The sequence below is a fragment of the Bubalus bubalis genome, chromosome 12 (genome assembly GCF_019923935.1).
Source record: "Bubalus bubalis isolate 160015118507 breed Murrah chromosome 12, NDDB_SH_1, whole genome shotgun sequence".
Taxonomy (NCBI): Eukaryota; Metazoa; Chordata; class Mammalia; order Artiodactyla; family Bovidae; genus Bubalus; species Bubalus bubalis.
This window is the reverse complement of record NC_059168.1, coordinates 99,446,507-99,974,872: the sequence shown is the minus strand read 5'-3', so window position 1 is coordinate 99,974,872 and position 528,366 is coordinate 99,446,507. Positions and strand designations below refer to the sequence as shown.

Genomic DNA, 528,366 nt, shown 5'->3' with positions numbered 1-528,366 from the left:
AGCGGGACAGGAGCCAGGAGCCAGGCACGGCTCACAGGCGCTGACGTTCCAGGCCACGTGCAGGGGGACCTTTGAGGACACATATGTCCCTTGGCCATTCACTCCATGTACACCAGCTGAGCCCAGGCTGGGCTTCCGGCACTCTGCTAGGCACTTCGAGGGGAGGAAGACATACAGATGTGGAAGGCATGCCTCCTACCCTGGGGAGAAGAGCCATGTAAACAAATCATTCTGAGTCAATGAGATAAGTGCTAATAGAGGAATGATCGAGAGCTCTGGGAGCTCAGAGGAAGGAGTGGCTGAGCCTAGGGGGTCAGAGGAGGCCACGGGGAGAGCCTGAGAAACCTTCAAGAGCAAGAGGGAAGGGCATTTGAGGAGCAGGAACAGCATGTGCAAAGGCAGGAGAACACGAGAGACCCACTGCCAGCCCATGCGACTGGAGAGCAACGGCAGAGGAGAGGACAGAGGCCAGCTCTTGAAGGGCCTCACGTGTCTTACAAAGGGCACACGTGGGGGTCTCTGCAGAGGCCCTGGAGCTGTTGAAGACAGCCCTTTGGGAAGCAACCTGCTCCAGTCTGCCTTTCAGAAAGGTCACGGCAGCCCAAGTTCAGAGTGTCTAGCTTGCAGATGCCAAGAAGCCATAAGCCTTCTCCCCAGAGGAGCTGAGAGCAGACAGGACCCACAGAAAGCAAGATGCTTCTCAGGCAGATTGCCAGAACCGTGGGACCATGGATCTGAGTCCCCAGATAGCCCCGTGACCCCGAGCGAGGAGGCCCTTGCCCTCTCTGGCTCTCGTTTCCCCCTGTAAGATTCTTGAGGTGGAAGGGGACCGACAAGATGACCTCCAGTGGTTCTTGCAGCCCCCCAACATCTAGAACCACTTCCAAGGTCCCTTGGAGACATAGGAAGGAAGCAAGGGAACTTGTCTGCAATCATCATGGCAAAGCCTCTCTCTCCCTTCCCCTTACCATGGAAAGGAGCCTTTGGCAGGCACCCAGCATCCAGGATGGCCCCACTGAGCCCCTCTGGGTGCTCAGTGCTCCCCAAGAATGTAACCGTGGTCACCCAAGTGGAAAGGCCTTACAGCACCGAGTGTGAGCACGGAAAGGCCAGAGAAAACATAACCAAACTCATCAATCAGCTTCTATCCCACTACCTTGACTTTATTGGCCACGTGGGAGCCCACATTTTTTAACTCAAGATAATCCACATTTTTCCCCTGTTTCCAGAAGGAGCGGTCTCAGTGGGGTTATTTGTTTCCTAGCATACCACATGTTTGCTATGGAGAGCATCATGGGTCTGGCCCATCCACTCAAAGAAGGCATGCACTCTTATGGCTCCTCCCACCACTCTCAGCCTTGGCTTGGGAATCCAGGCCTGTCTACTGTGTCTACATTGGGATCCAAGACCAGCTGAGGGGCTGGATCAAAACCTGGGCTCTAGACACTTGGCTGGTCCAAGAAAAGTGGCCCCTTCCCCATCCATGGGCCTTCCTTTCCCTTCCTCACACCCCACTGCCTAAATGCATCCTAGTCTCAGCCATATTAGAGCCTCCCTCATTCTTTTTTTTTCTTTTTTAATGTGGACCACTCTAAAAGTCTTTATTAAATTTGTTACAATATTGCTTCTGTTTAATGTTTTTGCTTTTTTTTTGGGCAGGAGGCATGTGGGATCTTATCTCCCCAACCAGGGATCGAACCCACATGTTGGAAGGTGAAGTCTTCACCGCTGGACTGTTAAGGAAGTCCCTAGCCTCTGTAATTCTAACACCCACCTCTCACCTTATCCCACTCCAGTCTTCTCCCTGAAGGAAACTGCTCTTTTCCTCTGAAAGAGTAAAAATACTAATGATGGAGAGTATTTGCTGCAATCTTATTGAGTGCCAGGCAGTCTGCATCGCACCTCCTTAGATCTCCTCTAGAAACCATGGAGGTCAATACTCACCCTTCACGTGACGGATGGGGAAACTGAGGCTCCAAGAGGCAAAGTCACCTGTCCAGGCTGGACTTGGCATCCATGCCCACCTTTCTCTAAGACCTGTGATCAGCTGCTCCACTCCATGCTACGTCAGAAACGTAGCATGTCAGTCCCAACAAGCAGAACTTCTAGAGCTACAGTGGACCCTGGTGGGCAGCCCTTGGGCTGGACTCGGACTTATCTTTCAGACTCTCAGCACTTTGAAATGCCATAAACTCATAGCCTTCCATGTTTCACCAAACTGCCTGGGGAAAATGAGAGGAGAGAGAGGAGCAATCTCATAGATGAGTCTTCCCATCCTTGTGTGATCACACACCCAGGACCAGAGAGGTAGGAACCATCTCAAAGCCTTGCTTCCCTCTTCTAGAAGGAATTGAAGAGTTGAGTGAGGGCCCTGGAGGACAGAACTATAGAGGAGTTGAAGGAACTGACAGACAAGTCAGAAAGATGAAGCTACTGAGGATAAGAAGGAGCAGCTGGGGAGCCAGAATCACCACAGTGGTGTGTGGGCTCCAGGCAGCCAGGCACTTGAGTGATTTACTGCCGAACCCATCCCTCTGTGGGACCAGCCTCCAAGTCACATGTGCCCTAAGGAATGGTTTGGGATGGTCCCAAGAAATACTGGAGCAGCTTAAGAGTTACAGGAACTGTTACTCATCCCCATGCCTCCAAGACTGAACAATGAAAAGAGCTAAACCACAGCCAACAGCTCCAAGACTTGCTCCCCACCACCCAGACCCGACTATCACCCCCCAGATGGAGCTCAAGTGTCACCAAGCCCCTGGTGCTGTCATCAGGGGGGAAGGAGCCCGCCTCATTGGCAAGGGGTCATTGCTCACTGTGCTGTATGCTAAGCCTTGTTGTCACTCATGGCCATGATGTCCCCTTTGTCATTGTCATCAGTGGCTGGGAAGAATATCCAGGATGAGTTGAGGTTTCCTATCTGTCCCTTTTATTCTTTTGTTTTCTCTCTCTCTCCCCTAATTAAAAATTCCACTGACCTGCTTTGTGCATTTGGGCAGAAACTGTCGGCTTCTCACCCTACAGTTTCCCCCACTTCTTCCTGGAAAGCTTGGCTTTCACCTTTGACTTTTGGGTTCAGGTGTATACTCTTCATTCCCCTCTCCAAGTGAAGTTCTGACGGGCTAGCTCACTCATGTGGCCCCAGTCCCCTGGCCAGTGGTTGAGCTGGGAATGGGAGTTGATGCAGCTCTGGCCAGTGGGATATGAAGGGTATCTCCCGCTAGGGTGTTTTCAGAAGAGACACACAAAAGAACAAGGTCACTGTCTGATTTGAAGGCTTATTCGAAAGCAACAGTAGTTAAGACAGAGTGGTATGGGCAAAAAGAAAGAAGATATCCTTCTGGCTGATTCACACTGCTCTATGACAGAAACCAACACTGTAAAGCAATTATCCTCCAAGTTATAAAAAAGAAACGGGAATCGGCCAATAGAACAGAAAATAGAGCCCTGCGATAGATTTGCTCGTCCATGGGCAACTGATTTTTTTTTCAAACTTTAAACTTGTTGTTTTGTATTGGGGTGTGGCTGATTAACAATGCTGTGGTAGTTTCCAGTGAACAGCGAAGGGACTCAGCCAGACATACACATGTATCTATTTTCCCCCAGTGGAGAAGGCAGTGGCACCCCACTCCAGTACTCTTGCCTGGAAAATCCCATGGACAGAGGAGCCTGGTAGGCTGCAGTCCATGGGGTTGCTAAGAGTCGGACACGACTGAGCGACTTCACTTTCACTTTTCACTTTCATGCACTGGAGAAGGAAATGGCAACCCACTCCAGCGTTCTTGCCTGGAGAATCCCAAGGACAGCCGAGCCTGGTGGGCTGCCATCTATGGGGTTGCACAGAGTTGGACACAACTGAAGCAACTTAGCAGCAGCAGCAGCATTCTCCCCCAAGCCCAGCAATTGATTTTTGACAGAGGTGCTAATGGGAAAGGGAAGTCTTTCTGAGCTAACAGTGTTGAAACAACTAGATATCTGATATCTGTATGGAAAAAAATTTTGAACCTGGATCCCAACCTCACACCATACTCAAAAATGAAGTTGAGATAATTAGTAGGCCAAAGTGTAAAAGTTAAACTATAAAACTTCTAGAAAAAGAGGCACAAGGAAGAAAGAGCCCCTCTTCTTCCACTCACTGATGTCGTGTCTGCTTAGGCCCCCTGTGACTTTGCATCCTGAAGCCATGAGGAAAGCCAGCCTGCGGGGAAGAAAAGATCAAAGAGAAGGGCTCTTTGGAGCTGCCCTAGATGTGCCTCTCCATCATAGTTAAGGATGTGTTTTCCTTCAGAGTTAAGCCAGTCGCATTGCATCCTCTGTTACTGGCAGCCAAAAGCTTCTCACTGAGATATGCCTGTCCTGCAGCAAGGACACGCATAGCAGCATCATTCACACTAAAAGGAGAGAACAACCCAAATGTCCATCACAGACAAATGGATAAGCAAAATATGGCATGTCCCGTGCTTAGTCATGTCTGACTCTTTGCGACCCCATGGACTGTAGCCCGCCAGGCTCCTCTGTCCATGGGGATTCTCCAGGCAAGAATACCAGTGTGGGTTGTCATGCCCTCCTCCAAGAGATCTTCCCAGCCCAGGAATAAAACCCAGGTCTCCCTCATTGCAGGTAGATTCTTTACTGTCTGAGCCACCAGGGAAGCCCAAGAATACTGAAGTGGGTAGCCTATCCCTGCTCCAGGGGGAACTTCCCAACACAGAAATCAAACCCGTGTTTCCTGCACGGCAGGCAGATTCTTTAGCCGTTGAGCTACCAGGGGAGCCCCAAATATGGCATATTGTTCAACAATGAGAAGGAAAGGAGTTCTGACACATGCTACAATGTGGGTGAGCCTCAAAAACATTGTGAAAGTTGCCAGACACAAAAGGCCATATAATGGTATGATTCCATTTATATGGAACACATCTGTGGAATCTGGAAACATCCAGAATGTAAACTAGGCAAATCCATGGTGACGGAAAGCAGACTGGTAGCCCGGGGCTGCAGGTGGGGGCCTGGGGCAGCCACTGCTTAGTGGCTAAGGGGGGTCCTCCTGGGGTGATGAAAATGTTCTGCAACTGGATAGCGGTGATGGTTGTACAACACTATGAACATATGAACTGTCACTGAACTGTGTGCTTTCCAATGACCAACATGGTGAATTTTATGGTATGTCTATTTCACCACAATAAAAAGATTTTTTTTTTTAAGGCAGCACACGGCTGTCTGAGGAGGGTGAGTGGAAAAATAGAGTAAGGCATTCTCCAGTGGCTCAACTGATAAAGAATACACCTGCCAATGCAGGAGACACAAGAGATGTAGGTTCAATCCCTGGGTCAGGAAGATCTCCTGGAGAAGGAAATAGCAAGCCGTTCCAATATTCTTGCCTGGAAAATTCCATGGACAGAGGAGCCTGGCGGGCTACAGTCCATGAGGTTGTGAAGAGTCGGACACAGAGTGAGCACGCGTGCATGCACGCACGCACACACAGGATTAGGGGATCTAGGGCGGGCAGCCGGGGCCTTCCTCTGCCTCTGCATAAAGCTGAGCGCAACCTCTGGGGGAGGATGATGGATTCACCCACCACTCAGGACCCCTGCCCCCAAGACTCCTTTCACTTCCTGCCAATTCAGTTCGCCCTCAAGAGATCTCCAGCAAAAGATCCACGGTGTCAGGAAGACGCTGTCCATCAAGGAAACAGATTCATCCTAACAACAGAGCCGGGACAGCTGACCTTTGATTAAAGCAGGGAATTGCAAAATGAATCAGATTAAATATGTTTAAATTAATGGCGCCTGGAACTGCCTCCTAAGAAACCCCACTTGGAAAATCTGAAAGAGAGAAATGATGCTTGCCAGCCCAGACATCAAGTCATGACCTTCTCAGCATGAAGAGGAGCCGCGTGCCAAGCACCAAGATTTATGGGGTGGACTCCACTACAAAAGGCGATCTGTTGACCTCTCATTTGACATTCAGTAGATACAGGCTTACGTTGCAGGAGCAGAAGCTTTGGAAACAAAGCGGTTAGTGGCTGTTGCACAAATGCTCAATATGTACCCTGCGGCGGACATTTGTTTGGAGTTTTGGCCAGCCACAATATTAAAATACAGTTACCTGAGCTCCTGCCCTCCCCTGCAGCTGAAGCACAGGTGCTACAGGCTGTACCCATCAGATACTCTCTGCTGGTCTTCGGGTTCAGAGCCAGACACAAAAAAGCTGCTGGCTCCTTGGTGGCAGTGGCAGCAAGATCAAGGTCCTGGTGTGGCAGGCGCAGTGGTACTAGCCACAGCCTTTAGTCATCCGACTGGGACCGGAAGGGCTTGTTTCCACCTGGTTAGCACCAAGTATGATTCCCTGGCTCATGTGTGAGCACCCAACTACACTGCTAAGATCAGCAAAAGTTTGTCTCTGTTGCCTACAATCGACAACAGGGCTCCACTGCTTCAGGAAATGGATTTCAACAGAGACGCCCAACAAAGAAGGTCACGTGACCCAGGCTGAACTAATCATATTGTCCCATCTCTCCAGCTAGAGCCATTGGTCTAGAGATGGTCATGTGAGCCAAGCGAAGCCAATCAAAATACTTTGATGGGGTTGGTCTAGAGATGGGCATGTGACCCAAGTGGAGCCAATCAACATCCTTCCCTGGGCTATTTCTAGTGGGGAAGAATCTTGCTTCTGGGCTGACAGGGCTCAAGGCTGTGAGTAGGAGGGACACCAAGCAGTCATGTTCTGCACTTCCAAGTGGGGAGAGACCACCTGTAGTAGGAGAGAGAAGCCAGGAGAGACAAGAAGCCGAAAGAGGAAGAGAAGGAAGCGTATCACCCTTTGAGTCCTTGCTCCCCACCGTCTACTTTCTGTGGTGTGATCATAGGAATTGATAAGTTCTCTTTTCTTGTTTAGGCTTGGTTGGGCTGGGCTTCCGCCATTTATAACAAAAGTCTGAAATACTGAAGGTGGAGAAATGTTGCTTTATTCAGGAGATGGCTTCATGGGCTTATCTTTCTCTTGAGATGGCAGCTGACTTATCGTTAAAAGGAGCGAAGTACCTGAGCACTGAAGCATCTTTGGCAGACCTGGCTAGTGTTAGTCAGTCAGCAAACAGGTTTTGAGTATCTTCCTAATGTCAGGTCCTGGCCTAGGTGCTTTCACTGTATGTGAAATGATCTGGCATTCAGCAAGCACTCAATAATTGTTGGGTACAGCAAACTATTATTATCATTGGTTCTAATTCTCCCCCTCCCATTTACAATTCAGAGAGCTGGCAGAGAGGGATGGGAGGAGGTGGGTTCAGGATTTGGGATGGGTAGTTTCCCCTCTTTTTCCCTCAAACATTTCTAATTAAAGCCCCCCCCCCACCAAGTGATTCCTCCTAGTTCTGTGAACTTGACAAAGGGGAAAATATATTTTTTGATGTAACCAGACAACTGTGCGCTGAGGGAGTTGATGACCTGCTTTTGGAGGAAGTGATCCACTTTAAATACAGTACTTTCAAAATTAAGGAGTTCTCTAAATTCCAACGTGTAACCTTCTTGCCAAGTCTCCCCTGCTGGCGTAGAGAGCATAGTTCTGTGCCTTCTGGGCCTGGAAAGAAAGAAACCCTACTCTCCCAAACTCCTGTAGCATGTCCCCTAAATTAACACCTTGAATGACAGCTTGGCCTCTGACTGACCTTCAGGTCCTGCTCGGCAAGGTGTCATAGCCCAAAGAAATACAAGTGTGACTCAAAGTCAGCATAGAGTCAAGTCAGCCTTTACTGAAGGCTCTTGGAGTATTGGCAGAAGGGGAATTACACCTCCTGACATCTTGCCTAACTCTGTTAAAGTCCACTTTCAACACATCTCCCCTGAAGTCATTTCATCCTCACAGCTGCACCTCTAAATTTCTCCTCTCCACACCCTTCCACATCAAGTGTTTTCTCCTTCATAGCAATGAACTCTTTTTAAAACACAACTTAATTAGCCCCTTTGACTTATCTCAACTTCTCTACCCATTACCTTTTATCAGCCCAGAGTCTCAGAGAAAACAGCAAAATGTTCCTTAGGCGGTCAGGGGAAAAAGGAAGGGAAGACCCAGACTCTTTCAAGTTCCCCTCCTCAAAAATGTCATGAGAGGAGTTCCTTGGTGGTCCGGTGGTTAAGAATGCACCTGCCAATGCAGGGGACAGAGGTTCGATCCCTGGTCTGGGGAGATTCCACATGCCAGGGGGCAGTTAAGCCTTTGTGCCACAACCACTGAGCCACACACCCTAGAGCCTGTGCTCGGCACCAAAGAAGCCTGTGCACCGCAACTAGGGAGTAATCCCTGCTCCCTGCACCTAGACCCAGTGCAGCTACGAATAAATAAATGGATTTTTTAAATGTCATGAGAGATGAAAAATAAGGTTTTAGGCATACATGTGTTTGGATGTCCATAGGTGACATCGGAAACTCAGCTGTTAGCCATGAGCTCCCCTTTAGGAAGCAGGGGGACTGAGGTGATTCAAACAAATACATGTCTGCCTCCCAAGACAGTGCAATGAACAACACCAATGCAGCCGTGAGGACTCAGTCTCTTGATGACCAAGAGACTTTGGTCATCTCAACTTTGTTCCCTCTTTGAACAAATCCTCTATGTGGTCACTCAGCGTATCTCAGTAATTCATAGAACCAGCAAGGATACAGAAAAACTGAACACCACCAACAACCACCTGGATCTAATTAACATTTACACAACACTCCACCCAACAACATCAGAACACACTGTCTTTTTTATGGCAACTGGGACAGTCAACAAGAGAGATCAGATCCTGGGTCATAACAAACCTGAAAATATATAAAGTATGTTCTCTGACCATAGTGGAATTAAACTAGAAATCAATAAGAAAAATGAAAAGACAATGTACCAGAATATCTGGGATGCAGGTAAAGAAGTGTTTAGGAGAAAGTTTATAGCATTAAATGTTCATATTGGGGGGAAAAAAAGATCTCAGATCAATAATCTGGGCTTCCATTTTAAGAAACTAGAAAAAAGCTTAAGATAAATCTAAAGCATAAGGAAAGAAACAAAGATAAGAGCTGACATCAGTAAAGCTGAAATCAGAAAAATGATGGAGATAATCAGTGAAACCGAAGGCTGTTTCTTAGAAAAGATCAATAAAACTGGTAAACTGCAAGCAAAGCTGACAAAGAGAAAAAATGATCAATATCAGGAATGAGAGGTAAGAGATCACTACAGGCACACAAATGTTAAAAGAATAACAAACAATAGGACAATTCTGTGCACACAAGCCAAATACTTTAGATGAAATGGACAAATTCCTCAAAAAAAAAAAAAGTTTTTACAAAATCTCACTCCCAAGTTGAAACAGATAACCTGACTCATCCTATATCTAATAAAGAAATTGAATTTATAATTTAAAACCCTTCCAAAAGGGAAGCCTCTTTGTCTAGATAATTTACTGGTAAATCATACCAAATATTCAAAGGGATTCTACCCAATAAAAGAAAAAGGAACACTTTGTAACTCTTTTTATGACACCACCTGATACCAAAACTGGATAAAGACATACAATCAAAGACCAGTATTTCTCATGGGCAGAGATGCAAAACTCCTCAACAAAATATCAGCAAACAAATTCAGAAATACATAAAAGGAATAATATTCCAAGATCAAGCTGGGTTTATCCCAGGAATGTAAGACTAGTTCAGTGTTCCAAAGCAATCAGAGTAACCCACCATATGGTCAGCCGGAAAAAGAAAAGCCACGTGATTGGATCAATTGATTCAGAGAAAGAATTTGAGAAAATGTGGTATCCATTCTTGAAAAAGCTCTCAGCAATAGAAATAGAAATAAATTGACCCACCCTGATAAGTGGAATCTACAAAAAAAAAAAAAAAAACCCTACAGTTAGCATCAGAGTTACTGCTGAGAGATTGAACACCCTCCTCCTCCGATTGGGAGCAAGGAAATGGTGCCACTCTCACCACTCTTTATCAGCATCATGTTAGAAGTCCTAGTCAGCATAATAAGGCAAGAAAAGTGGGAGGGGGGCTGGCTATAGACTGGAAAGCAAGAAATAAAACTGTTCTTTCTTTGAGATGACATGATTGTCAGAATAGAAAATTCCGATGAATTTTTAAACCCCCACGCCCAACCCTGAAAATCCCAGAACTAAGAAGTGAGTTTTCCTAGGTGGCAGGGTCAAAACCAACACAGAAAAATTCATCTTATTTATATATACTAGTAATGAACAATTGGAAATTAAAAATTTTAAATGCTATTTTACAATAGTGCCTCAAAATGAGATAATTAGATATAAATCTGACAAAACAGCTATAGGATCCATGCACTGAAAACTACGAAGTGTGGATGAAAGGAAGCAAAGAAAATCTAAAGACATGAAAAGACGGGGGCTTCCCTGGTGGTTGAGTTAGTTAGGATCTGCCTTGCAATGCAAGAGACGCTGGTTTGATCCCTGGTCCAGGAAGATCCCACGTGCTGCAGTGCAACTAAGCCCATGGCCACAACTACTGAAGCCCGTGTGCCGAGAGCCGGTGCTCCACAACAGGGGAAGCCCCGGCAGTGAGAAGCCCACACACCACAAACCGGTAACCCCTGCTCTCTGCAACCAGAGAAAGCCCGTGCAGCAGTGAAGACCCAGCACAGTCAAAAATGAATAAATGTTTAAAAAAATAAAAGAAAAGACAGATTGTGTTTCTGGATTAGAAGACTCAGTATAGCCATGATGTCAATTCTGCACAAATTGATCTGTAAACCTAATGCCATTCCAACACAGATCCTAGCAGTCTCTAAGATAGAAACAAACCAATTCTAAAATTTATACTGAAAGACAGGGAAATAAGAGCCAAAATTATTTTGAAAAAGAAGGCTACCATGGAAAGACTCACGATAGTCAATTTTAAGACTTACTACACAGAAGTTTGGAGAAGGCAATGGCACCCCACTCCAGTACTCTTGCCTGGCAAATCCCATGGATGGAGGAGCCTGGTGGGCTGCAGTCCATGGGGTCACTAGGAGTCGGACACGACTGAGCGACTTCACTTTCACTTTTCACTTTCATGCAGTGGAGAAGGAAATGGCAACCCACTCCAGGGTTCTTGCCTGGAGAATCCCAGGGATGGGGGAGCCTGGTGGGCTGCCATCTATGGGGTCGCACAGAGTCGGACACGACTGAAGCGACTTAGCAGCAACACACAGAAGTTATCAGTCAAGTCAGCATGGCACTGGTAAAGGCATAGCTACACACAGCAGTGGGGCGGGATAGAAGGTCCACATACAGACACACATAATCGTGGCCAGTTGAATTTTGACAAGGGTGAAAAGGCAATTCAATGGACAGTCTTGGAACAATTGGATATCCATATGCAAAAACTCGACAAATCCTTGACTTAAACTTCACACTTTATACAGAAGTTAACTCAAATGAGTTGTAGATCTAAACATTAAAAAAAAAAAACTATAAAACTTAAAAAAATATACAAAAGATAATATAGTCATGATCTGGGGCTTCTTCTGTGTCGAAGAAGACACAAACAGATGGAAAGATACTCCATGTTCCTGGATTGGAAGAATCAATATTGTCAAAATGACTACACTACCCAAGACAATCAACTGATGATTCAATGCAATCCCTATCAAATTACCAATGGCATTTTTTACAGAACTAGAACAAAAAAATCTTAAAATCTGACAAAGCTATAGTCATCAAGACAGTATGGTTGATCCTGGCACAAAAACAGAAATATAGATTAATGTAACGGATAGAAGGCCCAGAAATGAACCCAAGCACCTCTGGTCAATTAATCTGCAACAAAGGAAGCAAAATTATACAATGGTGGAAAGACAGTCTCTTCAACAGATGGTGCTGGGAATACTAAACAGCTACATATAAAAAAATTAAATCAGGTCATTTTTCAACACCACACACAAAAAATAAGCTCAAAATGAATTAGAGACCTAAATACAAGACCAGACACGATAAAACTTCTAGAGTAAAACATAGGCAGAATACACTTTGACATAAATTACAGCAGTATCTTTTTCGATCCGTCTCCCAGAGTAATGGAAATAAAAACAAAAATAAACAAATGGGAACTTAATTAAACTCAAAAGCTTTTGCACAGCAAAGGAGATCATAAACAAAATGAAAAGACAACCCACAGACAGAAAGAAAATATTTATAGATGATGTGACTGACAAGGGATTAGTTTCCAACATCTACAAACAGCTCATGAAGCTTAATATCATCAAAATAAACAATCCAATAAAAAAAAATGGGCAGAAGACCTAAATAGACATTTCTCCAAAGAAAACATACAGATGGCCAAGAGGCACACAAAAAGACGCGCACCATCCCTGACTATGAGAGAAATGCGAATCAAAACTACAATGAGACATCCCCTCACACCAGTCAGGATGGCTTTGAACAGAATGGAGCTTCCTTAAAAAACTAAAAATAGAATTACTTAGGATCCTATAAAGCATTCAGTTGTGGTGCTGGAGAAGATTCTTGAGAGTCCCTTGGACAACAAGAAAATCAAACCAGTCATTCCTAAAGGAAATCAACCTTGAATATTCATTGGAAGGACTAATGTTGAAGCTGAAGAAAAGACCCTGATACTGGGAAGAGACATTGATGCTGGGAAAGATTGAAGGCAGGAAAAGGGGATGACAGGGGATGAGATGGTTGGATGGCATCACTGATGTAATGGACATGAGTCTGAGCAAACTCTGGGAGATAGTGAAGGGCAGGGAAGCCTGGCATGCTGCAGTCCATGGGGTCACAAGGAGTTAGACATGACTTAGCAACCGAACAACAAATGCCCCTATAATCCCACTTCTGGACATATATCCAGAGGGGGAAAAATGACTGAAATGATACATACACCCCCATGTTCATTGCAGCACGCTTACAATAGCCAAGACATGGAAGCAACCTAAATGTCCATAGTCAGAAGAATGGATAAAGAAGATATGTTACAAACATATAAAGAAATAATGCTCAGCCATTAAAAAGAATGGTATAATGTCATTTGCAGCAGCATGGATGGACCTAGAGATTGTCATCCTGAGCGTAGAAAGTCAGACAAAGAGAAATATCGTATGATGTTGCTTACATGCAGAATCTAAAAAAGAAACTATACAAATGAACTTATTTACAGAATAGAAACACACTTCCATACTTAGAGAATGAACTCGCTGTTACTAGTGAGGAAATGTGGAGGGAAGGGATAGTTAGGCAGTCTGGGATGGACATGTACACACTGCTATGTTTAAAACAGATAACCAACAAGGACCTACTGCATAGCACAGGGAACTCTGCTCAGTGTTATGTGGATGGGAGTCCACATAATGTTAGTCTGGATGGGAGGGGAGTTTGGGGAGAATGGATACATGTGTATGTATGGCTGAATCCCTTCGCGGTCCACCTGAAACCATCACAGCATTGCTAATCGGATATACTCCAATACAAAATAAGTGTTAGCAGCTCAGTCGTGTCTGACTCTGCAATCCCATGGACTGTAGCCCACCAGGCTCTTTTGTCCATGGAATTTTCCAGGCAAGAATACTGGAGTGGGTTGCCATTCCCTTCTCCAGGGGATCCTCCCAACCCAGGGATCGAACCTGGGTCTCCTACTATGCAGGCAGATTCTTTACTGTCTGAGCTTCCAGGGAAGCCCCCTTTTTATATAAAATTAAAAGTTTCTAAGAAATCAAAAATGTTCAGTCTGTGAAAGACAGTTAAGAGAATGAAAAGACAGGAACTTCCCTGATGGTCTGGTGGTTAAGGATCTGCCTTGCGATGCAGAGTATGTGGGTTCAATCCCCAGTCTGGGAGCTAAGATCCCACCTGTCACAGAGCAACTAAGCCCATATCAAGCTAGAGAGTCCATGTGCCTAATGAAAGTTCCCACATGACGCAATGAAGATCCCACATGCTGCAACTAAGATCCAAGGCAGCCAAATAAATAAATTTGTTTTTGAATGAGAGAGGATGAAAAGACAAGCTACAGACTTGGAGAAAGCATTGGCAAATTGCACACCCATCAAAGGACTGATATCCAGAATGTATAGAGAGCAATCGGGGGGTATAGCTCGGGGGTAGAGCATTTGACTGCAGAATGCATAAACTCAGAATGCAAAACAAACAATCCCAAGAGGGCATATGAAAGGCATATGTTCAATATAGACATCAGGGAAAGGCACATTAAAGCCATTGCCAGATGAACTACACAGCTTCTGGAATAGTGCGTGCATGCTCAGTCCTGTCCGACTCTGCAGCCCCACGGACTGTATCCACCAGGCTCCTCTGTCCATGGGATTTCCCAGGCAAGAATATTGGAGTGGGTTGCTATTTCCTTCTCCAGAGGATCGTCCCAACCCAGGGATCGAACCTGTGTCTCTTGTGTATCCTGCATTGCAGGTGGATTCTTTACCAACAGTGCCATCTGGGAAGTCCAGTAGAACAGCAAGACTTAAAAAAACAAACCAACAGCACTAAATGCTGGTGAGAGTGTGGAGGAACTGGAACTCTCATTCATTGCAGGGGGAAAAGCAAAATGGCACAGGCACTCCAGAAAATAGTTTTAACAGTTTTCATAAAATTAAACATCCACTTGCTGTGTGACTCAACTGTCCCACTCTGAGGTATTGACTCTAGAGAATGAAAGTTTATCTTCATACAAAAACATACATGAATGCTTATAGCAGCTCTATTCATAAACACCAAATCTCAGAGATGACCCAAATATTCTTCAGTGGGTGAATGGATAAATAAGCCCCACACTCTTGAGAAACCTATGTGCAGGTCAGGAAGCAACAGTTAGAACTGGACATGGAACAACAGACTGGTTCCAAATAGGAAAAGGAGTACGTCAAGGCTGTATACTGTCACCCTGCTTATTTAACTTCTATGCAGAGTACATCATGAGAAACGCTGGGCTGGAAGAAGCACAAGCTGGAATCAAGATTGCCGGGAGAAATATCAATCACCTCAGATATGCAGATGACACCACCCTTACGGCAGAAAGTGAAGAGGAACTAAAAAGCCTCTTGATGAAAGTGAAAGAGGAGAGTGAAAAAGTTGGCTTAAAGCTCAACATTCAGAAAACGAAAATCATGGCATCCGGTCCCATCACTTCATGGGAAATAGATGGGGAAACAGTGGAAACAGTGTCAGACTTTATTTTGGGGGGTTCCAAGTTCACAGCAGATGGTGATTGCAGCCATGAAATTAAAAGACGCTTACTCCTTGGAAGGAAAGTTATGACCAACCTAGATAGCATATTGAAAAGCAGAGACATTACTTTGCCAACAAAGGTCCGTCTAGTTAAGGCTATGGTTTTTCCTGTGGTCATGTATGGATGTGAGAGTTGGACTGTGAAGAAAGCTGAGCACCAAAGAATTGATGCTTTTGAACTGTGGTGTTGGAGAAGACTCTTGAGAGTCCCTTGGACTGCAAGGAGATCCAACCAGTCCATCCTAAAGGAGATCAGTCCTAGGTGTTCATTGGAAGGACTGATGCTAAAGCTGAAACTCCAATACTTTGGCCACCTCAGACGAAGAGTTGACTCATTGGAAAGGACTGATGCTGGGAGGGATTGGGGGCAGGAGGAGAAGGGAGGAGAAGGGAACGACAGAGGATGAGATGGCTGGATGGCATCACCAACTCGATGGAAGTGAGTTTGAGTGAACTCTGGGAGTTGGTGATGGACAGGGAGGCCTGGCATGCTGCGATTCATGGGGTCACAAAGAGTCGGACACGACTGAGCGACTTAACTGATTCATCCATACCATTCTGCAGCAAAAAGGGATGAACTTTAATACAAATAAGCAGCAACTTGCCTGGATCTTGAAGCCATTAGGCTGAGAGAATGGAGGCAGCAAGGTTACATGCAGCATCTTGGTTCACACCCTCCAGAGCTTCCAGGTGAAGTTGGAAACTGACCTCTACATGGAGGGCAGGAGAGACCTAAGAGGCAGGTCATTCTAAATTGGTAGGTGGCAGGGTTAATAAGGGGCTTTTCTGGTGGTTCAGATGGTAAAGAATCCACCTGCAATGCAGGAAACCTGGCTTCGATCCCTGGGTTGGGAAGATCCCCTGGAAAAGGGAACAGTTACCCACTCCATTATTCTGGCCTGGAGAATTCCATGCACAGAGGAGCTTGGCAGGCTACAGTCTGTGGTGTTGGAGAAGATTCTTGAGAGTCCCTGGGGCTGCAAGAAGATCAAACCAGTCCATCCTAAAGGAAATCAGTCCTGAATATTCATTGGAAGGACTGATGCTGAAGCTAAAGCTCCAATACTTTGGCCACCTGATGTGAAGAACTGATTCATTGGACAAAACCCTGATGCTGGGAAAGACTGAAGGTAGGAGGAGACGGGGACAACAGAGGATGAGATGGTTGGATGGCATCACCTACTCAATGGACATGTGTTTGAGTAAGCTCCGGGAGTTGGTGATAGACAGGGAAGCCTGGAGTTCTGCAGTCCTTGGGGTCGTAAAGAGTCAGACACAGCTGAGCAACTAAACTGAACTGAACTGAGGGTTAATAAGCAAGGGGTGGGACTTCCCTGGTGGTCCAGCAAGACTCCGAGTTCCCAATGCAGGGGGCCTGAGATCAATCTTTGGTCAGGGAACTAGATCCCACATGCCAAAACTAAGCCTCAGCACAGGCAAATAAATACATAAATATTTCTTTTAAAAAATAAGGAAGGGGATGGGCTTCCCAGGTGGCTCAGTGGTAAAGAATCCACCTGCCAATACAGGAGATGCGGGTTCAATCCCTGGGCCTGGAAGATTCCCTGGAGAAGGAAATGGCAACCCACTCTAGCATCCTTGCCTGGAAAATCCCATGGACAGAGGAGCCTGGTGGGCTATAGTCCTAGGGGTGGCAAAGAGTCAGACACTACTTAGCGACTAACCCACAGCAACAAAACAAATAAGACTGACTCACTGGGCTAGTCTTGGGCTGCAGGACAAGTAGATCTCCCCACCCACCTGCCAGAAGCTTAAAGTTTATATAGAGAGCATCCCTGGGTTCAGTCACTTCTGTTGTCCAGGTGGTCACAATTACACCTTACTCCAGGTCATGTCCTGGAGAACGGCTTCCGCTGTGGGAAAAGTGGACAGAACTACACTCCAAGAACTGGGAGGGGGCAAGGCACCTCTGATGGCCTGGATCCAGCTCTTGGGTGGACCAGCCATCACGTCCTCTCGATGATTCTCTCCAACCCTGTTTGTTTCCATTTATGTGACATTCACAAAAAGACAAAACTATTACAGTGATATAGTGATGTGAACAGATCTATGGTTGCTGTGGGTTAGGAGAGGTGAGGGTGTGATTCCAAGGGGAGAACAGAAAGGTATGTGTTTGGTTTTTGTTTGTTTGTTTGTTTTGGTCACACCACACAGCTTGCGGGAGTCTTAGTTCCCTGACCAGGCATTGAACCTGCGCCTCCAGCAGTGGAAGTGTGGAGTCCTAACCACTGGACTGTCAGGAAATTTGCATAAAGGAGTTTTTTCAGTGATAGAACTGTTTTGGATCCTGGTGGTGGCCGTGGTTGCATAAATTTAGACATGTGCTCTGGGAAAGATTGAATGCAGGAGAAGAAGGGGATAACAGAACGAGATGGTTGGATGGCATCACCGATTCAGTAGACAGGAGTTTGAGCAAGCTCCGGGAGTTGGTGAAGGACAAGGAAGCCTGGCAAGCTGCAGTCCATGGGGTCACAGAGAGTCGGACGTGAATGAGCGACTGAACAACAGCAAAACAATGCACAGAAATGTACACCAAAAAAATAAAGCCAATTTTACTGCATTTCAATCCAAAAAATTACATTTAAAAATACAGAAGCCTCAAAAAGCTAATGTAGATTAGTAAGGGCTATCAATATATAGTTACAAATAGAACTTTAAATGGTGTTTTAAATAAAAATATCTTATGATTTAAAAAAGACATGCTCATTACAGAAAATTAAAAAAATGGAAGACACAGTGAAGTTTTAGACACTCCCTAAACCAGTTTCCCAGGAATAAGCACTGTTATTATCTTGATGAACACAACCGCAGACCTGTCTATGTCTGTGTCTCAGTCCGTTTGGGCTGCTGTAACAAAAACACCATAAACTTACAGTCCTGGACTCTGGGAAGTCTAAGATCATGGCATCAGTGGATTTCGGTGTCTGGTGAGGGCCGCTGTCTGGTTCAAGGACAGCCTTCTTCTCTCTGTGTCTTCACGTGGCTGAAGGGGCAAGGGAGCCCTCTGGGGCCTCTTACACAGGCACAGACCCCATTCATGAGGGCCCCACCCTCATGGCCTAATCCCCTCCCAGAGGCCCCACCTCCTAATGGGACCTAACCCTTGAGGGTTAGCATTTCAACATACGAATTGTGGGGGACACAGACTTTCATTCTATAGCACATTGGGTTTTTTTGGGGAGGTGTTAAATATTTACTGTATTTCTTATTTATTTGGCTGCTCTGGGTCTTAAGTGGAACATGAGGGATCTAGTTCCCTGGCCAGAAATCAAATCTGGGCCCCCCGCACTGGGAGCTCACTGTCTTAGCCACTGGACCACCAGGGAAGTCCCCACATTGTTTTTAACAACAATTACATCATTCTGTATCTATAGTTTTTTTTTTTTTTTAACTGACAATATGTCATTAAAGGGTCTTCTACCATCTGATTTTTAGTGGCTGCTTAGTAATTCACTAGACCATGAGTATACCATAACCTATTTAGCCAGTGCCCTATAATTAGACATGTATGTTGTGTCCTGTCTTTAATACTCCATATGTGAAGGCCAATTTTTCAAAATGATGAAAATTCTCGTTTCATGGGCAACTTCATTAGCAAGGGAATCGGCAGGATGAAAAAGATTGGAGTTGTATATAGCTGCTGAAAGAAAGAATGTGGATATAGATTGCTAAATTAGATACAGCCATATCCCAAAGACACAAGGATCATCTTTGAGGTTATTTTCTAAATGACAGAAAAGAAAACCTATGTACTTTATCAGCTGTCTACAAATTAGCCTCTAACTTCACAGAGCTGTAAAATGTCTGATCCTTGATTGATGGCAACTAGAAAGTCAGAGGAAATTACAACTCCTGAGAGCATTAGTTGACCCTCAGGTGGGCTTGTTAGAAAACGCCCTTCCATGACATTAAAAGGATGCCCCACCCTCTTTTTGCCTTATTTCCATTTTTTAAATTGTTTTTCTCGACACAAGGCAACCGTAATAATTTCTATTATTTTTATTCACATTCAGTGAGCACACTGTAGCTGAATTTTTACAAAATTTTCAATGGACAATTTTCCACAAGCAGGTGTCTGAGTTGAAAGAGAGTATGTATTTATGGCTTCTGATACATATTGTAAATTGTCTGATATATCCTTCCATCTGCAGTGGGAGGAAGTCTTTACTCTCCTCCGCCCTCCCCAATATTGAAAGTTATCCTTAAAATCTGTACGAATATGGTAGATGAAAATGTATCAGACTTATTTTTATCTATACTTCTTGACTTACTAATAAAGTTGAACATTTTCAATATGCACACTGGCCAGGAAAATAGTGTTTTTAAGAAAATATAATTTTAGACTTCCCTGGTGGTTCAGGGGTTAAGACCCTGTGCTCCCAGTGCAGAAGGCCAGGGTTCAACCCCTGGTCAGGGAACTAGATCCTCCATGCTGCAACGAAGACTCGGTGCAGTTAAATACATATTTTTTTGTAAGAAAATACAACTTAAAAATCCAATTATAATATTAATACCCTCAGCCTCTCTGAGCCTCTCTTTTCTCATCTGTAACAGGGTGATAGTAATGCTGTCCTCTAGCCAGTTGCCTAGAGTCATCTCCCCAAAAATCCTTGCCCTCGAATTCTTAACTCACAGCTTTTTTCTGGGGCGTTTGAAATTAAGACAGAGACTAAAGCACAAGTGAGCCGTGACACCCAGCACAGTGCAGAGAGAAAATTTCACCTTTAGATCTTTAGAATTCCTAGGCCCTGAAGGTAAAGTCCCTTGGACAGGACTTTAGCCTCTGGCTCTAAGAGTTTATCTTAACAAAAGCCCTTCTGACCACAGTGAAGCTTCCTATGGAGGTCTGCCTGGAGGAAGAATGGCAATGAGGATCATTTGTTGAGTGTTTTCTTTCTTTTTTTTTTTTCTTCCAGTTTTATTGAGGTGTAATTGACATACAGCACTGTGTAAGTTTAAGGTGACAGCTTCATGATTTGACTTACACGCATCCTGGAATGATGACCACAATAAGTTCAGCGAACATCCATCATCTCATATAGACACAAAAGTAGAGTGTTGGGAGAATTTCCTGGTGGCCCAGTGGTTAAGGCTCTGCCTCTCACTGTAAGGGACGCAGGTTCGATCCCTGGTCGAGGAACTAAGATCCCACATGCCACAGGGCCACTAAACCCTTGCACCACAACTAGAGAAAGCCCACGTATCCCAACTACTGAGCCCACATGCTCTAGAGCCCATATGCCACGAGAGAAGCCCATGTGCACCCCAATTAGAGAAAGCCCACAGGCTGCAAGGAAGACTCAGGGAAGCCAAAATAAAATATAATAATAAGAAAGAAAGAATATTGGGTGTTTTCCACGTGCAAAGTTTCTGCACATCATCCATGTAGGTCTCACACTGATGGATCCCAGGAGCCACTTGGAGGCTCTGTCCTTCATCAAATCCACGCTGGAGTGGAGTTTCCCGCCCTCGCAGAGATCTCTGTGGGCTGGAGTGGAGTCACTCAGTCATATCCCACTCTTTGCGACCCTCATGGGCTGTAGCCCACCAGGATCCTCCATGCATGGAATTTTCCAGGTAAGGGTACTGGAGTGGGTTGCCATTTCCTTCTCCAGGGGATCTCCCCAACCCAGGGATCGAATCCAGGTCTCCCACATTGTAGGCAGACACTTTACCATCTGAGCCACCAGGGAAACCCTCTGTGGGCTTGGCGAACCCCATCTCGAGGCTTAGGGAGCACTTAAAAAGGAAGGACATCCTGATACCTGCTACAGCGTGGATGAACCTCAGGAACATCATGCTGAGCAAAAGGAGCCAGACACAAAGGAACCACTGTTGCATGATTCCGTTTACGTGAGACATCCAGAAGAGGCAAATCCATGGAGCCTTGGTGGCTGCCAAGGACTGGGGACAGGGGACAAGGAGAGTGACTGCGTAACAGGAACAGGGCTTCTTAGGGTGATGAAAACATCTTGGAACGAGACAAGAGGTGATGGCTACGCGACATCGTGACGGTACTAAATGCCACCTAATCGTACGCATTAAAGTGGCTCACGATCAACTGTATGTGATAGGAAATTTACCTCCATAAAAGAAGGTGACTCAGAGGACTTCCCTGGTGGTCCAGTGGTTAAGACTCCACGCTCCCGTGCAGGGGGCCCGGGTTCCGTCCCCGGTCAGGGAACTAAACTCCACCTACCGCAACTAAGACCCTGCACAGCCAGATAAATAAATAGTATTTTAATGGCTCGGGAGAGGAACAACTTTGCTGCCTAATGTCTCTCGGAGTTTATACTCTCAGTTAACGGCTGCGGATGGGCAGTCAGTAATACAAGGTATCAGCAGGTAACGCTCAGACTTCACAGGAATAAAATGATCTTTTGTCCTGAGTTTTCGGTATGGATCTGTAAGATCTCTGAAGCCCATCCGTTCCATGCTATCACTTAGTTTGGTCTTCCACCTTTGTAGCGCCCTCACTACACCACAGAGTTAAGTATATGATTTTTTTCGAATGTAAAACACACACAACACACACACGAAGATGAGGGACCGAAGCTGCTCAGAGTCACCAGCTGGTGCTCCCACTCCATCTGAACCTCGTCTGGTTGACGCGAGGCCAGGGTGTGGTTACGAGGACACCCCGCTTGCGGTGGACCGCAGGAACCAGGGCTCTGGAAGTAAGAGGCTGTGTGTCCTCCTGGCTGGCGTTCCCTGGAGGAGAACTTGTAAAGAAATAGAGACAGTTCCTTCCACTTGTAAAGAAATAGAGACATGCTACAAATCATTTCATTTCACTTTATGGGAAGCATTTTATCACCCTTCTTCCATCCCCTGCAGTCTTTCGAAGCTCTCAAGTTTCCCTCTGGTCCTAGTGATGCTCAGCCCTCTTTGCAGCATGTATTGATCTGGGGAGTTTCCAAGAATTGATTCTCCTAACAGAGGCTGCCAGACATCAGGGCTGAATCTGAGGCAAACTCAACACAGGCCCCAGGGCCAGCTTCCCCTCTGAATCCTTCCGGCTCAAGAAAAGTGGGGGTGGGGGTGCAGGAAGCCTCAAGGGCAAGGTCAGGTCTAAATCCCTCCTTAGATGCACAGGGCAGCTTTGCCTGCGAGGCAGAGACTGTGGGCACCTGGGCCCCACCGGGGCGGGAGGAAGGGGCTTCCTCCCTGCTGTTTGCACAAAGCGCCCCTTTTGCACATCAAGGATTTTCGGGTTCTGGATGCTCCCTGGGCAGGTGTGGGGACACCTGGAAGCAAGGCAGATGTTAGCATAGCGGAAGCCTGCCTCTGCTACTGCTTGGCTCAGCTGGCACCCCTGACTCAAGGCATTTTCCTCTCGGACTCAGACCTAGTTAGAGATCTGGACTGCAGTTTCTCCAGGGGTTGGGGCAGCCAGAAACACAAGCTAGGAGCCATATTTCTGGACCAAAACTGGACTAAACGAAAGGGCAGCAACTTTGGGGCAGGGAGAACTGGATAATAACAACAATAATTTAAACTGCTTCCATTTACAAAGGAGTTCAGACACATCATTTTTATTGATTCTCACCCATGGCCCTGTGAGAAATGGACTTCTAGCTTCTTTCAACCCCACTCGACAGATGAGGAAACTAAGCCTCGGCTAGGTTCATGATTCCATGTTAGCCCAGATCCCACAGCTGGTAGGGGTGTAGCCAGGACTGGAACCCGGGGAAAGAAACATAGCTATATTATGAGACTGGAAACTTTGGGAGAAGAGAGTAATCGTCCCTCACCCTTCGCCTCCCCACAGTGTTTAATTTACAGCCAGATGGTACAGCAAGTGGGGTGGCTGGAAAATGTCTTGAGACTAGCCAAAAAATGCTGAAGACAGCGGGCTTTCCCAGGCCCCACCCTCCCCCTGGAATCCCAGGCCTCCCTGAGCCACGCGATGGTCCCTCTGACCCCTCCTTGTGGAAGAAATCCTTCGCCTGCCTTGTCCCAAGACCAGCCAGGAGGCTGAGGGTGAGGGTCATGGGAGTGGCTGGCTTGTGGCCTCTTTTTCTTCCTAGAGCATCCAGGGCAAGGAGTGGCCAGCCAAGGACGCCCAGTTGGGCGCCGGCAGCTCCAGGGAGCCCAGGGTCAGATTTGCCTTTGTGTTAAGAAAGTGAGATCTCTCCACGTTCAGACTTAGCCCATTGCCTGGTGGAAAATTCCAGACTCTGGGAAGTGCTGGTTCCAGGCACCCTGAGAGAGAGGACACCCGGCCAAAACTGGTGGATCACAGTGGTAGCTCTGGCTTTGTGTTAGGAAGGTCTGGCCTCAAATCTCTGCTCTTCCACGTATTTGCTGTGTGACTCTAGGGAAGTCACTGACCCTCTCTGAGACTCGGTTTCCTCCTCTAAAAATGGGGATAAGAACAGGAGCTGCGGAGCGGCCGGAGTAGGGGAGGGGCAGCAGCTGTGTGTGGGCACTTCCTGATTGCCCAGCCCCGCCTAAGCTCGCCCTGCTCTGGTCACATGACGCTTACAACCGCAGCCTGCAAGCTGAGCCCCGTGATCAACCCCATTTGACAGCTCCAGGCCTGTCCAGGTGGCACCTGGGGACCCTCCCTGGCTGACCCCATCATTCCCGCAGCCCGTCCCAACCCCTCCCACCTGCTCCTGCAGTTCATGCCCAACTGGCTTCCCTGAGCAGGAATGGGCTCTCAGGCTCGGATATTCTCAGGGTCCTCTGTCCCCAGCACCCAGCAGGTTGTGAGTGGGACCTTCCTCCCTGGGTCCAGTCCCTGCCTCCCTCCCCTTGTCACCCCCAGTCTGCTTCTGAGCTGCTTCTCCGTCCAGGAGAGAGGTCTCACCTCACCTCCGTGGATCCCGGCTGGGCAAGCCCCCTTCCCTCGCACACCTCACCTCCCCAAGCAGCAGCATCTGGGAGAGACCAGAGATGGCCATCCACTGCCCAGATCTGGACCTAACAGAAGGTACCTCCCCCAACACCCGGTGTCTGGCCAAAGGCAGTTTTATTGGAGCCTGGAAGCCCTTTACAGACTGTAAGATGGGGACCTGCCGCTTCTCTGTGGGCCTCTATTTGTTGTCGTTCAGTTGCTAAGTTGTGTCCGACTCTACAGTCTCATGGACTGCAGCACGCCAGGCTTCCCTGTCTTTCACCATCTCCCAGAGGCTGTGCAAACTTATTGTCCATTGAGTTGGTAATGCAATCCAACCATCTCATCCTCTGTCACCCCCTTCTCCTCCTGCCCTTAATCTTTCCCAGCATCAGGGTCTTTTCCAATGAGTTGGCGCTTCAAGTCAGGTGGCCAAAGTACTGGAGCTTCAGCTTCAGCATCAGTCCTTCCAGTGAATATTCAGGGTTGATTTCCTTTAATATTGACTGGTTTGACCTCCTTGCCAGTATTCTTGCCTGGAGAATCAGATGGACAGAGGAGCCTGGCAGGCTACAGTTCATGGGATCGCAAGAGTCGGACACTACTTAGCGGTATCTTTCTTTTCTTTCTTTCCTTTGATATTGACTGGTTTGATCTCCTTGCAGTCCAAGGGACTCTTAAGAGTCTTCAACACCCGAGTTGGAAAGCATCAATTGGGATGTAATGCTACAACTGGCCTCAAGGGGGCACTGCTGTAAGGAGTAAACAAGATGATGGCTGAGAACCTAGCATACAGTTCAGTGTGGGATTAGCTTTACCAACAACTATTGTGTTAGGATCACTTTGTTGATGGAATGGGTGAGCTACAGAGAAGAGCCATGAGGCCAGGCTTCCCAAGAAGCACAGAAAGAGGGCTATAAGCTCAGACGGCCCAGGTCTGGGCTGGTACCGACTCCTGGAAGGTGGCCTGTGTCCCTTCTTTCTGTAGAGATTCATATTCTGGAAAAATCTGACACTTCACTGACACGAAAGCAGTGGCCACTAGGTCCACGTGCCTTCTTCCCTCCCCCCATGTGGCTGTCTCCTATAATCCTACCTCTGCAAATTCACACCTGCTGTTTCCTGCCTGGGGCACCCCCCCTCACCTCCTCCCCACTTCAGTTCAGCCGCTCAATCATGTCTGACTCTTTGCGACCCCATGGGCAGCAGCATGCCAGGCCTCCCTGTCCATCACCAACTCCCAGAGCTTGCTCAAACTCATGTCCATCAAGTCGGTGATGCCACCCAACCATCTCATCCTCTGTTGCCCCCTTCTCCTCCTGCCTTCAATCTTTCCCAGCATCGGGGTCTTTTCCAATGAGTCAGTTCTCCGCGTCAGATGGCAAAAGTATCGGAGCTTCAGCTTCAGCATCAGTCCTTCCAATGAATATTCAGAACTGATTTCCTTTAGGATGGAAAGGATCTTCTTGCAGTTTCCCCATCTAGATCCTGCCATTCCTGAAGCCCAGCCCTGCCTCCTCCTGCAGGAGGCCCCCAGGTGACTGCAAGTGGGGAGAAAGGCTCGACCCCACCCCATGGTGAGGTCCTTGGTTGACATCACCCATCTGCAGCTGAAGTCTATGACCCTCTGAGGTGTGTCCTACTTTTGAGGCCTGACTTTGTGGCTGGACAGTATACACATATGAGTCTCGGTTCATCCCTGCAGAAGCCGGACAAGGACTTCAGTCAGCCTGAGGCTGCTGCCTGGAAATCTCTCAGAAAACAGCCAGCGCTGGGTGAGTTGGTTTGAGGTATGCGCTTTGGTGTAGAATTCAGATCTGAGTGGACTGGAGGTTTTCCCTGACAAGGAAGATGGTTCCTGCCTGGTGATGGAGAGCCTCTCCCTTCTCCTCCCAGGCCAGGCCATTGCCCCTTCACCCCAGGTCCTGGCTCTGGCTCTGACATTGCACAAATCTCCTCCTAAAGCAAGAAGGTTTTTGGATGCTTAACATATTAATTGAGTCCTCAGGATCCTCAAAAATCAAAGCATTCCTTCCACAATATGGCAGAGACCTCCCCTCACCTCTGGGGCAACCAACATTCCAAAGATTAAAAGGAGACACCCTCGGCCAGATGGCAATTCTCCACTATTCTTTCCTGGTCTCTAAACAAAGCTGTTTTAGTTTTTTTTTTTTTGGCTGCGCCTCACTGGCTTTTGGGATCTTAGTTCCCTGACAGGGTATTAAACCCAGACCCCAGCTTCGAAAGGGCAGAATCCTAGCCACTGGACTGCCAGGGAATTCCCTAAAGCTGTTTTCATCACATCTGTTACCTCAAAGATCTGCTTATGTGATGGCTTTATTTCAGGTCTCTAGGGAAAGGGAGGTGGGGGTTTAAATGGACTGTGAGGAGCTCTGGTGCCCCCCCCCCAGTCTTGAAGCCCCTGGCAAGGTCCTTCCAGTGCCCAGTTTGAGGCCAGCCTGCATAGTACCCACCCTCACTGAGGTTTTCCAGGGAAATCCCAACTAATGAAGTCTTACAGGGCCTCCTGGCCCAGGCAGGGCTCTGCCCCACCCCCCTAACTCCCTAGTCCTTCAGCAAAAGAAGGCACTTCTCCCAAGAGTCCTTCCCACTGGGACCCTCAGCCTCCTGAATTTGTGGAGGAGGGCACAGCAGGAAAGGAAGAAGGAAAAGGAAGAGGGGGCTGGGAAGCCATGAGTCAGAAGAGGCTGCATGGGGAACGTGTTGCACTGTTGGTTTTTTACTAAATCTCTTTGGCAAACATTGAGAGTTTAGATGCAAACATTTGTAGGTGGGATCAGCTCATTTAAAATGACCCAGAGAATCACTCGGTGTATGAAGGTTGAATTAAAATGTTAAAATGTGGTTGTTGACACAAAGACCCTGGATGGCTTAATCAGGTTGGAAGTGTGTTTATTTCGCTTCTAACAATCCCAGTGTAAATGACCCAGGGCTGGTGCAGCCCCTCCATGGGATCAGGGGCCCAGGCACCAGGAAACCTGTTTTGGAATTCAAAGTCCAGCCAGATGTAAGAGGGGGAAAGGAAAGGAGGTTGTATTCATTGGTTTCTTTCCATTGGTCAGAACTGAGTCACATGGTCACATTCAGCTCGAAGGGAGGCTGGGAAATGTAGTTCTTTTGTCCATGCAGCCCAGGGCACAGCTAAACGTAGGTGGCGGTGGGGGTTGGAGGGGAAGGGGCCGCTAAAGGCTACAGGAATAAGCAGAAGTCTCTACCGTACCTATGCGAGCTCACTTTTCCTAAACTTAGGAGGCCTTCAAAGCCTTTTTCCATGCCACTTCCCTGACCAGGCTTCCCTAGATCAGGGGACTAGAGGATATACAATTTCTATTCCTGGATGTGAGACACTCACAGGCAAGTCTGGCTCAGTCTCTTGTGGCATCACTGCTCCTTTCTCCTGAGTCCTGGTGTGCACAAGGTTTTGTTTGTGCCCTCCAAGAGTCTGTTTCCCCAGTCCTGGGGAAGTGCCTATCTGGGCCACCTGGTTTGCCAGGATGGCTCATACGCCAGGCCAGAATCCTGGAGTGGGCTGCCACGCCCTTCTCCAGGGGATCTTCCCGACCCAGGGATCGAACCCAGGTCTCCCACATTGCAGATGAAGTCTTTACCAACTGAGCCACCAGGGAAGCCCAAGAATACTGGACTGGGTTGCCATGCCCTCCTTCAGGGAATCTTCCCGACCCAGGGATCAAACCCAGGTCTCCCACACTGCAGGAGGATTCTGTACTGGCTGAGCCACCAGGGAAGCCCGGATGTGAAGCAGGCACTGTCATAGTGGGATGGGTACCAGTGACAGGCAGACTGCAGGGGGCACCCCCCCCAGGAGGGTGGCAGGGAGGGGGCGGCCACATCAGGGCAGGGGTCTGCATTGCATTCCCCACCCTCCATCCCACCACCCACTCTTTTTCTCTCCTCTTCATGCCTAGTGATACCTGGAGCTCGGCTCTGGGAAGTAAGATTTAGGGAGATGACTCTGACCCATTTCTGTCATGCAGACATGAGTTTGGGGTTTACAGAGGGCATGGGGGATGGGGTGGGAAAAATCAGCCCATCTTGGGGGGTTCACCTATGCTAGTCTGAGCCAGCAGCTAGTCTGAGCCATCCTGGTAAACCAGGTGGCCCAGATAGGAAGGAGTTGGCCAGATCTGGACCTCTTTTGGGCCTCAACCCACAGGAAGTTGCCCAAGGTAGGCTGGGCCAGGGGGAGGTCAGTGCAGACTTCAACCTGACCCAGAACAAGAGATTATGACCCACCATGTGTCTTCAGAAGCAGAGGCTCTGAACCTTGTCCCTGTAGACACTTCCTAAGGTTACCTGGAAAAGACCAGAGCCAGCAACAGCTTACACTCACTGAGAGCTCACTATACTCTGGCATCATTGCCCCAGCTGCTTTCACACCAGGCCTTTGAACTGGATCCTGGGCTTCCCTGCGAGAGGGTGCTCTTGTGCACACCCTTACTTTCAGTGCTTCAGTGGAATTGTGGAATCGGAGCATGTGTGCAGGTGTCAATTACCTCCAGTCCCCACCCCAAAGACAGTCCCTTAGGATTTGAAACACCCCGCTTAGGAATCTGCTCTCCAGAAGGGGTCATATTAGCATTTTAAATATGTATTACTATTAAAACCTATACCCCAGAGTTGATTCATTAACAAAAGGATGCTAGAAATCATTTTTCGTAGAAGTGTGAGGTGATAGAAATTAATGATTGATGGAAAGATCCCCAGAACTCTGCATCTCTGTACCAACTGGGAAGAGAACCCAAAGCCAGAGACTGTACTCTGGGGTCACTGGGGTCCTGAGTCCCCCAACTCCCTGGACAGACAAATGTTTTTAACCTTTCGCACCTGCTTGCTAGTACATATTTGGACACTTGGCAGAATTTGACCTAAAACTTGTTTTTGTTGTAACATTTCATCTGGTGGGAAGACTGCTGGGAAAGGGCTGTGGGGTCATCACCTACCTCTAATTAGAACCCACATTTTTACCAGAAGACCCTGTCAGTTACAACTCGTGCCCAATGTCAAGCAGTGGCTGAGAACCGGGTCTAATTTTAGAACCTGCACCCCTAACCATCATCCAACACTGCCTTCACATGTTGCCTTTGATTCACTCCCCTAGGTCTGGAGGAGGGCTTCCCAGGTGGCGCTAGTGGTAAAGAACCCACCTGCCAATGCAGGAGACATAAGCGATGGGGGTTCAATCCCTGGGTTGGGAAAGATGCCCTGGAGGAGGGCACGGCAACCCACTGCAGTACTCTTACCTGGAGAATCCCATGGACAGAGGAGCCTGGCAGGCTACAGGCCATGGGTTTGCAAAGAGTCGGACACGCCTGAAGCGACTGAGCATGTGTCTGAAGGAGTTCTAGTGTCTTGAGTGAGGCTGGATGCTGGGTGCATGGTGCGGCCATGGAGAGTGCCATCTTTGTACCCTCTTCTCTGTGGCTGCTTCAGCCTCCAAGTGGGAGTTACGTTGGGCCGTCCTCCAGCTTTGTCTCCCAGGTGGTGTTGGTCTGACGATTCCTTTCACAAAACCAACTCGGAACCACAACCTGTTTTTGCAGGTGGCGGCTTGTTCTAATGCTGGCAGCTTGATCTCGTCAGCCTACACGTGGGCATGTCTCTCAGGAGCCTAGGGCCCAGAGCGATAACGTGTTTCTAACCAGCAGTTATGCTCTTAATGTGACATTGCCTTTTATCGTCCTCCTAACTAATGCTTCCGCAGCAAACTCCAGAAGGCAAAGACTGTCCCCTCCTCTGATCCCTCCTCCCCCAAACACCCGGCACATGAAGGGACCACGCCGTGCATGTCCAGCAAACATGTGGTCACTTAACTAGAGGGGAAAGACGGGGTCCCTCCAAGATCCCAGGTTCCGGGCAGAGGGTAGCCATGCCGACTGCCAAGCCCTGGGGTGCCTTTCTGAGGGCCCCCATCAGGGCTACTTAGCTACCCACCTCCCTTCCCAGAACACTTCTCCACTCAATAAGTGACAAGTCTTTGGGCCCTTGTGCCTGACAAATGACAGGTGCAAAAGTTACATGCAGGTGAACATTTAGCCTGAATCCCCGGAAAACGGAGGCTGGACTCCTCTTTAGAACCCAGCTGGGGAACTCCCAGGTGGTCCCGTGGTTAGGACTCAGCATTTTCACTATCAAGAGCCTGGGTTCAATCCCTGGTCAGAGAACTAGGATCCCACGAGCCACATGATGTGGCCAAAAAAATAAAACAGAACTCAGCTGGTTGTCCCCCAGTGTCAACAGCTCCCCAGGGGTTCCAGCGTGTGATCCCAGACCAGCAGCATCAGCAGGGTCTGGGAACTTGTTAGAAATGTACATTCCTAAGCCCCAGCTCAAACTCAGTTAATCAGAAACTCTGGCGGTGAGGCTGGCATCCTGGGTTTCCACAAGCTCCCGGGTGATTCTGACAACACTCAGTCCTGAGCACCATTTGTCCGGGCCCATGTTTTCAAACATTGTTAAACCCTGTTGAGACCCGCAAGAGATGAAACAGGTGGGAACGGAAACACTGGGAGTGACTTGTGGGGTGGGCTCGAGGTTCACGCTGCTGAACCCACGGCGTCCACAGAAACTCTCCTGGGAACGCTCTGGTTTGCTCACTATACCCAAGGTTCTCATTCTGCACATTCTTTCTCTCGGGGCAACCGGGTGGACAACACCCAAAGCAAGAGAAACGGTGTCACAGGAGGAAGAAGAAACCTACAATGAAACAAAAAAGAAACAGACAAAGCAACAGGTCCACACAAGGGAAGCAAAGACAAGTCAGGAAGCGTGTTTAATTGGCGTGACACGGACAACATACAACAGGAGCAGGAAAGGAGGCCTGGGCATGCTACGTGGCTTCTGTCCACCCTGGGTCTCACCCCACCCCCCAGGCGCACCACCAGGGCAAGGGGCTGCCCCTCCCCCAGAGACACCCACCAGCAGATTCAGACAGGACAGCACCCTGAAAGAAGTCCAGAGGGACTGGGGAAGCAAACAAAGGAAATCACCACCCAGGAAACATTGCTTTTCTTTTTTTCTTTTTTGGTAAGCGTTGTCCCAATTCCTTTCCAAAGTCACAGGCTCTGGGTGGGGGGCACCATGACCATTCACATCTCCACTGGCCTTTCACCTTGACCAAAGGCTCTGATGGTTCCACTCATGGCTGCTCCCCACAACGGCCCTGTCATAGGGCTTGAACAGAGACTCACTCCCATCTGACAGATGGAGAAACCGAGTCCCAGTGAGCAGCACAGACTTGCCCAGAGTCCTGGAGAAAGCCAGTCACTGAGTCAGACTGGGAGCTTGTGGCCCTCCCTGGGGCAGCCGGCTGTGGCAAAGGCACAGGGAACACAGAATGTACAGCTTGGGCGGAGGGTGGGGGTCGGGGGTGGGTGGGTGGGTGGAAAGGATTCTGAGTTTGTCCCAATCCAGGGGAGCAGACAAAGCCTGAGATGCCTAGATGCCAAGACAGAAGCTGGGACCAGCTGTTTATTCAACAAAAGCCTTTTTATTCATTCAAAAATCAACCATTGGGTTTATTCCGCAGATATTAAAAAAGAAGGGGGTGGGGGGCAAGGCTTCCCATCACAGTGCCCTTATGCTAATTCACTTGCTACCCCTGGGGTGGACCTAGAAGAGGGGCGTGTGGGACACATGCTGCCAATGAGGTGGGGCTGGAAGCCCAGGCCTGGGTGAGATCTTGGCCCCCCTCCTCAAATCCCCTTCTGCAGCCTCCTTCTCAAACCATCCATTTGGCTGAGCAAGTCCCCCAAATGTTTTTACTGCTCATCACCACCAGGGGGCGCTCCCTGCATTCCCCTCAATCAATACTTAGAAGCGGAAACCACTGGGAACCTGTAGCTGTCACCTTGAACAGTGAAGCCGCCACTTCCCAGGAGACCCAGGACTCCCACCCACTACCACCCCCCAAACCCCGAGCGAAGAGACAATGTCCTCGAAAACCCAGGTGCATCCGTCATCTAGGAAGTGTCTGTCAATATGAAAAAACATTTCAGGGGATGGAGAGGACACACGTTTGCCTTGACGTTACTCTAAACATTGCTTGGTTGAATACTGGAAACGCATGGCGTTCTAAGTACCATCAACGCGGAGCGGGGAGCGGACACTGTGAGGAAGGAGCCAGGGCTGCTGCAGACGCGCTGCCCGAGGCTGATTCCTGCTCCTGGGCCGGGGAGCAGGGCGTGGGAGGGAGCGGGGGGAGGCGAAGAGCCTGGCTTCCAGCTGTCTGGAAGCCCCGGAGAGCAGCAGCTGATGGGGTTGGGCCTTGGGTGGGAAACGGTGGCAAGGAGAGAGGCCCATGGACTGCTCGGGGTTCCAGGGTGCCAAGGCTGGAGGCCTGGTGAGAGGAAGCGACAGGCTTGTTGCTGTCCACAACCTCGGGCAAAAACGGCCAGTGTCCAGCACTCTCTGAACGGTCTCCAGGCAAGGACCCAAGGTGTCCTTGGGGCATGGGTCCACAGTACCTCCTGCTAAGCCACACCTGTGGCTCCACACTAAAGGCCAAAGGTGAGAAGGTGGGAGGAAAGTCTGGCACTCAGATCTCCCCAGACACCTGGGTATCAATGCCTCAGCTGGTGGGACCCACATGCTGAACCCTGGAGAATTCTCAGCCACAAGCCCTTTCCGTGATGCCCCCGGGACAGCTGCACAACCACTCCTGACCCCTGGACGAGAGACACAGATCGAGTCTCAGAAGTCATCTGACCTCCAGTCCCAAGTCACCAAGCTCACCTCCCACCCTAGGCCCCCAGGTCAGAGCCAGGACGAAGAACTGCAGGACTTGGTGATGAATCCCGGGGCCTCCTGAGTCAGTGGCCTGAGCAGGAAGGGGACTGCAGGGGCCCAAAGAGCCCAGGTTTCAAAGTCCCCCTTGAAAACGGAACTCCCGATCCCACTCATGCAGGGTCTGTCTGGGGGGCTTCCAGGGGAGGCAGAGGGTCCGCGAACGTCAGGAGGGAGAGGTGGGAGCTGACTGAGTGGTCCAGCCTAGGGAGTGGACACACAAGGCCCACGCTGGCAGAGCTGGTCTCTGGCAGAGCGTCTGGTGGCTGAGGACTAAGGAGCAAGGGAATCTCTGGCCTCCTGGGAAAGTGAAAAGTAAAGGGCAAGGGCAATTCCCAGTGGGGGCTGAGTGCCAGCTCCTCATCTCCTGGGGCCGGGATAAGCAAGGAAGGGGTCAGCTGATGACTGTACAAAAAAGAAGCCGGGATTCTCGACTCCAGCCTGGCCCTACCACAGGCTGGGAGGCTGCTTCTGGCCCCCGAAGCCTTCCCTGGGGGAGGACAAATTCTGAGCCTGGAAGCTGGCTCAAGAGCCCAGGAGGACCAGGAAACTCTGCGGGGAGGGACAAGGCGTGTCATCGGACCCCACGCAACGCCACCAGGGGCTGCCGTGTCCCTGAAGAAATGTGCCAAGAGATGAGATGGTGGCTCAGACGGTCCCCGTGTCTGCTGGGGTCTGGAAACTTAGCCGTGACCACAGAGTCACAACAGCCGGAGACCTGGGCTTAGAATTAGACAGTGTCGGCAGGGATGGAGAAAAGCCTTCAGATCCTCCAGCCCAGCCCCCCCCTCCCCCCGGGTCTGCAGCGGTGGTGGAAGCTGGGGCCCAGAGAGGGCAAGGGGGTGCCCTCGATCACAGAGCAAGGGCCAGCCTTGGGCTCCCAGCCTCTGCTCCAAGGTCATCTGACTCTGGGGTTGCTCTGTCTCAGTGGCAGGCAGAGCTAGAAACTTCCGTGAGCACAGGCAGGTCACAGCCAGAGATGCCACCTGAATAGGATTGCCTGCAGCTCATCTCTCCCTGCCCCCTCCACTCTTCCTGGCTTTTCAGCTAAAGGAGGGAAGGGTATCGTGGTCCTCTGGACAAGGCAGACAGGGAGGCAGGAAAGCAGAGTGATCGGCAATTCTCAAAGCCCACCGAGGAGACAGAGTATCAGCCCTTAAACGTTGGCTCACTCCCTCATCACCTCTCCTAGCTTCGTGGTCTACCCCCCTCCCCCACCGGCCCACCTTCCTGGCTCCCAGTCTCAGCACAAACCTCGCGGCAGCAAACACCAGAGCGAGAACCAAGAAGCTCAAAGCTGTCCCCTGTCTGTCCTCAGAAAAGATGGGATGGACCCCAAGGAGGATACAGGACAGAGAGAGGTGTGAACTGGGAGCAGAGAATAGAGATCCAGAGAGGAGGCATTCGGGCAGAGGAAACAGTGCATTAGCCATTGAAGAAGCCCACCTTTACCCTCTCCAAACATCAAGCAAGCACAGTATCTAAATTTTAAAATTAAAAAAAAAAAAAAGATTTTTGGCTTCTCGGCCGCTGCAGGCCACCATCCTCCCAAGCGTGTGGGCAGGTGGGCAAGGGGTGCACACATGTAAACGGTGGGCCCCGCATCCCTGGGACTGTTGGACACACAGAGGCAGCAGCAACAGTTAACAACCAATAAATAAAAGATATCAATTATATATGTATATATATATATATAAAAAAAAACCTGACTTTCCCCACCAAAAGCACAATACTGTTATCACAGAAAATCAGCATCATCGTAATTAACCATCCTAGCCAAGCAGGCAGTCTTGCTGCCCGAGGAAGGGGGGCGGCAACATCACATTACCCCCCACGCCCCGAGCCCCCGTGGCCGAGGCCGGGACTCCTGGGGCCTCTCTGGCTGCGAAGGTCAAGGTGGTAGGCAGGGTTCTCCGAGGCCTTCTCCCCATCTGTCAGTCGGAATCTTCTAGAACAGAAGGTAGTTTTGTTTTGTTGTTTTCTTTTTCAATGTCTGTTTGAAATAAAAAAAAAAAAAAAGCACACACGCAAGGAGAGCAGGAGAGACCGAGAAGCCCCTCCTGCAAAGCAGACGAGTCCTGGGTTCTGCAGAGGGCCGGAGCCTTTCCCATCCGTGTGGTCGATTTCTGGACAAGCAGAGATTGTTGGCGATCGGAGCCGGTGGCTTCAGGCGGCGGGTGGGTGCGGGGCGGGGGGGAGCCGGCCTCACGATTCCAGGGCAGCTCGGCTGGGCGTGGATGTGGAGGAAGGCTCGGTGGACACGGGAGTCAGGGGCGGGGGAGTCAGGGTGGAGGTGGCCTCATGGCACGGGAGGAGGTGAGTGGTTCCCAGGCATCTAGAAGACACAGGAGGCGGGGCGGGCTCAGCGCTGGCTGCCAGGGGCACAGAGCGGGCGGGAGTCAACTGGAGGGGCCATCCCCAACCCTGTTGGCACCAGGAACCAGTTTCGTGGAAAACAGCTGCTCAGTACATGCTGTGCAGCCTGGTTCCTAACAGGCCACCGACCAGTACCAGTCCATGGCCCAGGAACTGGGGACCCTGGAACTAGAGAACGAGGTGATGAGTCCTAAAAACATGCACGCTCTCTGATTCACACGTTTGGTGCTTAAGTATGTGTGCTTAAGAAATAAACACGATGCTTATGACAGTATCATCTGTAACAACAAAATTAAACAGGAGAGAACAAACAGTGTCCACCAGAGAGGGATGGGTTGGATCAATAAAGACAGAACCATGCGATAAAAGAATGTGCAACCGTTAAGAACAAAGTGAGCAGGGGCCAATAAGCACAGGAAAAGATGCTCGACAGAATCAGTCATCAGGGAAAAGCAAACCAAAACCACAAGGAGGAATTGCCCTGGTGGTCCAGTGGTTAAGACTTTGTATTTCCAATGCAGGGGACCACAGGTTTGATCTCTGATCAGGGAACAAAGATCCCCACGCCTTGAGGCGAGGCAAAAAAAAAGAGAGAGAGAGAGAGAGAGAAAGAAACACCACTTCACAAATACTAGGATAAAACCTAAAACTAACAAGCGTTGGTGAAGGTGTGGAAAAATTGGAACCCTTGATCATCGCTGGCAGGAACATAAAATGATGCAGATACTGTGGAAAAGTTTGGCAGTTCCCCCCCACCCCAAAATAAACTCATCAAATGCATTTAAATCCCTAAACTCATAATTATACATATTGTTTTTATAGAACATCACTGGTCACTTCTAAAGGATGTGGGAAATCCAACTTGTTTTGAAAACTGATCAAGAATCGAGTATCCATCCTGCCCTCCCTGTGAACACTATACCCTGGGGATAACCCACGAGTGGATGAGGGGACATCTCCCTTTATAGAAGTGACGCAGCCAGCCATGAAGGAAAGACACCTGCAGGACATCAGCATTTTGCACGACCTGATGAATGGATGCGGGTGGCAGTCAGCAAGCTCTGCTGATGTCACCGACATCACGGGTGCCTGCCGGACATACACAGCTCCAGCCACGAGGCGGTCTCACCAAAAGTGCCCAAATCCAGTGGCAAGATCAACCGCCGTTTCCAGGAAGAACAGGAAACAGGAGTCTGTAAGCAGCACGCCGGGGCACCGTTAGCAAACCCCAGACTGTGGGGACCCTACAGAATGCGCTTCTCAACAAACAGTGAGACGGAAAGGGATGGGGGAAAACTTAGAGATGAAAGTAAACTTAAGAGGGGGCTTCCCTGGTGGTCCAGTGGTTAAGACTTTGCCTTCCAGTGCAGGGGGTGCAGGTTCGATCCCTGGTCAGGAAGCTAAGATCCCACATGCCTCTCAGCGAAAAAAAAAACAACAAAACCCATGAAACAGAAGCGATATTGTAACAAATTCAATAAAGAATTTTAAAATGTTCCACATAAAAAAATCTTTAATAAAAAAGATAAATAAAAGAGACCTACCAACCAATTGCCATCTGTGGCTTTTATTCCAATTCTGACTCCAATAATCAAAGTAAGAAAAAAACTGTGAAATAATGGGAAACTGGAATTTAGATGCTGATGGGAGCGTATTAGGGAATTACTTTTTTCTTGGTATTATGGACTTTTTTAAAGAATCATTATGTTTTAGAAATACATTTTGAAATATTTATGTATGAAATGATATGATGTCTTGAATTTTCTTCAAAACAACCCAGCTTGAGTGGTGTGTGGGGAGGGAATAGATGGTCAAGATTGCTATGAATCGGTGATTCTGAAGCTGGATCAGTCCTGGGTATTCATTGGAGGGACTGATGCTGAAGCTGAAACTCCAATACTTTGGCCACCTGATGAGAAGAGCTGACTCATTTGAAAAGACCCTGATGCTGGGAAAGAGGAGAAGGGGACGACAGAGGATGAGATGGTTGGATGGCATCACTGACTCGATGGACATGCTTTTGGGTGGACTCTGGGAGTTGGTGATGAACAGGGGGGCCTGGCATGCTGTGGTTCATGGGGTCACAAAGAGTCACACACGACTGAGCAACTGAACTGACTGATAGGTACATGGAGTTACATATTCTCCACTGTTGCCTGAGAATGTTTCCATAATTAAAATGGTTTTAATCCATCCTCAAATTTCCAACAACCTAAGTGTCCCATACCACAACACTGGTTAAAGTATGGTCCAGCCATAAATGGAATACTATGCAGCTATAAGGATGATCTCGAGCAAGATTTAGTGATGCAGAAAATATGCATGATCTCAGTTCCTGAATAATTCAATGAATTATATAACAGTAATTTATCTAAGAATTATGATACATCAGGAATCTCAGAAGGCAAATAAATCACAAAAACGACAGAACACAAGTTGGATGTAATTACAATCAGACAGGATCTGGGAAAGCCTGAGAAGAAATAGGAAGGGCAATTTTCGGGAAGAGCTTTAGAAAAGTGAAACTTGTCACCCTGAAAAGCTTGTCACGGAAATAAAATTACATCATCTTGGCCAAAGCGGGAGGGTGAGGGTAAGATATATGGCTACATAAATTGTGTTAAGGAAAGCCAGTGCAGACAAGCTGGATAAAACACGTTACAAACCTCTTGGTGTTGAGTCTCCAAAAGAAAAAATAAGTGTTTCCTACAAGTTGTTCTTTGAAAACACAAAACAAAAAACAGAGAAAAATAGCCAACAGCATATGGCTATGGACTCATTGTTGTTGAGGAAATATGTATACATATATATTCATAGAAAACTGTGAGGCAAAAACAAATAAGGTAATTCAAAAATAATCACACGCTTTAAAGAAATGAATTACACTGTACAACTTTTCCTCGGCGGGGAATACATTAAAACCCATGTTTGCACCACTTTTCCATGGCCTGGAGGAAGTGAAGCAGTTGTTAGGTGACAGTTGCTAAGGAGGCTGCTGGTGGTAATTCACAAAAAGGGACCGTGGAAATTAGACAACAGATCAGGATGTGCTCCAGGACCCAGAGCTGCATACTGAGCATCTCTAAGATTACAGAAATATCTGTCACAGTTCCTTTACAAATTGGTTTGATTATTATGTTCCTATGTGACCTAGTTACTGAGCATTAAGTTTCTGTAAGTGTTCAATTCTTTCTGAATCATTCTAGACACAAAATGTTCACAGTGGTTATTTCTGGGCTATATGTGTGTGTGTTCAGTCACTCAGTCATGTCCAACTCTTTGCGACCCTTTGGACTGTAGCCCACCAGGCTCCATTGTCCATGGGATTTTTCAGGCAAGAATACTGGAGTGGGCTGCCATTTCCTCCTCCAGGGGAATCTTCCCGACCTAGGGATCAAACCTGCATGTCCTATGTCTTCTGCATTGCAGGTGGAGCCCCAACCCACTGAGCCATCGGGGTTATATATGAAGGGTTGTGTTCTTTTTTAATAATAATTTTTAATGGAGGTTTTCTTTTTAAACATATTTTCTAATGTCCCTTCAATGAAAAAGAATTTAGTATGCAAAATAACATTAGAAGCTTCAAAACAGGACTCCTAAACAAAATATCAGCAAATCAAATCTGATGATACATAAAAGCTTATCATGAGTGGCTTAGCATTCAAAAATCGATTGGTGTAAGTCAGAAGGGCCATCGTGACAAAATCCATAAGCAATAAATGCTGGAGAGGGCATGAAGAGAAGGGAACCCTCCTATACTGTTGGTGGGAAAGTAAATTGGTACAGCTGCTCTGGAGGACAGTATGGAGGTTCCTTAAAAAACTAAAAATAGAGCTACCGTATGATCCTACAATCCCACTCCTGGGCATATATCCAGAGAAAAACATGGTTCCAAGGGATACATGCACCCCAGAGTTCACTGCAGCACTGTTTAAAACATCCATCGACAAATGAATGGATAAAGAAGATGTGGTGCATACACACAATGGAACATTACTCAGCCGTTAAAAAGAACGAAATAACGCCATTTGCCGCAACATGGATGAACCCAGAGATTGACTGAGTGAAGAAAGTCAGAGAAAGACAAATATCATGTGGCATCACTTATATGTAAAACTGAAAAAAAATTATACAACTGAATTTATTTATAAAATAGAAACAGACTCAGAGACTTAGAGAATGAACTTTTGGTTACCTGGGGGTAAGGATGGAAAGGAGAGACAGTTAGGGAGTTTGGGGTTGACATGCACATGTTGCTATATTTAAAACAGGTAACCAAAAAGACCTACTGTATAGCACAGGGAACTCTGCTCAATATTATATAGCAACCTAAATGGGAAAAGAATTTGAAAAAGAACAGAAAAAAAAAATAGACCATCTAAAAAACGTAGAATATTTAAATAGGCAGGACTCCATGGATGAGCCACACAATATATTCACACACACACACATACACACACACACACACATCACCTGGTGCAATTCGTCTTAACAACAAAGAAAGAGAGAAAAGTCATATACGAATATTGATAAATGCAGAAAATTTTGATAAAATTCAACTCCACTAATGATTAAAAAAAAAACCAACTCCTAGAAGAAGAAAACTTCCTAAATCTGATAAAATCTATTTAACAACCTAACTAATAACAAATAACCTAACTAATGGGAAACTATTGAAAGCTTTCCCCCGACAGTTAGACCTTCATCACTCCTGTGTGACTGGAGGGCCCAACCAGCAAGGAAGCAGGAGAAAGGAACAAAGGCAGAGAGATGGGAAAGGAAGAAAGAGAATGGAAACAATCCAGAAGAATCTAAGGCAGAACCTAAAATTTAATAAATGAAGTTAGCAGGACCATGGTTATAGGATCAGTTTTAAAAAAAATCACCTGAATTTCTATAAACCAGAAACAAATGGAAAATACAATTAAAATTACTACTTAAAACACCGTCAAAAACATCAAATACCTAGGGATAAATCTATTAGAGATGTGAAAGACCTTTTAGCTAAAAATAGAAAAATGCTACCAAGACAAAAATTCAAAGGATGGCATCACCAACTCAATGGATGTGAGTTTGAGTAAACTCCGGAAGTTGGTGATGGACAGGGAGGCCTAGCGTGCTGCAGTCCATGGAGTTGCAAAGAGTCGGACACAACTGAGCGACTGAACTGAACTGCACAGAAACAGACAGATATACCATCTTCATGGACTGGAACACCCATCATTATAAAGCTGCCAATTTTCCCCCAAGTTAAACAGTAGATTCAACTCTTGTATGCATGCTAAGTCACTTCAGTCATGTCCAACTCTTTGCAAGCTTATGGATGTAGCCTGCCAGGCTGCTCTGTCCATGGGATTCTCCAGGCAAGAATATTGGAGTGGGTTGCCATGGCCTCCACCAGAGGATCTTCCCAACCCAGGGATTGAACCCAAGTCTCTTACATCCCCTGCATTGGCAGGCAGGTTCTTTACCACTAGCACCACCTGGGAAGCCGAGATTCAACTCAGTCCCAATCAAAATCCAAGTATGTGTGTGTGTGTGTGCACATAGGCATTTATAAGTTGATTCTAAAATGTATATAGAAATACAAATAGCTTAAAGTAGTGAAGGCATTCTTGAGGAAGATGCAATGGGATCTTGCTTCTCAAGATCAGGTTATAAAAAGACTGTGCTTTCACCTTGGGTTCTCTCCCTCCCAGAAATCTCACCCTCAGGGAAGCCAGTCACCATGCTGTTAGGCAGCCCTGTGCAGAGGGGCACATGGTGAGGCTGCCAAGCCAAATGAGTGAGCTTAGAAGTGGGTCAGCCCCAGCCACACCTTCAGATGAGACCACAGCCCTGGCCAACAGTGAGTGATCACTCTGGTTTACCTAACACAGAGGGGTTTCCCAGGGCATAGGGCTTTCAGTGCTAAATTCAGGATTCTCTTGGGCCAACTGCGATGGGTTATCACCCTCCTGACAGCTCGGCTGTATCCTCATGACACACTTTGATCCGAAGGCGCCAAAAAAAGCTGTATCCAAATTCCTGACATTTATTCTTTCCGGCTGCTGTTTTGCAAGATCTCAGTATGCAGCAACAGACGACTAAGACAGCCCTGCACATAAGGTGATGGTAAAATGGAGGATGCACACATAAGCTTTCCAGGTAGCTCAGCTGGTAAAGAATCCGCCTGCAATGCAAGAGACGCTGGTTCGATTTCTGGGTCGGGAAGATCCCCTGGAGAAGGGATAAGCTACCCATTCCAGTATTCTTGGGCCTCCCTGCTCAGATGGTAAAGAAGCTGCCTGCAATGCGGGAGACCTGGGTTCGATCCCTGGGTTGGGAAGATCCCCTGGAGAAGGGAACGGCAACCCATTCCAGTACTCTTGCCTGGAGAATTCCACGGACAGGGGAGCCTGGCAGGCCCAGTGCATGGGATCACAAGGAGTCTGACACGACAGCGATTTTCACTTTCACTTTCACATATGCCAATGTGCGCAACTTAAGCGCTCGTCAGAGACATGCAGATAAAGATTACAACAAGCTATCACCACAGGCTCACCAAAATGACTGAAATTTAAGAAGACAGAGAAGATCCAATGCTGGCCAGGAAGTGGAGCACCAGGAGCACCCATACAGCACGAGTGGGAGTAGGGGATGGTACAACCACGTTGAAAAACTGTGTGGTAGTACCAACTAACGCTAAATATATACACACATTCTATGTTCCAGCAATTCTACTCTTTGGTCTGTACCGACAGAATGCATCATCCAGGAGACACGTACAAGAGTGCTAACAGCTGGTCAAGACGTGGGGGTCAGTTCTCTGCCAGCAACAGAAGCCTCTGTAGGCTATTATCCTGCACTAAGAGAAACAAACCAAAAGCTTATGGGTTAAAAATAATAAGAAACCATGTTTGAGCTACTGATCAAGAGAGTCAGAAGCTGAGGTCTTCAGCCACCCTGACAGAGAAGGGATGAGAAACTTCTATTCTCCTAGGCCCCTGGCCTTGACTGGGAACTGGGATGTTATTTCAAAGTGTTTTCAACCCAGGGAAATTTCTATTCAAGTCAAGTCTCTGGCTGAATCTAGGTATATAAAAACAATAAAAACAGGGGAGCCTTGGCTGATCTGAAGGCCCTGCCTCCTGGGCCTCCCCCTACTAGCTCTGTTTCACCTGGGACCCCAAGGGCCCCTGAGAAACCCAGGCACTTATCTGCCAAACCCAGGTGTCCTCTGGCTGGGTGTGCCCCCTTGCCCCCACCCCACCCCCAGGCCCCCTCCACTCACCCCAGCTCTGGGCCTTGGACTATACCAGCCCATCATAGAGGGACAGCGCCTGCACGATGGACGGGTCCGCCTTGGATCCTTCCTGGAATTCCTGCAGCGTCAGCTTCCCATCGGCGTTCTGCAAGCAGAGAGGCGGGTAGAGGGGAGGGGATGGCCAGCCTCCTAGGACAGGGGCCTCTGGCCCCGACCCTAAACACGCCCTCCCCAAGCCCAGCCCAGGGCTGGTCCCCAGAGTGCTTCCAAAGTTAGGTCAGGAGGGAGGCAACGCCGCTCATTAGGTGGGAGGAGCTGGGCACGACAGACCCGGGCACTTCCTGGCTGCCTCACCTTGAGTGGGCGACCCACCTCTCGGGGCTCCTGTTTTCACATCTGGAGAGTGGAGAGAACTGCCCTGCTTCTTCAGGGCACTGGGTGAGCCATCCTTGGGCTCAAGCTGTTGTAAAGGGCTTGGCCGACTGGCAGCGCCCCTTAGGGCCATGGTTATCATCCTTGCTGCGGTTTGTCCCCACAAAGGGTGTTAATCCCACAAGGCTGAGGGCCTGATGCGTGTCTCTGGGGTCACCCTTGGAAGGGTGTTTAAGCCGTTCCCTGGGACCCAGAGATCGGCGAGGAGGCTGGGCGGGACCCACGTAAGAGGGCTTTGGTGGATCTCTTGTGGGAGGAAATGATTGGGGCCAGAACTCCTTCCCCTGAAGCATCTTTCAGGGAAACATGTGAGGGCAAAGGAGAAAGGCCTTGGAGGCACCCCCCCACCCTGCCACGTCCCACACCCGGAGAGGGGAGGCGTGATGAGGGTTCCACAGACTCAGCAGGCAGACCTCGAGGGGTGCCCACTGTGGGTCCCACTCACACTACACGGGTGCTTGGTCTAAGAAGAGGGGCTGGTCTTATCACCATCTTACCGGTGAGGATGCTAAAGCTCGGTCACTGCCCAGGGCCCCCTGGCTGCTAACCGGGGAAGCTGGGTTTGCACCCAATCTGACCCCAGCGTGTGCTTTGCTTCCCAAAATAAGGGAGGCCTGACTGGGCACGGGGGAGGGGGATTAACACCTTGCTGTTGAATAGCGCTGAACCTCTCCGCAAGAAACTAGGATTCTCAGCCCACGCTCTGTGGACACGTCTTTTGATTGTCACCAGGAGCCCAGCGTAGACTGAGCCTCCGTGTCTGAGCCTCTCTGACATGAGCTGATCTCACTTTTTTAATTAAGGAAGTCAGGCCTCAGGCTCAAAGCTTTCAGGACAAGCACCTGCACCCAACCAGGATGTAATAATAAGCCCAAGGTCACTCTCATTCGTATTCTTTTTTGAAGGCAAGCAGTTCTGGGTTTCCGGACCATCCTGCTATCCAATTACTATTTAAAAACAATGCTATTTCCGCTTTTAAAACTTTGGTATAAGGAAGGGTTTCTTATATGATATTGTTTATATGCAGAAGCTTAAAAAACTGATACAGATGAACTTATTTACAAAATAGAAACAGACTCACAGACTTAGAGAAGGAATTTATGGTTACCAGCAGGGGAAGGGTCGGGGAGCGATAGATTGGGAGTTTGGAATTGACACATATACACTGCTACACTTAAAATGGATAACCAACAAGGACCTACTGTATAGCTCAGGGGACTCTGCTCAGGGTCATGTGGCAGCCTGGGTGGGAGGGGAGTTTGGGGGAGAATGGTTACGTGCTAAGTCCCTTTGCTGTCCACCTGAAACCATCACGATATTGTCAATCGGCTATACCCCAATACAAAATAAAAAGTTAAAAAAAAAAAGATAAGAATGAACTTATTTACAAAACAGACTCACAGACTGAGAAATGAATTTATTCCCCCGGTGACCAGCGAGGGTGGGGGTAGAGGGAGGGCTAGACTGGGAGTTTGGGATTGCCAAGGACACATTGCTATATTTAAAATAGATAATCAACAAGGGCCTACTGTAAAAAAAAATAATAAAAATAACAAACTCATTTTAAAAAGAAGGATTTCTTAAACTGGGGTCTGTGGACAGAATTCAGCAGGTCTGTGAACTAAAATGGGAAAAAATGAGGCCGTCCTTTTTGCTAACTTCTAACTGAAATTGAGCCCTTCCTTCCATAATGAATCTAGGCGATGATCCCCCACGGGACCGGAAGTACCTGTGACTTTGCCAACCATGGGGATCTCGGCATTTTCATGACACATCACAGCTGCTATAGGACCACCCGTACATATCGCCCTGCTTCGGTATTACCGGATGCTTAAACCCACCTCTATATCTTATTATCCAACGTATTCATAAAGAAGCTCACATCACAAATTCTTTTTTAAAAAAGGTCTTGCCAGCTGTATTCCAAATAGCTCCCTTCTTAACCCTGTGGGCTTTATCTAATGCACTTAAAAATCATTATTCTGAGGAATCTACAGCCAACTTGTCCAGAATGCCAACATCTCTGGTCCATGGCAAAAAATTTACAAGGTTGAGAATCTTAGTGGATCAAAGAGAAAGAGCTGGACAAATTTATTTAAAACACTTGATGTTCAAAGGGGATGGCTGCCAGCCAGACCAGTGGACATCACACCAGTCATGGTGCCTACCTGGAGCTGGACCCCTAGGTGGTCAGTGGAGCCTACGCGAGGGGTCTCACCTTGTCCATCATGGCGAAGATCCGGTCCACCCTCTTCTCCGGGGTGTTCTCCTCCTCAGGGAGCTCCACGGTGTTCCCCTGCCAGGGACAGATGAGGTAGGGACTGGCCCCTGCCACACCTGACTTGGGGCCCTTTGTTCAAAAATATGCCCTCTCCCCCACCCTAGGACTTCCCACATGGTCCAGTGGTTAAGACTCCACACTTCCAGTGCAGAGGGTGAGGGTTCAATCCCTAGTCAGGGAACTAAGATCCCACATGCCCTGGGGCACAGCCAAAAAAAAAAATATGCCCCCAGACCGAGGCAGTTTCAGACGAGGCCTGCCTCTCCCGCCCTCCGACTCCCTACAATGCCCCCACCATCTGTAATTCTGCTCCAGAACATCCCCTCCACCCCAGCCCCCATCTGCACAGAGCAACCCTGGGCAGTGACCCTCATCTGGCCATCTCTTACCCCTGACAGGAGAGCTGCCCCAGGGGGTGCTTCCTCTGGGCCAGGGCCAGTCACTAAATGTCATGTCCCTACGGCCTCCCCCCACCCCATACGACCCAAGCTTCTCACCACCATCTGGTAAATGGCGTCCACAATGTCCAGCATCTCATTCCTGGTGATGTAGCCGTCGTTGTCCAAGTCGTAGAGTTTGAAGGCCCCTGCAATCAGCCAGCCAGGATGGAATCACCCCTGGCCTGGGGCAGGGGAGCCGTCCCACCCTGCCTCTCAGCATGCAGTCCAGCCAAGAGCCCCATCACTCATCCAGTCAATGAATATCTGTTGTTGTCTATTCGCTCAGACGTCTCTGACTCGGCGACCCCACGGACTGTAGCCTACCAGTCTCCTCCGCCCATGCAATTCCCCAGACAAGAATACTGGAGTGGGTTGCCATTTCCTACTGCAGGGGTTCTTCCCCACCCAGGGATCAATCTCACATCTCCTGCATTAGCAGGCAGATGCTTTACCGCTGAGCCACCTGGGAAGCCCAATGAATATTTACATCAACACAAATGGGAGGAGACAGAGAGACACACACACAAAAGGGACACAGGCACCATTTCAACCAGAGTTATTGAAGATATATATATGCAAAGGAGACACCAGGTCTGCAAGAATCAAGGCCCCAGGAGGATCTCCCAAGCCACCGCTCTCCCTTCCCACCCACCAGCCTCTGCCTGCTCTCAGTCACTCCCTCTCCACACTGATGCTGTATCCGGCTAGGGTCACCTTAGAAAATAAAATCATATGCCTGGGAGAGGGGGAGGAGCTTCTGCATAAATAAAATCCTCTTTTATTCCTAAAAGAAACCGCTGCATTTTCTTGGTGCCAATGCAAAGCGGTGAAGATGTCTCAGGGAGAAGTGGTGTTCTGTCGCTCAGTTGTGTCTGATTCTTTGTGACCTCATGGACTGCAGCATGCCAGGCTTCTCTGTCCTTCACCATCTCCCAGACCTTGCTCAAACTCATGTCCATTGAGTCGGTGATGCCATCCAACCATCTCATCTTCTGTCATCCGCTTCCCCTCCTGCCCTCAATCTTTCCCAGCATCAGGGTCTTTTCTAATGAGTCGACTCTTCGCATTAGGTGGCTAAAGTATTGGAGCTTCAGCTTCAGCATCAGTCTTTCCAAAGAATATTCAGGACTGATTTCCTTTAGGATGGACTGGGTGGATCTCCTTGCAGTCCCAGGGACTTTCAAGAGTCTTCTCCAACACCACAGTTCAAAAGCATCAATTCTTCAGTGCTCAGCCTTCTTTATGATCTAACTCTCACATCCATACATGACCACTGGAAAAACCATAGCTTTGACTAGACAGACCTTTGTTGGTCAAGTAATGCCTCTACTTTTTAAATACGCTAAGTTTATCATAGTTTTTCTTCCAAAGAGCAAGCATCTTTTAGTTTCATGGCTGCAGTCACCGTCTGCGGTGATTCTGGAGCCCGAGAAAATAAAGCCTGTCACTGTTTCATTGTTTCCCCATCTATTTGCCATGAAGTGATGGGAGCCGATGCCATGATCTTAGTTTTCTGAATGTTGAGTTTTAAGCCAGCTTTTTCATTTTCCTCTTTCACTTTCATCAAGAGATTCTTTAGTTCCTCTTCATAAGGGTGGTACCATAAGGGTGGTGTCATCTGCATATCTGAGGTTACTGATATTTCTCCCAGCAATCATGATTCCAGCATGTGCTTCATCCAGCCCAGCATTTCACATGATGTACTCTGCATAAAAGTTAAATAAGCAGGGTGACAATAGACAGACTTAACATACTCCTTTCCCAATTTGGAACCAGTCTGTTGTTCCATGTCCAGTTCTAACTGTTGCTTCTTGACCTGCATACAGGTTTCTCAGGAGGCAGGCAAGGTGGTCTGGTATTTCCATCTCTTTAAGAATTTTCCACAGTTTGTTGTGATCCACAGAGTCAAAGGCTTTTGTGTAGTCAATGAAGCAGAAGCAGATGTTTTCCTGGAATTCTCTTGCTTTTTTCTATGATCCAACGGATATTGGCAATTTGAGCTCTGGTTCTTCTGCCTTTTCTAAATCCTGCTTGAACATCTGGAAGTTCTTGGTTCACATACTGTTGAAGCCTAGCTTGGAGAAAGCGTGTGAGATGAGTGCAATTGTGCGGTAGTTTGAGCATTCTTTGGCATTGCCTTTCTTTGGGATTGGAATGAACACTGACCTTTTCCAGTCCTGTGGCCACTGCTGAGTTTTCCAAATGTGCTGGTATATTGAGTGCAGCACTTTCACAACATCATCTTTCAGGTTTTGAAATAACTCAGCTGGAATTCCATCACCTCCACTAGCTTTGTTCATAGTGATGCTTCCTAAGGCCCACTTGACTTCACATTCCAGGATGTCTGGTTCTAGGTAAGTGATCACACCATCGTGGTTATCTGGGTCAAGAAGACCTTTTTTGTACAGTTCTTCTGTGTATTCTTGCCACCTCTTCTTAATATCTTCTGCTTCTGTTAGGTCCAAACCATTTCTGTCCTTTATTGTGCCTATCTTTGCATGAAATGTTCCCTTGGTATCTCTAATTTTCTTGAAGAGCTCTCTAGTCTTCTCTCTAGTCTTTCCTGTTCTATTGTTTTCCTCTTTCTTTGCATTGATCACTGAGGAAGGCTTTCTTATCTCTCCTTGCTATTCTTGGGAACTCTGCATTCAGGGAGGAGTGAGTTCTAGCCCATGGCCTTCATCTTCTCTCCAGAGTCCCTCACTCTCGGCTCTGAATCCTTCTCTTGACCCTCTTCAGGGCCTCGCACATGCTGTTGCCCTGCCACGAGCGCTCTTCCCTCCTCCCTCTCCCAGCTCAGCTCCCAGCACACAGCAGGGTCAGTTCCTGTCCAGTCAGCTCACATCTCGCGCTTCCTGTCTCGGCTGCAGTTTTCTGGGACCTTATGGATAATGCCCCCGTGCTAGACTGACAGCCACGAAGGCAGGTGCCTATCTGATGCTCCAGTGGGTCCTGGTCTCTGTCCAGTACTGACACGTGGCCATGTTTGGTCAGTATCTGTTGGCTGAACCAGTACATAAGTGAATGAATTAGATCTGTTATCAAAACAGCCTCTGAAGCAGTGGGTCCAGCCCTGGAAGCGGAGCTCTTAGCTCCTCGCTGTCTTGCCTGAGGTCCCATGTCTGTGTGTGTTAGCCGCTCAGTCTTGTCCGTCTCTTTGTGACCCCATGGACTATAGCCTGCCAGGCTCCTCTGTCCATGGAATTCTCCAGGCAAGAACACTGGAGTGGGTTGCCATTTCCTCCTCCAGGGGGCCTTCCCAACCCAGGGATCAAACCCAGGTCAGATTGCAGGCAGATTCCTTTACCACTGAACCTCCCATGTCTGCACCTGCTCAAATGTCCCTCTGCTCCTGCCCCATCTGTCCACCCGCCTAAAGAAGCCACGTTCCTCCTGCCTGGGCACCCCTGGGAAACCACCTCTGACCTGGAAGGACAGGACATCTGTGCCACTGTCAGCCCCGGGCAGATGGCCTGGGCCTGGGTGTTTGGCCTCCCTCCAGCCTGGGACTGCCAGGGAGTGGGACTTACACCGCAGCTTCTCATCCAGGGTTCCCCTTGAGGTCACCGACAGCGCCTGGATGAACTCGGAGAACTCGATCCGCCCGTCCTGCAGGAGAGAGAGGGGCGGGCATGGCCTCAGTTAGTGCTGGTCAGGCCCCTCCTCCGACGGGTGGTGATGGACGGACGGCAGCAGGTACCAGACGCCCAAGTGCAGAGCATGGGAGGGAAGGGATGAGGTTCGGAGAAGATGGGGAGGGGGAGGGGAGGACTAGAAATGGGACAGGCCAGTAGGAGGGACAGCGCCACGGCGAGCCAGGGGGAGAGCCTGACTCCACAGCTGGTGGAAGGAACAGCCAGCGGCTCCATCAGCACAGCACAGGGGCCGCCAGGACCCCCTTCTCCTTGACCTAGAACCACAGGCTCAGAGGCTTGAGAAGAAGGTGGGGCTCTGGACTGTTCGATCCTATTTGGTTTGCAGCTGAGGACACTGAGACCGCGGAGAGGCCACCGGAGCTCTTCCCAGGGCCAGGAAGCCTGTGGAGAAAGCCAGGGCAGGAAAGAGCAGAAACAAGCCTGAGTGCCCGACAGCGTGGAGCATGGAAATAAGTGACGGGACATCCACCACGAACACGGGGGAAGCCAGGACACATGCCGGCGTGGGACGGAGTCCGGAGGCCTGCAGATGCCCCGGCGGTGGGTATATGCCGACTGCCAGGCGGCCATTGCCTGGGGTGCAGGGGTGGACACCTACAACGCGGATAAGCCTTGAAAACGTCACGCTCAGTGAAAGAAGCCAGGCACAAAGGATCTCATAGTATATGACTGTCGGTTTCCTCATCTGCTAAATGGGGGTAATTAAAAGGCATCCTTTACTGGTAGTCGATTGTAAGGTCTCAGTAAAAACAATGCACGTAAAGGGCTTAGTACATAGTAAAGGTTCAGTAAATGTCTGTTATGATTACAAATCCTATTATTATCCCTGGAGGCATTTGCATTCCGTCCTTGTACGAAAAGGGTCAAAGCAGATGTATATGCGTGCATGTGTGTATACACACGTCTGTGTGGACGGTATGTGTGTGTGTACATGGATCTCTGCGGGTGCCTTGTGCACACTGGAGCTCATGCAACGTATACACGTGCATCATCTTTGTGCAATACGAGTGCATGTGTTCGTGTGTATATGCATGCATGTGTGTGCATTTGTGTATATGCATGTGTGGGTTGCATGCATGTGAGTGCATTTGTGTTTATGTGTATGTGTTTCTTCTCCAAAGGGAACATCAGCGGGTGAGCGTGGATATGGAGACGCCTCAGGAAGGAGGGGACTCTGGGCTGGTTGTGGAGGGTGGAGGGGACTCCGGGCTGGTGCAGAACCCGTCAATCCCCAGCTCACCTTGTTCTCATCAAAGACATTGAAAACAAACGTGGCGAACTTGGTGGGGTCCCCAAATGGGAAGAACTGCTTGTAGATCTTCTGGAAGCCTGCCGCGTCCAGCTGCCCGCTAGGGCAGTCCTTGATGAAGCCCTTGTACCTGGAGGTAGAGACCAGGCGAGAGACGGTGAAGGAGACTCCAGCACCACCACCTGCTGGGAGCTCCTGCCCAGCGCCCTGGAAGCCGGAGGCCCTGTCCTGGGAAACTGTGTCACATGGGGTCGTGAGCACAGACCTGGACATCACAGGCCTGGGCTCATCCCACCCCTGCCTCTCGTTAGCTGTGTGACTGGCAAAAGGTGGCCACACCTCTCTGAGCCTCATCTCTCCCAGTGGGTGAGAGTCACGTGGCCACTCAGCCCCCTGCTCCACACAGGCGCCTAACACAAAACTCACACAAACAACCTCCTCGAAGCCTCACTCTTGCACAAGGCACTCCTGCCTCCCCCACTTTCTCCACTGAGCCCCTCCTAGAGCTGGGCAGGCTGGCAGCGCTGGTGGGCAGAGCCACCATCTGGGGCCTAGCAGCTGGCTCCTCCCACATGCCTGCATCCCCTCCAGTGTGCACACACCCGTTCCCCTGCCCTGTTCCCAGGGAACTGGGTAAACAACGCAGAGGAGCCCAGCAATCTCCCAGGGCACCTCGGGGGGTTCCAACTGGATCTGTCCACCCTGCATTCCCAGGGCCCAGCACGGGACCCTCCAGACAGCCGGCCAGCTGATGGCAACGTGGCTTCGCAGCCCGCATCCTGGGTCTGCCATTTGTGGGCTGTGCATCCTCGGGCAAGCAGCTTCACTTCTCTGAGCCTAACTTGCTCCTCTACGAACAGGGACAGGTGTCACATCTGCCATGCAGGGACTGTGCGAGATGCTGACATAGCATCCTTGGCACAGGGGTGGACATAAAAAATAATCGATGGCAGGATCTTTAGTATCATGACCTCAGTGCTCTTTTAAATCAGTTCACCAGCTGGCTCCTGCATGGAGCTTGGCAACTCCAGCCAGGACATACTTTCCTCTGAGAAGGATTCCCAGCACAAATGGGGGTAGAGAGACGGATCAGCTTTTATCGGCTACCAGCTGTTACCTCCGCTCAGCCACTGTCTGCTGGGAGCTTTGCAAACCTGATTCTCTTGGGATGCCCAAACAGGCCCACAAGCAAGGTGTCATGAGGATGGCCCTCCCACCATTTCTTTTTTATGGTGTGGCATGTGGGATTTCAGTTCCCTGACCAGGGATTGAATCCCAGCCCTTGGCGGTGAAAGTGCAGAGTCCTAACCCCTGGGCTGCCAAGGAATTTGCAAGGCCATTTTAAAGATGAGGAAACTGAGGCTCCGTCATGGAGAGATTTGCATGCAGCCTAGACTGGAGCTGAGGCAGGGTATGAAGTATCCACTGAGAGGGTCAGCTGCTCAGAGACACCAGCCCTGAAGATGTCCCCAGCTGCTCCACCCTTCTCCAGTCTTCCGGGGCCACTCTCCGATCAGGCCCTGGGAAAGTTACTGGAGACGTGTGACTGGGGGCCAACCGGGAGCCTGTGGGGAAGCCACAGTGCCCCAGCCCTTGGAGAACAATCTGAGGGGCTTGGGCTGGGGGAAGGGACGTGCAAGGCACAGGAAGGAGGGGGCCTTGGCAATCGTGAAAGTGTTAGTCGTTCAGGTGTGTCTGACTCTTTGCGACCCCATGGAGTGTAGCCCGCCAGGCTCCTCTGTCCATGGGGTTCTCCAGGCAAGAGTACTGGAGTGGGTTGCCATTCCCTTCTTCAGGGGATCTTCCCCACCCAGTGACCGAACCTAGGTCTCCTGCACTGCAGGCAGATTCCTTACCATCTGAGCCACCAGGGAAGCCTGGGACCTAAGTGATTGAGATCAGACATCAGAAAGAAAGCAAGACTCTTGCTAACATGTCAGTGTTCCTTCAGGGGTGAAGGAGAGGCCGGGAGGAAGCCAGGAGATGGAGCAGGGCTCGGGGTCCCGCTGGTGTGAGTTCTCATCATCGGCAGTGCCCATCACAAGCAAGGGGTCATAAAGGAGGCTGGGCCTCCATGTGCCCTCCCGCCCACCCCCTGGGGCACCTCGAGGGGCCAGAGGCCCAGGGAGACGGTCCAGGTTCAGTTGTCCTGTCTCAGTACCTTTGACAACAGCCCCATGCTGGGCGCTGGGCTAAGCCTTCGTGGACATTTCCTCCGGCAATCGCCACTCAGCCCTGCTCAGTGGGTTCAGTGACCCCACTTCACAGATAAAGGCACTGAGGCCAGGGCCCCTCCCACAGCAGGGACCAGGAAAGGGCTGGTCCCCCCCACAAAGCATCCTTCCCAGGTGCGTGTCCCAGGCACAAATCTCCACGCCTGGGCCAGGATGAAGAGCCAGGGAGGAGCATTTCGGAGCTGAGACCTGGTCTGTGACCCTCAGCTCTGGGTCAGGATGGGTCCCTGGGCACAAGGAGGGGGCAGGCCTAGCGCCAGGACGTGATGACCCACGTGGGGGCACAGTAGGCCCTGGAGACCCAGATGGGGGCCACACTTCCCCTGGTGTCCCCCAGCGCTTCCCATTTACCCCCAGAGGGCTGTGTGTTACTTGAGTGATTCTAAATGATTATTAAAAATAATAGAGGGAGACCTGAAGGTGCCCAAAGCCTTCTCCTGGCCGGGTCCCTGTGGCTGCCTGGCCCCTGGGAGAGGAAGGCGGGGCGGTGGGCAGGGAGCTGGCAGTGCTGTGTGCCTGAAGGGGGCGCTGGCAGTGGGGGCCCTGCAGCTTTCCTGGGGGGTGCAGAGAGGCTGGCCTCAGTAGGGAACCTTGGGCTTGGGGGCGGGTGTCTAGTTTCCCTGGCAGAGACTGTCCCTGTCCCTGTGGGGCCCAGCCTCCTTGGTGCCATCAGCAGCAGCCCCACCCCAGCCTGATGGCCCAGCCTCTCCTGCCCACTGTCCTCCCCAGGCCCATGTTCCACATCCTGCGGCACTTTCCAGAGTTGGCCATGCCAGCCACCCCCCGGGTCTTCAGACCAGCAGGTTCCTGGGCCTGCAAAACACCTCCTTCTCCTCCTCTTCACCTGGCTAACGCACTCATCCACCAGGTCCCAGCTTCCCTCCAGGAAGTCTGCCCAGGCACCCCCAGGGGCTGCATTGCTCATCTGCTCCCCCAGCCCTGGAAAGACCCCAGAGCAGCAGGACCCACACCGTACCACGCATACCTTCAGGCTGTGTCCCCCATCCGACGGCGAACCTGACGCCACAGTGCCCCCGTGCCTGGCCCAGGGCCTGCACGTAACGGGGGCTCAGTAAATGTCCACTGAGCTCAATGAATGAACGAATGAATAAACACAAATAAAATAAATAAAAAAGCCGAGGTGTCGCGGGCATTCTTCCTGAGTCCCGGAGACCCTCGTCGGAATCTGAGAACTCCAGGCAGATGGTTAGAGAACTACGGGTACACTCCCACAACGCCATGGATCAATGGGAAACTGGGGGCTCAGAGAGGGAGAGAGACTGGCCCAAGGTCACACAGCAGACACTGGGCTCCGTCCCAGGACTCCTGCTTCCCAGGCTCGCTCTTCATCCGCCTCTCCTGCGAGCCAAGCTGCATGTAAAGGCAAGTGCTTGCTCTCCAAACACTGTAACCCCATCATCAGAAGATGGGGACACCCCATCTCACTGAAGCAAAGAGGAGTCTGGGCCCAGATGCTCCAGTGGCCCCCAGGGCCTTGAATTTGCTCTTCAAGCCCTCACGGCTCTGAGACCAGGACTTCCTGCCAAGGTCCGGTTCCAAGGTGCAGCTCAGCACCCCTGGCTGGCAGAGCCGGGACACACACCCCAGGCACACACCCCCTCCCCACCACGGGCACGCAAAGGAGCCACTGCTTAATAACTGAGTTCCTGCCCAGGAATTCCATCCCAGGATAACAAGAGACGTATGTGACCGCACCCCCATCCTCGGCCCTGGCTCAGGTTCCAACAGGCGCAGGGCCTCCTCCCTCTCCCCCCACCACCCCTCTCTCTGCTCAGACACACAGCTGCCTAGAAACCTACTCTGGAGCCCGCCCTGTGCTCCAGTCCTGGCTCATCGTGTCTCACTGTAAGAGGGGCCCGAGGAAAGCCCTTTCCCGCAATCTCCCACAGTTTCTCTGCTGGTAAAATAAATGGCTTAGACTAGATCAGGGTTTTCCACCAACACTATTGACATCTGGAGTCAGATGATTCTCGGTCGTGGGGGCCTGTCCAATGAGATAGAATATTTGACAGCCTCCCTGGCCTCCCCCTGCTAAATGCCAGAAGCATCTGCACCCCAAGTTATAACAACAAGGTGTCTCCAGACAATGCCAACATCCCCCCTGGGGCAGAGCCACTCCAGGGGAGGACCAGAGGACTAGAAGGTCTCTGGGGAGCCCCACAGAGCAGAGAGAGGGTCTTCCCCAGTGTCTGCTTTCCAGTGGTCCAGGATTCCTAACAACAGGGACCTGGGCTTCCCTGGCGGCTCAGTAGTAAAAGAATCTGCCTGCAATGCAGGAACCACAGGAGATGCAGGTTTGATTCCTGGGTCGGGAAGATTTCCCGGAGGAGGGCATCACAACCCACTCCAGTATTCTTGTGTGGGGAGTCCCATGGACAGAGGAGCCTGGCAGGTTACAGTCCATAGGGCGGCAAAGAGTTGGACATGACTGGAGTGACTTAGCATGCATGCACAGACATGGGGCTATGTGATTTCCAGGCACCATTTCACCAAATCGTCCCAACAAACCCAGGAAGTGGGGACTATTACACCCATTGTACAGATGGGGAAACTGAGGCTGGGAGCTGTTACATTTCCTCTTGGCTCAGGGCCGCCACATGGCATTTCTTCAGCCCAGCACACTCCTTCCCTCCTCCTTCCCCCTTTTGTTCTTAGCTTCAGTGCATCTCCCCTAGAGAAGCCTTCTCTGCCCACCCCAGACAGAGCCAGGCTCCAGCACACACACTCACAGCACCCTGTCCCTGGCCTGGGCCTCGCAGTGGTGCCCGGAGCCTCTGTGATGACAGGCCAGTGAGTGCATCACAGAGTCTATTGAGGCAGGAACCCCACATCTTCTAGTTCACCCTGAATCTGCAGGGTGTTCTGACACACAGCAAAAAAATAAATATAGCGCTAAGTCACGTCCGACTCTTGCGATCCCACAAACTGCAGGCCGTTAGGGTCCATGGGATTCTCCAGGCAAGAATACTGGAGTGGGTTGCCGTTTCCTTCCCCAGGGGATCTTTCCAACCCAGGAACTGAACCCAGGTCTTCCGTATTGCAGGCAGATGCTTTACTGACTCAGCTACACAGGAAGCCCAAGACACACAGCAGGGGCTCAGTAAACGCCTAGCAAGTCACACAGTGGGCAAACGGGGGGCCCGAGGTGGAGCCCCACCACCACCTCTGTGTGCGGCCAGTCACCAGACGTGGCCCCAAACCTCCACGGCCTATTTTCCTGGGCGCCTTCTGCCTGGTTCCAGCCCAGTGGCGGAAGCGACAGAAGCCCTGGCGTTGATGCTGGTGAAGGTCAGGCCGGAGGAGGGGAGAGGCACGAAGCGTCCTCACACAACCTTGTCTCAGAGCAGGGGTCTTAGCTCTCTTTAGGAATCGGAGGAGAAGCCATGGAGCCGAATCCAGGACACAGCCCTGCCCCGGGGCTCCGCACACGCGGCTTCCAGCCACCAGAGCACAGGCGTCTGATGAGGCTGACTGTGCCTGAGAGTCAGCTCTCCACGACAGGGTGGAGACGAGTGAAGAAAAGCCTAGATTCGACAACTGCCTTCTGACGCCTCTTTAAGAGGGAAAGGGAAGGAAGAGAAATCTGTCATTTCATAAAAACACTGCAGGCTGAATACCACTTACAAAACACTCCTTCCTGTGCGCCTCCCACCATGGCACCAGCCTGTGTCTGCCCCCCACTGCGCCAGCCTGGGCCCCCGGGAGACTCCAGCGCCTCGTCTCCCCCAGCCCCTACTGCCCCTGGTGCTGGGAAGGTGCCTGGCACAGAGTAGGTGCTCAGTAAAGATTTATTGAATGAATGGACCAACAAATGAATGAATGAATGAGGGAGTGAAGGAAAGGGGGAGTGGGTGAATGAATGAAGGAACAAGGAAGTAAGTGAATGAAAGTGAGCCAATGAATGAGAGTAGGGCATGGATGAGTGAATGAGGGAGTGGGCAAATGAACGAAGGTATAAGGGAGTGAATGAGAGTGAATTAATGAATGAACGAGTGGGTGAAGGAATAAGGGAGAGAGGGAGTGAATGAATGAGGGACGGTGAATGAATGAGTGAATGAGGGTGTGAATTAATGAATGAATGAGCGATGAGGGAATGAATGAACACTGGCCATGACCCGCGGGTCCGATTCCAGCTCAGCTTCCCATTCTCTGCAGGCCCCGCAGCCCCAAGGCCACCAGGGCTTCATTCCCCAAGGCCCGGCCTTCCAGGCCTTCCTGGGATCCGCTGCTCTCAGATCCCACAGAGCCTTGTTCTCTAGGACCCAGCTTGAAGCGAGTCCTGCCATACCCACCCACCTCCCTGCCAAGGGTTAAGTGTGGCGGACGCTGCCTTCTGCAGTGTGAAAAGCGGGAAATAAATAGGTGGAGGAAGAAGAAAGCATAACCCCCAGCTGCAATCAGCCAAACACAGCTGGGGCTGCCTGCCACAGCATCCCTGGCAAACGGTTCCCCATTATCTTTTCAAACACCTCCTTTCCCATGGCATTCCCCTCCCAGCTCCCTGGAGACCAGCCTTCAGACGATCCGGAGGAGGGGCTCAAAGACATCCCTGCGGCTGGGGCCTCTTCCCTGCACCTCTCCCCTCCCCCTTCTAAGTCCTCCCACCCTCCCACCCTCCGCAGCCCTCAGCTTTGTAGGATTTCCCAAAGCCAGAGCTGGCAGGGCTGAGCCCCTGTACCCCTGGCCAAGTAGGCCAGCAATCTGGACCCAGACTCCACACACACACACACACACACACACACACGTACACAGAGCTGGGTGACCCAGGCAAGTGTCTCAGAGCCTCAGTTTCTTCATCTGTAAAATGGGCTGCTCCTAGCCTGACCTCACGGGATTGTTCTAAGTACCTGGCCCACAGGAGGCGCCCACAGATGTTAAGGAGAGGCAGCCTCCTGACCCAGGGCTGCGACTGCGGACAAGGATCCAGGATTGACAGCTGGCCCTGTCAAGGCGGCTGCAGAATTCTTCCTGCCTCGCCCACTGTCTCTGTTACAATGCCATCGGGCTATTTGGTTATCATAAACATAATAAAAAGCATTACGGAAAACTTATAAAATAGAAAATGTGAGAGAAAGAAAATACCCATAATCCGTGAGGCCACCACCCCCAACACACCCACTACCAGCCTCTGGCCAGCTTCCTCCCCATCTGCTGTTCCCTCCGCACATTCTTCATCACAAAACTGTGTTGGGGGCACTATTTACGCCCTGTTGCTCCCATTCGGGATCATGTTCCCTTCACTCTCCAGGTGACCACGATGTCACAATAGGTTGTAAGGCCTGGGGCCTGCTATGGCAGGGGTCCCCAACCTCTGGGCTGCAGACTGGTACCTCTGGTCTGGTCAGTGGCAGCATCAGATTAGAAATAAAGCGCATGATAAATGGAACGTGCTTGAATCATCCCCATACCATCCCCCTGCTTCCTGGTCCATGGGAAAACTGTCTCCCGTGAAATGGATCCCTGGGGCCAAAAAGGTTGGGGGCCGCTGTCTGCGGTTTCCTACTCAGCCCCCATCGAGGTCTTCAATCTTCCATTGTGGTGAATGGAGCTCAGGGCAGGAAATGAGATGGTCACGATGGTCAAGGGGATGGCAGTGGACCCAGACCTCACACCAGCCCCACCTCCCTGAGCCCCCAGCCTCCCTTTCTGCGAATACAGAGCCGGGGGCAGCCGAGGGGGCAACCAGCATGAAGCCAGGTGGGCGGCGAGAGCCCACGTGGCCCAGCCCAGCCTCGCATCACTGTGGCCTGGTTTGTGCTCCTGACCACCTGGGACCCGGGCCTGTCCGGGGGGACCTGGCACCTGCCCAGCTCTGCTTCTGCTCACTGCGTGGCCCAGGACCAGTCACAGAGTCACAGAAGACCCTGGGCCTGGCTCCTCTTCTGTGGAGCAGCTAGTGAAAGTCAGCCCCAGACAAGACCATCCTGGGACGGGCTAGAGAGACAGGGAGGGTGGTCAGTGTGACCTCTCCCACGAGGTGACGCTGCAGCAAAGATGCCAAGATCTGGGGCCAAGGGAACAGCAGGAATGGAGGCCCTGAGGCAGAAAGGAGCCTGGTATGGCTGGTGCCTGGTGAACCAGCAGATGAGGCCGGAGACTTCGGGGAGCCTTGAGGGCCAGGCAAGGGGTTGGGCCTTTATGCTAAGTGCAGTAAGAAGCCATAAGGGGCTTTTTAATATATATATATATATATATATATATATATATATATATATATATATATATTCATTTGTTTGTTTGGCTGCGCCGGGTCTTAGCCGAGGCATGCAGGATCTTTGCTCTTCGTTGTCGCATGTGGGATCTAGTTCTTTGAGCAAGGATGGAACCCCCTGCCTTGGGAGCTCGGAGTCTCAGCCACTGGACCACTGGGGAAGTCCCCACAAAGGGGCTTTAAGCAAAAGAAAAACATAGCAGGAAGGCGGAGTGAGGTGATCCAGGAGGGTAAGCCTGGAGGATAAAGACCTAGAAGCAGGAGTATTTCTGGAACGCCCACTTGGGGGAGTGGCGAAGTGGAAAATGAGGTCGGAGGTGGGTCAGGCCCACCTTTCAGGGCTGAGGACGTGGGGAAGGAAGGAAGAGGCGGCATTGCTCCCGCCCACCCTCCATCTCTGCAGTCAGCTCACCACCCAGGGGCTGCCCACCTTGCCGGGGTCTCTGGCAAGGGGTCAGCCGAGCTGGGCAGGGCAGCCACAGCTCTCCCCCTCTGCCGCCCGGACTCAGGGTCAGGGAGGTGTAGGCAGGGCTCCCCCAGGAGTCTCGGGGCCTGCGACCTTCCCAGGTGCGGCCTCCGCGACCTGCTGTGATGGAGTGCACGTCTGAACAGTGGACGGAAGACCACCGTCAACGGCTGTCAGCCCTTGGGCCCTGTGCTGTGACCTTTACAGGGGCTACCACTGCAATTCCTACACAGGGATACAGAGGCTCAGAGGCCAGCGATGGGAAGAGGCAAGGTTGGGGCTCTAGAGTCCATTTCTAAGCCACCAAACTTTCTAGAAGGTCTCCAAGCTCCCCTCCTTGCTCACCTATCCACCCCCAACTCAGGTTCACCTAACAGTGAGCCTCCCCTGGGGGCTCCAGATTCCATAACACCAGACAGTACACCATTCTCCCCTCCCGGCCCCGGGGCAGGCATCGCTAATCCATCACAGACCTCATTGATGCCTCACTGCTATACTTTCCATTTGCTCCATGATGTACAGCCTCAGAATCCTCCTTAACACACCACTCCAGGCAGCTACTGTGGACTGATCAGAGCTGGAAACTGATAGTTTCCAAGAAGAAAACTATCTACCATCCTTGATCCAATCTATTCAATCGCTTTACTAGAGAGAGTGGTTGAACCCCAGAGAGGGGAAGAGATTTCTCAAGACCATGTGATAATCTAGTGACAAAGCTGGTCCTGGGATCCAGTCTCCTGACTTGTTTCTGGTTCAAACCCCTCCCTCGGGTGAGCAGTGTCTGAAATTAACACTGGTGGTCCTCAGAGATGCCATGGGGTCACCACCAACCCACCACCATCCCCAACCACAGTTCAACTGGATCTAAGCCAGTTCCTGGTGAACAAAGGAATCTGAACCCAAGGCTGCCTGGACCTGTTTGTGGATAAGCCCCTCTCAGAGGGCCCTCCACGTGCCCCTGTCCTGGACAGCTGGGCTGCCGGCCCATCAGCACGAAGCCAACACTCCCAACCCACCCAACAGTTTTGGGAAAATGCGGCTACTCACCACTGCTGGACTTCCTTCTCGGTAACTGCAAGAGAAAAGAGAAAAGTGGACTTTTAGCTTACGGAGGTGTCCTAGGGGACAGACAGACACAGGGGAGCCTCCTTCCTGCCCTCCCCGCCCCCACCCACGGCCATGCTGCCCATGTCTGGACATTTCTGGACACCAGCCAGCTCTGAACAAGAAGATGCCTGCAGTCCCCTACCCCCAGCTGGTGAGCAGTCTCAGTCTGACCATCCTGACCCCAGGAGGTGACCATGGCCCATCCCCTCCAGATGTCCACTGAGCTGCTGGGAGGACTGTCAAGATCAGCCTCTTGCAGGCAGGGGCTGGCCTCTCCCTTCTGTCCTGGGCAGGGCAGGCAGGACTGTGTGCCTGGGCCAACACGGAGGATCAGTCGTCCCCATCTGGCATCCCTGGGGACAGGATGGTCAGAGAAGTCACTGGTGTCCCCAGGCACTCAGCCGCCCTGCCAGCACATGGAGGGCCGGGGCAGAAAAGCTGAACCCCCTCCTCCGCCCTGGAAGCACCCAGCACCCTCCCCTCCCCCACCCAGCCCTCCAGCCCCTCAAAGCATTCAGCCCCAGGTTCTTTTTACAGGCAAGGGAAGAACGGAGCCGTGAACGAAAAGCTAGAACGAGCCATATAAAGTAGCAGAACCTCCAGCCGAGCCCAAATAGTCATTCTTTACTGAACCGTGAAATAAACAACAAAAAAGAAAGTTTTTTTCTGAAAAGTACTGAATCAGTTCGGGTTGGAACAAAACTAGTAATTTCTCTAAAATCACTGAACAAGAACATCTAACCACCTCTAAGGCCTCACTCATTCCCAGGGTGGGGGTTGACCTTGGGAGAGCACCTCCAGCACTCTGCGCCTGGGTTTTCCTGTTTGTAAAATGGGAATAACAGTTACAGTGCCTGCCACACTAGCTGTCCTGGGAATTCAATCAGAACAGGTGTGAATACTCCTGAGTCCCCAGCACAGGGCCTGGCACTCGGATGTGCTCAATACAGACTTGGAGAATGAATGGATGAGTGAACAGACAGGAAGGTGGGTGTTGGGTGCAGGTCAGGTGAGTAAAAGAACTGAAATTCCTTCCCAGCGATGTGGGAAGGGAGGACCAAGGGGGTCCGCCTCACCATATGTGCCTGATCAGACTCGATCGAGGTCTTTTCAAGAAACCGTTCAGAGCAAGCTTGTAACAGCTGCCAAGTCCCGAGCGTCCACCATGAGCCTCGATCTGGACCAGGGCGGGCCTCTGTGCTTCCGTTCAGCCGCCCTGACGATGCTCCCAGGGAAGCTGCCACTCTACCCTGGTTGCAGATGGGGAAACTGAGGCACAAAGGGCGGCAGGATGTGCAGCGGGAGGGTGAGGGTCTGCATTCGAGTCTGTCACTCAGCCACCCACCCACAGCCTGACCCTGGTGGTTAGACTCCTGGGGCAGGTGGCAAGACTCCGCCAAGTCCCCCTGGTCAGCACTCTCCTCCCACAAGAGGCTGGAGGAGATGCCCTGTCCACGGGCACAACGCTGAGTCTGTCATACAGAGTCAGGAAAACAAATGTCATATATTAACACACACATGTGGAATCCAGAGAAATGGCACTGGTGAACCTATTTACAGGGCAGGAATAGAGACACAGACAGTAGAGAACGGACTTGACACGGGAAAGGAAAGGGAGGGACGAACCGAGAGAGCAGCGTTAACATATATCCACAAACATGTGTCAAACAGACAGCTAGCGGGAAGCTGCCGTATACATAACACAGGGAGCTCAGCTCAAGGCTCAGTGACGACCTAGAGGGATGGGATGGGGTGGGGGATGGAGGTTCAAGGAGGAGGGGATACATGGACACAAATAGCTAATTCTCGATGTTGTGCAGCAGAAACCAACATAGCACTGTAAAGCAATTACACACCAATTTAAAAAGAGACAGACAGGAGGGCAACAGTGAGAGTGTAGGTTACCAGGAACAGCCAGACCTGGTGTAAGAGAATGCAATTTTCCAAGAGAGTTTTGGCAGAGGGTAGAGAGTCCCTTGGACAGCAAGGAGATCAAACCAGTCCATCCTAAAGGAAATCAACCCTGAATATTCACTGGAAGGACTGATGCTGAAGCTCCAATACTTTGGCCACCTGATGCGAAGAGCCAACTCATTAGAAAAGACCCTGATGCTGGGAAAGATTGAGGGCAGGAGGAGAAGGGGATGACAGAGGATGAAATGGTTGGATGACATCATCGACTCAGTGGACATGAGGCTGAGCAAACTCCAGGAGATAGTGAAGGACAGGGGTGCCTTGAGTGCTGCAGTTCATGGGGTCGCAAAGAGTCTAACATGACTGAGTGACTGAACAACAAGAGAGTGGGAAGGGAATCAGGCAGGAGGGTGGCGAGGGAAATTGTCCCTGGTCTAACAGAGACTGGGCAGCCCTACACTCACCACCCATACTTGGTAGAGAAAGGCAGCGGGAGCCAAGGGACTGATCCTTAAATATTCAACCTGGAGACACAGGCGATCCATCATAGCGTAGCCAGGAGCTTAGGGGCTCATACTCTGGAGCCAGAATGGACAGCCCGAGTTTAAACCTAGCTCCGCAGCTTACTAGCTGTGTGTCCCCCGGATGAAGTACTTCCCCCTACTTGAGCCTCAGTTTCCTCCTCTGTCAAATGGGCTAACTGTGAAGATTAAAGTGCTTGGTGCTCTTCATAGGCATAAAATCCCATAGATAGGTGTGATCCTGTTTTCCCAGTGAGGAGATTGAGGCTCAGGCAGACCTGCTTACTTGGCTGAGTTACCTGAGGTGGCTGGGTGGGGCCAGGGGCAAGGACTATGCCTTCAGCGCCCAGGACGGATGCCCAAGTGGATGCCCCCCACTACTTCGAGTCATCCAATGAGCTGTGTGACCTTGTGTGACCTTGGCATCATATGATATAAACAGGAGGAGCAGGGTAGCAAGCACTGGGGTGCTGGTCCACTGCTGACCTTAGGCGAGGCCCCCCTCAAGGTCAAAGGAGGAGACTTCCCTGGAATCTCCCAGCTCAGAAGTCCTGACCCTCTCCTGACCATGCCCCCTGCCCCATTCCCCAGCAGCAGCCCCACCCCAGGGCCTCTCAGCCTCCACCTCCTCCCCCGTGCCCTTCACCAACCCCTGTACCCAATAAGCCCTCAAGACACAGACACAGTTGGCTGCCCTTTCCCCATTAAAAGGGCCCCCAAAACAGAGCACAGAGTGGTTAGCAGGTGGCCAAGCTCTGTGGGCTGTGAGCTGGGAAGGGGGAGACAGGCCCTGCCCCTGCTTTATGCAGCTAATTTACCAGGAAACAGGTATCCCCTGGCCCCATGCCAAGCCCGGCAGCTGCCACTGCTTCACTGCCTATAGCTCTGGGGTCTGTTGGAGTGGGGGTGAGCAGCAGGCAGATCTCAGAGGGGCTTGGCCACCTGCTCCTGCTCCACAAAGGTCAGGCAGGCCTGGCTCCAAATTCCATCTCCCAGTCTAATCATGAAGATACAACAGGACAAACGCAGAATGTGGGACATTCGACAAGACAACTGTCCAGGATACTTAAATGTTGGTGCGAAAACGTAGAAAACAAGGCAGGGGATTGTTCCAGATTAAAAAAAAAAAAAAAAGACTAAAGAGACAGGCCATCAAATGCAACTCAAAATGCCTGGCTTGTGTCCTGAATCTGGAGTCAAAGACCAGCTACTCTGGGTGCAGATGACACCACCCTCACGGCAGAAAGCAAAGAGGAACCAAAGAGCCTCTTGACGAAGGTGAAAGAGGAGAGTGAAAAAGCTGGCTTAAAATGCAACATTCAAAAAATGAAGATCATGGCATCCGGTCCTATCACTTCATGGCAAATAGAAGGGGAAAAAGTGGAAACTGGCAGATTTTCTTTTCTTGGGCTCCAAAATCACTGCATACGGTGACTGCAGCCATGAAATTAAAAGACGCTTGTTCCTTGGAAGAAAAGCTATGACTAACCTAGACAGTATATTAAAAAGCGGAGACATCACTTTGCCGACAGAGGTCCATCTAGTCAGTTTTTCCAGTAGTCATGTATGGATGTGAGAGTTGGAACATAAAGGACGCTGAGCACTGAAGAACTGATGCTTTCCAACTGTGGTGTTGGAGAAGACTCTTGAGAGTCCCTTGGACTGCAAGGAGATCAACCAGTCCATCCTAAAGGAAATCAGTCCTGAATATTCATTGGAAGGACTGATGCTGAAGCTGAAATTCCAATACTTTGGCCACCTGATGCAAAGAGCCGACTCATTAGAAAAGACCCTGATGCTGGCAAAGACTGAGGGCAGAAGGAGGAGGGGATGACAGAGGATGAGATGGTTGGATGGCATCACCGACTCAACGAACCTGAGTTTGAGCAAACTCCAGGAGATAGTGAAGGACAAGGAACCTTGGCGTGCTGAAGTCCACGGGGTCACAAAGAGTCGGACACGACTGAGCGACTGAACTACAACAACTATGGGTGTGAGAGATATGGTGGGGATGGTGGGGGAAGCTGCCCACAGGCAGGCACTCAGATGCCCGGACGGACTGACTGCTCATTTCATTAGGAGCAGCTACGGTATGGAGGTGACGTGGGACCATGTCCTCTTTCCCTGGGATGTGCCCTGAAGTATTTAGGGGTGACAGTCAGGATGCCTGCAGCCTCCATCGAGAGGTTCAGAAATACACACGCACATATTTAGAAAGAGACAGGAAGCAAACGTGGCAAATGCTGACAGCTGGCGCATCGAGACGATGGACACACAGGTGCTCACGGCCCCAGAGCTGCGCTTGAGCTTTCAAGACAAAAAGCTGGAGGGAAGCTGTGGCCTCATCAGCCCACCGCCTGTGTGCACCCCCTCACGGCACTAGAAGAGCTGAGGGTCCTGCTGGGGGGACACGCCCCCAGCAGCTCCAAGGACCACAGGCACTAGGAGGGAGGAGGGGGCGAGGGGACAGTCATGGGGTCCCTCCGTCTACACCCTCTGCCCAGATACTAGAGTGACATTCCCAGGCTCAGGCTCCCTGCTTGGTCCCATCCCCCCATCCCTCCGAGTCTCCATTCAAGTGTGAAATTAACATGCGTCCACCGCAGACTCCGCAGGTCCGTGCTCAGGGCTCAGGGCTCAGGGCCCAGGATGCATGAAGGTTATTTTCAGGGCAACCAACCCCCGGCCCCTGCCCGCCCCAGTCCTGTGACGCCCTCAAGCTTCTCTCATCTCTCACCTCCAGGCCTTTGCACCGGCTGCTTCTTCTGCCCAGAACCCTGGCCCTCACCTCTGTCACCTGGGTAACCCCTACAACACTTTTCAAGTCCCAGCTAGGAAGCCCCCTCTTTGGGAACCCCCTTCGTGTGTGGGAAGCGCGGTTTACATGGAGTCTTGTCTTCCCATCAACTGTACAACAGAGGCCCAGACAGGGCGCTGCCGACAGGGCCACGCCAGGGAGAAGGGTTTACAGGACATTGGAAAAATAGGGCAGACCGCACAGAAGGCTCTGGCCCTGTGCCCTTGGGCGAATGAACTCACATCTCTGAGCCTTGGTTTGCTCATCTGCAAACGTTAAAGTATTAGTCGCTTACTTGTGTCTGACTCTTTGCAACCCCATAGACTGTAGCCTGCCAGGCTCCTCTGTCCTTGAAATTTTCCAAGCAAGAATATGGGAGTGGGTAGCCATTCCCTTCTCTGGGGATCTTCCTGACCCAGAGATCAAACCCGGGTCTCCTGCATTGCAGGTGGCAGTCTGAGCCACCGATGGGACAAATAACAGCCTCTCTCTGAGAGAAGGGGGATGAAGTTAGAGTGTTTGGTGTGACGTCTGGCACCCAGCAAGGGCTCATTAGAAGCCCTTTTCCCCCCTCATTTTCCCAGATGGATGCTAAGCCCCCAGTGGTCAAACGCTTCTCCTAGCATCACCCTCAAAGCCCAGCCCCAGTGTCCCAACATGGGAGGCAGAGAATAGACCCTGTTGATTCCCACATCGTCACCAGACCACTTGGCTGGGTTGGGAACGTGTCCTAAAACATATTTCTCACAACGTGTTTACCTTCACCATTACGACTGGCTCCGGCCAGTTTTAAAAACAAGCTGCCTTTCTCCAGCTTGCTCCCACCTCCAGGCACCCAGGCTCGTTAGGGAAACCGGTATTTTAAGACCACACGGCCCAAACTTGGAGAAGCTCTGGGTCAGCAGCCTGTCTCGACCGCTGGTAGACTGGCTGGCTCCAAAACAAGTGACTTATCCTCTCTGAGCCTCAGGGTCCTCATCTGAAGGATGGGTACAGACGCCTAGCAGGCAGAGCCATCGGGAGGATTCTGGATAGAAAATTCCCAGCTTAGAAGATAGCTGGGTGTCCACTGGACTCCTTCCCGCTGACCTGCCCTGAGCACCGGGAGCAGCGGAGCTAGAATGGGCTGCTGGGGGCTCAGCGAGGAAGGCAGGGCCTAGCCCCTGCTCCCCAACCCAGTCTTCATCCCTGGCTGTGGTGGGGGTCCACCCAGGCCCCCTGCTCCCCTCCCACGCCCAGAGCCACGTTCCCAGGCACTCCTTTTCCCTTCTGTCTGCTGGGAAATAACATGAGAGCCGGTCCCTGGAGTCCAGGATAAATATTGAGTCTGATTTTGATTTCCCTAAAGCAAAATACCTCTCTCCTGATGGAAGCTCAGCTCAAACACGGTGGGAACAGACAGCAGGAGCTGCAGCCCCCACAGAGGCGCTTGGAGGACCCCCTGCGGGTGGCCTCCCCAGGCCGTTCTGCGGGGGTCCCTTTCCATCTGCAGGGACAAAGGCTGCAAGAATGTCGGTCATGCCTCCCCCGCTCCCATGGTGGCTGAAGGAAAACCCATCAGCAAAGGGGCCTCCGTTTTGATTCACACAAAAAGAAAACCTCCAGTTTGATTCACACAAAAAGAGAACATGGGGGCCGTTTGGACCTGGCCACCTGCAACCCCTCATCACAGAATCCCACCCTCTGACATCACAGATCCTGCTCCTTCCAGAAGTGCACCCCACCCCAAAGCTCCCCCCCAGGCCCCAGGCCTCCTTCTTTGCTCGGCCTCCAAATATTGGGGTTCTCTGAGTTCCCACCTAGAGCCTTCCTCTGTGCTCTCTGGGGGGGGGTGGCAGCACATGCACCCCACACCCCTCCCTCCAGACTTCTAGCTCCTCTTGACAGCCCAGGGACCCCTCATGGACCACATGGCCCAAATGCACCCCCATCCCAGACCAGACCTCCCCTCCTGGGTCCCCAACCTGTAAGCACTCCTTCTCGCCTTACCAGGCAGTCCCACCCATCCTGGCTCCCTGAAGAACACAAGAACACCCCCACCATCCAGGGCCAACCCGGAGCCCCCCAACCCCAGCCCAGGGCTGTGCCAACCTCTTCCCATCCTCCCATCTGGGCCCCACCCGGCAGTGGCCAGAGGCCCTAATTTGGTCACGTCCCTCCCCTCCCAGCAAAGCTTCTTCAGAGAAGGGAGGGAACGTGCTAGTGGGCCAGGTCGCAGCCCCCTGCACCGCCACAGCCTGGCCCCCCCAGCCCAGGGGCACGGACCCCCGCCCTCCCCCAAGGGGCAGGTGCCCGTAGGGAGGATGGTGGCCTTGGGACATCGTGGATGTCCGGGCTCTGCGGCTCCCTTCCTGCATGACCTGTCACTTCCCAGGTCTGGGCCTCAGTTTTCCTGCCCCTCCTGCTGCTCACGGCAGCGTCACCTGCTGTGCCAAGTGTGAAGGGTGGCACCAGGGGGATGGGAAGACAAGAGAGAGCGTTCGATAAGGCCTCCGAGATTTCCCACCGGAAGGGGCTGGCCGCCCAAGGGCTGTGTGTGCAGGGCTCTCTCTGATCCCCCAGGAACCACAAGCTCCCCGAGCCCCGATCACTCCCCACCTGAGCTGTCCCAGACCCATGGGTCACATACAGGCCCTGGGGTGAGCCCACATAGACCTCATGGGCACACCCCGGTGCTCCAGAGAGGAGCAGACGAATCGTGGCTGCCCCCGACCTGGGGCCACCTGTGGCTTCCCCTCTGTGGGGGCAGGGGCGAGGGGCTCCTGAGACCTCCACGCCTCCACGAGTCAATGACCATGGAGGCTCACAGGCCCCCAGGCAGGAGGCCCCAAGGGGGAACACCAGGAGGGGGCTGAGAGGAGACTGCAGGGTGAGCACCCGCCCTGGAGCAGATGACCTGGTGACCTTGGTCAGGGGCGGCAGGCGGGCTCACCCTCCAGCAGAGCTGCTGCTAGAGGAGAGGTAAGGCGTGCCTCCCACTGCCACTGCTCTGCAAGGAGATCGGTCCGTGCCTCTACCGGGCTGGGCACAGAGCGGACCCGGCGCCCTCCAGCCCGCCCCGCACCTATTTTCCATAAATGCCCAGATGCGGGGGAGCTGGGCTCCAGGGCCGGCCTGAGTTTCATCAGGAAGGAGGCCTGGCCTCCCGCCCAGCACTACCGGGCGCTCCGGGAGCCCCTCGCCCTCACCCAGAAAGAGCCAGTCTCCCAGAGCCCAGCCCGCTCAGACCGCCCCCAGGGTGGGGGGCAGCGGCCCGGCCCCCATGGCTATTTCCACCCTCGTTGGCTGAGCTCCGGCTGGTGGGGGCCCACGGCTCCCTGCAGGGCCCCCCCTCCCCCGCCTGCCTCGCCACCCTGCGCCCTCTGTGCAGGCTCGCCGAGGGGGAGGACCCAGGGCCTCAGACTGCCAGCCCTGGGGAGATAAAGACCACCGCCGGCCCTGCACCCGGCCCTCCACGCGGGACTCCGGAGACCCTCACAGAACCCCAGGCTCCTGGGGTGTGCAGGGGGCCATGTATAGTCACCCATCAGCTGACCCAGCTCTGACCGCTCCTGACCCCTGCTCCTTACCCGCTCACGGTGCCCCCATCCTCCACACTAAGAGGGATCAGGGTGCCGGGTGGCGGGATGACTGAGCAGTCCTAGGGCTGCTTCATCTGCCAAAGGGCCCACTGGGGGTCTGGGGAGAGCGCCGGGGCCCCCTGACTTCAGGAACCCGGAGTAAATGTCAGTTCCCTGACCACAGAGGGTAGGTTCGGGCGGGGAGGGGCCCAGCCAGGCCCCAGGCTCCCAGACCTGCTCTTCGCTACCCTGAACTCAGGCCTGGAGGACCCTGACCGTGGCCCCAAAGAAGCTGGGCTCTCTCCCACTGTGGGGATGGGTCCACCCACTATGTGTGACCCCGGTCAGTGCAGTCCCCTCTCTGAGCTGTGGTTTCTTCCTCCATCACAGGGCTGCTGCTGCAGCCAACAAAAAGAGGGTGAAGGCGCTGAGCCCAGCAAGTGATGAGTGCTCCACATGGAGCCATGGACTCGCATGCCAACAGTCACGGTATCGGCAGAAAACGTCAGGGGTCCCACTGCGGTTATGGCAGGATGGCACAAGTGGCTAGTAGAGCCAGGCGGTGGGGCCCGGGCTAAGACTGGACGCAGAGAGAAGCCCTCAAGGGAACCCAGGCCTGAGAGGCTGCTCAGGCCACTCAGATCCCAGTTCAGAGGCCCCTGATCCCACGTGGCCCCTCAGGTTCCTCCCTGAGCTCCAGACCACCCCACTGGCTGAGTTCTGGGGCTGCACCAGCCCTTATGCTGAGAGGTGAAGGGTCCCCAACAGCCCAGGCTTCACAAGAGGCAAAGGCCCTCGTTCCAGGTCACATTCATGGTCAGTAGTGGAGGAGTGGAGGTGGGAGGTCAGGTCGACGTGACTCCAGAGCCCAAAGTTAAGAAGGCTTTAGCCTGGAGATGGTCATCCCCAAGAAGAGGGCCACCCACCCTGTGCCCCCAGGCCACAGCAAGCCCCCTCCAAGTACCTATTGAGGGCCAGGCACTGGGATGCATGAGGCTTGGAGAGCAGCAGCTCCTGTCCATCAAAGTGCCCCTTACCTCTCCTGGAGACTAAGGCCCCCAAACCCCATCTTTCTCCTGGATGCTGTGACCTTTCTGGCTTTCAGATTTCCCAAAGAGCTTGAATCTTTGTGATTCATTTCCCACTCCAAGCCTCAGTTTTCTCCTCTGACAAATGGAATAGGAATGTTCCCTCGGACCCACTCACAGGTAGGTTTCCAAGGTCTCCCCAAAGGTGCCCTCCCCAGATCCCCTGAGGGAACAGGGCCAGGGCCCCCCACCCCAGGAGAGAGGGGCAGAGTCCAGGAAATCACTGAAAAAAGGTGTATCTCAAGTCATGTGTTTTAGTTCAAATTTTTCTTAGTTCAAACAGATTTTGCAGTCTATTTCATCATTTACAGATGTTTGTTTTGCTTTAAAATTAAAGTTTCAAAATGCACTGATTTTAATTTCTATGTAAGTTGAATAACTGTTCCCAAAATGTTCTCAAGTCAAACTGCAGGAAGATGTCATTTGTCTCGTGGCTTCCAGGAATAGCAAGACGAAAGAGCTGCCATATATCAGGCATGACTGTGTGTGTGTCCTAGACAAGGAACGTCTCATGCCTGAAGCTCGTCCAGTGCCCAAATGATGCTGTGAGGCAAGGATTCTGAATATCCCCATTATACTGATCAGGAAACTGAGACCCCAGGGGAAAAGCCATTTGCCCAAGGACCAAAGTTAGCCTGCAGTGGAGCTGGAGCCAGAACCAGGGTCTGAGTGACAGCAGAGCTTGTCTGGAAGCGCGGTGTTTGAAACATCACACAGATGTATTCTGAGAATAACCTTGCTTAACATGCTGCCTGATTGCTGCACTTCACCATCTGTCCCCCTGAATCTTTGGCTTCTCTGAATCCCCAGAAAAGGGCCACCAGGGCTGGGAAGCAGAAGTCCATAGTATCTGCTGATCTGTTAATGACTTGCTTTGATGAGGGAACCAGACCAGGGCACACTGACAGAGGTTCAAATCCCGGCTCTCCCATGTCCCAGCTGTGCATCCTTGAATGAGTTGGTTAACCTCTCTGAACCTCATCTGAAAACTGAGCATGCTAAAACCTAAAACCTATATACATAGCGAAGAGGCTAGAAGGAACTGGCAAAAATGTTCACAACAGTGACATCAGAGAAACGGTACAAGGAATGCCTGTATCTTCCAAGTTTGTCCTTCCCCAGTGGCTGAATCTGTGGGCAGGATCTGGGTCCGCCTACATCACAGCCATAGAACAGTATCCGACACACGGTAGACGCTCTGCGCGCGTTCGTCCTTGTAGAAGGCATGCATTATGCTTGATTTAGGTGGGTAAGTTGGAAAGTAGACATGCCTACCTCTAGTGTCTGAAACTCAGTTATTTCTGGCTAATAATGGACTGACCTTGGTGACTACACATGTGTTCACTCACTCTCTCACACACGCACACACACGCCAAGGTAAGACTCCCTGGTTCAAGTCCTCTCTACTGACAGACTATGAATCTTCCAGAAGAGTGGCCGATCCTGAAGGATGCGAACCACACCTTCTGCTTCCTTTGAGACCTTGAGGAAAGGCTGACATGCGAGATTTTCTCAGGACTCCTGGGGGAGAACCTCTCAAACATTTCAGAGCAGAGTGGAGTGCTCAGGGATTTGTGCAGCCCAATTTCACGAATATTTTCCAAGAATATTTGCCAAGGTCAGGGGCTTCCCTTGTGGCTCAGCTGGTAAGGAATTTGCCTGCAATGCAAGAGACCTGGGTTTGAGGTCAGAGGCTGCGGGAGGGACTGAAGCACCTGGCCAACAGGAAGGGTCTATTTCTGAGTCGAGTAATTCATTCTTTAGCTCCTATGTGACCTTGAGAAACTGAGTTCACCTCTCTGAGCCTCAGTCTCCTCACCTGTAAAATGGGGATAGTGGTGGTGGAGCCAAAACCTTCCTTCCAGGATGGTTAGAAGGAACAAACAGGATTTTTCACCCCTTCGTTCATCCAGCAATTAATTTCTGAGGACTCATATGGGAACGCAACAGTGACATAGACATCAGTCCTAGTCCTTCAAGGCCCTGATGGAACTGTAGATTCCGACCTACAGCAGCGGACTACAGGGCTGTCTAATCATCTGTCATGTAAAGCAGGAAACTGACCCAAGTAGGGGTCAGGGTGTGCTCCCCAAGGACGGGTCACTTACACTGACCTATAAAGACAATCAGACCTCAGCAGGCAGAGAGAAAGGGCTTGCCAGCACTGGGGCTGCTGATGTCCAAAGTTCAGAGCATGGTGAGATCTGGGGACCACTAGAAGGGGCCAGGGAACATTCAAGAGGAACAAAGCATTAAGCCAGAAGAAGCGCACGGGACACACCTGGTGGTCCAGTGGCAAACACTCTGCACTCCCAATGCAGAGGGCCCAGGTTCGATCCCTGGTCAGGGAACTAGATCCCACTTGCCGCAACAAAGATTGAAGCTCCCACGTGCCACAACTAAGACTCAGTGCAGCCAACTAAATATTTAAAAGAAGAAGCAGCCTATGATCCAGGCAGATGGAGCACAGCAAAGACTCCAAAATGTTATCAATTGCTACTATCATTAATAAAGATGTCACAGCATGCAAAGGCAAGGCAGAACCAGGGCTGATAACATGAGTGCCTGGGAGGGGAGGGGGCAACAAGAGCCACGGATAGTCACCCTCCACCTATCCACCCCGTCCTGGGGCACATGGCCTCTGCCTCCTCTGACCCATAGCCCCCACTTGCTTGCTTTGTCCCTAGTCCTGGGAAGGGGAGGGACACGCGGGCTGGCCTTCATCACAGGGGCCCCCAAGGGTTCCAGGGCACACATCCCAGGGCCTGCGAGGGTGGAGCCCCAGGAGCCCAGGGTTCGCAGCCCTGAGGGTTCCGACTCCAGCTCTGGCCCTTTAAGAGCTATGAGTGGGTCATTCATTGTCCTGGACTCCGGCACTGGGACTCCGAGAAAGTCACACCCGCACACCCGCCAGCCTGACCAGAACCCACCAGAGGCAGGACCGTGCCCCTGAGCACCCGCTGCTGCCTCCTCAGCCAAGGCGGGCCCCCTTTCTCCCGCCCTGCACCCCGTGTCCTCACCGGTTCCCAAGGCTGGCCCCACCAGTGTGGCCTCTGGGTGGAGCCCTGCCTGCTGGTCAGCTGCTTCCCGGAAGGGCTCCCCCATTGGCCTCTGGCTCCGGGGGCACCCCCTCTACACTCCCACCCCTGCTCCTTCGGTTTTCCAGGGCCTCCAAGTTGCCACAGCTTGATGCCTCCGGACCCAGAACGCACTGTTCCTTCTCTGTGAAACACTCTCAGCATCTCCCATAAACCACCCCTCCCCCCAAATCTCCCCGTGGCTTCTCAGCTCCTATGTCTCCCTCGGGTCGCACTGCCAAAGTGAGCAAATAAAAATTTAGATTTCACATAAACAATGAATAACCGTTTAGCATATCTGGCAACCCTCCCCTTGCTGTTCTTCAGTTGCTAAGTCCTGTCCGACTCTTTGCGACCCCCCGGACTGCAGCACGCCAGGCTTCTCTGACCTTCACCATCTCCCGGAGCTTGCTTAGATTCATGTCCATTGTGTCGGTGATGCCATCCAACCGTTTCATCCTCTGTCGCCCCTTCTCCTTGGCCCTCAATCTTTCCCAGAATCAGGGTCTTTTCCAACGAACCAGCTCTTCGCATCAGGTGGCCAAAGTATTGGAGCTTCAGCATCTGTCCTTCCAATGAATATGCAGGGTTGATTTCCTATAGGATTGACTGGTTTGATCTTGCTGTCCAAGGGACTCTCAAGTGTCTTCTCCAGCACCACAGTTCGAAAGCATCAATTCTTTGGTGCTCAGCCTTCTTTATGGTTCAACTCTCGCATCCATACGTGATAACCGTCTCTCCTAAAACATTGCCTCCTCCAGGAAGCCCTCCCAGGTGCACCCCAGACCCATTGGACTCGCGTTGCATCGCACAATACTCTATCTTGTTTCCCTGCCAAACTGAATACCAGGAGGGCCAGAAATCCATCCATCCAATCTACCCTGTGTCTTGGCACTCCCATGACTTTCTGGATTGGGGAGTGAGGGGTAGCATAGTGGCCCAGGGATGCCCTTGGCCAGACTCACCCACAGGGGCACCCAGGGCCTCCACCCGTTCTCGCATGGGGGGCTGGCCCTCCTTCTCAGAGATGTGCCCAGAATGCTTCTCATGACCACCCAGCCCCCTCCACGGAGCCAGGGCAGAGGAAAACACGCATCAAGGTGGGAGCAGCTGGCAGGCTCCTCTCCTTTATTTTGACGACTACTGTTGGTTTTAATTAAGATCCCATTCCGCTCAGGCCTAGCAAGGAAACAATAGCTGCCCAACGTGGCCGTGTGGGCTAGCGAGCCATGGAGAATGGCAGGGCCACAGGGCCCTGGGGCAGGACCCCCTCCCTGCCAGCAGAGGCTTTGAGCTCCACCAAGCTCTCCGCCTGCCCAGCACACACACCATATATTTTTGAACAGAAGGGAAGCATTCGTTTTTTTTTTCCCCCACAGTGCCAAAAATAGCCCCATCTCCTGCCTTTGAACAGGAATCTTGTGGTTCCTACAAAGAGGGGCAGGAGGGGCCTCAAAGGAGGGGCTGAGCTGATTGGCTGGACCCCCTCCTTGTCTCCCCAGCCCCAGCAGGAGAGAGGGGCTGGGGTCCTCACTAGACCTGACCTGCTGAGGCCCAGCCTCCCAGCACCTGCCTTCCGAGGCCCACCTTTCCCCAAGATGTGGCAAGCTCCCCATCACCCAGGCCAGGAGGTGGGAGGAGGCCAGGCAAAGGAACAGCAAAGACAAAGACGGATGAGAAGAAATGTCCCTCATCCATTAGCGTGTGAGCTGATGGGTTTGTTTCCTTCCTTCCGACAAATGTGTTCCAGGCTCTGTCTGAGGACCAGGGATAGAGCAGTGAACTGTGAGACCAGACGCGGTCGCATCCACAAGGTGCCCACAGCCCGATGGAAGCAGGGTGGGTTACACGTGTTCTCATTGCCAAATCTGGGGCAGGCACTGGCTGGGCCCCGGGCACCTCTGTGGAGGGGACTCGGGCGCTGGTTTAAGCCGAGTGTGGGTGGGGGTGGGGGGTCCTGGGGTCAGAGGAACGAGACAAATGGAAGGGTCAGATGAAAAGCTGTCCTAGTGGGCACTCATCCCTGGTGAGGACCCTCATGTCACCCGGCTGCAGGCCCGCAGCTGGGGGCGTTTTCCCATTTTACGTGTGAGGCCCCCAGGACTCAGAGAAGGGTTTTCGAGTCTAGGATGTCCAGGTCCTCTGGCCAATGTTTTCCACCTTCATTCCATCCACCACCCCAGGAGGCGGGGCTATCGTCACGGGTCCATTTTACAGATGAAGTGAGGAGGCTCCATAAGAAAGGACTTGGCCAAGATCGCAAAGCTGATGAGAAGAGCTGGGCGTTGTACCCAGGCCCGGCTGGTCCCTGAGGGGGAGCTCCTGACACTACTGACAGGCCATCTCAAATCCTGTCCCCTCCCCCACCTCCACCAGGTCACTGGATCTCAGATCCTATTTCCTCCCCCACCCCTAGAAGAGAAAGCAGGTGTCAGGGTGCGAAGATCACAGGCCTGGGAAATGGAGTTATCGTTGTCCAGTCGCTAAGTTGTGTCTAACTCTTTGTGACCCCATGGACTGCAGCACATCAGGCTTCCCTGTCCTTCACTACCGCCCAGAGTTGGCTCAAACTCATGTCCATTGAGTCGGTGATGCCATCCAGCCATCTCATCCTCTGTCATCCCCTTCTCCTCCTGCCCTCAATCTTTCCCAGCATCAGGGTCTTTTTCAATGGAAGTAGAGAACCGGGGATGTAAACCCAACCAACTCTGCCTTCCTCCAAATCCAGGGTCCTTTCTGGTTCCCACAGCAGCTTCCTAGTTTTTTTTTAAAAAAAAAAAAAGAGGCCACTTCCTGCCCCCAGAAGGTTAGAGCAGTCGGGGAGCCAGAGGCTGAAGAAAGAGAGAATGGCACTCTAAGCCCACTTCCTAGCTGAAAACCCAAGCTTGGAATGAAAAAAAAAAGAGCAGAGTGCTATTTCTGCCTTGGGTTAAACATTCCTCAAAGCCACATTCCTCTGCCCTCCTCCTCCTCCCCTGCCAGGGAATCCAGAGCTCAGTGTGGCCTGGACGCCCCGCCAGCTTCCGGGGCCACCTCGTGAGAGCGGGAGTGCCGGAGACAGCAGCTGGCCCGCACCCATCCCGAGCACCCCGCCGGGCTCCCGAGGTGGGGAGCATGGCCTCCTTGGGGGCACGGTCAGTCAGGCTTCCCTGCAGCTGAGAAAAGGCGACGTCCCATCTTACTGAGAGTACGACAGATGGGGAACGGAGACCCTGAGCGGCGCCACCAAAGGCCACGGCAAGTCATGGGCTGGAACGGGGATCCCAGACTCTGACTCCCTGGCAACTCCCCGCCCCCATCAGGTGGCAGGGCCGGGGCACAGATGGGTCCCACCCGGGTTATCAGAGGAGCAAAACAAAGCAACACGTGGACAAGCACGTTGGGAAAACCAAGCTTTCCCCAGAGGCACACACAGGCCTGCACTGTGCTCTAGGCTGGGCACTGAACAAACCCCTAAATCCACCAGACGTGTCCCAGCCCTCAAGTTGCGGACGGTGACCCAGGGCCCTGCGACCTGGCCTCCAGACCCCGCGGTCCTCTGTTTCACTGTGCCTCTGAGCCCCCGTGAGGACTTCGCGTCTTCCTTTGTCCAAGAGACACTTCCCAACGCACCCCACCCATGCCAGGCAGGGGCAGGGCAGGGCAGGGTGACCGGGGTACTCTGGGCGTCCACGGCCTCACCCTTGGGCTGCCCCTCCTCAGGCTGCCCCTGATCAGCTTCCCAGCCCCCAGTCTGCGGGATCCCCAAAAGCAGGGGACACTGCACAGTGGGGTGCTCTGCTCCAGAGCTCACAGGCTGGGAGGCTTCTCTGAGGTCAGCACAGGGTCCACACAAGGTTAGAATCCAAGGCCCCCCCATGGATGGGGCAGAGCTAAGAAAGCCTCAGAGACGGGGGTGCGGCCCTGCCCACTGCACGCACGCTCCTGGTGGGGCTCCCTGGACTCGTCCCAGCCCTTCTCCTGCCACCTGCCTGCAGGTCTCAGCTCTGCCCCAGAGGAAGCCAAGCGTGGCTGCCTCCAGTCCCCTGCAGAAATCAGAACAGCAAGACCAGTGGGGCTGGGAATTCCCTGGCGGCCCGGTACTTTGGACTCCACACTTTCACTGCCAAGGGCATGAGTTCAATCCCTGGTGGAAAAACTAAGATCCTGCAAGCCACACGGCACCGCCAAAAATAAATAAGATCAGTAGGGCTGTGTGTGTGTGTGTGTTTCCAGCTGGAAGGATCCTACCACCACCCCACCATCCAACCTCCCATCCAGCCCAGGCATCCAGGAACACCTGGCAATGTCTGATACTCCGCAGCTGCTTGAATGCCTCCACTGATGGGACACTCACTACCTTCAGCAGCAGCTCCAAGGTTATAAGGCTAACAGAGATAGGATGCTGGCACGGGGTGGGAAGGGCATGGCTTTGGCAAGACAAGGGTCTAAGTCTAAGCTTGAGCCCCATCTTGGCCGCTGACTGGCTGGGCGGTCTTAGGCATGTCCCTGAACCTGCCTGGGCCTTGTTTCCCTCACCGGTAAAATGGACACAATAGTTCTCACTGCAGTGAGAAAACAGGTGGGAATTCTGTACTCAGCATGCTTGGCACCAAGTGCCCACTTGGTAAACAGGATTCATCCTTACTGTCATTCCTCCCAATGACATTTCCCCACAGCTCGAGGGCAGGGGGCTCCCAGAGACCAAAGCCTCGAGGCCAGGGCAGGAAGGGAGAGACGTGGCAGCCACGTCACCTGGCCCTGGGGCAGGCAGTTGAGCAATGAGTTCTGGCCCAGCCCCAGCCTGTCTCTGCCTCCCACCCAAGTGCCCCCGCCCCCACCCTCCTTGCACACCTACATCACAACCTGCTCAGACCTGCCTTCACACACACCGACGTGCAGCTCACCCACTCCTGACACACGCCACGACCCCATCACTCACACTCGGTGCGTGCCCACGTGAGCCAGGGCTGAACACCCACTCCCAGCACCCACAGTCACTCACGCTCACCCACACCCATGCCCTTAGCGTCTCGGCGCACCCCCAACCCCAGCCGCACAGGACCCCTCCTCCAGGCCCAGAGTCAATTCCCGCCCCGCTCCCGCATCACTCACCAGGTGTGTGCCCTGGGCCAGCTGCAGTCCCCTCTGAGCCTCAGTTTCCTCATCTGTAAAGCGGGGACCATGCAGAGCTCCCAGGAGGAGTGGGTGACAAACACATGAACCCTAAGCTGGGCCTGCATCCCACAGACGTGATTTAAGGCCCAACTCTTGCCGTGGCGACAGCTTCTGATCCTCACGGGTCACTGCTCACGGGCCCCCCGTCACCAGTGATGCGCTCAGAGGGGGCATCGAGTGAGCCACCAAACTCAGTGTCTCTGCCATGTCTGACCTCACACACAACACCCTGTGTTATGGGGGGCTTATGATCCCCTGGTGGCTCAGAGGTTAAAGCATCTGCCTAGAATGCGGGAGACTAGGGTTCGAACCCTGGGTCGGGAAGATCCCCTGGAGAAGGAAATGGCAACCCACTCCAGTACTCTTGCCTGGAGAATCCCATGGAGGGAGGAGCCTGGTAGGCTACAGTCCATGAGGTTGCAAAGAGTCGGACATGACTGAGCAACTTCACTTCACTTTCACTTATGATTCCCAGATCACAGATGAGAAAACGGAGGCATCAGGAGAGGAAGGACGTGCCTGTGGCCGAGCCAAGTCATCAGACGCCGGAGCCCAAGCACATTCCATCCCTGGGGTCCAGGATGGGGGTGGGAGGCGCTTCCCCAAACGAAGTCCCACCATCCGGCAGCCTGAACACCGTACAGAAAGGGAAACCGAGGCCCAGAAGGAGCTAGCGACTCCAGTCACTGTCCAGGCTGCAGCGGTTCTGGGACAGAACCCCAGGCAGATGTGTCTCCAGTCCCCCCAGCCCACGTCCACGCAGGATCCTAAAACCCAGTCTTCAGGAGCCGGCCTACCCTCCCCACCTCCCAGAACAATCTAGCCGCTAACCCGCCAGGCCAAACACAGAAGTCTTCTGCATTTGCCACTCACTCCCAATTCAGTCAAGGGCCCGTGACACTCTACCCTGTGACCTCCCAGGGGGGTGGCCATGAACCGTCCCCTGATTCTGATGGCCAATCAGCTTCCATCCCGTGAGGTCAATTACTGGCACTTACTGGCATCGGTTCCTGTGCCTGCTGATGGGCACACACCAGGCACCCAGAGCTCAGAGATACATGGGAAACACAGCCAACACACTTACGCTTGAGCCCTCACCACTCTGGTGTCCCACCCCTGGCTGGGAATCTGACCCCAATTTCACATTATCTAGAAATTTGGCTTGTTAATTTATGATGATCTCTGCCCCGGCTTCCCTTGTGGCTCAGATGGTAAAGAATCTGCCTGCAAAGCAGGAGACCCAGGTTTGATCCCTGGGTCGGGAAGATCCCATGGAGAAGGGAATGGTAATCCACTCCAGTATTCTTGCCTGGAGAATTTCACGGACAGAGGAGCCTGGCGGGCTACAGTCCATGGGGTCTCAAAGAGTCAGACACAACTGAGCGACTAACACTCTCACTTTCTTCCCTGGTAGATAGGCCACATGCAATACCAACTATTTCATCTCATAAGGACAGTAAGAAGGAATCTCTTTTTAATTTCTGTTTGTTTGTTTTTCCTTACCTGAGAGCAAGAGAGATTTAGGACAAGATGAACCCCATCAACTTCAATGACATCCTCATCTCCATCCCAAAGGCCAACTCATCATGGCACCGTAGGAGGGACCCGACGGGAATGAGCCATCCTAGGTTCCTGCCCTGTGTATTTGCTACGTGGCCTTGGGAGAGATATTTCACCTCTCAGGTACTCAACTGGTCTGCTAGTAAAATGAGAACATTGAACTACATGACCCCAAAGTCTCCTCTAGCTCAAAGATTCCAGGATTTTATTTTATAGTAATCAAAGAAATGAATATTGAAATAGCGAGCTACTTTTTTCTTCTTCATCAAGTTGGCAATTATTAAGAAAACAATAATACTTGGTGCTGGCAAGGATACAGGGAAATAGGCACTCCCTCATCCACTTTTGCTGAAAATATAAATGGGAACACATTGATACTTTGTGGAGAGCAACTGAACAATTTTTCAATCAAAAGCCTTTTAAGATGTTCCCAGCCTGTAATGCCACAACTTCAATTGGGGAAATTTATCTTCAATAAGAGACATGTGCAAATATTTACTACAGAGATGTTTATGCCAAGATTTGGCACAAAGATGGTTGTCAGAGCACTGTTTACACTGGGGAGAAAAGAGCAATCTACCTGTCCAGCGGCCTGAAATTAAATAAAATATGCTGCACTTATAAGATGCATCATTTAAAAATCATGTTTTAGAAGAGCAGTTAATGATGTGGGCAAACATTCACGATTGTCAGACTTTTAAATGTTAAAGAGTATATAATCTCAAATTCACAAGGTAATGAAACCTATGTACCAAGTCCTATTGAGTCTTCCTCCTAAATATATGTAGGATCTGTCTTAACACCACCCCCTCTGATGAACCCCCAGTCCATCACCATGGTCACACGACTTTGACTGCAACCCTCTTCTCCAATCCACTCACTGATGAAAGGTAAAGATGCATGCTCAGTAGCGTCCGACTCTGCGACCTCATGGACTGTAGCCCATCAGGCTCCTCTGTCCTTGGAATTTTCCAGGCAAGAGTAGTGGAGTGGGTTGCCATCTCCTTTCTAGTGGGTCTTACCGACCCAGAGATCGAACCCTCGTCTCTTGAATCTTCTGCATTAGAAGGCGGATTCTTTATCACTGAGCCACCTGGGAAGCCCTCCATTCATTGGACTACGTGCTAAAACCATATCTAAACCCAAATCTAATGTCTCCACCACCTCCATCCATGGACTCCCATCCCACCCATCTCAGAAAATGTCCAAGTCCCTTCCTATGGTCTTTGGATGAGGGATAGCACGAGCCCCGTGCACTGGCCGGCTATGTCGGCCCCAGAGGGGCTCAGGCCTGGCCTTGGGAGCAGAGGAGGCTGAGTCCAGTCCCGAGGCTGCCACCAGGAGAAAGAGCTTTCCCTGACACTGTGAGATGTGAGATGCTAGAACTCTCTGGGGTGGGGGTGGCGACAGATGGAGCTGGAGGAGGCAGAAAGCCAGAAGAGGTGTTTGGAGGTGGCCCGGGCCCTGGGGGCATCCCTGCCCCTCTCTGGCCTCTGTTTCTCTCATCAAGGGACAGAATGTAAACCAGTGAGAATATCCCACTCAGGAGGACAAGGACTTGCCTCCAAGGACCAGCTGCCTCCGGGAGAGGTTTAAAGGGTCCCTGCCAGAACCAGGCAGCGTGCTAAATCCTCTGACTCTGGGGCCCCTGTGATGTCTGTTTTTGAGAGGAAAGTAAGGCTCCAGGAGACGAGGCTTGCCCAAGGAAAGTGCCAGAACCCCAGCACATCCGGCCCCTGGGGTCTACGGCCCTCTCGGAGACTCTGTGGCTAAACATCTCCCGCTCCCCTCCAGCCCACGCTTGGACCTCAAAGCCCTCTCCCCTTTAGACCCACAGAGTCACTTGGGCAGGTATTGCAGATGAGCAAACTGGGGCTCAGAGAGGGTGAGCGACTCACCCAAGGTCACAGAGCATGAATGAGGACCCGGCCCCATTCTCCAGAATACAGAGTTTACAACGGACTTAATATTTCTTGCCCAAAGGCCCAGACCAGCGTTAAGAGTCTAACCTCTATTCCTCCTGCTGGTGCTCTGTTTAGTTTTCAGTGGAGTCAGGGAGCAGCCTCCTGGGTCTTACCCGCATGTACATGGGATGCAGAGGGTTTGCAGAAGCCACCTTCCTTCCTAAGGGCCTTCCTTGTCCTGAGTGGCTTATCCTTTGCCTGGTGGTGGGGCCCTCCACACCCCGACTCGCTCATTTATCTTAGATCCTGCCTTCCCCAAGGCAATGTCTTGCCCTCTCTGGCCAAGCAGATTGGGAGGGGGAAGTGACCCTGAGAGAGTATCCCTTACCCTGTAGGAAGAGACCCTCTTGGATCCTTCCCAAAGCCAGAGAGACCGGTGACAACCAGCATCTCTCAACCAGACTCCTGGGATCCCCTTCTCTGCTCTGGGTCGCAGAGGCCTTAGCTGCTGGCTCCCCCAAAAGCCCAGCCAGCTGCTCCTCCCTCCACATTCTGGGCATCAGGGAAAAGGCCAAAGAGACTCCAGGCTGGCGAGCCAGGGCAAGGCAGAGCCTGGGCTGACCAAGAATGGAGGGAGAGGTGACCTCCTTTGAGTCTTGGAAAGAGGGTCCATGGGGAGAGCAGTGAGCACCATGAGGAGAGAAGAAAGGGGGAGAGAGGTGGAGCTTTCTGCCTCTTGGAACTGGCTGGCCTGGGTCCAGAAGCCTTTAAATGGAGGCAGCTCAGATCACAACAAACGGCTGAGCCCCACAAGCTCGGATTTCCGGATGACCTGCCTGGTTTCCACCTGAGGGCAGGAATTACATCTCTCTCATTCACATTTCCATCTCTGGGCCTGGCACAGAGTGAGCATTCAGGGAATGGTAGATCAGGGCAGCTTCAAAATTAACAAGTGCTGGGGAGGGGGGCAGGGAGACTGCTGCGGGTACAAGAACCTGCTAAGACTCGGGCCAACCAAAAGTCTTATCATTCTATGCCTCCTGAGTGCCAGGCACAAAGACCAGGGCCATGGAAGATTCCTCTGCAGAGAGATGAGAGGTACTTTGCCCACAAGATATATCTGCGACCAATTCAGGATGAAGCTGAACAGTATAGTCAAAACAATGCATTAATTATGATCACTAACATGTATCCTTAAATCCTTGACAAGTGTGTGTCACATGTTAAGGAGCCAGGTGGCTCAGAGTTAAAGAATCCACCTGCCAACGCAGGAGACATAAAAGACGCGGGTTCGATCCCTGGGTCAGGAAGATCCCCTGTAGAAGGAAATGGCAACCCACTCCAGTATTCTTGCCTGGGAAATCCGAAGGACAGAGGAGCCTAGCGGGCTAGAGTCCATGGGGTCACAAAACAGTCAGACAAAAAAAAAAAACAAAAACAGTCAGACACAACTGAGCGATAATAGCAACAACCATTCACCTTGTATCATGTTGTGTGCAAATTATCTTGTTGCCTTGTCACATACCCTCGGAATCAGGTACCATGAGCGCACCCATTTTGCAGATGAGGAAACTGAGGCTCAGTTAGGTGAAGACTTGGCCTGTCCCATAGCCTGGGCACACAGGGTTGACAACAGCCTCAACAACAAGCTGGACACGAGCAGGCCAGACCTCATAGAAACCAGGCCTCTGGCCACACCAAGCACTGTTCAATGAGTCCCAGCTGGGCAGGGCCTGCACCTCCCGCAAACCTCCTGCTGCCCCTGGATGTGAACTGTGCCGGAAAGGGGTGAGGATTGGGTTATGGGGTGCTGATGACTTACAAATTCTTATATGCAGGGGAGGAAAAAAGTCTGCTTTGCAGTGTCAAGGCTGAATGATGAAGCGGTTCAGCTAGGCTGAATCCAGATGTGCCTAGGGAGGGCCACATAGTGGGAGCGTCAAGACTGCCTCCTGCTTACACACATACACACACACACACACACACACACCCCACCAAGATCGTCTCTTCCAAAAACAGGAGACTCCCCACCAAGGATGGCAGCTGGCACTGAGGCGTGAACATCTGGGGATCCCCTGGGGGTCCCCTGTAGCCTTTGGCAGCGGGTTGTGGGTCACCCGAGGTGGTGACCTAGGCCACCAGGTGATGCTGACACATGCCGGGACCCCCAGAACCAGCTGTGGGTCTTGAGCCCGGAATCCTCGGAACCAAGGTCTGCATGACAGACACTCGTCAAGGAGACAAATGCCTGGGCCCAGCTCAGACTCTGAGAATTGGAAATCTGGGAAGCAACCAGATCCGGGCACCTTGGTATTTAACTGGGGCTCTCTAGGAGATTCTGACATTTGAGAGTCCTCCCTAAGTGCTCCTCTCTGGACCCTGTACAAAACACAGAATCCCTTGAACAAAGAGCAGATGGCTCCACGCCCTGTCACCAGGAGGCCCAGCTGGGGGCTTTAGCACCGGCTGGAGGCTTTCTCTGCTGTTCCTGCTGGGAGGTTCTTCATTCAATAGAGACCTGTGGCCCTACTAAGTGCCAGCACAATCAGAGAAGGAAGGGCCTGCCCTGGGGGAGCGGACACCGGCAAGGGAGACAGACAGAAGGCCCGTGAGCCCGCCACCATCTCCGTCAGCCCAAACCCAGTAAGAGATCCTGAGAAAAAGTACCCGGCTCGTTCACTCCCTCAGCAAAACTGTTCCAGGTCTCCAAAGGCCTTTAAAAATAGCCCGGCCCGGCCCAGCACCACGGGGCTGGTTCCCAACAAGGCCTTGTTGACTCAACTTCTTCCGAAGTTGCTAGATCTGCCCAGAGAGAGGGGAGTGGACAAAATGACCTCCCCAGGAAACTTCCCATCTGAGTCTACCAACATAAGCTTAGAAACCAGAAAGAGGAGAAGCGTCTCTGGATTTCTCAGGGTGAGTTCTGAGGTCTCTCGAAGGGCATAACTTGGGAGCCGGACAGCCCTGGGTTCTGGCCTCGCCTGGTGACAGGGGTGCTGTGGGATCTTGGGTCCTGGGACCACTGTGAAGACAATGCGTTAGCAAAGCAAGGAGCTTGCCGCGTGATGCGCTCCAGGAGCAGGAACCTGGGCTTCACTCAGCTCACAGGACCTCCCCGCTCCCCTCCATGACGGAGACACCCTGGAGCACCCAAGCCCACCCCTCCTTTGAAGCCCACTGTGCTCTCTGCCTGGAAAGACCCCCCGCGCAGCCTGCCTGCTGACAGCTATGGGTCACATCCAGACAGAGCCTGCAGGAAGGCCCAGCAAACCTCACAAAACCGCAGCCGAACTGGAAAGGACCACCTGCCCAGCTCAGAAAGAGGATGAGAGGAGTAAGGATGGAGTTCTCCAAGCCTCACTCCCTTCGAGGAGCAGCTGCTGGGATGTGAGCGCTGTGCTGCAGAATTCCACTGGAGAAGAGCCAGTCCCTCTAGTGGGGACGAGCACCCACTCAGGAAAGCCCCCTTCATTCCAAGCACATGGGGACCGAGGGGCACGGAGTGGAAGTGTGGGCTCCGGCAGACCTGCAAACGTGCTCAGAAGATCAACGGAACGGGGTTGGGGGGCGGGGAGCAGAGGTTGTGCAATGCACCACCAGAAGCGGAGCCTCCATCAACGGTGCAGCTGGTGGCCAGTCTGCCACCTCCAGGGAGGGCGCAGAGCTGCCGGATCCACACAGCTGCCCAGGTACGGGTTCTGAATTCCAACCCAAGCCCAGAATCTCTGCCCCCTTCCCAGTCAGATCCAGGCAGAAGCCCTTCCCCACCCCTCAGCAGTCTTTCTTGAAATCCCCCAAAAGAGAACCTCTGTGGGTCAGGACCCAGCACCATTAACCCTTGGTGTGCCAGGGGTATCTCCCAGAGGCTTGCAGGGAAGGGAGAAGTCTAGGATGGAGAAACTGGAGATGTGAGCAAACTGGAGAGGTGTGGAGTTGAACAAGTGGAGAGAGACACACTGGGACAGACCTAGCGACATCTGAGATGGGCAGACCCTCCTCTCAGGGGTGCCCCAGATGGTTACAGGATGCGTCGGGCCAGATCACCTGGGGCTGCAGAAACCCACTTCCCAGTCTGGCAAGTAGAGGTGGAAGCCAGTAAGGTGAGATCAGGGCCAGAGGAGAGATCAGCCTGGAAGTCCTGCAGCCAAGAGTGTGCCCAGGACCCTTCGCTGCCGCCACCTCTCTGGCAAATCTCGCCCCTCCCCCACACCCCCCTAACACACGATCAGGGCCAGGGAGGGGGCGACAGGCCAACCTCGCAGCAGTGGCAGCGGCAGTAGCAGCAGCGGCATCGTGATGCATGAATCACCCGCCCCGCCGCCAGTCGGCTCAGCGCAGCCGGAGCCACCTCGCTAGCGGGCGCCCCCTCCGCGGCCCACCGCCCCTCGCTCGTGCCCATCCCTGCCCTTTTGGACAGCTCTGCTGGGAGGGGGCCGCGATGGGGCCGGGGCCTGCCTTCCGTCCCGGGGGTGGCCCCGCGCACGCTGACAGGCGGCAGACGTCCGGGGCGCGCGTGGAGACGGGGTGGGAGGAGGGGGGTGCCCTAGAACAATAGGGCCAGGTGTGAGGCTGGGGGCGCGGCCGCGAGCTTCCGAGGGCCCCGGGGCGTGAGGGGGCAGAGCAGGGAACGGCCGAGGAAGGGTGGCTGCCTCCCGGGGAGCTGGCCCCTTGGGGGCGGACACGGGGGGCACGGAGCAGGCTGGTGGGGGCTGGGGGCGCGCATGGGGGGAGGGGCGCGAGGGGACGGAGGCAGCGCCCGGGGGCGCGGGGCGGGGGTCCCAGCGCGCGCACTCACAGTAGGTTTTCCTGGTCAGCTCCTCCACAACTTCAGGCTTCAACTTGCTGTTGGATTTCCCCATCCTCGGCGGCCGCGGCCCCCGCGCCCCGGGCCGGACCCCGTCGGGGCACCCAGCGGGAGAGGCTGGGCCGGGGCGGGGCGAGCGGGGTTGGGGGGGCGGCGGGCCGGGCCGGGCCGGGGCCGCGCCTTTGTCTGCGCCGGGCCGGCGGGGCCGGGGCGCGGGGGCACCTCTCGGCAGGCCCGGGCCGTCCGGCCGCCGCCCTCTCCGGGCGCCGCGGCGCGGAGCTGCGCTGGGCTGGGCGCCGACGCGGCCGCGCTGTCGCCGCGGTCGTCCCTGGTTACTGAGCTCCGCGGCACATGCTCGCTGCTGCGCTTCGCTCTCGCCGCCGCCCCTGCGCTCCCCGCCTCCCGCCCGCACCGGCGCGCCGGGGGTGGACCCGGAGCCGCCACTCAGCGCCCGGCGCCACCTCCCGCCCCGCACCCGCCCGCCCGGCCGGGCCTGCGCCGGCGGATCGGCGGCCCCGGGGAGGGCCGAGCCGGGCCCGCGGAGGGGCGCCCCCCAACCCCCGGCTTCATCGGTCCCCGGGCCGGGAGGGCGAGATCACCCCCCACCCCCGTCACCTCCCTGGCGGATATCCGCGGCGCTCCGGCCCCCGCACCCAACCCCACCCAGGGCGGAGCCGGGCCAGGGAGGGCCCGGAAGATCTGACGTGAATGAGGCCGAGGCTCGGGCCCGGAGACATTCATTCATTCGACACGGATTTGTGGGGCGCTGGGGATGCCGTGAAACAAGACTTGCGCGGTCCCAGCCCTCATGGGGCGAGGGGCGGGAGAGGGGACCACAGGGCTCCGCAGGATGGCATGTGTGGTGGCGGGGGGCACCTGCCTGCCCGGGGAAGGTGACCTCCAAGCCCGGAGAAAGAGAGGGGGGCAGGGTGGCTGGGAACGTGTTTAAGGCCCCGAAAACCAGGAGGAGGGAAGGAGGCCTGAGCCCCAGGAAGAGCGCCTCTCGGGCACATGCACATCCCAGGGGTATGATGAGCCAGACGGGCGAGGGCCTGTGGGGACAGGCCTGCCCTCTCCTCAAGGAGCTGGGCCTCCGCGATTTAACAGGGTCAAATCTGCCTTCTCTGCATCTCCGGCCTCAGTGTGGAGGGGTGCTCTGGGCCTGAGCTGAGGCCCAGACCAGTAGCCAGGGCTCCACCTGCGTGGACAGAGGCCACGGATGCGGTGGGGGGAAGTGAATGGTGAGGGAGCGTCTACAGGGCCTTCCTCGGCCACCTCATCTCCAATGTCAATGTGATGGGATCTCTCCTCTCCCTTCCCCAGCCTCATCTGTTTTTCTCTTTAGCAACCATCACAGATTTCATTAGCAGATTTTTTTTCATCATGGTTCACTGTCCCCTCCGCTAGAGTCCCATCTCCGCGCCCCCTGCCCACCCCCACCCCCCACGCCCCAGGGAGTCTTGTCTTACCTGTAAATGTATCTCCAACACCTAAAGGCCCCTGACTTGCAGTGGCCATTCAGCAAAGCTCTGTGAAGGAGGGAAGGGCTGTCAGAAGAGGGACACCAGTGCTGGGGCCTGGGGGTGGACAGAGCGAGGCAGGAAGAGTGGCCCTCCTTTAGGCCCAAGGGGATGAGGTGGTTGGCTTGGTCTCTTTTCATCCCCATGTTGGCACAGTGTTCAGACCTCAGGGGATCCGGGAAGCCCAGAGGAACTGGGGAGACAGAGAAATCCTGCTTCCCAGCCCCTCCAATTGCCTCCTCCTCCCTCCAGATACGTCCAATCCAGCTTTTCCCCTGAAGGCCTTGCCTGGGTCTCTGGCCCAGGAGGACTTGCTGGCCTCCTGGAGTTCATTCTGTCAAGAAAGTGGGGAGGGCATGGACCCCAAGATCTGGGCCCACAGTTGGAGGCACCTGGGTTAGACTTGGGAGCAGGATGTCTCAACTGCAAGGACTGGCTCAGAATGGACCCCAGGGAGGGGCTCGGAGCTGACCAGCCCAGCCCGAGTGTCCTGTCTGGGAGGAGGGGCAGCCAATACGGGGACCAAGCCCCGGATGGCAGTGACAGCTGTAGCGGTGGAAGGACTGCCCGGGTGGTCCAGCGGCTAAGAGCCCACGCTCCTGCTGCAGGGGGCTGGGGCTCCACGGCTGGTCAGGGAACGTAATCCCACATGTTGCAACTGCCAGTTTGCACGCAGCAACTAAAATTCCCACGTGCTGCAATCGAGACCTGGCGCAGCCAAATAAATACAGAAAAGTAAATGTTAAAAAGATGTCACTTTACTGGGGGGAAAAAGTACTCAATTCAGGGGAAACCTGTGGTCCGTTTCCTCAGGGAGCTCAGGGACCCCCTCCTCCCCTGCCTGCCCCGCAGCGGTCCCCAAATCACACTCATAACGAATGCCATGAAAGGACGTGAACCAGGCACAGAAATGCCTGTGGGGGCAGGGAGGCTCCTGGGGGCTTCCCAGATTCACAAATGGTCACTCAGCAAATATTTACTGAGCACCTATTATGTGCGGGGCCCCACAGGATAGAGACCAAACTCTTCCTGTTGGGGAGCACACAGTTAACGAGTACTGTACTGTGCTAAGTCGCTTCAGTCGTGTCTGACCCTTTGCGACCCTATGGACCATAGCCCACCAGGCTCTTCTGTCCTTGGGATTCTCCAGGCAAGAATACTGTGGGTTGCTGTGCCGGAGAGTGATATAAACATAAAATTCATGAGTGAAATATATAATGTCAGAGGTGAAAACATAATAAGGCAGAGAAGGGAGATGGTAAGTGCTGGAGCGGGAAGTCGGGGGTGTTCACTAGCAGTGAGGCCTCAGTGAGGCCGCGCTGTTTGAACAAGGACCTGAAGGAGGGGTCTCCCTGAAGCGGAGCCCAGTCGGCCTCTGGGCGGCCTGGCAGGGGTGCAGCGAGGTGAGGCTTGGAGAGTACAGAAGAGGCAGGAGATGAGGTCAGACTCAGGAATCTGTTGATACTCACCTGGATCCCTGGGCTGCTGAGCACTGATGCCAGGCAGGCAGGGTGAAAACAGGGACCTTTGGGAGGTCACAGTCAACGGGGATGGTGGTGGGCGGGCCTAGTGTGGTGGGGAGGATATGGAGAGAACTGGTTAGACTCGGTTATATTTTGGAGGCAGCGATGGTGAGATAGCCGAATAGATTGGGTGGGGGTGTGAGACAAAGAGAGAAGGGAGTCAAGGTCCAGGCTTGGGATTTGATCTGAGGAGTGGGGAGTGGTCGGGTTTGCAGGTGGGAAGAGCAGGAGTCTGGTTCTGGACGCTAGAGGTATGAGATGCTTCTTAGATGCCCAAAGCAGAGATGCTGAAGAAGCAACTGATACAGGCACCTGGAGTTCGTGAGCAGGCCCAGGCTGCAGGGAGTAGCTGAGGAGTCCTGCTGGCAGAGACGCAAGTTAAAGTTCTGTGACAGGATGGTCAGTAAGGGAGCTAGTGTTGTCGGAGGACTGAGCCCCAGGGGTATAGCTGGGGAGACAGGAGATGTGGGCAGTGAGGTAGGAAGAACACCAGGAGCCTGGGGTGTCCCACAAGTCACCAGAAAGAGGGAAGAACACGTATTAGGAAGAGAAACAGAGATACACAGGAGCTGGTCTGGGGCAAGGCTGGGCAGGGTGTTCTGGGTCCTCATGATGTGGGAACACACGTGGGGAGGTGCTGGGTCTTGAGGCCAGCCTTCCCCTCTTTCCTAACATGGATTTGGGCCCAAAGGGTCCCCGCCTACACCCAAATGCCTTACCCTGAACCATGCTGGACTCAGCACTCAGATTCACTCTCTGAGGCCCTGGTTGTTCTCACGAGAGCACTGGTTCCAGTTCTTTCTGCCACAGGAATTTGGTGTTTAAGATGAAGAAAAATGTGTAGCTGGGCTTCAAACCAGGATTTCACGACCAGATTTCCACCTCAGAGGTTCCTCTCTGCTGCTATGGATTGGAGGGAGCCAATGAGGGACAGAGGCCAGTGAGGAGCCAGGGAATCAGGCCCACTGATTAGATGGGGGTTGGGAGTGAGAGATGGGAAGGGACCCAATGGATCCCTGGTGGGGGGGAGCCCAGCAAGGAGCAGGTCATAAACCAGCGCATATAGAATAATCAAATTAGTTCCATATACCCATGTAGAAAGCAGTCTGAGGGGTATAAGGAGGTGTGTGTGTCCAGAGAAAGTCCGTTCCATTCCATCAGTCAGGTGGAGGTCAGTGAGGGCTGCCCAGGGACAGCCAGCTGCTAGGAGCGGGGGTATGCTGGAATCTGGCCCAGTGGAGGGGGAGTGGAAGGAGGAGAAGGGACCCACTGAACCCCCAGCCTTGAGCAGGCATCCTGAGGCCCAGGTTCAGCCTGATGACGTTCCTTATACACCACGTGAAAGTGTTGTGTAAATGTTAGTCGCTCAGTCGTGTCCAGCTCTTTGCAACCCCATAGACCCTAGCCTGCCAGGCTCCTCTGTCCATGGGATTCTCCAGGCAAGAATACTGGAGTGGGTAGCCATTTCCTCCTCCAGGGGATCTTCCTGACCCAGGGATTGAACCCAGGTCTCCCGCATCGTAGGTGGATTCTTTACCGTCTGAGCCACCAGGGAAGCCCCACGCACTGTGACTTTTGCAAATCATTTCCCATCTCATAGATGAAGCGGATCTTCTCACAGGAGAAGGATTTACAAGCATCAAAAATGCTTTGTACAGGCTCACAACAGAGTTAATATCTCTAACCTATTAAGAACTTTCAGGGGCTGCCCTGGTGACTCGGTGCAAACAGTCTTCCTGCCAGTGTGGGGGACAGGGTTCAATCCCTGGTCTGGGAAGATCCCACGTGCCACAAAGCAACTAAGCCGGAGCCCCACAGCTACTGAGCCTGTGCTCTAAGGCATGGGAACTGCAGCTACTGAAGTCCTCCCACCCTAGAGCCTGCGCTCTGCAACAAGAGAAGCCGCTGCAATGAGAAGCCCAAGCACCTCAACCAGAGAGTAGCCCCCACTCGCCACAACTAGATAAAAGCCCTCGGAGCAACAAAGACCCAGCACAGCCAAAAATAAATAAAATTTAAAAAAAGAACTTTCAGAACTTCCCTGGTGATCCAGAGGCTGAGATTCCAACACAGGGGGCACAGGTTCAATCTCTGGTCAGGGAACTAAGACCCCACATGCTGAGAGGTATGGAGGCCAAAAAAAAAAAAAGAACTTTCAAGCTAATAAGAAAAAGATGAGCCCTCAAAACCTCCATAGAAATTGGGACTGCATATATATGGAATCTAGAAAGGTAGTACAGATGATTCTACGTGCAGGGCAGCAAAGGAGACGAGAACATGAAGAACATAGCTTTGGACACAGTTGGAGGAAAAAAGGGTGGAATGATTTGAGAGAACGGCATTGAAGCATGTCCATTACCATATGTTAAATAGATAGCCAGTGGGAGTTTGATACATGATGCAGGGAGCCCAAAGCCGGTGCTCGGGATGGGGTGGGGAAGGAAGAGGGATGGGCTTCGAGAGGGAGGGGATATATGTATACCCATGGCCGGTTCATGGTGATATATGGCAAAAAGCATCATAATATTGTAAAGTAATTATCCTCCAATTAACAAATAACAAAAATTAAAGAAATCAGGGGAAGGGCTCAAAGAAGAAACAGGAGGACAACAAAAGCTGTCCCTGACAACTCATCAGAGGCACACAAAACCAAAAAAAAAAAAAACGGAGTCAAGCCCATAACCCAGTGTTGGCAAAGGAGTGAGAAAGTGGGCATCCGGACACTGCCAGGCAGGGTGTGAGCTGGTACAACCTTTCTGAAGAATATTTTGGCAGTAAATAGCCATATTCTCTGACTCAGCAATTCCACTTCTAGGAAATTATCCGAAGTCAACAATTAGAGCTCTGTACAAGTGTTTAGCTGCAAAGACGCTACTGTGGCAGCATTTCTAACAACAACAACAACAAAATGGAAACAACTTACAAATCGAAAAAAACGAGGCATTCATTTATCCATACCATGGAATCCTGTCCAACGACACTAAATTCTAGCATGAATGGAAATCTGCTTACGTGAGACAGATTAGTTAACAGCACAAAATTTTCAAAAATCCTAGGATGATGCCAATTGTGAGACTGAAAAAAAAAAAGTGTTCCTCATTGTGGGTTTTTTTTTTTTTTTTTTTTTGGCTATGTCGTGTGGCTTGTGGTATCTTAGGTCCCCAACCAGGGAGCCAACCCATATCCCCTGCAGTGGAAGTATGGAGGCTTAACCACTGGACCACCAGGGAAGCCCCTGGGTTTCTTAATTAAGTAGTTTTTAATCATATTTTAAATTGAAGAAAGTAGGGAAAACCACTAGACCATTCAGGTATGACCTAAATCAAATCCCTTACGATTATACAGTGGAAGTGAGAAATAGATTTAAGGGACTAGATCTGATAGACAGAGTACCTGATGAACTATGGACGGAGGTTCATGACATTGTACAGAAGACAGGGATCAAGAGCATCCCCATGGAAAAGAAATGCAAAAAAGTAAAATGGCTGTCTGAGGAGGCCTTAGAAATAGCTGTGAAAAGAAGAGAAGTGAAAAGCAAAGGAGAAAATAAAAGATATAAGCATCTGAATGCAGAGTTCCAAAGAATAGCAAGGAGAGATAAGAAAGCCTTCCTCAGCAATCAATGCAAAGAAATAGAGGAAAACAACAGAATAGGAAAGACTAGAGATCTCTTCAAGAAAATTAGAGATACCAAGGGGACATTTCATGCAAAGATGGGCTCGATAAAGGACAGAAATGGTAGGGACCTAACAGAAGCAGAAGATATTAAGAAGAGGTGGCAAGAATACACAGAAGAACTGTACAAAAAGGTCTTAACGACTCAGATATTCTCGATGGTGTGATCACTCACCTAGAGCCAGACATCCTGGAATGTGAAGTCAAGTGGGCCTTAGAAAGCATCACTGCAAACAAAGCTAGTGGAGGTGATAGAATTCCAGTGGAGCTCTTTCAAATCCTGAAAGATGATGCTGTGAAAATGCTGCACTCAATATGCCAGCACATTTGGAAAACTCAGCAGTGGCCACAGGACTGGAAAAGGTCAGTTTTCATTTCAATCCCAAAGAAAGGCAATGCCAAAGAATGCTCAAACTACCGCACAATTGCACTCATCTCACACACTAGTAAAGTAATGCTCAAAATTCTCCAAGCCAGGCTTCAGCAGTACGTGAACCGTGAACTTCCAGATGTTCAAGCTGGTTTTAGAAAAGGCAGAGGAACCAGAGATCAAATTGCCAACATCCACTGGATCATCGAAAAATCAAGAGAGTTCCAGGAAAACATCTATTTCTGCTTTATTGACTATGCCAATGCCTTTGACTATGTGGATCACAATAAACTGTAGAAGATTCTGAAAGAGATGGGAATACCAGACCACCTGACCTGCCTCTTGAGAAACCTATATACAGGTCAGGAAGCAACAGTTAGAACTGGACATGGAACAACAGAGTGGTTCCAAATAGCAAAAGGAGTATGTCAAGGCTGTATATTGTCACCCTGCTTATTTAACGTATATGCAGAATACATCATGAGAAACGCTGGGCTGGAAGAAGCACAAGCTGGAATCAAGATTTCCGGGAGAAATATCAATCACCTCAGATATGCAGATGACACCACCCTTATCGCAGAAAGTGAAGAGGAACTGAAAAGCCTCTTGATGAAAGTGAAAGAGGACTGAAAAAGTTGGCTTAAAGCTGAACATTCAGAAAATGAAGATCATGGCATCCGGTCCCATCACTTCATGGGAAATAGATGGGGAAACAGTGGAAACAGTGTCAGACTTTATTTTGGGGGGCTCCAAGTTCACTGCAGATGGTGATTGCAGCCATGAAATTAAAAGACGCTTACTCCTTGGAAGGAAATTTATGACCAACCTAGATAGCATATTCAAAAGCAGAGACATTACTTTGCTAACAAAGGTCCGTCTAGTCAAGGCTATAGTTTTTCCAGTGGTCATGTATGCATGTGAGAGTTGGACTGTGAAGAAAGCTGAGCACTGAAGAATCGATGCTTTTGAACTGTGGTGTTGGAGAAGACTCTTGAGAGTCCCTTGGACTGCAAGGATATCCAACCAGTCCATTCTAAAGGAGATCGGTCCTGGGTGTTCATTGGAAGGACTGATGCTAAAGCTGAAACTCCAATACTTTGGCCACCTCATGTGAAGAGTTGACTCATTGGAAAAGACCCTGATGCTGGGAGGGATTGGGGGCAGGAGGAGAAGGGGACAACAGAAGATGAGATGCCTGGATGATCCCGGGGATCTTCCCAACCCAGGAATCGGACCTGGGTCTCCTGCATTGCAGGCAGATTCTTTACCAACTGAGCTATGAGGGAAGCCCACTTAAACTCCTTAAACCTCAGTTTCCATATCTGGAAAGTGGACATAATAAAAATACCACCTCCCTACAGAATCGTTAGGAGAATTACGTGACGTATGGAGACACTTAGTGCTCCTTAGTAAAGACTGGCTGTTATTATCATGTGTGTGAGTCTCTAAGTTGTGTCCGACTCTTTCGAGCTCATGGACTGTAACCCACCAGGCTCCTCTGTCCATGGGATTTCTCAGGCAAGAATACTGGAGTGGGTTGCCATTTCCTCCTCCAAGGGATCTTCCCGACCCAGGGAGTGCACCTGTGTCTCCTGTGTCACTTGCATTGGCAGGTGGATTCTTAACCACTGAGCCATTTGGGAAGCCATTATTATTTTTCATGCATAATAATACATATTTTAATAACATTATAACTATTGTTATTGACAAAGGAAACGAGAAATCATTTAATGCCACTATCGGTGGAAAGGACCCTGAACCGAGTGTGAATGCCCGTCGTAGGGTCGGGCCCGGGGCCCCTCTGAGCTCGGTCTCCTCACTCATAAGTTGGGATGGTGGGTCCCTGGGGAGCCCGCTGCCCCTCAGGGCTGCTTATGGACCTTGCAATGGGGCTTCCCTGGGGCGGAAGGTGAGGCTGTCTGTCTCAGGAGCAGCTGAACGAGTGGGTCTGTGAAAAAGAAGAGGGTGCAGAGCTCACCGGCCTGGGGACAGAGGTCTCCCTCTTCGGTTCTCATAGGCACCCAGGGAAGTGAGAAAGGAGCTCTTTGCTCCTGCAATGCCTGTCGCTCCTGCTCGCCATTGACAGGCAGTGTTCTAGTCCTCCGAGTCTCTGCCCCGCGAGCTTAGGAGACATACCTTCTCTGAACCTCACCTCCCCAGGAGAGCTTTCTGTAAGGGTCTCGAGTGAGGTGCTTCTTACAAGTGGGCAGCTAGAGATACACATACACACACACACACAAACACACACACACTCCTACTGTCCCACGGTGAGCCTCACGCCCAGGCAAAGGGGACCGGTCTGCTGGCTGATGCTCCCCTGCCCCTGCCAACCACACTGAGGATCGGGGTCAGGGGAGGGTCAGAAATCCATGCTTGTCCCTGACCAAGCTGAAGTGAAATGGGCGGCACCTCATGGTAGGGGCAGCCTTGGGGCAGTGCTGGTTCTTCCCTGACATCCCAAGCCCCCAGATCCCAGAGACGGAAGCCCATTGATGGTAGCAGAACCAGCGATGTCTGTACAGACAGAAGCACTCAAGGAACTAAGGCAAACGACCAGAGACCCGGCTGCGGAGGGGCAGGAGCCAGTCTCCAGGGTGTGGGAGCTAGCAGCAGAGACAAGGAAGCCCTGTCTCCAGGCTAGGGTGTCCTCTGGCCTCTTCCTCCTGCTCTGCAGCCCTTTGTGCAAACTCCAGTCCCGAGAGAGACTGTGTGATGGCCACATGGGGGTTCTGGGGACCACACTGGATGGGGGATGGGCAGAGCAGCTGGTCGGACAGCTCTCCCACTCCAGGAGGGAGGGGTCTCCCTCCTAAGTAAACTGGATATGTTTTCCAGAAGAATGGGGTTCGGATTAGCAGATGATGACCGGGACCCTGCTTCTCAGGGGGATGTTTCTGCCTCTGCAGACAGTATCCCCTGTGCCTGCGGCCCAGCTCAGCCTTCTATTCCCTCCTGCCCACCAGGCTGAGTCACAAAGCCCAATCCCGGGAGAGGATCTGATGGGCTTGCGTGAGTCAAATATTTGCCTGGTCCAATCAGCTCTGGCTAGCAAGGTTAGGTCCCACAGTTCCAGCTTCAGAGGTCCACCCTCCAGGAAGGGGAGCTGGACAGACTTCCCGAATGCCAGTGACCACTGCGTTTGAAAATCCTCAAAACTGGGAGCCTCTATTTGAAGCCCACCAGGTCCAACATGCCCACCTTGTGGATGGGAGAAAGGCAGACAGAGGCTTGCTTCTCTCTGCGGGGCAGGAGCTGGGTCCTGTGGCTTCTGCCGGGCATGGCGAAGCCTCCAGACACCAGTGGGCTCTCCGGGGTCAAGCTCGGACATGCTCAGAGCAGGAGTGGGAAGAGGGACAGCTCTCCTGGAGGGACAAACCCTGGAGCCCATGATCACCCTGGGTGCCAGCAAGCTGCCCACCCCCTGGCCCACCCCCAGCACATCAGTGAGATGCCTGTTGGTTTCTGAGCCAGGCCCAGCCCCTCCTTGTCCTCGGGAATGCCAGCCAGTGTCAGGAGCCATGACTCCTGTGGGCAGATACAAGAGACACTTCCTAGGAGAGGGCCTGACAGTCACTGGGGCCTGGCCCAGCTCTCCCAGGGTCCTGGCCCCCATGCAGCAGTTCTCTCTGTGCCAACCCAGCAGCCACATGAGGGCACCACTGCTTGAGTCTTGTCACTGCTGCCTGGCCAGGGCCCAGTCCAGCAAAAGCTCAGACCACGCTGATGAATGGGGGTGGTGACTCTTCAGCCCCTGATGCCCCTTTGGCCATGATGTTAGATCCATCCATCTCCTTGAGGTTGACCATGCACTGGATACAGTAATGCCCAGGCCACTATCCTGGGCTCCAGGCCCACTAAGCTCCTTCCAGTACAGACTTGGACAATCGCTCTCGCTCTCCGGATCTCAGTTTTCCCATCTGTACACTGAGGGGCTTCACGGTCCCTTCTGGCTGTGACACTGGGTGGTATAACAGTTCCAAGTTGGGGCTTGGTCCTGAAGCATCGGAGCTGACCAGAGTGCAAGCGGGGCACCTGTCCATCTCATAGAGTCCTTCAGCGTCTCTTGCATTCAGACTTGAACTTGGTGAAGAGCAAGTCCTGCAGTAACAGTGGCAGCTACCACTCACTGCCCTGCTTTGTGCCAGGCCATGTGCCAGGTGCTTCTGCAGTGCCAACTCATGGGCCTCGGCAAATCCCGCGGGTTAGGCAGCCAGGCCCAAAGAGGTTGAGGAGCTGGGTCTCAGTCACACAGCTCTGGCCATAGGGATTCAAGTCAAGCTTGTCTGATCTCTGGCCTGTGAGTTCACTATGTGGTACAGAAACATTCTGAAATCTGGGAACTCAACCAGGGGGCTTTGAAACAACTCAGAGCGGCTGGATGGAGTGGGAGGCGGGAGGGAGGTTCGAGAGAGAGGGGGCGTAGGTACATCTATGGCTGATTCATGTTGATGGTAGGCAGAAATCAACATAATTATCCTGGATAATTGTGTTGGATAAAAGATAAAAGCAATAAGGATAAGGATAAAAGCAATTATCCTTCAATTAAAAATAAATACATTTAAAAATAAATAAAAATTTTAAAAATCCTGAAATCTGAGTACAAAGACACGTGTGCTCTGCAAAGACCCATCCTCTGTAACTGCTTGGCTTTAGGGCTCACCAATGCCAGCAGAAGGCAGGGTATCCACACGATTTGGGACTACCTACTAAGGCATGGTAAGTCATCCCTGTAGCTCAAATGGTAAAGAATCTGCCTGCAATGCAGGAGACCCAGGTTCGACCCTTGGGTTGAGAAGATCCTCTGGAGAAGGGAATGGCAAGCCACTCCAGTATTCTTGCCTGGAGAATCCCATGGACAGAGGAGCCTAGTGGGCTACAGTCCACGGAGTCACAAAGAGTCCGATACGACTGAAGCGACTTAGCATGCATGCATGCACTGAGGCATGAATAAGTGAGCACCGCCACCTCTGCAAAGCCTCTTCCTCCAAAACCTCTGGGGGGCCAGGAGGGCTGCATCTGCTTGGCCTCTGACGTTTTGGGGAGGCAGCCTGACATCACCTCTTGGGGTCCAGCAAGCAGCGGACGATCATCAGCTGTGCATCTTGAAAGCCCTCACTCTCCACGGCCGCTGGGCCATCACTAACATGTCAATGTGCAGACCATGCGCCCTCTCCCCCAGCCACGTTCCCTCACTGACCACTGGCCGAGGATGCCTGACCCAGGGCTCTATGCCCAGCACAGGATCCTTGCCTGCCCTTTGAAACCCAACCCACTGGGCAGGGCAGGTGGAGTCATAGGAGGTCTTTGGATTCTGGGAACAGAGCGGCAGAATGCCATACATTAGGACGTAGGACCAGCCACTCTGGGAGGTGGGGGCACAGGGCTGAGAGCTTGGAGGTGGAGCTCTAGAACTGTCTTTCCTGGGCTCCCCAGCCCTCATCTCTCTGCACCTTCATTTATAAGAGAATGGCCTCTGTTCCTCCTAATTCTGAACTGCTTCTAAGGCTGACATCCAGCCCGCCCCCTGCCAAGCCCCAGTGGGTTAAATATGGGCTGGGGACATCCTTTCTCCCCGCACCTCCACTCCGAGACTGCGTCCAGCAACATACCCACCAAGCGCCACGTCGCTGGCAGCTGGCTGGCTCCCAGGCTGGGGGCGGGAGGGCAGAAAAGACCCGCGGGCCCATGGAAGTGGCCTCTCTCACCTCCTGCCTAGCCCAGCAGCTGCTGCTTCTTGTGGTTCTCTGCCTCCTCTCTCTACCTGAAGGACACCTGCCAACACCCAGCTGACGGCAGGGCCCTGCTGGAGTCAGAGCGCCCCTGGAGCCTGGGGCCTGGAGACAGACTGAAGGCAGCAAACCAGAGGCAAACGGAGGTGTCACTTTCGGCTCCTTCCAAACGGGCTGCCGGCTCGGGGGTCACTTGTCTCCAAGGGCGAGGTTTGGCCCTTAGCCTGAAAGACCGTGGAAGTCAGCACAGTCTAAGGGGCGGCAGGGGAGGCCCTGTAAGAACTTGGCCCCTGACTGCCCGTGTGGCCCGAGGTTCTCCCTGGTCTGCTGCGTGGCTGGGTTTCCCGGCAGGCCGCTCTGGAAGAGTAAATAAAGCCTTGTTAATAATTCTGTCTGAATCACCTGGCACGGCCTCTGGATGCTCTGTGCTAAGAGTGGTTCATAGGGAGAAGCCTATGAACCCTCTCACAGGGATCAAACTTTGCCTGAAGGCAGGAAGATCCTGCTGGATTCCTGAGTTACATGGGTCAATAAAGTTCCCTTTATGCTTTAGCCCGTTTTGCTCTCCCTCTCACAGGGAGAGCCTGGAGAGACTCATTACTGGGAGGTAAAACGATTGAAAATCCATGAGGCCACCTGCTAATGGGTTTTATGAGGCCTGGACCAGGCAAAGGTAGGAGTCCCACTACTGAGGGCCACCGATATGCAGGGTGGGCAAAAGAGCCTGTATGCGAATTCCGGAAGGGGTAAAACGAGCTTTATCTCAAAACCAAGGAAATCAGTCTTAAAGATCAAATCAGTCAATCCTAAAGGAAATCAACCTTGAATATTCATTGGAAGGACTGATGCTGAACCTGAAGCTCCAATACTTTGGCCACCTAATGCAGAGTCAACTCACTGGAAAAGACCCTGATGCTGGGCAAGACTGAGGGCAAAAGGAGAAGGGGGCGACAGAGGATGAGATGGTAGGATGGCATCACGAGCTCAATGGACCTGAGTTTGAACAAGCTCCGGGGGATGGTGAAGAACAGGGAAGTCTGGCATGCTTTGGTTCATGGGGTTGCAAAGAGTCAGACATGACTGACTGAACAACAACAAAACGGGCTAAAGCATAAAGGGAACTTTATTGACCCATGTAACTCAGGAATCCAGCAGGATCTTCCTGCCTTCAGGCAAAGTTTGATCCAGGTGTACAGGCTCTGAGAGGATCCGGGTTTCCCCTCTCCATTTCTGGCTCTGCTGCATCCTCAGCATTGGGACCATTCTCAGGAAGGTTCTCCAACCTGCTGCAGGTGGCAGTTTAGGCGGCCCACTTGGTGTTTGCATCTTTCTGAAAGTGACCTACTTCCTCCCCTGCCAACCAATCTATGTGGTGGGGTGGGGAGACAAGGGATGTGCTCACCAGTCTAAACCAGTTGAGAGCTTCAAGCCTAGAGCTGGGAGTATGGGCTCAGTCTCACCCGCACCACAAGTCTGAGAAACCTGAGGTTCCAGTGTGGGACAGAGAAGAGGAGATAAAAGTGTGAGAGGCAGTAGCAAAGTCCCTCACAGCACTCCTTTGTGCTATAACTGATGTGATCCGATACACAGATCTGGGTGCAGTCTGACCATGTTCAGTTCAGTTGCTCAGTCATGTCTGACTCTTTGCAACCCCATGGACTGCAGCACTCTAGACCTCCCTGTCCATCACCAACTCCCGAAGTTTACTCAAACTCGTGTCCATTGAGTCAGTGATGCCATCCAACTATCTCATCCTCTGTCATCCCCTTCTCCTCTTGCTTTCAATCTTTCCCAGCATCAGGGTTTTTTTCAAATGAGTCCACTCTTCACATCAGGTGGCCAAAGTATTGGAGTTTCAGCCTCAGCATCAGTCCTTCCAATGAACACCCAGGGCTGATCTCCTTCAGAATGGACTATTGGATCTCCTTGCAGTCCAAGGGACTCTCAGGAGTCTTCTCCAACACCACAGTTCAAAAGCATCAATTCTTCAGTGCTCAGCTTTCTTCACAGTCCAACTTTCACATCCATGCATGACCACTGGAAAAACCATAGCCTTGACTAGATGTTGGCAAAGTAATGTCTCTGCTTTTGAATATGCTATCTAGGTTGGTCATAACTTTCCTTCCAAGGAGTAAGCGTCTTCTAATTTCATGGCTACAATCACCATCTGCAGTGAATTTGGAGCCCACAAAAATAAAGTCAGCCACTGTTTCCCATCTATTTGCCATGAAGTGATGGGACCAGATGCCATGATCTTAGTTTCCTGAATGTTGAGCTTTAAGCCAACTTTTTCACTCTCCTCTTTCACTTTCATCAAGAGGCTCTTTAGTTCTTCTTCACTTTCTGCCATAAGGGTGGTGTCATCTGCATATCTGAGGTTATTGATATTTCTCCCGGCAATCTTGGATGAATGGATAAACAAAATACAGTATGTGTGAGTATGTATATAAAATGGAATATTACCCAGCCTTAAAAAGGAATGAAATTCTGAAACATGTCACAAACGAATATTGAAATTATTATGTGAAGCCAAACGCCTATTCAGATCTTTTGCGCATTTGAAAAATGGGTTACCTTTTTATGGAGTCATATGAGTTCTTCATACATCCTGGAAAAAAGACCATTCTGGGATATATGATTTGCAAATATGCGGGCTGTCTTTTCAGTTTCTTGATGATGCCCTTTGAATAAGTTTTAATTTGCATCAACTCCAGTTTACCTTTTCTTTGTTGCTTGTCTCTGGTGTCATACGTAAGAAACCATGGCCTAATACAGGGTCATAAAGATTCAACCCCATGTTCTCTTGCAAGAGTGTTATAGCTTCAAGTGTATGATCCATTGAGGTAATTTGGGTATATGGTGTGAGGTACGGTTACAAATGTACTTTCTACATGTGAATGTCCAGTTTTCCTTAGCAGCATTGGTTGGGGAGGAAAAAAAGATCCTTTTCAGATTGAATTGAATGGTTTTGGCACCCTTCTCATAAATGCTTGGGTTTATTTCAGGACTTTTTATTTTATATTATTGAGCTATGCATTCATACTTATACCAATACCACATTCTCTTGATCGTGACAGCTTTGTAGTATGTTTTGAAATTGAGACATGGGAGTCCATCAGCTTTGTTCTTTTTCAAGATTGTTCTGGCTACTATGAGATTGTTAGTCACTCAGTTGTGTCCAGTTCTTTGTGACCCCTTGGACTGTAACCTGCCAGGCTCCTCTGTCCATGGAATTCTCCAAGTATTCTTTACTGGAGTGGGTAGCCATTCCCTTCTCCAGGGGTCTTCCTAACCCAGGGATTGAACTCCAGTCTCCTGCATTGCAGGCAGATTCTGCTACCATGAATTCCTCAAATTTGCACATGAATTTGAAGAACAAATCGTGAACTTCTGCAAAGAAAGCTGCTGGGATTTGGGCAGGCATTACACTGAATTCTAAGATCAATTTGGGGAGTATTGTCCTCTTTAACAATATTGTTTCCTGATCCATGAGTATGAGATTCTATTTATTTCAGTTCAGTTCAGTCGCTCAGTCGTGTCTGACTCCCTGCGACTCCATGGACTGCGGCACACCAGGCCTCCCTGCCCATCACCAACTCCCGGAGCTTGCTCAAACTCATGTCCATCAAGTCGGTGATGCCATCCAACCGCCTCATCCTCTGTCATCCCCTTCTCCCGCCTTCAATCTTTCCCAGCATTAGGGTCTTTTCCAATGAGTCAGTTCTTCACATCAGGTGGCCAAAGTATTGGAGTTTCAACTTCAGCATCAGTCCTTCCAATGAATATTCAGGACTGATTTCCTTTAGGATGGACTGGTTGGATCTCCTTGCTGTCCAAGGGACTCTATTTAAATCGTCTTTCTTTCAGAGCTTCCCTGGTGGCTCAGCTGGTAAAGAATCCACCTGCAATGTGGGAGACCTGGGTTCCATCCCTGGGTTGGGAAGATCCCCTGGGGAAGAGAATGGCTACCCACTCCAGTATTTTGGCCCAGGGAATTACATGGACCGTATAGTCCACGGGGTCACAAAGAGTTGGCCATGACCGAGTGACTTTCACTAATTTCTTTCAATGCTTTCAGAGTATAAACTTTACACTTCTGTTAAATTTGTCTGTTTTATTCTTTCTGATGCTATTGTAAATGGAAATGTTTTACTTTCATTGTATGGACTGTTCATTCCAAGTGTATAGAAAGCGTTGATCTTTGCATATTGACCTTGCATCGCCCTTGCGTTTGCATCTCCATGCTTTACACAGCAGGCAGTCACTGTGGCAAAGCCTGCGGGTGGGGCAAGACCGGAGGCCAGGCCACCAGCCGCAAGGCAGCAGCTGATGCTGTAATCCAGGTGACAGGTGTGCGTGGCTGGCCTGGCAAAGTGGGGAAAGAGAAATGGGTGGGCTTGAGCCACAGGACTGGGATGGGGTGGGAAAGGAATTGTCAAGGATAAGGCCCATACACCCCACTATATATAAAATAGGTAACAGGGAATGCTACTCAGTACTCTATAATGGCCTATATGGGAAAAGAATCTAAAAAAGAGTAGATATGTGTGTATGTATAACTGATTCACTTTGCCATACACCTGAAATGAATACAACATTGTAAATCAACTATATGCTGATAAAGTGTTTTTTAAATGAACAACAACAACAAAAAAAAGGGTAAGGCCCTAAGTTTTTGGCCTGGATCACATTTACCAGGAATTTCATTTTGAAAATGTGGCTTTGAAGTGCCTTTAAAACAAGCCAAAGGAAGGGAATTAATTCCTGGCAGTCTAGTGGCTAGGACTTAGCACTCTTTCTGCCAAGTACCTGGGTTCAATCCCTGTTGGGGAACAAAAAAGTTCCATAAGCCACGAGGCACAGCGAGAAGGAAAAAAAAAAAGCCACCAGTTCCAGAGGCAGCTGAATAAGCCATTAGTAGCTCAGGGCAGCTCTAGGCTGGAAATAAAACCCCGGGTGTCAGAGAGCGGGAAAAGACAGCTGGGCAGTGGCTGAGAAGCCAACACCAAATGGATGGACACAGGAAGCCAGCTGTGGCCAGGCAGCTGAAGAAAGCTAGGGGTGAAGCCTCCAGGGGGAGGGTCCCACGGTGCCGTAAGCTGCCGAAGTCACAGCAGGTAGTAACCCAGCCTCAAAGACTGCAGGAGACTTCGACCAATGGAACCCAGACTGCACTGAGGTGGGTGTGCGTGCGTGCGTGTGTGCACACGCTCAGTCGCATCCGATTCATTTCCAACCCCACAGAATGTAGCCCACCAGGCTCCTCTGTCCATGGCATTTTCCAGGCAGGAATACTGGAGTGGGTAGACATTTCCTTCTCCAGGGCATCTTCCTGACCCAGGGATCGAACCCACACCTCCTATATTGGCCGGCAGATTCCTGAACCTGTGCCTGGGAGGGAAAGAAGCAGACCTAAGAAGCTTGCCTTGTAAGTGGGGGGTGGGGGCTGCTGCTTAGCCTGGGGAAGACTTAGTTTTTTTCCCCAAGATTTTTGGGAAAAACTTGAACAAGCTGTATTGCTGGTGGGAAGGGGTCAGTTAAACTGGAAAGGGTGGGAGGAAAGAGGGGAGGAAGTAGGGGCAGCGGTCATGTGCTCAACTCTGCCCCATGCACCCCCATTCCCTGCCGCAGCTCTCTCATCAGGCAGTGGGAGCCAAACTATTTATATTCTAGTTCTGCAAATACTAGTGTATTACGTGCCTTCAGCCCTTATTGAGCCTGGAAGACGAGAGCCCAAGACCTGAATGAGACGCCTGCTATACGCATAATTGAGGATGGCTGATGCAGAGACTCAAGCTCAGTTCTGCATGTTCTCATGAGCAGTTTCCTCGGTTTTTATGAAGGTCAGCATCCCTGGCAACTGGGAAGGACTGGTGTAGGGTGCGGTTCCTGCGAGGGGCACGACGCCATAAAATCCAGCCCCCAAACCGCACAGGCAGCTGCTCCCCATGTGCAGGGCCGGACCAGCATGAGGGCTGGATGGATGTTCAGCAGTGCCCGCTGGGCACGCAGCTCAAGCCGGGGACAGCTCGGGTCTGCAGGAAGTCAGCGCTTTCTCACCCCACTTAGCAGCCGCGTTGTTGCACAGCCTGAAGGACCGTGCACCTCTCCACCTGCTGACCTGACAGATTCCAGGGAAGGGCAGGGCATCCAGAGGCGGCGGCTGCCACAGGGAAGCAGCCCACATGGGCACCAGGACTCCACGGGCCCCTGGGGGTGGTGGGCTGCTCTCCGCCAGCAGATCTGGGTCAGCCCTCTATGACCAGCTAGTTAGAGAAACCAGAAGGCAGCTCAGACCCACCGGCACGGGCCTTCCTGCCCGAGTGGCACCCCGAGATAGAGGGTCCAGGTAGTGTCTTCTGCAGCCTATAAAGCTTGTGTGTAGTCAACTCAGATGCCTGTGATTCTAACCGGGGAGGACGAAGCCTCCTTGTTCCGATGGAGGGGAGTGGTTCAGCTGGCACCCCAGCCCCTGCCTGTACCCTCCTCACCCGATTACCGCTGCAACCCCGCCAGGTGGGCCCAGAGGATGCCAGCTCACTGCTGTGGGTCCAGGAGTCTGCATGGGTGGGCACTCAACACAGCCCATGAAGTCCTGGGGCAGGTCTCAACCAGGGAGCTGGGCTCTCGAGGTGTGACCTGGCACAGCTGAGGCGGCACTGCCTGGGAGCTTGTTAGCCATGCACCCTCTCGGGCCTGGAGGAGACCTACTGAATCACAAGCCCTGGGCCCTCCGGGGAACTCACGCTTGCTCAGGTCTGAGACGCACTGGGTGAGACGGTCCCCGGGTCCTTCCCGCACCTTCCCTCAGCTGTCCCCTTCCTGCCTCAGCACCTCACGCTCTTGACAGCCTCACCTGACTCCTGAGCTGTCCACTCTCAGAACACCCTGTCCCCTCTCCTCAGGCTTCATTCCACAGATACCCCTGATAACCCAAGGCCTGGGTAGAGTCAGGAAGGGGCTGCGGGTGAGGCATGGCCCATAACTGGAAAATCTGGGCCAGAGGACAAGGACCCGAGCTTCTATGAGACAGTGAACAGAGGCTCATCCGAACGTTCCTGTCAGCACGGCAGCAGTGCCTGAGGCCCGTGACTCTGCCTTCATCACCCCAAGGCTGGAGTCAGGAGACCCGGGTTCTCCTCTCGGCTCCGACGCTCACCAGGAGGGCGAGGTGGAGGGTGGGACACAATCGTGTCCGGGCCCCCATTTTTGCAGCTTTACAGCCAGGGATCTAAATGCACAAGTCACAGACATCTCCTGCATGGAGGAAGCCATACACGCAAGTGGGATCCCACGCACGCGACCTTCCAGAATAGACCAAACCACAGCATAGACATCAGAGCAGAGGCTGTGGCAGTTGTGGAAAGGGGGTGGTGTGGACCGAGAAGGGGCACAGGGGACGTTATGGGGTCGTGGAAATGTTCCACCTCAGTTATGGGAGAGGCTGGAGCTGTTGATACACACTTAAAACTCATCCAACTGTATGTCTGAAAGGTAAATTTTACTGTATGTAAGGTAAACCTCCATTTAAAACATTTGTAGTAAAATAAGGGGTTTGGGATTAGATGACTTCCAAAAATGCTCCAAGTCTAAAATCTTGGATATCCTCTGATTTTTCTTTTTAAAACAATTGTTTCACTTGGGGCTGTACTGGGTCATCACGGCTGTATGCGAGCTTTTCTAGCTGTGGCAAGCGGAGGCTACTCTTCACTGCTGTACAGGGCGTCTCACTGCGGTGGCTTCTCTTGCTGCCGAGCCGGCTCTAGGTGTGCGGGCTTCAGCAACTGCAGCTCGAGGGCTCTAGGGTGCAGGCTCGGTAGCTGTGGCCCCCGGGCTTAGTTGGCCGAGGCACGTGGAATCTTCCCAGACTACGGATGGAACCTGTGTCCCCCTGCCACTGGCAGGCAGATTCTTAACCCCTGGACCACCAGGGCAGTCTGGATTGTTTGGATTCTGATGTGGGATAGCCAGCCTCGAAAGGGGGCAGGCCTATGCCTGTCGAGGTGTCGGCTTTGCCCCAGGTCTCTGCCGTCAGAGCCCCTCCAGGGGCAGCAGTGCGCAGGACCCGGCTCAGAAGGCACCCCCGCCCCGTGGCGGCAGGACCCCCGTCAATGACAGCTGGTCTTCCATCTGTTCTAAGACACGGCCTCTGGAGCCGCAGCCGCGCCTGCGTCTCGGCAGCAGCTGCACGGATCCGCCAAGACACGGAAACTTCTCCAGCAGGCGCCACTACTGCCAGCGGGAGTGAGGGGGAGGCGTTCACTAATCTAATGAACAGAAAGTCACGAAGGGAAAATGAGGAGGGAAGTGGAGAGACAGCAGTCAGGAGTTGGCGACTTGCTCGGATCACAAACATACATTTCCGCCATAGAATCTTTATTTTACATGTTTGCGTCACAGCAACAGAATCCATCCTCTACATCACCCTGATCGGAACCCCCACCCGTTATATGTTTACATAAATACTCTTCAATGATCATCAGCGTTTAAAAAAGAAAAAAAAATACTGACAACTCCCTCTGCATCCCAAACTAACCTGGAAAGCAAAGAATATTTACAGACATTTTCTCCCCCAAATGAAACTTATTTTCTGGATTGGATGTGTCTGAGTTCTTTTGAGGTCACATGACCAGGCAAATCCAATTTTACAATCTGCAGAAGCTGCTTAAGGCGTCAAGAAACCCCCTTGTGCGGACAGGATTTTTGGATCCTTTTGTAATGAGTGTTTTAAATGCTAAGAACGCTGACAGGCTGGCTCCCTGACTGATCTGCCTGCCCACCACCAAACCTCAGACCCTGCCTTGAGACAAGCTTGCTGTCTTGGGAGTGAGCTAAGTTCTCTGTCTGATCTTGAGCTTTACTGACTTCATGGGGGACCCCCTTCCCAAACAGCCAGAAGCCCAAAGGTCCCTGGTGTGACAACGAGCGAAGCCTGGCTCCAGCATCTCCCTGTCCCTCCCCTGGCTGCGTTCTTCACACAGCCCCGCAGGGGAGGTGCATGTCCATGTCCCAGAAACACTATCTGTCAGGCACACACCATGCAGAGTGAGCGGGTGCATTGCCAGGCGAGAGGAGAGGCCCCGGGGGAAGCTGGAGTGTCCTGCTTGCCAGTCAATAACTGCGTTCCAGGTGGAAGTGACAAGGACTAGCATCAACTCAGGTGAAGCTCTTAAGACCTCCTGCCCGAAAACACCGGGATAAAAGCGAAGTAAAGGAGCAGATCTTCTAGAAAGTCTGGTGTGGTTTGTTTCTGATATACCAAGAGATATCAAGACAAAATCTAATTTAACTTCTTCAGTGGGAAAACCATCAATTTACTGAATTCTTAAGAAGAAGAAGAAAAAGCCGCAGGCCACAGCACCCTGGACTCAGCCGATTCTGAATCTGCTCAAGGTTGGGGTGGGTCAGGGAAGCAAGGGTGAGGCGTGGAGTGTGGGGCAGGAGGAGAGGTGGGCGAGGACCCGGCTCCTCTGAAGTTCAGCTGCCAGGCAGCAGGAAGCACCAATGGCCCCAATGCTCTGTGGGGTGCGTGGGGCAGACTGTCTCAGGCCCTGGGAGACGGCCAGAGCCGCTCACAGTGAAAACCAGCATCTGTGACAGGGCTCCTTGGTCAGTGAGGACTAAAACAAGACATCCGTTTCCATGTGGGGGCAGAACATCACACACGGTTGAACGCGATCATACGTGCTCGGGATGAAATTCTCCTGAGCTTGGAAAATACATCCTTCTCACAGCTGCTGGCAGAAAATGATGCAATGCACCAAGGGCTTCAGCCTGTGTTCCCAGGCTGAGCCCACGTGGGACTGACAGGCCTGGGCCAAGAGGAGGGGAGGGGGAGCGGAGAGGATTAGGGGGGAGGGGGAGAGGTATGTGGGTCGTGGGGACCCACAACGAGGGAGCAGACCCCTTGCCCTGACAGCCCTACAGAGTGGCATTACGAAGAGACTGGGTGCTGCCTTCACTGGCTGGATATGTCCAAGGGCAAAAAAAGACAACCGTGTAAATTTTACTCTAGAGTGGTTTCTGGAAAAAAAACTGGGCTCAGGCTCTGATCTGAGAAACCATCTTTTCCACTAGAACGAGCGTCTCCTCACGAGAGCGCGAGCCCCCAGGGGTGCTCAGCGGACGCACCGCTGCTAAGTGTTACAGCCCCGAGGGACGGGGAGCTGGGCTAGAGGCGCCTCGGCCGCTGCCAAGAGCCAGGGTTACGAGATCAGTGACTTCAAAAAATAAAAAAGGGAGAGATCAGAGATTGTTCTTACTGTCCAAGAAGTAATTTTCTATCAAAATACACACACTTTATTAAAGGAAAACAGATCCTTTACCTCCTAGAATCTTGCAGCCAGTGGCACTTCCGGCCCACAGCCGGTTTCTCAGAGGAGGCAAGGGTGTTTCTCGCAGGCAGATTCGGGGAGCAGGGGCAGAAGGCGAAGCTATAAATACCACTGATCACTCCTGACGCGCACAATCCTCTCTGCCCGATCCTCCAACACTGAGAGGGAGGGTTTAACCGCCCCAACAGCGCCCAGCACGGGCTGCGCAGGCTTTAACCATCAGGCCGCAGCGAGCGGCTGTCAGCTGGGCAGAAGACCTGGCTCTGGACCCCAACCCCCATCCTCACTCCAGGGTGAGGGCTGAGCGCTGCTCACAGCTATTCAAGCGACAGAGGGACAACCACGTGTTTATGGAACAGGACGAGGAGCTTAAATAATTTTGAAAACGCTCGCACTACCACCGCCTGGTCTCAGACTGGGGCCTTGATTTTCCTTCCTCATCGGCCTGACTTCAAACCTTCTTGCCAGTTACAACACAGGAGGTGGGCAGATGACCCATTTACCCATTTGTTAGGAAGGCTGCGGCCTGACTTTCACTTCGGATCCACTATCTTCTCTCACCTGTACCATCCCTTCCGTGAGCCTAGAGGTGCCCAGAGCAGGGGACACGGGGGTTTGAAGATGGTCCAGCCTGGGGGCTCCCGCCCTCCTGTGACTGCGGGGGGCCAGGGCCTGCCCACACCCGCGCCCTCATCTGCATGCCCTCATCTGCGTGTACTGTCGTCCCTGTTTCCAGGCCAGGAACTGAAGACACCTCCATGGAGACCCTCGGGGTGGCAGGGGTTGGGGCTGGGGAGACGAGGGGGTGTCCCTCAAACCTTTGGTTCCTGCCAAGAAGTCTATGGCCTCGTCAAGGACAGCAGCTCGCAGGACAAACAGCAAACGTGTCCTTCGGAGGGGAGCACCGGAGGGGGTATGGGCCACGGCAGGGCACACGTTCCTGAGCCGCGGGGATGGCATCTACACACAGGCAGACAGGAGTCTGGAAAAATGTCCCCGTTCTCCGGGCCGCTTCCTTCTCCTGTCACACGGCTCTGAGTTAACTCAAAAAGAAAAGTGCCTTAGATAATACTCAGGGCATATTTCCTGGCTCCTGAAGACAGGAGAACACACAAACCTCCCCGAAAATATCTGTGGAAAGGCGAAGGGCAGGGTCAGGCCAGGGGCTCGTTCCTCTCCATGCTGGGCCGGGACCGAGCCCCGTGGAGGTCGTGACGGGAGAGTGCAGGGGGATCTCAAAGAGTGCACAAGGGAGACGTGCGTCCTCACAGTCAGCTGGGAGGAGACGGGCACAGGGAAGGGAAAACCACTGTTTTCTCAGTAGAGACTCTTCAGGTTCCTAAGCCGGGGACGCTGAACGGCATCCCTAAATCTTGTGGCTTCTCATCGACCCTTCCAGGCCAGCGGTCTGAGAAGCACCCCCAGCCGCCGTCACCGTCTGGCACTCAGGAGGCGAGGGAGGGCTCAGGCTTCTGACACACACGCGGGTGCTGGGAGCCACCTGCATGGCCAGCACCTCACATTCCTGACATGGTGTCTCAGTCCCCGTCTCGGGCCCCAGCAGCCAAAGCCTTGGCAGGAGATGCCCGGCAAGCCCTGCTACGCCCCGGGTCACAGCGGACCTTCTGGGCTTGCCCCGTTATTCAAAGGCCTCGGCTCCGAGCGGAGCGGCAGTGCCGTTCCCACCCGTGCTCAGCCCCATGCTCTGCAAGTTTGGAAGAGAACCTCACTGAGATTCCTGAAAGGGGCTCCCCACCCCCAGACCCCAAGAGTAAAACCACTCAGTCACAATGGAACACAGGGACGAGGTCCGCGCCACTCCTCCGTTCGTAAGTCCTGCCCGGCTCACAGGGAAAGCTTGCTTAGACTAAAGGTTTGCTTTAACAGGACCCCTCCTGCCCCAGGCTGCTCCTGAAGGAAAGTCCTTCCCGTTCCCCCGCTTCTGAGCACACAGAACAGGGGCAGCTGTGAGAGGAGGGCCAGGGCCGCCAGAGACGGCGCTGCCCTGGGCTGCTGGGGAAGCCAGGGAAATCCCAGAAGGGGCAGCTTTTCGAGCTTAAGAACACAGTTCTGTCCATCCATCAGGCAGCAAACCGTTTGCCACCAGGAGAGCCCCGATGGACGGTGACACCGTGGCCCTCAGACAACCGCTGCCCCTGGTCACTTTCAGAATTCGGGACGAAGGTCTGGGGCGACACTCGGGGCCGGGAACCCCGGGGCAGGCTCCTCATGCTACACTGAGTTTCGACTTTCCTAGTAAAATAACCTCATCTGTTTCCTCCCTGAAGATGCAGTGACACTTGTCCCCCTGCCCCAGCCCCGGCCTTCTCCGTGAGTCCCTGAGCCCCCTCTCGACAGCAGCTCGCCTCCTGATGCCCCTTCCCGGGCCGGCGCGGTCCCCCATCTGCCAGCACTCCCCGCTATACACTGGGTCCCAACTGCGTCTCCCTGAAGAGCTCCCCAATTAAAAAGCGGAAATAGAAATTAAAAACAAAGGCTTCCTTTCCCCTGCCTCCTCTTACACTCCCTCCCCGCCACTCCCACCTGAAGGAGAATGCGAGCTGCCTGTCACCAGCGCGCACCCGGCATCCAGAGAAGAGTGAGAAGTTGGGTCTCCGCGGCGCTTGGCTCCAGCCGCCAGCTGTGCGGTGTCGCCGTCGCGAGGGGCCGACGCTCCCACTGACCAACCGGACTGCGAATAAATTAGAAGTCTCTGCCAGCGCCCCTCCGAGCCGCTCCGTCACGCGCTACCTTCCCAGTCGGCCTGCGGCTCCACCGAGCCGTTGGTCACCTTCTTGACTTTCTTCATATTCTCCATCACCCCTGACGTTGTCACTCTGAGTGAGGGAAAAAACAACAACGAGGGAAACCTCAGTCTTTGAGTGAAAGGCTGCCCGCACTGCAGCCCAGCGGCAACCAGGGGTGCGGGGTGTTGGCTCTGAAGTCGGACAGACCCGGGTTCAAATCCTGGCCTGCTCGATGCGAGCTGAGCTGTGTGAGCGTGCCTGGTCACGTGACCCCACCTTGTGCTGCAGGATAAACATGATCCCGACTTCCTAGAACTGTCATGACGGGCAGCCAGGTGCTCCGCTGTGCTGAGTCACGGCATGTCAGCTGTTAGCACAACCAACGTTAATCTCTCTCTCTTCCTGTCACAAAGTTCTATGTTTTATATATATATATATATATAAAACGAGTCACAATTATGACACTATTATCTGTGTCATAATTAACATCCTGGGGAAAAAAAGCCAATCAGCTGTAGATACTTAACAGCCACAGTGGCTCACTTCTGAGACCTGGGACAGAACCACGGGTTTGGAGGAACCTTCTGGGCCCAAAGACTCTTTGACCGTTACAGAGACTAGGAGTGAATCACGACATCCCTTGAGGAGGTAGGGTCCAGGAGAGGACAGCCTCCTGCCTCACAAAGTGGGAGCCAGACAGAGCCTGAGGCTCTCCGTGTTCACGACGCAACCGCGCAGCTCCACCACAGGGAACACCAAGCAGACACGAGCTCCCCTGGTCGGCGGAGCCCGGGGGACCTCAGGGCGCTGCAGCGACGCTGTACGCCTCTATAACGGCGGGTACACATCTGTCCAAACCCGCAGAGCGCGCAACACCAAGAGCGAGCCCTGCTGTAAACTACGGGCTGGGGTTACAATGGTGAGTCACCGCAGGTTCATCAGTTGTAAGGAAAGGGCCCTGTGGAGGGGATGCTGCCGATGGAGGAAGCTACGCACGTGTGGGGCGGGGGGCACACGGAGGGAATATCTGCATCCTCTGTTCAATTCTGTTCAATGTTATGAAGCTAAAAACGTTCTACGAAAGAGCCTTAAAAACAAACACCCCGGCCCAGCATCTCTGAAGTACTCCAAGAAACATGAGGCACCTCTGTCCCCCATCGTGGACCAAGAGGAATTTCCTAATTAGTGAAGTAAAATTCACAGCCAACCCAGCATTCTCTCTCCAAGGACCCTTCCCATGCCCCCACCAACTCCCAGATCCTGTTACCTACAAATGGGAACTCAGTGGCTCTACACAAGGCACATCTAGTGTCTGTCCAGCTGGATCTATACAGTAGACAAACGACTGCACGTGGAGTGAGAAAAGAAAAGTTTTCCTCCCTTCTTTTCTGTTGTCATGTTGCTGCCATGACCAAGCCTCGGGGTTATGCAGTCCTCCCCCAGGGCTGGGCTTTTTTCTTGGGTTATCTGTACTTCTGGTAAAGCCACGACTGGGGGGTGGTTCCTGTGGGAACTGAAGGATTCCTGCTGAGGCTGCTGGTGAGTGTAAAGTGTTGGTTCTGTGGCTGCCGCACCATGTTAAGGAGGCGGAGGAGCTCAACACATGCGGACGCCGAGGGCAGGGCACCAGGCATCACGACCCAGGGATGGCTCAGAGAGCAGGCTTGGGACAGCCTTTGCTCCCTTGCTTTCCCTAAGGAAATACTCCTCACCACATAGTGGCCCAAATGAGAGTACCACGTTCCCTCTATCATGACAGGCCTGGGGTGAGGACAGAGAGCGATGAAGCTGGAACTGGTGCTCTCAGGGGGCCCAGTGTCCAGCAGAACAGACAGTCTTTCAGATGGACACGCAGAGCCACCCCAGACATACAGGATGGAAGTGCCAGGACGCAGGCCTGATGACAGCCCAGGATGAGGAACCATCTCTACCAGGGTGCGGTAGGGGACAGGGGGATGCTCTGAAGCTTGTATTGAAAGATGAGGAGCAACAGCAAGATGCAGGTGGAGGGAGGAGGGCAGGGGAGTTTCTGAAAAGCAACCTAACAGGAAGAGGCGTTTTGTAAAATGTGGTCCCAAACAAGTTACAGCAAAAAATAAATGTATACTTAACTCTGGGCTTCCCAGGTGGTGCTAGTGGTATAGAACCCACCTGCCAATGCAAGAGACATAAGAGATGCCGGTGCGATCCCTGGGTCAGAAAGATTCCCTGGAGGAAGGCATGGCAACCCACTGCATTATTCTTATCTGGAGAACCCCATGGACAGAGGAGCCTGGCGGACTGCAGTCCACAGGGTTGCAAAGAGTCAGACATGACTGAGCGACTTAGCACACACGCATGCTCAACTCCAGATGGACTCTCATCTGTGCCTTTTCAACCAGCGGTCCTGGCTCGGATTCTGTTACTTCTAGAAAAGGCATATCTGGCGGTTCCCCTACGCTCTCCTCCACAGGGGTTTCTTCCTCTGCACAACAGGAAGCTGGTGTTTGGGGCCCAGAAGTAGGCTCTGCTTCCAATTACTATTTCCACAGAGGAGCTGAATGCATCCCACGCTGCCCGACCTGCCCGCCAGCCCAGCGGAGCCTGCCGTGGGTCAAGGCTCAGCCTCTGAACTGGGAAGAGAGAAAAGCTGCCTGTGCTGGAGGCCACACACTTCAAAGAGTGGACAGGGAGGGAGGAACTCAGCCACAGGCGCGTCATCAAACACAACGGCTGACCTAGCCCATCAGAGTTCATCAGTTTACAAGCAAATATTCTCAATCACTATTCACTTCTCTAGAAAATGACTGCCCCTTCCCAGAAAACAGGACCCTAGAGTCACTTAGCCTGTGACTCAGAAAAGCTCTTTTTACAGCTCAGATATAGGTCAAGTCACTGTGCTAGCTGTGAAAAGCCATCAAGTTATCTGACGATGAAGGCCGTGCGAGGATCATTAGCAGACCTACAGATGGCTTGGGTGATTACACTGTCAGACCTGAGCTTCCACCAGCAGGCCCAATGGGAAGTGGGGCTACCCATCCCCAGTAGTTCTGAACAGGCCAAGGATATCCCCAAGATCTTGCTGCTAAGTTGCTGGCAGCAGGCTCCAAGGATGCCTCAGAGGATGGCAAGTTCTACTTCCCCTGAAAAGACTAAGTGATGCTTGGCAGATACTGGACCTCAAACGGAATACACAAGCCTGGGGCCTGAGTGTCCATCTCTTGCACCTAAATGCAGAGGGACCAGCTCTGGGGCAATAATCTGCAGAGAGCAGCTGCTCCCATTCACACCACGCTGCTCAGTGAGGCAGGGGCAAGGCAGGGGAGGGAAGAAAGGAGATTCTTACACAGATTCCATTTCCAAGTCATCTTCTTCCTGAGAAAGTTGTAGGTAGGGGTTGTCTGAAGCTGGACGGAACTTATACCCCGTGAGAACAAAGAACACCAGCGTGGCCATTTCATCCAGGAGCTGCGAATTTTAAAACCACCACCAAGTAAAGGGATTAGAATACTGTTCTTCAGAAAAAAGTGGAACCAAACAAACTGTCCCCCCTGCCCCCCCAGTAACCCACCGCTCACTGATCAGTCACTCAAACTGACCAAACTGACACTCAAATGGCCAAAGCTGACTGTTGGGGACCATGTTCCTTAGGGGACTTGCTGAAGCCTTCTGCCTAGAGAGGGCTTCCCTTGTGGCTCAGCTGGTAAAGAATCCACCTGCCACGTGGGAGATTCAATCCCTGAAGGTTCAATCCCTGGACTGGGAAGATCTCTTGGAGAAGGGAAAAGCTATCCACTCCAGTATTCTGTCCTACAGAATTCCACTGACTGTATAGTTCATGGGGTCACAAAGAGTCGGACATGACTGAGTGACTTTCACTTCTTCCCAGAGAGGACATTTGAGAGTCCTTGCTTTAAGTCTTCACTGGCATCTTTGAAGAGCTCATTATATACATACATTTCCCTATAATGTCCAAAGCACCAAGTGAGAGCTTCCAAAAACTAGTCTCTAAATCATTTGGTGACTATCCAGTAGTTAAACTAGCTCTAGAATACTACAAAGATAACTTTATTATTGAAATAATAACAATGGGCAAGAAGAAGGGAGGTCTGGATTCTAAGCTATTCTAAGCCCTATAACTGAAGGATAGGGCCCCATTTCATTGAGGTTTGAATTATACTGGGCAAGGTTTCCTCTACCTGGGTTTTTTTTTTTCTCTTCAAGGGCTTTTAAAATTGAAAACTAAACCAATTCCAGATTTCTCATGTAATCCAGCAGCTTTCCTGGACAAACACATCTTAACTGTAGACCAGAAGAGACAGACGGTCTTAGTGACCACTGCCAAATAAATCTGGAACCATCTCAAGTTACCCTGAGACTTCCTGCTCAGACACAAGTTCCCTGGCACTGTCCCCTGAGCCGCATACCTGGTAGAGCCACTTCCACTGGAACGGAACAGCGAGTTTGAGAAGAAATGCAATAATCCTGGTGAAGTATATGTAACATACGATCTAATGAGGAACAGAGAGACAAGAATAAAATCAGTGCAGAAATCATAGCACTGCTTTCTTCCAACAGTCTGCTCAGGGGAAAGCAGTTACCTGAAGAAAATTATTTGACACTTACAGTGCTAATTAATCGGAGAAGGCGATGGCACCCCTCTCCAGTGCTCTTGCCTGGAAAATCCCATGGACGGAGGAGCCTGGTAGGCTGCAGTCCATGGGGTCGTGAAGAGTCAGACACGACTGAGTGGCTTCCCTTTCACTTTTCACTTTCATGCACTGGAGAAGGAAATGGCAACCCGCTCCAGTGTTCTTGCCTGGAGAATCCCAGGGACGGGGAAGCCTGGTGGGCTGCCGTCTATGGGGTTGCACAGAGTCGGACACGACTGAAGTGACTTAGCAGCAGCAGCAGTGCTGATTAATAAATCAGCAGAGACAGAAACTCTCCACTACTTGAGAGGATGTCCTCTTTTTCTCTAGGTGACTAAGATATTGATAACAGTCACTCCCAAGGAAAGGATATTTTGCTCTTAACTCCTGAGTAACCTCCTTCTCACCTAACTCTCATACATTTTTGGTGGTGGTGGTGGTGTTGAATTGCTAAGTCATGTCCAACTCTTTGTGACCCCATGGACTGCAGCATGCCAAGCTTCCCTTCACTATCTCCCAGAGTTTGCTCAAACTTATGTTCATTGAGTTGGTGATGCCATCCAACCATTTCATCCTCTGTGGCCCCTTCTCCTTTTGCCCTCAATCTTTCCCAGCATCAGGGTCTTTTCCAATGAGTCAGCTCTTCGCATCAGGTGGCCAAAGTATTGGAGCTTCAGCATCCTTCCTTCCAATGAATATTCAGGGTTGATTTCCTATAGGATTGACTGGTTGGATCTCCTTGCAGCCCAAGTGACTCTCTCAAGAGTCTTCTCAAGCACCACAATTCAAAAGCATCAATTCTTCAGCGCTCAGCCTTCTTTATGGTCCCAACTCTCACATCCTTACATGACTACTGGAAAAACCACAGCTTTGACTACATGGACCTTAGTCGACAAAATGATGTCTCTGCTTTTTAATAAGCTATCTGGGTGTGTCAGATTTCCTTTCAAGGAGTAAGTGTCTTTTAATTTCATGGTTGTAGTCACTGCCCACAGTGATTTTGGAGCCCAAGAAAATAAAATTCTCATACATAACCCACTGATTTCCAGCCCGAAAGGCTAACAGTTTTTTAGTCCCAGGCTTTGAGAAATGTTTTCCAGCAATAACAGCAAAATAAAACCATATGGGGAAAACACTGGCTTTTAGTCTCTTCAGGAGATCCTGTGAATGTTTGAGGTCTACAGTCAAGAGGAAGGACCAGTCATCCTAAGTGCCCTAGAAAGAAGGCCATGACAAGAATTCAACATGAGGAGCCCCTGGAGTGGACAGCTCGCTGGGCTGTGCCCAGGGCAGACAGACAGGCTTACGGGGAAGGGACTGTGCAGAGTGACAGTCAGTGCCAAAACCACAGATGAAAACTACTCTGAAGCTTTCGTCTGGGAATAAGGAAGCTAAATTCTAGGAGATCCATAGCTTATACATTCCAGGAAATTATGATCCTAATATTTTATAGCAAGTTCTCCTTTTGGTGGTACGCTTATATGGACTTCAGTCATGTTTTTAGACATGATTCCAATTTTGTAAGCCATTTTTTAAAAAAAGTTAAAGGAACAGCTATGCATGGCGTTTGCCTATACATGGCGTTTGCCTAGAAAAGAATGTAGAGAAATAATGACTGAACTGTTAACCGTAATACCTGGGGGAGGAGTAAGAAAAGGGAAGGAATAGAAGGTTCAGGGTCATAAATGGCTTTCACTGTGTTCCTATCATTTTGCATTTAAAAACTTATCAAGCGTGTGTTACTTTTCTGAGTAGGTAAAGCCAGATGTAAAACTAAAACCTAGTAGTAAGTAACTCAGATACTCCCGGGAGCTAGTTCATTAGCTCTATTTCTTAAATTGACCTTATTCACAGACTTAGGTATTTTTTACTCACCAAGACGTAGTAATGTCTGAAAAGTTTCAGCTTCGCTAAGTTAATAGCAGCTGGGGAGAAGAAGACAACACCATGAGAGGCTGCTGCTTTTCTCATTTTTAAAGCTTGTCACCAGCAAGCACACTCGCGGTCCAGAGGCCAAGGCTAACGCAGATGGGGGCGCCACCTGGGGGCACCTCTGTGGTTCTGGACATGAAGCCTGGCAGGGTCTCCCCCCATCTCCAGGAAGGATCTGGGAGCCGTGGGGGCAGCAGGCTCGTGCCCCCAGCTCCAGCAAACCAGCGCTTCTTCCCATCCTGGGTTCAGAAGCTTTAAACGGCCTTCCTGGGAGGATAGTGACACCACAGAAATTAGCGGACACTATAAATCCCGACTCTTCCAACCCGCAAAGCCGTCATTAAACATTTCAGCTCTGCCACTGCGGCTACAGAGCTGCAACTCCACTAGGAATGGTCTCAGGGGACTCTCCAGCTAACTGAGGGTGTAAACCCAATTAACCCATGGGTGTGTGTTGCAAATTTCACTTAGGTTTTCACTGTGTCTTGTAACAAAGCCCTTTAAAAACGACCTCCCCAGCTTTGTCCTACCTCCAAGAGTGCTCAAGGTCAGGGAGCCAGGAACAGCTAACTTCCTGCCACCACCAACAGCCATGAAATATTGATGACCACAGAGGGTAGCCTAGCTCCCTCTCCGATTAGCGAGCCTTTCATTCATCATCAACCTTCCGGCAGGAGGCAAATTAATTTTGCTTAACAGCATTTAATTACTGGTTCCCTTTAGGAATGGAACTGTGGATGGTGACGGATTGACTTCCCATCTCCCTCCTCTGGCTTGTGATTAGTAGGGGGGCAGTTGAGCTTAGGTTCCCAAAGAGATTCCTGAAATCCTAAATTAACCTTCAAGGTGATCACCAACTAACAGTATCTGTAAGAACCTGCTCTGAGAAACCGAGTGGGCTGATGAGGTTCAAAAAATCTGGGCAATTCTAACGCTCCAAACTGAGAGGCTCTGACACCCGTGTCTACAGAGCGATGGACTCACGCACTCATGTAGCACCTGAAGGAGCTAAATGAAGGAGCCAGATAAACCAAAGCTTTCTTATCGAGCAACCCCTCTGGTGGTCCTGCTGTTTGTCTCTCTGGTTCTCTGTCCTTTTTAATCTACGCTGACTCTGGGCTGGGCCCCGGGATGCAGCGGTGACTGCGGAGCCTGCCCCAGGAGCAGCGGCTTCCGTCCCTCAGGGAAGGAGAGGCGCTGGATCAGGGCCGCCCCCTCACCACGCCTGGCCCACAGAGACCCGGGCGGTGCGGTGTGGGGTCAGGGACTCCCCACTGCCTGCAGGACAGGAGAGGCTTCACTGAGGACAAAATGTTTAAACCGAGAAATGACAGATAACTGTGTCACCAGATTTAAAACTCTGCACGTTTGTATAAAGCAGTATTCCTCCTGTGCGTGTGCGTGAACCTGCTCACGCCGGCGGCGGTCAAAGAGACGGCTGGCTCGTGCTGCACTCTGCCCCACAGATCCAGGTGGCCTCTGAGACCTGGGGCCCTTCCACACAAGCAAATCGCTCCTACATTTGGACGTTTAATCTGCTTCATTGTGAGTAATTGAGAAAGAATGGCACCAACAACCGGACCATTTAAATGATGAAAACGCTTTAGAAGTCTCTTCTGAATTTTGCTTGCTGAAATAGATCCTGGCAAATGAAACTCCTGCCTTTGCTTCAGCAAGAACCCAAAGGAAAGAAGCGGAGTGTTTCTATTCCTGGATTTCAAGGTGCCGTGCCGGGATGTGCATGGTTGCCATGGCCACCCCCAATGAAGGGCTCCCGAGGCAGACCAAGGGGACAGCAGGGAGGGTCAGGATTCCCAAAGGAGGTGGTGTCCAAGCAGAGGCCTGACTGGGGCTCAGGAGGGAGTGAGAGTGGAGAGGTCGAGCCAAGAGGACTCTTGGGAGGAGCAGGCATCCAGGTCTGGAGGTGCCGGAGAGGCCGGGGACTCTGCTGGGACAAAACTCGAGACTGAGTCAGACACAGACCACAAGCGGCCCTCCTTGAGGGTGCCAAGGCCCCAGGGAGCCTCGAGGGTCTCGAGCAGGGCAGAGCCTGGATCACATCAGCATTTTTGAACAACCTCTTCGAAGAAAGGATGGAAGAATTAAGAATAAGAGCCCAGGGAGTTCCCTGATGGTCCAGTAGTTAAGACTGCTCTTTCACGTCCAGGGTGTGGGCTCAATCCCTGGCCAAGGAACTAAGATCCCACAACACATGCGGTGTGGCTCAAAAAAAAAGAAAGAAAGAATAAGAATCCAACTGAGATCAAAACTTTTGAATTTTTGGAGGTTCCTCTAAGATGTGGTGGGGTCCCTGTCAATGCAGAGTGGGGAACAAGGTGACCTCGTCTTAGTGGTTGGGGAGTAGGGGTGATGTTGAGGATACCAGAGAATTCTTCAGGGAAAGTCTGAATCCACCCCTCCCCCCCTTCCCTGCCGCCATCACAGGGAAGGAAATCAGGGGCAGAGGCAGAGCTGACGAAGATGAGGCAGGGGGTTAGGACACTGAGGGTCTCGTGGGGGTGAGAAGAGAGGAGAGGACAGGAAGGCACCACATTGCTACCTCCCTGGGACGCATGCCAGCAGGCTGCCCATCAGACAGTCGGAAGACAGGCAGGCCAGGAAGCACACGACGAGTGAGTCTGCACACCCACGTCCAGGCCCCACAGGGAAACGCCAGCATGGGCAACGCCGCCAGGCCATCCCAGGGCTGTGCTAAGATGAGTGAATGGACCTTAGGAACAATCAGCGGTGACTCTGACAGACACAATCGCAACGCAGAGAGCTCAAGTTTGATCTGCAAACCCACCCGTCACGACGGACATCACTTCCAGTCACGAGAAAGACATCTGTTTGCGAGACTGCTGCTTATGGGATCAGGCTCCAGGGTCCCATAGGGTGTTCTTGCCACAGCCCAGGCTGCGAAGGCAGGAATGAAGCTCACTTATTGTGAGAAATAAGTGGGCAACAGCGCAGGCCCTGCACATCTGAACACCTTGGGTTCAAATTCCATCTGTGTTGCTTATGGGCTGTGTGACCTCAGATAAGTCGGCTGACTTCTCTGAGCCTCGGTTCCTTCACCTGTAATACAAGACCACCGCCACCACCTACCACTGGGGCTGTTGAGGGATGGATGAGGTGGTACGTGGAAACCAAACAGCACACGGGTTTAAGCAGTGGAGGAGCGTCTGATGTTAAAGCATTAGGATTATATGAGGATTAAGTTGATCCCTGAGCAACACAGATTCGAGCTGCTCCGGTTCAGGTGAAACGTGCGGATTGCCCTCCGCGATGGTAGATGCTACAGCACCGCAGGACCTGTGGTGAGCAGGGCGTAGGAACAGCAGTGACGGAGGGCCAGCCGACGCTGCACTCTGATTTCAGCTGCGGAAGAGCGCGCACCCGCAAGTCCTGTTCTGCCCAAGCGGGCGCAGCCCCAGCCGGTAGTGGCTGCGCTGCAGCAGCTGCCACCTCTGGCAGCAGCCCAGGCTCATAAGCGGCTGGGAACCATCGGCGGCCCCGGGCTCTCCTGGCAGCGGGGCGGCCGTATGCACACGCGGAGTCAGCCTGCTAGGCAGGGGAGGTACTGGCTCCGAGGGGGCAGCCTCGCCAGCATGATGCAAGGAGCAGTGATGGAGTAGGTTGCAGCCTGGAATCCCAAGCCTCCCTTGGCTTTCCTTCCAGAAAAGCTTTTCCCGCAGTTAAGGACCACGGCGGGGCTGGGCTCCTGCGGGAGTGTAGGCTCCCCGGGTCTGGGCTATTTCTGACCCACCACGAGGAGCAGCAAATATGGTAAAAGAATGAGCGTGGTGGCAGGAAAAATCCCTCGGACGGGAGCCAGGAGACCTGCACTCCGATCCCCGCAGCATCAGAACACCGTAGGCCTGTGCCCAGTCTGCACTGCCTTCTCTGGGCATCAGTCGCCTTCACGGGAGAATTTCTTTACGGTGGGTTACAACTTCTTCCTGGCAATGGCTCTTACCGATAAGACAGATGCCCAACTTGCCCCTGACTCTTCTGGAACTGGGCCTGGCTGGAAGGTTCTGAAAAGCCTCCCAGGGATCGGGGAAGGACAGGGATGGGAGGCAAGGAAGGGGAGCAGCCCAGCCACTTCAAGAGCTCCTACAAGGCTACGGCTTGCGGGTTCCTCTCCCTCCCACTCATGCTCAGGGAAACAGCCGTGACCCTGGGTTCTGGCAGACGGTTTTTACCAATGGGAACAGAACAGGTGCCCGCCAAGGCGGGAGGAGCCCAGGCCTCTCACATGCTTAACAAGATAGTCCTCTGACGCAGCAGCATGTGAGCAGATGTAAGCCGTCCAGAGGAAAGGCCACCCCCTCCCTGGACCGTCACCTCACCTTCCCTCTTTACACCACAAGGTTACTACACAGGCTGGCAAGAGGACAGACCGTGCCCTTACTCCCCAAGTGGTCTTCCCTGATGGTCCTGGAACCCGGAACATGAAAAAAACAATAGGGCTGGCTGTCATAGGGCTTCTCTAGTGGCTCAGATGGTAAAGAATCTGCCTGCCAATGCAGAAAACACAGGTTCGATACCTGGGTCGGGAAGATACCCTGGAGAAGAAAATGGCAACCTACTCTAGTTCTTGCCTGGGAAATCCCATAAACAGAGGGGCCTGGCAGGCTACAGTCACAGGGTTGCCAAGAGACACGACTGAGCAACTCAACAACAACAAGCTGGTCGTCACATCTACTGAGCAGTAACCAGGCACCAGGCCGCGCACCCTTCAAGCTTCATCTCATGTGATCCTCACAAGAGACTCTATGAGGGCAGGGGCATCGCCTCCAATGCCTCATACGTGAAGGATTCAGGCCTGTAGGGTTCAGTACATTACCAAGGTCACACAGCTTGCAAGTGAGGAGGGCACCGCTCAAACCCAAGACCCTCTCTCCAAGGACCAAGCTTTTAATCCCCACACTTTGTGCTGAAAGAAAGGCAATTCACAGCCTTGTAATTCACCAGTAGCCTGTGGACATGATGGTGGCTTGAAATGCTCATCAATGCCCGGGAGCTGCCAGCGATCCATCCCGAGGGGTTAATACCGATAGATCTATGGGACACACAGAGGCGAAGGCCCACAAGAGTCACCTACAGGTGGAAAATTTCCCAAACAATCCTCTCCCGGAAAGCCTCAAGGCTTAAACACATCCGCCCTACCCATCAGCTTTTTCCCTGCTTCCTCCCTGCTGCTTTGGAGGAATTCTGAGTCAAACACAAAAATTACAGAAATGAGTGTGATGGCAAAGCCGGGCCAGTGGGAGACTTGGGCTGACTCACTCTCAACAGTACGGGCTCCACAGTCTGCCTCCACTCCGGACATGGGCCTGCTCTGGGCGAGGGACAGACCTGAGAGAGCCCGGCCACTTCTGACCTGGGATCACCCTGCTCCGAAAGCATCCTTTCTGGGGAGCCATTAGCTCACGGGGCGCCTTCTGGCCTCATTAAGAAGAGACCCCACTAACCTATCTCACAGAGAAGGTATAAGGAACCAGGGCGGGAAAGGGTCTGCTAAGAAAGAAGGACTCCTAACAGGATGAAATTTTTGACCTTCACTCTGTTGAGGCTCATGTGAAAAAATGGTGCAACAGTTTCCAAAATCCACTTAAAACATCCACTCCAGTGACCCAGGAGTAATCAAAAGTCACTGAACAGTTAAGAGCTCTGCGCACATCTCCTTGTAAGCAAAAGCTTACCTTCAATGACTAGTAAAAAGAAACAAGAATGGCCCCAGAGAGTGGCTGACAGGAACGTAACTCTGTGAAGGGCTTTGCTGAGTCAAGCATGCTTCTGCCTCTCTCTTCCCTTCTGCTCTGGAATTGCACCAGAGAAGCCCCTGCTAGGGGCTGAAGGTCCTCAGGGCCGAGCAGTCTCTGCCTCTGCTGCGGTCAGCACTCACCCCATCACACCGTCTCCAGCAGCCACCATGATGAGCTGCGCTGAGCAGCATGTCTGGGCCCCACCCTCCCCACCCCAGGGCTGTGCCCAGGGCACGTATTCAGTCCACTGCGGCGAGGAAGATGGATAGACATCCCACTGTTTGAAGACACAGCCTGGTCAGCAGCAGACAACGTCTCCGCAAGAAGAGAACCTGACCTCCCTGAGCGCTGCAGCGGTCAACAAGAGCTGCTTTCAACTGTGTCTGCCTCGAGACCCGGAGTCAAATGCGTGCTGATACCCTCCAGACAAAGAACCCAGACGGCTGAGCAGGCCTGCCGGGGGGCGGAGGGAGGGACCCCTCAGGCAATTACGTCCCCAATGTTTCAAAGGCCTAATAAAAAACAGGGGCTTCCCAGGTGGCATAGTGGAAAAGAATTCATCTGCCAATGCAGCAGACCCAAGAGACATGGGTTCGATCCCTGGGTCAGGAAGATCCCCTGGAGGAGGGCATAGCAACCCACTCCAATATTCTTGTCTGGAGCATCCCACGGACAGAGGAGCCTGGTGGGCTACAGCCCATGGGGTCGCGAAGAGTCAGACACCACTGAGCGATGGAGCACACACAGGCTAAAAACCGGCAGTGTGTCCGTGACGAGGCGGGTTCTCAGCCTCGGGATGTGAGAGGCCCCTTTGCTTTCGGCTGTAGGTTACACATACTCAGGGTGGTATCCCCAGTTAAGTGACTATTTCAAAATGTTGACCAGAAGCTGTGACCAGGATGACGACAGAGAAGGAATTTTGGGTGATGTGAGACGGGAAAGCTTTTGGGGTTTAAAGAAATTAAAAATCACTGTATTAAGCCAATCTCAAAAACTAGATTTTTTTTTTCTCTCATTCTCTCTAATGACAGTCTACTTAGCCATATGTTTGTCACCCTCCCAAGGGTCACAGACTTGTTTGAAATTTTGCTGAAGGCCATACAACCCTGCCCACACCTGTGGTGCTGGGTGCCACATGCCGGGGTAGGGCATCACGGACGCCACGGGACAAACAGCAGAGTCAGAGGGTTGCCACGTGCTCTGGTGAGGCGGCCCTGAGCACAGGACGGAACCCTCCAAAGGCCTGACCCATGCCCCCTCACCTCACGCCTGACCCTCGCCCCCTCACCTCACGCCTGACCCACGCCCCCTCACCTCACACCATAGGAGATACGGGCGTTTTATGAATGCTTCTGTCACGCCACCCAGAGAGAGAGCCATCGGGTTACTTAAAGAAAATAATGGATTCCCATTAGAGTAACAGGTTAGGAAAAATATCAGGGCAGAGGATGATGTAAAAGTTATTGTTCCAATCAAACAACAACAAACACAGTTCTGGACACAGAGCTGGAGTTCAGTAAATAGTTAAAAGCAGTGTGAGCTTTACAGTTTTCTCAGTGCTCAGTATAGAGTGAAGTCAGTCAACACCGCTACACTGTAGGTGTGGTTTCTAAGACGGTATCTCTTGAATGTCTACAGCAGCCAGGAGCCGGCAAACTCTTTGTACGGGCTGGAAAGCAAGCGTTTCAGGCCCTCTGGGCCAGGTGGTCTCTGCCACAGCCCCTCAGCCCTGCCACCGCAGCGCAAAAGCGGCCACAGACCACAGGCATACACAGGGACACGGCTGTGTTCCAATAAAACTTTATCTACAAAAACAGGCAGAGAGTTATTTATCTTCCTTTCTCAGCAGTGGGTTTTTTGTTCGGCCTATTTATATGAATAAACCCAAATAAAACATTCACCCCCACCGTTAATTGTCCAGAATGAACAGACATCTTCGTCACAAGAATATGGCCAACTAAGTCTGAAACGGGCTCAGCAGGCACAGGAGCAGAGAGCCAGGCAGTCTTCCGCTCCCGCTTGTGGCCCTCGTGACCAGCAGAGCCTCCACAAGTCTCACCCCTAACACACAGCTCCCAGACTTTTGGTCTCGGGACCCCTCCCCACTTTCAAGAGCTTCTGTTAATGTGGGTCAAGTCTACCAGTACCTACTGTATTAGAAACTGACACAAGTTTTTTAAATATTTAATAATTCATTTATAGGTTAACAAAAATAAATCCATTATGTGTTAATAAAAACAATGTTTTCCTCATAAAATAGAAAACTCAAATTTCAGGAGAAGAGTAAAACTGTTTCCCATTTTTGTAAATCCCTTAAATGTCTGGCCTAATAGAACAGAACTGGATTCTCATATTTGCTTCTGCCTTCAATCTGGTGTGAGGGAGCGTTCTGATTGAAGTTTATAAAAAAAAAAAATAGGGCCTGATCAGAGGCAGGCCTTCTCAGAGAACTGCAAACAGTCGTCTTTTAAAGCTTGACAAGTGGTAGCTTCTTAAAGACCACTAAGATGGGGAATCTGAAACTGTAGCAATGAACTTTCACACTGTCACAGTAAAATCTGCTGGTCCATCTCAAACTTGGAACAGATCTTTTATTCATGCATGTGTAACATGCATTCATCAGGTGGAAAACACTGTCCATATGTGTAACATATATTCATCAGGCGGAAAAATATTCTCTCACTGAGTTAAAGGAGATCTCTAAAATACTGAAACTCTTCATCATAAAATATTTACATTTATTAATATCACCTCTGTTCATATCAGATGTCTGTTAAAAATTGGGAAGCTGTCAAGTTTACAGGGGTAGATTCTACGTTTTCCTAAATTAAAACCTGTGTTTTTAAGCGAAAATGAGATCACTGACAACATATACTTTTTGTTTTCCTGAAGTGACATACACACTTCATTCATTTTCAAGAAGATGTCTGTCAGAAGCCCAGGCCTGAGTAACTGTAGTCTGACTGTCATCATTCCTTCAAATAAGAAAAGTGCCCTGGGCCTTCCACGGTTAGGAATCTGCCTGCCAACGCAGGCCACATGGGTTGATCCCTGGGTCTGGGAAGATGCTACATGCTGCGGGGCAACTAAGCCTGTGTGCCACGACTACCGAAGCCCGCATCCCTAGAGCCCCTGCTCCACGAAAGAAGCCGCCGCCATGCGAAGATCTCACACCCCAACCAGAGAGAGCCCGTGCAAAAGTAACAAAGGCCCAGCACAGCCCCAAAATATGTCCTGAGAGAAAGCAGCTAGCGGAGCTCACAGCTCACACAACTGCACACGCGCTTTTCCTCAAGATGACCGCCACACTCCAGATGGAAGCAGAAGTGCTTCCTGGGCATGTCCCATTCCACGCGGAGCGGCGAAAGACGGAGTCCAAGGGCTGCGATGTACTGACGTTAAAAGTTTCTCCTAACTCATCAAGGGCTCTCTTCAGTGACACGCGCCTTCTCCACCCCTGCGAGGAGGTGAAACGAAGAGAAGGCAGCGGCCACAGCAGTCTGGTGCCGCGGCCTGAAGCCTGCTGAGGCTCCAGCTGGTTTGCCCACCACTGCTTCTGCGCCGTCAGTGCGAAGAGCAACAGCAAAGAAGGCTGATGACGTCGCGCTACGAAGCAAGTTCTGACCCCGAGGACCCTCTGGAGGACAGTTGCCCTGACGAACCGCTGTGACCTCTAGAGGTCACAGCTACTTTTGGAACATGGTGGCGGCTGGAATGAAGCCACTTCTCCACTCCCCCAGCAACCAGCCAACCACCATTTGTTTCAGGGCTTCTGAAGCTCATATGAAAGCTAAGATGCCCCAGAACACGTCCTCTGAAATTTTCCTCAGAAACCCAAGGGGGTGGTGGGGAGGGAGATGCTCAGAAGCAGAGACTGTTAATTAGACGCAGGGTGTGTATCCCCAACGCATCCTCTGAGGTAATGACACTGGAGAAAGAGAAGGGAATAGGAAGGCAGGCTCAAGGGCAGAGACGGCAATTCCTGGCAGGCTTGAAACGCAGCGGCAGCAGAGTCGGACGTGCCTGTGAAGACTCCATGAAGCCGCCTCTCAGAACGCAGCGCAGCAATGACTCTAAATGACAAAGGACGTGAGAAGAGCCACCGCGTGTGACAGAGGAGACAAACACATGACTTCAGGACAGTGGGCAGCTTCGCCCTTCATGCTTTCCTTCATATTCTCTCAGCTTCAGTCAGAAGGAATCCAGAGACGAAGAAGTCAACAACGCCAAACCCACCTCTCTGAAAGCACCGTGAACCCCAAGTGCAGGGAGAACAATGACAAGCAGCGCTTCCCCCACTTGCCATCAGTCAGCCTGGACGGCACATTCTTAAGAAGCTATCATTCTTAAGCCCAAGTCACTGTCAAGGTCATGTAAGTAGTCAGTGGAATAAAGAGCCTAAGAGTAAGAACCAAAGTGTCAGGCTCCATCCAGCGAAAAGCTTCCAAATCCAGTAGGAGATTTTATCGTCCACGGCCTTCACTGTCAGCTGTCTCAAGGATGGGCAAGATCTCAGGAAGGGCGAACTGAGGAGCAGAGGGGCAACACCGCATTCCAGACCCAGGGGGCCCACGGACGGTGTGCTCCTTCGAGCCTTCCCGTGCCGCCTCACCGCTGTCCTGGGCGGCAGAGCGGGGCACGGCCACTCAGCAGTCACGCCTGAGGAGGGCCTGCCAGCACAGCCAGCTGTCCCTGAGTTCTCTGCAGGGGAGACATCAGCCGCAGGGACACGGCTGCCCTGACTCTGCAAGGGTCACAGTTTTAAAAGTACAGAGTGAAATATGCATCTGAAGATGAGCTCAAAAGCATCCCCCAGCCCAAGTCAGTTCAATGAAAGAACTCGGACCAAGAAGACACCCCTATTCTCATCTACTCTGTCCCCCTTTCAAAGGGTTTGAGATATCTGCTGATAGGAAATGGGTGCTTTCTTAATGGCCTGTCCCCCTGAGAATGGTGGACGCGAGCCCTGGTGTGCCCTCACGACTTCCGGCTCTCAGACTGGCCCTCCACTCAAGAGGCCCCTTGCTGTCACCTGGTGGAAGGAACAGGAAACTGCCTCGTGTGCCCTCAACGATGACAAAAGCATGCCTGCTCCACGATGCTTCTCTTCACTACGGATGTGGGCGGACAGGGGTGACCCCTCCTGGCTGCACCATCTACCCCAGGGAGAACACGTCACTGGATGCTCAGCCAGCGGGCAACTTCTCATGGAATAAATGGTCACAGAGATAATTAATTGCCACAGTCGCCCTTCAAGTCCTCTAAAAGGAAGGTGGAGAAGGCAGAGAGGCGTCAGAGGGTCAGGACGGCGGAGAGAACGGGAGAAGGCAGCGCTGAGGAAGAGCCAGGAACTCACCAAGGGAAAGAAGAGGACAGATAAAACTGAACTGGAGGACATTACCCTTGGGGTTTTTAGACATTTTCAGTCAAACAGTCAGAAAAACGAACCCAGAACCACAAGTGTAAAAAGATTAAAACAAAAAAGTTAAAATGTCACATCTCAACACATTAAAGTCAGAGAAAGATCTATTAAGTTACAAAAATAATAAAACGGGACTCCCCTGGTGGCGTGGTGGGTAAGAATCCACTGGCCAACACAGGGGACACAGCCAATGCCTGGTCCGTGGAAGCTCCACGTGCCTCAGGGCAACGAGGCCCACAAGCCACAACTAACTGAGCCGACTTGCTGCAACTGCTGAGGCCCATGTGCCTCGAGCCCACGCTCCAGAACAAGAGAAGCCACCGCAGTGAGAAGTCCACACCCCGCGACTGGAGAAGGACCGCGAGCAGCAACAAAGATCAAACCCGGCCAAAAAATAAATAAGTAAATAAATACAGCAGTATGTACACATTAAAAATAACAATAATAAAACTAACTTTACATACAACATGCATAGAAGAAGGAAAAAAATAAAGTCAAGAGAATGCCCAAACAATACGTACTCCCAGAAGGTTTTTTTTTCTACTTTGGATTCCCTTGTTTGTGACAAGATGCTTTATGAAGACTCGTTTGTGGTTTGTTTTCTGTAGCTTTCCTTTATCCATTGAGAGAAGGCAGGAGAGTTCTCTGATATCCACGGCTCAGAGGAAGGCTATGCAGCCAGGCTAAAAGCAAAAGATTTCTGCAGAGCACAGTCCAGCTTCAGCTCACTGAAAAGAATCTATCATTGAGGGCATTCCAGAGGGAGAAGGGAACCCAGGGCCTTTGAAGGAGAGAGTAAAAAACACAAGAGAGCTATTTCCTGGGACAAGAAAGAAAATGAGCTGGCACATTCTTCGAGGGGTGGGCCTGTGGCCCCCCGGGGAGCCGAGGGACCTTGGGAGCCTGGAATCTGAGCGCTGACTGGGGCTCCCAGCCTGGCATGACCCTCACACACCAGGCTACCCACAGCAAGACCTGGATAGCAGGAATCTCAACAGGAACTACTCTGGGCCCCAGACTGTGTACTGAGCTCTCAGTAAGAAGCCCAGAGTGTGCCTGACACTGGTGAGAAGGCTTGAAGTCAGGTTAGTTCAAACTAGAGAAAATGATGTGATACTCGTTGTACAGCAAGTGTGAAGGAAGATTCCTACCTACTATTTACCAAATTTTCCAAAATGAATCCACATTACTTTTACAATCAGAAAACAGATCGACAACATATTTTATCTAACGACAAGTGAATAATCTGCCTTAAAGAACATTAGTACAGCATTGGGTGTGTGACTTCACGGATCCAGAGGCAGGTGGGACCTTTGCGAGTCTGGCTCCTTTGACCCCTGTGGCCTGAAATGCCCACTTGGCCCACGGCACCCTGCAGTCCTGGACGTGATTCAAATAAGCCCAGAGACACACACAACACTTTCTCTGTGGTTTCTTTTCTGACTTAGGAGGCCGGGTCGGAAAACCTAGAAGATGCAGGAGGGTTCTAACTGCACGACAACTTAAAAATCAGAGCGCTTTAGAGATTCTTTCTGGCATCAGTCTCTTTTTAAATTAATACCAACACATCTATTTTGAAAGTGTGTTAAGTCAGCAGGAAGGGACGCTTTACACATAGCCATCCCGGATCCGTAAAACCTTCTGTTCGCACGGGGAGGTGTTATCTGGTCCTTCCAAGACAACGTTTGCTCCTCCTGACTCAGTTTTGAGAAGGTGAGGATCACACTCACGAATGGAAATGCGGTGAATCATCTGGTAAGCAGTCACCCCCAAGCCTTATACAGCTGGGCTCAGCAACGCTCCCCACCTGCCTCGCCACCCAACAACAGGGCTGCTCTTACAAAGCCCCTACACCCACCCCTCCCCACAGGAAGCCAGCATCGTGGGCCCCCGCCTTCCCTCTCCCCCTCCGCAGTGCCCAGGCATGAGGCTTTAGGGAAGGCTGGCTAAAAGAACAAAAAGAACACAAAGGAACTTGCCTTTTCCATCTGTGGCTGATGCTTCTTGTAAATGCCTGATTGACCTAAAAATAAACATTTGCAGAACAAAAGGTTAGCTAATGAATTTGCATTCCTCTCCATTTTCAGTGCTAGTAACTTGAGGCCTTGAATTTCTCCACGTAAACTGAAAGGCTGGAACGGATGACTTTATAGAGCACTCCCTAGACACTGAGATGGTTGACAACCAAGCCTCAGGCATGTGTGGCTCTCAAGCCTTAGAGTTAAAGACGCCCTCTGCTGGCTGCAAGAAGTCTGGCAAGGGCCTGGTGTGAGGGGAGAGATCAAAACAGTCTTGAGCAGAGTGCATCTTCTGTTGCTGCTAAGTCGCTTCAGTCATATCCGACTGTGCGACCCCATAGATGGCAGCCTACCAGGCTCCTCCATCCCTGGGATTCTCCAGGCAAGAACACTGGAGTGGGTTTCCATTTTCTTCTCCAATGCGTGAAAGTGAAGTCGCTCAGTTGTGTCGGACTCAGCGACCTCATGGACTGCAGCCTACCAGGCTCCACCATGCATGGGGTTTTCCAGGCAAGAGTACTGGAGTGGGGTGCCACTGCCTTCTCCATTGCATCTTCTATTAGGTTGGTGCAAAAGTAGCTATGGTTTTGCATTGCTGAACTTTGCTGTTTGATTTTGGAATACATTCTTAAGTAAATGTGGTTATGTTATACATCACTTTAATGCACATTCCTCACTTTATTACTTGCTGTTTATTTTATATTTATTTTAAACTAGAGAAATGACACCATTCCTCCAAGCATCTTGACAACTTCTTGCAGGGAAAACGCTTCCACAACCAGCAGGAGGCAAAAAATGCTTTCCAAGAGCTCGTTGAATCCCAAAGCACGGGTTTTTATGCTACAAGAATAAACAAACTTATTTCTCGTTGGCAAAAATGTGTTGATGGTAACGGTTCCTATTTTGATTAATAAAGCTGTGCTTGAGCACAGTTATAGTGATTTAAGGGCTTCCCTGGCGACTTAAACAGTAAAGAATCCATCTGCAATGCAGGAGACCTGGATTCGATCCCTGGGTTGGGAAGATTCCCTGGAGGAGGGCATGGCAACCAGCTCCAGTATTCTTGCCTGGAGAATCCCCGTGGACAGAGGTGTCTGGCAGGCTGAGTCCATTGGGTCGCAAACAGTCAGACACGACCGAACAACTAAGCACACACGGTGATTTAAAATTCACGGTCAAAACCGCAATTGCTTTTCAGCAGCCTAATATCTAATCTCAGTCCCACAGCTATGCCCGCACCCCAAACGGACTAAGACAATGCAGGTTCAGCGAGCTCACCTGCCACCTGGAGAGAACGGACCCTATAAGGTCACAGGCCGACCTCTAAAGCCTAGACCTGGGGGCTGTGAGCACAAGGATTCATGCAAACTTCTGACTTTGCCGAAAACAAGCTGGCCTCCAAGGAGTCTTTTCCAGCTAGGAAGTGCTGGCAACTAATTACCATTAGTACAGTTCAGACAGGGGAACAGGAACGTTCTTAAGGAAGGTGTGGACCAGCGTTCCAGGCAGAGCTGAAAGGCACGGGAGGGACTGTCTGAGAGGAAGGGCACAGCGCGAGCAGACCCGCTGCAGGGGGAGGGCCAGGGTCTCACGGACCTGGGCTGCAGACCTAGCCCAGCCAACCACTCTAGACTGGACTGTGAGTAAGTCATTCCTCCCCAAAACTCTGTAGTCTGCCCACCTCGGAGAACTGAATGGCACAACACGTGAAATTAAGGAGCACAAACATGATGCCAAACTGATGCTGGCTGAATCTGAGCGTCCAAAAGAAATTCTGACAGTTTCTTAAATTACCTCTCTAGTACTTGAGTTTTTCTCATTTTACAGCAATTTTCAGAACATCTACCGTGAAGAATCTTGCCATTTGGCATCTGCTCCTTAGTGTTGCAATCAATGACCGGCAGGAAGTGACCCCTTATAGCTCCACAGTGCATCTCGGCCTTCCTCAATTTCCCAGGTCCCTTCTTTTTTGGCCGCACTCTGTGGCTTGCAGGATCCTAGTTCCCGGACCAGGGGTTCCAACCGGAGCCCCCAGCAGTGGAGGCTCAGAGTCCTAACCACTGGACCACCAGGGAACCTCCCCACAGGTCCCTTCTATGTTAGTGTGCTGAGGGTGACAGACATCAGAGTGGGGGCTGAGGCTCTGTTCCCTAGTAGTAAGACGCTCTTTCCAACTGGAGACGATGCTAGTCGTCCTGTTTCAAATGTCTGGGTCGCTATTCCTGAACAGGATACGGGGTGGTTGCGGAGACTAAGAAGACTCATTTGTGCTCTCTCCTAAGCAGGCAGCTGTCTGCTGAACTGATATGTGAACATGTGTGATGTACGAGTTAGGTTAAGAGTGAATCTAACATGCTTGGGACTTCCCCGGTGGACCACCAGTTAAAACTCTGTGCTCCAAATGCAGGGGCCCAGTCTTGATCCTTGGTCAGGAAACTAGATCCCACATGCCGCAACTAACATCCAGTGGGCCCCAATAAATTTTTAAAAAGTGGATCTAACTGACTGAAACGAGGATTACACTCCATTGACACCAGGTTCTAAATAATCCGAATAATGAACGACCCCATCAACCCCAGGAGCATAAGAATACTAATTTACCGTGCGGGGCACTGCAGTATGGGAACATCTCACTTCTGAGAGAAGACAGCTAAGTCTATTTTTTAAAACTTTATTCCAAAAGAACTGATTGCTTTCAAGTGGCCACAGAACTAGATCATAATGAGGGCGAGCGTCCGATTTCTGTGAGCCTTTCTTTTGCTACTTTCTTTCTTCCTATTGAAGCAAGAATTTCCTTCACTTGGATGCGCTCTGAGGATATTCTTCCTCTTCAACTGCTGACTTGGCACTAACACGTCTTTACACATAGTCAAAGCACAGTATATGCATTTATAATCTGCCAATTCCAGGAATGAAGTGAGTCCATCTGAAGATATTACGTTTATGAGCTGAGAACTACCACTGGTTTTACGTTGATGTACTTCCTCATTTTCCATCTAACTTGGCAAGAAGAGGCCATCTGTAGGCTTTCTTCAACTTCAACCCCCTTTCCTTCAAATTTACACGGCTGTTTTATGTTGCTACTGAGTTCTCGTCTCCAAACCCTTCTCCAGCATCTGAGGTGCTAAACGTCGGTGCCAGGTGAGCACTACTGCAGTCCCCTGGGGAGCCTAACAGAGACACAGACTCCCCAGTCCCGCCTGGAGACCAACTCAGGTCAGCCTGGGACCCAGGAAGCTGTCGTGCGCCCCGGGTGACTCTGACCAGTTTGGGTTCGGCGGGTCCAGCTGCCAGGCTGGATGGACATGCCCGTGGCGCAGGCGTGGCCTCCCCGCCCAGGGGCACTCACCACACCACCGGGAAGAGGATGGCCCCGCAGCACAGCAGGTCAACCAGAAACAGGGAGTCCTTCCACAGGCCATACTCTGTCGTCCCCTCCTCGGTGGACTCTATGATTATGTAGGCCACATTGGCCAGGACCTGTGGGACACAGGAAGCATGGACAGATCTGTGAGACAGAGCCCCGGGGCAGTGGACACCCGGGCCTACAGGCTGGGCTGTGTCTGCTCCATCCTGTCATTAAGCAATTAGCATGTTATGAAAAGTCCCTCAGCTGGTCAGACAGAAGGCAACAGTTTAAAACCTGTGACACCTTTGAGCACAAGGGAAACACAGTTGATGAACTATTCTTTTGAAGATTATCACTAGGTAAGAAAGCAGAGGAATCCCACCTCTACTCCATGCAAAGTCCGTGGTCCCAAACACTCTGCTTCACTGCTCTCCAGGGAATTCTCCATATTGCCACAAAAATGGGAAACCTGTCGTGCTATGACTTAGGAAGGGTAGTTTCTCTTTCCATCTAGGACATATCAGTTAAATCATCACTGAAGCCACACTTAATACAAATGCAAAAATTAGCCTGAAATTTCAGTCTCCCAACGACACCCAGCCTCTGGGCTCCTCCAGAAGCCTGGTCCATCGTACAGGTCTGCATCTGTGGCTCTGTCTAAGAAGACAAACCGGGAAATAAACAGCTGAATTCCATTTCGCCCTCAGGTCGCACGCTGGACACAAGGCACGAGAGGTTCCCGAGGCACTGGCGTGGGACCAAGCGCCAAAAGTGCTCCTGAAACGCCGTGTCTGCTTCACTCACTCCCTACTTGGGAATGCGCAGTGGCTCCCATGACCAGAAGGAAACAGTTTCCACTTGTCAAGGCTGATGTTCAAGGACTTCCCAGACTAGCCCTTGCATTTAAATACTCATAACTTCCTTATATTTGATTGTCTAAATGGCCTTGCTTCCTCAGAGTGACCTGCCTTGTAACCTTGTGTTTTTGTTCCTTCTGGGGAACAGAAGAGGGAAAGCTGGGAAGAGCCTCCATTACGTCACTCCGGGTTGCATGAAGAAGAGTGGGGCTGAAGGGGAGGGCAGCCGCTCCTGGACGGAGGGGGAGACGGGGCAGGACCCCAGCCACCGTCTCCCAGCTCTTGAGGCCTTGGCGGGCTGGAGAACACTACCCGGCAGAGAAGTGGCCATGGTGGCTCAACAGCCAAGGCCCGTCCAGCGCCTCAGCCTCTCCTGCTCGCCCCACGTTGTCACGTTTGCCTCCTAATCTAGGCCAGGCCCATCTCCACCAGACAGCTCTTCCAGATCATCTGAATTGAAGTGAATACTCTCTCGTTGGAAACCTACAGAGACCGGTCTGTAGCATTTACGTGGCACTAACACATGTCTCTGATGATTGAAAGTGAAGATGGTTTTGCCACAAACATTGCCAAACCATCAATCACCAGGTGAGCGGGCTGACCTGGGTGCCTGGGGAATTGGCACCACTCCCATCCTCACCCGCCACACTTGCACTGGGCTCCAAATGATCACGGACGAGAACGACTTTATCAATCAGATACTCTCTGGTCAAGCAGAGCTAAGGAGCTCTGTGTCCCTGCCAGGATCTGTTTATCATGCATCCTTTACGTCCAGCTTCTACCTCCAATAAGACTGCTACACGTAAGACAAAGTTCCTCTCCTGAAGGGCTCACAGTGTTATAAAGCTGGCCTCAGTCCAAGGCCCCAGACACACGCAGCTCTTAATAAACATTTGCCCCCATGTCTCGTATTCTACCTTGTGGAAACTCACTGGTATCATTCACATTTTACAATAATTTGTTGGGAATTTCCTGGCGGTCCAGTGGTTAGGACTTAGTGCTTTCACTGCCACGGTCCAGGTTCAATCCCTGGTTGGGGAACTAAGATCCTGCAAGCCGAGCAGCACAGCCAGAAAAAAAAGAAATCGTTAACCAAGTCATGGTGTACCCAAGCTTCTCTGCTAAGAGGACCATCAGATGCAGAAAATGCGGCAGTATGTTCCCTAACTTCTCAGCAGCTCCCTGTTCGTGTGCTGTTTAAAGACAGTGGATGGTGGAGCATCTCCCAGTGCAAGAACCTGAGATCTGGGTCCATTAGAATCCAGAAAGACAGGCCCAGGCTTCAACCCCAAAGGCAGAGGAGGGGGGTTTCCGGGAGACCCAACTCCCTCTCCCCAGACAGGCCTGGAGCTAAGCCCAGCAAAGGCTCGAGAAAAGGAGGACGAGCAGGGTTAGGGATCCTTTACCTGCAGCGGGATGACAACCATGAAGACCTTCTTGTCTTTATCAGAAAGGATGTGCTTAATGAAAGCCCAGCCAGTGCCGATGAGCGCGATGGTGATGAACAGCAGTGCCCCCTTCAAGCTGCAAAAGGGAAGAATGAACAGACATCAACAGGTCTCTTTAGCCTTTCACTCTGAGTCACAGTCTACAGCTCATTCTATGGTTTCATGCACTTCCTCCAAAAGACAGATGGCCAGACGTAGGGAACGCACGTCAGTGAACAGCGTTTCTTTTCCGGCACAGAAATAGTTAGCTACACGGCCCACTGTTGTGCTGGGAGGACCCCTTTGGGAGCATGCTGACAGCCCCAAGTTCTCCAGTCAGGACAGCCACCCACATGCCACACGGCTGCCCGGGAGGGTGGGGCCGTCTCCCTCGCCCTGGGGCAGGTCTCCTGTGAGCTCGGCTCCCCAACCTTGCCCAGCCATTACGTCACAGGACGGGTACTTCCCGAGGCACTCTCAGTACTCACAGGTGAGTGATGTAGTACACCACAGCCCACCCTTCAATCGGGAAGCCCTGGGAGGAGATGTAGTGGTAGTCGATCTGCAAGAAAACAAGTGCGTTTCAGAAAGGTCTACCAATGCCTTACCCACAGGAAACGCCACCAGAGGCCCTTGTGATGGGGACACCCGCCCCCACTCCCTAACCCTGCACTTGCGGATGCACAGTGAAGTGTGTGAGCGCACTGCGAACGGCAGGGAGCTTGAGAAACTAGATAGAAGGGCTCCACGTCACTAACCCCTAGTCCAGGTCCCTCTCTTTTTTTTGGCCCCACTGCATACCATGTGGGATCTTAGTCCCTGACCAGGGATCGAACGTGCAGCCCCTGCAGTTGAAGCATGGAGTCTTAACCTCTGTCCCGGCAAGGAAGTCCCAAGGTCCCTCTCTTGAGGCAGATGATTCACTCTGGCAAATGGCTGCCTATTCTCTTCTTATAAGAAATCTCCAAGGGAGTCCCTGGTGGTTAGGAGTCCAGGTTTTCACTGCTGGGTCCCGGGTTCAATCCTTCGGCAGGGGAACTGAGATTCCACAAGTGGTACTAAATGGCTAATTAATGAATTAATATATAAAAGTAAAGATGTAAAAAACCAAAAAACAAAAAAATCCTCCAAATGTCACGGGTATTTTCAATCCCAGGCAACAGCTTTCTCTCTCATAGCCTTGCTGCTTACATAAGAAATAACTCAGTTAAAAAACCTATGTGGAACCACCCAGCTTCAACTCTATTTTCTTTGCGGGGGAAAAAAAAAACCAAACCTGTAAATTTAGAGCTACCTGAAGCTACCAATGAATTTCCACTAAAGTGGCCAGCTTCAGTAGTGCCCCAAATGCTTGCAGGCACGATGCCCAAAGCTGACATCAGTTCCTTCATGCACCTTTCATTCCTCCTCACGTGGCTGTCTGGATATGAAAGTGACCCAAGAATCCCATGACTCGTCATCTGCATGATTCCATAAGGAATCTTTTTACCTTAATCCAAATGGGAAACTAGCCAAATAATTGTCATTTCTTGAAACTACAACTGGATACGTTATTACTTTTTCTAGGACAACATTTTTAAGGGCAGTAGGCTCTTGAGAGTCTGGAGACTGTCACCCTCACAGATGGGGCCCACGGATATCTCGCAGGCCTACAAAGTGGGGAAACTGTGACTGTCTCCCACGGGCTGGCTCATTTCAGTCTGCATCAGCACTAAACATTCAGAGCTTGACTCAATTCTTATGCCTCAATCTTTAGAGTGTCAGTTTCCTCTCAAACAAGTATGCTAACAGTGAATTTCAAATCAAATGGGAACATGGGGGAATATTTCAAAAAATAAAGGAAGCTGTGGAAACAATTCATGAGGTGGCCCTCTAATCTCAAGAAATGACTAGAAGGGTGAAAAAATAAACACCTACAAGAGAAAACTCTGAGTCTGTAGGTAATATCTAAAGATGTCTTAAGTCTAGCACTAGGGAGGCTATGATGATTTATCCCATGACCAGCCCTTCCCGGACCAAAGGAGGCTTCATTGCAAAGGCATTCTTTTATCTGTTGTTGGATGTAGCCTGTCTTCCAACTTATTTTCCCTGATAATACAGGTATTTCATAAATGACTCCAAAACACGAATACATACTGCGTGGAACACCAAGGAAAGAGACTTGGTGAAAGGAAGGGCAGCCATCAGCCAGTGAATTTTAAATACATCATTCCTATAAAACAGAAAGAAAAGAATTTAAGGACAATTTCACACTCCCAAAGGACAGCCGAAGCCCCACCCATCATATATTTATAAGGAAGTCGTAAATATGATCTAAGCAAACCACAAACACAAAGCTTTTTTAAAAAGTGGTTGCTGCCAGCAGAGAAGGTGTGGAATGGGGTTCCAAGTCATCTCTACCATGTAATCCAACTCTGTGAATGGAGCCAAGTTATGCACAATGGGTTCCCAGGCCTGATAAGATGGAAATCTAAACAGGTTGCCAGTTTCCTCTCCGGAAACCACCCTGGAAAGCCCACAGAGGCAAGAAAGAGGCAGATGGATCTATGAAAATGGCACCAAATCCCCAAGAAGGCAGAGGTGACTGGGCACAGCTCTAGGGGAAATCGCTAGCCCAGAGGAGAGGTGGGCTTGGTGCTAGGTAGGGATAGTCAAAGACCGTGCCCCTCTCTGTCCCCTCAAGGCTGGAACCTGCCAAACACACCAGGCCAGTGAGACACAGCACCCACTCCCCCCCACATCCTCTACGGGCACTAGTCCACCCTCAGGCTGCCAGACATTCAATTCCTCTACCCCTTCCTGCCTCGCCCTAGGAGTTAACCTGTGAGACACACAAAACCATGACAGAGAAAAAGTTTTAAACCCTATGAAAGAAAGCAAAGACTTGAGGAAGAGCGACAGGGGGAATTCCCACTCTCTGATATCAAGATAATCTGCAAAGATACAGCAGTTAAAAAATGCAGGACAGTGAGCATCAGAGAAGTAAACCAACAGAACAGACTAGAAAGCTTAGAGATAGATTTGTGCATGTATGGAAGCTTAATATTTAAGGTGACACCAAGTCAATGGGAAAAGAATAGGCTGCTTAATAACTGGCACTGGAGGAAAAAAACAAACAACAACCTCAGCTCAAACCTATATAATAAATGAGGAAAGCTGACCTCAGCTTCACACTTACCTATACCCCAGGGGAATTTGGCTGCTAAACAGAAAATAGACATTTTGTGATCTGGAGTAGGAATGGGCCTCTCAGGATCCATGAGGCACGACCCAGAAGGCTACAATTACATGGCCTCGACTCCATCAATGTGAAAGATTTTCCCTCAACAATTCAACTGGGAAAAGAAATCGGCAATGTCTTAAGACACGAGGGACTGAGATTCAAATGTGCACGAACTCAAGCATAGCAACCCGGGACAGACAGCAAACCCGGCAGAAGGATAATGCAAACACGGGCCGCCACGCGGGGAAGCCCGGGAGGCTGATGTGTCTCTGCAAAGCTAATTCTAGAGACACGCCAGAGAAAACCAGGCACCGGCTCAGGTGTCAGTGCTGGCGCGTGCGGCGGCAGCACCGCCCGCCCAGGCCTGCGGGAAGCAACCTGGCAGCGCTCAGCGAAACTGAAGCAGCGCACGCCCCACACCCAGCGCGCCTCCTTCCAGAATGAACCTCAGAGGCTGCCCAAGCCATCTGGGGACAGGCAGGCGGGCAGGTGACAGGGTAGGGGAGCAGGGAGATGAGGACAAGCTAAGGGTCCACCATGAAGGGGGCGGGCAAGCTAAATGGGGCACCCACTGGATGACAAGGAGCTGAACAGCCATGAACTGGGCGCGCACGCAGCGATGTGCTTACATCTTAAAGAGGATGTTACCAAGTGAAACAAGGTACGAAAACAATACTTACAGACAGGACAGTTCATATAAATTAAAAATACATTCAATACCAATAAATATGATTTGTTTATCAAGATACACAAATACCCCAAAATACAGACGAAACACATTTGGGAGGCTGGCCGTGGGTGGGAAGGAACGAGAGAGGGGACAGGAAGTCAAACAGGAGAGGGCCTTGCACAGAACGATAAGGAGGGCGGGTCGTGAGTGACGCACGCCAGTTTCCGGGCTGGCTTCCTCCCTGGTTCTTTCCTGCTCCAGGGCCTACCTACTTGAAGGTCGAAAGGGAAGTCAAGGCCAGAGGAGTTTGTCGGTTCTCAATAGCCACGAGACTCACCCAGGCTGCAGAGCCGGCAAGGGCTGGGCTCACCCCCACGGCCTGGCCCCCTCGACCTGCAGCCTGGGGGACAGTGGCGATGGCAGGTGAAGGCAGGCAAGAGTTCGAGCTCCGGGGGGGCAGCAACCGGGCTCACACACGGGCTCTACCCTGACCACCCTCCTCTCACGAGGCCTCAGAAACCTCTGCTGAAAATGGCACTACACCCAGCACCGTGCTGGGCAGAGAGAGGCTCCAAGCGGGCCAGCTGTCCGTGTTCCCTCCCCCGCTCCCCGTGCTCCGGGGCCACGACAGAACTCGTGGACGTGAGAGAGGCCACGACGGCACAGCAGACCAACATGGGCCCAGGCCAGCTGTGCCCGGGACGCCAACTGTGGCTCTCACCTCCCCTCTCGAGGCCTCAACAAGCCCAAGTCTCTCAGCTCCCTCCAACTCTAAGGGCTGCGAGTCTCTCAAAGAGCCCTGGAGGCACAACCATGATGTGACTCAAATCACCAACCCCCCGTGGCTCAAGACTCCTGGAAAAACATGGGGGGTGGGGGTGGGCAGAGGGCCAGAACAACACGTTTCTGGATCTACACTACACTTCAATAAGAAGTTTAAAATATGCTGCCCAAAGCAGGTCAGCCTCGTTTAACCACGGGTTTTAAACTGTCGTCACGGTTTTATATAAAAGTGAACCAGTGACTGTTGCCTCGCTAAATAAAGGGAATTTAAAATACCACTGAACATCTGGCTAAGCTATTTTGCATGTGCCTCATCTTTGCATAGCACTCTGATTTGCAAAGCCCTCTTGTACACATCATTTCAGGGGAAATCACATAAGAAATCTGAAGATCTAAGACTTTGAGAGGAAGGCAGATTATGGCAGATTATGACTGTTCCAGTTCTGCAGCTGAGGAAAAAGAGAATTACAGAGTGAAACCAGGTACACTTCAATCAGTAGCAACAACAGTCAGCATTTACATTTGAAAACCAGGTTTCCAACTCCTAGTTCTTACTTGTCTACTAAAGGTAAGAGCAAAACCTTTAAAAAAAAAAAACCACCCTCCACCATCTTTTATGGCCTGAATTTGCAGGATTCTTTTTTTCTTATTAATGGTTTCCCGATCTCTAGTCCAAACATGATTATGTAGAGTCCTTCACAAGCAAACAAGACGTTCTTTGCATCCAGTGGGTGTAAAAGATTTACAACAAACAGGAAACAGCAAACCGCACCCAGCAGAGCCCAGTATTCGAGCTGAGCCATGTCCACTAGAAGACAGGCAGGCTACCAGGGCTTAGAGGTCTCCATTTCTGGCCCACTGTTCCAGAGAAGGAGGCATCTGGTATTTGGGGTACTCATTTATTGTGTGAATTTAAATCTCTATTATGATACTGTATTTCCATACCTTCCTTTACACAGTTTATGGGCTTTATAACAAACACTATTCTTTAACTGAAAACTAGCATTTCGTTTCCACTTTGGGGGAGGGACACAGAATTAATCACTAGTTCCACTCATACGCTGCTGCTCCCCTCAAATACCAAGAAGAGGAAGTTAAAGCCTTGGGGGTTTCAGGAGAAAGGCCAAGAGTCAGGCAGGTAGGCCTTGAAGAGGTTTTCTCGAGCCTCTGGAGGGCAGTGTCTACCCCGGCTGGGCCTTCAGAGCTCGGCAGCAGCTCCAGGCTCCCACCAGGCCCTGGGCCACGGTCACGCCTCTTGTCTTAAGAACAAATAGCCCCTGAATGTGACCAATGCATTCACTCTGAGTCCTGAGCTGGGGTGTCCTTGCTATGGAAAGTGAAGTCGCTCAGTCGCTCAGTCATGTCCAACTCTTTGTGACCCCATGGACTCTAGCCTACCATGCTCCTCCATCCATGGGATTTCCCAGGCAAGAGAACTGCAGTGGGTTGCCATTTCCTTCTCCAGACCTTGCTATGGAAACACTTTGCTTATATATTTTACTTCGATTGTATATTACTGAAATATTTGGATTTGCTTTTTAAACCAAGCAAAAGGAAGTAAACAAACATCATGGCATGCAAAGGCCTCCCACACTGTAAGGCTTCTGCAGAGTCCCCCTTGTTTCAGGGAAGATGCCCTTTGAAGAAAACGGGACTGCTAGTGACAAGGTCTCTTGGTTCAGAAGACAGCAACAGGTGAAATTAAACAAACACATCCCCAAACCCTGGGGGCTGAAGGGCTCAAGAAGGTGATAATTTACCGTCGTTTTCGAAGGATGTGAATCCAGATGGTCCCAGAGAGAAAGAAGAAGAAGGCCATGGAAATGTACAATTTGGGGAGAGGAATTTCTCCTGCTGAGAGGTAGCTGTCAGGATTCTTCTCTGTGATCTCGATCTGAAACCAACATGAGACTATTTTCACTTTTCAGGAACAGATCATCCCATATTCAGTAATTTGGAATCTCTGCCATTTCACAGAAGCTCAAGAAAGTGAGTACCGGAAGGTAACAACCATATTCTTTTCGGAAACAGAGTATCGATGACTTACAGACGCTGGGACACTTTGTTTTCTGGCTGCACCCTGAGGTGTTGGGGTCTCAGTTCCCTGAACCAGGTATCGAACCTGCATCCCCGCCTTGTTAGTGCAGAGTCTTAACCACTGGACCACGTAGGAAGTCCGAACAACCACATTCTTAATGCACAGGCTGAAGTGTAAACACATCCTAATATAAATCCTTTATATTTCCTTTTGAAGAGTCCTCTGCTAAAGTATGCTGCCCACTGGCAGAAATGTTATTCTGGCCATGTTTTTCTCTAACTCTGCTTAAATGTTCTTAAAACTGCTCTTAGAAAGAAACAAGCATCTTGCAGTTCACACAGCTGACAACTTCTATGTGGAGCAGTTTTCACATGGTACTCACATCGAGGCTGAACGAAAACTTGTCATTAGACCAAGCGTCACTTCCAAGACACTTATGAAAATAAAGACTGTAGAGGCCTTCTTGGTCATCAGTGCTGATGTTAAAGAAAAACTGAAAATGAAGAAGAAAAAAGTTTAAGGATACCCAAATTCTCAGCTAAATTTTTAAATCTCAGAAAGAAATCATGAATACTACGAACAGAAGAAAACAGACTGTTTACTTAAGTTAATCAAACTCTCCTAGAGCAGAGTTCCAATACACGTTTTCTTATTCTATGATACCCTCCTAATATTTTAACGATTTTCAAGCTAACAGAAAAGTAGACTGGATTATACGGTCAATACCTATGTACCCACTACCTAGACTCTACACTTTACTACACTTCCTTTATCACCTATCTATCCATCAGTGATGGGTTTTTGCCGAAGTCTGCAGAGCTAACTTAAGATGCGGTTATCTAGCTTTCAAGCCCACACATTACTGTTTTGCCCTTTAGGTAAAAAATACTTCTAAGAAAGAAAGGAGGTTCTTCTGGTACTTGAAAAACTAAAGGACCAGTATTTCCTCATCAAAATGTACCTGTATGATTTTAGACAACAGTAACAGAGGCTACATCTACTATGTTTAGAGATTTTTCTTTGTTTTTCAATATATTTCATGTATTCAAGTGAAGCTTAATGTAAATCAAAAAATGTTATTTATACATATACACACATATATATAATCACAGAATGTGACTGCTTGATCAATTCTAGGGAATATTTTACTGTAAGTCTAAAATATTAATATACTGTTTAGGGCTACATATACAAGTGGTGAACAATGAAGAAAACAAGGAAATGGTTATGGTAACATCTTTCATGACAGGAGTCACTCTAGAGAAGAACATGAGGGACACAGGCATGGTAAGCACTGGGCTAGCTCCTGTTCCAGGTGATGGCTATGAAGGTGATTACTGACCATCATATGTACTCAAGGTAAGTACGATACGCTCTTCTATAGGTACCGTACCTCCAAAGTTTAAAGAAGTGAAAAAAAGAGACATCTGTAAAAGGGGACTAATACAAGTACCGACTTTCATAGCTTGCTGGGAGGATGAACTGAGACAAGGTAAGGTGTGAGTACTTAGCAGGATGTCTGACATTCGTTCATACATTCATTCATCTCAGTAATTACTGACAGGAAGACTACTAGGGCCAGGCCCAAGATGAGGAATTTCACACAGAGCAGCAAGAAAGCAGACAGAAATCCCTGCCTATAGTATAGTTACCTTCTAAAGAGAGAGAGACAATAAGTATAACAAACAAATACAGTATGCTGTACGCTGGAAAGAAGTATTAAGGGAAAAGGTAGAGCCGGGGGGCAGGGAGGAGGGGGCTGCATTTAAAACAGTGCAACTGGAGGAAGCTTTGCTGAAAAGGTGACATTTGAGCCAAGACGTGAAGGAGGAAGAAAGTAATAATGAAGACTCTGTGGACAAGCTTTTCTCCAGTGGGTACTGCCAGAGCAGAAGCCAAGGCTTTATCTTCTCTAGGAGCAGCAAGGTGGCCTGTGTGGCTGCAGAACAGTAATACACAGAGGGTGGGGAGGAAACAGGAACTGAGGTCAGAGTCGACAGCAGCCAGACCACGTGTGCTCAGAGACCAGCAGGAGGACTTGGGCTTCTACTGTGAGACAGAGGGGAAGCTGCTGAGGGTTCAGAGCAGATGAGCACCCCAAAAACTCTCAAGTCAGCTGTTAATACCAATGGCTACTAAAGTTAAATAACATCAACACTGTTAGAGCAGCAAAAGAACCTACGGTGAGAACTCAGACCTGCAGATGCAGGGGCGGGGGCCTTTCAGAAGTGATACAAATACAGAGAATCTTGAGCACGGGTAAGGGCAGGGGTGCAGGCCATTGTCAGAAATGACAGAACCACACACTCAGGAGCTGTGCATTTCACTCGAAGTAAATGATGCCTCAGTTAATGAAAACTGATTAGAAAAAGAGGTAGTGATTCTTACAAGTTAATGATAAGAGACTATTTGTACAGTGCTTTACAAAGCACTTTTATTTTTAAAAAATGATATACCTAACCACCCTGTGAGATGGGTGTCATCATTTTCCATTTTCAGATGATTAAAGAGTGAGGTTCAGAGGTTAAGTGAGTTGTCCAAGGTCACCACCTAGCACGTGGGCTCTGAGATCCAATTCAGTGTCCTACCCCACACCCCACGCACAGGCTGTGATGCTGCCACGAGCACTCATGTGCAGTTAACGACGGTGACGGCTGAGCAGCTCACTCAGGCCTCTAAGTCTCAGTGAACTCGTCTCTGAAATGACAACATCATCCAAAAGATGACAATCATCCTTTCAGGTGTAGAATCCTGGGTTTCTGACACACTCTGAATGGGAGGCAGCGTGGGATTAGACAGGCAGAGTTGTGGGGACAGCCAGGGAGAACCGGGTTGGAACCTGGGCCTTGATGCTCACACTGGATATACAGTTATTCTCTCTCAGAGATACATGATTTGATAAGCGGCGGGTACCAATATCCACCTTGGAGGTTTGTTACGGAGAGAGTTACTATATTCAAATGACTGGCACACAGCATATGTAAGTTATTATTCCTAAATTGAAAGTTTCTTTAAAAATTCACCCTTTTACATGGCAGAGATAAATTCTACAAAGCTTGACTCAAAGAGATTACGTACCTGGAATGAAACCGCCCCATCATTATTATGAACAGAAAAGGATTTCTCTCCTGTTGCCTAAAAAAGACATTAACAACCTATTTTAGATGAGACCATCCAAAAAAACATGCTAGTAAAAATAAAAATTTAAAAGCTCCAAAACATGTTTTTCTAAAATACTAGATTCACTCACTGGTCTTCAAAAGCTCACTGGAAAAGAAATTCACCATCTTTTCAATATGAATGAAATCCTGTTTTACAAAAAAAGGTAAACCTTTACCCATTTCCTTTTCTTAGTTACCTCTCCTGTCGCCCCAACAGCCCCCTGCTCCCCGCTGAGCACCTCTCTAGTCTTGCAGCTTTAGTAAGACCTCTCTAGTCTTGCAGCTTTAGTAAGACAACGAACGCCAACCCAGGCCACACCTCAACACAGCACCTGGCCTCCACGCCCAACGTCAAACGACCGACATACTGCCGCGGGCACAATGGACTAAAGCTAAGTAACAAAAAGAAGGAACTACTGAGAAGTGCAACGACACAGAGGAACCTCAGAGAACTACACTAAATGAGAGAATCTAGGGACAGATCAGCGGCACCTAAGGACAGGAGGGGGACGGATACGTCGTGGTGGTGGTTTCACAGGTGCACGTGCAAGTCAAAACTCACTGAACCGCCACTTTAAATACACACAGTGTGTAGTGTATCAATTTTACTTCAATAAAGCTGTTAAAATAAAACCCTGCCATCTGGATGCTCCATCACTCAAATATTAAGATAACCCAAACTAAAACTTTCCCACGTGTCCTTCTGTTATTCCTGTTCCCCACCTCGCTGGGGGTAGGAAAGCAACCTACCTCTTCTCCCCGCTCCCCGCCGCCCTGGCCTCCCAGCCTGCTGCTCACTTCCTCCACATTCCGAAGCTTGGCTCTGGCTCAGATGCTCAACACCCGAAACCTGCACGGTTACGACGGCACTCCTCCTGGCCCCTCTCAGGTCCCCGGCCCCCTCACCACCGCCACCCTGCACGTTTCTTCTGAACAACGACTTTCCCTTAACACGTTCTGTATCACGTTCCATCCTGACCAAGGACACACGATGACTTCCTGTTTTCTGTGCATCGATATCTTCAATTTTTTGGCCCTCTATAATCTAAGATCCCTCTCTCTGGTCCCAAATATATGTTATGTTTTACTTTCAGCAGGCCAGTGCCCAGCACTCGTCAGTGCTCATGTCCACTTCCAGTCTTTGCTCATCATGGTCTTCAGCCCCTTTCTTCTCATCTTCTTCCCCAAACAATCCACCACACTTCAAGCCCCGGTGACATCTCCCTCCAGGCGACTCTCAGATACCCCCCTTCCCTCTCCCTCACCATCTGAGCTTCTATCACATAAGGGCTGTGTAACTCCGCACTCAGTCTTACTCTGAAATTATTTCAGAGTGTCCAAGTTCTCTCCTCAAACAGAAGGCAAGCGTCTGCAGACTGAGCATGCAGATGTATGTGTGTGTGTGTATACATATGTATAAGGACAGTCCTACATGCGTGTGAGCACACACACCTGGAAAAGCTGATAGCACAGGCTGGGGTTAGTTCTTACCTTTGAATCCACGGTACTTCTTTTAGACTTTCCACTTTCTAAAAGAAGAATCATTTAAAAGATATTATTGCATGATTCAGCTTATAAGTATATTACAGTATCACTTTATGAGACTCTAGCTCATCTAACATCAAATAATTCAAACAAATAAACAAAATGGTGAGGCCACATGCCATCTTACAAACTTGTAACTCCTCAGAACACCAAACATTCTTGAGCTGTAGAAGCCGCAAATTGGACATGTTCTATTATGAACACAATTTAATAAATGGCAACACTCAGCATCAACGAAAGAAATCGTCTTTAAATAACCTAGTGCATGTAACTGCCAAAGATGCCATGTGGAATGACTTTCTTTTTTTCTAAGTAATGACACTTGAAACCAGATCACTGTTTAAAATATATACGTATGAGATTTATTTACATATGTAGAAAAAACAGCAAATATTACTAGCATAAAGCATAATTTTTTCTCACGGCAAGGAGTGTAAAGATTGCTAATGATTTCTTTCAATGAAAAAAGAGGGCCTCTGTGTCTTATTTTTACTTAAATCGTTCTTTCTCAGGAAGAAACTCTCAAACTATGTAGGAAGGGAGAGAGTTTCAGAATAAAAAGAAGGACGAAAATGTTCTGCCTAGGGAATGGTCACGTGAGCTCAAGGAACCTAGACAAGGAGAAGATGGTGCACATACATGGAGCCGCACCATCGCACACGTGGGACACTCTGCACGTCGTTTAGTGTGTGCTAGAACTTTGACAAACTGAGAAAATAATACATAAATAATACTGTAACTAATAATGTTATCTTTAAAGAACTCATATAAATTACTAGATAAACCTGATGGTCAATAAAAGAGGTGATAAATCTAAACTGGTAAATCAACATAGGGAGAAAAAGTACGATCTCAGTAATAAGAGTGACTTCAAAACCAAGGACACCCCTTTGCCTTTCACTTTAGGATTTAAAAAACAAACACAACCAAAAACCCACTGCTGGCTAGGACTTGGTGATGTGGGTGCTATGATTATATATTTCCCAAAAGGAGTATAAATTCACACAACTCATGTGGAAAGGAATGAAAATATGTATCAATGTTCCCAAAAGTATTCATATCCATTGAACCAGAAATTCCAGTTCCTGGAACTCAGCCTAAAAAAAAAACGTTCTACATATGAAAAAAAAAAAAAAATCTACAAATAAAGACGTCTGATGCAGCAATGCTTTATAATAGCATTGAAATGGAACTATGTCTCTTTAAGGGAAAATGCCAAGCAAACTATAGTATCCATTTAATGGGGCATCTGATAAGTATAAAAAAATTTTATGCTGAGTGAACAGGGATGCTTATAAAATTATAAGATGACTATGAATTTTTAAAATCAAATGTTCTAGACTTAGGAAACAAGTTTAGAAGGAAACAGAAATTACTGATTATTCTAACATGGAGAATAAGGAGAAATGACTATTCTTTCTCCATCTTTCCTGCATTTTTCTTTGTTATGCATTTTAATATCACCTCCAAAGTAAAATAATGCTAAATAAAATCATGTTTGTTTTTAAGTAGGAACAAAAATGGATCTAGGAAGCAAGGTAGTGAAGGAAAGGCTAGTGTCTACCTTACAGTTACCTTGTGCTTTCGGAGCCTGGCTGCCTGATGAGACAGGGTTAACACCAGGCTCCTGGCTCTGACCAACAACCTTCTCATCCTTGGTAAAGATGATCTTTGGTAACTGGGCACCAGCTTCTGGTGGAGATCTTATCTTCACTCTATATTCAAGTAAGACCGAAGAAAAAGAGACCAAAGTAAAGCTTATGGCGGGTAGGTGTTGTTTCCAGCTCTAAGCCCATCGTCTCACGCAGTCCATGATGGACTATGATGCAGATTCTATTATCTGCCTTTTACAGATGCTGAAATGGAAGCTAAAAGGGTAAAGAATTTGCCCAAGAGTAGTAAGCTAGTCAGCAGCTGGGGCAGCCTTACTCTAAAGTTTCAGTCTGTAGCAACCATTTGATTCTGAGGTATATATTTCCTCCCTAAGTATGTGTAATGTGTTCAACAAATTGATGATGATCAAGCTGAATGAACAGGGATGCTTATAAAATTATAAAATGACTATGGATTTTTAAAATCAAATGTTCTGGACTTAGGAAACAAGTTTAGAAGGAAATATAAATGACTGATTATTCTAACATGGAGAATTAGGAGAAATGACTATTCTTTCCCCATCTTTCCTATATTTCGTGCACAAGGGAAAAGGAACAAGAGGTTAAAAAAAAACCCAGTAAGATGTTAAAACGAGGCCTCGGGGAGCAGGTGAAGAGCAGTAAAAACGATTCACAGCCCATGTAAGATGCATTTCCTCCCTCTCCCTGCTGACCAGACCCCAATTTTGTGAGACCCATCCCACCTGAGGAGGGGCCCACAAGTTTCGATGCCGGAGTGGACACGTGCCCTCAGTTGGCACTATCACACACATCAAGGGGAGCACGTCCAGCACAGGATAGGCAGAAACCTCCCTCTTCCCCTTAGCTGGCGCGAACAACGCACTCACTTCACTGAACACGTGCCATGCTAGCGCACGCTACTCTGCCTCAGTGTAACACGTTCTCTTTGCCCGGAATGCGCTTCCCTTTCTTATTCCTCTGCAAAGTCTCCTCATGAGAAAGCTGGCTGCGCCAACACTTCTCTGAAGCCTTCCCTTCCTGCCCACGAACCACCGTCCCTCTGCCCGACTGCTCCTCCGGTTTGCTGCCAGCACTGGTATTGCTGCTGCCGCATCTAGAAGCTCCTCCAGGACTGCACCTCCACCTAATCTCCAGCACTCGGCCAAGTATTTGGCGTGTGGCAGATGGTACACGTCTTAGCTTAACTACCAAACTCCCCCCAACTTTACTCGAGGGTTGAACTGAAGGATTATTAGCATTACTTACTCACTTCTGGAGATGTCTAGGATTAAAAGGGTGACAGAGGCAGACTGTTTCTTTAAAATACAGTAATTTACATCTTCATCCTGAGAAAGGAAGACCCAATTATACATCATGTTATTCAGTCACACTAAACAAGAACAAAAAGTTTACATGAACAAAGCAAGTAAGTGGCCCAGCCCCTACTCAAAAAACACAACTGTGGCTGCTCAGAGACGCTTGGAAGTCGAAGCTGCCACCTCAAGAAACAGCACTGACGGGGGCAGGGTGTTCCCACCCAGGGCCTTGGGCTCAAGTGTAGGGAGCGTTCAGGTCACACACTTGATGCTCACCAGATAAGAAGAAAAGCCATCATTCTTTGTTCGGTCTAGGCTGAATCCAATCTAAGAGGTGAAAACGGTAGAAGTGAATTACCACTGATGCCCCAACGTCCATACCTTTCTGAGCCCAAGAGAAGAAAAGGTGATTATTTTGGCCTGGCCTTCCTCTCGGTTTTCTTAGCATGTATTTTGTAAGAAGGATCAGTTGTAACTGAAATTATTCAAGAATTGTAACTTCAGTGTTAAAAAATAAAACTACTGATGCCTGCTCACAAGTTTAATTTTCTACATATTCTAATATTTCATATTTAAAAATGGGGGACGCTCTTACCTAAGCAACAGAAAAGGGTTTACCGTTGCTCCTGGAAAGGCACTTACAGTTAAGTCCTTGTCTGTGGCTCCTTTAGGTTCATTCACTGAAAGGCTACTGACATTCACCTTCATGTACCCATTCTTGAAGAATCCAAAAGTGTTCAGATGAACCTTATGCCTCACGTCATCCTGAAAAGATGTGCAGTAGAAGAATTAGTAATCTGGAGAAGTTGATTAGTAAACCTATTCATTTGCTTGGAAAACTGTGATATCTAGTTCCTTGTCAGCTAATCAATGTCTCCATATATTCAGTAATATTGACCACTGTGGGACCTGATCTTGCTCCAAAAGCTGAAGAAGACTCATCAGAAATTCATACGACAGCAACAGTTTTGCAGAGGGAAACACACAATAGATTCGATTCAGTCCAGTGCATTTGGAAGGGTCTCGGGGGCAGACTCGATGGCCTGCTGGAACGTGAATTCCAGGGAAGGAAGAACAACGTTTTAGTCATCCTCCTATCCTTCCTTCAAGTACAAGGCCTGGCATCCAGCAGGCACTCAAAACAGGGAGGGGGGTGGGGAGGGGGAAGTAACCAAAGCTGCTCCAAGAATACACTTGGCTCCTCCCTCCGAAGGACAACAAGAGACACCTGCCCATCACTTCAAACTGTCTCAGAGTTGTGACTCCAATCTCAGCTCAGTCCACAAATTGTAAGGCCAACAGAACAATGGGATCAGTGGATACTCCCAAAGCTGAGGTTCCACAAAGGCACTTCACGTTGTGTAAAGTCATGAGTTTCATAATGGGAATTATCTGCCCAAATGTTCAGTTATCACATAGATCCTAAATACAAAACACTAGGCTAAGCATTTTTCTAAAACTTGGATTTGGTTCTTCCCAAATCCACATCATTATTTTTGCTAGTGTTTGTTTTTCGTTTGTATTTTAAAATTCTATTCATTGTTTCTTTCACTTTGTTGTTCAGTCGCTCAGTCACATCTGACTCTTTGCAACCCCAAGGACTGCAGCACACCAGGCTTCCCTGTCCTTCGCCATCTATCAGAGTTGCCTCAAACTCATGCCCATTGAGTTGATGATGCCATCCAACCATCTCATCTTCCATCATCCCCTTCTCCTCCTGCCCTCAACCTTTCCCAGCATCAGGGTCTTTGCAAATGAGTTGGCTCTTTGCATCAAGTTGCCAAAGTACCGGAGCTTCAGCATCAAGCCTTCCAATGAATATATGAATATTCAGGACTGATTTTCTTTAGGCTTGTCAACTGGTTTGATCTTGCTGTCCAAGGGACCACTCTTCAAAAGCATCAGTTCTTCGGTGCTCTGCCTTCCTCATGATCTAACTCCCACATCCATACACAACTACAGGAAAAACCACAGCTTTGACTGTACAGACCTTTGTTGGCAAAGCTATGTCTCTGCTTTTTAATACACTATCTAGGTTTGTCATAGCTTTTCTTCCAAGGAGCAAATGTCTTTTAATTTCATGGTGGCAGTCACCGTCCACAGTGATTTTGGAGCCCAAGAATATAAAATCTGTCACTGTTTCCACTTTTCCTCATCTGCTTGCCATGAAGTGATGTGACCAGAAGCCATAATCTGAGTTTATTGAATGTTGAGTTTTAAGCCAGCTTTTTCACTCTCCTCTTTCACCCTCATCAAGAGGCTCTTTAGTTCCTCTTTGCCTTCTGCCATTAGAGTGGTATCATCTGCATATCTGAGGTTGTACATATTTCTCCCAGCAATCTTGATTCCAGCTTGAGAGGCATTCAGTCCAGCATTTCGCATGATATACTCTGTATAGAGATTAAATAAGCAGAGTGACAATATACAGCCTTGACATACTCCTTTCCCAATTCTGAACCAGTCAGTTGTTCCATGTAAGGTTCTGTTGCTTCTTGTCCTGCCTACAAGTTTCTCAGGACATAGGTAAGGTGGTCTGGTGTTCCTATCTCTGGAAGAGTTTTCCAGTTTACTGTGATCCACACAAAGGCTTTAGTGTAGTCAATGAAGCAGATTTCTTTTGGAATTCCCTTGCTTTCTCTATAATCCAAAGAACACTGGCAATTTGATCTCTGGTTCCTCTGCCTTTTCTAAATCCAACCTGAACATCTGGAATTTCTCAGTTTATGAACTGCCAAAGCCTAGCTTGAAGGATTTTGAGCATTACCTTGCTAACATGGGAAACAAATTAGTACATGGTCTTTGTTAGGAATCTGTATTTTCTAAATTCCTAACAAAGACCATGTACTAACTTATAATCACTAAAAAATAGTTATTTACAACAATTATTATTTGCCAGCAATATATTAATTGCAGGACCCTCATCTAACCTTGAAGAAGGAAATGGCAACCCACTCCAGTGTTCTTGCCTGGAGAATCCCAGGGATGGGGGAACCTGGTGGTTGCTGTCTATGGGGTCGCACAGAGTCGGACACAACTGAAGTGACTTAGCATCTAACCTAATTTCCAACACTCCCTTTTAAGCGATCATGTTACCATATCAAATAAGATATATATAAGGAAGGCACTCTGTAAACTGTATTTCTCTATACAAATAGAAGACACAAAATTTCAGATTAATAGGAACCAAGAAAGTCAAACACACTAATCACTCATTCAACTTTGATTTAATTCAAATGTAAATAAACTAGTATTTACAAAATGCCACTAATGACTAAGTGATAAAAGACTCACTCTCAAAAAAAAAAGTCTCCCAACAGCCTCCTTACAGTCCAGGAATAAGGAAACCTCTTCTTCCACCACAGGGAAGCCAGAAATCTCCCCAAGGACAGACAATCAATGGTCAGCGAGACAAGAAAGCCCTTTCCCCCAGGAGGCTCAAAATCCCCTTCGCTCTAGAAAAATAAAAGGAATAACAACAAATATCCATCTACCCACTGCTCACAACTACGACGTGTCTACATCGAAGCTGCTTTAGAGCCATCAGAACAGAGAGAGGGCAAGGAGCAGGAAGAGGAAGAGAATAAATCCTATTCCCCTCGACCATCCCTTCCCAAGTTCATATCCATAACCATAAACATCAATACAGTATCATGATGTTTTTAAAAGTTTGATAAACTGTGTTACAACGTATGTGTACATCTGGCAACCTGCATTTTTCAGACAGCATTGCCTTCTTTGAGGCCCTATCTGTGTTGACACATTGAATATGCTCTGGTTCCTCATCTTACCTGCTTGTGTTCTATCACATGTACATCTATTTGCCCAAAGCATCACCTGGGCATTCAGGTAAATCCCAATCATTCCTGGGATTCAGGTCATTTCCAATCATTTCCTGTGACAACACAGTTATGAGAATTCCTTGTACATCTCTTTTTTTTTTTCTTTAAACTGTGCTATTTTCAAGACGTATTTATTTCTCTTATGCTTTGGCTGTGCTGGGTCCTCACTGCTGCACACAGGCTTTCTCTAGTTGCGGTGCACAGGCTCCTGCCTGCAGTGGCTTCTCTTGCTGCGAAGCATGGGTTCTAGGGCATGCAGGCTTCAGCAGCCGCAGCAAGTGGGCTCAGCAGTTGTGGTTCTCGCGCTCTAGAATGCACTCAGTAGCTGTGATGCACAGGCTCAGCTGCTCCGTGGCATGTGGGACTTTCCCCGATCAGGGATCCAACTGGTGTCCCTTGTATTGCAAGGTGGATTCTCAACCAATGGACCACCAGGGAAGCCCCCCTTGCACATACGTTATGTATTATCTGGGTGGGGATTAAGGGTATATACATCTAGATGGGAAATCCTAGGACACAGGGTGTGCACATTTTCAATTTTAGTAGAAACTGACAAATGAATTCCCAAAGTAGTTTCCTTACATCCTTACTGAACCTTGATGTCATTAGACATTTCATTTTTCCCAGTTTGGGGGAAAATCAATATTGATGATTCAGTTTGCATTTCCTGGTACTTCATGAGTTTGAGCACCTCATCTAGGTTTATTAGCCATTTGAGTTTTTATTTTGTAAAATGCTTTTTTAAAAACATATCATAAAAAAAAAATTAAAAAATAAAGTTGTTTCTCCCCCCGCCGCCCAAAAAAAAACCATATCATATGTCAGACTTCCCCAGCAGTCCAGTGGTTAAGACTTTGCACTTCCAATGCAGGTTCCAACCCTGGTTGGAAAAGTAAGATCCCACATGCCAGGCAGTGTGGCCTAAAAAGTAAAAATTTAGAAAACTGAATAAATAAACATCATATGTCCATTTTCCTTTTGGATTTTTTTCCTTAAGTTCTTTATATATTCTGGGTACTAATTTTGACTTTGCTGCTGCAAGTATCTTTTCCCGGTCTTTTTTTTAAACTGTGGTATCTTTTGTTATACACGTCTTTTTATATTTTGTAAGAGAAAATCTATTGATCCTTATTCCTGACAGTTTTCGTCTTCAAAAAAATCTATCAGGGGTGTGGGGGAGGGAGGTACTGAAAGCTTGGAATTAATAGATGCAAACTATTACATACCACAGGATGGATAAACAACAAGCGCCTACTGTATAACCCAGGGAACTGCAGTCAATACCCTGCGATAAACCACAATGATAAAGAATACGGAGAAGAAAATATGTATGCATAACTGAGTCACTCTGCTGTTCACAGAAGTTAACACAACACTGCAAATCAACTGTATTTCAATAAAATATTTAAAAATTCAATGTTTATTCCTGATAACAATTTTAAATGTCTTTTAAAAAACGTCCTTCTCTACCCCAAAGTGTAAAATATTTGTGATAGTGAAAGTCGGTCAGTTGTGTCCGACTCTTTGCGACCCATGTATAGTCCATGGAATTCTCCAGGCCAGAATACTGGAGTGGGTAGCTTTTACCTTCTCCAGGGGATCGTCCCAACCCAGGGATCAAACCCAGGTCTCCCACATTGCAGATGAATTCTTTACCAGCTGAGCCACAAGGGAAGCCCAAGAAAACTGGAGTGGCTGGCCTATCCCTTCTCCAGAGGATCTTTCTAATCCAGGAATTGAACTGGGGTCTCCTGCATTGCAGGTGGATTCTTTACCAACTGAGCTATCAAGGAAGCCCCAAAATATTCATGATATGTTATTCTAGAAGTTTGAGAGTTCTGTTTTCACATTTAGTCTTTAATTCACCTGGAATATATTTTGTTTGTGGGATAGCATCTCTTCCCCCACCCCTACTCCCATGGAGACCAGCGAGGTGTCCTGAGGCCACTCCAGAGCGACCTGTCCTAACTTTCACTGCCCTACGGTGCCCCCTCTGCTGCACATCAAGTTTGCACTAGGATGAGTCTCTCATCCGCGCTTCCCATTCTGCCCCATCGATCTGCCTGATCCCCACTACAGAGTCATGTGGCATTATGGTTCAAAACTGAGCAGGATAAGACCTTGCTCCTGCTCCTGTTTTGATGTGTGCTGGGTATTATAAGACTTTTAGTGACTCGGAGAGACAATCAAGGGGGCTTCTGGGGTATTAGTAAAGTCCTTCTTCTTGACCTGGGTGCTGGTTACCTGGGTACATTCAGACATTAAAAAAATTCACGAAACTGCACACATATGAACTAAGAAATTAAAGAAAGGCAGGGCAATGACAGCAGAGAGGAGACTGGCAGTCGAAGGACTGAGAGTTCCCCCTCAGGGGTACGGGGTGCCACCAATGGGCTTAAAAGGGGAGTGTCATGACTGGCTTTGGCTTTTAGGAAGATAAAGCTACAAAACAAAATAGGAACTAAGACAATGCTAGGAAAACAGGTATGAGGAGACCTCCCCGGTCCAAGGATGGCCTAGACCTATTAGTCACAGTGGCAATGGCAGCAGTGAATGGATTGGAGAGCTTTGTATCTAGAACACAAATCTATGAAACCTGGTGATGAGAAGATAAGAATAAAAGATTTCTGACTTAAGAAAATGAGCAGCTGGTGGTCCCAGTTACTAAGAAAAGAAAACTGGAGAAAGAGTACGTACAGATTGGCAGTGAAGGGTGAGGATGTTTCTAACATACAGAGATGATTATGAGCCACTTAAGTGGAAATGGGGGTTAGGAAACTGGATACACTAGTCCAGAGCTCAGAAGAAAAGGCAGATCTGGAGACAAAACTGAAAAAAAAAAAAATTCCCATAACCCTTATAGACAGCTACTATATTTTTCTCCTTTTCCCCGTTATTTTAGAAAGTTGTTTTAAACTTTTCACTAAATATTGGAATATAAGAAATGGTTTATGTTCCTCAATAACTTCACATTTTAGACTGCTTTCAGATACAAAGCAAGTGGGGTAATGATACGTCAATTTAGTTTTTCTCACAAACTGAATTTTAGAAAACAGAGTAACATTTAACTGAGCTAGCTTATGGTCACCTACCTGGCCACTTCTTTCTTTTAAACAGCTCCTCAACTGGCGGTCCACTGACTATGCTGGCCCACAAATGTGCTACATGTGGCCAACACAGTGCTTTGTTTTTGTTTTTAAATTTGAGTTTGAGCTAGCTAGTTTCACTTGAAAGCCTGGATTTCTAGTTTTTCTTAAACACACATAATCCAGCAAATCTAGGCCACACAGGACGGAAGCATAGATGAACATACTAAACTACACCACGAGGAAATAATCAGCAAAATCCAGGACAGGGGAGCTGGAAGGAGTGAGCCCCCCGCCCCCTCCCCAGATCAACACAGACAAAGAGGTATATTAACCAATCATAATGTGAGGACACTATTTAGATTCTGATTTTTAAAAAGTTTAAATCCATTTATGACCAATGGAAATCTGAACCTGATTTGGTATTTCATGATATTAAACTTTATCTTTCTTTCTGTTAAAATGACATTGTTGTCGTTGTTGTTCAGTCACTCAGTCATGTCTAATTCTTTGCGATCCCATGGACTGCAGCACACCAGGCTTCCCTGTCCTTCACCATCTCCCAGAGCTTGCTCAAACTCGTGTCCATTGAGTCGGTGATGCCATTCAACCATCTCATCCTCTGTCATCCCCTTCTCCTCCTGCCTTCAGTCTTTCCTAGTATCAGCATCTTCTCCAATAAGTCAGTTCTTCTCATCAAGTGGCCAAAGTGGAGCTTCAGCCTCAGCATGAGTCCCTCCAATGAATATTCAGGATTGATTTCCTTCGGATTGACTGGTTTGATCTCCTTGCAGTCTAAGGGACTCTCAAGAGTCTTCTCCAACACCATTCAAAAGCATCAATTCTTCGGTGCTCAGCCTTCTTTATGGTCCAACTCTCACATCCATACATGACTACTAGAAAAACCACAGCTTTGACTAGATGGACCTTTGTTGGCAAAGTAATGTCTCTGCTTTTTAATATGCTGTCTAGGTTGGTCATACCTTTTCTTCCAAGGAGCAAGTGTCTTTTAATTTCATGCCTGCAGTCACCATTTGCAGTGATTTTGGAGCCCAAGAAAAAATCTGTCACTGTTTCCATTTTTTTTCACAACTATTTGCCATGAAGTGATGGGACCAAGTGCCATGATCTTAGTTTTTGAATGTTGAGTTTTAAGCCAGCTTTTTCACGCTCCTTTTTCACCTTCATCAAGAGGCTCTTTAGTTCCTCTTCGCTTTCAGCCATAAGGGTGTCATCTGATACTGCAGTTACGTTTTTAAGAGTCCTTATTTCTTATAGGTACATACTGAAATATATACTAAAACATTTATGGATTTTAAGGATCAAACAATATGATGACTGATTCACTGGAAAATAATATGAGAAGGACAAATGTTGGCATAATATGTTGAAAGCAGAACCCTCACAAATTGCTGGTAGGACTGCAAAATGGTACAGCTGCTTTAGAAAGTACTTTGGCAGTTTCTTAAAAAGTTAAATACAGATCTACCATGAAAAAAAAAAGTGAAAGTGTTAGTCACTCAGTCGTATCTGACTCTTTTGTGACCCCACGGATTGTAGCACGCCAGGCTCCTCTGTCCATGGGATTTTTCAGGCAAGAATGCTGGAGCGGGTAGCCATTCCCTTCTCCAGGGGATCTTCCCAACCCAAGGATTGAACTCCAATCTCCTGCATTGCAGGCAGATTCTTTACTTTCTGAGCCACCAGGGAAGCCCAAAGAATACTGGAACAGGTTGCCATTTCTTACCCCAGGGGATCTTCCCAACCCAGGGATCGAATCCACATCTCTTGTGTCTCCTGCACTGGCAGGTGGATTCTTTACCATCTGAGCCACCCGGAAAGCTATCTACCATATGACTCAACAATTCTACTCCACTCCTAGCTATCAACCCCCAAAAGGAAAACATGTTTCCCAAAGACTTGCATGTAAATGTTTGCAGCAATATTACTCACAACAGCCAAAAATGGAAACCCAAACGTTCATATGTCTTAGTAAATGGCTGAGCATAGGTGATATATTCATACAATGAAAAAATATTTGGCCATTAAAAGGAATGAATTACTAATACACAGTACAACATGGATGAACCTCAATAACATAAGTAAAAGAAGCCAGACAAAAAGGACCATATACTGTGTGATTCCATTTATTTGAAACACTCAGAAAGGGCAAATCTATACAGACAGAAAGTAGATTAGTGGTTGTCTGGGGCTGGAGGTCAGACTAGGAATTAACTGTAAACCAACAAAAGAGATCTTACATGGGTGATGGAAATGTTCTATGGCTGGATTGTGGTGATAGCTGCGTAACTCAGTAAATTTACCAACAATCATACTGTACATTTACAATGTATGGATTTTAATGTATACAAACTATGCCTCAAGAGTTTCCAAAAATCTAAAAAACAAAAGACAAGGAATTTGAGAAGACTAGAAGAATAATGGGAAATGTAACATGGAATGAGGAAACGGAATAAAGAATGAAAAGGGGACGTCTCTGGTGACCTGGCTGTTGAAACTCTGCCTTGCAGTGCAGTTCGATCATGGTTGGGGAACTGAGACCCCACTTGCTTCAACTAAGACCAGAGGCAGCCACATAAGTAAACACATTAAACAGAAAAAAAGATTTGTTTTCTAGTTAAAAAATAAAGAATGCACCTGAGAAGGGATGCGTGTGGGGATAGAGCAGAATTAGCCATTGGTTAATGGTTACAGCTACATGGGAATTCATTATACTATTCTTTCTATTCTGGTGTATGGCTGAAATTCTCTCTCTCAATCTCAAGCAAAATAAGACAATCTAACGTTGCTGCTCTGACAGGCTCCCTTCAGGTGACTTCACTTTCTTGGGCAAAATGTCAGACTGTTTAAGAGGAGAGAAACAAGTGCAATACTGATTATAGAACAGGCATCTAGTATTTGAGAAAACAAAGATGAAAAACATTAAGCAATGGAGCTTACTCCTTGGAAGGAAAGTTATGACCAACCTAGATAGCATATTCAAAAGCAGAGACATTACTTTGCCAAAAAAGGTTCGTCTAGTCAAGGCTATGGTTTTTCCTGTGGTCATGTATGGATGTGAGAGTTGGACTGTGAAGAAAGCTGAGCGCCGAAGAATTGATGCTTTTGAACTGTGGTGTTGGAGAAGACTCTTGAGAGTCCCTTGGACTGCAAGGAGATCCAACCAGTCCATTCTGAAGGAGATCAGCCCCGGGTGTTCTTTGGAAGGAATGATGCTAAAGCTGAAACTCCAGTACTTTGGCCACCTCATGTGAAGAGTTGACTCATTGGAAAAGACTCTGATGCTGGGAGGGATTGGGGGCAGGAGGAAAAGGGGACGACAGAGGATGAGATGGCTGGATGGCATCACTGACTTGATGGATGTGAGTTTGAGTAAACTCCGGGAGTTGGTGACGGACAGAGAGGCCTGGGGTGATGCAATTCATGGGGTTGCAAAGGGTCGGACACGACTGAGCAACTGAACTGAACTGAACTAAACTGAAGCAATGTAGCACAATATGGAGAAATCAATCACCAGAATTACACCAACTCAGGTTGCTTCTCCCATTGAGGGTAGTATACTTTTCCTTCTATATTGTTAATATTTACCTAATGATGCTGGCCATCTGACATTTTAATTCTAGACATGCCTAAAGCCAAGAGACATGGTTCAGTGCGTTCAAGGTCAGTATTAGTTTTGTTCTCTAATTTATAAGCTACAAAAACTCAGTTACATGATTTCACCTAAGACTCAAGATCCTAAATTATAAAGTGAAAGAATTTTAGGAGTTCATCTCTTGGAGTCACAGGCCTGGGGACTAAGACCTATGGATAAGCTTTGGCAGGATTACAAAGCCCTATAAATTCCAAGAAGTTTTGCCTACATTTCTACCTGCATTTTCTGGGAAGAGATTCAATATCTTTCAGCATATTCTCAAAAGGAGCCAAGACTCATTTCTCTCCCTGCAGTTGACAACCATTTTAATCAGGATATTTATTGTTTACAAATAACAGTATGGGTCTAGTCAGGTTTTTTTAATCCAGATTCTGTATTCTTTAAACTACAGTCACAAAATACATTGCTTTGTTAATGTACTAGGTTTTAATAAGATAAACTTTCTCACTGCTGAAACCTCATTCTGCTAAGAATACCTTACAGAATGAAAATTATGTACAAGGTTTGGGGTCACAACGATTTATTTTTCCTGGTCTCATATATTAACCAGCTAAATCGCCTGGAGGCATGTTTTGAATTAAAAAGCAGGATACAAAGGGTTCATTCTAGGCCTATCGTAAATTTCTTCCCTAGACAGACAATGACAGAAGCGAGGGATAAAAAGGGCCTCTAATCAAAAACATATTTTCATTGCTGGGCTTAAATTTCCGGTAACGGATTTCAAGCGAGATTTGAAATTCCTCCTGGAGATGCTCCCTTTGCTCAGGCCAGAGACCGCCACGCCCACCAGGGAAACTGAGGCAAAGGTTCCGCGCACCTTCCAAACCGCCAGGCACCAGGGGGATGGACCAAAGGAGACGGCGGACGAGCGAAGTCGGGGATAGAAGTTGGAGATGAAAGGGAGGAGGAAGATCAAGTTGCTCTAGGCAACGAAGTCAGGGAAGCCAACAGGACTGCAAGCACAGCCCCCTGAGAGTCCTTCGGGGTTACGCCGCAGTTCAGCCCCTTTCCCTCTCTTAGTTGGAATCTTCTACCCTTTCCAGACCGACCGAGGACTCCCGCCATTCCCACAGTTCCCAACAGACCCCTATGAGAGAGAGGCCGCGACTGGGAATAGAGGCGGGAATACAATCGCTCATAGACAACCCCCCGATCCCCACTTCCCCTGGGCCAAAAGTTGCCCCTCGGCATCAGGGAGCGGCCTCGGCCTCTGTCCCCCGCCCTGGTCTTGCAAGGCCCTGGTCGCCCTTACCTTGAGCGCCAGGTGGTGGACGCGGCCCAGGCCGGGCTCGGCCAGCAGCTGCAGCAGCCCCAACAGCGGGAACAACCGGAGGCCGGAGGTTAGCCGAGGACTGCGGGAGCCCGAGAGGCCGACGGGCGCCGGGGCGGCCATATTTGTTCCAGCATCACCAGCTGCTTCCTCTCCCGCCCACTTCCGGGGTTAAAGGGCGGCGGCTGCCGGAAGCTCCTGAAAGCGGGCTCTCTGCTGCCAGCGGCGGGGGGATTGTAGCCTTTTTCCTGGAGTTTGCGGTCCCGGGAGCGGGGCGGGTACACTTCGGGGCCGTTCAGTTGGCCTCTGCTGTGAGGACTTTTCGGTTTAGCCAGAAGAGGTGCGCCCGCAGTGGGTAGCCGTGGCGGTTGCCATGGTAACAGTCGCTGGGCTGGACAAACCCCAGCGTTGCCTCCGCCCCGCGGAGCTTGGAAAGCGACCTTGGGCCTGCGCGACCGTGGGCCCACCGAGGGACCTGGCGTTCCTAGGCGGGGAATGCCTCCTGGGTGCCTGGCGGTTGATGGGACCGATTGCCCTGAGCAGCCTTCACTCGATAGAAAAACCAAGTTCGTGGCTTGTCATCAGTCCTTGGGTGGTTTTGTTTTTGTGTTTTGAGGCACTTAACGCAAATTTTTGATGAGGTGGTTTTAGTAATTTATTGCGCCTTTATGAGGTACTTCTTCCCCAGTGGCTCAGCGGTAAAGAAGCCACCTGCGGTGCAGGAGACACAGAGACTCCGGTTCCATCCCTGGGTTGGGAAGATCCCCTGGAGGAGGAAATGGCAACTCACTCCAGTATTCTTGTCTGGGAAATCCTATGGACAGAAAGGAGCCTGTCCATGGGGTCGCAAAAGAATCGGACATAGCTGAGCGACTAAACAAGGACAACGTATCAGGCACTTCGTTAAGCCTTTTGGGTGCATTTTTGCATGTAATCCTTGGAACAGTCTGATGAGATAGGAGGTAGGTGTAAGTATTAACCTCCCCCCCTCCCCCCACACACACTTGACTGGTAAGCAAACTGAAGTTGAGAGATTGTCATTTGTTCCAGGTTGAAGTGGGAATCACGTGGAAAATGCTAAATACCGTTATATCGCTTCATGCTATTTCATCCAACCACTAGAGTATGAATCTCTTAATCCTGTGTGGAAACTTGGCTTGCTTCTAATCTTTCGAATTTGTAGAGAGACCTTTAATGAAAGAATTCAGTAGTTTGTTGCCTCCAAATCGCTATTTTTATCATGGAGTTATAAAAAAAGATAATGCTTATTAAAATTACCAATAGACTAGCTAGGTTTATTTACTTTTTAGGTGTTTTTTTGTTTTGCTTTTTTTTGGCTTGCCACACAATGCATGCTCTTTGTGGGCAATCATTTAAACAAAAGAGAAGAAAATAAAAACCACAAGGAATCCCCCAATACTGCATGACTATCAGTGTTGTATGACAGAATCAGATTCCTAATCTTTTTAACTGGAACTAGGAACTGAAGTTAATATGATATATCTAAATGAAAATAAAGTGAATAAAGTGCTGCACTCAGGTTAACAGAAATCAGGAGGGGAAGTACAGAGTAGAGGAGTGAGAGTCCCAGATCTTTTAGCTGTGCAGTCTCAGTCAAAGTCATGAATCTATGAATTCTTGAAAGTGAAAGTGGTTCAGTTGGGTTGTCCGTGGAATTCTCCAGGCCAAAATACTGGAGTGGGTAGCGTTTCCCTTCTCCAGGGGATCTTCCCAAGCCAGGTCTCCTGCATTACAGGCAGATTCTTCACCAGCTGAGCCACAGGAAAGTCCAAGAATACTGGAGTGGGTAGCCTATCCCTTCTCCAGCAGATCTTCCCGACCCAAGAATCAAACTGGGGTGTCCTGCACTGCTGGGAGGTAAAACACTAGTACAGGTTCTGTCACACCCTCTGTAAGAACAAAAGTAGGGCACTAAGGTGTAGCCAGGAAGATAGAAAGGCAATGTTTACTAGTTGGTAGTTAAATTTCTTTCTCCAACCTGAGATTTTTAGCCATGTATTATGGATATGTCATCTTACTTCTTTGAACAAAATTCTCGTCTGATCTTACTACACAATTTTACAGATGAAGAAGCTTAGAACAAGAAACTTTATTGTCTTAGAAATCCACAAATGAGATAATAGTTAATCTATTTATCAAGCAGTTAAGTTTGCCAAATATTCTCTTAAGTACTTTATATGTTGTTGTTGTTGTTTAGTCACTAAGTCATGTCCTACACTTTGTGATCCCATGGACTACAGCACACCAGGCTCCTCTGTCCACCATTGTCTCCTCGAGTTTGCTCAAATTCGTGTCCATTGTGTCAGATGCTGTCTAACACATCTCACCCTCTACCACACCCTTCTCCTTTTGCCTTCAGTCTTTCCCAGCATTAGGGTCTTTGTGCACATTATCTCATTTAAGACCGCAAAATCTTTGTATGGTCTGTATTTTTGTTCCTTTCTTAAAGACAAGACTTGGTTAGAAAAATTCATTCAAGGGTGGTCTGATAATTTATAAATGACTCTCATGCAGGCCTTGCCCACATTTAATCCTTATCCTGCAATTGTTATAAAAAATTAATCTCATACAAGGCTGGAAGTGTCCTTAGAAAATCAACAAATTCTTTCACCTTATTAATGGATTTGAAAACAAATGCAAGGAACTCAAAAATGATTTGCTCAGGATCACACAAGGACTTAGGTAATTTTGGGCAAGTATCCAGGACTGGACCTCATGTGCTTTAAAACTGGCTCTCTGCTTCTTGTACTGTACCATACATGGCATTCTTTTTATTAAAATTTCATTATTTTGTAAATTCTTTTAAATTTTCAAAAAATAAAATCCCAGTCTTGAGTAGCCAGTATCTTATGAAGTGAAATTCAAGAGAAATGTTCAGAAAGCATTTTAAAAATCAGCAATATGAAAGAACATGGAAGAAATAAAAAATAATTGATACTTTCTTTTAGGTAAGAGGAAAAACCAGACAGTCAACTGATCCTCACGTCAGTATCAAACTAGTTGTCAAAAGAAATGGGGATTTTTAAGTGCAGTTTCCTTTTTTTATGGAGGCTTCCTAGCTGGCTCTGTGGTAAAGAATCCACCTGCCAGTGCAGGAGATGGGGATTTGATCCCTGAGTTGGGAAGATCCCCTGGAGGAGGAAATGGCACCCCCCTCTAGTATTCTTGCCTGGAGAATCCCCCGAACAGAGGAGCCTGGCGGGCTACAGTCCACGGGGTCACAAAGAGGCAGATACAACTAAGCACACACGCCCTTCATTTTTAAAGGGAATCTGCAATGTTTTGGAGTGTTATACTTTTTAAAGTGAGGTGCCATTTTTGAGAATCTCTGGATTTAAGTTTGAAAATAATAGGCTTCTAAAAACGGATTGATCAGGAAGAATCTTAATTTTATATTAGAATAACCAGTTTATAAAATAGGAGACCTTTGTCTTTTAGTCTCTGGAAAACAGTTTGACAAGGGCTCAAAGCTGGGTTTTTATACCTTGCTCCTTTTCACTTGGGAATTATTATGTGACTTTCACAGGGTCACATACCAGTGACATCTGTCCAAAAGTTTATGAGAAATAGCTTCTTCAGGTATTTGAGAACTATATTGTGCCAGTCATTAGTTTGGAACTGAGAGATTTGAGCAAACTCCAAGAGTTGGTGAAGGACAGAGAAGTCTGGCATGCTGCAGTCCATGGGGTCGAAGTCAGATGCAACTTAATAACTGAACAACAAAAGAAAGGGAGCACAAATTACAAAGATTTAAAGGTGAAGTATGCTCTTGAACCATCTGGTGATGTCCATGTATAGAGTCTTCTCTTGTGTTGTTGGAAGAGGGTGTTTGTTATGACCAGTGCATTTTCTTGGCAAAAATATTAGTCTTTGCCCTGCTTCATTCCGTATTCCAAGGCCAAATTTGCCTGTTACTCCAGGTGTTTCTTGACTTCCTACTTTTGCATTCCAGTCCCCTATAATGAAAAGGACATCTTTTTTGGGTGTTAGTTCTTAAAGGTCTTGTAGATCTTCATAGAACCATTCAACTTCAGCTTCTTCAGCGTTACTGGTTGGGGCATAGACTTGGATTACTGTGATATTGAATGGTTTGCCTTGGAAACGAACAGAGATCATTCTGTCGTTTTTGAGATTGCATCCAAGTACTGCATTTCAGACTCTTGTTGACCATTATGGCTACTCCATTTGTTCTGAGGGATTCCTGCCCACAGTAGTAGTAGATATAATGGTCATCTGAGTTAAATTCACCCATTCCAGTCTATTTCAGTTGGCTGATTCCTAGAATGTCGACATTCACTCTTGCCATCTCTTGTTTGACCACTTCCAATTTGCCTTGATTCATGGACCTGACATTCCAGGTTCCTATGCAATATTGCTCTTTACAGCATCAGACCTTGCTTCTATCACCAGTCACACCCACAGCTGGGTATTCTTTTTGTTTTGGCTCCATCCCTTCATTCCTTCTGAAGTTATTTCTCCACTGATCTCCAGTAGCATATTGGGCACCTACTGACCTGACTCTTTCAGTATCCTATCATTTTGCCTTTTCATACTGTTCATGGGGTTCTTAAGGCAAGAATACTGAAGTGGTTTGCCATTTCCGTCTCCAGTGGATCACATTCTGTCAGATCTCTCCACCATGACCCGCCCATCTTGGGTTGCCCCACGGGCATGGCTTAGTTTCATTGAGTTAGACAAGGCTGTGGTCCTAGTGTGATTAGATTGACTAGTTTTCTGTGAGTATGGTTTCAGTGTGTCTGCCCTCTGATGTGCCCTCTTGCAACACCTACCTCTGATACCCTCTTGCAACACCTACCTTGGACTGCAAGGAGATCCAACCAGTCCATTCTGAAGGAGATCAGCCCTGGGATTTCTTTGGAAGGAATGATGCTAAAGCTGAAACTCCAGTACTTTGGCCACCTCATGCGAAGAGTTGACTCATTGGAAAAGACTCTGATGCTGGGAGGGATTAGGGGCAGGAGGAGAAGGGGACGACAGGATGAGATGGCTGGATGGCATCACTGACTCGATGGACGTGAGTCTGAGTGAATTCCGGGAGTTGGTGATGGACAGGGAGGCCTGGCATGCTGCGATTCACGGGATCGCATAGTCGGACATGACTGAGCGACTGATCTGATCTGAGCTGATCTGATGCTTTTGAACTGTGGTGCTGGAGAAGACTCTTGAGAGTCCCTTGGACAGCAAGGAGATCCAACCAGTCCATCCTAAAAGAAATCAGTTTTGAATATTCACTGGAAGGACTGATGCTGAAATTGAAACTCCAGTACTTTGGCCACCTGATGCGAAGAACTGACATTTGAAAAGACCCTGATGCTGGGAAAGATTGAAGGCGGGAGGAGAAGGAGACGACAGAGGATGAGATGTTTGGATGGTATCACCAACTCAATGGACATGAGTTTGAATAAACTTCAGGAGTTGGTGATGGACAGGGAGGCCTGGCGTGCAGTCCATGGGGTTGCAAAGAGTTGGACATGACCCAGCGACTGGACTGAACTGAAAGTAAAGGGTTTTTTAGATAGTTACTTCTCAAATTCTATGAAAATGCTATCTTGGCGATTTTACTTAGGCACATGATTTCAGAGTTTCAAGAGCAGGTTATTTGCATAATCATGATACTGTAACTGGGAACAGACCTGTTGAGTAACAGAGCAAGTTAGGTTTGCCTCTCCCTGGCCACATTTTCAAAGGGGCATTAAACTTTAAGGTACTGACTGAAAAAGCCTTGAGGGTCTGGAAAGACTACATCCTAAAGCTGACTTTCGGCCTTACCCTCTTTGTCAAGTGGGTCTTATTTTTCTATTTCCTCTAACATTGCAAGATCTACTGAAGTTTGCCACTAGTAGCAGAATTTGGAGTTTGAATCTAGTGTGATTAATAATGTTTGACATCAGTTTAGAAACAGAGATATTTAATGTAATTATGGGGTTAATATTCTCCAGTTATGATTGTTGCTTGTCTTTCTTATAGAAAGAGATGACATTTCCAATCAAAATTCTGTATAAACACAGTACAGGGAACCAGAGGTCAAACTAGAGCTTGGCAATATATTCAGAAGTCAAATGTCACTTTCATTCTTTGACTTGAAATGTCATTTCTTGGGGCTTGGGGAATGCCCACAACTCTCCTTGCAGAGTCATCTTCCTGGAAAAGCTAGCCCCTGATACATCTTGAATCCTGCAGGTTGGAGAAAAACTTCCAATCCACTTCTCCTCAATTTGGTGGCACAGTGTGTAACTTGCTCAGCCACAGACAACTGGTTTTTCCTGATTTTATGCACATCTTTATAGACCTTCAGGGGAATTCCATTATTGAGTACAAAAATTGGTTGCAGTCTTAAGATTCTACTCACGACAGAGTTCTCCTTTTATTCCACTCCAACTTTTTCCACTCCACTGCTTTCTTGGGTCCTTAGTAAGTAGTTTGAATGCTAAACAAATGGAGAATTTTAAGCTGGAAACTAATGGAACCTACTTTAAAGGAAAAAAAAAGAAATCCTGAGCATCTCATTAAGAAGAGTACTTCAGTGATAGACAACCAATCAATGGTAGTTCAGGCAATCTGTTTTGCCAAATCAGGAGTGCTTAAAGGATTGCTTTCCTTGATAGAGGAAGTAAAAATCCTCCAAAAAATAAGAGGAAAAATAGGGAACCGATACTTGTGCCCCCATGTGCTACATTTTAGGACATTTTACATGTGTTCTTTCTTTTCATCTTTGCAGTAACTTTTGGAGCAAAGCATTATGTCCATTTTATGGAGGAGGAAACTGAGGCCTAGAGAAGGGAAATAAGCCAAAGCTCTACAGGTTTCTGTGCGGGGCTATCCACTCTGTGCTCACACCAGCTCCCTTCTTTCAGCCTCATAACAACCTTGGAGGTCTGTGTTTTAAGTGAAGTTCTGAGAGTTTAAGTAACTTATCTAAGGCCACAGACCTAATAAGTAGTGTAACACTAGGATCCCAATGGAACAATTACAAAACCACTTAGTGTATTAAAGAGCAGAGCGATCACTTTGCCGACAAAGGTCCATATAGTCAAAGCTATGATTTTTCCAGTAGTCATGTACAGATGTGAAAGTTGGACCAGAAAGAAGGTTGAGCACCAAAGAATTGATGCTTTTAAACTGTCGTGCTGAAGGTCCTGAAAGTCCCTTGGACAGCAAAGAGATCAAACCAGTCAATTCTAAAGGAAATCAACCCTGAACATTCATTGGAAGGACTAATGCGGAAGCTCCAATACTTTCCCAACTCATTGGAAAAGATCCTGATGCTGGGAAAGATCGAGGGAGGAGGAGAAGGGCCACAGAGGGTGAGATGGCATCACCGACTCAATGGACATGAGTTTGATAATACTCTGGGAGATGGTCAGGGACAGGGAAGCCTGGCGTGCTGCAGTCCGTGGGATCACAAAGAGCTGGACATGAGTTAGTAACTGAAGAACAAGGAAGCTTTTTAAATAGATTAGATAGTGATATCTCTACATATAAGCCCCTGAATTAGATGTTTATACTAGCAAGAGCATTGGAGTTACTGAAAGACTCTATTAGAATTGTTTACCTCTAACTCCATGGCAACTATACAGGGTCTATATTTTCTAGATACCTTATTTCAGTGCTAATAACATCTGTGTGATCAGATTATTCAGTGGGAATTTATGTAGTCACCTGCCAAGATCATAACTTTGTAAATCAGTATTCTCCACATGTTCCTAAAAGGTAAAACAGGTGTATATAGCCCAAACCGATCCCCTAGGTAATTTAGAGTCCCTTGGATAGCAAGGAGATCCAACCAGTCCATGCTAAAGGAAATCAGTCCTGAATATTCATTGGAAGGACTGATGCTGAAGCTGAAACTCCAATACTTTGGTGACCTGATGCGAAGACCTGACTCTTTGGAAAAGACTCTGATGCTGGGAAAGATTGAAGGTGGGAGGAGAAGGGGATGACAGAGGATGAGATGGTTATGTGGCATCACTGACTCAATGGACATGAGTTTGAGTAAACTCTGGGAGTTGGTGATGGACAGAGAGGCCTGGCATGCTGCAGTCCATGGGGTTGCAAGGAGTTGGACATGACTGCAGGACTGAACTGAACTGAACTGAACTGAGGTCTTTTCAGTATTTACATAAATGGGGTTTACAATTGTTTAGGCATTAAATCATGTCCGGCTCTTCTGCAGCCCCATGGACTGTAGCCCCCCCAGGCTCCTCTGTCCATGGGATTTTCCAGGCAAGAATACTGGAATGGGTTGCCATTTCCTCCTCCAGGGGATCTTCCTGACCCAGGGATCAAACCTCCGTCTCCTGCATTGGCAGATGGATTCTTTACTACTGAGCCAGTGGGGAAGCCACAGGATTTACAATACCTCTTGTGAAAACTGATTCCTAAGCAGGTCAGTCACAGTGACTTGTTAATAGAAGTTCTTCTCTTAAACTCACTCCCTTTTACTATAAGGTAAACTGAAATGGATTCAGTTCCTCCTAAAAGATACTGTGCTGTATTTAATCTTTTTCTTTGCTAGCTTATTTCTTTTTATGCTGAATCCTGTTGGTTTCTATTGCTTTAAAATCAGTGGTGACTTTTCCTTTGATTTCTTGGAGATTCTGATACCTTCAACCCTTTTTTTCAGTTACCACCAGACTTAATGAAGTTAAAGGTATTTGCAGTGTGGTCTAATTAACCTAGTTCCATACAGTAGTGCTGCTGTGGCTTTTAATGGGTTCCTATAACTGTTTCCTGCTTACTCATCTTAAAAGGTTTCCTTTTAATGTGGTCTCTCTCTCTCTCTCTCTTTCTGCTATCTCTTGCTCTTTGTCCCCCTGTTTCTCTTCTTTAGAGCTGCAGGTTGTTTTTCCTCCTGATTAGCATCTTTTCACAAGTCACTGTTTTTGATAAGTCTTCTAGAAGGCAGTCGAGATTAGATCACTGTATTTGAAAAAACAGTAAATCTTGGCAGAAGAAATTGAGGTGATTTGTGAGGCAGGGTTCTGTTAGATTACCTGCATTTCACTCAGCATTTCCAAATAGCAAACTAAACTGTGCAGTATTGATTGAGTTTCTGACCCCTCCAACTCACTCAAGCTGTTAATGAATGTACCTTGGAGGTAAGTGACTGGCTGTTATGATGGTTACAGGTCTAGCAGGATTGGAGTACAGAGTTTCCAGACCGGGTAACTGAGAACAAAATATTTAAAACGCACACTAACAACAAACTGGTGGAAGGAACTCCTTACTGAAAAAAGACAGACCAAAACAGGTTTGACAGTTTAAATTTATTGTAATCCTGTCCAACAAAGGAAGCAGACTTGGTTTATCTGCAAGAGTAGAACACCACCCTTGCTCCACCCTCTCCTGGAGAAGAATGATAAGCTGGTTGAAGCTGGGTGTAGTGGGATTAGAGAGACAGGCAGCTCAAATACTTCTTAAATGGGGCCCATTTTAGGAGTTCACAGATAGTCAGAAAAGTCAGTAGGATTAGCTGAGGAAGAAAGAAAAGTTGGGGGAGAAAGGGCCTAGTGATTCAGAGGAAGGAGTCGGAACCCAAACAGTTCTCCAGTCCCAATCCTGGAATCGGACTTCCCTGGTGGCCCAGAGAGTGAAGAATCCGCCTGCAATGCAGAAGACCCTGATGGATCCCTGGGTGGGGAAGATCCCCCGGAGAAGGAAATGGCAACCCACTCCAGTATTCTTGCCCGGAGAATTCCACGGACAAAGGAACCTGGTGGGCTACAGTCCATGGGGTCGCAAAGAGTGGGACACGCACACACACACAATCCTGGAATGTTATTTGTGTATACTCTGGGAGTGTAGGGAAAAAGGAGTCCGTATCTACTTAAAAATTTGTTCTCAGTTTACCAACCACTGGCCGGGTAACAGGTGGTCGTCATCTCTCGCTGAGCTGGGTAGTTACTGCCTCCCTTTGGCGGGAGGTGGGGGAGGAGGCTCTGAGCTTCTACAGAGGTGGAGGCCTTGTCCTAGGCCACCCAGCTAGTGAGTGCTGGTTGGCGGGACTGGAACCAGAAACGCGAATCTGTGGATCCAGAGCCTTTGCTTTTTTCACCCACTACGCGGCAACGTGATTTCAACGTCTGAGAGTTTCTTGGCCGAACAAGTCGGAAATCACCGGTTTCAGAGATTAGAAATCACCGGTTGTGCGCCCCTGGACTTCTTTCCCCAGCCACTCTGCTAGGTCGCTCTCGGCCTCCGAGTCCTTCTGTGTGCAGTACGCAGACAGCACCGCACCTGGCCCCACGGCCACCCGCGCAAGGCTGCGAAAGCCCCCCGGGCCTCCAAGGCTTCCCGGGCGGTGGGGGAAAAGACCCCCTCGAGCCAGCTCTGATGGTTGAGCAACGAAAAGCATGGTCCTTAAATTCAAAGCGGCGCTCGGCGCAGGGGAGCAACCTCAGGCCTCGGCAGAGCCCCCGTAATAACAGGGGCCGGCTTCGTTCGCAGGCGAGTGGTTTGTCCCTAAGAGCAGAGAGTGTGGCTGCTAATAAGTAAAAAAAAAAAAAACGGCAGCGGGGAGGCCGGCGGCTGCAGGTCCCACCGGGGCCCCCAGCTTTCTGCAAGTCCTTCCGGACCCCTGGGCCACGCGGGCGGGGGGCTCCCGAGGGGAGGTTGGGCCGGGGGCGGGGCGCGCGCGTGCGCGAGCTGTCAGGCCGGCCCCGCCCCCGGCGCGCGGCCCCGCCCCACCCCTCCCCCACCCCTCGCTCTCGGGTGTGGGGCGGGCGGGCGCTGCGGCGACCGCGGCTGCTGCTTCCTCGGGCCATTTTGCCGAGGAGCGACCGGGGAAGAGGAGCGCCGCGGAGACCCTAGGCGAGGAGCGGCGAGCCGGAGGAGGCGGCGGCCGCACGGAGCACGAACTTTCCTCGATCGCGGGGATCTCCCGGGGAAACGGGATCGCTGGGGAGGGGGACCGCGCCCCGCCGTGCGGCGCGCCCCTTCCCGCCCCCTGCACCATGAGCTGGGGCATCGAGCTCTGGGTGAGTGAGGGGCCGGGCCCGCGAGGATGCAGGGAGGTGGGGGAGAGGTGCCTGGTGCGCCTGGGCTGGGGGACGCGGGCCGGGCTGCCCCCGGTGGACGAGATCACTTGCCAGTCGGGGGGTCTCGGCGGCCCTGGCGGGAGGCGCAGGTCCGAGTGCCTCTCTTGAGCGGGAGGTGCGCGCCAGATTCGCCCTTCCGAGGTGAGGGGGGGCTGGTGTGAACCGCGCTCCCCCCGCCCCGGCGGCCAGAGCAGGGGCCGCTGGTGTGGGTCCCCTCCACGGCCCGAGAGGGGCACGCGGATCTGGGTCCCCGCACCTCCCGATCAGAGGCGCGGGCGGGACCCCCCTCTCTTCAGCGCGGCGGGCCGACTCAATGGGGGCGTGGAAGGCCGGGGATTTTCAGGGCTACGTTAGGTATTCGGCGCCCAGACCCGCGGTCCCCTGCTGTCTCTCCAAGGAGGTGCGGGTGGGTCGGGCGCTCTCCCGGGGGGCGGGGCGGCCCTGGCGGGGCCGGATCCCAGGGCTTGGGTTTGGGGGTGCCGGGGTGAGTGAGAACTGGTGTCTTTCCTCTAGTGGCGAGGATGTTTGCCCTGTGGTGGTTTGGGGTGCGCTTGTGATTCTCCCAGGGCAACTCAGATCTTGGATTTGATGGGATTGCGGCGTTCGGCCAGGAGGGGGAGAGTAGTAGGAGTTAGAGGGATGCCTTGTGTTGCCGCCTGCGGGAAGAGGCATTAGCGGGGTCAGTTTTGTATTTTTTAACCGCTGGGAGGAAAGAGTCTGAAATGCGGTAGGGAGCGCCCCGCCGGGATGTTTGACCCGGGGCGCGGATGGATAAACAAGCGGCGTGGTGTCTGCAAGCTCCTCTCTCCCCGGACCCGGATGCCAAGGCGGCGCACTGGCGGTCCTGGGGAGGAGAGGCTGTGGCTTGTGGACTGGGGCTTGTTTTCCTCTGGATTCCTTGCTTCCTCTGGATTCCTAAGGAGATCTCTGGGCAAGCGATGGGCAGAGCGGAGTGCAGAGGAAGAAGGAGATGAAATCTCAGTTATTGCACCGAGACGTCCTCAAGATGAGACATTTCCCAGGAGGAACTCGAAAGTGCCTCCTTTCGGAATTCCATTTGTAAAGGGTGTGGAGAAGAAAGTGTGGGGTGGTGGTTGCTATCTGAGTGGAGGCCAAGAAATCTCACGTCAAAATAAAAGGTTAGAGCAGCTATAGAAACAGAGCGCATCCTCCCTTAATTAATTTTTTTTTTTGCTTTAATTGTTTTTACATAACCACTTCTTAGGCTCAGAAGCAGCTACTGTTATTGATACCAAAATCCTGAAGGCAGTAGTTCCCTTAAATGAGAATTCATTTTGTAAACATCCCCTGTCTAAAAGGATCTCAAATTTTCGACTGATGTTTGCAAATATTCATTCTTAAAGTAGCAGATGGTCGTTAAGTATTCATACACAGCCAATTCGGCAGAGTCTACCATTTTAAGTGTTGGATTTCTTTGCTCTTCAATTCCTTCTGCACTCCCTTTGCCTCTTTTTACCCTAGGGGGAACGAATCAGAATAAATTTTTATCAACAGAGTAGAAATTTTGGCACAATTTTTATTTTCACTTGTTCAAACAAGAGAAAGGGTTTATTGGGAGGAGGGAATACAATATATTTCCAAGTGAAATAGGCTGTAGTTTAGGGATTGAACACCATGGTGGCCATTTCATGGTGATGTTGGTGAATGTTATAGAAGGTGATCCAGAAAGGGGTGGGCGGTGGGATAGTAGTTATGAGGAAACACCAGATAAAATAGCCTCAATCCTCTGCATTATTCTGTACACTTCTTTTGGCAGGTAGAGGGTGGAAAGGAAGGCAAAGGCAAGTTGTTGAAAATCAGTAGGAAATGGAATATATACAAGTAAAAAGAAACCTTTGATTTGCTTCAAAAGAGTTTGGGGTGATAGTGGATGGGAATGTGAATGAAATGAAATTGCGCCAGAGCCGGTCACTGCTGACCTGGGTAATGGGTACAGGAAGGCTTGTGATACCAGGTTTTCTACTCTCTAGGATTGAAATTTCCTACAGTGAAAATAACTGGAAAAGATTTTTAAGGGAGAAGGTGTGTAAACTACTTGAAATTTTTTCTCACTTGTTAAGGTTTACGAGAAAGAACTAGTTATTTGTTGTCTCTAGGAAGCACCTGTCCATGAAGAGTTAAAAAAAAGAAAACGGCGTTCTACTAGAGTATTGCCCTTTGCCCTTGAGTGATTTAGAGGTTAATAGAGGGAAAAGAATGGAACTTGTAATTTGTACTAAGAGAAGTGCAAAATCTGAGTTTAAATTCCAAGAAGCATAAGGGCACCAAAATGTCTGTTTTCAGTTGCCTCATTTCATTAAAATTTGAGATTAAAAAAGAAAATTTAAAAAAACAAAAAGAAGAAAAACGTGAGATTAAAAAATGAAGAATTGTGAAAAACGAACCTCCAGTTCTCTGGTGGTGAGAGATGTGGTGTGGTGCATGGGGCGGCCTGGCAGAGCCCTGATTGAGGGTTTTCCTTGAATGGTGGCTGTGGAATTTTGCACAGGGGTAATGAGATAATGACGGGGCACTCAAGCCTAACTTGGCAGAACGATGCTTCTAGATGGAGAGAGATGGAGCTCTGGTTTGGATGGCCATGAGTTCTTTGCGACAGGTCTTTGCAGCTTTCCTAGACCTTTACAAACGCCATCAGGTTTTACACATGTTTTAGGAATGCAAGTCAACGTCCCTATAGGCTTTTCAAAAGGACATGTTTCTAACGTGCACTTTACATTAAAGTTCTGTTCTTAGCCACATCCTGCTTTGTAGACAGTAAAACCGTTCTCTTCTCTTTTTTCTTTTAACCTCTTCATCGGCATAAATTTTGATATTCCTGATAGTGAAAAATCAGGAAATGTCAGGAAGTTCTCATGCAATCATAAAAATGAACTCAAAACCCATAATTTGTAATAACTGTACTAGATTGTGTGAAACTTGAGGCTTTCTATTTTATACCAGTAGGTTGTAACAAAGTATAAAATGGATGATTTGAAGTGATGGGGTCATTACAGAGTATCGAGCAGATGGGAATAGAATGGAAAAAAGAGTGGATATATCAATTTATGTATGTGTGACTGATTCACTTTGCTGCACAGCAGACACTAACACAACAGTGTAAATCAACTATACTCCAATAAAAATTAATTTAAAAATTAAAAAATAAAGTAATTAGGATATAATAAAATATTTCTGTACATCTCTTCCTAATTTGCATTTTAGTCAATTTTTAATTTTTTTATTGAATAGCTATTGTGTGTAAGACTGACAGGAGCCTGTGGTTTCACTTTATATACTTTGAAGCGATCTGCCTATTTCAGTGAAAGCATGTAAAATCGGGTTTAACTCTAGCCTGCAACCTCAAAGTCAAAAAAAAGATTTGTTTCCAAGATTAACCAAAATGCATTTACAAAAGGTCATGTTAAGAGGCTATCTAGTTTGTACTGACTTGTTCAAGTTGTCTCTGGTCATTGGAGAAATGGCAAAGCAAGAATTTCTTTTGAATTTTTTTGGGTTTTGTATCTGCATATTAAAAAGAAGTAAGGCATTACTGAAGTGTCAGCTCAACTTTTTATAAGCTTGATCATTAATGTGAAGTAAAAATAAATCCATTGGAAATTTTAACCTGCCTTACAATGGTCTACTCTTTGTGGCTAATAAATTACTAAGTGATATAATCTATTTTTATCTCCTAGTGTTCTCTCTGCTATCTTTCTTTCTTTTGATGCTAATAAGAAATGGAATAGCCCAAAATAATAACAAGAAAGCAGAGACTCAACTAATACGTATTGGTTAACATATTACTATGTTAAGCCACCTGTGTTGATGGTACTTAATTTTTTTTTAAACATGTTTTTAGGACAGTGCCAGGCATATAATGCTTTCCACAATTTGTTGGCTATAGTGACATTGATTGTGGTGTTCACTTTTAAGAGGCAGCAGTGAAAGTTGTTGACCAACTGGATCAGGAACAATACCTGCCTCACAGTAGTAGTTCAAGAAATAACTTACTGAATAAATGAATGAATCCTTTTTTTTCCCCTCTTGTTTTAATATTTGCTGGTTTTTTTTTTATTAATATTTACTTATTTTTTATTTGGCTGTGCTGCATCTCAGTTGCGGCATGCAGGATTAGTTCCCTGACCGGGAGTCGAACCCTGGCCCCTGCATTGGGAGTGTGGAGTCTTAACCTCTGGACCACCAGGGAAGTTCCAACATTTGCTGTTTTAAAGTAATGGCAGGATAGTTTTAGTGCCTTTCTTTGCTTTGACAGTGTAAAGATTAAAAAAAAAAAAAAATTCCAGGCACCTTTTTGTAAAAAGTAGACTATTTAAAATTTTTTTAATATATATTTATTTGCTTATTTATTTGGCTGTGCCAGGTCTTCGTTGTGGCTTGCACTCTTAATTGCAGCACTTGGGATCTAATTCCCTGACCAGGGATGAACTGGGGACCCCTGCATTGGGAGCTTGGAGTCAGACACTAGACCACCAGGGAAATCCCAATAGACTACTTTTTAGAGCAGTTTTAGTTTCACAGCGAAAATGAGCAGAAGGTCCAGAGATTTCTCATATACTCCTTCCACACAAACACAGTCTAGACCTTTTTTCGTTTTTTGGCCACCCCGGAGACCTGTGTGCGGAAGCGTGTGTGCGTGCTAAGTTGAGTGTCTTCGATGCTACGGACTGTAGCCTGCCAGGCTCCTCTGTCTGTGGGATTCTCCAGGCAAGGACCCCTGAGGAGGGCCTGCAGAAGCTCGGAGTCTTAACCCCTGGACCTCCAGGGAAGTCCCTCTAGACATTTTTTTTACCTTTAAAGTAGAGCTTGAAAAGTTGTCTCTTTTCTGTTGTTCATGTGGCTGATACCTGATGCATATGTGTGTGTTTATATAAGAACACTGTGTGTGCGTGTGTGTGTGTGTGTGTACGCGCTCCTATGCATGCTAAGTCACTCATTCTTATCCAGCTCTTTCTGACCCCATGGACTGTACACCAGACTCCTCTGTCCATGGGATTCTCCAGGCAAGGGTACTGAAGTGGGTTGCCCTTCCCACCTCCAGGAGATCTTCCCAGCCGAGGGATAGAACCCCCATCTCTTGAATCTCCTACATTGGCAGGCAGATTCTTTATCACTGCACCTCCTGGGAAGCCCATAAGAGCACTTTATAGTGTGTTAAAATTTTAAGCTAGACAGTACTGATTCTTTTTTTTAACATTGACGTAATTAACTAGTTGCAGGATTTGGAGAATTATTACCTTTTCTCACTGCCCAGTACTCAATGGGGCAGAGTACTAACAACAGTTCATAGCTCTCCTCCAGCTCTTTTCTTCTTTAACCCTTCAGAGGTTTCTGTTTGGGATAAACACGGCAAGACTGACATGGGAGACATCAATCCTGGAATTAGGGTGAGCAAAACCACCTCAAAAGACAGACCAAAAAAAAAAAAAAATCAAGTGTAGTTCTGTCAACCCCACCTTTCCATTAAAACAGGGTTTGCACTGTCTTCTCTGGATAGTAGATTTTTTTTTAATATTAATTTATTTTTTATCTTTATGTTCTGTAATTGAAGTATAGTTGATTTATAATGTTTCAGGTGTATAGCAAAGTGATCCAGTCATATATATATATTTCAGTCTCTTTTCCAGTATAGATTATTACACAATATTGAATGTAGTTCATACAGTAGGTCCTTGTTGTTTATCTGTTTTATATATAGTAGTTTGTATCTGCTAATCTCAAACTCATAATTTATCCCTCTGCTGACTCAATGGACATGAGTTTGAGCAAACTCCTTGAGATAGTGAAAGACAGGGAAGCCTGGAGTGCTGTAGTCCACGGGGTCACAAAGAGTCAAGACATGATTTAGCAACTGAACAACCTTCTCCTTTGGTCACCGTAGGGTTGTTCTCTATGTCTCTGAGTCTATTTCTATTTTTCTTTTTTTTTGCCACACTGCTCAAGGCATGCATAATCTTAGTTCCCTGACCAGGGATGTATCTGGAGCCATAGTATCGAAAGCGCCGAGTCCTAGCCGTTGGGCTGTTAGGGAAGCCCCAGTCTATTTCTGTCTTGTAGGTAAGTTCCTTTGTGTCATTTTTTAAAAATTCCACTTATAAGTAATATGATATTTGTCTCTCTGGTTCAGTCAGTTCAGTTCAGTTTAGTCGCTCAGTCGTGTCCAACTCTTGGTGACCCCATGAATCGCAGCATGCCAGGCCTCCCTGTCCATCACCGACGCTCTGGTTAGTAGATATTAAACAAAACAGGGGAGATCTGGTGATTTTGTGGTTGACATTTACCCATCAGTTTGTTGCTTTCACCTTATACTCAGACATCACCCTAAACATGCATTTTTGGCAGGTAAAGCTGTATTTCACTACCGTAAGGGGTTTTGCCTGTGCTTGCTGTGTGACTGCGTTAGAACTCGTGCTTTACATTGTGCGACATGGGAAGGGCCTCTTGGAAGGACTGTTCAACTGTCACCCACTCCTCGCTAAGCTAATATTGTGTTTCCTGCAAGTGGTGCTCATGCTTGTTTCATCAGCACCGCCCACAGTTTAAAGTAAGGCTTTATTTTGACACTTAAAAATTGCAGGCTACCAAGAATACGTGTATGCCCTAGGAAATTAATCTAATTAGATTTTGGAATGTGGGTGTGAAGTCTTCTGGAATTAGTGTTTGTAATGAAATATTTGTTTCCTGATTTAGTAATATATAGTCTTACCGGCCTGAGCCTAGTGATGTGTCTGGTTAATAAATTTAAAAAGTCAATAAAGGGCCAAATGTGTTTCTTATATCAAAGAGTTAGTTGGGAATATACACATTTTTTTAATATTGATTCTTTTAACTCATAAACTTCATCTGCAAGACTCTGTGCTAACTTTCTGTAAATTTTAACAACGTCAATTGCCTAATACTAGAACTAGATTCATACCACCACCACCACCAAAAAAATAGATGAAACTTAAAATTTCCTGTTGCACAAATTATAAGGTTTGTTCACCTCAAAACTGTAATATCACATTCACTATATTATGGTTTCTTTTTAAAACTTAGAACACACTATTCTAATGATTGGAATGAAATTTTTAATAAGAATTAATTCTTAGACTAAAGCTATGGTTTTAGTGTGTTAACAGTTCAGCAGCTACAGTTTCCACCTTTACTTCTCTACTCTACGGGTTGTAAAAATAGAAATAGATTATCATTGCATAAACTCTGTAGTTCTTGTAATAATTTCACATGCACCATGCCTTAAAAACAGTTCAATTGGTGTCATCAACGTTGCTGATTATTATCATGCTGTACACCTCACACTTATTTTCTGTATGTCAATTATATCTTAATAAAACTGGAAGAAAAACAAAACCAAAGCAAAAAACAAAACACACTGCTGCTTACGGAGAGTGTGCCATGCCTCAGGTGCTGTGAAAGTTTGTCGTCCGTCATCTCATTGATTCTTCACAAGAATCCCGTGAAGTTAAAAGAACCATTTGGGCCAGCATCTGAGAAGATTCTGAGATGAAACTAGGAATGCTAAGCTTTGTGGGGAAGGAACCACCTGTGAAAGGAAAAGGGAGTAATTGTGATTGGGCCGAGGGAGCCATCAGACCATAATGCTGCCTGAGAAAGTCTCCACCAGGCCGATGAGAAGCTCTAGAGCAAAGATTATCCATTCGGGGAGTCCCACGGTGGGCAGAAACGGCCAGGCCCTTGTACCACTGCCTTGCTCATTCACTGGCAAAGGGCTACCCCAAGAACAATGTGACTTTGGCTCGGAAGACAAGGCAGACCCTAAAGGAAGCTGTCTGCTAACCACACCCTGTGCAGCTGGGCAGCAAGTCCTTTCTGGAAGAAGGCTCTGAGTGGCACAGCGCTGCACTGAGCACACCATCATTATCCTTTTACAAGAGAGGAAATCGAAGCACAGAACAAACAGTAAGATAACCTAGCAAGTTCACGGAGCAGAAAGCAGAGATTCAATCCCAGGTCTGGGATTCTAGAGCTCTCCTCATCTTTCTTTCAAGTTAATACTATCAAATGTTTTTGTTGTTGTTGTTTGTCTATTTTATTTTTATTTATTTATGTATTTTTATTTTTTTAACACTAGAAACATTTTCTATTGGGATATAGTCGATTGCCAGTGTTGTGATCGTTTCAGGTGAACAGGGAAGGGACTCAGCCACACTAATTTTTTTTTAAATTGTTTGAACTTCTTAATTATAGGAATTTTCAAACATACATAGAGACAATATGATGAACCCCTCTGTACTCACCACCCAGCTTCAAGATTATCAGTGTTTTGGCATCTTTCTGTGTCATCTTTTTGCCACCATGTGGTTTTTTCGACCCCTCGGTCTTCACCGGCACACATCGCAAAACCTCTCTGCTGCCTCCTTTTCTGAGGAATCTGCAAAGAGCCCAAATTGTCCCTCCATCTTTTAAAGTGTGAAAACAGAGAGAACCAGCCTGTTCAGTGCTTGACATACCTTGATTAAGGGATTTAAATACATGCTTTCATAAACTAATAAGGACCCTGTGAGTTTGTTATTCACATTTTATAGACCAGACCCACCCAAACAATGAATACCAGTGCTGGAATTTTTTTTTTTTTTTCTCCTAACACTAAACAAATGTGAGTTTTAAAAAATGTATCTTCTGTATTAGTAGATCATACTCCCTCTTTCCCCAATTCAGTTCAGTTCAGTCGCTCAGTCGTGTCCGACTCTTTTCGACCCCATGGACTACAGCACGCCAGGCCTCCCTGTCCATCACCAACTCCCAGAGTTTACTCAAACTCGTGTCTGTTGAGTCGGTGATGCCATCCAACCATCTCACCCTCTGTCGTCCCTTTCTCCCGCCTTCAGTCTTTCCCAGCATCAGGGTCTTTTCAGATGAGTCAGTTCTTCGCATCAGGTGGCCAAAGTATTGGAGTTTAACGTCTTTAACAGCTTTGACAGCTTTAACGTCAGTCCCTTTAATGAATATGCAGGGCTGATTGCCTTTAGGGTGGACTGGTTGGATCTCCCTGCTGTCCCCATTACTCACTCGTATTTCCCCAACCACTGATGGGGGTTTTGCTCTCTGAAGCATTTGACGTTACTCACGTTGAGAATCACTGAGAAATAATGACTCATAGCGCTGTGCTGTAATCACAGCAGAAACCACTATAAATGAAGCTTCTGTTCTAGCAGGTGCTGCGTGTATGTCTAATGATCCCCCCATTCCTGTAAATCTGAAGGTTATTTTTCTTTTTAAAGAAATTAATTTGTAAAGGTATTGTGAAAGAGAATGAAAGTGAAAGTCACTCAAGTCGTGTCAGACTCTTTGCGACCCCATGGACTGTAGTCCATGGAGTTCTCCGAGCCAGAATACTAGAGTGGGTAGCCTTTCCCTTCTCCAGGGGATCTTCCCAACCCAGGGATCGAACCCAGGTCTCCCGCATTGCAGGCGGATTCTTTACCAGCTGAGTCACAAGGAAAGCCCTGTAAAGGTGTTATAATTTGTATCTATTAATTTGTATTACAATTAAATAAAGGTATTAATTTGTAAAGGGAGTATCAAGTTTCTGATCTGGGGTTTAACAAAGTTATGTCTTGATGAAAAGTACTTTTAATGAAATTGAGACAGCAAAGAGAATTAGATACTGACCAGTTTGTGGGTGATCTGGCCGTCCCAGGCTGCACCTCAAAGTTTTGGTTCCCTAGGAACAAGAAATTAAATATTTCCCTTCATTTCAAAAGCAAAAAAAAAAAAAAAAAAAACCCCGGCACCTTTACAGGAAGCTATACCCTTTGTACTTCTATCTGCACAACCAAAATGGACGGTTCCTGAAATGCAATAAAATACCTATAGGTCTTTGGGAGAAATGGTGTGGGCATGCCCAGATGGATGAGAGGGCCTGGAAGCACTCAGCCAGGACTGCACGGCTTGCCCCATCCAGCATTTATTAGTGTTGGGCACATCTTTATCTCTGCTCCTCGTTTTCCTGATCTATAAATTGCTACGGTGAAGCTTGCCTTCTTCACGAGAAAGTGCAAAGATGAGTGCCTGCTTGCTTGTGAAGTGCTTCGAAATTGTTGGATGAGAGGGGATGGGTAAATACAAGTTAGGAGAGTCTTGTTGTTCAGTTGCTCATGTCTGACTCTTTGTGACCCCATAGACTGCAGCACATCAGGCTTCCCTGTCCTTCACTACCTCCCAGCGTTTGCTCAAACCCATGTCCATTGAGTCAGTGATGCCATCCAACCATCTCATCCTCGGTCGGCCCCTTCTTCTCCTGCCTTCAGTCTTTCCTAGTATCAGCATCTTCTCCAGTAAGTCAGTTCTTCTCATCAGGCGGCCAAAGTATTGGAGCTTCAGCTTCAGTATCAGTCCTTCCAATGAAGATTCATGGTTGATTTCCTTTAAGATTGACTGGTTTGATCTTCTTGAAGTCCAAAGGACTCTCAGGAGTCTTCTCTAGCACCACAATTTGAAAGCATCAATTCTTCGGCGCTCAGCCTTCTTTACGGTCCAGCTAGAGTCTGGGGGAAGGTTAAAGGGGAAAAAAACAGACAAACCTGTTCCTTGGGAACAAATTGCAGAGTTCTCCTGCTGGAAGCTAGTCTGTGTTAAATGAACATTTCTAGTTTGCATGGCACAGGCTGTCCTTTGATTTAAAATTCTGTTTTCATGTTAACCATAAAATAAAATAACCTAATAGTAGCAAAGTGCCTGGAAATAAGTGCTTTGGAAAGGAAATCTGAATTATAGACTATGCATGCATGTTTAGCTCTTTTCTTTAAGAGATAAGACTCTAACCATTGTAATTTTTTAGCAACATACTTGAATCTACTTAAGGTATAATCTTAATATTATCCCTCAGGTGGGCATAATTCTTTGTGGCTATTCTTACCATTTTAAAAAAAGTTCTGCCGAAGTCACATTGTCCTCCCCCCTCCCCTGCAGAATCCGGATATTTGTTGCTTGAGGCAGCTAATGAATATTCTGTATATCAGCTTAGTTTGAGACTGTTTTCTTCTTAGCAAAGAGAACTAAGAATTTTAAAAATGTTTGTGTTAGGACAGATACATATGAAAATGACAATGTTTGTGCAAAGAAAGTTGGATTTCGTGAGTGTACATGTGTATGTAAAATATATTTTTCAACATGACTCTGAATTTTTAAATTTAAAATTTACTTATCTTTAAAAGTAAAGCAATTATCCTTCAATTAAAAATAAATAAATTAAAAAAAAAACCTAGGTTATCTGTTTGCATTATTCAATTTTCAAAAGATACTAAGGTTACATGAAAAGTCTGTCATCTTAGGATAGATGTAACTCTTAATTGTCATTACCATTTTCAGCAAGAGGATCAGTGATATTGGTGGCAAATAATTACAACTTTAGTACATAAAGGAAGACACCAAAATCAGAAAAAAGTACATCAGATGAGAGAGACATACTCCTTGAGAATGACTGAGACTTCATATTTTGTCCACAGTATCTATTTACTCTTTGAGCATCTGCTAAGTGCCAAGACAGTGTTCTTGCCCGCTGGCTTACAGTCTAGTCAGGGGACAGAAACATACATAGGAAATTGCAGTACAGTGTGATAAGAACTACGGAGAAGGCAGTGGCAGCCCACTCTAGTACTCTTGCCTGGAGAATTCCATGGATGAAGGAGCCTGGGAGGCTGCAGTCCATGGGGTTGCGAAGAGTTGGACACGACTGAGCGACTTCACTTTCACTTTTCACTTTCATGTGTTGGAGAAGGAAATGGCAACCCACTCCAGTGTTCTTGTCTGGAGAACTCCAGGGGCGGGGGAGCCTGGTGGGCTGCTGTCTACGGGGTTGCACAGAGTCAGACACGACTAAAGAGACTTAGCAGCAGCAGCAGCAGCAGGGGTAAGAACTAAGGTAGGGTAAACTACCTGGAAACTTGTACACAGGAGTGTAACTCAGTTGGGGAAGAACTGGCATCTATATGCTGTCCTGAAGGACTGGTAAGTTACACAGGTGAAGACAGGTGATCAGGTTGGGAGGGAGATCTGGACAGCCTTCCTGGAGGAGGGATTAAATGCCAGGTTCAAAAACCCACAAGTACAACAGAACGCCGAGCTCCAGAATGAACCGAGCCATGAAGAGAAGCCTTAAAAGGTAGACTGCGGCTGAAAACAGGTGAAGACAGTGGCTTCACCTTGGGGACATAATAAGATATCCACCCTTGAACTGCTGAAAGCAATTGCTATGGGGCTAGTTCTTCAGTCTCCTTACTGCAGTGCAGAGAAGGTTGGAAAGCAGCGACAAAGCTGCGGGCCAGACTAGGCTTAACTGGCCTATTGGATTAATCCCCTGATTTGGAGCAGAGAGCACCCCTTCACATTTTTCTAAGGGTGGCATCACTGACTCAATGGCCATGAGTTTGAGCAAACTCTGGGATTTGGTGATGGACAGGGAAGCCTGGCGTTCTGCAGTCCATGCGATCGCAAAGAGCCAGTCGGACACGACTGAGCGACTGAACTGAACTGAAGCGTGGAATTGGTGTAAATGATTTGCTAGGGAGACTTGTTGCCTAGGGAGGACCTGACAGTGCACTTTGTGCGTGGTGAGCCAGGGCATTGGAAGGATGAGGTCAATTTACTGCTTTGGCTAATGGGTTAAACAGTATATTGGCCTTAGTTCATTTTTGTTTTCTCTCCCAGTTGGACACAAACTGAAAACCTACAGTCACTTCTTTCTTGCTGTCTCTTTGTTTGTGCTCATAGTGCAACCTTGATAGGGCTACCGGGGTCTGCTTCTCAGCTCTTTTCACCTAACAGAATTGGTATTTTCAATCTGCATTAGAGGTGACTCACATTAACCCAACTCCCAAGACTGATGCACAAACCAGAAAGCAAAGTTTCAAATTTACAACAAGAAGTATATCTATGAAGAGACTAAGCTATTCATATTTGCTGAAGCACACATGTTTCTTCCTGAAGGCTAATCTTTGAGGAAAGTTAAATTCTATACAAAGTTTCTTGGAGAGCATAAAATCAAAATAGAGTTGGAGGAATTTAATGGATTGTGACGCCAAGCTGTGGAAGCCTGAGGCATCTGTTTCTTCTGGAGGGATAAATCTGCATTAAGGATAGAATGGAGTCTGTTTTGGGTTTCCCTGGTGGCTCAGTGGTAAAGAATCCTCCTGCCAAGCAGGAGACACGGGTTTGATCCCTGGATGGGGAAGATCCCCTGGAGAAGGAAATGGCAATTCACTCCGGGATTCTTGCCTGGGACATCCCATGAGTCAGACACAACTGAGCGACTAAACAAGAGAGTCTGTTTTACTGATACTATGTAGATTATTCCCTTTCCTTTTATATTTCTTTAGACAGACTATAACCTATTTAGTTAAGTCAGACTTTCTAAATTCTAATCTCTATTCCATCTTCCATCCCTGAGATTCCATCAGGGTTTCCAGGTTGGGTGTTGGGTGTTCATCATCTTCTCCCTTCCCAGCATTCCCTAGGCTGGCACGTCCAAGCATCTGTCCATTTAAAAGCTCTCCTAGGTAATTCTGATGTTGCTGAAGAAGCGTGATTTTAATACTAAGATTCCTTTTTCATACATCCTCAGTTTTTGCTCATTTTATCCTTTATAACAAGTTTAAAATCTAGCAATACTTTGGAGCTACTTTCTTACCCCGTTAACCACTTACGAACATAATCATTCTAAGGTACTCTTTCTTTGAAGTTACATGACATGGTGTCACTTCTTTTTAAAAATCTTTATTTATTTAATTTTGTCTGAATGGGGACTTCATGGCCGCACGCGGGCTTTCTGCTCTGGATGCAGAGCGCAGGCTTCTCACTGTGGTGGTTTCTCTTGTTGCAGGCTCTAGGGCACATGGGCTTCAGGAGTTGCTGCTCCCGGGCTCTAGAGCACAGGTTCCGCAGCTGTGATGAACAGGCTTATTTGCCCTGTAGCAGGTGGAATCTTCCCCAACCTTGTCCCCTGCATTGGCAGTCAGAGTCTTAGTGACTGAACCACCAGGGAAGTCCAGTTCTCTTTATTCCTTTTGGTTCTCTCATTGTGATTTATTCAGGCACCAGGTAAGTCATAATTCATTCATTCAGCAATATTAATGACCACCTCCTATATGTCAGGCTTTGTTCTGGGCATAGGGAAAGCGGCAACAAACCAAACGGTAAAAAAACATTGCCCTCATATATGTGATCGAAGGGCAAGTGTTTAAGGGTATCGCTAATGTATCCAATAACGATAAATGCTGTGGTGAAAAATAAGGCTGTGAGAGACTGAGAACAGGATTAAGGTTGACGGTGGCGGAGAGAGGGGGAAGCACAGAAGTTTAGTGCTGGACATTTTGCCAGATGCTCTTAGATATCTAAGTATCTAGTTAAATATATGCATCTGGAGCTCTGGGCTCTGGGCTGTTTGGGTCTGTTTGGATCTGATTATTCAATATAAGGTTGGAGAATCAGAAAATTCTAAGCTCTTGACAGTTTATATCCCTACAAGCACTCTTATTTAACTTTAGAAAAACTGTCATAATATGCTGCCCTTTTGGATAGGGGCTGTGCTCTCTCTGCTCCACTGTTTACCTTACTAAGAATCCAGACTTGCCTGGTGGCCCAGTGGTTAAGACCCCATGCTTCTAATGCAAGAGATGAGGTTTCAGTCCCTGCTCAGGGAACTAACATCCCACATGCTGCGTGGCATGGCTAAAAACAAAAACGAAGACAAAAAAAAGAAAACCTTACTGAGAATCATAATGTGAGACTTGTGTTAGGTTAGGAGGGGCGTAGACTATTAAGAGTTGATTGGTTTTGTAAAATGTTATAGGAGCATAATAAACAGATCTGAAGCTTCGATAGGCGTAGAAGTAAAACTAATGTACCGATTCATAGATGAAAAAATAAAAGTAAATGGCCGCTGATGGGCACTGAGTTTTTGGTAATAATCAGAAATTAATGTCACACATGCATCATTTTAATAAGCTTTTGCAGACAGTCTGAGTTTCAATTGTACTTCTTAAGAAGCTCCGCGTGTGCTTTGGAGATGCTTAAAGAATGTTTATAATTATTCAGTTTGCATTCTGTTGACTTAGGGATCTCTCTCGTGCCTGATATATGGCCTAATATTCCCCTTTGCATTTCTCAGAGGTAGTTTAAAATATTAGATCACAAAATCAATCAGATTGGACAGGGGGGAGGGCGGGATTCTACTTCAGACGTGTGACAGGTTCTGTTTTGCAAGGATGACCACAACAGTATCTCCCATTCTACCTGCTCTTCCAATGTCACCTTGAGAGTCCTCCCACTGAGGAGCGGGGGAAGGCTTCTGTCCCTTTCCCTTGACCCTAGGCAGATTCTTATGACTTCCTTGACTGATAGAACATGGTAACAGTGACACCATGTTATTTCTGAAGCAGGATTGTAAATACACCATGCACTTTGGCCTTGCCCTTTGGGGATGGTTACTCTTAGAATTCAGCACCACACTGTTAGGAAGCCCAAGCAGCCCACGTTGTTGTTGTTGTTTTTCAGTCGCTCAGTCGTGTCTGACTCTTTGCAACCCCATGGACTGCAGCACGCCAGGCTTCCCTGTCCATCACCAACTCCCGGAGCTCGCTCAAACTCATGTCCATCAAGTCGGTGATGCCATCCAACCATCTCATCCTCTGTCGTCCCCTTCTCCTCCTGCCCCCAATTTTTCCCAGCATCAGGGTCTTTTCCATTGAGTTGGCATTAAGTGGCCAAAGTATTGGAGCTTCAGCTTCAGCATCAGTCCTTCCAATGAATAAGCTGTCCATGTAGAGAATCCATCTGGAGAAGTTAACTGTAGGGGTCCCAGCTGACAGCCCAACTGAGGGCTTGGTGAACAGTCATAATCAACAGCCAGCCTTAGGGAAGGGCATGCAGATGCTCATACCCTCTTGCAGTCAAGTCCCCACACACAGCCTTCAAGCCTTTCCAGTTGGGGTCCCAGCCATGGAGGATCAGAGACAAATTGTCCCTGTCAAATTGCTGGCCTAGAAATGATTCTTCCCCACTAAGGTTTAGGGGTGATTTCTTACACAATAACAACTAAAACAATATCCTTGGGTGTCATGCTTGATAATAATACTACCATTGTTCATTTACTTAAGAATAGAGCTACAGTTTGTCTTTTTCTTCTATCTAAAAATAAAATAAAATACCTTTCCAAAGAAATTCCTTAGAATAAGAAATCGAAAAGTTGAGGAACATTCAAATAGTATTTATGCTTACTCTTTCTAAAGATGATGGGATAGGAAACGGAGAAGCTCTGACATGAAGACTTATAGGCGAAAATAAACTCCCTAAACTATGCTGTGCTTAGTCACTCAGTCATGTCCAGCTCTTTGCGACCCCATGGACTATAGCCTACCAGACTCCTCTGTCCATGGGGATTCTCCAGGCAAGAATACTGGAGTGGGTAGCCTTTCCCTTCTCCAGAGGATCTTCCCAACCCAGGGATCGAACCCAGGTCTCCCGCATTTCAGGCGGATTCTTTACCATCTGAGCCACCAGAGAAGCCCAAGAATATTGAACCGGGGTCTCCTGCATTGCAGGCGGATATAGGAGAAAATAAACTCCTTAAACTAAATTTGTCCTAAGGTTCTTGTCATGAAATTGTCAACTTTGAATATGATGATACTGTGTCATTCTTTACCAAGCCTCAAGATTTTCTGCATTATTATCATAGCCATGGACCCACAGAAGAGGACATTTCCCTGCAATTCCTTTTCACAGGAAATAGTTTTTCTAGTTTTTTCCCACCTAAAATGCATCTTCTCTCTGTAAGCCATACTGACCCACTAAAGAAGTGTTATATAAGAAATATCAAGTAAAATGCCATGATTTCTGTTGCTTTAGTTGTGAAATAGAGTCAATATTCTGGAGGCAATGAACCAGTTAGACTAAAGCTAAGCAGATGCATCTCGTTGTCTCTCTGCTGTTCATTCATTCTGTCTTCATTCTGTGAGTGGACCACTTCGGCTTGATAGCCTCTAATGATTCCCTGGCGTGCTGTGATTCATGGGGTCGCAAAGAGTCGGACACGACTGAGCGACTGAACTGAACTGACTGAACTGAATGATTGCTTAAAGTTCTTTTATTCTTACAAGATTTCCACAATTTAGCCAGCGCCACATTGTTCAACAGCATGGGACTGGATGGTGACGGCTTGGTTCATAACATGATACTAACTAGCTGAGTAATTGTGGACAAGTCATCCAACCTTGGTTCCTTCATCTGTAAAATGGGGAGAATAAGAGTGCCTGCTTTATGGGGGTATTGAGAACATTAAATGAGTTAATGAATCCTTAGAGCAGTGAATGTCTGACACAATAAGCTTTATGAGCGTTGTGTGTTGTTATTCACCTTTCTATGTTGTGACGATCTTGAGTTTTCTGTTGAGAAGAAACTGAATGAGTACTCCTTTCTGTGTTGGGGGTTTTGTCGAAGTGACTGATGAATTGGGTATAAATTAGACCGCATGACCTCAGGCCCCTTCAAGTGTTCTAGGGTAATCTGAGTTCCAGGATAAATTGACCTTAGAGGTGGTTGTCCCAAGAGTAATGCTTCATAATACACAGAGAATACGTCAAGGTCAATTATGGTCGGATAACTACTTCCAAGTCTAGCAACTCTATTTAGAAATTTTACATACAGTTCCCACACTGGAGCTCAAAGAGATGCCAATAATTTTAATCGGAGGTTTGTAGAAGTTTCAACAAATCAAAAAGTGGCATGTAAATAGACTCATTAGACCCATTTCCTAAGTTGTCAGATGCTCTATACATGGATTGAATGTCTTGGGTGTGACTCCATATGCAGAAATATCAGGGACTATTTTGCCGAACAAAAGTTTTTTGGCTGAGAAACCTGAAAGGCTGGATGTTAAACTTATTTTGTCACTTTGGTAGCTGCAGGTAAATAAGGTAGCTACATGAGATCATTCCAGGAAAACTTTTAGGCTGTCAATGCTTTGTTTCTAGATAAAAATATTCAGACACTGATGGAAATGAAATGCAGGTTGGCGACTTTTTTCTTCTTTACTTTCTGGATTATTTTTTGGTTTATGAAGCGCTGATAATTGAGAAAGTGGAAGGAACAGCCAGTCGAATGAGAAGGAAACCCTCCATTAGATGAGAGACACTGGGATAAAGAATGTTCCCGATAATTCCAAGCAGATCTACACATGCTTTGGTTATTGGAAGAAAGAAAAACTTAAAAAGTCATTTGCAGAAATGGGCAAAGGATCATCTCCATCAGCAGTGTTCAGTTAGGTGCCACCCATGTCCCGTAGTCTGTAAAAAGATCTGTTTGATTAAAAAGAAATCAAGTTTGTTTGAGGTATACACCCCACTCAGGTCACATGCTTGGAGTATGGGGCTGGCTGTTAAACGATTGCAAACGTAGGCCAAGCTGAAGATTGTATATATCTTGATTTTACAATGTGGCAGAGACCAGGGTAGCTCAAAGGGAGATTAAAGGATTTTCTACACTATTTACTTGGTCATCTTTGAACTGTGGGCTCATCCTGGGGACCAGGCAATCTCATATGGGATGAAAGGAAAGAAAGAAAGGGAGAAAAGAGAGACTAGATAGGAGGAATATTGGGTTTGCTGACGTCAGTAGGACGTTGAGCTCAGGGAAACAGGGAAAATGCTCAATACCCAGATTTTAAAAGATGACCCATTCTTGGGATCGCGTAGGCAGCTTCGAGGGGTACTGCGGGGAGAACACGTAGGAATCTGGGTTATCTCCTACGTGGTAGGTGAGGCATGGACCTGAGCCCAAACCTAAGGAGGTCTTGCCATCCTGGAGTAAAATGGGAATTTAAGAGGACTCCCTGGCGGTCTAGGGTTTACGACTTTGCCTGCCAGTGCCGGGGGTGCAGGTTTGATTCTTTGGTTGGGGAGCTAAGATCTCACATGCCTCTAAGCCAAAACACCAAAGCATGAAACAGAAACAATATTATTTAACAATTATAATAAGGACTTTAAAAATGGTCCACATCAAAAAAAAAAAAAAATCTGTAATTAGACAACCCTTTACCTTGCCAGCCTGCCGGGTATCCCTGGACACTCTCTTCCAGCCAAATCTGCCTTCCTTCCTAAGCACCAGCCTGCTTCTCCCCTTGGGCTCTGCACTGCTCTGTCCAGCTTTGCCCTCCACCAGGAGCACCCTTGCCCGGGGTAGCTTCGTGCCTCTTCACCTCCTCCCGCCAACCCTCCTTGTGTGCCATTTCTCCCTGTAATATCCTTCATGTCATTCCACACTTAAATGAACTCTGCGAGTTCAGCCCTGAGAGAAGATTGTTAAAGTAGCCAAACTGGGGAAGAGTCATGATTTCAAAGGAATGATTTATTTCTTATTTACATACTGAATTTATTTATGCATTTGAATAGGCAATACACCCTTTTTCCTCCCTGGGGACAATCATTGTTACTATTTTGTTTTTTTTTAATTATTTATTTTAATTGGAGGCTAATTACTTTACACTATTGTGGTGGTTTTTGCCATACACTGACATGAATCAGCCACGGGTGTACACGTGTCCCCCATCCTGAACCTCCCTCCCCATCCCGTCCCTCAGGGCTGTCCCAGTGCACTGGCTTTGAGTGCCCTGTTTCGTGCATCGAACTTGGACTGCTGATCTGTTTCACATATGATAATATACATGTTTCAATGCTATTCTCTCAAATCATCCCACCCTTGCCTTCTTCCACAAAGTCCAAAAGTCTGTTCTTTATATCTGTCTCTTGCTGTCTCACATATAGGGTCATTGTTACCATCTTTCTAAATTCCATATATATGCGTTAATATACTGTACTGGTGTTTTTTTTGTGACTTCTTCCAGTGAGTTGTTGGTTTTCGTTTGCTAAGTCATGTCCGACTCTTTGTGATCCCATGGACTGCAGCACACAAGGCTCCTCTGTCCTCCATTTTCTCCCAGAGTTTGCTCAAATTCATGTCTATTGAGTCAGTGATGCTGTTTAACCATCTCATCCTGTCACCCGCTTCTCCTCTTGTCTTCAGTCTTTCCCAGCATCAGGGTCTTTTCAAATGAGTCAGCTCTTCACATCAGGTGGCCAACGTATCAAGGCTTCAGCTTCAGCATCAGTCCCTCCAGTGAATATTCAGGGTTGATTTCCTTTAGGACTGACTGGTGAGATCTCCTGGCAGTCCAAGGGACCTTCAAGAGTCTTCTCGAGCGCCACAGTCCAAACGCATCAATTCTTTATGGTCCAGCTCTCACATCCGTACGCGATGGATAGCTCCCGTGAGCCATCGAGTGTTTATAAACAGGTGCCACTCCCCCGTAGAAATGTTAGTATACTATTCTCGCTTTTTGCTACCTTTTACCACGTATAATACCTTGGTGTTCTATTTCGTCTTTTTCCTTAGCTACGTCATTCTTCGTGTGTCCCTTTTTTCCTCTTTTCTTTTTGTTTAAATTCACGTCTAGTTGATTTACAATGTTGTGTTAATTTCAGGTGTACAACACAGTGACAGTTTTATATAAAACTGTGTCTACATCGGTATATATAACTATGTATTTAACTATGTATATATTCTTTTTCAAATTCTTTTCCCTTATAGATTATAACAAAATATTGAGTATAATGTCCTGTCATTTAATGTAACTTAACTTTTAGTTAATAAAATCCCATCATACTGATATATTGAAATTTGCTATGATCATTAAACTGCCTTCAGTATATTTTCCTATTAAAAACAGTGCAGATGAATAGTCTTCTATGTGTTATTTTCCATCAGTGTAAGTATATTTGAAGGATAAATACCAAAAACTTGGGTAAGCGTCATCAGATCACCCTCCAAAGAGGTCTGACAAGTGTGTTGTCACCAGGCACGTGTTGAGTTCTCCTTAACTGTTTGTAATCAAATGTTTCAATATCTGTTCAACAATTGAGTGTTCTTAATTTTACATTAGGTGAATTTCATCTCAGTTTAAGACAAAAAAAAAGATAAAAAGCAGATTGGTACTGGGCATATTTATTATCTCTAAGATGACAACCAACCAATCTGGGAAGCTTCTTGATCTTTGGAAATTTAAAAGCCATTGTAAACACTATAAAACAGTTGAGCTTAAACGCCTCAGAAGGGTTCTAGAAATTTTCTCCCAAGTAATTAAAGGATTGCTGTGTTGTGTTTGAAGTCTCCTTAATGATTGTCTGAGAACTCTTGTTGCAAAACAGGTTCTAAGGGTATATTAGGTGCAATTAAAAAAAAAAAATACACCCACAACATTAGCCCAAACTCGAAGAATTAATTGGGAACTGTTCTCTTTGCAAATTAATTTTTCACCAAATCAGTTGTTAAGCTATCTACCCAAACCAGTACTTAGTGGCTTTCAGTGAAGTTGGCTAATGTTAGTGTTCTAAAGAAGAGAAAGGAGCAGACGGTGAGCAGTCAAGGTTGACTTTTTACATCTTACTGTAATTACTGCGTGGGACTAAAAATAACTATGTGGTTTTGTTTTTTTTTTAAAGCTACTATACTTAGATGGACTATAAACATCATGCAGTTTACCTGTGTTGTAACTCGCTTCCATAAACATGCAGTGTGCAAAGCACGGAACGAGGTGCCGAGGGGGTGGATATGAAAAGACCTGACAGCCGTCCTTAAGCTGACCAGGTGTGAGGTTTCTAGAAATTGCTGTCATTATTTTTCAATACCTAAAAACCCATTTGTTCTGAATGGCCAGTTTTCTGTTAGATCAAAAGCATGTTGGAAAAATATTAATAGCCAGTATTTGACATTGTTTGAAGAAGGCTTTTTTTTTTTTTTTTTTTTTAGCAGGTGGGGATCTAGAGTATCTATTAATGGTGATTTTGATTTGTCTTAGTAACAAAGGATGTCCTGACACCCACAGTTTACAGGGGCCAGTTGGGCTTTATATTCTCTGCTGTTCCTGCAGTGGGAATGAAAGGCTGAAGGCTGCCTGCCACTTGAAAAGATGGCAGCTTTTCAAAGTCCTGGAGTGCTCCCCTCCCTTGAATCTGTTAAGGCATTCAGAGCCGAGTACAAGAAACTCAAGGTCTGAATTGGACTCTCTCTTTGCTGAGTTGGCATAGCATATTAATGCTCTCTTCCTATTGGCAATTTTTGGTGTTGTTAATAAATTCTTAGGGCTTCCCTGGTGGCTCAGACAGTTGAGAATCTGCCTGTAATGCAGGAGACCTGGGGTTCGATCCCTGGATTGGGAGGATCCCCTGGAGAAGGGAATGGCAACCCTCTCCAGTATTCTTGCCTGGAGAATCCCATGGACAGAGGAGCCTGGCGGGCTATAGTCTATGGGGTTGCAAAGAGTCGGACACGACTAAGCAACTAACACTTTCTTCTTAATAAATTCTTAGTACCTTTTTTTTTTTCTGTAATTTATTATTATTATTATTTATTTTTTGACCAAGTCATGGGGTGTGTGGTATCTTAGTTCCCTGACCAGGGATTGAACCCATGCCCCTGCATTGGAAGGGTGTAGTCTTATCACTGGACTACCAGGGAAATCCCACCTTTTGGTTTTATGTTGATGTAAGGTAGTTCAAATGTTTCAGAAACCGTCATTTTAAAGTTGTTATTGTACTATTAGTCTCAAATAGATAACATTTAATAAACCAAAAAAGGAAAAAATGCCTAACACAAGAATAATTACAGGGCAATTCTGAAGTACCCAAATTCAATGAGAAAAATCAATGTTCACGTGTATTGCTGATGTGACAATAAGCACATATGACATTTTCTCCCAGGCTGAATCAGTGCTGTTCGTACCTTGTGTATCATGCTAGGGTGTTGACAGCCAATGGGAATTTTCCCTTTAGTATCCACATGGAGGAATATGATTAGAACATACTTCTGTTGCCTAAAAGGCAAATCATCAGAACAGCCTCCTAAGGGACGTCCAGGTTGCTTTCACGTTCTGTAGGCTTTTTTGTGCTTAATCTAGTGGGGTCCTGTGAACATAGTCCACTGTTTACAGAGATACGATCAGCACTGCGCATTTGACCACTTTAAAAACTCGAGGTTCCTTCCTGGCCAGCCATCACTCAGAAAACCAAAAGAAACAGCGAAACAAGCAGGAGTGGTATTGTTTATTTCTTTCCGGTTAATTATTGTCAAATAGGAATTTGTGTGGCAGCTTTGGGCCCCAGATGGAGCAGTCAGCTCTTTTGGAGCTTTACTCATTGATTTTTGTAAACACAGGAGCAAATTACAAAACTGATACTCCCAAAATATTTTCTTAAATCACTCCACTCCATGATGTCTCTTTCATCCAAAATCACTGTTAAACTCATAAAGACTTTTTATGAAACCAATGCAATCGCATTGTTGGTTTAACCCAGGAAATCATCTTGGCTGGTGTATGTTGGCTTTTGTCTGGGGAAAAATATAACAATTTGATTGTCTTTTTGATGTGTTATTTTATTATTTCTAGCTAGGAAAAGCTGATACTTACTTGCTTGAAATAAATTCCCCACTTCAGATTTTCATGCAGCAGAGTTTTCAGTTTGTAGAAATTCTCGTACTACAATTGAGCTACCTTACATTCGTTATCCCAGCTTTATTGATATAATTGACATATAGCATGGTATAAGTTTAAGAAGTACAACCTGTTGATTCGATGCTTACATATTACAAACTGGTTACCACCATCATTACCTAACACCTCCATCATGTCACGTAGTTATCTTCTCTTTCTTGTGGTGAGAACAGTTAAGAGCTACTCTCTTAACGACTTTTAGGTATGTAATATAGCATCATTAGCTATAATTACCATGCTGTGCATTAGATCCTGAGAACCTTTTCACCTTCTAACTGGAAGGTTCCACCCTTTCACCAACATCTCACCATTCCCATATTCACCTCCAATCCTACTCCCTGGTCCTTGGTAACCACCATTCTACTCTCTGTTTGGCTTTTTTATATTCCACATATAAGTGACACTATACAATATTTGTCTTTTGGTGTCCGATTTCTTTCATTTAGCATAATACCTTCCGAGTCTATCCATGTGTCACAAATATTGGCATTCCCTTCTTTCTCATGACTGAATAATACTCCATTGCTTATATGTACATCACATATCTTTATTCATGTATTCTTATTTTAGTAAGTGGTATATAAAAGTGGACTCTTCTTTACTGCATTTAAAATAATCCAGGGGGTGGTGGGAGGGAGGGGATACATGTGTACACAGCTGAGTCACGTTGATGTACAGCAGAAACTAACACAACTTTGTAAAGCAGTCATACTCCAATTAAAAAAATAATCCAGTATTCTCCATATGCTATGTGACAAGTCTAAAAACAAAATTTTGAGGTAGTGAAAATTGCAGTGAACCTTAGCAATTCCTTTTTGTCTTTTTCTTTCTGCAGCAATTTTTAATCAGCTGTATATGAGATGCTGTTTGAATCTTTTCAAAACCTGAAATGTTTTTAAGTTTAAGAAATTTCTCACTAATGCTGGCTCTTTTGGTATTATTAAAATAGTTCTTTTGCCAAGATACTCATTCTGTTATACCCTGGAGGAATACAGGGGTGAGCACACAGAGGGTGCCTACCCTCATGGAGCTTACTAATCAAATAACATCCCAGATAAGTGTGGATTTATACTCTTATCATTACCACAAGAGAGAAGTACATCATATTATGAGACCATGCTTGGGGAGCTGGCTAAGACTAGGAATTTCAAGAGGTTTCCCTGGGGAAGTGAATACCATCTTGTTCGTTTATGCTATCTTTACAAATACTGCCTGAAAAAAAAAAAAATTGCATGGCGTGCCTACAATTTACCACACCGTACATTATTCAAGATTTTTTTTCTGAAGGGAAAATATCAGTCAGATAGACACACCCATGTTTATAGCAGCTTTATTTATAATTGTCAAAACTCAAGAAAGAAACATGATGTCTTTCAGTAGGTGAATGGTAAAACAAACTGGTATATTCCGACGATGGAATATTATTCAGCGATAAAGAGAAATGAGCGATCAAGTCACAGAAAGATATGGAGGAGCTTTTAAAAAAATTTAATTGAAGTATAGTTGATTTACAATATCATGTAAGTTTCAGGTTTATAGCACAGTGATTCAGTTATACAGGGACACACACACACATATAAATATATGCATTCTTTTTCAAATTATTTTCCCCTATAGGTTATTACATAATATTGATTAGAGTTCCCTGTGCTATATAGTGGGTCTGTGTATGACAGGGAGGAACTTTAAATGCATACTGCTGAGTGAAAAAACTGGTCTGAGAAAGCTACACACGGTCTGATTCTAACTATATTACATTTTGGAGAAGGCAAACTATAAAAAAAAAAAGTCACTCAGTCTTGGCCAACTCTTTGCGACCCATGAACTATACAGTCCATGGAGTTCTCCAGGCCAGAATACTGGACTGGGCAGCCTTTCCCTTCCCCAGAGGATCTTCCCAAGCTAGGGATCGAACCCAGGTCTCCCATATTACAGGCAGATTCTTTACCAGCTGAGCCACCAGGAAAGCCCAAGAATACCGAAATGGGTAGCTTATCCAGGGGATCTTCCTGACGCAGGAAACAAACCAGGGTCTCCCGCATTGGAGGTGAATTCCTTACCAAACTAAAAAAGTCGTATTTGGTACAACCCCTAAAATTTGGTACTACACCAAGAGTGAGGCTCTAGTTTCAAGAATATTAAAATATTCAAATACATAATGGTGTTGTATGACAATAACCAGGGTATGATTGGCTTACTCTGTTGGGCAGTATTGCTATTCATTTATTTGTAATAAATAAAAAAGCAAGTAACTCTGCAAGCCAAATTCTATGTTGGAAGTGCTTTGGGTCACTCAGATGAGAACAACAAGGTTAATCACTATTAGGTTTTAATCTTTCTTAAAGCGAAACTTGAACTTGACTTTTGTTTCAGTTGCTGTTTATAGTACCAACTATTATTATGACCTCTTCTTGTGTTGTTGGACTTTGTTTCCTTTACTTAGAATAAACAGAGGTTTTATTTATTTATTTATGGTTGCTCTGGGTCTTTGTTGCAGTACCCGGGTTTCTCATTGTGGCTGGCTTCTCTTGTTCACTAGCTGTGCCTCTAGGGCCCTAGAGCGCAGTGTCTTCGGTAGTTGTGGCTCACAGGCTTAGTTGCTCTAAGGCATGTGGAATCTTCCCAGACCAGGGATCAAACCTATGTCCCTTGCATTGGAAGGGGGGTTATTTACCACTGGACCATCAGGCAAGTCCGCATAAACTTTTTTTTAATTGTAAAATATACATAATATTTCTCTGAACTATCTGTTTGTGTTGAGTTTTTAAACTTGAATAGCTTTTAGTTATTAAGACGTGAGTTTGAGTAAACTCCGGGAGCTGGTGATGGACAGGGAAGCCTGGTGTGCTGCAGTCCATGGGGTCACAGAGTCCGACAGGACTGAGCAACTGAACTGAACTGATACGTAACATAAAATGTGCTGTTGTAACCAGTTTTAAGTGTACAGTTCAATGGCTTTAAGAGTGGTATTTGCGCTTACAGAAGTTATGTGACTTCACACTGGTAGCGTGGTGGGGCGCTGAGACAGGAGTCCAACTCTGGTGCCTCATGCTGCAGCGTCCACAAACCTCCCCCCCCGCCCTGCAATAAAACACGGAATCTGACTAGCAACGCTGTATGTTTTTAGTTTACTCATTTTAGTTCATTTTTAAAGCGTGACACAGAAATAGCTCCAAAGAACGGAATAAGAAGCAGCTAGAAACACTTTACAACCTCTCAAAAATAGAGCCAAACACGATGGGTTTTCTTTGAGCTCTCTGTTTGTGTTTATTTTAAAAACTTGAATGGCTTTTACTTATTAAGAAAACTGACTGTGCTGCGTGCTACATCACTTCAGTTGTATCCGACTCTGTGTGACCCTATGGGCTGTAGCCCGCCAGGCTCCTCTATCCATGGGGATTCTCCAGGAAAGAGTATTAGAGTGAGTTTCCATTTCCTTCTCCAGAGGATCTTCCCGATGCAGTGGGTCCTTTACTACTAGCGCACCTGGGTAGCCAAGAAAACTGACTACTCATGTATAATTAATGAAAAGAAAATACTTGTGCCAGGATTATAGCTATCTAAACATTTGGCTGTCTCACATTCCTTGGTAACAGCTTGGGGAAAGCAGCCATGTACTAGAATTTTAAGGGTTTTTTTTGTTTGTTTGTTTGTTTTTGCACCTGAGCTCAGAGACTTAAGGGCATGGAGACCTTGGTTCGATTCCTGGGTTGAGAAGATCCGCTGGAGAAGGGATAGGCGACCCACTCCAGTATTCTTGGGCTTTCCTTGTGGCTCAGCTGGTAAAGAATCCACCTGCAATGCAGGAGACCTGGGTTTGATCCTTGGGTTGGGAAGATGCCCTGGAGAAGGGAAAGGCTACCCACTCCAGTATTCTGGCCTGGAGAACTCCGTGAGCTGAGTGACTTTCACTTTTAGGGACTTAAGTCCTCCTAGTTATTGTGATTGGAAGTTGTAGACAACAAGGCCAAAAAGTAAAAGCAACCTTATATATGTAAAATCTCATGTTGTTGTAGGTTCTTCAAAAGTAACATGTTTAATGTCTCCATGAGAGCATGGTATTTTTCTGCTCGCAACTGCAGTCCTAGCTCTTGGCAGAAAGGCTAGCACACATTATCCTGAAATCCAGGATAAAAACAACGTATGTGAGCTAAACTCATTCTGATCATGGGCTTGAAGGAGTTAAACAGCAGAAGAGTTACAGTTGTAGCTGAAGAAGTTTCCACTGATTCATTCATTCCGCAAATATTTAACAATGGCCGCCCTGGTGGCATGTGCCATGTTAGTCTTGTTCAGTGGTGCAAGACCTGGTGAGTCAGGCTCAGATGAGGTCGTGCTCCGTGAAAGAGGTAACTAGTATTGGGATTACAGGTGAGCGTGCCCGGCGCATCTTTGTTAAATGGATTACTATGAAGGTGTCGGCACTTGGCAGCACGTTTATAAATTTAGACAAAAAGACATTTGAAAGTGAGCCATGGATTCCTGTTTAAAGTACAGAAGTCAGTGGAGATGTTTTCCCTTTTAGTAGAAGCACCACACTTGAATAAAATGGCAGCATTTATGCTATTTTTATCATGAATTAAGGAAATGGCAACCCATTCCAGTATTCTTGCCTGGAAAAGCCCATGGACAGAGGAGCCTGGCGAGCTACCATTGATGGGGTCGCAGAGTCGGACACGACTGAGCGACTAACACACACGCAGCCTGGAAGGAAATGGTAATCCAGTAAAGTGAAGGCAGGAGTTACTTCCAGTATACTACATGTTCACTTATGCTATTTCCTTGGGTGCCTTAAAATATATATGTGCATGTGTTGTAGGCTGCAGCAGTTTAGTGGCAGCACACAGCCTCAGTAACTGTGGTTCGGGCTTAGTTGCCCTGCAGCATGTGGGCTCTTAGTTCCCCGACAAGGTATCAAACCTGTGTCCCCTGCATTGAAAGGTGGATTCGTAACTACTGGACCACCAGGGAAGCCTCTCCTTAGGTACCTTTAAAAATAAGAGCTAATTTAAATTAACATCAAACTATATTGATAATTGGAGAAGGCAATGGCGACCCACTCCAGTACTCTTGCCTGAAAAATCCCATGGACAGAGGAGCCTGGTAGGCTGCAGTCCATTGGGTTGCACAGAGTCAGACACGACTGAAGCAACTTAGCAGCCGCAGCATATTGATAATCAGGAAAAATGCTCATTGGAGAAAACTTGGAATGCACAGAGAAGTATAAAATAGTGGGGGGACCCTCAGAGTTCTCTAATCCCCTGAGGTAACCGTAACCATATATTACATTTTTCTGCATAAAAAATAAACATCCAATTTTAAATCCAACAAACTACGAAAGACATTTATACCAAACATGACGCTTAAACTTTTAAGAAATGGTGAGCTTATGCAAAGCAGTAAGATAAAGTCAAAATTTCTAATAGATAAGTGAATAGAGGTTAAGAGAATAGTTATGAAAGGAAATTCCAAATGCTAATGAACCCGTGTAAAAAACTTAAGTTCATCAGTCGTCAAAGAAACACATAATAAAGCAATTTGTTTAACAGATTGGCAAAATGGATTTTTTTTGTTCGTTATTTTAAAAAAAATTTAATTGAAGGATAATTGCTTTACAGAATTTTGTGATTTTCTGTAACACAACAACACGAATCAGTCATAGGTACACCCGTGTCTCCTCCCTCCTGGACTTCCCTCCCACCTCCCTCCCCATCCCAGCCTTCAGCCTGTCACAGAGCCCCTGTGTGAGTTCCCTGAGTCATACAGCAAATTCCCATTGGCTAACTGTTTTACATATGGTGTTGTAAATTTCTATATCACTCTCTGCATCCATCTCCCCTTCTCCCTCCTCCCCTCCCCCCACGTCTGTTCTCTGTCTGTTTCTCCATTGCTGCCCTGAAAATAAATTTATCAGAGCCATCTCCTCAGATTCCACATGTATGTGTCAGTATATGATATTTCTATTTCTCTTTCTGACTTACTTCACTCTGTACAATAGGTTCTAGGTTCATCCACCTCGTTAGAACTGATTAAAATGCGTTCCTTCTTATGCCTGAGTAGTATTCCATTGTACATAGGTACCACAGCTGCTTTATGTTCATCTGTCGATGGACATCTAGGTTGCTTCCATGTCCTAGCTATTGTAAACAGTGCTGCAATGAACATTGGGGCATATGGGTCTTTTTCAGTTTTGGTTTCCTCAGGGAATATGCCTAGGAGTGGGATTGCTGGGTTAAATGGTGGTTTTATTCCTAGCTTTTTAAGGAATCGCCATACCGTCTTCCATAGTGGCTGTATCAGTTTATATTCCCACCAGCAATGCAAGGGTGTTCCCTTTTCTCCACACCCTATCCAGCCTTCTGATGATGGCCATTCTGACTAGTGTGAGGTGGTATCTTGTTGGAGGTTTGATTTGCATTTCTCTAATAATGAGTGATGCTGAGCCTCTCTTCACGTGCTTGTTAGCCATCTGTATGTCTTCTTTGGAGAAATGTCTCTTCAGGTCCCTTTCCCACTTTTTGATTGAGTTGTTTGCTTTTCTGGTATTGAGTTGTATGAGCTGCTTGTATATTTTGGAAATTGATTCTTTGTCAGTTGTTTCCTTTGCTATTATTTTCTCCCGTTCTGAGGATTGTCTTTTCACCTTGTTTGTAGTTTCCTTTGCTGTGCAAAAGCTTTTAAGTTTAATTAGGCCCCACTCGCTTATTTTTATTTCCATTACTCTAGGACGTGCGTCATAGAAGATCTTGCTTTGATTTATGTCATTGAGTATTCTGCCTATGTTTTCCTCTAAGAGTTTTATAGTTTCTGGTCTTACATTTAGGTCTTTAATCCATTTTGAATGTATCTTTGTGTATGGCGTTAGGTCGTGTTCTGATTTCATTCTTTTGCACATAGCTGTCCAGTTTTCCCAGCACCGTTTGTTTTTTGCTTTACAAATGGTAACATTAAATTCTGGTCAATGTTCAGTAAGATAGGGACCCTTATTCTCTGTTGGTGGGGTGTAACTGTAATTGGTCCACCTTTTCTGGAAGAGATCTGGGTGACAGACAAGGCTGATTTTCAGTCAGGATGCCCCAGCAGAGCTGGCCTCTCTGTTCTGACTGGATGGGGAGTCTGTTGATATTTGGTTGTTAAATATTTTGACTGTCACTTCTGCTAATAGGTATCAGTGGGTTTTAAAATGATGTTATCTGGAGACCTAGTAGTTCTTCTCATGGGAATGTAAACTAAATTAATTTTGGATTAATCTTTCTGAGATTTTTTTTGTAGTTTAATACAGTAAAGATCTACTAGTACATAAGCTCCATAAGAATAGAAAATTTATGTTTTCTCTTTGCTGCTATGCCCTCCAGTGTTTGACACATAGTTGGTGCTCAATAAAATATCACTGGATGAATGAATGAATGGATGGATGTGATTTTGGTATAGAGAAGACATAGCATATGTTGCTTACTCTGTAATATAATGTGTTGTCTTAACCTTCATCAGCATTTTATTTGAGAAAAATAATCTATTATGTTCCTGTGATAGTATGTGAAAAATATACTATTTGGCTCTAGGCAATAATAGTCTTGGATTTTTAAAGTTTTTTTGCTTATAAGTGTGAAGTATTTTTTGCAATCAATAATCAATCCATACTTGGGTATTACATGATGCCCATATTCTGAAGAACATTTTATATTTTTTATGGGAACAAACTAAGAAGCACATCAATCAAGGAAAAAGTAATAGTTCAATATTTAATGTAATAGATTTTTCTGTTGACTTCATTTTTTTCTTTCATAAATGTATCTTCATTTTTTATTTCCTGTTGGCAGAGGTTTCAATGATCTTAAGTTCCTCTTGTATTGAAGGTTTCCTCATTAATCAAACTGTAAACTAATAATTAAATATTATTTATGGTATAATTAGTATAATATGATTGAATCAGGTGGCTCAGTGGTAAAGAGTCCGCCTGCCAGTGCAGGAGACACAGGAGACCCATTTCATCCCTGGGTCAGGAAGACCCCCTGGAGGAGGGCACGGCAACCCACTCCAGTGTTCCTGCCTGGGAAATCCCACAGGCAGAGGAGCCTGGCGGTCTACAGTCCATAGGGTTGAAAAGAGTCGGACATGACTGAGCATGCACGAGCAATGAGCAGTATGATCTATTATAAATCAATGTATGAAGCTGTGTATGGATAGAATGATGTGTGCAGAAATAGTGAAATGCACACCCATGAGCATTTCATCCAGGGAAACAAATAGAACTTTACTCCGTCCAGAAGTCCCCTGTGAGCCCGATCACATCTCGCCTTCCTGTCGTACTGCCCTAATTGAGCATTATTCAAAATTTTGTATTAAAAATACTTCAGTTTTTCTTTGTAGTTTTTCATCACTTATGAATATACCAGTAAACAGTAGTTCAGTTTTGTCAATTCTGTGACTTGATATTCATTCTTAAAGTTATTATGATTTCCCTTCTATCCTATTGGGTTTCTTTCCTCTTTTTCAGAAATTTAATTCTCATCTCAAAGAAAAAACAAGTTTTGTAACTGTGTATGGTGACAGATGTTGACTTACTGTTGCAATCATTTCAGGATATATATAAATATCAAATAATTATTTTGTACACCTGAAACTAATATAATGTTATATGTTGGTTATACTTCAATGGGAGAAGGCAATGGCACCCCACTCCAGTACTCTTACCTGGAAAATGCCATGGACGGAGGAGCCTGGTGGGCTGCAGTCCATGGGGTCGCTAAGAGTCGGACACAACTGAGCGACTTCACTTTTCACTTTCATGCATTGGAGAAGGAAATGGCAACCCACTCCAGTGTTCTTGCCTGGAGAATTCCAGGGACGGGGGAGCCTGGTGGGCTGCCGTCTATGGGGTCGCACAGAGTCAGACACGACTGAAGCGACTTAGCAGCAGCAGCAGCATACCTCAATTAAAAAAAGAAAATTGATTTGTCAATTCCTTCTATTAATATATTGTAGATACTTACTAATCCTTTGTTGATCATGTATTACAAATATCTTCTCCCAGCTTGTCATGTATCATTTCATTTTCCTCATGGTATCTTTTCACAAACAGAAGTTTTTAGTTTTTACACAGACAGGTTTATCCATTTATTTTTCTTTATGGTACATGCATTTTCATATCTTGTTTAAAAATCCTTTCCCACCTCAAGGTTGGAAAAGCATTCTTGTATATTGTCTTCTAAAAGTGTTAACAGTCTTGCTCGTCTCCATTTAGGTCCTTAATCTACCTGGAATTATTTTGTGTATATATTGTAAAAGAGAGTCTGGATTTCATTTTTCCCAACAAATATACAATTATCTCAGCACCTTTGATTGAATAGCTTGTTTCTTCACCACTGACCTTTGATCACGATGGTATGATGGTGGTCAGGATGCTGGTATTAACACTCACTGAGGACTGACCATGTACCAAGCAATGCTCTAAGTGTGAGATAGCTTATACAAATCCTTTTACAAAGTCCTACAAACAGATCCTGCTATTATTCCCAGTTTTTAGACAAGAAACAAGCACAGAGACTTTAAGTAACTTGCTCCATGTGACATAGCTGGTCTATCAAAGAGCTAAAGTGAAAGTGTTAGTTACTCAGTCGGTGACCCCCATGAACTGTGTAGCCCACCAGGCTCCTCTGTCCATGGGATTCTCCAGGCAAGAATACTGGAGCGGGTTGCCATTCCCTTCTCCAGGGGATCTTCCCAACCCAAGGACTGAACCCTGGTCTCCTGCACTACAGGCAGATTCTTTACCATCTGAGTCCCCCAGGGAAGACCCAAAGAGCTGGAGTTCAAACCAATTCATTCTAGCCTCCGGTTCCTGCTGTTAGCTTCTCTGACTTTTCTATACGATTACCTGTTTTCTAGACAAAGTCTTTTTTGGCTTGGGCCTGTTCCTGGCATTCTCGTCTTTGCATTCTCCTATTTTTCTGTCCCTGGCCAATACCACACAGCATTAACTTAACAGTGAGTCTGTGCTGGGTGTGGCCGCTACCCCCACCTTGCTTTTCAAGAGTGTTTTGTCTGTTGACTGACTTTTGCAGCTCCTTTTAGTCTTTGAATTACATTCTCCAGAAACTTGGGATTTTAATTGAAACTGCATTAGATCTATAGATAATTTGGGAATGATTTGATATATTTACATTATAGAGCCTTGTATCTCTTCATTTCTTCTGGGTTTCTTTGATGTCTCAAGAAGGTTTTATTGTTTTCTCCCTGATGGTCTCACAGATTTTTTATTCAGTTCATTTCTATCCAGTTGCAATTTTTCATGCTATTGTGAATTATATTATTGCTAAAACTTCATGTTCGGCTTGTTGCTCTTGTATTGAAAAGCAGTTGCGTCCTATACATTGATTTTATATCCAGCAACTGTATTAAACTCTTAGTTCTTAAAAGTTATCACTGGATTCTCTTGTCTGTGCTACATAGTTAATCATATGCTCTGTTAATGACATATTTCTTCCTTCCCAATCCTTATATTTTTTTCCCTATCTTGTCTTATTGAGCAACTGATTTCCCCAAATTAGGTCTGACATCCATTATCCAAAACCTTTGGGACCAGATGTGTTTGGAATTCCAGATTTTTTAAAATTTAGAAAGGAACTGCAGTAAATGTATCATGTAATATAATAACAATCTGGTTCTACCATGGAAGATATGCTTTTTTATTATTTATTTGTATGTGTCAGGTCTTTGTCATGCAAGATCTTTCATTAGCTTTTGTAACATGCCTTCTTTAAACTTAAGTATTTTAAAAATATGTAGTATTTGGACCAGATGTTGTGAATAATAGTAGAAATAAAACTGTTTTATTCTGTATTTTTAAAACTGTTTCGTACAAATAAGAGCTCTCCTGGTCGCAAAACAAACTCTCAAAAATTCTCTAGTTGTGGCATGCAAAATCTTAAGTTTCCCGACCAGGGATTGAACCTGTGACCCCTAAGGTGGAAGGTGGATTCTTAACCACTGGACCACCAGGGAAGTCCCTGAACCGTCTTTACTTAACATTGGAAGTGAGTTAATTGCTACGCGTTTACTCTTTTTCATTGGTGTTAACTAAGTTTCAGGTGCCAGGACTTAAAAATTTTCCCCTATGGTATTTCTCTAATATTCTGCCCAATCCCACACACACACCTGGAAATAATTTATAGAGTTTAGAAATAAGTCAGAGTTTTAAAATCTGGCTTTTCCTTCTCATTAAAAGTTTAGTTTATATACTTTGCTCTTCGTTAGAGTTTGGACCGCCTTCAAAGTTCCTCCTGGTATTCAGAATGTGGTTTCCTCCTCTCTACCTCTCCCTCTTTTCTTCTGCCCTTGGGTTAGTCTTAAACCTGTGGAGGATGGTGTGGGACGTTTGAGAGGTACAGTGAGTTCTCTAGGACTTAGAGGACGGCTGGCCAGCTGGAGGAGGGGGAGGGGACTGGACTCTTGGACCTGCTGAGGGAGCCGGCCCAGGAAAGAAACCAGTTCATATTTAGACAGCCTTCTATGTCCAAGCTGATGCACAGAAACCTGGAAAGGAATGAGAAGATTCCATTCCAGGTCGAGGCCAGATGGCAAATGATCCCGAGCGTCTGTTTTAAAAACGTTCATCTTAACAAACTTGACTAAGCAATGAGAGCGTTCTGTCACGATGAGAGCGTTTTGTTTCTTATAAAGAGCAAGGTTTTGTTCTCTAATTTCCGTCTTCAATCAGCATTGATGCAGCCCGCTACAATTTCAAGCTAGACCCGGCTTTCTGAGCCTAGTTTTTATAGTTTCATCATCCTTCCTTCCTTCCTTCATTCTTTCATTGAATATAGTTGATTTACAATGTTGGGTTAGTTCCAGGTGTACAGAGCAGTGATTCGATTTTATATATATATATATTTTTTTTTTCAGATTCTTTTCAGTTATAGGTTATTACAAATAGTGAGTATAGTTCCCAGTGCCGTACAGTAGGCCCTTGTTTGTCTATTTTATATACAGTAGTGCTTAGTTGCTTTGTCGTGTCCAACTCTTTGCGACTCTGCGACACCCATGGACAGAGGTGCCTGGCGGGCTACAGTCCATGGGGATTCTCCAGGCAAGAATACTGGAGTGGGTTGCCATGCCCTCCAGGGGATCTTTCCAACCCAGGGATCGAACCCCAGGTCTCCCGCATTGCAGGTGGATTCTTTACCTTCTGAGCCACCAGGGAAGCCCTGTACAGTAGTGTGAATCTGTTAATCCCAAACTCCTAATTTACCCCACCCTGCCCATCACCCTTAATTCTTTTCTTCCTCTACTTAAATATTTGACAATGTCTGTCTGGAGGAGTACCATTAAGAATATCATTTACAGGCAGAAACTTAACACAAATTGTAAAGCAATTTTCCTCCAATTAAAAAAATATATATATTACCATGAAATATTATTTACCAAGTTAGTGTTTTTTTCTTTTTTTTAATGAAAAATAGTGAAAGCTCCTTGAAATGTTTTTTCCTTCAAAATCTTATTCTTTGCTGTCTCTTTCATGCAGCCTGTTTGGGGTGGTTACAGATGTCTGTTTTTGTTTGTTTGTTGCTTTTACTGTATCCAAAGGGACAGAGACAAGGGCAGAGAGTGATTAAGGTGTTCTAAGAACATTGAAATAGGCCAGAAGCTCACTGCAGCTTCTTAAAGCAGTATGTTCCAGAGCAATTTCCCCTCCGAGTCTCATCTGCTTGGCCTCCAGTACAGTCAGAATTTGGGTGCTTTTTCTACACATACGATTTGTTACCTTCTCTTTTCATTTCAGGATGCAGGGTAAAATCACATTACAGTTGGCTGAGGGCACCCCTCATTCATTGGCCTGAGTCCTCTGCTTTCTGGGGCCTTTAATTTGTTGTACATCCAGCCAGCACCAGCCTCCTTACTGCCCTTTGTACACAATGTAATTATTGTTAGAAAAATTCCAAGACACAACTTTTCATGTTCTGTGTGCCTTTCCACATTCTTTACGTCAATAACTTCGTCCATACGCTGTTGCCTCTTAAACTTCAGCTACAGTTTTTGTTTTTGACTTGAACATGTGTTTTCATCTCGTGTTTACGTCCTTACCTTTCATGTTTCCAGAGCAGTGGCTGGAAAGAACATGGAGTAATTCTTTAGTATTTTCATTTTCATAACAGAGTTCACAACAGTGACTCATTATAGGAAATATACCTAACTTTGTACCTGTTTTTTCTGACATGCTGTAGACGTCCTTGTTTGTTTTTAAACGTTTATTTATTTGGCTGCAGCGGGTCTTAGTTGTGGCACCTGGAATCTGCGATCCTTGTTGTGGCATGTGGGTTCTTTCAGTTGCAGCACCCAGAATTTTTAGTGGCGGCTTGCATTATACACCCTTATACCATGCAAACTCTTAGTTGCAGCACGTGGGATCCAGTTCCCTGACCAGAGATCGAACCCACGTCCCCTGCATTGGAAGCACAGAGTCTTAGCTACTGGACAACGAGGGAATCCCTAGACCTGCTTTTTAAGGAGATCTCAAGTTCAGGAACGGAGAAGGCATTGGCACCCCACTCCAGTACTCTTGCCTGGAAAATCCCATGGGTGGAGGAGCCTGGTGGGCTGCAGTCCATGGGGTCACAAAGAGTCAGACACGACTGAGCGACTTCACTTTCACTTTTCACTTTCATGCATTGGAGAAGGAAATGGCAACCCACTCCAGTGTTCTTGCCTGGAGAATCCCAGGGCCGGGTGGACTGCCGTCTTTGGGGTCGCACAGAGTCGAACATGACTGAAGCAACTTAGCACCAGCAGCAAGTTCAGGAAAACCTTTCGTTTTGCATGCATTCCCTTCCTAATTAAAATCTGTTGTACCAACTTGACTGTCCAGCCATGACCCTGTCACATCAGAGCCCCATTTTGTCAGTTATGTTACAGGCTCTTGCCTGAGTAGACATTCTCAACCCAAGGAGCCGCACCACCCCAATTCACTGGACCCATTTCAGAATCAGCAGATGTATATATGGTTTGACAGAATCTGCAAAAATCTGTATTGTCAAAACACAAGTCTATCTGGCTCCTTGAAAGAAACCCTCTAATGCTGTCTCTCACTTTTTATCTACTGTGGACAAACGCTGAAGTCACTTTGGGTAATGGTTTTTCATCACTTTCAAGGTTTGACAGCTTTTACGTTGAACCTATATTTTGGGGAATTTCTGCCTTTAATTTAATGTATGAGGACAAGTCTTCCTTTGTCCAAGGAAATGAATTGAAATCTTCGTTAAACATCCAAGAAATAGAGTCGCAGATGGTATTTTGGATGACACGTTTTTGTTTATAAAGTTCTATAATTTTTTGTTGTTGTTCTTTCTATAGATGCAACCACTTGAATATTCAGACTCAAGTGGATTTTTAAAAACTTTTTAAGTGAGGTTTTCTTACATTCAGTCTGGGTAAATCTATATCTTCTGACACTTTGTGTGTGTGTGTGTAGTAACTTTTTTAAAAAATTTATTTTAAACGGGAGGGTAATTGCTTTACAACATTGTGTTGGCTTCTGCCGCAGAACAACACGAATCAGCCATAAGTATACATTTGTCCCCTTCTCCCTGAACCTGCCTCCTGCTCCATTCTGCCACTCTAGGTTCTCACTGAGTTCCAGGTTGTGCTCCCTGTTATACAGTGACTTCCCATTGGCTGTTTTACACGTGGTACTCTGTACGTTCGATGGCTGCTCTCTCAGTTCGTCCCCACTCTCCTTCCCTTGCTGTGTGCTGTGACCCCTCTCGGTTCTGTGTGTCTGTGTCTCTATTCCTGTCCTGCATATAGGTTCATCAGTACCATTTTTCTAGATTCCATGTATATGCACTAATATATTTGCTTTTCTCTTTCTGACTTATACTTCACTCTATAAAACAGGCTCTAGGTTCATCTACCTCACTGGAACTGACTCAAATGTGTTCCTTTTTATGGCTGAATAATAGTCCATTGTATATATATACCACAACTTCATTATCCCTTCATCTGTTGGTGGACATCTAGATTGCTTTGACACTCGTAAAAATTTTTTTATTTTACATTGGAGTATAAGAGATTAACAGGGCTTCCCTGGTGACTCAGACGGTAAAGAATCTGCCTGCAGTGTAGGAGACCTGGGTTCGATCCCTGGGTCAGGAAGATCCCCTGGAGAAGGGAATGGCTACCCACTCCAGTATTCTGGCCTGGGAAATCCCATGGACATAGGGGCCTGGTGGGCTTCAGCCCACGGGGTCTCAAAGAGTTGGACATGACTGAGCAACTAGGCACTCATACAATAGTAGATTAACAATGTTGTGTTAGTTTCAGGGATACAGCAAAATTATTCAGTTACACATATACCTGTATCTATCTTTTTTCAAATCTCTTCTAACACTTCCCTCAAAGAGAAGAGGACGCCAACACTGGTAATATCATCCCAAGGGATTCTGTTGAAATAGAGCATTTGGGGCACTTCCCTGGCTGTCCAGTGGTTAGGACGCCTAGTTTCCACCATAGGGGGCACATGTTTGATCCCAGGTTGGGGAACTAAGATCGCGTGTGCCATGTGGCACGACCAAAAGAGAAAAAGAAACAGAGCCGTTTGGGATCAGGTGCTTCTCAAGGTGCCCAAGTCCTTAGGAAAGTGGGTTTCTTACAGAATTAGAGCACCCTAAAACAGTATTTTGATACCACATGGAAGTGCCCCAGTGACAGGAGGGGATAATTCCCTACGGATTTCCGCATTTCCGTGTGGAGGAGGGCTGCCTTTGGATACCCTTTCTCCAGTCTGAGCCATTTATACAGAGGCGACTTTGGCAACTTAGTTTCTTATTAGATTGGCTTTTTCCAGGGATTTTGAATGTGTCTGTTTAATATCCTTTTTGATTAGAGGAAGTATCGTGTTAAAAATTGACCTGTACTTTGGAGACAGCTTCACTGTGGCCGATATGGGTCTCTTCATCTTAAATAGCTTTTGTGCTCATAGTTCCTGTGTTAGTTCTTTGGCATAATTTGAAAAAAAAAAAAAAAAATCCGATTTCAGAAGTCTTCTTGAGTAAGCAAGAATAGTCATTATATCTGACCTAGAGAAACCAGTCTTCACCCTGACTGATGGGTTTATATTGTAGGTCTATGGGAAGGCAAATTTTGTTTGTATTAAACTTTATGATTTGGGGACTTGACTGCAAGGAGATCCAACCAGTGCATTCTGAAGGAAATCAGCCCTGGGATTTCTTTGGAGGGAATGATGCTGAAGCTGAAACTCCAGTACTTTGGCCACCTCATGTGAAGAGCTGACTCATTGGAAAAGACTCTGATGCTGGGAGGGACTGGGGAGACGGGGAGGAGAAGGGGACGACAGAGGATGAGATGGCTGGATGGCATCACTGACTCGATGGACGTGAGTCTGAGTGAACTCCAGGAGCTGGTGATGGACAGGGAGGCCTGGTGTGCTGCGATTCATGGGGTCGTGAAGAGTCAGACACGACTGAGCAACTGAACTGAACTGATGGTGGTCCAGTGGTTAAGACTCCATGCTCCCAGTGCTAATCCCTCGTCAGGGAACTAAGGTCATGCATACCACATGGTGGAGCCAAAAAAAAAAAAAAATAGAAACCCAAAATACAAAAAAATAAATAAACTTCATGATTTTTTAGAACCTCTGATGATGATAACTTCATGACCTAAACCAATGGCAGAGGTCATGCTTATTTCATTGTTCAATCTTCAATGTATAAAGGAGCTTGATCACAGTCTAGGACATAAAACCAGACCTGAAAAAATAATTGTAAAATACTGATTAATACAATTGCACTTTCCTCATTTGTCTTTTCGGCTTACTCGGCCCCTTGTAGCTGAAAGCTCCTGCCAGGAGCCTTTGGTTCGTTAGAATTCAAGGAGCAATGAGGATTCAAGAGAAGGCTTGGTAAGGGGGAGGGGGAAGGAGATTCTGAAAAGGTACCTGTCAGGTTGTAATCAGTTACTTGGACACATCCGTTTGCAGTTCTCGTGGCAAATTTGGAGTTATGTGTTGAGTGTATATGTAGTATACACTTCTAAATTAAACATTTTCCATTAGGTCCTACATTATCCGACTCTCTTCGTCTTTGGCGATATGAAGCTTTCAAGTAGAAATTTTAGAGTATGTGTCATATGATAGTGAGTGTCTGAACCTCTGGAGGTTCTAGAAACCCTCTCATGGAGTCCACGAGGTCAAAACTATTTTCATAATGATACTAAGACATTGTCTTTTTCCCCTTGTGGGCAATTGCGCTGGCAGTACAAAAGCAGCGGTGGGCAAGAGGACTGGGGCCCAGCGGGAGTCAGGGTGCCGGCTCCAAAGTGTGGCAGTGGTTATGCTATTCTCATCAGTACCTGTTTTAAAAAAAATTTTTTTAAAGTTTTATTTTTAAATGTCTTTGATGAAACAGTGAAGATGAATGATTTTATTAAATCTCAATGTTTGAATATACATCATTCATCTTTTTCATAGTGTGGCAAGGTAGGAACCAGAATACTTAAACCAGATATTAAAGTATTAAGTAATTAAACCAGTATAGTAAAGTATTAAGAATACTTAATCCAGAATACTTAAGTGATTGTACTTTGAGCTGGACTAGCTGGTTTTATCAGGGGCCTTCCCGGGTAGCTCAGCTGAAAAAGAATCTGCCTGCAATGCAGGAGACGCTGGTTCGATTCTTTGGTCGGGAAATTTCCCTGGAGAAGAAATAGGCTACCCACTCCAGTATTCTTGGACTTCCCTGGTGGCTCAGACAGTAAAGAATCTGCCCTGCAATGAGGGAAACCATGGAAGACCAAATGCAGGAGGGCATGCCAACCCACTCCAGTGCATACTTGCCTGGAGAATCCGCATGGACAGAGGAGCTTGGAGGGCTACAGTCCGTGGGGTTGCAAAGAGTCGGACACGACTTGAGTGACTGAGCACAGCTCAGCTGCTTCAGTCATGTTGCTGCTGCTGCTCTTTAGTTCCTACGTCGTGTCCCACTCTTTGCAACCCCATGGACTGTAGCCCGCCAAGCTCCTCTATCCATGGGATTTCCCACGCAAGAATACCAGAGCAGGTTGCTATTTCCTTTTCCAGGGGCTCTTCCCAACCCAGGAAATGAATCTGAGTCTCCTGCATTGACAGGTGGATGCTTTCCCACTGATCCACCAGGGAAGCCCACTTTTATCATAGGATATCGTTTTTACTTCAAAGAACAATCAACAGATGAACTCTTGGGCATTTGGCAGACATTTTCTCTAAAGTGAATGAATCAAGCCTGTCTCCTCAAGGAAACAACTGACAGTATTTGTAGCCAATGATAAAATCCCAGCTTTTAAGTGGAAATTAAAGTTTTGGAAAATGTGTCCTTGCCACTGTGACCTTGACTGTTACCACATATTTAAAGACTCATCGGATAAGATCAGTAATGATATAGATATGTGTTTCTAAAATAGTTTATATTGAAACGTGTCGACACTTGGAAGATCTGCATAATAAGTGAAATAACATTTTCCAAATGACCAGAGCATAATGCAGTCATGCCCAGGTAAAAGATCCATTCACAGTGCAAGACAGACTAGTGCATTTTATTGTAACTGGTATGAAAAATTCATTGCCATGGTTTCAAGTTTCACATTCCAGCTAACCTTTAAGAAACTACTATTTGTTGAGTTTGGGTATGGTATCCACAATTATCTAGAAAGGACATTGAAATACGCCTCTATTTTCTAACTGTTGCATATCTGGGTTAAGTTGTATTTTTTTATATACTTCCACCAAAATAAGGACCCACAACAGACTGAATGTGAAAGAAGATGAGAGTCCAGTTGTCTTCTATTAAACCAGACATTAAAGAGATTTGTAGACATGTAAAACAGTACCATACTTCTAATTTTTGTGGGAGGAGAGGGTGTTTTTTGAAGTAAAGTTCCTAAAAATAATATATATATATATATGCTAGGTAAATTAATATACAACAACTTTATTGTTGTCTTTTAAAATGAATTGATATTTTTTAAGTCTTTCAACTTTTAATTTCTGATAGAGTAAATATTGATAGCTATAAAGCAGATAAGCAGGAACTTGCCTGGTGGTCCAGTGGGTAAGACTCCTCGCTCCTGATGCAAGGAGTCTGGGTTTGATCCGCGGTCAGGGAACTAGATTTCACGTGCTGCAGCGAAAAGGTCCTGTGTGCTGCTGCTGAGACCCAGCACAGCCTCTGTGTGTGTGTATACAGATAAACACACACACATGTGTATGTAATAAAATAAGATGAGCCAAGGCTCTTTGGGGTCTTTAATGAATTTTAAGAGGGGAAAGGAGTCTTCAAAACGGCTGCGATGTGACATCAAACAGCAAAGGATACATTTTCTCTCTCTCTTTCTCTCCCTGCCGCCCTTTAAATCAAGTATAATTCACAGAAAATGGAAAGGACTCATTTTTGATCATGGTACCATCTGCCAAGTGGTAAAGGCTATTTTGAAAAACACCACGTACAATATTTGTTCACAAAAGAGTCTTTTTAAGATCTGGAGGGTTTGGGTTTTTTTTTTTCCCCCATTAAGTTTTCCACATTTTCATCAAGAATGTAAGCGGGTTGATTGGTTTTTCATCTGTTTTGAATTTCTTGTAGCTGCTGTCAGAAAGTCCATGTGGCAGCAACAGCAGAGTCTTGCATCACTGAGGTGCTGCAATACAGCAGAAAAAGAACTATGCTATATTCATGAGCAAGTGCTAGTTGGTTACTGAGTCAGGTTTTTTTTATTATAATTATTATTAAGATCTTCTCTCCCATTTGGACACTTAGTTTAGTAAGTGCTTTATTATAGCTTGCAGAATGGTCTTGAATAGAGATAACTTTATTGAAAACATATTGTTGGTTTGAGGCCAGTCATTTTTAAGGTAGGCTCAATTCAAGTGTAAATTTTTTTTTTAAGTTTTTTGATCTCAAAAGCTATTGCTTTATATTGTACATATTAGTGCTAAAAAGAATTGCAAAATAATATAGTAAGGAAAAGTAGGAAGTTTGGTTGTTAGCAGGACAAGGGTGAAATCTAAGAGCAGATGATCTTAGTAAGTTTTCGAGGAAACATCTATACCTTTAAAAATAGTAAGGCTGGGGACTTCCCTGATGGTCCAGTGGTTGACTCCATGCTTCCAACGCAGGGGGCGTGGGTTTGATCCCTGGTCAGGGAACTAAGATCCCACATGCCCTGTAGTATGGGTGAAAAAAAAAAAAGTAAGGCTCTGGTGGTAGAAATTATACAGAGAGAGGGGTCTCAAATGGATGGAGGGGTATGAAAAAGAGTTAAATAAATAAATAAATGTAAAACTGTATTAACAACGGTTTACTGATTAGCAGAAAGCTTTAAAGTAGCCTTGCTCTGGGAACTCCCTGGTGGTCCAGTGGTTAAGAATCCAGATTCCAATGCAGGGGACACAGATTTGATCCCTAGTTGGGTATTAAAATCCCACATGCTGTGAGGTAACTAAGTCCACAAGCCCTGCAACTAGAGAAGCCCTGTTGCACCTCGACAAAGACCCAGAGCAGCTAAAATAAAGAATAAAATAAAACAGTTAATTAAAAATAAAAAGAAGCCTTGCTCTGAATAACTAGGAACCATTGCAATCATTACTCGAACTGTTTGTATATTTGTTCTCTCCAGTACTTTAAAGAGATCTACAGTCTTGTTTACACTTTAAATTTGCCTGACCATCCTTGTCCTTAGAGGTAACATAAGGAACCTTCTTGAGCAGTGAAGTCTCAGTTTGTGAAATCTATTCTCGGGGACCAGGAATCAATGAAAGTCTTTAATATTGGTCCTTGATTTTTGGTGGCTCAGCTGATAAAGAATCCTCCTGAATGAGAGAGACCTGGGTTTGATCCCTGGGTTGGGAAGATCCCCTGGAGAAGGAAAGGCTACCCACTCCAGTATTCTGGCCTGGAGAATTCCACGGACCGTACGGTCCATGGGGTCTCAAAGAGTCGGACACGACTGAGTGACTTTCACTTTCACTTTCTTTCACTCAATTTTTTTGTGGTAACAGTAAACATTATTAGGTATCGAGATAAACATTTTACAGTGCTAATTTTCAATTAGAAAACATTCTAGTAAAAGAAAATCTGAATTTCCTTTTTTTTTTAATGAATTCTTTTCAGTTGTGCTGGGTCTTCACTGCTCTGCATGGGCTTCATCTAGCTGGGGAGAGTGGGGGCCACTCTGTTTTTGCACACCAGCTTCTCCTTGCGGTGACTTCTCTTGTTGCAGAGCACAGGTCTAGGTGCGTGGGCTTCAGTGGTTGCAGCTCACGGGCTCTAGGACACAGGCTCAGTGGTTGTGGAGTTGGCTTAGTTGCCCTGCTGGCATATGGCATCTTCCCAGACCAGGGCTCGAACCCATGTCCCCTGTATTGGCAGGTGGATTCTTATTCACTGTACCCCACCAGGGACGTCCAAGAAAACCTGAATTTCTTACGTTGAGGTTTCTCCAACTGTTCTGTGGGGCCGAGTTCTGCTTCATGGAGAAGACAGGCAGAGGGGCGGCAGTTTGGGGTGAAGTGATATGTTGAGTTAGGGTTCCATGAAGCAGAACCAAGCAGCCACCCTAGGATTCTCCCTTGCACATCCCTTCCAACTCTCCGTCTAATCTGTCATGAAGGCTAGGTGAGTTTGAGCTCAGTGGTGCAAGCCCATGGACTGTAGCCCACCAGGCTCCTCGGTCCATGGAATTCTCTAGGCAAGAATACTGGAGTGGGTTGCGATTCCCTTCTCCAGGGGACCTTCCCAACCCAGGGATTGAACCCAGGTCTTCTGCATTGCAGGCAGATTCTTTACCATGTGAACCACCAGGGAAGCCCTTCTAATTGAAGTACAGTTGATTTAGTGTTGTGCCAATCTCTGCGGTATAGCAAAGTGTCTGAGTTATACACATATGTATATTCTTTTCTTATAATCTTTTCAATGCATTTTTAAACATTCTTTTCCATTATGATTTATCCCAGCATTCTGAATATAGTTCCTTGGGCTGTACATTAGGTCCTCGTTCATGCATTCTAAATGTAATCGTTTGCATGCTTGCTGATTCTTTGTTCATGACCTGTAGACTCCTTCCCTCTGCTCCTGGTTTTTTGCCTTTGGATTACTGAACAGTCCCCTGACTTCCAGCTCCTGGTGATGCTAAATGTATCTGTCAGTGCCTCTCCATTTGTAAGCCGTTCAGTGGCTCACTGGTGCCCACCAGAGAGTCTGAGCACCTTAACTTGGCATTCAAGGCCCTGGGTGATTCAGCCAGGCCCCTCTGGTTCCATCAGCCGCTGCCACTCATTCCCTTGCATCCTACCCCCACCCTGGGCTCTAGCGAGACCAGTCCACCTGATTCCTCTCCCTGCCTTTGCATTAGCTGTGGCTGGAGTACCTACCTGTTCTCACTCTTCCAGACTGCCGTTCTCAAGGCACTTGGCACACTGGGGCTATATTTTTATTCTTGGTTCCCCAGCCCCAGTCACCATTCCTGCCCCACACGGTAAGCTTGATGCATGGGTGAATGTTGAATAGAGTCCATGTGAGTCATTTTATTTGTTTGAACTCTTATTTTGTAACTCTTCTCTCTCCCATTTCTTTGCCCCAAATTTCAGCGAGCTTATGTTGAAAGTTAACTCGCAAATGACCCTTAAGGGGCAAGAGTGTGGCTGAGTTAACTCGAGAGTGTGTTTCATGTCTCAGTTTTTGGTATCTGCAGAAGACACTCTGCTTTGCGCCAATACATTAAATATATCCAAACACCACGTTTCTAAACAGGAATAGGGAACGTGAACGGATGGGTCAGAGTTCAATATCTCAGGCAGTTTTCAAACCAAATTTGGTAATGTTGATTTAAAATTGCTCAACGAAAAAGCACCCAAGTACAATCATGGAAAATGTTAGAACTGCTTTCTACGTACTGATATATTGTTGAGAGAACTGTGCACTGAAGTTATGTTAATCACAGAGAAAGATTACAAGCTCTGCCTTTGTTTTTTTTTATTAACAGGATCAATTTGACAACTTAGAAAAACACACACAGGGGGGAATTGATATTCTTGAGAAATACATCAAATTTGTAAAGGAGAGGACAGAGATTGAACTCAGCTATGCAAAGCAACTCAGGTAAGTTGATATTGAGAAAGGTTGTTTGTTAACTGTAGAATGAATGTAAGGGTCATTTATATCCTCATTTTATACCGTAAATGTGTAAGCCTTTAAATATTGATTTTCCCCTTTCAGGAAAGCTTATATTTCAGTAAAAGCAATTTTTTTTCATATAGAAAATTATTTTTCAGAGCACAGTAAACAGAAAAACCAAATTATTGCTTTTATACTCTTGCTTAAAAGGTTAGCAGCTGAATTTTGGAGCAGCTTTTTTTTTTTTCCCCCAGAAAACTTTATTTGAAGCATAAAAACAGAGAAGTACACATATAATAAGTGTATGACTCCAGAAATTTTCAAAGTGAATACAATTATGTGATCGGCACCCAAGTCAAGAAACAGAAAATTACCAGCCTCAGTCCCCACTCCCCCAGTCCCTTCTGGTTCATGCCCCTCCCTGCCCCCGTGGTTGACCACTCTGCTGATCTCTGACCGCATGGATTGGTCTGGCCTGTTTTTGAAGCTTTGGTGAATGTTATCATTTATTATGCACTGTTTGTATGTGGTCTCCTTTGTTCCTCATTACGTCTATGAGATTCATTCATGTTACATGTTGTGGTGCTTTTTATTTTGGTTGATGAGTGTGCCAAAGCTTGTCCAGTCTGCTGTCACTAGGCTATTGCTTGTTTCCAACTGGGGGCTGTAAAGTACATGTCCAGGAGTGGAATTCCTGGGTCTTAGGCTTTGTGTATGTTTAGATTTAGCAGATGGAGTCAGTTTTCCAGAGAGCTCGTCTGATTCATGTTCCCTCCAGCAGCAGCTGAGAGGTCCTCAGGCAGCCCTTCTTACAACTCCAAGGACAAAATTATCCAAGAAGTTTGTATTCTTACATAAAATATTTAAAAGTTGCTGGCAGAACTAAGCTTGAAGTGGCAAGATCTTTAATGATTTCTTGTTTGGTTGGTTTGTGCAGATTGTGAGTATCTAGATGACTTTCGATTTAGAAACATTTCATTTTAATCCAAAGACCATCTGGACAAGGTGAATGTCATGTATCTTTGAAAGAATCATCTTAGCTCTTGTTGTCATTTAATAAGCATCTAAGTGGTACGTATGGTGCACTTCATGGATGATAAGTTTTGTTTCCATTGAGCAAATAAAATACAATATATATTGCTCAATGAAATAATTTTTATAAAGAATTTTTTGTAAATTTACTATTTATTTGCTTAATAGTACAGCTGGGAAAGACTGCAGACAACAGGAGACAGGGGCGGCAGAAGATGAGATGGTTAGATAGCATCACCAGCTCAATGGACATGAATTTGAGCAAACTGTGGGAGGTAGTGGAGGACAGAGGAGCCTGGTGTGTTGCAGTCCATGGGGTCACGGAGTTGGACATGACATAGCGACTGAGCAGCAGCAACAACAAATTTCTTTAGTAATAAATATATTATTTAATAATAATTTGATAATTTATTTACTATGAATTAAATTGTCTTTAATTTTGCTGAATAAAATTTAAGTAAAATTAAATTTACTCAATAAGAATTTCATAAATAAACTTATTTTTATAAATGAATTCTATTGCAGATGATCTTCTGATGCTTTATATGTGCATCAGCCTCATTAGCAGTTGAAAGCTTCATAACTGACAGTGTGAGTGGCCAGCGAGCTGCTCCGTGTTGATTATTTAAACATTGCACCGTCATAAAATGTTGTCTTTCCTGTGGAGATGGGTTGCACAACAGCTTTAGCCAAAGTGTGCTGCGCTGTGCTTGGTCTCCCCTAAAGGATTTCCCTGCCTCCGTTGACTTTCTCTCTTGGTGACGTCTCCTCTTTCCTGGAGCCTCCGCCACTGCCTTGATTTGCTTGGGAGGTTTGTTATCCAATGTCGCAAAGTCTGTCCTCGGCAAGCTTCTCCGTCGGTTCTGTGTCAGGACAGAAAGGCGCTGCTTTTGCTGCCCTCTGGGCAGCACCTGTCTCCCGGCCCTTTCTCATCACTCTGTGAGCGAGGATTTAGGTAACAAAACTGGAGGCTATAGGAAAAGACTCCCAATTCCAGCAGTAGGTTTGGGGTAACATTTAATAGCTCTCCATTGACCATTTCCCCCTGTTTCGGATCTAGAATAGCAGTGTTACTGCTGTGGCCTTTCTCTCTTGCGAAGTCCTTTTCCTGAGATGTAAATGTTAACATTTGTTTCACTCCATCCCCGCAAAGTATCTAAATTTGTGCTTATGGGTGTGTCCGACTCTTTTCGACCCTATGGACTGTAGCCCACCAGGCTCTGTCCATGGGGAATCTCCAGGCAAGAATACTGGAGTGGGTTGCCATGCCCTCCTCCAGGGGATCTTCCCAACCCAGGGATCGAACCCCAGGTCTCCTACACTGTAGATGGATTCTTTACCCTCTGAGCCACCAGGAAAGTCCTATGCTTATGGGAGAAGTTGACAAAAACAGATAATGAGTAATTGAACCTTGCCTTCAAGACAATTACTAATCCTCTGAAAGTGTCTTCTAATCTTTAAGACTGAGATCTGGGCAGGGCCCTTGGTGCTGAGGAGTAATCAGACTGTCTTTTGTTGATCTGCTTTTCCATTTGCCTGAGTTCTTCATGGCTTCTCTTGCCACACACCCCAACATCTCCTTCCTACTATCTTCACTGCTTGCTTCCCGCTTCCCTGAGAAGATCGAAGCAGTCCAAGGAAAACATCCTTAGAGTTTCACACTCTGTAACCCACCTGTCCGAATCTGTTCCCATACCTGATGTTCCTGTCTGAATCCCAGCCCACCTCTTACACCCTGGCCCTTCCCAGAACTCTATTCCACTAGTTTTTCCTCCATCTCCGTGTAATCAGTGCTTCACTTTCTATTAGATGATCCCCATCTGCACAAAAACGCACCGTCTCCCATCGTTGAAAATCCACAAAGAAAACAAAACTTTTGAGCTCACCCCTCCTCTCCTTATTAAGCTCACCTGCGTGAACTGCTCCTAGGGGTGCCCGTGACCTTCATCCTGCCCCAGCCGGTTGCCTGTCCTCAGTCCTCACCATCCTTGACCCCTCAGCAGCTTTGATGGGGTGGATGCTGCCTCCTCACTCCTCGAAACACTTCCCTCACTTGGCATCTGAAACCCCCATCTCTAGGCTTCCTTCCTATCTCACTGAAAGCTCTTTGGAAGGCTCTGCTCAGACTCCCTAGAGGTTCCTCGTCTCCTCCCGCCCCTTCACCCCAATCTGCCCCAGTGCCCAACTCCCAGTCATCTTTTCTTCTCAGTCTATGCTCTCCTGGTGATCTTGTCTGTCTCCTGGCTTTCAGGATAGTCTCTATGGCAACAGACATGTGTCTCCAAGCTGGACCTCTGTCCTGAACTCCAGAAGCAGGTTGCTCAGAATCTCTGTTTGGATGTCTAGAAAACATCTCACATGTAATGTATCTGAAAAGGCATCTCTCCGCTCAATATCTGCATTTCTGCAGCCTAGTTCTCCCTCTCCCCACTGCCCCCCCCACTCAAGTTTCCCTCAGAGTAAATCCTAAATCCTTACGGTGATGTCCTACAAAGCTGACACAAACGGTCTCCCTCCCTCTCTGACATCGTCTCTCCCTTCGTATCTCTGCTCTAACCATCCCCGCCTCCTTGTTCAATCTTGTACGTGCCAGGCCTGCTCTCGCCGCAGGGATGCTGCGTGGCCGTTCATATGGATCACATAGAGGTTTATCTCCCGGGATCCATGTGGCCAACTGCCTCACCTCCTTCAAGCCTTTGCTCTAATGTCGCCTGCACAGTGAGGGCCTCCCTGCCTCCTTGCTGCACTTTCTGGTTTTTCCAAAGTGCTGATAACTTTCTAATATTGTATAATTTTCTTATATACTGTTCATCATTGCCTTCCACTTCTGCTAAAATATAAACCTCTCAAGGGCAGGGCTCCTTGAGTTGTGTTGACTGATGAATCCCCATAGTACGGAACAGTGCCTGGCACATACTAGGGACTTAGTAAATAGTTGAGGAAAGAGTGAATCAACGGGAACACGTCTGCAATATTTGGTCAACACTGTTTCAAGGAGAATTGCGTGTTGTCACAGGCCTATAAGAGCTGATGAGGCTTTAGCAACAAACAGAACAACTAACAATATGTCAGCAGGGATAGGGGAGGGGATTCTAGTGAAAGAGACACCGGAAGTGCCAGAGCCTGAGGGATTCATCTTCTCACTATGGAAAACAGACCGCATGCAAATGAACAAGGCCGTAAATCTCTTAAAGATAGCATTTTATCACCTTGAATAAGTAAAACCAGTAATGCATTAAAGCTTGATGTGGGGCAAGGGTTACTTAGTCACACCGGCCAGGGAAAATCCATAGCTTGAGGACTGACAGACAGCAAGCAAAGGTCTGAGAGTGGTTCTTCCAGGCCAAGGAGTCAGCAAGTGCAGAGCTCCTAAAGTGGCGACAAGTTCGAGGAATGAAAAGTTCCAGCCAGTGTGACTGGAGCATATTCAACAAAGACTTGCTTGAAATATCAGTATGATGTTGAAAAACATCACTTTTTTGGGGAGATATCTGTCGTTAAATCTTTTCTGCATTAGAAGAAAAAATACGCTAACTTATTTTAGATGTAGAAGATGATAATTAAGGCTTTGGTTTCTGTAGGTCAGTGGTTAACAAACTATTGGCCACCTCTGTGGCCCAATCCATCACTGCCTGGTTTTATAAATAAAGTTTTATTGGAACACAGGCACATCCATTCATTTATGTATTGTCTGTGGCTGCTTTTGCAAAAAAAAAAAAAAGGCAGTGGAAGAGTGCAACAGAGACCACATGACCATGACCTGCTTGCAAGTCTGAAATATTTAGTGTCTGGTCCTTGCTAAGCTTGCTTATGTATGTGTTCAGATCAGATCAGTCGCTCAGTCGTGTCCGACTCTTTGCGACCCCATGAATCGCAGCACGCCAGGCTTCCCTGTCCATCACCAACTCCCGGAGTTCACCTAGACTCACGTCCATCGAGTCAGTGATGCCATCCAGCCATCTTATCCTCTGGTCCCCTTCTCAAATATAAATATAAATGTATATATATATGCTTATAGAAGTTTGCTGACACCTACTATAGTTACACTCCATTCAAGGCATGTGTGCATGAGTGCTCTGTCGCTTCAGATATGCCTGACTCTTTGCAACCCTATGTACTATAGCCCACCAGGCTCCTTTGTCCATGGGATTCTCCAGGCAAGAATACTGGAGTGGGTTGCCATGCCCTCCTCCAGGGGATCTTCCTGACCCAGGGATCGAACCCATGTTTCCTGTATTGTAAGCAGATTTTTCACTGCTGAGCCACCGGGGAATCCCTTCCATTCAAGGCAGGGTTAAATTCTTCATATAATCTTAAAATATGTTATATGACCTATATAAGAGAACCAAATATTGATTGCCCCTTAGCACTGTTTCTTAAAAAAAAAACAAAAACACCGACTTATTTGTTATGACCAGGTAATGAACTCATATGATTGAAACTTTTAATCCTTGCTTCCCTGAAGTTCAGGGTGGCCTTGCCTTTCTGCATCCTGCAGATTATTCTAGGAGTTCATGTTTATCTTTTATAGCTATACAGTCTTGTACTGGATTGGTGGATACGTTGATTGTTTCCAGCTGTTTACAACTCTGAACAAAGTTGCGATGGATAACTTTGAATGGAACACTTGGGCAAACATGTCTAGAGAATAAGTTACTAAAAGTAGCACTTTGGTTCTGGTAAAATTTGCTAAGTGGCCCTTCTTGGAAACTGTAACATTATCACCATCCAAGAGTGCATGGCACTGCTTCCCGCCTTGACCCTCAGTACTTCTTGTTACCTGTCTTTTTCAAATCTTTGCTAATTTGATAAGTAAAAATTGCTAGATCTGACCAGTAATTTATGTTTTTCTTAGTAAGAATGAGGTTGAATATGTTTTTATGCATTGGAGTCATTTGTACTTTCTTCTTGAGCCATTCTTATCCTGGTCAATTTGTTTTTGTTTTTTTTTTATTGGAGCCCATTGTAAATAAAAGGAAACTGTCAAAGTCATTTTATAAAATATACTGCACATTGTATATACAAGGTATTGAATGTAAATTTACTTGAACAGTTAGCAAGATATTAAAGTGAAACTTGAAGGATTTACTGAGCTTGAAATATTAAATTCTTATAAGATTTAGCAAAAAAAAAAAAAAGGTTGTCATTGCTGTTTGGTGGGGTTTTTATGTGTGTTTTTGTTGTTGTTTGTTTTGTTTTTAGCTCATGTTGTAATTTTAAACAGTCTCAGTTGACTCACTGCTAGGAAAGATAAAGAAGAGAGTATTTACCTCTTTTACTTCCTCTCCTAGTTGAGTTATATAACTTGGTTTATAAAATGAGTCTCACAGTTAGTTTGTCTTAATTACAGATATATGTTCATCAGCATTTCTTCTACCACAGCCTCTGCACTTGTTTGTTGGCATCAAGGAAAATAGGGATATTTTACCCCTGATGGGAACTTTTGGCATGCTCCTCGAGTTCCTTCTTGTTTGAGAATACCACTCTACAGTCGTCCCCCAGTGTCTGCGAACATCGGTTCCAGGAACCACCTCCTCAGATACAGAGATTTGAAGATGCTCAAGTTGCTTTATATAACAAGGCATAGTATTTGTGTATAACCCTCACACATCCTTCCAAATATTTTAATCATCTCTAGATTCCTTATAATACCTCATACAATGTAACTACTGTGTCAACTGTTAACAGCATGAGGCAAATTCAAATTTTGCTTTGGGGAACTTGCTGGAATTCCCCCCTCCGCTCCAATATTTTTCATCTGCAGTTCATTGACTCCATGGATGTGGACCCCAAAGATATGGAGGGTAGACTGCACCTAACAACAATTTGACTTAAATTATTCTGTGGTCATTCTTTCTCTCCAAACCTTGTTGTTGCTACATTGTCTTCTGGTGTAAAAGTCTAGGGGCAGCCCAATATTTATTCTAACCTTTTTGTGCCACTTAGCAGTTTGGTAACTTTTCCAAGCAATGCTTTGTGGTTGATCCCTCTTTATCAATTTTCCTTACAGCACTTTTCAATTGCAAAGTCAGTTGTTTATTTCATGCCCTCATATATTTTCTTCCAGATTGGGTTTTTCTCTGTCATTTTCTTCCTCCCTTGTCTTCTGTATTACATTGCATCTTTTCACCTTGCTTGTATTTAATGCAGGCAGTTTGGTGAAGTGCTTAAAAGGAACAGACTCTAAAGCAGCGGGCCCCAACCTTTCTGGCACACCGGTTTCACGGAAGGCAGTTTTTCCACGGACTGGGGTGCGGGAGGGACGGCCTCGGGTGTTCAAGTGTGTTGTATCTGTTGTTCACTGTGTTTCTAGTATCATTACGTCAGCTCCACCTTGGATCATCAGGCATCAGATCCCGGAGGTGGGGGACCCCGCTCTAGAGTCTTAGTGTCCGGAATGTTCTTCCACTTAACAGTAATGATGATTGGGGGCAAATTACTCTATGTGCTTTGTCTTTTTTCATCTGTAATATGTGAGTAATAAGGATGATGATCTTTCCTGCCTTACGAGGTTGTTGAGGGGTCTTAATGAGATACAGCATGGAAGTATCTTAGGTTGATGTCGAAGCATGTTTTTGGTATTAACAAGCGTCACCAGTGCTCCTGTTTGATCTGATAGAATGTGAACGATCGTTGCTGTGCTTCTGGCGCCATTAGTCTTGCCTTGTCTCCATTACAGGGTAAGGGTAGGGGAAAGTGTTACCAGATCAGGTTCGTTGGCCAACACACGGTAAGCCAAACACTGAGACACCGAGGTTTGCAGCAGAGAAAGGGTTCATTCACAAGGCTGCCAAGGGAGGAGGCAGGAGAACAAGTCCCAGATCAGCCTGCTGGAAGGCGAGGGGCTTGGGATATTTATTAAAGAAGCAGGGTGGTGGTTGGCCTTAGGTGTGGAGAACGATGAGTGCAGGCAGGATGAGGTCGTCTGTTTTCTGTGCAGGAGTACCTGAGTTGCCTGCTTCTTTGTGGGATGCGTGTTCCAAAATGGAGGTGCTTAGCATGATCTGAGGGTGGAGTTTCTGACCCTCTGCCATCAAAAGGCCATTCACTGGACACCTGTGCAGCTCCAGTTTTAGGTGGGGCTTCCCTGATGGCTCAGATGGTAAAGAATCTACCTGCAGTGCAGGAGACCTGGGTTCGATCCCTGGGTCAGGAAGATCCCCTGGAGAAGAGTATGGCTACCCACTCCGGCATTCTTGCCTGGAGAATTCCATGGTCAGAGGAGCTTGGTGGATTACAGTCCATGGGGTCTCAAAGAGTCATACATGACTGAGCAACTAAGACACAAAACCAGTGTTAGTTGGCTTGAACTTGAGCTCAACACAGCTGACTGCAGGTTCCCAGGCAAACATCTTACTGTTTCGGCTGTGTAATGCTTGGAAGACAAGCAAGGCTTTTGTAGCAAGAAAGCAAGCTTGAATGGTGAAGGCAGGTTACAAGCAGAGGGGTTTTGAACAAACTGGAAGGCAAGCTCAAGAATTCATGTTAATCACCAGTTTCGGTAACCCCATGGGGCGCCTGACTTTGTACCTCTTGTCTTTGAGACTCTGAGTTTCATTGTCTCTTCTGAAACTTTGTTACTGTTTCTGTTTTGACATTCACTCCATTAGGTCACAAGCATTCACTCCTATTCCTTGGGGGTCCTTAGGTTTGAGGTGATCTCCCCCAGGCATTCGGCTTGCGGCCCTGAGAAGTGGAAACCCAGGGGGCGAGCCCCGGCCCCTGCCAAGTCCTGGAATCTGGATGCTCAGTCTGCCTGTCTCCCTCTCAGAGCTTTTCTGTCTCTGTTCCCTGAGTGCTGACTCACCCCTCATTTAACTTCTGTCTGACCCGATTTTCAGTCAGTCCATGTTCCTTGGACTTATTTCCCTTCCAATGACTGTGAGGGAGGGGTCAAGCATCTGTTGTACACTGTTCTAGAACCTTCCATCTCTCACATGGGTCACCGCTTCTCAAAGTGTGTAGACTGAGGTTTATTTTCTGCTCTGGAAAATTTCCTGGCTTTTATTTTACCTCTTGTTGGAAAAAAGCACAATTCTCTGATGAGATTTTATTTTGCCATCTTTATCTGGAAATCTGTGGTGAGCTTTTAAAAGTATGAAAGAAAAAAAAAATTTCCTGGGTCCAACCCTAGACCTTCCGTTTCAGAGGATCTGAAATGGAGCCTAAGCATCTCCTTTTAAAAGCCTCCTGGCAGCTCTTAGGAACAACCAAATTTAAGTCTAGTATTTTTATTAAAAGATGTGTATTTTCCTCCTACCTTTTAATTAGCCTATCTGAAGAGCAAATATATAAAACACTTGTTTCTCAGAAAGATCTCATAAATTTAAAGTTGCTTTTGGTGGTTTATTTGCTTGCTTATTTTTATAATAACTTCATACACATAGGGCAAGAAAGCCCATCTCGAGAGAATGGAAAGGCTCTTTTTTTTTTTTTTTTTTTTTTTGTAGTGGCCCCTGACAGAAGTATCTTTGGATCTGAAGTTCTCTTCTAGACCTCTTAAGGTTTTAGTTTTCTGTTAGCATTTATAGAGTGAATTATTCATTGATGCTTTTAAGAAGCATTTGAATGCTATATATGTGTAACACTGTCAAAGTGATACTCATGCACAGAAGTGGACCATCTTTACTGCAGATCACCCACAACAGGTCTTTAATCCTGTTTGGGGTTTGACTGGGAAAACGGAACTATAAAAAGTGCTGGTTTCTCCTGGATCTCTTCAAGCTCTGCTTCCTTCAATTAGGTATAAAATTTGAACTACTTTTATGGCTGCTAAGGACTGGAAGCTAAAAAGAAAGTGTGGGTTTAAATAAACCTCTAAAAAAACAGTTTTGAATGGATTTTTATATAAGGTGTGAATTTAGAAGGGGCATTTTTCCATTTATAGTTTATGGTTAGCAGAAGAAATGGTCATTATTTCAAACCATGCACTAAAAATGTCTCATAAAACTTCTAGGCTTTTCAATACTGAAGATCACATATATGCTACTTTAAATATATTTGCAAAAGAATCTATTGATTAGTCATCTGCTTTCCATGGCTCCCCTTTTAATATTCCTGGTACATGTAAGTTGGAGCCATTGTTTTTGTTAAATCTATCTTTTTTTTGGCTGCACTGGGTCTTCACCGTGGTGTAGGTGCTTCGTTGCTCCAAGGCACGTGGGATATCAGTTCCTCAACCAGGGATCGAACCCACATCTCCTGTGTTGGAAGGCAGATTCTTAATCACGGGACCACCAGGGAAGTCCCCAAATCTTTAAAGATGAAATGTGGTAGACCAACTCAAAGAATTCCACTGTGTTCTCGATATGCAAGATTTATCTTTTCTGCATCATTGTTTTTCTCTGAAGTACTTGCTTTAGATATTTCATATTTAGGAAATATTGCTTCTTCACAGTCTTTTGAATCTAAATCTACCAGATAATCTTTGCTGTGAGAGTATCAGTAGAGAAAACACGACGTAGTTGAAGCACAGCTCATGTGATAGCAACCTCCAAGTCAGTATGTTTTTCTTTTATCAGTTTGTCTACTTAAAAATTTTAAATTGTTATGTACCCCTGCCTTTTTTAAGTAATTGCAGCAATCACTATTCTATTGGGTGATGTATATTCCCTTGGAATTTCGAAACTTTAAGGGACAAGAGAGGTCATTTCATGCCCCTGCCTCAGGGTTAGAGATGAGGAACTGGAAGCACAGACTTGCCCATTGATTTGTTCGAGGTCACACCATCCAGACACTTGGTCTCTGGATTCCCAGAGCAATGTCCTTTTTACTGAAGTCCTTTGCCTCTCGTGTCATCTAGTAACACCTGTTGGAGATGAACTCACGTTTCACTCTGTCTGTAAAATGTACCATGATCAAAATTGCAAATTGATTACTGTATACTTCTCTAGGCACATCTGTAGATTCAGGGGAAATGAAAGAAATTAAATGTGAAATAATGAAAGTAGGTACTATGAAAGAGGAATAGCAATAGGGAATAAAAAGAGAAGTGAATAGTGAAATGGCGTCATATGGAGAGTCTCACTGTGGACCACTGGTCACCTCCTAGGACTGTTCTTTCTCCTCCCCTTCTTCTTTTTGTAAAAGTTGAAGTATAGTTGGTTTAAAATGTTGTATTCATTTCTGCTGTACAGCAAAGTGACTCATTTATACATGTACTTACTGAGTCACTTCTTTTTCATATTTTTTTCCTTATGGTTTATCCCAGGACATTGAATATAGTTCCCTGTTCTATTCAGTAGGACCTTATTATGGTCCATTCATCCGACAGGCAATAGTTTACATCTGCGAATCCCAAACTCTCCGTCCTTCCCTCCCCTGTCTCCTCCCCCTCGGCAGCCACAAATCTGTTCTCTGTATCTGTGCGTCTGTTTCTAAATTTACATAAAAATGTTTCATAGACAGGTTCCTCTGTGCTGTACTTTGGCATTTGTTTTTCTCTTTCTGACTTACTTCACTTAGTACGATAGTCTCTAGGTCCACCCATGTTGCTGCAAATTCCATTGTTTCATGCTTTTTTATGACTGCATAGTATTCCAGTGTGCATCCCACTCCAGTACTCTTGCCTGGAAAATCCCATGGACGGTGGAGCCTGGTAGGCTGCAGTCCATGGGGTCGCTACAAGTCGGACACAACCGAGTGACTTCACTTTCACTTTTCACTTTCATGCATTGGAGAAGACAATGGCAACCCACTCCAGTGCTCTTGCCTGGAGAATCTCAAGGATGGGGGAGCCTGGTGGGCTGCTATCTATGGGGTCGCACAGAGTCGGACACGACTGAAGTGACTTAGCAGCAGCAGCAGTATTCCATTGTATATATGTACTGCATCTTCTTTATCTATGGCTGTTCTTCTAACTACAGAAGCCAAAATAGGACCCAAGAGAAATCCATCAGTGGAGCCATTAGTGAATTTTCTTTTTTCAAGATCACTCTTAGTTTTTATGTAAATTTAGGCCTGCAGAATGTAGAGGGGAGTATTTGGGTTCTTGACCTGGAGGTGGGATTAGGAAGAGAGATTAGAGCAATTTTGGCTAATCTGAGTGTGTTCAGTGTGAGCCTGCTACACAGGTTAAAATTTCTCCTGGTTAAATGTCTTAGCATAAACATCCCTCCAAATATTGTTTCTACTTCCTTCATGGAGACTTATTCACACAAGTGGTTTTCATTAGCTCTTTGAAAGAGAAGCCACAGAGCCTTGAAAACATGCCCTTTGAATTTTAATTTTAAACATTTGGACCCAGTCCATATGTTTGCCTTGGATTTAGAGCAATAATGCTTGACTGAGGATGAGTATACGGGATGGTGACCTGGTAAGAAAAACTACCCTAGCTCAGTGCTGTAAATAAAAGCCACTGCATAGAAACCCATGGTCTGCCCTCTCTAGTTAAATAATGTCAGGTCTTAACATCCAGGTAAGTGACCAGCTGGTGACCATGCCTATTCTTATTTGCTCTATCTTTAGCTAAAAGATTCAAACCTATGCAAGTCTTTCACATTGAAAGATGGAAGGAATTAAATGGTTCAGTTGTGAACATTTTGTGGCTTTTTAACTTGTAAACAAAAATACTAACTTCATCTTTTATCCCTGATTTCTCAATTATCTTCTGTATAAGGTGATATGTCTGCCTTTTTGTTTTAGAAATCTTTCAAAGAAATACCAACCTAAAAAGAACTCGAAGGAGGAAGAAGAATACAGGTGTGTTTATCACTGATTGTTATGTGGCCGTATGTATATGTCCTTGGTGATGGTTATAAAGGAAATCTACATATACTCTGTAGATGTAGTGTACCTACAAAAACAAATTGCATTCCTCTTTCATATTTGTGTCAATTTTTAAATTGGGGGGAAGACAATAAAAAATTAAATAACTTTTCTTATAGAGGCACTAGACCTCGTCCAGATTGTTTCAATTAAGGTAAATAGAAAAAGCTTAGCCTATAAGCAAATACAGGAAGTGTGGATGGACTGTGCATTCCACATCTTGGTAAATTCAGGTGTCTCATTCATCCAGGAAATATGTCCGTTTCAGACAGCAGTTAAGACATCTTAACATGGATAGTCCAAAAGTATCATCTCTAATTTAGATCTAAATATCCATGACATTAGAACATGTAGTAGGTATATGTATTTGGGGTTTTACCTGGGCTAGTAACAAAGCCAAATGTTGCCTGATACAGAGCAATTTGGCTTCGCAAAATGAAAAATGTTTCAGTTGTAATTAATTGTGCGCCATGTTGATGAGAACACCCTGATGTGTAATGAATTTGTCAAGACCCTATGGGAGCTGGAGGCATATTACCCTGATAGTAACGTTAATTACTCTTTCGCTGGCGGGAAGCCGCGTGAGAGAGGATGTGCCCTCTTTGGAAAGGAGTGGTGTGTGTTCTGTTCTGTAGGTATACGGCTTGCCAAGCCTTCCTTGCCACCCTGAATGAAATGAACGATTATGCTGGGCAGCATGAACTCATCTCCGAGAATATGACCTCTCAGATCATTGTGGAGTTAGTGCGCTACGTCCAGGAACTGAAGCAGGAAAGGAAATCGGTAACTAAAATTTGTTTTTCTTCCTAAGAGGTGGAGCAAAGATGATGGGACTATCCTTCCAAGTTTTTGTTTGTTTGTTTTTATGGTTTCCTGTGCTATACAGTAAATCCTTGTTGCTTATCTATTTTATTTATTTTTTGACCATGCCGCTAGGCATGTGGGATCTTAGCTCCCCAATCAGGAATCAAACCTGTGTCTCCTGCATTGGAAGTGCAGAGTTTTAACCTACTGGGCCGCCAGGCAAGTCCCTCCCAAGAAGTTTCAAAGTTAAATGAAATCATATGAGACGGTGGGTCTTAAATTGCCACCTTTGAGAAGCATATAAAAATTCAGGACCCTAGTCCTAGAAAGTGTGTCCAGGTCTTTACGTTTGATTTCAAGGGTCCATTATATACTCTGCAACTCATTTGTGGGCCCCAGAATACTAACCTCTTACGATGAATTTAAATATATTTGAGGCTCTGGGACATACAAGAGCAAGCAAGGTAATATGGTGTCTGCTGTGTGGAATAAATTGTATTAAAATAAATCCTTATAAGGAGTTCAAAAGAGCCAGAAAGATGGCCTCAGTTACAGACACTCTGTTCCCTGGCTCATTCATTGTCATCTAATAAAGGGCTTTTTTGGTCCTCTCATCACCATTACAGTCTTTTCATGACTTTTATTGTTAACAAAAGGGAAAAATGTACCCTCAAGTAAAGTATATTCATAGTCAAGATTTTGACCGAAGAGATTTATCATTAAGCCATGGTCTATATCACTGTACTTGGATTGCCTGGGAGGCACGTAATAATCTGTTGTAATAAAATACCAAAGTTGGCCAGTGACATGCATTTCTCATGCAAAGAGTCAACTCATTGGAAAAGACCCTGATGCTGGGTAAGATTGAAGGCCACGGGAAAGGGGGTGGCAGAGGATGAGATGGTTGGACAGCATCACTGACTCAGTGGGCATGAATTGGAGCAAACTCTGGGAGATAGTGAGGGATGGAGGAGCCTGGCATGCTGCAGTCTGTAGGGCCACAGTTGGACACAGCTGAGGAACGAACAACGACGACAAAATGCTTTTCTGTGTACGTTCGAGTCCTTCTCTGAGTGCTCTGGAGATACATGAGCCAATAAGACTGGTAGAGTTTTTGCTGAAATGGAGGAGACATTAAATAATAATGACCAAAATAATTATTTAATTGTAATTGTGGTAGTGTCAACAAAGTCCAAATGTATATACACAAATGAACATATAATGGGAACACCTGACGTGCTCATGCGCCGTATCAGGGGAAAGTTCCCCAGAGGGCTTGAGGGACAAGTAGGAGCCACCTGGGGCAGAGATTCAGTAGAGAGAACAGCCGTGCAAAGGCCCTGAGGCAGGAAGGTGTTTGGAACAAAGTTAATAAATTGAGATGAGGTTTTTTGTCTGTTCACATTAGAGCGGTGATTCCCAAGAGGGTACAGCTTTTTCTACCCACCCCAGCAAATATTGGTCAATGTCTAGAGATGTTTTTGGTTGTTTGGGTTATTATAGCTGGGGGTGGGGGTTGCTGCTGGCATCTAGTGGGTAGAACCCAGAAGTGCTGTTAACATCCCATAATGCACAGGACAAGCGTCCACAACAAAGAATTACCCGACCCAAAATGTTTGCGCCAGAGCTCCAGTAGGGTGACGGGCTCGATAGACTGTTCACGAAAGGGGAACTTTTATGTGACAGCAAGGAAGCAGCGAAACAGAATACTAAGGTTTGGAATGAAGCAAAATCCCCATACAGTCATAAAATAAACACGGTAAATCTGGATGCAATGTTGGACTGCTTCCCTGGCTCCAGAATTTCCCTCGACCCCGCAAAGTTTATGTTAAACACCTTCTTCTTATTTGTTCCTTTGGTCAGTGCCTCGTGTCTCTTACTGACCTTCCTTCACTCATACGGTTTAGCATTTTAGCCAACACTCTAAGTTAAAAACTCCGTGTATTTACCTTAGAGGGAAATATTCATTCTCTTTTCTGGAGTGAATCGTGAAATGTGAAGTCCACGTGACTTGGCCTCCTGTTGCTTTTTTAAGTGCCTCCCCTCCAACCACACGGCCCCCTCGCTGCTCCTCACCCATGCCCTCTGCGATCCTTTGCACTGCGTTTTCTTGCCTTGGTAAAACTTTTCCCTAAGTATCTGCAGAGCCCACTTCCCGACTTCTTTCTCAGGAATGTTGGCTTCTCATTCAGGTCTGTCTTGTTTATCTTATTTAAGACTATAGGACTTGCCTGGTGGTCCAATGGCTAAGACTCTGCACTCCCAGTGCAGGGGCCCAGGTTCCATCCGAGTCAGGGCACTAGATCTCATGTGCCGCAACTAAGCTGCTGTGCTACAACTGAAGATCCCACATGCCACAACTAAGACCCAGCACCTCCAAAGAAATAAATATTTTTTTTAAAATTACAAGGTCCTCCCACCTTCTCCACCTCATTTATGCTACTTCCCCCTGCTTTATTTATTTATTTTTCTTTAGCTGTTGTTGTTCAGTCACTTAACTTGTTGTACTGCTGCTGCTAAGTCACTTCAGTCGTGTCCGACTCTGTGCGACCCCAGAGACGGCAGCCCACCAGGCTCCCCCGTCCCTGGGATTCTCCAGGCAAGAACACTGGAGTGGGTTGCCATTTCCTTCTCCAGTGCATGGAAGCGAAAAATGAAAGTGAAGTCGCTCATTCGTGTCCAACTCTTAGCGACCCCACGGACTGCAGCCCATCAGGCTCCTCCATCCATGGGATTTTCCAGGCAAGAGTACTGGAGTGGGGTGCCATTGCCTTCTCCTTGTACTAAAGCAAAGCTAAGATAGATTCTCATGTTTGCATTTTCATGTAAATAACATTATGTTGTTGTTGTTGTCCAGTCACTAACTTGTGTCCGGCTCTTTGCGACCCCACGGACTGCAGCACACCAGGCTTCCCTGTCCTTCACTATCTCCCAGAGTTTGCTCAAACTCATGTCCGTTGAATTGGTGATGCTATCTAACCATCTCATCCTCTGCCATCCCCTTCTCCTCTTGCCTTCTTTAGTGCGTAATAGTACCTAACATTTTAAGTGTTTGTTTGTTTCTCTTTCACCCCACACTGGAAGCTCCACAAGGGCAAGACATTTCTTGTCTCAGCCCCTAAAAGAGTGACGAGTGTTGGGCGCTCAATCAATACTCTTGGAGTGAAAGGAAGAATTGAGGAGTAGAAGCAGCCATCTTCAACATAGCTTAGTTCTCAGTTGGACTTTACTAGTTGGGGATCCTGTGTTGTTGTGTTATGACTGCATCCTTTTGTTTAATTTACTCACTGTTAATCATATGTCTTTTTTATAGTGTGTCATATCTGTGCTTTGAATTCTTTTCCTTCTTTAATCAAAAATTATAGTAATTTAATGAGTAAATTATAGGTAGTATAGTCCGACATTAAATGATATCTTGCAATACATAGCTTTGCTTTTATTTTAGGGAGAATTACTCTCTCTGAGTCAGATGTTCTGCTGGGAGGAGATGTAAACAACATACTCTCTTAAAGCCTTTTGTAATTCTATTCAGATGAAAATTTAGGAAACTGAAACTGTTTAAAGTTCTAGAAAGAATATCAATAAATACATGTACATTTCCAGTGTTTTAATATAATGAGGTATGAACTTATTTGCTTTATGACATGGTAATAGTTACCATTATTTAGAATGTTTCATATGGCAGTATGTTGATGCTCTAATATCAAAAATTATTTTGATAATATTGGATATTTAACCATTTTGCCTCGTTTGTTTTTATAGGTGATAATAACTGATGAGGAGGAGGGGCGGGCTGTTATACGTTTTGCTCCTTGTCTTACTTACATTTTGCCCCCAGCCAGCCCGCCTCTCTGGGCAGTGGTTGTTCACATACGAGCTTTTGTTCCCGCTGAGTTTATTTTCTTGAACTGACATCCAAGGATGCCAGATTGACGGGTATGAAGGTCTCCGCAGCGTAGAAAGGGCTGTAGAAGGGCTCCTTGGGATGCTCTCGTGCTGAGCATCCTTTCTCCCCGTGACCTTTCACTTTTGGTTACCCTGACTTTTCTTAGTAAGTGATCTAATTTTCTGAAGGATGATTCTCAAAACCACAGTGGACTGCTATCACTTCCACTTTCTGGTGATGGTAACTATCAGCAGAAGGACCCCAAGAGAGCTAGAGACCAAATCCAGCTCTTCTGGGGTCACATTCAGTTGCCGCTTCGCTGCGGCACTGTGAAGCCTGCCAGTGAACTTCAGATCTTCCTGGGAGGAGAGGAGAGCCTGAATCAGAAGTATGTCCGGAGAGCCTCAGCTCCCGGTGGTCAGGGAGGCCAGGAAGGGACCCAGGGTCTGCAGTCAACAAACCCGCTTAGGACTCCGACAGCCCCACTAGCTAGGAAACCTTAGTCAGGATGTAAAACTCTGACCAACCTAGTTCTGCATCTGTAACTGAGGCTGATGGTAATAAACCCCTTCCAGAGTTGCGGGGAGGGTCACAACAAGACAGGTATCCACCGCCTAACACCTCACTGGTACTGATGCGTAGGCACTGCATATCCGGAACCTCCCATCAGGTCCTTCTGCTTCTCAATACAGAATCTCCTTCCTACTCCAGAGAAAGGCTTTGATCAGGGTTTATTACAGAAAGCAGGAGCATCTGCAGGCCTCCTTGTGACCATGTGTCATAACAGTATTATCCGGTGCATTTAAAAGGACCTTTCTAAAAATGTTGACTTGGCGGATGGCATTGAAAACAAGCTGCTTTTAAAATTTTAGGTCAAGCTGTTGTTTCCTGTGGCTGACTAGAAATACTGTCCTGCTGAAGTACCATTCTTAACTGTCAGCCTAATACCTTCTGAGCCACTTAATATAGTGGCGAGTTCCTCCCTGCCCAAAGGGACAATTTAGAATTTACAGGATTACTGCTGGATCTTATTACTCCCAATAGAGAGTGTTTCCACATTCAGTTCTAAGAGCAGTAGAAAATCATTTTTCATCTAGATTTTTCTATGTTTGAGCACATTAATCTCTAACAAGGTGAGAAATGGCTCACTATGCAAAAGATGAGGTTTCCTTCCTTCCTTGGATGGATTTGAAAGGAAGTGGAAGAACCCGCCTGCCAATGCAGGTTAGGTGTAAGAGGCACGGGTTCGCTCCCTGAGTTGGGAAGATCCCCTGGAGGAGGGCACAGCAACCCACGAGTATTCTTGCCTGGAGAATCCCATGGACAGAGAAGCCTGGCAGGTGGCGATCCATAGCGTCACACGGAGCTGGGCACGGCTGAGCAGCAGCACGCAGGCGGTGTGAGAGATGAGAGTAGAGGGGGTACGGACATTCTCTTTGCCTCTGGGCCACGTTGTGCTCACAAGTGAGTTGTCTGATCTTAAGCAAAATCTTCAAGTCTTAAAGGTATAACCGATTCACTATGCTGTAGAGCAGAAACTAGGATCCCACATGCTGAGTGGCCAAAAAAATTTTTTTTAATTAAAAAAGTGTACAATCTGAAAGTTTCAAAAAATTAATTTAAAAAAATCTCCAACTGTAAGATAGAATGATGCTCACTGTTCATATTTTTAGGGGGAAAGATGATTTTTAAAAATTTATTTCATTTTTTAATCGAAGCATGGTTGACTTACAATCTTGCTCCAATCTCTGTTGTACAACTAACTGACTCAGTTATGCACATATAGACATTCTTTTAAAATATTCTTTTCCATTATAGTTTACCCCTGGAGATGGGATGCAGTTCCCCGTGCTGCACAGTAGGCCCTGGTTTATCCATTCTAAATGTAATAGTTTGCATCTACCAGCCCCCAAATCCCAGTCCATCCCTCTCCATCCCCTGCTCCCTGTTGGCCACCACAGGTCTTATTTCCATGTCTAGGAGTCTGTTTCTGTTTTGAGGGTAAGTTCATTTGTGCCATATTTTACATTCGACATGGAAGTCATGCCATATGGTATCTCTGGGCCCATCCGTATTGCTGCAAATGGCATTATTTTGATCCTTTTTATGGCTGAGTAGTATTCCACTGTATATATGTACCATATCTTCTTTATCTATTGTTCTATTGATGGACATTTAAGTTTCCATGTCTTGGCTCTTGTGAATAGTGCTGCTATGAACTGTGGGGTACAGGTATCTTTTCAAATTCTAGTTTTGTCTGGATATATGCCCAGAAGTGAAGTTGCAGGATCTTATGTGCTGTGCTGTGCTTAGTCGTTCAGTCGTGTCTGACTCTTCGGGACCCCATGGACTATAGCCTACCAGGCTCCTCTGTCCATGGAGATTCTCCAGGCTAGAATACTGGAGTGGGTTGCCATGCCCTCTTCCAGGGGATCTTCCCAACCCAGAGGTTGAACCCAGGTCTCCCACGTTGCAGGCAGATTCTTTACCACCTGAGCCACCAGGGAAGCCCCGGGATCATATGATAACTCTATTTTTAGATTTTTGAGGAACCTCCATGCTGTTCTCCATGATGGTTGCACCAACTTACGTTCCCATCAGCAGTGTAGGAGGGTTCCCTTTTCTCCTTACTCTCTCTTTCATTTGTTATTTGTAGACTTGAGGAAATACAGTTTTTATGCAGCAGTTTCCACACATGCTGTGTTCTGTAGGGAGCTCACTCATCTAGTATTATGAATAACCAGTGTCTGTCCTGATACACAAAAGTGTGTTTGCTTGTTTTGACGAAAATGTGTTGATTTTGTGAAAGGAAATTCTTTAAAAGAGAGCTTTGACTTGCCATTTGCAAGGGCACAGCCATTTAGGTTCTTTCCTGCCTGGTGTTTGAGCCAGCAGCAGTCCTCACTAGGGACCACCAGCACTTCTGGAAGCCTGAGAGGGGCAGTGGCTCTTAATTTCTTCACCTAATGGGCTCCACTTAAGGCAACTGTATTTTTGGCAAGATGCTCACCTTCTCTTTAGAAGTAATGGAATTAGTAGCCTGCCCTTGGGGTGAGTATAAGTCAAAATATACAGTGACCGTTTCCTTTGCTTCGCATTCAGTCTTTTATTCTCAAAGATAAATTAACACATCTGATTTTGTGCCAGTGTCTTGGATTTACTGGTGTTCAATGATCATGGGTAGAAACAACCGGGGAAATCAACAGTTCTTTCTAAGGCAGCATGATGAATTTTAATGTGTAAAATCTGGAAGTTTTATACTGGCTTGCTTTTCATGAATGTGAGTGAGTGCTCAGTCATGTCTGACTCTTTGCAACCCCACAGACTGTAGCCCACCAGGTTCCTCTGTCCATGAGATTTTCCAGGCAAGAATAGTGGAGTAAGTTGCCATTTCCCCCTCCAGGGGATCTTCCTGACCCAGGGATCAAACCTGTATCTCCTGCATTGCAGGCAGATTCTTTATCTGGCTTGATAGCCAGGAAGCTTGGGCTGGTTTTTCTAGATTTTTATAAATTTACAATGAGAGCAATATTCATTATCTCTGTAATCTGACCACATGCAATGAAAACTTCAATTTCTTTTATTTATTCTTTCTTTTTAGGTAGAGTGGCTGTGATTCATTTATTAGTTGCCAAAATTTTACAAAAACTCTGAATTAAAGAACAAAAACTTAAAATCCTTGTCAATCAAAATCTTCATTTTTGTAAGTTTCCTTCTGTGTATATGCTCAGTCACTCAGTTTTGTCCAACTCTTTCAGTCCATGAGGTCATTCTTTGTGACCCCATAGACTGTAACCCACCAGGCTCTTCTGTCCATGGGGTTTTCCAGGCAAGAATACTAGAATGGGTTGCCATTTTCTTCTCCAGGGGATCTTCCCAACCCAGGGATTGAACCCGAATCTCTTGCATCTCCTGCATTGGCAGGCAGGTTCTTTACCACTGGTGTCACCTGGGAAGTCCTGAAAATATGTAGTTTTCATAATTAGAATTTTAGTGGCTATAGTTATTAAATAATTTTAGACAACAGTGTTCAGCTCCAACCTCTGAGTCTGTGTAGGGTTATCTGCAGTGGTCACCACTAACCACATATGAGGGATTTATGGAGATTTATAGCTCCAGGAGGGGAATCAGGAGGTTCCAGCCAACATTTACTGGAACCTCTAACTACATTTCTCCCGGCAGGTGGAAAGAATGCTTCATTTCAAAATGTTGGCCAGGAGCAGAATCAGTTTTTGGCAATGGTTATCTGAAGAGTTCTAGAGGAAATAATTATACAATGCCTTCAGTGACTCACTAAAATTTTTCTAAATCTCAGATAATGCTTGCAAGACCCTACATTACTGCAAAATGACCATAAGAAAAATTTCCCCAAGGTTTCAGAGATGTTGAAAAATTGATAACTAAAAGTCACGCACTCTTCTTAAAGTTCGGTGTTGGATAGGTTCTGTTTATGAAACTTACAAAACAAACTTAATTGCCTGTAAGGCAATTCTGCAGCCCAGACTGGCTCTCATATGTCTAGGGCATGTTTTTTTTGTTAGTTTGTTTTGGCTGCACCCTGCCGTGCAGCTTGGGGGATCTCAGTTCCCTGACCAGGGACTGAACCCCAGCCATGGCGGTGAAAGCACCAAATCCTAACCACTGGGCCACCAGCAAACTCCCTAGAACATGTTTTTATAAGAGATGACAGTGAACAGATAAAACTTACCATGAAGAAAGGCAGAAAGTAAAAGGAGCTTATCTGTGTGATCAAGCTAATTGCAAATCTGTTTTTGATTTATTCAGTCCTGTTGAGATTCAGCTGTGGATACTCTGTTATAAAGCCAGAACCTGTAAGAAGAAAATGCAGAAAAGCAAGGCAGATATTAGATTTCATGATCAGGAAAAAGAGCAGTGGGTCTAAAAAAGCAGTTAGTTCTTCCTTACTGGTGTTACTGTGCTGAGTCACTCAGTCGTGTCTGACTCTTTGCAACCCCATGGACTGTATAGATAGCCCACCAGGCTCCTCTGTCTGTGGGATTTCCCAGGCAAGAGGGGGTTGCCATTTTCTCCTCCAGGGGAACTTCCTTACTCAAGGATGGAACCCACATCTCCTGCATTGCTCATTTACCACTGAGCCACCTGGGAAACCCCTCACAAAGCAGGAAACCCTCCAAAACTAGTTGGCCTTTTGTGGGTCATGCTTATACAACACCCACTAATAGCCTTGGGTTTAATGTATGTCTAGAAGGTATATTTTGTTTTGTTCTGTCCTCTTTGTTTTCAAAGAATATTTTATTTAGACCAGCATTCTATTAAGACCCTGTCCCCACTGTGACTCTGTCACCTGCAAAACCACTGGTCTGATGAAGCAAAGAAATTCTATTTTCTCATTTATGGGATGACATACTTAGTTATCAGGATCCTTCAGTTTTGTCCTTGACTTCCTGAATTTGAAATGTGACTTTGTATTTCCCCCTTGTAAGTAGGAATGAGACCTTTTTCTTCTAAAATTTGTGAGAATTCCTTGACGAAAGCTGTGTGTCTCTCCCCTGATTCACGGACACAGCATCCTTGTCAGTGGAGCTCCTGGAGCCCAGGAAGAGTGTAAAGGATGTCCCAGAGTTCTCTGATGTGGTGGCCCACTCAACCTGTCCAAAAACAAACTGTGGATCCCCAGAGTTTATCCTTTATCCTGCCCCAGTCCTATCCTATTATCCAGTCGACCACTTCCCTGGTGGCTCAGACAGTGAAGAATCTGTCTGCAATGCAGGAGACCTGGGTTTGATCCCTAGGTTGGGAAGATCCCCTTGAAAGGAAATAGCAACCCACGCCAGGATTCTTGCCTGGAGAATCCCATGGACAGAGGAGCCTGGCGGGCTACAGTCTGCGGGGTCACAAAGAGTCGGACACGACTGAGTGACTAAGCACAGCATTCCTATCTACAATTCCCATCGTCTGTGAATGGCAGTCCTTTTTAACCCAGTTGTTCTGGCCAAAAACGTGGGGCACCCAAGGCTTATTTTTCCCTTACGCCCCGTCTTCTGGCTAACGTCAGGTCCTGTCGGCTGTACCTTCAGTAAATGTTCTGAATCCAGACACTTCTCAGCACTTCCTGCACAACCAGTCTCTCATCATCTCTCATCTGATGGACTGTCCTAAGCCTTTTAGTTTTAACTCGTCTCTGCTTCCAGGCCTGCCCCCTGGTCAGTGGTCCAGCTCCCCATCTCCATCTCCACCACCAGCTCCCCCTTGGGCAGGTGCAGCAGCCTGCCCCTCCTGCTTCCATTCAGTACGTTCTCCATACAGCAGGCAGCACAACCTTGCGATAATGCAAATCAGACCATGTCACTTCCCTTCTTACATTTTTCCAGTAGCTTTCCACGGTGCTCATGGGGCTTGGGAAGCCGTCCACGGTCTGGCCCTTGCTTTCTTCTCCTGCCTTACCCTCCTTCTCAGTCTAATTGCACTGGCATCTCTCAGTTCCCTGGACAGGCCAAGCCCTTTCCCACTTCAAAGCATCCTCATTAGCTGTTCCCACTGCTTGCTTGGAAGGTTGTTTCTGAGAACTTTGCAAGTTCACTCCTGCACTTTGTTCAAGCCTCTGCTTCAGCATCCTCCCAGACTGCCCCGTCTAAACGCTGCCCGCACCCACACCCATCCCTCCCTAGTTCCTTACCCTCTTCTCCTACCGCTGTGTCTACAGGTCCACAAGGAAAGGAGCTTTGTTATATTCACAAGCAGTGTAGCACCCTGCACGTGTGGGTGTGCAATGAACACACTTGAATGAATGATTTGAGTTGGACTTTAAAACCTTTCAGCTCAGGGAAGGATGACTGTCCCTGAAGTTTCACCTATCCACCTAGCACTCTATCTAAAACCCTTATTAAAGGTGATTTCCCTTGGTTTGGTTTGGAAGAACAGTTTCATACCCTTAGAAGAGATCACCTGAAGAATCTGAGCCATTGGCTGCTTACTATCGATCCTTTGAAGATCCTTTCATCCTGAATGAATCAGGATTCTTCAGAGGAATTAGAATCTTAAGGAATGTGAAAGAATGGATTGTTTTGAAGAACAGTTTTTAAAAAGACTACTGGAGTCTAGGTGAAAAGTGGGGATGCAGGGAATTCTCTGCAGGTCCAGTGGATAGACTCTGTGCGGCTCACTTCTGAGGGCCCAAGTTCAATCCCTGTTTGGGGAACTGAGATCCCATGAGCCTCATGTGCGGACAAAAAAAGCAATAGTGTGTTTGCGGAGAGTTCTGGGGAGTGAAAGCCAGCAGGAGAATAAGAGGGTGCAGGGGGGCGGGGAGCAGCAGGAGAGGGGATGACGGAAACTTGACCAGAGCTGCTGGACCTGGACTGGGCTGGGGGTAGGGGGCTGCCCAGTGCCCAGACGGTCAGTATTATGGGGGAAGTTAAAGTAACTGCACACGACACAGGGAGGCAGGCATTTTAGGAACTTTAAACAAGTCCATTGAGAAAGTATTTTTGTTATAAATGAATTTAGAGGAAACAGGTCTTACTGAAGAAAACCACAAGGCAATTCCCATCACAAATGTTTCTGGGGTTCTGGTTTGGGCTTCACTGAAGTGACAACTGCCCTGAACCTGTCTGAAGGTGCTTCACAGCTTCCCTACGCAGACCACGTGAATATCCACACACACAGATTCATCGTTAGGTTAATTGACCCCGAGTCAGGCTAGCACCAGAAGCCTGCTGGTATTCAAGCCCATCACACTGTAGGGTTTTTTGGAAATTCTAGTATCTGTCACAGCTATATTTTCTGGAAACTCCTTTCTTCTTCCCCTTTTAAAGTTTTTTGTGTTCCTTTGTTTTCATATGTAGAATCTGAGTTTTATTTAAAATTCCAGATGGCTGGCTGGCTGGCTGTCCTTAGTTGAGTGTTTTTTCTGTTATTTTTTTCCACCTTTTTTTTTTTTAAAGAAGTGGCTCTTTTCACATCGATGCCATATTTTGCTTTTTTAATGTAGTTTTAAAAATTGTTGATCTATGTTATATATATAGCAAAATGAGTAGCTGTTGTACCTAATTGCAGTGTGTGAGTAACAAATATTCTCACCATTTATCTATTCAGCCTAAGGATGATTTCTTGCAGCGCAGTTAAATCTGCTTCGAAGCTTCGTCTTTGTCATTTTGCTTTGAGTTAATGCCTGCCTATTTTAGGTTTCTTTTGATTTTTTTTTTTTAATCTCAGCTACTCCTGGTCCCTGGGAAATTTCTGAAAAATTTTTGAAGGCTCATATGATTTGTATAGATTTTACCTGTATATTTTTAAGGTTCAACCAAAAGTTGAAAGTAAGCTTCGCTGCCACCCAGATAGCATCAGGCATTTAAAAAGGTCTATTATTATGTTTGAAGAGAGACTAAAGCATCTTATTACAGGAGAAAGCAAAGAGCGTTGTTTTTTTTTTTTTTTTTCCTGGGTCTCTAGAGATGGCATTTCCTGTCTCTCCTCTGATAGGAGCAAAGAGCTGTGATGACTTCACTCCGTGGCTCCAAAAGAAGTGCCTATTATCTTTTTTCTCGAGAACAATTCGTCTTTATTTAGAGCTTGGAGGCACACTTTTTAGATCCACACTTGCTCACTGCCCAGCGAAGAAATGTTTGACCATTGTTTGTTAATAAACAAGAAACACATCTGGCAAGCTGGTTGGTTTGTTTAACTTTGCAACTGTTGAAATAAAGCCATTAAAGGAGGGAAGATCTAGCTGGCTACAAAGGGCCGCTGCTATTTAGGTCATGGGATGCTCGAAACCATCAGAAGGGCTTTTGTTCCGTCCATTGGTTTCCTAAGGGATCAGCCAGCCCAGGGTTTTTGTGTCTTGTAGGCAAATCCATCTTGGAGAACACACACTAGGCAAGAAAGACTAGAAAGAAAATCGGTGGCACTTTGTTTTTTTTCCTCTTAAGCCACAGGAAATGCAAGCACAAATGTACTTCTTGAATAATTGTTTTGGTGTTGCGGGGGCGGGGGATGGCGGGGGAGAGTGTTACGACAGGAGCCCTTCCTGGGAAAAAGCTAACCAATAAAGTTGAGGTCCACACTGTGCTTGAAAAATAAATGCATATTTATTATTCAACCTGGAAATGAAGAAGCAGCAAGAGAATTTACTATCTAGTAGATTTTTGATCAAATTATCCACTCGTGCTTCCCAAACATGGCCTTTTTTGGAAGACTGTGGTCTTCAGATCCGATCCCTCTGCTGGTAAAGCCCGATCCACCTTTCCTGTGCAGGGTCCGTCGTTTCTGCACGTTCTTTGTGTGCATTTCCTCTCGGTCAGGACGGCGCTGGCTGTGAGGGAGCTTTCGTTTTGTGCAAACGTTCATTTCAGAGCTGCTGTTAGAGTAGAAGCTTAGAGCCCAGCTCTGAGTTGGGTGCCGAGGTTTTCTTTTTGTGTCTGTCTTTGAATCTCAAAGTAAGATTGGGGAGAAATGGGGATAGCTTTTCAGCCAACTATAGTACACCAGGGACCTGCACAGGAAATGGGGCTGGTCCTCTGGACAGTTTGGGGATGAGGGACTCTCGGGGCCGAGGGGCACAGCTGAGCCTTTGTCCCCCTCCCGAACCCCTCACTCCTCTGTCTCCCCAGGTCCTCCCCACCCCGCTTCGCCTTCTTTAAAGTGATGTCTGTGGCTTTCAGAAAACCTGCTCCCGTTCTGTACTTCCCCTCAAAGCTCAACTCTGCTCTCAGCTCATCTTAAGCCTCCCCAAAGCCCATCCTTTCTTACTTGTTTATGCCTACCTTCGACTCCATCTCTTTTTGGTCGTATCCATCTCTTTTCTGTCGTATCCCTCTGTCTATTATGAGACTCGAAATACGAAGCCCCACGGGGCTCCTCCAGACCAAAAAAATTGCTAGATGGGTAAACCTTGCTGTCAAGAGGCACTTAAAATGGTGAAACGTGACCTTCGAAGAGAGACAAGAAAACATTCCCTTATAAAGGAACACTGTTCTGTAAGAAGAAAAAAAAAACAGTCTGATTTTTGTCTCCTCCTCGCCGGCCTCCCGGGGTCAGTTACCTTGTGTGTCTCGGCTAAGCCATAGGTTCTGATGAGGTGAGAGAAAAGGCTCTGAGTACCAAGAGGACCTCTCCATGCTCGCCACCCTTTTGCTTCCCTCCACTACACCCTCCTCCCAGCCGTGCTTACCTCCTCCGCCAGAAGACAGACAGCATATTCACGCCTGGTCACTGAAGGAAGGTCATTTATTAAAAGGAGCATTTAGCACTTGTGGAGAGGATTCAGGAAGAGCAAAGGGATGGACTGGTACCCCCCACACCCAGGGCTGATCACAGTGGCGACCTGCCATGGCCCTAGGTCTCAAAGAGCAGGGGAGCCTTGTAGGAACTTCAGAGATGAGCTGTGGGGGCACTGCCCAGCCAGAGCTGTGGCCTTTGGTCAAAGGACTTGGTCACCCCTTTGCATCCTAGCGACGGTGCAGATGGAAATTACCGCTCTCTGATCTGCCAGAACCTGTCAAGTCTAACGGGGACACGGGCTTTCGTGCACGTGGTCCATGCAGGTCAGAACATCCTTGGAATCACTCTGACCTCTCCATATCTCCCAGCCCACCTCTGATCTGATTTATTGGTGATTTTCCCGATCAAAGGACACCGAGAGTCTGAGCCTCTGTCACCACATACACTGCCGCCCCAGGGTGCAAGTGTCCAGGTTGGAGAGGGACTCCCACCTGGAACATTCTTGCATGACATCCCCAACTTCCCAGCTCATGCAGACAAAAAGCCTACAGACTCTGCACAGGCTGCACCTTTCTTCTCTGACCCCATCTCCTCACATTCTTGAGACTCACTTTGATCTGCCTCTCTGATGTCCCTGGTGGTCAACACCAAGCATATACCTGCCGCAGGGCCTTTGCAGATGGCAGGAAGGTGAATTGAAGTTTAAGAAAATCTAAGTTATAGAAATATCTACCCACAACTTAGACAAGTATTTGCAGCAGCATTATTCATAATAGCCCCAAACTGGGGATCGGTCACCCAAAAAATTACCATGTAGCAATAAAAGGAATAAAGTACTGATATGTGTGATCATTGGAAACATTAGGCTAAGTGAACATTATGATATGTTGAAAGCATGATGTCAGTCACAAAGGACTTCATATTGTACGATTCCTTTCGTATGAAATATCCAGAATAAGCAAGTCTATACAGACCGGAAGTGGCGCGGTATTTGCCTAGGGCTGGGGAAGATGGGAGGTGACAGCTAAGAGGTGCAGCATTTCTTCTGAGGTGATACAAATGTTCAAGGGGCTTCCCCAGCAATCCAGTGGTTAGGACTCTGCCTTCTAATGCAGGGGGTGAGGATTCGATCTCTGGTTGAGGAACTATGATCGCACGTGCCTCGGGAGGGTGGGGTGGCAGGGGTATGGCCAGAAAATTTTTTTAAATGTTCTAAAATTGATTGTGATGAGAGTTGCTTATTTTGTGACTAGACTAAAACCCATTGAATTGAACAGTTTCAGTGGGTGAATCGTATGATATATGAATTACATCTCAAAGCGATTAAAAATAAAGATCTGATTGCCATCTTTATAAAGCATTCCTGTCATGTTTACAAGTGGCATAAATAACTCTTAGCATTCAGTATTATTATAGTTAAAGTCAGATGGAACTCTGTGACTATTGACTTATTACTGTTTTCATTTCTCATTTATTTTTTAAGTGTTACATTTCTTCGGAATGCATGGGCTAGATATTCAATATTTAAATATCCTTGGAGTGGGTGAATTTTTTTTTCAAGTCTTAATAAGAGAAAGACGGGGAACTAATCATGGGTGTGTCTCTGCTCCTCCCCCTACCCCCCCAGCACTTTCACGATGGACGGAAGGCACAGCAACACATAGAGATGTGCTGGAAGCAACTAGAATCAGTAAGTGAAAAACCAACCGTTCAAGAAATGTCTTTATAGGTTTTTCTGATCTGAATTTAACTTAAGTTTGAATCAACAGTAAGTACAAAACAGAGACCCTAACGTCTTTAGAGATTTTTACAATTTGGATTTAATTGATTTCTAGAGATTATTACTGGAAGTAAAATGTTGAGCCCCAAAGAGCCCAAGTGGAGTCTTTTTTCTAAAAATCATAGGGAAGAACAAAGATTAGACAGTTTGGATGGAAATAAAGGCAGATTTTAAAATAACTTCCTGAAATGATGGCATGGAACAAATCAGTTCGGAAAAGAATGCTTTTGGGGAGGGGGCATGAGGGAATGCCGATAAAATTATGATAAAATTACATCTTTATATAGGAATCTCATGGTTTCATTAACAATCACTTACCCTGTCACCATCTTCCTCTGCTCTTAGAGTAAAAGACGTTTTGAGCGGGATTGCAAAGAGGCTGACCGAGCCCAGCAGTACTTTGAGAAAATGGATGCTGACATAAATGTTACGAAAGCAGATGTTGAAAAGGTAAGGTGAAAGCGAGAGTCTTTTTTTTTTTTCATTTCCCCTTTTAATGCTTGTCACGTATCCTCCCAGACTACTGGTCCCCAAGTTCTTCTTTCTGATGCAACCACAAAAGGCCACTCAACTTGGGATTATTTTCGTTTCATGTCAACTTGGGGTGTGGGGTGTTAGGAGGAGGCTGGTGGGGGAATCTAAAATGTGGGGGAATCTTCAGTGTTATGATTTAAGCAGCGTGTTGATTTCTTTAGTCACCAGGACGATTAACATGGAGACTTAAACCATGAACATATCTTAGGGGGTGGTTTCCGCAGACTGTGGTTCTCTCTTAATGGCTTTTCAAAGAAAAAAAATCGACCTCTTAAAAGCTGGAGCAGACCGCCCAGCACCATCTGAAAGAGCTTGGCTGCTGGCACTGCTTCTGATAAAAAGATAAAGAGACTCACGCTAGTGGCCGGAGTTCTGATGGACTCATTCAGGTTGCTAACAGGTTGTAGCCCAAGGCCTGCATTGGGAGGTCCTCTCCAAAGCTTTTCCCAAAATGGACTTGTGTGGTTGGCAATTAGGAATATTATTATAAAGCTTGTACTGTGTCTTCTTGTGGTTCCCTGTGTGTTTTTTCCCTAGAAGCTAAATTTTCTTTTTATAAAAGTCATCAATATGACTGTAAACAAAATTAGGCTGTTAAAGAATCGTATTCATTCCTGACTGCCCAGGGCTGTTTTGGCATTCATAGCTTCATGCTTTTACGTGGGGAAAAGCACTGCGTTTTTGTAGATTTCTTTCACTTTTTGCCAGATAATTTGGAGATGAATTTGCTTGGAAAATATTGTAAATTAGGTATTTAGTTATTCACCCAATTCTGCCAAATTCCTTGCTTAAAGCCTAGGCATAGATTAGTATGGCTTCCTCTAAAATTACCTAGTATATTAGAAAACACATTCTTAATATCTATATTTGATCTCGAGTGGGGATATTTAGTTTACCAAAAGATACATTCATTTGCTGGTAAAATTACCATGCTCATAGTAACATAACAGTCACTCAGTCATGTATGACTCTTTGCAACCCCATGGACTGCCACCCACTGGGCTCATCTGCTCATGGAATTCTCTAGGCAGGAATCCTGGAGTGGGTTGCCATTTCCTCCTCCAAGGGATCTTTCCTACCCAGGGTTTGAACCTGAGTCTCCTACATTAGCAGACGGATCCTTTAACATCGAGCCACCTGCTGCTAAGTCGCTTCAGTCGTGTCCTACTCTGTGGGACCCCATAGACGGCAGCCCACCAGGCTCCCCTGTCCCTGGGATTCTCCAGGCAAGAACACTGGAGTGGGTTGCCATTTCCTTCTCCAGTGCATGAAAGTGAAAAGTGAAAGTGAAGTCACTCAGTAGTGTCTGACTCTTCATGACCCCATGGACTGCAGCCTACCAGGCTCCTCCGTCCATGGGATTCTCCAGGCAAGAGTACTGGAGTGGGGTGCCATCGCCTTCTCCAACCTGAGAAGCCCCAAAATGCACCATAAATTACCATAAGTTCTCATGAAATGTTAATGCCCCAAAGTATTTATATGTTACTCAATTAAAATAGATTGACCCAAAGTTTATTAAAAAAAAAAAAACTGGAGGTTAAATGAACATAAAACTTTTGTATATTCATTTTAGAGCCAGATGCCTTGCTAATAAACTCTTTTTATTTCTATTTTGGGGTTTTCCTTTGAGACAGTCGTAACAGCAGATAATGACAGTCTTATTCAGTCTTTATGCCTTTTATTTATTTTTCTTATCTTGCTCTTCTGGTTATGACCTTTTATCCTGGCAGAAGCAGTTATTGTGGACTTCCTTATCTCGTTCTAGATAAAGAGAGTGCTTCAAATGTTTCCCCATTAAACATGATTATAATAAGCCTTTATCAGGCTTATTATAAGGGATTCCCTTCTTTTCCTATTTTGCCAAGAGGTTGTTTTTTTAAAAACTCAACTTGATATTGAATATCATCAAATACCTTTTCTGTTTCCTTTAATCCATTAATGGACAGATTACATTATTAAGTTTTCTTATATTGAACCAAATTAGCATTCCTGGGACTAGTGTAACTAGATTTTGATGTATATTTTTTTAAAATACAGAGCTGAGTTTACATTATTAACATTTTACTTGAGATCTTGCATCGATGTTCACTGAAATCTGTTCAGTTCAGTCACTCAGTCGTGTCCGACTCTTTGTGACCCCATGGACTGCAGCACACCAAGTTTCCCTGTCCATCAACAATCCCCAGAGCTTACTCAAACTCATGTCCATTGAGTTGGTGATGTCATCCAACCATCTCATCCTCTGTCATCCCCTTCTCCTCCTACCTTCAATCTTTCCCAACATCAGGGTCTTTTCCAATGAGTCAGCTCTTCGCATCAGGTGGAATTTCAGCTTCAGCATCAGTCCTTCCAATGAATATTTAGGACTGATTTCCTTTAGCATGGACTGGTTGGATCTCCTTGCTGTCCAAGGGACTTTCAAGAGTCTTCTCCACACCACAGTTCAAAAGCATCAATTCTTCGGTGCTCAGCTTTCTTCACAGTCCAACTCTCACATCCATACATGACCACTGGAAAAACCATAGCCTTGACTAGACAGACCTTTGTTGGCAAAGGAATGTCTCTGCTTTTTAATATGCTGTCTAGGTTGGTCATAACTTTTCTTCCAAGGAGCAAGTGTCTTTTAATTGCATGGCTGCAGTCACCATCTGCACTGATTTTGGAGCCCCCCAAAATAAAGTCTGTCATTGTTTCCATTGTTTCCACATCTATTTCCCATGAAGTGATGGGACCAGATGCCATGATCTTAGTTTTCTGAATATTGAACTTTAAGCCAACTTTTTCATTCTTCTCTTTCACTTTCATCAAGAGGCTCTTTAGTTCTTCTTCACTTTCTGCCATAAGTATGGTGCCATCTGCCTATCTAAGGTTATTGATATTTCTCCCGGCAATCTTGATTCCAGCTTGTGCTTCTTCCAGCCCAGCATTTCTCATGATGTACTCTGCATGTAAGTTAAATAAGCAGGGTGACAATATACAGCTTTGACGTACTCCTTTCCTAATTTGGAACCAGTCTGTTGTTCCATGTCCAGTTCTAACCGTTGCTTCTTGACCTGCATACCGATTTCTCAGGAGGCAGGTCAGGTGGTCTTGGTATTCTCATCTCTTTAAGAATTTTCCACAGTTTATGGTGATCCACACAAAGGCTTTGCCATAGTCAATAAAGCAGAAATAGAATGTTTTTCTGGTTCATTGAAATAGAAACCTGTGGTTTTTCTTTCTTGGCTGTTCTACTTTTCTATATTAGTTTTGGAGTGTTCCTTTTTATTTTCTAAATTATTATTTAGAAATGTTCCTTAAATGTTTTGTAATACTTTATAGTGGGAGAGTTTCTAACTACTGATCTAATTCCTTTGTTGTCCTTGAAAGCATTCACTTTCCGCAAAATGAAAAATCTGATCCCACATGTAGTTTCCTACGCTTACCTGTTGTTTTTACACAGGTGGAAATATCATTCCAGATTTTTCATTCATAGTCCCAGCTTCTCTAGAGAGCTCACAGAATGCACATTGTAGTACTTCTTGAAGCCACTGAGCCAGCCACTACTTGCAATCTTTAGCCTTTTTCTTCCTTTTTTTTTAATTGAAGTATAATTGACTTACAATATTGTATTAGTGTCAGGTGAACTTCACCTTTGTGTTAATTAAGATCTCATGACGTTGTAAAGGCTTACCCATGACTGCTTCCAAATACTGAGTATGAAAAATTGCATAGAGACTGGCAAGCCTCCTATACCAACATCACCACTGCCTTATATTTCAGTCACATAAGAAGGTAGAAATCACAGGAGAAAACCTGTGAGATTGAGAAGACAGTGTGTGTGATTATAAATGTATGTTCCTTGGAATTTCCACTCTGGCCCACATTTAAAGTGGGTTCTCTGGGAAGCAGTCTTTTTCTGGCTCACGGCCACGCCGGGACCACATCAGTCTGAGTTTCCCACTTAGGGTTAGGGAATCCACACCTGCTGGGTGAGTTCTGGGCCTTTGTGATTGAAAAATTTTCCAGGGTGACTCTTTAGTTTTCCTCCCTTGGGTCGGGTCCAAGAGAGTTAATGTATCCAAAGCACAATTTCTAGGTCCGGTTGCAGCTTTAGGACTTCTGAAAGGTACTACCAGACTGAATCGCTCTTCTCAACTATTTTAATATTTCCAAGAATGCATTGTTATTTCTTATACTGCAGTGTCATTTAGTTATGTTTACGGAAGTCCTATTTCAGTTCTTTTCAGTTCAGTCACTCAGTCGTGTCCGACTCTTTGCGACCCCATGGACCGCAGCACGCCAGGCCTCCCTGTCCATCAGAAACTCCCGGAGTTTACCCAAGCTCATATCCATTGAGTCGGTGATGCCATCCAACCATCTCACCCTCTGTCGTCCCCTTCTCCTATTTACCTCCTCCCTAAGGACGTGCACTGTCTAATGTTGAAATTCTGGGACTTGCCTGGTAGCCCAGTGACTAAGGCTGTGCTCCCAACGCAAAGAGCCTGGGTTCGATTCCTGGTCAGGGAACTAGATCCCATGTGCCGCGACTAAGACCTGGGACAGCCAAATGAATAAAAATAAAAAAATATTTAAAAAACAATAATAACAACGATAACTGTGCTTCTCCTGACACAAACTAGGGCACTTCACACTTAAAAAAATAAATAAACATCGGAATTCTTAAATTATTCTGTTTATGAATGGGACTTGAAGCACTGTAATTTCCCCAAAGCAAAGGCATGATTTGATTGTTGCATTAGTTTTTGCATTATCTGTCACCAGTGAAGCCTCTTGTCAGGATCAAGCTGAGAGGAAGCAGTGTTTCAGTTCTTAGGGGCACTTAATGTAATTTCCCATCTTGACTTCTGAGAGTCTTCGGATCTATTATAAATGTCTTTTCCTCCAGTTTCTGCAAATGATTCAATTACCCAGTTGTCTTCGAGGTGACTCCCCCTGCTTTTTCCGGCAGTCAGCTCCACAGCCCTTGGCATGATAAGCCTGTGTTTACAAAGATACTGTCGCTGCTCCCACTGAGAGTGGGACGGACTTTCCTAAATCGCGCTTGTGTTTGATGACACCGTCCGTGGGGGCTGTGTGTGTGTGATGCGTCTTCTGTGCCGCGTGGGATCTGGGTGGGAGCTGATCTTCTTTTCCTTTGGGGAGGTTAATGTTCTGCAGAGAGACTGCCCAGATCTACCCCAGCCCACACTTTGGCTTTGGGTTCACCTTGAGTATGTGTTTCGTCCTTTGCTTACAAGCGGGCATGTGTTAGCTTTGAGGTGCCCAGTTTAACTAAATGTAAATTTATATGTATAAATAGACAGACAAAAAAAAACAACCCCAAACCCACTGGCAGTCTTGTCTGTGGGCCCGTGGAAATATCTGGACGTCGTGATCCTGCCATGTCCCTTAGAAGAATGATGGGGAAAGTAAGTCAGTTCAATGGAATGGTTTTTATTGGTGATGAAAATGCAAGGAGCTAGGTGGTCTCTTTTCCCTTGCCAAGAGGCCGCTGTCAGAAAGTTTTGAATTTGAAGACTTGGAGTGAGCTGTAGTGACTTGAAATGGGTGAAGCTGGGTTTGTATAGGGTGGAATAGGTCATCTTGTGGCTTGTGACCTACATGTTCAGGTTGAAGGTAAGGGAAACCAGCCTTTTTCCCTCCCTTTTAATGAGGTGGAAAAGATAATCCTTACTCTCTGTCTTTAATATTGAGAGGTCGAAGGACTGCAAGGGAACACGGAACAATTAAATCATGTTATGTCTTACTCAGCTACAGGAGTCTCATGTAAAAAAAGCAATTAAAGCACTGAGAATAAGGTGAAGTATTCTCTGCTGTCCAGCCCTCCCCTTCCCAGACCCTCCTCAGGGGTGGTCACTTTCGCCACATGATATGTGTCCTTCTAGGCCTTTTTTGAAAGCTATTTTATTTGTTTACTCGGCTGTTCCGGGTTTTAGTTGGGGCACGCAGGGTCTTTGCTTGAGATGCACGGACTCCCTAGTTGTGGCGGCGGCTCCAGAGTGCAGGGCTCAGTAGTTACAGTGTGCACACTCAGCTGCTCCCTGGCTTGTGGAAGCCGATCCAGGTCCCCTGTGTTACGAGTCGTAACCACTGGCCCAGCAGGGAGGTCCCTAGACCTTTTCAAATAGGTGTTTATCGAGGTGCGATTTACATACCATAGCGTGGCCACGTCTTATGTGGACAGCTCAAAGAGTTTTTGCATATAAATGAAACTGTGTGCTAGGACCCCAGATAAGGGACGTTCCTAAGACCCCAGCAGTCCCCCTGGGACCGTATCCCCACCTCAAAGTTATTATTACAATAATAATAACTATTATCCTGACATGTGACGTATATTTGTTTAGCCTGTTTCTGTAGTTCATACAAGTTATACCATCCGTATTCTCCTGTCTAGCTTCTCTAACTCAATATGGTGTCTGTGAGATTCATATTCTCGTTGCAAGTAAGGGAGATGTGTGTTGCTGTGTGGCATCCGTCCTGCGGATGTACAGTTTATCCGTTCTCAGGTTGGCAGATGTTTGGACTGTTTCCATACTGAGGCCAAATGAAGAACAAAGCTCGTACGAACATGTGTATACACCTCAGATGGCAGACACGGGCTCTCCTCCTCCTTACTGGTGTGCCCGAGGCGGAGCGCTGAGTCACAGGTGCGTATCTGGCGCAGTGCGCTGTCAGACCTTGACAAGGTGGCTTTACCAGTGGACACACCTTCAGCAGCGGCTCCTCACCCTCACCAAGGCCTGGTTCTCAGTCCTTCTATTTCAGCCTTTTTAATAAGTATGGCGTGGATTCTGGTAGTGTTTTTAATTTACCTTTATATTTCTTTGATAAAAAATGATGTTGAGCATCTTTTCGTATGCTATTATCTGCTAGTTATAATAACCTTTTTTGTAAAATGCCCAAATCTTTAACTCATTTTAAAAACAGACTTTCTTCTTTCTGGCGTATGGTGGTGGTGGTGGTTTAGTCACTGAACTGTGTCCGACTCTTTGCAACCCCACGGATGGTAGCCCATCAGGCTCCTCTGTCCATGGGATTGTCCAGGCAAGAATACTGGAGTGGGTTGCTATTTCCTTCTCGAGGGGACCCAGGGATAGAACCTGTGACTCCTGCTTGGCAGGTAGATTCTTTACCACTGAGCCACCTGCATAGGCATATACATATGTATGTATGTATATAATTATACAGTTATCTTTACTTACCCCAATCAAGCTTTTTGCTACACTTTTAATTACTATGTGATTGATCTTTTAAAATTTTCATCACTACTATTGAAATATTGTTGTGTGATGGGAAAACCCTAGACAACTGGAATATTAACATTTCCAAGTCACACATTTTTAAGGGTTAGGCTTAGAAGTACAGAGAGCCCAGCTCTCCATGGCCCCTTCTCTCAGAAGCTCAGTACCAGTGCCATCAGAGTGGACATGGTGCCAAAGGACTGTTGTTCATGGCCACCGTGAGCAATTAAGCTCTTCATGTATTCTCGATGTTTTTTTGGGGGGGGGGATGGTGGTAGAGTGCAGTGTATAAAGAAGTGGGCAGGAGACATTGTTTTTAATATTTATTTGACCATTCTGGATCTTAGTTGCAGCGAGTGGGGTCTTTGATCTTTCAGTTGCAGCGTGCAAACTCTTAGTTGCTGCAGGCAGGATCCAGTTCTCTGACCAAGGATGGAACCCGGGCCCCCTGTGTTGGAAGCAGGGAGCCTGAGCCACTGGACCATCAGGGAAGTCCCAAGACTACTTTTAATGGAGACAGTATTTCAAGCTTTTATACAGTTTGGAGATTACTCATGATGAATAAGAATTCTAAGTAGCCATTAATTTATTTTCATAAAAATGTTTCTAGTAATGTCTTTCTTGCAGTTTCCTTCCATTTGGTATAGTTCTAAATTTGGTATAGAACTAAATTCCAAATTTGTCTTTTTCTATGTAAACATAGGCCCCCAAATGAGTTGCTCCGTACTTTTTTTTTTTTTAATTTAAGGGAATTCTAATAGAAGAAGCATTTCATGGTCTTATTCTCATTTTTAAAAAACTTGTTTAAATTTGTTTTATGGATATATAGTTGGTTAATAACATGTTGGGAAAGACTCAGGACGGGAGGAGAAGGAGACGACAGAAGATGAGATGGTTGCATGGCATCACCGACTCAATGGACGTGAGTTTGAGTAAACTCCCAGAGCTGGTGATGGACAGGGAGGCCTGGTGTGCTGCGGTCCATGGGGTCGCAAAGAGTCGGACACTACTGAGCGACTGAACTGAACTGAATAATGTGTTAACTTTTACTGTACAGCAAAATGATTCAGTTGTACATATATGTGCATTCTTTTTCATCTGCTTTGTCGCAGGATACTGAGTAATTCTCCCCATGCACACAGTAGGGCCTTGTCATTCAGCCATTCTCTATATAATAGTTTGCATCTGCTAAGCCCAACCTCCCGGTCCATCCCTGCCTCACTCTCCCTCCATCTTGGCAACCGCAAGTCTGTTTTCTAAGTCCGTGAGTCTGTTTCTGTTCACAGATAAGTTCATTTGTGTCGTATTTTTTTAGGGGGAGAGGGTTAACATTTTTTTAATTTATTTTTTAATTGGAGGATGATTGCTTTATATCGTTGCGTTAGTAGCATCTCCCTTTGTTGACAAAATTCCTGAGCTGTGAACTGTTCCCATCCATCGATTCATCCCCTCAGCCATTATCTATGGCCTATATCCTGGCCAGGTGCGGGGTTGACACAGATACCATCATGGAATCACTGCCTCCTTGACTTTAAGGAATTCCCCTTTCACTCTCTTCCTAACACTCAGGGACTGTATGGTGAGTTTTCCCACGTGTCCCCTAAGTACTTCTTGAATGCCATTCTGGTGACAAGCACATTAAAGTCAGGTTTTATCTGTCCCTGTGCGTTGGAATAATACCACACTAGACAGACGTGGAAGAGAAGCGGTGCCTCATCTCTGCTTCCTGATAACGCTGCAGCCGGCTAGTGTGGTGCTGGGATGAAAAGGAAAAGGTTATCAAAATGAATGGAATGTGCACTAATATTTCCCAACAGAGAGCACAGTGTTTTCTAAATGCATGCATTAAACTGAGTTCATCCATGTCAGGCAATGAATAATTCCCTTTCTCCAACTCGCCCTCGCCTTGTGACTGTTGGCTCTTACATAATTTCTAAATGCAAAATAGGATATTGTTTAACAGAAACGCAGTTCGTTTGGTTACAAGTAGCTGCAGAAATGGTTAGTGAGTTCAAGGTTTGATTTTTAAACTCCGGCATCCATTTCTCCTTTTCCTATATAGGTCCAGTGTCGTTTAACTCGTCTGATTCTTTGACTGCCAACGTCTTCATTTTCTAGGCAGTTGTTTGCCATCTAATGGTTAACTTGGCTTCTTAATTCAAATTCATTGCAATTTTGAATGTTGACTAACCAGAAGAATTCTCTAGACCATGTGAGAAGTTGCCTTATTTGGCCTAATCGTGAGTTTTCTTGTATCACCTGATTTAAGAAAATGTTTTTAAAGTTATATTAGATTAAAAGGCTGACTATGAGCCTTTAGAACAGTGTCTCCATTTCTTAAGGAGCTTGCATTCCATTTTTGTGTGATATTACAGCTTCTAAAAATATTTTGACTTTGAACATTATTAGCTTTTAAATTCTTCATCGATGCCCCTATCATGAAGTATTATAGAATAAGACACTGAGTCATCTATGAATTAAGGTAGAATTCTAAGAAGTATGTGATAAAACTTCATGTTTCTAATTATAATAAAATATACAGGTACTGTTTTTATGTGTCACTGGAGTGGGTTGCCATTTCCTTCTCCAATGCATGAAAGTGAAAAGTGAAAGTGAAGTCACTCAGTCGTGTCTGACTCTTAGCGACCCCGTGGACTGCAGCCCACCAGGCTCCTCCATCTATGGGATTTTCCAGGCAAGAGTACTGGAGTGGGGTGCCATTGCCTTCTCCGATATTACAAAATAGAGTCCCTTAAAGGGAAAAATACAGTTTTAGTAAAGAATCTATGTCAGTATTAAGCAAGAATGAAGGAGTTTACTTTGACTGATTATCAGTTTGATACTTATCTTAATAAAGCAAATTAAATTTACTAGTTTAGGAGGTTGCCCTCAGTTGGAATCAGGGATGCTGGCTCTGTGAAGCACAAACAGGGCAAAGTTGTTCTAACTGAAGCCAGCTGAGTAGCAGAGTGTTAAATTTTTTTACCATTTGGGGAAACATTCTCTAGCAAGATGACTACTTTAGCTGTTGTACGTATAAGGAATTGTACTATTAAATTTTTTTCTCTTCCCTCTCTGTAACTACGAGGTTGACATCTTTATTAAACATGTGAATATCTTTAGTGTTTTCCCCAAATTTGCTTTATAACAAATGTCTGCCTGGTTATCTGAAGGGATTGTTCACTGTAACGATTTAGAAAACAATTTTTTTTTTCCCCCAAAAGAGGAAGTGGTTAGCATGAATGCAGGAAACAAATTTTGCAACGGCAGCTTGATCTTTTACTTTAAAAATTGTTTTGTTTGCAACAAGAGAAAATGTATAGAATTTAAAATGTATATTGTTGCTGTAACTATTCTTTAAAAGAGGATCAATGTTCAAATCAAAGATGCCCAAAAAAGTCACTTTCGTTACCCTCTTGTTTACATCTGTCCCATAAGCAGTCATATCTGTAGAGTTTGTTTTGTTTATTTTACTTCTCAGTGTGCCTGTATTGAATGAACATCGGTTTCCATTGTTTTGATGCTTAATATTTGTCCTGAGTAATAATGGATGTGTTTTCTTCCTTTGATGCTTCCCATGGGAAATGGAATTTAATGGAAATTCCCCCAAATTATTAAATATAGAATACATGTATTTATATTTGGAAATGGGACACAACTTTGATCTATGTCATAAATGAATATTAGCATGATGAAGTTTTTTTTTAAGGCTATACTCAGTATTTAAAAATTGAATTTGTGATAGGAATGTCAAAACATAAAATTATTTACTATGGTTAAATGTTTCACATACCAGATACTCTTAAAGTTGCATTCAGCTCCCAGTTTTAGTTCATTTGCTAGTGATTACTACAGTCTCTATGTTGTTGACCTTAATTTTTGCTTATTTGCTTTGGAAATAAGTGGTTTTTGCACAGCAAATGGAGTTTGGGTAAATGTTTAAAAAGAAACAGGAAAGTCAAAATGTCAAAATCTCAGAGTATCAGAAATTCTGGGGATGGGGGTGCTGCCCAAAGTGAATTTGTGTAAAGACTGAATACTTTTAGGACTTCCCTGGTGGCCCAGCAGTTAAGAATTCTGCACTCCCACTGCAAGGGGCACAGGTTCGATTCCTGGTCCTTCCTGGTTTGGGAAGATCCTGCATGCTGTGTGGCATGCCACCCCCCCCCCAAAAAAAAAAGAATAAATACTTTAAGAACCTCTTCAATGAAATATTTCCAGTATACATTATGTGGTTTACATGAAAATGCTAACATGAAGATCTATCTTAGCTTTGCTTTAGTACTCCTAACAGCAAGCCTCTAAGTAAATGTTCAAAATAGCAATAGGATGAGGATGATAGTTCATTCCCATACCCTAGATCTGAAAATAAAAATGAATTGAATAAAACATAAAGTGAATACAAACACTCATATTATATGAATATATGAACATGAATATAAAATAAAATGAATTTAAATAAAAATGGTATTTACTTATTTGGGGGGGTGTGTGTAGCTTCAATTCTTGGCATTTCCATCACACCCTTCACTGTTCTAAAGGCTTTTGTATGGCAAGTCATTTAATAAAATGCTTTAATTTTTATTAGTAGTAAATGGTCTAACTTGACCAGGAGCTGTGTCTTGATACCGCACAGATAAGGGTTCTTATCTTGCTTCTGTCATTTGATAATGGTCTGGTGTGATGCAATTTACTTCATCTCTGAGCCTGTTTCCTACTCCATAAAATAAGGATAATATTATACACTGGCTGGCTGAGAGGTTTCAGTGGTACATGATGTAGGAAAACAGAGCCTATGTTTGGATGTAAATTCATTGGTTGACAATATTGTCACCTGTATTTTCCCTGTTGGGGTTCTTCTGATTGCTTCGGACTCTTCTTAGTTCTTCTCCCTTCAACCTGCTGTGAATCAATTAAGTATATTTTATTTTATCTTCTTGTTGTTGTTTTTGGCCATGCCACACAGCACGTAGGATCTCAGTTCCCCAGCCAGGGATTGAATCTGCACTCCCTGCAGTGGAAGCACAAGGTCTTAACCAGCGGACCACCAGGGAAGTCCCTGATTAAGTATATTTTAAACATCCAAGGCATTTGCTAGAGTATTTATTGAACCAATAGTTCAGAGCATCAGTAAGGTTATAAAGGAATATCTTTCATAAGGGCCTTGGTTAGCAGATAACAAAGAGATGGAGAGATAAGGAAAACTCAGTTACAGAATAAGATAGTGTTTGTATATGCAAAGCTGCCCATGGTGAAAATATTCAGAGCAGCAGTAATTAAAAAATTCTTAATGAGGGACTTCCCTGGTGGTCCAGTGGCTCAGACTCCATGTTCCCAATGCAGGGGTCCAGCTGGGTTCCATCACTAGTCAGAAAACTGGTCAAAACTAAGGATTCATATGCCACACTAAAAGTAAAGATTCTGCATGCCACAACTAAAAGATCCCATGTGCCTCAACTAAGACCTGGTGCAGCCAAATAATTAAAAAAATAATGAGGTACATCATACGTGGAATTACCTGGTCCTGTGACCAGCAAATACTAGGAGCTCAAAGGTTGCTCATAGATTCAGCATCTGGAAAAGCCCTACATGGATTAAAGATTGTTGGGATAGAGCTGAAGGAAGAATCAGGACTTGAGTATGATGGATGGGTAGAAATTGAATAGATAAAGCAGAGAGGGAGCCTCTGAGATGAAAAGAATTTCATCCCAGGCACTGAGGGTAGCATGCTGATGATATTATAGAACAGGGGGCTGAGGGTCTCCTGGAGAGTTGATGTGAGAACAGACTGTGAAGGATACTGAGAGTAAAATGGGCGAATGAGTGTGATCTGTGTAAAATGCTATTGAACTAACTTCTGAAAAAGTTTATACTGAGAACATGTTTTATTTTTTTCTTAAAGGATTTCAGTCCTTACCATAATTCTTTTATCCCTCTACAGATAAAAAAAAAGGTAAGGCTATCAATGTTAAATTGCCATTAACCTAAAATGGCCCTGCTGGATATGGGAGAGCTGAGACTGAAGCATATTTCGATGAATTCTTTTTGAATTCAGTGTTCCTGCCCGTGTACCATATGATTTCACTCCTGGATTGTATAGTAAATGAGCTCTTTGTTGTTAACCACTGCTCTTGTCTACAGAACTCGGCCAGGGATAGTGGGTTGGGAATACATGGTAAATAGCAATCGACGTGAAGCCTCAGTGTATACAAGGGGTCCAATAAGGAAAACTGGGCCCCGGGGATGATCTAGAGGGGGCAGCCATGTCTTCGCCATCTATCCTCATAGCCATAGACATATGTTCAGGCAGGCTTAGTGTTGTTCCTTCTTGCATATTATTCCTTTCTCAGGGAACATTTTAAATTTATATTAAATATTTTTAAAACTATTTTAAATTTAACATATTTTAAATTAAATTTCCTTCTTCCTGGGTGTTGTTTTTATTTTTTTCCATAAGGGTATGTGGGCTTGGTGGCTCAAATGGTAAAGAATCTGTCTGCGATGCAGGAGACCCAGGTTCGATCCCTGGGATGGGAAGATCCCCTGGAGAAGAGCATGGCAACCCACTCCAGTATTCTTGCCTGGAGAATTCCATGGACAGAGGGGCCTGATGGGCTACAGTCCATGGGGTCGCAAAGTGTAGAACATGACTGAGTGACTACAACTAACACTTTCTTTTCACTTGTGAATCATAAGTTGTTTATTTGTCTGAAATGTTTTTATTGTGTCCTCACTCTAATATGATAGTTTAGTTAGGTATAGAATTGTAAGCTGACAATGGTTTTCTCTAAACATTTTGAAAACCTCATTCCATTGTCTTTTATTCTTGATTGTTCCTCTTGGGAAGTTGACTAACTACTTAATAACATTCCTTTTGTGGGTATTTGACTGTCCACACTATCTGTTAAGACCTTATCATTGCTTTTGGTGTGCTTTTGGTGTTTTGACATTTCTGTGTTATTTCAAAATAGACTTTTTGATTCTCATTTACTCTACTTAGGATTCACTGGGGATTTGTTTCTTTCATCTATGTAGGAAAATTCTCAGGTGTTAACTCTGCAAATATACCTGTCTTTTCATTTCTATAATTGTCAGTTCTGGGACTCAGATGTGTATGAAACTTTTTATTCTGTGTCTCTCGTTTTCTTATGATTTCTTTTGATTCATTTCTTTAATCATTTTAAAATGTTCTTCTCTTGTATTTTCTTTAAACTGTTCTTTTGGCTCAAGATTATTTTAAAAACAATAACTTTATTTATTTGACTGCACCACTCAGCATGTGGGATCTTAGTTCCCTAACCAGGGATCTTCCTGGGCCCCTACACTGGAAGTGCAGTCTTAACCATGGGCCAGCAGGGAAGTCCCTTAGCTCAGGTTTCTATGGTGCTAGTTTTTATCCCTAGTGTGTCAGCTCTCACGGTGGTTTATTTCCTTGTGCTTTTATGATTGTTAATATTATTATTTTTTTTGTATTAGCATATCTTCAGCAGGGATGGACTTTTTCCTCTGGGAATCCTAGAGGAAATATCTATTGTGACTTGGGTACTGAGGATGAACAGCTGCTCACCAAACACCTCAGAGTTCTTTTTTCTTTTTAATTGAAGTATAGTTTTTTAATAATGTTTCATGTACACAGCAAAGTGATTCAGTGATACATATGTGTGTGTGTGTGTATATATATATACATATATGTATGTGTGTGTGTGAAAGTGAACGTCACTTAGTCATGTCCAACTCTTTGCAACCCCATGAACTATACAGTCCATGGGATTCTCCAATCCAGAGTACTGTCCATGGGATTCTCCAATCCAGGGTACTGGAGTGGCTAGCTGTTTCCTTCTCCAGGGGATCTTCCCAACCCAGGGATCAAACCCACATCTCTCACATTGCAGGCAGATTCTTTACCAGCTGAGCCACCAGGGAAGCCCAAGAATACTGGAGTGGGTAGTTTATCCCTTCTCCAGCTGATCTTCCTGACCCAGGAATCAAACTGGGGTCTCCTGCATTGCAGGCAGATTCTTTGCCAGCTGAGCTACCAGGAAAGCCCATATATATGTGTATATATGTACTTTTCCAGATTCTATTTCATTACAAGTTATTACAAAGTAGTGAATATAGTTCCCTGTGCTATATAGTCATCATTGTTTATTTTATATATAGTAGTGTATATCTGTTAACCCCAAATTCCTAATTTATCCACCTCACATTTTCCCTTTGGTAACCATAAGTTTGTTTACTATGTTTGCAAGTCTATTTTTGCTTTGTAGATAAGTTCATTTGTATCATTTTTAAAAATATTCCACGTGTAAGTTATATCATATGGTATTTGTCTTTCTCTGACTCCACTTACTGTGATTATCTCTAGGTCCATCCATGTTGCTACAAATGGCATTATTTCATTGTTTTTAATGGCTAAGTAATATTTCAGTGTGTGTGTGTGTATCTCAGATTCCATGGTATTTCATTTCTCTCCCTGGGGTATATAACATGATTAGTTTTTTTCACTCTTCTACGGAATGTATCTTTTGTAGAGCTGCATCCCGTAGTGCTTTCAGTATATTTGTTCTTCACAATAACGCCACAGCCGCAGAGAACAGTGATCACTGTTTATCATCATGCAGTGAAGTCATTAACTTTCCAGAATCTCAGCTGTTCTCATTAGCTGTGCATATATGGAACCTCACGAGTGTCATATTTGGGGGTGATGTTATTCATTAACGGGGAAAAGGGAAGAGAAAGAGATAATCAATGTCAATCTACTGTAACTAAAAACTCAAGACCCTTGCCAAATATAATGTGTTAGAATCCAGGGAGGAGGAGGGACCAAGTCTTGGAGACCATGGTTTATATTTGACCAAGATCTCTGAGCTCATGCCACGTTTCTTTTCTCCAGCTTACCTTGGAGGTATGCCAGCATCAAGACAAGTTATATCAGCTGTGGCTTCTCTTCCAGCAGAAACTGTAGCTCACCTTCTAATTCTACTTTTTAAATAAGGCAACTGGGGCGTAGGGAAACAGAAGCCTTTTCTTAAAACTGTTTAGCAAGTGAATGGCCCATGAGAGATTGAGATGCTGGTCTCATTGGCTATCTTTCCATATTCTCTCGCTTCTATTTCAGTGACCGGGTACCAAAGTAACCTACAATACTAGGGCTAGAAGTTGTAAGCCTGTTTAAAAAAAAAAAAAGAAAATCAGGAAATTGCTGGAATACTTCAGGCATATTTCTTTGGTTAACTTATTTTGAAGTTTTTCTCTGTTCTGTATTTTAGCTGGCCTTATAATTTATCAAAGACAGGCTCATTGTTTTGGCAACTCCCTGGTCTGGAAGCCTCCAACAAAAACTCACAGCACTCTGTCTGAATAGGAATTTTTAAATGCATTCTTAGTCTTGAACTGAAAATGTATTCTAGATGCAAGAGTTTGCTGGGAAATTGAAACAATGCCATCTATCATACAACAACATTACTCCAGATAGAGAGCTCCTTCTCTTCCTCTGTTAATGCCCCTCCTACTATACCTCTCAGAGCAGTGTGTGTTTGTGTGTGTGTGTGTGTGTGTTCCTCAAAGACAAGCCTTACTGCTTCAGTCTTTCACTGTTTCTGGAATTCTGCATAGAATTTGCCTCTTTCACTAAGCTTTTTAGCAAACTAAACTATAACTTCATCACTTTCAAAAGTGATCATTAGTGATGGGTTTTTTTTTTTTAATAATAATGAAGGTATGTTGTAAATACTGCTTTGGAAACTTAAATTAAATCACATAGAGCTTTCACTTTCCCTTATTCAATACTCTTTCAAATTGTTTTTCTTCCAAGCCACACAATTTTCTTGTTGTTCAGGTGCTCAGTCGCGTCTGATTCTTTGCAACCTCGTGGACTGCAGCACGCTAGGCTTCCCTGTCCTTCACCATCTCCTGGAGCTTGCTCAGACTCAGGTTCATTGTGTCCGTGATGCATCCAACCATCTCATCCTCCATCACCCCCTTTTCTTCCTGCCTTCGATGTTTCCCAGCATCAGGGTCTTTTCCAATAAGTCGCCACTTTGCAGCAGGTGGCCAAAATACTGGAGCTTCAGCTTCAGCATCAGTCCTTCCAGTGAATATTCAGGATTGACTGGTTGGATCTCCTTGCAGTCCAAGGGACTCTCAAGAGTGTTCTCTAGCACCACAATTCAAAAGCATCAATTCTTCGGTGTTCAGCTTTCTTTATGGTCCAACTCTCACATCCATACTTGACTACTGGAAACACCATAGCTTTGACTATACAGACGTTTGTTGGCAAAGTAATGTCTCTGCTTTTTAATATGCTGCCTAGGTTTGTCATATCTTTTCTACCAAGGAGCAAGCGTCTTTTAATTTCATGGCTGCAGTCACCATCTGCAGTGATTTTGGAGCCCAAGAAAATTAAGTCTGTTACTGTTTCCATTATTTCCCCATTTATTTGCCATGAAATGATGGGACTGGATGCCACGACCTTCATTTTTTGAATGTTGAGTTTTAAGCCAGCTTTTTCACTCTCCTCTTTAACCTTCATCAAGAGGCTCTTTAGTTCCTCTTTGCTTTCTGCCGTGAGGGTGATGTCATCTGCATACCTGAGGTTATTGGTATTTCTCCTGGCAATCTTGATTCCAGCTTATACTTCTTCTAGCCTGGCATTTCGCATGATGTATATACAATAGGTTAAATAAGCAGGGTGCTACACAATAGTATGACATATAATTAATCAATTACATTACTGGACATTTGTCTCAAATTATTAGGGTTAGTGGATTTCTTTATGAACATTGAAGATTATTTCATTAGGATAAATTCCAAGAAGTAGAATTGCTAAGTCAAAGACTAGGGTGAAATCAGTTTTGCTTCTAATCATTAACTAATGTTAGAGAAATTCTTAAAAGAGTGCTATTTTTCTGATCTCAGAAATACCTATTGGAACTTTGTTGATGGTCCAGTGGTTAAGACTCTGTGCTTCCATCATAGGGGGGATGGGTTTGATCCCTGGTCAGGGCACTAAGATGCTGGGTGGTACAGCAAAATTAGTAAATTTAAAATATAAAATACTTAGGGCTTCCCTGGTGGCTCAGTGGTAAAGAATCCACCTGCCAATGCAGGAGACGTGGATTCTACCCCTGGTCTGGGAAGACCCCACATGCCACAGAGCAACTGAGCCACAGCTACTGAGTCCATGTGCCCTAAAGCCCGTGCTCCACAACAAGAGAAGCCACAGCAGTTAAGAAGCCTGCACACGGCAATGAAGAGTAGCCCCTGCTCGCTGCAACTAGAAAAAAGTCCGCACAGCTGTGAAGACCCAGCACAGCCAAACAAACCAACCAACCTAAAAAACAGGTTATAATATCCTTGTATGCCATGAAAACGTGTGCATTTCTTCCCATTAACCTGGCCACATCCAGAAGGCAAGGTGCTCCAATCGCCGGAGCTGCTGGTGACTCTGAGACACACCAACTTTGCCAGCTGTTGACTGGCGATCCTTGTAGCATGGTGGTATCATTCATTTAGTGATGCCCTTGCTGCTGTGTTCTTGGAACTTTCACCAGAAAGTTCCCAAGGCTGCTCTACCTCCTCTCCATGTCACCTGAGGTCCTGTTGTCAGTGTTACCAGTGATTATCAGAAAATGGGACGTGCAGGGACTTTTACTTTCTACACCGTACAATTTTATAAATTTGAATTAGTTACCACAAGCATATTTTTGTAATCAGGTGAAAAAAAAAAGAAGTGATGAAGATGGAGAGAAGTCAGATGACCCAGATTATAAAACTGGTGTGTTTAATTTTATCTATGACATGAAGTCAGCAGATCAGGTAGCTTGCAGAAGCGTAAGGCGAGAGCCAGGTGCCCTGCCGCATTCTTGCTGTGCCTCCAGTCCAGGCTGTGTGCCCTTTTGGAATGCTGTATGCTGGTTTCCGGGGCTGATGGTTAGGCCATCTGCCCCCTAAGTGGAGCTGCTGCAAGTTGCTGGCTATTGAATAATAAATATGGGCAGCCTTAGCTGTGGTGCAGAATAGTAAATTCAGAATACAATCTTGATTTAGCCTCCCCTTTCCTCCTGGCCTAAAATACAATTGGTTTCTCATCATGCTGAGAGTTCCTTGAGCTGCAGCGAGATCAAACGTGTTGATCCTAATGGAAGTCAACCCCGAATATTCACTGGAAGGACTGATGCTGAAACTGAAGCTCCAATAATTTGGCCACCTGATGAAAAGAGACAACTCATTGGAAAAGATCCTGATGCTGGGAAAGATTGAAGGCAAAAGAAGAGAGTGGCAGAGGCTGAGATGGTTACATAGCGTCACTGCCTCAATGGACATGAATTGGAGCAAACCCTGGGAGGAAGTGGAGCACAGAGGAGCCTGGTGTGCTGCCGTCCATGGGGTCTCGAAGAGATGGACACGACTGACCGACTGAACATGATGGTGATGAAATAAAATGTCGGAAGTCCAACTTCTCCAGAAGATACTTACTGCTGTTGGAACTACGACTGATGAAACCCTCTACATTGTGTTCCCTCAATTTTTGGTAATCAAGGAGGGCCTTTCTAAGTTGTTATATTACATACTTCAACCCAAGGGAAAAAATGACTTTTCAAAGCTCTGAGTTCTTCTGCAATAAATAGTTTGTCATTTAAGGAACAGCAATGGATACAGTTCTGAGAAGTCTGAGGACATGTTCAAAAAATTAATATATCTCATGAGACTTCCCTGGTGGTCCAGCGGTTATGAATCTGCCTGCCACTGCAGGGGACACAGGTTCGATCCCTGGTCTGGGAACTAAGATCCCCGACACATGCATGCTCGGTTGCTTCAGCCATGTCCGACTCTTTGTGACCCTATAGGCCATAGCCTGCCAGGCTCCCCCTCTCCATGGGATTCTCCAGGCATGGATACTGGAGTGGGTTGCCATGCCCTTCTCCACGGGAAATTCCCGATCCAGGGATCGAACCTGCATCTCCTACATTGGCAGGCGGGTTGTTTACCACTAGCGCCACGTGGAAAGCCCAAGATCCCTCATTCCACAGCTACTGAAGGGGCATGCTCTGGAGTCCTCGAGCCACAACAAGAGAAGCCATGTTACACTTCATTATGTATATGAGTTAGGGTATAGGGATCAAACTTGTCGATCCTAAAAGAAATCAACCCTGAACATTCATTGGAAGGACTGATGCTGAAGCTGAAACTCCAATACTTTGGCCACCTGATGCGAAGAGCTGACTCATTGGAAAAGACCCTGATGCTGGGAAAGATTGAAGGCGGGAGGAGAAGGGGACGACAGAGGATGAGATGGTTGGATGGCATCATCGACTCAATGGGCATGAGTTTGAATAAACTCTGGGAGTTGGTGATGGACAGGGAAGCCTGGCGTGCTGCAGTCCACGGGGTGGCAAAGAGTCGGACATGACTGAGTGACTGAACTGAGCTGATGTATATGAATAGAACCAGTCTGTATTTGCTCATTTCGTTAAAAGGTCAAAAGCCATAAGAAGTCCTGGTAAAAGATGTGAGGGTATATAACATAGTAAGAAAATCTACGACATTCCCCACATGAAAGTAAACACATCCCTTAGTAGGGCTCGTTTTCTCTGTTTATGACGACTGAGACTCAGCCAGCAGTATTCTTTTCTTAATGAATTGAACAGGAAGTAGCTGCACATTTTGGCCATGCTGATCATCTAAATTTAACTAACTAAATGGATTATAGTATTTTTGTCTTTAAACCCATTAGGATTTAGAAGCATTGGGCTGCAGCTTGGTTTCTAAAATATTGTTTCCTCTATTTAGAAACTGTAACTCTGACCTTTGAAGCAGATGTCCATAAAACAATGTTAAGAATTACCAAGCAGTGAAGTCACACTTAAGTGATACATACTTAGGCCAATTTGGATTTATTTGGGGAGATTCCCAAGGATTTGTTAAAGAAATTCCACAGTTCAAGCTCAGTCTTTCTGACTGACAGTGAAAGTGGTGTAGCTCTTATTTAAAGATCTCTGTGACTTATGGCCTCAGGCAACTGTGGTCATTCTGGACTTTTTTAGAATATTATCTCTAAATTCTGTAACTCTGACTCGTTAAAAGAAAAAAAAAAAAATCCTCTGAACTTCTCTCTGCCCCACAGTAATGTTGCCACAAGATGCTTTATCTTTTATTCTTAGAATGGGAACTTGAATGAAAAGAAATAGCTGATGGTCTTACTGAGGATGGAAATACTGTACCTCTTTAAGATAACAGTTGCTATTTTTAGACAGACTTACAAAGAGCTGGGAAATGGTGATGCTTGTAATCTTCATGCAGCCTTAGGCATGAGGAGATGCACTCTCGAAAATATCTAGTTATTTAGCAGTTTCTCCAAATAAGTTTTCGAAAATACTTTATTTTTAAAAGCATATTTGTAATAATGAGTAACTGACTCAGCCCTGGTGTTTGAGAGAGACTCTTGAAGTTCCAGTGCAAAGTAAACATCACAGCTTATGAAACAAAAATAGATTTCCATAGTAAATCTTAGTCAGAACAGTGGCACATTCCTGGGCCTGGAGTTCAACAGTGGGTATTAATTCAAAGCAGCTGGATCCTGGGATGAGAGTAAGACAGCCCTGTCTTCCCTCTGTGGTCTTGCAGAACGTGATATGCGACGATGTTTTGCTGCTTCTAAAGGTTGCTTTATCTTTTTAGTGAGTCAGAGACAGACTGTAGATATACGAAGGCTTTTGCATCCTGAAGGCCAAGATTTTTCTTTTCAGAAAACTGCCCGAGACATAATGCTTCTTTCACAAAGGGTAGACCAGTTCCTTCTCTCTGGAGTCTGTTTTCTTCCGTGCTCTCACTTTCCAGGCTGGATTTCATCCATGCTCTTCTTTATCTCAGTTTCTTCTGTAGCTTACATGTAGCGGCCACCAAGCTGTATTTAGGGATTCCAGCGTATGGGGCACTGTGAAACAATTATGAGTTGATATGCTTATTAAAGCAATTTTGGGCTCCCCTGGTGACTCACTGGTAAAGAATCCGCCTGCCAATGCAGGAGATCTGAGTTCAATCCCTGGGTCGGGAAGATCCCCTGGAGAAGGAAATGAAATGGCAATCCACTCCAGTGTTCTTGCCTGGGAAATCCCATGAACAGAGGAGCCTGGTGGGCTGTAGTCCATGGAGTAGCAACAGAGTCAGACACGAATTAGCAACTAAACAACAACAGAAAGTAATTATCTAGACAAAGCAAAAACATTAGAGATTCTGGGGAGTTCAGAGGAAGGAGGGTAACAGGCCCTTCCAGTCAGGTGGTCCTGGGTCACCTCCAACAGGTTCACCTCCTGTTCTCATGAGTAAAATATTCCACAGTCGTTAAGATGGATGGATTGTCAGGAAGCATTGATCTGCTTATATGGGCTGTGTGTGTGTGTGTGTGTACACGCACACATACGTGCATATTTAATGATGACATTCTGATCCTTGTTTCAGAACTAAGCTATATTCAGTGTTCACCAAGTTGGATCATTTCTCCAAAATAAATCAGGAGATGCTCCACCTTGGTACTCTTCATTTATAAAAGAGATGAAGGAACCTGCCTGCCCCGGGGATTTTCTGACTTTTTTCTGAAGAAGGTTTGTAAATGAAGTAGAGAGTTTTTTAGAAGTGGCCGGGGTTGGGGGGGGTCTACCTGGGAATCTCCTTGGTGGTGGGTTGTCATTGTTGCTGTTTTTCCATAGTCCTAGCAGAGTGAGACATGATAAAACTCTAGGTAACTGAAAGAGTTAAAAGCGTTTTTGAGTTGGTTGCATCAGGGGAACAGATGGAGTGCACGTAGGTGGGGAGGCTACTATTTAAACGGAGGGGGGTTACTGTGTATTGGAAGGGCATGGATGCTACAGGGTAGCTGGGGACTGGCTAATACATGTGCTGGGGAGCACAGTAAAGCGGAAGCCTAAGCATATGGTCAGGAAGGGCGTTAAGAGGCCGCCGACAAAGAGGAAGAACGTGGCAGCTGGACTAATAACGGAGGGCGGATGAGACGTTGGTAAATTGGGTTTTAAGTACCTAAAGGTCTTAAGAAACTAAGAAATCTCAGGTAATAAGGAAATCAGTTTGGAAATGTTAATATTGATACCTGCACTAGGGAAGTGTTTACCGAGGAACAGAGAAGGGAATAAAGGAAGCAGGTCTGAATGACCCCCCATGGCTTCACAGATACACAGATGAGCGAAGCGTGTCAAGGAAGTGAAAACAGGTTAAGCCTTCAGGTCACAGAGGCAGGAAACCAATAAAGGACTTTGAGATGCAAAGAAACCGACCTGGAACCAGCGACCAGACAGAGGGTAGGACAGACAGACAACTCCAACCTTTTTTCTTCGTGTTGGCATTTGAATGGTTCTCTGTTTTTTATCTTTAAAAAAAAAAAAAAAAATAGTTTCAGTGAAACAAAGCAAAACAAGGAAACAGACAAAAGTTGCCTCGGTTGTGTTGGAACAAGGCCCTTCTCCTGTTGTGTTCTTGGCTTGGTGTGGTAAGTTTGCCAAGCACACAGGCCAAGCCATCTCTTCATCTGGCAGGAGGTAGTTTTTGCCCTGCGTGGACCTCAGATCGTCTTAGAGATTCATGAGATTGTATTTATCAAGGCTCCTCCAAGGAATCTGAGGAGCTAATACCAGCATAACAATTGTTGGTATTTGTGGAGGACTTTAGGCTTTTCAGACATTCTTGTTTGAACTTTCAAATCGATTACACGGCTTGTCGCTAATAGCCTCTTTCTTGTTTGTGTGTAATTAACCAAAATATGAATTAAAAGAGAGAAACAAATTTAGGAGTTCTATTATTATTTAGGAGAAAAGCAATGCAATAAAACATTGGAAAAGACCCTGATACTGGGAAAGATTGAAGGCAGGAGAGAAGGGGGCGACAGAGGATGAAATAGTTGGATGGCATCACTGACTCCATGGACATTAGTTTGAGCAAACTCCAGGAGATACTGAAGGACAGGGAAGCCTGGTGTGCTATAGTCCATAGCGAAGGGGTCACGAAGAGTCAGACACAACTGAGCAACTGAAAGACACACACACACACACACACACACACAAGGCTCAAAGAGGGCTCCATACTTAGTGCTACTTTAAAATATATTCTGAAAAAAACCATAGTGGAGGGTTTTAGAAAGACCCCTATAGATTAGTGGTTCACATGCCTTTTTAATTCATGAACTCCTTTGATAATTGGATAAAAAATATTATGGATCCCCTGTCCCTGACTCAAAAAATAAAAAATACAATCAGAGGTTCCCATCAGATCAGATCAGATCAGTCGCTCAGTTGTGTCCAACTCTTTGCGACCCCATGAATCGCAGCACGCCAGGCCTCCCTGTCCATCACCAACTCCCGGAGTTCACTGAGACTCACGTCCATCGAGTCAGTGATGCCATCCAGCCATCTCATCCTCTGTCGTCCCCTTCTCCTCCTGCCCCCAATCCCTCCCAGCAAGTCTTTTCCAATGAGTCAACTCTTCGCATGAGGTGGCCAAAGTACTGGAGTTTCAGCTTTAGCATCATTCCCTCCAAAGAAATCGCAGGGCTGATCTCCTTCAGAATGGACTGGTTGGATCTCCTTGCAGTCCAAGGGACTCGGGGAACCTAAATCTTGGTAATAAATATGTGAATTGGGCCAAGTGTAGACAATAAAGAATGTTGGTACGTTTCAAACTAGAAAGTAGTGCCGCGTTAAGGCAAGAATGGTGGGGTTTGTGAAAATCGAAGTGTAGTTGATGAGTTGGGTAGATAGCATCACCGACTCAACAGAAATGAATTTGAGCAAACTCCAGGAGATAAAGAAGGACAGAGGACCGTAGCATGCTGCAGTCCATGGGGTCGCAAAGAATCAGACACAACTTACTGAATGAACAACAACAGTAGTTGTTTTATAATATTATGTTAGTTTCAGGTGTTGGCTATATTTCTCTGTGCTATACAGTATATCCTTGTTGCTTATCTATTATAAATATAGTAGTTTGAATTGTTAGTCTCATGCCTGTAATTTGTCCCTCTCCCTTTTGATAATCACAAGTTTGTTTCCTATATCTGTGAGTCTGATAATCATTTGTAATATTTTTTTCTTAGATTCCACCTGTAAGTGATCTCCTACAGTATTTGTCTTTCTCTATCTGACTTATTTCACTAAGCATAATAGTCCCTAGGTCCATTCATGTTGCCACAAATGGAAGTATTTCATTCTTTTCTTATGGCTGATTAATATTCCATTAGTGTTCCAAGACATAGCTCAGATGGTAAAGAATCTGCCTGCAATGTAGGAGACCCGGTTTTGATCCCTGGGTCGGGAAGATCCCCTGGAGAAGGAAATGGCAACCCACTCCAGTAGTCTAGGCTGGAGAATCCCATGGACAGAGAAGCCTGGCGAGTCACAGTCCATGGGGTGGCAAAGAGTTGGGCGCAACTGAGCGACTAACACAATATTGCATTGTGTATGTATATCACATCTTCCTAATCCATTCATCTGTTGGTGGGCGCCTGAGTTGCTTCTCTGACTTGACTGTTGTAAATAGTGCCGCTATGAACACTGGGGTGCGCATATCTTTTTTTCTGGATGTACACTCAGGAGTGGACTTGCTGGATCATATGGTAGTTCTATTTTTATTTTTTTGAGGAACCTGCATATTGTTTTCCATAGGGGCTGTACCAATTCACAGTGTACAAGGGTTCCCTTTTCTCTACATCCTCACCAACATTTGTTGTTTGTAGACTTTTCCTAATAGCCATTTTGACAGGTGCAAGGTCATAGTTCACTGTTGTTTTGATTTGCATTTCTCTGATAGTTCGTGATGTCGAGCATCTTTTCATGTGCCTATTGGCCATCTGTGGGTCTTCTTTGGAGAAATGTGTCTTCAAGTCTTCTGCCCTATTTTGGATTGGGTTGTTTAAACAATTTTCAAAAAAAAACAGCACCTGGTAAATAGAATATGTTTGAAGAAAATGTGACACCCTCTCCCCCCAGTCCCTCCAGTTTGCAATCCTAAGCGTTTATATATTATGTATAAACATGGGAAGTTCTCGTTTTTTTGCCCTAAGGCACGACAGCAAGCTCAAACGCGTCATCAAATGGCAGAGGACAGCAAAACAGATTACTCATCAATTCTGCAGAAATTCAACCATGAGCAGCATGAATATTACCACACTCACATTCCCAATATCTTTCAGGTAAGTGGTTCAGCTCTCTCAGATTTGTTTGGCTTAGAAACATGTTACTTGGAATCATGATTTCCAAGTATTTATAGCATTCTAAATTTCCTCTAACTCAAATCACTTAAAAAAAAAATTCAGATTAAGCACATACTGACATTAAGATGAAACATAACATGAATTTCAAGGTTAATCAATAGACTTTGTAAGTTTCCTTGGTTTGACCCTGCAACCATGCTTGGTCAGACTTAGAACTGTGATTCTTACATTAACAGTCTTTTTGCTAAAAGGACCATTCTGCTTACAAAAATGCCAGACTTACCTTTAGGAATCAGAGCAGCATTAAGACAGTTGTAGGTTTGAACAGATGACTGTGAACATTGGGGTGCATGTATCTGTTGGAATTAATGTTTTCTTTTTTTTTTTCTGGATATATACCCAGGAGTAGATCATATGGTAGCTCTATTTTTATTTTTTGAGGAACCTGCATATTGCTTTCAAAGGGCTGCACCAATTTGCGTTCCCACCATCAGTGTACAAGGGTTCTCTTTTCTCTGTATCCTCACCAGCATTTGTTATTTGTAGACTTTTCCTGATAGCCGTTTTGACAGGTGTGAAGTGATAGCCCACTGCTGTTTTGATAGCCCTGTTGTCTTTCCTTTGGACTGTTTTTCTTTGGGCTACTTTAAGTTGTCAAGAATAGTGTGAGAGAGGATACATGATGCTGTTCTCCCCCTTTGGGAATTTTTTACAACTTCAAGTTCCACTGTAGAAAAAATAACAAAAATGTGTACCCTGGTGTCTACACAGCAAACAAGAACTTCCAGCTTGCGAAGGAGAGGGTGAGACAAATTGAGAGAGTAGCAATGAAGCATACACATTACCATATGTAAAACAGATAGGAAGTGGGAATTTGCTGTATGATGCAGGGAGCTCAACGAGGCACTCTATGGCAACCTGGAAGGATGAGATGGGGGGGTTGGGAGGGAGGTTCAAGAAGGAGGAGACATATGTATACTTATGGCCGATTCACATTGTTGTATGGCAGAAATCAGCACAATATTGTAAAGCCATTATCCTCAATTAAAAAGAAATTAAAAAAAAAACAAAAAACACCCAACTTGTAGAAGGAAGGTACACTAGTTAATCTCAGCCTGTGTTGGGTCAAGGCAGTTAACCTGGATGCCATGCTTTTGGTAAAGGATGAAACAGTGGCTCAAAGATGGAGGAAATATTTGAAATCCATTAACTGAACTGAACTGAACCAAATGGTATTAATAGTAAAACTACCTGCATTTCAGGTTCTTACTGAAATTGGAATGGAATTGTGTAAAGTGTACATTTAGACAGCCTCACAATTAGTCAAGTATGTGTCCAGCTGGCTAAAGTAGAAGCACAACAAATTTATGGTTGCTTTAACTCTAACCCTTTTTTATTTGTTTTTGGCCACCTCGAGTGTCATGAAGGAATCTTAGTTCCCTGACCAGGGATCAAACTCGTGCCCACAGTAGTGGAAGGGCAGAGCTTTAACTACTGGACCGCCAGGGAAGTCCCTGACTAGAACCTTTTTGTAGGCCTATTTCCCTCCTAGAGAATTTTTTAGAGGTAACAATGCTGCAAAAAACAACTTCCTTAAATAATAGGAAACCCAACTAATTTTATGCAAACTCGAACGTTGCAGAAAATACAAGAGATGGAGGAGAGGAGGATAGTGAGAATTGGAGAATCAGTGAAGACATACGCAGAGCTGGACCGGCAGGTGATTCCCATCATTGGGAAATGCTTGGATGGAATCGTAAAGGCAGCCGAGTCAATTGATCCGAAAAATGTAAGTACTATAGTTTGGACTTAATGTATAACTGTGGTTCCATTATTTCCCTGTCCCTTCCCACAGTGACCATATTCAATCATCTGAGAGTAGTTGCTTTCCGTGGTCACAGGTACTTTTCAACAATGGCAATACCTTTTCAGAGGTTTTAAATTCAGCCCCCCGTGTTTTGGATTTAGTGTAGTCCTTGGTGCGTTTGGGACTGTGGATGTTAGTATGTTTTGTTGTCACTGTTTAGTCACTAAGTCATGTTTGACTCTTTTGCATCCCCAAGGACTGTAGCCCACCAGGTTCCTCTATCCATGAGATTTTTCAGGCAAGAATACTGGAGTGGGTTGCCATTCCCTTCTCCAGGGGATCGTCCCGACCCAGGGACTGAACCCACGTCTCCTGCTTAGCAGGTAGATTCTTTACCACGGAGCCATCAGAGAGGCCTGAGAGTGTAGGTTCAGGTTCATATAACAATGACAATAGTGTCTTAAGACAGTTTGTTTTTCCTTCCACGTGAAGATGTCTGCCAGGCAGAGCATCCAGCCGTGGTGTGGGCAAATGATCTGCAAGTCCTCAGGAATTCAGGCTTCTCCTAGTTCACAACTTTTGATGATATGACTTTCAAACTCAACATGGCTTCTGTAGCTCCAGCCATCACATCCAAATTCCATAAAGCATTATATAGAGAAGAGTCCACACTATCTATTTAAAGAAGCTTTCTAAAATTGTTTACTGTACTTCTGCCTACATCTCAGAGATCTCAGAAGTCAAAACTTAGTCCTGGGGCCACTTTCTGCTGTACAGAAGGCTGGAGAGTGAAGCCTTTTTGCTGGGTGGCCGTGTGCTCAGCTTAAAATCAGGGTTCTTATTACTCAGAAGGAAGGATGATTGGCTCTTAAAAGACAACTGACGTCTATGGCACACCTACAAATTCCATGTTAGCTAAAATAGCTACGACAAATTAAAATGTGGGCTCATGGTAGAAAGTTGAGATCTTTCCAAATTGTCTTCTCTAATAGATTTTTCTTTTTTAATCAGATATCATTGAGTTAGAATTTTATTACAAGTCACAGGTGCTTTTGTAATACTTTAACTGTACATCTATCTATGTTGGACACGATGGTTGTCATTTCCTTACGCATTGGTCTTCATCACCTGACCCCGAAAAGACTCTGAACTCAAAGTTCCTAGCAGGGGGACACCACAGAGTAGGCAGTCAGTTCCCTCATTTATTCAGCTAACAATTATTCTATCATTATCATCAGGCATCATCCAGGTGCTAGGGATGCAGTGGAGGAAAAACAGAAGGGAGCTTACATTCTAGTGGAGGAGAGACTTTGAACAAATATATATATAAAGGAAAATAGTCGATAAATTTTTGAACCACAGTGAACCAAAGAAATCGGAGGGAGGATCTTTTTTTGCCTTGACTTTGTGTATGCCAAATTGCTTTAAGACCTTCTGATGAGAATCAGTTTATATATTATTGCATTTTTCAAGGGAAGGGCTTCCTAGGTGGCTCAGTGGTAAAGAATCCGCCTGCCAAGCAGGAAATGCGGGTTCGACCCCTGCATCAGGAAGATCCCTTGGAGAAGGAAATGGCAACCCACTCCAGTATTCTTGCCTAGAAAATCCCATGGACAGAGGAGCCTGGAGGGCTACAGTCCATGGAGTTGCAAAGAGTCGGACATAACTTAGCAACTAAGCAACAACAATTTTTCAAGAGAATTGCATAATAAATGACCCAATTTTTCTGCTTTTTGGCAAAGTTGTTCTTAATATTCGTTTCTCTAAATGTAGAAAAGTAGTTATTAAAATTATCTTGAAATCTCAACTACATGTATAGCTTTACAAGTTATTCTTTCAAATGATAAAAATATTACTAGAAAAAACTCTGATAATATAACTTCCTTAGAATGTCATCTGTGTGAGGGCATCATAGTTCAGTGTGTGGGAAGTATTTACACGGATTGGAACACATTTGTGTGTGATGGGTATCATTGCAGGATTCACAGCTGGTCGTAGAAGCTTATAAGTCTGGGTTCGAGCCTCCAGGAGACATTGAATTTGAGGATTACACTCAGCCTATGAAACGCACTGTGTCAGATAACAGCCTTTCAAATTCCAGAGGAGAAGGCAAATCAGAGCTCAAATTTGGTGGCAAATCCAAAGGAAAGTTATGGCCGTTCATCAAAAAAAATAAGGTACTGATGACTGGACCCAGTGTGATATGAGTGTTACAAGGTGTGGAGATGTTCACTCTGTCTTTTAGTCTTTAAAGGAACGAAGATTTTTAAGCTCGTAGTTTCAGAATGCAAACAGAAGGCTAGTGTGCTGTTTTGTTTTAAGGCAATATCTCTCTTTGGTGGTGGTACCTTGGCCATGGCCGTTTGTCTTATTTCAGATGCATTTATCACCTGCACCGTGTCACCCACACTAACAGACTACTGACCTCTGGCCGTTTCGCATCACGCCTTTCACTCCTAAGTCTCCTAGATTGCTGGTTCCCTGGGCTGAGAGAAGGGACGTTGTGCCACATTTCTATAACCATGTATCAGCATCTCTAATCGAAATGGTTTCCGTGGATTAATAACTTGGTTTTGAGCTCATGTTAACATATGTATCCATGAACATTTTTTATTTTCTTTCTAGAGTGTGATACGTAGGTGCATGACAGCATTAACCTGGGCATAAAGTGGGTGATCAAGGCAACACAAACCGCTTTAACCTTAGAATAATTTAATATTTCATTTTAAGACTGTCTTGCTGTTTTCACAACCTTAGCATTTAAGGACTTTCATTTTCTCCCATCCAGCTGTGTTAGTCTAGGTGGCTTAGAAGTATTTACCCTTCTGGCTTAGACTGGTTTAGGGTACCTAGTTAGAACGGTAGTTTGCATGTCAAAGTCTGCATGAGCTTCTTGTCAGATATTTCTTGCTCTTCTTCTGTTGCTTTACTTACTAAAACTCCCACTTTCACCATATTCTCCATTTAACATGTCCTTCCATGTTTTCCTTTGGACCATGGCCTAAATTTTTAATTGTTTGTGTTTGACTTGCTTTGGATTTCAAATATTATTTGATGCTTATTTTTGTTTTGTGTCTTATCTTCTTGTTTCTGATTTTTTACTCTGTCACCGCTCCATCTCTTACACGTAGCTTATGTCCCTTTTAACATCCCCCCATCAGCCTCCCCCACCTCCCCCTGCCTCTGCCTCACCCTCTGCTGTTCCCAACGGCCCCCAGTCTCCCAAGCAGCAAAAGGAACCCCTCTCCCATCGCTTCAACGAGTTCATGACCTCCAAACCCAAAATCCACTGCTTCAGGAGTCTAAAGCGTGGGGTAAGTTCTCCTCTCAAGTCCTGTCTCTCTGGTGCGCTTTGGTTGCATGTTTTGTTCCGCATAACTTAATTTTGTTTGTGAATGACTCCATTGTGTTTTCCCATAACATAAAACAATAAGAACCTATGATTCATTATAGCCGGAAAGAAGAAGAGCCACAGAGAGAGCAAAAAAAAAAAAAAAAGAAAAGAAAAAGGAAGGAAGCAGGATGGATGGAAGGAGAGAGAGGGGAAGCCAGCCAGCCAGAGTTCTTTTTTGTCTGTAATCCATTTTGGTGGGACCTTGCTTCATTTCCTTTCTGAAATATCTAAGTCATTAATATTTTACCTTGATCTAACTAAAAAAAGGAAACGTAAATTCGGTTTCTAAAGCTAGCAACATTTGAAGAGGTGAAAATCACTGCATAGTCAGAAAATATTTGCTTAATAATTACTGAAACAGTGTATAAAGAGGGTACTTCTCTCTGAGCTATGCCTCCAGGTCTGCAGGGAAATGGTATGGGTTACAGGGGTTTCTTTAGCTGTTTTCAGTGAATTTACAAGATGTTGATCAAATATCTGATAACAGATCTGACTGCATAAGGGCTAGTGCAGTATGTATCTTGAAAGGCTGAAATAACAGCAGCTGACATTTATCGTATGCTTGTCCTTTGCCAGACTTGGTTCTACGTGCTTATTTAATTCTGTCAACCACCCTATGAACCTAGGTACTAAGATTTCTTTATTTTACTGATAAGCAAACTGGTACCTGCAGAGATGAAGCTAGGAAGATATATAGCCAGGATTTAAAGCCAGAGAACCTGTTTATGATCTGAGACTCTATGTGTTCACACTCAAGAAGAACCTGTTTTATTCTGACTGACTCAGTTTTGCCATCCTAATTAAGATCGCGTATGCTTAAGTCACAGGGTTTTATGGAATTGATCAGCAGTCCAAAGCAGATACCAGTTGTGGTTTCTCAGAAAAAAATTGGAACAAGGTCATTCATTTGTAGCCATCTGAATAAACCTAAATGGTCAGTCTAAGCCATCCCAACACACTCTTTATAATGAATAATGGGTAAACAAACATTAAACCTATATGTGGTAAGGTTTTCTTTTATTCTGTTCTGTGAGAGTTACAATATGGTTGCAGTGGAGATATGTTCCTTGTAACAAATTTTTTCTTTTCGTTTCCTCTGTGTATAAAAGATGTTTTTAAAAAATAGCTACATTGTTACCTTTTAAAATAAGGGGCAAAACCCTCATTTTTTTATATGCTGATTGCTTTGGTAATGAAATCTGAGTTTTCTTCGAAGAGTATAGTTGGTGGAATTATCCTGTTTTAAGGTTACCCAGCATATCAGGATAAGAATTCAAATTTAATTTCCTAAAGATTTCAAAAGCGCCTTTGTTAGAAGGCAGAATATAGCTTCAGCAGTGGATGATGGCTCATGTTGAACTCTATAATTAGATCTCCATTATGCTGGCTTTTAGAATTAATTCTCCATCCATCTCTGCTCCTTGTTCATGGAAGAATCTCCAACAGATGACTATAGGTCGCTATACTAGACTATCAACTAGGAAGTTTTACGTTAACTGTAAAACAGTTACCCCACCTCTGCTGCTTCCAAAACCTTTACAGAGCACTCATTTATTATATTTATAAAAATATGTCCGCATTGTCTTTTGTAATCTCATAATGAAAAATGTCGAATATTCATGGTTTTTCACTGTTTGTATATGTATCTATTCCATTCTTCTGTCAACATCACAATCTTGGTGGCAAATGGTTTCTGAAGCATGTTTCATGTGTTCTCTAAATGTTTAGGAAGAGACCAAGAATGTCAGTAATCAATAAGCATAAGAAAAGATGGCTAGGAAAAAAATAAACACTTGAAAACAAAAACAGTGAAGTGAGAAATGGGTTATTTTGATAAATTAAAGGAACGCCCTTCTCTTTAAAAAAAAAAAACATAGTTAGCAAAATAAATTTTATTTCTTACACCTCAAATCTGTGCTCAGCAAACCTCTATCTTTAAAAGAAACTTCCCAAACGGTGAGTGTGTTTTTGAGAATAAACACACACACACACATGAAGCATCAGTAAATAAGTATAAACATATTTTTACTTCTCTCATTTTTAGTTGATCTGTTTTTAGGGTCAGATTTGATGTGCTTTTCTTCAGGAAATAGCAGTGCGAAAAAAGAAAAGGAAATGCATCATAGAAGTAAGATAAGGAAGTTTAAAAAAAATCTGAAGTTTGGGGAAATAAATTTGATTTTAAAGTAATTTCAAAACAGAAGGTACGTGGTTTACAGGATCCCTAACTAAAATGATACAGTCCTCACTAGTATTTCATTTATTCCACTTTTTAAGATTATTGCGCCAAAGACAGGGAAAGGCTTCTAGGAGAATAACAAATCTGTGACTTTAATGTGTCTTTTATGGTGCTGTGCAGCTTTCTGATCTAGATTTTAATCATTTGTTTCTGATTATCAGAATGTGTAAATGCAATGCAAATATTTTGTCACATAACTGATTTTGTTTCTGAATAAGTAGGATAAAATATTTTTTGTTGTAAATCATTCGCATTTGTAAGAAAATGTCTCATTGAACATCTTTAAAGATTGGCATGCCACCATTATTAACCACTATTTCATCTTTATGTAAGTTAAAGAAAAATGAAGCAAGATTATGTGTTCTCAATTTGCAATCTACAAAGTGTGACTTTACTGTCTTAAGATTTCCTGATCTGAGTAAGGGCCTTCTAAATCTAAAATATGGACCTATCTCCCCCCTCCCCACACGTTAGAGTTCATTGTATGCAAAAATACCATCAACATTGATCAAAAGATTTTGAAAATCCCTACCAATTGTTTGTCAGATGTTACAATCTTCTGGTTAATTTCATTTGATTTACTTTGTTCTCTTGCTGATTATTGGCAGACTCAGGCTCTCTGTTTTCACAAAGAACTCATGAAGAGGACGATAGGGAAACCCACGTATGCTTTTGAAGCTAGGGACTATGTTGTAAGTTTACCTGTGACGGCCAGGTCGTGCGGTCACGGCACAGGCACTAACCCCTGTGACAGCGCCAAGACTGGGGACCCCGGTGCTCTGACCCAGACGGCGGGAGAAGCCTCCTTGTACCCACCCAACCACAGGCTTCTTCATCCCGGAAAGTTGCATGGAAAAAGGGGCCGAACTTTCCAATAACAAGCTTCCTAAAAACGTCAGCGAGCCGAGCTTGTGTTTCTCCCCTTTGCGTGGATTGGGACTGCTGTCTGAGCTGGTGTCACTGAGTATGATTTTACGGCAGAATCTCACCCCTAAAACGCCACTGGTCATGGGAGAATGGCACTCTCGCAGATGGCCGTGTGTGGCTCCCTAACCCACATGCACATCTGAAACAGATGGGTCCATAAAGGACAACCAAAAAAAAAAAAAAAAAAATCAGCGAAGCCTGAGCAAGGTCACAGAGCAGTGAAATGGCCTTCCGTGGACCTTAGACCACAGACACTTACATATTCGTGTTCACTGTCCCCTTTCTCTGTACTTGAGGTTAGTACCTGTGACGGCCCAATAACACATGGACCCGCCAGCTCTGTGTGCCCTCATGTGTTATTGACACTCGTGGCTCCCCAGGCTCCATAATCGTTGCCTGAAACTGACAGCTTTTTAGTACTTCAGGTGTCGCGCAGCGCACTTAATGCAGCCTTTCAAAGTATTCTCTTGGCAGGTGATTCAGTTTCTAATTTAAAAGGATCTAACTGGCTGGCTTGCAACTTAAGATGGAAAACCAGTTTACAGTCGTTAAAAAGATTATACTGATGGCACTTCTTGTAGATTATCCATCACCTGTCCACTTCAGAGAATTGGATTTGAGAATGCAGTATTGCCTATTTCTATCGGGATCTGTTCTCAATCCTAATGACTTATTTTTATTATGAAGTGGTAATAGTCCTGTGCTATTAGTCTTGATGTTAGAATTCTGTTTTGGGAATGCCTAAGAAAAAAATATATTACTTTAAAAATAAATAAAATTTTAAATATATATATATATATATTACCTTAAGCCATGGAAGTAGCCAAATAGACAGCAGGTAGAGTGCCGAGTTCAAATTAGCAACATTTACAAGGTAATGTGTGAGGAAACGTTTATATACGGTCATCTGCTTTGCAAGAAAGATATTTGCAAGGTTTTCTGCTGTGCACCAAAAGCGTTGTCTGTAAAAAACTCGAATTGTGATAAACAGATCTGTGCTAAAATTTACAGGAGGGGCTCAAGGCATTATATAGATTGCCTACCTGGACAGCGATCACAAATATGACAGTCTGCACCTTTTCTTCCCAAAACTTTGTCTTGCTATGCCTTTCCTTAAAAGTATTTTTCCCCCAGAGGGAAAATTTCTTTAAAAGCCTAATGTCTATTCACAATGAAGTATCAACTTTGAGTTAATCTAACTAGTAAGATTTTTTAAATCTAGTTAAGGAATTTTTAACACCCTGTTCCCTCCCAATTTAAAACCAAAGGGCCCTTGGACTTCCTGGTGGTCCAGTGGCTAAGACTCTGCATTCCTGATTCAGGGGGCGGAGGTTTGATCCCTGGTCTGGGAACTAGGTCCCACATGGGGCAACTAAAAGTTTACTTGCCGAAACTAGCGATCCCATGTGCCCCAACTAAGTCTGGGTGCAGCCAAATAAATAAATATCTAAGTAAGTAAATAAATTCAAGAGGCACTTTCTCTGCCACTCTATCTCCAATGTATTTTTGGATCCTCCTACCAATTGCCTGAACTTTTAGGATTACAACAGCTGAGTAAATATGTACCAAACTCTCAAAATACTGCTTTATTGCCAAAAAGCACCTCTCACCTATCACTGAAGAACCAGTGTTTCTTTTCCTAATTTTGAGATGCCTTTTAATCTGGTTTTGGATCCAGGTATAGTTTTGCCAACCTCCAGGCCTAGCAGAATTGCAAACTGCTGTGTCCTGGCAATTAACAGGAAATCCACAGCGGGGAGTAAGTACCCCTCAGTAGTTAAGACAGTTGGCTGTTTCCTAAAGGTCACTTGCAAGAGCAGCAACTTCTGTTAACTCCCCAGGTGCTATGGAACCTCTGTGGGTGGGGCCCCCAGTTCCATAGAAAGCCCCAGAAGACACCTTCTGTATAGCAGGAAGTGCCTGCAGTACACAGGTAGGAGAGAGCATCCATCTCCAACCTGGTGCTGAGAGGCTTCCTGGTTCCTGCAGGTCGGGTTTCAGAGCATCTTCCAGTCCTTGGTTCCCATTTACCAATTTGAGACTTTGCCTTAGTACTTTTAGGAAATGCCAGTGTTCAGATGTATTAGAGCCCCTTGAGATAAAAATATTACTGATAGTTGTGGAATTCATTGCTTTCCCAACTCTGTTAGTCTGTGGGAAACTTTCCATGGAAAATTTGGTGAACAAAAGTTTCTGTGATCATTTCCATCTTTTATAATCAAGATATGTCACCAACTGCAAACTCTTACCAATTTATACTCAGGCTGACATGACCAATCCAGAACAGTAAGCGGAAGCTCTCCTTTCCTATCTTTATACTTTGCTCTGGCAACATGGCCGCTAAAGAAAGGTTTGGGTAGATTGGCCCCTCTTGGGAATTTCGGCACAGATCCGCTACAAGTCATGTTCTCAAAGCGCCAGGTTGAATGTATGTGTTATGTTAATTCAGTGGAACGGACCAAGTTCCTCTTCTTCTCATGTGTTGTTGTTTCTCTCTCTCTCTCTCTTTTTTTCCCTGTTACCCCTTCGATTTTTACACGAAGCTTTCTCTCAAGCTGGTAAGCACAATTACTCCATGCATGTCCTGAGTCTAATCAGGCCTTTCGGTGTACGTTCTGTGGGTGCTGTGCCACGTGCGACCTATCTTCGCAGTTAACTGTCGATGTGTGTTTCCCTTGTGTGTGGCTTTGTTGGTGTTTCCTTATTAGACCTCTGGAATACGAAGGTCCAGAGTCTTAACAGAGGTGATCGTACTCTTACCCATTAAGAAAATTAACGCTTAACTCATGATTTGGTTTTCTTTACCACTGGAGTCTTAAGAGGATGACAGATGTTGATAAGCTTTATTTAAATATGAACATAAATATAAATACTAAATATGAGGAAGTTTATGTATCGACAATCATTCTAAATGAAAGCAAATTTAATAGCTGGAAGTTGCTCCTCTCCAGGAGCCACAGAAGCAGATGACAATCACTGGGGACCTGAGGGAGGCATGCAGGAATGATGCTGGGCTCAGACTCAGGTCTAAGGCACCTTCGAGAATTGAAGGTCATGAAACTTGTAAGTTGCTCCATAAATACATTGGTGCCTTGTGTGTAGCTGATTCAAGAAATCAAAGACGATTTTACGGACAATGAAAAGAGCCTCCTAAGCCTTTCTAAAATGATTTCTTTAGTGTTCGGTGTTGTTTCTACTTTTAATTTCATAGCCCTAGTAAATAGTCAAACTAATCATTAAATCTATTAAAAGAAACCCTTAACCACATAACCCATACTGTTCTTCAGATATGTGTAAGTTATACAGTAATCTCAAACACCACAGCTGAGAATATCCTGAAGTCACGGACAGTGACGAACTTGACAGTCCAACCAGGAATAACATCAGCATTTTATGCACTGTTGTTGAGAATGTAGGACAGTATTTTATGGTTATCTTTGTATGTATCTACTTTTACATGTGCTGGAGTATATATATAAAAGTATATACATAATTTTCTCAACCTGACCCGGTATTTGACAACTGATCCAGCCCTAAAGAGAAAGAATTTTTTATTAAATGAAACATTTCTTAGAGGGTAAAATAAAATCCTGAGAAGAGTTCTCCATTAAGGTGTCTACAAGAAGGAAAGATCTAGATGTTTAAATGAACATCAGTATGAATTTGGGAGAAAGTGGGTCAATTAACTGGGAATCTGTCAGATGCCAGGGCTTCTTTTTTGCCCTTTATTTGTTCTTTTGCTGAGGTGCTGGCGGCAAAAGATAATATTATCAGACAGTCTTTCTGTTTGAGATATTGTTGCTTGATACCCTCACTTTGAAGCCAATAAAGAAGTTACACAAAGACAGGGTGGGTGTAAAAATTATAAATCTCAAGGAGCAGCTCATGTCAAACGAGCAAGTGATTCCAGTCGCAGGTAAAACAAGATCTCCTTCGAGTCACAGCCATTGAAAATATACATATGTGCCTGCGGCCTCTCTTCCAAACCCTGGTAGGGCCAGTCTCTTTGAGGCCCCTCCAAAGAGTTCAGAAAATGTACTCCAACTCGAAGGCAGAAATAAAAATTCCTTCGGGGCAAAATAAATCATAGGTTAGAGTATCGTTTGAAAGAATTCAAGCTTCAAAAGGTGAATAGGACAAAGTGAATTTTTGAAGGTACTGTCCAGAGACCTGAGTGTCTTTGGATCTAGGGGAACTGTTGATCTGAATCTCCCATGTAACTAAAATTTTTAAATTTAGTTCCATAATTGCACTGGGCACATTTCAAGGGCTCAGCAGCCATGTGCGGCTACCAAGTCGGATGGTGCGGACACATGAAAACACTTCCATCATTGTAGAAAGGTCTTTGGGTCTCACAGCACATAGTGAGGCTCAGAGCATCTGAATGAATGAACGTTGACCACTTACTAGGTTTCCTGCCTTTGGAAGCGGTGCGTCTTCCACTGTTTTGTCACATTCTAGCATTAAAACAAAAATGAAAATAAAATCTCCAGTTCCAGAAAACATGCTGATTTAAGTCAATTCAGCATGAGAACAAACTATTGAGCTTTTGGGCTCGGTGACTGAGTGGAGAAAATTGGAAAGCAATTGAGGTTTCAGTTATTATATGGAAAAGGAAAAACAAGCCTGCTTTATTATTATATTGAAGATTAGTTGGCTTCATCTTAGTTTTAGAAGCAAGTTGAGCTTTCTTGGGTTGGCATTAGGGAATAATCACTTCTATTTTGCTTTCACTCAGATCTCATCCCACTCAAACACGTGCATTATGCGCACGCGTGCACACACACAGTCTTTGAGAATATTAGCTGAAAGGTCTTTGGTGGCCTCAGTGGTGAACTATTTGCTGAATCACAAACTTCCAACCCAGAAGCCTGGCATTTTCTAATAAGCAGCCTAGGAACTTCAGTCACAAGCCCCTGTGTAAGCTGCTTGGCAAACTCAAGCTGATTTTGCAATTACATTATCCAGGTCCCTTCTTTTCCATCCACTCCCAAGCAAGTCTGTCTTGCTTTTTTTTTTTTTTTAAAGGGATTCTAAAGCAAAATCTCTTTTCAAATTCCCTGGCTTATCCCTGGCTATTGAGCAAATTTCTTTCTTTATGAAAATAGCCTCATTTAAGGAAATGATGCGTAAGCGTGGGTAAAAGTCTGGCAACTCACAGTTGATATTTTCTACTTATAACACATGCACAGAGGAAAGAGAGCAGTTGTTTTTGAAAGGGAATCAAGATATCAAAGTATACTTCTTCCAAGACTTCCCTGGCGGTCCAGTGGTTAAGACTCTGCCTTCCAATGCAGGGGGCGTGGGTGCGATCCCTGGTCAGGGCACTAAGATCCCACATGCCGTGGAGTGCAGCAAAAAAACAAACTGTACTTCTTCCAATGAGTTAGAAACAGCTGAGGTTGATTTCAGACATTATGGAAAAGTTGGTTTTGAAACTGGGGGAGTGGGGGCGGGGGTGATTCTCTGCGAATTCTCTGAGATGGTCCTAAAGGTGACAAAAAAGAAGTGACGGGACTTTTAGAGGAAACAGAGGCGAGGAGAGTGGATGGGAGCTGGGGGAGGGTTTTTTCCCTTAATGTCCTTTTCACCCACATTCCTGGAGGAACTAGATGTCCCATCTGCCACTTCACAGGGATGGAAACTTTTGGCCTCAGGCTGTATGCAGAGACGGGAAGGAATACTCAGCCGGGGTGGGGGAGGGGTGGGGAACAGTGCCATCGACATGAAACAGTTGATGGGGGCACTTACCAGCTTTTTTACTGGAAGAAAACATAAGCCTGAAGCTTCGGTGTTGCCATCGACACTGACAGCGAAGTGCAGACTGTCTCCAGACTTGTTCCTCACTGATTCTCACTGGGGTCAGAAGTATATCTTCCTGTCTCAGGGGTCCCTTCCTTGTCGGAGGCTGCGGGGCCAGCATGGAAAACGGTTTGCGGGGCCTTTGCAGTTTGCATGCACAGATTTTTGCATCTCAGCTGGGTGTCGTGGGAAAGAGCTTAATTTATTTCATGAAAACAACGCAGACATCTGCATCGCTGGTGTCTGGGGAATCTCCCTGCAGGCTTCTCTCGGTGTCTTTTTTTCAAGGAGGCTTTCTGGCTAATTTCTGTTTGTATCTGCAGGGCGCAACACCAGAAGATTTCAGCAACCTCCCACCTGAACAGAGAAGGAAAAAGCTCCAGCAGAAAGTCGATGAATTAAATAAAGAAATCCAAAAGGAAATGGATCAAAGGTAGAGTGGATCGAAACGACTTATTAAGAAATTCGAGTTCAGTTTGGAAAGATGAGAGGCTCTAAATTAGATTTTAATTTAGGTGGTTGTTTTAGCCACGTGTTTGGTCATAGCTAGTCTACTGGATTCCTTTATTCAAGACAGAGAGGATTCCTGGGCACTTTGCTGGTGGTCCAGTGGCTAAGACTCTGTGCTTCCAGTGTAGGGGGCACAGGTTCAACCCCTGGTGGGGAAACTAAGATCACATATTCCCACATGCCACACATCATGGCCAAAATAATAAAAATTATTATAAAAATAAATAAAGACGGGGAGGATTCTTTTAACAAATAGGCATTATTCTAAGTTTGGGGAACAAAATGCACTATGGTTATCTCTCTCCTTTTTTTTTTTTTGGATGTGTTCACTTACTTTAGTAGCACTACGTTTACCATGTTGTCACCATGGAATATAAAATCAGGTGAGATAAGAGAATTTCACAAGTACAACAAAACATTCTGTTGGCTGTATGATGTCTGAGCAAACCAGCTTATTCTTAAATCACCTTCCATTATAGGCAATTCATTTGGTTTAATAGTTATGATTTTTATGGAGAAAATAAACATTCTGCACAGGTTTAAAACGCATTTCTCATTTACCTTTGCATTAGCACTTAAAATACACATTTTTGTTTCTGCTGTTGCTGGCATTCTACAGACCCTGAGGTTGCAAGGAGTCGGATACGACTTAGCAACTGAGCAACAGCAACTCAGTATTTTGTAATAACCAATAAGGAAAAAGAGTCTGAAAAAAAAAAGTTAGACATGTATGTATAACTGAATCACTTTGCTGTATACCTGAAATGGACACAACATTGTTAATCGACTACACGTAATTTAAAAAGAAAATCTGCTTTATTGTCCTTCTCTTTCTATATTCTCACTGAGGGACTTAAGTGAGTCATTGAATAATGGAGATTTGGACTTAAAGGATAACCTGAGGGACCTCCCTGGTAGTCCAGTGGCTAAGACGCCACGCTTCCAGTACAGGGGCCGTGGGTTCAATCCCTGGTTAGGGAACTGAGAGCCCACATGTTGTGTGGCATGAAGTCGGCCACATGGTAGCCCTACATAGATTCAGTGACATCGAGGGAGTGAGTGACAGTCACTCAGTCGTGTTCAACTCTTTGTGACCCCATGGACTGTGCAGCCCATGGAATTCTCCAGGCCAGAATACTGGAGTGGGTAGCCATTCCCTTCTCCAGGGGATCATCCCAACCCAGGGATCTAACCCAGGTCTCCCACATTGCAGGCAGATTCTTTACCAGCTGAGCCACCAGGGAAGCCCAAGAATACTGGAGTGTGTAGCCTATCTCTTCTCCAGCGGATCTTCCTGACCCAGGAATTGAAGCAGAGTCTCCTGCACTGCAGGCAGATTCTTTACCAGCTGAGCTGCCAGGGAAGCCCAGTGATATTGAAGCTGAGGTTATAATTTAGTTATTCAAAAAATAAAAAAAGTTGGCAAGGCAGCCAGTTTAAATACATGCAGATAAAAAGTGGTTTTTATATATATATTTTTAATCCCTGGGAGAGCAACTCCTGAAAAATTTATCACTTTATAAACATTGTTTCAGTATGTTAAAAAGAAGAACACATATAATGAACTTTGTTCTAGATTTGAATTAAAAATATACTTCGTGAAATAAAAATTTTGTCTTTGTACTTTTTATAACATCTGGGACCAGATATAAAAGGTTTATAAATCCATTATAAACCTCATGCTGTTTACTAAGTAAGCAGATATAGTTTGCCTGGAGTAGCAAGTTATGACTCAGATATCTGAAATGCCATTTTATAAGTGATTGACAGACCCTCCCTAATTGTTTGATTTCATGGAGAAAAGTTTCTGTCACTTGGGTTGTGACCATGGTACGACCTTTGAACCCCCAGAGCATCACTCACTAGTAATAAGGCAAATCACCTTCACCTTTCACTTCACCTCTGTCTATTGAGCATTTACTGTGTGTAAGGGAATATTCTAGGCCTTGAGGATAAAGAATGAACAAAACATCAAAAACCTCTGTTGTGCAACTTATGTTTTATGCAGGACAAACAGAAAATGAAAGGCTTTGAGCAGAGGTGACATGATCTGGAAAAGGTTGGATTTTTGGTTTGTTTTTGTTTAAAATAATCCAAAAAGGCAAGATGGGAGAGAAAAAAATATATATAAAACAGGCAGGACAAATCAAAAGCACAAATTAGGGTGGAAGATTTAAAATACCAAGCACGCTAGACACCCCAGTGCCAATCTGGTTCCACCTGTTTCGTTTGCAAACCTTGGGCAAGGTTCTTAAGCTCTTGGTAGTTGGGTTTCCTCACCATGAAAAGGGAGTTAATATGCCCGCGTGAAGTGTCCCAGGGTACCTCAAGGGCTGAGGACAGTGCCTGGCATATTGTGTTTGTAAAATAAAATGAATCAGGATGTTAAATGTGAACAGACTACATGTTCCAATTAAAAGAGATTTTCAAACTGGACAAAAACCTGAAACTAGCACACCACTTGTGTGCCAGTTACAAAAGACACATCCGCTCATTAGGTGCAGAGAGGTTGAGAATAAAGAACGGAAAATGACAGACCATGCAGGTGTCAGCTAGAAGGAACCGGGTGTGAGAAGACTGATTCTCAAGCCAAGTAACCGCCCCCCACCCCAAACTATTCAGTTCAAAAGGATCAACTTCAGGGCTTCCCTGGTGGCTCAGTGGTAAAGAATCTGCCTGCCAGTGCGGGAGGCATGGGTTCGATCCCTGGTCCAGGAAGATCCCACACTGCATGGGGCAGCTACCCCAGGCACCACAGCTATTAAGCCTGTGCTCTAGAGCCCATGCTTTGCAGCAGGAGAAGCCACTGCAGTGAGATGCCCACGCGCCGTAACTGGAGAGTAGTCCCCACTCCCTCAACTAGAGAGAAGCCCAGGCGACAGTGAAGACCCAGCTTTGTTGCTGTTTAGTCACTAAGTAGTGTCCGACTCTTCTGCAGCTCCTTGGACTGCAGCACGACAGGCTCCTCTGTCCTCCGCTATCTCCTGGAGTTTGCTCAAATCCACGTCCATTGAGTTGATGATGCCATCCAGCCTTCTCCTCCTCAGTCTCCCCCTTCTCCTCCTCAGTCTCCCCCTTCTCCTCCTGCCCTCAATCCTTCCCAGCATCAGGATCTTTTCCAATGAGTTGACTCTTTGCATCAGGTGGCCACATTATTGGAGCTTCAGCTTCAGCATCAGTTCTTCCAATGAATATTCAGGATTGATTTCCTTTAGGATTGACTGGCTTGATCTTTTCACAGTCCAAGGGACTCTCGAGAATCTTCTCCAGCACCACAATTCAAAAGCATCAGTTCTTCAGTGCTCATCCTTCTATACGGTCCAACTCTCACATGACTACTGGAAAAATCATAACTTTTAACTATACAGACCTTTGTTGGCAAAGTGATGTCTCTGCTTTTTAATACGCTGTCTAGGTTTGTCATAGCTTTCCTTCCAGGGAGTAAGCGTCTTTTGATTTCATGGCTGCAATCACCAGCCACAGTGATTCTGGAGCCCAGGAAAATAAAGTCTGTCACTGCTTCCGCTTTTTCCCCTTCTATTTGCCATGAAATGATGCGACCAGCTGCCATGATCTTAGTTTTTTGAATGTTGAGTTTCGAGTCAGCTTTTTCACTCTCCACTTTTCCCCAATTGTAATTAGTTTTGAATAAAATCTGTTTTTACTGCTTTAGAAAAGGAAAGAATGTAGCTCTAAGTAACACATAGATTAAAGAAGAAATCATCATAGGTATTAGAAAATATGTGAAACAGAACTTAACCTTAACACACATTCTCCACCTCCATTTAGGGATGTCATTAAAGCCAATGCTCACAAAGGGAAATTGACAGCTTTCAAAACATATTAGAAACAAATTGAACCAAAGAAGATAGAAAAAAGGAAATAAATACTAAAGGAAAGGGTACCAACTAATGAAATAGAATCACATATTCAACAGAGAGGATGAACAGATCCAAAAGCTGGTTCCTTAAAAAGATTAATAAAAATGATAAACCTCTGGAGAGATCTGGAGGAGAGGAATGGGAGATAATGACTTCAAACACCTCTTTTGAGAAGTTTTACTGAGAAATAGGGCAGTAGTTGGAGGTACAGGTCATGAAGTAAAGAGACAACTCGTGAACCTGTGTATGACCATACAGTCTGTCCCACATCTCTTGCGTCTCCTGCATTGGCAGACGGATTCTTTACCACTGCGCTACCTGGGAAGGTCATGTACTTGTTGAGCATCTGTTGTGTGCCAGGTGTGGTCTGGCCACTGGGGGTGTATCATGTTACCAAAGGGCTTGAGCCCAGAGAGCTTCTCAGAGAGCTGCTGTTCTAGGAGGAAGAGATAGACAATAAGCAATAAGCATAATAGCAAGATATGTAATGTTGGGAAGCAGTACATGCAGTGGAAATAAAAGAGTAGAGTGATGGGACTTGCCCAGTGGCTCAGTGGTTTAAGACTCTGAGCTTCCAATGTTTGGGACCCAGGTTTAACCCATGGTCAAGTCAGCAAGATCAAACCAGTCAATCCTAAAGGAAATCAACCCTGAATGTTCATTGGAAGGACTGATGCTACAGCTGAAGCTCCAATACCTTGCCACCTGATGTGAAGAGCTGACTCATTGGAAAAGACCCTGATGCTGGGAAAGATTGAGGGCAAAAGGAGAAGGGGGTGGCAGAGGATGAAATGGTCAGATATCATCACTGACTCAATGGACATGAGTTTGAGCAAACTCTGGGAGATGGTAAAGGACAGGGAAGCTTGGCACACTGCAGTCCATGGGGTTGCAAAGAGTCAGACACCCCTTAGCAACTGAACAGCAATGAGAGAAATAAAATCCCACATGCCGCACAGCGTGGCCTATATATGTGTGTGTGTGTGTGTGTGTGTATATATAAAAGATAGAACAGGGTATGTGGACTGGGTAGAAGGCTCCTACAGAGAACAGATGGTTCATGGTGCCCATCAAGTGGCAGCAGAATGTGTGGGCTCAGAGGCAAGCAAGCAGGTGGAGGGGTAGTGAAGACATAGAAATTCTCTTCCACTTATTTCTATATTTTGGTTAAACTATTTCCTGTGACTCACAATGCAGTTGGTGTCATTGGTCTCGTGTTGGGTGGTTAGTGTAGAGTTTCTTTTGCTGAAGTTCAGTAAAGTTGTCCACCCTACTGCCCAGTCCCCTGCCTGGCAGGGAGTCATTTGCTCTAAATCTAACAGTGGCATTAACCTGACCATGTTCTGCCCCTTCTGTTTTTCAGAGATGCCATCACAAAAATGAAAGATGTCTACCTAAAGAATCCGCAAATGGGAGACCCCGCCAGTTTGGATCAAAAATTAGCGGAAGTCAGCCAAAATATAGACAAACTGAGACTAGAGACCCAGAAATTCGAGGTAGGAAAAAGCTGTTGTGGAAAAGTTTTGTTGGGGAAAAAAAAGGAAAGAAACAGAAGTAGGTGTGGGGTCATGGGACACATGAGGCTGTAGAGCACCAGCATTTCTTTCCCTGTGAGGGATGCAGCTGGAAAAGTCAGGTGTTCCACGAGTTATGATGAAAGGAAAAAGAGACTGTCATCCATCTGGTGTTCTGCTTTTCAGCGTGTCCTGTTTTAATGGTGTCCCTTAAAGGGGACACTGTTTAAGGTTATAGTTATACACGGGTGTTTTTGGTTTTCATTTAAGTGTTTCACTTAAATTCACTCAAGTTGTTCTGTCTCACCTTGTGTCGACAGTGGGCATAATTGGGAGTATACAGTTGTCCGTCATCTCAGTGAATCAAAATGACAAATTTAAGAAAGCCATTAATATTTGTAATTGTCTTGCAGGGTCTTTGTCTGGCTTTGGTATCAGTGTCAACATTTTCAAAATATATTCTGGATGCGAATTCCTTTTCATATCTATGATTTGCAGATATTTTTTTCCATTCTGTGGATTGCTTTTCTACTCTCTTCAAGATGTCCTTTGAAGCACAAAAGTTTGTTGTTTTTTTTTTGACCATGCCACACATCTTTCAGGATCTTGGTTCCCTGACCAGGGATTGAACCGGGGCCCCGGCTGTTGAAGCACTGAGTACTAACCAATGGACTGCCAGGGAACTCCCAAATCATTTTAATTTTGATGAAATCAATTTATCAGATTTTTTTTCTCTTTATCACTTGTGCTTTTGGTGCCGTAACTAAGTAACCAGCACCTAATCCAAGATCACAAACCCTTATGCTTATGTTTTCTTCTAAATGTTGTAGTTTTCCCTTTTCTGTTTAAGTGTTTGGTTCGTTTTGAGTTAATTTTTGTACATGGTTAAAAGTACAGGTCTGGATTCATTCTTTTTCAGTTGTCCCAGCACCATTTGTCAAAAAGACCTTTTCTCTCCTTGAACTGTCTTGGCTGTTCAAGACAGCTTGTAACTGGCTGTTACAAGCCAATTAATCATAAATACAAGGGTTTATTTCTGGGTTGTGGGGGGAAACCATCGAAATATGTTATAGTTGTTTTAAAGGACCCATTATCAAAAGATGAAAACCAGCAGGAAACACACACGAGACTTGAAGAAGAAACACAGATAATGAATCTTTCAAGCTGTGAACAAAAGGCTTCTCCCCCGACCCCTAAAACGTAAAGACTAGAAAAATAAATTACTAACTGATAATTCTGATCAAAATAGATTATTTCCAGCCATGAAAAGCCAAATATGACTTTTTCTCATCTTTCTAGAATCTGTCAGTAAGTTATTATTGGTTGAGATTTTAGAACCTAGAAATGTCCTTTTCTGGTCATTTGGATTCTTTTGCCATTTTTACACTATTTCAAAGGTTGCTGAAGAAAATGTGATCTACTTTGATTTCCTGTATACAAGGTTTCTTCACTATTATAAAACATACTACATTCCTAAGGGGGGTGTGGAATAAAAGGGAAGTGTGGCTTTTAAACTGAGTCACTGCTTAAGTGTGGCAGGACCCTCATGGTTCCCAGTGTGACGTCACGGTCACAGAATTTTTGGAACTGGGGGAACTAGACACGACTTAACTTAAAAAGCCCGAGAGTCGTGGGGACTTTGCTGGTGGTCCAGTGGTGGAGACTCCAATGCAGGGATGCAGACATGGGTTCAATCTCTGGTCTGGGAACTAAGATCTCATATTGTTGTTGTTGTTTAGTCACTCAGTCATGTCTGACTCTTTTGTGACCCTGTGGACCATAGCCCATCAGGCTCCTCTGTCCATAAGGTTTCCCAGGCAGGAATACTGGAGTGGGCTGCCATACCCTCTTCCAGGGGTCTTTCCCCACCCAGGGATTGAACCCGTGTCTCCTGCATTGGCAGGCGGATTCTTTACTGCTGAGCTACAAGGGAAGCCCTAAGACCCCACATGCCGCGCAATAAATAAATGAATGAAAGCCCGAGAGTTTAAGACAGGCCGGTGTCCTTCTGCCACTTTATGAGCAGTGGTTAAATGCAAGTCTGCTCGCACGCCTCCAACTTTGCCTTCAAGTGTGTGTATACAGTCAAGGCAAACAGACTGGAGGCTCCTCACCCTCGCCACGTGGTCCTTCTCCAGTCGGCTTCAATGACCAACCAGAAGCCCAGATTGGGGGCCTGAACCCTGCTTGGTCCGGCCCTAAGCTGAGCTCAGACCAGAGTCTTTCCTGATTTCTCTTTGCAGGCCTGGCTGGCCGAGGTCGAAGGCCGACTCCCAGCCCGCAGCGACCAGGCCCGTCGGCAGAGTGGGATGTACGAGGCACAGAACGCCCCCTCGGTCAACAACTGCGCGCAGGATCGGGAGAGGTACAGTATCTGTACAGCGCCTGCTTGGGGCTTTTTGTTTGTTTGTTTGATTTTGGCTTTGTATTTACTGCCCGATTCTGGAATCAGAGATGAGCACAAGGTCCTTGTCAGGTCCCATGCGTCTGTCATGACTGGCCTGTGGTTTTTCCCTCAGTGCAGCTGTCTGATACCCCGCGGATTGTGCTGGAGCCTGCGGGGTGAGGGGCGGTCCCTGGTTACAACGCTCCGGAGTTGCCAGCACTTGGCTCTCTCGGGGGCTGCATTTGAGCCCTCGCTGGGGTCAGTTGCTATAGTTGCTGTGTGTTTTGCTTTCTTGAGCAGCCCCGATGGCAGTTACACGGAGGAGCAGAGTCAGGAGAGTGAGGTCAAGGTGCTGGCCACAGACTTTGACGACGAGTTTGACGACGAGGAGCCTCTTCCTGCCATAGGGACATGTAAAGCCCTCTACACGTTTGAAGGTAACACTGACTGTCTACGTCCCTCTTCTCTTTCTGTGGTCAGACTTTCTTTTGAAGCCTTCAGAACCTTCCTTTCAGGAAGAGGCTTCAAATGAACCTTCCTTCAGAACCTTCCTCTCTTCCTCTTTCGTTCTGCCCCTAGTATCTGTGATTCTGATTTCTTTCTGGTTGAGGGCTGTGTATTTTGCCTTTGGGTCTGGACTGTTGACCAACTTTCGGTGAGCCTAATCGCAGCAGGTAGAATGGAATAATGATTATTTCATCCACACCTTCAATACTTATGGAGCTCCTGTCTTGAAAAGACCCCTGAAAGCGTGGGAGGCAGGTGTTGTGGTCTGGCATCCGCCCTGGGAGGAAATAAAGCAAAGGAGGTTCAGCAGAAGAGAGGGACGGAGTGATGGGGGGTCCACACGAGGATATGACCCCTTCCCTGAGGGGATGTATTTATTTTTATTTTTGGCTGTGCTGCGTCTTCATAGCTGCGCACAGGCTTTCTCTGGTTGTGGCGAGCGGGGGCTCCTCTCTCGTTTTGGTGCAAGGGCTTCTCATCGCAGTGGCTTCTCTGGTGGGGCACTGGTTCTAGAGGGCACGAGCTTCAGTAGTTGCAGCTCTCAGGCTCTAGAGCAGAGGCTCAATAGTTGTGGCACACAAGCTTAGCCCCTCTGTGGCATGTGGAATCTTCCCAGACTAGGGATCAAACCCGTGTCCCCTGCATTGGCAGCTGGATTCTTATCCACTGAACTCACCATGCTGCAGGGTGTCAGAGGCACAGGCACTGCCAAGCATGGAGCAGGAAAGGCACGGGGTTTGTGCGCCTGGAGCTCGGGTGTCTTAGGAGTAATAGTGGAATATAAGATGAGGAGGGGGCTGGGGCCAGTGTGGGCGATGGGTAAGAGAAACACTTGGCTGTTATCTGGCAAACATCAGGCCCTCCAGAAAGTATTTGAGCAGGTTGTTGACACAAGCAGAGCTGTACCATAGACATTTATTCTCATACGTGTGCTATCAGTTAGAAGACAGGGCAAATGCTTAGGACGCCTAACCTCATGGTTCCCAAACTGATGAGCCTTGAAACAGCGTCCTGCAGGATGCTGGGAAGGATGCTGTGAAAGAAGGAATTGGAGCTCAGATCGTTTTCAGAAACCCTGGGATAAATGAACTTCTTTGCTGTAAGACTTTTTTTTTTCATCCTTGCCTCTTTGATTTGCAGGATCTGAGTTCTCCGATCAGCGATCAAACCCAGGCCCCCTGCAGTGCAAGGGCAGAGTCCTAACCACTGGACTGCCAGGAAATTCCCTTTACTGTAGGACTTTTAGAGCCTTTGATAAACTAAACGTTCATTGTGGCAAAACAAAGAAGAGAAGCCCGAGGTTCAGTGCTCCCAGTGTAACTTCAGGTCCACACCATCCCTCTCCCGCTGCGTCCACAGTTACCGCTATGAACAGCCCCCTACGCAGTCTGCCTTTCGGGACACTGCTTGGGCAGTGGTGACTAGTCTTTTGAAATTATCTTAGTGAATGGTATTGGGGGCCTTGATTAGGAGACAGATGGACATAGAGATGCTGCAGCCAATAACACACTCAGATGCGAGGCTGATTGGAAGTTGGAAATGAAGCAGGGAGGAACCCACAGCTGATCCCTGAAGCTGCGCTCCTGGGACGATGGAGATGTCCGCTGAAATGGGAAAGTGGGAGGAGGATCTAGTTTGGGAGGCCAGACAGTGAGCCCAGGTTCACCCGAATTGTGTCCCAGGTGCCCAGGCACCATCAGGGTGGAAATGGACTTCAGAGAGAAGGCATGGTGGCACCTAAGCCTCAGATAAGAACCAGAACGGGAGAAAGAAAAGTGGAGGTGCTGTGTAAAGAGGTGTCGTTGATGCCAAAGGAGCACCTTCAGGGGAGGGTAGAAAAGAGGACCTAAGATTTCCTCCGGGGGAGATGCCGCCTGTTCTGGGAGGCAGGAGAGAGAGGGCTCCCGTGGGGAGTTAGAGAAGGGTCCTAGCGACACAGGATGAGGGCCTGGCAGCTTCCGGACGGGAGGAGAGCGTCTGTCTTTTCTCCACTTGTTTCACTGCAAGACTCACCGTCTGCTCCAAACCCGGGTTTGACAAGAAACCTAAACTACTCTGACTTTGCTTTTTCAGGTCAGAATGAGGGAACCATTTCAGTAGTTGAAGGAGAGACACTGTACGTAATAGAGGAAGACAAGGGCGACGGGTGGACCCGAATTCGGAGAAATGAAGATGAAGAGGGTTATGTTCCCACTTCCTACGTCGAAGTCTATTTGGACAAAAATGCCAAAGGTGCTAAGACTTATATTTAATACAACTTTTTAAAAAAAAACACAAAACTTTAAAATTGGAGTTGTTTCTCCCTGCAATCATGCCTGTTACAGGCAGTTCTTCAAAAGACTGGATGGGGAGCATCACGGTGTGTGTTTCTTTTAGGCACAAGGTGGATGTTCAGGCATCCTAGACCTGAATTTCCTGGGCTGGTTTTGATGATAATTCAGTGTCACTTGCTCATGACATTTTCCCTGGAAAGCAGCCAACTGCCAATTTACAACGGTGTCCTTTGAAATCTGATAAACATTTCTTCTTGGGGCAGCAACTGTAGATAACCAAAAAGTTGCCTTCTAGCTTCTGATTCATATTTCTGAATCTGAAAGTCCATGCATGTCCTAGGGGTGCAGAAGACTTCAGCTCTCATTAATAACTAGTGTCTGCCAGAAAGTGAACCACCTTAAGATGTTACATTTGGTAACTTCATAAACTGAACTGCGTTAAGTTTTACAGTCATTCATTTTGGAGGAAGTCATCAATAAAGAATAGCGTAAGTAAAGAATGGCATTGGTACCAAAAGTGTGTACATTTCCTTAAACATGTTTAAGATCATTGTTAGAGCACCGTGTTACCCAGTTATGTCGATACGATCCTAGACAACCCATTGAATTGTGGAAAACTTTGGTCTTTCAACCAGTTGGTTTTCACATATGACTACTGATCTTTCTTTTGCCAGTTGACAGAGTTGATCAGACGTGCTAGAGCTGTTGAGATAAATTATGTAAAAACAACTCTCTTCATTCTGTTCTGTGGGAGGTTTTTTTGTGCCCAGGTGGTGCTGTGAATAGACCCTTGTAAGCAACACACAGACCCCAGCACATCACTTTTTAAGGTTCTTTTGGTTTGTGTTTTAATCATTGGCATTGTTAAGACCCAAAGTGTATATTTACTGAAAATCATTTTAGAACTTCTAGATCCTTTTCTATAATAACCATAAAGTGGTTAATTATATAATAAAATGTTTCACCATCTTAAAGGAATCTGGGTCACATGGGGATTTGCATTTTTAAATTGGCAGGCTAGGTAGTGAAACTGGGGACATGCCCAATGGTTGTGCTTATGTCTAGAATCTTCCCTGAGATCACAGAGAACCAGCTAAAAATAAGTCAGAGTAAAGGTATAGGATTGAGATTCTCTTTTTTTTGGCTTCGAAAATTATTCATGTCCTTCCTACTTTTAAATAGGAAATCAGCTCCTTGCTTCTACACTATTGTCTCCTTTTAGAAGGTCGGGTCAATTTAAAGCTGATTTTAAAACTGACAGCAATGCATTATGGGGTCCAGGACCTGGCAGGAGTTATGGGTGCCTGTGGCAGATTCTAGCAGAAAGTTCTTCTGCATTTCCCAAGGGCCTCTCCATTATTCTTGCTTGGAGAGGAGCTCGGTGACTATGGTCCATGGGGTCACAGAGTTGGACATGACTGGGCAGCTAACATTTTAAGGGCCACCAAAATGGAATGTAGCAACCTTTACTTAATGACTGCCTGATTTTTAAAACACTTGTAATTTTTAAATAATCACAGATTGTCAGGAAGTTGCAAAGATAGTAGAGAGATCCCCTTTATCCAGCTTCCCCAAGTGGTTACATCTGACATAATTGTGATCCAGTATCAAAAACAGGAAACCGACACTGGCCAGCCCGATTTTTTTTTTTAGTATAATTTTGTCATTAAAATTTTTTTTGCATTCTTATACCTTTGCTGCTGTAGTATCGATAAAACCACTCATCCTGACCCCAGATCTCTCAGGAGAATCATTTCAGCACTTCGTTTTAACTACCACAGCAAGGAAAATCTGTTGGCCCTTAACCCATGGGGATTTCATGAACAGTAGGTGGTCACAGCCTTGGGCATGTAAACCAAGTGAATACCTAAGACATTAAAACCCAGGATGAACTCATTTCCAGACTGTGAAGTATTGGAGAAAATAAACTAGACACTGAAAAAAAAGTCTTAAAATGAGGCAAGTCAACATTAGGCTTTTTAAAACTTGATTTGAAAAGTATGGCATGCCATGAAGTCGGTTGATTTTTGATTTATTTGTTTGTTCGTTTTGCTTTTATTCCCCTCCTCTTTAGAGCTGTGCAAATCTAATTCAGGAAATAGCTCAACTGTCTTTTGGATATGGGTGGGGCGATTTGGGCACGTAAATTATGATCATTATTTTAGCTTGTATGCCTCAGTACCTTCAACCAGATGAATCTGTGTCGTAGTGACTCAACAGCAGAAGATATTTTTTAGTTTCAGGTCCATCTAAGTCAGTGTGCAAAGGATTAGCAGAAGTCTTGAAACAATTCCCAAAGAGTTCGGGAACTTCCATTTCCACCCCCAAGGCACACTTTGTGTTCTTCGAACAGTGAATCTGTCAAAAGTAGCAAAGTCTCAGCTTGTGTATAAAGTTTTCTCCTTTTATGCAGAGATACACTTAGAAGCTAAGAATGGATGTAGACTCTTTCCTTTCCCTACCTTGTTCATAAGTCTGTTCAGCCTGCCCCACAAACACTGCTCTCCCTTTAAGCCCAGCGCAGCCGGGTGGGGCTGCTGCTTTCCGATGCCTGCGACTCAAGAGCAGTTGTCTTACCCTCTGTGATGCCCGTGCACTTTCGTGTATGGGTGTGGTGTCTGCCAAGTGACTATTTAATAACCGCCAAAATAGTTAGGCTAGAGGAAGTTCCACTGCCAACTGAATTGTGACTGTCCTCTTTTATGGTTTAGTTTAGTTTTGTTGTTTTTAATTGCTCTCTGTGAAATATGTCCATAACTGCCCCTTCCCCAATCTTTTTGTATATACTGCAATAGAAAAACTAAAAGGATGACTTGAATTCGTTGTTTTAACGTTTTACTCTTTTATTTGTTTGTTTTATTGGTGATTCTGCTGCCTAATGACCTTTTTGTTTTTGTAACCGCTGGGGGAGCCGGAAGGACGGTTACACTGGTAGCTAGGTCCCCTGCCGGCTGATCCACACTTGAGTTTATTGTAGACACTTGGGTTCTGAGTAAGTTTTGTTTGAATACGGCCAACATGACTGTTTCCTCTCTCTTCCTTATCCTCCAAGAAAAGAATCTGTGTGGCACCTTGTAGCTGTACCCTCGTATCTGCCTCTCTAATAAACGTTATATTTTTCTCAGTGTTGTGTATTTTAAATGATTTTTCACCTCTCCAAGAAATTCTGTGTAATCCAAGCATTTAACCTTCTCATCTTTAATAATGGGGAGTTTTCTAGCCAAATGCTTTTTTTTAAAAAAAGAAAAATTCTGCCTTTTCCCCCCTGTTAAATGATGGCACCTTCTCTGCTGCTCACCCTGTGTGCGCCTGTGGGCTTTGGGAGTCTGTCTCTCGTTTCTCTTCTGTCCCCCAGATGAAGAACTTTCACTGTTTATTACTGAGCAATAGGTTTTCCTTTTCATCAAAGATGCTGCCTTTTACTGCCAAGGAACCAAGAGTGTCGGTCACAGAGAGAACCGGGTCCTTGGGCTCCTGACATCTTTCTGGGAAGCTGGTTTCTTTCTTTGTCTCAGAGCTCGATTGATGAGAAAGATGAGTTGGGGGCGTGCGGGAGTGCACCGTCTCCTGGGTGCTTTCTCTTGCCCCGGAAGGAAAGACTAGCTGCTCTGACTGCGGACAAAACCGTGAAAGTTCCTTATCTCAGACTTGCCCTGCGGTAACCAAGTGCTCTAAAAATGCCCCCTCCCCCGGCCTGTCCAGGGCGGTGCAGTCTGCCTGAGAGGTGGAGTGCCTGCCCCTGACCTGCCCGCCCTCCACTCTAACTGCCTTTTTCTTTCTCTGTCTTTTGTGTTGTAGATTGCTAAAGGTGGTTCCGGGAGCCAGAGCCTCGGGGAGCCTTCCCAGGAGAAACCCTTCGGTCTGCTTGTCTCCACAGGCCTGAGCGCCCGCGAACACCCTGGGCCTGGGCTGCTGTGTGGCCCTGGGCCCCTCAGCCTGAAGTTGACATCCATCCCCACCTGCAGCTGCTCGCTTTCTTCTTTTGTTTCCTTTTTACAGCATGTTCCTCGGAGCCCGGCTCCGCCCCTGGCCCAGTCTGGCCGCCTCTTGGCAGGAGGAGGGCGTCCCTTCCCGGCGACCTTGGTCCACCTGGCGCAACCCGGCCCGTCCACGATTCACACTGTGCCTTTCCGTGAAAACTTTGCCACTGGTCTCCCGGCGAGACGAACCGAATCTGGGCGAGGAGGGTCAGGCCTGCGCCTGGTGGACTGGGTGCCCAAAAGTCACTGATGTGTCCCTTACGTTAGAAAATACTCATCTTTTCCCAAGTCCATTGGGTATTCGGTGGTCCTTTCCTGACTATGGACCCTCACCAGGTACTAAACAATCGGTCCTTGAAATGTTTCACGGCCTGACTGTCCGTGGTGGACACATACACACACACACACACACGTTTTTGTTTGAGGTCCTGTCTTCAGTGGCCTAGAAAAGTCCACACCAGAAGTCAAATTCCAGCTCTTAGGCCAGTCCCGCTGTGTTGCCTGTGTCCCCTCCCTTTTCATGGGGTCAAGGAAGGTCCCAGCCCACCTTCTCCCCGTTGGCCACCCATTGATAAGGACCGCGGGTCGTGAATGAGCGTCTCGCCTCTGCATTAGCTCATTGGCCAAAGGAAGACTCTCCCCTTTCTGTGAATTCCAAAGTCCGCGCCTTAGGACTCCAGTGCTGTCAGCACCAAAGCCCCTGTGCTGCTCGTGGTCCGCCAAGGCTTCCACATTTCAGCGTGTGCTCTCCAGGCCACGCAGAGTTAATCGAGTTTGTCTTTTGAGCTGAATCTCCTTCCTCTCGTGGATCTTTGAGGAACACACAAGGTCCCGTACCCAGTGGGCCGCTCACGCCTTAGAGCAGCTTAGCTTCTCTACTTACCTGGTGCAGAAACAGTCAAGAGAAATCTTGGACTGTGGGTTTCTGTGAACAAAGATCCCGTCAGAAGCCCCAGGGTGCCATCAGGCATCTTTCCTGTTGTTCGGCTTTTGGTGACTAGATAGTCACCTTGAGCATCCTCGCTGCTTTGCCACACTTGTGAATCTAAGACAAGGAAATCTGGCAGGAGCTGAAGGGACCGGTACAGACAGGACGGGTCCCAAGGGTTGGGCCTTGGTTCAGGGGTAGGAAAATGGTTCCTCTCAGCAAACCAGGGTTGACCACACACCAGCCTCAAAGCTGCTCAGTCAACCTTTGGTGACAGGAAACCACGAGGGAACAAACGCCAAGTGTGAGTGGGGGAAGAGGAAGTGGCTTCAGGTTGGAGCAGGCGTTGGGCCCCTCTCACTCCTTCCACCCCAGAGTGAGCCTTTGCAGCTGTGAGCGTCTGGGGCCCCTCTGTTAACCCAGGGGGCGGCCCCATTGTCCCAGGCTCCTCAGTCTCGCGAGAAGACTGTCTTGGCAGATGACGGCGAAGCCAGGATGCCAAAGGACAGGAAGAGTCTGGGCTCCACCCGTGTCCCTGCAAACCAGCAGGCGCGTGGTTGTTCCATGCAGCCCCAGCGGCCCCACATAGGGTTTGTCCATCAGGCGTCTCCAGGAATTCTGAATTTCACCAAGTCAAGCTGCCCGCTCTCCACAAGGATGCTAATTTTTTTTTTTTTTTTTAAAGAAAAAAAAAAAATTGGATTCTAGAGCCTCGGGAATGCATGTGCATTGCATCTTTCATATTAGGGGTCAGGGTAGATTAACTCCTTCCGAATTAGGGGGAAAGGTATAAGCTGCAGTAATTTGTTCTTTTAAACGTCTCTTTAACCTGACATGGACTATGCTGGTGTCCTCTTGTGTCCCCTGTGCCTTTCTTTTTCTCTGTACCACCTGAGTCCAAAAAACAATGAAGAAGTGCTTTTCAGTGTTCACTCACCTGCCAGTCTGTGTGGCTACGGGGAAAGGGGAGTGCCGTACCAGCTGGGGCTTAGTCAAGGAAATAAGTTATTATAGGCTAGTTGAGACTTATCATTTACTCTGGGAATCCTACTGTGAAGTCGTCTATATATTATTATGAGCAGTTCACATAGAGTAGAAACGTGGACTCTGCCATGTGCTTTCTCAGCCTTCCCTCATATCCACTGACCATCATTTCTCCACCGACGCTAGAATATTGTTATGCCGTAAGAATGACTCATTTTTAAAGAACGTACTCTGAAAATAACTTAAAAACAGAAAGTGAGGAACTTGTCGTTTACCCAATTTTTCCTTTGCAGAATAGGAAAGAATAAAAAGGCATGGTAAGCTGGGATGGGATTTTCCTTTGGGCTTTTATCATGAACACCCTGAAGCTTTGGGGTTCGAGGAGTCTGTCTCTCCAGCAGTTAGTGCAGAGGCCTCAGTCCCTTTTGGTAACATCTGTAATTGCTGGGGAAAAGTTTACTGAACATGAAAAGGTTATGTGGATGCTAAGTATTTTTCCAGAGAAGTCAAATTTCATACTTCCTAATGGCTCTGCCTCCTGTGCTTATATCATCAAAAGAAAAAAAAAAACTTTAAAAAGTGATCCAGAATTCTATTTTAACCTGGTGTCCAGCACATTTAAACTTCTTGGTTTATCAGTGTGTGTTGCACTAATTCTAAACTTTGGAGGCGTTTCAGTGTTGTACGGCCCACTGCCATTGTAAAGGTTCTGGAATTGCCCATTTGTCTCTAGAGATGGAATTAAACCAAATAAAGTGCTTCCATTGGAAGGCTTATATTGACCTTGTAACTATATGTTAATCCTCTAAATGTTAAATAAAAGTGTAACTTCTGGCACGGTATCGCAGGACTGCTTTGTTGCACAAAGAGGTGACCCCAGTCTTGGAAGTAATCCGAGTCCCCTGGGCTGGAGGCTGAGCTCCAATCAGGTCATTGATTTACGGTGTAAACTGGACATAAGTCCCGGCGCCATCTGCCTGGAGAAGAGCCTCAGACCCAGCCAGCTCAAAATTCCACCCTGGCCCACTGGGGAAAAGCTGTCAGAGACCTTGGTGATGCGGAATTCAGGTTGACTCAGTGCAGAGTTCTGGGGAAGCTCCTTCAGTCCGGAACATTTTTCATGCATGCAAATTTGGCTAGCAGCTACGCTGGGATTTCGAGGACCCAACTGTCTGTGGGGGGATGGAGGGAGCCGTGAAATTGCAGCAGGTTTGCATTTCATTCGTGGTCTGGTGTCACGAGTGCTCAAGCCCACCCTCTTCTTGGCAGCTTGGCTGGAATAATCACTGGCTTGTGTGAAGCTCAGGACAGCCTGCCGCGTTTAAGGGTAAGGGCCTTGTGCCTGCGCCTGCCGGCCCTTTCCATATCCAGCCCTGACAGTCTCACCCCAGGTTTTGTTGGGGGCAGACTGGTTCATGCCCAGACCTCTTTGTTTCTTAAGGCTCTTTAGAGCCAAGGTAGGAAAACAGTTGGTGAGGGAGTGAAATATTAAGTGAGCAGGGCGCCCTAGCTAATGCCAAGTGCCACTCACTTGCTGAGGGGGTGGGAGGGGAGGCCACCAATGAGATGCCAAGCCTCACTGTGGCCTCAGCTCCTCCTACGGACATCGCCAAGTTCTCAGCAAAGCCTGATGTCTTCTCTGTTGGGGAGGATGGTGTCAGAGAGCCAAGGCAGGGTTCTCGGGCAAGAGACGGGGGTGGTCAAGGGAACAAGGCGGCCTATGACTGTCCTGCCGAGGCCCTCTGGTCCAGGTTGTCAGCAAAGGGCTAGTATGGGAAGAATGTTGCCAGCACGTTCTTTCTGGGCTTTTCTCATATTTGGGGAATAGTCTCTAACAGTCTATAAAAGGCAGAATGTCTCCACCTGTCTCACTTAGAACCGCCCTCTCCACCCTACCCCCACCCTTCACACACACCGCCCCGCCGGACCGGCGAGCACCGAGGGGCTGGGAGCTGGGTCAGCCTGGGGCGCGTGTTGCCACCTCTCTGGCCTCCGGTTCCGGGGTAGCGGGGTGAGGACAGGAGGCCGGCAAGAAAGCACTCGGTCGACGCCACAGCTACAGCTTAGATGTCAGTTCTGAGGTTCTTAGATATCAGTTCTGACCGGGAGCTCACTCCCGTCTCCGTGATGGTGTTATTCTGATTCCTGGGCAGAATTCAGGGCTGGGAGCTCTGTGATCTCACTCTGTGCGCAGGTCTGAAACACTGAGCCGCCCGCCGTCCAGCTCGGCCCGTCTTTACATACAGCTACTTGGTTCAAGCATTTGGGGAAGTGACACTTGAACCTTCTGCGACCCACCCCCGCCCCTGCGGGATCGAAAACCAGGGGCGGTGACGCAGTAGGAGCGGCGGACCGTTGGTTTCCTGGTGCGCTCCCGATGGCAGCCTCGGTAGCGCAGAAAGCAAGCCCTGACTCAGACTAGTCGGTCAGGCTCCTCCGGTGGGTCGGGGAATCGCAGCATCCGCCCCGGCCAGGCCCCGCCCCTCTCCGTCTCTCCCCGCCCCCTGAGGCCGGCCCCGCCCCCGCTCGCCGTTGCGCAGAGGCGCCCGCGCGACCCCTAGTGGCAGAGAAGCCTGCCTGCGAGGAGGGAAGAACGAGGGTCCCCAGGAGGGCGACCAGACCGGAAATGGAAGTGGGCAGAGGCAGCGGGGGTGGTTCCAGGATGCCCTCCCTTTTAAAATTAAAGCGAAAGAGATCTCTGGATTGTGCGATTCACAGGACAGCAAAAAAAAAAGGATGGTGCAGGTGTGAGTGAGGGAAGGAGCAGGAGGCCTGGATGGTGACCAATAGCAGGCCCAGCCGCCACGTGGGGATTAACGTCTCCATAGGTCCTGGCCAGTGAGGAAGTCCAGACCCTGGCGCTGCCCACCTGGCCTACAGAAGGCCTCTCCTTCTCCTCCCTGGCTTCTGCTGGCCTTTTCTGAGAAGGGGAGGCATAAGCCTTGTTGCAGCACCCTTTGAGACCCAGGATTAAAGTGCAAAGGCTGCAGAATGGCACTCAGCAGCCTCTTTGTGTCAGGAGTAATTTCTTCACAGCTGCACGTGTTCGGACCTAACACTATCTCTGTCCAGATGGTAGAACGAGTGGTGTTTACTTAAATGACCTCCCATGAGCTGGAGATGGGAGCAGAAACAGAACCGCCCCCAGCCTGGGGGCCAAAAGCTGCGGGAGGACACAGGGATTTCCTCATTTTCCTCTTTTGGGCCCCGGAAGCAAAGGGGGTGGGGAGGATGCCCTGGGCGCTGCGGCATTCTGCCCCAGGAGCCTCATAATCCACACGTGTGTACATCCTCCCACCATGCCCGGCCGAGAGCCCTGTCAGCCCTCATCTGGGCTGCATGCTGGTGCCTGGTCCAAAGACGGCCTGGAGGCTGCATCGGAACACATACATCCTGGGGGCAGCCTTCCTGGACACGCTTTGTCTAAAATGGGGATGGCTCTCTTTAAGAGCTTTTCCCAAAGGCATTAATTTCTTCTGCATCCTGTGCCTTTGCTATGACCAACAAGCCTCTCAGCTGTGGACAGATAAAGGTGTCATAGGGAAGACAACCAGAGGGAGGTATGGTTCCGAAACACCACTTCCTTCCCCGAGGCTCTCAGGGACTCAAAATGTGGTTGGGCAAGACTCGTAGGATAATCCGCTGTTCACGTGGAATTCCAACTAGAATAAAGGTAAGGAAACTACACTTTGGGGATAGCCGCACCTTACCAATGGAGAAAGCAATGGCACCCCACTCCAATACTCATGCCTGGAAAATCCCATGGACAGAGGAGCCTGGTAGGCTGCAGTCCATGGGGTCACTAAGAGCAATTTCACTGTCACTTTTCACTTTCATGCATTGGAGAAGGAAATGGCAACCCACTCCAGTGTTCTTGCCTGGAGAATCCCAGGGACAGGGGAGCCTGGTGGGCTGCCGTCTATGGGGTCGCACAGAGTCGGACACGACTGAGGTGACTTAGCAGCAGCAGCAGCAGCACCTTACCAATGTATTTTCTGATGAAGCTTTGTGAACAGAAGCACAGACAGGTGGAAAGGCCTGCAGACACAGGTAGCAGTTGGTCTACAGACTCCCCGGTCTGCCAGGTGGCTTTTGACTCTAAAAGGTGCTGCTGGAGCAAGGCCTGGGCCAGCCTGGAGGGAGGAGCCGGACCACAAGATGCCATGTGGGAGACAGAAGATGGAGGCGACTTCCTCTGCCACCCGGCGCTGCCCATCTCCACTCGTCTGTAAACCAAGTTCACCAACCACACACTCCTGTTCTGCTTTCACACTCTATCTCAGTGTGGCCCAGCCTGTTATTTCAAGGGAAAACACAGAGGAAACATCTGAAGGCCAACTGGTACCTATATCCTACTGTGTGTGTGGTAAGTCACTTCAGTCGTATCCAACTCTTTGTGACCCTATAGACCATCACCCACCAGGCTCCTCTGTCTATGGGATTCTCCAGGCAAGAACACTGCAGTGGGTTTCCATGCCCTCCTCCAGGGGATCTTCTGGACCCAGGGATCGAACCCACATCTCTAACATCTTCTGCACTGGCAGGCAGGTTCTTTACCTCTAGTGCCACCTGGGAAGCCCCACCCTCCTGTGGTAGCTGCAACAAATGAATATTCATCTCCAAGCCTCCAGATGACTCCACCCTCCAGACAAAACTTTCCCATTCCCATCTTCCATGTTAAACAGGAAAAGCCACTCACCCTATCTTTACCATGAGATTCCCCCATTCAAATGGGGGAGCAAAGCTAAAATGAGGCTCAGACACATACATGCAGACACACACACACACACACACACACACACAGCATGCATGTGGTGAAAGTATAAAGAAAATTGAGGCCGACTATAAAGAAAGCTGAGTGCCGGAGAATGGATGCTTTTGAACTGTGGTGTTGGAGAAGACTCTTGAAAGTCCCCTGGTCTGCAAGGAGATCCAACCAGTCCATCCTAAAGGAAATCAGTCCTGAATATTCATTGGAAGGACTGATGCTGAAGCTGAAGCTCCAATACTTTGACCACCTGATGCTGGGAAAGACTGAAGGGAGGAGGAGAAGGGGACAACAGAGAATGAGATAGTTGGAGGGCATCACCAACTCAGTGGACACGAGTTTGAGTAAACTCCGGGAGTTGGTGATGGACTGGGAGGCCTGGCGTGCTGCAGTCCATGGGGTCGAAAAGAGCGACTGAACTGAACTGAGGGCCAAAGGAAATGCAGGGAAAGAGCTTCGGCTGAGGTGGGCAGGGGCAATCCGGAGGCTCTGGAGGGGCTTCAGTGGGACTGTAAGAGTCTTTCCTGGGGGCAGGTATCTGTTGCCTGTTTTATCACTCTCTTGAAGATGTTTCTGCAGATCCGCGTCTGATGGGATTTCACAAATAAACGTTTCAAGTCATACATAAAATCTCAAGCTCTTTTCTCCCCTCCAAACCCCCAAAGCATAAACAAAACCAACTCAAACCGCAGAGGCTGTAAAACACTAGCATCACTTAAGTGTCAGGGAGCCCTGGGTGCCAGACACGACCAACCACAATGCCATGACAGAGGTGCCAAGGTCAGCCGCTGGGGAGGACATGGTACCCCCGCCCCAGGCTTTGCAGCCCTCGAAGGGTCCAGCAAGAACCCCTGCTTCTCAACTGCTCCGAGGAGTCCGTGGTGCAGAGAAGAGAGATCTGTGGGCGATGGGGGCCTCAAGCCCCGACCACAACCGGCCCCCCTTCTCTGGGGCTGGGGTAGGTCCCAGGAAAGGAAGGACAGGGGCCAACACGGGCTGAAAGCGATGCGGTCTCCTCTTCCGCTCTTGCAGCCTCTTGGGGAGCCGTGCAGAGCCCCTGCCACGTCTGGTCACTTGTCACGTTTATCACGGTGGTTCCACAGCCCTCCCCCATGGCAGCCAGGTTCCCTCGCCTCCTCCCCACCCAGGAACAGAATTAAGTGCGGCGGATGCAGAGACGCAGGCACGGATTGTGGGGCACGGCATGTGTTTACTGGGACGCTCTGAGCTCACGCTAGATGCAGACGTGGGGCGAGTACAACCTGCACAGCGGAGTCCACGTCACAAAATGGGGCAGCGGGCGGCCGCCAGGATCTGCAGGGCGGGGTGGCTGCTGGCGGCAGCGCCAACTTCCCAAGGGCTGCGGCAAATGTCCAGAGATTCCAGCAGCGGCCTGTTCCGTGATCTCGGCTGCCTCAGTGGGGAAGGAACCAGATCCGGGTGCAACGAGATCACAGAAGTGAGTGACACAGTGTGAGAGTTTCGGGGGCCCTGCCAGGGCCGCCGGCCGCCACGTTCCACCGGCATCTCTTCTACAGAGACTGAGGGCACAGCAGCTGGAGGGGCTTTGGTCCCAGGACCCCTTCCCTGCCCTTCATTCACTCTGGCCCCGAGGAGGTGGGCCTCTCCACCCGGCTCTTTTGTCCGGGGGCTTCTGTGTCACCTTGCTGTGCTCAGGGGTCCCAGCACCCCAGCGGTGGCCTCGCTCAGCATCTACAAGACACCCTTCTGGGACGCACCCATGTGAGCTGGTCCAGGCACTCCCCTCCCCGGGCCAGGGGCTCTGCGTGGCTTAGTGCTGCGGAGAAATGTCAGTGCCCCCCCTGCGGAAGCTGCATTAACAGCAGACACAGGAACACGAGGGATTCCTGCTGCACCACCTGGGTCCCTGGCAGGGGCAAGTGACCAGTGATGCCCGGGGCAGGGCAAGGCAGGGTGAGAGGGGAGCAGCTGCCTCCGGAAACCGTCCCCCCGGACAGAACACCAAGCCCGTCCTCGGGTCCCAACTGCCAATGCGTCCAGAGTTGTTAAGTCTGCAGGAGAAACGCTGCGAGCAGGATTCTGGAGACTTCTGTGATGACCGACCAGGTGCGGGGCGAAGCGGGGCCTCAGCAGGAACTGGCACGGGGACCCGCGGGGGTGGCATCCTCAGGGCCGGTGTGCGGCACCCTGCTCGGGGTTCTGACCCGCGGCTGGACCAGGCACCGGTGGGCAACGCCTGGGAAGCAGCAGCCCCCCTGCAACCCCCCGTCCCAAGGCCGCAGCCCCCGACTTGAGGGCTCCAGGGACCACGGCTGGGCTCGAGCCAGCAAGAGGGCGGGTTCGGTGACAGCGACGACACAACGGCAGGGGCCCGAGTTAACGTCGCGGAGCCGTGGTCATTTAACAAGCCGGAAGGGGATGTATTTCCGAGCTGCGGCGTTACTCACTGTGAACCAAAATAACTCTTCTGCCTCTTTACACATCTGGGTTTCCAGAGCGGCCAGCCTCTCTTCTGGGGACAGACACCATCCACGGGGCAGAGGGCAAAGGCGGGGGCCTGTGGGGACAGCTGGGTCATCCCTCGAGAAGGTCCTTCTTCTGAGCAGCCTCAGGGAGGGGGTGCAGGGGTGGGGGGGTTGTGTGCGCAGGGCACTCCCCAATGCCTGAGGGACAGGGGAGGGTCTCTGCCCAGGGAGGAGGGGACTTACAGACTGGCCCACTGAGTCACAAGGCCCGGGTCTCGGCTTCGATCTTCTGTTCGCCGTGCAAGCTCTCCGGGTCCGGGAGCTGAGCCACGCTCTGGCGGATGGCAATCTCGGGGCCGCCGCCATAGAGGTTGTTCAGGTACACCCAGGTCTCCTCGGAGATCTGCCCATAGTCAGCTCCTGCAGGGTCCGAGGGGCTGCCACTCAGGCTGGGCTTGCCCTTGCTGGAGCCACCACCTTGGCAGTATGGGGGCTCTGAGAGGGGGGCTCTGGGAGCGCCAGGCCCCAAGGAGGTGGCAGGGGGGGCGGGGAGGACAATCATGGGCTCCTGTGCCAAGCTGTAAATGGGAATCTTGGGGTTCTCCAGGGGCAAGTCCATCCCCTGAGGACCCCCAGAGGGCACATCTGTGGCTGCAGCCCCTCGTTTCCTGCGGCGGGGGTCATGCAAAAAGGACAGGCAGGTGAGGTGGCAGAGCGGGGAGAGGGCGTGGGTAGGGAACAGAGGGGCTGGGGCACCCACGCAGAGGCTAAGCACCTCGACTGCTCTGCTCAAGGCCCGGGCCTGGACTTGGATGGATGTCGCAGCCTGACCCAGGGGGCAAGGGGGCTCCTGGGAGGACCTGGAAGCCAGGAGGTGGCAAGAGGGGGCTCCCAGGAGCCAGGAGGGGAGCCTGGCCAGCTGGGAGGAGGCGGGGGCAGGGCTGAGCCTCACCCGGCTTTAGCTGGATGTGGCCGCTTCCTTTGACCTGTGCGATCCTGCTGTTGTCAATGGGCCCCGGGGGCTCTGGAACAGACACAGCTCGGGCTCAGGACCTCTGGGCCTCTGCAGCGGTGGGCAGAAACCCAGTCCCCAGCCACTGGCAGCCTCCAGCCCTCAGCAGATGAGAGCTGCTCTCCAGGTGTGAGATCATACCTGTGACCCTGGAGAGGTGGTCCTGGGCCCCAGAAGTCAGGGTCAAGGTCTTACGGGGTGAGGCACTCAGGGCTCCAAAGGCTCATCTACATGAGTCTAAAGGCTGGAGGCACTCATGGTGTCCCTGGACCCGGCAGAGGGGAATCCTGAGGACGCCAGCCCCAGTTTCAGACCCTAGCTTGGGGCAGAGGCGGTGGGGGGAGGTGGACGTCCAGTGTCAGCTGGACCCTGCCCTCATCTGAGAGTCTGGCCCGAGATGGGGCTGCGACTCTGGAGCCGGGTTCCTGATCAATCGAAGCCACTATGGGCGGGGAGGGGGGTGTGTGGATGGCAGTGAGACCCGCCTCCTTTCCCCACGTCCTGTCCAGCGCTTGTGCTCGAAAGGGTGAAATGAACATCCAGTGTTCAGAGGCTCTGGGCTCTGCTGGCCCCGCTGGGCTCCAAACCCTGGTGTGGGAGCCGAGTGTGGGACTCAAGGGGTGGGGAGAGAGCCGCGTGCAGGTGAGCGAGCCCAGGGTCTCAATGAACGGCCCTGCTGCCTCCACCTCTGTGAGTGGAGAATAACAGCGTCCAAGTCCTTAGAGTCTGAAGCCATCGAACAACTAACATCTATTTAGGGCCACGGAGTCCCCAGAGGAAAGGGCCTGGCAGGAGGAAGGGCAGTCACCCCGGTCACCACAGGGCAGAGGGGCAGGAACGGAACGGGCAGCACGAGATAGCTCCTGTCCTGCGGTAACCAGAAGGCCCAGCCGGGGCGGGGACCCGATCCCAGCTTGGGGCGGGGAGAACACCCGTGCTCTGTGCAGAGGGTGAGCGCTGGAAAGGGTGGCGCCAAAAACCTGCTGGGTGGGCTCAGATCCGGGCACCCCAGCCCACGCCTCCTGGGACACTCCCGGGAGGTGGGCAAGCCCCAAGTCCTTGCCAGCACGGGGTGCGGCGGGCATGGGCCGGGTCCCCCTGACTCACCGTTGTCCTTGCCCTTGACAAAGGCCTCCCACTCTCGGAACCACTGCATGCTGATACAGTAGATGACGCTGGGCGACTCCTCGGCCTGGAACGCCTTGTTCAGCTGGGTGGGGTGGGGCGGAGGGGAGGGTCAGTGCGAACATCCAGCCCTCCTTGGGCCCCACCCTGGGCTCTCATGAAACACCAGACACCCAGAGAAAGTTTAGAACTGCCAGACGAGTTCAAAGAAAAGAACCCTCTCCCCCATGCTCCCACCACTCCGATGACTGCTGCTAACACTTGGGTGAATCTCTTGTTAATGACTGTGTAAAAACCCAGTTGAGATGGCACAGCAGATGCTGTTTCCCCTGCACTGAACTGAACCTGGTCCCCTGCTCACTCCTTAACTAGCCTGACATATTATTTTTTAACAGCAACGAAGCCGGGTGTCTAACGTCCAACCCTGGACTGCCGAATGATGGAGGCACCCTGGGTCCCGCCCCTGCGAGCAGCACCTGGGGTCTCAGTTCTCACACACCCCTGTGGCCCCCGCAGGAGTCTTTTTCTCCCAAACGGGATCATACTGGGTCCCATCTTGCAACTTGGTGTTTTCATTCAATGCACCCTTCCGTTGTCAGTTCAGAGCCCAGCGGTCCCCGGGGGGCACTGCCCAGGTCTGGAGGTAATTCTTGCTGTCACTGGCATCAAGTGGGCAGAGGTCGGAATGTCGCTAAACATCCTACAGCTAGCCCAGTAAAGACCTATCCAGCCCCAAAGGGCAGCACCTATCCCTTTAACAGCTGCGTGGAGTCCCCTGAGCAGAGGCACTTGAATTTACTAAGCCTGACCCTTCCCTCCGGTGACCCCCTTCACCATCTGGCCTGGCCTCTGGCCCTCTGGTCTCCTACAGGACGAGGCTCCCACCTGAGCCTGCCTGCCCTGGGCTCCCCGCCCCTCGCACCTTGATGAAGGTGTCGATCTCTACCCGCCTGCGCTTGGCCAGAGCCTCGATCTCCACCTGGCAGATGGAGCACACGTACAGATGGTTCACGGCGGGGCCGCCCCCAAACCTGCACCCGGGTGGGCGGGAGAGAGACACACACAAGAGTCCTGAGGGGAGGGCTCCGCCGGGGGAGGCAGCAGAACCTGCCAGAAAGTGAGGTCTCCTAGTGCCGCCCTGGCCCAGCCCTTGGGCTCCCTGGGCTCCCTGCGCATGGCCTGTTGGCTCAGCTCACCTTCCCCACTTGACTGGCGGGGCTGCCCGCGCACCTGAGGGCCCGGAGCATCCAGGAGAGCGCCTGCCCCAGGGCAGGGGCGTCACAAATATGTGCTTCGTGGTCACAAGGACCGTTCAACACTCTGGCTTCCCGTCCTGGCCACTGGGCAGTGGCCGTGGTGGCCAAAGCTCACCTGACCTGACTCTGAGGACAACGCCGAAGGAAGGCTGCAGGTCCTTCTGCAGGCAGGTCGGGGGCGCGGGGGTGGTCTACACTGGGCCTGGGGTGCTCTCACAGAGTTCTAACCCATCCATCAGGGCACAGGCCACGCCTGACCTGCCAGTGGGTGGGGCCGAGCCAGTCCAAGGAGTTGGGGCAGCAGGGACTCCCCAGCCTCTTCCTCCCCATACTATGATATCACCCCAATGACATGGCACAGCCCGCCTGCTTGGGTGCAGAGTGACCTGAGTCTGGGCAGGGGCTCACCCCTCCATGAGAGATCCACAGGCTCTTGAGGGACTTGAACCTGGAGGGCCCCAGGCAGCAGGCGCTCATGGCCCCAAGCGAGGCACAGGGTGGGGAGAGACATCTACCAGCCAGCAGCCCCACAACGGACTGCGAGGGGACCGCATGCTCTCTCTGGCCAGGTTTCTGTCCCCTGTGACTGGGAGGGTCTGGCTGGATGCCCCAGGCAGACACGGCTGCAAGGGGGAGCCCCTCCTAAACTGCTTCTGTGCTGCTCCACTACCGGGGTGAGGGCAGCGTGGGATCAAGGAGGCACCCCTCCCCAGCCCTCCTCTCCCTCCCCGCCTGGACAGAAGAGGATGCTGCGGGCGCAGTACCTGCTGTAGAGGTGCTCCCACACGTTCTGTGGCAGGATCACCACCAGGTCGTCAATGTAGTGGTATTTGTTGGGCGGGATCCCTGCGGAAGAAGGTACACAGGGGAGCTGGACCTGCCAGCCCTCCCCCGCCCCGCCCCCCGCACAGGAAGGCGGCCTCACCTCCGTGGGAGCAGAGGAACGTGTGGTTGGTGATGGGCCCTGGCTCCGCGAAGGTGTTGAACTTGTTGAGCCATTCCCGGGACACGTAGAACCGCAGCAGGCTGGGCTCCCGCATGGCGGCCAGGGACACCACCTGCTGCCGCTCCCGCACAGCTTCCTCGCTGCTCTTCCTGGGGCGGGGTGGCACGGGGACGGGTCAGGGGTGGGAGCCACGCCCCATGCAGGAAGCCCCACGTCTCAGGCCCCTCAGCACCCCTCCACATCTCAGCACCCCTCATCTCAGCACCCCTCCCTACCTCAGCACCCCTCATCTCAGCACCCTCCTCATCTCAGCACCCTCATCTCAGCACCCCTCATCTCAGCACCCTCCTCATCTCAGCACCCCTCATCTCAGCACCCTCGCATTTTAGCACCCCTCCATATCTCAGCATCCTCCCATCTCAGCACCCTTCATCTCAGCACCCTCCTCATCTCAGCACCCCTCCCTACCTCAGCACCCCTCCCTACCTCAGCACCCCTCATCTCAGCACCCTCCTCATCTCAGCACCCCTCCCTACCTCAGCACCCCTCCTCATCTCAGCGCCCTCATCTCAGCACCCTCATCTCAGCACCCCTCATCTCAGCACCCTCGCATTTTAGCACCCCTCCATATCTCAGCATCCTCCCATCTCAGCACGCTTCATCTCGGCACCCTCCACATCTCATAGGCCCCACCACCCCTGCCAGAATTCCAGCGTCATCACTTCCCACCAGGACCACTGCAGAAAACCCAACTCAACTACGTGGGTTTCCTGCTTTCCCGACAGCAGCCAGAGCAGCAGGCTCTTTCTAAAACCCCCAATCATCACTCTTCCCTGGCCTAAAGCCCTCGCAGGTGCCCCCCTGCACCCGGGTGAAGTCCTGTGGAGGTGGTGCGGGATGCTAGGCTCGCGGGTTGCTGGGCAGGGCCCCGGCGCGCTGGCAGAACCGCACCTGTAGAAGAGAACGTAGGCCTCCGCGTTCTGCACCACCGTCTCGTGGACCTCGGTGACGTACTGGTCGTCGAACTCATACCACTGCCCGTTGATCACGTTCTGGCAGTAGGCGATGTAGTGGCCACCTGCGGTGGGAGACACAGGCGGTGACGGAGCCCCCGGGGGACTGGGCGGGGGCGGGGCAGGGGCGGGCGTGGACTCACTGCCTGCCGTGCCGTGGTGGCAGATGACCGAGAGGAGGTCATAGGTGGTGATCTGGGACGTGCACTCCTTGGCAAGGAAGGGGCGCAGGTCAAGGCCCTCGAGGGGGAAGGACACGTGGCTGCTGATCTTGAAAGAGTACATGACCTCGTGCCTAAAGCGCTTCAGGTGAATGCACAGGATCTGGGGGAGGTGGGTAGAAGTGCCGATCACTCGTGGGCTGGCCAGGGCCCCGTGACCCCCGGCACCTGATGGGGGCCTCGAGTCAGGGCTCCGGGAACCGCCCCCCCAGCCTACTGCGTGACCCACTCAGGCCCTGCAGCCCAGGTAACTACAAGAAAGTGCCTACAGCCTCGCAGAGGCCCGGAGCCGATGGTCCGGCCCTTGACTCCATGTGAACACCTCAAAGAACCACGCCTGGGGGTGTGCTGCCCATCCCAGCTGGGCATCCCCGGCGTGTCTGAGCAGTCTCCCTTTGTTCAATACACATTTTCAAGGATGGAAAATCCTTATTGACTACTTGTAATTTGGTTGTATTTTAGATTAACAGCCTTTATTAGAGCCATTAAAAAAAAGAACCATGGATGGGAGTGGGCCCAGGCCAGCTTCCAGTCCCTAGAGAAGGTAGGTGTGACTGAGCTGCACCACCAGGACTGGCCGCTGGGATGGGCTGTTCTCGAACACTCGGCTGGTCTGGACAAGAAGCTGTCACTGGCCCATCACACTGACCCCCCAAAGAACTCTAACCACCAGCTCTGTGGGTGCCAACTTGTAGAAGGCGTCTCCACAAAGGCTCCCCCCAGACTGGCTGAGCCAAGCTCGGCACCTGTGCCTTAGGCCACGCGCACCTCTCGTCACAGCCACAAGCCTCGGCCAGGCCTGTTTCTGCCTCAGGGTTTCCCCCACCGGTTCCTCCCCCGGTCTCGCTCCACCAGGCCAACACCTGCCTATGTCCGCAGGCCCCACTCAGACGCCACTTCCTCAGAAAGGCCTTGCCAGCAGCCCTGCCTCGGGCTCACCCCAGAGGGTGAGCTCAGTGCCCCCACACCTGCTCCTGCCCTCACAAGGCGTGCTGAGGGATGAAAGAACTGGGCTCTGCGTTACAAACTGAAAAACGAGCCTCCCTGGCGTCGGCCAGACCCTCCCGGGGTTGGGGTACCGGGGGTCTCTCAAGACTCGGCAGCAGAGTCTCCATGGGTCTCCTGAGTCTGGGAGGGGGTCAGCCACTGCCCTGCACAGCACTGTGCACGCGGTGGACAAGGCCCAGCAGACAGAGGGGCGGTAGCTGCCTACTCACCTCCGGCAACCGCAAGACCTTACAGTACTTCACCCCGTTGCGCAGCCTGGGAGGAGAGAGCGGGAGACGTGAGCATCCGGAGAGGGGCCGGGGTGGGCGAGTGCCCCTCCCACCCCAGGCACTCTGTGAGGCTGAGTTCCCTGAGGAAGACCAGGGGGAAGATGGAGACAGGAAGTCGAGGAGAAGCCTCTAGAATGCACGCACTTACTTTTTACACCGTTCACAGCTGTACATGTTGTCACCTGGGCAGTAAAATAAAGAGACCAAGGTTAGAAAGGATGCGACATGGTGGAGAAGGGCACATGATGACTCAGAAGTAGAACCAGACCATGCTGCCTACACGAGATCTCTGTTATATCTTCAAGGACACACAGAGGTTGAAAGTGAAGGGATGGAAAAAAATATTCTGTGCAGTGGTAACCAAGAGAGAGCAGGAGTGGCTGTACTTATCTCAGATAAAATACTTTCAGCCAAAATCAGTTACAAGAGACAAAGAGGGTCACTATACAGTGATAAAGGGGTGCATTCATCAGGAAGATGTAACAACTGCGGACAACACAGGAGCACCTGAATACTGAAGGCACAACTGAAGGGAGAGATATACAGCAATTCAGTAACAGTTGGAAAGTTTGACAGACCATCCAGACAGAAAATTAATAAAGGAACAGCAGACCTGAATAACACTAAAGACCAAATGGACCTAACAGACATACACAGAACATTCCATCCACCAGCACCAGAACACCCGTTCTTCAGACGTGCACACAGACATTCTCCAGAAGAGATCATATGTTGGCTCACAAAGTAAAAAACCCCAACATATTTAAGAAGTCCAAAATCATGTCTAATATCTTTTCCAACCACAATGGTATGAAACTAAAAACCGGTAACAGGAGGAAACCTAAAAAATTCACAAATATGTGGAAATTAAACAACACATTCCTGAACAACTGATGGGTCAAAGAAGAAATCAAAAGGAAATCAAAAAGTATTCTGGGACAGAAATGAAGATACAACATGCTAGCACTTATGGGAGGCAACAAAAACAACTCTAAGAGGCAACTTTATAGCAACAAATACCTACAGTAAGCAAAAAAGAACGTTCCCAAACAATCTGTTTTACACCTTAAGGAATCAGAAAAAGAACAAACTAAACCCAAAGTTAGCAGGAGAAAGGAGATCATAAAGATTAAAGCAGAAATAAATGAAACAAACTAGAAAGACAATAGGGAAAAAAGTCAATGAAACTTTTTTTTTTCTCAAAAAGAAAAAATTAACAAATCTTTAGCCAGTTTAAGCAACAAAAAAGAGAGAGGACTCAAACAAAATTATAAATGAAAGAAGAGACATACAACCAACACTGTAGAAATATAAAGGATCATGAGAGACTTTATATTGATGAACTATACACCAACAAATTGGATAACCTAGAAGAAATGGATGAATTCCTAGAAATATAAAACCTACCCAGACTGAATTATGAGGAAATGGAAAATCTGAAAGGAAACACCGCACAGCTTCCCGCATGACCTGCCCGATGCACCTCTTCCATCTAGCTCTTTCTAAGTCATATCCTTTTATGTTAATAATAAACCAGTCATCTAGTAATAAAATGCTTCTCTGAGTTCTGCAAGCTGTTCTAGCTGCTCTAAATGAAGCCCAGGAGGGCGCTGCTGGGACTCCCCACCTGCAGACACTTGGCCAGAAGCCCGGTGACAACTTGCACTTATGACTGGGGTCTAAAGTTGGGGAGGGGGAGGTCTTCTAGGACTGAGTCTCTAACCCTGGGCACTGAGGCTGTCTCTAAGTAGAAAGTGTCAAAATCAAGTTAAATGGTAGGATACGACTCAGGAATACTGAGCTGTTCCCACACAATGACACAGATAAATGGAAAGATATCCTGTGATCATGGGGCAGAATGATAAATATTATTAAAATGTCCATACTACCCAAACCCATCTACAGATTCAATGCAATCCAATGATGTTATTATAGATATAGAAAAAAATCCTAAAATTCACATAAAACTATAAAAGATCCCAAATAAACAAAAGAATCTTGAGAAAGAACAAAGCTGGAGGCATCATGTTTCCTGATATCAAACTCTACTGCAAAAGTCCAGTTATCAGAACAGTATGGTACTGGCCTAAAAACAGACACAGAGAATCATGAACAGAATTGAGAGGCCAGAGGTAAACCCATGCATATATGGTCAACTAACATTTGACAAGGGCGCCAAAAATACTCAACGGGGAAAAGATAATCTTTTCAATAAACAGTGTGGGAAAACTGGATATTCACATGCAAAAGAATGAAACTGTACCCCATCTTACACCACTCACAAAAATAAACTCGAAATTAGTTAAAGACTTAAATGTAAGATCGGACACTGTAACACTTCTGGAAGAAAACATAAGGGAAAAGACTTCATGGACAATTGGTCTTGGCAGTGATTTTTTTGGCTATGACATCAAAAACACAAGCAAGAAAAGCAAAATTAAACAAGTGGGCCTACATCAAACTAAAAAGCTTCTGCACAGCAAAAAAAACCAGCAACAAAATGAGGACGTGACCTACAGGATGGGAGAAAATATTTTAGAAATCATATATCAGATTAGGGGTTAACATTCAAAATATATACAGAATTCATGGAAGTCAATAGCAAAGCACAAAGAGTACCACTTACAAATGGGCAGAGGACCTAAATGGGCATTTTTCCAAAGAAGATATCAGATGGTCAACAGGTACATAAAAGATGCTCAACATGACTAATCATCATGGAATGCTAATGAAAACCACAATGTGATGTCACCCCACACCTGTTAGAATAATTATCAAAAAGAAAGCTTTTCAATTTTTGAAACTTATTTATTTTTGGCTACATCAAACGGCTTATGGGATATGAATTTCCCAACCAGGGACTGAACTCAGGTCCTCAGCAGTGAAAGCCTGGAGTCCTAACCACTGGACCACCAGGGAAATCCCAGAAAGGTTTTTTAAAAAGACAAGAGAATACAATTTTTGGCAAGGATGTAGAGAAAAGAGAACCCTTGTGCCCTATTAGTGGGAATGTAATCAGCACAGTTATTATGGAAGATGGCATAGTAGTTCCTCAAGAAAATAAAACTATTAATAGGACAATCATTCAGTTCAGTTCAGTCACTCAGTCTTGTCCAGCTCTTTGCAGCACCATGGACTGCGGAATGCCAGGCTCCCCTGACCATCACCAACTTCTGGAGCTTATGCAAACTCATGTCCATCAAGTCGGTGATGCCATCCAACCATTTCATCCTGTCGTCCCCTTCTCCTCCCGCCTTCAATCTTTTCCAGCATCAGGGTCTTTCCAATGAGTCAGTTCTTCCCATCAGGTGGCCAAAGTATTGGAGTTTCAGCTTCAGCATCAGTCATTCCAATGAATATTCAGGACTGATTTCCTTCAGGATGGACTGGTTGGATCTCCTTGCTGTCCAAGGGACTCTCAAGAGTCTTCTCCAACACCATGGTTCAAAAGCATCAATTCTTTGGTGCTGAGCTTTCTTTATAGTCCAACTCTCACATCCATACATGACTACTGGAAAAACCATAGCTTTGACTAGACAGACCCTTGTTGACAAAGTAATGTCTGTGTTTTTTAATATGTTGTCTAGGTTGGTCATAGCTTTTCTTCCAAGGAGCAAGTGTCTTTTAATTGCATGGCTGCAGTCACCATCTGCAGTGATTTTGGAGCCCACGAAAAGAAAGTCTGTCACTGTTTCCATATCTATTTGCCATGAAGTGATGGGACTGGATGCCATGATCTTAGTTTTCTGAATGTTGAGCTTTAAGCTAACTTTTTCACTCTCCTCCTTCACTTTCATCAGTTCAGTTCAGTTGCTCAGTCGTGTCTAACTCTTTGCGACCCCATGAATCGCAGCATGCCAGGGCTCCCTGTCCATCACCAACTCCCAAAGTTCACTCAAACTCGTGTCCATTGAGTTGGTGATGCCATCCAGCCATCTCATCCTCTGTCGTCCCCTTCTCCTCCTGCCCTCAATCTCTCCCAGCATCAGGGTCTTTTCCAATGAGTTAACTCTTCACATGAGGTGGCCAAAGTACTGGAGTTTCAGCTTTAGCATCATTCCTTCCAAAGAACACCCAGGGCTGATCTCCTTTAGAATGGACTGGTTGGATCTCCTTGCAGTCCAAGGGACTCTCAAGAGTCTTCTCCAACACCACAATTCAAAAGCATCAATTCTTCGGTGCTCAACTTTCTTCACAGTCCAACTTTCGCATCCATACATGACCACTGGAAAAACCATAGCCTTGACTAGACGGACCTTTGTTGGCAAAGTAATGTCTCTGCTTTGGAATATGCTATCTAGGTTGGTCATAATTTTCCTTCCAAGGAGTAACCGTCTTTTAATTTCATGGCTGCAATCACCATCTGCAGTGATTTTGGAGCCCAAAAAAATAAAGTCTGACACTGTTTCCACTGTTTCCCCATCTATTTCCCATGAAGTGATGGGACCAGATGTCCCATCACTTAAGTTTTCTGAATGTTGAGCTTTAAGTCAACTTTTCCACTCTCCTCTTTTACTTCCTTCAAGAAGCTCTTTAGTTCTTCTTCCCATTCTGCCATAAGGGTGGTGTCATCTGCATATCTGAGGTTATTGATATTTCTCCTGGCAATCCTGATTCCAGCTTGTGCTTCTTCCAGCCCAGCGTTTCTCATGATGTACTCTGCATTAAGTTAAATAAGCAGGGTGACAATATACAGCCTTGACGTACTCCTTTTCCTATTGGGAACCAGTCTGTTGTTCCATGTCCAGTTCTAACTGTTGCTTCCTGACCTGCATATAGGTTTCTCAAGAGGCAGGTCAGGTGGTCTGGTATTCCCATCTCTTTCAGAATTTTCCACAGTTTGTTGTGATCCACACAGTCAAAGGCTTTGGCATAGTCAATAAAGCAGAAGTAGATGTTTCTCTGGAACTCGCTTGCTTTTTGATGATCCAGGGGATGTTGGCAATTTGATCTCTGGTTCCTCTGCCTTTTCTAAAACCAGCTTGAATATCTGGACGTTCACAGTTTACATATTGCTGAAGCCTGGCTTGGAGAATTTTGAGCATTACTTTACTAGCGTATGAGATGAGTGCAATTGTGTGGTAGTTTAAGCATTCTTTGGCATTGCCTTTCTTTGGGATTGGAATGAAAACTGACCTTTTCCAGTCCTGTGGCCACTGCTGAGTTTTCCAAATTTGCTGGCATATTAAGTGCAGCACTTTCACAGCATCATCTTTCAGGATTTGAAATAGCTCAACTGGAATTCCATCACCTCCACTAGCTTTGTTCATAGCGATGCTTTCTAAGGCCCACTTGACTTCACATTCCAGTATGTCTGGCTCTAGATGAGTGATCACATCATCGTGATCATCTGGGTCGTGAAGATCTTTTTTTGTACAGTTCTTCTGTGTATTCTTGCCACCTCTTAATATCTTCTGCTTCTGTTAGGTCCATACCATTTCTGTCCTCTATCGAGCCCATCTTAGCATGAAATGTTCCCTTGGTATCTCAAATTTTCTTGAAGAGATCTCTAGTCTTTTCCATTCTGTTGTTTTCCTCTATTTCTTTGCACTGATCGCTGAGGAAGGCTTGTTATCTCTCCTTGCTATTCTTTGGAACTCTGCATTCAGATGCTTCTATCTTTCCTTCAAGAGGCTCTTTAGTTCTTCTTCACTTTCTGCCATAAGGGTGGTGTCATCTGCATATCTGAGGTTATTGATATTTCTCCCAGCAATCTTGATTCCAGCTTGTGCTTCTTCCGGCCCAGCATTTCTCATGATGTACTCTGTGTATAAGTTAAATGAGCAGGGTGACAATATACAGCCTTGATGAACTCCTTTTCCTATTTGGAACCAGTCTGTTGTTCCATGTCCAGTTCTAACTGTTGCTTCCTGACCTGCATATAGGTTTCTCAAGAGGCAGGTCAGGTGGTCTGGTATTCCCATCTCTTGAAGAATTTTCTAGAGTTTGTTGTGATCCACACAGTCAAAGACTTTGGCATAGTCAATAAAGCAGAAATAGGTGCTTTTCTGGAACTCGCTTGCTTTTTTGATGATTCAACGGATGTTGGCAGGGAATTTGATCTCTGGTTCCTCTGCCTTTTCTAAATCCAGCTTGAACATCTGGAAGTTCATGGTTCATGTACTGTTGAAGCCTGGCTTGGAGAATTTCAAGCAAGCCAGAATTTTGAGAATGATCAAATAACCCAGAAATCCCACTAATGGGTATATAACCAAAGGGAATGCAATCGCTGTCTCAAAGAGTTACCTGTGAATCCCTGTTCATTGCAGCATTATTCACAAGAGCCAAAAGGTGGAAGCAAGCCAAGGGTCCACCGACAAGATGATGAATAAACAAAACATGGTTTATCCAAAATGATGGAATATTATTCAGCCTTAAAACAGGAAGTAGATTCTATACCTGCCATAATATGGATGAACCCTGGGGACTTTATGCCAAGAGACACAGGCCAGTTGCTAAACGACAAACACTGTATGATTCAACTTGGATGGGGCAAGTAGAATAGTCACGTTCAGAAAAACAGAAAGTAGGATGGTGGTTGCCCAGGGCGGGTGGAAGGGGAGACCGGGCACAGCTATCTAAGGGACAGATAGTTTCAGCTCCGCAAGAGGAGAATGTTCTGAAGACTGGTTGTGAGACAGTATGTACATAGTTAACACTACGCTGAACTGACCACTTAAAAGTAGTCACGACACTACATTTTATGTTACACACGTCTTAAGTGAAAGTCACTTGTGTCCAACTCTTTGCAACCCCATGGACTGTATAGTCCATGAAATTCTGGCCAAAATCCTGTAGTGGGTAGCCTTTCCCTTCTCCAGAAGGGAATACATATCTTAGCACACTTAAAAATTAAAAGGGGTTTTCCCAAAGGTTAACGCAATGCCAATCACTGAACAGAAAAGCAGGAAGAGGACAGGAACGGAAAATTTCAAAATGGGAAATACAGTCAGTATTTTTTAAATGTCTGAGCTTATCAGTAATCAAGGAAATGCAAAATTAAAGAATGCTATCCAATTTGCCCACCAAATAAGTACAGAAAGGAAAACAGGGGAACCCCTAAGAGCTTCAGGCTGGTGGGGCTGCGACAGTGTGCAGTCCCAGACCCAGTCCGCAGGCAGGGGTGAGACGCTGAGAGTGCATCCCGGAACCTTGAACCGTATGCTGACCCAGCCCCTCAGCCCCATTCCAGCCCGATCCACTCACCCTTCAGCTCATCAGCAGCAAAGAAGGCAGCCAGGCAGTCTTCCAGGGTGACGACTGGCCCCCAAAACCAGCTAGGGGTACAGGATACCACGAACCTACAGAGACAGAAAGCGAGTGTGGGGGGGTGCTGCCAGGGTCTTGGCAAGAGTAAGACGTGGGGGACCTGGGGGGCTGAGGTCAGTTTGGATCCAGAGAGGCAGCCTGGCCTGGCACATGGACTGAGCTGAGGTCTGGAGCCAGAAACCTGGGACCACCAGCCAGTGTCCTTGCGAGGGGGACGTCACCTCCCCCTGAGTCTTGCCTTCCCTGTCTGTGAAGAGGCCCTGGCCATGCTGGCCTGTCTTCAGGGCAGAGCACAGGTTCCTGACATGAGGAGGGTAAAGCAGGCTTCGTGGAACACAGCAGGGGCTCCAGAAAGCCCACCGGCTCTCCCTGCAGGGCCAGGCCCTCACTCAGCCACTGCCCTCCTTTCAAGCTGCCACCTGGTCACTCTCCCCATCATGACCGCCTTCCAATCTATGGCCCTGCTCAAACCAGGCCACCTCAGTATGGCCACAGAACATGCTAACTCACGAGCATCCTTCAGCCTCAAGCCCCTTCCGAACTACACCCTCATCCCTGTGAAAGCTAGTATTTTGCTGTTAAAGGTCTGTTGGCCCATCAGGCTGCCAGCTCCAGGAAGACCAGGTCAAGGGTGGTTATCTTCCAGCAGGCGGGGAGGTGGACCCACCGTCGGATATACTCCATAATAAAAGCGAGCCAGCCCTGGGCCGCATAGCTGTCCCCGCAGGCGCCCGGCTTGGCCGGCACGTTCTGGTAGATGGCCGAGTGGAGTTTGGCCAGGTCCTCCTTGCCAGGAATGGGCAGTGACAGGTCCTGGAATGTCTCCACCGTGGTGGACACCTGGGACAGGGGGAAGGTTGAAGGTCAGCCTGGCTTTCCATCTGCCAGGGTTCTGCCCTGCCCAGACGAGCCCGGGTCTGGACCCAAACCCCAGCTGCCAGATGACAGGTGTGCAGCAGAGAGCCAGCTCCCCAGTCCTGGGACACGGGGAGCCCTAGGACCAGGGCCTGTCTCTAGAGAGATGCAGGGGTCGGGGGGTACCGGGCAGAGAGCCAGTGCCCCAGCCCCAAGCTGAGTGGGAAGCCCTGTGCATCGCTCCCCTCCCCGCGCGGCACCCACCCGGTCACAGGTCAGACACTGCACGAGGCTGAGGACGGAGCCGTCGAAGATGTCCGAGATGACGCTGCGGTAGCTCTGCTCCTTCCGCCGCCGGCTGCCGGGGACCTGGGCTGGGGGCACCACGTCCTGGGGCTAGACCTGGGACTAGGCCCCACCCCGCCCGCCTGCCCGGCGCCAGGGGCAGGCGCTGGGTGGTCACGCCTGTACGAGTCACGTGACCAGCTCCCACTCCACCTCCTCCGTCTGTGGGAGCCCCCCCCCCACCAACAACTCGTGTCCCAGCCATGTTAGGACGGCTCAGAGACACCGCGTGAAGGGCGCCCGGCACAGCCCCTGGTAGCAAGTGCTTGCGAACCAAACATCGCCACCAGGGGCGCAACCTCTGCCACCCCGCCCCCGCCCCCGCCCGAGCTCCAGGATGGGAGGCCCTGCCCGCCTCCCCTCTCCACCTGCCCGCTCCTCCGAACCTTTCTTGAGCACGTAGGCCGGCCCCATCCTCACGGGGCTCGCACGATGAGGGCTGCTGGCCAGCTTGGCGTGGCCTTCGTGGTGGTGGACGGGGCTGCAGGGCCGGGAGGTGCGCATGTGTGCCTCGTTGTCCGGCTCTAGGGGCGGATGGAGCGAGGGGGACCATGCTAGGCGGCTGAGCCAGCCCCCAGCCTGGTCAGGAAGACCTCCAGCGCCTCCGAAGGGCACCAAGGCCTGAACCCACCACGTCTCCTCTGTCCTGAGCCCAGCCCACTCCCCAGCCCCTACACAGGACCTGTGTCCACACACTTCCCATTCCCGCTGGGGGCTTGAACTTGGGGAAGGCTCCTATCTCACTCCTTCACCAAGTGACATGCTGTTCACCTGACTGCTCACCTCAGGCCGGGTCTAGTGGGAGAGCAGCCCCCTAGTGTTAGTCACTCACTCGTGTCCGACTCTTTGCGACCCCCATGGACTGTAGCCCGCCAGGCTCCTCTGTCCATGGGACTCTCCAGGCAAGGATACTGGAGTGGGTTGCCATTCCCTTCTCAAGGGGACCTTCCATATCCATGGATCAAACCCAGGTCTCCTGCACTGCAGGCAGATTCTTTCCCGTCTAAGCCCCCCAGGGTAGGGCTGGGGCCCAACGGGGCCACGGTGCCCCCACAGCTGGCTGGTACCTGGCGTCCGGCAGGGACTGGTGGACCGCGGGGAGGGGGGCTGTGTCTCCGGGGGCTGCTGCTCCAGGGCGGCCATGGCGGTGTCCACGTCGGCGTCCTCATCCACCTGCTCCGAGTTGGTGCGCTGCTGGCCCCACGAGAACTTGCGGTCCTTCATGCGCTCCTTCTCGGAGATGGCGCGGCCCGCCTCGTCCGCCATCAGCAGCTCCGCCTCGGCCTGGGAGCCTCCCCCGCTGCGCCCCTGCCCATCGCCCTCGCCACGGTCGCTGCTGGAGTCGCAGGACAGGAACTCGTCCTCTGAGGGGCTCCGGTCACCCTCCCGCTTCTCATCCGTGTCACTCGAGTCCGAGTCCCGCGCCTCGGTCAGCGCCGCTGCTGTGGCCACCACGGGCTCCTTGAGTTCCTCGTGCAGCTGGTCCATCAGGCAGCGCAAGAATTCCTGGGTGTCCTGAAATTCCAGAGTGGCCTCAGCATGGGCACCCCTCCCCGGAAGGGCCCACCTGACTCTCTTCTACTGCCGCTGCTGCTAAGTTGCTTCAGTCGTGTCCGTCTGTGCGACCCCATAGACGGCAGCCCACCAGGCTCCTCCGTCCCTGGAATTCTCCAGGCAAGAATACTGGAGTAGGTTTCCATTTCCTTCACCAATGCATGCATGCGTGCTAAGTCGCTTCAGTCGTGTCCAACTGTGGGTGACCCTATGGACAGCAGCCCACCAGGCTCCTCTATCCATGGCATCCTCCAGGCAAGAATACTGGAGAGGGTTGCCATTTCTTCTCCACCCCTTCCACTGAGGAGGACGCAAAGGCTGGGTAGCCAGCCGACCCCTCCAAGGTCTCGCGCTCTGAAGTGGCAGAGTGGACGGGGTGACCCAGGTCTGCCCGTCTCCAGGCTCCTGCTTTCCAGCCCTGCTTCTGACTCAGCACGGGAGACAGCGGATGTAAGCGTTCAGCCATGAAAGTCTCCTTGTTCCCGAAAGGAGGGGAAGTGAGAGTGAGCATGGAGCTGAGTAGGACACAGGTGACGCTGTGGGGGTGTATGCATGTGAGCACCCGGCTGAGTTTTGTGGGTAGCAACGCCAGCCGGCAGGCCAGGCCACCAACAATCTTAACCCATCTCTGGCGCTCTGTGCTCCTCTGGCCCTTTGCCAGCCCCGGTGCCCACGCCTTCCCGTGACTTGTGGCAGGAGGGACAGGCGTCCCACAGGCCTGGGCACGACTCAGTGGCCAGGACAGGAAGCGGGCAGAACAGAGCCGCCACTGCAGGCTGGCTGGGCCTCTGATCCTGGCAGTGCTGCCGTGACCCTGACTGCTCTGTGACGAGGTCGCAAGCCCAGGGGTCGCCAGGGCAGCAAGGCCTCTGGCACAGCCCTGCCCACTGGCTCAGGCAGGCACGGTGCACACAGGAGGTGCTTCAGAAGGTCAGAAGATGATGGTGCAGGCCGCGGGCAGCTGGGGGCCCCTGGTGCCTGTGTGGGGCCACTGGGTTCAAAGTCCAGTCCTGTCCCTCACAGTCCCTGACCTGGATGTCAGAAGCAGCCCCTAGGGCCCAACTCCCACCCACACAAGGTGGCGACTATGCAGTGGCCAGAGCCAGCCGCACACCCAAAGCCTCAGGTCGCCGACATGGAGAGAGGGGCCTTGATTTCTCAGTTCTAGCTGAGGGAGGGGCCGGCTCTGGGTGGATTTCATCAGCAGAATGTCAAACAGGTTCAGCCCCGGCTGCAAGCCCAGCAGTGAAACCCCCATCTGGGGTAGGACCTGAACGGTCAGCTCGGGGCAGTGGGCAGCATGTGGCTGCATTCTGCTTCACCGTGGGTCCATGATTTTATGCCGTAGAAAGATACCACTGATTCCAGAGGGGTTCTCTAGATGTACAACAACTTGCCATCAAAATGTCTAGTTTACTAAGAGTGAAATTCTGCCTGTGGTTCAGGGAAGGAGAAAGCACAGGCCTATGGGAGTGGTCAGAGGTGCATGCGCCTAGAATCAAGGCTGCCTGAGGTCAATTCTCCCCTCTGCCATGTACCAGCTGTGTAACTGATATGTAGTCACTGGGCAAGGACTTGCCTGCTGAACCTCAGTCTCCCAACTTGTCAAGTGGGGAGAACACCAGCAGGTTCTGGGAGGCTCTGAGGTCCTTGCACCCATGAAGGGCTCGGGCAGCAAGTCTGGTCCAGGAGTCCTGTCTGGCAAAGCATACCTCTGGTTTTTTCCACACTGGTCTTGGTTTATAGCCCTGGGTGTCCCCCGGGGCAGCTCAGATGGCCTACCTGCTGGGCATAGCCTCGGAACATTGGGTTGACCAACTTGATCCCGTGGGACAGGCTGGTGGGAACCACGTAGCTGGGGCTGTAGGAAGACCAAATCCGTTAGTACAGGCGGTGGTCTGCTCTGAGCTACTCAAGCCTGCGAGGGCAGCTGGGCAACCATGATGGCCAGATCAGGCTCTGTGTGGCGTTTACTGCGATGTCGGGCGGTGCTGGCCCGGCCAGGGACCCGTCAGGTCTGCACATCTCTAAGGTCAGGAAAGGAAAACATCAAGTCATGGCTCAGCCAGGCAGAGAGCTCTTGACTAGGATGGCATCACTTCCTGCCAGCCCGTGACACGCCTCCTTTAAAATGGTTCTCATTCTGAAATATTTACTGTTGCTTTCTAATTTCAAAAGTCATACATGTTCATTATTCAACAGTAGAAAATTTCGGAAAAAAAATAGAAAATTTCAGGAAAGCACAGCAAAGAATCATCAACACTAGCAGCATCCTGCAGAGATAACGACCATGAAGATTTCCAGACGTTTCCTGGACAATGCAGACACAAAATTACACACAGGTAAACGCTTGAACGTGGCTTAAAGTTGGAGCTGTATTGCATCATGCTGTTTAATAATCTGCTTTTAATTTAATATATTTCGATGCACTCACTTTATTCCCAATTTTAACGTTTTCCTGGATCTACCCCAAGCATCTGGTCTTTAAATTCCTTTTACACTGAGCTAAAGTCCCTGGTCAGTGTCAGCCACCACTTCTGAAACCCTGTTCGACGTGCACAGATGTGGCTGAGACCTAGGAGTGGTCACCGTGTGTCTCCAGACCGCAGCACACACGCTCTGAAGCGCTGCCAGCTGCAGTCAATGCCAGGTTCAAGTTCTTGCTGCACCTTTCACAAGACGTGTTATCTTGGGCTAGACGCTTGAATCTCCCTGAACCTTAGTTTCCCCAGTTAGCGAGCCAGAGTTGGCTGTGACCTACACCTGGAAGGGCCCCCATAAGCATGACACAGGAGGAAGTGTGGCCCATGATGGCGAGAGGTTGAGGGCACCGGAAGTGCTCCATCAAGGGCCTGACAGAAAGCCTGTCCCCACGCCCCTGCCAGAAGTCGGGGACTCGGTCACTCACCGTTTCCTGTGCCAGACCTCAGAGACCAGCTTCTGATAACTTTTGCACAGGGCTGGCTTCTTGTCTGTGCGGACCAGGCCTCCACACTCCAAGAAGAACTGGGTGAGCGGGGGGCTGGGGGAGGGGGCAGGGAGCCAGGTCAGCAAAGAAGAGAAGGGTACACGGCATCATTTACAAGAGCTGGCTGGAGAAGCAAACCTGTCCTGTGTGGGGATACACCAGGGCCCCCAGAGCCATAAATACCTGTAGGTGACTTGACAGACCCCACCTGTTATGGGGCTGAATTGTATCCCCCCAAATTCATACACTGAAGTCCTAACCCCCACACCGTAGAATGTGAATGCACTGAAGATAAGGTCTTTCTTTAAAGACTGTTATGTAAAATTTAGAGGAACCATCACCCCTCCTTTCATCGGCCCCTGCTTAGAAACCTTCCTGAGCCTGAAGGCCTCTCCCTCGCTTCTTTTTTCTTTGTTTTTGTTACCTCATTACATAAGAAATAGTCATTTATTGTAGAAAAATTAGGAAATACAGATGAGCAAACAATAGTAACTGACCTTAATCCTACCATGAGTGGGGATAGCTACTCTGAAGATATCCTCCTAGAATTTTCTATGCATGCAGAGCCCCATCCCTGCCCTCCTTTTCTCTCTCTCTCTCTCTCTCTCTCTCTCCCACACACACACACACACACACACACACACACACACACACACACAGAACCTTTAGTAGGTGTGAGACCCTGAGTGCCAGGCAGAGGAGATGGCCCAGCCTCAGGGAGTAGAGGGTGTCTTAGATGGAAAAAAATATTTTCACCCCCAAAATGGGACTGCACCATATAAAGGATCACAACCTTTTCCTACTTATCATATTCTGAACTCCTCCCCGTTTCAGTAAATATTGTCCTGCACCATTTTTCCCTGAACTCACTGTAAAGCTGGTCTGTACTAAATTTGTGATTTTTATGGGCCTTTAACATGTTTCCAATAAATGGCAGGGTGGGGAACAGCACAGACAGCTTTTTCAACCTCTCTGGGTACTGGTACCTCCTTTAGGAGAAATTCTCATTGGAGGGATTGCTGGGTCAAAGGGCAGGTGTGGTTTTGGGCGTTTTGATGTGTACCCACATCCAGGCTTCTATGAGCAACACACATGACCCAGCTTGGGGGCAGCAGCTGCTATTCCCAGGGTCCCCCCAACTCCCAGATGAGGCAAAACCTACCAGTTGGACAGAGCCTGCAGGGCCGCATTCATGTAGCAGGAGTTGCCGAGGTTCTTCATGCCCGTGAGGCCTGGGGAACCAGCACACACACACAGGGAGGGGACCGTCAGCACTCGGAGAGGAGCCGTGGCTCCTGAGCCCCTCAGGACCTGCCCGGGAAACCTGCCGACTCAGCCGATGGAGTCCTACTCTCTGCAGCTCCAGTTACCATGGTGGATGGAACCCATGGACCCCTTCGCCCTCCGCCCCGTGCAGCCCACTGTCCACGCTGAGCAAGGGCAGCGACCCAGGCTGAAAGAAGCCGGCCTGCCCAGGGGCACAGGGCTGAGGGCTGCCGGGCCCCAGGGCTGCACTCCAGGGAAGCCCTCGTGTCACAGAGACCACCCTACTCCGCCCCACCTGCCCAGGCAGCGCAGCTCGCGGGGCTGTTACCTCGTGGCTTCAGGTCATCGTCCTCCGACTCGGACTCTCCTTCATCCGCCACAGCGATGGGGACGGCTTTCAGAGGGTGGGAGGGCGGCGGAGAGTCCTGCGTCCAAGAACCAGGGTGAGAAGTCAGGAAGACTAGCGCCCATCCCTGAGCTGGGGTGTCGGGGGAGAAGCCCAGACCCCTAGCCACTCAGTCAGCCCGCCTGAGCAGGGGACATGGTAGTTAAGAGAGGGCATGAGTTTGAGCAACTCCGGGAGATGGTGATGGACCAAGCGGGAGGCCTGGCGTGCTGCAGTCGCCAAGAGTCAGACACGACTGTGACTGAACTGAACTGGTGGCCTCGCCCTGGGAACTCTCTGGCTTGTACTTTACTTACAGTAATGAGTAATAATATTTTATTTATAACAAATTTGAGAAAAACATAGAAACAAAGAAAAAACAGGCAGCCCAACTTTTTTGAGACAAACACTGTTGATTATTATATCTCTGTTGCATTTAAACTGTTAATACACACACACACCCAAAACAGGATTTGTATATACTTTTTATAGACTTTTTTGTAAAACAAAAACAAAAACAAAAAACTCATATATATTGATCATTTAAGTCCACAAACATAGCCCGTCCACATTTATTGAGCACCTATGATGTGACCATCATTGTCAACATGGAGGAAAGACAGCACTGTACCCAGACACGTCAGGCCTCTCCGACGGCTCAGATGCTGATTTAATGAGCCCTCCCTGAGGGTCAGCTCCGCGCTGGGCTCTCCCACCCGCCTCCTCGAAGGGCCTGAATGGCTCCTGGCCTGGTGCACTCCCAGGGGGGAGGGTGTCCGGGTGTTTCCCATGCCGGCCTTGGCCCAGGGCACCCCCAAGGCCTACCCGTCCCTCTCCCCAGTCACCTCTGAGTCCTGAGCCCTCACACCACCCTGGACAGGCCTGGGGCTCAGCGGGCATTAGCTGACTTGAGCTCTTGCGAGCCACCTGGGAACTCGGAGCAGGAACAGGTGCCGTCGGGGACCCACTGCCCTGCCCTCGCCTTGTTTCGCCACCGGCTGGCCCCTGCGCCCCCTCACCTGCTCTGGGAACTTGGGCGCGGGGCCAGGCGGGCAGGCCGCCGGGTGCGGCTCCAGGAGCACTTCCTTCTCGCAGGCGTAGCACCACACGCGGAGCGTGGTCAGGTTCACCGCCAGGTTGTGCTGTCTCGCCTAGAGGGCAGGATGCGGAGGAAGGAGGACACCGGCCTAAAGGGTGCCGCGGGAAAGCCTCAGATTTTCAGGAATCTCAGATTCTGCTCCCCCCACCTCAGCCAGGCATGCCAAGGGCTGCGGCTGCCTTCTCTCTTCCTTCTTTGCCGTGACTGTTCCCATTTTACACACACAACCGCCGAGGCCCAGAGAGGCGGGTGGAGCCAGGGGGCGGCTGGAGCTGGGGTCTGACCTTAGGACCCACGCTCACCTGTGCGTGCAGGGTGCTGTGGTCAGCGAAGGATTCTCCGCAGCCAACATAGGAGCAGGAGACCTGGGGAGAGATGGAAGGGGAGCGGGCAGGGGGCCGAGAGGACAGACAGGGCCACGCCGTGAGGGGGTGTCCCCGCTGCCACCCTGGGACCCCAGGGACCAAGGCCCGGCTGCCGGTTTGCACACCCGAGGTGTGCGCTGGGCACGGCTTGCCGCCACACAGCCGCCCCGCCTCCGAGCGAGACGGGCGGTGGGCCCTGGGCTGAGGCCTGGCTGCTGGGCGCCCTGACCTGCTCCTCCCTCCACTCACCCCTTTTCCACCAAAACCCCACTCCTGATGGGCCAGTTGGTAGGGCCACAGTTTTTGTGGGGGCGGGGGGAGCCTGGGCCTCATGGCCGTTTTCTGACGGGGGACGCTGAACGGGCAGAGGCGGCCAAGCGGCCCTGTGCTGACCTGTGCCCCGTGATGACCTGCCTTTGGCCTTGCACTCTCCTCCCCCAAATCCACCCAGCTCCACGGCCCAGCTTGTGGCCTCCACCCCAGCCCTGGCTGTCGGGCTGCCTCACTGCAGGAGAGCGCTGGTGCACCCTGAGCAGTGGTCAGCCATGCACCAGCTGGTAAGGAGCGGCATCACTTTCTGCGTCGGGTTCCATCTCGGTCTCTAGGGGGTTGTCTGTGGGCTCCCAGGAGGCAGGGCCATGACTCCCACTTCCTGCCGTCCCCGGGGCCCCAGAGAGTGTCCTGCAGCATAGTTTACCCTGAGCGACAGGCCCCAGAGGACGAGGCCAGAGCCCTACGGAGGCTCCTGTGTCTTCTGCTAAGAGACTTGAACTGTGATCTTTGTGCCCATTCGCTGCCTTTTTTTGTCTCTCCTCGTATTTGTTTTCAAAGAAATTTTTAGTAAGATTATATAGTGTGATATATACTTGTGGCAAAGTTGGAAAACACTACAAAGTTATAAAGAAAAATGAATTATCTGTAATTCTGCCCCCCCAGAGAAAATCGTCAGTTGTTCACACATTTACTGTTACTCTTTTGCGTGAGCATAATAATCACAACCAGATTTTACTGGACACTGTCTACGGGCCACATACCATGTTAAGGCCATCACTGGCACCATCTCGCCAAATTCTACCCTAAGGGGGGGCGGTCCACAAGGTGGGGGCAGTCGTCGGTATTGTGGCCTCTGCTTTATAGATGGCAAAACGAAGACCCAGACTGGCCCAGGGGTGTGTGTGTGTATGTGTGTGTGGCTGGGTGGGTGAATGTTCACTCAGTCATGTCTGACTCTTTGCAACCCCATGGACTGTAGCTGACCAGGCTCCTCTGTCCATGGGATTCTCCAGGTAAGAATACTGGAGTGGGTAGCCATTTCCTCCTCCAGGGGATCTTCCCGATCCAGGGATCGAACTATTGTCTCCAGCATCTCCTGCATTGCAGGTGGATTCTGTATCACTGAGTCACCTGGGAAGCCCCAGCCCAGGAACTGACTGCCATTAACAAGTGCCAGGGTTCACAGCCAAGATGCTACATCGTCTCATATGCACGTGCTGAATAGAAATTTCCCCTTCATGTCGATGGGTTCATTCAGCCCAGAGCTTTTCCCTCTTTATCTTTAATGGTTGTGCAGCCCAGGGGCTCACACACTCTGGGGCCCTCTTGGCTTGGGCACCACACCCGAGACATCCATGCCCTGTGTCTCTGCCCAAGGTTTCAGGCCACGCCCACAGAGGACAGGTATTCCCAGCCCAGAGTCTGGACCCAGCTCCAGGGCCCCAACAGCTGCAGGAAACTTACCTGGAGACAGGCCCACAGGTTGGGTCCAGAAACCCCGCATGACTGACAGGTGCTCTGTGTGAGGCGGGGAAAGAGACCAAGAGGAGGGTGTGAGTGGCCGCAGGACGTGAGCCATCAGACTCAGCTCAGAGGCTTTGCCTCACAGAGATCCCGGCCCACGGGGCCACTTTAAGCTTTACTGTTCAAATTTTGTTTTTTCACGTAACTGAAAAAACATTTTCAATACAATCACTTAAAGCTTATCAGGGAATGTTTAACAGGAGGATTCCTACGTGCTGTTTCTCATAAATCCTCTGTTGCTTATCAGCTTCTGCCAGAAGCGAGTAGAACTGCACGCAGCTCTCAGGACTGAGGTCATACGATGAGACAGGCTTGAATCTCCTTCAGTAAACATTCTCCTTAAGACAAAACTGCCCAGTCTTGATCCTCTTTCTTGAGATATGGATTGTCTCCTGACCTTGTGACCATTATTATCCCTTGTTCCCTTGGTAACGGTTGCTGTACGTTTGGTTTTCTGATCTTAATCATTGTTGAAAGAAATTTCTTGTACCATAGCTTATATATACTCACAGAAAGACCATTAAAGCACTCTGCTCCATCAGAGCTTGGGTCCCCGTGTCTTTCTTTCTTTCTCTCTCTCTCTCTCTCTCTCTGGCTAATTCTCTGGAGCGTAGAAACCCGTCATGCTTACTCTCCTGCCCGGGCTTCCAAGACTCCCTCGAGAAGGCGCCCTGTGCCTTCAGCCCCTTGAGAGGGTGCCCTGTGCCTTTGTGAGCGATACAAGCCCTGTGTCAAGAGTTTTACTGATTCTCTGCGTAAACCAGGGAATATCAGCCTCTTTCTCTCTTGCACGTTCTTATCATCAACTCCGGACTGCCAGGTCCCAGTCCATTAAAGGACCTCAACAAAAGCTTAAGCAAACAGACCCCTTAATATGCTCTCATTACACCTTCTACTCCTTTATGACACTCATTTATTTAAGCCTTTCTGCCCGGCTAGACTATGGGCTCCATGAAGGAGGGATGGTCTGTTTTGCCTACCCCTGCAACTTCACAGAGTCTGGTACAAATCAGATCAGTATATTTGTTGACTACAGAAACACCCAGGTTATCTGTTGATTAGGATGACAGAGCCTGCTTCCGGTCCACTGATACCTCTCTTCCCTGCTTTAATAAAAGAATCTATGTATTTTGGCTGAGCACATGGTCAGTGAGCTACAGACTATGTGTCCTAGCCCCCACTGTGATCATGGGGCTCGGTTCTAGTCGATAGCGTAACAGTAAAAAGTGACATGTGCCACTTCTGAGTTTTGCACAACCCTTGGTCTCTCTCCTGTTTCCATTGGCTGGAATGCAGATGTGATGGCAGGAACTCAAGTAACCACTTTGGACCTGGAGGTGAAAGGCATGTGTTGAGAATGACAGATCCACTCTATCAGAGCTACCTACATCTGGACTGCTCAATGAGAAAAGCAAACTCCTATCTCATTTAACTCACTATATTTCAAGGTCTTTTCATTATAATTTAAACTGTCCTAAGTAATTTTGTCTGGGCCTCTCTAGAACAGCAGTTTCCAGCTGAGCTTCCACAATACCCAGTGTGTCTCTGCCAGTTGTGAGATGAATTCTAAGCACTGGTCTCTGCAGCAGTTACAGAGCTGATCCCTGGTGAGGGATCACAATGAGCCAGGTATCTAGCTAAGTTCTTTGGACCTTGCTCATGTAATCCTTATCACAGTCTCTGCAACAGGTCCCAAGACCCTCTTCTTTTTTTTTTTTTTTTAGTTTTAAACTTTACATAATTGTATTAGTTTTGCCAAATATCAAAATGAATCCGCCACAGGTATACATGTGTTCCCCATCCTGAACCCTCCTCCCTCCTCCCTCCCCATTCCATCCCTCTGGGTCGTCCCAGTGCACCAGCCCCAAGCATCCAGTATCGTGCATCGAACCTGGACTGGCAACTCGTTTCATACATGATATTTTACATGTTTCAATGCCATTCTCCCAAATCTTCCCACCCTCTCCCTCTCCCACAGAGTCCATAAGACTGTTCTATACATCAGTGTCTCTTTTGCTGTCTCATACACAGGGTTATTGTTACCATCTTTCTAAATTCCATATATATGCATTAGTATACTGTATTGGTGTTTTTCTTTCTGGCTTACTTCACTCTGTATAATAGGCTCCAGTTTCATCCACCTCATTAGAACTGATTCAAATGTATTCTTTTTAATGGCTGAGTAGTACTCCATTGTGTATATGTACCACAGCTTTCTTATCCATTCATCTGCTGATGGACATCTAGGTTGCTTCCATGTCCTGGCTATTATAAACAGTGCTGCGATGAACATTGGGGTACACGTGTCTCTTTCCCTTCTGGTTTGCTCAGTGTGTATGCCCAGCAGTGGGATTGCTGGATCATAAGGCAGTTCTATTTCCAGTTTTTTAAGGAATCTCCACACTGTTCTCCGTAGTGGCTGTACTAGTTTGCATTCCCACCAACAGTGCAAGAGGGTTCCCTTTTCTCCACACCCTCTCCAGCATTTATTGCTTGTAGACTTTTGGATCGCAGCCATTCTGACTGGTGTGAAATGGTACCTCATAGTGGTTTTGATTTGCATTTCTCTGATAATGAGTGATGTTGAGCATCTTTTCATGTGTTTGTTAGCCATCTGTATGTCTTCTTTGGAGAAATGTCTATTTAGTTCTTTGGCCCATTTTTTGATTGGGTCATTTATTTTTCTGGAGTTGAGCTGTAGGAGTTGCTTGTATATTCTCGAGATTAGTTGTTTGTCAGTTGCTTCATTTGCTATTATCTTCTCCCATTCTGAAGGCTGTCTTTTCACCTTGCTAATAGTTTCCTTTGATGTGCAGAAGCTTTTAAGGTTAATTAGGTCCCATTTGTTTATTTTTGCTTTTATTTCCAATATTCTGGGAGGTGGGCCAAGACCCCCTTCTTACAAATGAGAAATGGAGGTTTGGAGAGGTCATGAGCCTACCGTCAGAAGCACTGTCAGCTGAGGAGTCAGGCTCATCAGACTTACGGGAAAGGTCTAGCCTCCTCCCAAGGGTGGCCACATCGACCCTTAGGCCTCCATGGGAACTTCTTTCCACTAAGCCCAGATTCTGGCTGTGTTTGTAAAAATCCTGAACATGGCTCTCTCAGCAAGGCTGAGAAGGCGCAGCTCATCCCATCAGTGGGGCTGAGGTTTGCAGTCTGTGTCTTAGGGTCTCTTGCCAAGGATGCTAAGGGGGCAGGAGACCAGTCTGCTCGATAGACTCAAAGTTGCTACTCCTGACCTTTCCAAATTTGTCATCTCTTTTGTGACTTTCTGATTTCACAGTTCACTCCCATCTTCCCAAATTTTTTTTTCATTTCAGTCATATGAATGATAAAAGTATTATGTGCTTATTTCAACAATTTAAATGACGCATACGCTGTATATAATATGTAGCATATTACATATAATACATACGCTGTATATAATATGTAGTATATTATAATACATGCTATATATGTGTCATATATTATATATAATACATATATGCTGTATATGTGTCCTATATTACATATAATACATATATGCTGTATATAATGTGTAGTATATTATATATAAAACATATATGCTGTATATGTGTCATATATTATATATATGTATACTGTACATAATGTATCATATGTTACATATATGCTGTACATAATATGTAGTGTATTATATATAATATAAACATGCTGTAATAACTTAAAGTATTTCCCTCCATACCGTTGGCTAGTAACAATGAGATCACACTGTACACACTTCTCAGTAACAGGCTTCTGTCACCTACATAGGGCCACCCTTCTGTGTCTGTACACAGAGATACCCATCTCATTCTTTGCGATAAGTACACAGGGGCCCACACTGCGGTACAGACACCACAACTGTTTCACTCATTCCCTTCCTGGTAGATATGCGTTTGACCACCAGTGTTTTCCTTTTACAAAGAATGCTCAGTAAACACTGCTGTATTTGTATCTTGGAACTGGTACATACACTGCTCCTAGATACATTCTGAGCACGGGAACTGAACCCCTGCAGTCACGGTAACTTGACTGCAAATGTCGGGTCCACTTCCCTCCTCCCTTGGTCCACCCTGAGTGACAGCAGTTTGTGCCGTGTGCATCTGAAACGGTGCCATGTTGGTTTCCTGGCAAAATCCTTGACCACCAGGGAAGTCAAGCACCTTTTTTTCAAGAGTTTCTCAGCCACTTGCATTGCCTCCATTGTGAGCTACCCGGTTCAATCCTTGCATCTTCTGGGTATTTTAAAACCATGTTGGTTTCATTTTGTAGATTTCCAAAAGACTGCCATGTCCCAGCCCGATCTTCCCAAGTTCTGCCTCCCTCTTCCCACCTTGTTCGTCTCCTCCCTGCTCTCAGATTTCCCAAGAAACTCTCAGTTTCTTTCACTTATTCCTTTTTGCAGACACAGGAAGAGACCGGTGTTAGATGGGGCAAATGCACCACAGCCTTGCTCTGCTCTTCCTCCTAACCATACTGAAACCATCCTCTACAGGGTTAGCAGAAACTGGTGATGAACAGAAATGGAACTTGTCTTACACAACAGCAACTAAGGGAACAGCTGGGTAAAAAACCCCTAGCCTATACATCACAAGACTCTTTAATCACCCCTACAGATAACAGCTCTGATGTATGCGTTGCTATAGTAATAGGGGTCTAAGCTGTTTTTTCAGAAACTTGGAGTCTTGTCCAGTTCAAGCCAGCTAAGACTATTTGGGACCACTGACCCTAAAACTGGGTGTGTGTAAGTGTCTGATAAATGACCTTTTGATGTCAAAGGGCCCAAAACTTCAGCCTCAGATCATGCTAAGCACCTCCATTTTTGAACACGCATCCTAGGAAGAAGCACGTAACTCAGACGCACTTGTGCAGAACACTGATGACCTCATCTCTCCCCATGCCTAAGACCATCCTGCTTCTTTATCCCATAAATATTCCAAGACCCTCGCCTTCTGGGAGGCTCATCTGAGGCTTGTTTTCCTGTCTCCTCACTTGGCTGCCTTGTGAATCAACCCTTTCTTTGCTGCAAACCTCGGTGTCTCAGCGTTTGGCTTGCTATGAATCAGCAGATGAACCTGGTTCAGTAACAGCAAACAAGACGACTTCAAAAGAAGCCACAGGAACTTTGAAGAATCACACCTGAGACTAAACCAGCTCAGGCCAGAAGCCACCCAGCACCTGCTGGTGCAGGGAGGCTGAATGACCAGCATTAGGTGCCTGGAAAGAAGACACAGGAATCTGTCTAGGAGTCTGACCCAACCCCCACCCCGGGAATGGCCCCTCCATACGGCCCTGCCCCTGAACACGACACTATACAGACAGAATGCTGCAAAGGGCCCAGATGTCCACCCACAGAGGATCAGCTGCGGAGTCTACACAATGAACTATGATGCAGCTTTAAGACAAACCATGAGACCCATGTGCTGAGGCCAAAGAGCTCCAAGATACACTGCCAGGCGAATACAGCATGTTACCAAAACAGCTACAGTACACTACTTTTTATGTAATAGAGGGGAAAATGAAAAATAAGTATTCCCATAAACAAACTCTGAAAAGATACAAAAGAAACCAACGTTCGTGGCTGTCTGCAGGGTGGGATGGAGAAGGTGGGCACAGGACGGGTGGGAGGGGGACTCCTTGACATTTCTCTTCTTACATCATTTCATTTTTGAACCATGTGAAAGTGTTACCTACTTAAAAGCTTTAATCTAACAAACAGACGAACAACAGCCTCCCTGCTCAGTGCGGCCCACCTTTGGGAATTCCCTGGGGGTCCCATGGTTAGGGCTCCAAGCTTCCACTGCAGGGGGCATGGGTTTGATCCCTGGTCAGGGAACTAAGACCCTGCAAGCCACAGTATAGACAAAAAACCCCAGTGGCCCACCTCTTCTCTTTGAACCTCCCTGAGCCCTCCTCAGGTCAAGTGTGCAAAAATGCCCGTGGACTCTCAGAGCCTGACTCTCCGCCTTGCACCTGCTCCAGCCACTAATGGGCATCAGCGCTCCCAAATGGATGGTCTACGTGGTAATTAATGGCTGTTAGGACGCAGCCCCGGAAGGCCTCCTGAACAGATGCCAGCTTTTCCATTTACATAAAAGGCCAAGCTGAGACTGCTGGGAGCCAGTGCTTCCGCGGCTTCAGAAATGTCTGTATCCCAGGAATGTGGCGGAGGCGGGGGGCGCCCTGGGTGTGGGCCTCAGTCCCGGAAAGTCTGACCCTTTACCTTGGATTTGAGCAGCAAGTCCTCTTTGGTCACCTCCCCTATCGAGTCAAGATGAGGACAAAGGTCCCTGGAGTCCCCCATGCTGGCCCGGGCTCACCTATAAGGAAACACAAGGGATCCTGGGTTAATGGCAGCCCCTGCCGGCTGGAGGCAGGAGAGGCTGGGGGGTTAAGTGCATACTTGGGTCTCGAGCCCCAGATCTGTCATGTACTTGCTGGTGACCCAGAGAAGCTACTTAACTGCGCTGAGCCTCACCCTCTTTGCCTGATGATTGGGGAAGAAGATAACACCTTCCGGAAGGGTTGCTCAGAGGATTCACTGAGGAAATATCAGTGAAATGCCTGGCCCACGGACAGCAAGTGCAGGGAGATGATTAGAATTCAAGCGCTGGGTGTGATGATGAGAACTGTTGATAGGGAAGACATAAGGGTGCTTCCTGCATTTGGGGAGCTGCCTGTTAGGGAATCTAAAACTGCAGTCCTGTTGAGAGACACCAGCTCCCTGACCTGGAGACCACTCTACACTAGGGGGCAGCAGCGGGCAGGGTAGAGAGGCCAGGTCTGAAAACCAAGTAGAAAGGCAAAACCAGAAGGGGACGGCGCTCTTCTCTGAGCAAGCAAACTCCCTCTTCTCAAGAGCTTCAGAGAGGCCAGGTGACCCAAAGGCCACTTATCTCACTTCTTGTGAGAAACCCCACTTAGAGAAGAATCTTTAAACTCCAAGATACTAGAGGAGGAAGTCAGAGCAGCAGCTCCTCCAGAAAATGTTATTTGAGAATGAGAAAGTCGCAGAGAAGGGCGGGCAAACCAAGCTAGGAAGGGGTCTGAAGATGTTCGCTGAAGCACCAATGGGGGTGTAACTGGGTGACCGATTTCATAAGAGCTGTGTGGTTGTTGCTTTTGTTTTTTTTTTACAATTATAAAAACAAAACTCAGACGATATACACTTTAAAGTACAAGGTATAGGAGCAAAATAGAGGCTTCCCTGGAGGCTCAGACGGTAAAGTGTCTGCCTGCAATGCAGAAGACCTGAGTTCGATCCCTGGGTCGGGAAGATCCCCTGGAGAAGGAAATGGCAACCCACTCCAGTACTCTTGCCTGGAAAATCCCCTGGACAGAGGAGCCTGGGAGGCTACAGTCCACTGGGTCACAAAGAGTCAGACATGACTGGGCAACTTCACTTCAGTTTCTGGTGACTCAGTGGTAAAGAATCTGCCTGCCAATGCAGGAGATACGAGTTTCAGCCCTGGGTCGGGAAGATCCCCTGGAGGAGGAAATGGCAAGCCACTCCAGTATTCTTGCCTGGGAAATCCCATGGACAGAGGAGCCTGGGAGGGTTAGAGTCCATGGGGTCGCAAAAGAGTCGGACATGACTTAGCAACTAAACGACAATAACAATAAAGTAAAATAAACTGCTGATGATATTGTGGCAAACTTCCATCCTGACGCTCTTCTGTGCATAATTTCTCTCTTTTTTTCCCTGACCAAAACATTTAACTAACAAAAAAATATTACAATGGCAGAGAAAATAATAATAACAATAAAGAGAAATCAGAAGTGGGAATCAGGGTAGAAAACAATGCAAAGACTTTGGTTTCTAGGAGACCAACACGCCAGCTGAGCTGGCCTTAGCCCCAGCGCCTTCTGAGTTTTCCTTGGCTGCTGGCTGCTTGTCTTCCCCCATGAGACGAAGGTTGTGCTTTTCCCAGAATTCATTTAGTTCTTTTCCCTTTGCCTGAAGCTGTTGTGTCAGTGTCTCAGTGATCTTCTGTATCTGCTCCTTGTAGTTCTCCAAGGCAGGCAGCACCTCTTGGACGGTCTGCTCCACCAGCACCCCTCCAACAATGAGGTAGCACTTGCGGGTTTCATCTACCTCCTTCAGAGTATCAATCACTAGGCTGTGCTCATCCAACTCCATCGCCAGCTCAGCTGCTTTGGATGCCAGGCCCCGCTGTTCCTGCCTAAGACGGTTGAAGCCAGCGATTACCTGCTCTGTGGACACCCCTTCCCCGTGCCACTCCCACTGCTCTCGCCGGCGCGACCACCATTCTCCGCCATCTTCACTGCCTGCTAGCTAATTCTTCTCTTTTTTAAATCAGAAGGGGAAAAAAGCTATTTCCGTTTGAAAAGCAAATGCTTCCTTGGAGGGACTCCTTGGTGTGCCGGGCAGCTCTGTTTTTGACTGCGGTGGTGGCGTGGATCTGTACGCATTCGTACGTATTAGCTGCTCAGTCGTGTCCGACTCTTTGCAACCCCACGGAATACAGCTCTCCAGGCTCCTCTGTCCATGGGATTCTCCAGGCAAGAATACTGGAGTGGGTTGCCATTCCCCTCTCCAGGGGATCTTTCCGACCCACGGATCAAACCCAAGTCTCCTGCATTGCAGGCAGATGCCTTTGCCGTCTGAGCCACCAGCGAAAACTGCCTGGAACTGAACACACACACGTGCACACACACACACACAAATGAGTGCGAGTAAAACTGGTGAAATCTGAATGAGTTCCCTGGGTGTACCAGTCTCTCTGCTGTACTACAGATACACCAGAGATGCAGTACCACTGGGGGACCGTGGGGGAAGGGAACCTCCCAGCACATTTTTTGACAACTTACTCTGAATCTATAATTATCTCGAAAGAAAACGTTTAAAAATAAATAAGTAAATGCTGCCGCCACCCAATATTTTAGCAGAAATTGTACCCAGGAACCTGGCTTTTGACTCTAGCTCCAAACTGTTACCGAGAAAAAGGGCCCAATCAAAGACGCAGGAGAAGCCAACGGTGCTTTAATCAAAGGCAGAGGTTGTGCAACCACCAGAGGGAGGTGGACCCCCCAAGCGCCCTCCTGCAAGCCCCACCCTACCCCAAAAGATCTGCCAGCGGTGAACTGGCCCAGACTCCACACCAGACAGGAGTGACTGGTGCTGATGAGGGGCCAAACTTAGTGTTTTCCATGCATTCTTCCCTTGAAAGCTTCCCCGGCCATCTCAGAGGCTGGGCTTTACCCCGTTTTATAGATGACTAAACAGGACACCTCTAGTCCCAGGTCTTGCAGACAGGAGCTCCAGGACTGAGGCCAAAACCCAAGTGGGTCAGACTCTTGGCCTGCTCTTTGGTACTTACAGAAAATGCAAACATAGGCAGAAGGAGACAGAAGTGTGTAACCCATCCCCAAGCACTCATCACCTGGCTTCACAATTAATCCATGGCCAGCCTTGCTGAATCTCAACCTGCCACTTCCTCCTTTGTGCAGCAAATCCCAGATATCACATCATTTCATCCGCATACGTCTTTCTATGAGACTCAAAAAAGAAAAAAAAAAAACCCACATAACCAAGATTCTATCATTTCACCTAAAAAGAAAAATCTATACTTCCTTCTTGGTCCGTGTGTAAGGGCGACACCTGAGTGGGAGAGGCTGAAGGCCTACCTCTGTGCAAAGCAACAGCCCCCGGAGGCAGTCACCCTCCGCATTCTTTGGTCCCGGCCAACGGTGGTGAGTTGCTGCGCTGGGCTGGGGTGAGCACAGGCTTCTGCTGGGGAACCTGGGAAGACAAACCAGCACACTTCATGTCGTTCTGTTAACCTTAAAAATCACTCTCAAGGCTTCCCTGAGGGTCCAGTAGTTAAGAGTCAGCCTTGTGACGCAAGGGACACCAGTTTGACCTCTGGTCTGGGAAGATCCCCACGTGCCTTGGAACAACAAAGTCCTTGAGCCGCAACTGCAGAGCCTGTGCTGAAGAGCCCAGGAGTGGCACCTACTGAAGCCCGCACACCTAGAGCCTGTGCTCTGCAACAAGGGAAGCCCACACACTGCAATGTAGGGTAGCCCCTGCCGGCTGCAACTGGAGAAGCCGTGCCCGCAGCAACGAAGACCCAGCACAGCCAACATCAAAATAAAATACATAAATAAATCTTGAAAAAGAAACACTCTCAACACCAAGCAGAAGCTATAAACAGCCCACAATTCCTCCTGAGGGAGGGGGGGCGGGGAGTGAATTTTTGGACATTTGGGGCATCCAGAGGCTAGACATACTCTCCAGTATGTCTCCAGGGACAATAAAAACACACCACTGCTGGGACGGCTGAAGGCGGCTTGGGTGGAGCTGGCAAACAGGGTCAGCCCTACCCCCGGGGGGTGTCAGACCCCTCACTAGTCACTGCTGGGCATTACCTTTGTGATCCCCGAGAGACGGTTCGGCAGCGGAAGGCCACGGGGGGCCGCTCCGACAACTGCTCCCCGCTGGACCGGAGGATCCACCCTTTCCACGAGTGCCTCAGATCGTGGAAGCACTCAGATCATCCTTCTGATCTGAAACCCTCAGATCAGCCTTCCAGCCTCCCGAGAACTTTCCACTGCTCAGAACCCCCGACCCCCGGGTCGTGAGCAAGCCTAGGCTACCGACACAACGGGGTGCGTCTGAACGTCAACACTGCCCCCTGCCGCGGTGGGCCACATCTTCTAGGTGCGGGCAGTTCAAAGAGGGAGAGGCGGTTAGAAGCGACCACTTAAAACGGTCACGTGACAATGACGGGGCTCAAGGTTCTGAATTCCAAGCCTCCTCACTTGAAGTCAGACTTAGTTTTTTCGTTTCCACTGAGGTCAAGTGTGCTGGGTGGCTGCCAGCTTCACACTATTTTAAGCTGCAGTATGTGGGCTTTTCAGTGTCTTTGGTATGCACTCCATCTCTTGGGCTAGATGGTGAAGCCAGGTCATGAGTGGGAGACTCCATGCCAGGAACACTGCCCCGGACAAGGACGACGGTCGACAGGCCCACTCCTGACTCACAGGTGCCATCAGATGACTCAGGTTCTTGCAACTTCAGATAGAAGAAGAAGAAGAAAAAAAAAAAGCCCTGTGGCAAACAAACCTGTGTACTGTCGCTGCCCCTGCTTTACAGATGAAGAAACAGAACTGGAGTTTAAGGAGCCAGGAACCTGGCCAAGATCAATCCTGGGCTAGTAAGCAGTGGGCGGGGACCTGACTGGTCTATCCAGCCCACAGCCTTGCTCTAAGTCAGGGGTCAGCACACTTTTTCTATAAAGGCCCAGGTAGGAAATATTTTAGGCTTTGCGGGCCACGCTGATCTTTATCACGTACATTAATTTTATTAAAACCAAACCAAACAGCCTTTTTCTATTTACAGGCTAGGCAGGAGACGAAACGTTTTAATCCAACACAGAAATTAACGAGGCAGAAACAAAGGAGCGAAGAGGAGACCCTTTTCTGGATGAGTCATGGGGTGAAGAGCTGCGCTCTCAAGCCAGCCAGGTAGCAGCCTGGGGCGCTTCCTGGGTTGGGGCTTCCGGGACCTCTCAGGGGCTGATGCCCTTCTCTGAAATGGCCCCCAAGTGTCTTGTTCACTCTCTGTGGGCCTGGAGATCTCCAGGGAAGGAGGTTCTGCTCCCCAAGGTACTCTCAGGGGTCTGGGGAGAAACAAGCACAGACCTAAGAGGGGAACCTCATGTACCGAGGATGCCAGACACAGATTCCTCTTATTTTCGAAACTTTAAAGATGATACTTAAAAGTAACCTATTAGGGTCTGTATTACAAAAGCAACACAAATTCATCATAGAGTTTGTAGAAGGGACTCTCCTGATGATCCAGTGGTTAAGAATCCATTTGCCAAGGCAGGGGACACAGGTTGGATCCCTGGCCTGGGAAGATTCCACATGCTGAGGGGCAACTAAGCCTGTGTGTCACAACTACTGAGCCTGCGTGCTGCAACTACACCCATGCTCTGCAAGAAGAGAAGCCAGTGCGGTGAGAAGCCTGTACACCGCAACCAGAGAGGGAGCCCAAGCCTGTACCGCAACCAGAGAGGGAGCCCAAGCCTGTACCGCAACTAGAGAGGGAGCCCAAGCCTGTACCGCAACTAGAGAGGGAGCCCAAGCCTGTACCGCAACTAGAGAGGGAACCCAATAAAGCAACGAAGACCCAGTACAGTAAGAAAATAAAATAAAACATTGTAGAAAATGCAGATGAGCAAAAAAGAAGGAAACAAAAATCACTTGGGACTTCCCTAGTGGTCTAGTGGTGGAGACTCCATGCTTTGGAGGCAGAAGGTTCAATTCCTGGTCAGGGAACTAGACCCCACATGCTGCAGCCAAATAAATAAATATTAAAGAACATAAGCCAAAACATAACAGATTTAATCTGTATACAGCTTTTGGAGGTTTATATTCTGTTTCCCATGTCACTAAATTTCTTTTCAACAACTTCATTGCTGGGCTTCCCTTGTGGCTCAGCTGGTAAAGAATCCACCTGCAATGCAGGAGACCTGAGGTGGGAAGATCCCCTGGAGAAGGGAACGGCTACCCACTCCAGTATTTTGGCCTGGAGAATTCCATGGGCTGTATGGTCCATGGGGTTGCAAAGAGCCGGGCAGGACTGAGTGTGCTTATATGTTTCCCACATCACTTAACTTTTTTTCAACAACTTCATTTCTAGTGGCTGGATAATATTACACCACATATAATCTAAGCTCTACAATACCTTACTCAATCATTCTCCTACTGGTAGACACAGGATATCTGTGTGAGTGTGTGTGTGTATGGCAGTGAGGATTATTTTAGAATATAAGTCTTTGACTACATCTTTGATCAAAAGAAAAATTACTGGGTCAAAATATTTGTTTTGAAAGTACTAGATATATAATGACAAGTTTTCCTCCAGAAACATTATATAAATTTATTGGCCTCCCAACAGTGTCTGAGCAACATAGAAAGTTTAAGGCTTACTAATATTTTTTTAAAGTTAATGTTTAAAAATCAGTTTATAGAAACAGACTCACAGATATGGAAAACAAACTATGGTTACCAAAGGGGAAGGGAGGGAGGAATAAATTAGGAGGTTGGGATAAGTATATACACACACTACTATATATAAAGAGATAACCAACAAGGACCTACTCTATAAAGCAAGGAATTATACTCAATAGTTTGTAATAATCTATAGGGGAAAAGCCTCTGAATAAAACATAAATTCACGTATGTATGTATAACTGAAGCACTGTGCTGTACAACTGAAACTAACATGACACTGTAAATCAACTAGACTTCAATTTAAGAAAGCCAGTTTATATACGGGGAAATGTCGAGTGGTAGTATCAAAAACTAGATGCTTAGTGTTCTACGCAGGACCTGAAACATCTGAAGTGCACAAGTCTGCAAGGATCACACTCTGATGACCCCAGCCATCTAAAAGCTGTCATTCTGCTTTACTTGGTCCCCAGTCAACGCTGACCAGGCACCTTCCTGGGTGATGGGAAATAAGCCAGGCATGGGCGCTGCCCTCATGGGACACAGAGTTCCCTGTTTCAACACCAGGGTGCCTGTGCGCAGCCATGAAGGGTATTATAATCGCTAACGGGAGCCACTTTCCGTTCTTACCGCTGTCAGCTGCTCTGAAGGTGTCACCCCTGGAGTCGACTATGATCACGGAGGGCAATGATGGGGACAGCTAGCCCTGCGTTGAGCTCCTCGATCTTGTCACTCACAAGCTGGTGTCTTTAGCTAAAATCACCAATCCTCAGTTTCCTCATCCAGGAAAATGGGGACAAAGACAGCAGGTGGCTGGTAGGGTGACTGAGAAGACGAGGCGGGACAACACATAGCAAGGACTTAGCGTAATGACTTCTGATCATAGGGACTTGCTCAGAGTTTGTATTTATCTGCACAGCAAGCACCTCCCTACTAGTCCAGTGGCTAAGACTCCAGGCTTCCAACACAGGGGCCCCAGGTTCATCCTTGGTCAGGGAACTAGATCCCACATGCTGCAACAAAAGATCCTGTGTGTGGCAACTAAGACCCAGCACAGCCAAATAAATAATTTTCTTTTAAATAAATTTTTTAAAAAAGAGGACGAATGTTCAAAAAATGCTCGGTACTATAAAGTTTGTTGTGGCGCTCTATCACTTAGTCGTGTCTGACTCTTTGCGACCCCATGGACTGTAGCCCGCCAGGCCCCTCTGTCCATGGAATTCTCCAGGCAATACTGGAGTGGGTTGCCATTTCCTCCTCCAGGGGATCTGCCCAATCCAGGGATCGAACCCAGGTCTCCTGCAATGGCAGGTAGATTCTTTACCACTGTGCTGCCTGGGAAGCCTGTAAAGTATGTCACTGGCTGTGTTTTTGGTTTTGTTTTAAATTATGTATTTATTTATTTTAAATAAAAGGTAATCAAGTCATATTAATGTAGGCAGAAACCAACACAACATTGTAAAGCAATTATCCTCCAATTAAAAATAAGTAAACTATCCCCCCAAAAGTAAAGTAGTTAAGTTCAGTGAGGTCTTTAGGGTGGACCTTAATCCAATGTGACTGGTGTCCTTATAAGAGGAGGAGATTTGGATACACCAAGAGGCACCAAGAGAAAGGACCATGTGAGGACATAGCAAGAAAGTCACCACTGGTATGTCAAGGGGAAGTCTCAGAAGAAATCAAACCTGCTGACCTCTTTCTTGGACCCCCAGCCTACAGAACTATGAGAAAATAAATTTCTGTTGTGTAAGTCATCCAGCCTGTGGTACTTTGTTATGGCAGCCCTGGGAAACTGATACAGTGTTAGATCAACATTAAAGTTTCTGAAGATGGGCACTTCCCTGGTGGTCCAGTGGTTGAGAATCCGCCTTCCAATGCAGGGGATGTGGGTTTGATCCCTGGTCAGGGAACTTGGATCCCACATGCCTCTGAGCAACTAACCCGAGCTCTGCAACTAAGCCCTGATGTAGTTAAAAAAAAAAAAAAAAAAGCTTCTCAAGATGAAAACCATTTTCTGGTTATGTACCCTTGTTCTTAGATAATTCCTCCTAAATACTGAAGGGCAAAGGGTCATGATATCTGCAACTTACTCTTAAATGGATTGGCAAGAATAATTCTGATGATGATGAATATATAAATACATAGAGAGTAAATGGGGCAAAAATGTTAACAATTGGTGGATATAGGTAAAGGGTAAATGGCATTTCATTTTATGACTCTTTTCACTTGTCTGGGTTTGACTTTTTTCAAAATAGAAACTTTTTTTTTGTTTGTTTCAAATTCTTTATTATACATCATGGTTGCACAATTTGAGGCTGGTTAAATACCACTGGCTTTCAATTTTTCTTTGAATATTTTCCAGATCACTACATGCAAGTGACCATGAAAATATTTGGCATTTTAAAAATTTGAAACACTGAACAGGCGCTTATATGATCAAAATAGAAACTTTTTAAAGATTCCTTTTATCTCACTTAAGATGGGAGCAGAGAAGGGTCTTTTGGAAAAGGTAACCTTAACTCACGTCAACGAATGTGAGCTTGAGCAAGCTCTGGGTGTTGGTGATGGACAGGGAAGCCTGGCGTGCTGCAGTCCATGGGGTCGCAAAAAGTCAGACACACCTGAGCGACTGAACAACAGCTCAACAGGAGCTCCAGGACTGAGTGCCTACTCTAAGCCAGGAGTGATGCGCAGTGCTTCACTACACACTCTCGGGTGAGGACAGCTGTTTCTTATTTTATGGAGGAAGAACGGAGGCTCTGAGATGGGAAGCCACTTGCCCAAGACCACAGAGCAAGGGAGTGGGACAGCAGGAAGTGAGCCAGGTGGGGTGCACCTTCCCATCCTTCCCTCTGTGCAAAATAAACGGAAAGGACACAGAAGGTGTTTAATAAAGACTGAAAAGGAAAGACACCTCTACTGCGGGGAGGCCTGGATTTGGGCATGGGCCCTCTTGAGAGCAGCAGCTCCACAGTGCTGTTAAGAGTCACCGCCCCATAGCTGGTATTCGAGATGCCAGCCAAGGGGCTGCGCCTCCGCTACAGACACCCAGGGCACCTCTCCCTCCAGACCCACCAGACCCACCTCCTCTCGGCGACGAGAAAGCAGGAGGAGAGGAGGCAGGCTGGCAGGTCTGGCAGAGAGCCTGCCCACTGCGGGCCCCGGATGAGACGGCTAAGAGGCTTCTTGTCCTGAACAAGGGCGGGCGAGCCCCCCTCCCCGGGGCCTTCGTGGAGAGACGGGGAAAGCCACCCCCATTGCAGCCCCGCACAGGGGCGCAGGCGGTGAGGCAGCACATCTGGGCACCACCGCTAGAGACCAGGCCTCAGGGGCCCATTACTCATCAGCTTCCTGGAGGTTCTGGCTACATCCTTCTGCCAGCTGCGAGCCCAGCTCCTCAGAATTTAAAGGCGATGCTGCCAACTCCGGCACCAACATGACACCCCCTGCCCTGATCCTCACCACACTGGCCACCCCACATACCTGTGCCCACACCTTTCCATGCTCCCCTCTAGCCCACAAAACATGTCCCCTTTACCTCCCGCTCCTGCCTGCTCCCCACTCTACTTCCAAGCCATCCCCTTTCCCCCAAATTCCTCTCTTTAACCAGACTTAATACGCCAAGTCCACTGTCCTTCCAACTCTCAAGGCAGGACCCTCAGCCCTTCTTTCTTGCCAAGTTCTGCTTGCCCCCATTCAGGATGGCCCTGTGAACTGGAAACGGATACTAACAGACCTCATGAAATCCTCACAATCACCCTGGAGGTCAGGCAACATTAAGAGCAAAATCCATCTCCGCCTCCATCACTAAAAGAGGGAAGGCTGAGGCTCAGAGAGGGGAAGCAACTGGCTGGGGGTCACACAGCTACAGAACAGCTGAGCCAGGATTCAAACCCAGGACTGCCTGCCCCGAAGTCAGTGCTCTGAACTGTCAGCTCTACCAGCTGCCAAACAGCTTGGAGTAGGGATGATGACCTTCACGTCCTCAGACCCAAATGCCTAACCCCAAGGGTGGCTTCCCCTGGCCTTCCTCACAAGCAACTCTTCTGAGTCATTCTCCACACAGCACTTTTTTCTGCTCAGTTTCAGTTCCTTAAGTTTAGGTTAACATTCTTGCACGGCCTGAAGCCCGGTACTGCACTCTGTCCAAGGGGGCGTAAGAGTCTGTTAATTGGGGTTATGGCTGCTCCATGCTGGCAGTCCCTGGGGCTGACAGGCTAGAGGCAGTGACTGGCCCAGGTCACTGAGAAGCTGCAAACCCTGGAGTAAGTAAAAGCAGAAACTCAGACCAGGACCCCTAAAACCACGAAGCAGGAGAGGATTAGAGAGGTTCATGCTGAAGTCACACGACCAGCGGATGGTAGAGCAGGGGCTCTGGTGGGGAAAGGCTCCTGTCCAGGCTCACACAGCAAGCTGGCAGAACTGGTCCTTGAACCCAGGGCCTACAGTTCAGTCCACTGCTTTGTCATGTCACTGACCAAACCACAAACCAGAACACCAATTTAAATCTGCAAGTCAATTCTCTCTCGATCCTGATTCCCTCCCCTTGCTCTACTTTTTTTTCCCCATAGCATCACCTTCTAACACCTTTACATAGTTATCAGGTTATCTGAACATAAAGTCCATGAGTTCAGGGGGTCTTTAGTCTCTTTTGCTCCCTGACGTATTTCAAGTACCCAAAGCAGTGCCTGTTCTGTATACTGAAAGCTCAGTAAATATTTGCTGAATAAGTAAGTCTGTCCCACACTCAATGAATACTTACTATGGCCAGGCTGTGAGCTGCAATCATTTTGCTGGATTGCAAAATGATTTTCCCAAATTGACCTAGACATTAATGCTCACTGAGACAAGCCCACATTTCACCTGGTTCCAGGAGCTAGTGCACGAACCCAAACTCAAGCCAATCCTGGACACTTTCTTCAAGAACCAAACCTTCAAACCAAACGAAAAACATGGCATTTCTCTGAACTGAAGAGAATTCAGATTTCCCACAGGCTCCCTCCGAGAAGCAGTTTCAACCCACCCCCTAAAAGGCCCAGCAAAGTTCAGAGGATCTGCAGCCCCTCAGCCCAGTCACAGGCCGCCAGATTCACCCCTGCCACTTCTGCAGCATCACTTCTGCTAAACTCAACTCAGTCAGACCGAGGTTATCAGTGGGCACGCTGGTCTTGCCCAGCAGGGACAGTACATCTGTACCAGATGGTCTTTCCTGGGATATCAGCAGAAATGTCCTTGGTCTTGCAGCCCTCTCCTTAGTGCTGTCCAGTACCCACTGGTGGTAGGGCTCCTGGGAGGGCAAAATTGGAGCCAACTCTGACAGCGTGAGAGCTGCAGGCGTCCACTCCCTGGGTTCCTGCGGCAGTCCCCAAGGAGCGTCTCCTGCAGCCATCACAGACAGGGGGCCCAGTGACTCCCATGTGCATCTGGGTTTGGTTGAACCAGACTGCAGAGGGCTAGACCTGGACACTTATAAACTATGGCTTTTCATCAAAACCACAAGGCTGTTCCAACAAGTCCCGAGTCTACTATCTGTCTCAGTACACGGAAGAGGACGCCAACCTCAGAGGAGACTGTTCCAGAGAACAGTAAGGCATTCCAGAAATGCTGCCTGACTTCCGGATGGTCTTCACAAGGAGGGAACCTGCAGAAAACCAACTGTACTGTGCCAGGTACTGAGCGCAAGTTGCCGCGAGGGAGGCCTGTAACTGATTTCTCCTCCCCCTTCCAGCTGTGTTCCCTGAGGTACACACTGCCTCTCTGAGCCCTGGTGTCTTCCTTGGCAAAATGAGAAACAATAATTGAATCTACTTCCTAGGACTGTTGGATGAGTTTAATGAAATAATGCTGAGTCCAGTGCCTGCCACGTTAAGCGCTTAATAAGAGGTAGTTCTTGCTAAGGAAAGGACAGACAGCATATTGAAAAAAGGAAAACTAATAAGGGCTTGCTAGATGTCCCATAAGCCATTATTTATGCATTTAGTTATATCCTAAGCGTCGGTTGATTTCTGTTTTTCAAATAAACTTAATCCTCAGAGCATCCTCGGGTAGAAGGGGCGGAGGCCAGAGCGACAGTCCTCGTGACAAAGGACGAAAACAAGGCCCCCGAAGGTCCCGGGAAGCGGCCAGCAAGCACCCTCTGCCCTCAAACCCTCCCGAGTGGGTTCAAAACACCAGACACGACTCTCCTCCAGGAGAAGTAGCTGGAAGCGATCGTTAGCTGGGGAGTCGGGGCTGGGGCTTTAATTCATCACGGCTCAGAAGTGGTCATCTTTTGTCCCTACAGGAAAAAAAAAGTGCACGTCAGGGCCCAGACCGGAGGAAAGAAGTCAGCGGTCCGAGACGCCACAAGCGTGCTTTCAACGCTGGGGCAGGCCCAGGCAGAAATGAAAGAGACGGCGCCCCCTGTTCCGGAGCCTAGGGGCCCGAAGTGGGGCGCCCGGGGCCCGAGAAGATACCCTGGGCGCCGGCCGGAGGAGGGGTCAGGGCAGTGGCGGCCGAGGAGGGTCCCGGGCTCCGCTCACCTGGCCGCGGCGTTCTGCGCACCAGGCAGGGCCAGGTTCCCGCCGGTCCGGAGCCGGACTTGGGTAGCCCCTGCTCGGAGAGACCCGGCCCCTTGAAGCAGCCGGCGGCGGCCCGGAACTCACCTGCAGTCGCAACCGCGCCGCCACCGCCGACTGTCAGTCAAGCGCGCCCTCCGAGCCGCCGGCGCAGGGTCTTGAGGCCCGGCCAGCCGCGCCCCGCCTCCTCCCCCCTGGGCTGCCCAATCGGGAGAGGCCGACGCCACGGACGGGGGCGTGGTCAGATGGGCGTGCGGACTAGGGGCGGGGCCGGAGCTGGGGGCGGGGCCGGGCTGGGCCGGCGCTCTGACCTCACAGCCGCGCGCCGGAAGTATCCCAGTTCTCGGCGCAGAGGCTTGTCGGCTCTGGACAGCAGTGCCGGTGCGACTATGCGGGTCACCGGGAAGACTTTCCGCCGGCGCCGCGCCGACTCGGAGTCGGAGGAAGACGAGCAGGACTCAGAGGAGGTTCGGTGCGTTTGGGGCGGGATCCTACGGGGCAGGAAGAGAGAGGCAACCTAAGGGGACTCACGACCAGCCGGGTACCTCGTTGACACCATTGCTGTGAGCAGTGTCGTTACCCCTCTGCGAACGAAGAAAACGAGGCTCTTAGGGATGAGACCGCCGCCCCAAGGTCTCATGGTTGGGAGGGGTGCCCCTGGGGTGCGAAGTGGATCTGACTCCTGGTGTGTCGAGACACAGTCACTCTCTGGACCACTGCGGGCGGCTAGACGGCCAGTCATTGGTGTCCGTCGAAGCTGCCTTTTGACTCTTTGAGTTCCGTGAAGGGTATCTCAGCCTGTGCGTTGCCTTTTTATTTATTTTTTCTCTTTTAAGATTAAAACTGGAAGAGACCCGAGAGGTGCAGAACTTGAGGAAGAGGCCCAACGGGGTGAGGTGGGTACCGCTTGGGAGTAGAGGACCCAGAACAGGAGGGGATGACAGAGACACCACCTCCCCCGACTCCTCTCACCCCGCCCGGGTCGTTGTCACAAATATATTCTCAGACATAGACAGCCCCTTTTCTTGACACACTTTACACTTTGTACTGCCTGGAGAGGGATTCAAGCGTTGTTGTTGTTTGCAAATGTTCAACCAGGACATGCCCTGAGCCTTGTGGTCTTGAAGTTTGCTCCAGAGCTACCATGGTCCTCCCTGATTGCTCAGTTGGTAAAGAATCCGCCTGCAATGCAGGAGACCCCGGTTAGATTCTTGGGTCTGGAAGATCTGCTGGAGAAGGGATAGGCTACCCACTCCAGTATTCTTGGGCTTCCCTTGTGGCTCAGCTGGTTAAGAATCCGCTTGCAATACGGGCAACTTGGGTTCGATTCCTGGGTTGGGAAGATTCCCCTGGAGAAGGGAAAGGCTACCCACTCCAGTATTCTGGCCTGCAGAATTACATGGACTGTGTATTCCATGGGGTCTCAAAGACTCGGACACAACTGAGCAAGTTTCACTTCTTCCAGAGTTACAGGTCATTGCTTGTGTTTTTTGGTTTGTTTTTGTTTTAATTCCAATACTTTGGCCACCTGATATGAAGAACCGACTCACTGGAAAAGACCCTGATACTGGGAAAGATTGAAGGTGGGAGGAGAAGGGGACGACAGAGGATGAGATGGTTGGATGGCATCACCAACACGATGGACATGAGTTTGAGTAGGCTCTGGGAGTTGGTGATGGACAGGGAAGCCTGGCGTGCTGCAGTCCATGGGTTCGCAAAGAATTGGACACGACTGAGCGGCTGACCTGAGCTGATGGCTGCACTGGGTCTTTGTTTCTATGCAGGGGCTTTCTCTAGTTGCAGTGCTCGGACTTCTCGTTGTAGTGGCTTTTCTTGTTTCAAAAGACGGGCTCTAGGGTGCCCAGCTTCAGGACTCATGGCACGTGGGCTCCGTTATGACTCACAAGCTTAGTTGCCCCTCAGCTTGCAGAATCTTCCCCCACCAGGGATCAAACCCATGTCCCCTGCATTGGCAGGTGGATCCTTAACTACTGGACCACCAGGGAAGTCCAGACTAGTGTTTTTATTACACTTCAATTAATTGTGAAATGCACAGTGATTGTTAAGGGTTTGGGAAAATTTAGAAAGGTATAATCAAGAAAATAAATAGTACCTATAATTCTCCCATAAAGAGGTAACCAATATTGACATTTAATGTTCTTCCCTGCCTATTTTCTCTCTCTTTTGTAAAGACTGTGAGCAGCCTTATTTTTATTCTATGCTTCAATAGTCTCCTCTTATCCACAGGGGCTATGTTCCAAGACCAGTGGATGCCTGAAGCTTGAATAGTATCTAATCTTATGCAGACTATTTTTCCCCACACTGATAGGTGGGTCGTGTATACAGTGTGGACCCTCAGGACAAAAGGGTGGTTCACCTCCTCTGTTGGACCAGGCAAGAGGGCAAAGATTCGTCACACTGTTCATAATAGCTGATAGATAATTTAAAACTTACGAATTTTTTTATTAATGGAATTTTCTATTTAATATTTTTGGACCATAGGTAACTGACACTGTGAAAAGTGAAACCACAGCTAAGGAGGGGGGGGGTAACTACTGTATTTTCAATTCATGATATTGTGGGTATTCATCCACATTGTGGGTAATCATTCCCCCCAAAACCTTTTTAATAGCTGCATAATATTCCACCAGATATACATACCATAATTTAACTTGCCCCCTCTATTTTGGGATCTGTAGGTCATTGTGCCAAATTTCACCACCAAATAAGGCTGCAATAGTATTTTCCTACACTTGTCTTTAGCTTCATTTTCTGTGAGGGCAAAATCTTAGAAATGAGGTTTCTAAGCCAAGATAACGCCAAATGACTTTGTAGGAAAGTGTACCACTTAGGTGAACACTACCCCCATCTCTAGCATCTAGAGCGTCTCTCTTGCTTTTTTATTTTTTCATAACATTTATTTTATTTATTTGGCTGCACCAGGTCTTAGTTGTGGCACACGGGATCTTCAGTCTTCGTTGAAGCATGCAAACTCTTAGTTGCTGCATGTGGGATAATTCCCCGACCAGGGCCCCTGCATTGAAAGTGCAGAGTCTTACCACTGGACCACAGGAGAAGTCCCTAGAGTGTCTCTTGATCCCTGTTATTCTTGTAGGCTTTTCCATCTGACTTTGGTGTCCACTCCTCAAATCTTAACCCCGCACTAATGTTGCAGACTTCCTAAATGTTTCTCCTCATCTTTGAACTGTGCCATTTCTCTCTCTCTCTCCTCTGCTTTTTGGTTATTCTCAGTGCTGTTGCCCTGCTGGTGGGAGAGAAGGTACAAGAAGAGACCACTCTAGTGGTGAGTTGTGGGACCCTCCCTGGGCAGTGGGAAGATGTGACTGCTCTTCAGTGGGTGATTGAGTTTTCTTTAAGAACAAAACATTCCACTGCGAGTTACATAGATGCTGCTTCTCCGCTGTTTGCTTTCTGCAGGATGATCCCTTTCAGATGAAGACAGGCGGGATGGTGGACATGAAGAAACTAAAGGAAAGGGGCAAAGATAAGTACGTGCGAAACAGGCTCAGATACAAACTCACCTGCACCGCCTGCCAGCCAGGGAGCTGGGGCCTGCTGCAGCTTGTATACGGCTTGAAGTGCCCTTTGTGCTCTGTAAAGAGTATGTTGTTTAAAAGCAAAAGAAAACAGAAACTCTTCAAACGTTAACTTAGTGTGATGTAGGTAGGCACCTCTTGTAAAGGTGCATTGTATATTGTCTTTCAAACCCATGTGGAAGTTATTTTTCTTTTTTAAGAAAAACATAGAAAACACAATTACCAAAATAATACAAGCAACGCAAAAGTGAAAAATAAATATATCTACTCATTCCCCCTGAAGTATCTCCAGAGGCCGTCGGTGTGCTCGCGTATATTCCTGGAGTTCCTCTGGTTATGTGTTATATATGTATCTTATTTTTTCCAACTATGGACAGGATGTTGTACATTTCATTGCATACTTGTTTTATTCATGGAGCATCATATTCAGCCTCTTTATATGTGACTCTAAGGCTCTCCTTCACTGTTCTCTTTTTTGTAGGATCAGCGAAGAGGAAGACCTCCATCTGGGGACATCATTTTCTGCAGAAACCAACCGAAGGGACGAGGATGCCGACATGTAGGTGTCAGTCTTTTCAGCGCTGAGCGATTGGGGATGGGCTCCAGCCAGATAGTGTCTGACATTTAGTCACAGATGACATTTCTAATCTTATCCAAAAACAGCAAATTTGACCCCTCTTGTGTCCCTGGTCCCCCTTACCCCACCACCTCAGGCTTGAGAACTTTGAAAACCTCAATAATTCTTTAAGAACATGGTTCTTAGATTTTTTAAAATTCCTTGGCTAGTAATATTCCCATCCCACCCCTTAAAGAAAATTGCAGGGAGAAACATTGGACTTGCCCATTTTTCATTTTGCCACCAAGGCTGTTAAATAAAAACTGCCATCAAAGAAACTTATACATAATGTGGTGGGACAGGATCTCATTATATAGACTGGTGCTTTAAATTGAAAACTTTTAGCTTGATTTAAAAACTGAAAAGTTATTTTTATTTTTCTCACTTCTCCTTGGAATGATGACAACTTCATCATCACCCATCATGGCTCTGGGCCAGGGTTGGAGCTGTCCTGCCCCTCCCTGAGGCCTGCAGGTATCTCGTTTCAGGATGAAGTACATTGAGACAGAACTGAAGAAGCGGAAAGGGATCGTGGAACATGAGGAACAGAAAGTCAAGCCAAAGAATGCAGAGGATTGCCTTTATGAGCTGCCAGAAAACATCCGGGTTTCCTCGGCAAAGAAGACGGAGGAGATGCTGTCTAACCAGATGCTGAGCGGCATCCCTGAGGTGGACCTCGGCATCGAGTGAGTTTCAGATCCACAGTCACGCCTCTCTCCCGCCCCTAGGCAGAAGGGCTAGCTCTCTGCTTTCCAGGTAACAGTTAAGGGGGCTGTTTCTTAACCTGTCTCCTTGGAAACCCACAGATACAAACTTACCCTCTCTGGCCTGCTGACATGGTTGCTGCCCAGAGTTTCTTTGGGTTGATCAGAGGAGTTAAAGACCCTAGGGACTGTCACCACCAAAAACAAAAGTATTTGTTTTATTTTATAAAGTAGAGGGAAACTTTCTTTCTGTTTTTTCTTTTATATTTATTTATTTATTTGGCTGCTTCGGGTCTTGGTGGCAGCATTCTGGATCTTTTCATTGTGACTTGCTGGCTTCTCGCTAGTTGTGGCACACGGGCTTACCATGGCGTGTGGAAGCTTAGCTTCCCAACCAGGGATCAAACGCAAGTCCCCTGCATTGGAAGGTGTTTGTTTCCGAACGTGTTTGTTTTTGTTTAGCCTTTGTTCACAGTCCTTCCAATAGGTGCTTGTAGTCTCCCGCTCACTTCAGCAGGAGCAGTGATAAGGTTCACCCACCCCTGATCCTCCTTTCATTTTAACTACAAAGCATCTGCTCTAAAAGGGGACTTTTGTGGAGGAAATACAGGGTCAGAATCTTCTTCAGGTGTGGTAGAAAGTTGGGAGACGTCTGAGTTCTCACCTCTTTGCTGGCCTCACTGGCTTTGAGCCTTAGGGAGTTCACCAGTTCACCTGACTTCTGGCTCAGTTTCCCCTCGATCAGAAGAGAGTAAATCCTGCATCTCCCATGCTGTGAGAGTGCCATGATACTCTGGCCGCAGGGGAGTTGGTGAACTGTAGAGAGCTGTGCCCTGAGAAAGATGACATCCTTATGCAGCTGAGCGAGGAGGGGTGCTTTGAGCCCCTCCAGTCAGTTCCATCTGAGGCCCTCAGTGGCAGAGCTCTAACTGTGGAGTGGCCCCTCTCTCCCCACAGCGCGAAAATAAAAAACATCATTTCCACGGAGGACGCCAAGGCCCGCCTGCTGGCGGAGCAGCAGAACAAGAAGAAGGACAGCGAGACCTCCTTCGTGCCCACCAACATGGCTGTGAACTACGTGCAGCACAACCGGTGTAAGCGCCGCGGCCCCGGGGCGGCTGCCCCCGCCCCACTGGGTTCAGGTGCCTGGGCCCCCGTTCTGTCTGACGCGCCCCCTGGTCTCTTTCGGTCCAGTTTACCACGAGGAGCTCAACGCTCCCATACGGAGAAACAAAGAGGAGCCCAAAGCCCGACCCTTGCGAGTGGGGGACACAGAGAAGCCGGAGCCTGAGCGTGAGTACAGCAGGGGCCTCAGGGCCGCGGGGGCGGCCGTGGCCCAGGGTCGGTGGAGGCGGGGAGGGGTGGCGCTTGGGCTTTGGGGCCAAGGCATCTGGGTTCTAGTTCTTTCTCTGGACCATGGTTATGTGCCATCTCCTTTCCAAGCCTCAGTTTCCTCACCTTTAAAATGGGGTTGGTAATAAAATGTACCACTGGGGGTTGCTCTAAGGATTCAATGGGCTATCAAGTGTAACAGAGACTCAGAAAACTTGAATAAGCAAAAACAAAAGTTACTCATGATTTCACCACCCAAAGAAGGCCACAGTTAACATTTTTTATTTTTAAAACTTACTTTATTGAAGCATAGTCTATTTACAGTGTTGCATTAATTTCCCCTGTATGGCAACGTGGCTCAGTTACACATACATATGCGCGTTCTTTTTCACAGTTTTTTCTGTTATGGCTTATTGCAGGATATTGAGTATAGTCCTCCGTGCTGTACAATAGATCCTTTTTTTTCCCTGAACTATACAGTGGGTTCTTTTTATTTATTTATTTTTCAGTTGTAATATAATTGCTTTCCACTGCCGTGTTAGTTTCTGGTATACACAACATTGTTACGTAGAGTTAACCCTCAGTATTCTCGGGGGGCTGGTTCCAGGACCTGCTGCCGACACCAGAATCTGTGGATGCTTAAGCTCAAGTCCCACAGTCAGCCCTCGGAGCCCACGGCTGCCGGCCAACAGCGATTGCAAACGCAGCACTACCCTGCCTGGGGCTGGCTGTTGGACCCTGGGTACCAAGGGCCCGCTCTGTAACCTTCCCGGCTTCTAAGAAAGCACACACATGTAGTGTATACATACTTAATAGGATATCACTGCTCTTCAGTGTCCGTCCTCTGCCTGTTTGTTTGTGATAGTAAATTACATTTCACTTTCAGTCGGCACGTCACGTTCTGCTGTACAGGTAGACATCTTTTAGTCTAACTGCTTTCCTCTGGCGAGACACTCAGGCTGTTTCCCATGTTTCCCTATGTAATGATGATCGTCCATCCAGCAGTGCCCTTCCCCACGTGCTCTTAGCACCAGGCAGTGTCATCTTTTTCATCAACAATGGGACAGTTCTTAGGAAATGCTACATTTGCTGAGACTTCTCTTGTTCTTCCTTCTTCCTTCAGAAATTATTTCCTGTAACACTTTGGCCGAGTAGTCTTTGATTCCCAAAGAGTTTCCTGTTATTAATATCTGTTAAACAGAGATTTTAGAGGCATCAGATTTGGGTTCAATGCTTAGCTTCCTGTCACTTTCTGAGTGACCTTGAGCAAGTCAGCTAACCTCTCTGAGGAGAGATGGTAACATGCCCCTGCTGGGATTTCTGGGCAGGTGAAAGGAAGTCATGTCTAAAAGCTTGTGCCATGCATGAGCTAGTCAGACTCTCAATGCAGTTAAGAGTTTGCTGAATTTGTGATTGTTCATTTGCTGAGTAACGTCCGACTGTGACTCCAATGGACTGAAGAACATCAGGCTTCCCTGTCCTTTGCTATCTTCTGGAGTTTGTTCAAACTCATGTCCATTCAGTCAATGATGTTACCTAAAAATCTCATCGTCTGTCACCTTCTTCTCCTCCTGCCCTCTATCTTTCCCAACATCAGGGTCTTTTCCAGTGAGTCAGCTCTTTACATCAGGTGGCCAAAGTATTGGAGCTTCAGCTTCAGCATCAATCCCTCCAATGAATATTCAGGATTGATTTCCTTTAGGATTGACTGGTTTGATCTCTTTGCAGTCCAAGGGACTCTGCTGTTCACCTGGTCTAACACTAAAGTCAGCATATTTCAGCTGGCACCTGAGTCCACCGTGCTTGTTGCTCAGTAACACATACTTCCTCAGGCTCTCCTATGTTCCTGTTGACCAGGGTAGGCATTGGGGCGCCTCTCGAGAGTGAGACACAGGTGTGGTTGACCTAGCTTGTGCAGAGCTAAGCCTATCAGTGGCTTCTAGCATGGCAAACAGCTTTTCCTCTTTTCCTTCTCAGGGTCCCCTCCCAACCGCAAGCGTCCTGCTAATGAGAAGGCCACGGATGATTATCATTACGAGAAGTTCAAGAAGATGAACAGGCGGTACTGAGGGAGGCTAAATGGGGAGAGGTGCGGCGTGGGATATAAATAACTGTTGTCCACTCCCTTTATCCCCATGATAAAAGATTTCCTGGACAGAAGCCTGCTCATTGGCTAGCAGATGGCTCCCAAAACAGACTCTGTCAGTCCCACTGCTTACCTGTGGGATTTTTCAGGCATTGAATTTGTAACCTTTTGAAACAATGTGTAGTTTTCCTATTTGGGGGCAAACTAGTCTTGTGAGCATTATTAAATCTTGTTTGTAAATATGTTGACTTTCTCTTAGTATTTGCCCCAGGTCAGGAGGAAATGGGTCTGTGTTTCAGGGTAAGATAATATCCTTTATTGGGCTTTTATTATAATACATGCAGTCGTTGTCTCTTGCTTTCAAATATCTGGAGTGATATTCAGAAATGCCTCCTTCACTGTTTACGGTGGATCCAGCTGAAAGTAGAAAAATGTAGATGATCAAAGGAACACTAGTATTTTCTGACTTTTACAGTTATGTTTCTTTTCATTAAAGAAAGAAAAAGTAATTTCTGTCATTTTAAGCATTTAAATATTAACTATGAAATGGACCCAGCCTTGTTTGTTTTGCGTCTCCTTGCACCAGCGGTGACCCATCATGTGTCCTGGGCCGGGCAGCTCGGAGGCACAGCTCAGTCCCTGGAGGGCTTCTTCTCGTCTGGGAGGCACCAGCCTTTGAGCGACAGGTTTGGTGCCACTTGTGGTGCCGCTTTTTGTGAGGCAGGTGCACAGGTTGTGATGAGGAAAGAACAGGTTGGTTGACTCCTGGGCTGATTTAAATCGGGTATCGTGTGGTTAGAGACATTTGGCTTTGGAGTTGGATTTGAGTCCTGCTCACAGCTTCTTTATTAAATCCTTGGACACATCTGTTTGCCTTGCAGCCTGTTTTCTCATCTGTAAGAGATTTTCTTTGCTTCCCCTTCACTCAAATGCAAGGTCAGTGAAGGCAGGATTCACCTGCACCTCATTTTTTTTTCTTCAATCCCCAGGATCTAGTCCATAGGAGATCCTCAAAATTATGAATGAATCAATGAGAGGAAGTAACTGTTACCTGGGAGAGACCTGACCAACACTACCTTATCCAGGTGAGGAAGGTCAACGTCAACAGTCATAAATCAGGTGGATTATATGTACCTATGATATGATGTTATAAAAATAGTATCTCTGTATATTCCTCCCCCAAACCCATAACTCCAATCTAATCATAAGAAGAGCATCAAATTCCAATAGTTGAGAATCCTACAAAAGATTAGGGCTTTCCTAGGTGGCTCAGTGGTAAAGAATCCCCCTGCCAAAACGGGAGACAGAGTTGGATCCCTGGCTGGGGGAATCCCCTGGAGTGGGTTGCCATTTCCTGCTCCAGGGGATTTTCCCGACTTAGGGATCGAACCCGCGTCTCCCGCATTGCAGGCAGACCGTCTGAGCCACCAGGGAAGCCCATGTAAAACTGTTTCCCAAAAGCAAGTTTTACTAAAAAGAGGAAAAGGAAAAAAAAATTGGCCCCTCCAACTACCCCAGCGCCCAAAGCAAGAAAGGGCTTTGCCCTTCACAAAGATGGCGGCCGCCGGCGTCGGAGGCGATCCGCCCCTTTGAAGAATGGGGGCGCCGGCGGGAGGAACCGGAAGCGCGGTCTGGTGGCGGCGCCGGTCGGCGGTAGGCGCGAGAACGCGCAGGGCGGCGCGGGTCCCGGCATGAAGCTGGGGCGGGCCGCGCTGGGCCTGCTGCTGCTGGCGCCGTTGGCGGTGCGGGCAGTGGAGCCCATCAGTCTGGGATTGGCCCTGGCCGGCGTCCTCACCGGCTACATCTCCTACCCGCGCCTCTATTGCCTGTTCGCCGAGTGCTGCAGCCCGAAGCGGAGCCTCAGCCGGGAAGGTAGGATGGGCCGGGGTCTGGTGCGAGAGCTGGGAAGGGGGTCAGAGGCGGGGGGCAGCCAGGAGGCCCGGAAACCCGGGCAGTGCCCAGCCGGGGAGTGGCGGGCAGGGGGGCCCAGACCCGGAACCGGCGTGCGGCACGGGGCCTGGCTCCTGGGCCACGACCGCAGGCCGACCGGACTTTGGTCTGTGACCTGCGGATGCCGGCTGCACCTTCGCCCAGAAAGCGGACGGGTGGACGATGCGAAACTTCCTCCAGAGAATTTCTTGCTCGTTCCTCACCGGAGACGGGAAGGCTGGTGGGGGCGCTCCCGACGCGGAGCAGCGGATCTGAATTAAGCTGCCCTTTTTTTCCTGCCGGCCTTCGGGTGGGGAGGGACAGGGCCGGGGTGGGTCTCATCCGAAAGTGTGGGCAGGACTTGCAGAGGGAGGGCCTCCTGGACTCACGGGTCATCTGGGCCGAGTGCCTACCTACATCTGCGTCCCAGTAAACGGTTGAAGAGCTTAGCGGGCTTTGCCGGCTTTACGTGAGCCTGGAAACGGCTACGTTTTGCCAGGTGTGTCCCCCTACTCCCCGCCTGACTGGCTTTGGATTTTTTCGCAGCGCTGCAGAAGGATCTCGACAGCAAGCTCTTTGGACAGCATCTTGCAAAGAAAGTCATCTTAAATGCTTTGTCCGGCTTCATCAGCAACCCGAAGCCCAAGAAACCTCTCACCCTCTCCCTGCACGGGTGGACAGGCACTGGCAAAAATTTTGTCAGCAAAATCATCGCGGAGAATATCTACGAGGGTGGTCTGAACAGTGACTATGTCCACCTGTTTGTGGCCACGCTGCACTTCCCACACATCTCGAACATCACCCTGTATAAGGCAAGGGTCGAATTTGGGAATCCTTCAGGGACGTTGCTGGCTTTGGGGTTTCTTTGTTGGGGGATGGGATTTGGATATTCTGTGTTGAAAGGAGTGAGCCCTGAAAACAGCCACACGTGGCCGTTTCCCTTTAAAAAGTGTGGAAATTACAGAGGGTTGGAGATGACAGAAGCAATGACACCATCAAAGCTGGTTTCTGAAAACAGGCTGCGTGTGGTACTTAGTAAGTGGTGTGGTAGGATTTTACAGATGGATGTAATCAAATCCGGGTTAAAGCTCTTCAAATCTAACATGTTTTATGAAAGGGGAAACATTTCTAGGGAGGCCTAAGTTTGCTTTTATACTTGAACTCACTGATTTAACAGCCTGGCTTCCAGGGCAGACACATCTGAATTTCAGCCCCAGGCTCCCACTTATCAGCTGTGTAACGTTGGGAGGGAGAGTCACCTGACTTCTCCTGAGACTCAGGTTCTTCATGTGTCAAATTATAGTTGTGAGAATTTCTTTTTAAAAAAATTTTGACCATGCCACGTAGCATGTTGGGTCTTGAACCCGTGCCACCCCCTGCAGTGGAAGCTGGGAGTCTTAACCACTGTAAAACCAGGGAAGTCTGAGAATTTCTTGAGCTCTTAAACCTGTCAAGTATGTAACATGATGCTCAGCACATGAGCGTTCAAATCATTGGTAACTATTGCCTTTTTTTTTGGTCTCACCTGTGTGAACACATTTTTCCCTTCAACTTGGATGAGCATCAGGGTCACTGACCGCCCAGGAGTTCCTGGGATGTGAGGCTTTCGCTGCTACAACTGGGAAAGTTCCAGGCAAATAGGGACGAGTTGCTCTTCCTAGTTAGCATTCCATCTTCACTGTTCAATAGCTGTGTGACTGAGCAAGTTACGTAACCTCCCTGCACCTCAGTTTCCTGGTCTGTGAAATAGGAAATGCAGTAGTTAACTGCTTTGACGGGTTTTGGAACGTCACAATAAAACAGGTGAACCGTGCTTAGAACAGGGTCTTGTCTGTAGTGAGTGCTCCATGTACGTTCTCTGTTGTCTGTAAGAGGGAGGAACAGAATGGAAGGCCTTGGCGGCTAGAGCCCGCCAGACCTGAGGGAATTCTCGTTTAAACAGTGACTCACTTTGTGGCCTTGTTCAAGTCACTCCAGCTCTCCTGAGGTTCTTCTGTAAATAGAGGTTAGTTCATATCTACAGAGCAGAGTTGGGCTTCCCAGGTGGTGCTAGTGGTAAAGAACCCACCTGCCAACACAGGAGATCTAAGAGACATGGGCTCGATCCCTGGGTTGGGAAGATCCCCTGGAGGAGGGCATGGCAACCCACTCCAGTATTCTTGCCTGGAGAATCCCACGAACAGGGGAGTTGATCGGTTACAGTTCATGGGGTCGCAAGAGTCAGACACGACTGAAGTGACGTTGCACGAACAGAGCAAAGTTACTGCTTTGGTTAATAGGCACCCATGGAACACTGTACCCGTGGTCTGAGTAGCCAAGCAAAACTCCAGATCATAAGAAGTCAAGACCTATATCGTAACTTCTAGAATTTTCCTCGTAAACTAATAGCTAACTCTTCCTTCTTACCTTGCGTGTGTGCTTAGCTGCGTCAGTTGTGTCTGACTCTTTGCAGCCTCGTGGACTGTAGCCTGCTAGGCTCCTCTGTCCATGGGATTCTTTACCCAAGAATATTGGACTGCATTGCTGTGTCCTCCTTCAGGGGATCTTCCTGACCCAGAGATCAAACCAGGTCTCCTGTGTCTCCTGCATTGCAGGCGGATTCTTTTACCTACTGAGCCACCTGGGAAGCCCTCTCCTTATCGTAGGGGGAAACATCTAGGAAAGCATTGTGAAAAACCATAGCTCAAATTTCTGATGAAAAGGGTCCTCCTTCTCATCTTGATTGCTTAATATAAGGAGTACCTACATGATGTTCGTAGGGAATGTTCCATTTAAGCAGATTTATTCCAGCAGTCTCCAGGCACTGTTTCAGAAACTCAGGAATGTTGCCTCCCCACACTCATCCTCGAGCACGTGTGCTCTTGAGGTCTCCTTACCCCTCTCAAAACGTTAGAGCCCTTCTCCAGGCTCTTCCAAGGACTTAATCAGGGAAGAGGTTGCTCGGTCTCTGCTTTCTCCCAAGAAGGCTGGTGTCCACAGGATACATTTTAACATGTTCATTTTGATGACAGAGGACTAGCAATGTAGCATCCATGTGACACGTCACAGGATAAGAATTATAATCAGGGTGTGGGGCCTTGGAATCAGGCAGGGTGGGGTTCAGATCTTCACTCTGTTACAGCCCAATTTTGTAACATTGGGAAAATTTTGGAACCTGAGTTGATTATGCTCTTTGTGCCTCGGTCTTCTCATCTGTAAAATGGGCATGATGGTGCCCACTGTGTGGGGTTGTGGTGAGGAACAGAAGAGTTCATGTGAAGTTCTCAGCACAGCAGGAAGCACACAGTAAGCTCTTGTAAATGCAGCCTTTGTAGACCCCAGTTGTAGTGTTAATAGCGCTCCCCACCGGCTGTGTCAGTCGCACTTCTGAGAATCTCTGTTGGCTTCCCTCTTGTCACTCAGGATCAGTTACAGTCATGGATTCGCGGCAACGTGAGTGCCTGTGCGAGGTCCATCTTCATATTTGATGAAATGGACAAGATGCACGCCGGCCTCATAGACGCCATCAAGCCTTACCTAGACTATTACGACAACCTGGATGGGGTCTCCTATCAGAAAGCCATCTTCATATTTCTCAGGTAAAGTCGGGGCCGGGACATGGTTGAAGAGCTCTGAGCCCCAGCCCTGGGGGCTTCGGGGAGAAACACCCCAGTCCTTATTCACTGGAATTGTCCCGCAGCAATGCTGGAGCAGAAAGGATCACAGATGTGGCTTTAGATTTCTGGAGAAGTGGAAAGCAGAGGGAAGAAATCAAGCTCAAAGACATGGAGCATGCCTTGTCTGTGTCGGCCTTCAATAACAAGAACAGTAAGTGGGGGCACTGCTCTGGCGGTCCGGTGGTTAAGACTCCGCACTTGGAATGCAGGGGCCATGGGTTCGAAGCCTGGTCAGGGAAGTAAGATCCCAAAAGAAAGCACAGTAAATGGGGTTATCTGCTCCTAACACCAGACCCCTCCTCTGGCCCCATTCATGATCCTGCATCCCTGTTTTAGACTGACAGCCTCCCTATCACCTGGGACCGATTCTCGGTCTCTTCCCCAGGCCTACTGAGGCCTGAATTCCTGAGGGAATCTGTGTAAACAAACTCCAGGTGACTTATACTCACACTCAAGATAGAGCAACTTTGTTGATCCTCAAGATCTTGAATATTTGTTTCCTGTTTCCTTCAGTTAAATCGAAGCAGATGATGGAACAAGGAAGACTGCTGGGGAGGCTTTGATGGAGATGGGCCGTCAGGTCCCTTGCTTTCTTGCCTTGCCATGGAACTCTGAGGGTCTGTGCCCCGGAGGAACAGCCCGACAAGGAAGGGCTGCAGTTTTAAATAGAGTGATGAGGGAACGCTCACGTGAGGGTGACATCTGAGCTGACCTGAGGAATGAGGGAGCCATGTGGAAACGAGAGAAAAGCATTGCACCAGGGGGAACAGCACACGCGAGGCCCCTGAGGTGGGAGTGTGCCCGGACGAAGAGGAACATAGGAGAAGAGCAGGGGGCCAGATGAGATCTGGAGCTTGGGGTGGGCTGCAGATCGTGGAAGGCCTGGGGACCCACAGCAGGGCTCGGCTGCAAGTGGAAAAGGGAGTCCTTGGAGGGTTTTGAGCCGACTGCCCTTTTCAGACCTAGTTTTAACAGGACTGCCTGGCTGCCAGGTGGAGAACAAACAGGGTGGCAGTGGGGGCGGGGGGATGGCCGGCAAGGAGCGGCTGCAACAACCCAGGGGAGAGATGCTGGTGGCTTGGCCAGGCGTGGCAGCAGTGGGGGTGGTCGGTCACGGTCGGCCTGGCGTGTATTTTGAAGGTAGAAACGAGATTTCCTAAAGGACTGTGTGTGGGAATGAGAAACGAATTGAGGATCTGGTCTGAGCACTTGGCAGGGCCCCCCTGCCCCGCCCCGTTCGTTCAGGGGGTGGCCTCCAGGAGGAGCAGGTTTGCAGGGAGCAGGGGAAATGATGCGTTGGAGGCGTGGGAGCAGAGGTGTGGAGCAGGCGGCTGAAGTCCCAGTGCACTTGTGTGGGGACATGTCGGGGAGTGGCTGTCAGGCTGAGGACAGGCCAGGTCGCCAGGGCTCTGTAAAGTCATTTGTTCCACCTGAGCACTCTTCAGGAGTCTCTCTGTTTGGGGGTCCTGGTTGTCCTGATTGCCTGGCTGATTAGCCTTCTGCCCTCCTTGCCTGATGGCCCCAACTCAGCATTCGCAGCCCCTGGCACTATTGGGGATCATCTGTTTACTGGCTGACTGGGCGGCTCCTCAGTTGTGAACCCCAGGAGGCAGGTCAGCGTCTGCCTGGCTGTGCTCCGTCCCCAGCCTCAGGGAAGTCCAGCAGGCCTTCGGGAGACTGGCCAGGGCTGTCCCACTTGCTGCGGGCCTACCGCCCAGCACTCAGTTTGGTTCTTTCCCATGGCCACAGACTCCACCCCATCCAGGCAGTCAGATGTTTACTGAGCCCTGGCTGTGTGCAAAGCCCTGTTGGGCAGGAAAAGAATAAACCCCAGTTGTGATGCTGTGATTGACATTAAGAAACGTGTGCTGGCCTTTGTCCGCATTTTCTGGCCCAGCACTCCTAAAGCCCTTGGAGTTTCCATGTGGTGAGAGCCATAAAGGTGTCTTGATGTTCCTGACAAGCCCCTTTCAGCCACCTGGAGTCTGTGTTAAGTGAGGTGACTTGGAGAATACCTAAGGTGGGGGGCGCTTTCCAGGGGAACCGCCCTGGATTGGAGGGTTAGAGCTTTCAGTCTCCAACCCTTTCAGGCCCCTGGGGAGGGGAGGGGCAGCTGAAGGTTGATTCAGTAGCCAGTGGGCAGTGATTTAATCAGTCATGCCTATGTAGAGAATTTTCCATAAGAACCCTAAAGGACAGGGTTCGGAGAGCTCTGGGTTGGTGAAGATGCAGAGATTTGGGGAGAGTGATGGGCTCAGAGTTCATGGGAGCTCCACGCCCCTTCCCACATGCCTTGCCCCCTGCGTCTCCTCCAGCTGGCTGTTCCTGAGTCATATCCTTTTATAATAAACCGGTAGTCTAGTCGTAAAAGATTTCTCTGAGTTCCATGAGCTCCACTTACAAAGAAATTGAACCCAAGGAGGGACGTCGTTGGCCCCTCAGAAACACAGGGGACAGCCGGAACTTCCGGTTGGGGGCTGGGGGGCTGTCTTGTGGGACAGCGCCTGGCCTGCGGGACCTGATGCGGCCTCCGGGTGCAGTGTTGTCAGAACCAAGGTGAACTGCAGGGCCTCCAGGTGGTGTCCGAGGAGTGCTTGGTAGCGTGGGGGAAAAACCCAGGTGGGAAGGGCGCAGAGCCAGCCCGGGATTAAGGCACAGGACCGAAGCAGGAAGGCGGAAGGAGACATTCTGAAGAACCTCGGGCCGTGACCCAGCGGGTGCTGGCTGGCCTCAGGAGGGAGTGGGAGGGTCCAGAGGCCGGGGTCCTCCCAGACCCGTGACCGCGGCGCCTCAGGCCTCGTCCGGGAAAGCACGCGCCCTGCGGCCGGAACAGCGCTGTCTTCACACGTTAATGGGGGCTCTAGCTTTTGGTCCCCCAAACGCTCTGGAGGGTTTGGACACGGGGGCGGCAGCAGTGAGCGTCCACCCTGTCACTGATCCAGTCACGGGAACCCTAGCCAGTCGCAAATTTCCAAGAGGCTGGTCTTTCCCCGGGAACTCCCGTCACCTTCCCCGTTCTGTGAAGCTGCCAACCTGTGAGTCTCTGGTCCCTTGCCTGCATGGCCTGTCTGTCCTGGGACAGCCGGTGAGTCTCCTTCCCGCGTGAGGTCTTGAGCTCATGTCTTGAGAGGCCTCCCCGCCCACCGTGGCGTCACCCTGTCATCGGCTGCTGACGAGCCGGGCGAGCTCACTGGTTAGTCTGCCTGCTCCTTAGACCAGTCCCCCCGAGGGCAGGCACGGGGCTCCACCTCGTGGTCGACACACTGCCCACGCGTGTGGACGGGCGGATGGGCGGACCGACGGTGGATGAACAGCACCTTTTCTTTTTCCCAGGTGGCTTCTGGCACAGCAGCTTAATTGACCGAAACCTCATCGATTATTTTGTTCCCTTCCTCCCGCTGGAATATAAACACCTGAAGATGTGCATCAGAGTCGAAATGCAGTCCCGAGGCTACGAGGTGGACGAGGACATTGTGAGCAGGGTGGCCGAGGAAATGACATTTTTCCCCAAAGAGGAGAGAGTTTTCTCCGACAAAGGCTGTAAAACCGTGTTCACCAAGTTAGATTACTACTACGATGACTGATGGCGCCAGAGCGGCTGCTTCCCGCGTCCTCGCTCCGGTCCTGGACGAGGAGTGAAATGAATTCTTCCTGTGTGACAGGACAGGCGCTTGCCCGGGCATTACTTTTTCATCCAGCAGAACCTGCAGGCTGTCGGTGACGGATGCAGACGGGGAGCAGCCCCCAGGGCCTGCAGAGGAGGGGAGGAGCCAGCTCCCAGCCCAGCCAAGCCAGGGCTCATGAATTTTTTTTTAAATCATGTTTTAATTTCAAATGTTTCTGTTTCAAGGAAGGATGAATCAGTTTTACTGAAAAATGTGATCATTTTTATTTAAAATGGTTTTTAACATTATGAGAAACTTTTCAGACTCTTAAGTTGTTGACTTGTGTGTGTTTTTTAGTAATTTCCTGTCGTTACAACGTACGCTGTGATGTCACTACTGCATAAATGCCCACGCCTGCCGCCCTCAGTCTGTCCTCTAGGGTGGCGTGACTGGGGACCGAGGCTGGAGCAGCGAGCAGACCTGTCATGGGATGACCATTGCAAGGGCGATGAGCCTTAGAAGACAGACTCACTCAGGCCCAAGTGTCCTTCCCAAGAGTGTTCATCACAGTAACACTGAACTGTAACACTGTGAATGATCTTAGTAACACTGTGAACTGTAACACTGTGAATAATCTTAGTAACACTGTGAACAATCTGTTAGAAACAGAATTTCCTGGAAAGAAAAGTGTCTGCAAGCCTGTCCCTTGCTTGTCAGTCAGCCTTGCAAAGGCCCCTCTCTGCTTTCCATTCCTGAATGAGTCATGCACTCAGTGGCAGGTTTTGCCAAATTTTCATAAAATATGGTTTTTCATATTTTTTTACTCATTTTCATCATGTTTAATCAACTCCCCAAACCTCTAGGAAAGCTTAGCTGCCCCCATGATGCTGAGCACGATGTTTCTATTTGTTAAATGCAAATGCTGCCACTTTACAATAAAACAGTATGATTCGTGAATACATTTTTAAGTGAAAAAAAAAAAAAACACCTTGAGGCCCTACCTTCTGTGCCTGAGCTGTGAATTGAGACCTAACAGTGCATCCCAGGCTGAAATGGGGAGGAGCGTGACACAGCTGAGGATCCGGGTGGCTCCGGCTCTGCTCAGTTCCCTGGGGTGTCACGGGTTCATGGAGCTCCCAGCTCCCAGCTGTGAAGTTCATTCAAGTCTGGAGACCTAGCCCCCACTGAGAAGCCAGGCAGGTGTGCAGAGCAGTGTAGGCGCCTAAATACCTTGTATTGTACAACACACGTGTGCCTACAAGGGCTCCTGTGGGTGTGAGTGTCTGCAGTGCTCACAGGGGCGGTCTTCAGCAGGCACAGAAGACAGGGGACCCCCTGCCTCAGGGCTACACACCCAGTACAGGAACTAAGGCCACCCAGGCCCCCTAAGGCAGCCCTGAGCACTGGAAAGTTCCTGATGTTGCCCTGAAGCTGGCCTGCTGTCGTGTCCCCAGGAGTCACGGATGGGGGCTATCTATTCATCTGAAGAAGTACCCAGCCCCTGGGAGTCTCTATTAGGGGACACTGGGGTCCCCTGACTCACCTAGAAAGTTCAGTCTTCCAGATGAGGCTGTGTGGGGTGAAGTGGAAGTGGCAGTGGCCTGGGACCCAGATGGAGAGAGGGCAGGCTCACGGGGTGCGCACTTCCAATCTGAAAACGGGGGGAGTGGGTGACCTGATGGTGAAGAGGGTCTCAACTTTCTAGAAAGGGCTCCATCCTCAGTCCTAGGAAGAGCCATTGTGAACAAATCACTCACTGAAGAGCCCAGGTTGAGGGATTAAGCTGAGATCTGGTTAACGTAACAAGGATTTCGTTATTTCCAGGTTCTGGGCGGGAAGACCAGGCAAGCAGGTTTCCTGATCTGAGCTTGGCCACACTTTAGGTCCAGAATGGCAGCCGTGAATCACATTTTAGGGCCTCGCTTTCCTGCCTGCATTAATTTTAGAACATATCTGTTAGAAAGAAAAGCAGCTTGGGACTTCCCCAGTGATCCAGTGCTCAAGACTGCCTTCCAGTACAGGGGCTGTGGCTCTGGCCCCAGTGGGGGAACTAAGGTGCCACACGCCCTGGAGTGCAGCCAAAACACAAAGTAAGACCAGCTCTTTCTGTTGGTACTTACATCCACGAAAATTAGCTGGGGTGTGACTCATCATCTAATCCAACTTAACTTTGTACCGAACAGCCTTTAAGGTAAACGTTGACATGAAGACAGCCAACCAGCGTGTCCAGTAAGCCTAATTCACCCAAGTTATTAAAGAGCCTTTCTTCTCAGCTCAAACTTCAGAGCTCCCAAATAAACCAGAAAAAAAAATCTGCAAGTGGCATCTCATGATAAAATTTAAGCTTTATTATTTGACATTCAGAAGGTCAGTCCAAACTCATCTACATCTTACTCGGGGTGAGGAGGCTGGGCCGCGGGCATCCGTGGCCTTTTCAAGTTACAAGTCAGTAACAGCAGTCCAAAGGTAGCCAACACGTCTTGAGTTTATTGCATCATTGTAAACAAGAAATCTTATCTCCTCCTGACCCACCCAAAAGGTTATAAAAGAAATTTAACTTAGACCCAACTTGAGGACACGTACTAAAAGTTTCAAGCCTCACCTTGACATTTTTTAAAGACTAAGTGTGATCCTCTATAAGGCACTGCCATGCTGTAGGAACATTCATTCTGCCACATCTTATATATATAAAAAAGCTGCGTGTTCTCATTACGTGTCTTCAGTTGCATTGCAACCACAAGACAGAGCGATTCACGCTGGCTGGAATCAAAGTCTTATTTCCCCAAGGCCGGGGCAGTGCAGCCTGGCACCACCAGAAAGGACATCATTCTTAGATGACACCCAGGACCAGCCAAGACCATCTGTTTTAAGAGCATCTGATAAAGAAACAGGAAATTATCCCTTCCCATGTTTTAAAATAAGCAATGTTTCGTTTCTCTATTATGTAAGATTCCCAAGTAAAAACATTATTAAAAATAGCCATATTCTTGAAAACTCAAGCATTTCTAGTGTACAATAGTTTCTCTTTGGCAATGCAGAACCTACAAGCTGACCGTCCAGTTGGCACGTGTCATCTGTGGAGAAAGTTGGGGTTCTGCGGATTTCCAATGGTTCTGTGAAGTCAAGTGAAAAGCTGACCCACATGTAAACTGTAACAAACATTCCACTGTGGGAACCAAGGACTCAAACTCGAAGCCAACGGCTGCGTTCTGATCCATCTCTAGAGATGAGATGGCTGGTGGGACCCGGAGCCCTGGCTGAAATTCAGGAGGAGCAGCAGTACCAGAAAGGCTGCGGTCAACACCAAGTGAGAGTTGGAGATGGAATCTCACGACGAGGGTTGTAAACAGCAGCAAAGCCGCGGACAGAAGGAGAGGTCCTGCCCGTTCTGCGGGGCCGCAGGGGCCTGGCACGGAGCCCCCACCCCACAAGCAGACGGTTCACCCAGCCGTGTGCTCGGCCTTCGGACCTGGGTTCTCCCACTGGACAGTCTGTGCCCAAAGGTGCCGCCAGTGTTACCTGAAAATACTTCATCTTGGTGAACGTGTTCTGTAAAAGAAAAAGAACTAGAGCTGAAGAGTGTTTCTGGCAGGTGAAAACCAATACTCCCTGGCTTGCATTAGCCATCGAACTTCAGTTCAGCTTCTGGGATGTGGGTACCGTTGGGTCAGAAAGAGTCCTTGGCCTCTGTTCTCAAGGCACTTCTGTCAAGGTCAGTTAAGTGTGTGGAGGAGGCGGATTTCAAAAGTTCATTTCCAACTGTGAACACCTGCGCCGCCGTCGTGCTGCAACACAAGTTCACTTGACAGCGGAGCATCATTTCACAAATCAACCCTCAGAACCTTCCGGATCCCGCGAGTCCACAGGTGCAAATGTGCAAACCCCGAGGAGGTCTTCAAAGTGCTTCTTCGGGCCCGGCCCCAGGTCTGCTGGGCGCCCACTCGCGTCTCAGCCCGCCTGCACGAGGGCTTAGTAGAAGTCCAGCCGTGACTGCACGGTCTTGCAGCCCTTGTCTGAGTATATTTTCTCGTCCTTCGGGAAGAACGTCATCTCCTCTGCCACTCGGGTGACGACGTCTTCATCGACGGCAGAACCGCGGGCCTTCATCTCCGCCCGCACGCACATTTTCACATGTCTGTACTCCAGGGGCAGGAAGGGGATGAAGTAGTCGATGAGGTTCCGGTCTATCAGGCCACTGTGCCACAGGCCACCTGGGAAACAGGGCACAGCTGGGTTTCCTGCCACTTCTGTCCTTGTCACCCGCCAGCGTGCGGCTCCTACAGGGCCTGTCCTGATCCCCAGCACATTCCCCACGTCTGCGGCCCTCAAGATTCGCTTTTGGTCAAGCCTGATGTAAGGTTGGTTGGCTACCCCCACTAACTGGCTTCTAGAATAGCATGCCCTCCAAAAAAAAAGTCCCTACTTCAGCCAAGCTACAGGGGTGAGCGGATTCTGTGGTTTTGTGAAAGGAAGAGAGAGACGGTTGGGACTTTCTTGGCGGTCTGGTGGTTAGGACCTGAGCTGCTACTGCAGAGGGCACGGGTTCGATCCCTGGTTGGGGAACTAAGATCCCACAAGCCACAGGGTCAAAATAAAAAAGAGAGAGAGAAAGAGAACGGTGATGCTGTGGGCAGGGCGAAGGGCAGAGGGCACCCACTCAGGGAGACTCACTGTGTTTGTTATTGAAGACTCCGACAGACAGCACCGCCTCCAGGTCCTTCAGCTGGATGTCCTCTCTCTTTCTCCCGGCCCGCCAGAAGTCAAGGGCCGTCTTAGTTATGAGGTCTCCGCCTGCGTTGCTGAGTTTGTCAAAGAAACCAGATTAAAATCACACCCTGACTTCTCTATGATATATACACACTACTATATATAAAAGATAACTAGTGAGAACCTACTATATAGCACAGGGAACTCTACTCAATGCTCTGTGGTGACCTAGATGGGTAAAAATATCTAAAAAACAGTGTACATATGTATATATCACTTTGCTATAACCTCAGATATGCAGATGACACCACCCTTATGGCAGAAAGCAAAGAGGAACTAAAGAGCCTCTTGATGAAAGTGAAAGAGGAGAGTGAAAAAGCTGGCTTAAAACTCAACATTCAAAAAACCAAGATCATGGCATCTGATCCCATCACTTCATGGCAAATAGATGGGGAAACAATGGAAACAGTGACAGACTTTATTTTCTTGGGCTCCAAAATCACTGCAGATGGTGACTGCAGCCATGAAAGTTTTTAAATTTCTTTTGACACTTGCTCCTTGGAAGAAAAGCTATGACCAACCTAGACAGCATATTAAAAAGGAGAAACATTACTTTGCCAACAAAGGTCCATCTAGTCAAAGCTATGGTTTTTCCAGTAGTCATGTATGGATGTGAGAGTTGGACCATAAAGAAAGCTGAGCACTGAAGAATTGATGGTTTTGAACTGTGGTGTTGGAGGAGACTCTTGAGAGTCCCTTGGACTGCAAGGAGATCCAACCAGTCCACCCTAAAGGAAATCAGTCCTGAATATTCATTGGAAGGACTGATTCTGAAGCTGAAACTCCAATACTTTGGCCACCTGATGTAAAGACCTGACTCATTGGAAAAGACCCTGATTCTGGGAAAGACTGAGGGCAGGAAGAGAAGGGGGCAACAGAGGATGAGATGGTTGGATGCCATCACCTACTCAATGGATATGAGTTTGAGCAAACTCCGGGAGATGGTGAAGGACAGGGAGGCCTGGCGTGGTGCAGTTCTTGACATCACAGTCAGACATGAGTGACAAACAAGAAACTACCACAGAAACTAACACAACACTAAATCAACTAGACTCCAATAAAAATTAATTAAAAAAAAAAGACTCTAATCAGGAAACGTACCTGCTCTAAGTTCACTCTTTTTTTTCCTTTTCAGTTTCTATGCAGCTTAAAGCCAAATATATAAACCAGTCTATATGTATTAAAGGGTTGTAATGACTTCTTACCGATGTCACTTATTATCAGGACACACTGTGAGTTTTCTAAGATGGAATCAGTTTGTGATAGTTTTCTAAAGTTTATTTTTAATCAAGGAGTATTTAGTATGTGCTACTAGACAAAGAAAAAAAACAACACTTCTGCCCTCAGGAGCTGAAAATCTGTTTTCTCAGGCAGAGGAAAAAAAAAAAAAAACTTGGTGTGTAACGCTGCAACTTTTTATAAACCCCAGAGATGACATGTGTAGGTAGCGAAACTGCCTATTTTCAGAAACAATTTCCTTCATTCATTTCCTCCTGCCCCTGCCCAGTGCCATGCTGACACCAGCAAGCCTGGAAGAAGTCTGCAAGTTACTTTTGCCAGGCTGGCACATTTGTCCTCAGCACCTCATTCTAGCCCTGGGAAAATGAAGGGCTTGGTACATTCCCACTCAAGAAACGCCTCCCACTGACCTGAGAAAGATGAAGATGGCCTTCCGGTAAGACACGCCATCAATCTGCTCGTAGTAATCCAGGAACGGCTTGATTGCATCGATGACTCCCGGGTGCAACTTATCCATCTCATCAAATATGAACACGGAGCCCGCACATGCACTCACGTTACCCCGGATCCATCTCTGTAACTGGTCCTGGACCAACCATAAAAGAAGAAATGGGACATGGGGACTCAAAAGGGTGTGCCCAGGGGAGAAATGCTACACTGTTCTTCACGCTCAGGAAGGTGAAAAATCAGAGCTCTCTGGGGTTTAACAACAAAAACCACATCCTAATCTGCACTCACTGGGTAACTACTTTTCCAAAACTTCATCTATAAAAAATGGGAGGAACGTGGCTGATTCATGTCAATGTATGGCAAAAACCACTACAATATTGTAATTAGCCTCCAATTAAAATAAATATATTAAAAAAAATTAAATTTTAAAAAAAGAAAGAAAAAGGGGGGGGGTGGAGGACGGAAACAAGCAGAGAGATGGGTGCTAAAAGGCAAATAAGTGTTTTCCTAACTCAAATGAAGTACCCAATGCAACTTTTTAAAGGTTTGAGAAGTATAAGATATGTGAATATTTATCATTTCACTGGTAACCAACTGGTAATTTTCATCTCACTGTGGATGGAAATCTCAATTTGACTAGACTTACTGAGGAATAAGAAACTAGACTAAGAGCAGCGCTGTGTCCAAGGCCAGTGCCTTGTAATGGTATTACAAGTGCAAGAACAAAGACGCTGACCTAGATGGCACGTCATGACAAGCGTTTGTGCCTGTATTTCCAGGGATTTATGAAAGAATTTGGAAAAAAGAAAATCATTCTCTTTTTGGCTGTCTTCCCTGTCTTACTGTTTATATGGCAAATATCCACTTTTACTTCCTTGTTCAGTTTCTATTCCTTATCTCAGTCCCCACCTAACACTAAGTAGGAACACTAAGGATGTAGGAATACAAGGATGTCCATTTAAACAAGAGCCCTATTGGACAACTTAACAATACAATGCCAAGAATGTGAAGGACGGGAGGAGCAAAGGGAAAAACTGCTACTGAGGAGGAAAAAAATCCTCTGGTCCTCACTGCCTAAATGCAGAGGCCAAGCGGAAGCTACATCATAGGCAGGAATTTATTTTTTCATTTTTGGCTGTGCTTGAGGGATCTTAGTTCCCTGACCAGGGATTGAACCTGTGCCATCAGCAGTGAAAACATGGATCCTAACCATGAGACCACCAAGGAATTCCCAAGGGAGCCTTAAATAAAGCCATTTGAGTCTGTTTCACTTAACCAAGGGCTGGGACAGGGATGCAGCGCATACTCACTGCACAGCACGGCTACCCTGCAGACTGGGAGACAGGAGATTTGGGTTCCAGTTTCTCATTTGTCATAAGGTCACAAAGACTGTAGGGAGCAAGTCACCTTCCCACTCTTGGCTCCATCTTTTAATGGAACATCACCCCACTGTACTGGGCTTCCCTGGTGGCTCAGTGGTAAAGAACCCACCTGTCAATGGAGGAAACACGGGTTCGATCCCTGGATCGGGAAGATCCCCCGGAGAAGGAAATGGCAACCCACTCCAGTATTCTTGTCTGGGAAATGCCACAGACAGAGGAGCCTGGTGGGCGACAAGTCCATGGGGTGGCAAAGAGTCGGACACGACTTAGCAACTGAGCACGCCCACACCCCGCTGTATTATTTTGGAATCGGTGAGGCAGAAGCTGCAGAACTGCAAATGGCAAAGGGCCACCAGGGTGGGGGACTTGTGCCTTAAACCAGTGGGGTCTGGGGCTACTGCAGCGCAAAGAAAGAAACAGAGGCTGGAGTCAGGGAGCAGGTCACCCAGACCAGTCGGAAAAGCCAGAGGACGGGATAACAATTCCTTGCCTGATACAGTTTTATGTGCTGCTCATGAGGGAAGTGCAGGGTCGACACAAACAGGTGGACAAAGTTGCTCTTCAGGCCTTTGGGGTGAAGATTTTCAGCCACAATTTGGCTGACAAAATTCTTGCCTGTGCCAGCCCAGCCATGTAAGGAGAGAGTCAGTGGTTTCTTGGGATTTTTGTTGTTCTTGAAGCCGGTCAGCGCCTTGAGAATCACCTCTGTGGCCAGATGCTGCCCAAACAGCTTCTCCTCCAAGTCCTGCTTGAGGGCTGCAGGAGCCAGCCCGAGAACAAGAGAGAAAAATACACATTAAACACGCACCAGAAGAGCAGTGCTCGCCCCTGCTGGCCAAAGTGGAAGGCACAGGTTCGCCAAGTGGTCCAGCATGGGATCTCTGCCAAACCCCAGGGTTGGCACTGAGGCGGAACCACACGGCTGCGGTCACACGAGGCCACTTCCAAGGAAACGGACTGGAGAAGGAAGCTAAACGTGTTCGCTCATCCAAGGACTGGCCCTCTCGACTGGGGTGCTTTGCTATTCCCCGAGCCAACCCTACTGGCTTGGAAGAAAACTGAGGGCCAGACGTGGGCTTTCGGGGCGGACGCTGCACGTCTGAAAGGTACTTAACAGCGTCGACACGGCACAGAAGGGCGGCTGCTTTTTCAGTTTCTTCTTACTGTCCTCCCAAAGAATGCAAACTTTTAGGGAGGAAGTTGGGCAGAACCCCCCACGATCCGGAGGATCTCTCCGAAGACACGGCTTCCGAGGCTGCAGCTGGGACCGAAACCCCACCTCTCCCTCCTACCCCATCAAAGGGTGAGCGCGGGGTGCGGGGGCGCTGACGCCCGCGAGGGGCCTGTCTCCCGCACCCCGCGAGCCCCTCCAGGGCAGCCCAGCCGTACCCGACGCGTTTAGCGGCCGCTCGCTGCGGCAGCACTCGGCGAAGCGGCAGTACAGGTCCTTGTAAGACAGGTAGCCGGTGAGCGCCGAAGCGGCCCCGATGGCGATGCCCACAGTTATAGGCTCGAATGCCGCCACCACGTGGGCCGCCAGCAGCAGCCTCAGCGCCGCGGCGCCCCCAAGCCGCGGATCCAGCCGCATAGCCCACCCAGCGTCCACAGCTACCGCCTTCCCAGCAGTCTGGGCAACCCAGGCAGCCTAGCGGTGGGATGGACTTCCGGTATGCGTCACTTCCGACCTCCAGGTCCGCCCACCCCATAGGACGGCTTCGTAGGCTAGGGGCGTGGCTCCGTGTCGCCATCTTTGTGAGTGGCACGAAAGCAGTCTCGGTTCAGGGGCGTATCTTTGTGCAGCCTTCTTTGTGAGTGGCAGGAAAATCGTCTCAGCTTGGTCCAGTTGAGTCGCTCGCTAGTGTCCGACTCTTTGTGACCCCATGGACTACAGCATGCCAGGCCTCCCTGTCCATCACCAACTCCCGGAGTTTACTCAAACTCATGTCCATCCAGTCAGTGATGCCATCCAACATCTCATTCTCTGTCGTCCCCTTCTCCCACCTTCAATCTTTCCCAGCATCAGGGTCTTTTCAAATGAGTCAGCTCTTCGCATCAGGTGGCCAAAGCATTGGAGTTTCAGCTTTAGCATCAGTCCTTCCAATGAATATTCAGGACTGATCTCCCTTAGGATGGACTGGTTGGATCTCCTTGCAGACCAAGGGACTCTCAAGAATCTTCTCCAACTCCAGAGTTGGAGAAAAGCCGTCTAGGGACCCGCTTGGTGGTGGTGGTGGTTTAGTCTCTAAGTCCACTCTTGCGGTCCCATGGACTGTAGCCTGCTAGGCTCCTCTGTCCGTGAGATTTTCCAGGCAACAATACTGGAGTGGTTAGCTTCTGTTTCAAACCCATGCCTAACTTCTACTGTTTCGTTTTCTTCCCAGATCTTTCACACTTTGCTTTGTCACCCCTCCTTTCACTTCCCCTGGAGCTATCCTGAGCGTTTGTCAAGTCTCTCCACCCACCTGCCTTCATGAAGCAGTTGCTGAGCGCTCTGGACTGCGGGCCCCAGGCTGAGCCCTGCAGCTACAGAAAGGCAGAAGTGCGAGGTCCAACCCAGAAGTCCATTCTTCCATTGAGCTGCAACGAGGCCAGCTCCTTGCTGGATGCTGGGAGACAGCAAGGAAGTAGAGGGGGCTGCCCCTACCCTCTGGACCTCCCTCTGGGGCAGGCAGTCAGTGGGTGAGAGTCCATACTGAGCTCTTTGAAGCTCAGGGGCCATGGAGCAGGGATGGCGTTTGTCTAGACTGGAAAGAGTTGACCAAGTGAGAGTGAGGTGTAGAGTGTGCTATGCAGAGAATAGAATATGCAGGATGTGCAGTTTGGGGAACTGAAAGTATGTCATTTGGTGGAAGCTGGTGAGAATGGAGAGCTAGGCAGAGACTGGAAGGGGAAGGCCTCTGTTTTGGTGGGGGTTAATAATAAACTCTGGAAAATTCTGAAAGAGATGGGAATACCAGACCACCTGACCTGCCTCTTGAGAAACCTATATGCAGGTCAGGAAGCAACAGTTAGAACTGGACATGGAACAACAGACTGGTTCCAAATAGGAAAAGGAGTACGTCAAGGCTGTATATTGTCACCCTGCTTATTTAACTTCTATGCAGAGTACATCATGAGACACGCTGGGCTGAAAGAAGCACAGCTGGAATCAAGATTGCCGGGAGAAATATCAATAACCTCAGATATGCAGATGACACCACCCTTATGGCAGAAAGTGAAGAAGAACTAAAGAGACTTTTGATGAAAGTAAAAGAGGAGAGTGAAAAAGTTGGCTTAAAGCTCAACATTCAGAAAACAAAGATCATGGCATCTGGTCCCATTACTTCATGGGAAATAGATGGGGAAACAGTGGAAACAGTGGCAGACTTTATTTTTCTGGACTCCAAAGTCACTGCAGATGGTGACTGCAGCCATGAAATAAAAAGACACTTGATCCTTGGAAGAAAAGCTATGACCAACCTAGACAGCATATTAAAAAGCAGAGACATTGCCAACAAAGGTCCTTCTAGTCAAGGCTATGGTTTTTCCAGTAGTCATGTATGGATGTGAGAGTTGGACTACAAAGAAAGCCGAGCGCCGAAGAATGGATGCTTTTGAACTGTGATGTTGGAGAAGACTCTTGAGAGTCCCCTGGACTGCGAGGAGATCCAACCAGTCCATCCTAAAGGAAATCAGTCCTGAATATTCACTGGAAGGACTGATGCTAAAGCTGAAACTCCAATACTCTGGCCACCTGATGTGAAGAGCTGACTCATTGGAAAAGACCCTGATGCTGGGAAAGATTGAAGGCGGAAAGAGAAGGGGATGACAGAGGATGAGATGGCTGGATGGCATCACTGACTCAGTGGACATGAGTTTGAGCACGCTTCAGGAGTTGGTGATGGACAAGGAGGCCTGGCATGCTGCAGTCCATGGGGTCCCAAAGAGTTGGACACAACTGAGCAACTGAACTGAACTGAAGGTTTCACACAGAGAGCTACTCATGCCTGGGATCACAGTGGCTATTGGGTTCACTGAGGAGGCTGTTGCATTGGTCCAGGTAAAAAAAAACTTCGCCAAAATTGGTTGAGTTCATTCATCAGCCAGTGTATCAACAAATATTTAACAAACACTGGCTGTGTCAGAGCCAGCGGCATACAATGCAGGGCATAGAATAGGCAGTTCCTGCCTTCACTGATGCCAAAAGCTCAGCTCGTCTGTACACCAGTGCCAATCAGATCTTGGACACAGAGTTTTAGGTGAAGTAGAGGAGGATAACTTTATTATTTTGCCAGGTAAAGGGGGACATAGCAGATTTGATAAGGAGTTTTATGACAATATTTCCCAAAAGTGGGGTTGCTGACAAGATTAGGGTGGGTTCAGAGTCTCAGGGTCTCCACATCTTGATGGGCTTCTTTGGTCTGGTTAATCTTGTGGTTTCCTGGCTGCTGCTCATTTGATTAACAGATTCAACTATTCGAATCTGCTCTTTGGAAGTCAGGGAAGGATGTGGAGGCTGGAGTCTTGCCTATAAGAAACAGCAGGGAAAAGGGCCTCCAGGCCTGGAAGCCCCACAGGGCCCCGCTGGGTTTCATCTCAGAGCTCTCAGTCTAGCGGGGGAGACAAATGGGCAAGCAGTTTGTGACCATCATGGTCAGTGCTGTGATGTGGGGTGCACAGAGAAGGCACCCCTCTCAGGGGACAAGTTGGGGAAGGCTCTCCTCCTCCAAGTCTCAGTCTTGACCTCAAAAATGGGTCCTGGGGCAAGCGAGGAGTGGAAGGATGAAGGTGGTCAGGCTGAATGCTTCGGGCACGGTGTGGTGCCGCACTACACATATGGCTGGTGATAAGTGAGATCCAGACACACAGGGAGCTCCAGGTTCTCAGGCAGCTGAATTGTGAAGGCAGGAGAGACTGGAATGGCAGCCAGCGGTCCAATCATCAGGACTTCTCTTTCCAGGCTTTATCCTGGGGCCAGAGGGGAGCCACAGGGGGCTTTCGGCAGTGATTGTTCAGACCACTCTGGTCTTGTATTAGGGTTGGAGGGGCCAAGACTATGGTAGAGAGACTCGGTCCAAGACCTGAGCAGTATTCCAGGAGAGAGAAGATGGTGGCTTGAACTGGTGCAGAGGCAGCAGGAGGGAGGAAAGGAATCTGAGAGTTACTCTGGACGTGGAAACGGGCAGGATGAGCCGCTGTGACTGGGGAGATGGGGGTGCTACGGAGAAGGAACAGGTTGGGGTTAGATGATGAGGACTCCATTTTTCAATGCCAACCTGCTTGTTTCTTGCAGGACATTGTGTGTATTTTGTGTTATCATTAGTCATAAACACCAGTTACTGAGCTTTTGTCAGTTCAGTTCAGTCCAGTCGCTCAGTCGTGTCCGACTCTTTGCGACCCCATGAATGGCAGCACGCCAGGCCTCCCTGTCCATCACCAACTCCCGGAGTTCACTCAGACTCATGTCCATCGAGTCAGTGATGCCATCCAGCCATCTCATCCGCTGTCATCCCCTTCTCCTCCTGCCCCCAATCCCTCCCAGCATCAGAGTCTTTTCCAATGAGTCAACTCTTCGCATGAGGTGGCCAAAGTACTGGAGTTTCAGCTTTAGCATCATTCCTTCCAAAGAAATCCCAGGGCTGATCTCCTTCAGAATGGACTGGTTGGATCTCCTTGCAGTCCAAGGGACTCTCAAGAGTCTTCTCCAACACCACAGTTCAAAAGCATCAATTCTTCGGCGCTCAGCATTCTTCACAGTCCAACTCTCGCATCCATACATGACTACTGGAAAAACCATAGCCTTGACTAGACGGACCTTTGTTGGCAAAGGAATGTCTCTGCTTTTGAATATGCTATCTAGGTTGGTCATAACTTTTCTTCCATGGAGTAAGCGTCTTTTAATTTCATGGCTGCAGTTACCAGCTGCAGTGATTTTGGAGCCCAAAAACATAAAGTCTGACACTGTTTCCACTGTTTCCCCATCTATTTCCCATGAAGTGATGGGACCAGATGCCATGATCTTAATTTTCTGAATGTTGAGCTTTAAGCCAATTTTTTCACTCTCCACTTTCACTTTCATCAAGAGGCTTTTTAGTTCCTCTTCCCTTTCTGCCATAAGGGTGGTGTCATCTGCATATCTGAGGTTATTGATATTTCTCCTGGCAATCTTGATTCCAGCTTGTGCTTCTTCCAGCCCAGCGTTTCTCATGATGTACTCTGCATAGAAGTTAAATAAGCAGGGTGACAATACACAGCCTTGACGTAATTCCAGGCAAAACTGCCATTGATTGCTTCCAGCACCATACACAGTCCTTAAAGGCCACAAATGTTTCCTTTCAAACACTGAAAGTGAACATGTTAGTCATTCAGTTGTGTCTGACTTTTTGTGACCCCATGGACTGTAGCCCGTGTGGCTCCTCTGTTTATGGAATTCTCCAGGCAAGAATACTGGAGGGGGTTGCCATCTCCTTCTTCACGGGATCTTACTGACCCAGGGATCGAATCCGGATCTCTTGCATTGGAGGCAGATTTTTATGTCTGAGTCTCCAGGGAACCATGGTCTAAAAAGTCTTTCCTGACTTGTGATTTCAGTGTTGACCATCGGGTGGTGTCCATGTGTAGAGTCTTCTCTTGTGTTGTTGGAGGAGGGCGTTTGCTATGACAGCGCGTTCTCTTAACAATCCTCTATTAGTCTTTGCCCTGCTTCATTTTGTACTCCAAGGCCAAGGCCAAATTTGCCTGTTACTCCAGGTGTTTCTTGACTTCCTACTTTTGCATTCCAGTCCCCTATAATGAAAAGGACATCTGTTTTGGGTGTTAGTTCTAAAAGGTCTTGTAGGTCTTCATAGAACTGTTCAACTTCAGCTTCTTCAGCGTTACTGGTTGGGGCATAGACTTGGATTACTGTGATACTGAATGGTTTGCCTTGGAAACGAACAGAGATCATTCTGTCGTTTTTGAGATTGCATCCAAGTACTGCATTTCGGACTCTTTTGTTGACTGTGAGGGCTACTCCATTTCTTCTAAGGGATTCTTGCCCACAGTAGTAGATATAATGGTCATCTGAGTTAAATTCACCCATTCAGCTCCATTTTAGTTCACTGACTCCTAAAATGTTGGTGTTCACTCTTGCCATCTCCTGTTTGACCACTTCTAATTTGCCTTGATTCATGAAGCTAATATTCCAGGTTCCTACGCAATATTGTTCTTTACAGCATCGGACTCTACTTCCATCACCAGTCACATCCACAATTGGTCATTGTTTTCTCTTTGGCTCCATCCCTTCGTTCTTTCTGGTGTTATTTCTCCACTCTACTCCAGTAGCATATTTGGCACCTACCGACCCAGGGAGTTCATCTTTCAGTGTCATATCTTTTTGGCTTTTCATACTATTCATGGGGGTTCTCAAGGCAAGAATACTTTAGTGGTTTGCCATTGCCTTCTCCATGCAGCCGAAGATGGAGAAGGTCTATACAGTTGGCAAAAACAAGACTGGGAGCTGACTGTGTCTCAGATCATGAACTCCATATTGCAAAATTCAGACTTAAAATGAACAAAGTATGGAAAACCACTATGACTTAAATCAAATCCCTCGTAATTATACAGTGGAAGTGACAAATAGATTCAAGGGATTAGATCTGATAGAGTGCCTGAAGAACTATGGACAGAGGTTCATGACACTGTACAGGAGGCAGGGATCAAGACCATTCCCAAGAAAAAGAAATGCAAAAAGACAAAATGGTTGTCTGAGGATGCCTTAAAAATAGTTGAGAAAAGAAGAGAAGCAAAAGGCAAAGGAGAAAAGGAGATATATACCCATTTGAATACAAAGTTCCAAAGAATAGTAAGGAGACAGAATCACTTCTTCAGTGATCAATGCAAAGAAATAGAGGAAACAACAGAATGGGAAAGACTAGAGATCTCTTCAAGAAAATTAAAGATACCATGGGAACATTTCATGCAAAGATGGGCTCGATAAAGGACAAAAATGGTATGGACCTAACAGAAGCAGAAGATATTAAGAAGATGTGGCAAGAATATACAAAAGAGTTATACAAAAAAGATCTTCATGACCCAGATAACCACGATGGTATGATCACTCACCTAGAGTCAGACACCCTGAAATGCAAAGTCAAGTGGGCCTTAGGAAACATCACTATGAACAGAGCTAGTGGATGTGATGGAATTCCGGTTGAGCTATTTCAAATCCTGAAAGATGATGTTGTTAAAATGCTGCACTCAATATGCCAGCAAAGCCAAAGAATGAATGCTTTTGAACTGTGGTGTTGGAGAAGATGCTTGAGAGTCCCTTGGACTGCAAGGAGATCCAACCAATCCATCCTAAAGGAAATCAGTCCTGAATACTCATTGGAAGGACTGTTGTTGAAGCTGAAACTCTAATATTTTGGCCACCTGATGCAAAGAACTGACTCATTGGAAAAACCCTGATGCTGGGAAAGGTTGAAAGTCGCCACAGGACTGGAAAAGGTCAGTTTTCATTCCAATTCCAAAAAAAAGGCAATGTCAAAGAATGTTCAAACTATTGCACAATTGCACTCATCTCACATGCTAGCAAAGTAATGCTCAAAATTCTCCAAGCCAGGCTTCAACAATACGTGAACCATGAAATTCCAGATGTTCAAGCTGGATTTAGAAAAGGCAGAGGAACCAGAGATCAAATTTCCAACATTTTCTGGATCATCAAAAAAGCAAGGGAGTTCCAGAAAAACATCTACTTCTGCTTTATTGATTACACCAAAGCCTTTGACTGTATGGATCACAATAAACTGTGGAAAATTCGGAAAGAGATCGGAATACCAGACCACCTGACCTGTCTCCTGAGAAATCTGTATACAGATCAAGAAGCAACACTTAGAACTGGATGTGGAACAACAGACTGGTTCCAAATCGGGAAAGGAGTAAAGCAAGGCTGTATATTGTCACCTGCTTGTTTAACTTATATGCAGAGTACATCATGCAAAATGCGAGGCTGGATGAAGCACAAGCTGGAATCAAGGTTTCTGGGAGAAATATCAATAACCTCAGATACGCAGATGACACCACCCTTATGGCAGAAGGCAAAGAAGAACTAAACAGCCTCTTGATAAAAGTAAAAGAGGAGAGTGAAAAAGTTGGCTTAAAGCTCAACATTCAGAAAACTAAGATCATGGTATCCAGTCCCATCATGTCATGACAAATAGATATGGAAACAATAGAAACAGTGACAGACTTTTATTTTCTTGGGCTCCAAAATCAATGCAGATGGTGACAGCAGCCATGAAATTAAAAGACGCTTGCTCCTTGGAAGAAAAGCCATGACCAACCTAGACAGCATGCTAAAAAGCAGAGACATTACTTTGCCAACAAAGGTCCGTCCAGTCAAAGCTATGGTTTTTCTAGTAGTCATGTATGGATGTGAGAGTTGGACTATAAAGAAAGCTAAGTGCCGAAGAATTGATGCTTTTGAACTGTGGTGTGGGAGAAGACTCTTGAGAGTCCCTTGGACTGCAAGGAGATCCAACCAATCCATCCTAAAGGAAATCAGTCCTGAATACTCATTGGAAGGACTGATGTTGAAGCTGAAACTCCAATACTTTGGCCATCTGATGCAAAAACCCTGATGCTGGGAAAGGTTGAAAGCAGAAGGGGACGACAGAAGATGAGATGTTTTGGATGACATCACCAATTCCATGGAACTTGAGTTTGAGCAAGCTCTGGGAGATGGTGAAGGACAGAGAAGCCTGCTGTGCTGCAGTCCATGGGATTGCAAAGAGTCGGACACAACTAAGCAACTAAACTGAACTGAACTGACTTGTGAGCCTCACGGGTTTGTTGAGAGGGTCAAAAAGAGGTGACAGTCACAGCAAAAGGTCTTTCTGACCTCTTACTATCTGCAGCAGTAAGGGCTGTATCTGTATCAGCTCACTGGTACCCAGACAACTTCAAAAAGAAGGACCACTGTGATCCCCAGTTTACAGATAGGGAAACAGAGGCCCAGAGAAGGGACATCCAGTGTCCAGAGCCACTCAGCCAGGAAGAGAGGGAATGAACCAAGTTCTGTGACCTTTGGAGTCCCAACCTCCTTCTCTCTGCACGGAGGCCCCCAGAGGCCACAGAGCTGCCCCTCCATCTCTTACAGCAGCACCCCAGGGAACACACTGGACTTGGCCAGCTGCATCCCTGAGTCAGCCACTGTACTCAGAGGCAGAAGGAGAACTGATTAGACTCAACGGATAGGGTCTGGCAGCCAATCCACCTATTCATACCAGCCCACCTGTTCATACCAGCCCTGGTGGAGAAAGCTTGTCAGGGGGTCCTAGGAGAGGTGCTTTGCGCACCCACCTTTGGGGGTAGGGTGGCAGCCCTTGCTAGGCTAGCCATATTGAGCCTGGGGTATGTGAGTCCCTGGAGGAATAACAGATGACTTATCAAGGTCATGTGGGATGGATCACTGTAAGGATGCAATACACCAGAAATTCAGCCACTTTCCTTTCTTCTTCTTCTTTTTTTTAAATTAAAATATAGCTGACTTACAGGCTTCCCAGGTGGAACAGTGGTAAAGAATCCGCCTGCCAATGCAGGAGATGTGGGTCTGATCTCTGGATCAGGAAGATCCCCTGCAGGAGGAAATGGCAACTCATTCCAGTATTGTTGCCTGGAGAATTCCATAGACAGAGGGGCCTGGCAGGCTACAGTCTATGGGGTTGCATAGACTTATATTATATATAATATTTAATATATAAATATAGAATATTATATAATTATTTAATTAAATATTATATATAATCATAATAATATAATATAATTATAATATATAACATAATTATATACCCATGAGTGTATGAAAAGGCAAAATGATAGGATACTGAAAGAGGAACTCCTCAGGTCAGTAGGTGCCCAATATGCTACTGGAGATCAGTGGAGAAATAACTCCAGAAAGAATGAAGGGATGGAGCCAAAGCAAAAACAATACCCAGCTGTGGATGTGACTGGTGATAGAAGCAAGGTCTGATGCTATAAAGAGCAATGTTGCATAGGAACCTGGAACATTAGGTCCATGAATCAAGGCAAATTGGAAGTGGTCAAACAGGAGATGGCAAGAGTGAACGTCGACATTCTAGGAATCAGCCAACTGAAATGGACTGGAATGGGTGAATTTAACTCAGATGACCATTATATCTACTACTGTGGGCAGGAATTCCTTAGAAGAAATGGAGTAGCCATCATGGTCAACAAAAGAGTCCGAAATGCAGTACTTGGATGCAATCTCAAAAACGACAGAATGATCTCTGTTTGTTTCCAAGGCAAACCATTCAATATCACAGTAATCCAAGTCTATGCCCCAACCAGTAACGCTGAAGAAGCTGAAGTTGAACAGTTCTATGAAGACCTACAAGACCTTTTAGAACTAACACCCAAAACAGATGTCCTTTTCATTATAGGGGACTGGAATGCAAAAGTAGGAAGTCAAGAAACACCTGGAGTAACAGGCAAATTTGGCCTTGGAATACGGAATTAAGCAGGGCAAAGGCTAATAGAGTTTTGCCAAGAGAACACACTGGTCATAGCAAACACCATCTTCCAACAACACAAGAGAAGACTCTACACGTGGACATCACCAGATGGTCAACACCAAAATCAGATTGATTATATTCTTTGCAGCCAAAGATGGAGACGCTCTATACAGTCAGCAAAACAAGACTGGGAGCTGACTATGGCTCAGATCATGAACTCCTTAATGCCAAATTCAGTCTTAAATTGAATAAAGTAGGGAAAAATACTAGACCATTCAGATATGACCTAAATCAAATCCCTTATGATTATACAGTGGAGGTGAGAAATAGATTTAAGGGACTAGATCTGATAGATAGAGTGCCTGATGAACTATGGACTGAGGTTCGTGACACTGTACAGGAGACAGGGATCAAGACCATCCCCATGGAAAAGAAATGCAAAAAAGCAAAATGGCTGTCTGGGGAGGCCTTACAAATAGCTGTGAAAAGAAGAGAAGTGAAAAGCAAAGGAGAAAAGGAAAGATATAAGCATCTGAATGCAGAGTTCCAAAGAATAGCAAGGAGAGATAAGAAAGCCTTCCTCAGCCATCAGTGCAAAGAAATAGAGGAAAACAACAGAATGGGAAAGACTAGAGATCTCTTCAAGAAAATTAGAGATACCATGGGAACATTTCATGCAAGGATGGGCTCGATAAAGGACAGAAACGGTATGGACCTAACAGAAGCAGAAGATATTAAGAAGACATGGCAAGAATACACAGAAGAAATGTACATAAAAGATCTTCATGACCAAGATAATCACGATGGTATGATCACTCACCTAGAGCCAGACATCCTGGAATGTGAAGTCAAGTGCGTCTTAGAAAGCATCACTACAAACAAAGCTAGCAGAGGTGATGGAATTCCAGTTAAGCTATTTCAAATCCTGAAAGATGATGCTGTGAAAGTGCTGCACTCAATATGCCAACAAATTTGGAAAACTCAGCAGTGGCCACAGGACTGGAAAAGATCAGTTTTCATTCCAATCCGAAAGAAAGGCAATGCCAAAGAATGCTCTAACTACTGCACAATTGCACTCATCTCACATGTTAATAAAGTAATGCTCAAAATCCTCCAAACCAGGCTTCAGCAATACATGAACCGTGAACGTCCAGATGTTCAAGCTGGTTTTAGAAAAGGCAGAGAAACCAGAGATCAAATTGCCAACATCTGCTGGATCATGGAAAAAGCAAGAGTTCCAGAAAAACATCTACTTCTGCTTTATTGACTATGCCAAAGCCTTTGACTGTGTGGATCACAATAAACTGTGGAAAATTCTGAAAGAGATGGGAATACCAGACCACCTGACCTGCCTCTTGAGAAACCTATATGCAGGTCAGGAAGCAACAGTTAGAACTGGACATGGAACAACAGACTGGTTCCAAATAGGAAAAGGAGCACATCAAGGCTGTATATTGTCACCCTGCTTATTTAACTTCTATGCATGAGAAACGCTGGGCTGGAAGAAGCAAAGCTGGAATCAAGATTGCCAGGAGAAATATCAATAACCTCAGATATGCAGATGACACCACCCTTATGGCAGAAAGTGAAGAACTCGAAAGCCTCTTGATGAAAGTGAAAGAGGAGAATGAAAAAATTGGCTTAAAGCTCAACATTCAGAAAACGAAGATCATGGCATCTGGTCCCATCACTTCATGGGAAATAGATGGGGAAACAGTGGAAACAGTGTCAGACTTTATTTTTTTGGGCTCCAAAATCACTGCAGATGGTGACTGCAGCCATGAAATTAAAAGACGCTTACTCCTTGGAAGAAAAGTTATGACCAACCTAGATAGCATATTCAAAGCAGAGACATTACTTTGCTAACTAAGGTCCGTCTAGTCAAGGCTATGGTTTTTCCAGTAGTCAGGTATGGATGTGAGAGTTGGACTGTGAGGAAAGCTGAGTGCCGAAGAATTGGTGCTTTTGAACTGTGGTGTTGGAGGAGACTCTTGAGAGTCTCTTGGACTGCAAGGAGATGTAACCAGTCCATCCTAAAGGAGATCAGTCTTGGGTGTTCTTTGGAAGGACTGATGCTAAAGCTGAAACTCCAGTACTTTGACCACCTGATGGGAAGAGTTGACTCATTGGAAAAGACTCTGATGCTGGGAGGGATTGGGGGCAGGAGGAGAAGGGGACTACAGAGGATGAGATGGCTGGATGGCATCACCGACTCGATGGACGTGAGTTTGAGTGAATTCCGGGAGTTGGTGATGGACAGGGAGGCCTGGTGTGCTGCAATTCATGAGGTCGCAAAGAGTCAGACACCACTGAGCGACTGAACTGAACTGAATATAATTATATATAAGTTATATTGTAAATATATATAATATTATATATACAATATATACCATATATTGTATATAGTATATATATAATATTATATTAAATATAATATACAATTATATAATTGTTCATTATATTTATATAATTATATATTATATGTATATAATTATATATTATATTATACAATGTATATAATATAATGATATATAATATAATTTATATATTGTATAATATAAATGATATGAATATATTTTATATTATATATATTTATATTTTATTATAAAATAATATATAATATTTTAACAGAAACTATTGATTGAATTTATTTAATAGTTATATAATTTATAATTATGATATGATTGTATATAATTATTATATATTATATAATATAATTTTATATATAATATATATTTTGTTATATAATATAATAATAAATATACATATAATGTATATATATTCTTGTTCAGATTTTTTCCATTATACATAATTATGATATATTGAGTATAGTTCTCTTCCATACAATAGAAACTCAGCCCCTTTCCTCTTTCCTTCCTGAGCAAGACTCCAGCAGCCCAGCTTGCTGCGGACTACTTTCTCACCTCCCCTTTCCTACCTCCAGCCCTTGGAAAAAAAAATCAGTCAGTAATTTCTCCCTGTGGAAACTCAAAGTAAATGGAAAAGAAAAAGAGAGTGAGAACCCTGTCCATCTCATTAAAAGATACACCTTCCATAAATATCTTACTTTTTGGTGTAATAATTATTTATTTTAAAATTTGTAACACATTTATGTTGCTTTGATCGATCATGTACTAAACACAGTATTTCCCAGATGGCAGTAGTGGTAAAGAACTCGCCAGCCGTTGCAGGAGACATAAGAGACACAGGTTCGATCCCTGGATCGGGAAGATGCCTTGGAGAAAGAAATGGCAACCTGCTCCAGTATTCTTGCCTGGAGAATCCCACAGACAGAGGTGCCTGGCGGGTGACGTCCATGGGGTTGCAAAGAGTCGTACACAACTGAAGTGACTTAGCACGCACGCACATACTAAAACATAGTCGTCCAAAAGAAATGTTTTAACACCTAGAGCTTTGCGGTCACCAGAAAAAGTTTCATGTTAAAGTTTAACTTGTAGTATATATGTGTGTGTGTATGTAAATATATATCTCGTTGCAGATAAATTAGACAGGATGATTAATAAACTACTTCATGCAGAAAGTACACTTCATTAGGATGACATTTCATGGGGTAACAGGATAGAAATGTGAATTCAAGTACAAAAAACTGATTGTAAATATCTGACTTGTTCCTGCATTTATAACTGGAGGAAGGCAGGTGAAACTGCCATGGAGTTCAGATTCCACTGAGCATACCTGCAAGAGCAAAGTAACTAGTGGTAAACAACTAGTGGTATTATTATTATTAGCAATAATAGATAATAGGATATTGAGTCTTTTGCAACCATTTAAACTTGGAGAAGGAAATGGCAACCCACTCCAGTATTCTTGCCTGGAGAATCCCATGGACAGAGGAGCCTGGTGGGCTACAGTCCATGGGGTCGCAAAGAGTCGGACACGACTGAGCGACTTAATTCAAACTTATATGACGGACTTCCTCGTTGTCAGTTTAAGTGGTCCAGTGGTGAAGAACCGCCTTTCAATGCAGGGGATTCAGGTGCTGTCCCTGGCCAGGGAACTAAGAACCCACAAGGAGAACAGCGGCTGCCCCCCCAAAAAAGAGGGGAGGGAGGGGCAATTAGGTGTGTGGGCTATATGGAAACTGTCTGTATCAACTTTGCAAATTATCTGTAAATCTAAAACTATTCTCAAATAAAAGGTTTCTTTGGTTAAAAAAGACAGCTTTGTATGTGCTACGGTCTGACCCTTGGTGATACTGTAAAAATCATAATCATATAAGTTTTGCTTCTTCTAAACTGAAATTGGTTTATGAGAGTGTATAAATTGCACTTGATGGGCAGAAAATGCTCAAATGGTTGACTGCAATGGATGTGAAATGGATAAATTATTCTGTATCCATGAAAATGAATCTTTAAAGTGATAAAACACTCTTTTTACTGATCAACTGTCATACATAGGGGGAACAAAAGTGGAAATATATACTAAAACTGTAAAGTGTATGAAAGTTCCTATGAACCCTATGCTAAGTGACATAAGCCAGTCACAGAAGACAAGTACTGTGTGACTCCACTCAGACACGGTCCCTAGAACAGTTGAATTTGTAGAGACTGGACTGCAGAATGCTGGTCACCAGGGCTTGAGGGAGGGGCTGTGGAGGCTAGTGTTTATTGGGTGTTGAGTTTCACTTCTGCCAGATGAAGTGTTTTGGAAGTTGGAGACACAACAATGTGAATGTGCTTAACGATACTGAACTATACACTTAAAAATGGTTAATATGGCAAGTTTCATGTCTATTTCCACAGCTAAATTATGTTTTGAATTTTAATTTTATTGGCGTATGCTTGAGCTATAATGTTGTGTTAGTTTCAGGTGTGCAGCAAAGTGATTCAGTTATATATACACATATATTCATCCCTTTTAAGATTATTTTCTCATATAGGTTATCACAGAATACTGAGTAGAGTTCCTGTACTATACAGTATGTCCTGTTGATTATCTGTTTTATATATGTGGGAGAGTCCCCTGGACTCCAAAGAGATCAAACCAGTCCATCCTAAAGGAAATCAACCCTGAATATTCGTTGGAAGGACTGATGCTGAAGCTCAAACTCCAATACTTTGGCTACCTGGTGCAAAGAGCTGACTCATGAGAAAAGACCCTGATGCTGGGAAAGATTGAAGGCAGGAGGAGAAGGGGACGACAGAGGATAAGATGGTTGAATGGCATCACTGACTTAATGGAAATAAGTTTGAGTAAACTCCAGGAGACGGTGAAGGACAGGGAAGCCTGGCGTGCTGCAGTCCATGGCGTTGCAAAGAGTCAGACACGACTCAGCGACTGAACAACAGATATGTGTGCATGCGTGCTGAGTTGCTTCGGTCGTGTCCAACTCTATGTGCCCCCATGGACTGTAGCCCGCTGTGCTTCTCTGTCCATGGGATTTTCCAGGCAAGAATACTGGGTTGGGTTTTGCCATGCCCTCCTCCAGGGGAGTCTTCTTGGAGTGTGTATATATTCATCCCAAGCTCCTGAATTATCCCCCCACCGTGTTTCCCCTTTCATAACCACAAGTTTGTTTTCCATATCTCTAAGACTGTTTCTGTTTTGTTCATTTTGTTCATTTGTATCATTTTAAAAAATTAGATTCCACTCATGAGTAACATCACATGATATGTCTTTCTTTCTTTTTTTTTTTTTTTAATTTTATTTTATTTTTAAACTTTACATAATGATATGTCTTTCTTGACCACACTAAATATTTTTTTAACTTAAAAAAATGTTAAGTTCCTCTGATTATAACCCTCTGAATATGCAAATTTTCTTTCTGGATTGAGTCATCCTTATAATCGTCCTTTAGCCACAACGGCCAAAATAGCATGAATATGTTTTTAACCTTTTGGTAAGTAATGAATACATCGATCGTGGGGGCCATTGTTGAAGGAGACTTCGCTGGTACCCACAGCTTCAGTTTCTCTAATGGTGTCAGGGATGGGGTGGCTGAAAGCCAGCTCTTTCTTCTGTACCGTGAGAGAAGGGCAGGTTGAGAAAAGGAGATCAATTTTAGGAAGGAGTTCAGTGGAAGCTGAGGATCTAAAGATTGATTCCTTTTCCATTATTCATGCTGAGCTCTCCTTGGAAAGTCTGCGGTACCCAGGGGTATGCTTCCTGCAGTGTGAGGCTCCAGCCCTACTTATGGCCTTTTGATGTCACGTGACAGGGTCTGTGTTTGGTCCGGGCTTGCATTAATCAGCCCGCAACACTGCCTGATCCCCAGTCACCTGGCCTGCTGAGCCAGTCCCCCCGTGCAGAGTCTCCTGTCTGTCCCGAGTTCTGCCAGCCCTCCTTGGTTGGATAACCTTCAAAATCTATAGCTCTCACACCCCGCACCCCCCTCCCCCAGATGGCCTGATTATGTGAAATAGCGGATTCTTGCAGTTCCTTCAGAGGTGGAGCTTCTTTTTTCTTTTCAGTGAATTAATTGGCTGCACTGGGTCTTTGTTGCCCCACATGGGCTTTCTCGCTTTGGCGAGCGGGGGCTACTCTCGGGTTGAAGTGTCTGGCTTTCTCTTTGCAGTGGCTTCTGTTGGTGTGGTTCGCAGGCTTAGTTGCTGCGCCCATTGTGGAATCTTCCAGGATAGGGATGGAACCTCTGTCCCCTCCACTGGCAGGTGAACTCTCAACCACTGGACCACCAGGGAAGTCCTTGGGGGCATTTCTGAGGGTCTGGAGCTCCAGCTCTCCCCAGTCCTCCAGACGGCCCATGGCGAAGTCCATTATGCAATTTTCCACACCCCACTTTTTCTCTAGCAAAGACCTGGAAAAATGGAATTTTAGACCACAATGTGGTTTAGCCCCCATAGAATCCATCTCTCAACTCTCCAGAGGTCCTGGCCCTTGGGATACAGTAGAAAATTTTTCCAGACAGTTCTTCACAGAAAGGCCTGGGGGCCTCTGAGGCAAGATGTTGGCATTTGCACGTGGCGTTCAACTGCTTCTGACTTTCCAGTTCTGTTAGCGCCCAGCCCTGTCCTGGTGGTGGTGGTAGTGGAGGGTGGTCTCGGTCTCAGCTTCTCAGTCTTGGACCCCTTCTCCTTGGCTGTCACATAGCCCCAGGGGAGCTGGGGTGACACCTGCTTTGCTTTTGGTCACTTTGAGCTCTGGGTCTCCCCTCTCCTGGAAGATGGAGGGTGGGGAAGGGGGTGCCTCCCGCAGTGTCTCCACACGGGTTCAGTAATCAAGTCCGAATCCCCGCATTTCCCTGAGCTCCCTGCCTCTGTTACCACCTGCACCATCGGTGGAAGTTCTTGGCTTCCAAACGATAGATGCTAGTACTGACTGGCTGGGGCTTCTCCAGGGCTTCTTAGAAGAATCCAGGGTGGCCCGTGGAAATGTAAAAAACACTTGAGTGGCCCCCAACTTGGGAGAGAGGATCCCAGAAGTGGGGCGTGTAGGTCTCAGTGGTGGAGGCTCCAAGGCCCCATTGGCCTGGCACTGCCCTCATGGAGAGAGAAACCAAAGGACCCAACCCCAGTACCTTGACCTTGGGTCAGCCGGCCATGGGCAAGGCTGTTGTGGTACCTGGGCAACCCTCCCCATTTGTGCTAGTGTGCATTCTCAAGTGGAGTTTTGTTCCCTTGAAAATGTGAATATTTCCTGATTTGTCATTTGGCCACTTATCTAGAAGCTGGCCACTGGAATTTATGGAGGATGGGAAGATGGCCACAGGGCAGAGAACCTCAAAACCTTCCACAAAGAGCTTTCTGGACAATCTGGCCATATCTGAGCCTCAGGAGGACATAACTGACCCCCCACGTGCCCCTCAACTACATAATGATCTTGACAAGGCCCCATTCCTCCTCTTTTAAGAAAGCTTTTTTTTTTTTAATGTAAAACAACTTATGTATTTCCAGTATCACTGAGTATCTTAAGATAAAAATTAGTTCATTTAGAACATCTTAAGAGAAATTGTAGGGACTTCTCTGGTGGTCCAGTGACTAAGACTCTGCGCTCCCAATGCAGGGGGCTCAGGTTCAATCCCAGGTCAGGGAACTAGATCCCACATACTGCAACGAAGACCCAGCGCAGCCAAAGAAAAATAAATATTTTTAAAACAAACAAACGAATATCTTAAGAAAAATTGTCTTTGAATGGGAGCTTCTAATACTCTGAGATCTGTGCAAGGTATACCTAGAAAACTTGCTGCTGTGTAAATGAAGCAATCAGGTTGGGGGGATGGTGGTGGAGAGCCTGTGGGTTTTGTTTTTTTTTAAATTATTTCCTATAATATTGTCCTTCAGGCGACTGAAGGAGTTGCATATTTTCTTCAGACAACATTAGGCACTGAAGCTCTCTGTGGACAAGTTTGATGCTACATGAATTCTTTCATTTTGCTAGCATGGATATGGCTCCTGGGGGCCATGCCATTAGAATTGTTAACTCCATTTCATATTTTAAAAATTGGTTTAATTATTTATTTTTGATTGCACTGGCTTCTCTTGTTGGGGAGTGTGGGCTTGAGGGTGTGAGGGCTCAGTAGTTGTGGTGCATGGGTTTAGTTGCTCTGAGACATGTGGAATTTTCCCCGACCAGGGATCGAACCCGTGTCCCCTGCATTGGCAGGCGGATTCTTATTCACCATACCACCAGGGAAGTCCTCCACTTCATATTAACTTTTGTTATAAATCTTACAGAGGGGAGTGCTTCTGGGTATTTCAATCCACATTCTGTCTTCATAAATTGTCCAAGTCCATGGTAGCTGCCATCCTGCATCACTGTCCCTGGAAGCCCGACCCCTTCACCCCTACTGTCCGCGGGTCCCTACATTGTTCCTTTCCCCCTTACACTTTCTATCACTTCTCTCTTGGAGCATCACCTACAATGTTTAAATTGATAATAAGAAACATTCAAAACCACCAGCTTGACTCCTTAAGGCCGTCATAACTCTAAAGAGCAACCAGGAAAGTCTTGGAAGGGCGCTTCTGCTGGGGATGGGGCTTCGCTGATGGCTCAGTTGGTAAAGAATCCGCCTGCAACGCAGGAGACACAGGGAACTCGGGTTCAATCCCTGGGTTGGGAAGATCCCTTGGAGGAGGAAAATGGCAACCCGCTCCAGTATTCTTGTCTGAAAAAAATCCCATGGACAAAGATGCCTGGGAGGCTACAGTCTGTGGGGTCGCAAAAAGGGCACATGACTGAGCAACTGACATTCGCACGGGCACCTCTGCTGCGGGTAGGGCACGGCCCTTGGGGTCGCAGCTGGAGGAGATTTTCAGGACCAGAGACAGCGCCCCCCCTGGTCCACACCTGTTTCCCAGAGCGCTTCCGAGTTGACGGTAAGGCGAGGTCTCCCCAGGCTGGTAGAACGGGAAACTGCTCCAGGCTGGCGAGACCCGCTCGCCCCGAGGGAAGCACTAGAGGGTGCTGGTGAGCTGCTGATCTGAGGACTCAAGAGACCTGGGTTCAAATCCCACTCTCACTACCTCTGTGCCCTTCAGAAAAAATGACAACAGAAAAAGTTCAAACCCCTCAGATCAGATCAGATCAGTCGCTCAGTCGTGTCCGACTCTTTGCCACCCCATGAATCGCAGCACGCCAGGGCTCCCTGTCCATCACCAACTCCCGGAGTTCACTCAGACTCACGTCCATCGAGTCAGTGATGCCATCCAGCCATCTCATCCTCTGTCGTCCCCTTCTCCTCTTGCCCCCAATCCCTCCCAGCATCAGAGTCTTTTCCAATGAGTCAACTCTTCGCATGAGGTGGCCAAAGTACTGGAGTTTCAGCTTTAGCATCATTCCTTCCAAAGAAATCCCAGGGCTGATCTCCTTCAGAATGGACTGGTGGGATCTCCTTGCAGTCCAAGGGACTCTCAAGAGCCTTCTCCAATACCACAGTTCAAAAGCATCAATTCTTCGGCACTCAGCCTTCTTTACAGTCCAACTCTCACATCCATACATGACCACAGGAAAAACCATAGCCTTGACTAGACGAACCTTTGTTGGCAAAGTAATGTCTCTGCTTTTGAATATGCTATCTAGGTTGGTCATAACTTTCCTTCCAAGGAGTAAGCGTCTTTTAATTTCATGGCTGCAGTCACCATCTGCAGTGATTTTGGAGTCCAGAAAAATAAAGTCTGACACTGTTTCCACTGTTTCCCCATCTATTTCCCATGAAGTGATGGGACTGGATGCCATGATCTTCATTTTCTGAATGTTGAGCTTTAAGCCAACTTTTTCACTCTCCACTTTCACTTTCATCAAGAGGCTTTTTAGTTCCTCTTCCCTTTCTGCCATAAGGGTGGTGTCATCTGCATATCTGAGGTTATTGATATTTCTCCCTGCACTCTTGATTCCAGCTTGTGTTTCTTCCAGTCCAGCGTTTCTCATGATGTACTCTGCATATAAGTTACCCCTAGATTATATAAAAAGCCAGCTGTCCACCCTAAACGCTGTTTTCAACTTAGTCTCATCCATATCTATTTCATACGGAGGGGCTCTCCTGGGGCACGTGGCATTTGGTGTTCTTTTCTTGTTATCTTTTACAGTGATACCCATTTTATTTCTATAAAATCTTAATGGCTATGGAGTATTAAAAACAACATTTTGTTGTTGTTTAGTTGCTCAGCCGTGTCCGACTCTTTGTGGACTTCATGGACTGAAGACTTCATGTCTGACTTCATGGACTGTAGCCTGCTGGGCTCCTCTGTCCCTGGGATTTCTCAGGCAAAGACTACTGGAGTGGGTTGCCATTTCCTTCCTTTTACAGAGGATCTTCCCAACCCAGGAATCAAACCTGAGTCTCCTGCTTTGGCAGGCAGATTCTTTACCATGGAGCCACCAGAGAAGATCCAAAGTTGACATACAACAAATCAAACCAAGTTTAGACACATTTATATGCCCATCACCCCCAGAATAGTCCCCTTGCCATTTTGTAATTCTCATCTCTCCCCTTCTGCCTCCTCCCCTGTCAATCAATCACTGATTTATTTTCAATCACTGTAGATTCAGACACTTTTATAGACTATCATATGTTTTACAAATAACATTATTTTATGTTGTTTTATTTAAGAGCTTGCTAAGGGCTAGGTTCTGGGTGCATTAGAGTCATTATCTCATTTAATTCTCAGCCTGCCCTGTGAAGTGAAATCTTTACTTTACAGGTGGAATATTTATTCCAAGAGGCTGAATGACGTGCCCAAGGAACTCGTCACATGAGTAGACAGTGGTGGAGTCAGGATGGGTACTCAGACCCTGGGAGGCCCCCTGAGCCCTCCTCACCCACTGCCCTGCCTCTCTCTCTCCTCCAACCCGCAGGAAACAAACAGCCTGGGTTCAAATTCTGCCTCTGCTACGGCCACGCATAGGACCCTGGGCAGGTTAGTGTTGCTCTCTAGGCCCTGGTTCCTCCTTTGTAGAATGGCTGTAACCATCGTCCCTGCCTCACAGGTCAGCTGACAGGATGAGCGTGGGGCACCTTAGCAGAGGGCTCAGGGAAGATGAAGGGGTAGATGTGTGGTCATGGGACGTGAGTGCAGTGAGATGGACGTGTAGGACAGGGTGGGAACCTAGAAGGTAGGCAGGGAGCAGGTGGCGTGGAATGCAAGACTTCTGGAAAGTTCTTTCCTTGCACTCCTGGATGATTAAAAAAAAAAAAAAATCAAGAGGGTACCCCCCCGAGGAGATTCTCTGATTTTCTCTTTTCTTGTGCATTTCTGCAATTGTGTTTCTGGTACACACTTTTACCAAAACCCTTCCTTTTTTAAAAAAAAATATGTATTTTTGGCTGTGGTGGGTCTTTGTTGCTGCACGTGGGCTTTCTCTAGTTGCAGTGAGCGAGGGCGACTCTTTGCTGTGGAGCACGGGCTCTAGAGTGCTCGGGCTTCAATAGTTTTCGGCACACGGGCTCAGTAGTAGTGATGCACAGTTTTAGCTGCTCCAGGGCATGTGAGGTCTGCCTGGACTGGGGATCAAACCTGTGTCCCTGGCATCACCAGGGGCGTTCTTAGCCACCGCACCACCAGGGAAGTCCTTCTGGATGTCTTTTGTCCATTCTACTCCTTTACCTTCAAGCAGTCCAAGGCTTTCTCAGATCTATCCCCCTAGGGATCTGGATCTATCCCCTTAGGGATTTACAATGAATAAGAAAAACTCAGTGCTGCCCAACAGGGTGCCCTTCTGGTAGGGGTGGGGGTGGGGGTGGGGGGAGGTCCCAGCAATTACAATCCAGTGTCTTCAAGGCTGTGTGTGTTGGGGAGGGAATATTCTTCCATCTCACTTTTATGATCCCTGCAAGTCCCACGAACATCACCGGAGACTGACCAGCTGCCCCATGGAGAATTCTTTATAAACACAATAATGCTGGAAAACACCCCAAGGCGTTGTTACTGCTGTTGTTGAAAAACTTCCGGAAGAAGTTTCTTGTTCTTTCTGCTTCTACACACCACTCAGGTCTCTCACCGTTGTTCCCTAAACAAGTGCCACCTCTGGTCCCCAAGTCAATCACAAATGCATGGCCAAGAGCCGGGTCCGGGAAAGACTGGTCTGGCTTCTCTATGGAATGTGTTTAGCTCAAAGCTGGCTTCTTCTCCCTCTGGGACCTAGTCAACCGCTTTGACCTCCCGACGGGTGTGGGCCCAGGGCTGCCCTCCCACTTAACAGGCAAAACACAAAGAGGACAGGGGATCTTCCTCCGGGTGGATACACACACCCAGGTGGCAAGTTGACACATTGATTTCATCCATAGAGACTGTGGGTTTCAACTAAAGAAAATACCAGAACTGGATTAAGTGGTAAAAGTAACTGGGTCATCAGGCCCAGAGGGGGTCTCGCAGTGCCCAAGTGCGAGTGCCCACGGGCCAAGGAAGGACTTGAGTCAGGTCCAGAGTGCCTGCCTCTCTCCTCCTCCTCTCCCATCAGCTCCCTGGTGTGGCCCCACTCCATTCTTCTCTGCATAGCGCCTTGTTTTATGTGCGCAGGTCCCAACACACACACACAAAAACCATGAATCACTCTCTTTCTCCCTGTTGACTCTTAGCCCCAGTTCCAAACTCACAGGGAAGCGATTTGATTGGCCCAGCCTGGATTAGGAGGCTCCTTGATCCAATCAGCTGCGGCCTGGGGTGGGAGCGGCATCTTCTGGTATGACCATGGCTGTCCCCAGTGTAACTGTGGAATGCGGAGAGGGCTGTTCCCGCCAAAGGAACCTGGTACACATCCACCACTCCAGTGTTGGCTTTTGAGCACAGGATTCCCCTCCTGCCGCTAGTGAGGCAACTGAGCGGTGGCTCCTTGCAGGGACGTCGTAAATGCTCAGAACCTGCAGATTACTTGCTTCCCACCCTCCTCCAGCACAACGTCTCCACGCCCACCACTGCCGTTCTCACTCTGCTCTGGTCCAGCGCCTACGTTTACTCATTCATTCACTCAGCCAGGATTCTCTGAGCATCGCCCATATGCCAGGCTCTCTGCAAGGGTGAAGAAGACAGACCAGGGACCTCCTTTCATGGGGTTGTGGTGGATGGAAAATAAGCAAAGGAACAAAAGCACTACTGGGATCACCTAATGGTAATAAATGCTATTAAGAAAACACAGGGTGTGGTGTGAAGTTCTTTCTTAACCGTGAGCCCCTTGTACTAGCCAGGGTTCTCCAGAGAAATGGGCCAATAGGATGCATACGTGTGGATGGATATGTGCGCTCAGTCGCGTCTGACTCTTTGTAACCCCATGGACTGTAGCCTGCCAGGCTCCTCTGCCCACGGGATTCTCCAGGCATGAATACTGGAATGGGTTACCATGCTCTTCTCCAGGGGATCTTCCCAACCCAGGGATTGAACCTGCAGCTCCTGTGTCTTCTGCATTGCAGGCAGATTCATTACCCATTGAACCACCTGGAAAGCCTATGTGTGTGTGTGCGTGTGTGCACAAGTGTAGAGGAATTTATTACAAAGAATTGGCTCATATAATTATGGAGGCTGAAACATCTGAACCCCAGAAGAACTAATGATGTAGCTCTAGCCTGAGTCTGAGTTCCAAGGCAGAAGTTCAATGTCACACCTTGAAATCATTGAGGCAGAGAGAGATTTCTTTCTTACTCAGCCTTTTATTAAACCCAGATTTCAATGAACTGTATAAAGCCTACCCATATTGGAAAGGGCGATCAGCTTCACCCATTTACCAATTTAAATGTTGATCTTGGGAATTCCCTGGTCGTCTTGTGGTTAGGACTTGGTGCTTCTACTTCTAGGGCCCAGGTTCAATTCCTGGTCACAGAACTAAGATATTGCAATCCATGAGGTGTGACCAAAAAAAAAATAATGTTGATTTCATCCAGAAACATTCTCATAGACACACCCAGACATACATTAAACCAAATACATGGGCACTCCAGGCTTCCCTGGTGGCTCAGATGGTAAAACGTCTGCCTACAATGCAGGAGACCCAGGTTCAATCCCTGGGTTGGGAAGATCCCCTGGAGGAGCACATGGCAATCCACTCTAGTACTCTTGCCTGGAGAATCCCATGAAGAGAGAAGCCTGGTGGGCTACAGTCCATAGGGTCGCAAAGAGTCGGACACGACCGGGCAACTAACACACCCACATACGTGGGCACCCCCATGACCCAATCAAGCTGATGGATAAAATTAACTATCATACCCTTCAAAACAGGCCAAGAGGGACCCTTCTGTTTGCCCCCAGCAGGCTCATGATAGTGCCTTACACGTGGTGGGGAAGGGTCTCAGATTTTGCCCTGTTGGCAAGCTCATAGGTAGTTAGCCTGCCAGCTTCACAGAGGCTGTCAAAGACACGAGCTTCTTGGGTCAGACACAGGGATGGTATGACTCATGGCACATCTGATGTCAAGAAATATCTGTGAAATGAGCAGATGGCGGCATGCACTCCAGGGCTAAGCTATATACCCAGGAAATGGCAGTCACCCAGATCTCTTGGGGGAGCAAGATCCCCCCGATGTCAGTTAAAGAGGTAGCACTGGGGATAAGACCAATTTGGCAATACCTGGTGAAGCTGAAGACGTAAGATGTACATGCTCTGTGACCCAGAAATTCCATGTGCTGGGCTCAGGGGCCTGGCTGCCTCCAGCCCTTCCCACCTGCCCACCTGTAACCCATTCCTGGCAAAGCCCAGTCCTAGGGGGACCCACACACCAACACAAGAAGACACATTCGAGGATGTTTCCTGTAGTGCTATTTGTAATATTAAAAATTGGAATCAAGGCTAATTTTCCATCACTAGAGGAATAGATAAACAAACCCTAGTTTAGTCCTACAATGGGATGTTATACAGAAGATAAAAATGGCTGCACTAGAACTATGCGGATTACTCTCTATAAGTTTCAGGAACCAGAGCTGGGTGACAAAGAAAAAGTGCCAAAAGGATATGTGCAGTACATCATTTATGAGTCTGCATTTTTCACTTTGATGAGTAACTGGTGGGATCTCAGTTCCCTGAGCAGGGATTGAACCTAAGCCCCCACTGGACCACCAGGGAATCTCTACATATTTATGAGAGACTGTAGCCCACCAGGCTCCTCTGTCCTTGGAACTCTACAGGCAAGAATACTAGAATGGGTAGCTGTTCCCTTCTCCAGGGTATCTTCCCAACCCAGGGATAGAACCTGGGTCTCCCGCCTTGCAGGCAGATTCTTTACGTCTGAGCCACCAGAGATGCCCATATAACGTGTGGTTAAAGCAAAGCCAAAAAAAAATTATGGGACTTCCCTGGTGGTCCAGTGGTTAAGACTCTGCTTTCCCAATGCACGGGCACAGATTTGATCTCTGATGGGGAAACTGAGGTATCACATGCCGCTCAGTGCAGCCAAATAAAACAAACAAACAAAATATAATTACAAGGAACTGATGCTGTCAATTTTGGCATGGAGATGACTTTTTGGGAGGAGGGCCAAAGAGATGGGGCTTAGAGGTCTGCTTTTACTGAAGATTCTGAGAGCTGCAGGAAATACAGCAAAATATTACACCTAGTAAATCTAGGATGTTCTGTTATTTCCTTTGATGAAATAGCTTATAATTAAATAATAGAGTTAAGGCGACCTCCCAAGAGATAGCTAGAACGCATCTGGAGAACCTGGCCTCTGGTGACCTGAAGACTGTGGCTAATTTTGTCCCAGAAGTGCTGGAAGGCATTCATTCTCCCAAACCTTGCCTCACCCTGCAGCTTGTCAGAGGAAGGCTGGTGTACTTCCCAACTCTCACCACTAGATGGAGAGAGCACGCAGGATTGTGTGTTCAGTCCCTCAGTCTGTCTGACTCTGTGCGACCCCATGGACAGCAGCTGGCCAGGCTTCCCTGTCCTTCACCATCTCGCAGAATTTGTGCAGACTCATGGCTATTGAGTCAATGATGCCATCCAACCATCTCATCCTCTGTCGTCCCCGTCTCCTCCTGCCTTCAATCTTTCCCAGCATCAAGGTATTTTTCTAAGGAGTCAGTTCTTCACATCAGGTGGCCCAAGTATTGGAGTTTCAGCTTCAGCATCAGTCCTTCCAATGAATATTCAGGGTTGATTTCCTTTAGGATTGACTGGCTTGATTTTGCAGTTCAAGGGACTCTCAAGAGTCTTCTCCAACTCCACAGTTTGAAAGCATCAATTCTTCGGTGCTTAGTCTTCTTTATGGTCCAACTCTCAGATCCATACATGACTACTGGAGGGCAGGAGAAGGGGACGACAGAGGATGAGATGGTTGGATGGCATCACCGACTCGATGGACATGGGTTTGAGAAAGCTCCGGGAGATGATGAAGGACAGGGAAGCCTGGCGTGCTGCAGTCCATGGGGTCGCAAATAGTCAGCCACTACTGAGCGACTGAACTGAGCTCAGGAGGCATTCGTTCCCCAAAACCTTGCCTCACCCTGCAGCTTGTCAGAGGAAGGCTGGTGTACTTCCCAACTTTAACCACTAGATGGGGCCAGCACGCAGGATTAGAAAACGGGAAATCTGGGTTCATCCCAGCGATTTCAACAAGGAAGAAATTTTGCAAAAGAAGAGCCAAGGCAGAAAATTTACTTGGAATCTTGAGAGACGGGCAGAGGTAGAAAACAGCGGCACCCAGGTAACAAACGGACCCTTAGTTGAAGTAGTCATACTATCTACTGATATTAATAAAGTATCTATTTTCTAGTTCTTAAAATTACCCAAGATGCAGTTTGTAGGCATTAAAACAGATGTCAACAGGGGTTCAGGGAAACTCCAGTTCTCAACCCCCTTTCCCTGTCCCTGTGTCTGATGGATATCATTTCATTGAATGACTCAGATGTGTGTTTAGTTTCAAGGGCCTGGACTTGGAAGGTCCTGAGTTCACATCTTGATATTGCTTCTGCCCAGCTGTGTGACCTTGGGTGACTGCTTTAACCTCTCTGGGCCTCGGTTTTCTGATTTGCAAACTAGGGGAAATAATAACACCAGGTCCACAGAACTTGCAAAGGTTGAATGAAATTATACACACAAAGCCCTTGTACATAGTAAGCCTTTGGTAAATGGTAGAAATGTTAGACCCTAAAGCCCAAATCACTCTATTTTAATTTTTTTTTCTTGCTGTGCCATGTGGCATGTGGGTTCTTAGTTCCCTGACAAGGGATCCAAGTCATGGCCCCTGCATTGAAAGTATGGAGTCTTAACCATTAAACTATCAGTGAAAGTGAAAGTGTGAGTCGCTCAGTCGTGTCTGACTCTTTGTGACCCCGTGGACTGTAGCCTGCCAGGCTCCTCTGTCCATGGGATTCTCCAGGCAAGAATACTGGAGTGGGTTGCCATTCCCTTCTCCAGGGCATCTTCCCAAGCCAGGGATTGAACCCGGGTCTCCCACGTTGCAGGCGGATTCTTTACTGTCTGAGCCACCAGTGAAGTTTCTAGACTACCAGGGAAGTCCTCAAATCACTCTAAAGTCAGCAATTCCAGGGAACAAGGACAAGGTTTCAAACTGCAACATGATGAACAGAATTGAATGCTCTCCTGAGGGGTAAAGATATTCTCAGGTACTCAGCCAAGGGGGCTTCCCAGGTGGCGCTAGTGGTAAAGAACCCACGTGCCAATGCAGGCGACCTAATAGACTTAGGTTCAATCCCTGGGTCAGGAGGAGGAAATGGCAACCCATTCCAGTATTCTTGCCTGGAGAATCCCATGGACAGAGGAGCCTGGAGGGCTACAGTCCATGGGGTCGCAAAGAGTCTGACACAACTGAAGTGACTTAGCACGCACACAGCCATGGAAAGGGATAGTGGTGAAATATTTGATGACCATGTAACAGGAGCAACTAGAAACCCTGCCATTTCCCGAAGAGGAACATGACACCATCCCTTCACTCATTAGACAAATATTTAGAAAGCAGCTTCCTTGAGCAGGCCCTGGTGTGTGGTGTGAGCAAAACACACACGGCCCCTCCTTCCCCTGAGGATGCACAGCCCAGCAGGGGCAGCACAAATATGACCGGAGAGCGAAGGAGACGACGGCGGGGGTAAGACCTCCAAGCAAGGGTGACGGGACCCTGTGCGTCCGAAACTCCAAGGTCGTAAGTCAGTGTGCTCCGGCCCAGGGACGTTTAAAAACCACATTATTGAGGCATGCTTGCATACCGTATTGTTCACACTTTTCATGTGTGCAATTGAGTAATTTTTAGTAAATTTACCAAGTTATGCAACCATCACTATAAATCAGTTCTAAAACATTTCATCAACCCAACATGATCCTTCATGTACAGTCAACGCTAGTTCCTGTCCTGGCCCCAGGAAACCACTAATCTTTCTGTCTGTAGCTTTGCCCTTTCTGGACACGTCATATAAACAGACCGTATAATACATAGTCTCTTGTGTCCAGCTTCTTTTCCGAAGCATATGTTTGAGGTTCATCCAGGTCACAGCGTGTACCTATAGATAATTCTTTTCTCTTGCTGAGTAGTATTCCATTGTAAGGATACGTCGCCTTGTGTCTCTCTGTTTGCTAGCTAATGGCCATTTGCATTGTTTTCCATTTCTGTCTAGCCCATCAAATTTCAACCTAGGGCCAGTGGGTGGACATCACAGCTTGGTGGGCATCACAGCTTGTCTGATGTCAGGATGGGGGACTTCTCTGATGGTCCGGGGGCTAAGACTCTGTGTCCCCAACGCAGGGGGGCCCAGGTTAGATCCCTGGTCAAGGATCTAGATCTCACACGCTGCAACTGAGTCTACATGCCGCAAGTAAAGATCCCACATGCCGCAGCAAAGACTGAAGATCCTGTGTGCCGCATGAGGACCCAACACAGTCAGATAAAGAAATAGTTTTTAAAATTTTTATTTACTTGGTGGTGACATGGGGTGTCTTTTAGTTGCAGCAATGGCACCCCACTCCAGTACTCTTGCCTGAAAAATCCCATGGGTGGAGGCGCCTGGTGGGCTGCAGTCCATGGGGTCGCTAAGAGTCGGACACGACTGAGCAACTTCACTTTCACTTTTCACTTTCATGCATTGGAGAAGGAAATGGCAACCCACTCCAGTGTTCTTGCCTGAAGAATCCCAGGGATGGGGGAGCCTGCCGGGCTGCCGTCTATGGGGTCGCACAGAGTCAGACACGACTGAAGTGACTTAGCAGCAAACTCTTAGCTGTGGCATGTGGGATCCAGTTCCCTGAGGGGGGAATCAAACCCGGGCCCGCTGCACTGGGAGCACAGAGTTTTAGCCACTGGACCCTCAGGGAAGTCCCCATCTGGTCTCCTCTTTCTTTTTTCCCTGACCCATCTGAAAGCAGAGATCATTAAACTCCAGCCCTAAACCCTTCATCATGTGTCTCCTAAGGTTAAGGACAGTGTCTAAAATCACCATTATCTTACTCAATTTAATTTCAACACGATGTTATCTGACATGTGGTCCACATTGAAATTTCCCCAATTATGTCAGTAACATCCTTCAGGGTTTTTTTTTTTTTGTTTGTTGTTTTTAACTCAAGAGCTAATGAAGGATTGAGCCTTGCTTTTGGCTGTCATGAGAAGCCAGGCTTTTTTTTTTTTTTTTACCTTTTTAATATTTTTCATTTTTTGGCAATGCTGAGTCTTCACTGCTGCAAGTGGGTTTTCTCTAGTTGCAGAGTGGGCGCCACTCTCGAGCCGAGGTCCCCAGGCTTCGCTATGCGTTGGCCTCTCCTTACGGAGCACAGGCTCTAGATGTGCTTCAGCAGCTGTGACTCGTGGGCTCAGTAGTTGTGGCACATGGGCTTAGTTGCCCTGTGGCACGTGGGATCTTCCCAGACCAGAGACTGAACTGGTGTTCCCGGCATTGCAAGGTGGATTCTTAACCACTGGACCACCACGCATGCCCAGAAGCCAGACTTGGAACTGAATGAAAATGAATGCAGATTGCTAATCCGTGTGAGAACTTGCATGGGGCAGGCTTCTGAGGGAAGCGTCAGACCAGTCACTCAGTCCTCAGAAGAGCCAGGCCGGGACCGCTGCCCACATTTCTGGAGGCGAGGTGGCAGGTGGTGTCGAAAGCTCAGCTGCCCTCGTCTGGGTTTGGTAAATGAGAAAAGCAGGGTTTGGGACATGGGACACCTCGTCTGTGTCCTCACACTTGAGCCTGAAGGAGTCCTAATGTGAAGCCACGTCTGACTGACTCTGAGCGCCAAAGCCTTTGACTGTGTGGATCACAAGAAACTGGAAAATTCTGAAAGAGATGGGAATACCAGACCACCTGACCTGCCTCCTGAGAAACCTGTATGCAGGTCAAGAAGCAACAGTTAGAACTGGACATGGAACAACAGACTGGTTCCAAATAGGAAAAGGAGTACGTCAAGGCTGTATATTGTCACCCTGCTTATTTAACTTATATGCAGAGTACATCATGAGAAACGCTGGGCTGGAAGAAGCACAAGCTGGAATCAAGATTGCCAGGAGAAATATCAATAACCCCAGATATGCAGATGACACCACCCTTATGGCAGAAAGCAAAGAACTAAAGAGCCTCTTGATGAAAAGTGAAAGAGGAGAGTAAAAATGTTAGCTTAAAACTCAACATTCAGAAAACTAAGATCATGGCATCTGGTCCCATCATTTCAAGGCAAATAGATGTAGAAACAGTGAAAACAGTGAGAGACTTTTATTTTGGGGGACTTCCAAAATCAGTGCAGATGGTGACTGCAGGCATGAAATTAAAAGACTCTTGCTCCTTGAAAGGAAAGCCATGACCAACCTAGACAGCTTATTAAAAAGCAGAGACATTACAAAGTTCTCTCTAGTCAAAGTTATGGTTTTTCCAGTAGTCATGTATGAATGTGAGAGTTGAACTATAAAGAAAGCTGAGCACCAAAGAACTAATGATTTGAGCTGTGGTGTTGGAGAAGACTCTTGAGAGTCCCTTGGTCTGCAAGGAGATCCAACCAGTCCATCCTAAAGGAAATCAGTCCTGAATATTCATTGGAAGGACTGATGCTGAAGCTGAAACTCCAGTACTCTAGGCTCCTGATGTGAAGAGCTGACTCATTTGAAAAGACCCTGATGCTGGGAAAGATTGAAGGCAGGAGGAGAAGGGGATGACAGAGGATGAGATGGTTGGATGGCATCACCGACGTGATGGACATGAATTTGAATAAGCTCCAAGAGTTGGTGATGGACAGGGGAGCCTGGCGTGCTGCATTCCATGGGGTCACCAAGAGTTGGACACGACTGAGCGGCTGAACTGAACTGAACTGAACTGACAGTCCAGTGGTTAAGATTTCACCTTCCAAAGCAAGGGGGCATCGGTTTTATTTGTTTATAAAACACAATTTTATTTTGATTTCTCCAGTCAAACTTTCCAGTTGGTTTGTGCCTGCTGATATTCAACCCAGGGCTGTGCAACACGTGTGATTGTACATTCTTGAGATTATGAGCTAGTGCCCTCCTTTCAGAGAAGGCAATGGCACCCCACTCCAGTACTCTTGCCTGGAAAATCCCATGGACAGAGGAGCCTGGTGGGCTGCAGTCCACGGGGTCGAAAAGAGTTGGACACGACTGAGCGACTTCACTTTCACTTTTCACTTTCATGCGTTGGAGAAGGAAATGGCAACCCACTCCAGTGTTCTTGCCTGGAGAATCCTGGGGATGGGGGAGCCTGGTGGGCTGCCGTCTATGGGGTCGCACAGAGTCGGCTACGACTGAAGTGACTTAGCAGCAGCAGCAGCAGCCCTCCTTTCGGGGACAGTGACCCTTTGGAGAGACTGGCTAGGTGTTGTACAGGAAGTCCCACCCTCTAGATTTGTCTCTTACTGCCTCTCGGTGTCAGTCCCTTTGTTCCTTCATTCCCCACAATTCCTCTAATCTGGCAGTTAAAGCAAGGCTGGGAACTTCCCTGCTGGTCCAGTGGCTAGGACTCTGTGCTCGTAACGCAGGGGGCCTGGGTTTGGTGCCTGCTCAGGGAACTTAAATATATATATTGCAAGGCTGGATGGTGTGAAATAAGAGCTTGTGATTAAAATTCCCACCAATATAGAAGCGTGTAAATTAAGGGGGATGCTCTGCCCCTCCTCTTTCCGTCTCTGGTCCTTCTCCCCAGAGATAAACACTGTTAATGACTCGATGACTGTGTGTCCTCCTTCCAGGCTTCCCAGATGGCACTGTGGTAAAAAAAAAACTCACCTGCCAGTGCAGGAGACATAAGAGACGCGGGTTAAATCCCTGGGTTGGGAAGATCCCCTGGAGAAAGAAATGGGAACCCACTCCAGCATCCTTGTCTGGAGAACCCCATGGACAGAGGAGTCTGGTGGGCTACGGTCCATGGGGTTGCAGAGGCAGACACAACTGAAGGGACTTCAGTTCAGTTCAGTCGCTCAGTCGTGTCCAACTCTCTGCGACCCCATGGACCACAGCACACCAGGCCTCCCTGTCCATCACTAACTCCTGGAGTTTGCTCAGACTCATGCCCGTCGAGTCGGTGATGCCATCCAGCCATCTCATCCTGTCGTCCCCTTCTCCTCCTGCCCTCAGTCTTTCCCAGCAGCAGGGTCTTTTAGCACGCACCTTTCCTCCCGTCATAGAAACGTCTGATGTCACTATGTGTGGCTTTTTGCTTTTGTTTGTACAAGAAAGTGATTGATACAGTAGCTGTTCTGGAAATGGAAAAGTCATGTATTTGGGCCATCTCTCCACTGCTTGGTCCTGAGCTCTGTCACTCTAACCTAAGACCACATTAGCTTTTGCTGACTAAAAAACATTCCTTTTTATATCTAAGTTTCTATTAAGCCCCATGTGGAGAATTTGGGGAACATCAATGAAAAGTTCCCCAGGCAAGATAACATCTGATTTATTCAAAGGACTTTCAGCTCACCCCTTCCCTCCCCCACCGCCAACCCTTCTCCCACTGCAGTCAGTGATTTTTTTCTTTTAATATTTTATTTATTTATTTTGCTTGCGCTGGTCTTAGCTGCGGGATGTGGGATCTTTTAGTGGCGGCATGTGGAATCTAGTTCCCTGACCGGGGATTGAACCCAAGTCCCCTGCATTTGGAGCCTGGAGTCTTAATCACTAGACTACCAGGGAAGGCCCACAAATTAGTCCCACCTAATTCTTGATTTTTCTCTCAAGTCAGCATTTCTTTCAGGCTTCCCACCTCCAGAAATGACATCCCCATCTAGTCAGCTATTCAAGTCCTAGATGTGAGCATTGGAATTTTATTTTAAATTTATTTATTTATTTCTCTCCCTCTCTTTTTTTTTTTTTTTTTGGCTGCACCACTTGGCTTGCAGGATCTTAGTTCCCTGGCCAGGGGTTGAACCTGGGGCCCAGCAGTGGAAGCGCTGAGTTCTAAGCACTGGTCCGCCAGGGGATTCCCTTTATTGTTTTATTGAGGTACAATTTATCTCAGTAAAACACACAAATTTTAAGTGAATGCTCCACAAAAAAAAAAAAAAAAATTTTTAAACCTTTGTAGACATGCGTGTTACTACCGCCCAGATGGAGGTGGAGAAACTTCTCAGCGCCCAGGAAGTTCCCTTGCGACTCATCCTGGTCAATTCCCCTCCTTCCCCCAGAGGGATCAGCTCTTCTGACCTCTGTCTCTGACCCCTGGTGGCCAGCCTATGGCTCAGGCCTGCCGGTCTCTGCCGTATTTTTCTCGGGCCTCATCCTTTCCCACCCAGGCAACAGCACTCGCTTCTTCACTTGTCCCCTCTCTTCTGGCACCCCGTCCCCCCAGCAGCCAGAGACCTGACCGCTCGCCCCCCGGCCTGAGACCCCCAGAGGCTCCTGGGGCCCTCAGAGAGGTGCTCAGCACCTTGGCTAATCCTCACCTTGCTGACACCAGTTCCCAAGTCCTCGTGCATGCGTGCAAGTCACTCCAGTCGTGTCTGACTCTCTGAAACCCATGGACTGTAGCCCACCAAGCTCCTCTGTCCGTGGGATTCTCCAGGCACGGATCCTGGAGTGGGTTGCCATGCTCTCCTCCAGGGGATCTTCCCAACCCAGGGATCAAACCCGCATCTCTTACATCTACTTCGTTGGCAGGCGGGTTGTTTACTACTCGCGCCACCTGGGAAGCCTTCCTCGGTCCTCACCACACCCCATACAAGGGGATGGAGGTACAGTAGGGATTCACGGGTCTACGATCGCAAAGATAGCAAGCAGTGAAGCTGGACACACCAACAGGTTGACTTCCGAACATATGCTCTTAATAGTTCTGTGCCACTCCATGAATGAATGAATCATCTATTCATCTATTCAGGTTTTCTTTCTCAGAAATATAGCGACCCAGGGACTACCCTTGGTGGTCCTGTGGCTAAGACTGCGCTCTCAATGCAGGGGGCCTGAGCCCTGGTCAAGGAACTAGATCCCACATGTCACAACTAAGAGTTGGCATGCCACAACCGAAGACCCCACACAATGCAGCTAAAGATGCCGTATGCTGTAGCGAAGACGGAAGATCCCTTGTGCGGCACTTGAGACCCGGTGCATGCAAATAAAGAAACAAAAATAAAAACCAAAGGAAATACAGTAAGTTTAGGAAAAATCAAATCTCTCATTGCTAAGCAGTGGAACGTGAGACCACTTTCTTGCCTGGGGAAGAGGGAAAAGAGGCAAAGGAGGAGGGGGATGAGGGGGAGGAGAGAGGGAGGAGGAGGGAGGGAGGAGGGGGGAGGAGGGATGCAGCCTTGCGTCCCAGCCTTGTGGGGGCAGAGGGTGTTTCTGGACCGAGGCCTGCCTCCACGGCAGCACTTTCTTGAGGACTGGGCTTGACCCCAGCAGAGGAGAGGCTCTTTATTTACTCAGTGTCTAAATCCTGATCGTCACTGGGTTGAGAAGGGGGGTGGGGGTGCCCCTACAAGGCCTGTGGTTTGAGTAAAGAAAACAATTGCATAAAAATGGAGAACCTTACCACATCCCAGGTCCTGTCCGCGCCTGAGTCACGCTGGAGAAAAGCGAAGCCCCAAGCCCCTCAGATTTCAGGCCAGCAGTGACATCACTGAAGTCAGCGCCTATGAGCTCAGGAAAGGGTACCCGGGGACAGGGGAAGAGGCAGGATGGAGGGCCAAGACTGGCTCAGAGGAACTCCAGGCCTGGGTTAGGGAGAGGTCACCGGGTCAAGTGACGGCCTTGGAGGGAGCCCTGAACCCCTCCCAATGTCGGGAGCCTCTGATTTGACCTCTGTGACCCGGGCACGTGGCACAGTGCCTGGCACACGTAAGCGCTCAGGGTTCAGAAGTTGAATGGATGAATCAGTGAATGAATGAGGGAGCAAGGCACCTCGCTGGGCACTCCGGTCTCCCACTCAAATTCTGCAACCTGCAGAAATGGCTGTTCTCAGGAGCTCCCTGATGGGCCAGTGGCTAAGACTCAGTGCTCCCAATGCAGGGGGCCTGGGTTTGCTCCCTGGTCAGGGAACTAGATCCCACATACCGCAATTAATAAATTAAATGTTAAAGAAAAAAAATAAATGGCTGTTCTTGGGAATTCCCTGATGATCCAGGGGTTAGGACGCCGCACTCTCACTGCCGAGGGCCTGGGTTCAATCCCTGGTCAGCGATAAGATTCCACAAGCCTTGTGGCACAGCCAGAAACAAACAAACCACAAAAACTGTTCTTGGGCCTTACGGGTCCCTGGTTCCCACGGGGGCTGGGCTTGGCATTCTGATCACCCGCCTGACTTTTCACCTGCTCTGTGCAGAGCTAGGGGATGACTGACAACTGGAAGCAAATCTGACCTCCAACCAGGAGGAAGCAGCACTTTTTCCTTAGTGTGGAAACTGCGGCCAAAACTGTGCTGTCTCCCGGGTGGGAGGGGATGGTTTATGATGAGGTGGCAGGGACAGGGCCTCCAGAGGTGCGTAAAACCAAGCTGCGTGGGTCCCTGGCTGTAGCTTGCCCTGGAACAGTGAAGTTGGGGACATATCTGGTCCTTCCTCTCCTGGCTCCAAGCTCAGGAATCTTCTGGAGCATCCCACCCCCCCTCCCCGCCCCCCTCCATAGCCCAGCGTTCTGGGCTGAGCAGTCGATGAGAGCCCATGTGCTACTTGACTGCAGTTCTGAGATGGACAGTTTGAATTGGAAGCTGGAGCTTGTGGGAAAGGTCAGAGGGTCCAGCTGGCCCCGTGGGGGTCAGCTCCATCTGAGTATCAGCCCATTCTCAAGCCAAGTCCTTTCCTCTACCCTGCCCCCAGCTCTCTGAAGTCTTTTTCACATATATCAGGTATATGTATATAGATCTCACTGTGGTTTAGCATGGAAATTGATCAAGTCATTTCACTCTTCTGAACCTCAACTTCCTCACCTCTAAAATGGGAATAAGGAAGACAACTGACTAATACTGTGTATACACAGAGTCCGGCAGCTAAAGTTGACTCATTGTTGGTAATCTTGTTACATAACAATTTTTACTTTATCACCAAGTTTACTGCCCAGCTTCTGTTTCGAGCTCAAGCTGAAGCTCTGTCTCTCAGTTGGCCTGTCTGGGAGGGGAAAGCCAATTCTCTCTGCCAGGTCTCACTCTTGTCTGGGAGCCAGACTTGCCTGCTCATCCTTGGGGTCTCACCCCCTCCCCAGAGTGCTGGTCTGTCTCTTTTCTCAGTTGCTGCTGCCAACACGGTCAACAGTGATGCACCCACGGCCTTAGTGGCCTTTGATGGGTCCACATGGCCAGAATCTTCCCCAGAGAATGGACAGGTAGCAAATCCACAGTGAGGAGGGGGCTGCTGGCTGGAAGGGGCCGGTCTAGGTCAATACTGTGCTCTTATCTGGTAGGGGGAATCTGGCTCTTGGGATGAAATGGGAGCAGGGAGGCCTTCAGGGAGGAGGAGTTAGGGTCAGGTCGGGGGAAAGGAAGCAGAGAGAGGGTTGCATGGAAAATGTCATCTTATCCTATGGTACTCAGAGGACAAGCCGGATCTGAAACGCTCTTCTGTGGGGACTTGGTCTCCAGTGGACCCCGGTGCCGTGTAAAGCAGGTGGCAGACCCGCACTGACTAGCTCTGGTTGGTGGCAGGTAGCTTCCTGGTTGCTAGAGCCACACTGAGGCTTCAGGGTTCGAGGGACTTCCTGTGAGATGCCGCGGTGGGTGCAAGGGGAACCTCTCCGGGGGACACGGGAACACAGGTGAGGATCCCAGGGCTGGCGAGGACCCGAAGCGGATTCATGGAGGGGCCTTTTGTCAACGTTCTTTGATCTGTTCCTGCTGCTCGCACCGACTTCTTGGACTGCTGAGCTCAGACTCCTCTTCGTGGTCCAGGCTCCATCCCCATGCCCACCTTTCCATCTCTCTTGGTATCTTCTGTTCACACCTGGGGACGTCTGTTTGGGTGGAGCTCTCTCCAGCTGTGGATTTCATTGGCTGTGGGCTAGCCTCCCATTGGCTGCCTGCGGTCAGGTATTTCTCTGTTGTCCAATCAGCTGTCGCCATGGTGGCTCTGACCAGCCTGGGGCTGCTTCCCTGCTTGAGCCATCTCTATAGAGGTGAGCCCCCTATAGAGGGCCCACATTCTGGGCTAGCTAGTACACCCCCTAGTTTCCAACCAGTCAGTCGGGTTCCTGGGCCGTCCAGCAACACCCCGACTCCTTTCTTCCTTACCTAGTACACACATCATTATGTTTTGTTATTTTTTTAAGAAACAGTTGTTTTTTTTAAGATTTTTTTTTTTTTTTTTTTCTGGGTGGAGAGAGACTGTGTGGATCACAATAAACTGTGGACAATTCTGAAAGAGATGGGAATACCAGACCACCTGACCTGCCTCTTGAGAAACCTATATGCAGGTCAGGAAGCAACAGTTAGAACTGGACATGGAACAACAGGCTGGTTCCAAATAAGAAAAGGAGTACATCAAGGCTATATATTGTCACCCTGCTTATTTAACTTAAATGCAGAGTATATCATGAGAAACGCTGGGCTAGAAGAAGCACAAGCTGGAATCAAGACTGCCGGGAGAAATCTCAATAACCTCAGATATGCAGATGACACCATCCTTATGGCAGAAAGTGAAGAGGAACAAAAAGCCTCTTGATGAAAGTGAAAGAGGAGAGTGAAAAAGTTGGCTTAAAGTTCAACATTCAGAAAACTAAGATCACGGCATCCAGTCCCATCATTTCATGGGAAATAGATGGGGAAACAGTGGAAACAGTGTCAGACTTTATTTTTTTGGGCTCCAAAATCACTGCAGCTGGTGACTGCAGCCATGAAATTAAAAGATGCTTACTCCTTGGAAGGAAAGTTATGACCAACCTAGATAGCATATTGAAAAGCAGAGACATTACTTTGCCAACCAACAAAGGTTCATCTAGTCAAGGCTATGGTTTTTCCAGTGGTCTGTATGGATGTGAGAGTTGCACTGTGAAGAAAGCTGAGCGCCGAAGAATTGATGCTTTTGAACTGTGGTGTTGGAGAAGACTCTTGAGAGTCCCTCAGACTGCAAGGAAATCCAACCAGTCCATTCTAAAGGAGATCAGTCCTGGGTGTTCTTTGGAAGGACTGATGCTGAAGCTGAAACTCCAATACTTTGGCCACTTCATGTGAAGAGTTGACTCATTGGAAAAGACCCTGATGCTGGGAGGGATTGGGGGCAGGAAGAGAAGGGGACGACAGAGGATGAGATGGCTGGATGGCATCACCGACTTGATGGACATGAGTTTGAGTGAACTCTGGGAGTTGGTGAAGGACAGGGAGGCCTGGCATGCTGCAGTTCCTGGGGTCGCAAAGAGTCGGACATGACTGAGTGACTGAACTGAACTGAGCTGTGAACCATTTTTAAAGTCTTTATTGAGTTTGCTAAATATTACTTCTGTTGTTTATGTTGGTTTTTTTAGGCACAAGGCACATGGGATCTTAGCTCCCCTACCAGTGATCGAACCCATGCCCCCTGCTTTGGAAGGTGAAATCTTAACCACTGGACTGCCAGTTCAGTTCAGTTCAGTCGTTCAGTCGTGTCCAACTCTTCATGACCCCATGGAATGCAGCACGCCAGGCTCCCCTGTCCATCACCAACTCTTGGAGCTTATTCAAATTCATGTCCATCAGGTCGGTGATGCCATCCAACTATCTCATCCTCTGTCTTTCCCTTCTCCTCCTGCCTTCAATCTTTCCCAGCATCAGGGTCTTTTCCAATGAGTCAGCTCTTCACATCAGGAGCCTAGAGTATTGGAGTTTCAGCTTCAGCATCAGTCCTTCCAATGAATATTCAGGACTCATTTCCTTGAGGATTGACTGGTAGGATCTCCTTGCAGTCCAAGGGACTCTCAAGAGTCTTCTCCAACGCCACAGTTCAAAAGCATCAAATCTTCGGCACTCAGCTTTCTTTATAGTCCAACTCTCATATCCATACATGACTACTGGAAAAACCACAGCTTTGACTAGACAGACTTTTGTTGGCAAAGTGATGTCTCTGCTTTTTAATAAGCTGTCTAGGTTGGTCATAGCTTTTCTTTTCAAGGAGCAAGCATATTCATGGAGGGGCCTTTTATCAGTTTTCTTTGCTCTGTTGCTGCTGCTCATGCCAACTTCACAGAGAAATTAAAAAGAGCATGCCTTTTAATTTCATGGCTGCAGTCACCATCTTCAGTGATTTTGGAACCCCCAAAAATAGTCTGTCACTATTTCCATTGTTTCCCTATTTGCCATGAAGTGATGGGACCAGATGCCATGATCTTAGTTTTCTGAATGTTGAGCTTTAAGCCAACTTTTTCACTCTCCTCTCTCACTTTCATCAAGAGGCTTTTTAGTTCCTCTTCACTTTCTGCCATAAGGGTGGTGTCATCTGCATATGTGAGGTTATTGATATTGTTCCTGGCAATCTTGATTCCAGCTTGTGCTTCATCCAGCCCGGCATTTCGCATGATGTACTCTGCATATAAGTTAAATAAACAGGTGCCAATATACAGCGTTGACGTACTCCTTTCCTGATTTGGAACCAGTCTGTTGTTCCATGTCCAGTTCTAACTGTTGCTTCTTGACCTGTATACAGATATCTCAGGAGGCAGTCAAGTGGTCTGATATTCCCATCTCTTTCAGAATTTTCCACGGTTTGTTGTGATCCACACAATCAAAGGCTTTGGCATAGTCAATAAAACAGAAATAGATGTTTTTTTTGGAACTGTCTTGCTTTTTCAATGATCCAATGGATGTTGGCAATTTGATCTCTGGTTCCTCTGCCTTTTCTAAATCCAGCTTGAACATCTGGAAGTTCACGGTTCACGTACTGCTGAAGCCTGGCTTGGAGAATTTTGAGCATTACTTTACTAGCGTGTGAGATGAGTGCAATTGTGCGGTAGTTTGAGCATTCTTTGGCATTGCCTTTCTTTGGGATTGGAATGAAAACTGACCTTTTCCAGTCCTGTGGCCACTGCTGAGTTATCCAAATGTGCTGGCATATTGAGTGCAGCACTTTCACAACATCATCTTTTGGGATTTGAAATAGCTCAACTGGAATTCCATCACTTCCACTAGCTTTATTCATAGTGATGCTTCCTAAGGCGCACTTGACTTCACATTCCAGGATGTCTGGCTCTAGGTGAGTGATCACACCATCGTGATTATCTGGGTCGTGAAGATCTTTTTGGTGCAGTTCTTCTGTGTATTCTTGCCACCTCTTCTTAATACCTTCTGCTTCTGTTAGGTCCATACCATTTCTGTCTCTTATTGTGCCCATCTTTGCATGAAATGTGCCCTCGGTATCTCTAATTTTCTTGAAGAGATATCTAGTCTTTCCCATTCTATTGTTTCCTCTATTTCTTTGCATTGATCCCTGAGGAAGGCTTTCTTATCTCTTCTTGCTATTCTTTGGAACTCTGCATTCAAATGGGTATATCCAAAGGGACCTCCAGGGAAGTCCCTATGTGTGGTTCTTATCCTGTTTTCAGGTAATTAATTCAATATTGGTCTTGATCCCCACTGGATTGACCATTGAAGGGCCGGTGGCCCTTCACACACACACACACACACACACACACACACACACACACACGTCCTAGCCCAGGGCTCTGCCTCTGGAGTTAGACTGGATCACTTAAATAAACCTATCCCAACACCAGCAGCAGCAGTCGTGTACATGTAATGCGAGTCACAATTCTATGTGCTACCTGGATTAGCTCAGTAATCCTCAGAGGAAGGTCTATTCTCATGCCCATTTTAGAGATGGGGAAAGTGAGGCTCAGGGAGGAAGCGGTGGTGCCCAGCAGCAACTGACTCAGGCCTGTGCTCCTTGCTGCTCTTTAGCCGCTTGGCCCCGAGGGCAGGTAACTGGGCATCTCCAGGTCCCAGTTTTACTTTCTTCAAAAGTGGGATAAGAAGATTTAACACATAGAGTGGTCACAGAAAGTCAGCGCCTTTCAAACTAAAACTCAGCCCCTGGGTTGACATTATCGTCACAGACAGGAAGCAGAGTTCTGTTCTTTTGGTAATAAGCTGGGGTTTTCAGAGTTGAATTTTTTAAATCCAACTTGCTCGAAATCAGCCCCCTATTTGGGCCTGTACCTCACAGGCAGCTTCGACAGATTGATTCACAGGTCCTGGGAGCTGAACTGAAAGGCTTGAGTTTCGCTTGAGATTCTAATCACATCTGTGACCTTTGTATCAAGTGTCTTAAGGAAATAAAATAAAACCAGAAAGACAAGTCCCAGAATATTTTATGTAGAGTTGCACTGTCCCTATGGCAACCTCAAACCAGAAATGATCCCTGAGCTCCTGAAACGTGAAAAGCCCGAACTCAGATGTGTCACGGGTGTAAAATTCATACCTGAATATGAAAAAAAAAAGTTAAATATCTAGTTAATAATTTAAAAATATTGATTACATGTTAAAATGATATTTTGGATCTACTGGGTAAATAAAATACATTTCTGTGTGTGTGCTAAATCACTTCAGTTGCATCCAACTCTTTTCAATCACATGGACTGCAGTACTCCAGGCTTCCTTCCTTGTAAGTGGGAAGGGTGTAGCCTGCCAGGCTCCTCTGTCCAGGGGATTCTCCAGGCAAGAACACTGGAGTGGGTTGCCATGCCCTCCTTCAGGGAATCTTTCTGACTCAAGGATCAAACCTGCATTTCCTTCTTTGGTAGGCAGGTTCTTTACCACTAGCGCCAACTAGGAAGCTCAAAATATATTATGGTGGCTAAATGATATCCCGCAAAGATCAGTTCAGTTCCGTTCAGTTCAGTCGCTCAGTCGTGTCCGACTCTTTGCGACCCAATGAATTGCAGCACCCCAGGCCTCCCTGTCCATCACCAACTCCCGGAGTTCACTCAGACTCACGTCCATCGAGTCAGTGATGCCATCCAGCCATCTCATCCGCTGTCGTCCCCTTCTCCTCCTGCCCCCAATCCCTCCCAGCATCAGAGTCTTTTCCAATGAGTCAACTCTTCGCATGAGGTGGCCAAAGTACTGGGGTTTCAGCTTTAGAATCATTCCTTCCAAAGAAATCCCAGGGCTGATCTCCTTTAGAATGGACTGGTTAGATCTCCTTGCAGTCCAAGGGACTCTCAAGAGTCTTCTCCAACACCACAGTTCAAAGGCATCAATTCTTTGGCGCTCAGCCTTCTTCACAGTTCAACTCTCACATCCATACATGACCACTGGAAAAACCATAGCCTTGACTAGACGGACCTTTGTTGGCAAAGGAATGTCTCTGCTTTTGAATATATTATCTATGTTGGTCATAACTTTCCTTCCAAGGAGTAAGCATCTTTTAATTTCATGGCTGCAGTCACCATCTGCAGTGATTTTGGAGCCCCCCAAAATAAAGTCTGACACTGTTTCCACTGTTTCCCCATCTATTTCCCATGAAGTGATGGGACTGGATATTATGTCTTAACTCCTGGAATCTATAAGTGTTACTGTAATGGAGAAAGGGTCTTTATTGTGTTTCAGTTAAAGATTTTTTTTGGCTATGAAATCTTACTTCCCTGACCAGGGATTGAACCCATGCCCTCGAAGTGTGGAGTCTTAACCACTGGACCACCAGGAAAGTCTTCAGTTGAAGATCTTCAAATAAGGAGATTATCATGGATTAGCCAGGTAAACCCTAAGTGAAATCACATGTTGTTGTTCAGTAGCTCAGTCGAATCCGACTCTTTGCAACCCTGTGGACAGCAACACGCCAGGCTTCCTTCCTTGTAAGTGGGAGGGGTGCAACCACAAGCCAAGGAAGCTGGAAGAGACAAGGAACAGATTTTCTCCTAGAGGGTGGGGGGAGCTCAGCCCAGCTCACACCTGGGTTTCAGACTTGCAGCCTCCAGAACTTGAGAGAGTTAAGTTTCTGTTGTTTGAACTTCACCAAATCTCTGGTGATTTATTACAGTATTCTGGGGGAACTCAAACAGTTATTGAAATTAATTTCACTGTTTCTTTCTTTTTTTTTTTAAACATGGCTACTAGAAAATTGTTACTTATGAACATGGCTGGCCCTCATGGTGAACTTGGATCTTTCTCCAAGGAAAGGAAGCCACCTCTCCTCTCTGGCTCCTTGTTCAACAAGGTGTTGAACCAGAATCACACTTCCCATACGCAGTTCTTGGGTCTCTGAGGATCCAGGAAGGTGCCTGCAGATTTATTTTTAGGTTGGCGGTACTGGTTAAAGATCTCTTTGGTCTTTGGCTGGATTACATGAAGTAAGCACTCTCTAGAGATCCAACCAGCAGTTACAAGTGTCCTGTGGACATGCAAACCCTTTAAAAAACACAGAAAGACATTTTGTTAGTTTCTTGGGGCTGCCGTGACAAATTACCACATATAAACAACAGGATTTTTTTCTCTGGTAGTTCTGGAAGCCAGAGGTCTGAAATCCCGGTGTAGGCAGGGTTGGTAACCTCTGGGAGATTCTCTTTCATGCCTCTTTCCCAGCTTCAGGTGTCGGCTGGAAGCCCTTGGTGTTCCTTGGCTTGTGGCTGCATCACTCCAATTTCTGCCTCTATCTCTACATGGCCTTTCTTCTGAGTCTGAGTCTCCTTCTCTGTTCTCTCTCAAGGTCACCAGCCATTGTGTTGAGTCCACCTCAAATCTGAGATGACCTCATTTCAAGATCCTTAACTTAATTAAGGATCTAAGTGATAGTGAGGATAGGGGAGGTACGGCAGGACTGGTATGCTGCCGTCCCTGGGGTCACAGAGTGGGACACGGCTTAGCGGCTGAACAACCACGAGCTGAATTACGTATGCAAAGACCCTGCGGTGGTTAATTTAATGTGTCAACTTGACTGGTCACTGGGTGCCTAGATCAAGCATTATATCTGAGGGTGTCTGTGAGAATGTTTCTGGATGAGATTAGCATTTGAATCAGTGGACTCAGGAAAGTCGGACACCCTCCCCAGTGTAGGTGGGCTTCATTCAGTCACCAGGGCTGAACGATGATTCACTCTTCGTTTCCTGCCTCCCCGGCTCACTCGCTTCCCCAGCCCTCAGGCCGAGGTTTAAACCATTGACTCCCCTGGTTCTCAGGCCTTTGGACTTGGACTGAACAATGCTACCAGTTTTCCGGGTCTCCAGCTTGCAAATGGCAATTCACAGGACTTCTCAGACTCTGTAATCACATGAGCTAATTTCTCATAATAAATCCCTTTAAAGGATATATAGATAGACAAACTCTTTATGGATTATATATAGATACCCAGGTGGTGCTAGTGGTAAAGAACCTGCCTGCCAGTGCAGGAGACTCAGGAGACTCGGGTTTGATCCCTGGGTTGGAAAGATCCCCTGGAGAAGGAAATGGCAACTCACTCCAGTATGCTTGCCTGGAGAATCCCATGGACAGAGAAGCCTGGCGGGCTACAGTCCATAAAGTCACAAAGAGTCAGATACAACTGAAGCCACTTAGATTATATCTATATAGTTATATAGTCATATAATCTCTCCTCTCTCTCTGTCTATACACACACACACACACACATAAATGATTTGATTGATGATTAATTTTTTGTCGGGGAGAGGTGTCTGATCTTTACTGTAGCACCCAGACTCAGTAGTTCTGGCACTCTGGCTTAGTTGTCCTGCAGTTTGTGGGATCTTAGTTCCCTGGCCAGGGATTGAATCTGTGTCACCTGGGTTGGAAGGTGGATTCTTAACCACTGGACCACCAGGGAAGTCCCTGATTTTGTGTTTGATTTTGTTTCTCTGGAAAACCCTAATACAGACCCCGTTTCCAAATAAGGGCACATTCACAGGTGCTGTGGGTTAGGACTCAGACATATCTTTTCTGGGGACATTATTCAACACCCTACAGACATGTTACCTCTGTCTTTGTAGAGGCTGGACTGCAAAGGGGTTCACAGCATGGGTCTGCAACTCTGTGAATCAGGATCTGAATTCTCCACTTGTGATCCTGTTACTATTGCTGTTTTTCTCCCTGGAACCTCAGGAATCTTCTATGAAAATTGGAAATTTTGGTGTTATGAGTATTTGCTCCAAAAGATTGTTGTGAGACCTCTCATTAGCTCTTAGAGTTACCCTGAAGCTGCAATACTTTGGTCACCTGATGCGAAGAGCCGAATCACTAGAAAAAACCCTGATGCTAGGGAAAATTGAGGGCAAGTGGAGAAGGTGGCAACAGAGGATGAGATGGTTAGATAGCATCACCAACTCGATGGATATGAATTTGAGCAAACTCTAGGAGATAATGGAGGACAGAGGCGCCTGGCATGCTACAGTCTATGGGGTTGCAAAGAGTCATATGTGACTTAGCAACTGAACAACAAACAGCAACAATTACTGTCTGTGTTCTTATTTATAATAAGATGTTGGCCTCCAGAAATGTCCTATCAAGGTCTGATGTTATTCCTTCTCTGGCTTTGATTAGGACATGCCTTCTCCCCTCACCCCACACTCAGTCACCCTGAGCTCAGGGCCAGTCTTGTGTGTTCACACAGGGTCCTGAGCTTGGTTAGCTGCTCTGCTGTCTTCTTAATAACTGCTGAACAAGAGACTTTGCATTTTCATTTTGCACTGGGGCCCACAAACTTGGTAACCAGACCGGCTTGGGGTCACTGTGCTTCCTGTGTCTGTAGCTGCGAGGGGTAAGAATTTTCCCCTCTGGTCTGAGTTGGTTCAGTGACACACGGGGTGATGGCCCCTCTAAGAGGAATCTTTCTGAACTGGGTCGTGGTCGCTGGAAAACATGGGCTCTAAGGATCAGCTGATGGGGTGGCAGCTGTTTCACCCGAAAGAGGAGATTTGGATGGACCTAGCGTGTCCTCCAATTTCTGAAGGGCAGTGGGGAGAAGAAGGGAATAGCAGTATTTTTGGTGGCCCAGGAAGGCAGATCCAGCTCAGTGTAAAGGAAGAATTTTGAACAGAGAGTTGTGCAGGATGGGAATGGCTGACTTCAGTTCAAACCTTAGCTCTACCTGGAGGCTGAGAGCACGGGCTCTGTCTTGGGGTATTTCCATCTCTGCCCAAATCTGTGGTCTTAGAGAAGGTCATTCTGAGCCCTGAGTCCATTTTCCCATGTAGGAAACAGGCCTGAGAATGCTCCCTATCACAGGCCGAGGCGCTAGACATAAAACAAAAGGCAGGTTTACAGGTACAGCATGGAAAGGAAGCCTGGATCCTGGGAGGTTACCTAATGCTAACAGCTGCCATTGCTATTGCTGCTCTTGTTATTATTACTGGAAGACAGTGAGTTCCCCAAACTGGGAGGGTTCGAGTGGAGATGGCCCAACTGGGACTTGCAGAGATGACCCTTGCACCAGAGCTAAAGCAGGAAGTGACCTTTTTGCCCCCTGGACAGTTTCGGCATCTGGCATATTTGGAGGATTAGTTTAGAAGCCTACAGTCATAAAAGACTGTCTTTGTCCTGGAGGGAGAGGGGGTGGCGCTTTTTTTGGTGGAGTGGAAGAAGTTTGGGGGCCTGGAGGCTGCTGAAGAAGTGGAAGGTGGGGGTGTTCCCATCTTTCTTGCCTTAGAAAACCTCAGCCAGCTGTCCCCTGAGCCATCGCACGCTGAACACGATCTCAGGAATGTACAAGAGCCCCTCCAGGGCCTCCCATGAAATGGGCTCCCGATGTGTCTGAGAGCTGGACACAGGAAAACAGCATCGGTGGGTGGCGTGTGTGGGAGAGCAGGCTGGCATGTTCCGTTCAATGCGAGCACCCCGGGCAGGGAAGGGCCTCGACCCTGGCTGATCCCGGAGCCTCTGCCTGGATTCCACGCTTGGGCTGATTGCTGCTTCCCTGGAAAAGTCTTGGCTGTGGTTCGTGCTGAGACAGACATTTCTCCTCTCTCCTACTCACTCCGCCCGCTCCTCTAGGCTATGTCATGCCCCCAAGCTGTTTCCAGGAACTGCTGATCCTGCCTGACTGCATCAGTGCCGGGATCTGAGGCCCGGAGCCCAGGAGCAGCAGATGGGGTCCATCCAGGACACGCTGGGTCAGAGCTCGGAAGAGCCGGGAAGGCGTTTCCCTCCCCAGAGACAGACCAGGACGGGAGCCACGGCCAGCCCCAGCAACTCACCAGCCTCTCATGCACACAGGCAGGCAGTCCGTCTCTCGACAAACGCTGACCCAGCACAGCTCTATGCAGATGCTGCTCTAGGTGTGCAAATACAGCCACGAACAAGACGGCCACCTTGGCTTTTCTTTTTTGTGGAAAATTAGCCATTTTAAAGTGTACAATTCAGGGACATCAAGTGTGTTCATATTGTTGTGCACCCATCACCACCAACCCTCTCTTAAACATTTTCATCTTCCCCCAAGGACACTGTGTATGTATCAAACCGTCACTCCCATGCCCCACTCCACTGCCCCCTGGCCACCATCTGTTTTCTGTCTCTGGATTTGCCTCTCCTGGATATTGCCTATGCTGACTTAAAAAAAAAAGATGTAAAAAAAAAAAAAAAGATGTACAACTTGACAGTTTTGAGTTAAGTTTTATTTGGGGCAAAATGAGGACTGCAGCCCAGGAGGCAGCATCTCAGATAGCTCTGAGAGACTGCTCCAAAGCGGCAGTGGGAAAAAGTCAATATATAAGATTTTGGTAATGGTATGGACCTAACAGAAGCAGTACGTGAACTGTGAACTTTCAGATGTTCAAGCTGGATTTAGAAAAGGCAGAGGAACCAGAGATCAAATTGTCAACATCCGCTGGATCATCGAAAAAGCAAGCAAGTTCCAGAAAAACATCTACTTCTGCTCTATTGACTATGTCAAAGCCTTTGACTGTGTAGATCACAACAAACTGTTGAAAATTCTGAAAGAGATGGGAATACCAGACCACCTGACCTGCCTCCTGAGAAATCAGAAAGCAACCGTTAGAACTGGACTTGGAACCACAGACTGGTTCCAAATAGGAAAAGGAGTACATTAAGGCTGTATACTGTCACCCTGCTTATTTAACTTCTATGCAGAGTACATCATGAGAAACGCTGGGCTGGATGAAGTACAAGTTGGAATCAAGATGGCCAGGAAAAATATTAATAATCTCAGATATGCAAATGATATCACGCTTGTGGCAGAAATTGAAGAAGAACTAAAGAGCCTCTTGATGAAAGCGAAAGAGTGAAAAAGTTGGCTTAAAAGTCAACATTCAGAAAACTAAGAACATGGCATCTGGTCCCATCACTTCATGGCAAATAGATGGGGAAACAGTGGAAACAGTGACAGACTTTATTTTTTTGGACTCCAACATCACTGCAGATGGTGGCTGCAGCCATGAAATTAAAAGGCGCTTACTCCTTGGAAGAAAAGTTATGACCAATCTAGGCAGCATATTAAAAAGCAGAGACAGTACTTTGCCAACAAATGTCCATCTAGTCAAGGCTATGGTTTTTCCAGCAGTCATGTATGAATGTGAGAGTTGGACTGTAAAGAAAGCTGAGCACCGTAGAATTGATGTTTTTGAACTGTGTTGGAGAAGACTCTTGAGAGTCCCTTGGACTGCAAGGAGATCCAACCAGTCCATCCAAAAGGTAATAAATCCTGAATATTCATTGGAAGGATTGATGTTGAAGCTGAAACTCCAATACTTTGGCCACCTGATGCAAAGAGCTGACTCATTTGAAAAGACTCTGATGCTGGGAAGGATTGAAAGTGGGAGGAGAAGGGAACGACAGAGGATAAGATGGTTGGATGGCATCACTGACTCAATGGACATGAGTTTGAGTAAACTCCGAGAGTGGTGATAGATAGGGAGGCCTGCAGTGCTCCGGTCCATGGGGTTGCAGAGTCGGACACGACTGAGTGACTGAACTAAACTGAACTGAAGGGTTTGGTGAAGGGGGAGTTTAGTACCATGAAGCACTCATTTTACAAAAGGTTTTTGTTAGTCATGAGGATCTGATGTCACCATGAAGGGATTCAGTGCTTCTCTAGATATGAGGAGATGCAAGGATTGAGATCATAAAATCTGTTCCTAAAAACATCCAACTATTTAAAGACCTGTCCCACCAGATTCCCTGGAGCACAGAGTGCCTCACTCCACCCTGAACTCCCTCAGGGACTGTTGAAGGTCAACACCTATAGCAGCATGGGGTTCAGTTTCCATAGAGGCAGATGGCAAATGCCTTTGTGGTTCAGTCATTGGCAATGCTCTTGGTAAGTGCCAATTTGTAGTTGACACCTAGCCAGAGAATCATACAGTAGGTGGATTTCTGTGTCTGGCTCCTTTCTCTCATCTTGATGTTTTTCAGGTTCATCCGAACTGTAGTCTGACAGTATGCCATTCCCTTTGGCTGAATAATATCCCATTGCGTGACTATCCAGTCTTTTCTGGATAGTCACTGGGCTTTACATCTGAGCAATCCTGCTATTTCTCATTAGGAAGAGTTTCCTGATGGGGAGAAGCTTGGAGACAGTGGAAAGGACCTTATATTACACATTAAATTATTTAAAAATTAAAAAAAATTGATTTATAAAAGAGGGCTTCCCTAGTGGTCCAGTGGTTAAGACTCCATGCTTCTATGGTAAAGGGTGAGGGTTCAATCCCTGGTTAGAGAACTAAGAATCCTCAGGCCACATGGTGGGGCCAAAAATAATTTAAAATTACACAGTAAAGGTTGCTGCCTCTTGAGTGCCTGCCACGTACCAGCTCCTGTGGGCCTGGTAGAACAGCACGGACTCTGTGACAAGAATGTCCACCTTGGACTTCCCTGGTGGGGCAGTAGATGACAATCCACCTGTCAATGCAGGGGACACGGGTTCGACCCCTGGTCCGGGAAGATGCCACATGCCGTGGAGCAGCTAAACACATGGGCCACAACTACTGAGCCCACAGGCTGAAGCTACTGAAGTCTGCATGCCTAGAGCCTGTGCTCCACAATGAGAGAAGCCACCGCAACAAGAAGCCCACATACAGCAACGAAGAGCGGCCCCTGCTCACCGCAACTAGAGAAAGCCCGTGCAAAGCAACGAAGACCCAGTGCAGCCGTAAATAAGTAAATCAATTAAAAGAATGTCCTCCTGGACCAAAGCCCAGCTGTAGGACCCAGGGCAAGTACAGCTTCCATCTGAGCCCCACATCTCAAAAGTGGGTCTAACAGTCATCTCTTCTCAGGAAGCTTGACTATCATGACATCTGTGATTAGCCCTGTGTCGGGTGTGAGGGCAATGCTGCAGTGACCCTGGGGCCATTATCCCATCTGACTCCTGTCCTTAGTGGGATAGCATCATCCCTGAAGGTTATCTCAAGAATGGGGTTCAGGGTCAGGCTGGACTCAGGAGCCTAGACAGACAGCTTGGCACGCATGCATGCTAAATTACTTCAGTCATGTGTGAGTCTTTATGACCCTATGGACCGTAGCCCACCAGGCTCCTCTGTCCATGGGCTTCTTCAGGCAAGAATACTGGAGTGGGTTGCCATGCCCTCCTCCAGGGGATCTTCCTGATCCAGGGATCAAACCTGAGTCTCTCTCATCTCTTGCATTGGAAGGTGGGTTCTTTATCAGCAGCGCCACCTGTTGTTGTTCAATAGCTAAGTCTTGTCCAACTCTTTGCGTCTCCATGGACTGCAGGATGCCGGGCTTCTCTGTCCTCCACTGTGTCCTGGAGTTTGCTAAAACTCATGTCCACTGAGTCAGTGTTGCCATCCAACCATCTCATCCTCTGTTTCCCCCTCCTCCTCCTGCCTTCAATCTTTCCCAGCATCAGGGTCTTTTCCAATGAGTTAGCTCTTTGCATCAGGTGGCTAAAGTATTGGAGCTTCAACTTCAGCATCAGTTCTTCCAGTGAATATTCAGGGTTGATTTCCTTTAGTATTGACGGGTATGATCTTTTTGCTGTCCAAGGGACTCTCAAGAGTCTTTTCCAGCACCACAGTTGGAAAGCATCAGTTCTTTGGCACTCAGCCTTCTTAATGGTCCAGCTCTCACATCTGTACATGACTACTGGAAAAACCATCAGTTCAGTTCAGTTCAGTTCAGTCGCTCAGTCCAGTTCAGTCGCTCAGTCCAGTTCAGTCACTCAGTCGTGTCCGACTCTTTGTGACCCCATGAATCACAGCACTCCAGGCCTCCCTGTCCTTCACCAACTCCCAGAGTTCACTCAGACTCACGTCCATCGAGTCAGTGATGCCATCCAGCCATCTCATCCTCTGTAGTCCCCTTCTCCTCCTGCCCCCAATCCCTCCCAGCATCAGAGTCTTTTCCAATGAGTCAACTCTTTGCATGAGGTGGCCAAAGTACTGGAGTTTCAGCTTTAGCATCATTCCTTCCAAAGAAATCCCAGGGCTGATCTCCTTCAGAATGGACTGGTTGGATCTCCTTGCAGTCCAAGGGACTCTCAAGAGTCTTCTCCAACACCACAGTTCAAAAGCATCAATTCTTCGGCATTCAGCTTTCTTCACAGTCCAACTCTCACATCCATACATGACCACTGGAAAAACCATAGCCTTGACTAGACGGACATTTGTTGGCAAAGTAATGTCGGAGAAGGGGACGACAGAGGATGAGATGGCTGGATGGCATCACTGACTCGATGGACGTGAGTCTCAGTGAACTCCAGGAGTTGGTGATGGACAGGGAGGCCTGGCGTGCTGCGATTCATGGGATCGCAAAGAGTCAAACACAACTGAGCGACTGATCTGATCTGATCTGATCTGATCTAGGTTGGTCATAACTTTTCTTCCAAGGAGTAAGTGTCTTTTAATTTCATGGCTGAAATCACCATCTGCAGTGATTTTGGAGCCCCAAAAAATAAAGTCTGACACTGTTTCCACATCTATTTCCCATGAAGTGATGGGACCAGATGCCATGATCTTCGTTGTCTGAATGTTGAGTTTTAAGCCAACTTTTTCACTCTCCTCTTTCACCTTCATCAAGAGGCTTTTTAATTCCTCTTCCCTTTCTGCCATAAGGGTGGTGCCATCTGCATATTTGAGGTTATTGATAATTCTCCTGGCAATCTTGATTCCAGCTTGTGCTTCTTCCAGCCCAGCGTTTCTCATGATGTACTCTGCATTTAAGTTAAATAAGCAGGGTGACAATATACAGCCTTGACGTACTCCTTTTCCTACTTGGAACCAGTCTGTTGTTCCATGTCCAGTTCTAACTGTTGCTTCCTGACCTGCATACAAATTTCTCAAGAGGCAGATCAGGTGGTCTGGTATTCCCATCTCTTTCAGAATTTTCCACAGTTTATTGTGATCCACACAGCTTTGACTATATGGACCTTTGTTGGCAATGTGATGTCTCTGCTTTTTTAATATTCTGTCTAGGTTTGTCATAGCTTTTCAAGAAGCCCCAGATCAACCTGGTTCACTGATGGGTGGCTTCCGATCTTAACCATTTATCCTTGTCAATAAAGGTCAGCTTCTATATTTCTACACTGCTGGAAGGGTGTTTGTGCTGTCTGCATGCCAACTACCAAATTTGAAATCACATTTTCTTTTCCAGCCCTAACTTAATAGTTATCAAAGACAGGTGTCCTGGGGCAATCTTGTTCTGGTCCCAACCTGCCTGGCAGCCAGTCCCACTCAGAGACACCCAGTCCTCTTCCTGGACTCTTTGCTTGGCAGGCAGGAGAGACAGCCAGGCTCGCTGCAGGGGAATTCCAAGAAGTAAGCAGATGGGAGTTGGAATGCAGAACTAAACTCTGGGACTTTACTTATTTTGGACTAGATTCATATTCTGACATATTTATAAAGATATCCAAATCAAATTAGCTTGCATGCATGCATGCTAAGTCGCTTCAGTTGTGTCCGACTCTGTGGGACCCCATAGACGGCAGCCCACCAGGCTCCGCCATCCCTGGGATTCTCCAGGCAAGAACACTGGAGTGGGTCGCCATTTCCTTCTCTAATGCATAAAAATGAAAAGTGAAAGTGAAGTTGCTCAGTCGGGTCCGACTCTTTGGGACCCCATGAACTGCAGCCTACCAGGCTCCTCCATCCATGGGAGTTTCCAGGCAAGAGTACTGGAGTGGGGTGCCATTGCCTTACTTCAGTTCAATTCCGTTCAACAAGTAACAGTGGTGTCTACGTGTCAGGCATGGGACTGATGCTAGTGGTTCATTAGTAAACAAAAGATACCCCTGCCCAAGAAAGCCAGGTATTAGAGCGTTTTAGTCACTAAGTGGTGTCTGACACTTTGGTGACCCCATGGACTGTAGCTTGCCAGGCTCCTCTGTCCAGGGGATTTCCCAGGCAAGAACACTGGAATGAATTGCTGGGTAAGGATACTAAATAAGTTATCTGATCTGTCTTTGAGTGATATGTGTTAAGAAAAGAAAAAGTGGAGATAGGGAAATGGCATCAGGAGAGCTGGGGGTGGAGACAGGCTTCAAAACTGATTCAAAGGGATTGGGAAGGTGAGACTTGAGCAAAGACTTGAAGGTGAGTTATCAATGCAATGGATGCCTGGGAGGAGAGAATTCCAGGCAGAGGAATAGAGAAAGGACAGTGTCAGGTCTATGTTTGAGGACCAGCAAGGAGGGCAGTGTGACTGAACTGAATGAATGAGGAGAGGAAAGAGTAGAAAGTGAGTTCATAGAAAACCAGATGGGGACCAGATGGGCTAGGGCCATGTGCCGTTGTTCAAACTTTGGCGTTTATTCTGAGTCAGATGGGCACCACTGCAGAGTTTGGAGCAGAGGAGGGATGTGATTTGAGTGATGTTTTATTGAAGCTAAAAAGGAAACGCCTAGACTCCTAGGCTGGATGAGTCAGAGATTGGAGCCTCTTTGTTTCCTTGAGAATAACAGCCTGCACCATGCAGGGACAGTGGGAAAGTGAACGGCTGCACGAAGCATCAGGCCACCACTACCACAGCCGCCCCACCCCAACCCCAAACCTGGAGCCTAGAGGGATTTCTTTATCAGTGTGGGAATATAAACTCCCAGGGAACGTTTCTGATTGGCTCTGCTTGGACCAATCTCAGTGCCCAAATGCTAAAAACATTGTGATTGGCTGGTCTGGGTCACATGGCTACCCCATGCTGAGAAGGTGGAGTAGTCTGATTGGCTGCCACAGCAGGATGATAGGCAATAGGGGTGCAAGGAGATGCAAGGAAGGTTGTGATTTCCTAGAGGAAGGCAGATAGGAGAGGTGAGCTGGCAGATGAAAAGCAACATCCCTTCCTTGAATTGCTCATCTCAAGGGGAGCTCAGGGTTCCCACCTGGTGGCCTCTGCCCCAGGAGGGGCTGCAGAGCCATCTGAAAGCATTCACTCATCCAGGTTTGCTTCTCCCGTTGACCACATACCAGATTTCGCAAACATTGCTTCTCTGAGAAAGCATGATGCTGAGACAGTCTAATTTTTTTTTTTTAATCACTGCGTTTTCCCATCCCTGGCTGGAGAAAACCCCAGTAATAATGACCGAGGTCAGGAACTGAGGTGGGGCCACTTCCTTGTCTCTCTAAGCCTCCTCTGAAGTCACAGACAATTGAAACAGCGGGAAGAACTTGATCTCTGATCCTCGGGAAATGCCGAGGAGAGTGAGCTGGAAGAAGGCTGGCACACAGCAGCTGCTCTCTGCTCAGGGCTCTAGACTTGGGACGGGGAAACGTTTGTAGCTTTTTTTTTTTTTCTTTTTAAACAGCAATGTAACACATTTTGACTATACCGTGGTGAATTTTTAGGTATATAGTCACCTGTGGAACTACTACCCGGACAAGACCAAACATTTACAAAGCCCAGGTGGCAGGCCTCTTCCCGGGGTGGCTCAGGGCCTTCTCTTGCCCTCATTTTTGTGCATTCACCCCTGTATTTTTGGGGGCCTTGGGGCCAGGTCCATGGTGCACACTCTCACCTCCTGCTCTCCGCCCAGCACCGCCCCCCCCCCCCCACGCCCCCTGCAAGGAGTGGAGGGCGGCGGGGCACGGATCCCATTTTATAGGCAAAGAATGTAACTGGAGCTCAGAGAAAATTACCACCACCACCAAAAACAACAGCAGGCAGCTCCGCCGACTGAGGGAGGCTTTAGGGAAATTCTTGAAAGAAGATCAGAGAAGGGTTTGTTGTCCTTACTCGGCCCTGGCTTAGCTGGTTCATGTCAGCAGACGATGAGGAAAAGATTCCTACCGTGAAGTCACACACGTGGGTCAGAAGGGCCTCCCCGACAAAGTCCCTCTTATTTTCGGCTACAGGTTACAGTAGGTAATCTTTGTCCACCCTGGTTTTCCCTGCCTCTGCTGATGAGGTTTCTACCTAGCTATTTTAGAAGACCAAGCAGGCCCCTTGGCCCAAGGAGGGATGAACATGAGGGTCCCCCCTTGGCTGTCTCCAGCCCATAGTTCAGGGGTGGTGCAGAGAAAGACCCCTGCCCTATAACAGAGCTTTTGGACGAGGGAGACAGCCCCCTCCAGTGGTTTCCCTGAATTGATGGCAAGAGAGGTGGGCAGCCTCTGTTCTCAGACAAAACATCAACAAGGAGCAAGTTAGCACAGTTCCTCCCAGTCTCCTGTCAGAGATAAAACACGTTTCAGAACATCCATTGCTTTCTGTGATGGTCCTTGATTGCGTTCTACCATTTATCTCATGAGGCTAGGACAATCTGTCCGGCAGCCCCATGCTCCAGTGACATGGGTGTCAAACACATCTTTTGTCCAGATAAAGGAAGGCTTGGCACATATAAATGGACAAGAAGCTAGCCCCTCCCCTCCCCTCCCCAACCCCTCCAACCCACTGTCCCTGCAGCATGAGTGGGCATTTTCCAAGAGTCTCCCTCCCAGCAACCTTGCTAGCTGCTGCTGCTGCTGCTAAGTTGCTTCAGTCGTGTCTGATTCTGAACCTTGCTAGCTAGCCATCATTATCCCCATCTTGATGAGGAAAACAAGGCTCAGAGGCTCCAACTGATGGAGGGTCAATTATGTACCAGGTGCTTAATAATCAGACATAACTCCTCTTTGTTCCCACAACTACTGTGGGGAGTGACTGACTGTTGGCTGAATTTTACAGTTGAATAAATGGGTTCAGAGAGGGCAGCTGCTTGCCCAAAGCTACACAGCTGTCACTGAGGGCTGGCTCTGGGATTCGAGGCCAGCTGAATCTGGCTTCAGAGTCCACGGCCAGTGTCTTTGCCCTCTGCTCAAGTCTTTCCTTGGTCTCTGCTGCTTTGGAGTACAGGCTAGGCTGTAAGATAGGATAGGGGGTCCCCAGAAGAAAAGAACCGTATATGGTTTTTTGGACACAAGAGAAGCCATTTTGACCTAAGCCATTTTGTGATCTAAGCCTGGCCACAGTGCTAGTCCTTGAACAGGTCGTAGTAATAATGAGATTAAGGGAACCAAAGAACAAACTGCTATCAGGCAGGAGGAGTTGTAAAAACTCCCATGTAAAGTTTCCATGATAAAAATTAGCCTGAAGCATCTTCCTAGGGATTTTTCCGAATTTAAAGCCTCCTTACATGCTTGGCTCCCAGATCAACCGAAACCTGGGGAATGATAATAACATTTTCTGAGCCTTGGAATTTTAATCAACTACCCAGATAATCACGGTGGTGTGATCACTCACCTGGAGCCAGACATCCTGGAATGTGAATTCTAAGGCCAATATCTAAGTTGGCCTTAGAAAACATCACTATGAGCAAAGCTAGTGGAGGTGATGGAATTCCAGTGGAGCTATTTCAAATCCTGAAAGATGAGGCTGTGAAAGTGCTGCACTCAATATGCCAGCACATTTGGAAAACTCAGCAGTGGCCACAGGACTGGAAAAGGTCAGTTTTCATTCCAATCCCAAAGAAAGGCAATGCCAAAGAATGCTCAAACTACCGCACAATTGCACTCATCTCACATGCTAGTAAAGTAATGCTCCAAGCCAGTCTTTAGCAATACATGAACCGTGAACTTCCAGATGTTCAAGCTGGTTTTAGAAAAAACGAGGAGCCAGAGATCAAATTGCCAACATCCACTGGATCATTGAAAAAGCAAGAGAGTTCCAGGAAAACATCTATTTCTGCTTTATTGCCTATGCCAAAGCCTTTGACTGTGTGGATCACAACAAACTGTGGAAAATTCTTCAAGAGATGGGAATACCAGACCACCTGACCTGCCTCTTGCGAAACCTATATGCAGGTCAGGAAGCAACAGTTAGAACTGGACATGGAACAACAGACTGGTTCCAAATAGGAAAAGGAGTATGTCAAGGCTATATATTTTCACCCTGCTTATTTAACATATATGCAGAGTACATCATGAGAAACGCTGGACTGGAAGAAGCACAAGCTGGAATCAAGACTGCTGGGAGAAATATCAATCACCTCAGCTATGCAGATGACACCACCCTTATGGCAGAAAGGGAAGAGGAAATAAAAAGCCTCTTGATGAAAATGAAAGAGGAGAGTGAAAAAGTTGGCTTAAAGCTCAATATTCAGAAAACTAAGATCATGGCATCCGGTCCCACCACTTCACGGGAAATAGATGGGGAAACAATGGAAACAGTGTCAGGCTTTATTCTGGGGGGCTCCAAAACCACTGCAGCTTGTGACTGCAGCCATGAAATTAAAAGACACTTACTCCTTGGAAGGAAAGTTATGACCAACCTAGATAGCATATTCAAAAGCAGAGACATTACTTTGCCAACAAAGGTCCATCTAGTCAAGGCTATGGTTTTTCCAGTGGTCATGTATGCATGTGAGAGTTGGACTGTGAAGAACGCTGAGCACTGAAGAATCGATGCTTTTGAACTGTGGTGTTGGAGAAGACTCTTGAGAGTCCCTTGGACAGCAAGGAGATCCAACCAGTCCATCCTAAAGGAGATCAGTCCTGGGTGTTCATTGGAAGGACTGATACTGAAGCTGAAACTCCAATACTTTGGCCACCTGATGGGAAGAGTTGACTCATTGGAAAAGACCCTGATGCTGGGAGGGATTGGGGGCAGAGGAGAAGGGGATGACAGAGGATGAGAAGGCTGGATGGCATCACTGACTCGATGGATGTGAGTCTGAGTGAACTCTGGGAGTTGGTGATGGACAGGGAGGCCTGGCATGCTGCGATTCATGGGGTCGAAAAGAGTTGGACATGACTGAGTGACTGAACTGAACTGAACTGAAAGCTTGGACTTCCCTGGTGGCTCAGACGGTAAAGTGTCAGCCTACAATGCTCAAGACCTGGGTTCAAACTCTGGGTCAGGAAGATCTCCTGGAGAAGGAAATGGCAACCCACTCCAGTATTCTTGCCTGGAGAATCCCATGGATGGAGGAGCCTGGTAGGCTACAGTCCATGGGGTCGCAAAGAGTCGGACATGACTGAGTGACTTCACTTTCACTTTCAAAGCTTGGACTCTATCAACCTTTGCCATGATTCTCTGATGAACTGTCCTCTGCTCAAGTCACTCTATGAATACTCATATACCCTCAGCTTAAAACTTCCCCAGTTATGCTGTTGGGGAGACACTGATTGCAGAAAGATACCCAGTGTTCTTACTTGCTGCAAGAAATAAATCCTTCTCCTGATCTTTGGCTTGGTATGTCTTTTGACTCAACACCCACCAAGGGGGAACCCAGTTTTAGGGTAACCAGACTGACACTGCTGTCCTTCTGGGCAGGTCCAAGGTCAGAATGGGTGCCAGAAACTAACTTTTCCATCTTCCCCACTTCCCCAGAGTCTCATGCTGGTGCTTAGGCATGTCCAACTCTTTGTGATGCAATGGACTATGTAGCCCGCCGGGCTTTTCTGTCCATGGCATTTTTCAGGCAAGAATATTGGAGTGTGTTGCCATTTCCTCCTCCAGGGATCTTCCCAATCCAGGGATCAAACCCAAGTCTGCTGTGTCTCCTGCACTGCAGACAAATTCTTCACCTGCTGAGTCATCGAGAAGCCCCCTAGCAAAGCAAGCCACATTGGTAAAACTAAAGTGATAAGATCACTGCCTTTGCCAAGGTCCCACCGCACATCTGGGGGAGGGGGCTGTGGGGAGGGGAGGACACAGCTGGGTGAGGATTTTGAAGCAAGAAATTCAAAGGGCTCACAATCTGTTGGTCATCACTGAAGAGCTGACGGATCTTTTGAGAAGTTCCTGTAATGAACAATCAAACCGTTTGCCTGGGAATTTCCTGGAAAACTAAAGTGATACTAAAAGACAGTAGAAGAGTACGCTAGTTTCCTATGGCTCCTGTGATAAATTACCTGAAATTTAGTGGCATAAAACAACACACATGTGTTATCTCCCAGTCTGGAGGCCAAAGGCTCAAAATCAATCTCGGTAGGCTACAGTTACGATATCCACAAGGCTGGTTCCTTCTAGAAGCTCCGGGGGAGAATTCTTCTCCCAGTCTTGTCCAGCTCCTAAAGGCTGCATTCTCTGGCTCATCTTCCCTTCACCTTTGAGGCTAGCAGTGGAGTATCTTCTCTCCTCTGACCTCTGCTTCTGTCTTCACAGCTTTCTCCCCTAATTCTATGGCCTCTCTTTTAGGAGGACACTTCTTTTTATTGATTTATTTTCATTTTTGGCTGTGCTGAGTCTTCACTGTTGAGCAGGCTTTTCTCGAGCTGGGGCTCCTCTCTAGTTGCAGTGTGTGGGCTTCTCTTCTTGGGGAGCACAGGCTCTGGAGCACAGGCTCAGTAGTTGTGGGGGTATGGGCTTAGTTGCTCCACAGCATGTGGGATCTTCCTGAATGAGGGATCCAACCTGTGTCTCTTGCATTGGCAGGTGGGTTCTTTATCACTGAGCCACCAGGGAAGCACAGGAGGACTCTTCTGATTTAACTGGATTCACGGAGAATCCAGGAAAATCTCCCCATTTTAGGACCTTATCTTAATCCCTGCAAAGCCCCTTGGCCATATTCTCTAACATACACACCCGCTCTGAGGATGGAGATTGGACATCATTGGGAGTGGGGAGAGGTGGGGAGGGGCACACTATTCAACAAAGTCATATTAGTGTCCTTAGGGCTGTGGTTCAAGGGTCCAGGCTGAACGTGGGAGCAGAGAGTTCGGATCTCAAGCCCACTCCCTGCCGTGACCCTCAGGGAAGCCCGGGTTAGTGAATCTACCACCCCGTGGAGGTCGGGCAGGCTCCTGGCTTTGTTGCACCCCCTGGCAGGCAGGCAGGGCCACACAACCCTCCAATTCCTAGATCGAGGAAACAGACTAGAAAGCGTTTAAGGATTTGCCCTGGAGGGGTGGGGCGGGGCTAGAGGCCCAGTAGGGACACCCCTCATCCACAAACCCCCCACGGTGACTCTGCTTCTTCCAAAACCCGAGAGCCGAAGTTGCTGCCTTTGGCTGGGAGTGAGCGGGTGCAGAGTACAGACAAGTCTCCCTGCGCTCTCCCCGCCCCTCCTTGCTCCCGGAGACGCTCGCGCCCGAGCTCTCTGCCCGCGCTCTCTTGCCCTAGCTGCCGCCGCCGCCGCCGCCACCGAGATGCTGCCCTCCGGCCTGGAGCTGATGAACGGCCGGGTGCTCCCCGCCTTCCTGCTCTGCAGCGCGCTGCTGGTCATCAAAATGTACGTGGTGGCCGTCATCACCGGCCAAGTGAGGCTGCGGAAGAAGGTAGGGGCGGCTCTCGGGGACCCCCAGTCCCGCGTGCGTGCGCTCACGTCTCCCGCAGCCGCCGGGAAGGCTGGAGTCGGGGACCTGGCCCCCGGAGTGTGCGGGAGCGGGCTGGGAGCGACCTTCCCCTCCCAGCCCTGTGGGATGGCTCCTCTGTGGCCCGCACGTCCTGGTCCCCTGGTTGTTTTGTTTTCATCCGAATTTGCACGTTCTCCTTGCGCAGGGGCCGTGCTCACCTCGGTAGCGCTCCCGTCTCAGTATTGGCGCCGCCTAAGCGAGCACTGGCCTGGTGTTTTAAGAGCGTTTTACCCGCTTGCTGTGTCCCAGGTAAGTTCTCGGCACAGCCAGATTCCCGAGTCCCACTTGAGCTTGCAGGGGGGCTCAGCCTCCCTCTGACCCGGCGGTTTCCCGCACCGGAGAGCTGATATATGGGTGGGGTGGAAACCGACCCAACAGGAGCCCCGCGAAACCTTTCAGCGGAAATTCCCGACTGGCCCCCGGCGAGGTCGCTCCCAAACCCACCGCAGCCTTCGCACGGCAGATCTCGGGCCAGGCTCCCCTGGAGTTCGAGAGGAATTTCCCCCACCGATCAGAGTCCCGGAGCCAAAACAACAATAAATATTGACGCCAAGATCTGAGCCGGTGTGGGGTGAGGCGGGGCTCGAGGAGCCACGGGGCGGGAGGGCTGGTTCCAGCCATAGCCGGCGGAAACCCTCCGGCCAAGCTCGCCAGCCATCCTGAGCGCCACGAGGGATAGCTGATTATCCACCAGGTATTTCAGAGAGGAGATGTCCCCGGCCCTGCCCCTTTGCCCAGCTCAAAGGCAAGTCGAGGCTGGATCGGACATCGTCCTGAAGGTGGACGGTGGAGAGGGGGTGGTCTTGCTCAGCCCGGAGTCTCAAGAGGTACAGACGGGACACAAAGCAGGTCAGCTTCCCAGGTGAAGAAACTCCTGGAGCAGAGAGAGACACGCTGCTCATCCTGACCTCTCCCTGCCCTGTACCCACCCCACAGGCGGGGAAAGCCTCACGGAGTCTTTCTCACAGACTAACTGGGTCCTTCTTGGAGTGAGCGTTAATCCCCATCGTGGTGGGGAGGAGGGGGCAGTATTCAACTTCTGATCCACACCAGAAACCTGGGCTCCGGCAGATGATGTTACCTGTGACGGCAGGGTTTGGATCCAGGTGCCCAGCTCCGGAGCCCACACCCTGCCATGGGGGGAATGGCATTGTCCCAGGGCCATGCTGCGCCCAGAGCTTTCTTTTCACGTGGATTAGGAAAGGAAGAGTCAAACCTGTTGGGGTGCCTTTCTGTCGGGTCAGTAGGGTGCGGCAGAAGGAAACCTCCACTCTGGGCTGTCCCTGGGTTCTCCCAACCCTGTGAATTTCCCTCTCATTCCTGCTCCCTGCATTCAGGCAGCCAGGGAGGAGCTGGGGGAAACCTCCCGTGGGGAGGTGACTCGGGGATGCTCTGGCTCCTCCACCCATTAGCCTGGGGACCGTGGGCAAGTCTGAGAGCTTGATTTCCTTACTTGTAAACTTCAGGGTAGTTATGCAGGAGAGTTCAGCACCTGGCACTGAGCAAATGCCCCCACCATTGTTAGTCTTCATTACTTATTAACAATTGGAATTAACATGACCGGACATAGGTTTCTTGGGGGGGGGGGGTGGTACATGCCAAGGCCTGCCCACCCTGCTCCCCGGTCCCTGCTGGAGGCAGTGCTTCTGCTTCCAATGCCTGCACTGCCGTGGCTCCTGGCCTGGCCAACGTGTATTCATGCTGTCTTCAGGGGTGAGCAGCCTCGTGTTCTGTGGGCACCTAGGACAGCTGCCCACTGAATGCAAAGACCCCGTGAAAGGTGTCACAGGCCCACGGACTGCGTGCAGGGCCATCAGAATCAGTGATTCTGTGACTTAAGGGCCAGCAAAGAGGAGTTCCTGTTGTGGGGGCTCCTGATCATGACAGACACTGCATTCACCTCCAGGGTGAAGAGGGCCAGACCCATCGGACAGGATGGGGAGAAAAAAAGCAAGCACTTGGGGACAGACTACGGGCTCCCCTGCTGGCTCAGATGGTAAAGAATCTGCTGGCAACGCAGGAGACCTGGGTTTGATCCCTGGGTCACGAAGATCCCCTGGAGAAGGGAATGGCAACCCACTCCAGTATTCTTGCCTGGGAAATCCCATGGACAGAGGAGCCTGGTGGGCTGCAGTCCGTGGAGCTGCAAAGTGTTGGACACGACTGAGTAACTAACATGCTGGGGACAGATCCTGGAAGCAGCAGGGCCCGTCACTGGATGAGCGATGCAGAAGGCACGCTGCAGAGATTCGAGTCTGTTGAGGGGCTGGTGGGGCGGGCTGGCTGCACACGCGCAGGCAATGGTGCAGCAGGAGCGATAGGCGTGGACTTCAACGACCTGAGTGTAACTTCGGGTCCCTGCTTTGCAGTAACAATTCCTCAAGCTCCCTCCTGGTGCCAGGCATCATGCCATGGCATCTCCATTTACCTTCCTTGCTGTTCGTGTGGTAGGTGATCTCAGTGTGATCTGGAGTTCACAGACGAGGAAGCTGAGACCCAGGGAAGTTCAGATACCTGCAGTTGGTTCCCGTGGGGCTGGGTTTCTCACTGGGGCCTGTGGAGTCTCTTTCACTGGTGTCAGTTCAAAGTCTAAATTCTTAGGATGCCTCTAGGACCCCTACAACTTGATCTCGGAACTCTGTCCCTTGCTTGTCACTGCTCCAGCCATGCTGGTTTTTTATCCTTCACACATGTTCTTCCGACCCCAGGGCCTTTGCACATGCTGTTCCTGATGCCTTAAATGCTGTTTCTATAACCTCCCATTTTCTGGTTAATGTTGCTGCATCCTTCAAGTCTCAGCTTTACTGTCACTGCCTCAGAGAAGCCTTCTCTGATTCCCAAACTTGGCCGGATCTCCCATGAACATTCTCAAAGCTAACCCTGTCTTCTTTTTCCTTACTCTGACCACCTGAATCTTTTCTGGTTCATTGGCAAATCCCTCATTACACCGTGAGCTTCCCAAGAACAGGGATAAGGGAGCCTTTTTCTCACTCTTTTCACGCTGCTATATAAAAAAATACCAAGACTGGGTGGCCTAGCAACAACAAAAGTTTATTTCTCACAGTTTTAGAGACTGGAAAGTCCAAGGTCAGGGCACCAGCAGGTTCAGTGTCTGGTGAGGGCCCACTTACTGGTTCATAAATGGTGGTCTTTTCGCTGTGTCCTCATACTGCAAAGGGCTAAGGGAGCTCTCTGGAGTCTCTTTTATGAATGTTGATCTCATTCAAGAGAGCTCCACCCTCGTGACCTCATCACCTCCCAAAGGCCCCACCTCCCAACACCATCACACCGGGAGTTAGGTTTTAACACGGGAAATCTGCAGCGACACGAGCATTTAGTTCATAGCAGCCTTGTTCATGATGAGTCGCCAGCGCTCATGGACCCTGCTGAATGGACTGCATCGCCACAGACCTAGTCCACTGGGCTGTCCATCTCATGAACAGTAATTCTCAGCTGATGTATTCCAGGCTTTTGCCAACCCTGAGGACGCTCAGAGACACGGAGGCCTCCAGTATTGCCGGAACGACCCAGATGTGGAACGCTGCCTCAGGCAAGTACCCTTGGCCCTTGGCCAGATCACAGCCTGCCCTTTCAGACCCTCTTCTGAACATGGGGTGCTTGGAGGATACCCAGGGGCCAAGATCTTCTGCCTTCTGAATCCTCTTAAACAGTTTTCATTTATTCATTGATTTCATTTCTAGTTAAGTATTAGTTAAGAAAAGAAAAGTTAGGGAAAGAATTGTAGTATGTCCTCATGGCTCAGGATGACAGAGTTAGAAAAGGTTATTCAGTGCGAATTCATTCAGGCTGTCTGTAACCTCTGACCTGAAGAATCTGCTCTCCAGGGACTCATGGTGTTACCTGTGTCTTATGCATCTTCTTGGAGAAACTTCTCCTGCATTTACAACACACATGCTGTGCTTTTTCCTCTGTATCCCCAAAGGATCACCCTTTACCCATTGATTTATACGGTGGGTTTTTTTTAATGTAACAACAGAAATTGTTTCATATCAGCCTATATAGGGGCCTTGTTCATTACATCGGTGCCATAGTATTTATGCCATTTCTCTGTTGAATGGATGGTCCGTAGTCGATCCAACCTCTTCCCCTCTGATGGCATTTAGGCTAAGTCTTTCTCTGTTATGAACAGAGCGCATCCAAACTTCTTTCCTTTGCCTTCGTGTGTACATGTGAACAAACCTGCAGGATGCAATCAAATGGTAAGAAATACTGTCTAATGGTACCTAAGTCCACTCCCACCACTCGTGTGTGACATGTGTCTCTATGCTCCTGCCAACTCAGTGGATCCATCTTTGGCTGGATCCCTGTCAACATGACGGGTGAAAATGTATGTCCCCTTTCACTTTTACGTTGCGTTTTTTTCTCCCTGCCTTTCTTTTTTGGCTGCGCTGGGTCTTTGTTGCTGCACGTGGGCTTTCTCTAGTTGTGGCTAACCACAGGACCACCAGGGAAGCCCCTTTACTTTGCATTTCCTAGTGAAGTTGAGCATCTTTTCGTAGGCTTAACTTTCCCCAGTCAATCCAAAAGTTTTTTCTTATAGAGATCAGAACTATTCATTGTAGTTTGGGAATATTGAAAATGTGTAGAGGATAAGGGGGAAAACCACTCACAATTCCAGTCACTGTTGACATGTTCTTCTATCTCCTCTTTGCCATCTGTCTAAGTAGTTTCCATAGCATACGGTATGCACAGTACACCTAATTTGGGGTTCTGCGTTTTTTTCAGATAACGTTACTTCATGAACACTTTCCATGTCAGTAAATACTACTCAAAAAGTGATTCTTAAAAAAGAGCTGTGTAGGGAGTTCCCTGGTGGTCTAATGGTTAGGACTTAGTGGTTTCACTGCTGTGGGCTGGGTTCAATTCCTGGTCAGGGAGCTGAGATTCCACCAGCCTCATGGTGCGTCCAAGAAAAGAAAGGGGCTGTGTAAAATTCCATCAGGTGTTAATTTCACATCGCTGGTCTCAGTGGGTATTTTGGCAGTTTCCTCTGCTGTTTTACACCAACAGGCTGGAGAACCAGGAGGAGGCCCTCCCCAGGGATGGGGATTGTCAGTGGAGTGGAATGGGGATGGGAAGGATGGGCAGCTTAGACAGGAGGGAGACGGGGACAAACCCTCACATGGTTCTTATCATGTTCCCATGAGTCACAGGCAGAAATGGGTGGGACAAACCAGTAAAAATAGTAGAGATTCTCTTACTGAAAGAAAGTCAGTGGGGTTTTTCCTTACATTTTTCTTGGCCATTGAAAATGACACGTGTACTTGCTTTTTTTTAAAGTTACAGAAATGCATAATATAGAAAGTGAGATTCATTGCTATTTCACCCTTTCTAATGTAACTATGGGCTTCCCTGGTGGCTCAGTGGTAAAGAATCCACCTGCAATGCAGGAGACACGAGTTCAGTCCCTGGGCTGGGAAGATCCCCTGGAGAAGGAAATGGCAACCCACTCCAGTACTCTTGCCTGGAAAATCCCATGGACTGAGGACCCTGGAGGGGCTACAGTCCATTGGGTCGCAGAAGAGTTGGATAAAAGAGTTGGATACAACTTAGCAACAACAACAACGTAACTATAGGATACAGTCCTTCATATGAGTTCCATCCATCTGTCCGTCCATCTGTTTGTTCATTCCACATTTAATGAGCACTTCCTAAGCGTTGGGGGCTTCCCTGGTAGCTCAGCTGGTAAAGAATCTGCCCACAATTTGGGAGACGTGAGTTCGAACTCTGGGTTGGGAAGACCCCCTGGAGAAGGGAAAGGCTACCCACTCCAGTATTCTGGCCTGGAGAATTCCATGGGCTGTATAGTCCATGGGGTCACAATGAGTCAGACACGACTGAGCGACTTTCACTTCACTTCCTAAGTGTTACGTACTGTGCTAAGCACTAGTTGTACTTCGGTGAACAAAAGCCTGACCCATCACGATAATCCATATGTGACCCTCACGCCACCTGGTTATGGGGGAGGGAGTGATTAGTAGCAGGGACAGCAGGCTGCCAAGACTGTGTATACCCCGAGCCAGCTCAGAACATCCACCCAGAGGAGTGTTTGTCTTCTCCCAGGGTGTGAGAGCTCTGCGTAGCCAAGCTTACTTGTGGCACAGGAGTAGTTACACAGGTTCCAGAGTGCTTTATTTCTACTGGCTGTAACCATGCCAGGGAGAGACCACACACCTGCCTGGTGCCAAGACACCGCCAACCCCCCACCCCCACACACACAATTTAATTTTTCTTTCTAAACAAAAGGACCCATTATCTACAGTTGTTGTTTAGTCACTAAGTCATGTCTGACTGTAGCCCACCAGGCTCCTCCGTCCATGGGATTTTCCAGGCAAGAATACTGGAGTAGGTTGCCATTTCCTTCTCCAGGGGATCTTCCTGGCCCAGGGAACAAACTCGTGTCTCCTGCATTGCAGGTGGATTCTTTACCACTTGAGCTACCAGAGAAGCCCCTATTGTCTACTGTACGAATGCTCAAATGGCTGAAAGTCAGCTCAGCACTTTTTGAGCACCTCTTATCTAATAATGCTTTTTATAATTCTGTGAGTGTTTATTGAGGACCTTCCATGGACTGGTATTTACTGAGACTTACTATGCCAGACCTGGGGGCTCCTGGGCCCCCAGGGCTCCTCCTCCTGACTTCACAAAACATCATGAAACCTCAAGGGTACAGAGAACCACACATCCTGCCATCTGCTACCAGAGAACTGGCTGGAACCTGATGGGAGATGCCCTGGAAGCAAACGTGAGTTAAATATTAGACCAGGGCTTTTAGTGCAGCCAGGGCCACCTTCTACACAAACAGGAAAACACTTAGGCCCTTGTTCTTAGAGCACAGATCTGCCTTGTGGATGAATGTAGGCTGGAGCCCAAACGTGAACCCCACTCTGGGGGAAGTCGGAAAACAGATTTCAAGGAAAGTTTTGAAACCCAGGCTCATCCTTTTAGTGATTCCCTATTAAGTTTCTCCAGTTTTCCTGGTAGCTGAGCTGGTAAAGAATCCACCTGCAATCCAGGAGAGTCCAGTTCGTTTCCTGGGTTGGGAAGCTCCCCCTGGAGAAGGGATAGACTACCCACTCCAGTATTCTTGAGCTTCCCTAGTGGCTCAGATAGTAGAGAATCTGCCTGCAATGCAGGAGACCGGGGTTCGATCCCTGGGTCAGGAAGATCCCCTGGAGAAGGGATAGGCTACCCACTCCAGTATTCTTGGGCTTCCCTGGTGGCTCAGATGGTAAAGAATCCACCTGCAATGTGGGAGACCTGGGTTGGATCCCTGGGTTGGGAAGATCCCCTGGAGGAGGGCATGGCAACCCACTCCAGTATTCATGCCTAGAGCATCCCATGAACAGAGGAGCCTGGCAGGCTACAGTCCATGGGGTCGAAAAAAGTTGGATATGACTGAAAGACTAACACTTTCACTTTTCATTGAAGTCTGGCAATGTGTCTTTTGACCAAATTCTGAGTTTATGTGAATGCAACTGCTGTGGGTGGGTAGGGCAGGGGGCTCTCTAAGTGGTTTCGAGAAAACAAGACAATAAGCACCTGACCCAAACTTTGGGATAGTTCTGATTATCTGGAGTGTATAGACGTCATCTGAGTGAACTGGTTTGTCAGGAGATTGGGTCCCGACATCTCTGCATTAGAAGTCCCTTAAGACACCACCCAGCACATTATTTGTGGATGGTGGACAGAGGCCCAGAGACAGAGAGACTTGGCCAAGGCCAGGTGTCTAATGAGCACCCAGCGAGCTGCAGGCCTCGCACACTTCCTCCCCCCACCCCCGTGCCATAAAAGGTTTTTTATTAATTTGGTCTGCCCGTCTGAGGGCGATTGGGAGTCTGGCAAAACCAAGAGGGGAACAGGGCTGGCGATGGTGATGATGACAAAGAGGGAGACAGCTAAATCAGGGCAAAGCTACTCCGTGCCAGGGGGCCTCCCTGGTGGCTCAGTGGTAAAGAATCCCCCTGCCAATGCAGGAGACACAGGTTGGATCTCTGGATCGGGAAGATCCCCTGGAGAAGGACATGGCAATCCATTCCAGGATTCTCTCCTGGGAAATCCCATGGACAGAGGAGCGTGGCGGGCTACAGTCCACGGGGTAACAAAAGAGTTGAACATGCCTGAGTGACTGAACAGCAACAAGCTCAGTGCCAGGCAGGGTTCTAAGCACTTAATAGGGACCAACTCAGTCCACTTCGCAGTAACCTTCCAAGGGCGGAACTAGTAGCTATAGAGGAGGAAGCTGGTCTGCCAAGGCCACATCGCTCGTGATGGATAAGCTGCCATTGAGCCCAGGCCGTCAGATATGGGCTCTGCCCTCCTTGCAAGGATGCAGTTTAACTCTATTTTATATCTCCTTTAAAACTAAGCAGTCTTTACCTTGTATCAAACCTGACTTCCAAGAAATCATCTGTGTGGATAGAGAGCGGGCCTGACATAAAAGGAGAGAGCTGGCTGGCTGGCTGCCAGCTGCCGTCCCTGCCCAGGAGGGGCGGGGCAGGGCGGAGAGGGGGATGGGCCCTCTCCCCACCCTGTCACCTGATGCAGTAAAGTGCAGCTTGTGTTTCGATGTCTGGTGAGGGGAAGGGGCCGGCCTGATGCTGCAGGAGGCCATGCAAGTCCAAAGCAGGAAACTGCTTTGAGCGACCTTCACCTTAAAAAAAGTGGTTGTTATTGGAATGACACGTTTTTGCCCAAGCATCTGTCTGGTACGTGACTCTCTCCATGTCTCTCTGCTCAGATCCTGAGGTGGGAGGAGGGCGTGAGTTACCTTGCCTCATCCAGCTGATTTCCCCACGTCTCCTCCATCCTTACCACTTGTGGCTTCGCCAGGGCCCTGCTGTGGTATTCATTGTACCAGAGGGAGGAGGATGGGAGGCTGGGGACCCCAGGGGCTGAAGGTCAGAGCTGAGGGGCTTTATCAGCTCCCAGATGCCTCTGCTCCCTCGAAGGTGACCCCCTGAATCCTCTAGTCCCAAATGCGGGGGCCAAGAGGTGGGGCCGCTCCTCCCATCCTTATGCCTCCTCCCCACCCTGTGTCCCCTGATTTTGTTTTCTCACCTGTGCTTGGGGTTTGGCCAAGGATCCTCTCAACAGCTTTCTGAGAAGTGACTCACTCTTAAAGTGTAAATACCTCTTTTAAGGAGAAGTGTCTGAATGAATGGGTATCATATGCTAGTTATGCGTTTCCTGAAACTTTCCCAGAAACGTCCAGGATGACAAAAATACTCCCGGCTGGCACCATCTCGTGAGTCACCTGTGAGAGGCAGACCATATTCTGGGACATACAGGCTTCACATGAAATAGGTTCTCCGAGGTGTGCATGGGGAGGTTGTTGCTGCACAGCTCTTTCTCCATAGCATGGGATGATTTTAGAGCCGCAGTTGCTGCCTCTTCCCAGATAACATAAGGGACTTGCTCGATTGATTAAGGAACTGGAGTGGCCCCCATCCTCAGTTTCCCTCCCACTTTGTCCCTGAAGCCAAGACCCAGCCAGCTTCTTTCACGTGGATGTCCAGCAGTATTTCCCCCAGCTGGTGAGACCGGCCCTGCTATAGACTTGTGTTCCCTGGGGCTGGGTTCCAAGGTCGGGCTCTGTGAGATAAGGAGAAGGAAGACTCTTGTTTGGTCCAGGATATGGGGACAGAGACTCCAACTGCTGTGTCCCAAGTTTGACCTAAGAAAGATCCAGGCCCTGATGGGTTTATGGGAGCTTTTGTACATCCAGATTGAATTCCAGACCCTTTACCCTGCTTCTTGAGGGCTTTCTCCCCCGCTTATCTTGATCCTGCCTCACTCCCTCTTATGACCACATTCCAGACACGTGTGGAATGCTCACTTACTAAGCCTTGAACACACTCTGACCATTCCCACCTCAGGGCCTTTGCACATGTCCATCCTTCTCCCAGGAGAGTTCATTCCTGCACAGATGGCCCCTCATTTTTCAGGCTTTACCAAAATGTCTCTTTCCCTGACCACACCCACCCTAATGGGTGCAGAGACCCCTGTAGCCCTGGGTTGCGGAGTGCTCCTCTTCCCCACCCTGCCCAATTCCGAGCATCCACATACCATGGCCCTTGGCTGAGACTCTCCTTGCAAGAGTGGGATGGAAGAGCAGGACCACAGCAGGTCCCCACTTAGGGGCTGTTGGGCTGGGCCTGGCTTGCTGGTGCAACCTTGGTGAAACCTTCCCGCTGAAAGGCTTGAAGAAGGGGCTTCGCTTCCAGCAGCATCTCCATGCCTCACACATGTGGCCTTTCCTCAGGGGGAGGTCATGGCTCGGGCACTGTGTTCCTGTTTATCTGCGCCTCCAACATGCCATCTCTGGCTTCGGTCTCTTGCTCAGTCTCTAATTTATGGGACTCGACCTCCCTCCGCAGAGGAAGCTGCCCATTAGCAGGAGTCATGGAAAATGTAAACCAACTCTTAGCAGAAGAGGATGAGTTTTCTTTGTTGGTCATTTTTTTGGCCGGGTTATACACAGCCACCCCCACGCTCACTCCCATCACCATGCATACACACACTTGATCATTTTAAAGAAAGAAGCAGGGTAGCACAGAGGAAACAGCATCACTACTGCCCAGCGATTGGCTGGCTCCGTGAGTGGAAGTTGTTACTGTTATTCCTGAATCCCTGAGAGGAGGAAGGGGTTTGCTTAGATTTAGGGGCAGAAGAAGACAGAGCCAGGCGTGGATGTCAGACGTGTGCTCTTAGCCCGTCCTACTGGGGAGGGTCCAGGAACCTGCATTCAGAAGGAAGCGGCCTCAGAAAAGCCCTGCCTTGGGGAGGTACCCAGCATGGGCTGGGGAGTTCCCTGGTAGTCTAGGGGTTAGGATTCAGCACTTTCACCACTGTGTCCTGGGTTCAATTCCTGGTCAGGGAACTGAGATCCCATAAGCCACGTGGTACAGCCAAAATTGAAAAAAAAAAAAAAAATCAAGGGCTGGAGGCAGACCTAGGCCCTGCCCCAGCTTTCACGCAACCCCACTGAGCCCCACTTTTCCCTGCTGGTGTCCAAGGCCAGAGGGGAGGATGGGGGAGACCATGGCAGGTGCTGGGTCCTGGCGGGCCCTGGGGCTTGGTAGCAGAACCCAAGTGGCAGCCCTTCGTGGCTCCCAGGCCATTAACAGGGCTTCGCTTCCTGAGCTGCTCGCAGGCACCAGCTTGGAGTCACGGTCCCCCTCTGCCTCTGGGTTACCTCCTTGCCCGGCCGCGATGGACGTCAGTCTGGTATGCCAGAGATGAACCCCAGGGGCGCAGGGCCTTTGGGGGCAGAGGGTCCCAGCACCCAGGATATTCTCAAAGCTTACACCTGGCTGACTGCACCCCTTTGCCTTCTCAGAGCCCACCGGAACGACATGGAGACCATCTACCCCTTCCTGTTCCTGGGCTTTGTCTACTCCTTCCTCGGACCGAACCCCTTCGTCGCCCGGATGCACTTCCTGGTCTTCTTCCTGGGCCGTATGGTACACACCGTGGCATACCTGGGGAAACTGCGGGCACCCACCCGCTCCCTAGCCTATACCCTGGCCCAGCTCCCCTGCGCCTCCATGGCCCTGCAGATTGTCTGGGAGGCAGCCCGCCACCTGTGACCAGCCGTGGACGCCACCTCGGCCGCCAGACTGCTGGCCACGAGCCACCGGGGCTGAACCTGGGGAACCGATGGCCCTTTGAGATTGTGACAGGCCCTGGGGCCGGGTTTCCTGGCGACTGGCTGAGCACGTGATCTTGGGCCCAGGGGGCCTGTGTGTGTTTCTCTGTGTGTCCCCTGGATTCCTGGGTGAAGAGGCTGATTTGGAACTGTTTAGAGACAGACCGTCACGATTGATAGAAAATTCTTCCACTGTAAAAAAACTCCCTCCCTCCCTGCCTCCTCCTCCCCAATGCTGGGAAAAGCAAACAGAGACTCAGTTCAGGTTTCGGAACCTAACGACCTTGTGAATCCAGGGATGTAATAAATGAGGACTTCTCACCTCCACCGCAGAGATTCTGGTTCAGTTGGTCGAGAGGGGAGCCTGGGCATCTGCATTTTTGGAAAGCTCCCTTGAGAGTCCCAGCGATGGCGGGGTCTGGGCACCATTGCCAGTTCTCTCTCCAGGAGGGCCCAGGACAGGCAGGGTGTGAATTTCCCTCAGGATGGGAGTTGAGTGGTTGGGGGTGGGGTTGTGTGCCTTCGTGCCCCGCTGACACTTCCCTGTGTTCCGGCCACATTCCTTGGCTGTACGTTTCTCTCCTTGGCATAGGTGCTGATTGGGAGGGCCCACCAGGAAGGCTGGCCTTCTCTTCCTGAGGCTTTAGTTGCTCCAAAGCACTGTCAATCAAGAATGATCGGCTTTGAAGGACCAACCGCTAGAAGACATGTTCTGGCTCCTTCCGTATTTGTGAGGTTTGAAAACCACTGATGTGCCCCTGGACTCTTGGTCTAAGACTGTGTGGGTTCAGTCATTGATGAAGTGTCTGACCAGCTCAGCTCCTTGGCTGCTGCTTCCTGGCCATCCACTGCTGTCCGGGCTGGCCAAGGATCTGGCTCCCTGGACACATTTGTGGGTTTGTGTCTGGGGCAAAACATAAACACGCCCAGACTAGGGCGTTACACCACGCAGAATGCAAGCAGACTCCTGGGAGACACCCTCTCCACCTCCTGCCACGGGCAAGGAGGAGGGTCACTCAGCCAGCATTTTGGCAGAGGAGGAAACCAAAGCTCAGAGTGGACTCCCTGCAGTGTGAGATCAGCTCTGAATCCAACTTGTGTCTGGCTCCCAAATCGGCTCTAACCATCGCACCCTCCAGCCTCACTTTCCACAACCACCCCCACCCCCACTCCCAGCACTGCTCCTTTCTTTTAGGATCTGGGGACGCCCCCTCTCACCACCCTGCAGCCCCTGAACTTCTGCCCCGGAGGCTTGCCTAGTAGGGTGCGGGAGGGAGGCGGGCCTCCCTGGGGATCCCAGGCCTCACAAGAATTCTGAGTTAGACCCGCTTCCGGCCGCGCAGGGAGCTGCCAGTGGGTAACACTGTCCCCTGGTGGTGAGATGAGCCTCTGTTCAGGAAAAGGGAAAAAGTGAAAGTCGCTCCGTGGAGTCCAACTCTTGCGACCCCATGGACTATACAGTCCATGGAATTCTCTAGGCCAGAATACTGGAGTGGGTAGCCTATCCCTTCTCCAGCGGATCTTCCCGACCCAGGAATCGAACCGGGGTCTCCTGCATCGCAGGCGGATTCTTTACCAACTGAGCTATCAGGGAAGCCCCCAAATATTTATATTATTATTATCATCAGCTGCGTGGAGTCTTCGTTAAAGTGCATGGGCTTAGTTGTACCACGGCATGTGGGATCTTAGGTCCCCGACCAGGGATCAAACCTGCGTCCCCTGCATTGAAAGCATGGAATCTGAATCACTGGACCGTCCCTTCAAGGGCTGCCACTGTGCACCTGGAAACAGGAAGGCACGGTCCCATATGCAGTGCCTGCTGTCTGCTAAGCAGGGGCTGGGAGTGGTGTTCACAACTTTTTTCCCACTTGAAGCTTAAATGCATCCCAGGAGGGAGGTATTTCTGCTTTTTGATGAGGAAAGCCTCTGAAAGGAACCGTGACTTGTCCAGCATCCCTGAGCTGGGCTAGAACAGAGGCGTGGACCCGGTGTGTGTGCTTGTATTGTAATATTTTCCCTTCTGGGGAAAGGGGCTGAGAAGGCAAAGTGCCCAGATGAGACCCGAGGGAGGAGGGCATCCGACACTCACGAGGAACACATGACCCTGGAAATAGGTGAGGAGGGCTGCCCCTCGGAGCTGCGGGGGCTGCAGCCCCTCGTGGCCTGGCCCCTCGGTCGCTGAGCTGCGACAGTGGGGCTGAGGGGACAGCAGGACGTCAGACAGGGATAACTCCAAGCGCTCAGTGCCCTAGTGGGGGGTGGGCAGTGGGAGCCCCAGGAGGGCCTCTAATCCCTGCTGGGGAGGGGCTTCCTGGAGGAGGTGGCAACTCACCTGTGATGGGGGTAAGTCAGGCTGGGGTGTTTTTTTGGTGGGGGGGGAGGGGTTGTCCAATCAGGCTGAGGAAATTGAGATACAAAGACAAGCAGAGCTCAGCCCCCTGAGGTCAATGTCTGGGAAGTGGAGGGGAGGCGTGGGAGGGAGGGTGGGAGGGAAGGGAGGGGAGGAGCTGTGGATGAGGAGGGGAAGGAGGTTAAAGGCGTGAGCGGCAGCGGGGCTCCTTCGAAGCTTTTGAGCCTTGATGTGGGGTTCGGGGCCAAGCTGGGGACAGGCCGGCGTGGGCTTGGGGATCTGGGTTTGTGTCCTAAGAGGGTCTCGGAGAAGGCGTGTGGAGCGAGAGGGCAGTGAAGTGAGGTTGACAGCTGGGCAGTGGCCCTTGGTCCCCAGCTGGCACAAATGGTGCCCGACCGCCCCTCCAGGAGCTGGGGTGGGGTGACCAGGAGAGAGGCGCATGCAGCCCAGCAGCATGGAGGGGCCGCCCCAGGGTGCTGTCCAGGGGCAGCTGGCAGGAGCCAGGTAATTTTTCCAGAACAGACCCAACCCTCCAGGACTGTGGAAGGGCCACGGGCAACCCCCTGGCAGCAGCTGCCCCTGTGCCCGCACACCCAAGCGCACGAAAGCCTGTGTCCGTCTCCTGGGCAGCAGCGGGTGAGACAGGTGAAGCAGGTGGGGGTCTGCTGACCAGTGCTCAGCCCCACCCCGACCCGGCCCCAGGCCATCTGGGCACCAGCGCCAGTTGCCCTCAGGCCCCAGCCTGAGTTCCTCTGACTTCCCTCTCACCCTCCCGTACTCCACCACATGTGAGACCCCCACCTTCCTCCTGACCCTGGGAGGGGTGGGGGCTGGTGGAGCAAAGCAGAAGCCATGCGGAGTGTGGGGCTGTGTGGAGCCTGGGGGCTCTGGAACTGCGGCCCAGGGTGCAGGCAAGGACTTTAGGGCACAGTCCGCGCCTGGAGACACAGGGCTGCCCCTGGTTGGGGCTTGGTGTCTGGGGGGGAATCCTCTCCTCGGCTCTGAGTCAGGTGAAGGCCCCAAGCAGGGCCGGGATGTCACACAGACCCCAGGATCACAGGGCCCTTGGGCTGTGAGTTGAGGCTGTCACCTCAAAATATTGCCAATATGGTTTAATGCGGCAGAACCTTCCCCCGCCCCCCGTCCCAGGACACACCCATTCTGAGAAAGCCCACGCCAGGTGAGGGCTGGTGGGCCCCAACTGGACTCCCCAGTCTTCTAGGAGGCCCCTTGCGGGAACCGCTGGGGCTCCCTCATTTAATGGATTTCGTGGCTCTAGCCTTCAAGAGTATGTGGTATTTGATACGTGGTACTCTAGTCAAGGCTATGGTTTTTCCAGAGGTCATGTATGGATGTGAGAGTTGGACTGTGAAGAAAGCTGAGCGCCAAAGAATTGATGCTTCTGAACTGTGGTGTTGGAGAAGACTCTTGAGAGTCTCTTGGACTGCAAGGAGATCCAACCAGTCCATTCTGAAGGAGATAAGCCCTGGGTGTTCATTGGAAGGACTGATGCTAAAGGTGAAACTCCAGAACTTTGGCCACCTCGTGCGAAGAGTTGACTCATTGGAAAAGACCCTGATGCTGGGAGGGATTGGGGGCAAGAGGAGAAGGGGACGACAGAGGATGAGATGGCTGGATGGTATCACTGACTCGATGGACGTGAGTCTGAGTGAACTCCGGGAGTTGGTGATGGACAGGGAGGCCTGGGGTGCTGCGATTCATGGGGTTGCAAAGAGTTGGACATGACTGAGCGACTGAACTGAACTGAACCCTGGTATGTGAGGGACTTGGAGGAACAGGCCAGGATGAGAGGACAAAGGGGCTGGTTTTCAGCCCTGGAGGCAGGAACAGACCCTGGGGTCCCCCTTGGAAGGTGGAACCCAATCCCCACAGCATTAAGGGCTCCCGGGACTTCTGTGCGTGTCCCAGGAGGCCACTGGCTTCTGGGGCCAGAAGCTTGTGTGTGCCTCTGATGGCTTCTTCCCACTCAGAGGGGGCTGGCAAGCCCCTGCAGCATCTTCCTCCTTCCTTGTCCACCTCTCCCTCTAGAATGTGCACTTTGGGGGAACAGAAATTTGGATCTGTGTCGTTCCCTGTGCACCTGTGTCCCCAGTTCTTGTAAGAGCACCTGGCTTCTAGGGCGTGTCTATTAATGAATGATGTGTAAAATGAATGTGTGTGTGTGTGTGTGTGTGTGTGTACACATAGTATAGACATAGGGATTCAGAACTGGCTTTATCCCGGATGGAATTCCACAACAGAAACATGTGGATTGAGGGTGTTTGGCACAGGAGAGATGTCATCGATGTGCCACAGATGTGATGACATCTGTGCTCAGGGGCTCAAAACCTGACCCTTTGGTCATCGTTTGAGATTTTCCTTAATAATACATCTGTACTTCCTCCCAGGGCTTTTGATGGTCCATACCATGAATTTTAACAGCTCCCTGGCCTTCCATCATCCCCGATACCCTCATCATTTATTTATCTGCCCTTATTGTTGGATAATTGATTTTCTAAGCTGCATCAGCATAAGCAATGCTTTCGTGGGCACCTTCGAACATAAATCTCTGGGCCAATCTATTGTTTTCAGGTATGTCACTAGAAGTAAAATTACTGGGCCAAAAGGCATGCCTGTTTTTAAGGCGTGTATATATTGCTCTCCAAAAAGATGGTTCCAATTTGAATAGGGTTCTAAAAAGAGTTTTGTCAATTTTTAGTACCCAAGTAGGGAAATGCACAAGTGTGCATAGAGACCACCCACAATCCACCTCCCTGAGAAAACAACGGTTCACGCTATGACTTTCCAGATTTTTAAACTATGCTTATTAAATAAACATACAAACTGTATGTAAAATATGTAATATGCATATATTTTATGCATATTAAACACATAATATTTATACTTTATATATTACCTCCCTTCCCCGGAGGTCGTGCTGCGGCCACCCAAGAGACAGTGGTTGCTCTTCTTGATCTCTGTGCCAAGAAGATGTTGAGTAGCTTCATTTTTTTAAAGTTTGAATTATGAAAATAATAAAGCTGTCCTTTCCATTTTCTGAATATAAAATTACAACATTGGATTATTCTGTTTCATACTACACACATCTCCCCAGACATGCGGATGGGCCTGCCGTCTAGAATTTAACTTGCTTTTTTTTAAAAAAAATTATTTATTTTTGGCTGTGCTGGGTCTTCATTGCTGGGTGGACTTTTCTCTAGTTGTGGCAAGCGAGAGTCACTCTCTAGTTGGAGTGAATGGGCTTCTCGTTGCGGTGGCTCCTCTTGTTGTGCAGCCCCGAATCTAGGGCACTCGGGCTCAGCCGTTGTGGGTCCCCCGGCTCTGGAGCACAGTCTCAGCAGTTGTGGTCCCCCGGCTCTGGAACACAGGCTCAGCAGTTGTGGTCCCCCGGCTCTGGAGCACAGGCTTGGCAGTTGTGGTCCCCCGGCTCTGGAGCACAGGCTCAGCAGTTGTGGGTCCCCCGGCTCTGGAGCACAGGCTCGGTAGTTGTGGTCCCCCCGGCTCTGGAGCACAGGCTCGGTAGTTGTGGGTCCCCCGGCTCTGGAGCACAGGCTCGGTAGTTGTGGGTCCCCCGGCTCTGGAGCACAGGCTCGGTAGTTGTGCCACATGGACTTAGTTGCTCTGCAGCATGTGGGATCTTCCCTGACCAGGGATCGAACCTGTGTCTCCTGCGTTGGCAGGTGGATTCTCCACCACTGAGCCTCCAGGGAAGTCCCTTAACTTGCTTTAAAAAAAAAAAAATTGCACTATATTGTAACCCTCCAGGGAATACATTTTCACTGGAGGAGGAGGACTGGGTGGGCAGGATGTTGCTGCAGGGGGAGTGTGGGAGGAGGGGGGCACTGTGGGGAGAAGGGCTGAGTTGTCGGGACTGTCTGAAGAATCTGGAGTAGGAACAAGAGGGGTTTAAGGCTGGACATGGAGAGCAGGGCTGGATGCCAGGACCTCAACACCTGATCTGGGTAATGGGACCTTGTTGGGAGGGTCCTGGGGGGCCCCAGGAGGCTTTAGGCAGGAGAGGGACATGCTCAAGGCTGTCTTTTAGGGCAGTTAATCTGTCAGTTTATGCAGAATGGCTCATAAGGTGCTAAGATGGCAGATAATTTGAGCAGAGGCTTCAGGTCTGTGTCCTGGGTCTGGGGTCCTTTGGGTGTGCCATGGGTAGAGAGAGAAGCTGAGCTCAAGTGGACTTCCAGACTCTGTCTCCATCTGCTTTAGCTTTTGATGTTGGGTAACGAGTTGCCACAAACACAGCAGCTGAAAACAACATCCAGAGACTTCCCTGGAGTTCTAGTGGTTAGGGTTCTGCTCCCAATGCAGGGGGCACAGGTTCAATCCCTGGTCTCCTGGTTGGTGAACTAAGATCCCACAAGCTGTGTGGCACAACATAAAGAAAAAAAAAAAAAAGAAAGCAACAGCCATTTATGATCTTACAGTTTCTATAGGTCAGGAGCCTGGGCACAGCTTAACTGGGTCATCTGCTCAGGGTCTCACAGGCTACAGTCAAGGAGTCCCCAGCTGAGGTCTCATGTGGAGTTCAGTGTCCTCTTCTGAGCTCGTTGAGATGTCAGCAGGATTGGTTTCTTGTTTGTTTCTCAAGGCTAGAGGCAGCCTCCCTCTCTGCTCTGAATCTCTTCTTCCAGGGAAGACCTGGACTCTCTTTTAAAGGGCTTACTTGATTAGGCCAAGCCCACCCAGGACAATCTCCCTTTTGATCAAAGTCAACTGAGTAGGGACCTTAATCACATAAAGCCAGAGATTCCACCCCTACCCAAGGAGAGGGCATGACAAAAAGTGTGTCTGCCTGCGGTGGGAATCGTGGGGCCATCCTAGAATGATGCCATCTACACTACTTTTTCAAGGGCACCTTCTGAGTTCAAGGTGCCCACTCCTGACCCCTCATAAGCCAAGTTCAATCCATTGCCACTTCTAAGATGTGATCTAAAGGTTAAGAAGCTCTCAATACACTCTTCCCAGCACTTTCAATAGAGGAGGGAATTCTTGATAATCACAAGCTTCAAGACCTGGAGGACTCCCAGTGGGCTAACAGGAGTGGTGTAGCTTCAGATGGGGGCTACTCATCAATAGTCACTGAAAAGACAAGTCCATCTCTGAACTGAAGCACCATGAAAGGGACACAAAAGGGAAGAAAGCACTTTTTCCCTCCTACTTCAAAGGGCTACTTATATACCTGGGACGATCACATTGGCCTGCTTGTTTTGTTTCCCTGTGAGGTTATTAATCTCATTACAGAAAACATGGAGATAAGTGGATTGTGAGCCATTATAAAGTATTTACATTCCGGCTTGGGTCTTCCTAGACTTTTTACATGGCATGTTCGAAAATGTATGACAAACATCTTGGCACACGTTGCTACCCCCTCTCCCTGCCCCCTCCCCCTTATTTTGGATTACTTTTTGAAGTAGGGCTTAGAGAAGGAATTACTGGGTCAAAGTATGCAAGCGTTTTTGAGGCTGTTGGTACATTTTCGAAAATGCTTGTGTTGATGTTTATACAGGGGCCCCAGCTGGTGATCTGGGACTTGCTTGTTACTTAATCTTTGGGTCAGGAGCCTGGGCCAGCTCTGGCGATCTGTGTGGGAGACAGCCCTGCTTTCTCCCAGCTCTGCGTCTGGCAGAACAGACACAGAGCTCCCCACAGCGCCCTCCAGGGGCCAGCAGCAAAAGTGCAGAAGTGGGGGTGGGGGGAGGGGGTGGGGTACCGAGTTGCTTTGGTACAGGCACCGCCCCGCCCCAGCTGTGCCCACGAAGTGTGTGCTTGGAAGGGGCAAAGGGGAGAGCCAGACTCTCTGGGCAGGGAAAGCCAATTTTACTGCAGAACGGGGAGTATGTTGACTTTCTCAAACTCCACCCCTCACTCTGTGTTTTTCCACCAAAAACACCAAAGCACTTGATGGAAGGTAACTCCGTGCCAACAACCCTGTGAGGTGGCTTCTGTCGTCACCCTCATTTTACAGAGGGGGGAAACTGAGGCCTGGAGAGGTGCCTCGCCTAAGGTAAAACTCTGGTCTTTATTTCTCAGGTTTTGGGTTTGGCAAGAAGAGACGGAGACTGCCTTTCCTTCCGTCTCTCCCTCTTTCTCTCAAGTTCCCTTCTTTCAAACAGAAACAGAAGCCCAGGCACGCCATGCCCTGTCCCAAGCCTGCTTGGCCAAATGGGCAAAGGGGAGGCGGAGGGAGGAGGATTCTAAAGTCTCCCAGCCTGGGACGGGGGCCTCGGGTACCTTATCCTCATGGAGAAATGATATCCCTGGATGGTTGCCCAGGGGGCTGCCCACGCAAGCCCTGTAATTAGGGCTACAATCGCGACAGCAATGTTGGGGTATATTTTCTTTCACAAGGAGGGCCCCAGTGCTCCCTCCCTCAGCTCCCCAGAGCTGCATGTGTAAACGATTAAGCCCGTTTGTTTTTTCTAGAGTGCTGGGGAGGAAGTGACATTGACATCCTTGCGGCCTGATGGCAGGGCCAGCGCCTCTGTGGGAACCAGGCCCACGGCTCTCTCTGAACCTGGTCTCGGGACCCGCCTTTCCAGGCCCTAGCGGGAGCCCCCCACCCAGTGGGTAGAAGCCCCCCACCCAGTGGGAGCCCATCTCTGCTGCAGGCAGCCCCAAGCTGGCAATGCTTCACGGCCGCTCCCTTTGGACTGAAAATAGAAAGACCAGACGTGCCTGTCTGAACTCCGGAGCGCTGCCCGGGACCTGCGCAGGCTCATCCACTCGCTCATGACCAGTCCAGTGCTTCTGGGAGGAAAGAGACCACTTTTCCTAGCTGCCCATGAGGGCACAGCTCTGGACCCTGTGCGCTGGCCCTTGGCTGGTGCAAATCCCCAGGGCGGGAGGGGGTGGGGGGGTGCGGTAAGCTCCTTGTGAGGGAGACCTCACTCAGAATAGGACGGCCCCAGTGCTCGTCAGATGGAAGGGCACTGACGAGCCCTTCAGTGGCCAGCAGGTGGCAGAAGAAGGCGGCTGGCTTCTTCCCGCCACCTCTACCAGGTGAGTCCTGCTTCCAGGGGCTCTTCCTCCTGGACGCATCCATGTGTTTAAACCACATCCTGGCCCCCTGGCCTCCCCCTAGTCCAACAGCTAGTCATCAACCTCTGTCTCTGCTGGGTCCAGGACGCCTCCTGGATCGCCTACTCTGTCCTCATCTGGTCCAGGCTGCTGCCCTCCTGCCTGGACAGCCTCTGCAGGGGTGTCTCTGCCTCCACACAGAGTCCAAGGTGGGGGGGGGGTCCCTCTACCAAGCAAATCCCCTCCATGACGCCTCACTGCCAGGATGACATCCGTACTTCAGATCTGGCCACACAAACCCCACGTGAACTGGTCTCTGCTTCTGTCCATCTTCATCCTGCATGAGATCCAGACCCAGGACTGTCCCCCTCTGGCCCAAAGAGACAGCTTCTGGCCTACCGCAGGGCCTTTACATATGCTGTTCCCCTAGCCAGAAACACTGTTCTCCCTCCCCTCTTCATCTTTCCAGGACACCTCCAGGAAGCCTGCCTGGACGCCTTAGATGAGACTTGGGGCTCCCTGTGATTGAGATGACCTCTGTAGCTGGGGACCCCATGTCAGTTCTCTGCTTTCTGCTCAGGGCCCTGCACACATCAAGAGTTTTACAATATTTGTTCAGTGAATGAATGGCAAATGGAGACCCAGAAATCACTTGCCTAAGGCAGAGGCCAAACTGAGCAAGAAGACACAGCTCTGACTGTGCCCCCCTCACCCCGCATCCCTGTGCCCCATTACACACACATGGTCAGGGCACTGGTCTCTTCTTGCTCTGGCCCCTGTAGTCGCTGGGCAGAGCCAGCTGCAGACATCAGCAGAATGGCCTTCCCCACGCCTTCAGCTGGAGCCAGTGCCTTCCTCCGTTCATTGGTGCCCCCCACCAACTGACCGGAGCCCCAGCCTCCCATCACAGGTACACGGCAATGGTCCCGGGGGCCATTGGCACATCTGAAGAGGGTGACACCCACCCCACAGGAACTGTGTTTTCATGATGGAATTCCCAGTGGAAGATGGGGAAGAGTCTGGGGGTGACTTGGGAGATGGGGAAGGTCTTCACCTCACTCGGGGACGGTCACACCTTGTAAAACAAAAACAGAGACCGTTGCTTATGTTAGGATTGCCACGTGGCTTTGACCTGTTCAGGGTCACCTAGAAGATGCAGCCTGTGGCGAAGATGCTGGCCCTTTGGAGGTGCTTTGATACCATATGGGCAGGGAAGACTGGAGAAGTGGGGTCCATCCGTGGAGTCCAGTGGTGTGATGGGCTGAGCACCTCTGGGCCGTCTGGGGATCGGGAAGTGTGTTCTTTGTTTTTCTATTTTTGGCCATGTCACGTGGCTTGGTAGGATCTAGTTCCCCAATCAGGGATTGAACCTGGGAGACAGCAGTGAAAGCACTTAGTTCTAACCACTGGTGGGCACGCATGCTAAGTCGCTTCAGTCGTGTCCTACTCTTAGAACAGTGGAGTGGGTTGCTATGCTCGCTTCCAGGGGACCTTCCCCACCCAGGGATCGAACCCATGTCTCTTATGTCTCTTGCATTGCCAGGTGGGAACCTACCGCTAGAGCCACCTGGGAAGCTCTAACCCCTGGACCCCCAGGGAATTCCCCTGGGAAGTGTTGTCTCACTTCCTGGGGGCTGGTTGCAGAAATGATCTCTTAACCTCGCTGGAGGCTATGCCCATCAGGAGGGGTGGCCTGGGGCCAGGTGGAAAGGGCTGGCTTCAGACCACTCCCCTCACTGCACAATTTTCTGCAGACTCCTGCGTGGCTGGTGGCACACAGGTCCTCTGTCACCCCCAGTGACCATCTGCGAAAGGGCAGGCTGGAGAACTTGGAAGAAGGGCTCTGGTGGTCTTGACTGTTAGACCACCAGAACCACTCTGTCCTGTAAGCCCACCTGGGGCCTCCTCTCTGCACCCCCACTGTCTGGGCCATTCGCCCAGGCCCCTCCACAGCCAAAGGCCCAGGGGCACCCACACCTCCTGCATGTCCAGCAGCAAGGGCTTTAATTCCAGCCCCTTCCCCCCACACCCATGCTTCCCCTGCTGTAGGGTAGGGGAGACACCCCCTGCCCAGAGAGGGCTGGGATCCTGCCCAGAGTCACACAGCAGGGTTTCTCCCAAACACCTGGGTGTCAGGGGCTCCAGGGAAGGTCTCTGTCCTCCAACCCCACTCCCTGCCCCTGGGGTCTGCAGGGTGATGAAGGACTTTTTCAGAACGAGGGACACAGACGAGGGCAGCTGGCCCCCCAGAGCGGCCCCCCATTGGTTTGCTGTCCTGTGCGCCCTCCCCGCAACCTTTGGGGGCTTAAACAATTTCTTCTTTTTTTATTTCTTACAGACAACAGCTTTTTGGCTTTCATACACCAAGTGAGGTCCTCGGCGAGCTGCTATTCCACCTTCTGGCCCAACCCCTCCAAGGATCAGGGGCCGAAGTCTCCAGCGGCCGTGGATGAGGGGCTGAGCCAGGCTCCAGGCATCTCAGCAGCCTCTTGGGCCCAGGAGTCTGGGCTGCAGAGAAGGGCCAGCCAGGAGAGCTCACCCAGCCTGTCCCGGAGACAGGGGGCAGGAGAAGGCCACTTTCCTGCGTGTCTGCCCTCTTTTCTGTTGTCGTTAGACCAGGGAGGCACTGGGATCCTGGCGGAGCCAGCTGTCAGTTCACGGTGGGCACCTGGCTGTGATGCAGGCTGAACTCCTTGGCCTTGAGACGGAGACTGGCGATACTGTTGGCCATGCTGACCCCCGGGGTCGCGGGGCCTGAGCCTCCAGGGCTGTAGGGTGGCACCGTGCTGGGGGCGACAGAAGACACAAGGACATGTCGGTGCTGCCCAGAGCTGACCACCCTGGCTGTCCATCCAAGGACCCCAGCCTCTGGTCCTCCTGCCTCCCCTCCTCAGCTCGCAGGCAGCCTTCCCCTGGGGCTGGAGGTGACCTGCGGCTGCAAGATTTAGGGCGGAGGCAGAAGGGCCCACGGTCGGCACTGGGACCTGGAGCTGCCCCTGCAGGTTTGGGGTCATTCCTTGCTGGACCAGGAGCTTCCTGCATCCTGTTCACCCCCCAGCGCCCACCGGGTGCCTAACACACAGCAGGGTGGGGGTGGGATGAACGCACACCTGTATGGAAGGACACCTCTTGATGGTTCTCCTGCCCCAGGTAAGGAGAGGGCAGGGAGGGGTTGGGAGGGCTGTGGGTCTAGCGTGGACATTTCCAGGACTCAGATCCCACAAGCTGACCCACTGGATCTCCTGAGACCAGGGCTCCGCAGAGCTGTTCACACAGCCTAAGGGGTGGACAGCACCCCTGGGAGCTGTGGGGTGCAAAACCCCAACTCCCCAGCACCCCCTCCCTCTCCCACCCTGCCCTGCCCCCTTTTCCCGGCTTTGACCAGGACAAAACTGCCCCAGCCCTCGCCTCCGGGTCCCAGCCAGGTCCCCGGGACTGGGAACCATCCTTGGGGGCCCTCCCGGCTTCCCTCCAGGATGACCGACAAGAGGTGCGGAGGTGCTCGCGCCAGCCTAGAAAGCTGCAGGTTTTCTTTCTTTTTTATTTAAAAAAATTTTTGTTTAGTAATTTATTTGGCTGCGCTGGGTCTTTGTTGTGCCATGTGGGCTCTTTTAGTTGTGGCTGTTAAAGTTCCGCTGAAGATCTAGTTCCCTGATCTAGATCCCTGTGGGATCCAGTTCCCTGACCAGGGATGGAACCCAGGCCCCCGGGATTGAGAGTGCAGAGACTTAGCCACTGGACCACCAGGGACGTCCCAGAAATTGGCAGCTGTTCAGCTCCCTCAGGGTGGCAGGGGTTCTCCACTCCCTCCTCTCATCGTCTTGCCAGTCCACGCATTTACAAATATACGTGCGTGCGCACACACAAACCCACACACACACACATTCTTACAACCTCCCCCATGCACACAGTCACACGCCTGCCCACACACCCCCAGTCCACGGAGGGCCTGGGCCCCTTTCACAGTTCTCTCCAGAGCCTCGAAGGAATCTGGATCCTAAAACACCCCATGGGGGTCTCCAGGCTGCTGCCCGCCCGCCAACCCTGACCGGAAGCAGTTCCCACTCTCACCTGTAGGGGGACGAGGCTGTCCAGGAGAGATAGTCCGGGCTCAGGGTGGTGGGCCGGGGAGCCACCGGCTGCTCGATGGCGGCCTCCTGACTGTAGGACTTGAGCAACGAGGCCGAGCGGTTGGCCAGCATGGCCCGCTCGTTTCTGCGGAACTTGGCCCGGCGGTTCTGAAACCAGACCTGGGAGTGGGAAGGAGCCATGAGTGGGCTGCCAGGGGGACCCAAGTCCTTTTGGACCCACTGTGTACCTGCTCTGTCACCCACCCTACACTGGCAGCTTCATCTCCCTGAGCCTCAGTTTTCCCGTCTGTAAAATGGGGGTGATATAGTGCCTGCCGCTGGGTCAGGGTGTGTTGGACGCTGTGCCAGTGGAGGAATGAAGCATGAACCGATGAACATTTAGCTGCTGGGGGGTTGTAACGAAGAGAGCTGTACGCTGGGCACTCTGCTCAAAGCTGGCACGGAGAAAGCCCTGGACACTTTAAAACTTTTATTTATCAAAACCCTCTGTGCCAGACACTGAGCTAAGCCACAAAAATAATTCTTTTCTCATAAGAAGGCTATAAAATAGACCCACGCGATCCTCATTTTACAGGGAAGCCACCCTGAGGGCTTCCCTTATAGCTCATCTGCCTGCAGTGCAGGAGACCCCGGTTGGTTTTGATTCCTGGGTCGGGAAAATCCCCTGGAGAAGGAAATGGAAACCCACTCCAGTACTCTTGCCTGGAGAATCCCATGGACAGAGGAGCCTGGCGGGCTGCAGTCCATGTAGTCGCAAGAGTCAGACACGAGTTAGCGACTACACCACCACCACCTATAGCACAGAGGGGTTAAGTAACTTGCTCAAGCTCACACAGCTGGCCAGTGGCAGGGCTTGGATCGGACCCTCAGCCCTCCTGGCCTCGGACGCCCCCGCACACCTTGGCAATTCCTCAACCCTGTATGGTGGCTGTACACGCTCCTGCGAGGAGCCCACGGACTCGCAGCGCTCACCTGGACGCGCGCCTCGCTGAGGTTGACCCGCCGGGCCAGCTCCTCCCGCACGAAGGCGTCGGGGTAGTGCGTGCGCTCGAACACGCGCTCCAGAGCCTGCAGCTGGCTGCTGTTGAACGTGGTGCGGTTTCGCCGCTGCTTCTTCTTCCGCTTGGCGGCGCTGCTGCGTCCGGGGCTGGGACACTCACCTGCGGAGGGACCCAAGGGTCAGCTCAAGGCCAGGGCGGGCCGCCCCTGCCCCCGCAGGCGCCAACATGGTCACGACTCAGGCACCAGCTCAGCAACGTGCGCTGAGCGCTTTAACGTGTGTCTTCCCACTGCGGGTGGATGGTCCAGCCCTGAGAGCAGGACCCTTTAATTCACTCCTTTGTTAATTTCTTCATCCATCCATCCATTTATTCTACAACACACTTACTGAGCACACGACGTGGCAGGCACAGGGCTAGGGCCCTGGGGATATAAAGGTGAACCAGAGCAGCCAGGTCCCCCTCCTGGGGAGCCAGGGGACAGGCACCTGCTGCCATGAGGGACAACCGACCTGATCAGGGAGGGCCAGAGGCATCTACGTGTCCTCAGAAGCTGGCTCAAACTCTGGGGTATGGTGAACCGCCATCGGTATTTGTTGTTGAATTATATTAATATATAAAAAGGCACAGTGAAAGTCACAGTTCTGAGGGTCCACTACACGCAGGTAGGCTTTTTAACACCCACAGTCCATTGGATGTTCACAAAAACCGAGGCAGGTGCTATTCACTTCCTCATGCCCCATCTACGGAGGAGGGGGGAGTTCAGTTACTGTTTCCGCATTTCAATTTTACCCAGGGGTTAAACTGCTGACCCTTCATCCTGAAAGGCCCAGCTCATTGCTCACTCCTCCAGGAAGCCCTCCCTGATCTCCTGAGTGCACACGGAATGCTCTCTCCTCCATTGCATTCACTGGACACTTAGAACCAACCCTGTCTGGTTCAGTACTTGCTTATGTATCTTCTTTTCTTATTAAAAATGTGTATTTTATGGATAAGCAACAAGGTTCTACTATATAGCACAGGGAACAATATTCAATATCCTATAATGAAGCATAATGGGAAAAGAATATGAAGAAGAATGTGTATAGGTATAACTGAATCACCTTGCTGTACACCAGAAATTAACACATTGTAAGTCAACTATACTTGAAAAAAAAAAAAAAAGGATACTTCATCAATTTAAAGAATCTGGAGATTTCATGTTAAAAAAAAAAGTATATTCTAATAACCAAGTAACATCACTGTCACAGTAAAAGATTCAGACAACACAGAAAAGGACAAAGGAAAAGTACTGACTCCCTTCTCTTGCTCTACTCCCCAAGCTTTACAAAATTACAGATGTGCATTTAAAATAATTTACAAGCAAGACTCTACAAATGACCCTATTTCATTCCTTTTCGTGACTGAGTAACATCCCATTGTGTTCATGTGCGTCTTCTTTCTCCATTCCTCATTGAGCATTTAGGTTCTTTCCATGTCCTGGCCATTGTAAATAGTGCTGCAATGAATATTAGGGTACACATGTCACAGAACGAAATAGGGTCATTTGTAGAGACGTGGGTGGACCTAGAGTCGGTCAGATAGGCTGTATAAGTCAGAAAGAGAAAAACAAATATATATTAATGCATATATGTGGAATCTAGAAAAGTGTTACAGATGAACCTGTTTCCAGGGTAGGAATAGAGACGTAGAAAACGTGGACACAGGGCAGGAAGGAAGGGTGGCAGGAACTGGGAGATTAGGACGGACATATGTAGACTGTGCTGTGCTGTGTTTAGTTGCCCAGTCGTGTCCGACCCTTTGCGACCCCGTGGACTGTAGCTCACCAGGCTCCTCTGTTCCTGGGGATTCTCCAGGCAAGAATACTGGAGTGGGTTGCCACGCTCTCCTCCAGGGGCCATATATACACTGCTGCTGCTGCTGCTAAGTCACTTCAGTCACGTCCGACTCTGTGCGACCCCATAGATGGCAGCCCACCAGGCTCCCCCATCCCTGGGATTCTCCAGGCAAGAACACTGGAGTGGGTTGCCATTTCCTTCTCCAATGCATGAAAGGGAAAAGTCAAAGTGAAGTCGCTCAGTCATGTCTCACTCTTAGCGACCCCAGGGACTGCAGCCTGCCAAGCTCCTCCTTCCATGGGATTTTCCAAGCGAGAGTACTGGAGTGGGGTGCCATTGCCTTCTCTGCATATATACACTACCATGCATAAAATAGATATCTAGTGGGAACCTGCTATAAAGCACAGGAAACTCAGCTCGGTGCTCTGTGATGACCTAGAGGGGTGGAATAGGGGGTGGCTGGGGAGGAGGAGGTCCAAGAGGGAGGGGGTATATGTATACTTATAGCTGATTCACTTCATTGTACAGCAGAAACTAATACAATTTTGCAAAGCAATTATACTCCAACAAAGTAAAATTTAAAAAGCTTACAAGTATGAGATCACGCTGAACACACTGGTGCTGCAATGTTCCTCTTCCTATTTACTATACTCCTGAGACCGCTCCAACCCGGGCCAGCAAACCAGCCTTCTTTATTTGCATCATATGCACTGATCTGTATTTTCCCTTTTGTTCCCTCCTTCCCTGGTGGCTCAGCTGGTAAAGAATCTGCCTGCAATGCAGGAGACCTGGGGTCCATCCCTGGGTTGGGAAGATCCGCTGGAGAAGAGAACAGCTACCCACTCCAGTATTCTGGCCTGCAGAATCCCATGGACTATTTCATGGGATCGCAAAGAACCAAAACAGTTGCCATAGTAACAGTAACCATCACCTGTTGTCGCAGTAACAGATTCAAACAACACAGAAAGGGACAAAGCAAAAGTTAACGACTCCCTGTTCCCGACTCTGCTCCCCAAGCTTTACAAAATTACGTGTGATTTAAAAATAATTTATAAGCATGAGTCTACAAATGACCCTATTTCATTCCTTTTCGTGGTTGACTTTGAGTGACTTTACCACATTCCCTGTCCCACCTTCCACCTGTCAGAACCATTGTAAAATTCGTCTTTGCTGTATCCTTTCCACACTGCTTTTTGCAGTTTTTTTTTTTTTTTTTACTCGTATTTTCTCCTGCTCTTCTATTGGAAGCTAGAAGACTGTGGATTGCTGTGCCCCTCTCTTTGATCCCACTGAGCAACACATCCCAGGGATTTTGCCACCCAATACAGAAAGCCCTGCATGTGGCTCTGTGCCACTCAGCTGTGCAAACGTACTAGGTTTTTAAAAATATTTATTTACTTATTTGGCTGTGCGGAATATTTCCATTGTGGCACGTGGGATCTAGTTTCCTGACTCAGAATCGAACCCAGGCCCCCTCTGCATCGGGAGCGCAGAGTCTTCGCCACTGGACCACCAGGGAAACTCCTAAAATGTGGTTTATTTAACTAGAACCAGAGCCCTATCAATTGGCAGGTGGTTGTGTTTCCAATCTTTTGCAACTCAGAAGAATACCACAGTGAATAACCTCATGCTAACATGATATTCTATTTTTGCCAGTGAATATTTGGGACAGATTCCTAGAATTGGGATTGTTGGGCCAATGAGTAAAAAGCTAGCTAGAGCCAAGGACCCCCGCCAGGGTTCCCAGCAGCAGTGGACGGGAAGGCCAGTTCTGCTCCCAGCTGGGTCAGCAGAGGATGTGGATAACCTTTTGGATTTGGGGACACACCCTGTATTTTTGCTTCCCCAGTTACACATTCCCTTTATGTTGCTGCTCAGTCGCTCATTCATGTCTGATTCTGCGACCCCATGGACTGCAGCATGCCAGGCTTCACCATCTCCAGGAGCTTGCTCAAATTCACGTCCATCAAGTCCATGATGCCATCCAACCATTTGGCCCTCTGTCGTCCCCTTCTCCTCCTGCCCTCAATCTTTCCCACCATCAGGGTCTTTTCCAATGAGTCAACTTTTCGCATCAGGTGGCCAAGGTACTGGAACTTCAGCTTCAGTATCTGTCCCTCCAGTGAATATTCAGGATTGATTGCCTTTAGGATTGACTGGTTTGATCACATCCTACATTCTTCACACGATGCTGAGTTGTTCAGCTGAGCATCTAGAACATTCCAGGCCTGGCCACGGATACCATTCAATCCTAGCTTTTGAACGCTCCCACATTCGCAGAGTTTACAGACTCTTGAGCAACCAGCTGATTGGATTGGAGGGCAAACTGTTCCATGAGTCCAGTAATGGTTGCATGGGGCGGAGGTGGGGGCAGGGGAGTCGTCAAGCAGGAATCAGGCAGGGTTTCCCAGGAAAAGATGGCCTTACTGGGTTTAGACCGGTGGTTCTCAATTGAGGGCAATTTAGCCTCCAGGGGACATCTGGCAATGTCTGGAGACAATTTTGAAGGTCAGGACTGAGAGGCGGATGGTACTCCTAGGACGGAGGTAGAGACCGGGGCTGCTGCTAAGTACGCTTCAGTGCCCAGAACAGACCCTGGCCCAGGGAATTCTTCGGCTCACCATGTGCATAGCGCTGAGGGAGAGAGGCCCTGGTTTGGAGGGAGGACCAGGAATTGAAGTCCAGTACTTTTCCCCTTTGGGAAGTACTAAAAACACAGGACACATGTGGGAATGGGGTAGGCGGTGGCAGGGAACACGGAGCGAGCTGGCCTCGACTCCTGGACCCGCTTCAATCTTCACTCCTCACCCCTTTCCTCCAAGAAAAGGTGAAGATGGATGAGAATGTCTGGTGGCTGTGAATGTCTCTCCACCCCCGCCCCTCACCCCCTCGAGCAGGAAGAAACCTTACACCGAAATATCAAGGGTCGAGCGCTGAAAACCTGTGTGATCAAGACCCCAGAGAGTGGACGGAAGCTTCTGGAACACCAGCCATCGTGAGCCTATTTCCGCCCCCTCCTTTAGGCAATGCTGCTTGGGCACAAACCCAATGCAGGAGGCCTTTCAGCCAAAAAAGGAGACTTTTTCGGGAAATTTCTGAGCAATTCAAAACGGAGGGTGTTGAAATGAAAACCATTTTGCAGCCTTGGCCCCTGCCAAGGGGGTGCCGGAAGAAACAACTGCTCTTTGGCTAAACTGCTGGAGCCTTGGAGCCGAAACTCTCAGGCAAGGGATTTACACCCCCAGCTCCAGAAACCCGACTCTCACACCCCTCACCCCAGCTGGGCTGGAGTCAGTTCTCTCCGTCAGGGCAGCTGTGATGGAATGCGCTCAACCAAAGTGGGTCTGGGCACAAACAGCGTCCAGTGTTACACACACTCCCATCCACTGGATCCCAGCATCTGCCCTACGAGGTGTTATCCCATTTCACACAATGGGGAACTGAGGCTCTGAAAGGTTGACCCAAGATCACGCAGCTGGGACTTGCCTGTGGGGAGACTCAGGCAGCCTGGAGTATGAGTTTGTCTCTGCTGGGTCGTCTTCCCTCATTCTCCTGGTTCCCAGGGAAGGTGATGCCAGGTGTGGGGCGGGGCAGGGGGGGATCACACTCTCAGTCCCAGCTCTGGGAGACCACATGGATCGTGTCATCTCACTGCTGTGTAAATGTCCCCAAGACTCCATCCTTGGGGGGACATCCTTGAGGGGGGAAGACCTCACCTCTGGGAGTCCTGCAGGACTGTGGCTTGCCCAGGGTCACACAAAGTTCCTGGAGGAGCTGAGTTTAACTGAATGCCAAGAGCACAGTCATTGCTCCATAAATGCTCGCTGCATTTAACATTTTTTTTGGCTGTGCTGCACAACATGTGGGATCTTCATTCTCAGACCGGGGATCGAACCTGCGCCCCCTGCATTGGAAGCACAGAGTCTTAATCACTGGGCCTCCAGGGAAGTTCCTGCCCTTAACATTCTTGATTGTATGCAACCCGCTTCCACCCCCCCACCCCCCCCAAAAAAACAAGGATCTTTCTTCTTCAGCCCAGCCCCTAGCAGAAAGCTGCTTCCAGTCCCAACTGCGGGCAGAGGCTGAGAAGAGGCCATTGAGGATGCGGAAGATTTAGGAGGTGTCTTGGAGGTGACCCAGGACTTGAACCCACAGCTTTGGCCTCAGCCAGGGCTCACTCTCGGGCTGCACTTTGCTTCCCAGCGGATGCGCCGGATGTTCATTACCACGAGTTCCTGAATCGCCCCCTGAGAAGTGGATGTGGTGGGCGTGTGTCCTCTGGGGGTTCCACGCTTGAGTTTCAAGCATTTGGAAAATAAATAAATACTCTTGAAGCCTCGGGCCAGCGAGCACTGGGGCCAGGTCCGTCCCAACCAGGGCTGTGCCCAAAGTTTCCTTTTGTTCAGTCAAAGTTCTGGGATTGAAAATAAAGCCTGAAACCACCTCCATTTACCTGGGCTCTTTAGGGGCTACTGTGAGGGGCTGAGTCCGGGGAAAGATAAACGGACTCAGATAGCAGAGGCAGCCACGCTCTCTCTCTCATTACATTACAGAGAGAAAAAGTGGCTGCCGCACCGTTCTCTGCCATTAAATTATTTCACACATACCATTTACTTGGCTGACTTCAGGCCAAAGACATTTAAAAACTCTGCTCTCGGCCAAATGATCAAGTGTTCCTGGCTCCTTCCCCTGCACCCATGGTTTTTCTTATTCCATTTAATTTAAGGGTCTAAATAGTCTGGAGGGAATTAACTGCAAATTCTTCCTAAGACAAATAAACCCGGCCTCTTCGTTTCTGCCTTTCTCAAGCTGTTGAGAGACACTCTCTGTTTGTTTTTGCTTCAAATAGTCAGTTTGTGCCTGACCCTGGGGCCACGGCGAGCTCCAACCCAAATAAATAACTTTTATTAATTAGCATTTATTCCGACCGAATAAGCGGTCTCCCCCACCCCAAATGTGATCTCTGCCAACACGTTCACAAAAATAAACAACGGGTCCCCAGGACCTCGATGTGGATTTAACAAATTAACACTGGGCCTTGGTCAAAGGAGTTTTGAGGCTGCAGAAATACTTACAGCCAGAAGAGTCTGGGGAAGGAAGTGGAGGGGGGGGGTGCATGGAGGCTGTGCCCCCAAACACCCAGGTTTCTTGGTAGAGAGCTGGGTTCCTTTGAAAGACCCCCTAGGAGTGGGGCTCAGACAGGAATTCTGGAATCTGTATCCTTACATGCCTTCCAGGCAGCATCCCTGACTCCAGGGTCACCAGGAGAGCCTTGGGAGAGAATCTCACCTCATCAGATAAGAAGTAACAGGGAGCAGAGGTGGTTAAGGAGGCCCAGGTCCTGGTTTAGGGCCACAGGTTGGCGCTGGCTCACCAGCAGAGTGGCCACGGGTGAAGCCTTTATTCCACCCCAGCCTCAGGAATCCCCCTGAGAAATGCAGGTAACGGGAACCACTTCACTGAACCCTCATGAGTATCCGACCTGGGTGCTCTTAGCCTGATTTTTACAGAAGGGGAAACTGAGGCACGGGGTTAAACAACCTGTCAAAGCCACATGGCCAGTAAAGGCTGGGGCAGGGACTTAAATCTGCAGGTTGGTCCAGAGCCCAGGCTTCTTACCACCTTGGAATGAGCAGCCGGCCCAATGAGTACCCCCAGGTCCTCTTGTAGAGGGATCCTGGGAGGGGGGGAGTCTCTCCAGGGGCTTAGCGTAAATGGTCAGCCAAGAAGAGGGGGCTGAAGGCAACCGGAGCATCTCTAAAGCTGGGGTCTGTGCTGGAGTCCCCGGCACACAGGCCAGGGGTAGCTGGGAGCGGCATGTAGGGCAGGGTAGCTTTGAGAAGGGGCAGGGGGGTGCCAGCCTGTGATGCCTGAGAGGACAGAGCCAGGGTCGGGCCTGGCACTGTATGCAGCACTCGTATTGGAAGGAAGAAAGGAAGGATGGGCAGGAGGGAAGAGAAGAAGCGTGGACCCTGGAGCCCTCTGGAGAAGGGCACCTGGGCTTCCGGGGGCTTCCCCAGGAGGCCAGCCCCACCCCACCCCCAGAATCTCAAGCAAGGAGCCAAGAGCCACTTTCACGTTTGGACCGGTCGGCCTCTGTCCAGGACACGCAGGGTCCAAGGCTAAGGCACAAATGGGAGCAGGTGGTGAGATCACTGAGGCGAACTTTTCAGCATCACTCCCTGGAGGCCCCCAGCAACCTCGAGAGTTGGCGGGGGGATGTCACTGCCTCAAAGAGAAGACGGAAGGGGGGCCCAGAGAAGGGCTGGGACCTACCCAGGGTCACATAGCAAGTGAGGGCTTTCCCTCTGCAAACCCCAGACCCATTCTTTTTCTTACTACACCCCTGGTAGCTGTTTGGCAGAGAGAAGGGAGGGAGGAGGTAGCCCCAGTTCCCAGCCCAGCCCTGGGCAAACTGACCGTGAACTTGACAGAGGTATGGGGCCTTCCTCTTGAGGGCTTTCTGGTTCTATCTACTGGATGGGACCCCCCAGGTCCCCCACGTGGGCAGCGCCAGGACAGGGCGCCTCCGTGGTTTCAGAGATGTTGTCCCAGGTTAGTGGTCTCCCGGAGGCCAGCATTTACATTGGACAGGCACATCCTCTCCCTTGTGGACTCCTGCCCATTCCGTTCCTGGACTTGCCACTTCTCTCTGCCTCCCTGCTCACCTTCAGTTCTCAGCAGAATGCCGCCTCCTCCAGGAAGCCATCCCACACACACACACAGCCCCCCATCACAGCTCTGTCATGCTGTAGGGTAAATGTAGGGTCATTTGTCTGGCAGGGACTGGAACTTCACTGTTTTCTGACTCCCTGGGACCCATCACAGGGCCTGGTCCAAGGTAGGAAGTGTTAATCGCTCAGTTGTGTGACTTTTTGTGACCCCCGTCGACTGTAGCCCACCAGGCTACTCTGTCCACGGAATTCTCCAGTCAAGAATACTGGAGTGGGTAGCCATTTCCTTCTCCAGAGGATCTTGCTGACCCAGGGATTGAACCTGGGTCTCCCGCATTGCAGATTTTTTACCGTCTGAGCCAGCAGGGAAGTCCAAGGCAAACTCTGCACAAATATTTGTTGAGTGTTAAGTGAATGAATGAATGAATGAAGAGATAAACGAATGAATGAGGAGGCACTGAAAATGTGTGGGAAGACTTCAGAGTCTGCTCCTGTCCTGGGCTGTCTCCAGGGTCCAGGGTCTTCCTTGCGGAGCTACAGAGGCCTGGCCAGGGCTGAGTCCTGACAGCACGTGTCACAGGGCAGGGGGCAGGGGCTTGGGGCGGTGGGCTGGGGAGTCAGCCACCAACAACCACTGCCCAGCCACCCCTCCGAGGATGTTTCATCTCAATAATTCTGAACAAAAACCCAAGCTGCTGATCCACTTTTATACCTACCAGTCTGGAGAAGGAGAAAGTATCGCAGGAAGGAGGGTGAGGAAGGAAGACACACTGGCACTCAAGAGGGCAGAGAGGTGCCCTGGAGACCTATCCATGTCCCCATGGCCTCACAGGCCTCAGACAGCATATAAGAAGCCAGGGGTCATGGGCCACCCCCGTCCGGGACTGCTGCACCCCTAGGCCTTCCCAGCCTGCACAGTAACCAGTGTGTCTACGAGGAGGGCTCAGCCAGGCTTGGGCTGACCCTGGAGGAGGCTGGGGAGGCCCACATGTCCTCCTGAAACATCAGCAGAGTTCTGGAGGCAACTGCAATGCATCTGGGTCTCCCTAGAGTCAGAACCTCTTCTGTACAGGCACTGAGGACATGGCATGCTGCACACACTCCCATCAGGCCACTGGATGCCCCAAGAAGCCCTAGTGGAGGGGCCAGTGTGCCAGGGGAACTTGCCTTACTGGACAGCATGAACTCCTGTCACCTCAGGGCCTTTGCACATGCTGTTCCCTCTGCCTGGAGCCCTGCACCCCTTTTGCCTGGTGAATGCATCCCTGCCTTTAATCTCAGACTAGATGCCCTGTCATTGGGGTCTTTTTCAGCCCCCAGAGCAGACACATCTCCTTGGTACAGGCTTCTGGGCCCTCTCTCTCTCCTGCACATCTGTAATTAAGTCATTCTTCCTTTGGTTACCTGCTTCATGCCTGTCTCTTTCATTTCATTCTAAGCTCTAGGAAGACAGGGGATGGCTTGCCTTGTCACTGCTGTATCTCCAGCACCAGGCAAGTAGTTTGGTTTCAGAAATATTTCTGAATGATTATATAAATGAGGGAAGGACTCGTTCCAAAAAAGGATAAGAAGTGTCAAGTTCCAAAGCCATTTCCCTTCACCCTCAAAAGGGTCAGACAATGGTTTCTTAGATATGACACCAAGAGCACAAGGAATTAAAGGACAAGAGAGAAATCAGACCTCTTCAAATCAAAAATTTTGTGAACACCATCAAGAGTTAAAAGGCAACTCACAGGATAGGAAAACTACTTACAAATCATATATTTGGTAAGAGACCTATATTTAGAAGATGTTAAAAAGTCTTGTAACTCAACAACAAAAAGACAAACAATTCAATTTAAAAATGAGCAAATAGGGACTTCCCTGGTGGTCCAGTGGCTAAGACTTCACGCTCCCAATTCAGGGGGCCCAGGCTCCATCCCCGGCCAAGGAACTAGATCCCACACGCTGCAACCACACCTAAGACCTGGTGCAGCCAAAAAAATACAGAAATATTTTACAAAAATAAATAAAAATGAACTAATGATCTGAATAGATATTTCTTCAAGTAAGATATACAAATGACCAATAAGCACATGAAAACCTGCTCAACATCATTAACCATCAGGGAAACAGATGGTGAAGCAAAGCAAAATTCACAATGAGATAGCACTTCATGCCCACTAGGATGGCTAGAATCAAAAGACACAGTAACAAGTGGTGGCAAGAAGGCAGTGAAATCAGAACTTCCAGCCACTGCTGATAGGAATGCAAAGTGATGCAGCCGCTGTGGAAGACAGCCTGGCAGTTCCTCAAAATGTTAAAAATAGAGTTAGCATATGACCCAGTGATTCCACTCTGTTATATACGCAAGAGAAATGAAAACATATGTCCACACAAAAACTTGGATATGAATGAATGTTCATAGCAGTATTACTCATTATAGCCCCCAAAGTGGGAACAATCCCAAATGCCCATCAACTGATGTGTACACCAATATCCATACAATGGAATATTATTCGACTGTCAAAAGGGATGAAGCACTGACCCATGCCACAAACGAATGACCGTTGAAAATAGTCTCTGTGTGCTCTCAGTAGCTCATCATGTCCCACTCTTTGCAAACCCATGGACTGTAGCCTGCCAGGCTCCTCTCTCCATGGGATTTTCCAGGCAAGAATACTGGAGCAGGTTGCCATTTCCTACTCCAGGGGATCTTCCTGACCCAGGGATCGAACTTGTATCTCTTGCATCTCCTGTATTGGCAGGTGGATTCTTTACCACTGGCCCCATTATGTTGAATGGAAGAAGATGGTGACATTGAGAGAAAGGCATATAATGTAAGATTCCACTCATGAACTGCTCCAAATAGGCAGATCTATAGAGACAGGAAGTATATTAGTGTTTGCCAGGGTGTTGGGGGAGGCTGGTGGAGGTGGGGATTGGGGTGGGGTGAGAACTAAAGTATGCAGGGTTGCTTTCTGGGTGATGAAAATATTCTCAAATCGATTGTGGTGATGGCCGCACAACTGAATAGATTAAAAATCACTGGATTGTATGCTTTACATGGGTGAGGTGTATGGTATGTGAATTATGTTTCAAAAAGTTGTTATACAAGAACGCAGAAAAAGGGAAGGAGGCAGAGAGAAATACTGGGATTGGCTGAGGATATCAAGGAAAGAAGACCCCTGTATGCTTGTGGGGGGAGCCAGGGAAGAAAGTGATAGCAAGTGGGGCGAGGGCTCAATCCTGCCTGGGAAGCCCCAAAGCCACTGGGTCAGAAATGCTTAGAAAGACGGCAGCCACAAGGTGGGGTTCTCCGGATAGAATATCTTTGTGTGGGGGCTGCTGGAGGCAGACGGGTGGGACCAAAACATCTTCAGAGTCCCAGGGGACTTTGACAAATGGGATCACTGGACCCAAGTGGGGAGAAGGGATGAAGCTACCAGAAAGAGAGCATTTGCATCCTATTCTCGGGCACAGAGAAGGGTGGGAGGTCAGAAGCCAGACATAGCTGGCAATCTCAAAGGCTCTGGGGTCCCCGGAGCTTCCCCTGGTGTCCCCAAAACCCCTGGGTCTGGGGCCTGATCACCTCCCATCGCAGGGCCCCAGGAACCAGAAATTCACATCCGTGGTCAGCCCAGCCTTCTCTGCTTTCGAGATCCCCAAACAGAGCTCCGTAAATTGGGGGCACATGGTTGGAATAGGGGTGCATAGAGGATTGAGGGTTAGGGAGTCCATTGGGAGGAAGAGCAGCCCTATGCTCAAAATTTGATCTGAGAAGGAGGTTAGCGTCTGTTCCGTCTGGTTTTAATCTAAGGTTGGTGGCCAAATGCCAGATTTATTGTAAAACCTACATTTTAATAAGGGGCTGGTATCTGGAGGAAAGCTCATTAACCATTTCCAGACCAGGGTGAAGTTGCTGCTCGGGGCTCAGTGTGGGGTTTCCTCTCCCAGCTCTACTTCCCGGGCCTCTTGAAGCCCAGGGCCATCACCTGCTGGGAGTCAGGGCGAAGGCTGGGGGCCAGGCGCAGAGGCAGTCGGGCTCTGTGTAACTTGGTTCTGAAACAAAGCTGCAAACAGTTCTGGGATCTCAAGTCTGTAACGTCTGTCTTCTCAGGACTCAGACTTGAAGGAACCTTACAGATTATCTGTCAAAGTCCCTCACGTTGCCAATGGGGAAACTGAGGCACGTGGCGGGGGGCACGGTGACTTAGCCAAAGGGCTTTCAGCAAGGCGGTAACACCCCAAGTCCTGTCCACTGATGTCCACCCCTGAGGACACGCATTTTCCTCCTTCTTGCTCCTCTCTGTTTCTGGGTTCCCTGGGGAGCGGGTGCAGATGAGCATCCTTGACCCAGCAACAGGGCTTGGTTGGCAGTGGGCGGGGCAAACCAGCAGCCCCGCCAGAGAGCCAATGGCTGCCTCCGCTGAGCATCGGAGACGGAGGAAAACATCACCCTGTTGGAAAAGGCAAAGGCACCCCACTCCAGTACTCCTGCCTGGAAAATCCCATGGACGGAGGAGCCTGGTGGGCTGCGGTCCATGGGGTCGCTGAGGGTCGGACGTGACAGAGCGACTTCACTTTGACTTTTCCCTTTCATGCATTGGAGAAGGAAATGGCAACCCACTCCAGTGTTCTTGCCTGGAGAATCCCAGGGATGGGGGAGCCTGGTGGGCTGCCATCTATGGGGTCGCACAGAGTCGGACACGACTGAAGTGACTTAGCAGTAGCAGTGGGTCCTTAGTCAAGAGAGCTCTCCTCTTGGGTGCTCGCTCCGTCTCACCATCTGTGCACTAGGACAAGAAGAGATATATCTCCCTCTCAAGGCGGCACAGAGAACGTGGAATAGTCCAGGGCTTTCCTGAGAACATGCTCAACGCAGTGGGCTACACACATGCCCACTACCTTCACTAGTACTTTTTCAAAATGAAACCGAGGCCCTGACTCACTGGTTCTGCCCCTATGTCAATCATGAACCCTTGGAGGAATCTAAGGAATTCTATGGACCTTTCCCTGCTGGCTCAGATGGTAAAGAATCTGCCTGCAATGCAGATTCAATCCCTGGGTTGGGAAGATCCTCTGGAGAAGGGAATAGCTACCCACTCCAGTATTCGTGCCTGGAGGACTTCATGGACAGATGAGCCTGGCGGGGTACAGTCCATGGGGTCGCAAAGAGTCAGACACGATTGAGCGACTAACACTTCCACTTTTCCCGGAAAAACACAGGTGCACACAGAAGTTTTGCACATACCTTTGGGGAGGGGGCATGGTTCATAGACTTCCTGAATTGTGTTCACAGGCCCTATGCTAAAAAGTCAGCTTAAGGACTTTGCTGGTGGTGCACTGGGTAAGATTCTGCCTGCCAATGCAGGGGACACGAGTTTGATCCCTGGTCTAGGAAGATCCCACATGCCTCAGGGCAACTAGGTCACAACTGCTGAGCCCACATGCTCTAGAGCCTGTGCTCCAGAACGAGAGAAGCCACCGCAACGAGCAAGCCAAGAGCAACCATGAGGAGTAGCCCCTTCTTGCCTCAACTAGTTGCATGTTGTGTGTTCGTCACCCAGTCGTGTCTGACTCTTTGTGACCCTATGGACTGTAGCCCACCAGACTCCTCTGTCCGTGGAATTCTCCAGGCAAGCATACTGGAGTGGATAGCCATTTCTGTCTCCAGGAGATCTTCCCCACCCAGGGATGGAACCTGGGTCTCCCACATTGCGGGCAGATTACCGTCTGAGCCACCGGGAAGTCCAACTAGAGAAAGCCCGCATAGCAATGCAGACCCAGGGCAACCAAAAATAATTAATTAATTAATTTAAAACATTAAAAAAAAAAAGTCAGCTTAATGGAAAATCAGCTTTTGTGCTCTAGAAGGGAGAAGGCAATGGCAACCCACTCCAGTCCTCTTGCCTGGAAAATCCCATGGGCGGAGGAGCCTGGTAGGCTGCAGTCCATGGGGTCGCTAAGAGTCGGAAACAACTGAGCGACTTCACTTTCACTTTTCACTTTCATGCATTGGAGAAGGCAATGGCAGCCCACTCCAGTGGTCTTGCCTGGAGAATCCCAGGGACGGGGGAGCCTGGTGGGCTGCCTTCTATGGGGTCCCACAGAGTCGGACACGACTGAAGTGACTTAGCAGCAGCAGCAGCAGTGCTCTAGAAGAACCTGACCCTTTGTCCCTGTTTCACCTTGGGGTCCCCTGCACAGACCACCCCCCCGAACAGAGATAGCAGTTGAGACAAAGGCAGTGCCCATCTGCCCCTCTTCCAAGGCTGGCGGGACCTCCTCTGACCCCAGCTCTGGGGCAATGTTGTTCTCCCAGAGAGGCTGACCTTTAAAGCATCGCTGCAGGTTTTTATGACCCATCTGTGAGTTCCAGGCATGCTGGAAAATGTGAGTTTGAGGCTCAGCTCGGAGAAGCTCCAGGCTGTCTCGAGTGTTTCTGCTGGTGGCGAGGACAGGGCCGCCCCTCCCCTCCGCTTTCTTGTTTGGCTTCCACTTACTAAACTCTTATTGTGTGCCTGGCACTGTGTTACAAAGCCCTGCCTTTGCCAGTGCAGATGGCGCTGTTAGTAAGCCTTGTTCTCCATCACAGACGTGAGGGTCAGGCGGGTGAGGCAGCCGACCCAAGTCACACAGCCAAGCAGTGATGAAGCAGAGGCTTACGTCTGGTCTGTCTGTCCCCAGAGTGGCTGGCACCTGGCAGTGGAAGCTGCCCTCATAGCCATTTCCAGACCAGGCTGAAGTTGCTGCCAAGGACCCAGTGTGGGTTTCTTCTCCCACTTAAGAGCTCCCAGCCTCTTGAAGCTTGCAACCTGCTGGGAGTCAGGGCAAGGGGGCCGGGTGCAGAGACCACTCCAATTTCCTGTGGCTTAGCTCTACTCGAGCAAATCTGTGTGTTCTGCCCACACCCACACACCAGGCTCATGGGCCCCGGTGCCCTCAGAGCTGATGACCCTGCTATGCGTCCTGGCTCCCACCAGCCTCATCGGCAAGGTGGACTCAGAGCCTGGGCACAGGGCCATCTGTGACATCTTTTTTTCTCTCTCTCTCTTTTTTTTTTTTAAATATTTATTTGGCTACGCTGAGTCTTAGCTGCAGCATGTGGGATCTGGTTCTCCAACCAGGGATTGAACCCAGGCCCCCTGCATTGGGATTGCGGGGTCTTAGCCACTGGACCACCAGGGAAGTCCCTGTGACATCTCTAACTGGTCCTAGTCACACCCTGGGATGACAGTCAACACCGACTCTGGAAATTTCTCTATGGTAGTGAGCCATAGTCCCTCTCTCTGTGGGTCCCCGAGCTTACGCTTCGAGCGAGGGACAGTGCAGCTGACCCTTCCTCAGGGCCACCTTGCTAACATTTGAAGGCAGCTTTTCCAAAGCCTCCGCCATGATGCTTGTAGGCTGCCCTGCCCCCTCTCCACCCTGGTGGCCCCCAGGGGAGGGGCTGATACCAGATCTTCCAGATTTCTCATGAAGTGTCCACTGACGTTCTGCTTCGAGATGCCCTGGGAAGCTCATTAAAAAGGGACATTCCCATCCATCCCCAGGGAAGTCCCAAGTTACCCCTTTCCTGTTGCTTCTGTTTTCCCATCTAGAAAATGGAGATAATGTATTCCAATAAGGCTTCCTGGCACTAGGGGTAAAGAATCCGCATGCCAATACAGATGCAAGAGATGCGGGTTCAACCCTTGGGTCAGGAAAATCCCCTGGAGTGAGGAAATACCCTACTCGTATTCTGGCCTGGAAAATTCTACCAGCAGAGGAGTCTGGCAGGCTATGGTCCAGGGGCCTGCAAAGAATTGGACACAACTGAACACATATCCCTAACAAGAGTTTTTGTGGGGATTAAAAGAGTTACCATATGTAAAGTTCTTAAGACAGTGTCTGGGACATAGTAAGTGCTGAATCACATTAACCATTGGTGTATTTATTTGGAGTCAGCTGGGTCTAGGTTTGATTCCCAGACTTGCCATATGTTAGCCATGCCACCTGCTGGCAAATTCCTTAACCTCTCCAAACCTCATGTTTGCATCTGTCAAGTGGAGACTTTCAGAGGATTAGGGATGGGAGCCCTAAATCTTGCTCCTAAACAACAGCATGTCGGACGCTTACTTTCCTCCCAAGAGCTAGTGCCCTCCCACAGGGAGGCTGCCCTGAATGCGCCTGAGAAGCCTTTATCATCAGCACCTGGCACATAGTAGGTGTTCAATAAATATGGAGCAAACACATGTCTGACCTAATGAACGGAACTTGGGTCCCAATGGGGAGGTAGTCCCAGTTCTCTGTCCATCCAAACACGAGACGACTGCTGTGCACTGTAGAGCGGGTAAGCCGTGCCAGGCTTCCCGACTCCCCCGACCCTCCTATGTGTGTGCACGCCCAGTCGTGTCCAACTCTTTTTCGACCCCATGGACTGTAGCCCCCCAGGCTCCTCTGTCCACGGGATTTTTCAGGCAACAATACTGGAGTGGGTTGCCATTTCCTTCTCCAGGGGATCCTCTTGACCCCAGGGATTGAGCCCCCATCTCCCGTGTCTCCTGCATTGGCAGGTGGATTTTTTTTTTTTTAAACCACTGAGACCCTCCTATCTGCAGAAACAAATTTACTGGTTTTTATTTACTTTTATTTTTTTTTACGTTTTGGCCACACTGCACAGCATGCAGGATCTTCGTTCCCCAACCAGGGATTGAACCTGTTCCCCCTTTGCAGTGGAAGCACAGTATCTTAACCACCAAAGAAGTCCCACTTATTTTTTTTTTTTTAATTAAGGGCCAGAATATGTGCCAGAGAAATCCCCTCCCAAAGAGAAAGCTTCAGTATGGCGCTCAAGGCCAGAGGACCATGGGCATCGTCTTCCTGTAGGAGAGGCAGTAAAGAGGTGCTTGGGTTGGACCCCATCTGCTGAGCCTGCTTGGACGGGAAGGGGCGGCTGGACTGGACTGAAGGGGCTGGGGGCTGGTGATCCCAATCCCCTCTCCAACTGGGGCCACCACCCTCCCTCTCCCTTGGGCCCCCAAATGCAGAGGAGACTTGATCTCAGTCCCAAAGTCTCCAGAGCCCAGCAGCCTGGATTGGGATCCCACCTCCTTCACTTCACAGCCCTGTGACCTTGAGCTTGTCGCTGCGCATCTCTGGGCCTGTTTCCTCCTGAAGAGGGCACGTGCTGGTCCCCACAGCAATATGACAAATGGCCAAAGAGCTCTGACTGCCCAGGGCTCTGCCTGCTCCACCCTGAGCCCCTGGGGACCACGCAGGCAAGTCCTCTTTCAGTGTTTTAATGTTAAGGGGACTGACACCCCCTTCCCCCCACTCAGCATCCTAGCTCCTCACTTCCAGAACAAGGAAGCCTGGCATGGCTGGGAAAACCCAGTCTTTCCACATATCTTCAAAGGTTTTCTATGAGACACTCTTCTAGGAAGCACAGGGGTGGGGGTGCAAACCGAGGGGACCGCCACCCCCCGCCCCCAGCCAAAGGCCCTGCGTGAGGCCCCCTCCTCTGCGGCAAGGCTGGGCTGGCCCAGCCTGACAGCACCGCCCTGCCCTTTTGCCTTCTCTCTGCTCTCCATTCCGCCTCCATCTAGCGGTACCAAACCATCTCCCCCCTACCCCCATCTTCCTAATCTCCCCTGCTGGGAACGGTCGCTGCGGGTGGGTGGGGGGCCTGGGAGCCCAAGCACCGACAACTGGGAGCTCTGATGGCTCAGCTCTGTGGCTCACTTCACAGGACCCCCGAGAAGGCCCAGAGGGCACAGCAGAGCACCCCGAGGCTGCCGCGGCCTGGGGGTGGGGCAAGCGGCTGACCCGCCACCGGGCCTGAGGACTATCTTGCGGTTGACGCTGATCTGATGCCAAACTGGGAGAGGCCTCAGTGAAATCCTTGTATTTCACAACCCTCGCCCGCCCCGTGGGTTAAGAGCCCCCGTCCGAATCCATGCGTCAAAAAGCCTCCAATCCCTATATTTCCTTTGCCCTATTTCCTGGCCGCCTCCCCCTATTTTGGCATTTCTCGGCACGGCCCAAACTCCTCGTCTTAGGGGAAGCTCTGACTCAGAACTTTAAAAAAATCTTACGCACAAACTTAAGAAAACAAACTTGGGGCGGGAGGGGGGGGGGCGAGGCGGGAAGAGTCCCCTGGCCCTCGTAGGGAGCGTGGAAGGGCTAGGCCTTCCGAGTGGGAGCCTTCCCTCGGGGGACCCCACCCGCGGGAGCCCAGCATCCCGGGGCCACTGGCCCATCCGGGCGGGGCGCTGGCCGGCAGGCGGGGACCGGGGTGGGGCATTGTGGGGAGGGAAGGTCGCTTTTCCGCCCCCGCGAGTCTGGGGTCGGCCCCGGAACCCAGGGGGTGCCCGCCCGGGCGCGCCCGCCGCCGCCCGTCCCTCCCCGCCATGTGCGCGCCAGCCCGTGCGTGCGAGCCCGCCGCGCCGGTGGCGGCCAGAGCGGCGCCGGGGCACATCTGGTTCCAGGCGAGCCCCTGGCGCCTGCCTCGCCGCAGACCCGCGGCCCAGACACACAGACGTTAATAGATCGGCGCGCCCAGCCCCGCGCGGCCCGCGCCCGCCGCCGCCAAGCCGCTTAGCGCGAGAGCGAGGCGGCCGCCCGCGCGGGAGGGTGGGCGCGGTCGGAGGGGTGGGCGCGCGGCGGGCGCGGCCGGGGGCGGGGGGCGCAGCGCCCACCTTCCCTTCCCTCTTCCGGCAGCCTGTCTTCCCCCCTGCTCCGACGCCTCCGTCCCCACCCACCCTTCCCCCAGCCTCCGCTGGGTCCCGCGTCGGAGCTAGCATTGGCCTTCCCCATCCTGGGAAAACAAATTCAGTTAGCAACAGAGGTAGTTTCTGCTTGTCCGGGGGCGTGTCGCGGGCTCTGGGGTGGACCGGGCGGCATATCTCCTCATAATAACCTTATGCGACAGGTACGCTGCTACCAACGCGGCTTCCCATTTCACAGGCCGGGAAACTGAGGCTCAGAGGTCACTGGCCCAAGATCACGCAGGGAGAAAGCAACCGCAGAGCTGGACTGTTGGACTCCAGCCCCCAGGCAGATCCACATCCCTGGGACCGGAGGTCTCCCGAAGTTGGCAGCAACACGTGCCTTCATCTGGGGCGCCCCTCCCCTGCCTTTCTCGGGTGAGAACCTCTTCTCACCCGCATCCCTGGTCCCTTATCTGACAGGTCCTCTGACCCAAGCACCTGGGTGCAGTGAGGCTCCCAGGGGACTCCCAGGAATTCGGGTGGCTGCTTATTCCCCATTGCACCCCACATCAAACCCTGCACTTGAAGGGAACACTCCAAGGCCTCACTTGCTAAGAGAACTGCTCAGTTGTAGAAGCTCCTTTGAAAAAAAAAAAAAATCATTCATGGCTATAAGAGGTGTTCTGCTTCTAAAGGGGGCTATGATCTTTACAAACAGTCCCCCTAACAGTCCCCTCAGGGTTATAGGTCTGAGTGGGCTAAAGTGGGTGGGTGAGTGGAGGTGGGATTTTGTCTTTCTCTTGTTTTCTTTCTTTCTTTGCTTATTTTAACCATGGCCTTTAGCCCTAAGGGCTAAGCATGTGTGCTTGCAAATTGCATTGGCAAGGACTGTTGTGTCCAGGTTAAGTTTAATATCCCCCTTCTCCAAGAAGACTTTATAAGAAAAGGAGGCCATGGCAAAGTGCCACACTCAGCCTTAAACTGGAAGAAGAGCCTTTTTCTGAGATGCTTATACAACAGCAAAAGGGTTATGCTCAAAACTTTCCCATTCATACCCTCTGAATTCACTCGGGGTGGGGGTGGGGGGGTGCTTTGTTAACTCCGGCTGTCAGAAATTCTAGGGTTTCGAACAAAACCACACTTTAAAAGTTCCCAGGCTGAGGGAGGGTAATCAGCTCTGTAATGGTCTCTGTGGACATGCCCGGGCACTGAAAACCAACGGGGAAAGGAGTCTTTTTTTATTTTTCAGCCAAGTCCCACAGTAGAGGTTTCTGGCTCGTGGGACACCCCCTTGCCCTCCCCCTCAAAAGAGGTGGGGGTCTGGGGAAGACCAGCATGGTGCAGGAAGGGGAAGGTCAAGCAAACTAGGGGCCCTGAATGGGCTCTCAGCTCTGATTCCCTCCCCTCCATCATGGTGAGACGGGCCCCTTCCCTGGCAGGCTTGGGGGACAGGGGGTAAAGGCCAGGCATTGGCCAGGACTAACGGACTCTGGCTCTGATGTGTGAAAAGCAAACCAATGAAGCACACTGCTCAAGTGGGACCTGGGGCAAGTGACTGAATCCGGAGGAAGCGGATTCTACAAGGCCTCCGTTGCTTCTGCATCCTTCCTCCCTGCAAAGGCAGCTTCTTTTGCTCCTCGAGAGGGCTTGTGGCGATTCCTGGTCACAGAACTCAGTCTCCTAGCCTTCCTTTACCCCTCACTCCCCCGGAGTCAGAAACTTCTGGAACGGGTGCTGACTGCAGGCACTCCGTCCACACTCCAGGGCTGGCGGTGAGGGAGGGAGTCCTGGGAACTTGCAGAGCAGCCCTAATCTCCACGAGGGCTTCCCTGGTGGCTCAGATGGCCAAGAACCAGCCTGTAATGCAGGAGACCTAGGTTCGATCCCTGGGTTGGGAAGATTCCCCTGGAGAAGGGAAAGGCTACCCACTCCAGTATTCCGGCCTGGAGAATTCCAGGGACTGTATAGTCCATGGGGTCACAAAAAGTCAGACGCACCTGAGTGATTTTCACTCATCATCTCCACGAGGCCCACGAGACGCTGAACTTCCAGGCCAAAGGCTTGACCCGGCCACGAGGCCTTTGCTGATGCTGAACTTTCAGGCAAAGGCTTGACCCGGCCACAAGGCCTTTGCTCGGCCACGTGCTGACACCATATGATCTAAAAGGGGCTGCCCTCCGTGGAGCCCTCTGGGCACTTTCTTTATATGGTGACTTTGTGGGACCCTCACACCTGCAACCTTAGGAAGCAGGTAGCATCAACCCATCTTACAGAGGAAGACACAGGATCTGAGAGGTCTAGTAACTTCTCTAAGGTCACACAGCCTATTAGCGGAAGAACTGGGACTCACTCACACCCTGATGTACCAGACTCCAGCTCATGTGCTCCTAACCACTGAGACATACTGCCTCCTGTTGGGAAGGTTTTAGCTGAGCACAGGTGAGTCTGTGCTCACCTCCTCCCAGGAAGCATCCGGTACAGAGAGTCAGAATTGCAAAGGGCCTCAGGGAGCACTCAGACCAGGGCTGGATCTCCGTGTCATCCTCCCCTGTCCACCCCCACCCCGATCACTCAGAGTAACAGTCTGGTAACAGCTGGTTGGAACTCTCTGTTAAGGAGGATTCTGAGGAGCAATGATTGATTAGTTTTGTTCGCCACGTGCTCAGGAAGGGGATTCTGTTTTTTTCCTGATATTTATTTATTTATTTGGCTGCACCGGGTCTTAGTTGTGGTTTTCAGAATCTTTAATTGAGACATATACACTCTTAGTTGTGGCATGTGGGACCTAGTTCCCTGACCAGGGCTCGAACCCAAGCCCACTGCATTGGGAGCATGGAGTCTTATCCAGTGGATCACCAGCGAAGTCCTGGGAAGGGGATTCTGACAAGGAGGCAAATAATTGCCAGTCCTGACCCTGGGTTTGAAGAGAGAGTTCTGGACAGGGCCAGGGAGGGGATATGGGTTTCGCTCCCTGCTCAGGGCTCTTTCCACCTCAAGGGATACAGCGAACATGATCACATGTGCCACCATCTCACCACCCCTTGCCCCTGACATGTTCATCCTGGGAAGTTCCACACAGGTCACGAAAGTCCATTTGAAGAGAGCTATGTTAGTTCTGGGGCTTCCCCGGTGGCTCAGCAGTAAAGAATCCACCTGCAATGCAGGAGACACAGGTTTGATCCCTGGGTCGGGAAGATCTCCCGGAAAAGGAAATGGCAACCCGCTCCAGTATTCTTGCCTGGAAAATCCCATAAATAGAGCAGCCTGGCGGGCTGCAGTCCATGGGGTCGCAAAGAGTTGACTATGACAGATTAACTAACACACACTTGAAGCGACTGAGCACACACATTAGTTCTGCCTCTTTAAGGAAATTAATGCATAGCACTCCAGTGTTGCCAGGAGACAAACCCTCATCCAGGGCCCTGGTGGTGCAGGAAGAATTATCTAAACTTCCAAACACTTAAAAAGTAGGAGCAAGAGGGGATGTAATGTACAACAGGATAAACATACTTAACAATCCGCCTGCAACACAGAAGTCCCCTGTTCAATTCCTGGGTCAGGAAGATCTGCTTGAGAAGGGATAGGCTACCCTCTACACTATTCTTGGGCTTCCCTTGTGGCTCAGCTGGTAAAGAATCCACCTACAATGCGGAAGACCTGGATTCCTGGGTCAGGAAGCTCCCCTGGAGAAGGGAAAGGCTACCCACTCCAGTGTTCTGGCCTGGAGAATTCCATGGACTGTATAGTCCATGGGGTCACAAAGAGTCAGACACAACTGAGCGACTTTCACTCATTCATTCACTCACTCACTGTGTGTTATATACGAAAACTGAGAGAGTAAGTTCTGAGTTCTCATCCCCCCAAAGATATTTTTCCGTTTCTCTAATTTTTCATCTATATGAGATGATGAGTGTTCATTAAACTTATTGCATTAACCATTTCATGATGTAGGTAAGTCAAATCATTATGCTGTACACCTTAAACTTATACAGGGCCGTATGTCAACTATATCTCAATAAAAACAGAAGAAAAAAATTAGGGACAATATCCTACCTCCTGCATAGAAATACTACTAGATTTTGCCCCAAGAACAGGTGTTTGTTTGTTTGTTTAAGATTATCTACTGTGAGAAATTTTTTTAATAAAATTAAATTATAAACAGCCCAATTAAAAAAATGGCCAGAGATCTTAATGGACACCTCACCAAAGTAGATACACAGATGGCAAATAAGCATATGAAAAGATGTTCTACATCATGTCATTAGGGAAAATGCAAGTGAGACCAGCAGTGAGACACCATCACACATCCACTAACATAGCCCAGATCGAGAACACTGGCAATATTCAGCGCTGCTGAGGATGCAGACAAATGGGAGCTCTTGTTCATTGCTGGTGGGAATGCAAAATGATATGTTCACTGGAGAAAAGAGTTTGGCGGTTTCTTACAAAACGAAACCAACTGTTCCCATACAACCCAGAAAGCATACTTCTTGGTATTTACCTAAAGGAGCCGAAAACTTATATCCACACAACAAGCTACACATAGGTGTTTACAGCGGCTTCATTCATAATTGCCCAAACTTGGAAGCAGCTATTTGGCCTCAATATGTGAATGGATAAGTAAGCAGTGGTCCATCCAGATGACCGAATAATATCCAACAATAAAAAAAAATGAACTATAAAGCAAAAAGAAGACATGAGAGAAGTTTAAATGCATGAATGAAAGTGTTAGTCACTCAGTCCTGTTTGCAACCCCATGGACTGTAGCCTGCCAGGCTCCTCTGTCCATGGAATTCTCCAGGCAAGAAATTCTTCAGGTAAGAATACTGGAGTGGGTTACCACTCCCTTCTCCAGGGGATCTTCCCAACCCAGGGATCAAACCCCGGTCTCCTGCATTGTAGGCAGACGCTTTTACCCTCTGAGCCACCAGGGAAGCCAATTTCTCTGAGTCACCAGGAAGTTTAAATGTATATTACTAAGTAAAAGAAGCCAGTCTCCAAAGGCTCTATATTGTATGATTCTGGAAACTACACGGCATTCTGGAAAACGCAAAACTATGCAGAGAGTGAAATGATAAGAGGTTGCCAGGACTTGGGGGCAGGGGAAAGGGGAGGGATGAATAGGCAGAGCATAGCGGATTTTTAGGGCAATGAAACTATTTTGCGTGATACTATAATGGTGACTACCTGTCATTATATATTTGTCCAAGACCAATGGACTTCCTTGCCCCCTATACGTGTCAATTTAGGCTCATGGACTATAACAAACATACCACTCTGGCTGGGGGCAGGGGAGGGGGAGTGGAGGGCTTCCCTGATAGCTCGGTTGGTAAAGAATCCACTTGCAATGCAGGAGACCCTGGTTTGATTCCTGGATGGGGAAGATCTTGGGCTTTCCTTGTGGCTCAGCTGGTAAAGAATCTGCCTGCAATGTGGGAGACCTGGGTTTGATCCCTGTGTTGGGAAGATCCCCTGGAGAAGAGAAAGGCTACCCACCAGTATTCTGGCCTAGGGAACTGCAGGCCATGGGGTGACAAAGAGTCGGACACAACTGAGCAACTTTCACTTTCTGGTGGGGGATGTTGATAGTGGGGAGGGTGTGTACATATGATGGGGGCAAAGGCTATGTGGGGACTCTCTGTACTTCCTGCTCAATTTTTCTGTGAACTTGAAATTCCTCTTAAAAATTAAAATCTACTTAAAAGGGAAAAAAAGGAAAATAAAAAATTAAAATATAGCCTATGGTATGCTGGTAAATATTTTAACAACTGGCTCTCTGGGAAAGGGGACCCTTAATTTATAGTGTTTGCCAATTTCTGGAGGATAGATACTTCTACCACAGCCAATTTCTAGCTATAATGTGACATCGATTAGGGTAAAATTGTGTGGAGGAACACCAGTATATAGTATTTCCACTAACTAGATATAAATAATCCCAAGAACATACCTAGATAACCGTAAAATGTAGTAAAATTACTAGAGAGAGGTAAGTTTTGAGTATATATTGCCTTTGTTTTAAATATGTGCTGTGCTGTGCTTAGTCGCTCAGTCGTGTCTGACCCTTTGTGACCCCATGGACTGTAGCCCATCAGGCTCCTCTGTCCATGGGGATTCTCCAGGCAGGAATACTGGAGTGGGTGGCCATGCCCTCCTCCAGGGGAGCTTCCCAACCCAGGGATCGAACCCAGGTCTCCCGCATTGCAGGCAGATTCTCTACCATCTGAGTCACCAGGAAAGCCCAGTTTTAAAAGTAACGTGTATAATTGTAAGTTTATATAATGTGACTTTTGCGAGCATCTGTATTTGACAACCAGCTTCCAAAATCCTGGAAATTTAACAGTTGGTTCTCGTGAGCCAGCACTAGCTACACCACTGCGACTTCCAGCCCATCTAAGGCAGGTGGTCTCGGCTTTGCCTGTTTCCTCCCATCTTTATCCAAGTGCAGGCGTCTTTTCTCAGAGCTGGCAGCATGCTGCACAACCTGTTTTTGATCTGCAAACCAGGCGTCGTAGTGACTAGCAGCCCCCCCCCCGAAAATGGGGAGTAATTATGGAGGCAGAAAGGTGGAACTGGGGTCCTTAGTCCAAGCTGGGTTGGGGGGGTGGCATAGGTGGAGTGTTTTGAAAAAAGAATGGGACTTCCCTGGTGGTACAGTGGCTAAGACTAGTACTCCCAATGCAGGGAGCCCTGGTCAGGAAACTAGATTCTGCATGCTGCACCTAAAATAATCCTGAAGACTGCAATGAGACTAAAGATCTTGCATGCTGCAACTAAGACCTGGGGCAGTCAAATAAATAAGTAAATATTTAAAAAAAAATACTAAAGGAAATCAGTCCTGAATATTCATTGAAAGAACTGATGCTGAAGCAGAAGCTCCAGTACTCTGGCCACCTGATACAAGGGACTGACTCACTGGGAAAGATCCTGATGCTGTAAAAGATTAAGGGCAGGAGGAGAAGGGGATGACAGAGGATGAGATGGTTGGATGGCATCACCAACTCGATGGACATGAGTTTGAGCAAGTTCTGGGAGTTGGTGATGGACAGGGAAGCCTGGCATGCTACAGTCCATGGGGTCACAAAGAGCAACTGAACTGAACTGAACTGGAAAAAAAAAAAAAAAAAAAAAAAGGATGTCAAGCCCCACCCCTCCAGACTGGAGAGTCTGACTCAACAGGTTTTGGGTGGGGTCTGGACATCGAACTCACTGACAGCTCTCCAGGTCATGCAGCTGTGTAGTCAGGGTTGAGAACCACTGACAATGCCAAGTGCATGATCACTGGCTATTAGACTGGCCTAGAGTCAAGTCCCAGCTGCAAGCCACTTACCCAAAATGAGTTTCTTCATGTGCCAAATGGAGATCTCCCTCCAGGATTGTCATAGGTGATATCTCAGGTAACCAAGCACAGTACAGGTACAGGGAGGGAGAACGGGAAATAACGATGGATCCTGTGCACATGCGAGGAGAGATTCCTGTGTGCAGGGCACCGTGCCAAATGCACCACCCTGGGAGATAAGCATTTACTCCTCTTTTACAGATGAGGACCCAAGGCTCAGGGAAAAAGAGGACTTGCCTAAGGTCGTCCAGTGAGCTGGAGCAGTGTCAGGATTCAGACCAGCGCCGGCAGCTTATGACTTAGGAAGTGAGTGCTCTGGGAGCTCAGAGAAGAGCTGGGGGTGGAGATGGCAGGAAAGCTTCAAAAAGGAGGTCTTTGGAGAGGAGAAGGGAGTGTGCAAAGGGGTACAGGAGTGTCTCCTTGTGCCATGGGACCAGTACCACTAAGCCAGGGGCCTCTTAAAAACCAACAGTATGGAGCATTCCTGGCCTCATGTATACTTCAGCTCTTTTCTCTGAGACCCTCCTTATTCATAATTTATGGGAAGTCTCAGCAGAGTGGGGGCTTGCCATTTCATTCTACAAATGATAGGGATGCTAGGCTCAAAGTCACACAGGTGGTATGGCAAGAACTGGTTAACAGTGGGCTCCTACTCATCCTACAAGACCCCACTTGAAAAACCCTGCTCCACAGAACCCCTTGTGCACATGTCTGCTTCAGCCTCCTCATACTAGCTTCTGTATTTGGTCCTCTGTCTCACCCCCTACTAGGCTATGAGCTCCAGGTGCCTCTTTGGATGTAGTATAACTGAAGGGTTAGTTGCTCAGTCCTGTCTGACTCTTTGTGATCCCATGGACTGTGCCCGCCAGGCTCCTCTGTCCATGGAATTCTCCTGGCAAGAATACTGGAGTAGGTTGCCATTCCCTTCTCCAGAGCATCTTCCTGACTGAGGGGTCGAACCCGGGTCTCCTGCATTGCAGGCTGATTCTTAACCATCTTCAGCCACCAGGGACTGAAGAGAAGTAGAAAGAGCAGAAGAAATGTGAGCCTAGGGAGCCTTCCTGGCCTTTCTCCTTCAGCATCAAACAGACCTTGTCCTGACATTGATGTGCTTCTTGGAGGAAAGGTGAGATGGATGTGTATTGCACTTGTTTAGGGAGTGGGGAGGAAGCTCCAGACAGAGGGACAGATGCTGAGATGGACAGCTCATGCTCAGTGACCACACCACGGAGCCTGGGTCAGACAACCTCCTTTCACACCATGAGACCCTTCCAGTCCTCAACTGTTAGTTGCTCAGTCGTGTCGGACTCTTTGCGACCCCATGGACTGTAGCCCACCAGGCTCCTCTCTCCATGGGATTCTACAGGCAAGAATATGGAGTGGGTTGCCATGCCCTCCTACGGGGGATCTTCCTGACCCAGGGATAGAACTTGCATCTCTTACGTCTCCTGCATTGGCAGGCAAGTTCTTTACCACTAGTGCCACCTGGGAAGCCCTCAAAGCCTTTTTCATCCACACTCAGTAACAGTGCGCAGCAGGTGCTGGCATTACCTTGCTTTACAGGAGAAACAGGCACAGAGGGTTGGTGTTCCTGCCTGAGCTTGCCCAACTGGGATCTGAGCTAGAGTGTGCCTACTTGCTCTTACTCCCTGGGCCTGCTACCTTTCTGCTCCCCACATCTCAGGTGGATAAATAGGAGTAGCCATCCCCTGCGGGGTCTTATCATGACTGCATGGACTCAGGTACAGTGAGCAAAGTGGGCTGCAAGGGACTTTCTCAGTGGTCAAGTGGTTAAGACACCATGTTTCCACTGCAGAGGGCGGGGGCTCGATCCCTGCTTGGGGAAATAAGATCCCGCATGCCACAAGGCTATGGTTTTTCCAGTAGTCATGTACGGATGTGAGAGTTGGACTATAAAGAAAGCTGAGCATGGAAGAACTGATCCTTTTGAACTGCCGTGTTGGAGAAGACTCTTGAGAGTCCCTTGGACTGCAAGGAGATCCAACCAGTCCATCCTAAAGGAGATCAGTCCTGAATGTTCATTGGAAGGACTGATGTTGAAGCTGAAACTCCAATACTTTGGCCACCTGATGCGAAGAGCTGACTCATGTGAAAAGACCCTGATGCTGGGAAAGACTGAGGGCAGGAGGAGAAGGGCATGACAGAGGGTGAGATGGTTGGATGGCATCACCGACTCAATGGACATGAGTCTGAGTAAACTCCGGGAGTTGGTGATGGACAGGGAGGCCTGACATGCTGCAGTCCATGAGGTTGCAAAGAGTCAGACACGACTGAGCGACTGAACTAAACTGATGCCACAAGGTGTGGCCAAAAACTAGGAAAAAAGAAAGGGTAGGGGACCGAGTCAGGCTGCTGGTTCTGTGACCCTAGCAGGTCATGGCACTGCTCTGTGCTGTTTCCCTGTCTGTATAGCATGTCACTGGGCTTCCCCAGTGGCTCAGTGGTAAAGAATTCACCTGCATTGCAGGAGCCACAGGAGACACAGGTTCGATCCCTGGATTGGGAAGATCCCCTGGAGGAGGGCATGGCAACCCACTCCAGTATTCTTGCCTGGAGAATCCCCATGGGCAGAGGAGTCTGGCAGGCTACAGTCCATGGGGTCACAGAGTAGGACACAACTGAAGCAACTTGGCATAGCATGCCACTCGTGATTGTGGTGAGGATTCCATGGGATGATGCCTGGAAAGTGGTCAAGACACAGGACCCACAAGTGTCTCTGTGGCTGACAAGCACTTGGTCAGCCCTCTGTATGGGTCACCTATCCAGAGGGGTGGGTTGTATAGGCCAAGCTCCCAGCCAAGCCAGGGGCCCCTCTTTGCCCCTTCCCTTCCATGAAGCATCTCTGAAGGCTGAATGCAGCCCACGTCTCAGGCTCCAGGACTGAAGAAGCAACCTGCCCCCGTCATTCTACCCCCCCTCTATCCCCCTCTGCAGGGGGCTGCACGGCAGGGGGCTGTCCCTCAGTCAGCACCAATCAAATATGGAAAAGAGCCTGCAGCAGGCTGGGTGTATGTGTTTAATTCTTCCCTAACCAGGGCCTGGCCCCCACCTGGGCACCTCTGATTTCATTAGCATTCTGCCCAGCTTCCCCCCTCCTCCCACCAGACCCACCAAGGCCCCCTACTCAAAAAATCAGTATGGTGGAGTTTTTTTGTTTTTGTTTTTTTTCCAGAGAGGAGGGGAGGGAGCCCCAGGTGGAGGAAGGGTAGCTGATGGTGAAGATGAATTCCAAACCTCCTGATGAGCAGGGACCTCTTTCTGAGCTGGCCCTACCAGGGAGGGAACCAAAGGGAAGGAGGTGCCATCTCAGATACATCCTACCCCCAACCCCTTGGAACTTACACGAGCCCAATAGCACCTCCTTACAGTTTGCACCCTCTGTACCTCACTCCCCTCACCCTAGTCCTGACCTGGAGAAGAGCCAACGCACAGGACCAGAGTCTAGAATCCATACTTAGGAGCCCCTGTCCTACCACAAACATCCCACCAGCCTCACTCTATCACTTCCCGTCTTCGCGTATGCTGTTCTCTCTGGCTGGAATACTTTCCCCACGAAGCCCCATCTAGTATTCACCTCTCAGCTTAGGCACCACTTCCTGTAGGAATTCTCCTCTCACTACTCAGAAAGGCTCGTCTGCCTCCCCAGATGCTTCAGTAGCACGGCCTAAACTCGCTTGGACTACACCAGTGTTTCCATCTGTCCCTCTCCAGGGTTCTCTGTGTTGATAGCGGTGCCCACAAGGTAGGTGCTCAGGAAACACTGGACGGATAAATGAATGAATGGGTCACAGCCCATCTCAGTTTAGCCTTTAGGCTCACAATGCCTGAGGTCCAGGTGCTTTTCAAAATCTGATCTTTGGGACACCTGAAATACAGTTTCTTATTGCCTCCAAAATACGAGCAGAAGGGCAAGTAACAAATGGTTAATGACACGTGGACCGCGCATGACTGCATGTCAGGTGGACACCCAAAGTCCACCTCACCCTTGGCTGTGTGTGGATGAAGTCTATTTGACCCGGAGTGATTGATGGTATCGGAGGGGGACACTGATACGTAAGGGGGCCCAGCAAGACTCTCGTGGGTAATACATGTGAAGCCCATGAAGCAGGGCTAGCGCTGTTTCGTGAACTCTACCTTGTGAATGTGCGCTCTGTTGTGTCCAGAAGCATCGCTTTGGAGGCAAGGTCCCTGCATTCCCGGTCCAAGGAGTTCGGTTGAAGCCCCACCCCCACAGTCCAGCTTTGGCCAATCAGCACGCAGCTCCTCTGCGGCCGCTGTGATTGGCTCAGAGTTGGGCAGGGACCCGATGTGGCAGCAAGATTCAGACAGACTCTGGCTGCTCCACTGTTTAAGCCCAGGATCGAGTCGTGCCTGAAGTTCCACCCTGGATGTTTCAGTTTTGCACATTATCTTAGCTTTTCAAAGCCACTTGGGGCCAGTTTTCTATCCGTTGTAGGTGCCAATCCCGACTAGCATGCTGCTCAAACCCCACCTGGACACTGGCAGAATTAGTAGAGTGTCCCCCACACACATACTAGGGGAACCCCCACCCCCAAGTCTGCAGTGAGTACCGCACCAGAGGGACTTGTGGACCTGCGTTTAGAATACTCTCTCCTCTGTTCCCAACCCCTCTCCTGCCTTGTTGGCTGTTCGTGGTTCCCTCTCCCGATTAATTTGGGATGTGTTCAGAGGGGCTCCCGTTAGCCACAGCCTTGGGCAGTGGGGATGCGAGGATGAGAGGGCTCTGGGCTGGCTGTGCAGTCTTGGGGTGGTGACTTCTGTCTCTGAGCCCCAGATGCTCTGTGCTTCTCAACTTAGTCGCATTACCGACCTAGCAATTAATGATCTGTAGAATCCATCCGCCTGCCAACGCAGGAGACTTAGGTTCGATCCCTGGGTCAAAAAGATCCCCTGGAAAAGGGAATGGCAACCCTCTCCAGTATTCTTGATGGAAAAGCCCACGGATAGAGAAGCTTGGCGGGCTAGAGTCCATGGGGTCACAAAATCGGACACGATTGAAGCGACTGAGCGCGCGCGCGCGCGCACACACACACACACACACTGTGCAATTACTAGTTACTTGACTGTCTCCTGTTACCTAGAAGCTCCTAGGGGCGATGGGCGATCCCTACGGTGCCCACACAAAATACAGGCTCAAGAAATACATGCTGAGTAGAGGAGCCTCTGATAGCTTCTCTAAAGATGAGGGGTGAGCTTGTACACTCTGGGGTTAGTGCGGGCCCCTTTAGGGAGATGATGCGTTAACTGATATGAAGGGGGTCCCGGCAAAGGCTTCCGGTGGAGTGACTTCGGCCAAAGAAGGGACATTAAAGATGGTGCGGCAGGCATGGGCCCAGCTGGAGGAGAAGGGGAACAATGCAGGCCATACTCAGAGGTCTCCATGCCAGAGATGGAAGCCCCTCCCCAGAGCTGCTCCTGCCCCGGCCCCTGTGTGCCCAAGATGGGGGAGGGAGGAGAGTGCTGAGGTCCCCAGGATGGACACAGCCGCTGCTGAGAGAAGGGTGGTCACACTGCCTGCATGCTCCCTACTCCATCTCACCCCAAACTTGCCAGAAGATGAGGGGAATAAACAAGCCCCACCCACACTGTCCACCCCAGGGTGGGGCTGGGGGTGGAGCAGCAAGGGAGCCATTGCCTTATATGGAGCTAGTTTGGGTTAGACAATTCCCATGCTCATGCTGGGGAGACGAGGGACCCTGGGGACCAGCAGCTGCCCGGGGTGTGGCTGGGTCCCCACACCCACGCTGTCTCCGGACCGCCTGTGAGTTGCTAATAATAGCAATGGCGGCAAAGGTGACAGCAGCAGCTGGCCACGTGCCAGGACTACGTGCAAGGCTTCCTGTCTCTGGATCCTCACCATTCACTCACCCTTATTCCCACTTGACAGATGAAGAAACTGAGGCTAGGAAAGGGTAAGCCCCGGGCCCAGGAAGTCAACTGGGGTCAGTCTGACTCGCTGGCCCCACTCTGGCCCTCCTCTCCCTAGGGCCCTTGGGTGCATGAGGAGGCCTCTGGCATACTGCTGACCCCCTAGAGCTGCTGCCCTCCTGCCAGAACCCAGGAGAAGGTGGGAAGAAGAAAGTGTGCATTGCAGAGGGCAGCCCCCTTTCCCAAGCTCTGCTGTTCCATTTGGAAGTAAGCAGCAAAAACATTCGCCACAATCCCCACAGTCCCCAAGAAGTTTCCTTGAACCGAACTCTCCAGAGGCCCACATTCTTCCGCGGGGGGCTCCGATCTGGCCCCTGGGTGCCACAGGGGACACGTCCCACCCGTGGCCTCAATGGAATGGGGCTCTTCCGGCTTGTCTCCCTCCCCTCTGATCAGGGCTCCATCCCACGCTGTCTGCCCTGTCCGCAGACCCACTGTTCACTTAGATTTCCATCTGGTTTTGGTTTTAGGGGGTGGAGGAAGGGGAGGGTTTAGGGAAAAGCTAAGAGCTGGCACCCGATGGAGGTTAACCCGCTACATTTGCTTCTCTTCTTGGCGCCCCAAGCTCTGTGCGTTTCCCCCCTGCCATCCGCCTCCGCAAATCTCAGGGCTGCTTGATTATCACATAACCTGCTTCTGATGGACGGTTAGACTTCAGAGCCCTGGGCAGAAAAAGAAGCCAGCATCAAGATCAGCTTTCTCAGCATTCCAAACACCACGTCTAAACTAGCTTAGCTCAAGCCAGAGATCAGCTGAGTGCAACTGTGTGTGTGGGTGGGTGTGGGTGTGTGCACGCACACATGCATGTTCTAGATGTGTGGTGAGAACCCTCTGTAATTCCCGAAGGAGCGTATCTGAATATCTCAGTTTTCCTCCCCAAGCCATCTTATCCAGCGACCCTCGAGAAGTTGCAATTAATCTCTAATTTGCATTTTTAACCTCAAATGCCACATTATAAAAATAGTTGTGTTGTGTTTTATAGACGGTATTTGTCATGAAATTATACATGGTTACAATTTATACCATGGAAAAGAAAGCAAGCTGCTCTTTCTACATGGGGGAATGCCAGCCTGGGTCTGCAGCAAAGCCCCATCCTCCTAGAGAGGGGACCCCAGGTCACCGGGCAGGGCTGGGCAGAGGCAGAGGGCTCGTGGTCCTGGGTATGCATTGGATAACTTGACTCCTTTTTAGAAAGCATCTTTAAAGAGCCAGCAGCTCCTGGGACCCAGAACTTGATTCCTGATCTTGACTCCTCTTCCTGCGGGATCTTGGGAAACTTCTCCCACCTTGGTTTTTCCATCTTTAAAAGGGGGGTTGACAAGTCCTAAACTGGGCATCTGCTTCTTCCCAACTGTCAGGGAGCATGAGAAAGAAAAGATAGATGTTTACTGCACGCCTCCTGGAGACCAGAGGTGAGCCCCTGCCTGCTTGACTTCATCAACTCCACTGAACAGCCCAGGCCCCAGGTACCGGCATTGTGCCCATTTTGCAGATGAGGAATTTGAGGCTCAGAGAAATGAGGCCCTTTCCCAAGATCATCCGGGAAACGGGGGTGAGGTTGGAGCTGGAGTCCCACAGCTAAGCCAGGCAGCATGTCCTGCCCTTGAGAAGGTGGGGGACTCCCTGGGACATCGGGGCCAGCTCTCTGCTTCCATGCCTGGGTCATTGTCAAGCTGCATGGGAACAACAGGAGCAGGCAGTCCCTGTCCCAGGATCCTGGCCGCCTGCCTGCCTGGGTCAAGGAGCAGTTCTGATTTCTGTCTGGCAATGCTCTGCCCGGCGCTCTCACCACTCTCATCCATCCCTTTTTAAACAAGCCAAGAAAGGCTGGGTGAGGTCGGAGTGAGCACAGCCCAGGGGCTCCGGGCCAGCAGGGGTGGGGAACACCATGAAGACAAGGGTCCAAGGCCTGGAGCCCCCATGGCCTCCATACACAGCCCATCTTTCTGGGCCTCCGCTTCCTCATCTGGGAAATGGGGCCATAAGACTGCCTACCTCCTGGAGGATCTGGGAGAAATTAGTGAGATTTACACAGAGGGCTGAGCACAGAGCAGGTGCACAATAAATGGTCCTGACTGTCAGGGTCTTGGTGACGATGAAGGTGAACACACTCCAAGGCCACTCAGCGCACCCCAGTCATCCAGCCCCCGACTCAGCCACAAGCACCCCATACTCCCTCCACTCCCTCTGGGAGGCAGGGTTTGCAGTCAGACAGCCTGGGCCTACCTTCCTCATCTTGTCAAGGAAACTGCCATCCCTGAAGCCCTGGTGTTGGGTCTGTGACAGGTGCAGCTGCCCCACTGATGGAGTGGCGAGCCCCACACCCTGCCTCGGGTTCTGCATGGCTCCTGGACCCACCCTTTCCTGACACGGGTTCTTGGATCTCAGAGAGAAGGTGCGCTGGGACAGACAGCGCTTGTGATCTGCTCCTTTGGAGATGGGGTGCTCACAAGGCTCTGGGCAGCCAGGACACAAGAGGCGTTCCCAAGTTAGCCATTCACTTACCAGATGACAGGAGATGCACCGGGGTGCTCTGCGCACCCCCAGTACCCACAAGGGGCACAGAAAGCATTCCCACCCCTCCTAACACAAAAACTGCCAATCTTGAAGCAGGCCTTGCTCATTGGTCCTCTCAGTGGGACTCCCTCCCACTTCCTCTGCTCCTGGAAAAGCCCCTCTCTCCCTCTTCTGGTGTGTTGAACAACATGTGGAATCTTGGTTCCCCGACCAGGGATCGAACTTGTGAACCCTGCATTGGAAACATGGAGTCCTCCGTATCTGCTGTTCCTTCCATCTGGAGCACCCTTCCCAACTTCTTCTGGTTAACTTCACTCATCCTGTAGAGCCCTTCTGAGAATCCACTTCCTCCAGAACGCCTTCCCTGAACCTCCAGACCAGGTAGGTGACCCCACTATCTGTTCTCATCTCCTTTATAGCAGAGATCACACCCCTTTGTTTCTTGATGGGACCCCAAGATCCAACCCTCAGACTAGCACGGAGTAGTAGATGCTCAAGAAATATTTCTGGAAGGGAGGCTGGAGGGAAGTCTTCCCCATTTCCTCCCCTTGGAGCTCTGATCTGCCCCCAACTTGAATCCACTGCAACGGCAAGAGATTCCTTTAAACGACGACCCCACTTTCAGCCGCATTAGATCTTGGCCTTTTCTTTTTTCCCTCCCCATGAAACCAGAGTAGTTCGTTTTTACTTCTTGTCTCCAGCAATTTCCCACTTTGAGCTCTGACACTCTCCTCGCTTGGGGGTTTGGTGGCAGGGCAGCCGGTTCGGCAGGAGAGGCTGGCCTTCCAATTAGAACATGATGTCTCTCAGAAACTTGAGATTCCCAAAGGCTGGGGACCCTCCCAAGCCGCCCCCAACTCCCACATCACAGCACAGCCCAGAAGCCCTCTGTCCTGGCAGTATGGGTCAGACTCTGCACAGGGATGTGTCCCCGGAAAAGCAGTATCTCAGCCACTGCGGAGCTTTGGGGTAAGAACCGAGGGAACCAGAGGGACAGTCCCTCCCTGGCAGGGGCTGTGCTGATTCTAGCAAGAGGACACTACGGGGCTTCCCTGGGGGCTCAGCAGTAAAGAATTCGCCTGCTAAGAAAAGAGACAGGGGTTCGATCCTTGATCCGGGCAGATCCCACATGCTGCAAGGCAATGAAGACCTGAACACCGCAACTATGGAGACTGTGCTCTAGAGCCCGCAAAACTCAACTACTGAGCCCATGTGCTGCAACCACTGAAACCTAGGAGCCCTAGAGCCTGTGCTCTGCACCGAGAGAAGTCACCGCAACGAGAAACCCAAGCACCGCAACTCGAGAAAAGCCCAAGCAGCAACGAAGACCCAGTGCAGCCAAAAACAAATATTTAAAAAGAGGACACTGTGGCTCTTGGGCCATCTGAGGGCTCAGCACAGAGTGGTCAGCGTTGAACCTGGGCTCTGGGGACCACAGTGTATTTCCTGGGTGACCTTGGGCAAGTCACTTGGCCCTTCTGAGCCTCAGTTTCCTCATCTATAGTGAAAGTCGCTCAGACCCTTTGTGACGCCATGGACTGTAGCCCACCAGGCTCCTGTGTTCACGGGATTCTCCAGGCAAGAATACTGGAGTAGGTGGCTGTTCCCATCTCCAGGGGATCTTCCCAACTCAGGGATTGAACCTAGGCCTCCCGCATGGCAGGCAGATTCTTTAAGGTCTGAGCCACCAGGGATAATACCGCACCTGCCTCATAAGGCTGCTGAGAGAACTCAGCATGAGGCAGCTTGTGAAGTCCTGAGCTCAGGCCCAGACAGAGTAAAGAACTGGGCATCAGGGTGCTCCTGCCTCTGCTCCACTCGCTGGTTAGGGACAAGCATGACCAACCTAGACAGTGAGTTAAAAAGCAGAGACAGCACTTTGCTGACAAAGGTCCTCATAGTCAAAGCTATGGTTCTCCCAGTACGGATGTGAGAGCTGGACCATAAAGAAGGCTGAGCGTCAAAGAATTGATGCTTTTGAACTGTGGTGTTGGAGAAGGCTCTTGAGTCCCTTGGACTGCAAGGAGATCCAACCAGTCCATCTTAAAGGAGATCATTCCTGAATATTCATTGGAAGGACTGATGCTGAAGCTGAAATTCCAATACTTTGGCCTCCTGATGTGAAGAGCTGACTCACTGGAAAAGATCCTGATGCTGGGGAAAGATTGAGGGCAGGAGGAGAAGGGGACGTCAGAGGATGAGATGGTTGGATGGCATCACTGACTCGATGGACATGAGTTTGAGCAAGTTCTGGGAGTTGGTGATGGACAGGGAGGCCTGGTGTGCTGAGGTACATGGGGTTGCAAAGAATCGGACACGACTGAGTGACTGAACGACTCATCTGTCCAGTGATGCCTCAAACAACAGGTGTGTGCACACAATGAATGAATGAATCAGTTCAGTTCAGTCGAATGAGTGAGTTAATGAATTACATCCAGTGTTCTGGGAACCAAATAGCAAGGCATCACTTGGAAGGGGACTGGGAGAGATGGAGTTTCATATATAGTCTTTTAGGGGAAGGTTGGAGAAAGCAATGGCACCCCACTCCAGTACTCTTGCCTGGAAAACTCCATGGATGGAGGAGCCTGGTGGGCTGCAGTCCATGGGGTCGCTCAGAGTCGGACACGACTGAGGGACTTCACTTTCACTTTTCACTTTCATGCATTGGAGAAGGAAATGGCAACCCACTCCAGTGTTCTTGCCTGGAGAATCCCAGGGACAGGGGAGCCTGGTGGGCTGCCATCTCTGGGGTCGCACAGAGTCGGACACGACTGAAGTGACTTAGCAGCAGCAGCAGCAGCAGCAGCAGGGGAAGGTGGAAAGACCTGTTTTCTGTAGCCTCATCATGAGGGAAATAGGGAACAAAGGGCCAATTTTTCTTTTCTCCTATTTCTGGGAGGTTTTCCTGGCCTTTCTTCCCTCGTCTGGGATGCACACCCCCGCCACCTGATTTGAGTTGTGAGAACCGTGCTTCAGGTCCTGGGGAGGCAGCCACATGTCCAGCCACGTGGGGAGGACCTTGCATCTTGAGGCATCTCTTGCTTCCAAGCCCACGGGGTTAGAGGTGGGGGGCATGGAGGGATGCTGGCCTCAGGGAGGGCAGGGCTGGGCTGTACTCTCTCAAAGGTGAGTCCGTCTTCTGCCATCCGCACAGACCAGGCATTCCCCGAGGGCAAGGGGCGCGGCAGATCCAGGTCTGAACATCCCCCTCACTTACTACATCCTCAGTTCATGCTTCATGGGGTCGTGAAAAAGATGCAGACTCTGAGGCTCCAAACCTTGGCTCCTCCGCCCAGTGTGGGCCCTTGGGCGAGTCATGCAACCGCTCAGAGCCTCAATTTCCCCAGCCATCTTGAGAATGGCAGACCCCCCCATATGACCTTCTCACGTGATCAGCTACTCTACTTCCATCACTTCCCTAAACCCTTAAAACCACCCCACAAGGGGCACGATTCTCCTCCCCTTGACAAACACGCTCAGAGAGAAGATGACACTTGCCAAGGTCACACAGCTGGCCAAGCCCCAGCCCCAGCCCTTGAGTGGACGGCTGAGATGCCCTGTCCAGCAACTATCCCCTTGCAAAGAGACCCCTGGATTACTGGTTCTCTTCTGCAAGAGGAGAGGCCTGAAGACTGGGTTGGAGGAGGATGGGAAGGCAGAGAAGGAGGACCCCAGGTCCACAGGGTCCTGGAGGGGAGGCCCAGGAGGGAAGGGGAGGGGTGCCAGGGACTCCCAAGGGCCCTTGCCCACCTGGGGTGGGGGGCGGCCAGGGCCTGAGCCCTGGACGATGCCGGCTGCCCGCTGGCTGGACCGGCCGCCCGAGGCACCATCTTGAGAGCATTAGGGGCTGCTGTTCACAGATGTTTTCTGTTACGTGTTATTTGTTAGTCTAATGAAAGGAGGTGCACGGGCTTTCAAGACCTCGGAGTTCTGCGGGGGTTTTATATGGGAGGCCCGCGCAGAGCTCTGGCGGCAAGAGGAGGCCGCGAGGCCCCTGCCAGGCGCGCCCGGCGGCTCCTGCTTTGATTCCGAGGTTTGCAGCCATCCGCATGGTAATTCTAGCTCTGGTTAAATGTCATTTTTAATAACGCCATCTCTGGCATGTAAACGGCTGCGCCCGCGGCAACAGGGACAGCTCGGAGGGGGAGGCTGGTGGCGGGGGGTGGGGGGGGTGGTGGAAGGATAGGCAGGGAGGGAGGCGGGATTGGGGACCAATGGACAAAACCCCCAGGGGTGGTGGTCACCATCCTGGGGGCATGGATGCCCTACCCTGCGGACCCCTGCTGAGGAAAGCCTGCAGCGTTGTGAGGGGCAGAGAGGGTGGGGGGACAGGGAGGAGCAGGCCAGACAATGGGAGGGGGCTTTTCCAGTGACAAGTGATAGAGACCCCCAGCTCAGGCTTCTGACCCCCACCCCCGACCCCGTCACCCTGGCAGCGAGAGGGAGTCAGGATGCTCGAGGGGAAGAGACAAGATCTTCCACGTGGGAACACCCCCTTCAGTCCAGCTCTTTGGGAGCCTTGGGCTGGTACCCAGTGGGTGCCCGCTGAGTGCTGGGAGGTGCTCAACAGTGATTGTGCTTCCCTAGACCCAGCTGTGTGGCTTCCAGTGCAGTCAGGTCTCTGGGGAGGCGGAGGCTGGGCCGGGCCTTGGAGCAGCAAACACCGCCCCCCCCCCACACACACACATACTGGCCCCTTCTAGATGCTTCCAAACGATGCCAGTCTTCCCTGGCGGCTCCAGTGGGCCTCTCCATCCTCTCACGAGAGGACCATTATCCCCGCAGGCAAACAGGAGGACGACAGAGGGGCAGAGTTAACCCTGGAAGGAGCTTCCGAGAGCACAGCGGTGCACACGCTTTGATGCCTATAAAAATGACTAGCTGTTGTTTAGTTGCTCAGTCATGTCCGAATCTTTGCGACTCCATGGACTATAGCGCCGCCAGGCTCCTCTGTCCGTGGGATTCCCGAGGCAAGAATCCTGCAGTGGGTTGCCATGCCCTCCTCCAGGGGCTCTTCTTGACCCAGGAACAGAACCCGAGTCTCCTGCATTGGCAGGCAGATTCTTTATCACCGAGCCACCTGGGTAGCCCCCAAAATGACTGGGACTGTGCCAAACGCAGAGGCCCAGGTCCGGGCTCCAGAGGGTTTCCTTCCGTGGGCCGGGACATGGGAACATGCATTTCACTCGCTCCCAGGGTGATTCGAATGCAGTGATACCTGGGCCCAGATGTTGACAAACAGAAGGTCCGACTCCCTCACCAGGGGACACTGAGGCACAGAGAGTCAGGGAGTGTCCCGAGCTGTAGGGCTGGGCAGGTCCCGGTTCCTGACTCTTAGTCCTTCTCCTCCTCCCGCCTCCAGGGCAGCCGCAGCACAGGTGACACGCCCTCGCCTTGTCATCTCAGCTCTGGGTGGAAAAGCCTTTGGGGAAGCTTCCAGGTCTTGTAGCCCCTGGGCATCCCGCTCTCACTGCCCTGACCTCCCCCCAACCTGGAACCTTCTCCAAAGACCACAATGCCCCCAGCAGCCCCCGCCACCCATCCTCAGGCCGCCAGGTCCCAGCTTCTCGACTCCTCTGCAACTCATCGCCCCAGCATCCTTCCAAGGTCCCCACTGCCCATGCCCCAGGGGCACCTCCCAAGCACAAGAAAGCGGAAAGGATCACAAAGAGGGACACAAAGTAATGTCTTCCAGAGCCGGCTTCACTTTTAGGACGCAATAAAAAATATCATGAGCCGTAAAGGGCCCCAGGTGGACGGCGTCCTGTCACCACGGGGCCCCTCGGAGCCGGGCTGGGAGCAAGCGGCTTCCCACACATGGAAGGGACACGGGGCGAGGGGCCTGGCTGGCGGGGTGGGGGGCCCAGCCCGAGCATCAGGGTCACATATTCAGTGACCTTCATTCCCAGGACACCTGGAGATTCCCTGGCTCCCGGGGAGGCATGGCCTCTCACTAGCAGCAGCTCGGCTCCCTCTGGGTGGGGAGCACCCTGCCCCCTTGCCCCTGGGGGCTGCCGGGCACCCCATCTCCCTGCGTCTGCTCGGCATGGGCGCCTGCCGAGACCACTTTCCCCAACTCTGTCTAAACAGGAAGCTCCCACGGTGCCTTTCTACTCACCACCTCGCAAAAGGCACTTAACCCCTGGCCCTGTCCAGGCGCGATCTGGCTGCAATCTGGCTGCTGGTCTGTCCACCAGCGGCCTGCGGCCACCCTGGCCATCAAGAGCCTGGACCGGATCATCTGGGCCAGGCTGAAGCCTTCGGGACAGGGGTGTGAGGGTGGGTGTGGGTGCAAGTGTGTGTGTGTGTGTGTGTGAGAGACAGAGAGAGAGAGAGAGAGAGCGTATGTGTGTGGGAGTGAGTGAGCAGGTGTGTGTGTGGTGGTCGTGTGTGTTGGGGCGGATGGTGTGTGTCCCTGTGTCCGTGTCTGGGAAAGCCACCATGTGGCTCCCAAATGCCAGCCAGAGTTATCACCGACCCACCGCAAAATGAGGAAAACAGGGGCAACTTGCAAGCTTTCTGGTTAAGTAAGTCTGTTTTACGGACCATTCTCGACTCTGAGATGAAGATGCTGAGAGGTGCTCGCTTGGATAAAAGGATGGGGGCAACAAGATGACAGTTGTTGTCAGTAAATGGCTTTTCTTGGCCACTTAAAAATGTGTTTCAGTTTATCTTTAATTTTTTGGCCATGCCACCTGGCATCCCATCTGGGGACTGAACTCACGCTCCCTGCCGTGGAAGCATGGAGTCGTAACCCCTGGATGGCCAGGGAAGCCCCTCTTGGCAACTTCTAAAACTGCCCCACTCTATGCCAGTTCTTCGAAGTGCCTGGAAATTCTCACCAGGGCTTGAGATCTGAAAGTCTAAGCAGCTGGTAGGAGCTCAAGGTGAGACACATAGTGGGTGATCGGAAAATAATTGCTGAATGCAGTGAGTGAGTGAATGAATGAGTGAATATGGGAGCAGGGGGTAGACTAGAGAAGAAGTCCTATTGATGGTCCTCAGTCAGGGACCCTCCACAGCTCTCCCCTGTCCATGAGGCTATTCTGGATGTTTCCGGGCAGGACTTCCACTCACTCTTATATCTTCCAAGCCACCCCCACCCCCCACCCCACAAGCCAGACAGTGCCATGCTGCCAGGCCTGACCCGCCTCACCCCCACCTCCAACCCCGGGACCCAGGCTACACTGCTAAGAATGTGGAGAAGACCCCTCCCCTGGCTGCCTCGTGGTCCCCTGAACACAGCCTACGCCAGCCTGGGAGTGGACATCCCTGGTCAGAACACCCAGCATTCTGGGGACTCCAGGGGTGGCTCTGGCCAGCAGTGGAGGGCAGGGGTTTGGGGACAGGCCTGGGCTGGAATCCCATATTCATTTGTGTGACCTTGGCAACCACTCAGCTTTTCTGAGCCTGTTCCTCTCTCCATAAATGGATATAATAAAAGGACCCACTTCTGGTCGGTGCGAAGACAATGAAGGGTGAAGCACGGGGGTGCCCTGGCCAGCAAACAGTAACTGGTCACCCTCACCACGTGCCATCAAAGGCACCTGCCTTCCCCTCCACTCCCACGGCCTCTGGCCCCAGGGTGCCACCCTGGTCAGGTTCCAACGCCGAAGCTCTGTTTGTAGGATGTGTTCAGGGCAGCACTGCCTCCTTAAATCACTCCCAAGGTTCACTCCCACCTGAGATTAGCCCCTGCCCTTTGGGTCTGGCACACCAGGAAGGCCTCCCAAGTTTTGCCTTGTCCAGGCCGACCTCACATCCCTGCCCAGGACAAGACACTGGGAACCCTTCCTCCCTGCCTCTATCCACTTAGAAACCTAACACGGCTGAGGGTCATCCCAGCGCCCCACTCCATGCCAGACCTCAGGACCTCCCTGACCGCTTTGATCCCCAAAACAAACCTCAGTCTCCCCAGCAACCAGGTAGGGCTTCCCCTGCCCCACCCATCCAGCCCAAACACTGCGCTGTGCAGGACAGAGAGGCCTGGACAAAACAAAGCCCACCCCACCCTCCCCAGCCAGGAGACCTCAGGCAGGTTACTTTGCCTCTCTGGGTTGCCCCCATAATAGGAATGGCAACCACTAGCCTGGCCTGACTCACAGTGAGCATCGCCATGAGCTGTAAAGGAGGCCCTTTATTGAGCACCTACTATGTTCCGGGCATGGTCTCCCACACCCTATAAGGGACATCACTGTCCATCATCCCCATTTCACAGATAGCAACACTGAGCCTCAGGGAGCTTCCCGGGCCTCAAGGGGGCCAGCAGGCATTATCACTACTGCTGCAAAGTCACTTCTCTGGAGTCTTCTGGAAGGGAACAGTGGAAGCTCCTGCCCTGTTGAGCTTCTGTTCACAGGGAAGGACCCTTGTGGGAGTGTCCGGTGGTCCCAGGCCCCCATGCCAGGCTTGCAAGCTCCACTCAGATGATCTATTAAATAGAGCAGCAAGACCACCCTGGAACCATGGGCAGTGCACGAACTAGCCAGAGTCCTCCCTGCTGACAAAAAGCCCGAGATGCAGATCACCGGCCCCTCCTACCAGGTGTCCAGCCATTCTCAGACTGAATGCCCTGGGCTCTCAGCTCTACGCCTGGTTCCTGCACCTGGTTCCTCAGCTCTCATCACTCCTGTCTCCCTGCTCCTGGGCATGTGCTGAGGGAGGATCTCACCTGTCGGGGGCGGGAGGCGGGGGGGGGGGCACTCAGCCAGCACCCAGGCCTCAGAGACGCCACCTCCCTGGGGAGATGGGCCCACCCCAGGGCAATTTCTCAGCCCAGATTGAATCATGGAGGAGAGACAGGAGGTGCCCCACAGACACCTGCGTGCTGCCTCCCGTCCTTCAGGTTGGGGCCTGGAGGTCACACACGGAGAGGCGAGCCAAAGCCAGGAGCTGGACCTGGGTGTCCTGACCGCCCTCTTCCCGGGCTCATTCACAGTGGATTGCTGTCTCCCCACCCGTGCCCCCCAGAGGAAATGGATGGAGGGAAAGGAAGGAAGGGGAGGAAGAAAAGCAGGCTTGTCTTTAAAAGGTCGGTTCTGAAGAAACACTTTTGTCTTTATCACCTACCAGCCCTGCTCCTGTCTCGCAGGCTGGCACCTGGTACCACCCCCATCTCCCTTCTCCACGGCCCCAGAGGCTGCTGCTGCCACCTTTCAGAGCCAGTTAGAGGGAGGCTGGCTAAAAAGTCAGATGTGGCAAACAGTACGGCGGTTCTCAAAAAACTCAACATAGAATTCCACTCCTGGCCCCTCAAAGAACTGAAAGCAGGGGCCACACTCGCGTTCCCAGCAGGTCATTCACAATCGCCCGACGGCAGAAGCAACCCGAGTGTCCACCAACGGGGGTACGGGGAAATCAAATGTGAACTATCTGCAGCACGGTGGGATACTGCTCAACCTTAAAAAGGAAGGAAATTCTAACACCTGCTACGTCACGTACACATCGTGAGAACGTTATGCTAAGTGAAATAAGCTAGGCAACAGAAGGGCAGGCACTGTACGATTCCACGTCTATGAGGTCCCGAGGGTTGTCTAACTCATAGAGACAGAACATAGTGGTTGCCAAGGGCTGGGGGAGGAGGGATGAGGAGTTAGTGCTCAATGGGGGGCAAAGTTTCAGCTGGGGAAGACGGAAAACGTTTAGGAGCTAGACGGTGGGGATGATGGTACAAGGATGAGAATGAACTTCACGCCGTCGAACTTGACGCTTCAAAACGACTGAAACGGTAAACCATGGTAGATGATTTACAAGAAAAATCCAAAAATGAAAGGCCAGTTGGCCCATCTCTCAAACTCAGTGGTCCCTTCAGGCCTCCCACTCAGATACTTGGCCTTGCCCGCCACCACTGGCAAGGGGGAGAGGGACGTGCCCACCCAAGCCGGGCGTGTCCGTGGCTTCCTTCTGCCCATCAACAGAGGTGACTCAGAGAACAGCTCCATGGGGGTAGCCCAAACCCCCAGCCCACCCCAGCTCAGCCTGTGCCCTCAGGCTCCAAGGGCCCCATTTGAATCTCTGAGAAGGGAACCCACTGGGTTTGGGCATTTTTCCTAAACAGGTCGCGGCCCCAGTGGGGCCAGGCAGCCTCGCTGGGTTGCGGGCTTCGTCCCTGCCTGGCTCGAGGGGTTTCGTTTATTTTCAATGCATCCGCATTCCTGATTCCGCCCTGTCCACAGGAGGGAATGTTTTAAGGAAAATCTCAGTTATTAATGTGGCTTCTTTTGTTGTAAGTCACTGCGAAGGCAGCAAACGAGAGTTTATTTTCCTAACGTGCTTGGCATAGCTTGGCGCCCCGGCCCAGACCTCAGCGTTTGACTTGGGAGGAACCCGAGACCCTGGTTTGCTCTGAGTCAGTGGCGAAGCCACAACCTTCCTGGTCAGTTCCAGGGGGGAGCCTGGTCCAGGGAAATCATTGGCAAGAATAGGCTAGATGTACTGATGACTTTGTGAAAACGAAAGATTGAAAAATCTATTCAAAAATTTTTGAGACTGCTAACCCGACAGGTTGAAAATACATCAATTTTCTAACTCATTGGTTTCCCCATTAACCTTTATTTTTCTAATAAGGGTCACCCCATCTCTTTACGGGCTTCCCAGGCGGCACAGTGGTGAAGAAATCGCCTGACAATGTAGGAGATGCAGGTTCGATCCCTGGGTGGGGAAGATCCCCTGGAAGAGGAAATGGCAACCCGCTCCAGTATCATTGCCTGGAGAATCCTGTGGACAGAGGAGCCTGGCGGGCTACAGTCCATGGGTCTGAAGAGAGTTGGACCCAACTAAGCAACTGAGCATGCACGCACCTCTATTCGGTTTCAGTCGCTGCCTTTGGATCTGGAAACAGCTCCAGAAGCCACAAGAAAAACCTACTTCCAAGCGTGTCCAAATCCTCAGTGAAGGGCCAGAATTGGAGGATGAAACCTCAGCCTAGGGCCCACAGATGCTGGCCTGGGGACCAGAGTCCCAGCACCCCGAGGTTTGGCTGCCTGCTTATTAAAGGGGCCCAGTGACGCGGGCTGGGCTCACGAGGATGGGGACGAAAGGTCCCTTCTCCTCCACCTTTGGAGACTTCATGAGCTGGGAATCCAGCCGCAGTAGGAGGGGGCACCTGCTAGAAAGAGGAAGTAGGGGAGCAGGGCAGGATGCCAGTCTCTCCTCCATCCACCTTCCTGCCCCGGGGGCCCGGACCCATGAGCAAGCCAAGGGATTCTCTCTCCCAGGCCTGGGGGCTGCCCCAGAACACCCCCAGCTCTGCCCGCCTTCCTCCTGGCAGCGGGCACCACTGGAATGCACTCAACTGGCCTTGGGGAGCTGCTTGACTCGACATAAAACATTTGGGTTTCATGGCCTAGAGATTTGTTTTCAGTCTAAGGAATGAGTATAGGGTTACCTCCTTTTAATTTTGCCAAGTAAGGACATTAAAATAAACCCATCTCCAGACATTATCCCTGTTTCATAAAAGAAAGTGCCTTTTAACACCAAAAGTGAGCTAGGAAAGATGCAATCTCAAACAGAGAATTCTTTAAGCTAGGTTTTTGAGCTTCAGGAACTCTCTGTAGCGTCCACATTGGGCTTCCGTTTGTCTGTTGAGGCCTGGAGAAAATGTCCCCAAGGGCCGAGGGCCGGGAGGATGGAGCTGAGGTCTAGGGGGTGGGGGCTTCTCGAGCCTGGCCCTGACTCTGCCTGCGGCCCCTAGTCCCTCACAGTGACGGAAGGAGATGCCCACCTCTGGGGGGCAGACTGGCCACTGCCCTCAGCCCTGTCCCACCCGAGCCCACACGCAGGGGGTCCTCTGTCCCCAGTGCCTAGGAATTCCCCATGTGCAGAAGAGAAAGAGCTCCCAGGCCCTCAGTGGGAGAGACGCGATCCCGGGGGGTTGCTGGGAAGGCCTGGGGGCTTGGGGGCTGCCAGAGGCCCTGGCTGAGCACTTGTGACCCTAGCTATTCTGGGACTCCCCCAGAAAAGCCCCCCACTTGGAGCCCTTTTAGGCTGTGAGCAGGAGAAGCAGGGCCATCTCCTGTCCATCCCCACGGCCGCGGCCAGGACTTGAGGACAAAGCCCGCCCGGCCTCCTTCCTTCTCTCTCCACCCCACCTGTACTCCTTCCTTCTCCTTTCCTGCCTTTCTTCAATTTGCTCCTCTTTCTGTCCCCAGCGCCAGGGGTCCCCCATGCCTCAGGGGAAACTTAGAGACCTCCCCTCTGCCCTGCGGGGAAGCCGGCTCAGAGCCAGCAGGAGACCCGACGACCACAAACAACCGGCTGGCAGGAACCGGCTGGCAGGATCCACCCGACACCAGAAAAGGGCACTCCACTTTTCTCTTGGCCCAAACCAGACACCATCCGTCCTTCCACCAGGGAAACCCCAGCTCCCAGGAGGGGGTCAGCCTATTTCCTGATCCCCTGGGTAGGTGAACAGAGGCCAGAGGGGCTGGCGAGAGGCGGATGGACGCCACTGGGAAGGACTTGGAGGCCATGGCATGCGGCTGGCGCCAGGCGGGCACTCTCTGAGACGCACCATGACAGTCAGGTATGTGTCGGCCATACCTCTCGGGTACACCCAGGCTCCTGGACAAGGCTTCCAACAAGGCTGATGACACCTCACCTTTTCCTGCACCTTCTCTCATCTGAAAAGTGGGGTACGCAGCCGCCCTGGGCTCCTTGCAGACCCCGGAGGCTGGTGCAGGAAGTTGGGGACCCCAGGGACAGGTGGGAATGCTTCTGGAGGCAAGTGGGTGACTCTTAATGGGCCTAGAGTCTCCAGCAGGTCTGCCGGCTCCCCAGAGCTAGGAGAGCCAGGAGTGGTCTCAGAGGACCCCCACACTCCTTTCCAGGGCCGGGGGTTAGCTGTGTGGACTCCAGCCCTCCCCCTCTCTCCAGCAAACTCTCCCCGGCCAGGATCTTTGCTTTATCTTCATCTTCTCCTCTTCCAGCCACTCCCCCCTTCTTACCAAGGGCTCAAGACCCTGCAGTCCTCTGTGACTTTTTGACAAAAAAAAAAAAAAAAAAAGCCACTTGGGTGGGTTGTTTGTTTTTAAAGCCCCTTCCTGATGACCTTTAACCTCGGCAGGGTAAGAGAGGCCTAGCTGGCTTTTCAGGGCTGGGCCGCTCCCCCTAGGGAGCTGCTAGCAGCGGGGGCAAACTGGAGGGGGAGGGCAGCATCGATACCCCAGCCAGGGCACCCTTCTTTGAAAAGCCTAGCAGGGTGTCCTGGAGGAGAGCGGGGCAGAGTTGGAGACCCAGCGGTGCGACTAGGTCTCTTCGCCCCACTCGGAAGCCTCAGTTTCCCCAGCAATAATCGCACCCACTTCTCCCAGGCTGTTTGGGAGTGGGGGGCTCAAGGGGTGCCACCCGGGGCAGGGCACAAGGCAGCACAGAGCCCTGTTCTGCCAACGACTGGAGGTGGATCTGGCCTCCCCCAGCCGACAGCTCCCGTCCCGTCCATCGCGGACATACAACCTCAGCGAGGGCGGCGGCGGCGGCGGCGGCAGGGGCCACGCCAGCCGCTCGGGAGGCGGCGCCCAGCGCCCGCACCCCCGGAGGTCCCGCCGCGACTTCTCCTTCCCAGGCCGGGCTCCGGCAGAGCTAGAGTCCCCGCTTCCGTCGCCGGTCCCGCGCTCGCCCCTTCGGGCCCACGAGCCTCTGGCCCCGATCCCCGGCCCCGGCCCCGCGCACTCACCGTCCTGCGGCGCCGCCTCGCTGCCGCTGCTGCCCCCGGACGGCTCGCGCGCCGCGCCCTCCCGCGCCTCGGCCCTGGGCGCGGGGCGCGCCGCCAGCCGCCCGGCCGCCGCCACCTCCTCCAGGTCCAGGAGGTGGCTGACCGTGAAGTTCTTGCGCGCCTGGGCGCAGTCGCCCGGCCCCAGCGCAGGCGGCGGCGGCGGCGGCCCCGGGCCTAGCGCCGGCTTGTCCGGGGCGAAGGCGGGGCCGGCCGCGCTGTCCATGCCCGCGGGCCGCCCCGGGGTCGCCGGCGGCGGTGGTGGGCGCGGGTCCGAGGAGCGGGTGGCAGGCGCGGGTCGGAGCGAGCGCGCCCCGGCCGCCCCGCGCTCGGCCCCGCTCCCGGCCGCCTCTTGGCTCCGCGGCCCGCCCGGCGCTGACGTCGGGGGAAACCAACTTTCTTCCCTCCCCTTCTCTGCCGCCTCGCTCGCTCCCAAGTTGCTCCGACGCGAGCTCCTCCGGCCACACGCCCCTTCTTGAAGCAGACCTCGCCCCCTGCCTCTCCTCCTCCCCCTTCTCCTCGCCTCGCCCGCCCCCACCGCTCCGACTGCGGGAGGGAGGGGGTCCCGCGCCAGGCCGGCTGGAGGCTGGGGGCGGGGAGGGGGGAGAAGATAGGGGTGTCCTTCTTTCAGCGTCCCCACCCGCATTTGGAGGAATGGGAAAGTTCAGTGTTTGGGTATGTGTCTGTCTTTCTTTTTTTTTTTTTAATCCCCCAACAAGTGTCTGGAGAGGTGACACTGGAGGGATTAGCAGCCCCGCTTCCATTACAAATTCCTCCGCAGGGGACTGGGGGAGCGACTCTGGGGGAGACAGATTCCACGGAAGATCTGAAACCTCCCAACCCACCTTTACCCCCATGCACCCTAATGCTGCCGTCCCTGCCCAGACGGAGGAGAGTCCTGGGTCCGCCTGGTTCATACCACCTCGCGCCAGGGTCTCTGCCCCAGAAGGCAGTACATCATCAAGCCTCTGGGGGTGTAGCATCCCCCTAGCCCACCTCGGGGATAGTCCAGGCCCTTCCCAAGGAAAACCAAAGCAAGAGGAAGGAGGTTCCTCCCCCGCCCCCTTCCCCAGAATTCCTAGTTTACACACGGAAGATGGATAGATAGCCAGACGACAGCCAGACTGACAGATGGGTGACAGAGAGTGAGAGAGAGGCCTGCCTGGGTCTCTGCTCTTGTTTTTGTTTTGCAAGGAAAGCACAGAGAAGATGCCCCCGGTGGTGAAGCGAGACTGTAAGCCATCCAGATGCTGCTGGTCTTTCACCAAAACTGCTCTTGGAGGCCTGGCCTTCCATTGTCCCCTCCACCACTGCAGAGCCATAACGTTTGAGCAAGAAAAATAAGCCCCCAGGAGAAGACCTTCAGAAACTCCTTTCTGGGCTGCTGCAAAGGAAACCCAGCCTGCACACACCCCTGAAAACCTGTAGACAGGCAGCCAGGTTCTGCATGAGCCAGGATTTTTCCCAGAAAGGCATCACCCCCAAGATGAGGCCAAGTGTCCCCCACATTAGCCACAGCCACCCATAAGAGCACATGCGAGGGTAGGTTGAGGACCTGGAAATGATGAGAGATGAGGTTCTTCTTTTTTTTAATTTATTTTATTGGTCATGCCGCAAAGCACATGGGATCTTGGTTCCCTTCCCAGGGGTAGAACCCCCACCCCCGGCACTGAAAGTACAGAGTCTTAACCATTGGACAGCAAATTCTTATTCTTTGGAAAGTTGCCCAATGAGTGTCCAATGAGAAAGAAATCCAGGGGCTCCAGGGGTCCCCAGCGCTGCCCACATGTGAGTGGTTGAACGACTTTCTGAGGGACTGAGCAGGGTGGGGCAGTGACTGGATTCTAGGAACTGCCTGGAAGAACCTCACCCCCACCTCCCCCGGCCCCTGCTGGAGCATCCAGCAAGCGAAGGGTAAGGAGCGCTTATCCCGGGAAAAGCACAGCATTCAGAGCAGCATTGGTGTCGGAGATCAGGTGCCAGGCCCAGTCCACCATGCACTGCTGTGTGACCTCAGACATGTCCCTCCCCTCTCTGAGCCCCACCCTCCTCCCTTGCAAAGTGAAGTCACTCAGTCGTTTCTGACTCTTTGTGATCCTGTGGACTGTAGCCTACCAGGCTCCTCCGTCCATGGGATTTTCCAAGCAAGAGTACTGGAGTGGGTTGCCATTTCCTTCTCCAGGGGATCTTCCTGACCCAGGGATCGAACCCAGGTCTCCCACATTGTAGGCAGACGCTTTACCTGTCAGAGCCACTAGGGAAGTCCTCCCTTGTAGAAGGGGTTTCATGCTGCACCAACTGCTTGGGCTCTATGGGCATTCCATCAGAGTGCAATCCTGGGCGTGTGGCCTAGAACACAGGACCCTGTCAGCATCAGCCTGCAGAGCTGGAAAGGGCCTGAACATCATCCGGGTTCAAATGCAGACCTTGCATTTCCCCACTGTGAGCCTTGGCAGTCTATTAATACTTGCCTCTCAGTTGCCGCCTCTGTAAAATGGACTCTTAGGAGGATTCAGCAGGTTGATATATGTGGGGCACCTGATACCTGGGGAGCAATCAATTAGTGTTAACAGTTACCATTTTTAGGGGACAACCCTGGAAGTCCACTGGTTAAGATCCCACTTGCCAATACAAGGGACACAGGTTCCATCCCTGGTCCTGGAAGATTCCACCTGCCCCGTGGCAACTAAGCTCACGTACCACCACTGCTGAGCCCACATGCCCTAGAGCCTGTGTCCACAGCAAGAGAAGCCACTGCACGGAGAGGCCAGCGCACTCAATGAAGAGTGGCCCCTGCTCGCCGCAAGTAGAGAAAAAGTGCAGCAAAAAAGACCCAGCGCAGCCAAAAAGATAAATAAATAATACTTTTTTAAAAGATAAAAAAATAAAAACATTTATTCCAAGAAGTCGTGGAAGGCAGCGATGGCAAACTCAAACTTTAGGGCCAAGGGGACACCCGTTTGAATCTGTGCCGTTTACTAGCTGTGTGGCCTTGAAGAGGTCACTTGCTGGTCCTCCCTGAATGTGATCTGTCATCTGTTTGATAAAGGGACCGATTTGAAAGGATTCTGGTGAATTTGGCATTCTTCATGTTGTTGCTAATTCCCCTGGCCAGTCCTAGGGCTGGTGGCTGGGGCGGTACAAGGATGGCAGAGTAGGGCAAGTGGCATGGACTGCTATTCTATAGGTCAGCGCTTGAGCAAGAGCTCCAGGCCTGAGGCAGCCTGGAATGCACCCCGGGAAACTCCAGTTAACCTGGGAAGGATGGAACTCATTACCCGAAAAGGATACAGCTAAAAGATAAATGACTTCCATGGTGATTTAGATAAATCCTGTGATGCTAACCCAGAGTGGGCAATGAAGGGAGAATAAGATCCCAGTTTGGAACGTCTCTGTTCATCGAGTGGTTATTGAAGCAGGCCCTGATCTAAGCAGTGGGGAAGGGGAGGAAGAGGAGGGAGCAGAGAGAGCCCCTGCTCTGCAGCGAGAAGCTGATCCTTGGTTGGCACCTCTGTTCAAGACTGGCTTCCGAGTCTGAGCATGAGTAAAAATGCATATTTGCCCCAGTCTTGAAAGCTTGCATGCTTTAAAAAAAGTTAACTTCTCTTATTACAGAAGTGACATGCTTATTGCAGAGATTTTAGAATACACGAATAAAATTAAGACAATCAGTTCAGTTCAGTTCAGTCACTCAGTCGTGTCCGACTATTTGTGACCCCATGAATTGCAGCATGCCAGGCCTCCCTGTCCATCACCAACTTCTGGAGTTCACTCAAACTCACGTCCATCGGTGATGCTAAAAGCACATATATCCCACTCCTAGAGATTTCTGAGACACGATAGATTTTATATACATATATATATATGTGTGTATATATATATATATATATAT

General features: G+C 48.5%; 9 protein-coding genes, 2 long non-coding RNA genes and 1 pseudogene across 31 annotated transcripts; 4 read left to right on the top strand and 8 right to left on the bottom strand.

The window, feature by feature from the left end:
* Positions 1–31,603: 31,603 nt before the first annotated feature.
* On the bottom strand, positions 31,604–88,548 carry NCS1 (neuronal calcium sensor 1). Of its 2 annotated transcripts, none has more exons than XM_044926448.2 (8): positions 88,489–88,548; positions 60,578–60,602; positions 50,590–50,728; positions 49,224–49,302; positions 45,751–45,839; positions 45,191–45,268; positions 42,568–42,685; positions 31,604–35,253 (listed from the first exon to the last, which is right to left on the bottom strand). In XM_044926448.2, the coding sequence occupies exons 1-7, from the start codon at positions 88,535–88,537 to the stop codon at positions 42,587–42,589; spliced, it is 558 nt and encodes a 185-aa protein (XP_044782383.1). In that variant the 5' UTR covers positions 88,538–88,548; the 3' UTR covers positions 31,604–35,253; positions 42,568–42,586. The 2 variants fall into 2 exon arrangements, with proteins under 2 accessions (XP_044782383.1, XP_025117635.1); XM_025261850.3 differs by lacking the exon at positions 88,489–88,548 and adding an exon at positions 87,011–87,179.
* Positions 88,549–108,195: 19,647 nt separating this feature from the next.
* GPR107 (G protein-coupled receptor 107) lies at positions 108,196–164,716 on the bottom strand. Its single transcript, XM_025261848.3, has 18 exons — positions 164,530–164,716; positions 153,319–153,441; positions 152,953–153,003; positions 152,627–152,706; positions 151,323–151,462; positions 149,694–149,731; positions 148,120–148,176; positions 145,424–145,534; positions 144,764–144,897; positions 140,464–140,539; positions 138,816–138,889; positions 138,307–138,424; positions 136,044–136,174; positions 132,656–132,699; positions 119,424–119,473; positions 117,324–117,407; positions 116,243–116,364; positions 108,196–113,007 (listed from the first exon to the last, which is right to left on the bottom strand). Exons 1-18 carry the CDS (start codon positions 164,668–164,670, stop codon positions 112,911–112,913), a joined length of 1,671 nt encoding a protein of 556 aa, XP_025117633.3. The 5' UTR covers positions 164,671–164,716; the 3' UTR covers positions 108,196–112,910.
* Positions 164,717–175,080: 10,364 nt separating this feature from the next.
* FNBP1 (formin binding protein 1) lies at positions 175,081–310,795 on the top strand. Of its 15 annotated transcripts, XM_044926443.2 has the most exons (17): positions 175,285–175,565; positions 222,226–222,341; positions 235,032–235,088; positions 235,790–235,937; positions 251,675–251,737; positions 252,173–252,277; positions 278,672–278,800; positions 280,464–280,610; positions 282,608–282,805; positions 283,760–283,942; positions 289,732–289,746; positions 293,314–293,423; positions 298,745–298,877; positions 301,139–301,260; positions 301,579–301,718; positions 303,862–304,020; positions 307,860–310,795. In XM_044926443.2, exons 1-17 carry the CDS (start codon positions 175,542–175,544, stop codon positions 307,865–307,867), a joined length of 1,857 nt encoding a protein of 618 aa, XP_044782378.1. In that variant the 5' UTR covers positions 175,285–175,541; the 3' UTR covers positions 307,868–310,795. The 15 variants fall into 15 exon arrangements, with proteins under 15 accessions (XP_025117626.1, XP_044782378.1, XP_025117630.1 ...); XM_025261841.3 differs by lacking the exon at positions 307,860–310,795 and having other exon boundaries at positions 175,081–175,565; positions 303,862–307,185; XM_025261845.3 differs by lacking the exon at positions 307,860–310,795 and having other exon boundaries at positions 283,847–283,942; positions 303,862–307,185.
* Positions 178,343–184,030, bottom strand: LOC123328666. The gene is made up of 3 exons (XR_006543660.2): positions 183,902–184,030; positions 183,027–183,186; positions 178,343–178,461 (listed from the first exon to the last, which is right to left on the bottom strand). It is a non-coding gene; the product is annotated as an uncharacterized LOC123328666 (long non-coding RNA).
* Positions 248,897–252,232, bottom strand: LOC112578150. Its single transcript, XR_003102455.2, has 3 exons — positions 252,146–252,232; positions 249,591–249,755; positions 248,897–249,257 (listed from the first exon to the last, which is right to left on the bottom strand). It is a non-coding gene; the product is annotated as an uncharacterized LOC112578150 (long non-coding RNA).
* A 5,116-nt stretch (positions 310,796–315,911) lies between the features above and the next one.
* USP20 (ubiquitin specific peptidase 20) lies at positions 315,912–361,671 on the bottom strand. 5 transcript variants are annotated; one of them, XM_006044105.4, is made up of 27 exons: positions 361,550–361,593; positions 351,573–351,687; positions 351,329–351,444; positions 348,148–348,244; positions 341,862–341,915; positions 340,062–340,124; positions 339,680–339,811; positions 338,604–338,700; positions 338,172–338,241; positions 336,950–337,063; positions 335,824–335,902; positions 333,555–334,002; positions 332,874–333,011; positions 332,407–332,516; positions 331,955–332,127; positions 331,225–331,319; positions 324,167–324,200; positions 323,959–324,004; positions 322,664–322,844; positions 322,459–322,585; positions 321,487–321,656; positions 321,326–321,407; positions 320,228–320,336; positions 319,288–319,390; positions 318,121–318,192; positions 317,412–317,588; positions 315,912–317,260 (listed from the first exon to the last, which is right to left on the bottom strand). In XM_006044105.4, the coding sequence occupies exons 4-26, from the start codon at positions 348,226–348,228 to the stop codon at positions 317,428–317,430; spliced, it is 2,739 nt and encodes a 912-aa protein (XP_006044167.3). In that variant the 5' UTR covers positions 348,229–348,244; positions 351,329–351,444; positions 351,573–351,687; positions 361,550–361,593; the 3' UTR covers positions 315,912–317,260; positions 317,412–317,427. The 5 variants fall into 5 exon arrangements, with proteins under 5 accessions (XP_006044167.3, XP_006044164.3, XP_006044165.3 ...); XM_006044102.4 differs by lacking the exon at positions 351,329–351,444 and having other exon boundaries at positions 361,550–361,671; XM_006044103.4 differs by lacking the exon at positions 351,329–351,444 and having other exon boundaries at positions 361,427–361,563.
* LOC102411869 lies at positions 349,511–350,414 on the bottom strand (annotated as a pseudogene).
* Positions 361,672–361,772: 101 nt separating the features above from the next.
* On the top strand, positions 361,773–369,999 carry C12H9orf78 (chromosome 12 C9orf78 homolog). Its single transcript, XM_006044100.4, has 9 exons — positions 361,773–361,934; positions 362,299–362,358; positions 364,715–364,766; positions 364,901–364,971; positions 365,501–365,578; positions 366,124–366,321; positions 367,297–367,433; positions 367,534–367,632; positions 369,649–369,999. The coding sequence occupies exons 1-9, from the start codon at positions 361,852–361,854 to the stop codon at positions 369,738–369,740; spliced, it is 870 nt and encodes a 289-aa protein (XP_006044162.1). The 5' UTR covers positions 361,773–361,851; the 3' UTR covers positions 369,741–369,999.
* Positions 370,000–370,415: 416 nt separating this feature from the next.
* TOR1A (torsin family 1 member A) lies at positions 370,416–379,278 on the top strand. Of its 2 annotated transcripts, XR_003102452.3 has the most exons (7): positions 370,416–370,842; positions 371,168–371,629; positions 372,233–372,498; positions 375,089–375,264; positions 375,366–375,493; positions 375,856–376,131; positions 378,676–378,812. XR_003102452.3 is itself a non-coding variant. In XM_006044101.4 (6 exons), exons 2-6 carry the CDS (start codon positions 371,449–371,451, stop codon positions 378,924–378,926), a joined length of 1,002 nt encoding a protein of 333 aa, XP_006044163.1. In that variant the 5' UTR covers positions 370,416–370,842; positions 371,168–371,448; the 3' UTR covers positions 378,927–379,278. The 2 variants fall into 2 exon arrangements, 1 of the variants encoding a protein (XP_006044163.1); XM_006044101.4 differs by lacking the exon at positions 375,856–376,131 and having other exon boundaries at positions 378,676–379,278.
* A 1,996-nt stretch (positions 379,279–381,274) lies between these two features.
* TOR1B (torsin family 1 member B) lies at positions 381,275–388,444 on the bottom strand. Its single transcript, XM_006044099.4, has 5 exons — positions 388,175–388,444; positions 387,276–387,541; positions 385,364–385,539; positions 383,619–383,746; positions 381,275–383,158 (listed from the first exon to the last, which is right to left on the bottom strand). The coding sequence occupies exons 1-5, from the start codon at positions 388,371–388,373 to the stop codon at positions 382,917–382,919; spliced, it is 1,011 nt and encodes a 336-aa protein (XP_006044161.3). The 5' UTR covers positions 388,374–388,444; the 3' UTR covers positions 381,275–382,916.
* Positions 388,445–449,196: 60,752 nt separating this feature from the next.
* PTGES (prostaglandin E synthase) lies at positions 449,197–461,596 on the top strand. The gene is made up of 3 exons (XM_006044098.4): positions 449,197–449,520; positions 453,066–453,148; positions 460,961–461,596. The coding sequence occupies exons 1-3, from the start codon at positions 449,392–449,394 to the stop codon at positions 461,208–461,210; spliced, it is 462 nt and encodes a 153-aa protein (XP_006044160.2). The 5' UTR covers positions 449,197–449,391; the 3' UTR covers positions 461,211–461,596.
* Positions 461,597–472,979: 11,383 nt separating this feature from the next.
* On the bottom strand, positions 472,980–524,908 carry PRRX2 (paired related homeobox 2). The gene is made up of 4 exons (XM_025261835.3): positions 524,439–524,908; positions 475,733–475,920; positions 474,741–474,919; positions 472,980–473,455 (listed from the first exon to the last, which is right to left on the bottom strand). Exons 1-4 carry the CDS (start codon positions 524,698–524,700, stop codon positions 473,320–473,322), a joined length of 765 nt encoding a protein of 254 aa, XP_025117620.1. The 5' UTR covers positions 524,701–524,908; the 3' UTR covers positions 472,980–473,319.
* Between the last annotated feature and the right edge of the window lie 3,458 nt (positions 524,909–528,366).

Coding starts and splice junctions, on each gene's coding strand:
- USP20 (XM_006044102.4), bottom strand. CDS start 348,228: ATGGGGGACTCCAGGGACCTTTGTCCTCATCTTGACTCGATAGGGGAG. Junction 338,242..338,603: donor CGATGACCTGAAGCCACGAG/GTAACAGCCCCG, acceptor CTGGTTCCCCAG/GCCTCACGGGCATGAAGAAC. Junction 333,012..333,554: donor CAGTCCCTGCCGGACGCCAG/GTACCAGCCAGC, acceptor ATCCGCCCCTAG/AGCCGGACAACGAGGCACAC.
- C12H9orf78 (XM_006044100.4), top strand. CDS start 361,852: ATGCGGGTCACCGGGAAGACTTTCCGCCGGCGCCGCGCCGACTCGGAG. Junction 365,579..366,123: donor AGGGACGAGGATGCCGACAT/GTAGGTGTCAGT, acceptor ATCTCGTTTCAG/GATGAAGTACATTGAGACAG. Junction 366,322..367,296: donor GAGGTGGACCTCGGCATCGA/GTGAGTTTCAGA, acceptor CTCTCCCCACAG/CGCGAAAATAAAAAACATCA.
- PRRX2 (XM_025261835.3), bottom strand. CDS start 524,700: ATGGACAGCGCGGCCGGCCCCGCCTTCGCCCCGGACAAGCCGGCGCTA. Junction 475,921..524,438: donor CGAGGCGGCGCCGCAGGACG/GTGAGTGCGCGG, acceptor GTCCCTCCGCAG/GTGAGTGTCCCAGCCCCGGA. Junction 473,456..474,740: donor ACAGCCTCGTCCCCCTACAG/GTGAGAGTGGGA, acceptor TGTCGCCCCCAG/CACGGTGCCACCCTACAGCC.
- PTGES (XM_006044098.4), top strand. CDS start 449,392: ATGCTGCCCTCCGGCCTGGAGCTGATGAACGGCCGGGTGCTCCCCGCC. Junction 449,521..453,065: donor AAGTGAGGCTGCGGAAGAAG/GTAGGGGCGGCT, acceptor GATGTATTCCAG/GCTTTTGCCAACCCTGAGGA. Junction 453,149..460,960: donor GATGTGGAACGCTGCCTCAG/GCAAGTACCCTT, acceptor TTGCCTTCTCAG/AGCCCACCGGAACGACATGG.
- FNBP1 (XM_025261841.3), top strand. CDS start 175,542: ATGAGCTGGGGCATCGAGCTCTGG. Junction 280,611..282,607: donor AGTCAATTGATCCGAAAAAT/GTAAGTACTATA, acceptor GTATCATTGCAG/GATTCACAGCTGGTCGTAGA. Junction 301,261..301,578: donor TGCGCGCAGGATCGGGAGAG/GTACAGTATCTG, acceptor TGCTTTCTTGAG/CAGCCCCGATGGCAGTTACA.
- TOR1B (XM_006044099.4), bottom strand. CDS start 388,373: ATGCGGCTGGATCCGCGGCTTGGGGGCGCCGCGGCGCTGAGGCTGCTG. Junction 387,542..388,174: donor GCGGCCGCTAAACGCGTCGG/GTACGGCTGGGC, acceptor TGGCTCCTGCAG/CCCTCAAGCAGGACTTGGAG. Junction 383,747..385,363: donor GCCATCTTCATCTTTCTCAG/GTCAGTGGGAGG, acceptor TGACAAACTCAG/CAACGCAGGCGGAGACCTCA.
- TOR1A (XM_006044101.4), top strand. CDS start 371,449: ATGAAGCTGGGGCGGGCCGCGCTGGGCCTGCTGCTGCTGGCGCCGTTG. Junction 371,630..372,232: donor GCGGAGCCTCAGCCGGGAAG/GTAGGATGGGCC, acceptor ATTTTTTCGCAG/CGCTGCAGAAGGATCTCGAC. Junction 375,494..378,675: donor GGCCTTCAATAACAAGAACA/GTAAGTGGGGGC, acceptor TCTTTTTCCCAG/GTGGCTTCTGGCACAGCAGC.
- NCS1 (XM_025261850.3), bottom strand. CDS start 87,074: ATGGGGAAATCCAACAGCAAGTTGAAGCCTGAAGTTGTGGAGGAGCTG. Junction 60,603..87,010: donor GCTGACCAGGAAAACCTACT/GTGAGTGCGCGC, acceptor TTTCTCTTGCAG/TTACCGAGAAGGAAGTCCAG. Junction 50,729..60,577: donor GAGAAGGAAGTCCAGCAGTG/GTGAGTAGCCGC, acceptor CTCTACCTCCAG/GTACAAGGGCTTCATCAAGG.
- GPR107 (XM_025261848.3), bottom strand. CDS start 164,670: ATGGCCGCCCCGGCGCCCGTCGGCCTCTCGGGCTCCCGCAGTCCTCGG. Junction 145,535..148,119: donor ATGGGGCGGTTTCATTCCAG/GTACGTAATCTC, acceptor CTTCATTTTCAG/TTTTTCTTTAACATCAGCAC. Junction 132,700..136,043: donor ATCCTCTTCCCGGTGGTGTG/GTGAGTGCCCCT, acceptor GTTTATTTTTAG/GTCAATCAGGCATTTACAAG.